Genomic DNA, 576716 nt, shown 5'->3' with positions numbered 1-576716 from the left:
CAAGTAAGGGGCTATTCATAAATTACGTCATTTCAAATTAGGGGGGGGGTATGGACATCGGATGACGGTAGCACGACGTAGGAGGAAACGGGGTATTTGGAAGCATGATTTTTGGATGATTTTAGGGGGGGGGGGAGCAAAATTGTCAAAAATCGATGACGTAATTTATGGACAGCCCCTAAGTAAGTAAGTAATCCTATCATCCAGAGAACACGGCATCATTGCATAAATGGTATTCTCAGTTATGAAATACAGGTATACATACACCGTGTTTTTTTTTTGATTTCCGTTAATTTCAAGTGTGCATTCCTGAGCTTTAATCAAGTAACTTTCTCAAAGACACCGATGTTCTAATTAAGTCCATTTCGGAGATAATCCATAATTTATTTTTTTCCTATAAGCGTGTACACTTGCCTTAGGGCCGGCTTACATATTGATTAGTGTTTAGAATGAGTTCATACATTTGCTACTAAACTTAAGTACAATTTCGGTCGATTGATGTACGAAATGACACTGATATGTCACAGATTTCAATTGTTTGGTTGAGTTATGTAATGCCCGTGTTACAACAACGCTATATGCTACATTTAATTACTTTTTAAACAAAAAAAAAAAAACAAAAAAGAAAACAAAAAAAAAAAATTGTTTTAAAAATTAACTATGCCATTTAGTTCTTATAAACGTACTAAACTATACCCCGAAGTTAACGGAATTCAATAAAAACACGGTGTATAAAGCTAGTATGAGGTACATTAACTATGTAATTGCATTTGATGTACGAGTATCACGTCCAACTTAATTAATTGATACAAACTACAGTTTAAAGCTTAATAACAAAATTACAGGATGGTATTTACTTGGTATGACCATCAATATCGTTATATGGGACAGAGATTTTATTTTATTATATGTATAATAAAATAATAAGTACAAATCCAAATAATATTTCAAGACGTGCGTATTTGGACCAGGACAAAGAGAAAATCAACGTAGTGACGTATGAGGAGCTTGTCAAACAGGAGGCAAGAGGTATAGGTACTAAAAAAATATTTTCTTTTAAATGTATCAGTGTAATGTATACCTAACTCAATTTTACAGACTCCAAGCTCTTTGCATTGCAGTCAGCAGCAGAAGTTGCTAAGCGGGCGAGGTGTTCAAAGTTACCTTGACACGCTCTTATTCTCTAAACAATAAAGTCGCGTGAAGATCATTTAGAACACCTGGCCCGCTTAGCAACTTTTGCTGCTGACTGTACATAGTTGTATTAGGTTTATAGAAATAAAATGTATAAACACTACTTTACTTACCCAGCCATCGGCAATTTGCTCGTACACATTAGAGAGGGCAAACCCGAGGCAGTTGTTTTCCTGCAATAATGGAAGAAAATCAAATCTTTTTTAATTCGTAGGTAATCGGCGTTTACCCGAATACATCCAGGTCTACCCAACACTGGGAAGATAGTGTCAGAAGTGAGGATGCAGCACCTAACATTATCCAGCCAGTGTTGGGTAGACCTAGATGTTTACGCGGGTAAACGCCGAATACACATTAATATTTAACAATTTTCGGACTTTACCCAAAAGGCTCGGGTAATACTAATTATACCAGGGTAAACTTGAGTTCAATTAACCTTATAACATTACCCGTAACATATATGCTATAATTTCCACCTGCTTGGTGACTCTGATCTTGTTACACACTCAAACTCGACAGTTCAACAATAAAATGCCCGACATTCCGACTCATATTCTCAAATTTATTTTACTTGAACTAAAGTGCAATCAATTTATAAATAAACACTAGAACGTAGTGATTATATGCTCTTTGAATAAACCATTAAACACATTTGACATGACATCCCGTGTTTTTGACGTAGGTAGATGAAATATCACATTTTTTTATAGGTTGATAAGGTTATTTCAAAAAGAGGTTATTGTGGTTCGAGTGCCTTTCAACTGCTGCTTTAAAGTTAGATTTATAAAAATACTATTTTGATTTTGCTAAATATTATGCCTTAATAAAGTAAATAACCAAAGTCCAAAAAGTATTTTCATAAATACATTTAAAGCGTCAGGCCGCAAATCTTGTCAAATAATTCAAATCCCTATCACCGCCGTTCGATTTTCAACTGGAATGCCACTCGATTGTTTTAGGTCAGTCTAGTTGGTGGCAATAAGGAAAGTTAGGTCGGCTTCAAGAGAAGCTAATAAATAATAAATAAGTGTTCAAATTAGTTAAATAATAATGAGGGAAATCGTACACATACAGGCAGGGCAGTGCGGAAACCAGATTGGCGCGAAGGTAAGGATATTTTTGGTGTATTTTAAAGAATTTTATGTACCTAATTTCGTTGGACGGCAGGTTCAAATGGCAAGACAAGTTTAATTGCCTGTTAAATATTGATTTAAGTCTCTTCTGTTCTTCCTAACGTTTGTCCCGGCTTTTATTGAATAACTTAAGTCATTTATTATTAATAATATTCAATGCTATCCAAACCTTTGCTTAAAGTCTGTTTATTAGTTCCGAGCTCTTTAAGGAATCTTAGGATTAAATTACCTTCGATTTTAATAAATGTCAAGAATTTTAAGCTTCGCAATATCGAGGAGGAATTTAGCGAGCCTAGCGAGGAATATGTCTGTTAATACAAGGTTAATACTGTCAAGACATATCTTAATAAAATACTATTTTAAGTGACATGCGGTCAAACGACCCCTTTGGGTTGACCTCTATAAAAGAGGAAAAGTAGGAGGGAAAACTAGGAATGAAGCCAGTTAAAACACATGCTATAAAAGCAACTTTCTTTTCAGTTCTGGGAAGTGATATCAGACGAGCATGGCATCGATCCGACGGGCACGTACCACGGCGACTCGGACCTCCAGCTCGAGCGCATCAATGTGTACTACAACGAGGCCACCGGCGGCAAGTACGTGCCGCGCGCCATCCTGGTGGACCTCGAGCCCGGCACCATGGACTCCGTGCGCTCCGGACCCTTCGGACAGATCTTCCGGCCGGACAACTTCGTCTTCGGACAGTCGGGCGCTGGCAACAACTGGGCGAAAGGACACTACACCGAAGGTGCCGAGCTAGTAGACTCAGTCTTAGACGTCGTCAGGAAAGAGGCCGAAGGCTGCGACTGTCTACAGGGATTCCAATTGACGCATTCACTCGGCGGCGGTACCGGAGCCGGCTTAGGAACGCTTTTGATTTCCAAGATCAGAGAGGAGTACCCCGATCGCATCATGAACACTTTCAGTGTCGTGCCCTCGCCTAAAGTATCTGACACTGTAGTTGAACCTTACAATGCTACCTTATCCGTCCATCAGCTGGTTGAAAACACTGATGAATCGTACTGCATCGACAATGAGGCTTTATACGACATTTGCTTCCGAACTCTGAAGCTCACCACGCCGACCTACGGAGATCTGAACCATCTGGTATCTGCGACGATGTCTGGAGTGACTACCTGCCTGAGATTCCCTGGCCAACTGAACGCTGACTTGAGGAAATTGGCAGTGAACATGGTGCCGTTCCCTCGTCTGCATTTCTTCATTCCCGGCTTTGCGCCGTTGACATCGAGAGGCAGTCAGCAATACAGAGCTCTGACGGTGCCCGAGCTGACTCAGCAGATGTTTGACGCTAAGAACATGATGGCGGCGTGTGATCCTCGTCACGGGAGATACTTGACCGTGGCGGCCGTGTTCAGAGGCCGCATGTCGATGAAAGAAGTGGACGAGCAGATGATGAATATTCAAAACAAGAACTCGTCCTACTTTGTGGAATGGATTCCGAATAACGTGAAGACAGCCGTGTGCGACATCCCGCCGCGTGGTCTCAAGATGTCTGCTACTTTCATTGGCAACTCCACGGCCATCCAGGAGTTGTTCAAGCGTATATCTGAGCAGTTTACAGCTATGTTTAGACGTAAGGCGTTCTTGCACTGGTACACTGGAGAGGGTATGGACGAGATGGAATTCACCGAGGCCGAGAGCAACATGAACGACCTGGTGTCGGAGTACCAGCAGTACCAGGACGCCACGGCCGAGGAGGAGGGAGAGTTTGACGAGGAGGAAGAGGGCGGAGACGAAGGAGACTAGGCTTTTATAAGTTCGCATTTGTGTTTTATTTTACGTTTATTTTATGGTTTACTTCGGATTATATTGTTTGAAATATTACTAAGTTTGATTCACTACTTAAGTAAGACTTGGAGTGGGCCTTAATATTTGACAGTTGCATGTCAAATCGACGCTTAAGAATCAATACTGGCTAAGTAACATGTAAACCGTATGAAGTTAGACAGTATTGATTCTTAAAGCGTCGAAATGTCAATGTGTCGTTAATTACTAACTAGACTAGGACTTATCTTTAACGCGTTCACTGCCACTCCCTTTTCCTGGACATTCGCCCCAAACGCACATGCGCGTTAACCAACTATTACTCGGGCGGACGAAAGTAATGAAAACGCAAATATGCGTTCCCGGCAGTGAATGCGTATAACGCCAAGAACACTGTCGTCACGAGTAGTGGTGCCAATAACGATAGATAACCCTTTGCACGCCAAGAACCCTTTTAAAGACGTCGCGTTGTAAAGCGCGTCATGCCCGTGGCGCCAAGAACGCTTATAAGTGCTATTACTATGACGTACGTTGTGAAAGTAACCTTCAACTTTTCCAGTATGGTTTATATTGGCTGCTATTTAACTGATCACCAGATTTAGTAAAATTTAATACCAAAAAAATCTATTTTACCACCCTAAAATCATGAATGATCACCAAAATTATAACACCATTTTAATGTGAAATGATTACCAATTTTATTACATTTTACTATCCTTTTAAAGGAAATGACACCAAACTAATCATTATTAACCCAAAAATAGTCAATGATTACCAAATTTCAAACCCCATTTTAATGTGAAATGATAACCAAATTTTTACATCTTGCTATCCTATTAAAGAAAATGACAACAAAATAATCATTGTAAACCCAAAAATAGTAACTGACTACCAAAATTAGAACTCCATTTTAATGTAAAATGATAACCAAATTTTTAAATCTTGCTATCCTACTAAAGCAAATGACTCCAAAATAATCATTGTAAACGCAAAAATAGTAAATGATCACAAAAATTGTAACCACATTTTAATTAAAAATGTGCAAATATTTAATATATCGTTATCCTATTAAATTAATTAATCGTTATCCTATTAAAGTAATTAATCCACTTCGTCACCTTTTTCTAGTAGCATTTTATTTCTGTAACAGTCGCAGTTCTAACCTAACCTAACCCACTTTTCTAGTAGCATTTTGTTTCTGTAAGGGTCGCAGTTCAAACCTAACCTAACCCACTTTTCTAGTAGCATTTCTTTTCTGCAAGGGTCGCAGTTCAAACCTAACCTAACCCACTTTTCTAGTAGCATTTCGTTTCTGTATGGGTCGCAGTTCAAACCTAACCTAACCCACTTTTCTAGTAGCATTTCTTTTCTGTAAGGGTCGCAGTTCAAACCGAACCTAACCCACTTTTCTAGTAGCGTTTCGTATCTGTATGGGTAGCAGTTGAAACTTAACCTAACCTACTTTTCTAGTACCATTTCGTTTCTGTACGGGTCGCAGTGCTAACCTAACCTAACCCACTTAACTGATAGCATTTCGTTATGCTACTAGAAAAGTAGATTAGGTTAGGTAGATATACGGTGCGGGCATACGGGGGGTTGAGCGGGAGGGGCTAGTAATTTTGGCATCAGTTTACTTTATTTGGTAATATGTATACATTTTTTGGTAATCATAGTGGTTTATTTAGGTGAAAATATCGCATTAATTTGGTCTTCAAGATTTGGTGATCATTAATGATTTTTGGTGATCATTCAATATATTTGGTATTTGAATACAATTTGAAGTGCAGTCGTAATAAAAATGGTGGTACTTTTGTATTTTTAGGCCTTATTTTTTTGGTGTTCAGTAATTTTTTTTGGTAAGCATGATTTTTTTATTTAGGGTACCAAAGTATTTTTTGGTGGTCATTATATTTGTAGCCGTTTATATTGACTCGAGATATTGGTGTATGTGTCGCAGTCGGATCGTATAATCCGCCGTATTACATTACGGCTAGCCGTTTTCAAAAACAGGGGCGTTTTGAAATGCGGCGGTTTAACGATTAGCCGGATTGAATGCGGCTGAATGAGAATCCGCCGGAATGTATTCGGCGCCATACGTTCTTCAACACGGCTAGCCGTAATGTAATACAGCGAGTCATTAGCCGCCGCTTTGACAGTTTTTAGTTCCCATTTTTAACACCCGTGGCGCTGCCTGACAAACGCTGGGGTGTCCATCAAATCTGGAGTTCGTCGGACTGTTTCTTTTCAAAAAACATTTCTTTCGGAACTTAACTAGACGGAGCCCCGCTTCGCGGGGCTCCTATTTCTGAGCGGTTTGCCCTTCGGGCATCTGAAGCTACCTAACGAACCTAACCTACCTACCTATTGATTTAGTGAGACGTCCGTGAAAACATTACACTTTAGGGAAAAAAGCGTAGGTAGGTAAGTAGGTTAGGTTCGTTAGGTAGCTTCAGATGCCCGAAGGGCAAACCGCCCAGAAATAGGAGCCCCGCTTGCGGGGCTCCGTCTATTTAAGTTGCGAAGGAAATGTTTTGGAAAATAAACACATGTAGTGCGGTGGGACCATGGTAAAAATAAATTAAATTGCAAACATTGTCAAACTCCGGTTACGTAGAGGTTGGCGTTCAAAAGGTTAACTTCACATAACTTGCACTGAAATAAGTTGTCAGACATTTGTCAATAAGGTTTACAATCAAATAACGTTGCTTTGTTAGTTCAGGACGAAGCCTGTTGCAGTGCAAATAGTTCCCTAGTGAAAAAAAAACAACGGGTTGCACTCCGGGAGTGCCGGCAGAAGTGAAAACTCAATGACTAGTGCAAAATGTCTGCAGCACTATGTATAATTGAGGTTAACGCCATCTAGCGTTATTTCGTCGCATTACTTGAAGCCCTAAACACATCACTGTTAGTACTCGAGTTATATTAGTACCAGTTAGAAGGAAACTCACTAGATGGCATTTAAATCATTAAAGAAAAACTCAATGACATTGTAACAGTTTTTCGATCAGATCACGTGTCCGTCTTACGTCTTACGAATCTTACCTGTCGCGAGTTTAACATTTTTTCCCCATCACAAAAAGTGCACAGCGCCGCTAAAGAAGGTTTCACTTCAAAAAACAGCATTTAATATTTAGCGGTCACTGCGCGCGATGGCTGCCGCGTTCCGTTTAATTACTTCGACTAAATGGAGAATGGAATATTCATTTATAACTTTTATAAGAAAAATGGAGGAATGAGAAACGCTTCGGACACGGATTTATTGACAATGGCACTTAAATTACTAAGTTAACCCAGTATTTAATATTTTCGACGCCGTGTCAAACACAAAAGCTGTCACTCGGACGCCACGTCATCGAAGTGTCAAAACTGAAATTGAACTTTATGCATATGCACATAGGTCTATGTTGCTCTGTGGTCTGTGACCGATTAATCGGTCTTTGCCGTTGGACCTGCGGTGCGAATATATTGTCGTCCAAAGGGTTAACTGTCAAGCGCCATCGCCACTTGCATCATCCCACTAACCCACTGATGTGTTGGTGCGAGAAAGAGAGAATCTGATTGAGTTCACGCAGTCGCTAACGTAAATGTCAAATGCCAACTCGTGGTAGCCGTGTAGATCTGTGGTTCCCATGATTTTTATATAGCGCTATAAATATGACAACTCTTTCATTGAATAATTTAACATTCAAAAGGTTAATTAAAACTGCCTATTAGTCATTTCACAAAAGTAATCAAAGCAGTCCGTCGCAGTGACCACTAAATATCAACGTTGTTTATTTTACACTCGGTACAATTTGCGTTTCACTTTGTCAACTGGCCCCGTCGACGTTGGGAAAGCTAGTGGTACTCAAACTCTGATAATAAAGTAAATATTATTGCTTTACATTAGAGATTACTTTTTGGCCTCACCATTTGGACTGTGAGAACTCAGGGTGTTGTGATTAGTCCTGTCGAATTGCCCATAACGCCAAAACGCTTATTGACACTTTATATATTTTCTAGTTTACCTATCAATGATGTTGGTGGGTGCGTTGGGGTAGTGATGTTTTTGATACGACGAATTATGGCCATAATGTTCGTTTAACCTACAGGACTTTTACGGCTGTTGACTGGCAGATGATTTTAATCCAATTGATTTATAACCATAGCACAATCGACATAAAGTCTATATTTAAAGAGCAATATAACGTTTTGGACGCCAATGACCGATATATCCGCACCGCAGGTTCAATGCCAAAGACTTATTAATCGGTCATAAACCACAGAGCAACATAGACCTTAGTGCATATGCATAAAGTTCAATTTCAGTTTTGACACTTCGGTGACGTGGCGTCCGCGTGACAGCTTTTGTGTTTGACACGGCGTCGAAAAGGATAATTATAGTGCAGTGCAGTGCGTGCAGTAGAGATAGCAACATGCGGGGTCAGTGCACGAAATTCCTTGTGATAATCGTCCTTTCTGTATTAACTTTATGGTTAATGGAAGCTGTCAAAGTCGGTGCATTGTTACAGACGTAGAGCATTATTATTTTCCATCATATTTTCACGGAAACGTACGAACGTGTCTTCCTATTCAGTCAGTCTCGGTACAAAAAGTACTGAGGTTGACTGAAGAAGCATGACAAATACGAACGTTTTCGGAAAATACGATAGAAAACAATTATGCACTATATCTGTAGCCATAGGCACTATATTCTATTAGCAACTTCACTTTATTCGCTGACTCACGACCACATTCAAAGTGCAGATGGAATTCCTTTTTGAAACCGTTCAAAAACCGGCCAATCATCGCAAAAGAGGCAAATCGGCAGTTATTTCGGCCAATATCGAATCGGAAGTCGCCAGACTCGTGCATCCGCTGCCCGTACTCCGGCTGAATATTTCAGGGCTCACATTGCCAATGCTTACCGACTTAACGTGAAGCCTGGAGACCATAGAACTCGATTTCCACCAGCTTGTAAGGCCAGCAGTATACTCTGTATCTTTAGGTATTTAAATAAAAGTAAACAAAAAATTTGTAAACTTTCAGGTAGTTGTAACATTTATTGGTTAACCAACCAAATACAAAAGCACCTGGATCTGTCACTGAACGGCCTGACTTTAACCTACATTATTTGATCATGTAATGTTTTCATCAACTGGCTTAAGGAGCCATTTGAGAGTAGATTTTGTTTACTTTTATCAAAGACATACTTTTTTTTTTTTTTTTAATTTATTTAGGTAAACAAACAGTCACTACAAGAAAGGCTTAAATCTAAAGTATTTTTAACACTATATACAGTATGTGTGACCAACACCATTCACCACTTATTACAATTACATATGTAACTCCGTATAAGATGAATAAAGTCTAAGAAAAAAACGTGCCTCGGAAATCAAGAAAAAGTCATTCTCGGATAGATGGCGCACACACTTTTGGTCTATGGTCGGCTAGATGGCGTTGACGACACCGTTTTATATTTAACAATTTTAACACATAGGTATTCATTTATCCATATATATATATACATTTTTTCGATAGTTTTATACGTTTTCATTTTGAGTTTTAGTCGTGTGTCGATAGATGGCAGTAAATTTACTGTGACTACAAAATTTACTATGACAGGACCCCTCTATACTATCTATTCTCTTTGCTTTTATTTAAATACCTAAAGATACAGACTAACATTGGCCTCTAAGATACATTTTTGACAAATTATAGATCACTGATTTAAACTTTCACGATTATTAAACATTATTAAACTGCACAACGGGACTTAATCGCGTATTTAAGTTTTAAGATTTACCTCCGACGTTTCGAGGACGGCGTTGTCCCCGTGGTCTCACCACCACCAAGACCAAGTGCGGGTAGTTCGAAAAACTCGCGCGGCTAGAAGATGTTGATGTCAACTTGAGCCAGTCTTCTCCGAGACCACGGGGACAACGCCGTCCTCGAAACGTCGGAGGTAAATCTTAAAACTTAAATACGCGATTAAGTCCCGTTGTGCAGTTTAACAATGTCAAATTATAGATATTTCACAATCTCACTCTCATATGCCATTTTCTCTCGGTTTGACTCTTGATGAAAGATCGACACCACACAACTCTACCAACTCAACAATCATGATATATGTGACAGTTAATAACCCTAAACTACTGTTTAAAACTGTGTACTGTTGTACTGCCCTCAATACTTTGAGGGCAGAGAATTTACATTGATTTTTTTACAAGCCAAGGGGTGTCGCGAAATTTTGTTTCATGCTAAGGGGACATCATAGAAAAGTTTGAAAAACACTGACCTAACGTATCCATCTATTTTTTTTTGAAGTAAAAGCTTCTTTAGCGGGGTGGGGAATTTTTTTGAGGGAGAAAAAATGTTAAACTCGCGACTTGTCACGTGGACACGTAAGACGTAAGATTTCGTGATGGGGAAAAAATGTTAAACTCGCGACAGCGTAAGGCGTAAGACGCTTCGTAAGACGGACACGTGACCTGGTCGAAAAAACTGATACAATGTCAATGAGTTTTCACTTCTGCCGGCACTCCCGGAGTGCAACCCGTTGTTTTTTTATTATTTTATTGGCACAAATATATTCTAAAAGAAATAACCCTGTTACTCCGTGGTTTACAACCAGCGTCTATTTCCATATTTCCCTATCTTTGGCCTTATAATTTCTGAATATACGACCAACTGATAAAAGTACCAAGGTTATGAAAAACAAATGAGACCCGCTAGTAATATAATATCAAATCTACTGCATCTCTTCTTAATGCGGACGTTGCAAAATCAACCTTGACTGGCACGAATAAAGCTCAAATTTAAAGATTTCGAAGACGCAGCGAAGGTTATTCGAAATGGTAACTTCAGCAAAGTTATATTTGCTTTAAAAATGGCAATGCGAAAAGACCTGTAAGCGTATAAACATAAAGTTGATATTCCAAGGAAACGTGCAGGCGTCGTAAGGTTTTCTGAAGTACATGTAACAAAGAATTTGAGATGCACCGATAGAAATGGGAATGTTGAGGTGCATCTCTAGAATTGTACGCGGATCGATAGTGGCGGGGGTTGGGGGTATTTTCAGCAAGGGTTATTCTGAGCCATTAGATACCTATTTGTGTTTTCGTCTCCAGTTAAGTACAAGTCTAATAGTACCTATACGAATAGTACGAGTACTTATAATATATAGGAGACATCCAGGGTCGTAGGTATATCGACAATCGCCAAACGAAAAGAAAAAAAATGTATCGGGATGAGCTACAAATGTCACGTGCCTATTTTCATACTTAAGTTTCGATTGGCGTTTTCTATCCACTTCGGCCGCCTTTCCACTGAGATAAGAGGAGACTTACGGGAATCATCCAATAGCACTGGGGCCGATTTTTGAATTTCGATCGCTCGATTTCGTGACTCGAAAATTGATGGAAAACGGCGAAATGCTAATTTTTGAAATACGGTCGATCGAAATTTTAAATCTAGTGGTATTGACCACTCGATTTCAATTCTATTAGTAGAATTTAAATGCCTGGTAGTGGAGATATTATTGAACGAAATACACGAAATCGAGCGGTCGAAATTCAAAAATCGGCCCCCAGGTTGTAATCGACAATTCTTCTCCGCTCCGCTGGATTAAGTGCAGATAAAGGTACAGTGAGTTTAGGTCCTTCTCTGAGCGCATAGTCTAATAAAACATGGTCTTCCATTCCCAGAGTGGCACGGGCCTACGTCACAACAACATGGCCGCTATATATAGCGCTATCGCATATTATCATATAGCGCTGTCGCATGATGACGTAGGCCCGTGTCAGTTAGGTGACCTAGAAAAGACGGGAATGGAGTACCAGGCGGAGTATATTATTATACCATGTCTGAGCGCAGCATTGGTTGTAATCCGTCGGAGCGGAGAAGAGATGTGGATTGCAATACTATATGGGTTGATTCCTACGCGTCGCCTCTTGTCTCCGATCATATCCGCCTCAGTGGAACAGCAGCCTTACTCTGCTAACTGGTACAATGGCAAGCTATTTTAAAATGATTACGAGTTCAGTAACATTATGAAAACCGTTATTATTGCTTAAATCTTCTCATTTAATTACCTATTTGTTACAGCTTTGCCGCAATAAAACATATTAAAGTATACCCACAGCTCCATTCATTACTTCAAATACTAACGACTTGGTACACAGTTTATTTATTGTGCCATAAAAAAACGTTATTTATTATGTTTCGTGACCCCGTCACAAGTCAAGGCTGGTCAATGGAATTAAAGTTTTACGAATGTGTAAAAACAATGTCCTCATTTGAGCACGAGAACACACATAGTAACGAATATACAGGATAATATTTTAAGGATAACTCACGTTAGACCGGGCCGTGTCCGGGCCGGAGCTTCCTTCCATCCTTCCATCCTTTATTTTATCTTTTTTTGAATTCGGTTTTCTGTCAAGTATTATTAGAACTGTTTTTTTTTTGGCGTTTAAAGCCGATCATCATTATTCTGGGCATTTGAAAATCTTCCGAAATTCACGTTTGTACATGTACAAGACGACGGTAGACGATTTCATAGAATGCTCCAGCAATTAATGTGGCTGATGTTGCTTATTGTTACCGAAAAATATATTTACTAGATACAGACGGTTTAAGTACTGCCTTAGACAGTAACGTACTACAAACCGGCCGACGACCGGTCTGGCCTAGTGGGTAGTGACCCTGCCTATGAAGCCGATGTTCGAATCCTGGTAAGGGCATTTATTTGTATGATGATACAGATATTTGTTCCTGAGTCATGGTTGTTTTCTATATATTTAAGTATTTATATATTATATATATCGTTGTCTGAGTACCCACAACACAAGCTTTCTTGAGCTTACCGTGGGGCTTAGTCAATTTGTGTAAAAAAAATGTCCGTGTTATTTATTTATTTATTTATTCATTTTCGAAGCCTTAAAATTAGCGCAGAGCCTGCCAGACGTGAATACTCTTGTACCCTACTATTGTATTCAGCCAAGGACGACATTGTCGAGCGATTTGAAATAGCCACCTAGACGTGCGTTCACATTGCTTGTGCGAGCTCGGGCACATAAAGGTATCGGGTGCCAGTGTAAGGCTACCTTTCCACCGAAGCAGAGATGAGAGGCGACGTGTGGGAATCAACCTGGTTGTAATCGATATTTCTTCTCCGCTGTGCTGTATTAAGTAATGTTTAAAGCAGATTATGGAGTTCAGAGATTTTCTTGTTTCGCGGTAGACCCCCAGATTGTGATGGAAAGTGGCGGTGGCGCCCTCTACCTTTCTTTCTTCTTCTTATTCTTAAAAATATCATAACGTTACGTTAATATTGGACTAACAAGGTTACACTTACATAACCATAGCCTTTATTTATCGGCCTACGTACAGTAAACGTTTGTTTATGGCTTATGTCAGTTTAAGTTTCACACATCACTTATTTATATACTCGTACATGACATCATTTATTTACAAACAAGATATATACAGTGGTATTATTAAACGAAATTAAAAACTAGCTTTGATCTAAAATAGGCCCTTGAGGCATTATACCAATGATGCTGGCGGCATTTCCTCGCTGTATCGCAATGCTGATATGTTGTGCGAGGTAGCCGCCAGCTCTTCGGTCCCCAGTTACGTCAACCAGACGCTTCGCGATTTCTGCGAACAACTTGTGCGCGCTGGGACTCCATGGACCTAAAGCCTAAAGTTTCAACTCCAAATGGTATAAAATGGTAATTGTAGATTATTATAATCTTATGAGCATAAATAGATTTAGAAACAGCAATAACAGCACACAAATGTTCTTGTAAAATACATACAAGATTCTGATTTAAACTTTCACGATTATTAAACATTATCAAACTGCACAACGGGACTTAATCGCGTATTTAAGTTTTAAGATTTACCTCCGACGTTTCGAGGACGGCGTTGTCCCCGTGGTCTCGGAGCAGACTGGCTCAAGTTGACATCAACATCCAGTCATTAGTAAATGTAAGCGGAAACGAATATCGACAGTCGATAAATCAAATATCGTTAGTGTTGTGTGTCGACAGAGTGACATCCCTAGTGCGCAAAACGTTCAAACTGATAAACAAGACCAAGTGCGGGTAGTTCGAAAAACTCGCGCGGCTAGAAGATGTTGATGTCAACTTGAGCCAGTCTGCTCCGAGACCACGGGGACAACGCCGTCCTCGAAACGTCGGAGGTAAATCTTAAAACTTAAATACATACAAGATTTCTCCCTATTCTATTTGCAGTACACTCAAAAGACATTTGAAGATGTCATAAAGAAAATATACTGCTATTTTTGAACACAACAACAGCTAAATCTCATAAAGATTGGAATACAGACCCCACAACCGGTACGTATGATGGAAGATATTCAAGCGTTTCGAAAAGTAGGGCAAAGCGATACTCTCTAAAATCTGGAGCAGTCCAACTGAGGCAGTTTCTTCTTAGCAATAACAGGTCAAATAACATGTAAGTAACAGATGTAGTACATAATTATTTTCCATCGTTTAAAATTAAGTATAGTTTGTTGGTTTGTGCCCTATTTTTCCAATGGAAGAGCGGTGTCTCCCGACGCAAGTATCTTTATACTTAATGGGAGATTCCAGCCTTTTATGTTTTGTGTATTATGTGTTAAAACCAAATAAACTATTTTGTATTTTTGAAATAAAACTATTGAAACGGATTACATCGCGTACTTATATTGAATTCATCCCGACGTGTCGACGATGAGTAACTATCGCGGTAACCGAAGACAATATTATTTTGTATTTTCTAACGTATTTTCACGAAAACATACGACTGTGTCTTGCTATTTCAGTTAATATAGTAATACAGTAATACCATATTATATAGCGCCAATATAGCCTAATATAGTAATACCATATTATAATAAACCAAGAAAAGTATTGAGGTTGACTGAAGTAGCATGACAAATACGAACGTTTCCGAGAAAATACGATAGAAAATAATTATGCACTACATTACACTTCGAGCAACACGGAAGGGAGGCGGCATTCGCACTATTTCCCCTCTGCCGAGGTACAAGATTAGCGCGTCAATCTAATCTAGCGCGGGTAATAAAACTAGTTGCACTTGGATTTTTCACTAGACCGAGTCCAGACGCGCGCGTGAACACTGCTGCACAAAAATGCCTGTTTGCTCGGTTTTTTGTTATAAAAAGAGGTCGGGGACATCAAATTTACAAAAAGAAAGTGTTACATTTCACATGTAATATTTTTTTTACATATCATACGTTTAATTACATTCAAACACAATTATTATATTTTAGTCTCATGTAATTGTTGGATTTATCGATTTTGCTCGCTCAGTACAAATTGCGGATCGGTCTAGCGACAAATCCGACTTCTCATCTCTCAGAATACAATAACATACTTCAACGAAAATGTGTTAGTGTGCGTGTTGTGACACTTGTCACTCGTCCGTACACAAAAAGAGATCGAGGTTTGCAAGATTTGTCTTTGACGTGTGTCATTTTCTATGTATTTGTGTCGTCATTACAGATTTAATTTTGTATGTGTGTGAGAAGTGCGACTGTGTGCACCTTTCCCCCCGCGAAAAATGGCAGAATGATTTGTACGGTGAGATATCGCTTGGGCCCCTCCCTTCCGATGTGTCGGAAGCCGGTGTTGCTCGAAGACACTACATCTGTACTGTCGAATTTCCCATGGCGAAGCCATTTTTAAATGGCGAAGTGATCTCGACAAAATTATTTGTTGTTTGTTCATTAATGTTGTTTAGTGTAATTTTGATAGCTTATTATGCATTATGCAGTAAAGTAACGTGGAAGTGTGCAACAAATGAAGAATTAGTCCTGAAACGCGTTTGACTAAAGTATTTTTCCTCACACTTGCGCAGTAAGCGCGCTTATTTCAAGCAAGTGCAGCGGAAGCTAAAGTCCATTTTACTCCCACGGGGGTTACCTATGGCTTTTTTTAGCTGGATAACGAAAATAATAATATAAAGAAAAAGAAAACCTTTATGTATCTTATTGTAGGTATATAAAGTTTCCAATTTCATATTTCAGAGTTTGGTCTGAACAAAAGCAAAACATTTTAAAAAGCCTATAAATAATTTATACTAAAAACAAAGTAATATACTCTCACACCTCCGCAAAAGTTCAAAGGCATTTGAAATAGGTATTTTTGTAACAAGGCTGAATGTTGTTTTAGGATGTTGAAAGGCCTAAGGGTTTAAAATTCGAAGTGATACAGTACATAGGTCTAATTCTAATGAATGTTTTGTTGAACTATAAAGGACTTCTGATGGGTATCTTTTTATATTGAGAGATATGTTAGAGAATAATAGAAATCCATACTTAATCCATACTTAATATTATAAATGCGAAAGTGTGTCTGTCTTTGTCTGTCTGTCTGTCTGTCTGTCTGTCTGCCTGTCTGTCTGTCTGTCTGTCTGTCTGTCTGTTATCTCTTCACGCTTAAACCGCTGAGCCGATTTAGTTGAAATTTGGAATGGAGATAGTTTGAGTCCCGAGGAAGGACATAGGGTAGTTTTTATCACAGAAATCACCCTTTAAGGGGGTGAAAAGGGGGTGGAAGTTTGTATGGGGAATCGATAAAAAGCAGATTGGATAAAAAATAAGCTACCCAAATTACTAACTCCACGCAGACGAAGTCGCGGGCAAAAGCTAGTAGATTATAAATATACCGATAGAAATTATACCTATTAAGGATTGAACCGCGCGTTTCAACCGCTACACTTTTACATCTGAACACGACTGAACATCTATACATATAATAAAGCTGAAGAGGGTCGAAAGTCTGTACATGGAAGATATTCGAAAAAAAGTTAGCTAGGGATACTTAGAATCGATAACAGAACACGTTCCAATAGTTTTTAGAATTTTTGTCTGTTTTTCTGTTTATCTGTTTATCTGTTTGTCTGTTTATTTGAACGCGCATCACGTGAAAACGGCTGAACGGATTTTGATGCAAACTTTACTAATCTGTCGAGAACATCCCCGGCCAGGTTATGGGTTATAAAAATTCAACCCCTGAAAGGGGGGGTAGCCATAACATTCGATTGACTTAAGTTTGCCCCTGAATCTTATGGCGCTACTTAGGAAGGAGGGGCAAACTTTTTTCAAATATGTGCTACCACTATAGAGTACCCTGGTAAACTAACAGATGTCGCTGAATTTAATACCTGTTGACATGAATAAACCACCGAGGAAGGATTTTGCCAAATTAACTCTAAGTTTCGAAGAGGGGGTACGGATATCAACAAATTTAATAGAATAATTATGTTGATTTAATAATACAACAACATTAAACGACAATAAATTAATTGCCCCTCATTGCACAGTGCCATCTTTTGGGGAACTGAGTAAATATTAAGTAATCAAGAAAACTAAAAAGTAAGTTTACACAGTTACGTAGTGGTAAAATAAACACACATATCAACACGCGTATAATTGCATAATTATTTAAAATTATTAATTTTCTCCGTCATGAATTATACCTAATCGTAATTATATCGCATCCATATCAAATCCATATTCATACGTATCGCCTCCTTAAATCACTTAATAATGGCCACGAAAGTGGGTACTTTGAAAAAATAAACATTGACCTCTGTCATTTGCAGTGCCGGACCCTTTTAAGCAAAATAAGCACTTGCTTAGGGTACCACGTCTAGGGGGCACCAAAACCGTAGGCAAAAAAACGCGCAGGTTGCATCAGCATTGCAGTCGTCGTGGAGTAGGTACCTACATGAAACTTTTATACGTGTACAAGTACCTACCCATCTAATAACGAAGGGTCGTAGGGATCAAGTAAGAGAGTGAGGGTACGTAAGAACATCTCCAACGTAGGCTTTCGATTTGACCTTACGCGGAGGCCCTTAAAGTCATGGAAAAAATCTTGCTTTCGGGCTTGCGGCCAGCCGATTTTTTCGACATAGGTTACCGATTTTATAGCCAATTTTGCTCTCTTGCGCGCCAGATTTGTCGGCCAAGCCGAGTTGCTCCTTAGCCGCGATCCTGAGACCTAATTGTCAAAATGTTATAAGGGGCCCCGTGAAAGCCGAAAACTAAAAGCATCCTATCAAGTAGCGCTTTCGAGTGAAGCCAAAGAGCGAGCAGTAGAAGAGTCGTGATTGCATGCATAGATTCGATTTCAAGCCACTCTTTTGCAGTTCGGCGTTAGGTCTTATGCGAGGCCTTCTGCCTTACGGCAAAGTTGACCTTCTGCCTTAATTACACTTGGGCGTGGATCCAAATCCAAGCTTTCCTCTTTCGCAGCTGGGCCTTCTACCTTGCTCACACTTCGCCAATTCAATTCACTTGGTAAATTCCAAGCTCTGCTTTCTTGCATCTTTTATGTATAAAAACAATCTCGCTGAGACCCTTAAATATCGAGCCCTATGCGAAGCTAGGTTGATAAAAACTGTCCCATCCCTTCTCTGTATGAAATCCTGGATTTACGCCTGGTGGGACTAAAAGAAAAAATATACAACTGTCTATCAAATTGTGTTTTTATATCGAAACATTTTCGCGCTCTCTTCGCTCGCATTTTCAATAACTTTCTAACATATGATAAAGGTGACATTCGGATGGCAACTGCAGCAGCATTACTCTGTTGCTACGTTACTGCTGCAGCACTGTCAATTTTCGTGATAAAATTATGTGACTGATTTCCATACTAAAAGTAAAAATGTACAACTGTCTATCAAGTTGCGTTTTTTATATCGAAAAATTTTCGCGCTCGCTTCGCTCGCGTTTTCAATAACTTTCTAACATATCATACAGAGCCTCTACCATCAGTTTTAACATTGACATAACGCTCACGTCTACGTAATTTACTTTCTGTACATCTCGCTTGCACTATTGCTCGCATATGCGAGTACGAGCGAGATGCATAGAAAGTAAGTTACGTAAACGTGAGCGTTATGTCAATGTCAAAACTGGTGGTAGCCGTACTGGTGACATTCGGGTGGCGACTGCAGCAGCATTTTTATAAATATTTAAGGCATTTAATTCCTCAACAAAAAAAAACATATTTCATTATTAAATTAAATAGTAATACATTATTAAATTAAATTAAATATTATCAAACTAATGTCGTGCAAATTTAAATTGAATTCTAATCAATAATTTAGTTTTTATTATTACTGACCTCTTGACGAGTAAAGGCCTCCTCCATTTTACTCCACATTTCCCTGTCTTGGGCTATTGTTACCCAGTCGTCGCTGGCAAACTTCTTTAGGTCTTCTGTCCATCTTCCCAGCTCGCTTAGCTCGCGTTTTCAATAACTTTCTAACATATGATAAAGGTGACATTCGGATGGCAACTGCAACAGCATTACTCTGTTGCTACGTTATTGCTGCAGCACTGTCAATTTTCGTGATAAAATTATGTGACTGATTTCCATACTAAAAGTAAAAATTTACAACTGTCTATCAAATTGCGTTTCTATATCGAAAAATTTTCGCGCTCGCTTCGCTCGCGTTTTCAATTACATTCTAAGATGTGATAAAGGTGACATTCGGATGGCAACTGCAGCAGCATTAGATACTCTATTACAACGTTACTGCTGCGGCACCGTCAATTTTCGTGATAAAATGATGTGACTGATTTCCATTCTCAGCTGTAATGCGGCAATGAACGTCACTCAATTTACCAAAAAAATTCAATGTAATCTTGATGACACTAGGGAGACGGGGCACCATGGTCTAGAAATGCTTAGGGCATCAAAATATCTTAATCCGGCACTGGTCGTTAGCGGAGTCAAACGATTTGGGACTCGCATTTTATACGCATTTCCATACCTTCCCGAAAAAATCGAATCATTCGCGAAAGTCTCGCAACGCATTGAGGTTACAAGGGGCACGTGGTCTTCCTCAGGAGTCTGAAGAAGACCACGGTGAGTGGCGCTCTAGCCAGGCAGGCCGCTTCGCTTTCGCCCGCGCGCGTATACCTTACTGTATCTTCCGATATACCTACTACTCTGTCGTTTAAATCCCGTGTAAAATTTTAATAAGGGCGAAAAAAACTATTGATTTTGGAGTGTAGTTTTATTTAGTGGTACCTAACTAACTGTAAAATATTTTATCTGGACTACTAAAGTCCTCTAGCATATATATCCATCTGTCAACTTTACTTCAAGTTCCGCCTCCAGGGGAGAGGGAGAGAAATTAGGATTAGAAATTAGCCGCTTACTGACACAGACACAGACCGAATTCCACGCGGGCGGAGCCGCGGGCACAGCTAGTGAAAAATAAAATATCAATGAAAATCGGAAATTATGCTTTCCATCTCTATTAAGCCCAAAAATTCAGTGACAGTTAATTCGTCATTAATTTGTTACGTAAAAGGAAAACTGTGGTCGAAGAACACAGCGCCTTTATGTGGTCAATCCTAAGTCGGCTCACTTTATTAGTCAAATGCGACCAAGACCAACTAAAACTCTTAATGTTGTTTTCTTAATTTATACCCGAAGTACCTTTGTTTTAGTTTTGTTTCTCCTCCGTAAAATAAATCCCAGCGAAGCTTCATCAACTTACATCAACTGATCAAACCCCGATCTGGATCTTTACTGAACCTGTCTAAACTAAACCTTGCTTAACATCTTCTATCTCTCTTTCCAGTACCCGGAGTGAAGGCGATGGCGATCCTCAACTGCCTCCTGGCCCGCCAGCTGTGCTTTGAGGACGCCTCTTGCTCCGCCATCCTTGAGATCATCCCGCGCGTCTGTGGCTCCGAACTTGGTGAGTTTCTAGATGTTTCTAGAAGGATCCTCAACTGCCTGCTGGCGCGCCAGCTGTGCTTCGAGGACGCCTCATGCTCCGCCATCCTTGAGATCATCCCGCGCGTCTGTGGCTCCGAACTTGGTGAGTTTCTAGATGTTTCTAGAAGGACCCTCAACTGCCTGCTGGCGCGCCAGCTGTGCTTCGAGGACGCCTCATGCTCCGCCATCCTTGAGATCATCCCGCGCGTCTGTGGCTCCGAACTTGGTGAGTTTCTAGATGTTTCTAGAAGGATCCTCAACTGCCTGCTAGCGCGCCAGCTGTGCTTCGAGGACGCCTCATGCTCCGCCATCCTTGAGATCATCCCGCGCGTCTGTGGCTCCGAAATTGGTGAGTTTCTAGATGTTTCTAGAAGGATCCTCAACTGCCTGCTGGCGCGCCAGCTGTGCTTCGAGGACGCCTCATGCTCCGCCATCCTTGAGATCATCCCGCGCGTCTGTGGCTCCGAACTTGGTGAGTTTCTAGATGTTTCTAGAAGGATCCTCAACTCCCTGCTGGCTCGCCAGCTGTGCTTCGAGGACGCCTCGTGCTCCGCCATCCTTGAGATCATCCCGCGCGTTTGTGGCTCCGAACTTGGTGAGTTTCTAGAAATTGTCCCAAGAAGTTGGTCCTAGTTTTGAGGATACTTTGTGCTCCGTCGGCTGTACACACTCGTCAAAAGTCTCTCGCCGATAGCCTTGGCAAAACACCGACTCAGTCAAAGAAGGGCGAGACGAGACCAGTAGGAGCGAAACGAGAAGAAACCTAAGAACTTATGTAAAAAGTAATGAAATAAACGCATTTGTATTTGTATTAAACTCGGACGATCTCGGGGTCTCTCAACGACTTTGAATAGCTCCGAACTTGGTAACATAGTTGCTTCTCGATGTTGTTCTTCCAGCGGTGCACCGCGGTGCAGCATTGCGTTGTTGTAAAGGCCGTTATAATTTAAGATAGGTAAGTAACGTGCGGTTCGGCAAACCTGGCTTTGATTAGGAAAGCCGCGGGTTACTGTCGCAGAGCTCTGGTCAAAGGCTATAACCGTGTTAGGGAACAAAATATGTCCCTGAATGAATTTAATAGCCAGTGAACATAACCTATATGTGTATTGGTCATAATCTCATAATGCTAGTTATTAATCTGCCAAGTTTTATCTTGTAATTAAGTATTGACAGTTATATATAACACAGGGAGCAATAACACAATTACACAACATATTTGTATAACACAATTCATTTCATTAAAATCGCGTACATATCAGATTTGGTCAGCGCAACGACAATATTTTTATCGTGAGCATAGACTGGGCAGTATAATTCGTACAAAATTCTGCTACATTGTCGAGTCAGCCGTCTGTGCCGTCGTCTGATATTTTATTCCCGCCTCCCTCAGGACGAGAGAAGGTCACAACACTCGGCGGGACCTCTTTTACACCGTAACCACAGAGCCACTGAAGAGGGACTTTATGCGCTTGTCTGGTTAAAATAAAAATGTATCATAGTGTGTTTAAAATTCACAGAGAGGTAGTTATTCATTAGGCATAACATGATGTTTTCTCAGACTAACTTATCTGTTTGTCTCTACTCTTGCCAAAATCATTCCCGCACCGAAATCCCCGATGTGAGTATGCATATAAAACATCCATAATTCAGGAACAAAATATGTGAGAAAAAACACACAAATAAATGCCCTTACCAGGATTATACTCCGGGACCTCCTGCTTCGTAGTCAAGGTACAGTCACCTGCAATAATATGTTACACAACGAAGGCAGCAAAAATATCTGACCCGATCTTATTTGTAGAGCCATAAGAGCGTGTCACATATTTTTGCGGCCTTCGAAGAGTAACATATTATTGCAGTTGACTGTACCGACTATACTTGCCGCAAAACGAAGTGGCAAGTCAGGTCATAACGCCATCTCTTTCACTCTTGGTCTGTCTTAACAAGGGTAAAGGAGATAGCGTTATGATATCAGTCACCATTTGGTATTGCGAAGTAAAGACTAGCAGGCCGTTAACAGAATGAAAACAGAGGGCCTACCGCGAATCACGTTCGATGTGTTGCCTCCTTGTCACACTTACGTACGAATTCACAAGTGCGACAGAGAGGCAGCACGTCGAACGTAGCTCGCGGTAGGCACTCTGTTCGTATCAGTGTAATAGCCGGCTGAGTGCACTTACCGGCCTCTTAAGTGCAGCCTTCAGCACATAATCTGACAATGGATTGGCGCAAAACAACGTTACTATTAAGCAACCCTTATGAGATCAAGCATACAGTTCACTGAAAACATATTGTTATTATTAAGAGTGTTTTAAAATGTAGTTTAGGCTGCTAGACAGATTTTCTGTTCGTAGACGCTTTTTGGTACGGTTTTCCCCATGCTACGCTCGTGGCACGTAGCTCCCGCTGGCACTGAATATCGGCCCGATTCAAACTTTAAAATACGTCAGTTAATAGACGTATCTTAAAGTTCGAATCCGGCAGTATGTTAAGTTAACGCATTCATTGCCAGCGTTTTCGTAGCACTACGCTTGTATCTGATCCCACCGTTTACCCGCCTTAATGAAATTTTTGACAAGCAACCTAAAATTATCCTAATGATATATTTGTGGTTAGGCATCGGTGTGACCGTCGGCCAAGTATGTCGCGGTTAGATCCTCACACTCATGCATAATGTGCGGCAACAAAAGAAACTATGGCCGCCACGCTCGTTAGCCGCGAACTTCGCATATTCCGAACAATGAGCCGCGCGAACTTCGCCAGTTTGTTAATATCTTATTGGTGGGCTGAATTAAGCTGGGAAGTTTTAATGCGTGGGGATTTAAATGTTGGGGCGGATACTGAATATAGGTAATGTAAATTAGAAGCACTTTAGAGATCGTTTAGCGCAGCGCCCCCCTCCCCCCTCCTGGACCTCAAATTTTACATACAATGTATGCCCATCTGCGGCCTCTATATGTACTGTAAAACGTTGTACGATACAAGTGCGAATAAGTAATTCGCAACCCGTGTAGATTTAAAACTAGGGAATGCAAATCGGTTATTTTTTGTATGGAAATAACCGCGGTTTCGGTTAATAACCGATAATTTACATACAAAAATAACCGAAAATAACCGATTTGCATTCCCTATTTAAAACACTCCCTTTCCACTTTTAAAATTCGTCCTTCGTTGCGAATTTCCTATTTTACAATAAAAAAAAATATTGTATGTAGTAGGCAGGTAAGGTAGAACTGCCCGCTGCCACTATCATATCCGCTTCCGCTACCGCTTGACACTTGTCCACCATATTGAACTTAACATGATAACACTTTTAATGCGTTCGCACGTTCGGAGCATATTCATTTAATAACTTTGACTTTTTTTCGTCTCGGCTATTATACTTGTTCGGAATCTTCGCAACTTTGTGAAATATTGCTTTCGATGATTTGAAAATATTTCACGTCGATAATAGATGAGTCTGAGAGAACTCGAAGTTTTGAAAGATATCAAAAATATTAGATTTATTTTATGTAGTTTCTGAGGATTATTAGATTTCAATTCAGAAGTTACATATTAGTGACTATTATCCATTTAACGTCTTATTTTTCTCTAGTAGGACGCTAACTTCCATTTGGCTGCTAAGTTACTAAACTAAAATTATAATCATTTAAACATAAACAGTCGAAAAAGTAATGAATATGCGAAAGTTACTTACCTATTACAGTGAAACCTGGTTAAGTGGGACCTGGATAAGTGAGAAATCTCTATAGCTGGGACTCATGGTGCGGTCCCGACACTTTAGCACTGAATTACCTCTGTTAGTGAGATAAAACGTACCTCTATAACTGGGATTAGTTGTTGTGATTTTACAGTCACATTTACCTCTATAATTGAGACAGAGAGTGTATTTTACCTCTTTTACTGAGGCTAAATATATTTTATAAGATTACATTTTCCTAATTGTTTTTTTAGAATTTTATACGAATTACCTCTGTATCTGAGATAACGTCAATCTATGACCTCTCTAACTTGGACTATATTGATCTATTTCCGTATTCTTACTAACTCTTAGTCTATCCACAAATTCCGTATTTGCTTAATTGTGTCTAAACGACTTCAAGTTTCATTTAGTTACTTTATGTAGTTAAAACTATCAAAACGAAAGCTGAAATCTTGATAAGTAACAAGAATAAACAAATTTTCATTTAATTAATTTCTAAGACGCAATGAAGTCTGTATCAAATTTAATTGAAAAAATCTATCCTTTGGAAAATCATTCAAAATAAATTCAAAGAAATATTTAAACAGACTTACAAAATATGTAGGGACAAGGATTATTTTACCTAAACATTTAAAGATAATTACATAATACCTTATTAACCACCTCTATAACTGAGATATATCCTCTATTCTCACCTCTATTAATAGGACCCTCTATTAATGGGACCCTCTGTAAATGAGACAGAAATTTATTTGTACCTGGCTAACTGAGAGCCTGGGTAAGTGGAATACCTCTTTAAGTGAGACAAATCTGCTCGACCCTTGAAGTCTCACTTATCCAGGTTTCACTGTATAAAGCGAAAATTAAAACTTAGTACTTAAATTATCATAGGTCAATTTTACCTCTAATCGACCTAGCCCCACAGTAAGCCCAATAAGGCTTGTGTTATGTGTTCTAGACGACGGTATAATATAATACCCATGAGGTGCAGGGTACAATTTCGACTGCGGGATAATTTCAACTAATCGAAATATCTTCATGTTTTTACATTATTAACTAGACCATATATGTCCAGATAGCGAAAAAGATGTGTTGTACTTGACTCTAGTTAATAATGTAAAATATGGAAGATATTTCGATTCAGTAGTTGAAATTATCCCGCAGTCGAAATTGTCCCACTGCACCTTATAGTTAGTTACATATAAATACTTATAAACTATATATACCTACTTTTTGAATGAAAGGTTTCAACTACTTATAGTCGTGTAATGCAAATACATACTTTTAAAAAGCAAAAATAACTATACGAATTGCTCTTAAAGATCTACTCTAACACTTTAAAAAAAAAATCCTTTCATTCGTTTAATACTTTGTTCTTGTAGTTACTTCTGCTAATTTAACACAAAAATACATATTTCAACAAAACTTACCCCTAAACACTAATCGATTCACCCGCTAAATATTGTATTTCATACACCACACTCCATGAAGACAATAGGTCTTCTGTAGGTCGCCTTACTCTATACAAACCCTTCCAAAAAGTCATATATTACTTGGGAATCCATATCGGCTACGCCCTTTAGTAGCCAAAGAGTATAACTTCATCATAATTTTCTAAAGGACGTATATAATTTGACAACCGTCATAACTTACGATCTTTTGAAGTTAAAGCGTACCTACATTCCCAGTATCTCCGCCCAAAATGACGTATGTGAGTAGAGAATATGTGGCTGTTAGGATGTTTTGGAGTTGAGAGTGTACGTGTAAGGCGAGCCTAACAAACCTAACAATGGATTGAGGTCAGTGGATGTGGAGCAAGTGGTTAGGGAATCGATTTTGATAGTGAGTTCGAGGTCGCGGGTTCGCATCCTGGTTTGAGCGGGTTGTTTAGTTCTAATTATATTTATAAGGCCGATACACACCTAACGGGTAAACGGGTTAACATTATTTTCGTTGCCTTGTTTCTGACCACTCTGTCACGCTGTCTTTCTAGCTGTCGATTAAAATTCTCTTGAGAAAAAATAAAAACTAAATTTCTACCATACAAAAAGCTCCACTCCGTCACATTTTTTGGGGACAAAAAACAACGAAAAGAATTTTGGTCCAAACACCACGGCTCACGTACAGTCAGCAGCACAAGTTGCTAAGCGGGCGAGGTGTTCAAAATGATCATGGCACGACTTTATTGGTAAGAGAATAAGAGCGTGTCAAGGTGATTTTGAACACCTGGCCCGCTTAGCAACTTCTGCTGCTGACTGTACTCATTCTTGTTGTAATGTGTGAACTTACATGTCAGCTGTCGCATTGCTCGAAATTATCAATACAACGTTAATGGTATGGTTAATAAGACAGGTTTCCTTAGGTAGAATGACAGATTATGCGTGTTATGGGCCACCCTTCCATAAACCACAAATCTTCCATAAATCTCTCTGCTTTGCCTAAGGTTGACTGGTAGAGAATGCCTCATGGCATTAAGTCCGCCTTTTGCACTGTAAGGTTATAAATAAATAAACCACCAACGGAGCGGCAGCTGACGTTTACCAATTGTCATGATACATCTACTTCAACCTCTTTACATGCTATTGCGCGAGAAGAATTAGTACATAATTATATAACTCTGATGTTTGCATTCAAAAGTAGGTATCAGTGACACATTAAGCCTTAGTTTAGCAGCAATACGTTTAGTTTCATTTTTTTATCATAAAAGCTATATTTATGAGAAAGCGCTGGTGGCCTAGCGGTAAGAGCGTGCGACTTTCAATTCGGAGGTCGGGGGTTCAAACACCGGCTCGTACCAATGAGTTTTTCGGAACTTATATACGAAATATCATTTGATATTTACCAGTAGCTTTTCGGTGAAGGAAAACATCGTGAAGAAACCCTACTGATCCTAATAAGGCCTAGTTTCCCCTCTGGGTTGGAAGGTCAGATGGCAGTCACTTTCGCAAAAACTACTGCCTACGTCAATTGTTGCAATTAGTTGTCAAGCGGAGCCCCGAGGAAGATGATGAAAAGCTATATTTACGTAGGTACTGCAGTTCATGATAGGATTACTTTCATGAACAAGGGAACATAATTAAAATAATGATACTTACAATATTTTGTTGTCGAATTTCACCGTGTCATGACCTTAAGCATGATCGTCTATAATTTGTCGGCTTGTTACAACCTAATGGTTACAAATGGTATAAAGTGTATTCATTAATTATTATATAACGAACAATTTGCTATTTTTATTAGACCTATTAGACGTGGAGGGTTAAGTAAAGGTTATAACTAGTATGTCCTTGGTTATTGAACTGTTTACCTCGAGATCGTTTGTGATGTCAGCTATAGACTAAGTACTTCTAGCTTCTGTATCCTTACCACGACACCACCACCACATTACGTTCTGTGCATAGCTCATAACGTTCTGTGCATTCCCAGTTGCGCGTTACCGCGCGCAATCCGCGTCGGTTCCACTAAGTACCGCGTCAATGTGACGGAGCCTTAAATGGGGCTTTACATCTCCGAAGATTTATCGAACACGGCGCTAAAAGCCGAGTTTTTAAGGCATTAGTGTTGACAAAATGGTCTCGTGTCGGGGGTCAGTCCCCTGTCACTGGCTCATTGTGCGAGATTGCCAAAGTAATTGTTTTATAAATAGGTGACAGCCGCCTTTAGATGTCGGGGTTTTGGAAGCTCTTTTTTGGGGTTTTCCACGTTTGTGATTTAGGTAAAAGTTACAGGAGGAAAATGGATTTTAATTGAGTCTGTGCGGAAAGAGAAGAGCCATACAATGTATTAGTTCCGTTATATTGCACGACTCTTCTCTTTCCGCACATACATTACATAGTCCTGCCACTTGCCCTCAGCACACGGAGCGTAATAAGCGTAAGAGACGCGCAAGCGTATCGTAAAAACGTTACGAGTACGAGACGCGTAGAGTTCTGGCACCAAGCGTCGTGTAAGCGTAATCGTTCTGTTTGCATACAAGTTCTTTACGCTTACGCTACGCTTACGATTGTCATAATGACGACAGAAATAGTTATTTGTTTTACAAGGGGGCAAAGTTGTTGTTTAACCGCTCGTGCTAATATTGATACCCGAGCAAGCGAAAGATTCCAAAATTAAACCACGACCGTAGCGAGTGGTTCGAAAAATGGAATCTTGAGCGTTGCGAGGGTTTCAAAGCACGAGGGTTAAACAAAATTTGCCCCCGAGTGAAACACAAAATTTTTCACTACAACAACCCGAAGCAAATATTAAATGTAAAATATCAAACAAAATCAAATCCAAATGAATGTTATTAAATGTTTATCATCCAAAATCATCATTTAAAAGTCAATTCTACCAGCAAACATAAGAAAACAACTCAAAATTTGTATTTGATTACTTTGCCTCACATGTGAATAAAATGCAACTTTGCTATCAGTTTTTGAAGTGCAAAGTAAGCCTTTCCGAGCTGGTGTGGTGAAAACTTACATACTAACCGGGCAAGTTAAATAAAAGCCTGTAAAAATAGCTTATTTAATGTTAGTATGATTCACTAAAGTTTAAATTAGAAAATCCAACTTCGTTCTTCGTAAAAAGACGTTTTTAGGGTTCCGTACCCAAAGGGTAAAAACGAGAGACTAAGACTACGCTGTCCGTCTGTCAGTCTGTCTGTCATGAACCGTGATAGCTAGGCAGTTGAAATTTTCACAGATGATGTACTTCTGTTGCCGCTAATATAACAACAAATACTAAAAACAGAATATAATAAATATTTAAGTGGGGCTCCCATACATCAAACGTGACTTTTTGCCATTTTTTGCTTAAGTGGTACGGAACCCTTCGTGCGCGAGTCCGACTCGCACTTGGCCGGTTTTAGCAGTTCTTTCATCTAGAAAACAATACGGTTTGACTGGTAGATTCATCTCAATTAGCGCTGAGGCCGTGCGACTGATCAATGCCAGTGAATGGGCAAAAACCGAAATTGGTTCATTTGTGGCGGCCTTAAAATAGAGAGAAACTTTTAATAATTAATATATACTTTATCTTTGTACTTTGAAGGTGTTTTGTTTCGTGTATTTTATTAATTTAGAAGTTAAATAGTAAGTAGATCTATCTACAATCTATATCTATTTGGATTTATTATCATTTGTGCTAATGTCTCAATTATTTGAACTTTAAAATATTTTTCTCAAACATGCAATGAAATATTGATGTTATGTTCCTTATAATAGGCTGCGAAGTATGACGTTTCAGGTGCGGCTAGGACAAAAGGTCGTTAATGGAATTTCATACACGTCTTGCAGGCCTAGGCCGGCAAAGTCCTCTTTTTTAATTTTCATTTCACAGATATTTGTGACACAGCATCGTGGCATTCATCCATAAAAAAAAACTAGAGGCAGTATTTGCTTTATGGTTCGTAATGACACTCTGCCACTACGCCTATAAAAAAAACAAAAAACAATGTTTGCTATAATTTGCAGTTTTATTTGTATAAAATCAACATGAACTTAATAAATAATACATTCTATAATTTTAAATTATAAATTTAACTACACAAATAAAAATATTTAAAATATTTCATCTAAACGTTAGCGGTAAAAAGGTCTACTCAAACACGCGTAGTTATATTTTTTAAATTGTTACGGAGGTAAAGTTGAAAAATATTCATTCTGTTTTATTGGATTTATGGTGCGTTGTTGATTTTTTGACTTTAATATGAGTTACGACGAAATAATGAAATTAATATTAATTGTAATCGTAGGTGTTGGAATTGGCAGCGTAAGCAGAATTGATTTTAATAACTTGCTGCCTCTGCCGCCAAGTCAAAGACGAAGTATGTATATGGTTGCTTATGGCAATTTTATTATTTGAGAAACTAAGAAAAATGGCTTACAGTTTATTAGAAACAGTTTTGTGGCATATTTTAAATGAATGTAACTACAAATTCGTCAACACTGTGGAAATTATACTTATTTACTCCATGCATAAAGCAACGATGTATGTGAAACATGATATCGACATGAAAGACTATGTAAACTTATGTGACGAAAACGACAGTCAGACGGATACAAGGCGAAAAAATCAAAGATACATGAAAATATACGGTTAGTAAAAATACACGACTCGTGTAAAACATACGCGTGATAATGATATAGGTACGTGTTGGTTATATTTTGGGTGTAGTTTACTTTTAGTTTTTTCTATAAATAAAACTTGGGTTTCGTGGATTTTTTATTTTATTTATTTCATTGCATGTTTGAGAAAAGCACTATACATACCTCGGCGGGAAATGGGGTTGCCCGCGCTCAGACCTATCCAGCCTCGCTTCGCTCGGCCGTCTATATGTCTTCGGCCGGCAACGCCTTTCGTCCCGGCCTCTGTAGTAATGTACTATTAAAGTTATTGTTATAAATTGTCGCTATATTGCAAAATGCAAATTATTTTCTAATGATGGTATTAAAGAAAGGGCTGCGGCAAAGAAAGCGCTTGTGTCACCGCTGAGTTGTTTTAGAACCACCCCACACTAGCGTCTTTTGAGCGTCGGCGTCTAGTCAGCGCTATGGAAAATGGTGTTGCTGCGCAGTTGCGCCAAAGTTGCGTCGAGCAGCAGCCATAGGGTTACCACCAGCTAGTGTGGGATGGCCCTTAGCGTCTTCACACTTAGGGTTACCCCATAAGTACTATTAGTATCTCTCGAACGTCGGAGTCTAGTCAATTCTATGGCTGCTGCTCGACGCAACGTTGGTGCAACTGCGCAGTGACGCCATTTTCCATAGCGCTGACTAGACGCCGGCGCTCGAAAGACCTAGCGTCTGTGGGGTGGCTCTTAGGTCAAAATATTCCCGTTGATGTACTTTCCCGAAAACTTACAGATGTATTAGGAATATAATTGATACTTTAATTCATACTTTACTCTCATTTATCTCTGCTATGTACAGTCAACTGTAAAAATATGGGTGCACAGATCATCTCTAAAGTATGTCCCATAGCTCTTATGTCAGCGAATTAAGAACTATGGGACATATTTTTGAATAAGTTGGCTACACCCATATTTTTACAGTTGACTGTACGGTCGAGTTCAAAAACATCTTTACAAGCCATCGTCCTAAAAATATATTTACAAGACCTTATTGTCAGTGTCTTAGAGTCGTTTTGCGGGCGGCGCGTGAGCGGGGCGCGCCGCTTTTACATATAAAACGCTCACGCCCCGCCCGGAAAACGAGCCTGTGTGACGGAACCTTAAGTATATTATGTACAGTCGCCATCAGATATATCGGAGCGGCCGGGGTGCTCAAAAATATCTGAACACGCACTCTAACGCCTTGACAATAGAGTTGAATAGAGGCGTGTTCAGATATTTGTGAGCGCCATAGCCGCCCCGATATATCTGATGGCGACTGTACCTAAGTATAAATGATAATAATGTGAGCATCTTTGAATCATGCCTATTCAAGTTTCCATTAGTCGCCATCAGATATATCGGAGCGGCCGGGGTGCTCAAAAATATCTGAACACGCACTCTAACGCCTTGACAATAGAGTTGAATAGAGGCGTGTTCAGATATTTGTGAGCGCCATAGCCGCCCCGATATATCTGATGGCGACTGTACCTAAGTATAAATGATAATAATGTGAGCATCTTTGAATCATGCCTATTCAAGTTTCCATTAGCAAATAAAAGAAAATTGCTTATTTTTCTGGAATTTCCTCTTCGTGAATGAAGGTTGAAAAGGCTAGGGTGTTTGGTAAAACGATGCCAAGTTCTTATCATATGCCTCTATGCTATGCTATGCTATCACATGCCTGTTTTGTGTCTCGCCTGTCCATCATATAAAATATTTTATATTTAGGATTCTGTTTTGTTTCCGATTTCACCAAATCCGATAGAGTTAGACCAAGAGAAGTTTGCAACGATTTTGATAACACACGCAATGCAAAGCGCAATAGTGTCATTTATACGTTATACGTCATAATTTCATAGAAGTTTGACGTTTAAAATAATACTTGCACTGCGTTTGCTATCAAAATCGTTGCAGTCTTCTCTTTGTTCAACTCTACGTATAATGTTCTAATTTATGAGTCGGAATCGGAAAGGAATTAGAAATTCGCCCGATTCTAGAGTGATACTAATCTATCACTCATCACTATCGGCTAGCAATTATTCATTTTTAAGATCGGTCTAGTTCACTTTGATAAATTCACTGTGAAAAATAATTTACTAAAAAATAAATTTTCAATTCCAAAGCTAACTCCACCAACAACCGCAAACGCAAACTTTCATTTTCTGCATTGCAAATCGTATCTTTCTACTAAAAACCCACTCACCGCAAGACTGTAAAATGTAACCAGCATTCCAGTTCTTTTGTGAAGTGTCCAAACGAATAAATTACCCCATGATCCGCCGGCACAATGGACAACAATAGAGGGTATTATGCGGCTTAACTTGTTTGAGTTTTTACGGACTTGGCGCTGTTTTAGTTTCACGTTTATGGTTTTATATGCGTTTTTTTAACTCGTGTGGAAAGTTAATTTTTGTGAGGTGAAGTCGATTTTCTTTCCTTTTGGAGATTTAGTGTTTTCCTGATTTTATTTGTTATTATCATCGGATTTATAAAGTACAGTCATCTGCAATAATTTAATATCTTAAACTAAAGTCGTGACAGACATTGATGTGTGCTTCAGTGCCATCGCCCACACTGTTAATTGTACATTGGTGGACCTAATGCCTTTTATAATAAGGTTTGTTGTTTGTTGTTTTGTAATTGTTTGAGGTTTGTAATTGAAGGTTTAAGTAAAAAATAAAAAAATAATCTCAACACAACATTAACACGGTCCTAATACATTTCAAAAACCGGACATGTGCGTGTTAGATAAATGAATATTTTTTTTAATATTAATATTAAAAACTCAAAAATAATAGTAAATAATTATTTTTAAGGTAAAACTTGTCAGGATGTTATTTATTTACCTTGATTCATAATTATGTAAAACTGCTAAATCAATAACTGGATACTATTTAAGTTTTAAGCAAGATAAATAAAATAATAAACAGATGTAATTGAAAATAAAACTGTTTTATTAAATTGAATAATACAATTTATTCACCTTATCATCAACAACTAATATATACAACCACTATTAGTTTATAATTCAGTAAGAGATTATTTAATTAATTATTAATTAATTAATCAAGTAAGTACATAATTATTACAATAATTACCAACATAGTATTTACTTAACTTTCAATATTCCTTTGGCGATGATTAACTCAGTGCTGCAGGGCAAAGCAGAATGCTCAAAGCAGAATGATTGCAGAATGCAGAAATGAGGAATAATGGATCGGTCGGTCCCTTTTATACCCATTTCTACCTGGCAACTGGTTGATCATGCCACTTGTTATTCGATAAGTGACGTCACAGAAGTAGTTTCTCATGTACCTCGTCCATTTATCGAATTATGCAGAATAAAACTATTAGAATATATTTTCAATAAACTCCGTTATACATAATTATTAATCAGTAATATTAATTCAAAATATAATTATTTCAAAGTAGTTTACAAATTTAAGTAGTAACTTAACAGACTTACTGTTTCTCTTGTCAACGGTGGTTTCGTATCGTACCTACCCACATAAATAGCAAATTCTGCAAAATTCACGTAATGTTGTGTTAAGTGTTTAAATAGTGTAATATATTATCAACATTGAACGTCAAAGAGAAACAGGTCAGTTTAATACGTAATACAATTTGTACATAGAATAACAATATTCTAACATGCGAGTCTGACTCGCCCACCGAGGGTTCCGTACTTTTTAGTATTTGTTGTTATACACAGCAACAGAAATACATTGTCTGTGAAAATTTCAACTGTCTAGCTATCACGGTTCATGAGATACAGCCTGGTGAAAGACAGGCGGACAGTGGAGTCTTAGTAATACGGTCCCTAGGAAGCCTAAAAATGATCCTTTTATATCAAATTACCATACTTATTTCATCACCATAAAACAAACTCTCATATTATTTATTAAATATGATCACATTTAATCCAAGCCGTGTGTCCACGCCTAACGATGCCCACAAACCTTCTCAAGTACAGTCCACAGCCGTTCGAGGGCCCTTCAACTCGTCAAGTACACTCGGAACATTATTTAGGCAAGTAAGGAATCCGAGATATGGTCGTGTTAGGGAGTTGTGTTATTTTTCGGTGCTTGGAATTTTTATTTTATTTTATTTAAAATAAAAAATAATATAATATATAAAAACGTTAAATATTTTGGGGTTTTATCGTTATTATGGTGCATTTGAAATTCTTTTATCTGTAAAAAGTGTCTTGATAGACGAACGAACAGATAGACGTACAGACGGATGGACAAAAACATGATTTTATAAGGGCACATATTTTTCGAGTCTATACCCTATATTAGACGCACGTCTACATTTATATAAATGACATCTTTTTACTCATACCAATGACATCTTTTCTTAGAGCATTTAGTAACTGGAGATGCCTCTGTCATTTTCTGTACATAACTGCCGATTTTTGCGGGGGAGGGGCACGTCAAATGTATGGCTATTTCTGCATGATTTGTACGTAATGTACAAATAGCCATGTCAGATAAACGTCAGTCCATACAAAAGTTTGCACAATTGTGCAAGGTTTTCGGCAGAGGGGTAGGCTCTTAAAGGCGACTCCGGTTATTAAATGCTCTAAGCATCTTTTAGATATCATTTTGTTGTTATAATCTTATAATGTAAGTTAGAATTGGCCTCCTTTGTGGCTACCACCACTTACTTTCTATGCATCTCGCTCGTACTCGCATATAAGTGCGAGTGAGATATATAGAAAGTAAATTACGTACACGTTAGCGTAATATATGTCACTTTTGACACTGTCAGTGACTCACTGTACAAGACTACAAGTAAAGATCTTGATAAGCGTTAGGAATAACAGACCTGTGGATACCATCACCCACTGTTAACTGTACATCGGTGGACCATATGCTTTTTGTAATAAGGTCCTTCGATGTACAGTTAGGAGTGTTGCTGTCTGTACAACGGACCATAAAATGGCTTGATACGAAACACGTGTCGTAACGAATGGAAACAATTCTACGGAATGGGAGCATAATTTGTTCGAGGTACTTACCTACTAAATATCTGAGGGCCTATCGCGAAACACGTTCGACGTATTGCCTCTCTATCGCACTCGTAAATTCGTACGTAAGTGTGACAGAGAGGCAACACGTCGAACGTAGTTAGCGGTAGGCCCTCTGTGAGGTAAGGTACCTATAGATGGTCAAGGAAATCTTGTCAGTAGAAAAAGGCGGCAAATTTGAAAAATGTAGGCGCGAAGGGATATCTTCCCATAGAAAATTTGAATTTCGCGCCTTTTTCTACTGACAAGATCTGCTTGACCAAGTATACACTGGCGTAACTTCGAACGCGGAATACTTTTTAAAATCGCTAGTATCACTAGTATCTGACAGGTTATTCGTATAAAAAATCCTATCCCAGAGAAGAAGAAAGAAGAAGAAATTAGAATTTTGAGAGAAGAGGAAATCCTGAAGAAAGGCCAGGTCAAGAGCACCCTAAACCGGCGAGCGTGTATGAGGAATGTTATGAAAGTGAAGGAAGGATAGAGGAATGTCAGGATCGTAGCAAGTGGAAATCCGTGGTCTCTGCCTACCCCTCCGGGAAATAGGCGTGATTATATGTATGTATGTATTCGTATAAAGATACAAGCAAATTCAGTCTTTATGGTAAGCGACAAAGTTACCTTTTGATTGAGAACGTCACAATATATAATATTTGTAATACTATATTAATATTACCTAGTACTTATTTCAGATAATTGGTATTATTGGTATACCTACATGGTTCTATTTATGAGATAATTTGGTAGCTAACTATACTTTAAATATAGTGTTTATCTGGCACAAATATATTACACTAAATAATGGTACAAGCGCTCGACATGCTAATGCCCAATAGATGACACCCTGCTGTCACCTCTATTGACAATGACTTAAGTTTCAAGATGACATGTACTGAGACCGCGTCGAGCACCAGTACCACCACCTTATCACGAATTCAACAATTTAACCAAACCCAACGTCCCATTACTCCAATTATCCATAATTACGCTCCAAAGCAAAATCAATACGAAATTTAGTTAATAATTGATTAAGCTATACAGGTAGCCCCATTTAGATCGGTCAGTATGGGAAAATCTGAAACTATAAGACATACGACGATCTCTTCTTAGGAACCATGTCATCGATTTTAGTAACAAGAAAAACTGCATTCATACATTTAAAAAAATGTGTACTCAGCTCGGGAATCGAATCCGGACGTTTTGAAAAATAAAACTACCTAACACTATTTCTATTTAGATATCGATTGTGTTGGTCTCAAGCAGTAAATGTTACTATTAAACATGATGTCTGAAATGAATAAAATGCATTGTTTCCATATCCTTTAATTTATTTTATTATAGTAAGTTTTCGAAATGACCACCATTTTTTTCAATACATTTTACATATTTTTTTTATGTATATGAATGCAGTTTTTCTTGTTACTAAAATCGATGACATGGTTCCTAAGAAGAGATCGTCGTATGTCTTATAGTTTCAGATTTTCCCATACTGACCGATTTAAATGGGCCACCCTGTATACACGGATAACGAATCTCCCCTCTATTGTTCTTTCGTCTAACTAATTGCTTCCTAAAACCTCGATTTTGTCTTTTATTTTGGATCAAAGAGGACAATGGTGACGTCAGGGGACAATGTGCCGGGCATTCTTTGGTGTGTCGCTGGCTTTACAATGGGACGAGATTGTGAGGACTAGTACCGTAAATTTTACCAGGAGAGCTAGTAATGTAATAATACTTAAAGAGTTTGGAAACTTTTGAGAGTCTTGAGATGTTTTAGATGCATTTAGAAAAACGCGGATTCGAATCCTGGTAAGGGCATTTGTTTGTGTGTTTATCACAAATATTTGTTCCTGAGTTATGGATGTTTTCTAATAGTGTAGGCCACTCCTCTAATACAGCCATACTCTAAGTGTGTTCCGCGGAACCCTAGGGTTCCGCGACACCCCTGCAGGGGTTCCGCAAGAATTTAGAACACTTATGCTTTAGTCGCTTCGAAAAATTTTACTATGCAAAAAACACACTTCTAAAACTATTGTTTTATTGTAGGGTTCCATCAAGTATTTCGCTTTCCAAAAGGGTTCCGTCAAAAAAAAGATTGAGAACCGCTGCTCTAATACAATAATATTTTCGATAAAAATAAAAGTGACGTACGGGATGCCCAAACTGACAAGCAGAATTACGAAGCGTACCCTGTCACATTAGTGAGGGAAAATCACGAGAAATGAGATCGGAGATTTAGAAGGTTCATATGATTCCATAAAAAGCTATATTTTATTTAAGAATATTGTCTTTACCTTCAAACATACGAAATTGGCCACTACAAACTCCACCAAGTATAATTAAGTTTTATGAGATGTCCGAATACTAGGAATAATACAAAAGAACTATTGTCCAGTTCAATGTATAAGAAAATCTCTTAAGTAACATACAGGGTAAGTAAGTAAAATTTTAAGTATTGTACCTATAACAGACGTTGTAGAATTGTAGATATCCCAAAGGATTGCATTTATAAAATAGTTAAACATAACTTACTGAGATATACCACAAACTGAACTGGGCTTAGTTGCAAAAATGCATATTTTTTATAAAAAAAAAGAACTAAACACTTTTTCGTGACAATCACAAACATGTACAGTCGCCATCAGATGTAACGGAGCGGCCAACGTGTTCACAAATAACTGAACACGCACCGCCTTGATAATAGAGGCGTGTTCACATATTTGTGCGCACGTTGGCCGCTCCGTTACATCTGATGGCGATTGTACAGACAACAAAAGCAGAACAGAGCATTAGGTGCGCATCACCCACAATTTTTTTTTGACTGTATAATATAACAACATTTATTTATATAATTAATATACCGGGTGTGGCCTGTAACATGAGCAAAAAAATAAACGGTAGCCTGTACTCCTCATACTGACCAACATTTGTTCAGCGACTTTTAAAAATAACTATAACATATACACTTTAAAGTTTATTCTAAGGCGCAATGTATTGCGAATTTTGTTATGTTTAAGGCGTGACAAGCAACGTCAATCACAATGATATGGCGTGGCGATGGCGTCCATTGAAGATAATATTTATTTTGTATGAAAAATAGGGAGTCTAAATACTTCATAATATTTAAAAGTTGTTGAACAAAAGTGTCACGGTTTGAGGAGTACAATGTATGTTTTAATTATTTGCTCGTGTTACAGGCCACACCCGGTATAGATTGGTACTACTAAACTAAATTAATAACTAGCTTAAATCTAAAATAGGCCCTTGAGCATTGTACCAAGGATGCTGGCGGCATTTCCTCGTTCAAACCGATTCAATGCCTCAAATGCTTCCAATGCTTGAATATTTTCATTTTCAATGCCTCCAGATAAAATCCCAACACATTTTCACATATTATTATGACATTTTCCCTCATACTCAGTTTCGCACTATCAAATCAACCTTGTATCTAAAATCCACAGACGGCTTATCTAACCAAATTGCTAATGTATGATATAATTACATTAATTAACTAATGGAACTTTGAACCTAGGCACAAAGTTCTAGGCGTTTGACTAGTTATATCTATAAAATAGAGGTCGGTAGTTATAACATGTAAGTGATATTATCTAGTGTTTACAGTGGCATTGATAATTACATATGTACATTAAACTGATATTTGATAATATTACTGGTAGAAATCTAATAACTGAGGTCCTTAGCTTATACGGCTTTTATAATATTGTTTGACATGACATGACACATTGTGTAAAAATCGTGAAAGTTTCAATCAGTGTTTAATAAAAATAAATAAATTGGACTGTGGAAATAGGTAACGCAATTTTAACCCTAAAATATCAATAATTATGATTTTTGGACGTACAGAAACTAAAAATTAAATAAACATGCCCTTGAAAATGAAAACTTGGATATTGCATGCAAATTACTGCACCTTATAAAACAAAGTCCTTCGCCGCGTCTGTCTGTTTGTGTGTATGTATGCTAGCGATAAACTCAAAAACTACTAAACGGATTTTCTTGCAGTTTTCACCTATCAATAAAGTGATTCTTGAGGAATGACGAAGGTGTAGGTGTGTAATTTGTTAAGATTTTATGTAACCCATGCGAAGCCGGGGCGAGTCGCTAGTACTTCATAAACATAACTTCTCTTACTAAAGTTACCAAAAAACATGACCGATCGCCATATATTTCCTAAGGCTAAGGCGTGTTTGTATAACAATCATCATAACTTTGACGCACAAAACGCCTTAAAGCCGTATACACACTATCCTGACGAGGGTCGGCGTTAATGCTCAAATGCTCGAACACCCTAATTTCCCTATCTGCGTTCCCATTGGGTAAACGAGCGCGGGCGAATTGATGTCTAGGATCAACCAATTTAGCGTGACCTTTTGATTTTTAAGGAAGAATAAGAATAAGAAATAATTTATTTGTAAGCCCAAACACAAGGGAAAAAATTATACAAAACAGAAAAACATAAAAACGATAGAGTGCCACGAAATGGTCTCATCTCAACATGCGTTCCGTACTTGCAAAAAATGCAAAAATGCTTTTTCACTTCTCATGCTCAAAAATTGCACCTTTATATCGTGCGTAGACGACATAAAATCGCATTTTATGCTCTAGAGCATAAAAGTAAAATTTTCTTCTAAGACTAAGGTAATCGGTCTTAACAGCCAAACAGTTAAAACATATTGCACAATTTTCCTGAGCAATAAAATTGTGTAGATGACAAAACTTGTTATATTATTTTATTTTTGCTACAATTTATTAGAAATCCGTATTTTCTGTCATTAAATTTAGTAAATCACATATAGATGGTCAAGCAGATCTTGTCAGTAGAAAAAGGCGGCAAATTTGAAAAATGTAGGCGCGAAGGGATATCGTCTCATAGAAAATTTGAATTTCGCGCCTTTTTCTACTGACAAGATTTGCTTGACCATCTATAAAATAGGAGTCGATTATCGTTCAAAAATGCTCCGAAATGTTTGACTTGGCAGAAAACCAAGCGTCTGAAACTCTGGTCACATATTGAAAATTAAAAAAAAAAAATTAAAAAGTTAGTTGGCGGGAATTGGTTATGTATTATGTTCTTTCGCTTTACGACAATTTCGTGGTGTAAATTGCCGTGAAAATGTGTTTTATTTTCCTCGCAATCGAAGTGAAAAGCAGAGTGTACAACAAGGGCATAAATGTCCATTTTTACCCTCGTCTACTATTTTGGTCTTCGCTTCGCTCAGACCAAAAAATTGCCTCGGGTATAAATGGGTCACTTTATGCCCTTGTTGTACAATCTACTATTGGATGTCCGTCCGGCTGCTCACCTCTAAAATGGCTGAGCCATACATTAATTCAGTTAGTTAGACAAATACAGACATTTATTTTGGGCCCTTTTATCTTAGGTACAAAGATATCTGAGAGAAATTTGTAGATATAATTATAACACTTAATTTTAAAGTAAGGATTTTCATACCAGCCGAAGCTGTGTGTCGATATAATTATAACCCTTAATTTTAAAGTTCCGAAAGCAGTGCTGCCCTTTACACATTTCTCGCACACCTCCAATACTGGTTTACCTGAGTATATGACTCTTTAACCGAATGGAATTACGTTTCTGCTCAAGCAGTGATATATTGGCGAACATTTTTTATCCCGAATCTTTTGTGCATTCTACTTCAATTTGGCCTGACGCTGATTTATGGCCAGTGTGGAGGTGACTTTATTTTAATTTGATGATGAAAGATTTTTAAGAGATTTTGTAGAGTCAGCTTCAGATGGCTTTGAAAGGAAAAGGTTTTCTTATATTTTCTATTGTGAGCTTTTTACCTTTATGAACAGATAGATTCACAAAATTTCTCCATTTTAGCCACTCCTACAATAGGATGCTTAAAGCATTTAGTAACTGTAGACGTCATGGCTGTCATTTTCTGTAAGAAACAGTCTGCCGATTTTTGCAGGGGCGGGGACGTCAAATGTATTGCTTTCTGGGTCAAACAGAAAACTGTGTTACGTCTTTCCTGTAGACATACACAAGAGTTAAGGGCTATAAAGGTTAATTTTCTTATTTAACCCTTATCCACGTGAAAAGGTCCTCCTTTTATTTAGAGAACTATGATAAAATCATTACTTACATGCCCACAAGCTGTTAACTATTGCCCACAGGAGAGAAAAATGTACAGTTCGCGCGAACACACTACTTTTCTCTCCTGTGGGCAATAGTTAACGGCTTGTGGGCATGTAAGTAATGATTTTATCATAGTTCTCTAAATAAAAGGAGGGCCTTTTCACGTGGATAAGGGTTAAATAAGAAAATTAACCTTAATAGCCCTTAACTCTTGTGTATGTCTACAGGAAAGACGTAACACAGTTTTCTGTTTGACCCTCCTACATGATTTGTACGTAACGTACAAATAGCCATGTCCATACAAAGTTTTTCGGCAGAGGGGTAAGCTCTTAAAGGCGACTCCAGTTATTAAATGCTCTAAGATAGGATGTGCCACCAATAATGAGACGTAAACCTGTAAAATAAGTATGTAGGTACCTAAGTTTCATCAGTTTTTAAACACTGGAACATTTTACCTTAAACAAAAGTCATAGAGTTAAGTTTAACGTTTCATTAATTTCTATCCGTTTTAAAAGCAATGGCGTCACAGATATGTATCTGTGTATCTGTGCTTCAAATATTGTAACTTTTGAATCACTTCCCGGTGTCCGATTGAGCTGAAATTTAGCATAGCAAACAATCCAATATGCTAACATGGAGCTGATCTGATGATACAGTCGGAAGATAGCCAATTCGATGTAAACACATTGAGTTTAAGCTCATAAGGAGGATCTCGAGAAGTACTTGATAGACATGCAAAGGACAGAAATTACAGTAAGTATAAAAGTGTGTATCAAAAAGTATTAAAGACTGTAACTTGTTCCATGGTTAATGTGACATGAACATGACGTCAATCACACGCAAAAATCTAAGGCACGAACAATAAAAGGTAATCCCTTTCGGCGAGTAATTTCGATCACAATGGTCGAATCTCGGCCGCTCCTAATGACTTAGAGACAAAAAGTTGGCCAAGAGCATATCGGGCATCGTAGCAAGAAGGTTCTGTAGCTCTTATTACTCGTACAGGGGTCTCCAGTTATGAAGGGTTCTGTGACAGGTGTCATCATAGTGTCATTGACATATTTCTAAAGTCATAATCATATGACTTTAGAAATATGAGTCTATGAACTAAAAGCTTATGAGCTTATGACATTGAGTGGGAAAAATAAATCTTATACCTTTAAACGACCAATTCTTGTAAGTACATATACTTGTTTATTTAGTAGGCTTACCTACGTCTAATTTAGTTTATCTTCTAACTTTGCCATCAAAGACCAGCTAGAATCTGCCATGTCTCTAATACTCGTGTAATAATAATGGATACGGGGTTCTTCATTGGGTTGCGGTACCCCAAAATCGGCCGATTCTTCGAGATAATCACATGTATGTTTTTGCCACGTGAACGGTTTTTGCGAGACCTTGTTAAGGCGGTACAGGGCAGGCCCTGGGACCTTTCGGGCCGTTTTTTCAGCGATCCCAAATCGGGGATGGATTCATGAGGTTTTTCAGTAGGATCGACTTTAGTAGTAGAGCGAATATCAGATGACTTTACGGCTTGAGCTGGTAGACTAAAAAAATCTAGGCTACCTACAGTACCTATAAGGTGAGTTGGAGTGCGTAATGTAATGTTATAATTCTAGTCGGTAAAGTTAACCTTTACAAAGTTAATTAAAGCAATAAAAGAAGTCGAGAACAAATTAACGATGTCATAAATACTGATTGTAGCTGGTAATCTAGACTAGGTTCTAGGTTTTCCAAGAAATATTGAGCCTATTCTGAGGTTCTAAATACTTATACTTAAGTTGCAATAGTTATAAAAAATATAACTGAATTGTATGGAATTAAAAGCTACGAACATTAACCTAATTAATCACTGAAAAGTTGCTGAAAAGGCTATCCGAAGAACATGATCATTATTTAGACCTATTAACAAGTATTTAATTAGATTGAAGCGCGAAAAACATTGGGGTTTTTGATCTATCTACTTATAGTCAGCATTAAAAGTTATTTAACTAACCAGACCAGGCGATCAAAAGAATCTTAGCACTATTTATAAGGTTTATTAACTTTAAAAGAGTCGTTTCTACTGGTTTCTACTTTAAACAAGAGTATTTTCTAAATCCAGTGACATTTTTGACCAGTGCAAAAATGCAAACGTGTCAAAAATCTCGTCGGCATGTACAAGCAAAGAACCAGATCCAAGATGGCTCTAACGTTACAGTTATAGTTGTTTACATAATGTACTTATTTTTTCTCACTCTTACACGCCGTATAAAACATGAAACCCCATTGTTGCAGTGGCATGCTCGACGGTGACGGTGACCAAGTGCCAGGCCGCGCTGCGCACGCTGCAGGCGTTCCCATTCTTCAAGCCGACCTGCCTCTGCCGCGAGCCGAACGTGGACCCCGAGTGCAACTCCTTCCGCGACTTCCTGTTTGATCATCCTTGCGTCTTCGTCATGAAGAAGGGTGAGTTTGTGACCAGGTGCCAGGCGCTGCGGACTCTGCAGGCGTTCCCTTTCTTCAAGCCGACCTGCCTCTGCCGCGAGCCCAACGTGGACCCAGAGTGCAACTCCTTCCGCGACTTCCTGTTTGATCATCCTTGCGTCTTCGTCATGAAGAAGGGTGAGTAATTTGTTATTTTTCTTTTCTTTTTAATGTTCTCTTTGTTCTTTACTTTCTTTGTTTTCTTTCTTTAACTCCTATTATTGATATTCTTTCTTTTCTTTCCTGCCTTCCTTTCCTTTTTCTATCCTTTTGCTTTCCTGACTTTTTCTTATCTTTTCTTCATTTCTCGCTGTTAACTTTTTCCTTCACTGTTCTAATTTTGCTCCGATAACAATCCTAATATACTTTTAATGGCTGAACAGACTTCTTAAATGATTACAATTAAAAGAAAGCTGTTCCACTACTTGAGAGCATTATGATTAACGAAATATAATTTACATCGATCACTCGAACAACTTGTATGCCGAATCGGTCAACTATACCTACAAAATACTGACGACGATATGTCTCTTTCAGAGAAAGACCCCTACCCCGTGGAAACCCTGCCGACCTGCACCTACGCCCTGAGTGTCTGCCACAACGAGAAAGCCTGCTCCGTACTGTTTGACCGCTTCAAGAACGCTTGCAAGGCCCGCGATGGGGAGTGTCGTATGGAAGACCGGTAAATATGTCTGCCTTTTGATCATCGTTGACCTAAAACCTCTACCCCGTGGAAACCCTGCCGACCTGCAGCTACGCCCTGAGTGTCTGCCAAAACGAGAAAGCCTGCTCCGTACTGTTTGACCGCTTCAAGAACGCTTGCAAGGCCCGCGATGGGGAGTGTCGTATGGAAGACCGGTAAATATGACTGTCTTTTGACCATTGTTGACCAATAACAGTCTACCTAAGACCCCTACCCCGTGGAAACCCTGCCGACCTGCACATATGCCCTGAGTGTCTGCCACAACGAGAAAGCCTGTTCCGTACTGTTTGACCGCTTCAAGAACGCTTGCAAAGCCCGCGATGGAGAGTGTCGTATGGAAGCCCGGTAAAATATTTCTCTCCTTTGACCGCCACTAGGATGCCACAACGAGAAAGCCTGCTCCGTACTCTTAGGCCTCTTTTAAATGTTTGCAAGGCTTGTAATGGAGACTGTCGTATGGAAGACCGTTAAATACAGAAAGTAAATTCATTCTTACTTGTCTTATCATGTAAACAAACGTGACGTCAAAGTGACATTCCAACAATACGATTCATAGACAATCTAGAGATTGTAATGTCAGAAGTGATCCGTTCGTTACTGCGATTATTGATGAAAAATTTATAAGAAATGAATATTTCAGTGGTTATTTGCTTGATTTCAATACCTTGTACGTTTCTTTAAGTATACAACAACATCTTAAATGATGATTATTGTATTGTGTAATTCCAGAGAAAAGTGTGATAATGTCTTCGAAAAGTGTTTGTTTACATCATAGGACAAGTAATGAATATACTTTATGTCTGTCATTTGCTAGGCATTTTTCGCCAGTCGACATCCATTGTACCTAATATCTAAGTATATGACTTACAAATTTAAATAAAACAGATGTTGCATTATGTTTGTATCAAGTCTCACATGGAAATGACACATTCCTGGGCCGAGCTATGACCGCACCCTAACAGAAATATAAATATCATATCCAATAAGTAATAACATAACTATGTACTTTGTCTAATTAACATGGTCGCCCTAAATCTACTTGGCGCCGTTCTGTGGAGCAAGAGCTGGGTGTATTGGGGATGGGGTGGGAGGAGGCTACCCAAGATGACTCGAGGGCAGGGTTTTCCTAACTTTTTAACCTTAGAGCCACCCACAGCGACGTGAGACTTATTACTAACCACATTCGCAGCGAGGCCTGCCGCGAGGCCTGGGCCGGCCTCCGCCTGTCCCCCCTCTTCGGCTGCATCTGCCCCAACACGCACATGAAGAAGCGCTGCGACCGCATCTTCGCCGTCGTCAACCACAACCCCTGCGTCGGTGAGTACGCATCCTTATAGATTCGTTGTGTGCCGCGAGTTTTGAGTGAGAAACGATGGGTGGGGTTTCGAAAAGAGTACGATGGGTTGTTGCGAGTTTTAAATGGGGTGAAATTGCAAATTATTGTTAATTTATTTCCATCATACCAATACGTCGGCATAAAATAGTGCAAAATATTGAAACCACAAAATTGACAAGTAGATGGCACAGTTCGTCGATGGCAATTTGTCTAACACAGCTCACAACTACTACAATATTTTATTGTTCGAGTGTAGGCGTCTCAATATCTCTAGATACGTATATGGATGGAGCGTGATGAGACACATTCTATCCTGATTGGCGAAAAAGTACAAACGATAGAGTAGAGTGGAGGAAACGAGGAGAGACCTTTATCCAGCAGTGTCCAATCAGAATAATAAAATAATAAAAAAGCTAATTGAGGTTTAAAAAATGTTTAGTTATAAATAAGAAAGTGGTTCAAGTTGTAAGTAAATCAGTTGTCTAGGAAATTTAAAGGGGTTACATGGGTTAGTGAGTTCTAAAAACCCTGTAATAGAGTATTCCGACCAACACCAACTTGCTAACTAAAGAAACACTATTTTTAACCGACTTCCAAATCCCAAAGGAGGAGGTTATCAATTCAATTGTATGTTTTTTTTTATACCGATTTTGAAAATTATTTTTTTGATTGTATGTATATGCATACAGATTGGTCTCGTTTTTGTCAAAACCCAGTTCTGATGATGGGATCCATGAGGAATCGAAGGAACTCCTCAAATCTTAAAGGCATACATATAGTGATTGTTGTGTTTTTATCAACAAATCAAGCATAAACATTTAAAAAAGTGACATTTGAGGAAGTGGAACTGCTGACGATGACCAGAACGAAACTCTTTAACGACGCATAGCTCGCGTTTGGCGATTTTTCCTCTTCGTTATGTTTGTTAAGCAAGTTAGGTTTTTAAGCCATATTTATGTCAAGCTCAAGTTTTGAACATGGGATCCATGAGGAATCGAGGGAACTCCTCAAATCTTAAAGGCATACGTATAGAATTTTTTGTATTTTCATCATAAAATCAAGCATTTGATGAAGTGGAACTGCTGATGATGATCAGAACAGAACTCTTCAACGACGCATTGTACACCTATGGTGATTTCGAATTTCGATTTTGACTTGGACTGGGACCCGGACTCGGACCCAGACCCGGACTCGTACCCGGATCCGGTTCGGACACGGACCTGGACTCGGACCCGGACTCGGACTCAGACCCGGACCTTGACCCGGAAAACCACTATGATACCTAAACTAAATAAACCACTATGATTATCTATCAATTCTATCATAAAATGTAGGTATAAAGTATGATGATGCCAAACCCCTCCCGCTCAAATCCCCGTACACCGCACCGCATGCGCCGTTAAGTGGGTTAGGTTAGGTTTGAACTGCGATCCTCACAGAACCGAACAAAAGTGGGTTAGGTTAGGTTAGAACTGCGAGCCTTACAGAAACGAAATGCTACTAGAAAAGTGGGTTTGATTAGATTCGAACTGCGATCCTCACAGAACCGAACTGCTATCAGAGAAGTGGGTTAGGTTAGGCTAGAACTACGACCCTTACAGAAACGAAATGCTACTAGAAAAGTGGGTTTGATTAGGTTCGAACTGCGATCCTCACAGAACCGAACTGCTATCAGAGAAGTGGGTTAGGTTAGGCTAGAACTACGACCCTTACAGAAACGAAATGCTACTAGAAAAGTGGGTGGTTTTACCTCGTTTTCTACATAGTGCACCATCTACCATAATCGTTCACCGGGCCCTATAGAAGTCGTTTTTTTTTCTTAAAAAATATTATTAGATCGAGCTATGTAGCTATACCTAGCCTAGGTTATAAAAACATGCAAGTCAATTACGACAGGCGCGAGGAGAAATTGAATTAAAATAATCCTATTTTAATTCAAGCCCAAAATTCCGCAAACCTACCCGGTCAATTTTAAAAATAAAATATCAGCCTCTAAATATCGTTACGGAAGGTTCAGTGACATTCTCGATATTTTCGGTTAAGCGAAAAGCCAAATCCGGTCACGTTCGTCGTTCAATGCACCATTACTTATGTGACTGTCCTTATGTAAGCCGTATTGCAAAGGCATAGGGTTCATCGATGATTAGTTAACAGGGGGCTAACGCAAAATTGTTATTTTCATATTGATTTTTTTTACACATTTCAATTAAAGGCAAATGCCATTAAAAAATCACACTTAAACTAGAATACCTTTATTTGCAAGAGCAGACTTTAACCAGAACCTTAAAAGGTTAAAGTTGGCTCATGTCTAATTTTCATTTATTTTCAGTTGCACCTATATCTTCTCTCTCTCTAGTTTCTCTGCATACCATATCAGTATAATTTTAGTTTATAATAGCTAATGATAGTAATGATTTAGCTGAGGAACCTGACGAGCAAAATTTTAAACACAAGTAGGTTTTCAGAGTGATTTAGATAAGTAAAAGGTAAAAACCCGCATGACCACCATATTCACAGTTTCGCAGTTTGGCAGTCCTATTCGAATGTAACACCTATATACGTGTCTAATGAAAATAAATGAAATAATAAATACATATCTTCCGTCGCAAATTTCGCGCGATGCGCCATATCGTTTGTCCCCTTCCAATTTCCTAGCTTTACGACCCAAGAGTGTGATCCTCGACTCAGTTTACTGTCCCATTGTGAACTTTATTGTAAAGGCATAAGGCCTACCAATGATCATATAGGTAAGTTGCTATCTGTACCATTCCCAAAATAAACCAGTCGGCGCTACATCGTTAAGTATTCCAGTTTTAATCTGCATAATTCAGGGTAGCTATTTTTGCGCGGTCAATTCGATCAATGCTTCTAAAAGCATTTCTCAAAAAGTTTCGGTCACATCTTAGATTTCTATAAAAATTGGTATGCTGGTAAAGTACATAAAGCTGAACAACTTCCACCACATTTCCCAAAATGTCCCAGAAAGTTTCTAAGAAACATTCCTTTTTTGTTACCAAATATGTAAGGAAATCTGGTAACAAAAAAGGAATGTTTCTTAGAAACTTTCTGGGACACTTTGGGAAATATGGTGGAAGTTGTTCAGCTTCATGTACTTTGTTTTATAGAAATATTGACATCCTGGACTTTTCGCTTTGGAACGGACGCCTGCTCGCGCTTGCGCCTGTCTCTGTCGTAATAGACGTTTTGTTAGAGAGTAAACCTTCTCTACCTAGTACTATTATTTTATTCTGTGCCCTAACGCGAAATCCAAAACGGGAGGCTAAAGTATCCTTCCGAATAAACCCGTCGGCGCCGGGGTAACTAAGAGCCGATTCTGTTTTAACAATTTAATATACGATTTCATTTCATGCCCTGAAAGAATCATTGTTGTTCGAAAAGGTATGCAGAAAGCGACATGTTTCTGCACTAGAGCACTTTACTTTCCAAGTACGATTTTTTTTCTTCTTTTTACGATGAGCAATTCAATTTTGGTTTTAATGGATTTGTTATAATTAATTAATTTCTATTCTGATATTTTACTCCCATTCCATAAATAACGATACTTTTACCTAACTGGTTAATTGCAAGTACCCTCAAGAAATGCTATAAAAAATTAAACTAAGTCATATAAAAAAAAACACATGGTATTTTACTTTCCACGTATTCGAAATGATAAGTACGAGTAGAGTGTTTAACTCGGATGAAAGGCATCATCTCATCCCTTGGTTAATAATCTACTATTTCATCTTATTTATTAATGCTGGGTCAGATAGCGGGACTTTAAGGACTCCTGTAAGCGTGACATGGACAGTTTTGGCATTCGGACCGAGGGTTGGGAGAAACGCACTGAAATGAGACCGGAGTGGCGTCATGACATTAAAGTCGGAACATCAAAGCATGACGATGACTACCTGGAGAAACTTAAGCGGAAAAGTCTTCGTCGTGCTCTACCACCTCCTGCAGACTCGCGTTTTGTGTGCGATCGATGTGGCAAGAAATGCCGCGCTGCTATAGAACTTTATAGCCATCAACGGCGATGCGGGACCCCATAAACACACAAGCGCCGCAACAAGCATCTATACAACAGATGATGTGGCCAATGATGATGATTTCATCTTATACAACTGTGAAGGTTTCTACAGACGGTGCAACAAATGGCATGGGAGCAACGAATTCAATCGATCGATCAAATGGCGCAATGTATTGCAAATCGCGTGCAATTAATTGGTGAAGTTTGTAAAGGATGGCCTTACATCATGTCATTATGTTTCCTTCTTAGGGTAAAGAGGAATAGGGACAGGGGGGTGTCACTACGCAGTTTAGGTACATTTGGCCGGCGCGCCGCTCGGGCCGGCAGGTGTATGGCAGTGGGCTGCCGCTCGACCGCACGATAGTCGAGTCACGTGGCGCTCGCGCAAAGAAGATTCACCTTTTCGTGCGCGGTTATAAGTTTCAATTTTGTTGCAGGCGGCGAGGTATAATTTTATACCTAAATCCGACTTTTGTGAAGGAGTAAATTTTCTGTACGGTAGTACTATTAGTTATTCTGTGATAGGGACTCTGATATCTATGTTTCCTTTTTGTGGCAGGACAGTGAGCACCAAACGTTAATGGTCGACGCTGATTGGTGCTGACCTAAGCAATATTTTGCTCGCACTTATCGGTGCGCGTGAGATGACTCAAGGTCATATAATAAGACTAGCTTTTGCCCGCGACTTCATCTGCGTGGAATTAGTGACAGCAGCTAAAGTAGGTATAGCGCCTGGATAATGCTAATAGCAATCATTCAATTCGCGCATTCCTTACTTCAATTATTAGGCAATTCATTAACTCTTTCAATTCAATTCAATTCCACCCCCCTTTGCACTCTCTTCAGGGATGATTTCCGACATAAAAACTATCCTATGTCCTTCCCCGGGACTCAAACTATCTCTATACCAAATTTCAACTAAATCAGTTCAGCGGCTTAAGCGTGAAGAGGCAACAGACAGACAGACAGACACACTTTAGCCTTTATAATATTAGTATGGATTAAAACCTTATCAAATTATTAAATCCGAAATCGGCCTCCAGGTCTCATTTTAGTGCAAGTTTAGTTTATCGATTCTGCTCGGATGCTCGCGCAGCAGTTGAATGCAATTTGCACACGAATTTTGGAGAGTAATTCTTATGGATAGAGATGTGAATGGTTTGTTTGATAGATTCGATATTTAAGTATGCAATATGTGCGTGGTGATTAATCGTGGGTTCAAACCTCGGTTGTGCAGAAAAATCGTTCTTGACAAAAATGCAAAAAGATGAATAATTCACAGGTTGAAACATTCGTTCTGCTGGATCTACCAACAATCATAAAATACTTAGAATAAAACCGGGCAAGTGCGAGTCGGACTCGCGCACGAAGGGTTCCGTACCATAATGCAAAAAAAAAAAACAAAAAAAAGCAAAAAAAAAAAACGGTCACCCATCCAAATACTGACCACTCCCGACGTTGCTTAACTTTGGTCAAAAATCACGTTTGTTGTATGGGAGCCCCATTTAAATCTTTATTTTATTCTGTTTTTAGTATTTGTTGTTATAGCGGCAACAGAAATACATAATCTGTGAAAATTTCAACTGTCTAGCTATCACGGTTCGTGAGATACAGCCTGGTGACAGACGGACGGACGGACGGACGGACGGACGGACGGACGGACGGACGGACAGCGAAGTCTTAGTAATAGGGTCCCGTTTTACCCTTTGGGTACGGAACCCTAAAAAGTGACCAAGGCCTCCAGTGCCCCAGGCTGGAATTGAACCAGCGTCCTCTGCTATCGCGGCAGGTGCCTGTGCCATTCGGCCACCGGGCCACAACGACATAGGTCGAATTTTTCCAAGTACAGTGAAACCTGGATAAGTGAGAATGAGAGAGACTTCAAGGGACGAGCAGATTTGTCTCACTTAAAGAGGTATTCCACTTACCCAGGCTTTCAGTTAGCCAGGTACAAATAAATTTCTGTCCCATTTACAGAGGGTCCCATTAATAGAGGTGAGAATAGAGGATATTTCAGTTATAGAGGTGGTTAATAAGGTATTTTGTAATTATCTTTCAAAATAAATAAGGTAAAATAATCCATGTCGCTAAATATTTTCATTTAATAATTAAATAGTACCTAATTTTGTTTTCGGCTACCGCGATAGTTACTCATGAAATAAACTAGAGGATATTTCAGTTATAGAGGTGATTAATAAGGTATTTTGTAATTATCTTTAAAAATAAATAAGGTAAAATAATCCTTGTCCCTAAATATTTTTTAAGTCTGTTAATTATTTCTTTAAATTTATTTCCAAATGATAGATTTTTTCAATTAAATTTGATACGGATTTCATTGCCTCTTAGAAAATTATTAAATGAAAATGTGTTTATTCGTGTTACTTATCAAGATTTCAGCTTTCGTTTCTATAGTTTTAACTACATAAAGTAACTAAATGAAACTTGAAGTCGTTTAAACACAATTAATCAAATGCGGAATTTGTGGATAGACTAAGAGTTAGTAAGAATACGGAAATTGATCAATAAAGTCCAAGTTAGAGAGGTCATAGACTGACTTTATCTCAGATACAGAGGTCAATTCCTATAAAATTCTAAAAAAACAATTAGGAAAATGTAATCTTATAAATATAGTCTCAGTAAAAGAGGTAAAATACACCCTCTGTCTCAATTATAGAGGTAAATCTGACTATAAAATCATAACAACTAATCCCAGTTATAGAGGTTCGTTTTATCTCAGTAACAGAGGTAATTCAGTGCTAAAGTGTCGGGACCGCACCATGAGTCCCATCTATAGAGGTTTCTCACTTATCCAGGTCCCACTTAACCAGGTTTCACTGTATATGCACATTTTACAGGGCTTATGGCGCCCCTGGCCATCCCTAAGGTAGAACAGTATGGTTCAGTCCTTCTAACTGGATCATTTCAGGTGATACCGAGTTAGCGAGAGAGATGGCGCTGCCAATCAATTCCCAATCAATCTGCCGCGATAGCAGAGGACGCTGGTTCGATTCCAGCCTGGGGCACTGGAGGCCTTGATCATCATCATCATCATCATTCTAGCCTTCAGTCGCCCACTGCTGAGCATAGGCCTCTCTTCGTGTACGCCACTTATCCCGGTCCTGGGCTAGTCTTATCCAAAAGTGCCCCGCGATTTTCCGAATGTCATCCACCCAACGAGCTAGCGGACGCCAGGCGCTTCTTTCATCCGGAAGCGGCCACCAATCCGTCAACATTTTGGTCCACCTGCCATCACACTGCCTAGCAACATGTCCCGCCCAACTCCATTTAAGCTTGGAGATGACGTCTTGGCTTGGCCTTGATCACTTTGTCTTAAGCTGACCACTGTCAGACTGTCTGTCAAACTTTTGTTCTGACACGCCGATATCGTCCGGCGGACTGTTAGTCAGTGGTCGGCTTTAGTATATGACATTTATTTCAGTTTATAATTTATATACTAGTGTTTCTACTAGAAATAAAAACAAATTAAAATATTTTCTGAAAAAGATTTAATTTGTTCTAATACTTACTTCAAATAGTAATCATAAAATGATACAGCCTTCAGTTGATATCACTGCTCTTATGTAACACCTTTGCTTATACCGTTATATTATAACTATAACATTAAAACGTTTCCAACTTGATATACCTACCACCAGCAGCACAGTCTAATTCAGGGATGTTACTGAGCTCCGGTTCCGTTTCCGTTAAGGCGGAACTTCCGTTTGGTATTACACATCCGTTTCTGTTCCGGTTCGGTTTATGTTTGAAACGGAAGTTATAACGGATGTCAATGCTTCGCGCGGCGGCGGCGTACATCAAAAACAAACAGGTTCATACCAGTCATTCGCTCATCGCCCCGCTTGCTACGTGCTACGCTAATTTGTTGTTTGTTTGTATAAGTACTTTGTTTTATTCGTGTTTTATTAAAATTAAAATTGTATGTGTTCTGTTGTGTACTGATTACTGACTGTGTGTAGTGTGTGTGGTGAATGTTAGTGTGTAAAAAAACGCACAATGAAGCCGAAATCAAGTTCGATTTGGAACTAGGTATTTTGATGAAGTTAGTGGGGACACGGCTAATTAATTGTAAACTTTGTCTGAAGGTTTACTCTAGAAAGGGGAAAACGACTACATCGTTAAAAAGCCAGGCTCCGATTCTGGTTCCGGTTCCGTTTCCGTTTTCGGTTCCGTTAAACTAAATTGAAAACATCTGTTTCCGTTTTCGTTTCCGATAAAACCACATCCGTTACATCCCTGGCTAATTTAAGTGCAAGTTATCGATTCAGCTAGGATACCCGCGCAATCTGATGCAATTTGTACACGAATTTGGGAGAATACTCGTAAATTGCAAATAATATAGGTATTTGGCTTTAAGGAGAAAAGGGACGGCCGCTTCTCCGTACAAACGTAGTCCCCATTTTCCTCTCTGGATATTGGCATTATGGAAAATATTTTTCACCACACCAGCTCAGAAAGGCTTACTTTGCACTTCAAAAACTTCTATTTTATTCACATGTGAGGCAACGCAATCAAATGCAAATTTTGAGTTGTTTTCTTATGTTTGCTGGTAGAATTGACTTTTAAATGATGATTTTGGATGATAAATATTTAATAATATTCATTTGTGTTTGATTTTGTTTGATATTTTACATTTAATATTTGCTTCGGGTTGGTGTGGTGAAAAATTTTGTGTTTCACTCGGGGGCAAATTTTGTTTAACCCTCGTGCTTTGAAAACCTCGTAACGCTCAAGATTCCATTTTTCGAACCACCCGCTACGCTTCGCTACTTCAATTTTGTAAACTTTCGCTTGCTCGGGTATCAATATTAGCACGAGCGGTTAAACACCAACTTTGCCCCCTTGTAAAACACATAACTATTATCTTTTGATGCATGCTAATCGTTTGATTTTTTCAACTTTTTGATTATTATAAGAATTAACCACCAAGGTGCGAGACGTGGGTGACGTCATCACCAAGCTTAAGTGGAGTTGGGCGGGAAATGTTGCTAGGCAGATTGATGGCAGGTGGACCAAAATGTTGACGGATTGGTTTTCGTTCTTCCATCCGAAAGCGGCCGCTTTCGCATGAAAGAAGTGGGCGAATGACATTCAGAAAATCGCAGGGCACTTTTGGACCGGGATAAGTGACGTACACGAAGAGAGGCCTATGCTGCAGCAGTGGGTGACTGAAGGCGTAAAATATGTAAAATAATTTCCATTGAATTTTTTTAATACGTCAACTCTTATAATGCGTATTTGTAAACACCGCGGTGTTAGACGTCGATTTTGATACCCGCGTTAATAGCCGCCGTTACCTTACATACAGTTAGTCATACTTACAAACTAAACACACACAAGTTACTAACTAAACATTGCTGCCGCTCCTAGACGCTTCCGGTGCAAAAGTGCCCATAATACTCGCGGCATTGCCGCGCTGAACTCTTATAATAATTTATTAATAAGTAGGTAAATAAAAATATGTAAATCAAATGAAGGGGCATAGAGCAGAGGTGCCAGAGACGAAAATGAGGACTACGTTTACCTATAGGAAAAGGCGCTTTCGTGGCGGTCGTCCACTTTCGTCTTAACCTCCTAAGTCCCTGCGTACAATTTTTTGTACATATTCCAAAATCTATTTTGAACTTTTATTGTGTAACTAAGGGTTCCAATTTCAAAAACAAAACAATTGCTTCTGGGTCTCAGGAGGCTAATAACTTTATACCTACGTAGATGAGATTAAACCGGCAATTCAATATTTTTTAAAACCCAAAGTAACAACAGTCAATCCGACTACCAAAACAAGTGAAAATCGAATTACTAGAGAGCCAAACAAGGCAAGCAAAGTTTAACAATAGCTTTCAAAAAATAAAACTCACCCCAAAGCCTGATGAAAAATATTTTCACAAACTTTTCTTGTAAAAACCTCACCAACCTCAAGCCTTTCAAGTGCTCACCTCAAAAAGGACCAACCCTTTCAATAACTATTTTCATTAAGGGAACCAATGCGATCTATTCGGTGTAGTATCATTCAATATAGAGTACCGTCCTAATATAATGGACTCTCTAGATAATGACGTAATATGAGTGGTAGTGCTGCAGCCAAGTTGGTCAGGCTCGGAACCGGTTTTTTCTTCATACAAAAAATACCGGTATTATTACATTCTTTTTCGTTCTTTGGTTTATTATTTCATTTTTGATGGGTCAATCTAATAATACGAAGTCGTTACGTAAATACATGATTCAGTCCTACGAAAAGAGCATAAAATAATTAAAAATATTGGGCTATTAAGGGATTTAAAAAAAAACCGGTTCCGAGCCCTGTGTGGTATACAGCGTTTTGACGCAAGACGTCACGTCAGTAACGTTATTAAGCTATTACCTAAGTACTTATACATATATGAGACCACCATATATTATAATATATAAAAATCTATACCTACCAAGATACGGATTTTTAGGAATAAATAAACAGTTTGATTTAAAATTTACATACGTAACTTACTTATCTATATAGCCCCTGACCGGCTAGCATGAGTTGCGTTCTCGCGCTCGAGTCCATATACTTGAAGTCGCGCAACTCATGCTAGCAGGTCTGTTCTATGTAGTAGTGAAGTGTGTGAAGGATAAAATATATTTTATATATTCCATACTACTTGTAATTCTACGTAAAGTTTGTAGACTTTGCTGTAAAATGTTGACCCTAGTTTGTTGCTGACTAGGTAAATAAGTAATAAGTATAAATTTAAATGATAATATTTTTCGCTCAATAAAAGCCGTAAGCTCGTCTGAGTAACCTAGACACAGGCAACTTAGGCTCAAGCTGAATCATTTATTATTAGTGAATAAACAAGTCCTTACATCATTTATAATGTTATGTGTACATTTTAATACGTCGACGTGGCTGGTAGAAATAATAAATAATGTGTTGGAAATATGTTAAAGTAAAATCTTATACATATTTAATGATACAGACCGTTGAAGTGTTCAAAAAGTCTGGAATGGTAGAGACTCATTCCACAGAATATAAAAACTGGAGCTGAACTGAATAGGTAAATAGTCAGAGGTCTTGGCTTGGAGACGTCATGGCTGTCATTTTCTATACGAAACAGTCTGCCGATTTTTACGGGGGAGGGGACGTCAAATGTACCTATTACTATTTTTACATGATTTGTACGTAACGTACCTGCAAATAGCCATGTCAGTCCATAAAAAAGGTTGCACAATTGTGCAAGTTATTCGGCAGAGGGGTAAGCTCTTAAAGGCGACTCCAGTAATTACATGCTCTAAGCTGGAGGTATAAACGTGGGTTTGATTTCATGGTACCAGTTGTATCATGTCAGTACTGTTATGAAACTAGCTTATTCAGCTTTTAGACTCAATATAAAACCATGATAAAATTAACCATTACGAAATTAAATATAATCCATTTGTAATTCCACGAAAGCACATCTAAACCAGTAAAGCTAACTTGACCGAACTCTTCCCATCCCCTTTCAAATTCAATATACGTGGAGGAGTCTGATTCATTTCTTATAATCCCAAGAGTTTCCGGGCTCCAGGGTGCTATTCCAATTCACCAAGATCCAAACCAACATAACTGTATTCTCTTATTACATATAACTACTACGGGTATAAAGATCAAGTTATGCTAGTTACGTCGACTCAGTTCGCTAAGTACAAAAACCATTATAACCAAGATCTCCGGCTTCACAATATTGCTAAGGGTCTACAGGTCAACATATACTGGTTTTCGTCTACTCATGCGCATTATCTCTCGCAATCCGGGTAATCCCGGCGTCAAGTTCCAATCTGCGCTGAGCCCTTTAATTCTATGAATTGATCGTGACTTTTGTTCTGTTTTAATGCATTACTGTTATTGAATAACGGAGATTTCTTGGGCTTAGGAAGTGTTCTTGATCTTATCCTTTTACGTTTATATTGAAATTCTAATTTTGTTATGATTATCTTGATATTTAAATCCTATTAATATTGTTATCTGCTACCCGCCGCGAAGGTGTAAGACGTGGATGATGTACTAAACCAGATGATTCCATGCTTAATGGAATTGAGCGTGGCATGTTACCAGGCAAAATGGTGGCAGGTGGACCAATATGTTAACGGATTGGTGGCCGCTTTCGGATGAAATGGTGACCGATAGCTCGTTGGGAGGACGACATTCGAAACTGGCGCGAAGTGGCGCAGAATAAGGCAGAGTGGCGCTCTCTTGTGTCAGAGGCCAAGATCCTCTTTGGGTCACTGAGCCAGTGATGTTTGTTTTGTTTTTGTTTGTTTAAAGACATATATCGACGTAGAATATTTATAAAATCACATATTGCAGTTAGGAAAATTACTATTGTTTAGTAAAATAACCAAATTTTCTCCTTATCGGATATGTATTTTCTTCATATGGACTCCTTGTGAAGTTTGAATACCTAGACATCGTCTCGATAAACAAACCTAAAGAATTATATTAGTCTATTCACAGCATTCACCTGAAATGGTAATTTCTAAATCGAAACAGTGAAAATGTACGAATAAGTTTAATGTAATCGCATCACTCTCTGAAATCCGAGGACTATTCATTGAAAAACTCAATGTTTGAATTTCACTGGGGTCTTAATGGTTTGCGTTAAGTCATAAGATGTAGCGGGTTGAGATAAAACAATTTAAAATTGTATGTACTAAATGGAGAAAATCACAATTGTTTACTTTATCTACCTTTATTTTCGATTACTTATTAAAATCTTTAATGTCCAGCAGAACACTAGGTGTGTTCTATCAATAACTATACTCTCTTGGCTATACTCTTTATCTTTAGGTATTTAAATAAAAGTAGACAAAATCTACCCTCAAATGGTTCCTTAAGCTTGAGGGTAGATGAAGACATTACACGATCAAATAATGTAGGTAGGTTAAAGTCGGGTCGTTCAGTGACAGATCCAGACGGTTTTGTATTTGGTTGGTATAATGGAATGGAATAACCCTCATCCCCTGGCAGGGGGGACGGCCGCTCATCCGGGATGCCACATGTGTAGACACCCTAGCGCCGTCCCATCTAGTCGCCACGTCCCAGAGAGCTGGCGAGGCGGCGGCAGCGGCTGAAGCCCTAAAACGCCGCAAATATGCTGGTCTTACAAACAACCACATATTTGCGGCGTTCGCGGTAGATACCCTGGAGCCGTGGTGTCGTGACACTCACAATCTTTTTAAGGGCCTAAAAAAAAAACTTTTTGAAACCACGGGTGACCCTAGGGCTGGCTCATTCCTAGGCCAAAGAATAGGCATAGCTATTCAGCGTGGGAATGTAGCCAGCCTTATGGGCACCCTTCCGCAGGGGACAGATCTGCACCTCTAGCACAACTGCACCTCTAGCACATCTTGCATCCGCGACTTAGACCGCGACTCGAGTCGACATTCCCGCGGCTGTCAAATCTGTCGATTTCCGTAGCACAACTTGTACCCGCGACTGCAACAGCCGCGTAGAGAACTCAAAGTCGCGGCGCGACTCATCAGTGTTCCCCGATGGAATCAAAGTCTAAACATAAATGCTATTTACATGTGACAACACTGAATCGGAAACAGGGTTGCGCTATTTAATTCGTTCTTTGGTGGTAAAAAATCTAGTTTATTGTCGATGGTTAAGTTTTTCCTGTCAAAGTCAAGGAACTTTCAAATTTTGTCAACATTTAATTACGAGAAAAAATATGAAAAAAATGTAAGTAATAGAGCCTTATATACTAAATTTTGATAATATTCCTTAAAATATATAATATATAGTTTATTAATTTCTGTTTAATAAACCTTTTAAATAAAATATTTTTGTAAATAACTATAATTAATGGAATTGCTATTATTGGTTTGGTTCTCATATTCCTGTTGTAAATTGTGTTTTTTTTTCAGAATAAGTCCAGCATTATCCTAGACACGATTGATATCCCAGCACCCAAAGGAAAATATTGTTAACAGGAATGTGCCAACGGGACCCGAAGTGGAGAGTCAGGAAAAGAAACACACTAGGCAAGCTTGTAGGTTTCAAACGCGGAGCTGTCCGTTTCTAAAGTCACTAAAATGTGAGAAGCGCTTTAGCTTTAAGAACACCACCGAGGAAGTGAACTATATAATAACCATAATGGGGTGTACTGCCATCTCGCCGAAATAATTTTCGCCTAATTTCACTTCCCAACCAACTTATTGCAGTACTTTTAGTTGGCAAACCAATGCTTAGCATATTATTATTTAGCATAATTTTTATTTGAACACAATTTTATTTAGCAGATGTTCATTTTACCACGATTTATTTAGAAAAATAGTTACTAAGCAAATGTTTTATTATACCTAACTATTTATTGTTAAATAACGTTTGCCCAAATTGAAATTTCGCATACTTTTTATTGGATCACAACTATATTTAGCATTTTTTTATGACCCGTAAAACGAAACTGCTCCCAGAGGTAGGTAGGTTATGGTTATTTTTTTTATGACCCTAAAAACGAAATTGCTCCCAGAGATTGGTAGGTTATGGTTATTTTTTAGGGTTCCGTACCCAAAGGGTAAAACGGGACCCTATTACTAAGACTTCGCTCTCCGTCCGTCTGTCACCAGGCTGTATCTCACGAACCGTGATAGCTAGACAGTTGAAATTTTCACAGATGATGTATTTCTGTTGCCGCTATAACAACAAATACTAAAAACAGAATAAAATAAAGATTTAAATGGGGCTCCCATACAACAAACGTGATTTTTGACCAAAGTTAAGCAACGTCGGGAGTGGTCAGTACTTGGATGGGTGACCGTTTTTTTTTTGCTTTTTTTTCGTTTTTTTTTTTGCATTATGGTACGGAACCCTTCGTGCGCGAGTCCGACTCGCACTTGCCCGGTTTTTTTTTATGACCCGTTAAACGAAACTGCTCCCAGAGATAGGTAGGTTAGGGTTATTTTTTTTTTATGACCCTAAATACGAAACTGCTCCCAGAGATTGGTCGGTTAGGGTTATTTTTTTTTGGTGACCCTAAAAACGAATCTGCTCCCAGAGATAGGTAGGTTAGGGTTATTTTTTTTTGATGACCCTAAAAACGAATCTGCTCCCAGAGATAGGTAGGTTAGGGTTATTTTTTTTTTGGTGACCCTAAAAACGAATCTGCTCCCAGAGATAGGTAGGTTAGGGTTATTTTTTTTATGACCCTAAAAACGAAACTGCTCCCAGGGATAGGTAGGTTATTCACAATATTAGGCGAAAAATAATTTATGCCTATCAATACATTCGACATAACAATAAAAGACATTTTGAAACATGACCAACTAAATATTTTGCCATACAATAATATTGTAAATAATCATTTGCGACATGTTATATATGCGAAACATTGGTCTGCCATCTGATAGTTTTGCCAAATGATACTATGGGAAAAATAGTTTGGGTAGTGATAATTTGCCATACAATTTTCGGCCACATATTAGTAAACCCCATAATGGTTATGGCGTACCTATCTATAGTTCATTTTTTTAGCATTAGAAATAAGGTAAACAATCTTGATGTGTCTTTTAATTGAAAAACACATTTTAAAAATAAGTTACAGCAAATATGTAACAATTATGAATCTAATACGATCATTTATATTTTTCTGCTTTCATAAGCAAATATTGTGCCAATAATGGATGGCATGTGTGTGTACTGTGTAACTGTTTATGATTTGACAAATTGATATGAAAAGCTTATTTCATAGTCCTCGATGAAGTCACGACCATATTTAATTTTTTTGTTTACAATCCAATTTTCTTTCCAGGGTGATATTTAATTGTCCTACGCCGCATGTCGAATAAAAAGGAAGAGAGAAAATACTTTTCAAGGGTAATAAAGAAGATTCTTACAATTTCTCTATTGTGGTTCTAGATGTTAATAATATATTAGGTTTAATAATAAGAAGTCGAATATTGCAAGAATATATAAGGCAAAGCAATATACTATTAATTTAAATATTGTTTTTTTTTTTCACTCCTGTATTTTTTACCTGAAATTAAACAAAAATAAAGTAGGTAGGTACCTACAACTCCTAGAAGCCATGATTAGCTCCCCAAGGCCCACTTCATACCTAATGCTGACAGCAACGTATCATAGCATGATCGTATCAGGCCCTGTCAAACATGAAGTGAAACATCTAGAACGCGGGTATGATCTAGAGGAGTTTCAATATGGTAGACCATATGATAACCGTACCTATGCTACGCAGACTATGACATGAGCGTAACGACTCCTTCAAAATATTGTTGGTCGGGTCGGTCCAGTCACGTCACGGTATGGTGTTGGCAGGGGACGGAATGGTTTAGTGGGTGATGACTGATAATATTTCATACAAAGCATGATTTTGAGTCGGACATGATCCTGTTACAGCCACGTATTACATCATTCTGTTACAGTACGATGCAGCGGGCACAGGCCACATGTAGGTATGTTTTGTTGAAGTCGAGGAAGGTTCCAAACGGTACCTAAATAGTAAGAGATTGTTGAAATTAGACATCTAACCGTGATCCGAAATACTACTACTAAGACTATGGCTTACTTAATAAGTTGGATAGTTTGTTTTGAACATTTGTACCTACCCACCTCATCGGCTTCGTTTATGTACAAGCAAGCGGGCTCCGTTGTTAGGTTGATGAAAGTTTTGTGTAAGGAAGTCTTAGGATTACTTTTACAAACTTACGAACCTGAATTGAAATTTAAAAAATCCTACATATGTACCTATTTACTTAATTGAGTACCTACAAGCTAGCTGTTTGAAATTAAAGTTGTAAACATGATGGGTGTGTTGTGGTACTTGTAGGTATCACCGTGCATAATCGATATAAGAGTGCGTAAAGCGCATTTAGTGATTGTTCCATACTTCCTTATCCCTTAGGACAATACGTAATTATACAAATTATATTATTACATAATATATGAAACATGTTTTTAAGTTATAATTATCATGACTTCAGTTAAAAAAGTACAAGCAAACCACCCGCGAGAGCGAGTCGCGTTATAAAGTCGCGTAGACTTCAACTCGCGGATTGACATAAAGCCGAGAGAATATTTTGTCTCATAATAGGCAGTTGTGCTACGGATTTTAGTTCAAAGTCGCGATCGTTGTCATTTTCTGACAGTGACACCTGATCGCGAGATTGTCGCGGCTCTCGCGCGTGAGTTGTGCTGCCAACACGCGACAAGCCGCCAAGTCGCGCCGATCTGTCTCTTCTCGCGCCTGTCGCGGCCAGTTGTGCTAGAGGTGCTGGCCGCGACAGGCGCGAGAAGAGACAGATCGGCGCGACTTGGCGGCTTGTCGCGTGTTGGCAGCACAACTCACGCGCGAGAGCCGCGACAAACTCGCGATCAGGTGTCACTGTCAGAAAATGACAACGATCGCGACTTTGAACTAAAATCCGTAGCACAACTGCCTATTTTGAGACAAAATATTCTCTCGTCTTTATGTCAATCCGCGAGTCGAAGTCTACGCGACTTTATAACGCGACTCGCTCTCGCGGGTGGTTTGCTTGTACTTTTTTAACTAAACTCATGATAATTATAACTTAAAAACAAGTTTCATATATTATGTAATAATATAATTTGTATAATTACTTATTGCCCTAAGGGATAAGGAAGTATGGAACAATCACTAAATGCGCTTTACGCACTCTTATATCGATTATGCACGGTGATACCTACAAGTACCACAACACACCCATCATGTTTACAACTTTAATTTCAAACAGCTAGCTTGTAGGTACTCAATTAAGTAAAAAGGTACATATGCAGGAATTTGTAAAAGTAATCCTAAGATTTCCTTACACAATACTTTCATCAACCTAACAATGGAGCCCGCTTGCTTGTACATAAAGGAAGCCGATGAGGTGGGTAGGTACAAATGTTCAAAACAAACTATCCAACTTATTAAGTAAGCCGTAGTCTTAGTAGTAGTATTTAGGATCACGGATAATTTCAACAATCTCTTACTATTTAGGTACGGTTTGGAACCTTCCTCGACTTCAACAAAATATACCTACATGTGGCCTGTGCCCACTGCATCTTACTGTAACAGAATGGTGTAATACGTGGCTGTAACAGGATCATGTCCGGCTCAAAATCATGCTTTGTATGAAATATTATCAGTCATCACCCACTAAACCATTCCGTCCCCTGCCAACACCATACCGTGACGTGACTGGACCGAGCCGACCAACAATATTTTGAAGGAGTCGTTACGCACATGTCATAGTCTGCGTAGCATAGGTACGGTTATCATATGGTCTACCATATTGAAAACTCCTCTAGATCATACCCGTGTTCTAGATGTTTCCCTTCATGTTTGACAGGGCCTGATACGGTCATGTTATGATATGTTGCTGTCAGCATTAGGTATGAAGTGGGCCTTGGGGAGCTAATCATAACTTCTAGGAGTTCTAGGTACCTACCTACTTTATTTTTGTTTCTTTTCAGGTAAAAAATACAGTAGTGAAAAAACAACAATATTTAAATTAATAGTATATTGCTTTGCCTAATATATTCTTGCAATATTCGACTTCTTATTATTAAACCTAATATATTTTAACATATAGAACCACAGCAGAGAAATTGTAAGAATCTTCTTTATTACCCTTGAAAAGTATTTTCTCTGTTCCTTTTTCTTCGACATGCGGCGTAGGACAATTAAATATAACCCTGGAAAGAAAATTGGTTTGTAAACAAAACAATAAAATATGGTCGTGACTTCATCGAGGACTATGAAATAAGCTTTTTATATCAATTTGTGAAATCATAAACAGTTACACAGTACACACACATGCCATTCATTATTGGCACAAGAAAAACTACTTATATGAAACTTATTTGAGAGTTACTGCGGCAGCTTAGATAGGTACGCCATAACCATTAGGGTTATTATAATAGTTCACTTCCTCGGTGGTGTTTTAAAAGCTAAAGCGCTTCTCACATCCTAGTTAATTTAGAAACGGGGACAGCTCCGCGTTTGAAACCTACAAGCTTGCCTAGAGTGTTTCTTTTCCTGACTCTCCACTTCGGGTCCCGTTGGCACGTTCCTGTTAGCTATATTTTCCTTTGGGTGCTGGGATATCAATCTTGTCTAGGATAATGCTGGACTTATTCTGAAAAAAAAAAACACAATTTACAACAGGAATATGAGAACCAAACCAATAATAGCAATTCCATTAATTATAGTTACATACAAAAATATTTTATTTAAAAGGTTTATTAAACAGAAATTAATAAAGAATATATATTTTAAGGAATATTATCAAAATTTTGTATATAAGGCTCTATTACTCACATTTTTTTCATATTTTTTCTCGCAATTAAATGTTGACAAAATTTGAAGGTTCCTTGACTTTGACAGGAAAAACTTAACCATCGACAAAAAACTAGATTTTTTACCACCAAAGAACGAATGAAATAGCGCAACCCTGTTTCCGATTCAGTGTTGTCACATGTAAATAGCATTTATATTTAGACTTTGATTCCATCGGGGAACACTGATGAGTCGCGCCGCGACTTTGAGTTCTCTACGCGGCTGTTGCAGTCGCGGGTACAAGTTGTGCTACGGAAATCGACAGATTTGACAGCCGCGGGAATGACGACTCGAGTCGCGGTCTAAGTCGCGGATGCAAGATGTGCTAGAGGTGCTAGTGCAGTTAGTTTTAATTTATTTTATACTTAATTTTAATAATAGTTTATAAGTTTTAAAACATGTTTATTAGTAGATTCTATAACTTACAGATAATTTGGCAGTCAAGCTATCACAAGCCAATACCTACTAAGCATAATAACATAAGTATGTGATTACAAACATAAATTGCTAGGTAAGTACGTATATAGTGGTTAGAGTTTAGTTTTAGCTTTAGTTTTAATTTTAATGTTTAGTTTAATTATTTTGTTAATACTTTGGTTGGTTAACCAATAAATGTTCTAACTACCCAAAAATGTACAAATTTGCTTGTTTACTTTTATTTAAATACCTAAAGATACAGACATAGGCCCCCTGACACTCTAGGCTCTCAAGGCTTGGGCCAAGACTTAAGAAGTTTGTCGAAACGCGAAGCGACGGCTCAGGGATTAGACAGAAAGATTTAACAAACAAACTAATATAAATAAAAACCGTCATCCGAAGCCGTTAACTTTTTAGTCGGATTCCGAATTACGGGGATTTTTAATGCTAGTTCCAATTCCAAGTAGGTAATTTATGAGTTTGGATTATTGTAAGACTTCTGACTCTTCTGAGTGTAGTTTAGAATTTGTAATAAGTATTTTTTATTTGTTTAAGTGTCTATCCCTTGTTTGTTGTCCGTCTTCTTTAAATCAGATGTAGTTAAATTAGGCCGTGTTATCGTTTTCCGATTATTCTGAAATATAGCATAATTATGCATGTTGAATTGAACCGACCCGCTCAGCCTGATGATGGTGACTAAAGGTGGTAGTGGCAATTTGACATTGAAAGCAACCACATTATGATTAAGCTTGAGCTCGATAAAATCACCTTGATCACAACTAGTGGCTCATAATTTATAAAAAATATCTCTTAATACAACTAAAAACTACAAAACACATTATGGCTGCAATGCATTAGGTATAGGTACGCAACGCCGCAGTGTCAGTAAGCCGGCTGCGGAACCGCAGAAACTTGACACCCTAGGCTCACCCTAGGTAACAAAAGAAAAGTAGTCGGCAATTAAAGCTTGGGTGTAAGAACCTATTTTAATGGACTCATATTTTTACACAATAATACTCATAATTTTTCCAAGCGTAGCCATTCAACGCCCTTAACGACCCAGAAACATACTACCATAATTTATAATCAGGCGTGATAAATCAATACTGCCACATCTACTTATTCCAAATAGGCGTTAGTACTTCAGACAACTAAACCTCCCACGCCCTTTTAGTTCCATACAATAGCCAAAAACCAATAGCGCTTGTAAAATATTAATTCTTAGGTCAAGCCGCTATACAAAGGTGTTATTCCAGCAGCTTGCCAAACGAATTGCCTCAGAACCATCCACACTGCTACCTTACAATTGTAAACCTTGTTGAAAACATATCAGGTCCACCGATGGTTAGTTAAGAAAGTTGTCGATAATAAGGCTAATCTTGCGAACGTTTTAAGAACTTTTGTAACCTAACCGGTTAATATACCTAATTAACCGGTTTATTCGACAACGGGAGCGACCGGCAGGTGGCTAAATAAGAGCATTCCAGCTTGTCTAGATTGCCATTTCTAGTTCTAAACCGGTTAATCCGATTTTTATTTAATCGTTTGTCCAAGCAATAGATTCGAGTTGCTTAAAATACTAGTAAATAGTAATACAGAATTAAAGAGCAGTATCCAGGAGAGCAGTATCCGGGTATCTTTGCCCGGTTAATCTGGTAAAGATATTACATACCTATAATATATTCAACCCAAATAGCCCTATTATTTTATTACGCCACTCGCCTCAGTCCTGATCACATCCAGTGTATAATTGTCGTTTGGCAATATCACTGACCATAGTCGATAGTCTCCACCCAGACCGTGTTGCCCACCTTAACCACCAGTCTTGTCCATTTCCCGCGATGCCCTCACTATGCAATCCCGCGGTGTCAGAGAGCCGCCAGAACGAACCCGCAATAAGCAAAACCGGTATGAAAAAGTTTTACCTCAAAAAGATAACGGTTTGAACATTAAACCGGTATCCGAACCCTGCTGAGGCGATACCTTGGTAATCTAGTGGAACAATCCTGTAGCAACGGAAAGGAACCATTGACCCCCCCTTTGTCGAGGGCACTTTCGACTTCCCGAATCTTTTTGAAGATTTCTTTCCCTTTGAACATTTCCTTGTTAAGTCGGGGGTGCAGCGTTGCAAATATGAGCCTTGGAAATGTAAGTAGTAGGGGGATGGATTTATCATGTAACATTTAGGTATGAGCACAGACCACCTCAACTACTAGACAGAGCACATAAGTCAATCGAGGTCACCACACATATGCTCTCCCGTACAAAGGACCATGGGCAGAAATGTCCCCACCCACCAACAGAAATGAAACATGTCTCATTTAATAGATCTTAGCAACCTGATGATTTTTTACTATGACGAGGATCGCCATATGTATGGGGTTTTCTTGGAAAACCGTGTTTTGTTTTTACATATTTTTTGCTCATTTCATTGAAAGTTTTTGTTTTTTTATTATACTAGTTGATTGATAAACAAGCATGCGGGGCTGCGTGATGGTAAATAGTCACCGCAGCCTATAGACGGATGTAACAACTCATGGTTATCACGTAATACGCGTTACCGACCATGTGACGTAAAGATCTTATGCCACAATACCCAGTAATTGCACTGCCATGTCTCACCCTTCAAACCGGAACACCGCCATGAAAACATAACTGCTTAGGGACAGAAAAAAACCCCATACATAGGGCGATTCTCGTCATAGTAAAAAATCATCAGTTTGCCAAGATCTATTAAATGAGACATGTTTCATTTCTGTTGGTGGGTGGGGACAGTGCCCATACAAATTTGCCCATGGTCCTTTAGAATGGCAGAGCGACAGCTTATTTCAGTTGCGCCCACAATTAGGACCACTACTCGAGTATTTTAAAAATATTTATAATTATTAAGCTTTAGATGTGTTCGTGGGTTATTATAGTATAAAATAGCGTAGAATACAGTTCTATTGTGCTGCTGGATTCGTAGCATTTTACAAGTAAAATTGTACATGTGTGGTGACCTCGTGTTCTTTGTAAACGCTTCATAATGCGGTGTTTGTGTAGTCTGTGGGTATGAGGTAGATTGAGATGAGAAGTATGGATTTTCAGAACGAGAAAACAAAAGTGTCTATATTTTGTTTTCACGTAGAAAACGCCAATCGAAGCTTAAATAATGTATGGAAATAGACACGTGTCTTTTTGTAGCAACATTCATCAGGATATCGGCACTACTATGAAAAAAAGACTCGTATCTTGTTCTGCCAATCAAAAGAAAAATGTGGTATCTTTGTATAGAATGCCCTATGCATTTACTGCCAATATACCGATTTACTGCCTTTCAACTTTGAGTAGTAGTAGTCTGTTCGAGAAACGGAAAACGGTGAAAAATAGAGATAATACTCCTAAAAATACGTGTGATACTCATTAGATTCGTAATGATGTCTAGAAAAATGTATTCGAAACGTGTATTAGCACACAAAAAATATCAAAACTTATAAACAAAAAAAGGGGGAAAATAGTAGATATTTTTTATTTCCCTAATATCTCAAAAAGTTTTAATATTTAAGAAACCAAAATTAATATTATAAAAGAGGAGGATATTTCCAATCAAACATTCTATAATTGTAGAACTGTATCTCCATTATTTATACTTTTTATTCAACGCTGAACACAGCCCTCCGCGCCTCATTTTCGAGAAACGCGCGCGGCACGAAAAAACGATTACGTAACATTAAATATAATTTTAAAGATTTTAAATATTGATTGAAAAATGTAACAAAATTATGGTGTATTTAAAACATGTTAACAAATGTACTACTTGTATAAATTTATCTTAAAGTTATTTTTTCAATAAGTTATGCAATTGTTAATCAACAAAATTTTCTCGAACATTCTTCTTTATTGAAAACGAAAAAAATTTTATAAACAACTATTGTAATATTTTGTCGCTTTCTAGAGCCCTTCTCATATACATGCTTAATAAGATCACATTATAAAAGTTTTAATAAAGTTAATAGTTTGCTTAAAATAAGTTTTAGAATAACATAGAAAATTGTCGAAAAACGAAAAATCAAGGTAAAATTGTAAAATATAAAACAATATTATAACCAAACTATTAATTTTTTCAGAACTTTTATAACGTGATCTTATTAAGCAAGAATATGAGAAGGGCTCTAGAAAGCGACGAAATTTTACAATAGTTATTTAAACATTTTTTTTTCGTTTTCAATAAAGAAGGAATTTCGAGAAAATTTTGTTCATTAACAATGGCTACAAATATAATGACCACCAAAAAATACTTTGGTACCCTAAATAAAAAAATCATGCTTACCAAAAAAAATTACTGAACACCAAAAAAATAAGGCCTAAAAATACAAAAACACCACCGTTTTAATTACGACTGCACTACAATTTGTATTCAAATACCAAATATATTGAATGATCACCAAAAATCATTAATGATCACCAAATCTTGAAGACCAAATTATTGCGATATTTTCACCTAAATAAACCACTATGATTACCAAAAAATGTATACATATTACCAAATAAAGTAAACTGATGCCAAAATTACTAGCCCCTCCCGCTCAAACCCCCGTACCCCGCACCGCATACCTACCTAACCTAACCTACTTTTCTAATAGCATTTCGTTATGCTACTAGAAAAGTAGGTTAAACTGCTATCAGTTAAGTGGGTTAGGTTAGGTTTGAACTGCGACCTTTACACAAACGAAATGCTACTATAAAAGTGGGTTAGGTTAGGTTAGAACTGCGATCGTCACAGAACCGAAATGCTACTAGAAAAGTGGGTTAGGTTAGCTTTCAACTGCGACCCATACAGAAACGAAATGCTACTAGAAAAGTCATGGGTTAGGTTCGATTTGAACTGCGACCCATACAGAAACGAAATGATACTAGAAAAGTGGGTTAGGTTTGAACTGTGACCATTACAGAAACAAAATGCTGCTAAAAAAGTGGGTTAGGTTAGGTTTGAACTGCGACCCTTACAGAAACGAAATGCTACTAGAAAAGTGGGTTAGGTTAGGTTTGAACTACGACCCTTACAGAAACGAAATGCTACTATTAAAGTGAGTTAGGTTAGGTTAGAACTGCGACCCTTACTTAAACGAAATGCTGCTAAAAAAGTAGGTTAGGTTAGGTTTGAACTGCGACCCTTTCAGAAACGAAATGCTACTAGAAAAGTGGGTTAGGTTACGTTGGAACTGCGTCCTTCACAGAAACGAAATGCTACTAGAAAAGTAGAGTAGGTTAGGTTTGAACTGCGACCCTTACAGACACGAAATGCTACTAGAAAAGTGGGTTAGGTTAGGTTTGAACTGCGACCCTTACAGAAACGAAATGCTACTAGAAAAGTGGGTTAGGTTAGGTTTGAACTGCGACCCTTACAGAAACGAAATGCTACTAGAAAAGTGGGTTAGGTTAGGTTAGAACTGCGACTGTTACAGAAAAGAAATGCTACTAGAAAAGTGGGTTAGGTTAGGTTTGAACTGCGACCCTTACAGAAAAGAAATACTACTAGAAAAGTGGGTTAGGTTAGGTTTGAACTGCGACCCATACAGAAAAGAAATGCTACTAGAAAAGTGGGTTAGGTTAGGTTTGAACTGCGACCCTTACAGAAAAGAAATGCTACTAGAAAAGTGGGTTAGGTTAGGTTTGAACTGCGAGCCTTACAGAAAAGAAATGCTACTAGAAAAGTGGGTTACGATAGGTTTGAACTGCGACCCTTACAGAAAAGAAATGCTACTAGAAAAGTGGGTTATGTTAGGTTTGAACTGCGACCCTTACAGAAAAGAAATGCTACTAGAAAAGTGGGTTAGGTTAGGTTTGAACCGCGACCCATACAGAAACGAAATGCTACTAGAATAGTGGGTTAGGTTAGGTTAGAACTGCGACTGTTACAGAAATAACATGCTACTAGAAAAAGGTGACGAAGTGGATTAATTAATAGGATAACGATAGGTATATTCAATATTTGCACATTTTTAATTAAAATGTGGTTACAATTTTGGTGGTCATTTACTATTTTTGGGTTTACAATGATTATTTTGGAGTAATTTGCTTTAACAGGATAGCAAGATTTAAAAATTTGGTTATAATTTTACATTAAAATGGAGTTCTAATTTTGGTGGTCATTTACTATTTTTGGGTTAACAATGATTATTTTGGTATCATTTTCTTTAATAGGATAGCAAGATGTAAAAATTTGGTTATTATTTCACATTAAAATGGGGTTTGAAATTTGGTAATCAGTTACTATTTTTGGGTTAGTAATGATTAGTTTGGTGTCATTTCCTTTAATAGGATAGTAAAATGTAATAAAATAGGTAATCATTTCACATTAAAATGGTGTTATAATTTTGGTGATCATTTATTATTTTAGGGTGGTAAAATAGATTTTTTTGGTATTAAATTTTACTAAATCTGGTGATCAGTTAAATAGCAGCCATTAACAATTGCCTAACTTGTTGAAAAAATAAGTTTAAGATAAATTTCTACAAGCATTACATTTGTTGACATGTTTTAAATACACCATTTTTTTTTTCAATGAATATTTAATACCTTTAAAATTATATTTAATGTTACGTAATCGCTTTTTCACGCCGCGCGCGTTTCCCGAAAATGAGGCGCAGAGGGCTGTGTTCAGCGTTAAATAAAAAGTAGGTATAAATAATGGAGATACAGTTCTGGAAGTATGGAATGTTTGATTGGAAATATCCTCCTCTTTTATAATATTAATTTTGGTTTCTTAAATATTAATACTTTTTGAGATATTTGGGAAATAAGAAAAATCTACTTTTTTCTCCCTTTTTTTGTTAATAACTTTTGTAATTGTTTGTGTGCTAATACACGCTTCGAATACATTTTTCTAGACATCATTACGAATCTAATGAGGTATCACACGTATTTTTAGGAGTATTATCTCTATTTTTCACCGTTTTCCGTTTCTCGAACAGACTATAGTGTGAGATACGAAACTTTTTCAAAGTATATCACCTCATCTGACACATATAGTGCCGATATGAGTCAGAAATCCGTTAAATCCGTTACCTCTTTTAAGTACAACCTAAAACAGTATTTACTCGCAACCCAACAAAGTTTATAACTAAGCGGACATATTCCAAAACAAAAAAACATATTTGTGAACTATGACTACTATGAGAAATAAATGAGGTCTCTCTCTCTCTCTCTCTCTCTCCCCTTCTTTTTTACTCGTGTTCTGTCTTGTTCTGTTTCTATATTAGTTTTAAGTTTAAGTTTTAGTTTTAATTTTGGGTGCCCTGAAAACCAGCGCCGTGTCTTACAGACACTGCTTATGCTGAGCGGCATCCTATTTGGTGTACGTTTTTTTTGTACTTATATAATTTGCTGTACCTAATGTATGTTTTTAGGCCAAATAAATATTTTCTATTCTATTCTATTCTATTCTATTCTATTCTATTCTATTCTATTCTATTCTATTCTATTCTATTCTATTCTATTCTATTCTATTCTATTCTATTCTATTCTATTCTATTCTATTCTATTCTATTCTATTCTATTCTATTCTATTCTATTCTATTCTATTCCATTCTAGATGAATGTCAGTTATATAGTCCGTGTTTCGAAGCCAAAAATGTACTGAGAGCTTCGTCTATATTATCTTGCGTCGCCGATTCAATCGCATAATAAGCAGCCCGCAATACGAATTCAGGGATCGATCTCAAACGGGCCCCCTCTGACGTCAAAACCAAAGACGGATGCAACATTAATGAGCCCCCAAAACAAAATGGCGGCTTCCGGTACCGATCCGGGTTAATTATTCATGAGGGTAATTCGAAAATTAACGTTTGACGTATTCGTATTCGGTTTGCTTCCCAATAAATAACCTGCTAGACTTTTATTATTATTTAACTGTTTTTTAACCTCGTTTAATGGAATAGCATTTAGTATTTCATTCATACCCAGCTAAAGCTGCAAAAGGATATCCTTTCGTGCTTCGGCTTTCAACTATTCCTTCCTCCAAAATTTATAGAATAGGTAATGAGTTTCTCTAACTCCCTGTAAAGTCGGACTGTAAAATCCAAGAATAAAGGAGATCTAGATTTTGAATAAGTACCTAATGCGAAATCTGGAAATGGATTCTGAAATCTTGATAAAATAATAGACGACCGACCATTAAAAAAATTGTCGGGAACAATGGTAAGTAATTTCTATGTTCTAAAAATTTGTGTGCGAAGGTCGGTTTCGGCAGGTATCTGCATAAAAATCATGTAAAAACCGAAGGTTCGGTTTCGATTTTGACAAAAAATCCGGTTTCGGTTCGACACTTCTAAAATTGTATTTACCTACACGAGCAATAAAATAAAAAGAATGTCGATAAAAAACAACCCGTTTTCATTGCTTCTAATTGTGACGATTCCAAAGTCAAAAGCACAAAAATACCCCAGGGTCTCACTTGGATATTAGTGACACCCCAACATTATGTCAGTCCAAAGCCAAGCCAGCACAGATGAACTCTATATTTGTATCGCAAAAGCCACCATTTTGTTTCCCCCCACTAATTTCGCGCCCCGTAATTTTTCACTCCACATTCCTTCTGTTTGTTTGCCAAATATTTGTGGCCCTGTAATTGGAGTGGGCCGAGACAAAAGGAAATCGCTCAGAAACTGGAATTTGCCAACATTTGTGTGCAAATATTGACACGGCGGATTGGGGCAAGTAAACAGGTGATTGAGATCTCTGGAACAGTTTTCCGGAACTGTGTGCATGGAAGAATTGGACGTAGTTAATGCAAATGGGAACCAGTCTCAAAAAAATTGTGAAAATCTAACCTTAGTGTTACTTGAGCAGGTCATATAATTTTAAAAACTGTAGTACATAGATATGTACATAACATTTTCTTTTAGAATTCCTTTTCTGACAATGCGTACTTACTAATTTTCTTTGCGATATGCGATAATCCTGAAAAGTCCACAGCCCATTGTACCTCAGGCACTTTATGTTTGAAAATTTGATTCTTGTGTGGCGGTTGTGGAGTATCTATGTATTTAGATTCTTGTTTTTTTTTTACTTGACTCTTTTGGATCTTCTTCTATCGAGTACTTCTCAAAAGTCTCGAGGCATCTCTAAATAAACCTAGACTCGATGTGTTTGTTTTGTCATCGAGTAGTTCCGTTTGCTACCTTCCGACTGCTTCATCAGATCAGCTCCATGCTAAGGAAGTTTTCCAAATTTTAGCTGAATCGGTTACCAGGAAATGGTCCATATTTAAGTTATAAGATTTGAAACAAACATATTATTATTTACAAACAAATATACGCGGTGAATCTATATGAAAGTAATATGTAAAAATTATAAAAACACTAGTCGTGGGATAAGCAACGTAGATTTAGGTCAATCCAACAAAATTTAATTGTCTTTCAAATTGAAAAATCTGAATACTCGTCGCCATTGAATCAATTAATATTTAATACAATCCGTTTCCTTTTAATTGGATTGACTTCAGTTCTTTGTTTTAAGTCTTACTTCATTTTCTACCTTGTGCCATCGCGTACAAAGATATTTTATTGAATTAATTTAATTTTGTTATTCAAAATAATAGACATACAATACTTTCATATATGTAGCATACCTTCTATTTATGTTATGAACCTATCTTCTATGCAAGAGGGGTAATAAACGTTTTGCTGTTTCATATTAAATATAAGTATTAAAAACGGGTCACTCACGTATTTTAAGTCGAAAAACGCTCGACATGTTTCACTCCACTCAAGTTTTGCTGTTTCGTCTAATATCCACCACTCTTTTCAGGCCAGAATCAGAAATAGGTATGTAATATTTAGAATGACGAATGACCAATTGATCATCTTTTTTTACTATATAACAACGACATAACAAAAAAGAACTTTACAATAAATAAAAGCAAATATATTTGAAATTCAAGCAAGAATATTTAAACGAAACACAAGAATGACAGTACTTGTATTATTCATATTATTCCTACAGATAGTCTCTTTTTTAAACAACACTAATATAAAACAAAATCACAATAAGTCTTGTTTTGGTCGTTATTAAAATGTTAATGTTCTTTATAATCGATTTTGTAAACATATTTCAATTATTTATTATTCACAACGACGGGACTTAATATAATAAAATTAAGTTTTAAATTCCTTCTCCGAGACCACGGGGACAACGCCGTCCTCGAAACGTCAGAGGTAAATTTAAAACTTAATTTTACGCGATTAAAAACTCCCGTCGTTGTAAATAGTAGAGTATGAGTAAAAATCGTGAAAGTTTAATTGGAAAGTTTAGATCAATCAATTCTTTTTGACTTAGCTACAAGGTGACATTAACTAGGATTTTATAACAGTTTTAAAATGCATAAAACGCAAAAATAGGATAATAGGTTTAAAAACTCTTTTATTTAGGAATCTAAAGGATTCATAGTTTCGAAGAATACCTAGTACTTCTTAGAATAAATAGGAACGTTAAACTTGTATAGTTTATAACTTTATAGATACATTAACTTACCGCGGCTTTTAGTACTTCGAATACAAAGAATATTAGAAATTCTCGTGAATTTCTGTAGGAAAAGGTTTATTATTTTATATGGAACAATGGCGTCTGTGTGAAATTAAACCTCGTCAGTTAACCGGCACATTAGTTTGGGCTGGGCTATAGAAAACATGCGGAGAGTACACAGTCTTAAACAGTAACAACGCCCTTGAGCAAATTCACAGTGTTAATAAGTTTTTGGCAAAAAAATCATTTTTGGTACAAGCTTTTATCGATGACGGTACTTTTCTTTCCACGGGCAACTAATACTTATTATGACAATTCTAAAAACCTCAAATACAATTAGGTTGCGTTGTTTTATCGCAGAGTTCCTATGGCCACCTCCTGTCTCCATGATCAGATCAGCTCGATGGTATCATAATATTGCATTGTCGCCCGACTTAGGCCTACTGTCCACGGAAGCGTAGCTGCATAGACGCGTATTCGTCATTGTACGCTTGGTGTACGCTTGCTTGCAGCTTACATACAAAACCGCACAACTCTGTCCACGGAGCAGCAATGTCGCGTCAGCGACGCTGCATGCAAGCTTCATGCCGCCGGGCGTACCGCGTGTTATACGCCGGGCTGCATCGCACGGAACAGCACGTTGAGTATTTGTGAGAAAAAATGGCGGGAACGGCTGCAAAGTTTGTGCAAATAGTGGAAAAATATCCGTGTCTGTACAATAATGTCCAGTAAATTCTGAAAGGTCCTTTTACTAATTCTATAAAATGAATAAAGTACGTTGTCATCTGCTGATAGTTTTCTTGCAGCTACGAACAGTCTACAATGTATGTTTCTTTATATATATGGATGTATCCAATATAAACGGCGTCGTCGCCGACTTCGAAGATAATAATAGGCCAAAATAACGTCTTCATCACTGGACGACATGATAACGAATGAAAGAAAATGCAGGCTACGATACGCTTACGCTACGCTTACGCTACGCTTCGTGGACAACGTCAGTACGCCGGGCTGCATGAATGCTGCACGGCGATGCATGCAGCGTCTATGCAGCTACGCCTCGTGGACAGTAGGCCTTACGTATGATATGTGTGCAAATTTTCAGCTTCATCGGAAACCGGGAAGTGGGTCAAATTTAACTGGCAAAGTTGACCCGTACAAACATACATAGTTAGTTACATATTATTAGATACATTGCAAGTTAATAAAAAGCTTTTAAAAATGGACAATGTTTGGTTGATTACTTCTAAATTATGACGAAAGAAAATACACATACATCGAAGAAAGAACTGTTGTTGTGATTATCATAATAGAAAACTATGCTGTTCTTCAAAAGGCAGGACGTAAGAACGGTTTACTAACGAATGGGCCAAAAACGTTTCCCAAAGTATCACATCCCAAACTATGTTTCCCAAATTATCATTTCCCAAAAAAATGTTTGGCAAAACAACTTATCGCAATTTTTCAGTTAGCAATAGTCTTTTTTGGCAAGTTATTGTTTAGCAAATAATTACTTGGACAAGTTTCATTTTACCAAGTATTATTTAGTCAAATGTATCATTATATCATTAAGCATAACTTACTTGCATAAAGGGAGCTGGGACTTTATTATAAAGAAGTCGGTACCGGCGCTTCGCCGGCCGCTGCCGCGGCACGCTCGCTTCGCTCGCTCGGCTCGCGCACTGTAAGGTCGCAGTTCTACCTAACACTCCTCCTCGCTTCGCTCGTCGTCGTACCTTCGTACCTACACCGACTTGCCTTTAAAGAGTGTTATGTTAAACGGTCTATCTCCGCCATTTTCAATTTTAGAAAAAAGTTTCCCAAGTAAAAGTATCCTATTTTGACGAGTTCTATACGTTACAATCATTTAAAATATATGTCATAATGACACCACTCTCGATGAAAATTTTCCAAGTCCCAGCTCCCTTTAAAACATCAATCTTTGGAGGCGTCTAACTCTGCCATTTTTTATTTTTGAGAAAATATTTTTCAATAAAAGATGCTTATTTTGACGTGATCTACACATTACTATCATTTAAAAATAGTGTCATAGTGACACCACTTTGTCAAAAAAAATCTAAGTCCCAGCCACCCCTTTGCTCCAGTCCAACCAAAACGTTTGCTAAATAAGTTTTTGTCCTAATAACATTTGACAAAGTAAAATCTTGCCAAATGATAATTTAACCAAATAAATTATATGCGAAGTGTAACTTTGCTAAAGGTTCCTTTGGGAAATGAAACTATTGCGATAAGTTTCTTGGGAAGTGAAATTTGGCGAAAGGTATTTGGCCCAAACGAAAGTACACCCGTAAGAACACTAAGAACAATCGCGAATTCTCGGGATATGCGGGAATTGTTAGCCCTAATATGAACTGTCTCGTGGCCAGAGAATTATTAGCCGAACTTCGAACTGTCATAGTCTGAGAATCATTAGACTCACAGAAGAAAGATTAGCCTTATTATTTATTCAAGTGGTCCACAACGTGTCCCGTACTATGCTGTCCCGCACGTCGCTGGCTCCACAGAAAACCAGCTTAACCAGCGCCGTTTACTACGCTAATTGCCAGCTGCATTGCTGAGTGGAGACCATTTCGGCTTCACATCTCTATTTCTACTGTTTTGTTTATCTTTGCCTTGTATTTGTAATGTGTTATTAATATTGGTGTGTTGTCTGAATAAATGATTTCTATTCTATTCCTTACGTACCGTGACTGTGGCTGTGCACTGCGGCATTGGTCAGACAATGGTCCCTCTTTCACGGGCCGCTTTCAGCCGTGGGAGCGCGCACCTGCCCAAATTACAACTTCCAAGCGGCAAAATATTCGGCTGGTGGAAAATAAACCGGCTATCTGAAGACTCTGTAGAGCCGATACGACCAAATATTTTGACAGAAAGAAGCTTTAGAACTTTTTTTTCTTCGTTTTTGCTCGTTTGTTTGTCTTGTCTTTCAAAATGGCATAGAGTCCTTGTAAGTTATGTAACTGTACACCGACTTTAAAGTAATAACTATTAAATTAAAAATTTAATAAACCCCCTACGCATTATGCCAAAAAGTCAATTTTGTGCCCAAAATGCCTTATATAATTTTGGAAAAGACCTGATACTCTTCAAACTGCTAGATCGATTTTTATCAAACATAGCCATGAACCGCCGCAAGGAAACTCGCTGCACTTAAAAAACCGCATCCAAATCGGTCCATTCGTTGGAGAGCTACGAAGCCAGAGACAGACGTTGGCAGATATTGGCGTCAAACATAATATGTTTATAAGAAGTTAAAATAAAAATACAGAATACAAGCGTATATGCATCAGATCGAAAAAGCATTGACCATTAGGTACTTTTTATTATAAGTAGGCCGTCAAAATTCCTATTTTATAGACATTGGATCTTTGTTAGTATTATTATTACCGATCTTACTAGTAAACCCTCCAACACTAAAAGCGTAAAATTATTCCGGCGGCCATTTTGAAAAATGCGCCAATCTTCTAGCAGGAGATCTAAGGTCCCGTTTTCTAAGGGGACCTTGCATTTTGGAGACAAAGCAAACCGCTTGGAACAGGTGTTCTTGGGGGTGACCTGAGCTGATTAAGCCCGGTTGCCAAGAGGTTCCCCCCAGTAGGTGGGCAGGGGAGGGGGGGGTAAAAGTGCCTCCGGCTCGCCTCACTCTAAGCTTTATATCTGCATACATCTCGCAACTATATCAAGTTTGGTGTCATTTTCGTATAACTCGAGGATGAAGAATTCATTTCTGTGACTAAATTTTCACTCACCCATACAAAAAATTGGAAAAATTCAAAATTAAAAAAAAACCTTTAGGTTTTTTTTTCGAAAATCCTCTATAAAATGTATACTATGAGGATTTGCTCTAGAAAAAAAATACCTGTGAATAGCCCAGTTCTCCTACTATACAGAATAGTAAACTTTTCAAACATTTTTTTTTTCATAACTCTGTTAAAAAAAATGTTTTGTGTCGCGCGGCGTACCTGCATTGTAAGAGTGGTATGCAACGTTTAGGATTTTTAAGTATGTTTAGATGATTTCTGATAAGTTGTTATACTTCTGGTGGTAGATTACATTAAAAAATTACTTCTGGACGTGATATATATACAAATATAAATTAAATATATAAATAAAGATGTTGGGAAAACTTTCGCTAATAGAGTTAAGTATTATAAATGTGATAAAATTAACATAGGAGATGTTTGACAAAAAATGCGGGTTAAAATAAAATATATATTGTTCGTAATTGCCATTACATGCCCATGGGACTGTGCATTTTAGGTTTTTTTTTAACGCAGTTGCACCTCCCTGCGCATTTTGTTTTGCAGCGGCAACGAATAAGCTCTAAACAAGCAGCAGCCGCCGCAGGTAGGCTTGTCCATATGGGCTCCCAATAACCATGTTGTTTGGACCAGCCCCAGTTAGCAGGGTATAGTGGCTGTTGCTGAGGGGCTATAATCTGTCCCCAAACATAGACCAAATCCTACACCGGAACATGCGACACAACTGAAAACCGCCGTGTCGCCGAAATAATTTTCAACCAGGTTGATAAGGTGCAGAAAACCCTAGAGGAAAAGCAAACCGCTCTATGTGCGTTCCTTGATGTTGAAGGTGCTTTCGACAATACGCCCACAGAGACCATACTCAATAGTATGAAATCAAAGGAAGTAGACGAAACCACCAGATGGGTACATAGCATGCTCTCGAACAGAGTAGCTACTCTGACCATCAATACTATATATAGAGCATGAGTTTTATACCACTAAAGGGTGCCTACAAGGAGGCGTTTTATCCCCAATATTATGGAACCTAGCAGTGGACCAACTTCTTGCAATCATGTCAGGCCAAGACTTTGATACACAAGGATATGCCGACGACCTTGTAGTCATCGTCAAAGGCCCTTGCCTCAACACAATATCCAACCTAATGCAAGGAGCTCTAAACATAATATTCAAATGGTGTAGAGAAAATGACTTGTCCATTGATCCGAGCAAGACTGTAATAGCCATTTAACCATTCACAAGGAAACGGAAGCTCGATAAACTCACAAAACCAAGACTTAATGGACAAATAATACCGTTCTCGGCAGAGGTCAAGTATCTAGGGGTCACCTTTGACCAAAAGTTAACTTGGAACCCTCACCTGAGAAACATTATACAAAAAGCGAAAATGGCCATGTGGTCATGCTGTCGAATGGCAGGAGCAAGATGGGGCTTAAGATCCAAATTGCTATGTGGTTATACACAGCGGTAGTGAGGCCAATTGTCACCTACGCCTCCACAGTCTGGTGTAACAAAACCAGCCAAAAGACAGCAATAGACACTCTAAACAGCCTGCAACGCACGGCTTGTTTAACAGTAACAGGCGCCTACTCCTCGACACCGGGAGCGGCCCTAGATGCACTGCTGGACATCATACCACTCCACTTGCAGGTGCAAAAGGAGGCCAAGCAGTGCGTCTACAGAATATGCACGCTAAACAGGCCAAAATGGCGCTCTCAGGCATTAAAGCCTAAAGGCCTGGGTTTTTGCGAATAGAGCCCTTAGGATGCCCACTGATGACACGCACACCGAATGTCATCTCACCAAACTGTACACAGTAGAAATACCTCCTAGAGACAAATAGATCAACAACCAAATGTACGTCGAAGAGGGAAGCCACATCTGGTATACAGATGCTTCTAAGAAAGGCAATGATGTAGGATGTGGGATCTATGGTGAGAGATCTAAGCTCAGAGCTAGCGTCAGCATGGGCACTCTGGCCTCAATCTTCCAGGCAGAAGTCTTCGCCGTCAACAAATGTGTGGAGATCAACCTGGATAGAAACCTAAGATACCAGCTTATCTACATCAACTCAGACAGCCAGGCTGCTCCGCTGGCACTAGAATCCCTTGAGTCAAACTCAAAACTAATCCAGAACTGTAAAACAAACCTAAATGCACTGGCTTACTCCAACAAAGTTACACTTAGATGGGTACCAGGGCACTCCGACATTAACGGAAACGAAGAAGCGGACGAACTTGCTAGAAAGTGCGCAGACACACCCCTGGTCGGCCCAGAACCCTTCTGTGGAAGCACCAAACGAGATGCATATTCTCTGCTCAGCAACTGAGAAAAAGCGAGAGCAATCGATTGGTGGAAGTTCGTTAAAGGACAAGAACACTCGAAAGCTCTGATCAAAGGGTTCAACAGCAAAACTGCTAAGGAGCTTTTAAGACTCAAAGGGCACAAAACCTGCGCGGTGACCAGAATACTGACTGGACACTGCAAGTTGAACAAACATATGTTTCAAATTGGCAAGAAACAAGCTGCGGGATGCAGGTTCTGTCAGGAGTCAGAGGAGACTGCAATGCACATTCTCTGTTCTTGTGGACTACTAATGTCAAAAAGAAGTACCTACCTAGGGCGACACGTAGTGCAACACTATGAGGTACAAAACATTACGACCCAAAGAATCTGGAACTTTCTGGATGCAACGGGCATTAGTAATGAACTTAAAGGGCCGTCACAATAGATCAATGCTGGTCAATGCGACCGGATTACCGGGATCTGGCTACCGCAGATTCACCTCTCGACAACCTCACAGCCACTCCAAAGTGTTGCCCTGTTGTCGCACTGTGCGTGCGACCATTGCGGGGCCCACTCAATGAGTTGGCGAGTCACCACCTGTCATTTACAATTTTGAGACTGATTGTCACGGCAGGTGTCCGCTAGTCTCTCCCATGGCCCATTATCCAGTCCATCCAACTTTCAAATCTATAGCCCATGACCTTAGTTCCCATCGCAGCACAAAAGTGCTGCACTGCAATAGTCTTTGCACCTGGCGGGGACCATCTCCGGATGTATCACATTGTGCGTTCGGGGATAGTATCCACCACATGTATCCCTTGCTTTTAGATTAACGTGCCTTAAAGGGCCTCTGCGCTGTTGGCTTTGTCCCCACGTACGCCTCCCAAAGGTACGGGACCCCATGGTCCCGAGATATGGAAAAGACATACAAATAATAATGTTAATTTTATCACATTTATAATACTTAACTCTGTTGGCGAAAGTTTTCCCAACATCTTTATTTATATATTTATTTAATACTTGTATATATATCACGTCCAGAAGTAATTTATTAATGTAATCTACAACCAGAAGAATAACAACTTTACAGAAATCATCTAAACATACTTAAAAATCCTAAACGCTGCATACCGCTCTTACAATGCAGGTACGCCGCGCGACACAAAACATTTTTTTTTAACAGAGTTATGAAAAAAAATGTTTGACAAGTTTACTATTCTGTATAGTAGGATAACTGGGCTATTCACAGGTATTTTTTTTCTAGAGCAAATCCTCATAGTTTAAATTTTTTAGAGGATTTACGAAAAAAAAATTAAAAGATTTTTTTTGAATTTTGAATTTCTCGAATTTTTTGTATGGGTGAGTGAAAATTTAGTCACAGAAATGAATTCTTCATCCTCGAATTACACGAAAAAGACACCAAACTTGATATACTTGCGAGATGTATGCAGATATAAAGATTAGAGTGAGGCGCGCCGGAGGCACTTTTACCCCCCCTCCCCTGCCCACCTGCTGGGGGGAACCTCTTGGCAACCGGGCTTAATCAGCTCAAATCACCCCCAGGAACACCTGTTCCAAGCGGTTTGCTTTGTCTCCAAAATGCAAGGTGGTGGACCTTAGATCTCCTACTATTCAGAGCGGTATACAAATGGCGCGGACGTGGTGGTTTATAAGCGCGATAATACTTATGTCGAGTGCGCTCGCTTTGAATGCAGATGTTTTTGCTGAGCTTTGTCATAATGAATAGTTGGGTAAATAGTTTAAATTGTAAGCTGTATTTTTTTCTGATTCGGGGATTGTAATAGTAGCAATGCGAACAGCCAACCAACCAATATTTACAGCCAACAAGTATTGTAAATTGGGCAAAAATATTTCATTGTGCCAGTTCAAAGGGAAAATGTGTTGATGACCCGTAAATTTAATTTTTAAATGGTAAACTACAAAAGTGTTCATTTTCACGATCCAACAACTTTAATTCTACAATAATATTTGTTAGGTCGGGGGGCACGGCAGTGCCCCTGCCAAGTCGAGCGCGAAGCAAACACTGCCGTACCATCCTTTACTGGAACCATTTCGCCGCATTTTCAGGCCCCTATTTGAGAACCTCTGGATAAGACCAGAACGCAGAAATTTCGTCATCCAGTAAGCTGTAATCACATACTTAAAATCCAAAATTTCAAGTCTGTAGGTCATTTAGTTCCGAAGTTAAGCGAAAGCAAAGTTTCGCATTTATAACACTCACTCACTCATGATCATCAGAATAGAACTAGTACTTCCCATAAACTCGAGCTGAAATTTGGTACAGAGTTAGGGTTTAATGGCCACATAAAGGGAAAACTATAAAAACTAGGATAATCGAAGATCTGGAGTACCTGGTCACCCTGATTAGAAAACACAAGAGCCCAACCAAACTATTAGAGATCGACATACCGCCTTTACAAAAAATATTCAACTTGGTGGGCCGCTTCATTTGATGTCAAAAATCGAAGGTCTGAAGTATCTGATGAAGAACCCTCAGCTGGTCTCAGCTGTATTAGAGATATGGTAATGCCCCGTTTTCCTATTGGTACATAAAAAAATCAATCAATATGCCCACGTTTCTACAAAAAGAAGTGAAATCCCACCAAAAACATTCTGTAAAAAACTAGCCAAGTCTCGATGGAGCTGCTTGTTTATCTCTAAAAAGTAATGAAATCTAGACAAAGTCGTGCCAAGTCTAAGGTTCCTTACTGCGATGTCTTTATTATTATAGTTAATGTTGTGTGACTTGGCCGTTGAAGGGTACACAAGGGTACAAAACCAGGTGCTCCATGACACCATTGCACCAATCTGCCATTGCACCAAAAAGAAGTGTTTGTTTTAGGCTCGCCTATACATAAGTATTATTGAAATACGCAGCTTTATCAAGCCTACAATTGACTGGTTATTGAATCAACGTTTTCCAAGTGGCAATTTTCCATCGTCAATGGGTAGCGGTTCTGGCGACAGATTGGTGCAATGGTGTCATGGAGCACCTGGTTTTGTACCTTTGTGTACCCTTCAACGGCCAAGTCACACAAGATTAACTATAATAATAAAGAAATCGCAGTAAGGAACCTTAGACTTGGCACGACTTTGTCTAGATTTCATTACTTTTTAGAGATAAACAAGCAGCTCCATCGAGACTTGGCTAGTTTTTTACAGAATGTTTTTGGTGGGATACTATTTACTAGATAAGCTTAAGCAGTCATTCATTAGCATTAGGTCTAAATAGAAAACTTGTATTGCATGCAAATTAGGTACAGACAGACACCGGTAATATTAATATTTATGAATAGTTTATTTCCTTATTTTATAAGGTTAGCTGGAAGAGATCCTTCAACTTAATTAAATAGGTTCACTTTTGTACTTGTTTAATGTATATCTTCTATCCACTGACATACCTATTTGTATGTCGTTTTATGCAATAAAATATTTATTTATTACGTACTTACTGAATAACATCGTATATATTCCCCGTTTAGACAATAATACTTTATCGCATAACCTTAAAAGTACAAATACAACACGTTCAAAACAAAGCCACCCCAGTGCTTAATGCCGGACACGTCCGTACCTAGATTATCGCTCGCCTGAGAATAGCGTCCTATGACTTGTTCAGCGAGACTACTGCAGATCAGAATAGGGTAAAAGGCTTTTGAAAGGATAATATGAATTTCCTTATTCAGTCATAGTCTATGACTAAGCAAATAATAAAGAAACATATTTTATGATTAGATTATTGTATACTTTATGTCTTTACGTACACTGTTTTGTTAGACAATAAAAGCACCTGATCCTAAAACCTTTTAAGTTACTACAAATAAAGACGTGCGCGCCAGCCGAAAAAAATCGCGCGGCGGCGCGCCACGAAAAAATCCACGGCGGCGGCGTAACGTAATTTTTCAACTTTTCAATATTAAGACGTATACGTAATGAAAAGCTACGCTTGACCCTTAAATCGACAAGGTAAAGAAATCTCAAAAAAACCGGGCAAGTGCGAGTCGGACTCGCGCACGAAGGGTTCCGTACCATAATGCAAAAAAAAAGAAAAAAAAACAAACAAAAAACGGTCACCCATCCAAGTACTGACCACTCCCGACGTTGCTTAACTTTGGTCAAAAATCACGTTTGTTGTATGGGAGCCCCATTTAAATCTTTATTTTATTCTGTTTTTAGTATTTGTTGTTATAGCGGCAACAGAAATACATCATCTGTGAAAATTTCAACTGTCTAGCTATCACGGTTCGTGAGATACAGCCTGGTGACAGACGGACGGACGGACGGACGGACGGACGGACGGACAGTGAAGTCTTAGTAATAGGGTCCCGTTTTACCCTTTGGGTACGGAACCCTAAAAACTGTGTAAGTATCATTTTTTTGGTGTTATCTTATTATGTGGTTGTATATTGTAGAAAACTCATGATTAAAATATATTTATAATAGTTTCGAAAAAAACAGGTATGTCAAATATGTTGGATGTTGCCAGGTTCGGTGTAAATAAAAAGATACGCCGCATAATGAAAAGACGTCCAGTATTTTTGACGTTGCCGAGTATATATACAGTACTTTATGTGCATAAGGTTTTTTTATTGTCAAATCCATGGTTTTAGGGTTCCGTACCCAAAGGGTAAACGGGACCCTATTACTAAGACTCCGCTGTCCGTCCGTCCGTCCGTCCGTCTGTCTATCACCAGGCTGTATCTCGTGATCTGTGATAGCTAGACAGCTGAAATTTTCACAGATGATGTATTTCTGTTGCCGCTATAACAACAAATACTAAAAACAGCATAAAATAAAGATTTAAGTGGGGCTCCCATACAACAAACGTGATTTTTGACCGAAGTTAAGCAACGTCGGGCGGGGTCAGTACTTGGATGGGTGACCGTTTTTTATAGATAATGGTACGGAACCCTTCGTGTGCGAGTCCGACTCGCACTTGCCCGGTTTTTTTAATAAATATAGAATAATTGAATTTTTAAGTTACAAATACACTTACTGATAATGTCAACTTATGTTATAAATTTTAGTAAAACCTATTATTTTTATATTTTTCCAAAAACTTTATAGCTCGTAGATGGTAAAATTTTACCAGTCATTGACGTCATTTATTAAACATTAAATCAAACTTAGGGTATCGTAGGCTGCAGCAATATCTGAGCAATGGTTTTTACAATAATGCATGCAATTTTATCAATATTTTCGTAAGAAATTTCTTAAATAAAATCGGGTATGTCTCTTGATGTCTTGGTGAACGCACAGGAAAAAAAAACCGTAAAAATATTTTTTTATCTATTTGGTTCATTTATTACGTTGTAATACGACAAGTGATGACTTTTTAAAACGTTTTGAAACACCTAACATCCCTCTGTTTTAATTTATTTACCATAAAAACTACCAGAAAATTTGATAATTTTACTCTTTGCATACTTGGCAATGTCTAACATACTGGACTTGGAGCAAAAGTGTCGTGAAATCGACAACGGTTAAAACACTGGACATTATACTTTGTAAATGTGTTTTACATATTTATTTATTTATTTTTATGTAAATCATACTGCCACATAAGAAATAGTTAGTATGGTATTGGTGCGACATAAAATAGTAGGTAGATATTTATTAAATTATATAACCAAAAAATTTCCGTACTAAATTATTGCCATGTTTAAGTAAGTATTTTACGTCAAAAATGTGAGAGTTACGTAGGAAGTGGCGCCCGCAATAATTTTCAACTATTTATTATTGGACTATAACCTATTATACTCCAAAACGTAATTCAAGACCAAAAAAAGTAAGAAAATGTTGCCACTTTTTACTAGCGCGTCTTGTATTGAAGTAAAATTAAGTAAATAAAAGTAATTTTTAAATAGTAGGAGTAAAATTACTAATAAATAAATTATCTCAGCGTGATTATTTATCAAAAGGAATTTACTATTCTACGAACAAATTATTGCAGTGGCAACATTTTCTTACTTTTTTTGGTCTTGAATTACGTTTTGGAGATTACATATTTTAACGCTGCATAATACTGTCTTATAAAGAAATATTCGGCGCGAATTTTACACTACCGGCGGCGGCGGCGGCGCGCTGACTCCTTATGGCGGCGGCGCGCACGTCTACAGTACAAATACAAATTGCTCGAAACAAAGCCCCCCCCAGTGCTTTTAATGCCGGACACGTCCGTGCCTAGATTATCGCTCGCCTGAGAATAGCATCCTATGACTTGTTCAGCGAGACTACTGCAAATCAGAATAGGGTAAAAGACTAATCAAATAATAAAGAAACGTATTTTTATGATTAGATTATTGTATACCTACTTTAGGTCTTTACGTACACTCTTTTGTTAGACAATATAAGCACCTATCCTAAAACCGTTTAAATTACTACAAATACACATCGCTCGAAACAAAGCTCCTCCAGTGCTTAATGCTGGACACGTCCGTGCCTAGATTATCGCTCGCCTGAGAATAGCGTCCTATGACTTGTTCAGCGAGACTACTGCACATCAGAAAGGAGTGTAGGGATTTGTAATGTTAGGTTCTATAAGTTTTTATGTAGTCAACATCGTCTGTGATTAATCAAAGCAGCAAACCCTGCATTAGGATCAGTTATGGTTAAGAGAAATTGAATATTTTAGGTACTCATACATATGCAGAATGCTGAAACCTGTTAAACTAGTGGCTCTGTGAGCTGTAGACCTCGCGAGCAGAGCTTTAAATAACATGGTGCTAAGAGCTTTAAATATAGTAAATAAAAAAAAAACAATACGAAATTTATGTGTAAAAAAATACAAAAAGTTATAATATCCCAGCATACAATTACTGGCGATCGAACCCAGACCCTCTGTGCAAACAGAAAAAGCGAACGTTTACAAACTGAGCCAAATAGTTCTTAGATGGGTTGACGAAATTTAGCTACTCCTTCTCAAATTAAAATTAGTTAAAATTAAATATCTCAATACCTTCGAAACCAGCGAAATAAATTTTCTGAATTTTTGGCCATTTAATCTATAAACATATCTCAAAAAGAAAACACTCGTATGGTACCGATACCACTATTTGTTTAGGCGCGAGCTATCACGACTCCGCCATTTTAAAAAAATTAAAAAAACCGGACGGGCAAAAAAAAAATTTTTAGACATAGAATCCAGTCACAAAATTTCACGAGATTCGATTAAGAATTGCGACCTGTAGAGGAGAACATCCGGACATACAAAAGCAAAATGCTCCAGTCGAAACGTAGACCTTCGCTACGCTCCGGTCAATTAATGTGTTCTTTTAAGGGTTCCATACCACAAAGGTACAAAAGGTTGTACTTTAATAAATCGTGCTGCCGGTGTGTTTTGTTGCATCGATATTATAATATCAGCATATCTGACTTAGCGTCAAAAAGGCTGAAAAACGTAAATTCAATGTTGCGCTTGCAATTAGTTAAATGCTCCGTGATTAGTAAGATTTAGAAAAAAAATCTAAAATTACGTGGTTTAATTTTAGGGTCGTGTTTATCGCCGCATTTACAAGCGAAGCAACTGTGTTGCTGGTACACCAGTATCACAGAATAAATAATAGTACTACGTACCAGTATTTTTTTTTGCATCAAATCGCACCCATTTAGGTCAATGCATTTGTGAGGTGTTGGTCTAAAACAACCGACCGGAAAGTTGAATTGTGTTTGCGTAACAAGTATAGAGCTAATTGGAATTTCGTCTCTCTAACTTGGAATTCGTACTCTGCATATCGACTGGTTTTTGGTACGTGCCTGTGTTAATTTGCTTCAAAATTGAACTCTAACTATATTGGAGGAAATGCAATAAGCGGAGCAAGATAGTTGCTTCCGGGAGCCATTGCTCAATACTGTACAGGAAGTTGAACCGGCCAGCAACTTTGATTGCAGCTGTTAACAACCCCAACATTGGCTTGTGTTTTCTACTTACAGATATTGGAACGTTTCTCACTCAAAACTCGCTATACTAACATAGTATATATAGCTTTAAGTGTTTATATAATGGCAACGCATAGGTACACGCGAAATATTATGTAAATGTAACACCTATGACTGTGCAAGAAGGTTGTACCTAACACCGCGCCTTGCGGGACTCCACAACGTATTCTACTTTATATGCATACAAAACAATCGTTTTAGTGCCTTATGTTTTTAATTAACCAAAAACAAACTAACAAAATCAAACAAATCATAATACTAACAACGAAATAGATATTAAACTAGCAAACAATAACACTACACTGTCTAACGCTTCAAGGAGTACTAGACTCACTTCAATAGCCGTCAACGTGTTTAATTAGTTCTGTTTCGTATTTATTTTGTGTTATATTCCTTTCATATACGTGCCTATTTTCTTTTCACACCATTTAGATGCCTAGGCCATAGGATTGGATTTAGATCACTACTTTACCACACAAGGCTGTTGACTTTTATGTTTCACGGACACTGAGCTTCTTTTTAGTGTACTCCTGACCTCACACACCGTACAAATGCCCGCAGTTACCTCAACTCTTAGCTTCCGACACCTTCGGCCTATGGTGATGGTATCTGGACTGCCGTTAATAGATGATTGTCGATGTGGCGGCGAACACTACCTTAGTTCTGGCGTCTACCTTGTCTTCTACTGGAGCACCCTTAAGGAATCTTAGATGTCCTTACAGAGCTTTGGTCTCGGCGTGCCTTTTGTCTATTCCTTAAGGGTGCTACTGAAGTGCGGCTAGCGAGGGTGGTTGGCACTGGGCCTGGCTGGTAGTACCTTTCTTGGTAACGTGGTTGTGGGGCAGCGGTGGCGTGGGGCGCTTGCCCGCCGGCGGTGCGCGCTCTGTTCGAGGCCCCGCGCCGGCCGACGGCGCGTGCGCCTCCCCTCACGCGCTACGCTGCGCCGGATGGTACCATCCTGCTTCTCACCGAGAATGGGACTCGCCTGATGACGCGCGCGGCCGCCGCCAGCCTCCTGCGCGCCGCTCTTCTATCCCCGCGACCCCCGCGGCCCCGCCCCGGTGAGCCGCCGCCCACCCTTTCTCTCTCTCATTCTCTCTCTCTCTCTCTCTATGTGTCTCTGTCGGATTTCGTCGCCTCTCGCACTGCACGCTTTGCACTTCGCTTCGTAAGGTAGGAGCGTGGAGTACCGGTGAACGATGCCTTACGTTTTCCGGTTTCCAGTTAGGTTTTTTTACACTACATAATCACGAAGAGCACAGAAAAGGTTATTTTCTCAACCGAGCACCTTTAACCAACAAAAAGTTTTTAATCATCATTAATTCAATAAAAGTTGTAATGAAAATCAGCACTTCTTAACTTGTTTAAAGGAAAGGTAATCCAATTTGAGAATTTCTGATTGGAGTTTAATTTTAGCTATGTTAGCGGTTTGTATACAAGTCGAGCTTACTAATTAATACAATTTCATAATAACTTACATAGTAATTAACTCAACTTTTCGCTCCTACTTTATGTCTGCATGCTTTTAGAATTGTTGAACTGCCGTTTTCCCTTTTCCCTAGTTTCCACCTTGGACTTGGATGGGGTAATTCTGACGCACCTACATCTCAAGTCCAAAGCGGAAGGTCTTGAGATGAGCATGACTGCATGTTTTCTTTCTGCATCTCCTATACGATCTCTATGGTTACTGCGCGGCATAGACTTGGCTTTGACGAATAGTTCTCATGGGACTGCCGTCCGAAGGCTTTGCTATTCAAAATCTTTAATCGGGTATACCAATCTAAATTCAAAATTGTTTTTAAAAATTTTGCCCGATAAGTGTTTGTCGATATCGTTGTATGTTTGATCGTTTTTTATCTTTACCGTCAGTAGGGTGAGATTTTTTATCGATGTTTCGCTACCGATGCTAGTGCGCGATAGTCTCTGAGGTACTCGGAGTCCCGTCGCGCCACAGCTCGGTCCCGAGCTAGCCCAGCTAAGCGATTCCATGGATGCCATTCCAGTAAAACTGATGTCGGACGGCCGGAACCCGAACCGGACGGGGGCCGGCGTGACCTCGTGGATCGGGGGTATGTCCATAACACAGGATGGGAACCTGATCGCCCCCGACAAAATAATGAGCCACGTCCACCGATACGCGAGCCCCCACTACAACCCCCACGGACACCATTACCACCGCTGGAACCACGAGCCGGGGGGGAGTGAAGATCCGCTATACGCCACAAAGACCGTCTACGGACCAGGATATATTGATGAGAACCGTACGTATGGTTTATTCTTGTACGTAAGCCAATCTCTAGACTTCATTATTAAAAACTCAACTTCCTAAGGGAGAGATTAGTTGACGTCCAAATGAACTAGTTGGTATAACGAGTTAACTTACACTTTGTGAACTGACAACAACTAACCATAGATATCGTAAGTTACACTCACTTATCCAGCTTACAAGATGTACAGTTAGCCGGATCATTTACAAGACCATACACGACACGGGTGAATTCATATATTACGGCACCATCAACATGTATGTAACCCTCAGTGGTAATGTCATCCAACCCTTCTTTATTTACCCCTGTATTAACAGCACTTTCTAGATGTTTAGAATTACCACAGTTTTTAGTATTCTGTAGGTTTCGAACCAGAAAGTGCTTTTAAGATTTTCGAGAGATAACACAGAGTAAAGCTTTACGTAGATAAGTATTCATGATTTAGAGTGGGACTCTCCTAGTTGCTTTAAAGCCCTTTAAATCCGCCTCTCCTTACGGTCCACTCTAATATTTGTAGATATCTAGTTTTAAAGGAGTGAGTAGTGACAACGGTTAGTTGAATCTCAGTAAAGCTGCTGGGACACCAATATACCAATTAGATTAACCATTTATAATGTTTTCACAAAAACCAATTGTATAGGTAAATTAATTAAAAATTTGCTTAAATCCGCATGCATGATCCCCTTTAACCCCGATCACAGTAATTAAGCTGAGTTTTAATCATCGTACTATAAACATCAGTATCAGTTGATTATGAGCCATCCCTTTTAGCATGATCAAGTTGTTACAAAATTTTAGCTTGGGGTAAATCGAAATCATTGGCAATTTATCATGGTTTACAAAACACCGTTTTTTCAGGTTCCTCACGTTGTGACAGTTTTAATACAATTTGTACAATATATTTGTCTTGGCATGCATAATATATTTATATCACATATCCAAAGTTTATTATACTTATTTTATGTACCTATTTGTTTTTATAAACACTTTCGAATTTGTTTTTATTTTTATTTTCTGTTACTGTTTAAAATAAGTTTGTGTATTTCTACCTTGTGGTATTTCTTTATTTTAAAACTATAGGTGTTTTCTACTGCCTGAACTGTTGTCCTTCAAAACAACTTTATTATAATTTCCGAAAAAACGTTGTCATGTTGTTACTGGCTCTTACTGTTGTTATTTTTAATAATTGGATCTTATTAGCTGAAACTTTACGGTTAACTTTCATTTTCAGGCTTAGGTGTTTTCATACCATATCGGAAAATATCATTTTAGGAATAAAGTCATAAAACCATAATAGTAGGCTAGGTTCAAATACTGATTAGTGATATTAAATATTTTTTTCTTATTGTTGTCTTCTAGATATTCTAAGACATGTAATCATACTTTCTAATACACAATCATTGTCTTTAGATGTTTCAAATTTGTTGTTTTAATGTTAAACATTGTTGTTAATTTCACAGCCGAATGTACTTATCCAAGCAATTAAATTAAAGCACCAAATTTATCAGCAAGCATCAGCATAACAAAAGCGGTCGAAGTTTTCATCAACCATTTTTAAATTTCATATGTAACCTCAACCGCTTCTGCTGCCTATAACCAAACCTTGAACCACTCCACTCACACACCAACACGAAACTAACACTTGACACCAACCAACAGAGAGGATTGGCAAAGAGAACGGTAAAGCAGGTGACGACAAGGTGGCGCTCCAGTCGACCTGCCACGTGGCCCTGGAGACGTGCATCAAGGACAACGAGTGCTCCACGACCCTGGATCCTGTGCTGCAGAACTGCCACGCGACCAACTGCGACCGGGAGGGCTGTATGGAGGCGCTGAGGGGGTTCTATAGGAAGCCGGGGGTGCATTGGAACACGGAGATCGCCTTTTGCCTGTGCAAGTAAGTATACAATTCTGGTTAATATTTTGAATTTCAGAATGATATGAATTTTGTTCAGGACAATCAAAATTTTATTCTGTCTTATTAGTCATGACTATGTGACAACAGTAGGACTGTATATTAGAAGAAATGTTTTAGGTATAAAATTAACTTTATCTTAAGCAGAAACACACACCTATTTTATTCTCGGAAATATAAATAATTTGTTTTGTTTTTACTCTTTCACTTTATAATATATTCTCCTTTATTTGCCAGGTTAGTATTGTCAACAAACAATTTACATTAAAGCCGAGGATATTAATACCTTTATTGTCCCATGACTTCATCTCTCGTAACTTTTTAAAGATTATGGTTTAAACTTTTTAACTCATCAAATGCTTTGCTCCTCAAACGGTTATGTGAATTTTCAGAGAATTTACGGCGTGTTTTCGTCATTATCATCATCGTTAACCTTTTATATAAACGAAATATGGCACCGATGCAGAGCATCTGCTCAAAGTTGTTGCGCATTGTCCTTCCATTATAGTAATAATCATCACGGTAAAAATAATAACTCGCAGTTAAAACGCTCGAAAATTGAGTCGCTTTACCCCCCCCCCCCCCCAAACTCTTGTAAAAAAGCGTTGGTGGCCCAGTAAGAGCGTGCGACATTCAATCCGGAGGTCGCAGGTTCAAACCCCGGCACGTACCAATGAGTTTTTCGGAACTTCTGTAAGAAATATCATTTGATATTTACCAGTCGCTTTTCGGTGTAGAAAAACGTCATGAGGAAACCGGACTAATCCTAATAAGGCCTAGTTTCGCCTATGGGTTGGAAGGTCAGATGGCAGTCGCTTTCGTAACTAGTGCCTACGTCAATTCTTAGGATTAGTTGTCAAGCGGACACCAGGCTCCCATGAGCCATGGCAAAAATGCCGGGATAACGCGAGGAAGATTATGACTTCAAAACTTTCAGCAAATATCTACCCTATTACTTTTTCTTAATACCAATCGCATAATCTCACAGATGGATTTACCCGAGTTTGAAGTTAAGCGACTCAATTCTGGATTTAACTGGATCAGACTATACAATTTTCTGTATTCTTCAGGAAAACTGACAACAAGGAGGACTCATGCATGCGTGCCCAAGAGCAACTCCATCCATCTTGCGCCCAGCGCCCACCCTCGGGACAACCGCTACCGGCCTGCCATATTCTCGCTCATGCCTGCCGCGAGGAACCCGAGTGCAGGTAACATCAGGGTACCTGATAAGGACGGCTCGTCAAATAACACTCCCAATCCCTCTCTCTAAGGATGCTTCGACCAGTCCTCGAATAATTTGAGTGCAGGTAACATCAGAGAACCTCTGACAAGTTGCCAGATTGTCTGGATTCATCTGGATTTTCCCGTCATTTTCCTAATATTTATGATATTACATATAGAATCTCCGAATTATTTGAGGTTTTCAAAAATAATTCTTTATACATCAGGGATGGTTCTGAAAGATTATGACTATACACACTTTAATTAATCTTACTGTTAACTCTTAATGTGAAATAACGATATAATATTTTTGGGGGTTTCCAAATTTAGAGTCTAGTGTTTTAAGCGTCGTGAAATCTTTAGAGCCTTTAAGAAATGCAGTGAAGACTAAGTACCTACCTACAAAATTCCAATCAAGTTAGAAACCCCCGGATTCGACCGGATTAGGAACCTGGAAAGTTTAAACAAGCTATTTGAAGCTTCTGTTCTGAACAAACAAATATAACTTAGATACTAAATTTAGAAATCTAAAATGCTTACAAAATCCTTTATTGAGGTATTAAAGTCTTAGGTACTTACCGTATTTCTCAGATACTTTACCCAGCATAAATAATTTAGGTCTTCATCCTTGTCCGAAATTAAAATTTGCTATTTAGGCACTGAATAATATAAAACAATTTTCCCAGTTGTTTTCCATTTTACCATCCATACATTTTTAATTATATTGTAGGTAGGTACCTACTATTGTCAAGTAATTAATAATTAATTCAATGGATTTATCTGCCTAACTACTTTTCGAGTCAAAATAGGAAATATTACGTCTTTCAAAAATGCATGCGTGGGTCACTGTAAAATATAGATGAAGATGCAGACAGAATATTCAGCATCATACTTTATTTTTGAATAAAAGCGTAGGTACCTACACAACGCACTAATAAATTATACGACTATTACAATAGTTTTAAAAACACAAAAGGCATATGAAAATCAGCGGGTAGACATAATTATTTTAAAACAGTAGGCATTTATTATCATCACATCGACATCGTTCTGAGGGTGAATCTAATCTTATTCTTTCGTGACAATATCTATAAGAAAGAATAGAACCACGAAAATGAACGTAACTTTAATTCATACATAATTAAATTAGGGCAATATTATAACTTGATATTTTAATGAAAACACGTCCGCTAACGTTAACTCTTCTTCTTCTTCGTTACACTCTTGACAGAGTGGTCGTGGCCATTGTGTAGACTTTTGAGCGACTCGTTTAACGACACGTAGAGCTGCTTTCCGTGAGCATTCGCTTACTGTGGAGTCCATCTCATTGGCGATCTTCCTCTAGCCCTGTCACCTCCCACTCTTCCTTTAACGTTAAATCACTCCTTCTGAATATCAGTGTAACTGAGAAATACTTTCCCAACACATTTGCAATCCTACAAAAACAAAACACAAAGCCAATATTATCACATCTTTCACTCCACTAATCATAATATTGCAAACAGATCCACTACATCCTCCAATCCAAACCGGACCCCGCCACAAAGATCTAAAGTCTATTTCCAATTGGCAAAGTAGTTGTTAGCTTAATGAAGGCATGAGTGTGGAATTAGTACAGTCCGGCTCGCATTTGCGGTGGACTGTAAACTGATTGGAATGCTCGGTAGGGTTGCCGGCTGGTGATCCTGAGTCTGGCCTGATTATGCCGTCTCTACGACGTCTCTAGACTGGATCTAAATTGGGTACGGTGCTAGGTAATGGATCAATATCAAACCACTGTGAATGTAGTACTTTGCCTGGTTTTTATATAAGTATATAAATTGTTGGAGCACTATTACCTAGTGGGGACTGGGGAGCGAAGTAGGCACATTGCACTGTATGTACCTATATTCTTTGGACACATTTTGACGAAGGATCTAAAATTTTTAATTAATTCTCTTCCAAAGGTTCTCGAATTCGACGAAAATACCGATCTCAGTTAACGCGACTCAATATCGGCCGTAATTTTTAGATGATACCTAGATAGGTATTATAGGTAGATAGGTGATAGATAGATGTCTTAAACGGTTCCTATTACGCAGTTACGCTTTTTACTTGTTTTACCGTCCAAACCTCAAGGTTACTCAGGGTGATGTGCTCACTGTTATTAGACTATCTCAATGTTGAATTAAACATCGAAAATGTACAACAGAAAAAATACTTAAGTATTATTTACCTTATAGATAAAAAATATAAAAATGGCTCTCAAAAAGTATAATATTCGCTTAGAAATATTCACGAGATAAGAGCACTGCGCGAATAATGAACTAAAAAGCTTTCTATGAAAAATGGAAACTCAGTGACACCCCTAAATCCGTTATTCGCCCGTATTCGAATCATTCGAAGGCAAACTTTCTAGTTCCATCCTATTTTCCCGACCTCGTCAGTGAAGGAGGCAAAACGTTCGGTTCACTTGTTATCATTAGAATCCCACCATTCCATAACATCTTAAGAGCCAGGGGCTCTCCATTCAAAAGGCGATCTTATGCTAAAAGGATCTGGGTTGAGTTTTAGATGGTGAGTTGGGAATGAGAGACCAAGATTGCGGGGCTCTTCGACATCAAATAGTAGAAATATATGGTCAGGAATTTTGCCTTTGGTGCATTTGGTTATTATGAAGGGTGCACAGAGAATATATTATGTTATACTAGCCTACACCCGTGACTTTGTCCGGGCAGAAGTAATTAAAAAGATTCAACCCCATTCTTACCCCCTTAGACGTTAAGTTCCCCAAAATTATATTATAACGCGACTGTTTTATTTATCCCCTCAGCTGTGAACGAGCCAGGAGGCCCGAGAAAGATTGAATTTTATAGAGTTAGAGTCTAAGGACCGATAGCACACGCAGTGCAAGTGTTATTTTAAACGTCCAACTTCTGTGAAATTGACGTGTGAATAAAAAAAGTCCGTCGGGCCGCAAGATGAGTATTGTTGCCCTAGACTAGAGCAAGCGAGCAAAGGCTATCAATACATTTCCGATGTCATTTCGATTCGTCAAATCTATTGGAGCACAATCCAACCGCGGTTGGTTGAGCGGAAAACGCAGCTTTAAATAAAGCCAAGCTTAACGCATTTGATGCACCCAATAGCATTTGCATTATCTGCAATGAGCGCTTTGAACGGGTTATTTCATATTCTATCTAACAGAAGTCTATTCAAAGCCCGCGGAATTCGGCCTGTGTCACTTCTCCCCGTGGAATAGTAATCATTCAGTTGCTTTACCCGAAAAAAGGGGTCAACCCTCAGACTAAGAGATATAAAGCTGGAAACTCGTATGGTACACCTTCATTATAGCATTTATATAAGCTGTTTCAAAAGTCATAGAAAATCTCGTGTGTAGGCTGCAAGTTATCACTTGATCACAAAAATCGACTTTTCGCGAATATCAAGGTTTCCATAATCGTAACTCCAATTATGTTTACATCTGAATAAAAAATTGCGGTACACAAACATTTTTCCATACGCTCAACCATATTTATTGATGGAGAAAAGTGTAAATAAATTTATTTAAGTACATATACTGAATTCCTTCTTCACCGAATAAAAATCTTGATTTTTATATCTTGAAGATATTGGGATCTAAAAATCCGACCCGATTTCTACCACCATAGGCCAATATGACTACAATCTAGCCTAAAACAGAATTCGATTTTCATATTTAAATTAGTTACCTAGGTTATTTAAAAACGAAAACAAAGAATGCAATTTAAAACGAAAAACGAACGAGATTGTTAAACCAAGATACATTACATATTCGCTTCACCTTTTACTATTGTAAGCGAAACTAGAAATTCTGAAATCCTAAGCCATACACGCGATTATACTAGCTATTGCTACACGTTTAAATCCTAAAATCGCGTAAAATTTATGGGATCATAGTTCAATTCGGTTCTTAGTCAGGAACTGTGTTTCACAGCTTGAAATAATTTTGCAACGTACCTAATACCCACATTCCCTATGCTATTGCTAGAAGCTTAAATACTAGAATCGCTCAAAGATTGACCGTTACTTATGTCTCTCTGGGTCTGAGGTACAGAAATTCGGAGCTAAAGTATGAAATTAATGAGAAAATGTGTTTTAATTGAGGTGAGTCCTAGCGAGGTCTGTAGCGGGCAAACAGCGCGATGGATTTGCAGATATTTCGCCTCTGCCTTCACGTATACCGCGGCAGGGACGAATAGAACAGCTATTGCAATTCAAAGATGTTATTTATGTGAAATTACAAAACATTTTGTGAAATTACAAAACAGAGGGCCAACATTGAAAAATTGAAAAACATTATCTGCCTCTCTATCGCTCTTGGGTCTGTATATTCCATGGAGGTAGGGCCTCAGGTGTATGCAATGATTTGATCAACACTTCCACAGTGGGCAAAGTATTACCTACTATTAGTACTAAGACTATATGTCACTTTCAAAGTTTTAAACTATAATGAGATTTTTTTTTATTTGATCGCCTATTAGGGGATCTAAGCCTTAGCAGGTGAACATTTATGAGGAATACCTTAATATGCACTACCTAACCAAAATCGACCGAAGACACCAGAAAACTATAAAACTTCCCATACAATCAAGTTTTAAGGATAACAGACGATTTGATGCATGCAACCCATAAAGGCTGACTCACGCTAGAACGCTCCGGGTCCGGGCCGAGGCATGCGACAAGTCGTTTTCTATATCATCGTGATCACCGAGGCTCGGAACAAAGACTATAGAAAACAAAGTGTCGGATGCCTCGGCCCAGATCGGGACCGTTTTTGCGTAAATCATCCTTAACCCTCCTAAGAGATTGAATAGATTCTTCTTCTTCTTCAACCTAGCGTTTTCCCGGCCTAGCGCCAGGGTCCGCTTTCCTGCTGAATCTTCTCCACTTTACCCGTCTTCGGCATCCTCAGGTGTAAGATTGTTCTCTTCCATGTCCGCTGTCACGACGTCCAGCCAGCGCTTCTTAAGCCTACCACTACATTCACCATGGATTTTTTTCATAATAAAACATCGCAAAACAAGTCAACCCATAATACGCGTCAGCCTTGTCAGACAGTGATTTCACCGTTCTCCAGTCTGTCGTTCCGGCATCCGAAAATGGATGTTGAATTATTCCTCGTTGAGATTTCGCATATTCTCGCTCGGCATTAGATATTTATTTACCTTTTGAAGGGAATGCGAATTCCAGGGCTGTTTTTTTATTTAGGTTGGAATCATAAATGATTAGTGCACCGTTTTTCAGGTGAATTTTTGATTGCTTTTGGACATTTCTTTGAGTAATCTTTACGGTTTGAGTCGTCATCGCTGGATTTTTCTTCATGTTTTGCTCAAGAAGTATACGAGCGGCAGAATACTTCGTTTCGTGCCTACAATACGACAACTTGGGCACCAAAATTTTTAAATGAAACTTAACTTTATTATTATTAATTAAGATTGAGTCTCCAATAATCTATTCTTAATATATTATCTTCAATAATATATTTTGAGATGTGACCGTATTGCAGGCAGGCGGCGACTTGATATCTTTTCGAATTATAATGAACAATTTAGATTCGAGGCCATTCAAAGGATTTTTCATTTCTCATGCTCCAAAAGTGGGTCATTGTTGTACTATGAAGTGTGCAGAAAGTGAAACGTTTCTACACTAGGGAATTTTACTTTCCAAGTACGTTTGCTGATTTTTTTTACGATACGATAGCAATTAAAATTTAGTTTTCCCATCGTAAAAAAAGTGAAACAAACGTACTTGGAAAGTAAAATTCCCTAGTACAGCAATGTATCACTTTCTGCACACTTCATAGAACAAGAATGACCTATTTTCAGAGCATGAATAATTAAATCAAAATTTAATATTTTCGATCCGGAAATTTTGACAAAAATTATTCGTAGTGGTTGTGCGAACACCCTTCGATGAAAGGGCTAGTGAATTAAACATGTACTATCGTACCTATTAGAATATGCATTATGCAAATCTGTTTTTAGTGTTTCGTACCCTTCGGTCGGTATGGGTTAGTAGGTCACTAATTGACGGCTTGGTAAGGATTAAGGATCATTCCCAGCTATATTTACATATATCTCTTCATGTATACCTCTCTATTCCTTCCTGTAAAGCATTTTAGAAATAAGTTTTCTTTGTATTATCGAGACCACGAATCGAAGGTGTAGCTCAGGGATCGGCAATGTTTTCAAGAGCCAAGAGAAAACCAGTACAGTACACAATAAAGTCTTCTGGAGTCTTCTCAACTTTTTAAGAGTCTTCTACTTCTTAAAACGTTTTATTTATCATTTTAAGTCAAAATCAAAAGCAGTCATTAGATCTAGGTACCTACAAAACTAAATCATACCTAATTTGATCACTATAGAGATTTAAAATATTAAGTTCACCCTGCGCTCCAGAACAACAAGTCATCGATGTAACTCGGAAAGCGGCTAAGCTGAAGTGGGACTGGGCTGGCCATGTCTGTCGTATGCCGAGTGAGCTGTGGGCCAAGATTACCACAGAGTGGCAGCCCAGCTCAAAACGGGGATTTGGCAGACCACGTCGGCGATGGCGAGACGAGCTAGACTCCTTTTTAAAAGAATGGCCGAAGACTGCTCAAAACCGGGAAGAATGGAAAAAACGGGGCGGAGGCCTTTGCCCAGCAGTGGGACACAACAGGTTCTCAATAATAATAATAAAGTTCACCCTATTTATCTTTTCAGACTCCGTCTAGAGAACTATGAGCAATGGTGCGCCGTGGACGCCGTGACGCAAGGATGCGCCGGCGCACCCGCGGCCTGCCGCGCCGCCGTGCTAGCCGTGCTGGGGACCCAACTGCGGGCCGCTTGCGCGTGCAGGGGGACGGACTTCGCGCAGCTGTACGATTGTCTCGGCTGGCAGAGGCTGCTGTGGCTGAATCCTTGCGTCGGTGAGCGATGATAAAGGGATAACTACGAGTATTTATAGTTGGTCAAACCAATTTGTCAGTCAATAACAAGCAGGAAAACTATAGTCAGCCTTTTCTTTTGGGTGCTAGTACTAGTGCAAGACAAAGATAAAATGATTCTCTCTGTTTATGATTGAAATGAGACAGTCCTTTGACAAACTTTAAATGCGGGCCGCTTGCACGTGCAGGGGACGGACTTCGCACAGCTGTACAATTGTCTCGGCTGGCAGAGTAATCCTTGTGTATGTAGTTTTAGTTTTAGGTTTAATTAGTTTTAGGTGTGTGTATGTTTTTCTTATTATGTTTTTGACATGTACGATTACACCGTATTAATATAAACGAGCTGATTCTGAATCTATGTCGGTGAGACTTATACGTGATCTATCTGTGTGTGTGAAGCACAAATTAAATATGAATGATGTGACTCGGCCATGACACGAAGCGTGGCAAGGGGCAGCAGCGAGCAACAAGAGAGAACGCGTGTGCTCTTGCTTATATTCATGGTGACTTCCGATCCCGCTTCGCCGCTATTACCACTTTCATGTTTGAATTGTTGAAATTATACTTTAACCCCATACTGTAGTCCCTGGAGAAAACCTCGGCATGGAGCTCATTCCACAGCCAAAGCGTCCGCAGGAAGAAATATAACCATAAATTCCAACCTTCTTTTATTCCAGTGGAATCCCAGAGCGACTACCACGTGAAGACCTACGGCAACATGGTCACCACCTCACTCTACGACGACGGTATCATCACCGTGGCGCCCGCGCCGGCGATACACCACACCACCAACCACCACCGCCACACCACCCACGTGGCGCAGGTCATTCCTCCCCAACCCCAGGTAAGCTTTCTCAGTACCACGTACCTACTATAACATACTACTGTACTGTGTGGCAACATGATCACCACCTCGCTGTACGACGATGGTATCATCACCGTGGCGCCAGCGCCGGCGATACACCACACCACCAACCACCACCGCCACACCACCCACGTGGCGCAGGTCATTCCTCCCCAATCCCAGGTGAGCTTCTCTTGTTGCTCAAGAGATACAAAAAAAACACAAGATGTTCACAAAGAAATTTTGTGACCAGATTCTATGATTAAAAAGTTTTTTTTGTCGATCCCCTTTTTTTAATGCAGAAGCCGGTATAAAGGACTTAAACGCCAATAGCGTTTAAGACCATTCTGAGTTCACTGTGATAACGACTCCACGAACTAAGTATTTTTCACTTTTACATTTGGGGCTTAGTCAATTTGTGTAAAAATGTCCTATAATGTTTTCCTATTTATTTATTTATTGTAACTTTATCTTCCAGGACAACCGCCTCAGCCCGATCACCACCCGCTCCGACCAGACCATCCGCCCTGAAATCCCCGAAGAAATCTCGGAGCCCGTCGCCCCGGTCATCATCGAGACCACCGAGGCCCCCACCACCACAACCACTACCACTACCACTACGACTACGACTACTACGACTACAACTACGCCGCGACCGACGACGACGCTGGAGCCGACGAAGTATTGTATAGTGAAGAAGCCTGAGAGCGATGATGAGGCGCAGTACATTAAGATGGGAGAGACGAGGAGGGTTAGTACAGTTTGTAGCTGTATAATATTCGAGTATGCATAAGCATTTGGCTGCCTTTATGTCAAGTAGTGTCCTACTTATAACTTAAAAAAAATAACGCTACTTTTAAATCCTCAGCGGTAACATTCTCTGATCCCAATGTCTGCGCGTATATATTTATCTTATGGCTTGATGATGTTTACACAGCCAACGCCAAATCTGCAGACCATTTTCTTCAAAGATCAAAATAATTCTCAATTCTGGGCTGCTCTGACTTAGGGACTAATATCTATCTATTAGTCCCTAAGTCTGAGCAGCCCAGAATTGAGAATGTATTAATTTTTAGTATCCAAATAATTAGACAAATCTAAAAGTACTCCTAGATTTAGCGAATGCGTTGCTACTTATAGATCCTTCATCCCTAATGGCTCGTGTACTCTCAACGTGTGTTCCGCAAATAGGGACGACTTGATGTCTCCCGCTAGGTTTGCCCAAACATCCTCCAATCCAGAACTCTTCTAAAAACGAATTTAGATCAATGAACATCTTTATCACATTCCAGCTATACCGCTCCGCCGAGCTCGCCGAATGCACAGACCTGTGCGTGTGCGAGCACAGTCTGCAAGTATCCTGCAAGGTGGCATGCGTGCCTCGAGCGCCGTGCTCGTCCCGTCTCGCACATTACTCGCACGCCGCGCCAGCCTACCAGGCTTACAGAGGACGGTGCTATTGCTACTCGGGCTCGTTCATCTGCATGAGGCCTAATCCTGGTAAGATACATGGTGGATTACTCCCTTACCAGGCCTACAATACAGAGTTCCTAAAACCCGATTCCCAACCGGCTTACCTATTGCGAAACAACAGACACCTAACGCAAAAAACCGGCCAAGTGCGAGTCGGACTCGCGCACGAAGGGTACGGACCATTACGCAAAAAACGGCAAATAAATCACGTTTGTTGTATGGGAGCCCCACTAAAATATTTATTTTATTTTGTTTTTAGTATTTGTTGTTACATCGGCAACAGAAATACATTATCTGTGAAAATTTCAACTGTCTAGGTAAGGTAGGTCGGACAGAGGAGTCTTAGTAATAAGGTCCCGTTTTTACCCTTTGGTATGGAACCCTAGAAACAAACCAAATGAGCACGTGCTCAACCAGCTAATGTGTCCGGTACGACGCCGCTAGTAGTTTCATTGTATATTTAAAAAAGTAGATATCCACGTCCGAAACCAGCCGAGCGGAGCCGACTTACTTATAGTCCGACAAGAAATTGTAAAAAATTATTGAGGGCGCCACTTCCTACGTAACTGTCACATTTTTGACGTAAAATGCTTAAACATTGCAACAATTTAGTATGGAAATTTGTTAAGTAGTTCCATTTTATTTTATTTCTACTATTTTATGTCGCACTATAGTGTGTAAATTTAGTTTTCTGGTTTAAGATCATAATTTCAAGTAAGTATCTCACTAGAACCTTTACATTTTCCAGGAGAATACAAGCTCCCCGAAGGCGTGTACTTGCTGCTCGGGTTCAGCTCGGTGGACGAAGCCCTCCTGCGACCGCACACCGGACTTGGGGCCGAGGATGCTGTTAGGTTGCTGCAGAGCTACTTGCACACGGTGCAGCGAGAGGTAAGGGTTCTAACTTGTACATGACAATTTGGGAAGTAATTCCCTTTGGCGTTTAATAGCTGTTGACATGTGGATATACTAAGAACAAGATAAAACAATTTTATCTTCCTCTGCTCCGGTCACCAAACCAAGATAATTTGTGATTGGACGACTTAAATACTTACCGCTTGTTCAAATTCAACTACTCCAATATCGCGTCATATCACATTTATCGCATTAAAGATTAGATACATATGGCTTCGTCGTATGTTTATACTAGCGGCTCGCCCCGGCTTCGCACAGGTTAACAAATTATACACCTAAACCTTTCTCAAGAATCACTCTATTGACAGGTGAAAACCGCATAAAAATCAGTTCAGTAGTTTTTGAGTTTATTGCGAACATAGAAACACACAAACAGACGCGGCGGGTGACTTTGTTTTATAAGGTGTAGTGATCAATAACATAATTTCAACACAATTTACTAATACCTTTTCCATCCGCCTCCTCCTCACGTCGTATTCCTCAATACTGAGGGTCGTGACCTCCGTTTTGTATCACTTTCTCTCTTATGATCTTTTCCATCTTCTTCTTATGGTGCCGTCTCCTGCCGGAGGTTGGCTATCATTAGGGCTATTTTCACTTTTGACGCTGCAACTTGAAACAGCGATTTGGTGTTCCATAATCTTCTCCTTCTTCCTCGCGTTATCCCGCCATTTTGCCACGGCTCATGGGAGCCTAGGGTCCGCTTGACAACTAATCCCATGATTTGACGTAGGCACTAGTTTTTACGAAAGCGACTGCCATCAGACCTTCCAACCCAGCGGGGAAACTAGGCCTTATTGGGATTAGTCCGCTTTCCTCACGATGTTTAACCTCATCACCGAAAAGCAACTGGTAAATATCAAATGATATTTCGTACATGAGTTCCGAAAAACTCATTGGTACGAGCCGGGGTTTGAACCCGCGACCTCCGGATTGAAAGTCGCACGCTCTTACCGCTAGCGCTAACGCCGCCAGCGCTTTTTAACTCACCTTTTCCATAATATCCTGATTAAAGATAAAGATAACAGATAAAAAATTGTATATTCAAGTAGGCATATTAGTCATATTACAATGCGCTTATGAACGTCAAATAAAGCTACACCGGCTCCAACCCTACACCTCTGCCTCGAGAAGATTTTAATCCCCCCTCAATTGGAGGAGGGTATCCCAATATGGGACCGGCAACAAACTCGGTATTAATAATTGTACCCTTGACATTTCAGACGAACTGCACCCTGACGTTGTTCAACATCAGCAACGAGAACGTCATCATCTCTGCCAGCATCCCCGCCAAGGAGCAGGACGCGCTCAAGGAGGCCGGGGAACCCTTGCTTGACAAGGAAAAGGTAATTTCCCTAATTTTCCAATACGGTTGTTGACACATATGTTGAATTGTATAACTAAATCTAGTTAAATAGATAGAAAATGAGCAATTTATCACAATAAATTGGAAACTTAAAAAATATATGGGAATAATAAACAAATACAAGACCTCAAAGTTTCAAAAAAAAATTTTTTTAACTTCCAAATAAGAAAAAAATATGGTACCATTCGATTCCTTACATTTTATTTAAAAATTTGTATACCAACAATATACATAAACGCAATATTTGACCGACAAAATCGCAATTTCCTTGTTTTTCTATATATCGAAACGGCCTCTAACGTTACATCGTGACGTCACGATGTATTGCCATTTTGTTAGAAGCGTTTCGTCAGTAAAGTGCGGGTGCCAGACTTTGACCATCATTTGTGTCAACTTTTGTATTGCTTTAAGACAATGGGTCCCATACAGACATTTGATCCTCAAAACAAACCTCATCGATTGATACATACCATTCTTAAAAAAATTACAAATAATAATAAATATACTAATAATTATATGTAATTACTCACTATTATAATTTAAATTTTCACGAATAATTAAGAAGAAACTCCTCCATCTGCTTATCCTCTAGGAGTTAAAGGAATTAATTGACTTGGAGCTGATGCAAATATCATATCAAGAGTGTACTGATGCATACATATACATGAGTGATCAGAGCACATACCTACCAACCTACCACCAACCACCGTTTCTGTGAAACAGAGTTATAATACGAGAGTGTATAATGAGACTAATGATAGCAGTGCAGGTATACTTCTTTTAAGTATAAACTCCCCTTGACGTAAGGACATGTCACATCCAGAAGGCTCACGGAAAAACAGCTGAGGTCCTTGTATATTGCGTCAAATGATTGCAACTATTACAACATTCCTGTCACGGAAAAAGGAAACTACGTAATCTGTCTTTCGGATTCAAGTTTTGAAATATTGCAATACAATATCTAGGATACTTCTGAGTAAATCTATTTTTAAAATTAAAACAAATTTTTAATATTTTCAGGAGGAGTGCATCGACGTCCTAAAGATCGTCAAAGCGCGTATCAACTCCCAACACGAGGACATCTCCTCCCACCTGCTCCTCTCCATCTTCAAGATCGCCGAGGTCGACGTGGTCTACCCCACTCCACCCTCCTCCGCCATTGCCGCCACCAGGCCCATCAAGAACCTCTACATCTTCATCACCCTTGCCACTATCCTCCTCAACCTCAACGGTATCCTCAACATTATCATCATTAAGATCGTCAATTCTTTATCGAATTTATTCGAGATTGCTACATCGGACGTTCCAGACAAATATTTTTCGGTATTTATATCTACTTTAAAGGGTGTTAGCACTGTAGCTGTTGTAAAATACATTGGTACTCCGCACCGCGCACTCGCTTTAGGTATCGCACCGAAACACGATGAAAAAGTAGAGATAAGTTATATAGATGTACATAATTATAAGGAAATAAAACATATCATAAAAGCTGTGAGTATTACAATATTTACTAATTTTAATGTACTTGTTGCTGATGTAATTATACCTAAATATTTTTCTAGAGATGTGTATTACGAAATTGTATGTACTATTGATTCGGAGATGCTTTTTGGTGATTTTAGTTTTGGAAAAATCGCGTCCTCTTCTTATGGGATTGTAAAATCCGTTAGCTTAGGACTGAATCTAGTAGTAGTATGAAGACTGAGCAGTACTAACGTATAGTTAAATGTATTTGGTTTCGTTTCGACTTAGAACTGGTGCTTGTAGGTCGATCTTTAAGGCTGGGTTTTGTAAATAGGAGTTATTGCGCCTTTTACACTGTTAGACGTTCGTTCCACGCTGACGCATGGCGGTGGAGCTACAGACAATGGAGTATATACCTATACGGATTGTTAAACATACCTATTTTAATTTAATCATAGCATTCTAAGACCCAAAGTCAATTTTGCAGTTTTTAATTTGGAACTTTCTTTTAGACCGCTATAGTTCCATATACGATTTTAATTTGTTCTTTTAAATGGAACTTAGGATTTGGGTGTATATAAAAGAAACACAGCTTAATGCTTTTCGTAAATAAACTAAAAATAAAACTGAAGAGAAAATTAAGGCACGCTACGAAGAAGAATTTATAATAATTAATAATAATTCTCTCTTTTTACTACAAACTGAATTGATAGATGAATAAATAATCAACAAGCCGGTTATACTTGGAAAAAGATCTAAAAATCCACTTTTAGAAATCGTGCTAATGCACTGTTACCAACTTTACTACATATTCTCGCCTATAACCTTTCACAGTTTTACTTAGATTAAAATGGTTAAAAGGTTAAAATGAAAATACAGTCAGTTTATTATTCAGTAAATACTGTTGTTATTTTTATGGAATCATGTTGGTCGTACCTACATTTACATAATTGCAAGATATGAATATGAATAAAAGCTTGAATTTCTAAAAGTAAAATACATATATAAAAAAAAACATTAATTCATTTTTTTTTATAACCCTTGTCTGTGGCTCCAAACCCGCAATTTCTTTCAACAGTATAGTAGTACCATTTGTAGCGGTTGATATGCCTTTCTGTCATTGACTGTGTAGCATTCATGTCTATATGTACGCACTTAGCACGGGGTGTGCAATTTTTGACATAATATACCATTGTGTGATATTTGTGAAATTTTAACCTGAAACTCATATAATCAAATATGAGGGTATTAAATCAGCATAATATATTCGAAACAACAGAGGTACAGAAATATGTAGTATTTGCAGATACTAGTTTTCATGCCCTAAGGTTCTACACAGTATACACAGTATACGCTCTACACATTCAACGTACCTACTACGACGTACGCGATTAAAATGTTCGTATGGAAAATCATGAAATTATGCGAAATATACCTGCACTATAGTATAAAAAAAAAGTTATGTCAAATGATGCATCCCTCTTAGCATCATGCGACGGACAAGCCGAGCAACGCCGCGGCACGCGCGACGTGAGTTTCGTGCATTTTATAAAACAAAGCAATAATAGGAAAATGTAGGGTGATGTCGATTAATATTGAAACAGAAGTTTAAAAATAGTTGTTTTTTTATTAGTTCACATTAGGCGTTTTTGATTTGTTCATTCAAAATCGTCAAATGATTTGTTGATCTTTTTCTGCTCTGATTATTCTTTCTAATTATTCATATCTACTTTTAACCTTTTGCACTGCATTTCGCGTTGATTGATTTATACGTAAATAAAATACGAGAGCGTTATGCATTATGCAACTACCTAATGAAAGTTGACATTTAAACATATTAAAGGTTAAAATACAAAGAGTTAAAGATTTTGATAGCCCATGCAGTACAACTGTTATTTGTACGTCATAATTCCATAGAAGTTTGACATTTATAATTTGACATAAAATACATATTTAATACAATTTAATTTGAAGCAAAAAGGCAAAAGAGGAACTAACAGTAAATGGTGGACCTTCTTTATATTAAGGTTAATGACTTGTCACTTAACACCGCTGACGACAGAACATTAATTATTTTAATGATTTTGAATGAACAATTTAGAAAATGACTTTTCAGAACTTGGTGCCGGTTGCCGTGGTTTGTCCGCGGTTGTACTCATAGTTCTACGTTAATTAGGCGACCATGCTGGTGAGGGCTTGTGTGAACCGACTACTATATATTAGGCGAAACTTTATCATTTAGATTATAAATATTTATAAATATTTATATCCACAGATCAAAGTACAGGTGAGCGAAACCTATGAAAAGAAAGAATAAGGTTAAAAGGTTAAACTCTTTTCTTTCCATTTTATTAGCACAATAATATTGAAAAACATCACTTGATTGGTGTAAAAATATTGATTAATAATCGTACACTGTTAGCGTAAAAATGATTAATAATAGGTGGGTACCACATCCTGTAATACAGTAATGAATGATTAAAACTGTTCCAACATACGTTCAGTATGTGCGCGATACATTTTCTAGTCGAGCCAAATATTCTGGTAACATTGAATCACTATTTTTTATTTGGGTACCTACGTCCCAAAACGTATTACAATTTTACAAATGTGTGATCGGTTTACACGAGCCTGTGTATCAGGCACAGCACGTACGAATCGTGTTAAATTGGTAAAGAATGAAGCTTTAATTTGGAGTAGACTAGAGTCTTGTGTTCTAAAAGAGTTTTAACGAATATTAGACAAGTGATTAGACTAAATGTGTTTAACTGTTTAGATACTTGTTGTACAAAAACTCTAATATTTTTTGTTAGTTGTTTAAATGTGTTTCTGTTTCTGTGACTTGTAGATTTTCACTTGGCATTGTTTACGGCATTAGAAAGATAATGGTTAAAATTGTTAATGTGTTAATTTTATTAAATTAAATAATCAATAGAGCAGTTTAGTTAATATTTAAAGCGAATGAGTGAGAATTTTCGATTACTTATCAATGTTCAAAATTGTTAGTTCAGAAACTTTTGAAATTTTGCGCTAAATTTATTAGAAGATGTCAGTTTTGTATGTAAGGTGGACCTTAAATATAGGGTAAAAACAGTGACTCTACTGTCAATTATTTGAATGAACGGTAATCGTAGATTGTAACCTGTTTCCTCTTGGCAGGTTTATAAGTATCTAAATATATCGCCGATTTTTCTGTAAACGCAAAAAACGTGATACAAAACAAGCAATCAAATATATTAAAAATAAAAATCATAACACGTACAAAATAATAAGATTTCTTTTACTAATATTTTTCTTATCTCCGAATCGCGATTATTTAAATATTTACCGCATAAAGCGATGCGCACAAACACGCTTGTTGTTAAACATTTGTGAACCTTTGGACCGCAATCGTATTTTATTTGTATTCTGAGGTTAAAAATGGTTAAATAGCAAGAATTTTTAATACTAAATTTACATTGTTTGTAGTTGTAGTCCTGAACTATTAACATAATGGTTATTACGTCTTATAACATAATATAAGTTAAGTTTATCTACTTTATTTTATATTACAAATCATAATAAGGGAATTATGGTACGTTAATTATGTGTCGCTTGTATATGTTTTATGACATAATGTAATCTAAAAAAGAGCGCATAACCTTTTATTTTCTTTTGAACACCTTAGTATTTAATAAGATATTTAATCTTGAGCCCTGGCATAAATTGCCAAAGCAAACATACATATCATTAAAAGTACACAAAAATTTTGCGAAATTGATTCTAACGATACATATCAATAAAGCTCAATTTTATACCTATTGTATTTCTAGGGTTAGATGTTGCAAAGCAAAACATGGTGTACGTCTTTATGTAGCTTAGATTTTAGAAAAAAAGGTATATTGATAATTTAAAGTGAAATATAGAAGATATTTCTAAATTAAATGTTATTGTTCTGTTGTAGAGTAATGAAAAATATTGTCGTGTTTTTGTATTGGCTAAAGTTTTGTAATATAAAAATACTTATTCTGTTCTCCACGTGTTGAAATCAAAATCCGGAACCAGGAAAATATAATTTTTGTAAGGAAAAATTTACTTTTTTAATTGTTTTTTTAGTTATTTAGATAAGTGATAATATTTTCCTGGGTATACTGAGGTAGGTAAAGAACTGTTCAGAGAAAAAAACGTCCTTTTTTTTCGAAATATACGAATGTTTATGCACACGCCTCATGCCTTCCATGTAAATATTAAAAATATAGAAAATAGTTAATATTTTACGAACACTCGACGAAATCTAAAGTTATTTTATAAAACGCTATTATTTATGTATAGAATGCACATTTGCTAAATAGATAACTTTATAGATTTACAACCAACACCTCATTTTATCCTATTAATTACATTTGGCATTAGTAAAGGAAAAAGTATCAAAATTGTTCCACGTTTTACATGGCTTTAAAACGAATCACAAAATATCAATAATTTCAGATTTAAATATCCGTTATCTAATCAATTCATGCCAGACACGTTATATAATCATCCCATCATATTAAAGTCAATCTATAAAGAAAGAAAAGTATAGTAAAAAAATATGACAGGATCAACAATAAAATTTTATGTTTTTTCCTTTAATTGTACCAAAATAAAATATACCCTAGATAAATTTAACATTCTCAAAACATCATCTTACATATATGTAACTATTTTTGAACGTATTTCTGTACAGTTGTAGGCATTTTTTTATAACCTTTCCTTTATAAGTAGCACCAAAATGGAATCTGAGGAATTAAACTAATTAGTTGATTGTATTTTCATTTCCATGTTGCTATGTCGCTTTTAATAAATGTGTATTAGTCAAATTACTGTGCAGCGACAAGTGTAGTTAAATTACAATTAAATGTATAGAAATTACTATTAATTTTGTAGACAAATTTTTATTTCGGTTCAAGAGAACAGCATAAAACTAACATTGCATTGTTTAACCTTTTTGCCTTTTAGTTATTTAATTTACCAAATTATTTTAATTCAATTTATAACAAAAATATGAATAAAAATGTAGAAAAGGGCTAAATTGTATAAAACGTCAGCTATCTGATTAACCGACAAATATCGGTATCATGGGAAATTGCTCCTTAATAACTACAGGCATTTTCCCTAGACTTAGACAATTAAACCTTTCTTGACTTATTTGTCGTATTGGTAATGTCGTTTATTTCCGGTTTTTTCTGAACTAATAAGGCGGTGATTTTTTTTTTATGTTTCCAAAATCAGGTAGGTAATATAACCAGGTAGGTATGTAGCTAATATGTACTTACCATCGCCCACACTGTTAACTGTACATCGGTGGACCTTATGCCTTTTGTAATAAGGTCCACAGATGTACAGTTAGGAGTGTTGCTGTTTGTACATTCGACGTCAAAGATATGTTTACATTTTTTGCCTTATTACTAAGAAGTAAGGAACAAAAGTGTAAACATATCTTTGACGTCGACTATATGTATCAGTGCTATCTTAATACATATAAGACTTTAAACTCTTGCGTTTTGTACACATAATAATTTAATTACACAAACGGATCTACCGCGATATAATTTCATTGTTTTTACCTTAAATTCACACAACAATGAAACAACAACAAACAATGAAACAAACAAACAACAACAACAAACAAACAATGAAATTATGTCGCGGTAGACACGTTTGTGTAATTAAATATCTTAATACATATTTAGATTTCGTTAATTACTCCTCAGTTTTGTATGTCCTGACTTTTCCAGATCTTACTGACAAATCATAAGTTTTCTTGAACCGAAGTTCAAATAATATAAAAAATGTGAATACACAGCACAGTAGTGATATATGCGTAACTGAGCTTCGACAGAGACATTGTTTTATACATACACTATTACATACATATACATATTGTATTGTTTACCCACTGTCCTTTCAGAGGTGGTTCTTATGTCGACATTTTGTTGTAGCTAATAAAGAGATTCATATAAAATTATTTATGTTGTTTTATTTTATTTTTTGATTAGTATTTATATCGCAGAATTGCTCTTCCACTCGAATATCCATACTAATCCATACTTCCATACTTATATATATTATTAATATTATAAATGCGAAAATTTGGCTGTCTGTCTGTCTGCCTGTTACCTCTTCACGCTTAAACCGCTGAACGGATTTAGTAAGGCTATAGTTGGACTTTCATACATTTGCGACCTTTGATTGTAGAGAATGGATTTTTTTGTGGTAAGCACCCCTAATGGCGTCTATTATTTTGCCCAAGTTTCAGCTTCTTATGTTTGACAGTTTGTGACTTATATCACTTATACGATTTTCAGAAAATAATGATTTTCTCATAAACTACCCACACAATTTTTTTGAAATTATTAGTCCATATTCTATTAACTAAGACCCATCTTTACAGAAAATATTAATATCACTTGTTTAAAAAAAGAAGGAAATAAAAGGAATCGAAAAGTTCAAATTTTTTTTTATGTGTTATGAGCTAGCGACACCTACAGTTTTTGTTCATAGAGTGGTTGATATTCTTGTCTACTACTTACGTAAGTTTCAATTTTTGCCTTTGGTACTTCATACCTAAAAACTACAATGTCTGTGTATATATAGGCATACTGTACATTCTAACAAGACATTTAATGACGTACACAAACTTCCAATTTCTAAATTAGTTTTCTTATCAATCATTCACGTTAGTTGTATATAGATAAAATTACTGCTGGCCTTTTTTCTTTTTAAATATCTTGTTAGAATGTACAGTATGTCTTGCTTCACTTTTTAGAGCACCGTACAAAACTTTGTTCACGGTGCTCTTATGGGATCACTTCGGTCTTGCAAATCGGTTAAATGCGTTTTTCTCAAAGACCGTTTGATGTAGGTACCTGAAATTTGGAATAGTTATGGCAAGTACCATCACTAACACTGTGAATAAGTCGAAACTGCTTATTTCTGATTTTAGGGGGAAATTTAGGGGGTTAGAGGGTTAGGCTGAATTTTATTTCCAATTGTAAGAATCGTGTGAGGTACCATTAGAAAGCTTGCAAAAAATTGAGTCGATGGACTGATTTTGACTTCATTTTAGAATGCAATAGTTTCGATAAAAAATGCATTTAAAGTTGCAAGTTTTCATACAAAATTTTTGACCTCTGTCCTGTCGATTTTCGCTAAAACTATAGCTAACAGGCAGCTGACCAGTCAATATCCAACTAAAACAAGTATGGAGACGGCGGGAAAATTATCAGGTTAACTCTATCTTTATTAGTTTTTAAACTGCAGCCTGATCTTTGGTTGCTTAGGGCTAGCTAACTGATGCTTACACTGGTCATTTCATATTAGGAAGTAGTTTTAGCGAGAAAGATCCTTACTTAAAACTTTGGCATTGAAATTTATGACTTATGTCTTTGATACAAAGTTTAATTCTACTTACTTACTTTTGTGAGATATTTCATTTTTTTTCTGAATAGCCTACTATAAGTATGAGAGAGTAAAAGATCTGCAAAATGCAACCTTGTAATAAAGCAAATAAGTTTAAATTTCGAACGGGCTTTCCAACCAATGGACTATCGCAGTGTGCTCAGTAAGAATCATATTTATTATTGGAGTTTATCAGTACAAATTTAAATTAAGAATTCCGTTCTTCACTGTCGTTGTGTTTTTTTTTTCACATTAGCGCACATAGAGTTAGTAAAGCGTATAGAGATAATAAAGTCATTTAATATTTATTAACAGCCGTCATCTACCTATAGATTTTACTGAGAGTATCTGATTCGTCGAAACAGTATTCCTTCTCATTAAGTACCATTACATTTATGTATGAATTGTATGCAGTATGTATATTTTTGAACAGATCGGTGAGAGCAGCGTCTAGATACTGTTCTGTTACGAAAAATAATTTTGGAAGACCGGGCGCAGCACGGTTCCATTTTTATCGACTATCACTATGCGCGTCCCTTTTGCACTAACATACTTGTTAGAACGTGACAGGCATGGTGACAAGCGATAAAAACGCGACCGTGCTACGCCGCCTGTATTGTATGACAGTTAAAATTCACAGGTTTTGGAAACAAAGGTAAAGTTGACGAAATATAAAGTAAGCCGATCTTGATCAAACTTGTTTGAGTGACAAAGATGTCAATAAGTATCCAAACTTAAAACCACCTAGGGATGTGTCGTACGGTGCTCTGAACACCGTAGTCTTGACTTCGTGCTTGGCCAATTATTAATAGGTTTTGGGTAAATTGCAAAAAAATTGTACATAGTTAAGAACCTGTAAGTAATTAATCTAAAGTTCTGAAGTTAATTAATTCCATTGTGTTACAATTAAGCAGTTTCTATTTAAGTTATATTATGCATGAAAGTATTAGTATACGGTGTAGACTTATAAGTGAATTAAGTACAATAAATACAAATTAAATAGGTATTTAATTCGTAACACGATGGAATCAATGGGGTTGGCAACTGTCAAAGGCATGGTCTAATAAAACATGGTCTTCCATTCCCAGAGTGACACGCGATTACGTCACAATAACATTGCCACTTTATTTCAACATAACATGTTACATGGGTACATTATACCTATGGTTAATAAGTTAAAATATTTCTTTATAATTTTATAATTTTCATTTATATGTATTTTAGCTTAAATTTTACAATAACACGTCATTTTTAATTACTCGTTAGCAATATCTTCCGATTCACGAAAGAAATTTCAGACTTTCGGGTAATTCTGTTTATACTACTGGCAACACAGGATAGCGCTGTGGACATTTGACAATTCGGATCTAGATAACTTCATGCCCTGACCGTCATCCTTGTCGAACGTGTGTTAATTGTTATTTCCTTCTCGCTCAGTGTCAGCAGTCGCAGTGTTTTCCAAACTTTTCACGTCGTAAGCTTGGTAATTAATGTGTAACTGTGAATTAGTTTTTTAAACGTTTGTCTTGTATAGATAAATAAAGTTTAATTTAATACATTAGATTTGTTTTATTTTACTATGTTTCTACATGAATAACTTAAAATTAATGCCGTTAAAATAATTTTCACCGTTGGTTAAAATTCTCCCACATTTCAAAGTTTGAGAACCTGTAAACAGCATGATGACGTAGGCGCGTGTCAGTTAGGTCATACGCGAATCTCGGAATGGAGTACCAGGCGGAGTATTATTATTATACCATGGTCAAAGGTTTGCATAGATGGCGCCATCATAGCTCGCCCCTTTTTCATGAGATTTGGCTTAAAGGGATGGCACCCAGGGCATGAAATTCCATTAAAAAAACAAAAATTTTATTCACATATATTATATCTAGGGATTGACAGGGCATGAGGGCAAGCTATGCTTTAACTTAAGACATGGAACTGCCCATTTCCCTACAACCCTACAATAAGGGTTCAGGATTTGTTTAGTTTTAGGAGAAAGCGTGAATCTTTTATGTATATGGCAAAAAGAGTCACGCGTCCTCCTTAAAAAACGTAACGATCTGAATTAGGTAAGAAAACAATCGAAAAAGCTTAAAAATAGATTTTATTAAAACTTAAAACTGAGTAATACAAAATTAAATCAGTCTCAACATGGCACTGCCAAAACTTTGGAATATTAAAACATTGAATGCAATTATATAGTTAAGATAAACCGAGATCGATCACTTCTCCTCCTTTTCGTGTGTGCCCTCGCTCTGGTCCTTAATTTCCTTCCGGACCGGTCCGGTCTGGGTCACAGGAACGCTTCTTTCGCCCTTAATGGCATCTGGAACTTTCCTCGGTGCGACGATGCTCAGTACGCCATCGGAAGACAATTTAGATTCAACGGCCTCTGGGACAGTACCTTCGGGCAGGGCGTATCTCCTAGTGAACTGGCGAGAGATATAACCATGGTCGTCTTTCTTCTCTTCATGCTTGCCTTCAACCACAATGTAGCCGTCGACGGTCTTAACGGAGATCTCTTCTGGGGCGAAATGCTGGACATCTAGGTTGATTTGGAACTTATCTTTGTCCGCTTTAATGCTTGAGCCGATGTCCTTGGCCGCAGCAGCAAGATGGCGCCAGGGTCTGTAGTATTCCGGCGTCACGATCGGCCCGGCGACGGCGGCGAGCAGGTCGTCTGGATTCAGGGCGAGGCCGAAGTGCTGGTCCAGGAGCCGGCTGGGATAGTGGTGGTGACGGTAGCGGGGACGCACGTTCCAGTCGTCGAATATATATGGTAGCAGAGACATTCTTGTAGCTTCAATAAACTTGACTTGAGTAAGAACTTGAAGGTAAGTATCTTCAAATTGCGTAGTTCGCTGTGATCGCTTGGATCGTTTAGACTCACTTCACTTGCTTGCTTGAATTCAACTGACGCTCTGGCAGACGAACGCGGTATTTATACGCGCCACCGCGCCCTCTAGTATTGAGTAGAAACATCTCGATAACTAAATTGTTTATGCGTGTGGGCAGGGCCGCTCAATCTTGTGGGCCGCTCGACGAAATTGCTGGAAAATGATTATAGGACGGATGCACTATTAAATTTAAAATATATTTAGTGAAATAGTTAATATCATTACCCCAAATATATATGTAATATTTTATAGATAACTTATCTTTTTTTTTAATGTACAGAAAAGTTAAACTTTTGATTTATGGAACATGGATAGGTAGACATGGAGAAAAGTTAATACCAGCGTTTTACCTACCAATAAAACGCTTATTAAACAACTTACTCATTCGAAGCCTAATAAATGAGAGTGGCAACCCTGTTTTTCGTGACTATGTTGGTTGAAGTGCCGTTTTTCAGTACTGGTCACCCTACATTCCCGCCATTTGTTTCCGTTTAAAACCCCACCATGGCAGCCATGACGGATTCTCGAATTGAAATCGAGCTTCATTGCGTCTTATTTACACCAGGCAGCGATAGAAATAGGCTTCGAATGAGTAAGTTGTTTAATAACCGTTTTATTGGTAGGTAAAACGCTGGTATTAATCAACTGTACGTCATTCGAAGCCTAATAAATGAGACGTGTTTGTTATCGTCTGGTGGGGTTTATTTATGATTTCTAGCCAATGTGATGAAATGATTCTGAAGGTACTTAATATCCCAAGTGATTCCTTGGGCCTATTGGTAAGTATCATGTATGAAAAGCAAAATTATATGAAAAGGTATGCAGTCTTCAGAATCATTATGTTTCACTAGAAAAATAACTGGTAGTAAGTATTACTTGGTATTATTGACTGATATTGAACTGACAGACAAGTGTATAATTATGTATGTTCACTTACTACCTATTATGATTTATACAAAAGAAACCAAGCTAAGGAAAATCATATGCTCTGAAGCTTAGTAAAAGACACTTAGCTCAGTTTCTAATCAGGGAAAGCCGGGATAAGCACAACTTGTGAGAAATTAAATGCAGACATCCAGTACAATAAACGGTATTTATTGTCATACTCACAAAAAACCATATAATGCTAAGTTATTCAAAAACATCAGGATTTAGTTAGCACATAATACCTAAATGTTTTATTTTGAGAAAGAAACACTTGTGAGATACATCAATCACTGTTAATATTAGACATATTTTAAACCAATCTCCTTATATTTATAACAGTAATCATTAGCTATCTGTAAGGATAATCACATTATCCCTTCATCCGGCAAACTCCTGCAGACGGCCCAGCGGGAATATGACACTTTAATTAATTGACAGAAACTATAAATTGATAAACTACTACTACTAACTAGCGGCTCAAAATTGTGTATGCCAGCTGAGGGATTATATAATACAATGACAATGTATTTATACATAAATCTAATTAATATTTACATGTGTTAGCTTCTTTAGCTCATTAGAATTGATTAATTATCACATTCTAGTTTCCTACAATTATTCATAATTACTACTTCTGAGGGGTTAAATTCTTTGTGATTTAATAACTTTGCTACAATAACAATACAGCAATCTAGAGATCATCTCAAGCTAAAACACATTTTAGACTTGGACCATTTCTGTTTACACAAACCAAATGTACAGAAAAATAAACCAACATCATTTTAAAAAATCGCAAAACACCAAAATGGTGTTTGTAAACAAATAAATCAACACGTTATTGTTTATTCTTGAGAAAAACTTAATGATATTTTCATTATATATATATGTAAATGAGGTTATATTTATAATCAGTCATTTTAGTATAAATTATACTATTATATAGGCACAAACGAGGATACCCCAGGTGTTTGGGGCAAATTTATTGGTTGGATTTCACGGCGGTAAAAGCGAGTGAATGTGTCCTGGCTACGCCAGTTACCTTGCGCTAAGATGTCGTCTAGAGGTAGTTGTAGCACCCAGTTTTTGGATGCCACCGCCGGCCGAAGACTCCCTGGGCTAGCTTTAATGCCTGCCTCATTTAACGTCCGTTTCACCCACCCAGCAATCACTGTACGTGATGCGGGTTTTGGTGGTCCACAGCAAGTAAGAAACAGATTGTCGTTATTACACACACTTCGCCGGTCTGCAGACAATGTAATGACCCGCTTCACCCAGTGAACTGGGTCAATAGTAATGTTGTTTTTATTGCGCAATAGGCGCCAGCCAGATTGCCTTTGCCTCTCATTGTCTGTTTTGGAACCAAACATTGGAAAAAAGGACACTGAATCTTCTTCTATTACACATCGGTTTTGATTTATTGACAACAATGTGAGGTCATGAACCCTACGTCCTGAACATAGCAACAAAAGTGTTGCCGTCCTTTTGGAGCACTGAAATAAGTTATTTTCATCGCAATTATTATTTATGAGATAATTAGTCAAAATATCTGTATCCCAAATTGGTGGTTTATATGTTTCGCGTGGTTTTTGAATAGCTATTGATTTTAGAATTTTCTTTACCAAAATATTTGAGCTTAGCCTGTCTGACACATCGGGATTACATAAAGTAGCAATTGCCGATTTATAAACTAAAATAGTGCGATATGATAACTTATCTTTTTGGTACAAATCAGAGAGAAATCTAGCTAATTGTGACCCACTAGGATCATAAGGAGACGATATATTATTATCTGAGCACCATTTTAACCATTTACTCCATGCATTTTTATAGGTCTTTAGAGATGATTCGCGCCAACCTGATTGTAAAAGTAATTTTTGTTCTGGAGTCCAGTCTGTTAATTTACAAGTCCACCCCCACATCTCCAGACTTGAAGAGTCATTTCGTGGACTTTCTTGGGGGGCAGACCCGTTAGCGTATCTACTAGGACCCGGTGAAGGCGGTGTATTGTGAAAGGAGGGCTCAGGGATCTGTTCCGTATATCAGGCTTCCAAAATACTTTCTCCCACTTGGGAGCTACAATCAGATAGGTCCCTTTGGCAGAATTCAGGTGAGAAAGTACTTTCGGAATTAGGAACGGCGGAGGGAAGACCCATGCTAGAGGAAAGTCCCAATTTCGGCTGAAAGCATCGTGAAACAGTGCCTTTTGATCCAATATGTCCAGACTGACATACTGTGGTACTACATGAGCTGTTTCTGATGCCATCAGATCGACACGGGGCACTCCCCATTTTTGAAATATGACTCGTGTTACCTCGGGAAGAAGATGCCATTCTGGATCGGTCCTGAGACGAGATATGTGGTCCGCTTCTCCATTGAATCTCCCTGGTATGTGGTGAGCCGTCAGGTAAATGTTGTACCGGTCCAATAGTTTGAACACTTTCCTGGTTATGCTCATCAGGCTGGTAGACTTCGTCCCGCCTTCCTTCCTCAAGTACGCTATTGTCGTCTTGTTGTCGCATTGTAACATCACAGACGAATCCTTTAGGTAAGGACCTCGTTCTCGCAAAACGTGGAACACAGCGAGCATTTCCTTTTGATTGGAGTGTAGGAGAGTCTCCTGCGGTGACCATCTGCCCGATAGTTGCAATTTGTCTAGCCGCGCTCCCCACGCCAAGCCTGATGCATCGGTCGCCAGAAAGTGATCGATTGGTGGCTTGTGTAGGGCAGACGGGTAGTTGTGATGTCTCAGCCACCACTTTAATTCTTTTAGACCCTGCTTGGGGACCTGATAGCGGCGAGAGAAATTGTTGGCCGGTAAGCTTAAGGAAAATTGGATTAGCTCTCGATGGTTCAAGCGACCTCGTGGCACTACAAAACTTGCGAAGTTTATAAGACCTATGAGGCTTTGAATTTCTTTTAGTCGAACCGATTGTCGAGACAAAACATGAAGTATTTTCTCTTTCAACGCCGTGCATTTTGCATTTGGGAGGCTTTTTATCCCGTGCCACGGGTCCCATGTGATCCCTAAATATTCTAGACGTCTTTGTGGGGTCAGTATGGACTTCGCATAATTGATCTGCCATCCTAAGGTTTCTAGGAGGTGTACAGCCTCGATTGCTTGTACAGATAAAGTCTGCTTGTCTTGGTGGGCTAACAAAAAATCGTCTAGGTATACTATAACCCTGAGACCCCTTTCTCTTAATTTTTGGGTGACCCAATTCGACAAGCTGGCGAATACCTTCGGTGCCGTGGCCAATCCGAACGGCAATGACGTCATCTGATATATTTTGCCTTTGAACATTATTCGTAAGTATCTTCGATGTGACTCCGCAACGGGGAGATGAAAGTACGCGTTGGATAGGTCGATTTTTACTAACCAATCGTGTGGTTGAATAAAATCTGGTATTCGTTGAATATTTATCAGTCGAAACTTGGACACAATTAGGTAATTGTTCAAATTGCGCAGATTGAAAATCGGACGCATTGTCCCGTCTGATTTGGGGGCCAAAAACATTGGGGATATGTAACTTGGGGATGGCAACACCGGTTCCAGTGCCCCGATTTTTATTAATGATTTTACAGCTAACTTCATTTCGCATGAGAATTTTGTTTGATGCTTGTGATTTATCTTTGGCCAACAAAGAGGCACTTTTTGTTTCAGAGGTAATCGATACCCTCGAATCATTTTTATTAAGGAGTCTGGCGCCTTCATTTGTTCCCAAATATGAATGAATTCTAGAAGGCGACCCGCTATGAAAGTCTGCGCGACCGAGTCAGAATTTTCGCTTGCCTCGAAACCTTTTGTTGTCTCGACGGCCTCTAAAGCTAGAATTTGGCATTTGTTCGTCATTTTTCGGGGTACTACGATTTTTATTATATTTCCTATTTTGTTTGCCATCTCGATTTTGCGAAAATCGTTGTGGCATATAATAAGGCGCCTGCTGAGAAGGCGGATTCATGAAATATCCTTGCGGAGGATATTGGTAGTATGGGAAACCATGCGCTGGTGGAGTAGGCAAAGGTTTGCCAAAATAGCCCGTATTAGGACAATTATTTGAGCCCTGCGCGGGCTGTCTAGCACGGGACGGTCCAGCTTGCGCAGCCGGCCAGTTAGACTTTGATGAAGTTTGACTTGGTAACGGCCAAAGGGTTTTCGCAATCCCGCCGTTCTTCTCCAGCTCAGCAGATAGCAATTGTTTATCAAACAACGCTTCGCACGTTGGCGGAATCTTGCGAAGGCCCGCGCGAATGAATTTATCCTTCACATACCTTAAAATACCGTCGCGCCTTTGTTGAATTAAATCTGCTCTATGTCCACATGCCATTTGGAGAAGATCCACAGAAATTTTATTAAAAGACCCACTGATAAAAATTTCATTAAGTTTCTCTCTTAAAACAGCTACAGTAACATCTTCAGTAGATGTGGAAATCCACGAGAGTAAAGACTCTAACCCAGATTGCAACGATTCCTTTTGTTTAATTAATGCCTGAGTAATGGCGGCAAAGCCCTTCTCAGTAACACTAAGCGAGATATTTCGGTCGTACGGTTTAAATTCATCGTTACACTCGGTTTCGATGAAACCTGGGGTCGAGCTATACGTCTTCTGGACTTCCGCGTATCGCACGTCAGCCCAATCGGGTGCGCCAAAATGCTGGACAGTATTTAAAAAATCAACATGAGCTTGGCATGATTTAGGAACTGTCGGTTCTTTTACAGTAGTACTAAACGGTAAATTAATGCTTAAATCTGCCGATTCAGATGTACCCGCGCCACGTGGTTCATTGTCGGGACAAAGTTCACCGCTGACATTCAAACTGATATTATCGTCCCCATCTTCCGAGCTAAGATTCAACGAGGGCACGGGCATGGGCGGCGGAGCATGTGGGTATACCATTGAGGATAAAAAGCGTTTTACCTCACTCACCTCTTTGGCGAGGTTATGAACCATACCGTCTTCTCGACGTTTCCTTTTTGAAGATTTGTGTGGCGCTCTCCGTTTCCTCTTTGAAGGCCCTGGTATTGACGGATCCACCGATTCCATGCTCGCTTCCGAGCTATCTGACGATGAGGAATTACTCTCGTCGTCGCCCATTGTACGTACTGAAAAACAAAACTAATTAAAATCTATCATACGAACGGTTACACCGTTAAAATGTTTTCAATATATACATAAATAGATATGAATAATGAAAAATAGGCACTTATTTTTACCAGATCGCAGAAATATCGAGCGTGCTTTCTGGCAACAACCTTCTAGTCGGAAAACAAAATTGCCAATGAAGCTCGATTTCAATTCGAGAATCCGTCATGGCTGCCATGGTGGGGTTTTAAACGGAAACAAATGGCGGGAATGTAGGGTGACCAGTACTGAAAAACGGCACTTCAACCAACATAGTCACGAAAAACAGGGTTGCCACTCTCATTTATTAGGCTTCGAATGACGTACAGTTGATTAATAATGGATAGGTATCTAATTTATATACAATAAAAGAAAAAATGAATAAAATAATTAAAACAAATGAAGAAATTACTTAACTGATTGTAATTATAAAATACATGTTGTTAAATATGTAGAGAAAAGGAGGCAATAACTTATTATAATCGATTATTCTGTTAAAATAAGTTAGTTATTTTTTCATTGACCTATCTAAATGAAAGTCTATACAATTAGGTACTTTAGCCATATTTGAAATAAGTCACCCGTATCTACTCGTAACGTGGGCATTTCGGAATTTTTACTCAAATTAGTCATGTTCATAATAATGCTCTTAGTTTAATCACAATTAATATAATATTCAGGTACAATCGATATGCTTGTAGGCAGAACCATTTACAAGGGAATTATTGAATTACGAATAATTATAAATCAAATACTTATCGAAAATAATTAATTTTTCTGCACCACAAAACCAATATATTGGCTGGTAATTGTAATAATTAATTTTATTTATAAACTATATTAAATTTAGAGGTAGGGACCAAAACTCTTAAATAAATAATGAAAAGTGAAACCAGCCCGCGAGTTGGGCGGCCCTGGAGATGAGTAGCGCGGTCAACGAGTCTGCGCGATCGCGAAACGTCTAGTACTTTCGGCGCCTAATTTCGCGGTGGGTCACGACCAAGGTCATGCGTATGTTTTGAATGGAACGTAAAATGTAAATAAACAAATGGATCTATTAACTTTTATGACTTCGTCGCAGACTTTGGGTAATTTAATAATCCGTCTATACTTAAGTCTGTAGGTAGATTAGTAGTTAGGTGTTACATTATTTTAATTTATTATTTTATAGCAGGGATCACCAAATGGCGGACGCGGTCCGTATCCGGACCGCCGACCTATATTATTTTAATACTTATTTAATAAACTGAAGTAGAAACGGACCGCGATGGTCATATTATTTTGAAAAATTGGACCGCTGAAGAAGCTAATTGGTGACCCCTGTTTTATAGGTTCATTATTTCCCGAATAGGTACAGTCACCTGCAATAATATGTTACACAACGAAGGCCGCATGAATATCTGACACGATCTTATTTGTAGACGTAGAGCCATAAGAGCGTGTCACATATTTTTGCGGCCTTCGAAGAGTAACATATATCATTGCAGGTGACCGTACCTACCCACATTTTGGGACCAGGTAAAATATACATTTAGAAAAAACCCTAAGATTTAGTTACCTTAAAAAAATTACACGTGAGGTTATGTGGGGGAGGGGGGATCAAAAATTAGACGAAAACACCTCGCGTGATTTGTGTACAACCCCTAAGAGGGCGCTATTATTCTCATCTATAGGGTGACAGTCTGACAGTTCAGTAGGTATACACTTATACAATACACTATGTACTTAACTGAACGAAAAGCAATTACTCAAACCCGTTAATGTTTAGGTCATACTAAGATTACTAAGCAACTTTTACTATGGGACCAACCCCGAAATCGCGAAAAAAAAATTGACTCTCCCATAGGAAATTTCAAAATGTATGAAACATACAAATTTTTTTCCACGTTTTCGGGGTTGGTCCCATAGTAAAAGTCGCTCAGTATGACCTAAACATTAACAAATAAATAAACCAGGTAAGTACCAGCCGGCCTAGCCAAGGTTACAATCGCTATCGCTTCGAAAACGAAAAGCACTACGTCTCTCTATCACTCTTCCATATTAGTGCGACAGTGACAGTTGCGTTTCGATCGCTACGGAGCGTAAGCGATCGGCATCTTGGCTACGCGGCCAGAGCCTCTACCATCAGTTTTAACATTGACATAACGCTCACGTCTACGTAATTTACTTTCTGTACATCTCGCTTGCACTATTGCTCGCATATGCGAGTACGAGCGAGATGCATAGAAAGTAAGTTACGTAAACGTGAGCGTTATGTCAATGTCAAAACTGGTGGTAGCCGTACAGGTAGGTAGTGAATCATTAGATTATTTTGTGTAGGTAAGAATGGTTATAGTTACGGTTACGCGAAGATATGAAACACTAGGTATTAGGTAAAATTTGTGGAATAGGGTTTGCCTAATTTATCCACAGATCTAAAATGACGCTTACGCTGGTATACATGTCGGTATGTAATGTAAATGTAGTTTTCATCCAGCTCTAGTTTCCGGCCACTTGACGAAATTTGAATATCAATCTACCTTGCCGCAAAAATTTGGAGTTATTGCAATATATCTAAGTATCTACATAAAAAATATAGGTACCTACATAGTTAACAAGTAAGGTTTACTCGGCTAATTCCGAATGTCGAAAACTGTCGGATAATTCCGAAATTCAGATGAAAATCACCCTTAATTCCATCATAATAAAAGTCTCTTTTCGGAATTATCCGACAGTTTTCGACATTCGGAATTAGCCGAGTAAACCTTAGCAAATTAAAAATGAAAAAAAAATGAAATTAAAAATGAATTATTCGCTATTCCGTCAAGTGGACGAAAACTAGAGCATGGACGGAAACTAACGTAATGACCCTATGTAGGTACCTAATAAAAATGCAGGATGATTGAGTTGAGTAGTAAATTGAGGAATGGAATAGTCATTTCAGTTGGTAGGTTGGTACCTATCTGGAATATAAAAATGAAGATTACATACCATTCTAATAAAAGTGCAAATAAACTGTATGTAAGTACCTTAATACCTACTTTATTATCTCATAAAGTTGTTTACACCAGACAAGCCGCCTCGCCTGGCAACCAGCACATTCGCGAAATTTCTTTTTTTTTTTAGATACGTATTGACAAATATATTTTTGCTGATGGCAAAATCTTGGAACCCTCTTAAATGTATGCTGTGACATAGACGGTAGCGACACTACAAACGGTAAAGATAAAATGTTCGTTTTTTTTATTAGTTTTACTACTCGACGACAGATGGCGCTTACATCAAAGGTTATTTTTTCATTAATTTTACACGGGAAAGACAGACACACGAAAATAGTTTTTGACACTGACGTTTTCAAAATAAACATGTAGCAGATAAACATATTTAAAATAAAACTATAAAGTGTATTTTATTCATTAAGACTTCAAAATTTAGCTCAAAATGATTTTAAGACCATTATGCGCCAGCATTCTATCAGCCGTGTCCTTCCAGCAAATCAGAAATTTTCGCCCAACCGTCAAAATAGGCAAAGATAAGTTCCAAATAACTCTAAACGTACACCAATTCACCAAAGAAGAGATCAGAGTCAAAGCGAGACCAGAATACGTCTGCATCGAAGGCAAACAAGAACGAGAAACGAAGAGAGGTTATGTCTTAAGGCAGTTTACGAGAAAATTCAAGCTTCCGAAAGGATGTAACCCTCAGCAAATAAAGTCGGAATTGTCTCCTGATGGTACCTTAACTATTACGGCACCTAGAGAGTTCTGTGAAATAAATTTGCCTTGTGAGATGTCTGTGCCAATTTCTCTTACTAATAATGTGCCAGAACAATCGTTAGTTGAGGCGAAGAAAGCTGAGAAAGTGTCCACTGCTGATTATTGTAAGAAAGTTATTGAAGAGTGTAAAAAGATGAAGAAATGATGTAAAATGTAAAATGTCCTAGTAAAGTTTTTATTTTGATAATGTTTCCTGCTTTTTTGTTACTAGTTGTAGTGTTTTATCAGCTTCATAAGGTCATACTTAGGGCCAGGTCTCATATATCAGAATCCAGAAACTTTCAGTATGGCCCACGTACAAATCGGCTAGTAATCTACGTTGATGTGTCAGTTTTATGGAACTACGAGTACCTACTTATTGCCAGTTTGGCACTTTCGTTAGGACTATAGTATTTTGAATATAGTATGACAAGTATATTTCGAAGAATACAATTTTCAAGGTTCTGATTTCATAATGCAGCGGTTCTCAAACTTTTTTGGTGACGGAACCCTTTGGAAAGAGTAATATTTGACGGACGGATTTATTTTTTATTTTTATTTTCGTTCGTCACTGTGAACCAGATATGCCTATAGAAGAGCTGTTTTTTTCTTATTATTATTACAAGTATTCTCGCAGAGACCCCATAGAGGCTTTGCGGAGCCCTAGGGGTCCGCGGAGCACACTTTGAGAATGGTTGTCATAATGGATTGCATAGGTACCTACTAAAAAGATGGCAACTCTCTGAAGCAAAACAATAAAACTATATCTTATCTCAAGGAACTTTCGTCATTTCACTGATGCTCGTGCCCAGACTTTTCTAGAAAAATGTACCTATTATATTCCACTAATTGCCTAGGCAATTAAGAAAGTAATTTAAGGTCACTGTGGGTAAGTCCGTCTACAAGGCAAGTCCGTCAACACATTATAACTTTTGAATTTGAAGGCGTTTGCGACTTTGGAGTTCAGTCGATTAACCAGTTTTTCGCGCTAGTTCCGTCTCTGTAAAACAGATGGCGCTGTGACAACCAACTTCAGAGCAATCCGCCTCAATAAGTCATTTCGTGTTTTGAACTCGAAGTCATAGTGCGACAGCCGTTCGAAAAAAATTTGTTAAAAATAGTTTTTGAAAAGATTGTGCATCAGAAAGTAACTACGTAGGTAGCATAAGAACCAGCTGGCTTTATTCTATTTTTAAAATATCAGAAATTAGCTTATTTTTGTAATTATACGTTCCACAATTTATCATATTAAAATTTGACTAAGTTGGAAAGTCCGTCTATTATGTTCAAGGCAAGTCCGTCATATGCCGGAATTTCGTTAAATCAGAGATTACCAACTGTTTTTGCGATTTTAAGATTATAACGATTTGATAAGGTATCAAAAAATCCTCCAGACTTTGCGCATGATGTTACTTTATTAAATTTTGATCTCAGTATATTAAAAGAAACGATTAAAATTCATTTTAAAATTACTATTGATCTTTTATTTCGGAAATCAAAAAAAAAATTATGTTTCATTATTTGCAAAAAAGGTTTACCACCCCATTTTGGTAGTATATGCCGGACTTGCCTTTGTTTTAGAAAAATGGTGTTTATTTCGAATCTAAACCGTATATTAACAAGTTTAAAATACACTTTTCATTGTTCATTGTCTTGATCCGTTCTTTTTAGGAATTTGACTACGAACATATACGCACCCATATATTGGCTGATATCATAACTAGACGGACTTCCCTTAAACTGCACGGGAAGTCCGTCTACTCGCCGAATTTTAAAAAATGCCATTGTTTTTGCTTAATTTGTGCTTGAAATGATCTGTCACTAAGGCTAAACTATTAATTATTAAATTCTTCATCGTATGCGATTACAAGCAGTAACATATGTGAATAATTAACGGAACTAGATCACTCCAAAGTCAAAAAAAAAAAAAGTATGCCGGACTTCGCCACATTGACCTTAAATTTTTTATTTGTTTGCTTTAATGGCGTCCATAATTCGATTTCTTATTTCAAGGTTACTTGCAGTACGGCTACCATCAGTTTGTCACTGACATAAACGCCTTCGAGAACGTAATTTACTTTCTATACATCCCGTTTGCACTAATATGCGAGTGCGAGCGAGATGTATAGAAAGTAAATTACGTTCTCGACGGCGTTTATGTCAGTGACAAACTGATGGTAACCGTACAGGTCACTTCTGGATGAGATTAGCTCAGGACCGGGACAAGTGGCGTACTACTAGAAGAGAGGCTTAAGAGAGGGTGATAAAGGGCTGATATATGATACTTATGCCCATATTACTACTCGCTCGAAAGTATGCTTTTTTCTACGTGCAAAGAAATTTTCTAATTTGCTTAAGAAAAGTGATTTTGAAATTTCACAAACGAAGATAATAAATTTAGGATGATACTTAAATAATGTTTTCTAGGTGAAACAGATAGTAATGGCTAAAGGGGCCAAATACAACACATTCTTAACTTAAATGATAACAATTGTAACAAACGTGTTTTACGTGTTAAAGTTGTAAACCTAGTAAACCCTGTAAGTACCTACTGAAAAATCAAACGTACACAAATCATAAGACCGAAATAACTCGAAGTGACACTTATATGACACGTAAGACAGGTAAATAATTCACACTTATTTACAAAATTCTGGACGGTCGCCCATGCCATGAGCCGTGACTCAACATAAACATACTTGAATAATCTTTAACATCGTCGTATCAAAACTACTAATGCCACGAGAAATACGACCTTATGACAAAGTTATTAGAATTGAAGCTCGAGTAAATACAGACGCGAATTAAGAATGTGCTAAAATTATATTTGTGATGCATATTTTTCAGTATCGTTGCTATAAAGTTCTGGAGTGTTCACGTATTTAAACAAAAATACGTGATACGTGTTGTGTAGTTTATTACGTCTATCTTCTGTCTGCCCACGTAAAACGTAAATGCTTATATACAGGATGTAATCGTTAAGTGTGGCCAGGCGATAATTCCGTCGGAGGGCGCGGTGGTGGAATGTCATCGATCCCAGTGCGCCCTCACGAACGGCAGAGAGGGTGAAACGCCGGAGTGGGTTTAGTGGGTAGGGCCAAATTCTCCCCCTCTCTTGTCAGGAGAGGGGAAAGGAGTGGCGAGCCCCACACACCGTGCGTAAACGCATTCCCACTCCGTCCCATATAACAGATATCAGAAAACTTCAAATTGATATCGAAAGTGCGTTACCCAATGAGTAAAATTACATTAATAACTTTTTTTTAAATAAACGTAGAAATATCCCAAACATTAACTTCAAACCCTCCCATACATTTAGTACGACGACTCACCCCTAGAGATAAAACTACTTGAGATTCATTATTTGTGATAATAAACTGTAATAAAATAAATTTTACTCATTGGGTAACGCTTTCGATATCAATTTGAAGTTTTCTGATATCTGTTATATTTACGGAATTATCGCCTGGCCAAACTTAACGATTACACCCTGTATAGTATATACGACTAGCGACCCGACCCGGCTTCGCACGGGTTAACAAATTACACACTTAAACCTTCCTCATGAATCACTCTACCGATAGGTGAAAACTGCATGAAAATTCATTTAGCAGTTTGTGAGTTTATCGCGAACATTCATACACACAGACAGACGCAGCGGGGGACTTTGTTTTGTAAGGTGTTATACTGGTGTTAGTGATCATATAACGGCGATGTATGCGATCTAGAAAAAAACCGGCCAAGTGCGAGTCGGACTCGCACACCGAGGGTTCCGTACCATTATCTATAAAAACTGTAACAAGTACTGACCCCGCCCGACGTTGCTTAACTTCGGTCAATAATCACGTTTGTTGTATGGGAGTCCCACTTAAATCTTTATTTTATTCTGTTTTTAGTATTTGTTGTTATAGCGGCATAAGAAATACATCATCCGTGAAAATTTCAACTGTCTAGCTATCACGGTTCGTGAGATACAGACTGGTGACAGACGGACGGGCGGACGGACGGACGGACAGCGGAGTCAGTAATAGGGTCCCGTTTTACCCTTTGGGTACGGAACCCTATAAATGGTTCCTATACGGTTACCATCAGTTTGTCACTGACGTAAACGCCGTCGAGAACGTAATTTACTTTCTATACATCCCGTTTGCACTAATATGCGAGTGCGAGCGAGATGTATAGAAAGTAAATTACGTTCTCGACGGCGTTTATGTCAGTGACAAACTGATGGTAACCGTACTATATGTAGTATGTAAAAGTTATAATTATAATTTATAGCTAGGTATAATACATTAATATTTTTCACATTTCCTTCAGGCGGTATGGTATCATCGCCCACACTGTTAACTATACATCGGTGGATCTTATGCCTTTTTTAAAAAGGTTCACCGATGATGTACAGTTAGGAGTGTTGCTATTTGTACACTCCCTATGAACGATTTCCTGAGTGTAATTGTATTTTTTCGTCGCTGTGTGGGCAATAACCGTGTGTGCCGATCTAGATGTTTCTCACCTTTTCTCGATATTAGATTAAATCTGAAATATAGATAAGGACATTTGTTTAAATGATGAATATTTACCAACTGCAAAACTCTACGTTAAATTGGTTGATTGATGATGTCAATTGGAAGTTGGACTCATCATTATCCATCTATCATGTGCTGAGTTTACTTATATTGACCTAATTTTAATAACGCTCATTATTGAAACACTTCTCAACCAGTTCATAAGATATTATGAAAATGGGTTAAAATGGTTACATCGGTACTAAAGACATATAAATGTAACTCCGTATCTTTCTCTTTGATCGGTATAATAGGAAAAACCTACTTAATAACCTAGTCAAAGGGGGCAAATGGGTCCAACTGGCATTACTGGCACCAAAAAGGTTAAGACTAATCATAATATCAGTTGTATTATACAAAATTACAAATACCGCCAGCATATATCACACACCTGAAATATAAAGTAAGTAAACAGTATAATTACTACTCGTGTTTAAAAGGTCTACTAATGATACATCTAATAAAGAAGCTTCTCGGATCTAAACGAACATGCATCGAGTGTCTCTAAATAATACGCCAACGTTTGCCAACCCACCTATATATATCCCAGCGCTCGCGCATTCCTTCAGTCTGAAAACAACCGCGAATCAGAAACAAACCAAACACAAGCAAACATGTCTCTCAGCCCGTATTTCTTCGACTACTCGATGCCGCAATGGCCTCGCCGGCTTCTCGACCAGAACTTCGGTCTCGCTTTGACACCTGAAGACCTATTAGGCGCTGCGACCAGCCCGATCGTTTCCCGCCTCAAACCCTGGTGGCCACAGGACGGTTCCACCATCAAAGTCGACAAGGACAAATGGCAGGTCAACGTGGACGTCCAGCACTTTTCTCCAGACGAAATCACAGTGAAAACCTCCAACGGATACATAGTTGTTGAAGGGAAACATGAAGAAAAGAAGGATGAGCATGGTTTTATATCCAGACAGTTCTCGAGAAGGTTCAAGCTGCCGGAAGGCTCTAATCCTGATGCTGTACAGTCCAGGTTGTCGTCGGATGGTGTGTTGACAGTGGTTGCTCCTTTGAAGGCTGAAGAGGCGAAAGGAGAACGATCTGTTCCGATCACACACACGGGGCCTGTTAGGAGTGTGAGTGTCACTCAGGAGGCGCCTAAGGAAGCTTAGTGTTTATAGTTTGTTAAGTGAGACTGATTTTATACATTTATTAAATTCTCTTTTTTCTTTTAGTAGTTCTTTTATTTTTTAAGTGACAGTGTACCCAGTGCCCTAATAGCATTTTCTTGTAGGGATTTTGTTGGGCCATTGTTTACGTATTAGTTGGGCAACCGTTATATTTGGCCGTACGATTTGCTGGAGGGCCCTCGACAAAGGCCCTCCCGAAGATTCCCAACAGAGGGCCATAAGAGTAATTTTTTCGTTGGGCCTATTTAAATAAATCATACAATTATTCAACGGTGGTGGTTTTGGTTGGGCCGTGGTTGGGCCTATACACATTTGTTTGATGGTTGGTTAATTGTTACATTTGGCCGTACGATTTGCTGGAGGGCCCTCGACAAAGGCCCTCCCGAAGATTCCCAACAGAGGGCCATTAGAGTAATTTTTTCGTTGGGCCTATTTAAATAAATCATACAATTATTCAATGGTGGTGGTTTTGGTTAGGCCGTGGTTGGGCCTATACACATTTGTTTGATGGTTGGTTAATTGTTACATTTGGCCGTATGGCTTGCTGTAGGGCCAACTGCAAAAAAATAAAAAAGGGCAATTTTTTCGTTGTGCTTCTGTTTGCAAATTCAACAATTATCCAACGGCAAGTCAGGTAGGTCGGTAGGTAGTCGTGCACCAGGTTGAAGGCCCAACACAGCTTGTCCCACAAAGGGCCAACAACTTTAACGTTGGGCCTTGTGTAGGATTCTTACAATACTACCGTAGGTAAATAGTTGTGTAATTTATAGTGTGCCTACAGTCTAATTATGTAATGGGCTTTTGTTTACGAATCCTACAGTTACCCTACGTTAAGTAAGTGGTTGTGTAATACGACGTTGGGCCTTTGCTGATAAATATTACAGTTACACTACGGTAGGCATTGGTTGTATCCACATGAAGGCCCTAGGCTAGGCAGCAGTTGTTGTTAATCTTCTCTGTATCGTTCCAATTTTAGTATATGTACTGCCGAAGCAAGTACACTTACTATACACTCTAATTTGTATATATACTAACCGCACTTCGAAACTTCGTAAGCGAGATTTATGTTTTTTGAGATTTAAATTGAGAAAAAGTTGGTAATATACAATTTTTTAAATTTATGTATAAATTTTATAGTTATAGCTATTAGATTTATAAGTTACTTTAAAAAAATATTATGATTATATCCGGAATAATGGAGAAAATAACTATAACTTCGATGTTTGGAGACAGTAACGCCATCTAGTGACGCCACAAGCAAACTCAACTGGTATTGTTGGGCATCAGTACCACAGCCAATGTTGGTAAATGCGATATTTGTGCTCACTGGGCCAACTAATGTTATCGTTGTTTAGCCATCGGTACCAAAATACACAAAGGCCCATTGTTAGGCGTCAGGCCACAGCCAATGTTGGTAAATACGATATTTGTCATCATTGGGCCATCGGATGATATCTTTGACTAGCCAACGTTACCAAAATACACAAAGGCCCATTGTTGGGCATCCGTGCCACAGCCAATGTTGGTAAATGCGGTATTCGTCACCATTGGGCAAACGAATGTTATCGTTGTTTAGCGAACGGTAGCAAAATACACAAAGGCCCATTGTTAGGCCTCAATGCTACAGCCAATGTTGGTAAATGCGATATTTATCGTCATTGGGCCATCGTATGCTATCGTTGATTAGCCAACGTTACCAAAATAAACAAAGGCCCATTGTTGGGCATCAGTGCCACAGTCTGTGTTGGTAAATGCGATATTTGTCATCATTGGGCCATCGGATGATATCGTTGATTAGCCAACGTTACCAAAATACACAAAGGCCCATTGTTGGGCATCAATGCTACAGTCAATGTTGGTAAATGCGATATTTGTCGTCATTGGGCCATCGGATGATATCGTTGACTAGCCAACGTTACCAAAATAAACAAAGGCCCGTTGTTGGGCATCAATGCTACAGCCAATGTTGGTAAATGTGATATTTGTCGTCATTGGGCCATCGGATGATATCGTTGATTAGCCAACGTTACCAAAATAAACAAAGGCCCATTGTTGGGCATCAGTGCCACAGCCAATGTTGGTAAATGCGGTATTCGTCACCATTGGGCCAACGAATGTTATCGTTGTTTAGCGAACGGTAGCAAAATACACAAAGGCCCATTGTTAGGCCTCAATGCTACAGCCAATGTTGGTAAATGCGATATTTGTCGTCATTGGGCCATCGGATGATATCGTCGATTAGCCAACGTTACCAAAATTAACAAAGGCCCATTGTTGGGTATCAGTGCCACAGCCAATGTTGGTAAATGCGATATTTGTCATCATTGGGCCATCGGATGATTTCCTTGACTAGCCAACGTTACCAAAATACACAAAGGCCCATTGTTGGGCATCCGTGCCACAGCCAATGTTGGTAAATGCGGTATTCGTCACCATTGGGCCAACGAATGTTATCGTTGTTTAGCGAACGGTAGCAAAATACACAAAGGCCCATTGTTGGGCATCACTGCCACTGCCAATGTTGGTAAATGCGATATATGTCATCATTGAGCCAACGAATATTATCGTTGTTTTACCAACGGTACCAAAATACACAAAGGCCCATTGTTGGGCATCTGTGCCACAGCGAATGTTGGTAAATGCGATGGTGGGCCAATACAAAATTAATGTTGGCTACGGAACGAACCTCATCCCAACGTTTTCCCTACCGTTGGCACCGTGGGCCCCAACGAAAATGCTACTAGGGTGTTGGCCGAACGTTAATTGCAATTGACTATTAACCAGTACAAATTGAACCGTAAACGGTAACGGACGGTTACAGTTGACGGTTCAATTTGTACTGGTTAGTGGTCAAGAATATTCAATTGCATTAACGTTTCGGCCAACACTGTGTACCCCGACGTCTACCTGTGATTTAATGATTAACTAAAAAACGTAAATAATGTATGTAGAAGGTATAAGTGGTACAATACATTCGCCATTATTGAAACACTATCATTCTCTATCGTATAGGCTGGTATAGGTGTAGGCCGTCCACCGTCCAATATGCTAAACTAAACTAAGGTAAAATTTAAATACATTTGTAATTAGGATACTTTATTTGACTTAATTATACTCGTAGATACATCATTATATAGTAACTCAAGTTCTTTCTGACACCGGTATTTACAAAGGAGTAACTATGATATCCTTATCTTTCTTATTATAACTGTCTTCTATATCCTGCAGCCTCCTTCCGTTCGTCTCAGGCAATATAAACGTTAAAACAACCGCACTCACACCCGTCACACAAGCAAAAGTGCCGTACATCACTGGTTGTCCTGACGTTAGCAACCCTGGGGTAAATTTAACACATATAGACAGTAAACCAAAACATATAACACCACTTAAACCAGACCCTATACCTCTCACCTTAGTTGGATACAGTTCTGCAATAAAAGTCCATCCTAAACTGGCCATGACGCTAGCTAAAGAAGTATATAGCACCAGAAGGGTTAAAGGCATTATAAATAAGTTTTTATAAGCGCCGCAAACCACCAAACCTAATAGAACCACAGTTGTCCCGTGAGCAACGGCTACAAACGTAAATTTCCGACGCATTTTCTTACCGAACAAGCAAATAACTATACTTGCCGCCACTCTTATCAAATCTACTGCCATTATAAGAAATAATGTGGCGATATGGCTTTCGCTAAACATAGTGCTTAATAAATCGTAAGCGTAAAATGGGAATGCGTTGATACCGCACATTTGGACTGTTAAGAAGATGAAGACAACGGTTATAGTTGGTCTTATAAATGCGCTACTACGTAATGTATCAAACAGTTCTTTTACACTGAATTTAGACGTTTTCCCTTTTTGTTTTTCAACCACATTTTGCAGTTCGCTTTCTGCTGTTGCCCCATTTCCTCTAAACCACCTAAAACATTCGACACCCTCCTCCACCCTTCCTTGAGTTATCAGCCAATAAGGGCTCTCTTTTATAAAGAAGAGCATCGGAAACAACATTGCACTGGGCGCGATACATATCAAAAGCGACGTCCTCCAGTAAATGAAAGAACCTATGACATGACTTAGGAGTACTCCTAGATTTAAAGCTAGAGATGGACATAGGAGTATGATGCCTCTGTATTTTGGGTCGCTTATTTCTCCCAGATAGATGATGGTGGTGGGGCGGACGGCGCCGTAGCTCAAACCAGTGAGAAACCTGAAATTAAATAAAGAATCTTATAAAAAATCATGTTGTCCGATAATGCTATCGTGATAGGTCCATACCTATAATTTGTTTACATTTGTTTAGGAGTTGTAAACATTGCAGTTTTTTGTTATACAACGCTACACGTCGACTTCGCACATTGTCGTAATTATTCACGAGCTTAAATAATAGTTTGCGAACCTCACTCAGTATAGACATTATGAATATTATTTAAAATAAACCCCTTATAAACCGCAAACAATTTGAAAATCAATTTGACAATATGTACCATTACATATACCATATTCTAAACATTATCTTAAACTTCTTAAAGGCTCAATTACAGGTGGATAAAAATGGCCCTCTTAATGAAACAGTATGGTTTGCCCTAAACATCGACTCATAGATATTTAGGTATTATGTTAGGAATACCTAGGCATTTTTTTGCGGACAGAAAACCTCCCTATATGGGTTAACCACTTCAGCCTTGAGTTTGTTAAATATGTATGTCAAGCATCTACGACAAGATATTTACATAAGTGGGTGCAAGATAATGTGATGCTATAAATATGTAAAATTCACTTTATCCAATACCGCACAACAACAACTTTAAGAGTAAAACTCTATTCAGAAAAAGGTTACCCCTTTTGATCATCGCTTAAGTAACTGGATTGGGTAATCGTTAATAATTAACCGTTATGCCTCACCACGCGAAATAGGCGCAATCTTATGGCGTCGTGTTGCGGAAACCAAGCTATAGTCGTTATGTACAGTCGACGTCAAAGATATGTTTACACTTTTGCACCTTACGCCTTTGGTAATAAGGCGAAAATTGTAAACATATCTTTGACGTCGACGGTACCTCCGAACAAAAACGTTTCCCTGATGATACACACAGACACAAATCCTTTCTCGTCTCCTCTTTTGACCCAGCTTATAGTGTTAGGAGATGAAAGATAAAAATGATGATGAGAAGATATGTGAGGGGAGATGAAAGTCTTAAAAAGCTGATCATTGTTGGTAACACGAAGGGCAAACGCGGCCGGGGTCGGTCTCCAACTAGATGGAACGATCAAGTCAAAGAGACCCCATCCTCAACCAACTTTTGCTCAAGAGACGCGATGAACAGGCACCGATGGAGGCAGATCATAAAAACCAGGTGTGGAGCATCTACATCAACCGATGATCACGATACTCAGTCATGCAGGAGCGACCACAGAGAGATAGTGTTAAGAAAAGCTCAAAGGATAGACTCAAAGGCACTAACCTTCCAACCATCATTGTAGGGAAGTCCTCAGCAAATGCCATGGCCAGCCAGCCTGCCATAAAGGGGAAGGCCAGGATAATATGGACAGTCCTCCTTCCGAAGCCGTCCAGTAACGTACCGACGCACACGCAGCCCAGGATCGATGAAATTGGAGCTATGGCCGCTGAAAATATCATTCATTGAATGAAAGGTAGTACAGACAGCAACACTCTTAAGCTTGCACCTTATGCTTTTTGTAATAAGGTCTACGAACTATCAGTTAAGAGTGTGGGCTAAGATGTGTATTTACCCTCGATAATTTAAAATAAAAATATCTTTAACTATAGTTTACTCTTTTGGCGGTAGTCATAAATGTCTGTCAAGTCTATCTTTATTAGAAAGGGTTTGCTAAGTTTTATGAATAAGGGGGTTTATTTTGTAGAGTTTTGTGGAACCACAGAAAATATTGGCCAGTCGTCTGCCGGATCATCAATCGCTCACTTCAAGTAGAATTTACAGTATCCCTAAACCTCGTGTTCTCACTTCTTTTGTGCAGCGCTTCTCGGCATTTCTCTTCCCGCACATTTACAATAAAGTAGTTAAAATTTGTGACATAAGGCACTGTAACGTATATGAGGCAAACATTCGTATACTAAACCTGCTAAAGTCTTGGAACTACGAGGAATCAGAAGAAATTCTGAATCCTTCCTAAGTGACCCCTAACTCCACGTACTCATAGGATTACTTCTTCATTCCTCGTGTTCAGTTTCAGTTTTTCATAACGCTCGAACACACTTAAATCTAATAAACTTTTACATTCATTACATTCTTAGATTTCATTCACACACTTTTCACTCCCTTCTCACAACAAGCTTACACACACACAAGTTCACACTCCTCTTTCTTTCCTAATTCCTTTTCTTATGTTTAATATAATTATAATTTTTTATCACTGGTAACTCGTGATGATCATGACCCCCGCGATACAGGCCATGCCTAGTGCGGGGTTCACTGTAACGTACCTGTTAAACTTTTATTGTCAATAAAATATTCTTATTCTTATTCTTATTATTCTAAGTAGGTTAGGTATTGTTTTCGTGTCTTACCATGGCGATCATAAAAAGGATGACGCAGTCAAAGTCAGGATTGCAGAAAATCATTAGATGAGGTTTCACGACCAGTCACTGTGAAGATCTATGGGAAGGTCTGAGACCAGCCACTTTTCAGCTAATATGATGTTAAATAGTAGTAAACCCTGGAGCCTTCGGAATCTGAAATACCTTTTGTGGAACATGCCGCGAACATTGAACAATTTTACGGTTTAGACTCAGTTGTTTTTATTAGAGATGCAACGGATAGTTGTTTGGCCGGATATCGGACCATCGGCCGAATATCCGGTATCCGGCCGCCGAATATTCGGCCAGCGGAACTATACATACATTTCGGTTTTTCAGGTGCGTATTCTGCAGGTTTGACCTGTTTCCTAGTGAACGTTCGCGCGGACACATTTCTAGGTTCGAAATGAGTGCGCGTGCAAGTCAGTGGAATGTATAAATTGCTTTAAAATAATAAACAAGTACGATTATGACCGTGTCTGTTTCTTAAATCCATTTTGTTTACTCCAAAATCAAGCAATGTTACTATCCGGTATCCGGCCGGATACTAGGTCAATATCCGGTATCCGGCCGGATAGTAAAAAACCGGCCGGATAGGCCGGATACCTGATAGTAACCGAATATCCGGTGCATCTCTAGTTTTTATTCACTCGCGCGACATGTTTCGGAGAGCTTAGGTCTCCTTTCTCAAGCACTAACAGTGTGAGCAGCGAACCATGAAAACTAACCTATCCAAGATCCAAAACCGGAGCCCCATGAGAGAGAAGAATCAAGCATCAGCTTCGGCAGCAGAACGGCACTGATGCCATTGGTCAGGCCCGCAGACAGGCAGAGAAGGCTTGACGCGAGGGTTGCCAGCACCTAAAATTTTATATTTTTGCTTGTTACCAACTTGTTACGGACTAAGTGTGGTAATATCTTTGTTCAGGTGTGATTTTTTCGATGGTGAATAATGTATGACAATTGTATGGTCTGTGCGGAAAGAGAAATCGTTGAATGTATGGGGCCCAATACATTCCACTACACGACTCTTCTCTTTCCGAACAGGCCGAGGTGGTAAATTCAACGTCACCTTTTTAAGCCTGGCAACTTCGGGTTTTTTGAACGTCAGTTGCATCCGGTATATAAATACCGGACAATACAGATTATAAAATCTGTCAAGCAATTTCCGTCAGTTCCGTCAGTAGAAAAGAGCGGCAAATTTAAAAAATGTAGCCGCGAAGGGTTATCCCATAGAAAATTTGAACTTCGCGCCTTTCTCTACTGACAAACTTGTTTGACCGGCTATAAATCAAAACATTTATAGAATAACCATAATAACCATGAAAAAGGACGTCACCTTTACAATTATCAGATTATCACTATAATTTCCATGATAACTTAAACGCGATAGTAATTAATTCGCGTAATATCTTGCATTTCAAGAAGAAAATACAAACACTTGAATGATGTCGACGGCAATTATCATTACTTGCCTATTATTAAGTTATTAACAAACTTCATTAGAGTTAGATCAATAAAAGTCTGCAGCGATTTTGATAGCCCACGCAGTGCAAGTGTAATTTTAAACGTCAAACCTCTATGAAATGTATAAAAGTATAAATAACACCAGCACTGTTTGGGCTATCAACATCGCTGCAGACTTCTTGGTTTAACTCTATCAATGTTGCAATTCATTGAAATTAAAGGGTTGGCAAAACTCTGTAACGTTGGTTGTTTCATTTAACCTGTATTTAACAATCATACATGAGTAGAAATTGCAGACATTACGTTCATCTATGTCACTTGGTTTTTTTGGGCCATTCAATATTCGTTCGTGACCCACCACCGGGTCGCGACCCATAGTTTGGGAATGCTGGTATATGCGGTTATCACCAGTGATCGGACAACTCATCGCAAAAATAAATATTAGTATGGAACATGATACAATTTTTTTAACAATTTTGAACTGTAGTTTTTGAGTATAATCTGAAAATTTTATAAAAATACTGTGTAAGGTTTACTCGGGTAATTCCGAAAATTACTAATACATATCTACTAAACGCGGCTACATCCAACATCCCGAGCCAACGGACGCGGGGAGGGAGATACTTGAACGTCATAGGGAGTGTTGCCAGAGCAAATAATGTAGCCGCGGTTTAGTAGATATTAGTAATTTTCGGAATATCCCGAATTTCGGAATTACCCGAGTAAACCTTACATAATATGAGTTTAATAAATCTTATATTTTGAAATATAAATGATTTTTGATGGTTTTGCGATGAGTTGTCTGATCACTGGTTATCACACTAATGCGCTGGTCTGCATCTACACACCGCTCCGCCGTGTGAACGAGAAATAAGTAACTATCTATGCACGAAATTCGTGTACACGAATATATTTAATAGCAATATCTTGCTCGCACGAAAGAGCGGCGTGCTCGTTAACATCCAATGTGAAAACCGCTTAAATAGGCATAAGCCACTTATAGGATGTCATCTCAGATAAAAAAACCTTTCAATTCGTCTGGGTTAACCTTGTTCATAACCGTAAAATAGGGTGAGTAGGGACAAAACTGACATTCAAACCTCGATCACATTTTATTTTTACATTTTATGCAAACTTAATTTTATTAATAAATGTTCCGGCCGTTTGTATTTTAGTTTTTTTATGATTTTAGGTACTTAGTTCCATTTCATAACTTTAACGATAAACACAAAATCCCTCCTCACCCCGTAGTCCCTCTTAGTTGGGGTGAGATGGGGTTTCATACAAAAGGTGATTTTGAAACGTTGTTGAACCGTTTTTTTTTATTATGAATATTACTATAGCTCCATTTGTAATAGGAATACATTATTTAGGTAGCAGTAGACTTTAAAAACCATCTCACCCCCCCCTGTCATCCCTTCTCTCCCCATTCATAACCCGACTCTCCTCGCAATCCCTACTCACCCCATTTTACGGAACTACCTATTCTAAATTTCAAATCGATAGCGTAAGTATTAGTTCTCGAGATATTTATCGATGTAACAGACAGGCAGACAGACAGAGTCGCACATACTTTTTACCTTTTTGGTACAGAACCCTAAAAATTACGGACCCACTTTCGTAATAGGTAATAGGTAAGAGATGAAAAAATGTATAGCCTAAAACTCACCTGTTTATATAAATGTTGAGAACCCCTGATTTCATTATTTATAATTCCCTCCAAAATATTTGTTTTCAATATCTTCATTAATAATACAATTATTTTTATTACGTTCATTAATAAATACAAACGGGTACAATAATGTGAGTATGTGACAGCTGTTTTTATAAGAATGAATAACTATGAAAATTGTTTTTTTTTTTAATTACTTTTAGCAAAACACGGCCACGCTTGACCGTACCTTGTTGCAAACTAAATTATCGGTTAATTAGTTGCCTTCTTATTACGATTCAGTTTAAACGATACTGGAAAATTGACATTTTCATAAGTGACCAACTGTGACTAACAACTGTATAAATCGAGTCTTTGGTGATTTTTGTTTCTATGGGGGCCGATTTTTGAATTTCGATCGCTCGATTTCGTGTTCTCCCTACTTATCTTCACTCCACTACTAACTAGCACAGAATAAATAATAGTACTAGGTACAGAAGACCTACTCTCTAACAAAACGCGTCTGTTACGATCAGGACAGATATGGCCGCTAGGTGGCGACAGCGCCACGCGCGGCTTATGGCTAGCCACCAAAATTGGTGTGGAAGTGGAACGGATGTACTTTTTAGCTACCTGTACGGCTACCACCAGTTTTGACATTGACATAACGCTCACGTTTACGTAACTTACTTTCTATGCATCTCGCTCGTACTGGCATATTAGTGCAAGAGAGATGTACAGAAAGTAAATTACGTAGACGTGAGCGTTAATGTCAACGTCAAAACTGGTGGTAGCCGTACTGTAGCAAAGCGACGAAATCGCGGAGTGAGCAAAGAATATAATACTCACTAGGGAGTGAGCCACGCCTGCTACTAGTACTAGGTACTTACTTGGCATTTAAATTCTACTAATAGAATTGACAACGGGTGGTCAATGCCAATAATAGATTCCCAATTTCTATCGCTCGTATTTCAAAAATAGCATTTCGCCGTTTTCGACATAATTATTTTCGAGTGAAACAATCGAGCGCTCGACGAAATTTTGTGGATTTCGTTTTTTTTGGATAATATTTGCCTGAATACAAGAGCTCCTCGTTCTAAATTCTAATTTGGAATAAATGTGCGTACCTACGGAATTTTTCAAATACATCATTTTCTATCTTTTCTATGGACCGTAACAAAACTGACAGCCAAGATTTGTATGAAAAACTGAGGACATTTTTTTTTTCAATAGTCCTCGTGACTTTCTGTGTCGAAATAACACAAAAGTTATGAAAACCCCCAGATATGTGGTATATACCTACCTCATCAACCAATCTAAAGAGGTGAAATCCGTGGAATGAAATGACCTGGTGCAGTGGTTCCCAAGGTTAACTAGGCTCCGAAGCACTACCACCAGTTTTGACATTGACAGATACGCTCGCGTCTAAGTAACCTACTTTCTATGCATCTCGCTCGTACTCGCATATTAGTGCAAGCGAGATGTATAGAAAGTAATTTACGTAGACGCGAGCGTATCTGTCAATGTCAAAACTGGTGGTAGCCGTACCGACCCACCTAATAAAAAAGAAAAAAGATAATAGACAAACTTTCACAGTTATTTTTATACACCACGTACTCAACTACTCCTTACAATTTCTCTCTTGCAAATCTAACCCTCGAATGCCCCCCAGCGGCAGGGGCCCAGCTTGCTCAACCGGCAAATTTCCCCACCGGTTGGTCAGCCGTGCTTGCACCAGATTGCCCGGTTTTTAGGGTTCCGTACCCAAAGGGTAAAACGGGACCCTATTACTAAGACTTCGCTGTCCGTCCGTCCGTCCGTCTGTCACCAGGCTGTATCTCACGAACCGTGATAGCTAGACAGTTGAAATTTTCACAGATGATGTATTTCTGTTGCCGCTATAACAACAAATACTAAAAACAGAATAAAATAAAGATTTAAATGGGGCTCCCATACAACAAACGTGAGTTTTGACCAAAGTTAAGCAACGTCGGGAGTGGTCAGTACTTGGATGGGTGACCGTTTTTTTTTTTTTGCTTTTTTTTTTTGTTTTTTTTATATGGTACGGAACCCTTCGTGCGCGAGTCCGACTCGCACTTGCCCGATTTTTAAACTGACCAATCACGGCAGTCGCTGTGGTGCCATCATCAAATAATTTACACTGATATTTAAAAGTACCTATAAGAACAGCCTTACATGATGCTATTATACCACATGCTACATTATAAACCATAGACAACGATTTATTTCACAGTAAATAAAACTGGTCTACACCAAACTACAAAAGTGACAGCTAGCTTTAAGTTTCTCAATATGGAGTGTAGAAGTAAGTGTACCTCTACCTTCCATATTTCTCAAAATACCCAAGTAAACAAATTAAATCTACTCATAATTAAGAGCCCATCAACGTGCACACTGCTTGAACTTTTTCTACTTTTGTGTGAAAATCTTAATGCGGTTCACATAATACATCTATAGTTCGTTTTTTTTAGCATTAGAAAGAACTTCGCAAAAGTAAGCTTGTGGTTCCAAATGCGGCACTTTTAGCGGTAATGATTTGAAGTAAATTATATGTATTGACCATGCTACATTAGATAATTCAATAATTATTAACAATTAAAGAGCCTGATAAAAACTGCTCGCTTGCTTCTGTGGAGTTCTTTCTAATGCTAAAAAAAATTGAGAGAGGCTGTATCAGGGACACAGCCGCTATGGCTGACGTGAAACGTGGTGTGGACCGCTAATGCGAAGGCCGAAGGCCGAGCTCCGCGTAGGGCCGAAGGCCCGAAGCGTCCAAGATGTCAGTGCTTAAACACATAACAATAGTACAAGTGTCTAAATGCGAAGGCCGAAGGCCGAGCTCCGCGTAGGGCCGAAGGCCCGAAGCGTCCAGGATTTAAGTGCTTTAAAATAGAACAATAGTACAAGTGTCTAAATGCGATGGCCGAAGGCCCGAAGCGTCCAGGATGTTAGTGCTCTAACATGGAACAATAGTACAAGTGTCTAAATGCGAAGGCCGAAGGCCAAGCTCCGCGTAGGGCTGAAGGCCCGAAGCGTCCAGGATGTTAGTTCATTAACACAGATTAATAGTACAAGTGTCTAAATGCGAAGGCCGAAGGCCGAGCTCCGCGTAGGGCCGAAGGCCCGAAGCGTCCAGGATGTTAGTGCTTTAGCACAGAGCAATAGTACAAGTGTCTAAATGCGAAGGCCGAAGGCCGAGCTCCGCGTAGGGCCGAAGGCCCGAAGCGTCCAAGACATCAGTGCTTTAGCACAGAACAATAGTACAAGTGTCTAAATGCGAAGGCCGAAGGCCGAGCTCCGCGTAGGGCCGAAGGCCCAAAGCATCCAGGACATCAGTGCTTTAGCACAGAACAATAATACAAGTGTCTAAATGCGAAGGCCGAAGGCCGAGCTCCGCGTAGGGCCGAAGGCCCGAAGCGTCCAGGATGTTAGTACTTTAACACAGAACAATAGTATAAGTGTCTAAATGCGAAGGCCGAAGGCCGAGCTCCGCGTAGGGCCGAAGGCCCGAAGCGTCCAGGATGATAGTGCTTTAGCACAGAGCAATAGCACGAGTGCCTAAACGCGAAGGCCGAAGGCCGAGCTCCGCGTAGGGCCGAAGGCCCGAAGCGTCCAGGACATCAGTGCTTTAGCACAGAACAATAGTACAAGTGTTTAAATGCGAAGGCCGAAGGCCGAGCTCCGCGTAGGGCCGAAGGCCCGAATCGTCCAGGATGTTAGTGCTTTAGCATAGAGCAACAGTACAAGTGTCTAAATGCGAAGGCCGAAGGCCGAGCTCCGCGTAGGGCCGCAGGCCCGAAGCGTCCAGGATGTTAGTGCTTTAAGACGGAACAATAGTACAAGAGTCCAAATGCGAAGGCCGAAGGCCGAGCTCCGCGTAGGGCCGAAGGCCCGAAGCGTCCAGGATGTTAGTTCTTTAGCACAGAGCAACAGTACAAGTGTCTAAGTGCGAAGGCCGAAGGCCGAGCTCCGCGTAGGGCCGAAGGCCCTTTAACACAGAACAATAGTCATCATCATCATCATATCAGCCTGAGGACGTCCACTGCTGGACATAGGCCTACATAGGCCAGAACAATAGTACAAGTGTCTAAATGCGAAGGCCGAAGGCCGAGCTCCGCGGAGGGCCGAAGGCCCGAAGCGTCCAGGACATAAGTGCTTTAGCAGGGAACAATAGTACAAGTGTCTAAACGCGAAGGCCAAGCTCCGCGTAGGTCCGAAGGCCCGATGCGTCCAGGATGTTAGTGCTTTAATACAGAACAATAGTATAAATGTCTAAGTGCAAAGGCCGAAGGCCAAGCACTGCATAGGACCGAAGGCTCGAAATGTCCAGGATGACAATGCTTTATCACAGAACAATAGTACAAGTGTCAATGCGAAGGCCGAAGGCCGAGCTCCGCGTAGGGTCGAAGGCCCGAAGCGTCCAGGATGTCAGTGGTTAAACACAGAACTGACAGACTGGACGCTTCGGGCCTTCGGACCTACGCGGAGCTCGGTCTTCGGCCTTCGCATTTAGTTAGACTCTTGTACTATTGCTTTGTGTTTGAATACCGAAGTCGCGCATCTCGCGAATGCGTGATGTATTATAATAATTTTGAGTAATATCTTAAATTTTATCTGTAAAGATTATTTGGGGTCATAATGATTCACTGTATCTAAATGAACTTGAATACATCATTTGATGGGTAATTTTAAAATAATTAATTTTGGAGTAATTAATGTAACGTTTAGGTACAATTTTTTTGTAAATAACACACCAAAATTATGAGAATAGATACGGGTAATACACGTTTTATAGCAAACCCGTTCGTGTCTTTCCTGTAGCCATCGCAAATTTAAGGGAATCTAAAAGCAATTTTTTACGCAGCACCTTTACAGGCGGAATATTTTATTCAGTAAGTACTTGAGACTCAAATGAGAAAAACGGGATATATATGTACCACAGTCGTTACCCCAGGTACATCAGAAAGTACCCAACTAAGATAGATAGTACCTAATTAGCAATAAGAACTCGAGATTGTCAAGCATCCGTTATGTGTTCTATCAAAGTAACTCGCGCCGCCGCGCCGCACAGTGGTTCGGGTTGTATGGGCGCGCGGAATTAATTGTTTTTAAGAATAGGTGGGATTATAAAACACGTGTAATGTGGTTTTATCGATAGAAATAGGTAAAATATATAATATAAATATAAATATATTTTTAAATATTAGAAATTTATATTAAAATCATCAAAAATATACTATAAAATACAAAATAATGAAAACATTTACATTAACATACTTGTATAATAATTCAAAAATGGCTTACAGAATAAAATTGCAATAAATTGAGTATATAATAAAAATAAGTACTAGTATAAATAAATAAAAAAGGCTTTAAATTAATTATTTTCTACAATAAATTGTTGTATTACGTCGTGCTCTCGTCCTGTTTTTTTATAAATATTTTTTGCTCTTAAGCTATAAATAAAAGGGTCAGAAGATGTCAACAGCATGTTTATGATATCTTCGTTCGCAGATTCCCTTGAGCATTTCCTCAATAATGGTACAACCGGCGATAATCCTTATCATTCCAATAAGTAGAGCAGCAGCGCATATTATTTTACTTCCATGGGTCAGTATTATGTGTACTGTATTTGGCATATATTACCATCTGTACAAGCCAACGAATATGTCAGCTGTTTTATTGCAGTACCTAATCTCCAAAATATTCAGCATCTATTGTGGCACCAGAGTTAATTGCCTGTAATATTACTGAAAACCGGTGAATCAGTTCTTCATCTACCCCCGTAATTTTCGCAACTAAACTTGGGTTACTGAAAAATCTCCTGGAGGTATTACCATCACTAGATGACCCCATACCTCGCTTGACGATGTCAACTTTCAAACCCAATCTTTCGTACAACTTTTTTGGAATTCTCTTCTTTTCTGCTTCTTTTTGTGGCCGTGTGTCTGCATTTGTACTCCATTTACAAAATGACTTATTGTAGGCTATGTGTTGGATATTTAATTCTCAGGCTTTCAATACACTTATGCACATCCCGGTCACTTGAGACAGCAATTTCAACTAACTCTGCATTTAAAATGCTGAAACTTGCCATAACTACTAAGTAGGTACAATAACGCAAAAAAACAGTGTTATTTTGTCGAATCGATAATTGTAAATAAAGAAGAAGATAATAATGTATGCATTTTATACCCAAAATCAAGATATTTATTTATTAATCACCCTCAATAAGGTGTTAACCTCATTAAGATGTTTCCTTACATTAAGTACGCTCATTAGTTATATGGTCATTATTCAAATGTTTGCAGGCCCCGGCAGTTGGAATCAATTAAGTAATTATCTCAAATACTTAAGGTATCATTTGTGCTATTTTTCGATGGAGCGGTCGCTGGCGGAAGGAAGTAATACTCTTTTGAATAATGAAAATTGGCAAAATAATGACTATGTTGTTTTCGCCCAAGCCATACTCAAATGAAGCCACAAAGTCACTAACATTATATAACGTATAAATAGCTTAATATATGCTCCTGTAACTAAAATAAATATTTTGTATACTTTAGCGCTGGTTTCAGAAATATATGACCTGCAATAAACAAGTTTTTTGACGGAACATTGGCATGTGTACAGCATCGTGTACTTTGGACTATTAATTTATTACTAAATAATACACCAAAATGAAAATCCTTTGACTATAGAGCTACACAAGTATTCTACTTTTAGATTTAAGACATACGAATGGCTAAAGCTGACCTGTAAAATTCGGACTTTATTCCGCTCTTGAACCAATGTGCGCCGCCATAGATTCTAATGCATTATTTGAGGATATTAGCATGTATTACTAGGATAAAAGTGGTATTCAAAGAACTGTTTTTGCTTTATCTTACTACTTCAGGTATTTTGCGTCAGTTTTGTGCCTTAATTTTCGCACACTGTGGCCTCAAACAAGAGCAGTGATAAAAATTCTGTAAAAACTGTCACATTTTTATGTTTTAGCAGCTTATTATAATTCCACGTTCTTTATTTTACTCATTATTCATTAAAATAAAATAAGATCTATCAAATGGCACCAATTTTACCGAAATCGGTTAATGGGCTGATGAGTCATTACTAAATGAACACTGAAAATAGGGGTAATTTTAGCTCCGAATACGTCGTGTCTAGCGCAGAATCAGCGCCATCTATGTCAGCGGCACGTACTGTTCCGAGTAATGGCTACTTTCTTCTATATATCTATACCAAAACTATGTTTGTAGGTATTATAGTTTCTGAGATATAAGCCGCCGCGCCATAACACTTTTCGTTACACTTGGTTTTTGGTCCGGGTCCGGCACCTCTACTACGGGTTTTTAAAGGCGTTTCACGTCAAAAAAAACGAACTATACTTACCAAGTTTCAACAGTATAGTTCTTATAGTTTCGGAAAAAAGTGGCTGTGACATACACGGACAGACAGACAGACGGACAGACATGACGAATCCATAAGGGTTCCGTTTTTTTCCATTTGGCTACGGAACCCTAAAAACTAGTTTGATGTATTCAAAAGGTACTTAAATACAAAATACAGTACGTTGCGGCCCCCTTTTTTAAATATCTTTCGTTAAATCAAAATAATCACGATTATTTAGCAGTGGCGCTAGTGTGCACGTTGATGGCTCTTAAAAAACATCACACAAGTATGTCAGTAGAAAAAGGCGCGAAATTCAAATTTTCTATGGGAAGATAGCTCTTCGCGTCTACATTTTTTCAATTTGGCCGAGTATAAAAAACCAATCCACTGAAAAGCATAAAATATTTTTTTTATATTTCCCACCCCTATCCTTGTCCAGTCCCTATAGTCCCGTCAAAGCTTTCTGCCAAAAAGTATACCTAATAATCGCGGATAAACATACATACGTACAATCGGGTCAAACTGAGAACCCCCTTTTTTTTAAGGCGGTTAAATACCGCCAAATTCGAGACACACCTCTTAGCCGTCTTAAAAAGGGCATTAAATATAATTAACACATTACACATTAAATATAGGTAACACTCAGATTCCCTAGTAGTTTCAGCGCCCACTCAATATTCGCTCGCTACCCACTACCCACCAATGGGTCGCGAATAGTTTGGGGAATGCTGCCCTGCCGGATTTTTTCCCTTTGCCCTCAAATACCATTTAACCGTGGCATGACTTAGAAGCAGTAAAATATACATAAAATGTACCTTGCGTAGATTAGGCCAGCCTTTTAAATGTAGCTAGTTAATGTACCTATTACATCGTATGTTAGTACGTGTAGGTACACATATATGGGAGTATAATATATACTGACGAAGGGTTTCTGCCGCGATCCTTCGCAATTTCCGAAAATAAATTAGCCTACGTAGGCTACGTCCATAAAATGATTAAATTTTCTAATTACTTACCAGATTTCATCAGAATCGTGTTGCCCGATGTGATTTTTAAAGGACATATTCCATTTTTAGCAAGCTATCAATAAAAAGCAATAAAAAGCCTGGATATAGGTTGAGGTTACAACTTATACTGAAAATTCCTTTTTTTTTTACTCAAAACGTGAACCAAAGGAAAATCAACTCTATTTTCCAAACAACTTGGTTTAAATTCCAATGGCTTTAAACCGAGTAGGTAGGTATGTAAGTGTTGCTGTTTGTACTAAAGATACTGGGATTCTTTGAAAATAAAAAATACGTTGCGCGCTCGTCTCTCGCAAATCGCTAGTGTGATAGGGCCCTAAAGCAAGTACGGTAGAACGGGGTGACTTTCAAATGCAGGGGCGACTTTAAAATTCTAGTTTTTAAGCCATAATAATATTTATGCGAGATTTTTTACAGTAGGTGAATATGAATATACTTATAAATACTCGTAGTAATCTAACTAGTTACAGGAACATTTTCAGTAAATAATGAATAATGGTAATTCTCTATGGCCGTTTTAAATCTATCAAAGTAACCCCAAATTTTCCAGTCACCCCGGTCTACGGAAGTTACAATCACGTGTGAAAATATCGATCCGGACAAAGTGCCAAAAATATGTATACAAATTATACAATACACTACGAGTAGTACCAGTTCCCCAGGTACTTTACATATTTTTTGGCACTTCGTATCCATATCGATATTTTCAGACGTGACTGTACATGAGACAATACAATTATATTTGTACTTAGTCCGTGGTAAACTATTGTAGTTGTCCTCAGTTCTGCCATAGAACGTCGCGAATTTAATAGCTAGAAAGAAAAAGAAAAAACCCCGCCGCTGGCAACATTATATATCAGTTTTTAGTTTCGCGCCAACGCGGAACGTCACGCGAAACCGGTTTCGGTGTGATAAATTGTTTTTTTCCAACGTTTTTCAGTGAAATTTCAGGAATACAGACCAATTATTATGTCTAAAATGATAAGTGGAGGTTTGAATTACTATAAAAAGAAGAGTAGTTATGAAGATCTACGAAATTTGGAGAAATTTACTTATGACGCTACGACGTTTCCGTCATCCAAACAATGTTTTTGTTACATACAAATACTATTACTGGCATAGTATGTTATATTATGCCCTGTTTTCCGGTGGAAAACAAATTTTTTGTGACCATATACGAATGATATAGCAGGAGATCTAAGGTCCCGTTTTCTAAGGGGACCTTGCATTTTGGAGACAAAGCAAACCGGTTGGAACAGGTGTTCCTGGGGGTGACCTGAGCTGATTAAGCCCGGTTGCCAAGAGGTTCCCCCCAGCAGGTGGGCAGGGGAGGGTGGGGAAAAGTGCCTCCGGCGCGCCTCACTCTAAGCTTTATATCTGCATACATCTCGCAACTATATCAAGTTTGGTGTCATTTTCGTATAGTTCGAGGATGAAAAATTCATTTCTGTGACTAAATTTTCACTCACCCATAAAAAAAATTCAATAAATTCAAAATTCAGAAAAAATCTTTTAGTTTTTTTTTCGAAAATTCTCTACAAAATTATACTATGAGTATTTTCTCTAGAAAAAAAATACCTGTTAATAGCCCAGTTATCCTACTATACAGAATAGTAAACTTGTCAAACATTTTTTTTCATAACTCTGTTAAAAAAAATGTTTTGTGTCGCGCGGCGTACCTGCATTGTAAGAGCGGTATGCAACGTTTAGCATTTTTAAGTATGTTTAGATGATTTCTGATTACATTAATAAATTACTTCTGGACGTAATATATATACAAATATAAATTAAATATATAAATAAAGATGTTGCGAAAACTTTCGCTAATAGAGTTAAGTATTATAAATGTGAAAAATTTTACATAGGAGATGTTTGACAAAAAATGCGGGTTAAAATAAGATATATATTGTTCCTAATTGCCATTACATGCCCATGGGACTGTGCATTTTAGGTTTTTTTTAACGCAGTTGCACCTCCCTGCGCATTTTGTTTTGCAGCGGCAATGAATAAGCTCTAAACAAGCAGCAGCCGCCGCAGGTAGGCTTGTCCATATGGGCTCCCAATAACCATGTTGTTTGGACCAGCCTCAGTCAGCAGGGCATGGTGGCTGTTGCTGAAGGGCTATAATCTGTCCCCCAACATAGACCAAATCCTACACCGGAACATGCGACACAACTGAAAACCGCCGTGTCGCCGAAATAATTTCTGCACCTTGTCAACCTGGTTGACAAGGTGCAGAAAACCCTAGAGGAAAAGCAAACCGCTCTATGTGCGTTCCTTGATGTTGAAGGTGCTTTCGACAATACGCCCACAGAGACCATACTCAATGGTATGAAATCAAAGGGAGTAGACGAAACCACCAGATGGGTACATAGCATGCTCTCGAACAGAGTAGCCACTCTGACCATCAATACTATATATAGAGCATGAATTTTGTACCACTAAAGGGTGCCTACAAGGAGGCGTTTTATCCCCACTATTGTGGACCCTAGCAGTGGACCAACTTCTTGCAATCATGTCAGGCCAAGACTTTGATACACAAGGATATGCCGACGACCTTGTAGTCATCGTCAAAGGCCCTTGCCTCAACACAATATCCAACCTAATGCAAGGAGCTCTAAACACAATATTCAAATGGTGTAGAGAAAATGACTTGTCCATTAATCCGAGCAAGACTGTAATAGCCATTTAACCATTCACAAGGAAACGGAAGCTTGATAAACTCACAAAACCAAGACTTAATGGACAAATAATACCGTTCTCGGCAGAGGTCACCTTCGACCAAAAGTTAACATGGAACCCTCACCTGAGAAACATTATACAAAAAGCGAAAATGGCCATGTGGTCATGCTGTCGAATGGCAGGAGCAAGATGGGGCTTAAGACCCAAATTGCTATGTTATACACAGCGGTAGTGAGGCCAATTGTCACCTACGCCTTCGCAGTCTGGTGTAACAAAACCAGCCAAAAGACAGCAATAGACACTCTAAACAGCCTGCAACGCACGGCTTGTTTAACAGTAACAGGCGCCTACTCCTCGACACCGGGAGCGGCCCTAGATGCACTGCTGGACATCATACCACTCCACTTGCAGGTGCAAAAGGAGGCCAAGCAGTGCGTCTACAGAATATGCACGCTAAACATGTCAAAATGGCGCTCTCAGGCATTAACCAATCTAAAGGCCTGGGTTTTTGCGAATAGAACCCTTAGCATGCCCACTGATGACACGCACACCGAATGTCATCTCACCAAACTGTACACAGTAGAAATACCTCCTAGAGACAAATGGATCAACAACCAAATGTACGTCGAAGAGGGAAGCCACATCTGATATACAGATGGTTCCAAGAAAGGCAATGATGTAGGATGTGGGATCTATGGTGAGAGATCTAAGCTCAGAGCTAGCGTCAGCATGGGCACACTGACCTCAATTTTCCAGGCAGAAGTCTTCGCCATCAACAAATGTGCGGAGATCAACCTGGATAGAAACCTAAGAAAGACACCAGCATATCTACATCAACTCAGACAGCCAGGCTGCTCCGCTGGCACTAGAATCCCTTGAATCAAACTCAAAACTAGTCCAGAACTGTAAAACAAACCTAAATGCACTGGCTTACTCTAACAAAGTTACACTTAGATGGGTACCAGGGCACTCCGACATTAACGGAAACGAAGAAGCGGACCAACTTGCTAGAAAGGGCGCATATGCAACATATGTTTCAAATTGGCAAGAAACAAGATGCGACATGCAGGTTCTGTCAAGAGTCAGAGGAGACTGCGATGCACATTCTCTGTTCTTGTGGACCACTAATGTCAAAAAGAAGTACCTACCTAGGGCGTCATGTAGTGAGGTACAAAACATTACGGCCCAAAGAATCTGGAACTTTCTGGATGCAACGGGCATTAGTAATGAACTTAAAGGGCCGTGACAATAGATCAATGCTGATCAATGCGACACTCAAGGGCCCACAACACCACAATAATAATAATAATGTCCCGCGGGGGCAGCTTGTGGCGAGCTGACGGTGAGTGGCGACACCGCGGATCCCTATTCCAGAGGGCCCTGTCATGTGGCCCTCGCCCCTGTGCTTGCCTTGATTGGGCGGCCAGAATGGAGTCGCAAGAGCGGGACCTATGCTCCAGGTTGGAAGTGTAAAATGTCATAACGCCGGCGGCCTGCTGAACGGATTACCGGGATCTGGCTACCGCACACTCACCTCTCGACAACCTCACAGCCACTCCAAAGTGTTGCCCTGTTGTCGCACTGTGCGTGCGGCCATTGCGAATCACCACCTGTCATTTACAATTTTGAAACTGATTGTCACGGCAGGTGTCCGCTAGTCGCTCCCATAGCCTATTATCCAGCCCAACCAACTTTCAAATCTATAGCTCATGACCTTAGTTCCCATCGCAGCACAAAAGTGCTGCACTGCAATAGTCTTTGCACCTGGCGGGGACCATCTCCGGATGTATCACATTGTGCGTTCGGGGATATTATCCACCATATAAGGGATACATGATCCCTTGCTTTTAGATTAAAGTGCCTTAAAGGGCCTCTGCGCTGTTGGCTTTGGCCCCACGTACGCCTCCCAAAGGTCCGGGACCCCATGGTCCATACAAATAATAATGATAATTTTATCACATTTATAATACTTAACTCTGTTGGCGAAAGTTTTCCCAACATCTTTATTTATATATTTAATTTATATTTGTATATATATCACGTCCAGAAGTAATTTATTAATGTAATCTACAACCAGAAGAATAACAACTTATCAGAAATCATCTAAACATACTTAAAAATCCTAAACGCTGCATACCGCTCTTACAATGCAGGTACGCCGCGCGACACAAAACATTTTTTTTAACAGAGTTATGAAAAAAAATGTTTGACAAGTTTACTATTCTGTATAGAAGGATAACTGGGCTATACACAGGTTTTTTTTTCTAGAGCAAATCCTCATAGTTTAAATTTTATAGAGGATTTACGAAAAAAAAAATAAAAGATTTTTTTTGAATTTTAAATTTCTCGAATTTTTTGTATGGGTGAGTGAAAATTTAGTCACAGAAATGAATTCTTCATCCTCGAATTACACGAAAAAGACACCAAACTTGATATAGTTGCGAGATGTATGCAGATATAAGGCTTAGAGTGAGGCGCGCCGGAGGCACTTTTCCCCCCCTCCCCTGCCCACCTGCTGGGGCGAACCTCTTGGCAACCGGGCTTAATCAGCTCAGATCACACCCAGGAACACCTGTTCCAAGCGGTTTGCTTTGTCTCCAAAATGCAAGGTGGTGGACCTTAGATCCCCTACTAATAATAACAATGATTATAGAAGTTATCATAACCTAATCATAACCTGTCAGCAATACTGCGTTGCAGTAACTTCAGTCTCAAAGATTGTTTATTCACGATCACGATTTTACTCTGATCGCCTTTTCACTCTTTTCCGTTGGAAAAGGGTGCTTTTCCGTTGGAAAAGTATGCACATTTTGAAACTTACAAGGCATCATCTTTAATTCCGGTGGAAGACAAGATACAGAAATAAAATATACTCAGTCACTCGTTGAGTGAACATATACAGTATAAATCTGTACATATACTATTACAACATAATATGTTATATTATGTTTTCCTCCCGGTGGGAGAGAAGTGCATAATGTTTGCAAGGTATGTAAATAAAGGACCATTGATACCCTACCTTTAATTTTTTCCAGCAACTGAATATTCATTCATTCTGACCCGTTGGGCTAATGTGACTTAAGTACATTTCAACAGATGTTTTAGTCCAAGAAGAACCAATTTGTACTAATTCCCATTTCCACTTTTTGTTGGAACTCTAAACGGTTGGGTTACCGATACCGATACATTTCGATGAGCCTGGTATACAAGATTTACTATATCTGTCCTTGCCCTAATTTAGGGTGCCAGTAAATGTTAGTTCTGGTCATACAATTATCTGAAATGAACTTCAGACTCAAAATTTGTTTTCATTATTAAAGAGTATATTAGAAGTTGTTTTTTACAAAACTGGAAATTGGTCCAAAATAACACACAGAAGAGGAATAACAAATAAGAAACAAAAAAGATGAAGTCCCCAACTTAAATTCCATTAATTGAGGATATTTTAAAACTTGTTGGATATACCTACAATCCAAGTTTGATGTTATGCTGGAAATACCAAGTACAAACAATATAACATAGACTGGACACGGACATAAAGGGAACCCTTTTGAATAAAACTATTAAATATATCAGGGATTGGAAGAAAATTTACAACAACTGAAGAACAGTCCTTAGTAATGGTAGACATTACCGTCCCTGCTGTCACTGTCTGATAATGAGTTCAATTTTTTATATGCTCAGATACAAATAATATCTATAATAAACATATCTGTTATATGCATCCACATTACATACAGGTGTTCGACAGAGGTGGAGTGTCTGTGTAAAATACAAAGTATTGAGTGCTAATGGTAATTGATTCATGCACTAAAGGATCAGTCTATTTTGGTAAGTAGTAAATAAATACCCGGTATTAAGATACCATCAGGTGGATGTCAGCAAAATTCTCAAATTATTGAGTGCTTTAATGAACAGATACTGATACTAGTATCATGGTTCTTATAAGTTTCCTATACAAAGTCATACAAGTCAGAGTATTATGACTCAAGCTGTCATAGTAAGTACAATACAACACAGTACTTAATATCTTACAACATCCAAATTATTTCCTCTCTTTCATGACATGTGACAAATGTCAAGTGGATTTGATTACTAATGATGATTCATGCTATAATACTATATAGGCATATTGCCGGCAGAAGGCGTCATTAATAAGACATTTTATTAAAATATCTATTTATTTCAGTGACTTTGATCACACAAATCGAAAACCCAAGATGGATAATTGGGGAATATAAGGTTTTTTCAACTTTATGGTATAATTTATGTGTATAATTTTAATATTACACAATTACTATTACATGAGTAGAAACACCAAGATAAATTTTAAGCGGGATAATTAAAAATAGATAATCATAATAATATATATTCTCGGGCCTAACTAGAGTTTATTACAAGATATATACAAATGTATACTCATATGATGGACCTTGCACCTAAGAAACAACCACCAAGAAGGGTTTGCCTAGGCCTTAATATAGTTTTCCTTATGAACTGTATTAAGTATAACAGTCTTTTTTGAGACTATACATAGATCTTCTTATTCTATTTTGATTCTTCAATAAGATAAGTGTCTAAAATCTATAGGTATTGCAGAATACACAGTGCAATGCAGGTTTGCATCTACCTATATGTATAGCAGACTATGTTACAGCAGTGGATTATATACTGTTTTTTGAATTGTGTGCCATGCCATGAAGATGGAGATTTCAATGCCAATGTTAGTAAAAAGATCCAATTTTTCCTTGGAGATATTGACATAATCCATTAAATAGCAATAAAATATAATAAATATCCAACTAACTTCACATATTTTAATGTGAGTCCTATATAATAAATATAACTATGTATATACCATTCATAAAACATTTACTTATTACAATTGCTCAGAGAAAGAATAATATAAATTTCAATCACATGAAGATGTACCAATACATCACAAATAAGAATGACACCCTTAAAGATGACAATGATAAATCTTTATTTTGGTCTTTTTAGTCTATTTACCTGACTTCACTAGGTGTTCAATAAGATGGTTCTAAGAGATACACTTAAAATACTTAATTTAATTATTAGTGTGTTTATTTAATACCAACATTACCAACAATAATATTTAGGATGTAGATACTTACATATATATAATTTATGTCTATTAAAATATTAGAAAAATCAGGTTCTGAAAATGGTTAATGTCTAGTAAGACATTAACCATAAGAGATAGTAATCTCTTTTCTTATGATAACAGCTTTTTTATAACATCTCTAACTATTCAAGGATAACCAGTCATTTGAGATACAAATATCACAAAGTAATTACAATCTGAGCCCTATGTATATATAGATTGAATGGTCCTGAAAATAAAAAGCAGGAAACACTTCATAATACTTAGACATGTCCCATCTGTACCTTAAGCAAGGTGATTCACTCTTCATCATGCTATAAAAGAAGCTGGAAAACCACGATGTTACCACCACAGGATTGGGAGTTATAGATATATATAGTCATTTTAGATTTAGATTGATAACAATTTTGAGATATTGATCTCCACTTTCGTAACTATTAAGAGACTTAAAATATAGGTACTGAATGACTTGCTGATAGGTGGATTATATGGAATTATCATTATACAAGGAAAAGACTTAGGTGTATTATACTTTTCTCTATATCCAAGAATCTTACCTTTATGAGAAGATGAAATATTTATTTATATATCTAACTAAGGCGTTAGATTTTAATAAGGCTGAGTGAATATATTTCCCAATTTACCACGTCGTTTTTAAACCTTATGTCAAAGTGATAAGGTGCAATTTTCAATAATATATGCCCGTTAAAGGGTTAATTATAACAAATTTAATATATTTTATTTCATCTTTGTTAACATGCATGCCTGTAACTACTTCATAGTCGACCATAGACTTGGTCTATTCCTTATTCTGTCGCCGCACACGCACGCTACTAGACGTAGTTACTTCGTTTTAGCTCTCAGTTATTAAATCCGTATGGATTAATGCTACGACTAACGATTTATCGCGTAATATCGCAATGAAAAAGTGTTAGTGATTCCATGATTCTCTCCAACGTATCCACAATTAGCCGCATTCACAACATTTGTGACGAATGGATCAACGTATAAGTACTATTTAGATAATTATTTACTTTAATTGTAGATACGCACCAAATTAAATTAGGATCGATTTGAAAGTTCAAGGAGAGTTTGACTTAACATATGTATACTTACATATAATATAATGCTGTTAATTTACCATTTCATAAGTCTTGTCAACAGTTACAGTGACAATTATAAATAGTGCTAACTTATTGAATAAAATGAAATTTTTATAACGAAGATATAATTAATGATAATTATAATAGAGCGTGTGTGAGAGAGACAGAGGATAAAGAAGATTAGTGTGATTGACTTCAACAACAAGAGTGCAGTTTTCATCTGATAAATATTAATTATTGTTTTTCAAGGCGCGCCTTGGCCCAAATGACAAAAACAAATCATAGTTTATTTAAATACATAACTTGCGATGTACAGTCACCTGCAATAATATGTTACTCTTCGAGGGCTGCAAAAATATCTGACACGGCCTTATCTGTAGAGCCATAAGAGCGTGTCACATATTTTTGCGGCCTTCGAAGAGTAACATATTATTGCAGGTGACTGTACCTACCTATAATAACTATACAACTATATATTATTATTAAATACTTATTGTGTGGGTAATTTGATTATTCCAGAACAAGAATAAATTACAAACTAATTTGGTTCTAGTATGAGCACGCAAATTATTTAGGCAACTCATGATACTCATGATAATTAGTAATGTCGTGTAATTACTCACGTTTTGTCTGGTCTTACAGACATTAAGTCTGTAATCTGTAATAGCGAGGTACCTTTCTAGAGCTTAAAGAGAACAGCGAATCTCAGCTAGGTAATTGAAAGTTACTCGTATTATTATATCAAAGTTTTCTCTTACATATTATGCCTAAATCATAACCATTTTTATAATAATTAGTGACTAATAGGTAGTTACAGATATTTCAAAGCAGGCTCTCATGAGCCATGCTTGATGATGAGGAGATATTTCCAAAGATCAAGAGTTCTCGAAAACTATCCTTAGGTCTGTTACTAATTCCATAACGCAGTTCCATAATTTTGGTAATAATAAGGTTCCACTTGTTTCTTAACTGTGTATTTTCAATAATTATATATTATGAATATGGGACACAAGTATGTTCCTGAGAGGCTAAACGTTATATCATTACGAGTTATTTATTGATGTTAAATTCTCTAAACATCTACAATAGTTTACCACGGACTAAGTACAAATATAATTACAGGATTAAACGAACTTACCTGAAGTGAAGTTCTATCCTGATTATATGAAGTACTTAGTCCGTGGTAGGAGCTTCCCTCCCTCCCAAGTTAACATTCATTTTGTTAACTTCTTCCCTTGTTAGCCTCTCGATTTTGCTCTAAACTTACTGATATATAATGTTGCCAGCGGCGGGGTTTTTTCTTTTTCTTTCTAGCTATTAAATTCGCGACGTTCTATGGCAGAACTGAGGACAACTACAATAGTTTACCACGTTTACTTCATATAATCAGGATAGAACTTCACTTCAGGTAAGTTCGTTTAATCCTGTAATTATAGGAAAGTGATAGGGGGCTGTCCATAAATTACGTCATCGATTTTTGACGATTTTTGACCCCCCCCCCCCTATAATCATCCAAAAATCATGCTTCAAATGACCCCATTTCCTCCTACTTCATGCTACCGTCATCCGATGTCCAGACCCCCCCCCCCCTAATTTGAAATGACGTAATTTATGAATAGCCCCTAGGTTACAGTGACGGATAGGGTACCTAGGTAATATAGGGTATAGGGACCGTTCAGGTGTGAAGCGAGTAAAACAATATAAGTATTAACAAATCTTATTTATTAGAACTTAAACAATCAGTCTTCCTATAGGAATGAGATACGATACGAGTATCACCAAATCAAATTAAAAGAACTAAATTACTTGTTAGTATTATCTCCATTGGCGTTTTCCTTCAGTTCCTTGCGAACGGGGCCGGTTTGCGCGATCGGTACCTTGCGTTCACCCTGGATCTCGGGAGGCACGACTCTCGGAGCAGTCACGGATAGCACACCATCGGACGAAAGACGAGATTCAACGGTCTCGGGCGTACAGCCTTCAGGCAACGCGTAGCGACGCTTAAACTGACGCGAAATGTAACCATGCTGATCTTTCTTCTCTTCGTGCTTCCCTTCAACCACTATGTAACCGTCAGTAGTCTTCACAGAAATCTCCTCCGGCGAGAAATGTTGCACGTCCAAGTTGATCTGGAACTTGTCTTTGTCGGCCTTGATGCTCGAGCCGAGATCGCGAGCAGCGGTAGCTAGCTGACGCCACGGGCGGTAGTACTCCCGGCTCATCAAGGGTCCAACGGTAGCGCTTAGAATGTCGTCCGGAGTCAACGCCAAGCCGAAATGCTGGTCCATCAACCGGCAGGGACGCTCGAGCTCGTAATCAAACAGGAACGGAAGCAGAGACATTTTTCTTGGTTCAAATAAACGCTTCTTGAAATAAATCGTGTGCTTTCAACAGCAATTGATGCAGAAGAACGAAATGAAGGCGTAATTTGCACTTGTTTCGAATCGTTTCGAACTCAACCGTTGTTTGAATTTGAATGACGTTCGACTGGCCCGCGCTGCGCGCTTTTATGTGCAGTGGCGCCCTCTCGAAACGAGTAGAATTTTCGCGATGGCAGGGGCGCTCAGGTTTGGGGTCGCTCGCTTCAATTATTTTATTTACAAGAAAAATATAGCTATTTTTGTGAAGAATATTAGTTGAATGTTTGCAATTAATGTGATACAAATATCTATAAGGACGTAACTAAATATTGTAAAATGGATAATTCTAAATTTTTTTACTCATATATTGACGCATATATTTCTTTCACTTTCCATAATTAAGTAGTCCTGTTATATAACACAAATAACAGGTAATTTCCGCTTTGTAACGCTTTATTGAGTCGCTAACTTTGCATAATGTGCTCATTTTATGAAACTAAATTGACGCGTTGAACCTGCAATCTAAAAGGCCTAACTGAATTTTCAGGTTCTTCCGCTAGCTAAAACATTCATAAAAATCATCATGTTCATCCAACTGACTGAACTGATCTATGATTGATGATGTAACTGGCTTTAATGGTTAAGCTCGCGTAGCAACACTTTTTGAAACTAGTTTGATCGCCCAGACGCCCACTTCACCTTCAATAGATAACAAATATCTATTTAAATATGTAGTAGGTAGTTCTAGAATTAAAAATTTGCAAATAAGTGAGTCAAAAGACTATAAAATAAATTTATTGAAACATACTAAGTTACGACCTATTTGTCCAAACTGAAATACTTGTATCCCCGAAAAAGGCGTACCTATGTCGAAATGTTATAATTTTTTTAAATTAAAACAGCATTCGTTAAAAGCGACCCAATGTTTAAGAGTCCCTGATAGAATGATGGAGAAGATTCTACGTTCAAATGACAAGCCCTGATCATTCTGGATTGTTCTTTACTAGTTATACGCCATCTAGTGCCGAGTAGCGGAATGATTTGGTTTTACAGCTAGGTGACGAATTCAGTATTTTTTCTTCAACACTAGATGGCGCTGTAGTACAGATAAAGGCATTGTTGCCATATTAAGAAGGAAAGAATTGTATAAAAATCTTCTCGAGGAAGATTTTTATAAAATTACATATTTAATTCTTATATAAGTATCTATTCACTATAATTATATGTATAAAGCAAAACTAAATAATTGAATAAAATTCATTGAAATAAACTTGAATTACGGCAACACTTTAGGGGTGCGCTGCGCTGCGGCAGGCTGGTCGAGCAAGTTTTGCCGTTCGTTTTCGCAGTGAATGTTTGTGATTACGCTGCCTGTGGCGTGCGTATTTGATTTGCAAAAACACTTTATATCAGAAAAGTTTTAGTGCTGTGATTATTATTGTATATCTTTTATATTTTTATACGTATTTAGTGTGTAAGTGAAAGAAGTGCGAGTTTATTCTTTACGCACCTCGGAACAATTTCGCAGGATTGTGGTAGATGTTGTGATCTTAGTTTTTGTGGATTATTCATTAGTGACGATGGCAGACAATACCAAATTAACTGATGAGGAAAGGGCTGAAATCCGCGAGCAGTTTGCGCAGGTAAATATTTATTTATAATACCTATTTTTTAAGTTACAATCCGGCGGGACCGGGCTAAGTTACGATCTATAGATTCTATTTGTATAGGAAAATAGTGGTAATATTTGCAGTTTACGCAGCATTCTTGAATTCTTTGCCTTATAAGGACAGCAATTGCATCGTTTTTGCGTCGTTAAACCGTGTGTGGTCCGGACTGCCTTGAAGAAAATAACCTAGGTTGGGGGGGCGTGCTTAACAACTTTAAAAAGCTAGGTTTTTTATTTACCAAGGTGTCAGTAATTATGCCAAGGTAGTTGATTAAAGTTCCATGTAAAGTTGTAGTTGGCTGTATGGCTATTTATTATCTTATCAACTTGATTTATATCCAATCCAACTGATATCAGATACACTTGACCCACAGTCATTCAACCACTCTACATACAATATGTAATGCTAAGTAAGAATATATTACTAGTTGAGTAAATAATGTATACTGTAAACCATTAACTTTCAAGGAAATTGGACCTTTAAAGTACTGAGAGTGATCAAAAATAAATTTAATCTAATAATAACTAAATTTCATTATTTTATTAAGTTGAGTTGCCTCAGATTGTCAAGATGTCATGAATTCAATTTATTTTAATAACTACAGTTACTGGTAGGTAATTATAATTTATTATAATTAAATATTTTTATTTATTCATTATACCTACTTAAAATGGTACAAAAACAAACGAGTATGACATTTAAAACATACCTGCCAATAACAATGCTTAAATATGGACTATAATTAATTATACATTATTAAGTTAACCCTATTTGAACATTAAACAATAAATGAGTCGCTTAACTTCAAATTCGGGTAAATCCATCTGTCAGATTATGCGATTTTGGTATTAAGAAAAGGCAATAGGGTAGATATTTGCTGAGAGGGTCGAATGGATTTACCCGAGTTTGAAGTTAAGGGACACAAATATTTTAAAGACATTAAAACAGTATTATAATGAAATATAGTAAAGTAAAAATGCTGTTCTAAATGTATCATGTTTCATTAAAACTTCCACACAAAAACAACATCTTCAAGGCCACATACTTTAATTAATTCAACACAATCAGCAGAACAAGCACTTATTGATTTAGTTGACATCATCGGTATATATATGCATCAATCCAATATACCAGGGGTCACCAAATGGCGGACCGCGGTCCGGATGCGGACCGCCAACCTACACAATTTTAATACATATTTAATAAACTCAAGTAGAAACGGACCGCGATGGTCACATTATTTTAAAAAATCGGACCCCTGAAGAAACTAATTGGTGACCCTTGCAATATACTGTATCAATCAATATGATTAAATTATAAGATACAAGGTTCCTGCAACTTTGTCTAGGAGGAATGATGATAATGGTTAGTACAAACTACCCTATGTGCTTCCCCGGGCCACAAAGTTTCTCCATACCAAATATCATCTAAAAAAGTTCAGCGGTTTAAGCGTGTAGAGTTAACAGCAGATTTACTTTTGCATTAGTAGGGACTAATGTGTTTTGCCTGTAATTGCATATTTTTACAACTTGTTGAATATCATGCTCTTCACCTTATTTACAAGACTCAAGTCAAACAAACTAGTGGCTCTGTGACCTGTAGACCTCGCGAGCCCCCATGACTCCGCCATTTTGAAAAATATTGAAAAACTGGATCTGCAAAAAGTCCTTTACCTATCCAACCTGCTCACCAAATTCCATGAGAATTGGTTAAAAAACCGGGCAAGTGCGAGTCGTACTCGCGCACGATGGGTTCCGTACCATAATGCAAAAAAAAAGCAAAAAAAAAAACGGTCACCCATCCAAGTACTGACCACTCCCGACGTTGCTTAACTTTGGTCAAAAATCACGTTTGTTGTATGGGAGCCCCATTTAAATCTTTATTTTATTCTGTTTTTAGTATTTGTTGTTATAGCGGCAACAGAAATACATCATCTGTGAAAATTTCAACTGTCTAGCTATCACGGTTCGTGAGATACAGCCTGGTGACAGACAGACGGACGGACGGACGGACGGACTGACGGACGGACGGACGGACGGACAGCGAAGTCTTAGTAATAGGGTCCCGACGAATGATTGAATTTTAGCTAAAGCTGAAATGGAGACCATCGCTTTCACTCGGTCAAATAGGTCACTTAATACAGAATTTCTGTTCAGATTAGGTCCTTTTAATTGTTCTTTAGTGTATTACATTTAAGTAACCACAAGTAGTTCACTAAGTATATACTTCATTTAACCACAGAATAACTAATAGTACTACCGTACAGAAAATTCACTCCTTCACAAAAGTCAAGTTTAGGTATAAAATTATACCTATACTCGCCGCCTGCAACAAAATTGAAACTTATTACCGCGCACGAACCGTGAATCTCCTTTGCGCGAGCGCCACGTGACGCGACGATCGTGCGGTCGAGCGGCAGCCCACTGCCATACGCCTGCCCTGCCCGGGAGGCCAGCCGGCCAAATGTACCTAAACTGCGTAGTGACATCCCCCTGATTTAACCTAGTTTCCTAGTTCAAGAGACTTAGACAAAAGCTTCATAAAATATTTACACCCAGTATTGACCAGTCCTTGTCTTGTTACACAGAGTTCCATTGTATTAGTGTATACCTACTGATCAGAATAGTTATTGGTTTTTTTATGAAATGTATTAGTCCGGCTAACCTAACATTGCACCAACAAACTTTGCAACAACTTTGAACCGAACTAACTTTGCAACAACTTTGGACCATATAAAGTAACGGAGTGTCATTGTCATACCCCGAGACTTTGGGTGTGGTGTGGGAACGATCTCGTGTAGGTATAATTGTAAAATAGTCAACAAACTATGAATTAAAAATATGTATTTTACTCCAAGTGTGCTTAGTTGTTAATGTTAAAATACTTTTTGTTTCTACAGTTTTTATCTAATTTACAGTTTTTGCAGAGTTAGTTTGGTCAGACTGTATTCAAGAACATTTCACTTCTATGCATGAACATTTTTTTTACCATTATTATCTAGCATGAACATTTATTTTACTATCTGAGGAAGTTCGACGCAAAAGGGTTTGGGAACCCATGGTCAGGCGTGGCTTACTCCGCGATTTCGTCGCTTTGCAACAGGTAGCTAAAAGTACATCCGTTCCACAACAATTTTGGTGGTTAGCCATAAGCCGCGCGTGGCGCTGTCGCCACCTAGCGGCCATATCTGTCCTGATCGTAACAGACGCGTTTTGTTAGAGAGTGAGTCTTCTGTACCTAGTACTATTATTTATTCTGTGCCATGGTATATGTATCTCTGTTCTCTATATCCCGTAACATAAAAATACGACCTTACTCATCCATTTACATACATGTAATGTAAGTATTACATATAGTACATGTATGCATGCGTCACTTACATTACCCAAGAGGTATTTGTTCTGAGCCACATGTTTTAGTATTCAAAAAGCGTGTGTAATTGTCTCCTTGACATGTTTTAGCCATGAACAAGTGTAGCTATCAGTCTTACATATTTTAGTACATAATGGGAAACCAGGCTGAGTTTATTTTGCTTTTCGTTTGTAAGTTTGAGTAATTGTTTCTGTTTAAAATATAATTTAGTATCATCATCTTCCTCGCGTTGTCCCGGCATTTTGCCACGGCTCGTGGGAGCCTGGGGTCCGCTGGGCAACTAATTTAGTATATTGAAGATATATTTTAGTCATCATCATAATTTAAGAGCATGGCTCTTGTCAGTAGAGTATGCGCCAGTTTCCGCGGTCCTCGGCCAGGTTCTTTAGGTCCCTGTAAGACACGACATTTGCTTTTGCTTTTAGTTGTTGTGTATAGCTTGCTCGTGGGTTTTCTCGTCCTCTCCTAGCTTCGATCTTGCTTGCTTGCTTGCTTGAATATAGTTTTAAAGAAAGTCAATATATTTTAGTATTTAATTGATAAGGTAGAAATTACCACCCACCTACCTATACTGGCGCCATCTGTAAAATGTTTCGACCGGCCAACCCCATTGACTACCGATATTACTGAGAAACTGACTCCATCATACATAGTATATTTTTTATCATCTTAATACTATTACGATATTATACATGTATAGATAAAGTAAGTACATGGTTATTAAAAGTGATGATAAAAACAGATGACTAATAAACATTACTACAACGACGTCAACATCATAATAGTGAATGGCTATGTCGCACATATATATAGGTACTTATGTATTTACAAGTTTGATTTTTTCACTGCTCCAAGCGGTAGAAGACCTGAGTATTTGATATTAAAATGATCTCTATTCATCCACGCGTCCCTGAGAAAAAGTGTTCCTTTTTTGTCGACGGAGCTACGAACCCCTAAAAACAGAGCTTGAGGGTTCACCCCTTCAAACAAACTGTTTATTTCTCTTGAATCTCAAGTGGAAACGCAGTAGAATAAACAGGGTATCACGGGAAGTAGTACTTCAGTTAATTTTAGCGTTAGCTGCACGTGTTGTTTGACGAAATGCAGACAGGTAGGCATCTGCCGTCGTTACAAACGTTCACCCAACACCCAACGCTAGCGAGCTAAAACCCAATACACACTGGCAGTACCGTCTTTATCATAAGGGCACACGGGGCCCGTGCCCAGGGCCCTCATCTTCAGGGGGGCCCGAAGGACAGACAGTAACAGTATATTTGATTACCCATAATAAATAGAAGATCATAGTAGAAAAATGTTAGTTTAATTCGCTTTTTCTACTTTCCAAAAGGGCCCCAAATTCGTATGGGGCCCCAGCATAGTTTAAGACGACCCTGCACACTGGACGCAGTTGTTTTGAACTATATCTCGGTATACCTCTCGCGTGAAATGATCGTCCCTAAATGACAGTTCCATCAAGCTTTTGGGTGGGATTAATGTAAAAAACAAATTGATTGATTATATTTGTAAAAAAAGGGAATGTGCTAAACTTCCAAAAAATCATTCATGCGAGAAGTATTACGCTGTTGTAGTTTTCTATCTCGCAAGTTTTGTCTTTTTTTTTGTTAGTCCCACCCTTTAGCAACCATCGATACACGCCTGACTGAACAATGTTAAGCTTTTTAAAATATTTTAATTGTGTGAACGTGAAATATGTACCTACCTAACTGTAAACGATCCAATTAAGAATCTTAGCATGCATGTCTTGTCAAAGAGATAACTTATCGGTTGTTTTAATTAACCAATGCATGGGACAAAAACATTTCTCTTTTTGTTGCGCATATTGAGTCACAGCATTCCAGTAGGTAATTAATAAATTATAATATTGTTTTCCATTACATTCTAATGTCTTTTGCCTCTTTTGGACTTCAAATAACTTAATTTGTACCAATTTTAGTTAATAGATTTTTCCTTTTTTATTTATTGTTGGACGTGCCACATTATTACAATCTATAAATTGATCGGCACCATCGGGACCGGCAATCCAAGGATGTGGGTTCGAGTCCCACGTTGGCCAGAGTTGATCATCGTTGATTTTTTAATTGTGATTGACATCTGTATTTTACTAATTTCTACTGTATCAAGGCATTTTGTCAATGTTCTTTTCGCTTAGCAGCGAAGTAAAAATAGATATCATTAACACAAACCGGGCAATTTGAGTTAATTGTCAGTTTTTTCCATTGCTGACTTTAAAATGCAAACGTGGACTTCACTAAGCTTGGCTACACAGACCAAATAACACTGATCCTCCATTCCTCATAATTCTTACGAGTCTAGGGTTCAAATTGTACTAGAAACTAGATCATAATCGAGTTTTGTGAATAGATTAGTCCTAATAGCCGTAATGAAGGTAATTAATGTACTGGCAACGATGCCTAGCGTTCGATGCATCGGCCTTGGCGAAGAATGTGGTCGAATGACGTAAGAGCATGTGACCCGTGTGACCTGTTGTAATATAATACCTATTAAAGGCTTCTGTATGTAGGATGGTCAATGTTTGACCCTTTAAAGTATACTTTACATTTTCATTGAATCCTATTTGTTATAGGTGGCCAACTGGCCACCATGCACTAATCAATGAAAATCTGAGGCATCACCGAAAGGGTCCTACGGCAGACTGGTTCCATTGCGTGATGTACCATCACGCTCCGCGATTGTTGCGCCATTAGGGTCCTAGCTAAATTAGTTGTTCAATACTTACGCTATAGAATTTCCAATTTAGCAAGAACCCTAATGGCATAACAATCCCGTGTGGTGACTGTACATATCAGCTTTTGTCTTTGCTTGTCGTAATTTTTGCGACAGTCACGAATCTTTCTTGAGTCAAGTCGTTTTTTCGAGTCTTTCGTCTTTTATTTTTTTTTATCTTTTATCAATAATTAGCGGAGAGAGATCGACCTATCTGCTAACCGAACTGACGACCGTGTTTATATATTTCTATCTGTTTCACTCTTGCTGCGATTACGCAAGTGTGAATGAGAAATTTTCAGTGTACCCCGGTAATCAGTTCGTGTAAGAGGGCCCCGGATCGCCCTTACCTGCACTTACTTGTTCAGAGGTTATGAATCTTTCTGTCGGTCGACGATCGGTTCATAACTTCATACATCAAGTGCTAAAATCATTGTCCGGCCCAATATTCGGCGGTTATCGACCCCACCCATATACGGCGAAGAGATTAGCCTTAACACAACAACAGGAAACACCCATGATTCCAATCTAAAATTGTATGAACCTTAATAGCTTTCTGTTTTGTAGTTCATTGGCATTGGCGCTATGTTATGATATCGAATGTCTGGGGGCCTAGCCAAGGTGACAATCCTCTGCAGAAAGCGAAACGCTGAGATAAACATAAATAATGTAAGGAAATTATAGCGTTCCGTCTCGTTTTCTGAAAACGATTGTTATTACCTAGGCCCCCAGTTCAGAAAGCCTTTAGTCATCGCATTTTATCGATATAGACAAAGCATCTATCCGTTTCTAATAAGTGCGAGGGAGACGAGATCATTACATGCAGTTGTAAAATATAACATACTTAGGGCCAGTTGCACCAACCACAATTGACTGACTGATCAACATCACTCAGCAGCGAACGAACGCTTTAACGGTAACAGTGGGGCTACCGCGAATACCGAAAATCGTCAATTGCGGGGATCTTACTCTTTTACTCCAATGAAGGCGTAATTAGAGTGACAGAGAAAAATGCCCGCAATTGACGATTTTCGGTATTGGCGGTAGCCCTACAGACGGTTTGGTGCAACCGACCCTTAATGTATTCAAATGAATTCTTTGTCAACCAATGACAGCGTCGTGATATCCCTAAGACGAAAGAGCAAAAAAAAAACGCTGCAAAAAGTATCCTCATTTCTTACCAGTATTACTAGACCTCTCTACTTCTTTAGTAAGTAAGGTCTTAAGATGAATTGGTTGACCTTCTACAGGCCTTACTCTATCGGATGGTCTTTAATGGCAATGACCGATGTCTGGGTAAAAGGTGTTCCAAACACTTTGCAAGTCGAACTTCGATCTTAGAATGGATGGATTTCAAACTCACACTGGTTCTTTTAACCCTTTAAACGCCACGCATATCGTGCGCGGCGAGTCATTTTAAAGGGGCCCACTGATTAACAGTCCGCCGGACGGCATCGGCCTGTCAGTTAGAACAAAATGTTGACAGTTCCGAACAACTGACAGGCCGATATCGTCCGGCGGACTGTTAATCAGTGGGCCCCTTAAGGGCTGATTTAGACGGCGCGCGAACTCGCATGCGAGTTACATTGCGGACTGTTGGTTCCGTCCAATTCAACCGACCGTTCAAAAACCGCAATGTAATGAAACTCGCATGCGAGTTCTCGCATCGTCTAAATGAGCCGCCGCGTATTGGTCTAAGATACCACATATATGGTCGACCTTCACCAATTTGTCTGACGGCTGAAATTATGAAAATATGAAAGAAAATATGTTCCAGGACATAAATAAATAGAGTTGCCTAAAGAAATATGGTCAAGGCTATTTTTAATAAATTTTTGAAAAAAAAATTTTTCGGCAAATTTCACCGATTTGTCTGACGATCGAAATAAGTTTCAATGGAAAGTATACAACTTGTACAACATAAATCATCTAGGTATCGAATCTGTCAAAAAAATATGAAAAACATCATGAAAATAGTGCTTAAAAATCTCAATCAAATAAAATTAAAACAAACTTGATCAGTTCAGCCGTTTATGAGTTATTGCTAAAAGTCTTCCCTTCTTATTTTCATTAAAAGCCTGGCAACCCTCATTTGTGACCGGATTTTCGCAGGCAGCCCTATACCATTGTATTTGCAATAAAATTACCATCATTTTGATGTATAATTCAAGCGTCAGACAGATGAGTGCAATTATCGATATAAAATCACCTCTTTAAACACGGCAACCACATAATAGTGACCGGAAAAAGATAGGCAATCTAGATGATTTATGTTGTACAAGTTGTATACTTTCCATTGAAACTCATTTCGATCGTCAGACAAATCGGTGAAATTTGCCGAAAATATTTTTTTTTTTCAAAAATTTATTAAAAATAGCCTTGACCATATTTCTTTAGGCAACCCTATTTATTTATGTTCTGGAACATATTTTCTTTCATATTTTCATAGTTTCATCCGTCAGATAGATTGGTGAAGGTCGGCTATATGGGGGATCTCCTACTATATTTAATGGTCAAATACTTAAACATTAACTTTGCTAGAAGACTTCGGCAAGTTATAAGAATAGAATACATTGCAAGCGCGGGTCAAGCCCGACCTGCCGTCTTTAAGCAGGCCACTGACGAGCCTTCCAAATGGATGCCGTTACAATGGATTCATCCAAATGGACGGCATCCTTATATTAAACATTGTACGTTTTTGACATTCACGGACCGATTTTGGATTGCAGCCACGCTATTTGGACTGTTGGGAGGCTCGTCAGTGGCCACTTTTAGAAGGGCCCCGTGAATAATTGTAACGTTACTAACAAAAGAACTCGGAATAAAACTATTATTTCTGTAATAGACCTTTTTAAGCAGTTATAACGGTATAAAATCGAAGGTTTCTCAAAGTGTGAATCGAATCGCTGTGGGAGCAACAGCAAAAACTGCTAATTAGAATATACTTTTGTTAGTGATTGTGTGTGTAATAGGTATTGAGTCTTCCTACTAGTCATACCAACGGGTTAATAGCAACCATTGAACACCTATTAAGATAAAAGGCGGAAAGTGGAAAAACCGACGACAAAGTGGAGTCATTATGAGTACGATTGTCATTAGAAGTGGCCATCTGATTATACTATTGTTCTAAAAGCGCAACAACACAATTCCTTATCTAAGACAAACTACACCCAATGATTGACTTTTTAAAGTACAATCATTAATTAACTAATTTAGAAATGTCACCACCGTTCTGATATCTTATAAAGGCCAATCTTTGAAGAAGTGCTGTCAATGCTTTTTGAAAAGGCTTCTTTTATACAGTACTTCGAAAATTGTATTTACAATTTCTTTATTTTTTCAATAAAATTTAGTAAACATTTTAAAATTTTCTATCATTGCATTCTTCCTTATTATCCTTCCAAGGATTGATTGCAGTTATCAAACAAATTACACTCTCAAATTAGTTTCATAAAGCAAGAAGACCGAACCCCACATTTTGCAATTGAAATTCCTATACACAATGAATTTAAACCAGCAACGTGGCCCGAATCGGTGTCTCATTTCATTACATAAAACTTAGGTATTTACGAAACGCCAGGAATTCCAACTTGAGCACTGACTTATTCGCTTGTACCAACTGTTTTGCATGTTGCAATGGAAAAGTGAGTAAAAAAGGATAATGCTAACTATATTCAAATTGGTAGTTACTTTGTATTGGTATAATTAGTTTGATGAGAAGCTATCAGAGAAATACATAGAACAATAGGTAACAAATGTAACAATATTGGCGTTTGTAAGTTATTTGCTTTCATGATTTAGTTTCGTGATCGTTAAAATAATGGAAACTATAATTTGGGCTGTCAAGAGGACATTCGGACCCCGCTGATGGCCGTCCGGTGGGTCGGGCCAGGTATCGCTGGGAAGACAGTGTGACGGCGGATCTGCTTCAGCTTCGCGTCAGTAACCGGCGGGAAGTTGCGCAGGATCGGGACAGGTGGCACGCTCTCGTTTCGAAGGCCAAGATTCTCTTTGGATCGCTGAGCCGTAACAGTTTAGGGGCCCACTGATTAACAGTCCGCCGGACGGTACCGGCCTGTCAGTTGTTCGGAACTGTCAAAATTCTGTTCTAACTGACAGGCCGATACCGTCCGGCGGACTGTTAATCAGTGGGCCCCTTTAGTTAGTTTAAATTACACACACTCGCACACACACACACACACACACACACACACACACACACACGTGTGTGTGTGTGTGTGTGTGTGTGCGACAAAAAAAAATTTTACACACACACGTACACACACACACACACACACACACACGTACACACGCACCTTTTTTCATTCCTTTTTTCTTTCTTTTCATAATTTCCTTAATTATTAGATTAGTTTTTTCTTACGAATTGAGAACCCGGCTGCCACGTCACAGGCATAGCCTAGTGTGGGGCCACTGGAAATATATATTTATTGTCAACAAGTTTATTTCAAATAAATATTATTCTTATTCTTAAAATAATTTGTAAGATAACTCCGCACCAAGTATGCGTGATGTTTTAAATACATTATCCGGATGTTTTAAAATAAATAATGCACTAAGTAGTTGAAATCATTTCATTATTATTCCGCATAAAATCCCCGATAAGAATCCTTATGTTTACTTCTATCAAATTATTTCTAAAAAACAAGTTCAGTAAAAACGTAACAATGTTACACGATTGATACACAGTAGGAATGTATGTGTTGATTTATATTCCAACTTTCCTTTAGGGCCTGAAGTCAAAATACCATTTGCCCGTGACAGGCCGTCTGTCATCGTACTTTCTCCGTCCGTTGCGGTTAACTGATTCACGTTTAGTCTGGCTAAATGTCCACAATCGAATTACTTGTGGTTTCCATCGGCGAGCCTTTGTGAGTTTAAACACCAGAATAAGCTAAGTAGGTAGAACGAACAGATTATCTCTTAAAATTTGTTTGTTTATCTTGCATAATATAATTCTTAGCTTAGAGAATGTTTTCCTCTCTCTTCTTTCCCCTGCCCTTATCCCACGTTATGTGGGGTCGGCACAACATGTTTTTCTCTTCCATTCTCCTCTGTCTTTCGTCTCCTCAGCACTCACTCCTTTCTTTCTCATATCCTCTTTCACACAATCCATCCATCGTTTTTTGGGTCTACCATACGCTCTCCGTCCATCAACATTCATCCCTAACATTCTTTTGCCTATATGGCATTCATCCCTCCTCATTACATGCCCATACCACGCTAACCTAGTACTCCTCATTTTCTCCGTTACTGGAGCTACTTTCAAACTTCCTCTTATATACTCATTCTTAATACGATCCTTTCTCGTCACTCCACACATCCATCTCAGCATTCTCATTTCCGCTGCGTGCACTCTTCTTTCATCCGCTACTTTCGACAATGCTCAATGAATTTCGGCTTTAGAGAATGTTTTCCTATTGGTAGGTAACTAGGTAATTAAGAGCCAACAGGAGTGGTCATTCCTCCATACAATCGTAGTCCTCGTTTTCCTCCGTGGTTTTTGAAGCTAGAGCAATGATTTTTTCAACACAGATTAATATTGTCAATATCTGTGTCGGACCGTTTTGCTTTTTTTGATATTTTTGTTTTTTAAGGCGCTAGAGCCCTTCAAAAACGGCCAAAATGGCCTAATAGACTATGCCGCAATGAGAGGCGTGGTATTCAAAACTGATATCAATTAGCCAAAAAAGCAAAACGGTCCGACACAGATAATTTCATAATCATTTAGATTTCCAAATTTGGTTACGATTGGTTAAGTTTTGGGGGAGGAAAAAGAGGACTACGAAACCTCGATTTTTGTCATTTTTACGCAGGATTTTTCGCCTCAGCTGCAGTTGTCCCTATCGCACTAATTTTAGGGGCGGAGTCAAGTTTCTAAATACGTACACAGCCAGAAAAGTGATGGGCAATAGTCGACATTTAATGTCGATAATCTAGTGATGTAAGAAGTTATCGATAAACCGTCTTGTGTGAAAATATCTAGATCCCTAGATACAAGGGGTTTTGGGTTGAGAGTAGGGAACACATTTTTGTAGTTATGATATACAATCTATTATGAACTTTTTGATTCTAATATTTCAAATTAGAAATCAAAATCAAAAATATTTTATTGCATGGTTAAAATGGGTTAACACAATTTTTAGGTACCTACAGGTACGCTTCGTAATTGTCGAGCAATTTAGGGTCCTAGCTGAATTGGTTGTTCCATACTTACTCGTGCTCTATGGAATGTCCAATTTAGCTAGAACCCTAAATGGCTCAACAATCACGGAGCGTGACAGTACAAATGATTCATGTTCTGTATATCCTGCCCTACAATGGCGTTAATATTTGGTTGTCATGTCTATACTTCGTTTTTAAGCATTATTGAAAAAAAAAAGTAAATACTAATATTAACCACTAAGTACATAACTATTACAAAAAAAGCTAAATAATTATACGATTGCATGCTTAAAAAAGACACGTCACCTTCACTCTAATGCTAAACAAACGAAGAATAAGAACTAACAGCGATAAGACCGCCTGTTGCTACCTTTATCTACATTGTAAATCGGTTTTAGGGTTCCGTACCCAAAGGGTAAAACACGGGACCCTATTACTAAGATTCCGCTGTCCGTCCGTCCGTCTGTCACCAGGCTGTATCTCACGAACCGTGATAGCTAGACAGTTGAAATTTTCACAGATGATTTATTTCTGTTGCCGCTATAACAACAAATACTAAAAACAGGATAAAATAAAAATTTTAGTGGGGCCTCCCATACAACAAACGTGATTTTTGACCGAAGTTAAGCAACGTCGGGCGGGGTCAGTACTTGGATGGGTGACCGTTTTTATAAATAATGGTACGGAACCCTTCGTGTGCGAGTCCGACTTGCACTTCGCCGGTTTTTTTTAAATATGTTTTATGTTTGTGGTGTAATAAAGAATATTTTAGAGTCAGACCAAGAAAAGTCTACAGCAATTTTGATAGCACACGCAGTGCAAGTGTTATTTATATGTCATAATTTCATAGAAGCGACGTTTGAAATAATACTTGCACTGCGTGTTCTATCAAAATCGCTATAGATTTTTTTGGCCTAACTCTACTTTAAATTACAAAGTAAGGCCTAAATTATAAAATAAGGCCCATCAATGTTTTTTTTTGTGTTTATTAAACTTGATATTTTGTCTATAGTATTAGCGGACATGGCCTCAAAATTTAAACCCGCTTAAGAATCGGGCCTTATTTCGTGCATTATATACAATACTACCCATTTTTGTGTAGTCATTATTTATACTATAGAAGCATTGTTTGAGTAGCCAATTATTTAAACAGTATTTTTTTAAAGGGCAACGGTGGCAATATTTTAAGGTCTGGATAATAAGATACAGATCTTAATAAGGATATCAATGTAAGTGAATGTTACCATGACTACCAAACAAACAAATGTGATAGAATTTGCCAGCTGGCATTGTAACATTCAGACAGTTACCTATGTACCTAATCTGAAATATGAATAAATTAGTAATATTTTAAACAGGAAAGTAAACCGAATTTTGGCCTTTTGCTGGACACAATCACAATAGTAATTTGTTTTACAAGAGGGCAAAGTTTATCGCCACCGGTTGATGCATTTGCAGCACCAATGGTAGAAAATGCAAGCTCATCATCAACTGCATAATCGACGTTTGATATGACTATTGAATTCGTTTTTTTGCATTAAGGTAACAGATTTTGACATGTCTTATTAAAAATTACCATTGAAAAATAAGTCATAGCAAATATGTTAGAATTATAAATCATATTAATCATATTAATGAGCAAGAGCACCCTAAACCGGCGAGCGTGTATGAGGAATTTTATGAATGTGAAGGAAGCGAAAGTGGTATGTCAGGATCGTAGCAAGTGGAAATCCGTGGTCTCTGCCTACCCCTCCGGGAAATAGGCGTGATTGTATGTATGTATGTATGTATGTATTAATCATATACTTTTTTATATTCTTTTGCTTTCATAAGTAATATAAACTAATTTTTGAAAGCGTTTTTCAATAATTATTAATAAAAATACACGTCATGATTGTTTACCTTCTTTCTAATGCTAAAAAATAACGAACTATAATAACCGGGCCTTATTTGGTACAGAACCTTGATTTGATAGGTACATCGGATATTCTGGGCCCCTGAGTTTGTTACGTAAAGGACAAAATGGTGACATGTGGTTAGAGCTGATACTGTTAAACTAGTGGTTCTGTGCGCTAAGTATAAAAAATAAGCTTCAGCGAACTCATTAAGCCTAGAAAAAACCCTACACCCTACTGCCACTTAAGTCAGTCTTGAGTCTTTGAATCAATTTCCGTAGTAGTACTACTACTACTAAGGTACTAGGAGGTAATAAGGCCTATAGTAGGTATAATAAGGCCTACCTGAAAAATAATGTTCTTACAACAGTGTAACCGTGTTAGTTATTTGAGTAACATATATGTAAAGTGATACAATTAAAAGCTAACAGCAAACCAGTACATAAATTATATCTTATGTACTTCTTATGAATTACACTCTTATAAAGGTTTCGGCTAATTACGCATATGTGCATCACGCAATAAAATATATAAGTAGGTACCTTCTAAAGTAATGAATACTCGTATTCTTAAAATAATGTTTCGTATAATAATAATACCCTCAGGTACCTTTATAGTATAATACTTAGAGGTTAAGTTCGTTGAAATTTAGATACTTAAATAAATAACTTTCAATCGGAATAGAGATGTTTTAGTGCCTTAAATTTTCAAATAAAATAAAACTAATATGATACTGGCAAATATTGGTCATATTTCTTGAGTACCTGGGCCTTATGAGAATACAGTAGGTATATGGTGCTTATAAGAATTATGTGCTTCATAAATCGAAGTAGGTTTATATAAACGTACATAGGCATTTTACATTAAATTTTTTTTAATGAAATCTGTTTTTAATTCACAAAAAATAATACTATTACACGTTCTTAACCTAGTTATAATCTTTAATATTTAAGATTTTAGTAACTAGGATGAGGGGGACATATTAAATTTATTCCCTAATCTTAAGTTCTAATATATTTATTACTTATCATTATAAATACATAATGTATATTTATGTGTAGGTATATGTATTATATTTATGTGCTTACTTAACTAATAATTATTCTTGTACTATGGTATTCAGTTCTTTTTTTATTATATACTTAATCTTATTAGGCTTATTACTTATTTCTAGTAAAACTCTATTAGGAAAGTTGTTTAGAATAGTAGGTAAGTATGAATTCCAAACTCTATTGCCATATTCATTAAATATTATGTGTGTAACTAATAAACACGATTTACCTATATGTATGTAGGTACCTACCTATACTTCGGCAAGTCATCTTTGACATTAGAATAATGCAGCAAACTTAAAAAAAATGTAATCGACAATGATCGACCTCCCATTATAAATTAAATTTAGTGCCTTTTTCTAATGTTAAAGTTGGCTGTTGAGTGTAAGAGTATATATAAGTAAGTACACGATTTATTTTCCCTACCCTTTTGACTCATTATTTGACGTTATCATGAATTCTTTATAAGTAAGTATCATAAGTACCCTACGTACAACACAAATGTCATAATTATTGTAATATTATAACCAGAAGTTTTGTAAACAACACGTAGGTATAACAAAAGGTATAGGTATACTTGAATAAAGGTAGATGAATTGCGTGCGGTCCAATAGGTAACCACAACTCACGGAGTCCAAAACAATAAGCTGATCAGCAAAGTCAAGTAAACAAAGCCAAGTCACAGTAGTAGAAAGATTATCGAGTTCCGTAAACGTAAGCCGGGTCAAAAAATTCAATCGCAACACAGAAGTGAACGCCTCGTGGCAGTAACGCACGAAAAATGACATTGCAAATTGTCGGCAATGAGGCGCGCGCGGGTGCAAGCGTACGCATCTGTGTGCGTGCATTACACACACAAATACAGTCTCTCACGCCCCGTCAGAGCGACGGGTATATTCAGCTTGAAATCTCAAAATTGACTTTTAGCTCAGCTCCCGTTTCGTCTTAAAATTCCGATCGCCGCGAGACAGAAGCATGCCAAGTACCTACTCAAACTTGAAGCCGGTTTACGATTTTGTCCCTCTCGCTGTTGAGTCGGCTGGTCCTTGGTGTTCCGAGGCGAAGGTTTTTGTGAGGGACCTGGGAAAACGCTTGCGGGATAGGGGTTGCGATCCTAGGTCTGGTTCGTACCTGGTCCAGCGTATATCGTTGGCTATTCAGCGCGGGAACGCCGCTGGTATTTTGGGGACGTTTGTGCCGGGTACTTACCGGATTAGGATATAGGTTTATGGCTTGCTTGTGTTTTGTAATGACCAATTTCCTTTTAAATTTGACGATGCGTGTTGCGGATGACATATGTGAAAGTATACATTTTATTTTGACGAAACCTGAGGTGGATGAGCCATCTGTATGATGACGAAGCCTGCGCTGTGGATCTGAAGGTACCTATGCTGTTATTATTATGTTTTTTCTGGTCAATAATAAATTTAATTTATATTAAAATTCTCAAGTTTTCCTGCACACGACGTAGTAGAGAGGATATAGCCTTTGGGGTCAAAATAATTCCCACAAAGACGGGGTTTGATGTTTTTAGTTCTTTGTGTGTATCTTTATGACATACTAAAAATATATCAAAATATATTCATGCAAAACGCATTTATTGACATTTGAAATTTGAAAAATCAAAAATAATATTAAAAATCGTGTGTGGTATCAAATAACAGGAAATTACACGCTAAAAAAGATTGTGAGATTGATTTTACAAAATAAAAATAAAAAACAAAAGTAGTGGCTTAAAAACTGAATTTTTTTCAATGTTGAAAGTTATTTTCTACACTGAAAACAAAACTAAACTATTATAGTTTTACACATCAAAATACATTGTGTAAAAGAAAAGAATATTTAATTCGTGAATACTTATTTTTAATTATATTATTATAATATGAAAAATATAGGCTCACAGGCTCTATATTTATTTAAAAGTTTTATCAATAAACTGAACGCACTTCAAAGGAGGTGATTGGCAGAATATAAAAAACAAAAAACGATTGTAGACTAGTCATCCGAATTTGCTCGATCGAATTCTTGGCCGGAAGTGAGATATTTGATATTAAAGGACTCTTTTTTTAGTATGTTGTAAATAATTCTTTAGTATGTTCTAAAACGGTGGCGCATAGCAAAAATGTTCTTATACATAAGTAATCTGCATAAAATTACCCACAAGAAAGATTCAGTACAATTTTTCGCTAGGATCAATATTCAAAGAGATATTAACGCGGGAAAGTTAATTATAATCACTTCTAAGGTCCCTTTTTTTTAGTTTTTCGTAAATAACTCGTAAACGGTGGCCAATATAAAAAAATGTTGTTAAATGTTAATAATCTACACAAAATCCTCTATAAAAAAGATTCAGTACACTTTTCGCAGGGATAATTACTTAAAAAGATAATAAAGAGGGAAAGTTAATTATAATAAATTCTAAGGTTCCTTGTTTATACTTTTTCGTTAATAATTTGAAAAGTATGACTCATAGCAAAAAATACTTATACATAAATAATAAACATAAAATTTCCTACAAGAAACATATGGAACACTTTTCGATAGGATCAATATTTAAAAAAATAAAGCAGCGAGTAAGTTAATTATAATAAATTTAAAAGTCCCTTTTTAGTTTTTCGTAAATAACTTGTAAACTGTGGCCCATAGCAAAATAGGTCATACTTTACAAATTATTTACGAAAAACTAAAATAAAGTGACCTGTGAATTAATTGTTATGAACTTTCTTCCTTTAATATCGTTTCTAATATTGATCCTAGCGAAAAGTGTTCTACATGTTTCTTGTAGGAAATTTTATGTTTATTATTTATGTACAAGATTTTTTTTGCTACGAGTCATACTTTTCAAATTATTAACGAAAAAATAAAAACAAGGAACCTTAGAATTTATTATAATTAACTTTCCCTCTTTATTATCTTTTTAAATATTAATCCCGGCGAAAAGTGTACTGAATCTTATTTGTAGAGAATTTTGTGTAGATTATTAACATTTAACAACATTTTTTTATATTGGCCACCGTTTACGAGTTATTTACGAAAAACTAAAAAAAAGGGACCTTAGAAGTGATTATAATTAACTTTCCCGCGTTAATATCTCTTTGAATATTGATCCTAGCGAAAAATTGTACTGAATCTTTCTTGTGGGTAATTTTATGCAGATTACTTATGTATAAGAACATTTTTGCTATGCGCCACCGTTTTAGAACATACTAAAGAATTATTTACAACATACTAAAAAAAGAGTCCTTTAATATCAAATATCTCACTTCCGGCCAAGAATTCGATCGAGCAAATTCGGATGACTAGTCTACAATCGTTTTTTGTTTTTTATATTCTGCCAATCACCTCCTTTGAAGTGCGTTCAGTTTATTGATAAAACTTTTAAATAAATATAGAGCCTGTGAGCCTATATTTTTCATATTATAATAATATAATTAAAAATAAGTATTCATGAATTAAATATTCTTTTCTTTTACACAATGTATTTTGATGTGTAAAACTATAATAGTTTAGTTTTGTTTTCAGTGTAGAAAATAACTTTCAACATTGAAAAAAATTCAGTTTTTAAGCCACTACTTTTGTTTTTTATTTTTATTTTGTAAAATCAATCTCACAATCTTTTTTAGCGTGTAATTTCCTGTTATTTGATACACACGATTTTTAATATTATTTTTGATTTTTCAAATTTCAAATGTCAATAAATGCGTTTTGCATGAATATATTTTGATATATTTTTAGTATGTCATAAAGATACACACAAAGAACTAAAAACATCAAACCCCGTCTTTGTGGGAATTATTTTGACCCTCACCTACAAGTTTTCATACAACTCCTCTACTAACGATGAATCTCGAGAACGACGCAAGTATATAATTTGGTATGGTTGTTTAAACTGTTAGCTTAGCACCCGTGCATACATATTTATTTGCTGACTGTACATCGAGATTTAAACTTGGTCGTATCTAGCACGAACTTAGAGAAAGATGTAGACAGAAGTCGGTATTATCTGCATCGAGACCTAGCATATAAGGAGATATTGCTGTAAAGAAAGTTCAAAAGGCGGAAGCTTTCTCAAAAATATCAAATAATATTCATCCTATATCAAATATCACACCTGTTACCGACGCTATATCAAATTTCACGACTCAAATGATCCAAATTAAATACTTTCACGCTTGTAATTATGATACGTATACGATATAAACGTTTTATCTACCGATTCGTTATTTCCATTACCTACTTCGCAAACATTCGCATACACTAACCAGTATGAATATCTTCAATCCGCAATGTAATTTTAGGTAATAAAAGATCATATTAAATTGGTTGAAGCAAGTAGGTAATTAGTAAGTGATTGGAATCTGAGAACAACTCGATAGTGAGAGTTAATCGAAAACAATCCGCGCGTATCGATATAAAACTCGATTCATTAAAATCGGGCGTTTACACTCGATAAATTATAGAACACGAACGGGTTAAAATAGAATGTAATTTTATTGGAATATAATACGATGTAATTGAGATATATGAGTAAACGTTAATTAATAGCTACTGGAATGATTGAAATATGAACAGAGCTGTATAATTATAATCATAACTCATAAAGTTACAGTATTTCATGTAAATGCGATAGTATACATTAATTGGGAAACGTTTAGTTACCAACAGTTGACATTTTAAAATTATAATGGTAGCGATAAATGTATAAATTATTGATTATTTATCGTGAGATAAGCGAAAGATTACTGCCATTAGATATTTCTAATGACTAATAGTTATATTATGGGCTGTTAGAAAGTTTAAATAAAGATAACTGTCCTATCCACGTATGTTTTAGGGCGACAAACGGTTCATTAAGACCTTTTAGGCAAATTTAAAGCCCATTTTTGCAAGTTTAGCAATCTGTAGATAAAGTAACACGTGTTCACGCAATTTGGGGTCCTAATGCGTGGCAAGGAATAGTAAAGGGGTAGAATAATCAATATTCCAACTGTGTCTAGTCAAAAACTGCAGTGAAATGGGACAAATTTAAAGTTTTGTAACGATTTTAACTGAATTTTAATTTGCGTAAACATAGTTAAAGAAACTTCTAAGCGCGGCTTTACTAAGTATGTTTGTTTGTTTTGTATATTCCTAAGACGTATGTAATTAGTAATTACGCAAGGAACATTGTAAAAAAGAACACATACTGGCTTATACCTTTTTGTATCATTAATTTGTCCTCAAATAAAGTCAGACTATTCTAATGAAAAAACTTGCGTTATTTTATTAAAGAGTTCCTATGCAATCCTTCATGCCTTTCATAAGTTACATAGCATACATAACAATGTCTTGTTTACAGATACATACTTCTATCCGCTATTAACACTAATTCAAAATTGATTTAAAAGATTTGATCGAAACTTACACGAACAAATTCAAATAAAAGCTTATAAAAATATAAGTATCATTAGAGTGTCCATCAAACACATACCAAATACCGTTCCACCTCCTATTATGGCCAGGACACAAAATGGTCAGCCAGCCTTAAGCCGACCAAATCCTTTAATACGGCTTTAGAACGATCCAAGTACTAGGCTCGCATAGCTTCGAAGATACGCACACAGCCTCTCTGACGCACACAAAGAATTTAGTTTACTTATTTGTTAAATACTTTGTTTGAGCTTTTTGGCTAGTATAACTTGACCCAGACTATTAAAAACTATACATAAAACCAGATGTCACGCTTACACTGGTTATTCTCGGATGGTATGAGGAGTGTTGTGAATGTGCTGAGTTTTGTTCGCTTTGCTTAGGTCAACAGTCTGGTGAGTCACTGCGCATTAAGGTGAGAGGGCCAATGTCGTTCTGAACCAAAAAAGTATAATGCCATAGAGTTTTGTATAGCCATACGCTCTTTTGGATGTAACAAGCAACATTGTGAAGTGACGAGGCACCGCTGTCTAGTACAAAAACGTAGTAAGCGTCTTTGAACTTTCTTCGTTCTTAGAACGTTTGTGATTAAAGACCGAATGTTAGTAATATACGAAGCGTTTGTTATGATAACGTGGTTGATCGAATATACAGAGGTTCACCAAATGCTTTTCGTCGAGTGTTAGAGTACTTGGAGTGAATCATACAGCACCTCATCAGTATTCTGGTACATTTGAACGAGTAAATAATCGTTCCGGTATTCGATACGAATAATCGAATGATGAGGCTTGGATATAGAATTAAGACTTTGATAAATGGAATGCCTTAGAAACCCAAGGTAAAAATCAGGACTTAACCTCATGTATCTCAACCTCAACGTATTTTATTTTATTTATATATTTATTAAAAAAAAGAATCGTTACCTATACATTATAGTATTACATTTATCCATTTGCTTGGAGTCGGCGCAGCATGTCCAATCTTCCATACTGTTTTTTCGTCCCATATTTCTTATAGAGTCATATTAATTCATATCATGAATCTAGGATATAACTGGATCTGGCATGAGTGGTGGGGGTAACTGACAGAACGGGATAGTCTTATGTATCTTTCAGTAGGAGTAGCAGCGAAAGAGCTATTATTGTTTGTCCTTGTCACAGTCTCACATTTTATTTGTTCTCCACCTTTTTTTTAGTATGGATAATGGTGGGCAACAAATGAATTCGACCAATCACAGTGTCGCATTTGCGTATGTTTTGTCCCTCACGGAGGCACGCGTATACCACTTCTATACGATCCTACCTTCTATGATTCATATTGTTTCTCGTCCAACAGTCTGCTCATATTTTTATTACTAGCGACCCGCCCCGGCTTCGCACGGGTTAACAAATTATAACACCTAAACCTTCCTCAAGAATCACTCTATTGATAGGTGAAAACAGCATGAAAATCCGTTCAGTAGTTTTTGAGTTTATCGCGAACAAACACACAAACAGACGCGGCGGGGGACTTTGTTTTATAAGGTTGTAGTGTAGTGATTAACCTCACTCTTCCTCTCCCTTAGAGCCAACATATATTTTTGGCACATGAAACTATGATTTGACCGCATTATTTTTTTACTAACGCAGAAAACATATCTATAGGTAAGTGGTATAATATTTCAAAAAACCAGATTATATTAACCTAACATCTATTCGGAATTTCGGATTGGATTATCATCAATCACTACACCTTATAAAACAAAGTCCCCCGCCGCGGCGTCTGTTTGTGTGTATATGTATGTATATATATATATGTATGTATGTTCGCGATAAACTCGAAAACTACTGAATGGATTTTGATATGGTTTTCACCCAGCAATAGAGTAATTCTTGAGGAATGTTTAGGTGTATAATTTTTTAAGGTTTTCTGTAACCCGTGCGAAGCCGGGGCGGGTCGCTAGTTCTATGAAATGGAAAAATAAAACCGTTGAAACGCGACGGCCGCAACGTTTTAGCGTCAACCACAAAAATCGTGTGAAAGTACTTGATTACTCCGTCTTTGTCTTAACCATTAAAGTCTAGACGCCAGTTCTTAAAGGTCTTAGATACAGTTATTTTTATACTCAGGTTTTAAGTCTCACCTCACTGACCTCGATTTTTTCTGCTCATTTTAAGATTTAACTTTTTTCTGTACGAGTAAAAAAATGTCTAACTACTTAGCACTTCCTAGTCTAACTACTAAGCACCAATAACGCCAAGTAAAGATGTAGATGTCGTTTGAAAGGCATTTAAGATTTACTTAACTATTTGAGACCACGCCCTTAGCAAAGTTTACTTAAACTATTCCACAACTAATGTTCTGTCCTAGAAATAAATCGGCTTAAGTAGTCATAAATACTTCATTTAAGGCTTTACTTTATATTTCTCAGTAAATTGCTTGTGATCGTGACTAGTTTATATGAATTTGCCTACAGTAAGAATAAAAATTATTTATTTAAAAGAAAAAACCTTATTAACATTTGTCATTATCCTGCAGCCCCACTAGGCTATGCTTGTCACGTGGCAGCCAGATTCGTTTAAAAAAAAGTTAAAGTAGGTAAGCTTTTATTGGTATATTTGCCAAGAAGTTACTCCTATCTAAAGGCGAAAATTTTTTATAATAACACACAGCGGAAAGGACAAACATATTTCATCAATTGAGCATTACCAATAATAACTCGGTGTATCCAAATTATTCCAGAAGACGAGGCTTCTTTGCTGTCTTAAGACTCTTAAGTCTTTTTGTCAAAAAACAGCAAACATCAGCTACAGCCGCCATAATCTTTTACCTATTAATCCTTATCAGGACTCCTTATCCAGGTCGGTTCCGGTCTTTTCCCAAACCCGACCTGCATACCTTTCCTCAAACGCAATATCCTTCCAACCATACACCAGCTAACTTTAAAAAAGCGTTAGTACAATGTTAGCCGAATTATGACAGAGTCTTTAGAAATGCTTGTCGCTTACGCCATTATTAACAACGCTCCGATACAAAATAATACAAATACCACATTTCGCGACGTAAGCGCCAATAGCCCTAAAGATCCTTTTTTTACATTGTAGTTACTAAAGTCCTATGAGACGAGTCAGTGTGCGTTGTTTGTGAGTCGCACACGCACGATTTCCGCGACGCTGGAGTGCCTTGACACGTGCTTGAAATTCGATAGCACATTGGAATGTATAATAGTACCACACAGTGTATGACCTAAGAAAATAGTCGCTGACTATTTATAAACTTGTAGAATGTTCCCGCCTTTGTAGCCATTCTTCGCTCAACTCAGTAAAAAAATACAGGAAGAGGTACTTTTGAGTTTTGAGTGAACTAACAACTTCTTAACCTACCTATAAATCGGTTTATTCAATTTTGACGATTCTTCTAGAACTTATGTAGAGTCAGACCAATAAGAAAAGTCTGCAGCGGATTATTTTAACCTTTTCTACGCCGTGTCAAACACAAAAGCTGTCACTCTGACACCATGTCACCGAAATGTCATAACTGAAATTGAACTTTATGCATATGCACGTAGGTCTATGTTGCTATGGTCAGTGACCGATTAATCGGTCTTTGGCGTTGAACGTGCGGTGTGGATATATCGGTCATTGGCGTCCAAAAGGTTAAACGTCAAACTTCTATGAAATTATGACGTATAAATAACACATGCACTGCGTGGGCTGTCAAACAGAGTTGGGCAAAAATTAACTTGAATAAGAATAAGAATAAAAACAGAAATTTTATTCTTATTCAAATCAATTTGAATTAGAATAATTCTTGCACTAGTTATTTTAGAATAAAATTAAGGTGAATAAATCATGTGACTTTTATTTTAAATGCGGAATAAAAAACAGAATAATTATTCTAGAAGTGAGGCTATTCTAACTAAGGTTTTATTCAATTAAAATGTTATTTAGAATCAAGTTAATTTTTGTAGTACAATTGGTTAAATTTTGTAAGTTGATTTTCACCCTTCTATTTAAAAGTCTGATTGATTTGATATTTGTTACTTTAGTTTAGGTATAGGTACACATTGAAGAGTTCCGCTATACGCTATCTAGTTCTATCATCCGATCAGGGTGCTTAGCCAACTTGCCAAACGTTGACGCTCCGTAGAGTTGCGCATAGTCACTCTCTATCACTCTTACATATTAGTGCGATACAGAGACAGATAGCGTTTCGTTGTCGTAGCACTCGTAGCGCAAACGATTGGGTGCCTAGCTAAGATACCAATTTTTGTTTTTAATTTAATAACCAAATCATAAGGTACAATTTAGCTGTTTTTAGCGCTTTCTGTCTCTATCACTCTTACATATTAGTGCAATAGAGAGACAGAGATAGCGTTTCGTTGTCGTAGCGCAAACGATTGGCATGTTGGCTACGCACCCAAGGTGCTAAGCAAAGATGATAATTTTTGTTTTTAATTTCATAACCAAATCATTAAGTAAATTTAGTTTTTCTGGGGGCCTAGCCAAGATGCCAATCGCTTGTGCTCCGACAACGAAGCACTTTCTGTCTCTATCACTCTTACATATTAGTGCGATAGAGGGACAGAGATACGCACCCAAGGTGCCTAGCCAAGATGTCAATTTTTGTTTTTAATTTAATAACCAAATCTTTGGGTACAATTTAGCTGTTCAGGGGGCCTAGCCAATATGCCAATCGCTTGCGCTCCGCCAACGAAGCGCTTTCTGTCTCTATCACTCTTACATATTAGTGCGATAGAGAGACATAAAGCGTTTTGTTGTCGTGGCGCAAACGTTTGGCATGTTGGCTACGCTTCCATGTGCCTTGCCAAGATGCCAATTTTTGTTTTTAATTTAATAACCAAATTAGGTAAATTTAGCTGTTCTGGGGGCCTAGCCGACATGCCAATCGCTTGCGCTCCAACAACGAAGCGCTTTCTGTCTCTATCACTCTTATATATAAGTGCGATAGAGAGACAGAGAGAGCGCTTCGTTGTCGGAGTGCAAACTATTGGCATAATGGCTAGGCCCCCAGAACAGCTAAATTGTATCCAAAGATTTGGTTATTCAATTAAAAACAAAAATTGTCATCTTGGCTAGGCACTTTGGGTTCGTAGCCAGTATGCCAATCGTTTGCGCTACGACAACTAAACGCTATCTCTGTCTCTCTATCGCACTAATATGTAGGAGTGATAGACAGAAAGGGCTTCGTTGTTGGAGCGCAAGCGATTGGCATGTTGACTAGGCCCCCAGAACGGTTAAATTTACCTGATGATTTGATTATTAAATTAAAAACAAAAATTGACATCTTGGCTAGGCATCTTGGGTGCATAGCCAACATGCCAATCGTTTGCGCTACGACAACGAAACGCTATCTCTGTCTCTCTATCGCACTAATATGTAAGAGTGATAGAGACAGAAAGCGCTTCGTTGTTGGAGCGCAAGCGATTGGCATGTTGGCTAGGTCTCCAGAACAGCTAAATTTACGTAATGATTTGGTTATTAAATTAAAAACAAAAATTGTCATCTTGGCTAGGTTCCTTGGGTTCGTAGCCAATATGCCAATCGTTTGCGCTACGACAACAAAACTCTATCTCTGTCTCTCTATCGCACTAATATGTAAGAGTGATAGAAACAGAAAGCGCTTTGTTGTTGGAGCGCAAGCGATTGGCATGTTGACTAGGCCCCCAGAACGGTTAAATTTACCTGATGATTTGATTATTAAAGTAAAAACAAAAAATGGCATCTTGGCTAGGCACCTTGAGTGCGTAGCCAACATCCCAATGGGTTGCGCTACTTCAACGAAACGCTACCTCCGTCTCTCTATCGCACTAATATGTAAGAGTGATAGAGACAAAGCGCTTCGTTGTCGGAGCGCAAACGATTGGCATCTTGGCTAGGCCCCTAGACCAGTTAAATTGAACCTAATGATTTGATTAGTAAATTAAAAATAATACGGTTACTGAAACTATGCGTTATGCGACAGTCAATTTGTAAGATTTTATTCCATAAAATAGGTATAAATTAGACAAGAGACTAACTACTATTACATCTACCTAACTATACGTAATTAGTACCTATACGGTACCCGAACTACATTTTTATTCGTGGAATATTATTTCAATTAAAAATCATGATTATATTTATTTGATTAAGAATAAGTTATTCTCATTCAATTTTTTCTCATACGAATTATTCCCGACCAAAATTATTTGAATATTTTTGACGGGAATAAAATCGAGATGATTTTATTCCTACGAATTCTTATTCAAATAATGATTTTATTCTTGAATGCCCAACACTGCTTGATTTTCGCCACTTAATTAATGATTATTCTCAAGATAAAGAGCGCATGAGAACACTCTCCCCTCGCGCATATAATTTGACAGCAATGCAAAATGCCTGTCATAAATAACTTTCTTATCTGTCCGTCCGTCCGTGGCGCGGGCGCACGGCTCATTAATCGGGCGACTTGTATGGATCTCATTAATTAAGATAAACATAGGTTGGGATGAGGGATTCAAAGTGGCCGCGATTCTTCGGGGAAGTAGATGGTTAGCTAATTATACCGATTGGGTCTATTAGATTGCAATTTACTGTATCAAAGTTTCTTCTTCTTTCTTTGTCCTCGGTCCTCGCCTTATCCCGTTACGCGGGGTCGGCTTTCTTGATTTTGAGGCGCCATAATTATATTCCGCTGTTTAGCATCGTTGACAGACAGTCCACATTCTTTCATGTCCTTCTGGACGCCGTACGCCTGCCGCCCGCACCTTCCCCGCCGCCCTTAGTCGTCCTACCCCGTCGCCCCCGTACCGCGCAGGCGAGGACTCATTTAAGCGGTCGGTCTTTTCTATAGTCTTCCACGTAGTCTGTGGCCTGCCCCTCCCTCTCTTTTGTGTAGCATGGAAAGGCACTTTTTAACAATATGGTCATCGTGTCTATGCAGCACATGCCCACTGTATCAAAGTTTAAAAAAAAATGATTTAATTATTAAGACCTCATGGTTGACCGAGTAAAGAGGTCTTCGTTTCAGCACGGGCAAAAATGCTTTTGTATGTCCGCCGGATGTTCTCTACAGTACAGGTTGCATTTCTCAATCGATTCTCGTGAAATTTTGTGAGCAGATTCAATATAGTGTACTTAGATTTTTGTCGTCGACCCAGTTTTTGGAAATTTTCCTAAATGGCGGACCCATGCTCTACAGCTCACAGAACCGCTAGTTTTGATTATATTCCAGAATCAAATTAAATTATACTAATCGATTCTTTTACTTCGATTCAAAATTGTGAAATACATTATATGTACATATACTGTTGACGTGACGTCACGATGCATAAGTAATTAAATAAGGTAAAATCATCCTATTCATTATATTATCAGCATCTACGTAATGGATACCCCATGATGAAAATTGTCCTCAAGCTAGTTGTTTACTCTTAAACAAACCATGCAAACCTATTAGTCATTCAATCGTGAGACCTTGGGGACCTCATGTCTCCATGTCACGATCGTATAAAGTCCACTCCAATCCCAAGTGTCTCTGATGACTCACAGCAGTTTCCTAACAATACTTGCTCATTGTCAAGCAACTAAGCTATATAGAGAACCTAAACCACTATTGCATCAAAGTTAACGATATATTGAACTAGCCTAAATCTTCTGAACGTTGCCAGGTTGCCACCCATTGCCTCGAGTCAAATTCTTAACGTACCAATCTAAAGTGACCTGAGGATCTCAGAGGGCCTGCCGCGAAAAATGAAAATTTAGCTTTCTTTATCGCTAAGCTAAGCGAGCGACAGAGAGCCTCATAGATAAAGGGCCTACGGGCAGGTATTTCGATGTTCGCGGTGTGACACTTTTGATTAATGTTGAGCACTCGTATACCTACACTGGTTAATCGATGAATTTTCTTACGCTAGGTAAGGCATTCTCGTGGTTTCAAGTTCTGTTTTACCACCTACAGACAATATTATTCCAAAAGATTGGTAGAGATTTCATACCGTTTAACTTTTGACATACATTCATAGCGGCCCATAAGTCCCATATTGTGTACATCCGTTTCTCGTCCACTAAACGAGTTATCGTATTTCCATACAATGATTGAGCGTATGCGCAGTACTACGATGCTATTCATAATTTCAATGTTATCGTAGCATCCCGTTCCGTTCGGCGCGTAACGGTTAACGACATGCATTGATAAGGGCCCTTTTCTATATTGAAAGATCTTTAACTCTCTTCTAACAATAATCGATGAATCCTCCCACAAACTGAGGATATATCTTCTGTGCACCTTTTTAGTAGTTTTACATCGGCAGATTAATGCGGAGCTTCAAAGAAACCTCGTTTTAGAAGTTCAATACAAAATACATAGTTTAATTGGGTTTGGGTCGTTATTTTTTGTAGCTTGTAGGGGAAGTACCAAGTAGGGGGGATCATTGGGCAGTCGGGAGGCTCGGGCACCCCCTTGTAAATAAGGGCGATTGGCCAATGTTTCCCTACCTCCCCTGTGTGGCTGGTAAGCTGGTTAGTGGTTGTGGACATGCGGGCGGGAAGCGCGCCGCTCTCATCGCGCCCCGCTCACGCGCCGCTCTCATCGCGCCCCGCTCACGCGCCGCTCTCATCGCGCCCCGCTCACGCGCCGCCCGCAAAACGCGCTTGTGTGACGGAGCATTAACTCTGTCTTATCAGCCTGAAGACACCCATTACTGGATAACCAGCAACCCAAGGGTCTCAAACTCTCGACATATGTTCCGTACGGTGCCCACTTCAAACAGTTGTCTGAGTTGTCTTGACCATCGTTAGTAGTCGACCTTTCTGCCTCAAATTAGGAAACTTCTACGCTGGTATTCACAGATCTTTATTTCAGAGTACCAGGCGGCGTAGCACGGTAGCGTTTTTATCCCTTGTCACCATGCCTGTCACGTTCTAACAAGTATGTCAGTGCGAAAGGGACGCGCATAGTGATAGACGATAAAAATGGAACCGTGCTGCGCCCGCAGGACCCCATAGAGGTGGTAGTTACACCAACCAAACTTAACACATTCACTGCCCCCGACGCACATGTGCGTTCACCGTCATACAAGTTTGTTCCTAAGCCACGCCCCCTGGCAGTGAATGCGTTAAATGAATCAGTTCACAGCCAAATCTACAATACAATATCTTTATTTAAGAGTACCAGGACTCCATACTCCATAGAGGTGTTAGTTAGTGAACCAACTGTAACAAATCTAAGTAAACGCAGCCAATGCAGTCTTAAGTATTAAAGAACGTAGATCCGGGTGCTTAGGCCAACTTCTTGCGGATGTTTTTTGCTAACATTACTAAGCTGATCGACGAGATCGGCAGTCGATATGAATTGATACTCTTTCGTTGTAATTTCTTTCGTATTTCACCGTCACGACTTTTTTGCTAGCTATTGCCCTTGGATAAATGTACGGGCGTATTTAAGATTCTTATTTTTGCGTCTTCATTTTCATAATTGATTTTAAATTACGATACTTTGACGATGTATCTATTAATCTATAATCTATAGGGGATGTCTCGGATGTTATGGGAGTTGAAATAAGAAAGCAAGTTATGAGCATGTAAATATCACTACACCTTACAAAACAAAGTCCTCCGCCGCGTCTGTCTGTTTATGTGTTTATTTGTATGTTCGCGATAAACTCAAAAACTACTAAACGGATTTTCATGCGGTTTTCACCTAAGTATCAATAGAGTGATTCTTTAGAAAGGTTTAGGTGTATAATTTATTAACCCGTGCGAAGCCGGGGTGGGTCGCTAGTTATATATATGACAACTAAGGAGCGAGCCATGCGTTGGACCTTCTGTTAGGCGCGCGAAATGCTGTCAATGACAAACCCAACCTCGAAAAGGGTATTAAAAAATATATAAATCTTTTGTTTTAATCCAGGTTATAACTGGTTCTGTGTACATTTTTATCTAGTTCCATTCATTTTTCCTCTGTTCGTCAGAGAGTAACGAAGATCAGACTCTCAAATATTTGCGTATATGTAATATATTCCTGGTGGTATGGAGGAATGTTATTACTGTATTCGTATGATGGTTTCACATAAATCGCGTGAGCACAGCACAGGTGGTCACTTAACTGTAATAGGAATCATTTAAGCCTAGGTTCTTCGAATTAATTGTTGAATCATTCCCTCACTTCCGCTATTAATGCATTTCTAATGTGTTTTATTAGCAATTATCGCATTAAAATTAAATTCACAAAAATTAATACGCTGTTTTACTATAAATGTAATATCCGATAAGTACCAGCACACAAACAAGATATATTAATACGATGTGAAGAAAGAGAAGTAATAATTCAAGAATGAATTGGGCAATGCAAAGATTCACTCGTCTACTTCATTCATCTACGCATGTTGCGAGGAAAAAAGGAGGATTCTCCTAATCGCTGTCCATCCCTAGTTTTAATCAAAGTCACAAACTCACCCATTAAAATCCCCCGTAAACCAAACGTCCCGCCAGCAATCAAAGTTACAGACGGCACTAAACCGATTACCATTCGTGATCCGTCCGCCAGAGAAGCCGTATTAACACTTATTGACCATAGGTAGACCTTACGGCTTTGCAATAGGGATTATGTATTGTCGGTTAACAGTAACGACGATGGCACGAACTACGAACCAGGCTGAAATCACGTGGTACCGTGGTCGTGATACGATGACATAGCTTCATAAAATATTACCTACACCTCTATTGCGAAATGGCACCTACAATCATTGTTTTATTGATTGGTTGCACTGCTGTTTACGTCCGTGTTGTATTTGCATATGGTTGTAAACATACCTTTCTTACGATGTTTGTTTCTTTATCATGTGTGTGTGTAGTGTAGAGACACCGTACCTATAGCTAGAACGAGGAAGCTAACATGTTATCTGGAGTTCATAAGTTTTATAGGAACGTTTCGCATGGATAGAAGATTGAATAAAATGAATAAATAAATACATACCTGTGTGAAAGACAATACACCACTGCGGAATATATCTTGTCAAGTGATGGACATTAGAACAGCGCCTGTTAAAATAGCCAAATGAAACATTGAGTTGAAATTTCAGTTTTAAATGAATGTATGTGTAATATGTGAATCATATGATAAAAGTGTCCATTAGTGGGCCAATTCTCATCAGTTATTTATGTTTAATTGAAATCATTAATTTTAAATTTTCACTATTCTTGACAAATTGTCAACTGGGTTATGAAATCGTTCGCGCAATTGTAACATATTTTACGGATCCTTTTTGTGCCTAAAGTTGTACAATGGAACACTTGTGTTGGCTTTATTTGTTCAGTTTGAATACAACCACATTGGCCGTAGACCTTTATCACGTCATTATTTTAACACTTTTTAACTCTTAGATATACAAGATATTAGTTTAAAATAAGTATCCATATGTCGTCTTTGCTCGAAACAATTGGCCTGATGACAGTAACAAAGAATCATGGAAATAATGGTTTCAAAGAAACGTATATGTTAATATGATTCTAAAATATGGCCCAATCTCAGTATAAACTGAAGGATTATTCATACGAGTATATTCAATAAAATAAAAGTGCGAAATTCTCCACTCGGCCATTTTGACTGAAACACCAATCAGAGGCGACGTAAGAGTTGACGTCATCAATGCATGACATATTTCTTAGGGCCAGTTGCACCAACCACATTTGACAGACTGATCAACGTCAGCCCCAGCGCTTTACTATGAACTTTCCATACATAAAAATTTAGCGAACTCTTTAACGATAGGTACGAACAGTTTGGTGCAACCGACCCTTAGAGCAACATAGACAACCTCATTGACTGTAATCCATTACGTACTCGCCAAAGAGTTTGGAGGTTCAAAAAAATATTGTTTCGCCACTAAACATTTATTACGTCCAAAAAATATTATTACACGATATAAAGTAAATATTTATTTGTTATTATATAAATCAAATGCTAAATAATACGATATTTCACCAAAAAGCTTTTTAGGGTTCCGTACCCAAAGGGTAAAACGGGACCCTATTACTAAGACTTCGCTGTCCGTCCGTCCGTCCGTCCGTTCGTCCGTCTGTCACCAGGCTGTATCTCACGAACCGTGATAGCTAGACAGTTGAAATTTTCACAGATGATGTATTTCTGTTGCCGCTATAACAACAAATACTAAAAACAGAACAAAATAAAGATTTAAATGGGGCTCCCATACAACAAACGTGATTTTTGACCAAAGTTAAGCAACGTCGGGAGTGGTCAGTATTTGGATGGGTGACCGTTTTTTTTTGCTTTTTTTTGTTTTTTTTTTTGCATTATGGTACGGAACCCTTCGTGCGCGAGTCCGACTCGCACTTGCCCGGTTTTTAATTATTTGGCTGAATGGAACTATCATTGCCATGTTGGCTGTCGTAACTAGAAAAAATTTAAAATTAAAAAGTATAACCGGGCTCGGTGATTTTCACTCAAAATTTACATGTATCTAAATAATTCATCTTAAATTGCAACCGTGTGAGAGTCTTTGTGTAAAATGACTTATTGTGAACAATTTTTGTAATGTATTTATCATCCCTAATCGTAATATATGGTGCTGAATTAACAATATCATTCGGATTCAAGGGAAATTCGTAACTGTAAGTATGTATTAAACAATGTCTACCACCATAATTTATGACGTCACAAATGGCGTGCGAGGCGTTTTCGCGCGAGGTTTAAACTAGCTATAATAAAATGCAATTATTTATGTTAAATCTTATGAGTATAGCTGAAATATTGTGTTTTTCGGAACCAATACAAGTGTACCGACAATATTAAAAGGGATTTCAAAATTTGTCATCAGGCCAATTACATAAAATAATTATGGTACATATGGCCCTTTAATCTTTCGACATACGTACGGAAATTGCTCTTTCCCGGACTAGTGTGGGAAAGCAGCACCATATGTACTGTAAGTAATATTACTTATTAATAATAGAATCTTTAACAGGCGATGGCGTGAGCTGTATCGCGACAGTGCCGTAGCAAAAAACAAAAACACCTCCATTAGCCTTCTAGATACAAAAACTGATAGATGCGATTTTAGACCACACATAATACAATGCATGTGCAACGACTCACTTAGTCGCATAAGCACATACGACAGCACTCTCATCCACTAAAACATGCAACTCTCGCTCGCGTTAAACGTGTAAAAAACGGAATGTGCAATCGGGTTGCGTAAACTTTTGCAATCGAATCGAATTCGATCGAAATTCTACACGCACCCGTTTGGAATCGACTGTTCAGATTCGTGATACAGAGAAAGGAGGTTGCACTTAATAGGCTATTCAACGGAGCACCTGAACCAAAAATGTATTTGGAGGCAATTATACTTACTCAGGTCTACCTAAATAATTCTAAACCAAAATAAACCAGATCTAATATGCGACTGCTGCTGCAATTTTCTACCTTCCCTGTGTTCCTTCAGGCTTATCCGTGTTGGACCTCATCTCTTACAGGTAGGTGAACATCCTTAAGATTGTTTCTACTTTCTCACTTGGACAAAATTGTTCCGGCCCGGATATGAACCCTCATCTTTAAGTGAGCTTCAGATAATAGTCGTCTTTGCCCGGACTAAAACGCATTTCACAAGCCTAAATGCGTTTTAATCTAGATGCACGGAAATAGAAACCTTGATGCAGTTGCAACATTGCATTGTTTTGCCACTGGACAAAGTACGAGTGTTTCACCCAGTTATGAATAGGAATTCAAACCATCGACAGTAACTTACTTGCGAAATAAGTAAAGTTATCGCCGTCGGCGGGTCTTTGATGTTCGTTTATCTATTTAGTATAGATTAACCGCAGTCTATTTACGACTTTCTACAATTGCGAATGATCCAAATGTTCCTATTAGTCGTTTCCTAGCATTTGGAGACTTTAAGAGAACCTCTTACCTAACAAAATTGTTCTCTTGAATAAGTTTGATAATTGACCGCTACCTATAAACTTCATGGGTTATTGTAAGTATATAAATCAAATGGTGGAGGCAAAAATTTTGTTGCAAAAACGTAGAAACCCAAAGATGGACAGCGCTGCCTACACGCTTCATTAGACACTTTTGTACTCGCACTAGAACAAACATACTTGACTGATACTTGCGACAACATTGTCAAAATAATAGAAATCTGTAGCCTGCGTATTTTGTAACAATGAGATCGTTCTATTGCACATGTTTGAATTAAGCTAAGTATAAGTACCAAGCATTGTAGCAACAATATTGTGCTTTTTTTATCGCCAATATATACGTGATGCCCCCAATATATGTATGTATAAGTACCTCCTAGATTATTTAGTAGGTATACTTGCAAGGTGCCTTGACTTTTATGTACCGCTGACATTATCTTTTGCAACTCCTTCACTAACCTAATGTCTTAGTTCAACATCATCCCAACAAACTTACGTCATTCTAAAACCTTCAATGCAACGGTCTCCTCAATTATCAAAGGATCTAACTCTATAAATATTAAACAGACTTCTGACATTTCTAATATAGCAATGCAACTGGCCCCTTGTTATGCAGAATGCGTTTTAATATCGTAATAGTGTACGACACAGCTCCTACATTATTCAAGAGGGCTATTTTAATTTACACTTACTAGAGAATGCGAAATGTTCCGTTGCTCGTTTGTATTAATTAATATATAGCCTAAAAAACCTGTTTACGAAGGAATTTTTCGACCAACATGCGTAAAATTGACCAATTAGTAAGCACAGTAAATAACTGCTTATCAATATTATGGATGCAAAACATGTTCCTTTGTCAATATTTTATGCAACAAAGAAGGTATATGGCTTGTAGCCTGATATGACTTTTAGTATAGATATAGAATACCACAGATTTTAGTATTTTAATGTAGTTCTTAAAAAGAGAAAACTTTTCCATGATATTTAACTTCAAAAGTGTTAAACTTACTGAATTCTGGAATCCCCTTTTCATATTACAACTTTCTTCAAATTACATAGGTTTAAATTTTTCAGGAAGGAAAATGCCTTATGGGATTAACCATGTTTTCTCGCGTTTTCCTTTAGATATCTACTAATTAACCCAGTAATACCAGGATTCGAACCCACAATTGTGTTTGAAAGCCGCACTTTAAATGGCGAGAACCGGGAAGGATTTAGTAAATTTGTATAGGAAACTAGTAACGGGAGCGTACCCTAATCCTTCTAAAATATATTTTCAAACTATCAATTGGGCCGGTCAAGTCTGCCGCATGCATCCAGACAGATGGGCTAGTGTAGCTACCAAGTGGATGCCAGAAGAAGGGCGCGTACGCGGCAGGCCCAGACGGAGATGGCGGGACGACCTAGACACCTTTAGCAGTAACTGGCGCTATGTCGGGAGCTATGTCTAAGGCGCTATGTCGGGAGTCGTGGAAGACAAGGGAAGAGGCCTTTGCCCTGCAGTGCAACAAAAAAAAAACAATTGACTCTCTAATTCTGTACACCAGTTTATCACAGTACCTATATTCTTGAACTTGCATACCGGTATTACCATAACCCGGCATTGACCACGCGTGCGAACTTCCCATGCTCCGCTACCGCTTACCGCTACGTTCCCATGATCCGCTTCCCAAATGCCTATTGTGCGATAGTCATCGCGACCTGACCTCGGCGACAGGTGCAGCTTCTCGTTACTTCACTACAAAGTTGCTGGAAGGCAAAGTGTGATTCAAGAGATTTTTATACTACTTCCTCTTCTCTTTAAAAGATTAAATATGATATTTGAGTGCATATTAGGGTGTCCCTTATTTTACGATTTTCAGAAATAAATAACGCATACTCCCTAGATCAGTTTCTTTTATCCCAAAACACTGTGTAAAAAAATTTACACGGCAGGTCAGTGCCGGCTTTCATGAGATTTTCCCATACAATGTATGAAAATGACATTTTTTCTTTCTTTTTTTTGTCATATTTATAAACTTTATTGAACAAAAAAATCTCGATGCAAACGCAAAACCAATGAAAAATTATCAAATTAGTGTCTGGTCAAATTTCTCCAGTCATTTGTATGGGAATTTCAGTTGTAAGTCGGCACGGGTTTTTGTTACTGGAATATCCTGAAAAAAAAATTCAGGGTGTTTTGGAGTAGTATCGTTGTTAATTTAAAAAATCGCAAAATAAGGGACACCCTAGTGCATATGCGATAATCAAATCATTGCGACCAGATATGACGTGTACACGAACTGTCTTCTCCTTACTTGACTCCAGACTACTACAGAGTAAAGATAATATAAAAGAAATACTTATAAAGGAAAGTGTGATTCTAGAGATCTTGTCTTGATCTTACTAACGAAACGAAAAATCGTTTTCTTTTAGTTAGTACCTTCCTATGTGTTTTTATATTTTCTCTTGAATCATTCCATTTCTTCGTCGTCTTAGCTTTTTTCTTAACCCAGGGTCTGCTCGGTTAATATGACTATAACGCGATGAATAATATGAAAAAACATGAGCAATACAAAATAATGCATAAGTTGCCGTTTATTTTATGTCACTATGCAAGGAAATGTATTAATGATTCAAATGGGGCACTCCCCAGTAGTTCCAAGGAACTGATTTTTTTTCTGAATATTTATGGTATGATCCTGTTTCTTTACGATTTTCCATGGAATGAGAAGTACTCTCATAGCTGCGGTTTTGTAAGGAAATGCACTGACACTGAACACTTCATTTCCAATAAATGATGATTAGTAAACGCATATAATTACTATAATTAGTATCAACTTGTAAATGATATGGGTGATTCCCATAAGTTCAAGGTATTTTTGTTCCGTGGAACAAAATATATTGGCACCGAGAATCCACATTTCTTTCGTTATTATTTTCTTTATGTCAAATGGTCACGAGAATTACCTAATTATACCGCATGTTGCCCTGTATTTTTTATTGAGATATATTTTGAGCAATAAAGAGTATTCTATTGTTCGTTCGTCTTACAGCATTTTAATTTATTACCTATAGCACAGAATAGGTACAGAAGACTCACTCTCTAACAAAACGCGTCTGTTACGATCAGCACAGATATGGCCGCTAGGTGGCGACAGCGCCACGCGCGGCTTATGGCAAACCCCAAAATTGGGGCCGAACGGATGTACTTTTAGCTAATCGCGGATTGAGCCACGCCTGCCTATAGTTGGTCAAGCAAATCTTGTCAGTCGAAAAGGGCACGAAATTCAAATTTTCTATGGGACGATGACCCTTCGCACTAGAGATGGGTAACTACCCGGGTAAATACCCGAGAGCGGGTATTTACCCGGTAAATACCCGATATTTACCTACCCGCGGGTAACTACGCGGGTATTTTCGTTTTTCTTCTAAATTTGAATTGTTAAATGGTATGTGAGTATAAATAAGATTAATTTAAGAACTTTTTTATAATGTTACATAAAATGTATGTTCAAACTAAGTATGAAAAGGTTGCTATGAGATGAAGTTCGATTTTAACATATCAGTACAATTATGAAAATCGTGTAAAATCATTCCCTGGCTTCCGGAAATGTTTTAAAACGCTTTTAATATACATTAAAAAGATGAAAATAAAGACTACTTATAAATGATAATAAAAAAAAATTGTGCCGTATCACAACTTGGGAAGCTCATAAGTCAAATACAGTTAGTTTTAGGACAAAAATGTATATAACCTTTTTTGTAGAAAATTATGTCTACTTTAGTTTGTACATACAACACTTTTCGATATTAATGACAGATTCCAAGAAATATGAAAAAGTTCACTTCTACCCCCCCTCCCCCCAACCACACCCCCCGCCGACCGCAGTTGGAATGTGTATTATCAACGTATAAGTACGATAATTTACTCGAATCTAAAAAAATACTCTTATGACGGCCTTTTTTTAATATTTATCAAAATTGTACTAAAAATTCCTTAGTTACAACTGCAAGTTTCACTAAACCATTTCATTTTAAATAACACACAATAATTACAACCATTAACTCGGTTTATATCTCCACTTTAACACAAATCGACATGTGCAACAAGAAATGAATCTACCCGTCCATTTGGGTAGATACGGGTAAATACCGGGTAGATGGGTATTTACCGGGTATTTACCTGGGTGGGTAAATTGGGTAAATACCCGCGACCCATCTCTACTTCGCACCTACATTTTTTAAATTTGCCGCCTTTTTCTACTAACAGGATTTGCTTGACCAACTATAAATTGATGCATTTGCATATCCTGCCCTCTATTGCAACAAGTAGGAAGTTGAAACTACCGTCTAAGGTCGAAAGTATCATATTGTTCCATCAGGAACATGCCACTTATCTCTTATTCTTCATCCAGTCTATACTAGATCAACTGAAAAGGTGTTACAGCCACAATACAAGAATGTTTTGTTAAGTTTAACATAACATACTATAGTTGGTCAAACCAAATTTGTCAGTAAATAAGAACAAAAAAACTATACTCATCCTTTTCTTTTGGGTGCTAGTACTAGTGTAAGATAAAGATAGTATGATTCTCTCTGTCTATGTTAGAAAAGAGACAGTCCTTTGAATTTTTTTTAATCTGTGCTGTTTATACATATATTGTTGACAAAATCCAAAAAAAAGTTAATTCTATTTCAGCGCTTGAACATAAACGACACATCCAACGAGTTTAAAATGTATGAAAATAATCAATGTGTATGATTAATTAAGTATTAATTACTTCATTTACATATTCATGTTTTTAATTAGTTTCGATAAAAACCTCTGGTTATAGCGAAGCAAAAGATTTATAGGACTCATTCTTCAACAAGTTTTTTTTTTAATTTTACTTTATAAATGTATTTCCTTTTAAAAGGTTTCAAGCCATGAGACTTACTACTCAAAAGGGACTCAGTCAATCAATTTGACACGAAAGCGGTGCAACTAAACCCTGCTACAGTAAGGTTTCTTTATTGTTTCCTTAAGGATATTGTCTTAAGGATATTATGACGCCTCGACTTATAGTTATAAATATCGACCTGATTCTTCGTATTTAAATCCCTATTATTAGGAACACAATAAAGGTGTTAATAAATAAATCTGAAAATAAGAATTGAATTCTATTTACCTCTGAATAAATAAACTCTATTCAATTCATTAAGGCAAAACCGATCATGAAGTCTTAAGGCTTAATATAAATAAATAATAAATGTAAACGTTATTGTCACACCTAGGACGATTTGGATTTCCTGGTCTTAAAAAAACAATTGGACGGTACTTTTAATAAAAAGGATAAATCTTCAAAAATTGTCATTAGATTTTTCTGTTGGACAAAGTTTTTAGTGAAATGTGTATAGAATTAAAATATTTGTTTCAACTATTGCGATATCATCAAAATATTCAGAGTATTCAGACCTAAAGAAATTACATAATTATCATGGTCCTTATAATTCCAAACTTCCTAATGGCCGCCCGAAACGGTATCCTATTTTAGAACATAGAACTACCGATCTGATGTAACTTGAACGCGGCCAATAAGCATTCCTTTGTATACGCGTATCATAAAACGGATCTGATTGAGATTTAGGTATTCAGTGGTTCGGTCAATGGTCCCCTAATCGCATAAGCATCGGCGGTCCTTGACCCTGTAGGCCTAACATACCAGTACTTATATGTCGGTACTGTACCACACTGTTAACTGACAGTTTTTAAGCCGTATTGCAAAGGTATAAGGTTTACAGATGTTCAGCTAAGAGCGTTGCTGTAAGTGTACCAAGTTTGGCCGACGTACAGTTAGAATGTTAAACTCAATGTTTGCGAGAATTCGTATGTTAGTGATGAGCACTAATGTTATACAGTTAGGATACAGAAATAATCAATGGATATTATGTATCTTCATGACATCTACGTGTTTGCAACAAATTCTTGTCGGAGATTAAAACCAACTTCATGATTTAGCGTGATACAAATCCATTAAATATAACTTAATATCGAATGCTCATATATGTATTGATGTCCTATTTTCCTGCAAATTAGAATTATTTAACCTTACACTAATAAAAGTAATAAATGTACTTAAAAATATAAAAAAAAATTGCTTAATTAATTGTAGTTTCCTTAAGCATGTACAACATGATTTATTTCATTAAATCATTTAGCAGATTTAGTAGGTAACAGAAAATAAAGGCATCAATTAAAAATGTAGGTATATATTAGTTACATCTAACACTTACAAATAAAATTAATACTATAAATTTAAATAATAATAAATAAATTTTCGGTCTATTTAAATTTCAACATAGCCGATAATTCGGTACTTAATTATCGATAAACAGTCAATAAACTCGTTGACGCAAATACTCGTACATGGCCAACCACACATCCTGCCTAATATTTATCACTAATACCTTGATTAGATTACTAAAACACGGCTAATATGCCACTGTCTTACATACTGCCCCTTTTGTGATAAGTATGCAATGTACCTAGTTTTACGAACGAAAAACTATTTTATTTAAAGATTGCATTTGAGCTAGGTAGGTACGATTCGTTACGGGTCTCACATGTAGGGCTTCCAATACCGGGATCCCGGGATCCCGAAATACCGGGATCCCGTCTTTTTAAACGTATTTTTCAATACCGGTATTTTTAAATGCAATACCGGGATCCCGGTATTTTTAAAAACAAGGAAAATTTGCAGTATAAACCGTTTATATCCATTAGAATGGTCATATTCGGCTATATTAAGAAGCTTTTACTACACGTCAGACGCATCTAACTTGCATCTAGCCCTTATTTTATTATTGAAATAAGATCGTTGTCTGAACGTCAGATAAATATTTGATGATTGGTGGTGGATGAATCCTGACACTGACAGTGAGATTAATATAGTTAGTACTTAAAATTTAAATTTTTAATTAAAAGGAACAAGGAACTGTAGTATGGCAAACTAATTTAGGCGGAAATTAGGCTGGTGGGTTGTTGGACTAAAATTGTGACTGGTGAAGTCAACCAGTTGAATAAAATTATTGCCAACCTGGAGTGTGAAATAAAATTAATGCAGATGGCGACATTGATTGTTTATTGTTCTAAAAGCTTTTAGGACATATCTGGTGTTACAGTAACCCTTTTTAATTCCCCTTTTTAATAAAACTATATTTTTTTAAAGCAATTTATATTCAATACCGGGATCCCGGGATCCCGGTATTGATGAAGACAATTTCGGTATTAATACCGGTATTGTGAGAAGTCCGGTATTTGGAAGCCCTACTCACATGTAACTTAAATTATTGGTTAACAATTAAATTGGTCTGACATATAAAATGGGTTATTTTTAGGTTTTGTTACTTTTGTATGTAAATACTTAAATGAAAATTTATTTCCAAAAAAGCAAAAACAGCATTTAAAAGAACGGCTCTGATAGATGTGGAAATTTCTTATATCTTAGATTAAAAAGGAGGTTCAATTTATGTAAAATTAATTATGCGTAAAAATATTGACGACCGGTCTGATGGCCTAGTGGGTAGTGACCCTGCCTATGAAGCCGATGGTCCCGGGTTCGAATCCTGGTAAGGGCATTTATTTGTATGATGATATTGATGATACAGATATTTGTTCCTGAGTCATGGTTGTTTTCTATGTATTGAAGTATTTATATATTATATATATCGTTGTCTGAGTACCCACAACACAAGCCTTCTTGAGCTTACCGTGGGGCTTAGTCAATTTGTGTAAAACATGTCCTATAATATTTATTTATTATTATTTATTCAACACCGAACAATGTTCAACCAAACTTCCCGAATAACAAGTTATTCCATTAAATATCATACGTCGAAAACCATAAAGGAAAGCCCTTGACACACATCAGATAAGTTTAAAGTTGGTCGGAAGTGAGGAAACGCACCAAAAATGGTAAGACAGGCCCCGCAGTGACGCTCGCTTTAAAAATGCAGCCTTCACTGAACATTGCACTCGCCTGCGGCTCGGCCGCTAGTATTGAATGAACCCGGGACGCATAGAAACTATTCGAAATCACAGGTCCAACTTAAGCGGTCTGTAGACGTCGCGACCGCCAAGCGTTGGACATTTTGACAGCCCAGGCCTTTGTAGCCTCAGAGAAAAAATGCCGTATGCGTTTGTATATTAAAACGACATAAGACACTATTATAATGGTGTCTTTGTTATAAAAGCAAAAGAAATCGTTTGTTTAATGCATCGTCTGGCATTTTGACAGCCCGTGCCTTACCTTGCATTGTGTCTTACTGGGAGAAACAACACAAAGAAACCGCATACCACAATTTCGGTATTTTTAATTAAATTATAAATTATGTCCTTACACAATCAAAGTTGTGGCAACCACAAATTACGCAGAGGATTTTATAATTTAGATATTTAACTGATAGTTGGTACATCAGTTATGATTATGAATGAAATTCATTCATAAATGCACTTGGCCACTGGCCGTGCATGTATAAAACGCGGCTGGATGTATAAAACTTCAGTTTCTATTTGCATCAAATCGCAGTTAAATATTTTTTTTGCTGAATATTCAACATTAACTATATCTACAAGTGCCTCTATGTACTTATAACGATTAAATTCACCCTCGTTTTCCATTAGTCGAATTTATAGATTTAAACATTCTATTCGATGGTAATAAAATAAAACTGTAAAGCGAGACTTTGTTACAACGGTATAAGATCCCATTTCGCCTAACTATTTTCACTATGAAGCACTGTAGGTGTCTAGATTTATTCGGCTCCGTACCAGTAGCAAATCACCCCTGAATGGGTACTCGGGTCGCGTGAGTCACCGGTGACTCACGTCTGTTTACATAACACTTACGCGGCCGAGATTGTAAACATTTCAACGTGCCGAGAATTCGCCTAAATTCATGCTTATTTACTGATTTTGGTTAGGTTGAATTGCTTAGTCATATCGATTTTAAGTTTTAACAATGAAATGTCATCCAATTTCATTAGAAATGCCTTTTTGACCAAGTGTCATTTTCAGAATGATAAGTTGTTACATATACTATGAGTCCCATCACTGGAATTATTCTTAAACACATACAAGAAAATAATATAAAACTTTAACGGCTTTACTTGCTCTACTCTTTCTATAATACTTGTCATCTTATATCTATTGTCCATCTCTTATTTTTCTCCTTATGTTGGCATGCTGCCTAACTGTCAAAACTATCGCCTTTCCCGCTCTTTTTCTAATAAACTGTACATATGTCATGTGTTGTCTGTGATGTCCATAACAATAAATGTTTTTGTTTTAGGTTCCCAGCACAATTCCTATCACCAAATCAAAATTATTCACCGAACATTCTTATCGTGCGTAGTACGTCTTAAAACGTCGTCATTGGCAAAATCCCTCCTGCCAATACACACAAGAGGGGAAAGCCATAAAAAAAAAAATATATATATATATATACAGGGTGGAAAGGCACGACGATCCTTCCCGGAAGTATTAGGTCGTTTAAGTGATACAGAGACGATTGGTAATGGTAAGAATCGTTAATTGAGTAAAAAATAAAAATAGCAAATTTACTTATTTTTAACTGTGGTGACAACCCTATAGCATGTGCACATCACGGCTATAGATTAAGGATCTCCGTCGGGAAAGCTCGGGACTTTACACTTTTTTCCGATCGTTGACAGAATCGCAATGATGTATGAATGTCGCATAAATGTCAAATAAATCAAATGAATGCAAAAATATTATAAACAATTTTATTACTTTCTTAGATAATTATTTTTTGCCAATATTTAACACTATCTTCTCTTCACATACGGTGTTCAAATGTACCTCCGTGTCTTACAAGGCCGCCGCAGCCCGTGCCCGAGTATGTCGATGCACATGCGATAGTGTATGCTCTTCGTCATTTTTCCTCCGCAGATTGTCCTCCGCAGAAAGCACCAATTAGCCTTTGTCTCATTTCGTCCGCAGTTTCACATTCCGTTTGGTACACCATATCTTTTACACAGCCCCACAAATTTAAATAGCCACGAGCATCTAACAACGGCATTTTTATTTGAAAAATATGACATTAAATAAGTAAAGTTCAATAAAAATTATATTCAAACTGATGTTTGTTTGACGTCTGATGACGTCTTGTCTATTTCCTACCACGCAAGAAGGTTTGTTAGTTTGGTATTGAAGAGTATTTATTCTTGATTTATTCTAATGTTCTGTTTTGCATGTACCTACATTTGGTGCATCAAACACAACCTACTTATAATAAAAAAAAATTTTTTTATTATTTTAGATAGTTTCTATTTATTCGAAAATAATTTTGTGAAACGTGTTAAGAAACTAATACCTTTTTATCAGTCAAGGAAACCAGAGATATTTATAAGACGATTGCGTACTTTTGAGTGGTTGTCAATGTCACCATTTGAACTGTCGTTGTAAACAATGTTGTGGTTAGTATTATTAATATTAAGGAATAACATAACTACTTCATTCAAGTATTGAACAAGTGGAACCACTAAAAAATCGAAAATCCTGCAACGATTCTTACCGTGTTGTAAGCAGACCTAAAAATGGTTAGATGGCAACAAATTAGCATAATTTCCTGTCGTATACTGATTGTTTACAAGTAAGTTCATTGACCCTGTCACCTGTTAGGGTTAGAACAAAGTAGTTTTTTGCATGGATGTTTAAAAGGCCATAATTTATAAACGGTTGCCCATATTAACATAGTTTCTATGGAGAAAATATAGAGCTTAGGCTAAACTATCTCCCATTTCCGGAAAGGATCGTCGTGCCTTTCCACCCTGTATACTATGAGTAATTAATTTATATAACAATATCATTATATCTTATCATTAGACATTTAAATATTATCTTACCTGTCCTATAACTGTCACGGGAAGGAAAAGATTAAATAATGAATACATTGTTTTCCACTAAATAAGGAATATGTCATCAATAATATATCATACAGTCAAATCGAAGTTATAATCATAGTTGATAAGGTACATTATCACTATTATCGGGTATATTTGTTACCTATATATGTACTTATTTGATCAATATTTAAATATTTAACAATTACCTATAACTATTAAAAGTATTAAACTAGTAAAAGCATTAAAAATTGATTAATGCAACTCAAATAAATAGCACAACATTAGTCTGTCTGAGAGTATTGATAAATTATTACAAGTTCAAAGATACTATACATTTGTTAACTATACGAATATGTACTCAAGTGCCTTATCTATCTCACTAATAGATGGTAATAAATTACTAAACGACCACTAGAAGACATTATAACGTCAATATTTGTCAAGTTACTGGGCTACGACCTCATTGTAAAGTTATTTTTGTAGCAAAATATTAATATTATACAGTTTAATGTGTATGTTTACTAGTATGTAATCTTAATAGTGGCGCCTGTAGTTGTAGCAGTCTTAAGTAGCAGAAAATCTCAATTAGGTACTTATCTTAGCTTGCATACCTTGGTTATGTTCTATCTATGCGTCAATATGGCCTAGTCATGTGGGGTTTCATCTATTGCTGGCACAGAATTGTATCTGCATCCAAACGTCATAATATATTAATTTGCAAACAACGCAAATAACAAAGTAATATTGCACATCAGGGTAATATATAACATTTATTTATGTGAGTCATAAGGTCGACTAACAATTACATTAACAGGACGAGGTTATCACATTAGCTGTCGGCTGCGTCAGTACCCCCGGGAGTATATTATTATTTTATTCTACTACCATATGCCCTATATATTATTGAAATAGGTACACTTTACCACAGGGCGGACACGCCATAGTATGGTAATAAAGTACCTATGTGCTGTGCACGACATATCTGTACAGTGTACAAGGATCAATGCATGTGTAAGTTCCTAGGGGCAGTCAGATCCCTAACAGTATTTTTGCGTAACATGATAAAGTAGTACAAGAAAAAGCCGTGTTGCTAATCTGAATTTCTTTCAATTTGTAGACAATCAAAGGCATGTCAAATATGGGAGTCAGTATTTTAATTTAATAGCTTTATGAACTTTACACCAAACATATTTTTTTCTCACGGTCTAAGCCACGACTATATGCCGTTGCATTTCAACACGACGGAGGCATCCATTTAACTGATAATTACAGGCAAATGTTAATGAGGATATGCTCTGCTTGGCGCCCGAAAGTGGAGGCAAGGTCAGCCGATGACTTATACCAAGGCTTACTAGTTATGTGTGTGTGAGGGGCCTTGAGAGAAATGATAATCATATATTATGTAAATGATAACTTGTTTAAATTGATGTCAGAAAGGTTATGATGACTTATTAGAGAAAATACTTTGAATTGAATTCCACAACTTTCTTATAATGTCACAAGGTGAACCACTATAGTTCGTTTTTTTAGCATTAGAAACATACTACGCGATCTTTACGTGTCTTTTAATTGAAAACGCTTTTTAAAAATCGGTAACTATTACTTATGAAAGCAAAATAATGTAAATAATCGTATATGATTCATAATTGTTAATTGTTACATATTTGCCGTGACTTATTTTTCAAAAACGTTTTTAAATAAAAGGACACGTCAAGATTGTTTACCTTTTTTCTAATGCTAAAAAAAACGAACTATATACATATATTATGTGTTTCGCGCTTCTTATAAGTATGTACCTGAATTATTTGGAGTGTCTTCGCACATCTCATGCCATACACGTTGTAGTTATTTATGACAGCGTTATCTCCTTAAAGTATCTAGTCGCGATGCAATTCTCATTCTCATCAATACACACTATCAGCACTATCTAATCTAATCTGTCGAGAAATTCATAGGAATACGTCATAACGCTCTTCGTCATGGCTATCTGAACTATCAAAAGATAAAAGAAAAAAAATGTGCAGATTTTTATCTCTTTGGTAACATCTGCGATCTTATTAAGTCAAATAATATTAAACAAACTACCCATAGATTATTTATTTAGTAGATGTGTTTCATATTCAATGAAATGCGTAATATGGTTATAAAATTATTATTATATCTCTTACAAATTGTACCGTTGACGAAACTAAAACGCATTTAGTTGTGGTTGATCAGTTGGACGTGGTTTGTGAATAGGAAAATAAGGTATTACTCATCCAATAAATAAATTATACAATTTTAATTATGATTATTTTAATTATATGTGGTGACTAATCGGTAGCTGACGAATCATTTTACGTTACACCACTGACATGACCAAATGACCATTAATTGCATCTGTATATATTAGCAAAATAAATAAATTGAACTCCTGAAGAAGAATCGTCCACGCATTCAAAACATGTCGTCTTAACAGTGACTTGAATAACTACGTATTTTTATTTTATTATCTATACTACCTACTATCATGATTTCATTTATTTGTAAAATAATATTACTTCATAACTCATATTATACTCACGACCGATTGATCGTACGATAAACACGATTGTTTGACCGCCCTTTGTCACATCAAGTTATCGCGATTCAATATCCACACTTTTCCACGTATCATTGTTTTCTATAACACGATGCATTTCATTTACAATAACTTTGATTAAGTTTATATTTATCGTTGCCGCAAAATGGATAAGTCACAACACCAGTAACACTACAGTACGGATATGATGGTCGTTTTTTCTACGTGACAGCGTGATAAAACGGTGTCCGTCACTTTCTATCCCGCGGAGTTAAAAAGGGACAGTTATTTTATCTCGTGGACAAATGTGGATAAAGCGATCCATAATACGCCTGCAGGCTGCGTAAACACCCGCCGCCGTTAGGCCAATACCTACTATATCTGTATCTTTAGGTATTTAAATAAAAGTAAACAAACAAATTGTATATTTTCGGGTAGTTATAACTTTATTGGTTAACCAACCAAATACAAAACCGCCTGGATCTGTCACTGAACGACCTGACTTTAACCTACATTAATTGATCATGTAATGTTTTCATCTACCCTCAACTGGCTTAAGGAGCTATTTGAGGGTAGATTTTGTTTACTTTTATTTAAATACCTAAAGATACAGAGTATAGCAGGTACCATCAGCCGCAAAAGTGCATGGCGACAATGGGGCTATTCATAAATTACGTCATTTCAAATTAGGGGGGGGGGGTCTGGACATCGGATGATGGTAGCATGAAGTAGGAGGAAACGGGGTCATTTGAAGCATGATTTTTGGATGATGTTAGGGGGGGGGGGGGGGGGGTCGAGAATCGTCAAAAATCGATGACGTAATTTATGGACAGCCCCAATGGTATAATAATATACTCCGCCTGGTACTCTCTTCCCGTCTTTTCGTGGTCACGTGACTGACACAAGCCTACGTCATCATGCGACAGCGCTATATGATATTATGCGATAGCGCTATATAAAGTGGTAATGTTATTGTGACGTAGGCTTGTGTCACTCTGGGAAGAGAAGACCATGTTTTACTAGACTATGATGGCATCAATGAATTCATTCAAAATTTCTCCATGCAATATCGCAGCTCATTGTACGTGTACACCGAATGTGTATTCGGCAGTTTCGGCACGCAACCAAAGCGATGTAACAGCTGACATATAATGCTATACATTACAACCGGTGTGGACCTAGGACTGTACCGCATTCTGCATTGCAGATGGCGTGCATGGTGCGATTCATTCTTAGGTGGTTGGCTCGATAAACGCACGGTCGACGCAATACGTTTGACGTACACCATATTGTTTCATATTTCATATCAACCTGGAGTTTTATTTTTTAGTCGAAGGGAGCAGAAAGGGATTATTCGTATTTTTTAAAAGGGAACTCCGATTTTCAATCCAATTGGTCACATAAGTCACAGCACACGTCATTTAAAGTATTTAAACATAAGAGTAGTTAATACCGCCTTAGTGCCCTATGACGTGTGACTTAAGTGTGAAAATACACGAAGACTCATAGAAAATTACACGGAAACGGTTCAATCTCTCGACCTACTGACATGCGGATATACCTACTTTGCATAGTGACTCACTCACGTTAACTATCTTGTTATGAAACCTTGCGTGTTTAAGGGCACCGACAACGTCATAAAGGAGGCGAGTAATTATAAAGAATATGCGTTGTTAATTAAAAATAGCGTTCCTATCTCAAATTAAAATAATTAATCATCAAAGTATTAATCGTAATTGTATCATCAAAGTATACCACATATTTTTGCACCGCCTACAACTTATCTGCTTTGCCTAAAGGTTGACTGGTAGAGAATGCCTTATGGCATTAAGTTCGCCTTTTGTACAGTGTGTTTTCTTATGTGCAATAAAGATTAAATAAATAAATAAAAGAGTTTATGTACGAAAATAAGTCGTTTTAATTAATTACTTACAAGTAATATACTCCGCCTGGTACTCTATTCCCGTCTTTTCTAGGTCACCTAACTGACACAAGCCTACGTCATCATGCGACAGCGCTATATGATAATATGCGATAGCGCTATATATAGCGGCCATGTTATTGTGACGTAGGCCTGTGTCACTCTGGGAATAGAAGACCATGTTACAAGTTACATGTCTGTGGGTAGAGGAATTTAAATGATTAAGATTAAGTAGTCGTAAAGTTGGAATGTGATGAGCATGAATCATGAATGACGTTTATTGTATACGTAATGATGGTATTTCTTCGGTTTATGTTTATGAATTAAATATTTAATATGAAGTAAATTTTAGAAATTATAATCGGTGAAATTGTGTCACTAACTTTCGCGTTAATCGCGTACTTTTTTATTTGATGACGATCAAAAGTTTTTAAAGATGGACAAAGTAAAACGAAGGATATGGTGAATTCACCATAAGTCTGGGTAGTGACTTATGGCGTTATTCATAAACGCGTTACTGGGCTATAACCGCGAAAATCGAAGTTCGCAAATTGCGGGCATTTTTCTCTGTCAGTCTAATTACGCATCCATTGGAGTAAAAGAGAAAGATCCCCGCAATTTGCGAATTTCGGTTTTCGCGGTAGCCCCTCTGGCCTGAATTAGCTATAAATCGTTTGTCATTTTGACTTATGTATTTGTAAGAAAGGGGTAAAACATAATTTAACTAAATCAGGCCCGTAAAGTTTTATGAATAAGGGGATAAAGGTTTAGAGTCGGACCAAGGTAACTGCATGGCATTTGGAATGACAAAGTGTGGCGATGTCATCGTTAATGTCAAATTTCTCTGACGTTTATAAAGACACTCCCTCACTTTGATCTATTCAATCGGTTCTAAGGTTAGACGAACTCTAGTAAGGTTTCGAGTCTCTTTCGCTTAGTATTTCTTTTATTTAAAAAAATGTGAGTATCGACAAAATGATTACCACATATTCTTTGTCCCAGCTAACAAGCGTTGCCCCCAGTTAAATGCAAAAGGTGACAGTTCCGAACAACTGACAGGCTGATATCGTCCGGCGAACTGGTAATTTGTGGGCCCCTACGAATACATTGTCCTCAGGACATCGAATCTTTGTCATCGTATATTTTTATCCATTACCATAAATCTGCTTATAGTACGCAAAAGGAGAGCCAAGGCTGTTTATTCTTTACTTGTCATCATTTATTGTACTGCCCACATTGGCATTAACACATGATATCGCCCTTATTTCGTAGGTGATACGGTAAAAAATCGCATAATTTATACTGCCGTGGTTGTCCGCGCAACAAAAACGAATTAAGAATTTATTTAACACGTCACGCTGTCTAGTGTTAAAATCAAAAGTTTAACTTTACTCTCGTTTAATTAAAATGTATATGTATAAAATTATACCCCGTTATCATTACGTAATATTTACGGTAGAACTTTTTTAATCTTCCGACATTGTAACACATAGGTAATGTCACAATGTCAAACGGTCACAATGTCACAAAAGGACACAATGTCAAACGGTCAATCGCGATTGGCAATCAAAATATGGACAACCCTGAGTGAAGCCGGTCTTCGCCACGTTGATCTTAAGCGATTTTCATAACTACAGTGCGTTATATTATAAGTTTACTTTTAGAAGTATCAGAACGTTGACGCTGGTTCGATTCCAGCCTGGGGCATTGGAGACCTTGGTCACTTTTTCTTAGTATATGACATTTATTTCAGTTTATATATAAGTTTGTTTTTCTTGTTACAGCTGGACACGAGCGGCAACGGTTACATCGACCTGAAGGAGCTTAAAGACGCGCTGGACAGCGTCGGTTACAAAATACCACAATGGAAGGTAACTTGTCTCATTTATTTCCAATTCTCTTTCCTTCGTCTTCAGTTGACGCTTTACGCTGGAGCCTCACGTTCAGCAATTTTGTTGTTTTCCCATACAATATAACTACACTAGTACACTACACGCAACGCAATATGAACGCAGGGTACAGCGCCAACCGGAGACCCAGCCTTTTCCAGTTTTAATGTTTTTCACTGCTAAAAGGGTGGTATTCCATTTGTCCAATATCTAGGTCCAATGTCATCGCGTCTCACTCTCTCATTAAGCAAAGTGTGAGACAAAATACACATTGGACAGGTGGAATACCACCCTTAAGAACAGACGACGACGCGCTTTGCGAAGCATCAAATGACTGGTACATTTTCAATTAAATTTGTAAGATTTCCGTTTTTATTGTATTTGACTGACAAGGCTAGCCAGTGCTTCGGTTGCTGAGCGAACTCTGAAGGCCTACCGCCAACATCGAAAAATCGAAAACCGTTATCTACCTCTCTCTGTTGCTCGATTAAGCAATAGCGATAGACATGCAGATAACGATTTTAATTTCTTTGATATTGGCGTCAGGCCCTATGGCCTCCAGAAGGGTGTAAGCAAGTAAGCGTCAAGAAGATGAATAGGACTAAAGCTTTGATTTGGTGCAGAAGTAACCAAGATAAGTATTGGCAATATTAAGAAATATTGTAGAAGGTATCTAAAAGATAAAATGCTGCCTTCTAAAGGGTCTAGCAGGCTAAGGAAGGAGAAGTGGCCCCTGTGACGAATATCGGATTTTTATAATGTCATTTGTTGGCTATCTTATAATATAGAAACACCTTAACTTTCAGCCCCCTATCTTAAACCGTCACCGAGATAATGTCAAAAACGTCATTTTATGGACACATTTTTCAAAGTCGTTTTTCTCCTGAACTATATATCAGGTAGAGCAATCAAACCAAATCATAGCTACAAAGAATGAGTAGGAGTATAACTCAGATTTTTTTAAATATTTAATTCCCTGAAAAAAAAATCATTAAAATGTCAGAGAATTTTTTGACAGCTCTTTTCAACAACTAATTGTAAAAAAAAATCCATAGGTGTACATGGAAAAAATCACATAAACTGCAAATAGTATTAGCTACTACCATGCGCACAAAATTGATTCAATATAATTGGTGCAACATACTTAAAAAAAACTAAATGTTATCTTAGTTGCAGCAGTTGAGTAACCTTTTTTGACAGCCATGCGTCAAGTTCAAAATAAACACTCTCTGTTGCTAGGCAACGAAATTAAACCTAATTTAAACAGAAAATCTCCTTCAGAATTAAAGACGCCTTTGATAGCTAAACACTTTCGTTGACATTTTTTTTTAAGTATGTTGCACCAATTATATTGAATTGATTTTTCGCATGGTCGTAGCTAATACTATTTGCAGTTTATGTTAATTTTTCCATAGGTGTACCTTGACAATGACTTGTTGAAATGAGCTGTCAAAAAATTCTCTGACATTTTAATCATTATTTTTTCAGGGAATAAAATATTTAAAAAAATCTGAGTTATACTCCTACTCATTATTTGTAACTATGATTTGGTTTGATTGCTCTACCTTATATAGTTCAGGAGAAAAACGACTTTGAAAAATGTGTCCATAAAATGACGTTTTTGACATTATCTCGGTGACGGTTCAAGATAGGGGGCTGAAAGTTAAGGTGTTTCTATATTATAAGATAGCCAACAAATGACGTTATAAAAATCCGATATTCGTCACAGGGGCCACTTCTCCTTCCTTAGCCTGCTAGACCCTTTGCTGCATTACTTGTCTATTTATGGTATCGCTTAGCGTAAACGACCAGGAATCGACTGTATATTTCTAATAAATGTGGTCCTACATATGTATGACAAATTCCTCGGTTCACAACTCGTCACTAAGGCACTTATTTTCCTTAAACTATGTCCATAAAATGATATATTTAATAAAGCCGACGTCTTTATGACGTAATCTTATTAGATACAAACAACGAACAAAGCAATGCACTGTTAGGTTTTATGAAGCTTTATATAGTATGTTCAAAGAATTTGATTAAGGTCGAAACCGATATGAAGGAAAGATAACTAAATTTGGAAGTGGCAATGGCAAGTGACTAAATAACTAGTATTTAACGTAAAACCATTTCTCTCAAAATAAGGCTTCGTGACCTTGATGCACAATAATTATGAAATGAATTAGAATCCATTTGTAAAACATATTTTATTTCTTTCTATCTTTGGTAAAATCTTGTCACCGTGTGAGACAGCTTGAATTTGGTGGTAATACATATCTACATTACATTCTCACTCTAACATCCGCTTCAAGACTTGCAGGATTGTATGCAGGACCGTGAGCTGTGATTTAACAGGAACACGTAAAATGCCACTGCAGGGAAAATAACTTCATTAAGAAAATTAAGTGCTAAAGTGACCGGCGGTGACTGCGAAGCCAACCGTACCATTCATATTAATATCCGAATCTGTCTTTTTGTTGTCACCAACTCACCGCTATACTAGGTACTTTTTAATCAAAATTGAGTCGTAAAATGCTGGGAATGTATAGGTGGTGAGGGTTGGGACTTGTACATTTACCCGTTCGATGCTGGGAGTGGAATGATACAGTCCTCTTATTTATAAAAAAAAATGACTTTTAAAAAGCAGGGAATAAACAGACCGGTGAGGGTTGAGACTTGGACATATGACCCGTTAGTTGCTGGGAGTGGAAGTCCTATTTCCACGTGGTTGGAGCAGCAAGCGTACCGTAAAACCTCCCAACTATATCCAATACTGCAACTATGGTCCACGAGTTCAAAAGGAAATTAAGTATCAATACCTATGTTCCTTTTGATTTACTCTGAACCTAGCCTTAGAACTACAAAAAATACAGTAAAAGACACACCTCAACGAAAAAATTTACAGTTATTTTTGAACCATATTTGGGAGTTTTGGACTATAGTTAGGAGGTTTTACGGTAGCATAGCATTTAACAAATCTCCTCTGTTTCCAGGTCCGGTGTATGATAGAGGAGTACTACGACAACGGGCCGAAGCACGGGCGCGGCGTCAACGGCAGTATGAACGGCGACGCGCGCAAAAACGGCATGTCTCTCTCGGAGTTCGAGGAGCTCTGCGCCAATCTCAAGGCCCAGCAGGTTAGTTTCAGAACATGCTGAGGATTAATAGTAGCCTTCCTGGCTTCGACCAGCTACTACCGAGGCACGGACGCGACGTCAACGGCAGTATGAACGGCGACGCGCGCAAAAACGGCATGTCTCTCTCGGAGTTTGAGGAGCTCTGCGCCAATCTCAAGGCCCAGCAGGTTAGTACACCACGTACTTCGTCTCATAAAAGCGCTTTGATCTAATCGCTCATATTCCTGACTTTGACGCCTTAAAATCGATGATGTAAACGCTCAGAAACGCTACTAATTCGTTCTCCTTTTTTCCGTTGCGTTGGAGCTCGGCCAATTTCCATGGTCCTCCATGACTCCCATGACCTGGGCTCTCTTACAAGCTCGTTGGGGTGCTTCATCTGATGTCACTGGAACAAACATTGTATAATGGTATAATTACTCCTACTAATCCTGTGCTAGGGCTACTGCGAGCGTATGCTGGCAGTAGGCCTAGCTCAGGTGCGGCGCGACAGTATCTCGACCGTAATATAGATAGATATCGTCTTCGTACAGATCGAGATCATCATCTTTCAGATCGAGATATGTCAGCAATAAATGTACTCGTAGCTCAAATGTTTTCGATATGATTAAAAAAAACCTATATCCTTTACCCATTCAGCACCACTTGTTACACCAAGATGTTATTTGGGAACGTGTTCAAAGTGTTACGATTTAAGTATGCTGATGAACGCGCTAAGCGTAACTCATAATCAGTTTTATACTCGAGACTATCAATTGGAACTTTCATGAAACGCTTAACATTGCATCAAGTAGGTTGTGTCAATCTATTTGAACCCAATAAACCGAATCTTCTTAGCGATTTAACGCTCAAATGGCCATTAAACTTGTTATCAACCAATCAAATCGTTATTACTCATTTAAATGTGTGTCAATAGAGAGAGAAGTAATTGTGTTTTATTTATGTCAAATACGGATAAGTCAGTAGGTACAGGCCAGACAAAACCTTAGAGCATGAACTGGAGACGTCATGGCTGTTATTTTCTGTACGAAACAGTCTGCCGATTTTTGCGGGGGAGGGGTTCGTCAAATGTATTGTTATTTCTTCATGATTTGTACGTAACGTACAAATAGCCATGTCAGTCCATACAAAAGTTTGCACACTTGTGCAAGTTTTTCGGCAGAGGGGTAAGCTCTTAAAGGCGACTCCAGTTATTAAATGCTCTAAGGGCAAAACAGAAGCAACACAACTTTTTGATAAGTTCGGCCTAAGACACCAGCAGAGATAACGTCTATCTCTATATAGGTACATAACCTATCTAAGTTCGTAATAACCCATAATCAACACTAAATCAATTAGGACAACTTAGTAAATGTACCATTGTCGACTTCATAAGTACTAAATATAACTTTTTAATGATTTCTATCAGAACATGTACTCCTTTCACCTTCAGTACTTCAGTAGGTACCAGTGGCGGCGCGTCAAACATATCCATAGGCAAGCCGCCTAATTTGGCTTACATATTTCCTTTACAATTCTGCTCAAACGTCCAAAAACAGGCAAGCCGGTGGGAATCGGCTTTAATGGACGCGCCGCCACTGGTAGGTACTCAGATCAATTAAAGTCTTAATTAAACTCTTTAAGCAGATACATTGAAAAAACTAAATGGAACTGTTAGCGTTCATTGCCTTGCATATCAGCCAAATAAATTAACTTTCTCTGTTACGCAGCATTTACAAATACTGCAAGTGAAAAGGACAAAAAAATGAGAGTTGATTTCATTTTTCAGAGCATACGCCTCTAGTTCATTGAACCATCAAATTAATCTACATACTGTTAAAGACACATTTTTGAAAGAGACATTTTTGAGACGGAACGCCGCAGTGAGCTCGACAAAAAACGTGATGAGCTTAAGGCTCGGCCGCCAACCTCAATTTCCTACAACTATGTAGGTGGTGTGCTGACGTGCCCAAAATGCGCTCGAGTATTTAGCAAGAAGATAGGGTACGTGAGCCACCTAAGAGCGCATCAGAGAGTGGATCAGCTACACTCTAATAACACGAGCTAAAAATTGCCTAGTCCAGAGCACACAGTCGCTGGGGCCGAAATCGGTCAGGAGAGCATCATCATCATCATCATCATCACTGTTAAAGAACTAGAAAAAACGGCAACAATGATTAAGAACTGTGCAAACTGCCCGTGAAATTAATTGGTACTGTTAAACACACATACCAGTTTAACGCGCATTTAATTCTGTACACCAATTAAATTTGTTCAGCGTTTGTAATAAAATTGAGATTTTTGACGCCTTTGTGAACAGGCCTTTTGCGTTTTATGTTTATGGAAATTAATGTAGCGCAACGTGATTCTTATTTATCTTTATTATAATATAAACCATTGTAAACATAAAGTGAAATTTGCATACATTATTTTTGTTCTATCAGCCATAACCACAGAGTTAACCATAGAGGGGTAAATTAAATATTTATGGTAATACAACTATAGCGATAGCAAACAAATCAATATATAAGTTTTTATTTTATTTATATCCATTATAGGGAAATAAACTATATTTATTCAACAGCTATCGCAATACTATTGTTACTAGAGCGTGCAAAATCAAGTTAGTTAAAACCTTTTTCTGAATTTACAGGTGTCCAGCACATTCAAACAGGCTGTCAGTAAAAAGGAAAACCTGGAACATCTGGGTGGCATGAGCGAAGCGTCCAGTGATGGTAAGATTTTTTCAATATTTCATCATCATCTTCCTCGCGTTATCCCGGCATTCTGCCACGGCTCATGGGAGCCTGGGGTCCGCTTGGCAATTAATCCCGAGAATCGACGTAGGCAGTAGGCACTAGTTTTTACGAAAGCGACTGCCATCTGATCTTTCAACCCAGAATGTAAACTAGACCTTATTGGGATTAGTCCGGTTTGCTCACGATGTTTTCCTTCACAGAAAAGCGACCGGTAAATATCAAATGATAGAATAGAATAAATGATAATGATGATATGAATGATAGATGTTTTCAATATTTATCGACACAAGTCATACTGGATTGTGATGTTCGTGATCCATACAAACTGCTGCTGAACGATTTATACACGCCAGTTGCTGATTCAGATATATTCCAGTATAGTATAGGTGTTTTCGTGAGGCGTGTTAATCGGTTTTAAGCTGTATCTTGAATTCTTGACAACTGCGGGTGATTAATTGAAATTTGACCTGAGTAAAAATCAATTTTGTTAGAAATAAGGTTTACGTTAATGTTTGACATGTATATTGTATGACTTAATTATAATAATGTAATTTATTGTAATATGTGTTTTGCATGAAAGACTAGTGTTTAAAGTATCTCTCTTCTTCTTCCGTCCCTCATTGCTGAGGATCGCGACCATGTGTGCTCCGTCTCCATAGTGTGCGATCATAAGTCACGCACTGCGTGTTACCGCCAACCACCCTCTTCACAGCATAAGACCATCTCGTGGGTGGGTTAAAAGTACCTACCAGGCGCCTATTAGAGGAAGTGCCTTTTTAGTTATCGTTTGCCCTGTCACTTATTTACCTAATTGTTATTTCTCACTAACCATAATTGTAAATTCCAGGCACAACACACTCTGTTCGCCTCGAGGAGCAGATGGCCTTCTCGGGCTGGATCAACAGTAACCTGGAGAGCGACCCCGACTTGAAGCACCTGCTGCCGATCGACGCCGAGGGCAAGCAGCTGTATGAGAAGCTGAAGGACGGTCTCATTCTGTGGTAGGTATAACTTTTAGGACTTTGGAACAATTAATCATCATCGGCTAATAACGAATCGATAGAGATATCGTGCATCAAAATCGATTCTGTGGTATCTATCAATTTAGAACATATACAATTAGGATTCCAAAACCCTAATTTATAGTTATTCTAATGACTTTAATATAAAAATACAGCAAAAATATGTTTCCCAATGTCATATCTATCTTCTTTTAATGTTTAAAAAATCCCCATATAATAATGCCGTAGCGCACATCGAATGCTTCACAGCCGTAATATAACCATCATAGCAATCCAAAGGCCTTCACCGACGACGTATATCTTTCTACACAAAACCGCGGTCGCACATATTCTGTGTCCACTCAATGCTTCTAGCGTCCTTAACCCCAGATATTGGGTTCATCTTATAAGGGCAGTAGCTGCGTGCATATCCCATTTGAACTGCTACTGCAAAAACAATAGGCTACATTCCTACTAGTCAAATCAGCTTCTTTTTTAGAACTGTCAAAACGATTGGCTAATATGGAATTTATATGAAAACGAATGTTGTGACGTCACGGTAAACTCACCCACTTTTTATACTTCAATCCGATTTATTAAATACAAATTGTGTTTAAAAATAGCTGCTATCTATGTTTTTCTAATAATTATCTGGTGCTTTATTTCGTGCACGGTTTGAAATAATTTATTTAAAGTACAGGAAACATCCCTATTGTCTCAATTATACAGAAAAGAGTGAACTAACGCTAACTCATCATTCTCTTGCCCTTGTCTCATTCACTTGGGTTCGGCGCAGCATGTCTTCTTCTTCAATAACTCTCTCTCGCCCGTCATCTCATCATTCACTTGCGTTCGTTTCATATCATCTCTCACACAGTCCATCCCGCTAACTAATAAAAAAGGCGAGCTGTTTCACCCCGATAATATAGCGGTACTCTTATAATATAGCGGTTAAAATCCCCCGTTCACTGATTGATTCGACATGACAAGGTCGTTTCGGAAGTTTATCAAGTTCAAGTTCAAACTCGTTAATTATCTTCCAAATTAAGGTTATCGATGGTTCGTTGGCATATTAAATAATAACCTATAACAATATCTTAATTAAAGTACTATTTTCACCCGTTAGATCGTAATTTTATTATGATGCAATAGGTAAAAATAGTAGAGCTAGACCAAGAATAGTCTTCAACGATTTTGATAGCATACGCAGTGCAAGTGTTATTTGTACGTCATCATTTCAATGAAATTTGAGTTGGGGTAACTGCACAAAAGATCCCTAAAGTGTATCCGCAAGGGCCCCCGAAAACAAAAAGATAAGATAACTAGTAGTATTCCAATTGGTCAGAAGTCTAATCAGAATGTACATAATTTAAGGATTAGGTAAGTTATAATATATGTATTTATGTTATATGGACGTTTAATCAAAACATCATCACATTGTTAAGAAAATGCCTTCGCGGTCTTAAACATTATAATCCTCATCGCAAAATCACTGTTTTATCTAGCCGCAAAAAACAATGCCGCAAGAAACGGCAAAAAAATATTACCAAGTTGTTTCCTATAAAACTTTACATTTTTTTTCCAGTAAAGTGATAAACCACTCATGCCCCGACACGATAGACGAGCGCGCCATCAACAAGAAGAACCTCACTCTCTACACGAAGCACGAGAACCTGACGCTGGCTCTAGTTTCCTCACAGGCCATCGGCTGCAACATCGTCAACATCGATGCCCATGATTTGGCCAAAGGTACTTATGATTACTTATGATATACCCATATTAACAGAGCCCGAAATTCTCGTAGCATTTTTGAGCTGTCATTGGGACTTCCGATTATACATATGTATATCGATAAATACAGAATACAATATGTAAAATATTATTACGAGTAGAAGTAGAAGTAAATAGAAATTAAAATAATAATATTTTATTGTTTGTTATAAATAATTTGTGGACTGCTTATGCCTTTTATATTATTATTTTAATTTCTATTTATAATTAACTAAAAGTTGGTATCCAAAGGTTATCTCGAAGAGATCGTTCATTCGCGATAAGACTGCATGTTGTTTACTTCTACTCGTAATAATATTTTACATATTGTATTCTGTATTTATCGATATAAATATGTATAATCGGAAGTCGATTAACGAGAAGTCCCTATGACAGCTCAAAAATGCTACGAGAATTCCGGGCTCTGCATATTAACAATCGAATCTGATTTATTTCGTTAGTCATACATTCAGCTCTCGGTGTCTTTGTACAGTGTCTATTGTAACCTCTAGCTGCCCTCAAATCAAAACTTGCCAAATTAAAATCAAACTGTCCAAATATAGATTCACAAAATACAATGGAATAAAAGACCTTTCTACAGGCTTCTGCGCGGCAGATTTCTGAATTTGTTCCTTCCATGACCATAATATGATAATGAAGTTACTAAGCTATAGTGTAACAACACAGTCATTTACTTGTTCACAGGCAAACCCCACTTGGTGCTGGGTCTGTTGTGGCAGATCATCCGTATCGGTCTGTTCAACCAGATCACCTTGGAGCACTGTCCTGGCCTCACCGAACTGCTTAACGATGAGGTAAGCTTACCTAAAGAAACTCTCAGCATCTTTTTTTTAAACAATACTTTATCCTCATAAGTCCCGCTTACTTATACAAGTACAAATTCAATTCGAATTGTCCTGGGTCTTACGAGGTTACCTAGTAATTTGGAAAATTACAGAACGCATTTTTCGTGTAAAAGCAGACGAGGCAGGAGGGAAGGTACAAGACATGCCCGTGATAATTTTTGATTAAAGTTATTGATCCATGTTGCTAGTGAAAGATGGATAATTCACAGATTGAGCTATCACCCCCAAGATTAGGTTAAGAACTGCTTCATGTGATCAAATTAGATCTATTTTAAATTTCGGTCTGTATAAACTTACTTATTTGCAGAAACTGCCTTGGATTTTCTCTAGGCACCTTTCTCTTGTGATGTGGTATCGATTTTTCTAATTTGATGTATTTCTTTTCCAGGAGTGCATCGAGGACCTAATGGCCCTGTCTCCGGAGGCCATCCTGCTGCGCTGGGTGAACCACCAGCTGCAGTCGGCCGGCATCACGCGCCGCTGCACCAACTTCCAGCAGGACGTCGCCGACTCCGAGATCTACTCCTACCTGCTCAAGCAGATCGCTCCTCAAGACGCCAACGTCACTCTGGACGCTCTCAGGGTAAGTTCTGGAGCCACCTGGTGTCTAGTCCACTACTAGCTACACCAACTTCCAGCAGGACGTCGCCGACTCCGAGATCTACTGCTACCTGCTCAAGCAGATCGCGCCGCAGGACGCCAACGTCACCCTGGACGCCCTCAGGGTGAGTTCTGGAGCCACCTGGTGTCTAGTCCACCACCAGCTGCACCAACTTCCAGCAGGACGTCGCCGACTCCGAGATCTACTCCTACCTGCTCAAGCAGATCGCTCCTCAAGACGCCAACGTCACCCTGGACGCTCTCAGGGTAAGTTCTGGAACCACCTGGTGTCTAGTCCACCACCAAGCTGCACCAACTTCCAGCAGGCCGTCGCTGACTCCGAGATTTACTAAATAAAATAAAAATCTTACCGTACTCCAGGAACAAGACCTGCTCCGTCGTGCCGAGCTGATGCTGCAGCAGGCCGCCAAGCTGCGCTGCCGCGCCTTCGTGTCGCCCGCCGACGTGGTGGGCGGCGTCTACAAGCTCAACCTCGCCTTCGTGGCCAACCTGTTCAACCAGCACCCCTGCCTGCAGCGCCAGAGCGAGGACGATGGCCAGCTGCACCAGCTGGACGAGACCCGCGAGGAGAAGAGTTAGTATACTTATCGTATTGTTTTCGGGGGCCCTTGGGGGGATACACTTCGACCCATAGGGATCTTTTTAGGGTTCCGTACCCAAAGGGTAAAACGGGACCCTATCACTAAGACTCCGCTGTCCGTCCGTCCGTCCGTCCGTCTGTCACCAGGCTGTATCTCACGAACCGTGATAGCTAGACAGTTGAAATTTTCACAGATGATGTATTTCTGTTGCCGCTATAATAACAAATACTAAAAACTACGGAACCCTCGGTAGGCGAGTCCGACTCGCACTTGTCCTTTTCAAAAGATCCGTCAACTACTCAAGAGCTTTTCGCACCATATCCATGTGTCGGATGATGGAGCTCATGAGTAGTGTTTTATATACAATTTATTTATTTATTACCAACTCAGTATACTTCGTCACCACAATGATAGAAAATGGGGTTGGCCGGTCGAAGTATTTAGCAGATGTCAATCCCTAGAATTGTGTCAAATTTTTGTTTTTTTAATGCCCAGGATGCCAGCCCTTTAAGCCAGATCTCATAGAAAAGGGGGCAAGCTATGATGGCGCCATCTATGCAAACCGTTGACAGTTGCCAACCCCATTGGTAGACTGACCGTCTCATTTTTGACACAATAAACCAGTTTCATTGTCCGCAGCGGCATGATACAATTGCTGAATGACTTTGGTTGAGTTTCATGTTTGTCTGCAGCAATACTTTACTGTGTGCTACGCGCCACATATTAGTTCTATTTAGTACGCATTCAGGAGTGTATTTATCCTAGAGTCAAAAGAGGTCATGGCCTCTGAGACTAAGGACGCCGAAGTGCGCCGCAAGTGGACCTCGCAGTCATTTTGCCGTCTATGGCGCAACTAACTATTATGAGCCCAAGATGCCAAATAGATGTTAAAATACGCAGTGTAGTGTAAGTGTTGATTGCACAGAAATTTCAGAAATGAGCGTTTCTATATATTGTGACCTTTTTGCCACTTTTGTTATTTCTAGTCAGGATCGCGAGCCCTTTTCATCCTTATAGGAGAAAAAAAGTGTCCTAAAATTTCCATACATTTTTCAAACTTTCCTTTTTGTTACCGCCATACAAAGTATATGGGGAAATGGGAACATAATAGGAAAAAAACTCTGTGCCATTTTTTTTATCCCATTAGGATCGAAAGAAATCGTGATTCTGAGTAGAAATAACACAAAAGTGCCAAAAAGGTCACAATAAATAAAATTGGCAAAAAATAAAAAAAAACGCTCAAATCACTATTTGATTGCACAGAAATTTAAAATCAAATATTTGTATGTTCCAGCGTACCGCAACTGGATGAACTCGATGGGTGTCGCGCCGCACGTGAACTGGCTGTACGCCGACCTGACGGACGGACTCGTCATCTTCCAATTGTACGACATCATCCGCCCCGGCATCGTCAACTGGAAGAAGGTAACTGTCTTGTCCGTCTACTCACCTACTGGACACGTGAGCAACCTGACAGGATTACGACCGCCAACCTAACAGGAGGATACGATGTAGCATCTTCTGTCATTAGGACATTTTCATTTAAACTTGTACTTTAAAGCGCGACTTAAGTCGTGTTTCAGTAACGCCTAACCGTCACATTACTGACAAAATGTATTAATAAAACTGTATGTCGTGATTTACGACTACGATTTACGAGCACTTTCTTTGCTATATGCTATATGCTATATACTATACATCTAAGATGGTCAAAACGCCGATGTGATTGATTTAGGGCCACCCCACACACACGTCTTTTGAGCGTCGGTGTCTAGTCAGCGCTATGGAAAATGGCGGCGCTGCGCAGTTGCGCCAACGTTGCGTCGAGCAGCGGCCATAGAGTTAACTAGACGCCGACAATCGGTAGACGCTAGTGTGAGGTGGCCCTTAGTACCTAATGTAATAAATGTGACTTGTTGTCCAGGTGCACCGTCAGTTCTCAAAGCTGCGCAAGTTCATGGAGCGTCTGGAGAACTGCAACTACGCGGTGGAGCTCGGCCGCCAGCTCGGTTTCTCCCTCGTCGGCATCGCCGGCGCCGACATCAACGAGGGCAACGCCACCCTCACGCTAGGTAATAACACGCTATAGTTCATGGAGCGTCTGGAGAACTGCAACTACGCGATGGAGCTCGGCCGCCAGCTTGGCTTCTCCCTCGTCGGCATCGCCGGTGCCGACATCAACGAGGGCAACGCCACGCTCACGCTCGGTAACAACACGCTATAGTTCATGGAGCGGCTGGAGAACTGCAACTACGCGGTGGAGCTCGGCCGCCAGCTCGGCTTCTCGCTCGTCGGCATCGCCGGCGCCGACATCAACGAGGGCAACGCCACGCTCACGCTAGGTAACTTCTTCTCTCGTGTCGAGGTTCCTCTAAAACTCTAAACAGTGGATGCCCAGAAAGCAGCGGTGCTGACAGCCCTGACCGTCGTGTCTCTCAGGTCAGATTCCGAGCAGGAGTACGGGCACGCGGGGCATGCCAACAGGTGCACCATGGTTTGCGGTGCTGTATTGCAGGCGCAATGAGTAGAATGGCCGCGAAGCAGTCCTCGGTGACAACACTTACTTAGTCCGTTGGCTCAGCGACCCAAAATGAGACTTGGCCTCCGACACAAGACAGCGCCACTTTCCCCGGTCCTATGCGACCTCTCGCCAATTGTTGACTCGAAGTTCGCGCAGATCTGCCTCCACCATGACGCACCAGCGATACCTGGGGCGTCTTCCTGCTGGGCGGCCCAGGTATGCTCTTTTCACGTTTGATCTTCATCCATTCTCTCAAGGTAACACATTACACTTATATTGCTCAACTATGTTGTTCCACCCTGTATTTCAGTTCATAAGAAATACATTGTTTTTCATGCGTCAATCTGGTCAATCACACATTTTAGTTGCCAGATTGCCACGCTTCAGGATCACAAATAATATTGTATGAAAACATCACAATTAAATCACTATCTCCATCGCCATACAGCGGGGTAACGCTGCCAGTGTGATGGGGACATTTGGACCCGGTATGGCTCAGAATGGGTTTTAGTTTCTTACATCTGCTATATATTTCTTAAGAGTTATTTTTATTGAATAAATGTTTTAAGTAATTAAATCACTAAAATTAGAAATAAGAGTATATTGCGTTACACTATTAGTATCTATTAGGGTTCAGTTTCAACAGCGACTAGGGTGGTATCCAAACAATCACGGGCTTGAAGTTTTCTTTTCCCCTTGATTTTATGAATTGACAACATTTCATAAATCCAAGAGATCTTAATTCGTGTCTTAACCGATAATGTAATATTTCAGCGCTGATCTGGCAACTAATGCGCGCCTACACCCTGTCGGTGCTGACGCGGCTGGCTAATACAGGCAACCCTATCATCGAGAAGGAGATCGTGCAGTGGGTCAACAACAAGCTCGCCTCCGCCGGCAAGAACTCCTCCATCAAGAGCTTCCAGGTAACACTACCATACACAACCCTTGTTCTGTTGTATGCTGACAACTAGCGCCTACACCCTGTCGGTGCTGACGCGATTGGCTAATACGGGCAACCCTATCATCGAGAAGGAGATCGTGCAGTGGGTCAACAACAAACTGGCCTCCGCTGGCAAGAACTCCTCCATCAAGAGCTTCCAGGTAAATTTGAGTTGACCATATTTAAACCACAAGGTGGCAAACCCTTCAACGCTCAAATAAGGTACCAAGAAACTTAACGGACGGAACGGGGGTTCAATAGCGTGAAATAGATTTAGATTTAGATTTAGATATTTATTCTCATAATATTAAATTACATTATAAATTATGCTAGACTAATCTACACGAATTTATATTATGATCGTCATTCATATTTACATAATATTATTTAATACAAAAAAATGTCTTGCAATAATTAATCTTATGTCAACAATTTATCCATTCATGTCAAAACAAAATACGGTAATAACTTAGTACGAGTATCTCTTAATGATCGTCATGTTCTAAATAAAATACTAGCAATCAATGTCACCTTTCTATGGGATATATTTAAAATCAAATTTAAAAGTTTATCGAAACACATCTGTTTTTGTCATCTTAAAAGACAACTATTTAAAAAAATATTTGATGAAACCAAAAATCCGTCCGTTTCCAGAATAAGAATATTTTTCAAAATTTACTGCGTTTTTGATATTGTTCATGTTTTACAGTCACAATCGTCTTAGGGTGGTATTCCCCCTGTCCAATTTATTTGTCCAATGTGTATTTGCATCTTACATTTTGTTTACTGGGAGAGTGAGACGCAGTGCACATACCAACCTTAGATTAGAAGCTTTCAGATCAAAATCAAAAGTTTCAAACACTTGTAATTTCAGGATGAGGTGCTCGCGGACGGCAAGGTGGTGATCGACCTGATCGACGCCATCAAGCCGGGCTCCATCAACTACGACCTGGTGCTGCCGGGCGGCAACGAAGAGGTATTGATTGTCATATATTTGTTTGTTGGCTAATTTAGAATTGTCGTAATTGACTGTTTATGAGAAAATCATGTAACTTAAATTTGAACCACTTCCCGGTGTCTGGTTGAGCTGATATTTGGCATACTTCCCTATTTCCGATGAGTGATGACAATGCAATAATGTGCTAACATGAAGTTGGTATGATGATGCAGTCGGAAGATAGTCGGAACTCTTTGATGTAAAAACATCAATACATTGAGTATAGCCTCATAAAATAGGTTTCGTAAAATATTTGATAGACATGCAAAGGAGAGAAAGTATAGTTGGCAATAGAAGCGTGCATCATAACATATTTTTGTTGCTTACGACCAATGCTATGTATTCGCAGGAGAACCTGGCGAACGCCAAGTACGCAGTCTCCATGGCGCGGCGTTGCGGCGCCCGCGTGTACGCGCTGCCCGAGGACATCACGGAGCGCAAGCCCAAGATGATCATGACCGTGTTCGCCTGCCTCATGGCGCTCGACTACATACCCGCCATGGACGCGCCCGTACACGCGTAAGTCACCGAGAAAACGGACGGGAACTACTTTTGTTGCCACTTGGACTCTTATACCCCGGGTACACTCGACGAGTGGTATGAGAAGTAGTGAGGGAAGTATGCAGGGCAGTATGGTGGCCGATGACGCGTAGCGCGGCCACACTGCAGTGAAATTATTCTAACATCACATATTTACAGTTACAAATTGACCCTTATATATATGACTTTAAGGCTATCAGTTAAACGGTAGATCTTAGCATCATATCTATAAGGGTGAATTCATAACTGTCAAATATGTGATGTTAGAATAATTTCACTGTAGTCTGCCTACTCTCCTCGCTACTTCCCATGCCACTCGCCGAGGTATTCGAGCCGACGCGGACGCGATATTGCTTTGGCAGTAAAGCTGCCGCTAAGAGAGACCCCACACTAGCGGCTCCCGAGCGTCAGCGTCTACTCAACCCTATGGCGGCTGCTCGACGCAACGCTGGCGCAACTGCGCAGCGACACCGACACTCAAAAGACGCTGGTGTGAGGTCTCTCTTAATCTTACGGATGCGATATCACACGCGTAGAGGTTTTTGACATTCAATGGCTGAAACTTGATTAACTTTCGAGCACAGAAGAAATAAAAAGCTTAGTTTATGTAATTTTGATTACTATTTAGGACACAATATCGCGTCCGCGAGACTCCAGTCTAGGGGTTAAAATAAGCTTGTTACAACGCGAAATGAATGACACTTAAATTGCTAAAAAAAACCAACAGTAAGTAAGTTTACCAGTGGCCGTAAGGGATTTCTCTAGAAATTAAACGCTTCAACTCTTAGTTCCATTGAGATTGTAAGAAATTAAAGCAAATTGGTTGAAAAAACTACATCAGGCACCCAACTGTACGCCTGAATCTTTGACTTGTTTTACCATCATTCTGCTTACTTCACGAATCTCACTGGTACCAAGATTTGGACTGGAAATCAGTCAATACACCAATTTATATGTAATTGTACTATTTTCAAATGCTGGATTGGGATTTGGTGACCCGGATCTGTGATTACATCGGAGTGTATTTAGACAATGGCAAATCAAATTTAATCAAGCGTAACGGAATATTTTCACTATTCTGCTTTTATTTTAAGAAGCACAGATGTAGTGCATAATTTCATAATTTTCCATCGTATTTTCACGGAAACGTGCGAACGTGTCTTGCTATTTCAGTCGGTCTCGGTACAAAAAGTACTGAGGTTGTCTGAACTAGCATGACAAATACGAACGTTTCCGAAAAAATACGATGGAAAACAATTAAGCACTACTTCTGTATAAGAATTATCTAAATGCACTCATGACATGGTCTGTTGACAGGTTGTTTTGTATGGTATTGTATTATCTGTGACAATTGCTCGCAACTTTTTAGAGACTGTTTTGAGACCACTATAATGTTTGTGACATTTTTGTATGGAAGTCTCTAATGAGTTTTGGTTAAGGTTTTGTGAAACGTTTTGTATGTCTTTGATATATGTATCACGATTAATCATTCAATCCATTTTATTTTAAGCAATAATCATGTTTAAAAATGATTTTCATGTTTATATGTGCTAAAGTTTTATTCGTTTACTCGTATTCATTGATATAAATAAATGATTCTGATTAAAGTTAATAATGATAATAAAATATACACTTTTAGACTAAGCAATAGGCTTGGAATTTACTTGAAATCAAGTATTTGTGTCGTTTTTAATCAAAAGGTACCGGATTGTCGCTTGCCATAAGGACGCACTGACAGGTTATTAGTATAAAGATACAAGCAAATTTCATCCTTATGGTATGCGATAATGTACCCTTTGCTTGAAAACGTCACATTTTATTACAAAACTGGCCTACAATAGACGTTCTTATAAAAGATAACCCACCTAAAGGTACAAGCAATATTATAGATTTTCCGCCACCGCTCATAAATATGAAAATTGATTTATACCGATCATTTTATACAGTTAATATGTAAGTATGTGCTGTACGGGTCAACTCATAAGTGTTACAAATGTAGTGCATAGTAATTTTCCATCGTATATGCACGGAAACGTACGAACGTGTCTTGCTATTTCAGTCAGTCTAGGAACAAAAAGTACTACTGTAATAGCATGACATATACGAACGTTTCCGAGAAAATACGATGGAAAACAGTAATGTCACTTGCACTTAGTATAAGACTATACAATGTCTTAGTAAAGGGAAAAATAGTGTCAACACATTTGTTAGTTAACCGCACAGCATGGGTAAGGTACTTTGTGATGTCCCGTGAAACTTATTTAAATTGATTTAATATGATAAAATATATTCCCATTCCATGTAACAAGGATAACAATTAAATCAATTTAAATGAAGAAATTGCTCGCGAGGTGGGAATTATATTAAGTATATATAAATAATATGTGTATGTAACAATGTATGTTAAGGGTAACTTATTTAATATTAGGCCTTTCAAGATATAGCGCTAACTTTACTGTTGAACCCTAAATTGTCTTACCTAATTTGGTAAATATTATTTCAAATACTTCAGAAAACTTAGTTTTATGCGTAACTTTAGTTTTATGACGTATAAAAAAGCTTAATTCTTGAAAATGATGGGAACAATTTTTTTTGTACTATTTCTACCCTGAAATTAGACGAAATAGTATAAGTTTTTAGATTAGACTGATAGCTAAAATATACATGAGGGTTGCAGTGAGTTGCCAACGCCGCTGTAGTCAAGCTAACGGCTTACACTAGTACTTATCGATTAGTATTACGACGTGTCAATGTTTTATACACTTATACAACGAACTTGCTTTCAAGCAATCGCGGTTAGTTCGGTTAAGATTCTCGTTTATTTTGTAGGCTGATACAATTTTACGCTAATTTTGATATTTTTGGCTTCCAAACAAAGTTATCATTCTTATAAAGGGTGTTATGTTATTGTTTAAGACATATACTGTGTTTATATTAGAGGTTTAATTTTATCGTGAATTAGAACATTTAGCTCAAGCACGTAACGGTGTCCTAGATAAAACACATTAACTTATCTACAGATAACATTAATTTAAGCAATATATTTTGTGCTAATTTACACTTAATATACCATCAAAACGGTATAACGGTAATTACTTGTAAAATAACGTTCTTATTTAAACATTTTCATGTTAAAGTAAATATAATATCAAAAGATTAAACTCTCTAATTTTGATAAGTATCTGCTCTAAAACAGCTTGTGTGGGAATTGGCAATAACGTGAATGTGGAATTGTGTATGTGTAAGATAGTAAACCCTTTTATTTTTATGACGACCGATATAAATCCTACATTCCTAACACAATAGGCATTCCCTTTTGGCATTTCTACCATTATTTAATAAATTCCCTAATCAATATATATTTAAAATTTTGAATGTATATTTGCTAAGTTATTTTAAGTCTTGTGAAATATTTTTGTAGAGCATTTTATTGAGGACGTTCCCTCGGGAAACAACGATTTAATTTTACTATATTTTTAAATGTAAATTTTTATTTTGTTAAGATTTTTATTATGAAAAATATTACTTTATTACCGATATTTTAGATTTATTTAATCAAATGGATCAATTCGCTTGATATTCCATTTTATTTGACCGCTTTATGACAGAGGGGTCCTACATTATGTATCGACGTAGATTATGCGCTAGGGTCACTAATGTATGGACAATTGTAAGCTGATTAATGAATAATAAAACGGAATTGGTAAAGCTAAGTATGTATTTTATTTGAATACTCTTTTCTTCATTCTAAATATCTCCCTATAGGGTAATTCGCCAGTAACTGGCCGCCCTAAACTAAAAATTAATTCTATTCACCTATAAATAGAATTCATTTTAGTATAAGGTGGCCAGTTATTGAAACCTTATACTAAAATTAATTCAATTTATAGGTGAATACAATTCATTTTTAGTTTAGGGCGGCCAGTTACTAAAAGCAGCTAAAAGTGACCAGTTGCTGGCGAATTACCCTAGTCATATTTTTCACAAGTTTTAATCTATTATGGCTTGGGTGCTTTCTTATTGTGTGTGTCTTCTTCGTGAATGTTGGTACTTATTTTTCAGTTATTCATTTTCTATGTCTGTAAAAGGCAGATTGGTGAGCAAAGCCTACCTACTTACTTTTGGGTGTATTTACTTATTGAGTTGATTTCCTTCTACATCGATATTAGGGAATGCAAATCGGTTATTTTCGGTTATTTTTTGTATGGAAATTATCGGTTATTAACCGAAACCGCGGTTATTTCCATACAAAAAATAACCGATTTGCATTCCCTAATCGATATCAACAAGCAAACAGAAGACCCGTAATTACTATAGTTCGTTTTTTTTAGCATTAGAAAGAACTTGAAAGAAGGTAAGCGATCTTGACATGTCTCTTTATTGAAAAACGCTTTTTAAAAATCAGTAACTATTACTTATGAAAGCAGAAGAATATAAATGATCGTATTAGATTCATAATTGTTACATATTTGCCGTGACTTATTTTTAAAACGTGTTTTTCAATTAAAAGGCACATCAAGATTGTTTACCTTTTTTCTAATGCTAAAAAAACGAACTATAGTTACGATCGGTTTCGTTTATGGGTGTCATAAGCGGAGTTAGTTGCGAAAGCGAACCCCAGGCTCACATGAGACGTGGCAAAAAAGCCGTATAACGCTAGGACGATGACGTTGATGTAGCAACCAGTGTTACGCTCGACCGACCATCTAACCATAAAAGCTTGATTTCTTCCTACGCACACATTAGTCGCTCTCTATCAAATCTAACAATACACTTCTATTTCCATTCCTAAATTCCTCACAGGTTGCAACCAGCGGCGTTCCTCGACGACTCCCTAGAGGTCGAGATTATCGACCAGCCCGACGAGAGTTTCGACGAAGCACCCGAGTCCTACATCGACCAGAACCTTGTGGACGAGGCCGCGCCCGAGTCCTACATTGACCAGAACCTGGTGGAGGTAGACGAGTTTGAGGACTCCGGCCTGGGCTCGCCTATGGACAAACCTCCGCTGCCGCCCAAGCCTTCGTTGGGTAGATCCGCGTCTGTCAATTCTACTACGTATAATTTTGCATAAAGACAGCCATAATTATGAATAAATTCCATTATTAATATGAACTAAACTAACACAAATTCCTACTAGTAGGTAAGATTACTAAGAATTTCCATTCCTTTTTAATGCCATGGACGATGCATTTTTACTAAAATAGGTATTTCTAACGGCTGGTTAAAGTTAGGTACTTTCTATTAATTGTATCTAATAGGTAATGTTGTTGGGAACAACGACTGTCGACTACTACTAAGGATCAGGGAAACCTCACTAATTCTACTGTTGAAAATTCGTGGAAAAGCCTGACCAGAAATATATGATCACGCGCCATGTTGCGGAATTTCACTGGAACTATTTTTTTCATACTATACTGAACTGTCACCCTATTACAATGAGCTTAGAATAACAGCGCCCTCTATTGACAATGATCTTAAATTACCGTTCAGGCTTTAGAAAAAGTGGGATACGCTCATAATAAGCTATTCAATTTGCAGATACATGTATGAGATGTTTAATCGTTTATGTTATTTATTTCATTTGCTGGCACGATTGAAGTCTCCTTACTGTTTAATTGTATTATAAAAAATATTTAAATGTCTCCTTACTCGTAAAGAGTAATACTGGAATGTCTTACCAAGGTCGTACCTAATGAAAATCATATTTAAACTAGTATGTAATTGTATGTTTTTTTTTATATTTTATGCAGAAATTTTATTCTTAGTTAATAAGCAAAGTTTTAATATATAATTTTTCACTTTTATTTATTTTTTCCTTCACGAATGTAAAACATAATAGTATCGGTAGGAGCAACGTGTCTTGCTATTTCAGTCATGTCAAATACGAACGTTTCCGAGAAAATACGATGGAAAACAATAATGCACTATCTGTATACCAAGAGGGACCCAATTATCGGGTGCTCTATAATTATCCTCCTCTGTAATCCTTCAACGGCCGGTTTTTTGCACTTCCGGATAAGTGAGTTCCTACTGTAAGTATATAATAGGCGTAGCGTTTACAGGGTTAATTCTTCCATTTACAAATTCGGGAAGATAAAATAGACCTGTATACAACTCTTGGAAGTTTGTACAAGAGATAACGTATAGGTGAAAATATGGCGAATAATATTAAATAAAACTCAGTTTAATAGTTTGTGATGATTTAATTCATTAATTCAATCCATAGCCGGCAACAAAATGTACAACACCTCACTCTCATTCCATACAAATGTACAACTTCACTTCGATGGGCGAGCACGAGATACAAAACAATAAAACCAACGTGATACAACGTAATTAAAGAACTAAGGGCCTACCGCGAAAATAGACGTTATCTGCCTCTCTATAGCTCGAATATGCAAGAGTGTGAGGCAGATAATGAAATTTCGGTTTTTGCGGTAGGCCCGCTGACTTACCAGAGATTAGAAGGTTATATTAGAGTGCTAAAGTCACCGACACTTCGAATGAGATTCAAAAATGTCTTTGTATTTACAATTTTGCATTTTTCAGCGTAACATATGATTTTGTTTTCTTTGACTTCATTTAGTCCTCTATAACTGTCTATTCTCCGCTTTTACTGTTTTCACAACTAAAATAAATAATTATCATTAATAAATAATTTCATTATTCAATGTGATTAAAAATGTATTTAATTTTTTTAATTAATTGAAAATCTGCGTTAACCAAACTATAGGAACTCTATTCTCGTTCTTGAAACAGGCATAATATAGGATGTATATATAGGATGTGAAATTACTAATTGTCATAGATTTTTTCATAATCTCGTATGGGGCACAATGTCAGGTGTAATTCTGTTTTTCTATGAGAGTGAACCAAGAAAAAGTTATCAGGGATATCATTAAAATCTATTTTATTCATAAAAAAAATATGATTAGGTAGTAGGTATCCGTATTAAAGCTTAAACAAGTTTGTTAAATATAATATTGAAGTAAAAATTGTCATATTAATAGCACTAAAGGTGTGTCTAGAAATATTGAACCTCTCTTGGTTCACTAAGTTTAAAAAAATGTAAATAAATAATACAATATTTGTGAATTGTTAATTGATTGAAACATTGAATCGCATTCACATTGCAATAATAGGTACCTTAATGTCCATTCTCACATAATACAATAATGAAGAGTCCAACAATTGGCTGTACATTATAATAATTTATTTGCCATTTCGTTCGTATGCACAACATTTACATTCGTCAACAACATGCGAGGAGCCAATAAACGTCACAAAAATAAACTTATTCAGAACAAAACGTAAATAATATGTACATAATTACATCGACAACTTAACGATCAACGGCTTCAAAACCTCAATAGTTTGTACATCGCAACAACGCTGCTCAACTCGGTTTAGACTAAAAATCTAGTTATAAAGTATTGGCTATGTTCATACTAGCTATTCCGTTAGAAATTTTGGAATGTATTCGCTTTAAAAATATCAATATCGTATTGTTTAGTTTATTAATAAAAAGATTTTCCTAGATAGTTCACCGAGCCTAACGCAGAGTGCGGACGCTCGCAGGACTATTCTAAAATACTGGACATTTTCTACAAGTCCTTCCTTGATGTACATTACGAACACAAGTGATCTCTTCAGATATCTTACTGTTTTAGATATCATTGAACAGATCTTTGATGTGCCGCTAACCGTGCCAAGTGACTTTACAGTTTACCCTAATATATTATTGCTAACCATTGAATAAGACACTTGAATGATCATATTAATGAGAGAAATAACCGCATTCACTAAAATACTATCACGGGCGAGCGGTCGCACTCCGCGCTAGAGGATATTTCGCTAAATATACATATGTTATTTTATTCTGCATTTTAATATTAAAAATTGACTACAACATCCACAGTTGCTAAAAAAATACAAAGATTACAGTACTACGATTTAAAGTATGCGCTCAGTTCAGTCGAAGTGTTTCTCAAATGTTTTTGACATCTGCCTTTAACATGGAGATAGCAATGATTGCTGAGGCGTATATTACAAATCGTAGTACAGTACATGAGCAGTAACGCGCCGTCTACCGGCTAAAGCATTCCGTAAAAAAAATATTCAAAATATTTTAAAAGCTAATGTGATGGCAAACTTACCTTTCCCGTAAAAAAAGTATTTACAATGTGCTACATCCGTTTGCCCGGAAACCCGACGTGGCGGATAAATAATTTGATAGAAAATACTACAGCCAAGCTTCCGGAAAAACGAATGGTAAATAAAATGTCCGTCACCTACGATAATGAAGAGAGGATTGTGATAAGTATGTCGCATGAATTCGAGAATTTGTCTAAAATTCTAGCCTTGATTAGGGTGGTATTCCACCTATCCAATTTCTTTCTCCAATGTGTATTTGCGTGTTAGATTTTGCTTAGTAAAAGAGTGAGACGCAATGCACATTGGACCAAGAGCACAGTGGAATACCACACTTAGACACGCTGGTAGCGAGCAAACCACTGACCTACGTCGGGCCCAGCCCGTATACAAAACATTGTTTAATACTAAATCGCAACTAAAGTAAAATACAGCTATGAATATCACTGTTATATACCAGTCAAGTGACGCAGCTCACTTGACTGCCTTAGTCTACTATATGACGAAAAATGTCTAGACGCCTGTTTTTCAGTTAAAAGTGAAATTACAACCTATTGTGAGTTGGCACAAGGTCGCTTTTGATATAACACGGCGTTTGACATATTCTCGCGTTGACAAAACGTTCCAAAACTTTAGGTAAGTAATTTTAGTATCATGCGTTAATGCCTCTGTATATTTTGACTAAACATTATGTATATTTGAGCATTCATGACACTAAAACATCTTTAGTAGCGTGGGATCAACATTTAAACAATAAAATTAGGACAATGATAAGCTAGCTACTTTACTACTACATTGCAAAAATGAACGAATATAAAATTTGCTTAATAATAGAAAAACTTCTTTGCTGTATTCTATGTCGTATAAATACAATAGCAACTTTGTTCTGTGCGAAATAAAGTTTATATTTATTTGCTTAACACCACGCCACTACAAAAATTATACACGTTTGACTATATAATAAAATACAAGTTGGTATCAGTAAAAAATAATACAAAAAACATACATTCTAATTAACCGCTTGTATTCTATTTTACAATAAGTACAACAGTCTGAGAAATCTGTCGAAGTATTGTCAAAAATATTTTTATCATTGATACAAATATCAAATGTTTAATTTCACATGTCATTTATTTCATATACAAACAGTTGTCGCTAATGAATAGTCAAATTGAGTTAATCAGTACGGATAATATGATGGTCGTTCTTGTCTACGTGACAGCGTGATAAAACGGTGTCCATCACTTTCTATCCCGCGATGTTAAAAAGTGACAGTTATTTTATCACGTGGATAAAACCATCCATAATACGCCTGCTGATGATTCAATGTCAGAAATAATCGTCACATTTCACTTTTCACTAACAACAACCGGAATATATTTAACTTATCATAAGTATGTCAACACAATTTCGTCCATGTTACATATATTTTGCCGACACAATGACAAAAGAAACAGGACTGAATTGCAATATTTTACCTAATTCACCAATAAGGGGTCATCCATTAATTACGTCACACGAATTTCTAGGTTTTTTGACCCCTCCCCCCCCCTTGTCACATTTGGTCACATTTGGCAAACCCCTCCCCCCTAGTGTGACGTCACATTTTTTCTACGAAATCGCCAAATCGAATTAAGTAAGTACCTAAGTATTATTAATATTTTATCAAAATATTTTTGACGATATAAATACAGTGAAACCTGGTTAATTGGCACCTGGATAAATGGAAAACCTCAATAATTGCAACCAAAAGTCCGGTCCCGGTCCCTTGAGACCAAAAGGCCTCTATAATTGAAATTTTAGAACCTCTATAATTGCAATTTAGATTTTAGTGCTTTTCGTAATTTTGCCTCTGTAATTGACCACATCGCAACTAAGACCTCTATAATTGACACTGTGCTAAAAAAATCCGTTATTTTTGCTCTTCTTTTTACCTCTATTATTGAAACGAGTCTTACTTATTACCTCTGTAATTGAAATATGTATTTGTAGACAGCAGAAACAATATTTTAATAGCAATGATCATTTTATTTATATCTTCATCCAGAATTCAATTTATTTATTGGGTATCTATCACAGCCTGTAGTAGGTGAAATAGTTTTGATTAAATCAAAAACAAAGTATGCTTTTTACATTCTAATAAAACTTTCTTCTACAATTCAAGGGAATTTATTAAACCCAAATGATTAATAGGAAAATAAACTTTGAGCAGTAATAATTAATGTAGTGTAAAAGTACAAGTCAGAAGCAAAGCAAACAAAGCAAATCAAACAGAAGAAGAAGACCGAACGGAAGCGTGTAAATCTACTTTCAATGGTTATTTGCACCTCCATAAAAGAAATTTGTCAGAACATCTGTTAATGAGAACCTCTATAATTGACACAACGATTTTTTGAACCTCGTTAATTGACACGACCTGCTTAAATGAAAAACCTGGATAATTGACAAAAAATGGCCGGTCCCTTGAGATTGCAATTATCCAGGTTCCACTGTATTAGTAATTTTATAACCCAAAACTGCTTAAGAAAGAAAATTAAAAGAATAAAAACGATTATCGTTTTAAAAACTTGTTATTTAAATGTACAGCGAATAAAATAATGTAAAAAAAAAAATCGGTTACTGATGAAGTTAAAGTGACGTCACAAAGTTTGTGTCTCCCCCCTCCCCCATGTCACAATATGTCACATTTTCTTGACCCCCTCCCTCCCCCTAAACGTGTGACGTAATTAATGGATGACCCCTAACGCCGAATTGTGTTTAGTTAACCACATAACGCATTGCATTCATACCTGTAGTGAAAAAAAAAAGAAAATTAAACAAAACGAAAATAAAATAACATAAATTTGAAATGATTATTGCAATTACGTCCAACGAATATTTTACATGGATTTACTATACATATATGCCTATATTGAATTTATAAATACTATACTTTGTTGATATGATTTATGTCTGCTACAGCCTACAACTATTATACATACATATACATTATTGTACATACAAAGCGTCTTGGATGTGAAAAGTATATAAAATAATTATGATCATATCAGACAAACTATAAAAATAATAGTATATAAAGCTGACACGTAAAAAAACTAATAATATTTATAACACTATCATCTCTATATCTTTATAGAACCCAGTACGAAACGAAGCTTTAAACTTCTTTCTGTTTCTTCCTAGTTTAATTCAAAACTTTCGCAACTGAAGGTAAATAAAACACTCTTAGAAGTATGGTTCATAAAGAAATTGTTTCAAGATATCTTTTAGCAATGACCCATTGATTTTGTAAGATGCGTAAAATCTTATTAAGTGGTGTAGATGGCGCTGTACGGCTACATACATTATGCGGTAACTCTGGTTATCCAAAGTTGCCGTTTGACCAAAGACCACAAGACATATGGCGCAGTAAAGCGCCATCTGGCTCGAATATCAAACTTCTTTTCTTAAACGTTACCTCTCTAATACAATCAACAACTCTTTATTATCTTGTTGCTACAGCTCCTGAAGATGTTAAAACAGTCCAGAAGTTTCAAGTCCCGTTACCCCATACCACAACCCCGTACGGCGATCTCGGTTGGAAGTACCCATTACCTGTCATGGTGCTTGTCGAGTAGGTACTCTTTGAGCCGCCGGACCAGGTGCTCGGAGAGTTGCGTCACCTCCGGCCATTGTTTTAGGACCATCACACCCACCATTACGGCTAAGCTTGTTGTTAGAACTCGTACTCTGGAATTATAATACAAAGTTGTCACATGGTTGAATGTATGTTAAAATGATTATAGAGTTCGACCAAGCTACCTCTGCAGCGGATTTGATAGCACAGAGCGTGAAAGTGTTATCATAAATGTCAAATGTCTATGAAATTATGATGTTTAAAATAACAATTTCACGCTGTGCTATCAAATTCGCTGCAGAGTTAGATTGATTAACTCTATGTCGATATTACACAATATTGCGCGGGCAAGAATAAATAGATAACGTATATTAATTTTATGAGTAATTAATTAATTAATTATGAATGAACTTGTAGTTTGTATATAGCTATTTTTCTACATCCGTAATCATTACGTCAGGATCTGACGCTGAAATCCAGGAGAAATCGAGGGAGCTTTATAAATATTATACGCATACAAAGTTAACTCTTTACCAGGCTGACAGTTCAAAAATGACAATCGAATGTAAGTCTTTACTCATCAAAAATAAAATACATGTTTGAAGTGCCGTATGTGGGAAATATATATCCCTTAGCCTGGTAAAGGGTTAATTACGATTTTTTATAGCAACTCATGCATTTGTTCTGAATTAAACATTTGGTGAAGTTATGAACCGCTGATAAAATCCATATGACGTCATTTTAGTCTATTTTATGAAGTCTGTTATTTTTTGTTAGATTATTACACATACCTGGTGCGCAGGAAGGGCATGGCCACGCCGGCGATGGTGGCCATGAGCAGCAGGGCCAGCTGCAGCAGCGTGAGCGCCACGTTGAGCAGCTTGACGAGCAGCAGGCGCGGCGGCAGCGCGGCCACGCCCGCCATCCATTGCTCTAGTTACACATACCTGGTGCGCAGGAAGGGCATGGCCACGCCGGCGATGGTGGCCATGAGCAGCAGGGCCAGCTGCAGCAGCGTGAGCGCCACGTTGAGCAGCTTGACGAGCAGCAGGCGCGGCGGCAGCGCGGCCACGCCCGCCATCCATTGCTCTAGTTACACATACCTGGTGCGCAGGAAGGGCATGGCCACGCCGGCGATGGTGGCCATGAGCAGCAGGGCCAGCTGCAGCAGCGTGAGCGCCACGTTGAGCAGCTTGACGAGCAGCAGGCGCGGCGGCAGCGCGGCCACGCCCGCCATCCATTGCTCTAGTTACACATACCTGGTGCGCAGGAAGGGCATGGCCACGCCGGCGATGGTGGCCATGAGCAGCAGGGCCAGCTGCAGCAGCGTGAGCGCCACGTTGAGCAGCTTGACGAGCAGCAGGCGCGGCGGCAGCGCGGCCACGCCCGCCATCCATTGCTCTAGTTACACATACCTGGTGCGCAGGAAGGGCATGGCCACGCCGGCGATGGTGGCCATGAGCAGCAGGGCCAGCTGCAGCAGCGTGAGCGCCACGTTGAGCAGCTTGACGAGCAGCAGGCGCGGCGGCAGCGCGGCCACGCCCGCCATCCATTGCTCTAGTTACACATACCTGGTGCGCAGGAAGGGCATGGCCACGCCGGCGATGGTGGCCATGAGCAGCAGGGCCAGCTGCAGCAGCGTGAGCGCCACGTTGAGCAGCTTGACGAGCAGCAGGCGCGGCGGCAGCGCGGCCACGCCCGCCATCCATTGCTCTAGTTACACATACCTGGTGCGCAGGAAGGGCATGGCCACGCCGGCGATGGTGGCCATGAGCAGCAGGGCCAGCTGCAGCAGCGTGAGCGCCACGTTGAGCAGCTTGACGAGCAGCAGGCGCGGCGGCAGCGCGGCCACGCCCGCCATCCATTGCTCTAGTTACACATACCTGGTGCGCAGGAAGGGCATGGCCACGCCGGCGATGGTGGCCATGAGCAGCAGGGCCAGCTGCAGCAGCGTGAGCGCCACGTTGAGCAGCTTGACGAGCAGCAGGCGCGGCGGCAGCGCGGCCACGCCCGCCATCCATTGCTCTAGTTACACATACCTGGTGCGCAGGAAGGGCATGGCCACGCCGGCGATGGTGGCCATGAGCAGCAGGGCCAGCTGCAGCAGCGTGAGCGCCACGTTGAGCAGCTTGACGAGCAGCAGGCGCGGCGGCAGCGCGGCCACGCCCGCCATCCATTGCTCTAGTTACACATACCTGGTGCGCAGGAAGGGCATGGCCACGCCGGCGATGGTGGCCATGAGCAGCAGGGCCAGCTGCAGCAGCGTGAGCGCCACGTTGAGCAGCTTGACGAGCAGCAGGCGCGGCGGCAGCGCGGCCACGCCCGCCATCCATTGCTCTAGTTACACATACCTGGTGCGCAGGAAGGGCATGGCCACGCCGGCGATGGTGGCCATGAGCAGCAGGGCCAGCTGCAGCAGCGTGAGCGCCACGTTGAGCAGCTTGACGAGCAGCAGGCGCGGCGGCAGCGCGGCCACGCCCGCCTCGCCGCCCGCGCCGCCGCCGCCCGCCACGCCGCCAGCCATCCATTGCTCTAGTTTAATAATCTAAAAAAAAATGCAACGGTTTATAGTTCGTTTTTGTTAGCATTAGAAAGAAGGTAAGCGATCTTGACATGTCTTATAATTGAAAAACGCTTTTTAAAAATCAGCAACTATAACTTATGAAAGCAGAAGAATATAAATGATCGTATTAGATTCATAATTGTTACATATTTGCCGTGACTTATTTTTAAAACGTGTTTTTCAATTAAAAGACACATCAAGATTGTTTACCTTTTTTCTAATGCTAAAAAACACGAACTATAGAATCACTGATAATCTGAGATACTTTTTGAGATAATGTAGCTTTCCATAGAGAAGGATCCTCCTAACTCATTATGCTTTATGTGCAATACGGACCATTCTATCAAAATTTCTGTTGGAATTCCAGATAAAAAGGTCTTTTCTCAAAAATGGACGGCAAAGTCGACTTTGCCGTCTAAAAAATAGGTCGCGAAGCGCGTAGTTTATGGTCAGTCAAAAATTAAAAAGTTAAAAACATTGCAGTTTCGATTTTGGGACTGCAATGTTGCATACAAATTCCATTATTTGTCGAGTTCCAAACTTTTTAAAAGTTGAAATGGCCATATCAAATGAAGGCACATGCCCATTCAACAGCCAAACAGATGATTAGTACCGCGACTATTTAGCTGTCTCAAATAGGTTGGCGTATTTTCGGCAGTAAAATACACTTCTATTGTTTTATTAAAAAAATAAAAAGGCGGAAAAGCTAATTTTTTTAATTGTTTCTACTTTTTTCTGTGAAAATATATACGTAAGAACGTTGTTTCTGTAAAATATTTCTATGATATTTATATTTATCGCACCATTTTTGAGAAAAGCACTATATATGACTCGGCTGGAAGGCTACTTGCTGGCTTCGGATTCAACTAAACGGACTCCCAAGGTCGTCCGTTTAAAACGAATCCTCAGCCTGCAAGTAGCTACTTCCGAGCCTCAACAATAATGTACTATTATTGCACTTGAAACATGAGGATCCTTCTATGATGGAAAGCCAGAACACAATATAATAACTAGGCCCGTTTGAATATTTAACTAAAAAGCGAGCTGGAATACCCTACCTCGTAAGACCCAGGACATTTTTTTGCGTTTTGAATTTGTTTTGGAACTTTCTTTTATTTATAATTTTCTAAAAGAATTCAAAACTCCATTTGAATTTTTACATCATACAAGTAAGCAGAGATTGACATGGTGCCAACTTGCTGAATACCTTACCTATACACTTAAAAGAATGTTCTTATTGGTAGAAGTATAAGATTTACCTAAGTTTTCTTGGATAAAACATGTTAATACCATGCAATAGAGCTTACCTTAGTTTGACAGAGATCGAGCGCTTCATGAATGTCCCGTATCCTCTCTTCGCTTTGATATTGCACCTTCTCCTCTACGTCCGTTAAAGCTTGCTTTAGATTTTCAACCTAAAAAAAGTAATAATATAAGTACCTACCCACGACACTTTTTGTATCATTACAATATTATATGTACCTAGTATGTGATAAAGTTTCAAAATAACAATAAATGTGCAATTCTGCGTAGGGGACGCCACTAGCGAAAATAGTAAACAAACCGCCTTGATGCACCAGTGTTATCTTTACAAGTAACAAATAATCTGTGAAAACTTTAAAAAAGTGTTTACGGCATAGTATATAATTATAAGTTACTCTATGGTTTACGGTTTGTGCTAGTGCTGCACTCTGGCGGCAGAACATTGCAGAAATACTTCTTAATGTGCTTAGTTAGAGCGCGGCGCGCTCATTCATTCTTCCGTGTTAGTTTGTCTTAGATTGGGCCACTTTTTCACTATAAAACATTTTACAACAACGTTGCGTTGCAGAACATTAATTTCATCAAAGTCAAAAAAATAAGTTATTCAGGTTAGAAATTTGTTATAAGTTAAAAAATAGTAATTTACCTCATTCTGATGTAGTTCAGTGAGATCGTTGATTTGTTCTTCTAACCGCTCAGTCTTGAACCGTTCTTCCTGTAACCGCTCCGTCAAGTCTGACACCTCTTGTGATAGGTTCTGTATCACAACACATAAGTTTACTTAGTTATCGTAGAAATATTATTATTAATTATTTGCCCTACAGAGAGGTTCACCGAAATTGACGTAAATGAAATAAAGTAACGAATTACAGTTACGGGTCATGCACGTGACGCCACACCAGGGGGGGAGGGGTTTGCCAAACGTGACCAAGTGTGGCAATGAGGGGGGGAGGGGTCAAAAAACCTAGAAATTCGTGTGATGTAATTAATGGATGGCTTATAAAGTGCGTAAATGATGCTGCGTAAATTCGAAGTCAATGTTTGATTTTTTTTCCAGGTTTAATGTTTTCGGTCCGTTTTCCATGAAGTAAGCATGGTCTTACAACCAATATGTTAACAAACTAATAGGGTATTTGACTGTATTTAAAATAAATTATTTTACACCATGCATGAAATAAAGCACCAGAAGATTAATAGCGAAACGTAGACTGCAGTTATATTTAAACACAATTTGTATTTTAAAATTCGTATAAAACTATAAAGTAGGTAATTTGATTGTGACGTCACATGCTAGTATTTCATATAAATTCCATAGTAGGAAAATCGTTTTGACAGTTCGAAAAAAGAAACAGATTTGACTAGTAGTCAAATACCCTATTTTTTATAGGTTAAGTTAGTTTGTAAATGAGGTTGGTTGCAAACCTTAAGCGCGTCGAGTTTCTCTGCAAGCCTCTCGTAGTCCTCACGACGCGCGGCTAGTTCACTGAGGATCGGCTTGAGGCTCAGCGCCGCTTCTGACAAGTTGTTGGAGCCCGGCTGCGTCGGATATCTGCAACGAAAACATTACATGAACTTTTTCGACGCCGTGTCAAACACAAAAGCTGTCACTCGGACGCCACGTCACCGAAGTGTCAAAACTGAAATTGAACTTTATGCATATGCACGTAGGTCTATGTTGCTCTGTGGTCTTTGACGTTGGACCTGCGGTGCGGATATATCGGTCATTGGCGTCCAAAAGGTTAAAAAAACCAGACAAGTGCGAGTCGAACTCGCCCACCGAGGGTACAAAAAATACAAAATTCTTTATTTCATAAAAAACAGTACATATAATTTGAGGGACGGTGTCTCCCGGTAAGCAATATATGCCTGTGTTGGGAGGCACCGCTCTTCCGTTATTATTGTAATCTAACTAATACTAAATACTAATACCGTGGGTTCCGTACTTTTTAGTATTTGTTGTTTTAGCGGCAACAGAAATACATCGTCTGTGATAACTTCAAGTGTAGCTATCACGGTTCATGAGATACAGCCTGGTGACAGACAAACTTATATCATTTGATTTGAAAGCTCTTCATTGAAAATATTGCGAGGAAACCGGAATAATTCCAATAAGGCAACTTCTTTTGGGTTGGAAGGTCAGATTAGGTGGCAAATCAATATTTACAATTCTACATAAAGTATCTACACCAATTATTGGGATTAGGGTGCCAAAAAATGGATTCTTTGTTAATTTATGTTGCAACTAAAAGTAAACTAAACGTAAGTATCGTTCCTATTCGGAATAGGAAGACACATCGGCAGCGCGTTTCGGTAGTCAGAACAGCGCCATCTACTACCAGAAATGATACTTACACGGCTCCTTCACTGGTGACACTGCTGATAGGAGACTCTTCAGGGGAGTACTGGGTACGGTGAAGCCTCATAAATGATACTTACACGGCGCCTTCACTGGTGACACTGGTACTGGGAGACGCTTCGGGAGAGAACTAGGCAAGGTGGAGCTGGATCCCCTTAATATAAATAATACTAACACGGCTCCTTCACTGGTGACACTGCTGCTGGGAGACGCTTCAGGGGAGAACTTGGGCGCGGGCGAGGTGGCGGCACGGGGCAAGGTGGACCCTCTCGGCGCGGCTTCCCCTGCCTCGGACGCTCGCGAGCCTTCGGAGGACGCGTTCGCTGGATGTTGTAGAAACACTCAATACTGGGTTATGATTGGTTGTGCCTTATAAGGCAAATAGGCGGTAACAAGAGATCAAAACGGTATAATTTACTGTAGGTACATATTTCAATGTTTGTATGTGGTTACGTGTACTCTAGAAAACATAGTGTACTTTAAAATACGCTCCTATAACCGTGTACTTAATATAAATTGTGTTATTCAGAATTTGTATTTATAAATACATTAGGTTTAGTAATGTTAGTAACAGTACGTGCCTAAGAAACCGTGTTTTATAAATACGTGCATTATAAATTTTATAAATGTTATAATTTTGTTTGCAGCAAGCAAATAAATTCCATTGCTCAAAGTAATTGTGTATTACAGCGTGAAAATTAGCAAAGCGAATATCTGAATAATTAGTATGACAATTCTAAGACGTCTTACATAAAAACCTCACTTTGTAGACCGCTGGTAATTGTGAAAGAAAATGTATTTGTTTAATTGTACAGTTTATGAAACTGAATCAATAATTTAGTTTTTTAACTCTCAAAACTACGGGCAAAGTCACGTTCCTCGGAAATAAAAACAATTCGACAGAAAACGATGCCTACGTCCACAGGGCCATAAAACCGAATTAATGACTCCTCATTCGAAATGGACTTGTAATCTTGGCGCTACGGTAGAACACAAGAAAGAAACACAACACAAGCATCTATAAAATGTAAACAAACCGCCATATTGAAATTGTCAAAGAATGATGAATTTACTAGTGACTTTTGTTTACATAGTTAGCACGTTCCATAGAATACTTTACAGACTACTACAAAAACATTACCCTCTTCTGCGACGCGCAGTCGGGTAAAAAATCATAGTACATACTTCCCTTTAGTATTGGCGGGTTCAGAATAAAGAGCTGAGACCTCGCTAATATTACACCATCTAGATAAACTTTTTTAATTACGAGGAACGCATCTTTTTTATTGAAATTAGCTGTCCCTATTATTTTTTAATCTCTGGTACAGTCAGCAGCAAATACATTGTGACAGCTAAACTTTTTATTTTGATGCCTACTGTAATGCACTGGAAGGTATGCCTAAATATAAGCAAATATATCATTATATTGGCGAAACAGTTGCGTAGCGGGTATTTACCTCTCAGTTCCGCGTGTGGTGGGGCTGGCGTGCAAGAAAGAGACAACACGGTAAAGCAACGAAACTCACAAGACGCTGTGATTGCTTTGTACAATAGCTCATGAAATATAGACAAATGACCACTGCAATTTTAAATTGGATAGCTATGAAGAGAATGACCTGGTTTATCATACAGATTTCGACCTCTGAGTTCTCGAGCCAAATACAGATCTAATAGGGACTATATATTTTATTAATCTGTTTTTTTTTTAATATTTTACCATAGATTCCATGAAAGGAACTGGCAAAGGTATTGTCTAATCACTTAATCGGTAATCAATAGATACAAATAATAAATACTATGCTGGTTTGAATTGCAATGTTGCATGTTTTTAAGTTGTTTTTATGTTCAGCAAAAGTTGAAATCTGTTTGAAATTGAAATACTTCGAAGATAATAGTTGCATATTATGTCAGAATAATACCGTAGGGTCTGTTTCACACATCATTGTAAAAAATAATGTTACTTTACTAATGTGATAAGAAACAAGACCGCCAAGATTGGTAACAAGTGTTCTAGCGTATGCTAGATTGTACCAATCACGTTGGCGTGTGCGTCACATTTCTGGTTTGAAAAATGGCGTTCAAAAGGTTAAACAAGAAGCGCATGACGACATCAAATCTGTCACATAAATAAAAGCCTTAACAGCCATTGGAAAAGCCAGTTTAAATTTGGAACTTATTGCGTGTGAATACGGTAAGAAATTGAATGAGTTCTAATGGCTGTTACGACTGTTATGTACGGTGGGAGAGAAATGATATATGTACTAACAATTAATGTACAAGTAAAGTGCAAAATAATGAAGAGTAATATGAGTATTCAATAGAATTGTACTTATAAGTTGTTTTGTGGTAATAAAAGCTAAAATGAAATGTTAATGAAGATTAGTGAGAAATAAGGAATATTATATAGTTGTTTTAATAGTAACTCTTAATGCAGTATGCGTAATACATGCATAACATAAATTATAAATAAACACGATAGGCACGTAATGTAATAAAAAAAAAAGTAATTAGTGAAACATTATAAATATATCGTAAACATGACCCATTTTCTCTTGAATGTAATTTAGGTAAACTTGAAATGTATTAATTTAAATTGGTATTCATTGATTAATGATTAGTATTCTAAACATGCAAATTAAACACAAAAGGACCTACCTTGACCTATCCTAAACACAAATACATCAACCGTTTGTTATATAACACAATAGTAGCACATAAGTTAACAAACTCATAAAACAATAATAAAACACCTTACACTTTTTCCTACATTTCTTGCATTTGTTAAACAACATGGTAGTTATGACAATCCCTCACAACACTGTCGCATTGTGTTTGCACACTGCAATCACATAATACTAAAACCTACTTCACTATCATGACGTCCCAAAGGCTATTAATCTCCAAAGGTATTGCAACTCTATTAATACTAGCTTAGAACTCAAATTTCAAAATGTTACATATTCGTTAGTCCTAGCACTCCACATCATTAATGCCATTAGTGCTCAAACGTATTGCAACTCTATTAACACTAGTATAAAACTCAAATTTGAATAGCTTTAAATATGACACATTCGTTTCACCTGTTTTAGTAGTATGAGTCAACACAGGTTAGCCAACGTAGTGACGAGAGCCGTGACATTGAGCAGATAATATCTAGTGTTTATCTCTAAGTGTTAGGAGTTACCTATCTGATTTGGTTGTATGAATAATTGAATACTATGAATGTTCCTATCTGTATGAAGTACATTTTGTCAAGTGATTTCCATATTATGAGATTAAAGCGATCGTTTTGGTAAAACGTGGTATTATAGTTTTTTAATTCTTATATACGTTTTTGTTATTTGGTGTTGTCAGCCCCAACGCTTCAAATTTGGAAAATAAAAAGCACACTAAACTTTTATTTTAACCTCTAGGGTCTCAAAGTCCTCATACAGGTTCAAATTGCCTCCAATGAAATTTAAATTGATTTATTTCGTGCGATTTTAGAATAAAACTAATTCAATTATATTTTCTAATACCATTGATTTAATTTTGACTGCCAATTTTTCTCGTGTGATAGGCCGCTAGAGGTTAGATTTAAAACTAAATTGTCGCAAAAAAAAAAAATACATGTATAAAGTTAATACATAGCTCCATAGCATAAAACAGCTAAACAATAAATAACTTGGAACAAAAGATTTCGTAAGATGTTCTCATAACTTCCGTGAGTCTTGACCTACAGTTGTGTTGATTTGCTAATTTATTTTTTATAAAAACAATAGACGGTTTTAGTGGAATCAGTGGAATGATATTTTAACGCAATAAGAACCTACAATACAATAGTGTAAAGGGTACATAGATGGAATTCATCATACTAATGAATCGTAAATGAATGTTACTACTATTGTAAAAAGGGTTGTGATATTTTACAAGTTGCAAAGTTATAATTGTTATAAAATATACATATGTTTCTAAAAGGTTCTATTTACGTGGATGGTGTTAAGCAGAATGTAGTAATTTGGTTTAGACACAAGGTTTAGGACTTTTTTCAGACATCAAATGTGTAGTAATTAATAAACCAAGACAAAGAAGATTAATTCCGATCAATAAATTCATTTTAGCTCAAGAGTTATCTATCGCGGGAGGAGCGGCTAAGGCGCTCACAAATATCTGAACACGCCTCTATTGTCAAGGCGTTAGAGTGCGTGTTCAGATATTGTGAACACCTTGGCCGCTCCGATATATCTGACGGCCACTGTACAACGGCTCTAGCTAAGTCTAAATAAATTCATGGTTCTTTCTCTGATAACACCATCCAATAAAATGTGTATGATGATTAGGGAAGCATGATAGTTTCTCCACACGAGATACTTACAAGGACCTGTGTTTTCTGCGACAAAAATACATACAATACGTTATAAAATAGTACATACTATATGACTCGTATATATGTTGCAAATGTATGTTTTGTAGAGTAAAATAGACATGTAAAGCAAATACACTGAATGGTTGTATTGTTTTTAGGGTCGCGTTACCGACATAGTGTAACGACAGATAGTTCGTCGTGGCCTGTACATTTAAATGGTGGTATACACATATAGAACGGTAATCGTCCTGTAGTATATTTTACTGACAACTATTTGTCGTTACGACAATATAGGAACGCGGCCTTAGTACAGTCAAGTGTATAAATATGGGTGCATACAAGTTACTCAAAAATATGTCCCATAGTTCTTAATTCGCTGTCATAAGAGTAAGAGCAAAGTGACATATTTTTGAGTATGATGAGTGCACCCATATTTTTACACTTGACTGTACTTTGCTACCGTATAACAAAGTGACAAAGTACCACAATGACAAGCCTTTGATGTTTTAACGCTAACTATAAAAACATCAAGCCTGTATGCTATAAAGGCTTTGGTTTAGCGAAAGCAACTTTATATTGAATATAGATATACCAAATATTATAATAATAATAATAAAGTTATTTATTCAGATAACCATGATCCACATTATATTGTTAGTTACATAATTTATGTTGTACTTATAACTAAGGTTAGTAGGACTATAATATAAAATGTAAATTAAATCAAATTAAATGAAATCAAATTAAATTATATCAAAAATAAAATTTAAAGAAACAATTTAGATTAAGTAAATTACAAATTACAACGTCCATTCATGGATCACCGCTGAACGCTTCCACTTGAGACTGTACAGCAGCGATTCATGTACGGACAGTCCAGTCTGCTCGAGATCATTTTCAGGATACTGTTGGTGCTGGCTCTCACCCTGCGCACCAGGGAGGCACAGCCATTATAAGCGGAATACGAAATTTAGAAGAAAATCTAATATAATTCGTTAACTATTGGTACTGCTGATTAGACGACATTATGCAATATTGCACGACGACGGATTTAATACCAGCCAACCTTTTTGCCGCCATAGATTGGCGACATAAATATGCACTCATAAGCGACGAAAAATCAGCTAAAAATGCACGATTCTCCATTCAATTTCTTTTTGAATTTTTATGCAATCCTAAAAAAATCTAATCAAATGAAAGCGGCAATTATAATGTTATCACAAAATATATTAATTTTACGTGTTTTCGGCAAAACAATATTTTTTTAAGACTAAAAAATTAGGCGCCGTAATTTTATATTATTTTGTATCAGTTTTCATGTGATTATACTTATTATAGGATTTAAAATCCAAAAATATGACATGGAGAAGACAATCGCGCATCCTGTCACAATTCATTCTTGTCATCTATAACTTCTGACAAGTTCATCATCGCAACTTATTACAGTTGCAGCGCATAATTATTTTCCATCGTATTTTCACGGAAACGTACGAACGTGTTTTGCTATTTCAGTCAGTCTCAGTACAAAAAGTACTGAGTATGACTAAAAAGCATGACTAATACGAACGTTTCCGAGAAAATAAGATGGAAAACAATTATGCACTACATCTTTAGACATGCGTGACGGCAATAAAGTTAGCGCTCAAAGAGTATAAACCACAGAACGGTAAGAAGATACAGACCGGCGAGCTGCGAGATGTTGTCAGCGGAGCCGAAGCGGTTAGAGCGAGAGAAGAGATGCGCGAACTCTCTCGGCGCGGCCATCACGCTGCCGCCGAGCCCCGTGATGCCGTCGCGAATATTGCCTCCTACACTCCTGCGAAATATATAATATAATCTATATAAATCACTTACATTACATTAGATTTACATTATTTTATGTCGGTTGTACACACTCGTCGAGAGCCGAGTCTCGGCACCGCTCCGATCCAATCGGAGAAGCGCGAGACGAGAAGGCAGCAGCATGTACACACTCGTTCTCGGCCTGTCTCAGGGTCTCTCGAGGAGTGTGTACAGCCCGCATTAGACAATAATAATATCATCAAATAGACTGATAGTGATGAACAAAGTGACCAAATATGGACCAAATATATTGAAACACGTAGGAATAAGTATGTGTTCTATTGCCACTTCCACGTATTTGATGCCGATTGCAAAAATGCATATAGTTATAGAGACATGTAGTTTTGTCAGTATGGCCGAGACGGAGATTATTAATTCTGAGCAGCACAAAGACATCGTGTGTATACAATGTATTGGGTCCCATACATTCCACGACTCTTCTCTTTCCGCACAGACTCTATAATTTTTCATTGTAAGTGTTATCGGTTTTCCACGTTTAAATTGTTTCTAAGCTTAATAGAAATTCGATCTTAGCTATAAAACTTAGCTATAAAAGATTGCACTTACTTCAACCCTTGTCCCATGTAGCTGAGCACCTCCCTCGGCTGCCGGTGCGCCTGCCCGCTCGAGCCGTGCTGCTGCGAAATCACCATCTTCTCAGATCATAAGGAATTACCTTACCATGTATAGTCCTACCGTAGCCATGAAGAATAGAGAGTAAGCGGGTTAACTTGAAAGCGTTTATATGCCGCTGTTAGTTTTTTTTATTTGGGTTCCGTATTCAAATATCTCCCGCAGTTTGTAACATCTAATATGTACAAGTAAAATCGAAATATCAAAAAAAAAACAAATACACTTTTTATAACTTTAATTTTGGTTTTATTGCCACTGTGAGTTGAAACTTGTTCTTTGTTCGCGAGAATATTCTAAAAATTATCATATCTCATGGAAAACTAAAATGATAATACTAAAAGTCAACCCTTTTCAACCCCATTATATTTATCAAAAAGTATGGCTTTACCATTTGCGCATTCGCTCATATTTATGGTGCCATGATGCTATCTCTCCATGACACTAAATAATTTTACTCTTTTGTCTTGATCTCTTGGGAGTTGAGATCATTAGAAAGCACAATGCAATCTCCACGTGCAAGGGGCACTGTGAAATCCATATACCAAAATTCGCCTACCTCTATCTCTATCGCGCTCGCTCAAGTGAAAGAGATAGACGAATAAAAAAATACATATTTCACGGTGTCCCAGGAGACAGCGCCAAATCTACAATATTCTTCACGGCTTACTAAAGAATTAATACTCACCTCCCAATTCTTGATTCTCTTGTTGTATCCTTCTAGTTTCTTCTGTAACTGCGCGATGCAGAGCGCGGATTTTTGGTTTTTCTTCTCGAAAACCGCTTTGACGCGTGGCAGTTGCTGCTTGTCGGCGTTGGCTGCTACTTTTAGGTACTCGTTCACGTTGTCTGAGGAAAAAAAGCAGTTTTATGGTAAACAATGTTTTACACTGATTTAAACTTTCACGATTATTAAACATTATCAAACTGCACAACGGGACTTAATCGCGTATTTAAGTTTTAAGATTTACCTCCGACGTTTCGAGGACGGCGTTGTCCCCGTGGTCTCGGAGAAGACTGGCTCAAGTTGACATCAACATCTTGTCAACTTGAGCCAGTCTTCTCCGAGACCACGGGGACAACGCCGTCCTCGAAACGTCGGAGGTAAATCTTAAAACTTAAATACGCGATTAAGTCCCGTTGTGCAGTTTGATAAACAATGTTTTAACCCTTGGCTGCACCAATCTACAAGATTTTCCCGAAAAATCCAAATACATGTATTCCAATGAATTCAGCTTTGATGATTCATTTGAAGACAAGTCAAATTTCCCGAAGTGCAATCTAATTTGAATCTTAAATCGGAATGCTAAAGTTGAAATTCTAGTGGCGCGTTTGTGGTCGATAAATCGTTCTATGCCTGGAAAAGGGTTAACATTATGCCTAGGGAAAACAGAGGCGAGTTAAAACAGAGGTAGATTGAAACACAGAAATTTGAACCTACAATGTAGGAAATAGAGTTGATTTTGCGTTGTTCAAAAACTGAACGAAACAAAGCAAAAGCAACTCTGTTCTGAATAAGTACTATAGATACCTTGGGCCTTATGTTATTTTGAGTAGTACCATCGCCCACACTGTTAACTGTACATCGGTGGACCTTACGCCTTTTGTAATAAGGTCCACCGATGTACAGTAAGGAGTGTTGCTGTTTGTACAGTCATTTGCAATAATATGTTACACAGCGAAGGCCGCAAAAATATCTGACAAGATCTTATTTGTAGAGCCACAAGAGCGTGTCACATATTTTTGCGGCCTTCGAAGAGTAACATATTATTGCAGGTGACTGTACGTGAACTCTGTGTCAAGGATTAATCATATTCGCAAACGCGTAGCCGTGTGTAAAACAAGGAACGGAAAATACAAATTCAAATTGTTTATTTGACAAAAATATGTCTACCATTGTTTTTGTAGAAAATACATTTATAATCATCAACAGAAGTCGGTTGGCGGTCGCAGGGTGCTGATATTTTGCACACATTTGTTTTATATAGGCTTGGACAAATAATACTGACTATTTTTGACTGAAAAAGGCGCTAGATAGTCAGATTCATGAGCTTCTTTCCTTAGTGCGATTGTAGATATAGTTGGTCAAGCAGATCTTGTCAGTAGAAAAAGGCGGCAAATTTGTAAAATGTAGGCGCGAAGGGATATCGTCTCATAGAAAATTTGAATTTCGCGCCTTTTTCTACTGACAAGATTTGCTTGACCATCTATACCTAATATGCTAAAAAACCTTTACCGTAGTTAGGTGGTAGGGGAAATATAAGCGATGCCAACGCACGAGGTGGTGAAAATATGAACTTTCGTGAGACGACATCTTCATACTATTTAGCAGCTGCCAACTGTCAACATACACTTACATATTATTATTTAGTTGGCAGCTGCTAAATGGTATGAAGATATACATATTATGTCCACAACCCCTAGGGCGGCGCCACCGTCATGCACGGAATAGGTAGTTTGGTCTTACCGTCCCGTATGGTCTGCTCCAACCGTATCAGCTCCTTAGTCCGCTCGACCTTGCTCTGTAGATGCATGATGGCGGCTTGCGCTTTCGACGAAGTTGTGTTCGCGCCATCGTTGTCGTCTGAGAAAATATATTTAGGGCTGATTTAGACGGCGCGCAAACTCGTATGCGATTTTAGTTACATTGCAGACTGTTGGTTACGTCCAATTCAACCGACCGATCAAAACCCGCAATGTAATGAAACTCGCATGCGAGTTCTCGCATCGTCTAAATTGGTCTTTAGTTTAGTAATAGTCAGCTATTACCGCCGAGATAGCTATGAAGCTTAGGTATTATTTCATCTATATTTAAAACAAGGAGGTTTTAATAACAAAACTTCCGTGAGACAGATATATTAAATATATTAAGAACCGTCACCGTCACCGTCAACGCAAGCTCCTGATGAGACTCGGTACGGAGTGAAACATGTCGAGCGTTTTTAGTTTTTCGAAGCGTTTTAAAATACGTGAGTGACCCGTTCTTAATATATTTAAGGAGTTTTTGCTTCTAGAAGATTTGATTGTAAAGTCTATGAAAAAATCGTACCTATGTGGTAACTGAATTGTCAAACACCATATTTGGACAAACACAGTTTCCTCACAAACTTCTACTTTAGCTGTGAATGTGGAAGCATACTTTTTTAGGGTTCCGTACCCAAAAGGTAAAAACGGGACCCTATTACTAAGACTCCGCTGTCCGTCTGTCTGTCACCAGGCTGTAACTCATGAACCGTTATAGCTAGACAGTTGAAATTGTTACAGATGAAGTATTTCTGTTGCCACTATAACAACAAATACTAAAAACAGAAGTGGGGATCCCATACAACAAACGTGATTTTTTTTGCCGTTTCTTGCGTAATGGTACGAAACCCTAAAATGAACTCTGTTTATAGGTGAATAGAATTAATTTGGTGGCCAATTACTAAAACCGGCCAGTTACTGGCGAATTCCTAATATGTTTTTCTTGCAGACAAAAAGTAAAAGGGACAGGATACTAATGGGAGAATGCTACTAAATGCTAAATTTATTGATCGTTTATGCAAAAGTTTCCATTCATCGCGAAAATATTGTTTCATACTTACTCTTGAATAAATTAGCCAAACTCTGACGTAGTTCCGGCAAAATCATAATTAATCACTTGTTTTGAAAAATAATTAAAACTTTTACGTACACTTTCACTAACAAAACGTTAAAATTTAAACCTTCCGCGCGCGTAATAAGGTGCGATTTAGAGTGTTAATAAATTTGCACTTTTCTCAAGGATTTTTTAGATAAATCAGTATTCACTATATTTTATCTCCACTTTGGGTTAAAGTACAAAGCGCGTTTAAATACGTCTTTACAAGGTCACAGCGCTGATCGAACTAGCAAAACAACGCGTTTCTGGTTTTCACACTAAAACATGAAACAGGCAATTTTATAGGTATGTATTTTTGTACTTGATTATGCTTATCAGTATTTCATTGTATCAAATTAATTTTCCTTCCCTGTGGCAAAGATAATAGATAGTATATAGGGGTCCTGTCATAGTAAATTTTGTAGTCACAGTAAATATACTGCCATCTATCGACACACGACTAAAACTCAAAATGAAAACGTATAAAATTATCAAAAAAATGTATATACATGGATAAATGATTTTATTATTTTTATATCATTTTGACCCATGTTCATTCACTGATATCTAGTGTTAAAATTGTTAAATATGAAACGGTGTCGTCACGCCATCTAGCCGAGCATAGGCTAAAGGTGTGTGCTGTGTGCGCCATCTATCCGAGAATAACTTTTTCTTGATTTCCGAGGCACGTTTTTTCCTTAGATTTCATTCATCTTATACGAAGTTACATATGTCTTTGCCTGTGGTAACCTAGATTATTTTAGTCATTTATATATACTTCACATTATTTATTCTTAGATGGAGGGTAGAAAAATCTGGCGTACTTATTTTATTTTTTATTTGAGTAGTTTTAATTGGAAATATATTTAATAAACTATAATATTTATAATTACCATGGTTCGTGTAGTCACCATCTGCTGCTGAAATTAATAGAAAAAAAAATATGTAACTCATAAATATTACTCGTGTTACTCATTTTAGATTACAACATTCATAAGTACCTAATACATACATACCCCAGGGTCCGGGGGATGATGCCCCAGGCAACTTAAGGTTTTTAATGTTTGTAAATTTACTATTTAAGATTTTTAAATAATTAGCAAGATAAATACATACAATATGCTTTAAAAAATCATCAGTCAGACAGAATGTTCTTTTTTTTATTTTTATGACGGACCTACATAGGTCATAGGTTTAGGAAATTGTCAAACTTTTTTTTTATTACCCGTTATAGTGTCCCACTGCTGGGCAAAGGCCTTTTCCCTTGATTTCCAAAACTCCCGTTGTAGTGCTTTGCGCCAACTTATGTCAAACTTATTTTAATAAATTTACTAAAACCCTGGTTTGATGAATGGTATCGACCGAGTGTTAAATTAGAAGATTATCGAACTATTCTCAATAAAATTAAATAATCACCACTAAATTAGAAGTAAGTATAATAGTTATGACTGAAGACAGGGCGCTTTGGCGCTCTTTAGGGGAGGGCTATGTCCAGCAATGGACTAATATAGCCTGATGATGATAATAGTTATACTATATAATAGGTACCTATACCTGTTCTTCGATATTAAATAATATTTTTACAGCAAAAGACCGACCAGACGTTGTGCAAGTTTCTCTATCGATTATCATTATCCATTAATTATGGATTCTTTATTACAGTATTTGTACTGATCCATATTCATATATTCACTAAGTGGACTATACAAGTTCATTCAGTTCACGCAACGCGCTCGTTGCCAAGTGACGTCGACGTGTTGCCTCCCTGTCACACTTACGTACGAATTTGCTAGTGCGACAGAGAGGCAACACGTCGAACGTGGTTCGCGTTAGGCCCTCAGGAATGCACTGACGTTACACGATAAATAAAACAACAGCACGTGTTTTATTCTAAACTCTCTGATCTGATCACAATTAAAATTTCGTTTTCGCCTCTCTATCGTTCTTGCATATTTGAGCGATAGAGAGGCAGGCCCCGTAGACAACATGCTGATCGCTATCGATCCGTAGCGAACAAAAAGCAACTGTCACTGTCACACTAATATGGAAGAGCGATAGAGACACAGAGCGATTCGATGGCGAACCGCAAGCGATTCTCACCTTGGCTAGGCCGCCTGATAACGATGTTTCGATGTTATAGACGGTCAAGCAAATCTTGTCAGTAGGAAAAGGCGCGAAATTAAAATTTTCTATGAGACCATATCCCTTCGCGCCTACATTTTTCAAATTTGCCGCCTTTTTCTACTGACAAGATCAGCTTGACCAAGTATAAATGTTCGCGGTGGATCCTCAGGCGTATGTTAGACTGTATCGTTCTTTGTACTGCTACAAGTACATGTGCTAACTAAGGGCATCTACACATCTCATCGATAATTACATGCAGTTTGTGTTGCATTGCAGTCTTAGAGCATTTAGTAACTGGAGACGCCTTGTTTTTTATGTACAAAAAAGTTTTTGCGGGGGAGGGGCACGTTAAAAGTATGGCTATTTATACGTAACGTACAAATAGCCAATTCAGATAAACGTCAGTCCATACAAAAGTATGCACAATTGTGCAAGGTTTTCGGCAGAGGGGTAAAAGATAAAGATAAAAAATAGTTTATTCAAGTAGGCATATTACAATGCGCTTATATGAACGTCAAATAAAGCTACACCGGCTCTTAAAGGCGACTCCAGTTATTAAATGCTCTAAGATTGCAGTATTTCTTCGGTCGATTTAATTCATTGTATCTACTTACCCCCTTATTCATAAACGTTTACTAAAGTTGACAAGCCGATAAGAATCGTTTGTCCCTTTCCATCATACCAATACGTCGGAAAGGGACAAACGATTATTATCGGCTTGTCAACTTTAGTAAACGTTTATGAATACCTAAGGGGGATAGCCGGCAATTGTCTAAAATTGCATTGCGATTTGTTGCAAAGTCTGTAGAGGCCTTACTGTTCGTCTAACTTGTCAGTTCACGCAGCGCGCTCGTTGCCAAGTGACGTCACGAGTGCACTGACGTTCGACAATAAACTATTAGCACGTGTGTGTGAGAGATTGTTATTATCTTATACTATCGCCTGAGATAAACCAGTTTATGTGTAACTTTAGGGGCCCACTGATTAATAGTCCGCCGGACGGTATCGGCCTGTCAGTTGTTCGGAGCTGTCAAATTTTTGTTCTAACTGACAGGCCGATATCGTCCGGCGGCCTGTTAGTCAGTGGTCGGTCAGTACCAATATCTGGTGATTGGAGGTTACAAATAATGGTCTGTCTCAGGCTAACACTTCCCAGAGATGGAAGTCCTAAATTGCTATACCGCATTGCATCAGTAGGGCATTTCCTTATAAAAGTCATACGGACAATAATTAAAACAAAAGTTGTTGCTAAGGGCGACCAATTCTATACCATTATTTGTAAGATACATAAGAGTACAGATGTAGTGCATAATTGTTTTCCATCGTATTTTCTCGGAAACGTTCGTATTTGTCATGCTACTTCAGTCAACCTCAGTACTTCCAAGACTGACTGCAATAGCAATAGCAAGACACGTTCGTACGTTTCCGTGAAAATACGATGGAAAATAATAATGCACTACCTCTGTAGAGTGATATTCGATTGTGCAGAAGTGTAGATTTGTCAGGGACCTAGACCACCTAGGGGTACATTTACACAGCCAGAGTATTGGACAGTCTGAGATGCAACGTTCGCTGCCCGCTTGGAATAGTTTAGTATGAAAAACTAAACACCTGTCTGGTAGCCGGGTTATTAGAATTATTCTGTGAATTGCCAAATAATTTCTACCTTATTATACAATCAATAAAGTTCAAGCTATTCGGTGTCGGAGCAATAAATGAAATGAATTACTTATAGTCGCGTCTGTAGTTTGTAGGAAAATGCAATTGGCACGGCGCTGGCAATATCGGAGCGGTTATTGGGAAAAGCCTCGTGTCCTAACTAAATTTAAAAGTGGAAGTATCAGATTGAGTTGAATTGGATTACATTACCCTTGATATAACGAAAAGAGAGTTTTCTATTGTAAATGAAACTGTAAAGTAAGGACTGACGTTCTGATTTTCTTTTTGACTTTCTTTTATATTTATTGACATTTAATTATATAATTTAGAGAATCATAATAGTAATTAAGTTTTGCTCTCACTAGACTAGACTGTACTTACACTAGCTAGACAAATACCTAGTATAATTTATTTTTACCTCACAAAGGATACATTTAACAATATGTACAAAACTTAATTTTCTTATTCTCAAATAAAATTTATAGCTAAACTAGGTAATTTTTTCGATGGACAGAAAACGAGTACTATGAATTTTATTGACCAAATCTTCTTGCTTCAAGCGTCATTATTTAACAATGCTGTGTTTACTAAGGCGTGTACTTTGTAACTTTCTCGCCCAAATCAAATGTAAGCGTAGCGCCGTCAGCGTCACGCCGTTACCGAAATAGCGGGTTATTGGCGATTCATTACCATTTTAACGTAGCACCTACGTAACGGCCGGACGTCATGAGTGGAGCGTGTGATTTACATATGATTTTCACTTGCCAGATTAATTAGGATTTATTAAGTACCTAAATTTAAAGCGGTTCTATTATTATTAAGTATTCATTTCATAAGACAAGGATAATAAGTTTTAGATTTTAGTTGTACAGCCAAACTGCAACATCTATTTCGGTCTTAATCCTTATAGCACATGAGACTATTATACTATTGCAAACCAGCTTTTTCAGTAGAAAATAGCGGCAAATTTGAAAAATGTAGGCGCGAAGGATCGGCCTCTCAATCCTCTGATACAAATTTCTCTTCTTCTTAATCGCTCCCCCATTGCTGAGGATCGTGACTCCACTTGCGCTTTATGAATTGCCTCCAACTGTTGCGGTCTGTGGCTTGATGGAGGGCGGTGGTAACAGGTAGCTCCAGCTGTTCGGAGATCTGGTCTGACCATCTCTTTGGACTTCGTCCTCTAGATCTTTTACCCTCGACCTTTCCCGTCACCACTAGTTTTTGTAAATTGTTGGCCCCTCTTCGTGCGATATGGCCAAAGTAGGTAACAACACGGTGTAGACATATAGAGGACAGACGTTGGGTGTTCTCCATTCGGAGTTCTTTAAGGACCGAGGCGTTTGTGCGGTGGGCCGTCCATGGAATCCTTAACATACGGCGCCAGCTGATACAAATTTAGTACCGAAATAGGTATCGCACATTTTTCTACTGACAACGTTGGTTTACCAGAGTATACTCGTAACTATGCTTGCACCTATTGCTATTGCTGACTTTCCTAACAAGTGAATTGTCAGTATTATAATAATTATAATAGGACTTCGTTACCTCTATACGCCGGCGAGCCGTACTCGTCAGCAGAAGAGAGGTAAGACGCGTTGTTAGGGCTGTGATACACCGCGGCTGCGTACTCGCCCGGCGCTATGATGCCTGCTATGATCTTCTTCTGAGGAGAATCTTCTAGACTGAAAAGGAGTTAGAACAATTTTATTTATTACGTTATGTTATTTATGTTTATATTCAGGTGTTGAACTTAGATACCTATGAACTTAGATATTGTAGGCTATGGGACCGACATGTTTTGCTATGAATTAATTAAAAATATAGTATCAATATACGTTGATTCATAAAGTTGCCTTCTCCATTGCATTACGTAGAGCACGACCTACCTACACCTTCACAATCTACACATGACATGCTAAAATTACAATCACAAATGAAGGGTGGGATGGATGTGGTGGGGGTAGGATTAATGGATGAATGGGAGGGTAGGATGGTTGGGACAGTGGCGAGTCGATGTACTTGTCGCAGTACTCTCTAGACGCGCTGCCGGCGGTAGCGGGACTGCTACCTAGGTCCCGAGATAGTGGGCTGCCTAAGTCCCTTAAGTGCGACTTGACGCGGTCGTCATGAGGAGATGATGGCAGCATACTTGTAGTACTCACTCTCTAGACAGGCTCCCGGTGGTAGCGGGACCGCTACCTAGGCCCTGAGATAGTGGGCTGCTGCCTAAGTCCCGTGAGTGCGACTTGACGTGGTGCGTGACGCGGCCGCCTTGTAGAGTCGACGAGCGCGATGATGGCTGCATACTTGTAGTACTCACTCTCTAGACACGATGGTGGTAGCGGGACTGCTGCCCAGGTCCCGGGACAGCGGGCTGCTGCCTAAGTCCCGTGAGTGCGACTTGACGTGATGCGTGACGCGGTCGCCACGACGAGACGCCGTACTCGATGATGGCTGCATACTTGTTGTACTCACTCTCTAGACACGCTGGCGGTGGTAGCGGGACTACTGCCCAGATCCCTGGACAGTGGAATGTTGCCTGTCCCGCGAGTGCGACTTGACGTGGTGCGTGACGAGGTCGCCATGACGAGACGACGGGCGCGATGATGGCTGCATACTTGTTATACTCACTCTCTAGACACGCTGCCGGTGGTAGCGGGACTGCTGCCCAGGTCCCGGGACAGCGGACTGTTGCCTAAGTCCCGCGAGTGCGACTTGACGTGGTGCGTGACGCGGTCGCCATGACGAGATGATGAGCTCGACGATGGCTCCTGGAGGATAAAGAATAGAGTTAATTAAACAACTACATAATTTACCATCACTATAAAACATTTGTAAATGAAAGTTTTAACCCTTGGAGTGTCAGGGACGCAGGGTGTGACGGGAAACGGTTGATGAAGTAAGTCAGTGAAATTTTAATTAAGACAAAACGATTTGATTATTACAACTCATAAAGGGCATATGTTACCCAAAACGGTTATTATAACGCAATAAAACACAATGATTTAAAACATAAAATGTTGCATTATGATAATTGCTATACAGTATGAAGTCAGACAGAATTACTAAAATATAAGTAGGTAGATATCCACTCGCTTCAAGACACGAAGACGCTAGTAGACATAGACATAACTTTTTATCGTGAATATAAATGGCTTATGGAATAAATTGTATCCTAATTGTTCGTTACGAATACAGATAGACAGTTTCTACTGTACAAAAAGAAAGGGAATAGATATCACTGATTAAATTAAATAATGCTAATAATTTCTAATTATACTCGCTTAACCCAAGTACATAGGTACGTAGGTAGGTAAGTATGTTGTTTACTATACATACATCGTAGCGTTATACGTTATACGACGTAAACAATTGGACACGGAGGAGACAGTAAAAGTTATAAAAAATATAATATATGTATACATCTTAAGGGATCTACGGTGTAGGCAGTCGGGCCGCCGATGACGAAAAATACGCGTAAAAGTTTGTATGTACAGTTTATTTTTACACAGTATTTACACAGCACATAAAGTTACACAGAATATATACAAACTAGAAGCAATTTACACATTTAAATACAATTAATGTTGAAAACCAAAATATTCGTTGCTTACTTTCGCAAAGAAAACTCAGAGAAGAAAAAATATTATACAAAAACAAAAGACGCGCGCTGGCCGCGGCATCCTTACCGGCCAGCACGCGCGCAGCACGGAGGTTGGTATAGGTCCGTCGCCTACATTCCCCACCCCAGTGCTGGCTCAGCACTCATTTACTATTGGAATTCGTGCAACGCGTGTTGCCGATCGCCTCAACGTTCCCGACTTAGTCTTCAGCTCAACCATGCGCACTCGACCATCTGCTCCCGGGAATACTTGACTTACCACACCTTTTAACCACACGTTTCGGCGAGCCCCAGGGTCCACTATCAGCACCAGGTCACCTACCTGCAGAGGCCTCTGTTCCTGGTTCCATTTTTGTCGTGGTATCAAAACCGGCAAGTACTCTCTGACCCAGCGCTGCCAAAACATATCTGCTAGAAGCTGTGACTTGCGCCATTGCTTCCGGAGATGTAAGTCGTTATCATTAAAACAACCTAATACAGGTAAGCTGGACGACGTACCGAGGAGGAAATGATTTGGCGTCAAAGCCTCATCACTGCCAGGTTCAACAGATACGTGAGTTAAGGGTCTACAGTTCACTATATTTTCTACCTCGGCTATAAGAGTGCTCAAAGATTCATCTTTGGGCGCTCTTTCTTTTAAAATTACCTTTAGAGAAGTCTTTATGCTGCGCACCAGTCGTTCCCATGCCCCACCCCAATGGGGACTAGCGGGTGGAATAAACGACCACTGGATTCCTTCGTTCGCAGCTTCTCTTTTCAAGACTTCATCATCTAGTTCCTGAACGGCTTTCTTCAATTCCGAATCAGCGCCCCGCAGGTTAGTACCGTTATCGGAATACAAATATCGCGGCCAACCTCTTCGTGCCGCCATCCGCCGAAGTGCCATTATCATAGAATCCGTTGTCAGAGAATGAACTATTTCTATATGGACGGCTCTTACCGTCAGACAAGTAAAAAGTACACCATACCTGTTTTCGCGGTGTCTTCCCACTGTCACCTCCATTGGGCCAAACAGATCACATCCGCTGTATGTAAACGGCCTCTGATGGTGAGCCATACGCGCAGCTGGTAAGTCTCCCATCCTGGGAACTTCAGGTTTGGCTTTCCTCAGTCTACATGTCATGCAGCGTGAAGCTACAAACTTAACAGTAGACCTCAGCTTCACTATCCAGTATCTCTGCTTGAGATTATTTACTACAGTCTCCTGTTGATCGTGAGCAGCCTTTTCATGGTAATGTTTGGCCAATAGTCGCGCTACTTGATGCTTACCGTCAAGGATGACTGGTCTTTTTACATCATGTGCAACATCTAGTGCGGCGTCAATTCGGCCACCACATCGTAGCACGTCGTACTCGTCTAAAAATGGTGATAAGGTACGTATTCTGCTACTGCGTTCTATACACTTACCTGCTTTTATTGCCGCAATCTCTTGGCCGAAAGACTCTCGCTGGGCTTGTTTCAATATAAGACGCTCCGCTCGTTCCATTGTCTCGCAGTCCTCTTCACTTGTAAGTTTTTTACACTTGTTTACAAACTTAAGAACCGCTGCAGTAGCTCTCTTAAGCCGCAACCAAGAGGAAAAACGATGAGGATCCGGAAGAGATGAGTTTATAGCAGTTTCTTGGACCAATGTTACGCGTTCTAGATTTGAAACATTTACATCTCGTTCCACTAAGTCTTGCGGCCATGTAGATTCTACACCGTACAAAAATGTAGGACCGTTGAACCATTCGTTTTGAAAAATGGTTTCATCGTAGACCTCACGTGTAGCTGTGTCGGCAATATTTAACTTAGTAGGTACGTACCTCCACTCTGATGCACTCGTAAGCTCGTCGATTTCACCCAATCTATTCGCAACAAAAGTCTTATAATTGCGTGTGTCATTTTTTATCCAGTGCAACACGGTAGTGGCATCACTCCAAAAGTATCTTCGCGTTGCTTTGAGTTTGTGCTCTTTTAACAGTGTATCTGCTAATCTGGCAGCTAAAAGAGCACTTTGTAACTCATATCTGGGCACTGTCAATGCTTTGACTGGACAAACTCGACATTTGCTAGCCACTAACGTTACACAGATATTTCCAAACTTGTCATTCCATCGCCAGTATGACACGGCAGCCATTGCTTTTGTTGACGCATCACAAAACGTATGCAACTGCAGATTATTATACTTACAACTTGTTGCAGCAGCACTTGCGCTGACGCCCGTCAGTGGAGATGGTGCAGCGTTTGTAGCGACCGGCTCTCGTAGCATTGCTACGCTTCCTGTTGTCGCAGCCTGGTGATAACATCTGGGTACTCGAATTTTATTTATTACCTGCAGCAGCTCCAGCCACTTTCGCCACTTATCAAATGTAGCGTCAGGAATGGTGTCATCCCAGCCGACATGCGATTTCCACGTGTCTTGAAGCATTATCTTACCTTGTATGGTAAAAGGAGCCAAAAAGCCAAACACGTCGAATATTGACATAATAACTTTCAACATTAGCCTTTTAGTTGGTCTTTGCTCACCTTTTAATATATCAAGTGGCACACGTTTCAACGACACGTCGAAACCTAGTTCGTCCGTCCCTGGGTACCAAATGAGCCCGAGCGTTCGTTCGCCTTCGTACTGCTGACCTATTTTGAATTTTACAGCAGCATCACCTAGAGCCTCGGTAGGCACACTTTTCAACACATCCAAATTATTGCTCGTGAAATTCCGAATTTCGAACCCACCCTCTTTGTGAATATTTATGATATCCCTTACCATTTCAATCGCGGTAGATTCGTCCGGTAGACTTTGTATGTAGTCATCCATATAGTGCTGCTCACAAATAGCAGCGACGGCTGAAGGATGTGTTGATTCAAACCGTAGCGCATTTTTATTTTTTATGAATTGCGCAATGAAAGGTGCGCAATTGGCGCCAAAAATGAGTGAAGTCATAGAATATGTTTTTACGGGCTCATTAGGCGTACCTCTCCATAGAAAACGCAAAGCATCTTGGTCTTCAGGTCTAATCTTTACCCTTAAAAACATATCCTTTATGTCTCCAGTCACTCCCACTCTGTTCTCACGAAATCGAACCATTATTCCGAACAGAGATGAAAGTAAATCTGGCCCTGTAAGTAGGTGATCATTAAGTGACATACCTTCACATTTAGCGGCCGCGTCAAACACGAGCCTGAGCTTCTTTTTGTTTGGGTTATCCACCCCAAAATGAGGAAGATACCAGGTCTTTGGCGTCGGCTGCGGCTTCTCCACTTCCCTAGCAAAGTCATTATCAAGTAAGTGGCTAACGCGCTCGCGATACCTTTGAGCGAATTCTTCATTTGCAGCCATTTTTCGTTCTACACCTTGTAGCCTTTTGAAAGCCATAGGAAAGCTTTCGGGTAATTTGCAGTTGTCGTCCTTCCAAGGTAATCCTACTTGCCACCTACCGTTAATGAGAATCGCAGTTTCCTCAAGCTTTGTTTGGGCGGACACGTCGTCACTGTTCTGCCTTGGCTTACCTGTTACACCCATGGCCTCTATAGTAAAAGAGCGCCTCACCACCTCGTGCAACTCGCGGAGGCCGAGTTCAGATTCGACCACAGGTGTGCCGGACAAGAGCAGCGTCGTGTGTGCTTGCGTGGCTGAGCTTTCTACGTGCGGAACCCGCACTGGGCCATGCACGGACCAACCCAGGGGTGTTCGAGTAGCTAACGGCTCATAACGTTTACCTACACATACCTCTAAAGGAATAAACAAATGACAATTATCTTGCCCTATTAAAACTTCGGGCTTCATATCAACATTTTGAGACAACTTATTTTTTAGTGCTCTAAGGTGAGAATACTTTTCTAGGTTAATATGGGATACATTTTGTTCTGGCAAATCCAAATCTATTACACCACGAGCCTTAATACTAAACACTTCATCATTTTCACTTGATATATCAACATTATACACTGTAGTGTCATGCACTGAGTCGTCACCTTTCCACGCACCACGTACGAGTATAGATTGAGGGCGCCCGCGCAACCCAGCGCGGGCGGCGAGCTCGCGGCTAACCATCGTTACCGAAGATCCGTCGTCAATAAATGCGTTTACACTGAAAACGCCATTAGGACCGTGAACTTTAATGGGCACTACCTTCAAAAACACTTTAGTGTCCGTCGCTTTCACGTGGTTTACGGTCTCTACGATAGGTGTAGTAATAGCCGGCGTCGACGTCGTAGTTTCGGTCGAGTCCGTGCTCGGTGGATCAGCACTGTTGCGGCCAACAAAATGAAGCAACCGATGATGTTCACCGCCGCAGTTATCTGTATCACATACGGGAGCGGAGCAGGATTCGGCCTCGTGACGAGCTTTCAAACACTTAAAGCAAACATTAGAGCGTTTAACATATCGCCAGCGATCTTTACGTAACGCCTTCTTAAACTTCTTACACTCGGTCAGTTCATGTGCAGACATTTTACAATACTGACAGTTTACGTGAGCAATACTGCGGTTCATCTGGCTGTCCGCTTGCACTAGTACAGCTTGCGCCCGAGTGACATTTTTGTTATTGTGTTGCGTATTCATAGTGCACATTAAACTTGCGTTCGCTGTGGCCGATATCTTTTCCGCCTCTAGGCTAAGAAATTCAGATAATATCTCCAATCGCGGTTTTATGCCTGCCTTTATCTGTACAAAACTATAATCGGACCACTTAGAAATCAGCACTGGTGGAAGTTTGGACAGTACGATTGATGAAACAGTCACATCATGCATATATACTTCGCGGCCAACTGCGCGTATCGCTTCAGTAAAGTTTTGTATTTTCACAGAAAATGCAACGATATCACTATGATACTCGGGCGATACTGGGCGAAGTTTCTTTATATCGTTCATCAATTTGAATAAAATAGTGTCAGCATTACCAAATTGTAGTTCCAATGTCGCGATGACCTTGTCGGGCGAGGAAGCACTTATTAAAAGAGCTGACACAGCATCTTTTGCAGCATCACGTAGACACTTCCTTAGCCTCCACATGTTCTCAGCCGGGCTGAAACCGCACACCTCTGTTGACTGCATGTACGCCTGTTTAAACTGTAGCCACTCCATCGGGTCTCCGGAGAACACAGGTAGGTCTCGCGAAGTGCTAATTCTGCTAAGTAGGCTAGCATTCGGTTTATTATTGGCAGAGGCAACGGCTAAGTCTTTGATAGCGCTCGCTAGTATCGCGACACTGTCAGCAGTGACTACCGCCGACTGGCGGTCATTCTGTTTCTCTATGTTACTTATAGAGGCGGCGGCGACGTTGTCATGTGCATGTGTGCTCGCGGACGACTTATTACCGGCAGGAGTATGGGCGACAAACGCCGGTTGGCGCAGCTCGACCGAGTTATTACCATTAGTGTGGTCTTGCTGCTCCTCATGTAGTTCCTGCTGCGGTGGTTCGTGTGTGTCGAGCCAGTCCTTGACATCGCTAATAGAGCCCGCATATGACTGTTGCCTACTATTGTTCTCTTCATCTAGCTCGGCTAAGTCCGCCTGTAATTGTTTCTCGATGAGCTGCAACTGAATAGCGGCTTTTTGTTTCTCTGCCTCTAGTTCAAGCCGCTTGCGTCTGGTCTCAATAGAGGATGACATAGAAAGAGACTTACTTTTGCTACGCAGCGACGGTTGTTTGTTACCTTCCATGTTAAATGTACTGTGTAATAATGGTACTTGCAGCTCTTTTCGCGCAGCACTACGCGTTTTCATCACTGCGGCTGGTGGTGTCTTAAACATTTAGATCCGGTTCGAAGTTGACCACTTTTGTAGGCAGTCGGGCCGCCGATGACGAAAAATACGCGTAAAAGTTTGTATGTACAGTTTATTTTTACACAGTATTTACACAGCACATAAAGTTACACAGAATATATACAAACTAGAAGCAATTTACACATTTAAATACAATTAATGTTGAAAACCAAAATATTCGTTGCTTACTTTCGCAAAGAAAACTCAGAGAAGAAAAAATATTATACAAAAACAAAAGACGCGCGCTGGCCGCGGCATCCTTACCGGCCAGCACGCGCGCAGCACGGAGGTTGGTATAGGTCCGTCGCCTACATACGGTATAATGATTAATCACTGATTAAATGTCTAAAAATTCAAGAGCCGGACTTGTCATAGCAAAAATTCTAATGTCAAAGGGATAATCACGACAACAATATGAATGGCATTTTATGACGTGAACAACTGAAATTATATTTCCTGATAGTAAAAGTAGTTACCATTAGTTACGTAAACTGTATCCGTATCAGTTACGTAATGTATACCTACAGTAGGCACAAAAACAGGGGATGCTGCCAAGTGGGCCAGTAGCTAGGCGGCAAAAAACTCATTCACGAGTATATCGAGTATGACACATTTATTCGACATGTAGCAACATTTCGTGCAAATTGAATGATATATGTATGTTCGATTATTATTTCTTTATTTAAACTTCATTGGAGAAATTTAAACAAAAATTGTACAAATGGCGGACTTAACGCCTTGAAGCATGCCTCTCTCTACCGCCACTATTTATTCAACATCACTAGCCGCAAAATATGTATATAAAGATACTTTTACGGCGGTTCAAGTTTTTTTATTCTATTTTATAGTATTTTTCACATAGCTTGGGTACGGTGACAGCTGTCACCTCAGTACAATTTATAACCTGAAAACGCAAAAATGTATTGAGATAACAGCTGTCACCGTACCAATGCTACGTGAACACTCAAATTTATAGGTAGTGTCTCACTGCTGGGCAAAAGCCTCCCCGCTTTCTCTCCATTTGGCCTTGAATAGTTACTTTGAAAAAAAGCCAGCAAAAAAGGACTGTATCCTGTAGTTTCTTCGATTAGTTTAATACTTACGCGTACTAAACTATCGGGTGCCGGCCAGATGTTTGTAGTTTTTTCGATTAAACTACAAACATAAATTTTTTCGCCGGTCCATTGTGAGAAAAAAGGCACTTTTCAGTGACAGCGACGCCAAACTCGCAGTGCACCTATTTCAACGCGAACTGACATGTACACAAAAACACTACTTAACCCTTTGAGACACTAACACGTCGTATGTTTATCGTGACATTTACTGGAATTGGCTTTGTACAGGATGAAAGGGAATAGATAGAGATATCTAGACTCTAGATATTTCTATTTATTTCCAATCTCTAGATTCTAATTATATGTTGATAATAATGATAATGAATAAGTTGACGATGAAATGTATGTAATTAATTAAAATAATGAGAGCATGGATTATTATGTAAGATCTAATTTTAATAATTTAATGTAAATATTTAATTAGGTTAAGTTATTTATAATAGAATTTCAAACACAATGTTTATTGTTATATGAATAAATAAATCTAAAAATCTAAATCTAGAGATTCCTAGTAATGAGCAAAAAACAAGTTATTGTTGCTTGCCTCATCGAGATCACCCGTGTATGTACCTAACATGGAAGCATTCTGGGCGGAATTATTACATAATCCGCGCCTCGTAAGACTCAGTGTGGTACCGCCGAACCGGCTAATTCTGGCTTGCGGATTGCTACACCGAGTAAGGCGCTGTACGTATCGCGCCTGCATTACACCGCCACGGCTGCTGAAGTGGTGGAGTATGTACACCAGAAGACCGGCTACACGCTGAGGGTATTCCAGCTTCGATCGCGCCACTACGTGCACTTCAACTCTTTTGTGGTGCGCGTGCCGCGACCGCTGCAGGGAACAATCGAGTACGTCGACTTCTGGCCGAAAGGTGTCGTGTTTCGGAGGTTCCGGGGCAAACTGCCGAATCCGACACAAGAGCAGCCGATGCAACGGAGCCACGCCGTTTTGTCGACTAAATAGTGTGTAGTTTTAAGTTTATAAAATACATATGTATGTTAGTCTGTAAGGTATTTGTAATATGGGCCTTGTTGCCTGAATTAAATTTCTAAATAAATAAAATAATCACAACTGGTCCCGAAAAAAAAAGGTTTATAATTTTTCCGTTGAAATACATACCACATGTTGTAGTCATTTAGAAATTGCGCTTATTTATATTGTACAGAATAAGGATGTTTATCTATTATCTATCCACCAAATTTTATCGCAATTAGACAAAAAACCGGCTAAGTGCGAGTCGGACTCGCGCACGAAGGGTTCCGTACCATTACGCAAAAAACGGCAATAAAATCACGTTTGTTTTATGGGAGCCCCACTTAAATACATATTTATTTTATTCAGTTTTTAGTATTTGTTGTTCTAGCGGCAACAGAAAATGCATCATCAGTGAAAATTTCAACTGTCTATTACGGTTCATGAGATACAGCCTTGTGACAGACAGACGGACAGAGGAGAGTTAGTAATAGGGTCCCGTTTTTACCCTTTGGGTACGGAACCCTAAAAATAGAAATCATCCCATTTACACGATTGCCTACCGCGTTCCCACACAAGAAACTTTACACCCTTATCCCCTAATGTCTCTATTGTAGTCATTGTTCAATCCCGCATCTTTATGTTTGTATAATTTTTATATAAAACGACATATCTTAATAGAATATGTACGGTATTTAAGACCTTTTGTGTGGAGCGTTTTTGTGCGATATTATACGGGATGGGGACACCCTTAATGGTTTTTACTTTGAGGTGTTCTTTTTGAGATTTTTTCGGTTTCAATCGATTGATTTGCTTATAAGGGGAAATCTGATAGCTTTATTGGTATAGTACCTAGTAAAATTTTTAGATTTTTAGTGTTTCGTACAGTCAGCTGCAGAGAAAAGGTACCACCACTACATAGAAGTTGGTATGGAGGGGTGGTACCTTTTCTCTGCAGCTGACTGTACAAGACTTTGTTCACGGAACACTTATGGGATCACTTCGGTCTTGCAAATCGGTTTTGTTGTTACAATTTCCACTAGCATATATCTAAAATCACTTTTATTTTATTTTAATTATTTTATAGAAGTAAACAAATCTTAGGAAATGAAGAGAGGCCTGTGATATTAATTTAGACATTGCAAAACAAAAATAATGTGTAACTTCGCGAACATTACGGAACGCTACAACTTTTTAAAGAACACTTACAAATTTCGAATATCTCATTGTGAATGATTTCATTATTTGGCAAGCACTTTCACCAGATTTAGAACTGTTATCCAATATAATTAACAACACAATGCGCCTGTACTCAAACTGTAGTTAATGCTACTATCTGCAACAGGAAACCTAAACGACTAATACCTCTAAAAATAAACATTTACCTTATTTCCCTATGTCCGAGGAAGCATCATTCGTAACATACACAAGAACAGATTACCCACCACGAACAAGACTATTTTCACTAAAAACTCTACACATCTATCATGCCAATCGTCGAATCGAAGAAGCAGAGCACTCTCTGATTCGCACGTCATGTTTTTACGGCACTTTTAGTGGCATTAAAAATTGTTTATCACTCTTTTTTTGCACTAAATTTGATAGGCAGTTTGCTTGTGTACTTTTTAAACACTTTTTCACGGCTCTTTTAAGTATTAGCAGACGTTGTGAACGTAAATATGGAAAGACCAAACTGAGGATTATTGAATCAAAACAACTTTAAATGGAGATAGATAAAGATCTAACTAGCATCTTGATTGATTATGTTATTGTTATTATAACATAATATAGATAATGGCTATGAGCAGATAGAACTCTATCTGCTCATTAACTAATGACGCACCTAAATCACTTTGTTTTGACCACCTGCAGGTTAAGGAGGGCCTTAATTAAATAAATAAATAATTATTTTAGTAATTATTTATTTCCGGATTAGCAAAGTAATACTTTTGTTTTGATTAATATGGATTTACGCAAAGTAACGCGTGATTCTATTAATTATTAAATATATACATATATAATTTGAAGGTAATTAAGAGCAAGTGTTAAAGACGAAGGACTAAACTAGAGATATAATATCATATGGTGATCCGGAAGACCGCCGAGCCTCATACCTTTCTAATAACATTCAATTGTTAGTTAAGTTTAAGAGCCAACAGGAGTGGTCATTCCTCCATACAAACGTAGTCCTCGTTTTCCTCCGTGGTTTTTGAAGCTAGAGCAATGATTTTTTCAACACAGATTAATATTGTCAATATCTGTGTCGGACCGTTTTGCTTTTTTTGATATTTTTGTTTTTTAAGGCGCTAGAGCCCTTCAAAAACGGCCAAAATGGCCTAATAGACTATGCCGCAATGAGAGGCGTGGTATTCAAAACTGATATCAATTAGCCAAAAAAGCAAAACGGTCCGACACAGATAATTTCATAATCATTTAGATTTCCAAATTTGGTTACGATTGGTTAAGTTTTGGGGGAGGAAAAAGAGGACTACGAAACCTCGATTTTTGTCATTTTTACGCAGGATTTTTCGCCTCAGCTGCAGTTGTCCCTATCGCACTAATTTTAGGGGCGGAGTCAAGTTTCTAAATACGTACACAGCCAGAAAAGTGATGGGCAATAGTCGACATTTAATGTCGATAATCTAGTGATGTAAGAAGTTATCGATAAACCGTCTTGTGTGAAAATATCTAGATCCTAAGATACAAGGGGTTTTGGGTTGAGAGTAGGGAACACATTTTTGTAGTTATGATATACAATCTATTATGAACTTTTTGATTCTAATATTTCAAATTAGAAATCAAAATCAAAAATATTTTATTGCATGGTTAAAATGGGTTAACAAAATTTTTAGGTACCTACAGGCACGCTTCGTAATTGTCGAGCAATTTAGGGTCCTAGCTGAATTGGTTGTTCCATACTTACTCGTGCTCTATGGAATGTCCAATTTAGCTAGAACCCTAAATGGCTCAACAATCACGGAGCGTGACAGTACTAATGATTCATGTTCTGTATATCCTGCCCTACAATGGCGTTAATATTTGGTTGTCATGTTAATATTTGGTTGTCATGTCTATACTTCGTTTTTAAGCATTATTGAAAAAAAAATAGTAAATACTAATATTAACCACTAAGTACATAACTATTACAAAAAAAGCTAAATAATTATACGATTGCATGCTTAAAAAAGACACGTCACCTTCACTCTAATGCTAAACAAACGAAGAATAAGAACTAACAGCGATAAGACCGCCTGTTGCTACCTTTATCTACATTGTAAATCGGTTTTAGGGTTCCGTACCCAAAGGGTAAAACACGGGACCCTATTACTAAGATTCCGCTGTCCGTCCGTCCGTCTGTCACCAGGCTGTATCTCACGAACCGTGATAGCTAGACAGTTGAAATTTTCACAGATGATTTATTTCTGTTGCCGCTATAACAACAAATACTAAAAACAGGATAAAATAAAAATTTTAGTGGGGCCTCCCATACAACAAACGTGATTTTTGACCGAAGTTAAGCAACGTCGGCCGGGGTCAGTACTTGGATGGGTGACCGTTTTTATAAAACCCTTGGAACCCTTCGTGTGCGAGTCCGACTTGCACTTCGCCGGTTTTTTTTTAATTTGTTTTTATGTTTGTGGTGTAATAAAGAATATTTTAGAGTCAGACCAAGAAAAGTCTACAGCAATTTTGATAGCACACGCAGTGCAAGTGTTATTTATATGTCATAATTTCATAGAAGCGACGTTTGAAATAATACTTGCACTGCGTGTTCTATCAAAATCGCTATAGATTTTTCTTGGCCTAACTCTACTTTAAATTACAAAGTAAGGCCTAAATTATAAAATAAGGCCCATCAATGTTTTTTTTTTGTGTTTGTTAAACTTGATATTTTGTCTATAGTATTAGCAGACATGGCCTCAAAATTTAAACCCGCTTAAGAATCGGGCCTTATTTCGTGCATTATATACAATACTACCCATTTTTGTGTAGTCATTATTTATACTATAGAAGCATTGTTTGAGTAGCCAATTATTTAAACAGTATTTTTTTAAAGGGCAACGGTGGCAATATTTTAAGGTCTGGATAATAAGATACAGATCTTAATAAGGATATCAATGTAAGTGAATGTTACCATGACTACCAAACAAACAAATGTGATAGAATTTGCCAGCTGGCATTGTAACATTCAGACAGTTACCTATGTACCTAATCTGAAATATGAATAAATTAGTAATATTTTAAACAGGAAAGTAAACCGAATTTTGGCCTTTTGCTGGACACAATCACAATAGTAATTTGTTTTACAAGAGGGCAAAGTTTATCGCCACCGGTTGATGCATTTGCAGCACCAATGGTAGAAAATGCAAGCTCATCATCAACTGCATAATCGACGTTTGATATGACTATTGAATCTGAGCTTTTTGATCATGAATCATGATAAAACAAAATTTTAGAAGGTCGCAGAATAGTGGATTTAAAATATTTATTTTCTGTGATCTCAAATATCAGGCACGATCATACAAATTGTACATTTGCTGATCTTGCCTTTGTCATTGAAAGACGTAAGGGTTTACACAGAGAATATATATTTAAGTGTAATATGTGCAAAAAAAAGGAAACGATACACTCTGAAGACCCAAAAAGAAAATGTTAGTAAATACTGCTCCTCCCCATGGTTACTTGGTTCCTTATTCAACCTACCTGAAATTAAACGAGTAGGTTAGTAAATTATATCATTTTACATTATAAAGTTAAATGTTTAGGTATCTCAATCACTTACTCACTGGTGTACATGGACGCAAAATTTTTGCCCATCTACTTATACTATCTTATAAAAAATGAAATTTTGAAAGTTAGCACGCTTAAAGTTCGTTTTTTTTGCATTAAGGTAACAGATTTTGACATGTCTTATTAAAAATTACCATTGAAAAATAAGTCATAGCAAATATGTTAGAATTATAAATCATATTAATCATATTAATGAGCAAGAGCACCCTAAACCGGCGAGCGTGTATGAGGAATGTTATGAATGTGAAGGAAGCGAAAGTGGTATGTCAGGATCGTAGCAAGTGGAAATCCGTGGTCTCTGCCTACCCCTCCGGGAAATAGGCGTGATTGTATGTATGTATGTATGTATGTATGTATGTATTAATCATATACTTTTTTATATTCTTTTGCTTTCATAAGTAATATAAACTAATTTTTGAAAGCGTTTTTCAATAATTATTAATAAAAAGACACGTCATGATTGTTTACCTTCTTTCTAATGCTAAAAAATAACGAACTATAATAACCGGGCCTTATTTGGTACAGAACCTTGATTTGATAGGTACATCGGATATTCTGGGCCCCTGAGTTTGTTACGTAAAGGACAAAATGGTGACATGTGGTTAGAGCTGATACTGTTAAACTAGTGGTTCTGTGCGCTAAGTATAAAAAATAAGCTTCAGCGAACTCATTAAGCCTAGAAAAAACCCTACACCCTACTGCCACTTAAGTCAGTCTTGAGTCTTTGAATCAATTTCCGTAGTAGTACTACTACTACTAAGGTACTAGGAGGTAATAAGGCCTATAGTAGGTATAATAAGGCCTACCTGAAAAATAATGTTCTTACAACAGTGTAACCGTGTTAGTTATTTGAGTAACATATATGTAAAGTGATACAATTAAAAGCTAACAGCAAACCAGTACATAAATTATATCTTATGTACTTCTTATGAATTACACTCTTATAAAGGTTTCGGCTAATTACGCTTAATTACTTGAATAAAGGTAGATGAATTGCGTGCGGTCCAATAGGTAACCACAACTCACGGAGTCCAAAACAATAAGCTGATCAGCAAAGTCAAGTAAACAAAGCCAAGTCACAGTAGTAGAAAGATTATCGAGTTCCGTAAACGTAAGCCGGGTCAAAAAATTCAATCGCAACACAGTAAGTAATAAGTGAACGCCTCGTGGCAGTAACGCACGAAAAATAACATTGCAAATTGTCGGCAATGAGGCGCGCGCGGGTGCAAGCGTACGCATCTGTGTGCGTGCATTACACACACAAATACAGTCTCTCACGCCCCGTCAGAGCGACGGGTATATTCAGCTTGAAATCTCAAAATTGACTTTTAGCTCAGCTCCCGTTTCGTCTTAAGGTCATAATATCTCAATGGTCTGAACTCATCATACCTTCCCGTGATGCGCTTTGTACACCAGCGGGCGTAATATGATCGTTTTTATCGCGTTTGATATAGCATGATATAGCAAGCGTCTCTTACTAGCGTGTCATGACAAAAAGGGACGTTTACTGTTATCATGCTCGATAAACGCTGAGTTTATTGGCTATGCGACTTAGGGCAAATTGCACTACCACTATAAACAGACTGATCAGCGGCAATCAGCAGTGAACTATGAAGATTTTCCCATACAATAAAATTTGTTGAACTTTTTGTGCACCTGACCTTTCATATTTTATACCATTGCAACATTTTGAACTATTACTTAGAAATAATATTGTAAAGCATTTGAGCCATACTGAAATATAATTCGCGTTCAAAACCATAGTAATAAATATAGTATCAAACGAAGCGAATAATCATGAGATTGAGCTAGTATTAGGTGAAGGCGATTTCACGGTAAAGCAAGGATTTGTCGGAAATTTGAACAAAGATCAAACGAACGCGGTAACGGATGTTATGCTGATATTTCTCATGTTTTCTTGGATTAATCAGGTTTATTGAGCAATTCGTAATTGGTGCGAACACGAATATACTCCCAGTTTAAATTACCGTGCCTCGCCATGTGAAAAATATATTTCTAATATTTAAATGAAAATTTTAATATTAACATAAATTACGGATATGATGGTCGTAGGGTTTTCACGTGACATTAGTACCTCCACGTGGTAGTCTAATGGCAATTAAAATAAACAGAAACTGTCATTATTACGACGGGCTACCGGCCCGATTCGGACTTTAAGATACGTCAGTCAATAGACCTAGAAACGATATGGATTAGATGTACCAGTGTCAAAAGTTAAGTTTTTGTTTGAAATAACGTGACATTTGACACTGACATATCTAGTCATTAGAGTTCGAATCGGGCAGTCCATCTTACGCCCAATAAAAAAATCTTGAAAATGTTAAAATAACTAAATCCTAAAATTTAAGACATTCAGTTATGACCCCTTACTAAAAACTAAAGGAGCAATGTAAATATTCACCACCTCGACCGAGATTCGAACACGCTACCTTTTTTTGACACGGGTTTCCTTTAATGCAAAACTTGTAATCGCCATAGTTGATAAAATAACTTAAAGCAGTTATAGCGTTTTTCTTTGACGTCTTAATATAAATTTGATATGTGTACGCTAAAGCTCTCCAGGCTTATTTCAGCAGCAAACATGGCGAAAAGCTTTTCTGGCGAATTCAATATGCAATATCGGATGTTCGTGAGATGTCGGCGCCACGAGGATTTTGGACGTCCCTGCTCGCTTTACAAACAAGCTTCAATTACCATATAGTTAAGTAATGAAAATAATATTTAAGCTGACGGATTTTTATGTACTTATCCTAGTGTAAATATGCTAAACAAGTACGTAGCTTTGGTTTTAGGTTTTGGAAGTTATTTGACTAAAGTACGCGACACTCTTGAATCTTATACTTATAACTCATCCGCTTTCGGCTCGGCCACGACATTATATATACCATACCATACCATAGGTGGGAACGAAAGGTCCGATCGCTGTCTCGCTCCAACCTATGGTTATCGCTGCCGCCGTCGCAAGTCGCTCAATGTCGTGGCCGAGCCTTTAGAGCGTCCGTTAGCTGGCGCGGGTGCACGGAGCGGGCGCACGCACTCGGGTCCCATTGAAGGTAGGTAGCTAAAATCCGTCGCACGCGTCCGCGCCAGAGGGCGTACCGCGAACCACGTTGGACGTGTTGGCTCCCTGTCACACTTACGTACGAATTTACAAGTGCAACAGAGAGGCAACGCGTCGATCGTGGTTCGCGGTAGGCCCTCTGTTAGCGTGGCTCATACTCTTTGTGACGTCACTTTAACTTCTACAGTAACAAAAAAAAATTAAAAACAAGTTTTTGGAACGATAATCGTTTTTATTCGTTTAATTTATTGTCCAAATTAAATTTGGCTTATAAAATTACTAATATTTCTTTTGATAAAATATTAAATAAACATTTGCCGATTTCGTTGAAAAAATGTGACGTCACACCAGGGGGAGGGGTTTGCCAAATGTGACTAAGTGTGACAAGGTGGGGGGGAGGGGTAAAAAAACTTAGAAATTCTTAGAAAAAAAGTATATCAACCTTTTCAAATAACATCCCAGAGCTAATAACAACCTCAATAAATAAATCACCATGTATCGTCTCGCTCTATTAATGCGAAATGTATCACATACTCATCAGCAGGCAAAAAAAAACTGGTTTAAGTGAAACAGGCGGCCTTGCGGATAATGACCGGATTTATGTGTGTGATGGACAGATAGCCTTATCTACGGGATTGTGTACTCGTGATTTACTTTAATTTTGTAATAAAATGGTCTATATATAGTTCATTTGATTATCGGACTCTACAAAGTATGAAACAGATATAGAGAAAAATACTTAATTTCACATTTGGTATACATTTTGAAGTTACCGGGAATGTTAGTTCTTCAAAATGTTCACTTATAGTGTTTCTTATACCTCAACATTCATCAAGGAATTCAAAAATAAGTATGATTCGATTTGATTAGATTTCTTTATTTCAAGATTTTATTACACTATAAATTTGCTACATTCGTCAAAATTATGTTTATCTTCTCATCATGATCGTCAAAAATTACATTATAAATTAAAAATTCAAAATAATAAGATGAATTGTGTCTCCCAATAAGGATCGTCGTGTACAAAGAAAAACATGTCAAACAATTGAATATAAGTAAACCAAATTAACATTAAAGCCAACTGCAACTGCTGCCAATGGCAATTAACTATCTATACTTGTCTATATACCTTGTCATTTTTAAAAAGTACAAATATTAAAGGAGCAATGTTTTTCACTTCACTAAGCGCCACTTGCACCATCCTACTAAACCGAAGTTAACCGGTTAAACCGTTAACCCAGTGTCAAATCGTACTGGTAACCATGGTAACTCCAGGTTTAACCGGTGAACCCGGGGTTAGTGGGATGGTGCAAGTGGCCCTAAGGAGTTAAAAATCTATAATTTATAAGGACTTGAGAAAGGTTGAGTAGGTATCCCGGGTAATTTAGTACCTACAGTTGCCTCCAGAAACTCGCGAACTAAATTGACAGCTAGGTCAATGTGCACAAATGATACCACAGTTTGGCCAGTGCTGTTCATATCGATATTTTCAAAAAAGTTTGAATTAGAGAATATCGCAAGATTTCACCGCTAAGGGCGCTACTGTTGCGCGGTCAGTTCAATTGTAACTTTAAGTAATTTTGTTCAGTTATTTTACAAATTTTATTTGGTATTTCGAAAATTGTGCAATTTTATAGTAATTGAGACAAGGATATTGGATATTATATAACTCACAATATACATATACACAATATATCTTACAATCGAATCAACCACTTTTCTCGTCACATTCATATAAATTGAAATCGTTTGTGACTCCTAAACAATTGTCACAAGGGTATAGTACCTAAGTGCAATATCTTACTTATCGAAATTATCGATATCATTTTATCGACACATACTCGTGACTATTTTGCTATTCCTGGTATCATTTTATCTGTCCATCTCATGTCAAATTTAGTTCGCGAGATTCTGGAGGCGACCTTAGTAGTAGTTCTTTACATCCACATTTGACTGCCTGCATGGTCTGTGGATTGAACGCCTCGTGGAAGGGCCATGAGGTCTTCGGCTAGTAAGATACTGACTGCTGGAGCCTGTACTCCACGTGTGTGGAGTCTGTACTCACGCTGCGGAGCGCGGTCGAGGGCGACTGCACGGTGCACGCAGGACCTGATGGCGTCGGTGGCAAGCTGCGCCAGCTCCGTACAAGATGGCGACTGGCTGGTGGAGCCTGTGCTCAACGTGTGTGGAGTCTGTACTCACGCTGTGGAGCGCGGCGGTGGGCTACTGCAAGCGGGACCTGATGGAGTCGGTGGCAAGCTGCGCCAGCTTCGTAAAAGATGGCGATTGGCTGCTGGAGCCTGTGCTCAACATGTGTGGAGTCTGTACTCACGCTGTGGAGCGCGGTGGAGGGCGACTACACGCGGGACCTGATGGCGTCGGTGGCAAGCTGCGCCAGCTCCGTACAAGATGGCGACTGGCTGCTGGAGCCTGTACTCCACGTGTGTGGAGAGTCTGTACTCACGCTGTGGAGCGCCGCGGAGAGCGACTGCACGCAGGACCTGATGGCGTGGGTGGCAAGCTGCGCCAGCTCCGTAAAAGATGGCGATTGGCTGCTGGAGCCTGTGCTCAACATGTGTGGAGTCTGTACTCACGCTGGGGAGCGCGGTGGAGGGCTACTGCAAGCGGGACCTGATGGAGTCGGTGGCAAGCTGCGCCAGCTTCGTAAAAGATGGCGATTGGCTGCTGGAGCACAGGCTCCACATGTGTGGAGTCTGTACTCACGCTGTGGAGCGCGGTGGAGGGCGACTACACGCGGGACCTGATGGCGTCGGTGGCAAGCTGCGCCAGCTCCGTAAAAGATGGCGACTGGCTGCTGGAGCCTGTGCTCAACATGTGTGCAGTCTGTACTCACGCTGTGGAGCGCGGTGGAGGGCGACTGCACGCGGGACCTGATGGAGTCGGTGGCAGGCTGCGCCAGCTCCGTACAAGATGGCGACTGGCTCCTGCTGGAGCCGAGGCTGTGCCCGTGGCCCACGTGCAGGGTGTCCATTGTGATGTGTTGACCTTTGAAAGGTGAATAATAAAATTATTAAGTAATAGCGTGGGTCAGTTGATCTATTCTTGTTATTTTGTCCCGTCAGCCAGGCGACAATAGTACCTAGCATAGTTTGTTAGAATACAATGTTATACTGTGTTCTACTAATAGGAATGCTAAGTAAAAATGAATGTTTGCTTATTTTAAATCCCATGAAACCAGGCTTTTAAGAGTGACCCCGGAGACCGGAGACTAGTCTTGGTAAGGAGTAAGGAAAACATTTTGATTCACCCAATAAATGATTTCTCCCGGCTCGAGTCGTTCTATATAGCTACAGGTAGCCTAGTGAGGACTAAGGAGGTTGCATTGTCTATCTATAAGTAGCTATCAGAAGCATGCCTTTTGCGGCAATTTACATGTAAAGAAAATATATGGCGTTATATTATATTATACCGGAGTCGATAGGCTTCCTGTATATAAAAGGCGTATCGGACATAAAAACCATGAAAGCATCAAAGAACGCCTATCTCTATTTTAAACATTCATATTCATATCTGTCAATCATCAAGTTGAGTTGGAAACAAGGAAAAGACTGACCTAGTATCATTTTATTGAAATTAACATTCGCCTCACGTCCGTCATTAGAAACATATTAGAATAAAATGGTAATACAATGGCAAGTTTTAATGACAGAGACGAGTCCTAACCTAAAACGAAAAACCCTTTGGACTTGATTGTTTCAAGGAGTTGTTGTTGTTGAGGAGTTGAAAACCTCTGGGATCTTTTTGACTCTATCGACCCATATGTGTCCCTGTCCTCCTAGGACACAGATTGTACTTTAAATTACTATTAAAAAGTTATTGATTCAACATAAAATTTACGACGGGAATACGAAAGCTTAAGTAATGCTCAGTAAAGTAAGGTACTCACAAACTAAACCTTAAGAGGAGACATAACAGCGAGGGTTCGCTGTTTCAATTCATAATAATCTTGATAGTAAGATGTCGGCGTCTGTCGGTGACGGCTCCATTCCTGGAAATATCTGAAAAGATGAGAAATAAATTATTTCTTAAGAGTCTTAACTTAAGACGTACCTAAGTTATAAAGTAAGAAGTTTCAGACAACGGATGCTAGGGATTAAAAGGTTGGGTGTTTGGTATTTATTTGTATAAAAAAATACCTTGTAGATTTCAAGATTTGTGGATTTCAGATATTCATGTAGTTGTAGGTTTATGTCTTATTCTTTTGCTTATTTATTTATTATTTTCATACTGATGTGATAGGGTACTGAGACAGCTGTCACTTAAAGTTTTGACACTTCAAAACCATAGTTTTTTTTTTAATGCATCTTAGTTTAATTTTAATCAATAAAATAACTTTTATGAAATACATAGTAGATGTAAGAAACTAAAACCCGTTCTGAGCCATGCCGGGTCCAAAACATAGATTCAAACTCAGAGTGATTCAAACCATTTATTAGTATCGAATAATACCTAAATCGATTGTACTTTTTGAAAGAGGTTTGCAATTAATATTTGAAACACTATTACTTGAGAGCAAAGAGCATATAATCACTACGTTTTTGAGAGTTTGTCATTATCCATGCACATTGCCATGTGACACCATTATGTGACATTAACATTTCTATTTAGTTTGTAAATAAAATTAAACTTTCTTATACTTGATAATATTACTTGTGGAAATGTTATCTACCTAGCACTATTTCGGCTATTTCTCTTTATTATAAAGGGACTCAAAACGAGAGAGTTTTCTGAGAAAGTCCGGCACAAGTGAAAACATCTAAAACGGGTGAGTGAGATTCGTTATACATTTGTTTAATTGAAGCTTAAGTCCTATAGAACTTAATAAAATGAATTACATATAACTAATATAACCATAAACAAACAGGTATCTACGGTGTATGTTTTCCTGGAAAAACAGTTAATTAATTTCCTATTTTATTTACAAATAATTTGATGGCTTCTACAGGATAGGGATTCGTTTCAAGCTGTCAATTTCCTGTTTTGCGATGTTAAAATTATATCTTCATGCATAGGGTTTGCAATCCGGATCTGAAATGTATGAAATTATCCGGATCTGGAACCGGATCCGCGGATATTCCCATACATTTCGGATCCGTCGTGCAAACCCTATTCATGCACCTAACTTTAATATTACCGCAAAGCAGGATACTGGTATTGGATATTTTGCATCAGATGATGCCAACCTGTTGGGCAATAATGAATAATTAAACATGACAGGGTAGCAGATTGAATTTACGGTAAACAACAACATATTCAGCCAATCGTAGAGCTCGTCACCGACAACTTAAATACATACATATACCTAAGCAGTGTTGGCCGAAAGTTAATGCGAATTGAAAATGTTGGCCATTAACCATTATAAATTGAACCTTAAACCGTAACGGACGATTACAGTTTACGATTCAATTTATAATGGTTAATGGCCAACATTTTCAATTTGCATTAACTTTCGGCCAACACTGTACCTAAGTATGGTAATAACTCTAAAGAACGTTTTGCCCAATTAATGTATGTTAGTACATATATATCTATTTATTTGGCACGCTCTACAATCAAATTGCGTAGCGGATTTAAACGTATAGGATACGTAAATTGATATATAAAATATCTGAATTGCATCAAAAGTATTTTCTATATGTTACAATTGTGACGAATCTAACGACGCTATAGTATAGACAATCAATTATTATTATTATAGAGTTAATCAATTTACGTATTAAAGCACTTGTATTTATTGTTTTTGTACATTTGCTTAGATAAATATTATATGCAAATGATTCATTCTATATTTGGCCCTTGATCCAGCCATCTATCGAGATACCTATTTACATCTAAATATAAAAACAGCATAAACATATCGAATACAGGTCATCTTACATCATAAACATAACTGACGTAACCGATAGTGTTTACATTGAAATTTGGCCGCATTCGTAATACCTGGTTATTGTTATGCTAATATGTAGTTATTGGAAACAATGCATTGAAAATAATATTAAGCGTGCACGCATTATACGGGCGCTGTTGTTTTACATTTCAAAATAAAAATGAACATTGTTAAATATGTACCTAGATTAAGAAAAGAAATATTAATGATACTTGTGTGTAGGTATTTATGTATAAAATTAAGACGCTCTGCTCTACTCTGCAGCCTAAACTAGATAGGTTGTCGCACGAGTGTCAATGTCCCAATTGTGTAATATAGTTCTAGCCACGATAATTTAGACCTTAAACTTTTGCTGAACATTTGAAACTGTGTCACATACACGTTGAAATTATTCCATTAAAACTTTAAAACCTAGTTAGTATCCTGGCTATTACCTAACTGCCTACTCCAACTAAAAGTGCTATTACGGCTAGAATACTCGAGCGCCTAAACTTCTCGTACAAAACGGGAGATATTCGTAATTAGAACTACAATCCTAAAAGCCAAAGGTGCCCCAAAAACGATGCCGTAGCCACATTTCGTAGCGACGTAACAGTAATAAACCTTTGAAGCTTTTTCAAGGAGAACTTGACGGCAAAGCATACGTCTTGAAACGTCCACTAATGATTACCTATTGTAGTTAGGTTTTTAAGGCTTTTTAAACGTGTGGTACGTCATTGTGTTTATGATAATGTGTTTATTGAAAGTTGAATAAGTTTCCTGGTTTTGTCTTTTACGTCCGTAAAAAATATCCCAATGATTATGTACCAACCAATCTATTTCAATTCTATTGTTTAAATTAAAATATTTACTATCACCTACACTACCTACAGTTGAATTGTCTTTCGTCCTTGGAAATCAGATAAACAGGAGCATAATGATGTAGTCGCCAGGGGTCGGAAACCGGTATTTGGTCCATACAAAAATACCGGTATTATTACGTTCTTTTCCGTTCTTTGGTTTATTATTTCATTTTTAATAGGACAATCTAATAATACAAAGTTTTTACCTAAATACATGATTCAGTCCTACCTAAAAGTGCATGAAATAATGCAAAATATTGGGCTATTTCGGGGTTTTAGTAAAATACCGGTTCCGAGCCCTGGTAGTCGCCATCAAATATACCGGAGCTGCCGAGGTGGTCAAAATATCTGAACAAGGATTCTAGCGCCTTGAAAATAGAGGCGTGTTCCGATATTTGTGAGCACCTTGGCCGCTCCGATATATGCGAAGGCGACTGTACGTATGAGCATAGAGAAATATGTAAGCTTAGAGTGTTCACTCCATACAAATACAAATAACTTTATTTTGCATGAAATATGGTATAGAAGATGGTCAGAGAATATTATACATAGGTAATAGGGCTTGCAATCCGGATATCCGGATACCCGTTTTATCCGGATATCCGTCCAATTTACTATCCGGATTTAGATTAGGTTTATATCCGGATAAAACGAATAATTCGAATATCATTTATGACAAAAATATCATTAAATTTTTTTAAGAAAACTATTTCAAAGACGTTAAAATCATAACGTAAACGATGTCGGTCGATTTATTTATTTATTTAGATACATTTTTGCGGTATGAAAACTGATTATTTAAGTATTCCTCCTTGATTGTCGTCTACTCCCTTATTTTTTTAAATATTTGGGAACAATCTTATGCAGATCGACCTAGCTCCGTAAAACGTACAAAGTAACTTTGAATGTACTTGTACAGTGCAAAAGCGCTGCGCTGCATTATTGTTAGCGTCTGGATACATTATTAATTACGTGCGAAAAGAACTAAAATAAAATGGGTCCAATGGAGGAGAACTTCGGTTGATATTGAACTGATGAACGAGATGGAGTAGCTGTTTAGCAGATATAAGAAAGATTTAGCATTCTGCATTTGACTAAATCTGTAATGAAAGCCTTGATTGACCTTTAATGCTATGTAATATCTCAGCAGTTAGAAGATGTAATCGATTCTCTAAATATCATCAAAACCACGGCCAGTACCATATGTCAATAAGACGCCAATTTCTTAACTGAAGAAGAGTTTAACCATAATTATATAATTCATGGTTGTAAAATTTTAATGAATTAAACGTCAAATATCTTTTGATCATCTGAAGTCACTTAAGAAATTAATTTCGCAGCGCAGGGTGCCAATATTAAGCGGAGGGTTGAAGTATCTCCATAAACTATATATTGTTAAAAAATAAAAATTGCCGAAGGTTGATTGTTATGTCACAGTAAAGCTTCAGAGAAAAAATTTACCAAGTGATATTCGGACAATAAAATTTCAACGTAAATGTAGAACTCCTAAAAATACCTTAGCATTTGCTGTTACGCAACCTTTTATACGTAAAATTTGATTCTATTACATTTTTTATAAAGTTCGTGTGAGTTTTCGTAAATAAAAAGCAAATATTCGAATTATCCGTTTTATCCGGATATCCGGATAGTAAAATTAGAAATATTCGAAATATCCGGATACAAAAAATGGACGGATAATGCAAGCCCTAATAGGTAACACATATTTCACCAGCATCTGGCATGCAAAAACCTAAAATTACAACTAAAACTAAGTTTAAACAATCAAAATAGTCAAGGCCTATATTATATTATGTCACCCACCTCAGTCAAAAGATGCCATGTATTCCTCGATGGAATAGAAGGTCTTTTGTACATACATACATAGATAAAACCCATTTATAATAAGTTTTAAGCGAGCTTAACAGCGAAAACTTATTTATGAAGAGGCTCAAGCTTAAAATAAGTAGTTGGTCAAAGCAATTTGTCATCAGTCAGTAAGAACCAGGAAAACTATATGTACTCATCCTTTTCTTTTGGGTGCTAGTAGTGTAAGACAAAGATAGTACGATTCTCTCTCTCTATGATTGAAATGAGACAGTTCTTTGACAAACTATAAGTAAAATGCAAGAAAACCTCGGCATGTCTAAGTTAACGGACGTCCAAACGTGGTTATCTATGAATACATGAAGCTTCTAAATTTATAATGTGTGACCTCACGGGTCTATTACGGGGTATGCATTATAAACAGGTACCCCCTGTGACCCCCACAACTAATCCTCCTTCAGGTAACACTGCCTAACTTATTAGCCTGCTGAGGCGCCGTAAATCCTACTTAGATAAGTTTTATAGGCCAGTGTGTTGGGATAGTTTATTCTAGGGGACTTTGAACTTTTTGATCCGAGGCCAGGTTTCGCATCCCTTGTCGCGAACTAGATAATTTCGTAAGATGTATATAAATAGTTTCTTTGTTAATGAATGTATATTGTAAAAAATCCTGTCCTTTTGACCTCAGTATGGTTATTAGTGGTCTAGATGTGACCTGTAAAACTACGGCTAACATTTTGACCTTTATAAGATAGTTTTAGAATAAACTGATTTGGATGAAGTTCTAAAATATAATGAATGGATAATAAATCCGCTATTAACCCATTTGCGACATTATATTGCCAATCAAATGGAGACAATTAATCTTTATGATCACTTACATCGTAAAAAATATCTATGGTAGGATGATTCATAAAATATTCACCGTTTTGCTTTACCGTAACCGTATCTAGGTTGCAGATTTAACTTCGTTCCAACAGGGTATTATACTGTATTTAAAATAAATTATTTTACACCATGCATGAAATAAAGCACCAGATAATTATTAGAAAAACACAGATAGGAGTTATTTTTAAACACAAGTTCTATTTAATAAATCGGATAGAAATATAAAAAGTAGGCGAGTTGACCGTGACGTCACGATGTAATGTTTCATATAAATTCCATATTAGCAAATCGTATTGACAGTTCTAAAAAAGTAACTGATTTGACTGGTAAGGAAAATACCCTATTATACGTAATTTTACTACCTGCGCTAGAATCATTTGGCTCGCACTTGTGGTGTCCCCCTAATTATGCTATCTATTTCGTTTATATATTTTTGACTCGGTTATACACAGTTATGCACTACGGAATATTAAAACTAACAATCTAACTATGTATAAAAAATCAGGCAAAATAAGGTGAGGCCTCGTATATCAAAGGGTCGAAAACGCGCGTCCTGTGATATTTTGGCTTACTCTCATGTAGACCGGACGATTGTTAGCTATCATCGTATAAAACATGGACATCAATTGCAATGAACAGATAGTCGAGTGAAATCATACTTACAGCAAAGACATTGCATATTAATACAAAGAGTCATACTTTGTGTTTGTGTCGTACAAGAATATTGCGTCATATTTCAACCCAATGGTGCTTGACTTCTGCCCGTATATTCCCATTGGATACGCGAACGTAGGTCACAGGCGCTAGTGCAGCGGTATTCAACCTTTTTTATGAGGGCTACAAATACGGTTTTGCCTTGTAGTCCCGGGTCGCAAGATGAATTTGCTTTAAGGTGACGTTCGGATGGCAAGGAATTTGGAATTTCCTGACAAAATACCTGGTTTGCGAATATTTTTCCTGACGCTCATATCGGCGACATTTTCGTATTCCGACCGCATTTCTGACAAACGGCCGAAATTCCTGACATCTGGTAACCCTATACCAGAATCACCTGGCGGGCCATATAAAAAAGCCCGGCAGGCCGCATGCTGGCCTTCCAGTCACTTCTACTCGGTAGTCGATTGGAATGATCCTGCGTTTTATCATGTCACTGACATACTTAACAGGAAAGAGCTCCGAGGATGACTCAATGTCGGGCAACTGTACTTCATAAGATCAAGCGCACGAAGGGTTCCGTACCGTACCGTACCGTACAAAGGAAAAATAATCTCCAAATAAAGAGCCCAGATGAAACAGCAGCAATAAATGAACCGACACAGATAGCTAACACCTTCAATAACTACTTCTCGACCATCGGAAACATTCAATCAACAGCTAAAAACAGAGCGCCGTTAACGAATGCAATAAATAAATCATTCTTTCTCAGCCCGACAGAACCTAAAGAAATACAGTCAATAATAAAAAATCTAAAAAATAAGACCTCATTTGGCATAGATGAACTTCCCTCCTCCTTGATTAAATCGTGCGCGGATATTTTAACTCACCCACTGACATGGCTTATAAATCAATCATTTTCGGAAGGAATTTTTCCTGATGTTCTTAAAACCTCAGTAGTAAAACCTATTCATAAAAAAGGTGACAAACAAGACATAAATAACTATAGGCCCATTGCGCTTCTCTCGACAGTAGCAAAAATATTTGAAACAGCAATGATAAAACGACTCTACTCTTATTATGAAAAATTTAAAATACTGCATGATAACCAAGATGGATTTAGAGAAAACCGTTCTACTACTTTGGCTATTTACAAATATGTTCAGGGTATTATAAATGAAATAAACAATAAAAAATACGCTGTGGGACTCCTGCTCGACATGAGCAAAGCTTACGATAGAGTTAGATACGACATTTTATTAGATAAATTGTACAGCACCGGAATCAGAGGAGTGGCTCATAAATGGTTCAAGTCCTACCTTAGCAACCGCGTTCAATTAGTCCAAATAGAACATACAGACTTCGAAACTGGCCGCATACAAAATTACAGATCCGATAGAGTCACCCAGACGGGCTCGATCCCCCAAGGTAGTGTCTTGGGATGTATTTTATTCTTAATCTATATAAACGACTTACCAAATGCAATAGAAGACCAATGCGCTCTCTTCGCAGATGACGTTTCGGTGTTATTCTCGTGTTCTGATAAAAATGAAGCTGAAAATAAACTGACTATAACAATGGAAAAAATTGAAAGCTGGTTGGATATACATAATCTTCAACTAAATCTAGAAAAAACCAAAATAATCCAATTTAAACCCCACCAAAAATCAGCATTACCAATCACTTTTAATTACAATAATACAACATTAGAATCTGTTAATTCAGCTACCGTACTGGGTATCGATCTAGACACTAACATGAACTGGAAATCACACATCCAGAGACTGTCAAAAAAGCTGTCCTCCTTTTTATACGCACTACAACACATCAAACGGGCGACAGACTTCCAAACTGCCCTCTCTGTATACTATGCATACGCGTATTCAAGAATGACTTACGGTCTCGTTTTATGGGGGAATAGCACTGACATGGATAAGATCTTCATTCTCCAAAAGAGATGTGTTAGAATATTAACAAATACTGATCAAATGGAGTCGTGCAGACCTCTCTTTAAGAAACTCCAAATACTTACTCTACCGTCAATGTACATCCTCGAGTCAAGTAAATTTGTTAGGAAACATACAGAGTTGTTTACTCCGACAGCACCAAAAATCAAAAGGAACAATCGAAACTTAAATATACTTCAATTACCCCTCTCAACACTAAAAATAGTCGCATCCAGCCCTCACTATATGCTAATTAAAATATACAACCACCTACCGAACTCCCTAAAAAATATTCAAAAACAGCCGATATTTAATAAACACTTAAAAACATTCTTAGCCGACAAATGTTACTACAATGTGAATGATTTTTTTAACGATAAACACGATTAATAATGTTAATCTATATGCATGTTAGTCTTAAGTATTGCTGTGCCCTTGCAGGGTGTCACATGTAAACTCACCTACTTATAAGCTCCACCTAATAATGTGTAATGTGATTTGCAATAAACATTTTGAATTTTGAATTTTGAATTTACCATAACGCAAAAACCGGCAAAAAAAATCACGTTTGTTGTATGGGAGCCCCACTTAAATATTTATTTTATTCTGTTTTTAGTATTTGTTCGTAGCGGCAACAGAAATACCTACATCATCTGTGAAAATTTCGACTGTTTAACTATCACGGTTCGTGAAATACAGCCCGGTGACAGACAGACGGACGGACAGAAGAGTCTTAGTAATAGGGTCACATTTTTACCCTTTGGGTACGGAACCCTAAAAAGCTCCGAGGATGAGTCAATGTCGGCCAACTGTACTTCATAAGACCAAAAAAAATGTAAGAGCTTTTAGTCTACTTATTAGCATACAATGCTTCAATGGATATTATAAACGGTATTTAAAACGTAAATAGGTAATAAGCTTTAGACATGACACTTTTTATAGCATTGGATTAAATACAAATGTAATAAAAACATTAAGTAGCTTCTGCTCGCGATTTCGTCCGCTTTTTTGCAAATACCTTAGCTCCGTCCCTATAAAGATTTCCTCTTTTTTTTATTGGTGTTTGTCGGGGATAAATACTCACTGGGGAATAAATATTACTCCCGCCGCGCCTTTTATTTAGTCAAAAGTTCAGTGCTTTAAGCGTGATATGCTAAAAACAGGCAATTACTACACTCATGGAAAAATTTATACGCAAAAAAAAAGGAATTACTTTAGGTGCTGTAGGTAATCCAGTAATTAACCCTTTTTTCGTTCCTCTACATTTGTTCATGAGTATATTTCACTTAGAATTATCAATACGGATCTGTGAATATCGAGTTGTATGCAGACTTGAATATTTTAGTTATCACGCGCGACGCGTTATCAAAATAACTCATACACCTAAATATAAACATACCAGTAAATAACGAATGACGAATACGATATCGGTGTATTATCGATTTCAACCCCACTGCAAATTACCAGTCGCATGGTTCAGTAGACTCTGGAATACCATTCTAGACTGTTCGATTCGAGTCGTGAGCATAGAGAAATATAGTAAGAATAGAGTGCTCACTCCATACATCAGTTTTGGTACCAAAACGACTATTATTTTCGCAGTCGACATCTAGCATCGAGTAGCGGAATTATCAGTACCGCTACTCGATGCTAGAATTCTCTAGTGTCTCGACTCACGAAAATTGTATTGAACAACAATTTACAACTAATATTAAAAGCAGAAGTAGTTGAAAATAGAGTTCCGGTTAATCCGGTTATAATATTAGCTGAAAATTACTGAGCATTATTTTTCGGTCGGTGCTACATCTATTGTCAAGTAGCAGTACTGATAATTCCGCTACTCGATGCTAGATGTCGACTACGAAAATAATAGTCTTTTTGGTACTAAAACTGAAGTATGGAGTGAGCACTCGTATTTTTTTCTCTATGTCGTGAGTCACTAATGGAAATATAGTTGAAAGTGCATGGTTATATTTTAGCTTAACGGCTATACGGGGCGACGGAGAAATCCGTAAATTTCAATCGGTGTATTTTTCAGTTAGCAGAAAGAAATCTAAGAAATATATTGTACTTAGTCTAGTTTTTTTAATGTTGTACGAATATCATTAAATATCAATAAGAGTTAGGATACAGTAAAAAAATAGACGAAGAAAAACTGTTTTTTCTCAGATGCAAATAGTACATTTCGATGCTAGTGCGGAAAGTATGTCATTACTTCAAGAGTACCGAGATATGAGATACGAGATGGCAAGAGTCAGGACTAGTGAAAAATGACATTTCCGCACGTGTATCGAACGACGTTTTTTAATACACTTGCGAAAAATTAAGAAAAACAACAAGTAAGGAATTCTAAACTTACTTATTTTTAGATTTTTCAGGCAAAGCACTCTCATTTGCAATTGCAGCCTTCTCACAAATGTCTGGCGGTGTTAAATCAATTTCAAACTCTGATTCACTCATTTTATAAGCAACTTTTTGACTAAGATTGGAAAACAAAGTCGTTGTAAGTTCGATCTTTCGCAGTGAAAATTTTTGACATTATGAAGAGGTGTGTTTTTAGCTTTTATTCGACTATTGAACCCACTTTAATGAAAGTTTTTTTTTTCAAATGCATGTTCTATACGACATAAACAATTGTAAATATAAAACATTGTACTATTATTACCTAAGTATCGTTATTTACGATTATTTGTGTATCGTATATTTATATAAACAATATCGAATGTTGCCTCTGGAAACTTGCAGTAAGAAAAACGCCTCTTCTTTGACAGGCGTTTAGGCAGCTATTCCGTTCCATTCTGACAACTTATTAAGAACGGAATATTCAATATTCAATATTAAAAAATAAACGTGTTATAATGATGAAGAGGTAAGTAATAATATATGTATATTTTTCGTATTCTTACATTAACAGTAGGTTTTTATGTTGATTACGACGTTAAAAGGAAACTAATATTAACACTCATCACTAAGTAGTCGTGAATTGGAACAAGTATAAATTAAAAAAAAAATGGAAACGTGAAAAGCACTAGTTCGCGAAAACCAACAGCTACGTAGTACGTAAAGAGCACTTTTTGAGCAACTGTATTAAAAAATACTGAATAGAACAGATTTGGACAAAACTCAGAAATAATTTGCGGCTTTATAACCTAAGTACATTAACAGCGTAAATTTGTATATCATCATCATCATTATTTTTAAGAGCCCAGCTCTTGTCGCTGGAGTAATCGCCATTCCGTTCTTCTCTCTGCCACTGTATATACTGAAGTAAAATGGAGACTGAAAGTATGTACCAAGCTCAACGTCATGGGCAAAAAGCTAGCAACACATTCAATAGAGCTGGGTCGTTTCGAGTTTTCCGTGAAACGAAACGTAACAGTTTTTTTAAATCAAGTAACTGTTTTCAAAAACAGTTTCTAAAATAACTGGATTGCCTGTGTGTGTCGAACGAAACGAAACGAAATCGCATTGAAGTAATAAAACGTACAATACGCAATACACATTTCAAAAAAACCTAATTTGCATCGTCTCACAAATGTCTATTATAACTTGACCCCTAACTTCAGTACTTTATAAAGATAAATCGATAGGTCACACATAAAATGGCCCCTCAATTCGTAATGCTAGCGAGTGTTCGTTAAGCGTCGTGAATCATTTTTAATGTTGTTCAACTGACGCTACTTTCGCTACTTGCTTTAATTTTACGCATTAAAAGATTCCTTAATTTAAACCCTAATGCTTAGAAAAAAGAGCACTTATTTGTCTAACGAACATTGAAGTTTTTGAATATAATGGCCTGGTAAAAAGCGCGCCTAGCGTCTACCTGAACAAAAATCCGTTTCGTTTCGTTTTTATCTCTATCTCGCTCTTTCTTTAGCCGATGATCTATATCTGTCCCTGCTCATCGAAAAACAGTTTTTAGAGCTGCGTTTTGCTTTGCGATAGTTGCGTCCGTTATGCGCGACTATGTTATCGTACGTCGCCACCTCTTTGTCATCGTTTTTATAAAAACAGTTAGTCGTTCCTACCACAAACTGTTATTTCGTTACAGCACAACAAACTGTTTTTAAAAACACTTACGGAAAAAAACGCTCGGCTCTAACATTCAACCTAACGTTAACTTTTTGTCTAGACACAAGATACCGTAGCCAACAGCTCACATTCGACCTAAGCTCAGCCAACGGTTCTTGAGGTCACCCGATGTGGGTCAGAGGTGCGATCGGTGGGAGTCATTGTCAATACCATTGTCTGAGTTCAACAGCCTTATGGTGATGATCCCAATTAAGATAATAAATGATATTTGGTTGTAAGCATTTATAATAACGACCTAGTTATGGTATTTTCTAGCTGAAATGCATAGATAACTGTCTTGTTTCTGCGATTTGGTACGCACGGTTTTTGCGCTTCGCTGATTTTTTGTGTTTATTGCGTTTTGAACAACGGTAATGTTCGCTTAAGAAAAAAAAAACATATAAAATCAAGTAACTAGCTAAGAGAAAATAGAATAGAGAATAGAGAGCGTTTATGCGTGACAAGTTACAAACTATATAATTTTAATATTTTTATCCTTTTAGAGTTCTATTGAAGGTGTAATGTAATTAATTACACACGGTTGCTGCGTCGCCCAGTTTCTTTTTCTTTGAACTTGTTTTAATTTAGTAAGTCTAATTTCTCCCTACCTATTTTATAATGTATTTATGTATTAAAATGAGAAGTGTCAGGATCGAAAGTACTCTTTTATCAGAAGCTACAGTTAATTATGAATTCTGGCTCAAGGCTAAGTGCAAATGTCAGAATACAGGGCAGCCTATTGATCAATGTATTACTTGTTCGTTTATTTATCGCGGTTAGCACCTGCAAGTCTTGCGGTCGAATGCCGCTATCGTGTTCACTTCCTGAGCCTTGAAAGACGATGATTTTTATTATTTCTACACTTTAAGTGTCCATGAACTTAAGTAAAAATTTGTGAGTAAGGTCAGCTAGGGAAATGGCAAACTATGGGGCCTTAGAGCATTTAATAACTGGAGTCGTCTTTAAGAGCTTACCCCTCTGCCGAAAAACTTGCACAATTGTGCAAACTTTTGTATGGACTGACAAGGCTATTTGTACGTTACGTACAAATCATGTAGAAATAGCAATACATTTGACGTCCATTCCCCCGCAGACCAATAGTGGGACCGGATTTTTGCACTAAAAGTTTTGATAATTCTAAAGATGAAAAAGTGATACTTATCTGACATGGGACATATTTTTAAGCATATTTGTAAAATATGACGAAAAGTTAGAACGAGCGTTAGATATAAATTAGGTATTTATATATTTTTAGTAATGATTTTTTAATATTGAATTAAAGTGCAATGTTTAAGTTCCATCGTTTATAATATGTATGACGCTTTATAATGTAAAATTATTAGAAATTTTTTTAACGTGCTTCTTAGTCAAACTACAAATTAGCTTATTATTTTGTCGATATTGAATTAAAGTTTAATAAATCCACAACAACATATCTAAATTCTTAAGTTAATAGGCAAGCTAAAAATTTAGAAGAATAAGATATATGCTTTAGAATTAATATGCGTTTTTTGTCCTATAATATCTAATATTGAATTAGAGTCTGTAAAAATAAGTCTATTACTATAAAATAATATACGCAGCCATATTATGGAAAATAAGAAATTTCGGTGTGTAGCTTGCATTGTAATAGTAAAATATATTTAAAAAGGCGCGAAATTCATACATACGCCGCGCTGGTCCGTCAGTGTCGCCGGCGCGGCGCCCGAGACCCTATCATAGCCTACCTATACCTCGCCCCTCGCCTCGCCCCACCTGCCGCTCACAGCACTGTCTGTCTTTTCTTATCATTCATTTGTTTGTTTACTGTGGACATATATAAATTAGATGCGGACATTACGTGAAATTAAAGGGGTCCCTTTGTTTCCCATAAAGTTTTAAGTCATAATGTATTGTTTGTCATATAAGAACCTTCGGGCTCTCGAATTAAGGTTTATTTTTGAATGGCCTTAGTAGCAGTTTGATAGCGTTGACTCGGCTCGGAGAGTTGGCGAATTGGCGATTCATTCGCCGAGTTAGCGGATCGGATACAAGTTATCAGTTAGTTTAGTGGCCGAGTTGATTAGGAAGAACATTTGAATTTCGAAATTGTAATAAAAATGTACATGATATTCACAACTATTTTTTACCATAGTTTGTCAAAGGACTGTCTCATTTCAAACATAGAGAGAATCATCATACTATCTTTGACTTACACTAGTACTAGCACCCAAAAGAAAAGGATGAATATAGTTTTTTGTTTTTATTTACTGACAAATTGGTTTGACCGACTATACCTATTTCTGGTTCCTATTGTCATGTCCTGTCCTATTCAACGTCAATATCATATTATGTATATTATAAACCAACTGCTCAATATTACACGTATACATATTGAATATACAATAAGGTAAGTGACCTCACCTTATTGTATATTCCGTGTCGGCCGTATATGCCTATATACGGCCCACCTTAATTTAAAATGTTTTTTTTTTAATAAACAGGATATTAAGTATGAAAAACTCACTCAAATAGGTATCTTATTTATTGAAGTTTCCTCATTATACCAAAATAGTTATAAAAATATTACGATACTCTTGGAAAATATACCTTTCATAAAAGTCCTATTGTGGGCCTTATTGAACACTAGCAGGGTATTACTTAATCCCGCAAAAAAAAAAAATTTGACAGTAGACAATAACAGATTTTATTGTTTTTAACTTAAGAGTTATACATATACAAATAACAATATTTGGTACTTCACAACAAGAGGATATTTATAATAAGGGTTACATATCAGAATACCGAAAACTGATTTACCTAATGTTGAATCACCTATGCTTGATTCACCTATTTTTAAATTACCTATCGATTATTTTACCTAAGCATTGACTGACCTAAGTTTATAATACCTAAGCTCAAATAACCTAATGGACGAAACACCTAATGCACGATATACCTAATGCACGTTTTACCTACTGCATGTTTCACCTAAAGCTATTATACCTAATGCACGAGTCACCTATAGCTGATATACCTAATGGACGATACACCTAAAGCTGATATACCTAATGAACGATGTACTTCATTCATTCATTCATTCATTTCAGCCTATATACGTCCCACTGCTGGGCACAGGCCTCCTCTCATGCGCGAGAGGGCTTGGGCTATAGTCCCCACGCTAGCCCAATGCGGATTGGGGACTTCACATACACCTTTGAATTTCTTCGCAGATGTATGCAGGTTTCCTCACGATGTTTTCCTTCACCGAAAGCTAGTGGTAAATATCAAATGAAATTTCGTACATAAGTTCCGAAAAACTCATTGGTACGAGCCAGGATTTGAACCCGCGACCTCCGGATTGAAAGTCGGACGTCATATCCACTCGGCTACCACCGCTTCGATGTACTTAAACTTGACTTACCTAATGGACGAAATACCTAAAACTGTTAAACCTATCGCACGAAATACCTAAAGTTGATATACTTCCTGAACGAATTACCTAATGTCGATATGCCTAATACACGGAATACCTAAAGTTTATATACCTAGTACAAATATCATATCATTTTGCCGAATGATCAATTGGCAACTCCACCCAATAAATCGTATGATTTCCCAACCATACAGTAGAAACTGATTGTTTGGATAACAACTTAATATTACACTTATTGAAACGCTACTATTTAGGTAGTAGAATGATTTCGTAAGTCTAATACAAAATTAGTTATCTTATCTTATCTTACCAAAAACTTAATATTTGTAAGTTAACATCATGACGATGAAATAAAAGTCGGTCTTGGCACTGTTTGGTCGCAGTGAACCTAACACGCTCCTCCTCGCTTTGCTCGTCGTCGCACCTATCTCGACTCTGGCAAATGACTAGACCTTATATTATAATAAAAAATTGTAAGCCAATTGAACGATTTGGCTAAAAAATTTATACCAAATGTATGTCCTAATAATATTCTACTAAACAATAATTATATTTTTAATTTTAGGTACATATTTCGTTCATTAAGTGCATCGACTTCAGGTATTTCGTGCATTAGGTGTACTTATCGAATTTAGGTATTTCGTTCATTAGGTATGTTAACTTTAGGTAATTCGATCATTAGGTATATCGACTTTAGGTAATTCGTGCAGTAGGTATGTTAACTTTAGGCAATTCGATCATTAGGTATACCGATTTTAGGTATTTCGTGCATTAGGTATATCAACATTAGGTGTTTCGTGTATTAGGTATATTAGCTTTAGGTATTTCGAGTATTAGGTGTTTCAACTTTAGGAAAATCGAGCATAGGTATTCTGAGCTTAGGTAAACCAATTGTAGGTGAAACGTGCAATAGGTAATTCGTTCATTAGGTGTTATGAGCTTAGGTTAATTGATCATTACGCATTTAAAAAAATAGGTGAATCGAGCATAGGTGATTCAACATTAGGTAAATCGATTTTCGGTATTCTGATATGTAACCATAATAAGTTAAAAATAATTCTTTTGGGCCTTATTAACTAAAGATATAAAAATTGTCTAGTTTATGCGAAAATAGTAGGTAACTAAAGTCACTAAACATAAAGCTTTATTATTATTATGTTTTAACATCTGGGGGCACGGCAGTGCCCCCGCCAAGACGAGCAAAGCGCAAGGGCACTATCTACCTTTTCTCGAAGCGCTTCGTCGTTTTTTGGAACCCTCATAACTTGGGGTTGGATTATACTAGATAAACAAAGTTCTCGGACTTATTAAGCATAACAATTGCATAGCTCTTATACTTTAGATTTTATTCATATCTAAAAACTTCGATTTCGTCACTGACTCACTCACTTGATGATTATCAATACCTTTAGGGTACTTCCTGAAGTCCTCTAAGAAGCTGAAATTTGATATGTAAGATAGTTTTAGTACACAAACAACAAATAAATTCAAAAACTTGAATTTTTTAATCCTTAAGGGGATGATGAGGGGGTTTAATCTTGTATGGGGAATCAATAATCGCTGAACCGATTTAGTTGAAATTTGGTATGTAGATAGGTATTGTTATGGGGAAGGATATAGAATAGATTTCAATCTCAAAGTTTACCCTTACGGGCTGAAGGCAGATTTCAACCCCAAAGTTTACCCTTACGGGGTGAAGGGTTTATATGGGGAATCAGTAAGAAGTACATTGTGTAACAGATGCCCCCAGATACTTATTTCAGGATTTTTAATAGTAAATCACCCCCAACCCTTTAAATTAGGGGATGGAAGATTGTCATAAGCAACTTACAAAAAGAAGTGAAATCCCACCAAAAACATTTTGATGTAAAATGTTGCCCAGACGAAACCATAAGGCTCGCACTGTCAAAAAGTTATCAGATCTCTTGCCAAGCTTCTAACTCTACAAGCCCTAACTTCACTAGCTCTACACCTTAGTCAAAGTATGTAGCTCGGCCGTTTCGTTTCTACAAGAACTATTGTATGTATAATAAAAAAACCGCCCAAGTGCAAGTCGGACTCGCGTTCCAAGGGTTCCGTACATTACACAATTTTTAACAATATGTTTTTTTAGTGAAAAGTGAGTAAAATGTCTTTTAAAAACCCGTAGGGATCGGATCAAAAACTAAGTACTTAAGTCCGACTCACGCCACAGATTATACAATAGTTCTTACGAACTGATACTTATCTCTCAAACAAAACGCAAGTACCTACCGTTTTGATACCTACACAAAAAATAAAAATACAATGGAGTGACCTTCAACGCGCCGCTCCCCGCACCGCGCGCACCGGCACAACGCTAGGGTTGCTGACGCTTAGAAATGATAAATAAATACCCACTTAAACAGAGGAGTGAAATAAAAGGAAAGCTAAATCTTAAATTATACCTAATATTCCGATTATGCTTTAGTGTTTGCGAAATAGTCATTTTAAAAGGTCATATGTCCCTGCAGTAACCGCAGTGTTTACGCCGTTTTATAAACCACGCAATAATCCCAGCAAGAATTAGTTTTAAAACTTCGTGTAATTTAAAACCAGATAGAGATTAATGTTACATAGTAAAGAAAAATAATAGAAACCCCATGAATAAAGGTAATTAATTATAAGTTAACCAGAGCAAAAATGAGTAGGCACTTTCCGGTGTAAACTTACTGTCGTTAAAATAAACATTTACCAAAATAAATTAAAAATTTACTACCTATTTCAAATAGATAGATATCTAAATCTATACATTTGTCACACATATTAAACATTACATGTTTAATTAAAGAAATTCAATAGTAGGTAGGTACCTACTACCCGCGCGATTCGAACTTTAAGATATCGCGCCGTTAGACTTCACTAGATATGAAATAGTAAAGATATGTGACGTTCCACGGCAAAAGGTACCTTATGGCGGCTGGCGCTTACGCTTATTATGATCGCCACTCCAATATTCAGTCGGGGCAATGGTACCTTTTGCCGTGGAACGTCACATATCTTTACTATTTCTTATCTAGTGCATCTCTAATTCATTTCCCCAATCCCGCCGTCCGTGTAACTATCGTAAAAATTGACAGTGCGGCGCGCGGTGACGTGCATACGTGAGCGCGTGTGGCAACCAACTGGCTTGCTTTTCTACCGTGAACGGGAGCAGATTCGTAGGTATTAATCCGAGCTCGCGCAGAGAGTTCCATAGGCCTGCTCACGCTTAGCTCCACATTTCTAATAGGTTTTCCTGTCATCTATAGGTAAAGAGCTAATATGTGTATTTTTTTCATAATAAAAAGACCCAGTAGTTTCGGAGATAAGGGTAATGTTAATTTTTTGCCTGTTTTCTTAAATAACTTCTAAACTATTTATTTTAAAATTATGAAAAAAATATATTTGAGATTCTAATTCTAAAATGAGCCCCTTCATTTGATATATAACAAACATATAGTTTTTTTTCTTCTATTTATCATTCATCTCAAAAGTGACCCCTTTATTTAAATGTATATTACTTACATATTTACTTTACATGTATGTCTTTGGGTTATAGACAAGTTTCAACTTATTAGTCCAGTAGTTTCGGAGCAAATAGGCTGTGACAGACGGACAGCCAGACACACGAGTGATCCTATAAGGGTTCAGTTTTATTCCTTTTGAGGTACGGAACCCTAAAAATAATGATTATAATAAGTTTTTCACCTTATGCCCATGTGGCGGTAGCAAAACAGCCAAGCCACATATTTTGACTAAGGTGTAGAGTTAGTGAAGGGGCTTGTAGAGTTTGAAGCTTGGCTCGACAAGAGATCTGATAACTTTTTAACAGTGCGAGTCTTAGGCTTATGGTTTCGTCTTAGCAACATTTTACATGAAAATGTTTTTGGTGGGATAATTTTTTACAGTATAAGTAAATATTTCTTCGTAACAGTTAGTATTATCTTTTAACATGATTTTTACTGTACATCTGGGCCCTATTTCACCAACGTGACAGGTGCGACATTTGTCGACATCACTGTTACTGACGTCACAGGCCTTTATAGGCTACGGTAACCGTCAGACGAGCGGTGTGGTTGTTTGCCACCAACCAGTGTTGGGCGTAATTAATTACTCGTGTAATTTAATTACATGTAATTAATTACTCGTGTAATTTAATTACATGTAATTAATTACTCGTGTAATTTAATTACATGTAATTAATTACTCGTGTAATTTAATTACATGTAATTAATTACTCGTGTAATTTAATTACATGTAATTAAAATGTTTGTAATTTAATTACATAAAATTTAATTACATGTAAATAATTTTTCTGTGTAATTTGCAATTGTGATTTCATTAATTAGTAATTAAATTACTCAATTACTTTTCATTTACCTTTTTAATAATATGCAAATATGAACAAATTTACTTGTAGTAATTTTAAAGAAAAATTTTTATGAATTCCATTATACGCTGGATAACGTTATAACATATTTTTTATCCCTGGAATCATACCTTTACAGGGTACTATGTGACAAACCACGTTGAATATGGCGGTCGGCGCTTACGTCGCGTAGCACCGCATTAGTTTGCACGATGCACATCCCTGGTGCGCCGGGTGCGGGCCAGCCCCAACCCTATCCTGTGTGTGATAGCGGACAGACTTCACTGCCCGTATATGAGACACTGCTGCGAAATGCATGTTTCCAGCAGTGTATATATATTGTAATAGTTAATTAGGTACTAACATAAGGAACGTAAGTCTACTAACAAATCTGTATGAGTCCATAGTTGCTCGAAATAAATATTTTTCATTTTATTTTCATTTCATTAGTTAATAGGGCGCCGGTAATAATGACGTAAGCGCCGACCTAAGGTGCCTTTCGGGTTGGACTGTAGCAAAGGGGGGGCTGGGACTTGGACAATTGTCACAAGAAATACGACAGTTGTCACGAAATTCCGACACAGAACTCATTTACTGTCATGAATTACCGAAAGTTCTTTGAAATCTTGTGTCAATTGTCATCATTATCATCATAAACAAGAAAGATACCTGTTTTTTGCCGATATAATAAAGTTTTTTTTTAATAATACAGTGACAAATAGTGACAAACAGGAATAAGGCCCGTCCGATGGTAAGCTATAACCGTAGCCCAAGGATGCCTGTGACGTCAGCAACAATGTCACGTTGGTGAAATAGGGCTATGGTGCTACATTACGACAGCGGTGCTATAATAAGCACATTAAAACACTCCCTTTTGCCGTGTTTTAAAATTCGTCATTCGTTGCAAAATTTCAATTTTTCGCACTTCTATCGTAAATAACTACCTATGTATTAATAAAAAAAGTTACCTATATAAGTACGTAGTTACTGCCTTTAAAAAGTATAAGTGTCTAAATGTTATTAGACTTTTTGATTCTTTAAAACGTCTTTAGGTCAATAAAGCAAGTGAAAAATTATTAGAGTTAGACCAAGAAAAGTCTGCAGCGATTTGGACAGCCCACGCAGTGAAGGTGTTATTTATAAGTCATAATTTCATGGAAGTTTCTTCAAATCGGCCTTATTAATGAGAGATTAAAAATATTCAAAATTATCTAAAAATATTTTAATCTATTATTTCATCTCATACGTTCAATAAGGCCCGGGACTGGACCTTTTTACCTGCACTGACAGTGGATCTTCTTAGCAACAAGTACAAATTCAGAATAATAGGGAGCAACTGCTATTTTTGAATGCTGGGCCTTGTTACCCGCCGGGCCTCATATGCCTGCACCTCACCTACCTTATTTATTTGTTTTACAAGGGGAAAATTTGTTGATTAATCATGCTAATATTGATACCCAAACAAGCGAAACATTCTAAAATTGAACCACAAGCGTAGCGAGTGGTTCGTAAAGTTGAACCTCGAGCGTAGCGAAGGTTTCAAGGGACGAGGGTTAAATAAAATTTTCACTACATCAGCTCGTAAAGGCCCTCTTGATTGTTCGAAACGGATAAGAAGAGTGGCATTTAATTTGATGCAAATTTTGAGTTGTTTCCGTAGGTATACTCGTAAAGCTCAGTTGGTTGGTAAAATTGACTTTAAAATGATAAATATTGAATAACGTTAGTTTGAAATTTATTTAAATGATAAAGTAAATATTATCGGAGATATATTATATATCGGATATCGCTCTTAAACAAAAAATATATGTCGCTAGTCATTTATAACCTAAAAGCGCCAAATTACGCAAAATTATATTGAAATGACATCTGTCTATTGCATTTGAAGAATACTTTAACAAGGGTGGTTATCTGTATGACAATGCACCTAAAATAATTTTCAAATGTATCTATTATTTCTATACTTAACACGATAACGAATTCTACGTAAACCAAACCGCGGGCAATCCCTAGTACATATAGAAATAAATAAGTGTAGGTAAGTTTCCATTAGTGTACCTACTATTAACAATATAACTATTTACCATTGATAATAATTTTATAAACGTTTTGCGTATTTTTTACGGGCACCGCGCTAATCGCTAGCCCGCCACCGTCGATCGCTGCCTCCTGCCACGGCGCACAGCGCGGCGCGCGAAAACGCCGCGTGTTTGAAATGTAACTCAATATAAGCGCGGAATGCATACTTACGTATCAGTATTTAGTGTCGCCGTGATTTTATATTTCTAATATTTTGTGTGGGAACTAAGATCTTTATTATGACTGTGTAATATTAACTCTACAAACTTTAATTCAATATTGGCTATACTGCTTAACCAGAAATCAATATCTAGACAAGCACATTGTCTACATTTCTAATTTTTTACAAGTATACTAAGTTGATAGATAATATCGTAATTTTACAATATCAGCTACTTTAATTCTTTATTGACAAAGTAATTCGTGTTTTTACGTTCACCAGAAAGCAGCTGTTCCAGATTTCTAAAAACCGAATATTGTGAATAAATTAAAGTGTTATTGAACATGTTACAGTTTTTTGTAACTTTAATTTTATATTTACATAGTTATTTAGCAAAATTGAAATATTTAAATATGGCCGAACGGCACCTATAATTATCTAATATTTTACATAAATGTTATTTAACATGCATGCAATAACATATCAAAAAAGAAAAAACTTTAATGTTATCAAAACCCATTTTTGTTCCACCGCTGGTCTACCGCAAAAATCGGCAGACTGTTTCGTACAGAAAATGACAGCCATGACAGTTACTAAATGCTCTAAGTATAGGGCAAATGCAATTACTCTAAAAATACAAAGTGAGTCTAAACTAAAGCTAGAGCCACTTATATTCATGGCACACGTTTGCCAGTTATAAAAGAGAGTTCATCCGTGGTATAAGTGGCTCTCTGGCTCTAGACTTACTTCTTTTATTTTTAGAGAAGTTGCATTTGTCCCATAGTTGCATTTGCCCTGGCTGACCTTACTGATTTTTAAAAAACCGGACAAGTGCGAGTCGGGCTCGTCCACCGAGGGTTCCGTACTTTTTAGTATTTGTTGTTATAGCGGCATCAGAAATACATTGTCTGTGAAAATGTCACTGTCTAGCTATCACGGTTCGTGAGATACAGGCTGGTGACAGATAGACGGACGGACGGACGGACGGACGGACAGCGGAGTCTTAGTAATAGGGTCCCGTTTTACCCTTTGGGTACGGAACCCTAAAAATGAAAGTAAGATATGAATCAACTTGTTTTCCTCGCCTTTACTACACTAAACTTTGAAACCGGAGTTTACCTATGATAATGAAATATAGGAAAAGTTCTGGAGTTCTTATAAGAGAACTAAGTTAGTTGCAGAAGGCCGTATTTTCTTTGCTTTCTAACCCTAAATCCGCTCTTTTGTAAGTGAAATTGGCAACATAAACAAGCCAATAAAAGAATCAGAGACAGGGCCTGTCTAAGTTTCTGCAAAAACAAAATGAATTAGGGGATCGTTTCTACGTTTTGTTAAGTGTATGTATTTACGTTATTTTTAGGATGTTTGCTACAAATAAGTTTAAAGTACTTACCTATTGAAATACGTGAGTGCACACGAGACCGTTCAGTAAATTAGAGACAGGCAAACCCGAATTTCTGCTAAAGTATGCAATGTATAGTTTTTTTTTATGATATAGGAGGCAAACGAGCAGACGGGTCACCTGATGGTAAGCGATTACCGCCGCCCCTGGACACCAGAAGGGTTGTTAGTGCGTTGCCGATGCCGATTACGATGGGAGTACGCTCTTTTCTTGAAGGTTCGAAGGTCGTATCGGTCCGGAAATATGTAATTGTAGTAGTATGTAAATTTATACTAATTGGTAGGAATCCTTTTCAATTCATATTATCCACGCATCTTAAATGCTATTTCTCACTAGATTCAATCATTCGATGCACTATATCACATTTCATAAACATGGGAAACTAAGCATTTCACAGTTTACCAATCGTCAGTTTAAAATAGAAGTCAATGCTAAAGGTACCGCAGTGGGGCGTGGAGGGAAATGAATCATATTTGTTTACTCCACGATACCGATAACGGAAACAATTGTATTAAATGTTCTGGGGATTCAAATAATTGTATTTATAAACATAAGTAACATAACCAACCATGTCAGGGACATGTAGTAAGTATGTATATGTATATTTTAATAGAAGTCAATGCTAAAGGTACCGCAGTGGGGCGTGGAGGGAAATGAATCATATTTGTTTACTCCACAATATCGGTATTGTGGAGTAAACAAATACTCCACGATACCGATAACGGAAACAATTGTATTAAATGTTCAAGAGATTCAAATAATTGTATTTATAAACATAACCAACCATGTCAGGGACATGTAAGGTGTGGTACTAGTGCTCAACATGCTAATGCCCAATAGATGACACTGCTGTCACCTCTATTGACAATGACTTAAGTTTCAAGATGACATGTACTGGGCCCGCGTCGAGCAGCAGTACCACCAGCTTAGTAAGTACATGTATATTTTAAACTAGCTTTTGTCCGCGATTTCTGCGTGGAATGATGATGATTGATAATAACTATCCTGTCATTCCGCGGGTTTTAAACCATCTCCATACCAAATTTCACCGAAATCAGTTAATAGACAGACCGACAGACAGATTTACTTTCGCATTTATAATATTAGTAGGGATTAAGATTATTAGGTACACTAGTCCGACTATGGATATTTTTTGCATTAAATTAGAAATTAGAGATTGTCTGCCGAGTATAATTACATATATTAGACGGCCCAGCTCACGCGAATCGTTTTGTAGGTACTCAGAGACAAGAAATCGTTTCGAATAAGGAGTGTTCTTCAAAAAAATGCAAATACATATAAAATAAAAATAAAATCGAACTCAAATTAAATCGTCTGAAATCGTATAAGAATCATCATTCTCTTGCCCTTGTCCCATTCACTTGGGGTCGGCGCAGCATGTCTTTCTCTTCCACACCTCTCTGTTGCCCGTCATTTCATCATTCACTTGCGTTCGTTTCATATTATCTCTCACACAGTCCATCCACCTATTCCTCGGTTTGCCTATCCTCGTATAAGAATAGTAAAATCATTCATTTATTGGCCTGCCAATCAACAGACATACCGGATAGATAAAATAACAATTATTAGGGTCCAATGCCTTCTGATCTTTGAACTCGCTTCCCGTCGCGACATATTTACGTCCAAAGATTAATTTGTTCTAATTGACCCAATTGTTGACGATTGGTACCGATAATGGCTATCGATATTCATATGTGACGCAATGTAGTAAGTGGTAATAGATAGTGACATAAATTCAGTTCGTTAAGATAAGTCTACTCTGAAACCAGTTCAAACGGAATCTCAAACCGGGAATTATGTTTATTTAAAGATGCAACTACATAGAAATTTTCAACTTAGTACATCGGTATCTGTTAGACTAATAGTATGTGTAAATAAATAAATATTAAATATTTTATAAGGATATTCTTACACAAATTGACTAAGTCCCATGGTAAGCTCTAGAAGGCTTGTGTTGTTTGTGGGTACTCAGAGAACGATAAACATAATATACAAATACTTAAATACATAGAAAACATCCATGACTCAGGAACAAATATCTGTGCTCATTACACAAATCAATGCCCTTACCGGGATTCAAACCCAGGACCATCGGCTTCACAGGCAGGGTCACTATTACCCACTAGGCCAGACCGATCGTCAAACCACAATTAATACTATGAAGTATTTGAACAAATTAAATTATTTTTCAGAAAATATTTTAATTTGTTTTTATCAAGTAGAAACACTACTATATAAATTATAAACTGAAATAAATGTCATATACTAAGAAAAAGTGACCAAGGCCTCCAGTGCCCCAGGCTGGAAACGAACCAGCGTCCTCTGCTATCGCGGCAGGTGCCTGAACCACTCGGCCACCGGGCCACAGCGACATTAGTCAAATTTTTTTTCTGGAGGCCTTGGTCACTTTTTCTTAGTTTATAATTTATATACACACATTTATTTCAGTTTATAATTTATATAGTAGTGTTTCTACTTGATAAAAACAAATTAAAATATTTTCTGAAAAATAATTTAATTTGTTCAAATACTTCATAGTATTGATTGGCAGCGCCATCTCTCTCGCTAGCTCGGTATCATCATGAGAATGATCCAGATAGAAGGTTCGAACCATACTGTTCTACCTTAGAGATGGCTAGGGGGCGCCACAAGCCTTCAGTAGGAAGTGCATATACTTGGAAAATTTGACTAATGTCGCTGTGGCCCGGTGGCCGAGTGGTTCAGGCACCTGCCGCGATAGCAGAGGACGCTGGTTCGGTTCCAGCCTGGGGCACTGGAGGCCTTGGTCACTTTTTCTTAGTATATGACATTTATTTCAGTTTAAACCACAATTAAGTCCACAAATTTTCATCACAAAGGGTTTTTTTTACATCCTATAAGTATATTAGTACGTTACGAAACTGCTTTCTTTTAAGATTGCCTTATATAAATAAGTACCTACCCGCTTAAATCTGTTTAATAACAACGTACCGAAAAAATGTTAGAACTTGTTTCTCTTTCCCTAAAAAAACGTCACTGCTCCACATGCCTAACAAAAGGGACGAAACTTTGTTATAAATCGTTTAACATTCTTTCTGTCCCTTTTATTTTATCCTTACAAAGCCCACATTGAATATTTCCTTACAACTATGCCTTTAAGATTCAGAAAGCCTTTGTCATGTTCTTAAAATTTTCTTTTGTTCCCGACCGCGAAAGAAAGTCACGATCGCCGAATTTTTATTCATACACGACCTTATTACGCGTAATTATAGAGGCATGTCGCGTTCCATCGTCCAAAGAATTCAGTGATTATTCATGGACCCTATTACAGAGACATAAAGTCTATCAATGGTTAAGAGTGGTGTTAGTATTAGTAGGTACGTTCGCCGTTTAGCTAAATGACATCCGGAACGGATCCGACAGGAGTTGTGACAAATCAAGGGCGATGCCGAATAATCTGATAGCGGTCAAGTTAGGAAGTCGGGTTCTTGCTGATACGGAGTCAATTGATGTGTACAAACAGCAACACTAACTGTACATCGTGGACCTTATTACAAAAGGCATAAGGTCCAAAGATGGACGGTTAATAGTGTGAGCGATGGTATGTGGTTCGGTGAGAACGATTTAGTAGTAGGTATCGGGAATTGGGAAGTGTCGGAACACAGACTGCTAGTACAGATTTGAATGTATTGAACATGTATAACGTAGTAAATGCACACTGAACAAGAACCGGCCAAATGCGAGTCGGACTCGCGCACGAAGGGTTCCGTACCATTACGCAAAACACGACAAAAGAATCACGTTTGTTGTATGGTAGTGTAGTAAATGAAGCAAGTTGTTGTATGGAGACCCATGCATTAATTTCTCAGTCGATGAAATTTTGCTTGGTTATTGTATAGTATGAGCCGAAACTAACATATAAATATCAAAAAAAAAAACACTCCTAAGTTAGGTATTTATACGTAAAAATTTTATGTATATTAGAAATAATTATGTATTTTAGAACTATTAAAAACTGAGAGTGGAAAATTTCTCAGCCTGATTTCTTTTTAAATATGTACTAAGTAGTCACGTATACACTTAAATCCAAAAGAAATATCATCCCTTGTACACCCCGCTCCCCTACACACTGCTCCCGATATGTTTAGTTTTTAATACGCTCGTTATTTTTTGGATGTTTTTATAGTTGAATAGAAAGACAACTGTGAACTTAATTCAATAAATAAAATGGATGGAGAAATTTTCCACAGCGAGTAAAAAGGCAATTTCTGAAAATAGTATAGTAACATGGTAATTTTTTTAGATTTTCATTTTGTAGGTATAAAACTGCAATAAAATGGCATTCCAGTTAAAAAATTAGACAGAGCAATTTTCCGGTCCAAGACACGCCAAAAAATTTTATTTTATTAATATTGGTATATCTGCTGGGATTTTTTTTTTGATATTTCATATATTGTTGCAATACGTTACATGAATATGTCCGGTGAAGAAAGTTTGAACGGAGCATTTTTCCGTAAAAAGATATTAACGATTTAAGACTTTAGGTATTTACTTTAATTCTATTATTATTATTCTTTGGAAATTTATACAATACTTTTTATTTATTGATACTTTATCATACTGTAAAGTTTTTTCTGGCTGAGGAATTACTGCGGGGTCCACTACCTTTATTTACTACACTATGGGAGCCCCACTTAAATATTTATTTTATTTTGTTTTTAGAAAGTTTTGTTGGAGTAACTTCGGAAGCCGGATAATTTTGAAAATGATAAATATCTGTAAAACCAGAAGTACTTCATACAGGAACACTTACGCTACAGTAGAAAATGCTTTTAGTTTAAAGATATTAACCATTTTCAAAATTATCCCTAAAGTAACAATTCATTTTTATAACTTTTACCTCAGTACACACACAGTTGTACAGTCCCTATATCTTTGCGGGTAAAAATGAAAAAATACGAGTTAGGTATTGTGCTTAATCCTAACGTTTAGCAGATTGGATTTCCGGCAAACCCATAAAAAAGGCAATGAATACACAGACAGCAGCAACTGCAATTTTACTGCCAGTATTTATATTATAATACGATCCATAAAAGAGCTCTAAGCGTGTTTATGTCACAGTCAGCTATTAGAGCGGTAGATAACGACATTAGGGCTATTAACTTTAAAGTCCTTTTTGCAATCGCATGCATTAAGTAATTATTAACCAGTAATTACCATACGCAGTCTATTTCGAGTCTCCTTATCCAAACATATGTTTACTGTGCTCGTCTCTAGTATAGTATAACTTGGTACCAACATCCATAAATAATTAAATACCAAGAGAGAACTGAGATCCCACTTGTAATATTTCCCTGTTTGTGGCATTATGACTTACTCGAACAGGTGAGGATATTCTAATCGTTTTAGCCCAGTTGTTTTAAAGACCAGTTTATCCTAGCCTAGCCACTCGTATGACCCCAAACCTGGGGGCCTAGTCAAGATGCCAATCGTTTGCGCCGTAGCGAACGAAACACTAATGTCACTCTGTCGCACTTACATTGAAGCGTGATAGAGAGACATTACCGTTTCGTTTGCTACGGCGCAAAGGATTGGCATCTTGGCCAGGCCCTCTGATGATGAAGTACACGCATCAGTAAGTTCATTTTTTTGTGTGATATGCACACACATTTGTCCTAAGAGCTAAGAGCTCCTTCCCACTGACGTCCAGTTTTTTGCGGGTACGGCTTTCTGCAGGATCCAGTTTTCTGTAGTATGCGTGCAGTATCCCGCAAATAGACTCGTGTGAACCTTACTAATAGTAGCACGTATACTACTAAAACGGGATCCTGCAGAAAACCGTACCCGCAATAAACTGGACGTCAGTGGGAAAGAGCTCTAAGTCATGGATGTTTTTCAATGTTGATCTCGGTCGTCATAATGGTTTGCGGATAGTCCAGCATTTCCCCAACTGTGGGTCGCGACCCATTGGTGGGTCGCGAGCGAAATTTGAGTGGGCCCTGCAACATAAGACGACATGCCGACCGATTGGGCTATTTTAAGCTCCCTATTTAACACGGCCAAGAGGTGGGTCCCGAACTTGTCAGTTTTTGTTAAATGGGTCGGAGCCGGGAACCACTGGTATAGTCTACTGTCAGCAATGGGAACACGACCTGTGCACTATACTTTTGCGAACGGCCGGCATATGCTCTTAGCATAATGAGCACGTAAAATGGATGGCTCCACTGCCAGTAATTGACCTAGTTAGAGAAATATGCTATTATTAGGTACGTATGTGAGGGTTTTTACATTTTGATTGTGAGCTTCCATTAGTGTAAACGTAATGATAGGTAATACTGTCTGTAGTGTGTCACGAGAGGTCACGAGTGTCAAATCTGCGTGCTTTATATTGCAAAGAAATTCAAAGATGTTTTTAAGGAAATTGTGGCTTAATTCCTCAATACGTTCTGCTAAATAGTTTTATTTTATATTTCAAGAGAATCAAGTCAAGACAATCTCTAAAATATGAATTTTAATCGTCAAAAATATCGGGACATCTGGTAACCTGACTTTGAATATCAGACATACAGAATAGGTGTCCAAACAACAATATAATCCATACTAATCACATATCAACAATGGTACATAACGGATTGCATTACAATCACACCTGATATATTCCCGAAGTGCAAGCTAATCGGGTTCTCAAACCAACCAGCCTAACGTGACCTCATGACCCATACGAATTAACTGCCTATTAAAAAACACTGATACTGGATAACCTGAAACTTCGACTCGTTCCTATTCTGAGAGCGCTTAGAACAAATCCCTGGATATCAAGCGATCGTGTTGCTCGCTCATAAATGCAGCTGCACGGTTATGCACTGCGCACTGATTGTATCTTGATTCATTTCATTTGAGCGTACTTGGTTTAAACAATGAAGGTTTGAGGAGCTGTAAAAATTGTGTACAATGAACAATTTCGCATTGATGTAACGGTTAGATTTGCTGCTGTAGTTTTAGAATTTAATAAACAGTTTCGCAAAGGGGTTGTGCACAAATCACGCGAGGTGTTTTCAGCTACTTTTTGACCCCCCTCCCCCTTGGTGATATTTGGTGAGGTTTTTGGCTACCCCCCTCCCCCCACACAACCTCACGTGTATTTTTTTTAAATTTTTTCATTCGACCTAATTTTAAGATAAATAGTATTTTATATAGAAAATCTTGTTTATTTTTTTATTTTCGTTAAATAGACTCCCTATTTTGAAGTGTAGAGTGAAGATTTATGTTTAACGAAACCGAGAAAAGGTATCTACTCATGTGGTAGGTTTTTTTTTCTTAGTTTCGTTCACTGTAGAAAAATACACGTGAGGTTTCCTTATACCCCCCTCCCTCAACGTGATCTATCGTGATTTTTTAGTGACCCCCCGCCCCTATCGAACCTCGCGTAATTTGTGCACAAGCCCAAACAGTTCTACAGTCAGCGTCAAAAGTAACGTATCAGACCATGTGTCATAACAAAACACGGTGGCTAAAAAAATAACTGCATTCCCGTTGCCAGGGAGGTTTTGGGATGATACTGAGCAACTTTTACTATGGGATCAACCCCGAAATCGCGAAAAATTTACCCTCCCATAGAAAATGGGCCAGCCAATTTTTTTTCGCGATTTCGGGGCTGATCCCATAGTAAAAGTTGCTCAGTATAATCCCAAAACCTCTATACTGTAAGTATATGTAGATCAATTACACAGTGGCTGATACTTTTGAACGCAAACTGTAGAGATACATCACTATTTGGAAAAGTATTCGAGGGTGGCAGATACTTTCAGACTTTTTTTATAAGACAAAAAGACTACCGGATTTGACGATAATGTAAAACTTTTACTTCTATCTCTAACTGAACCACACGTTCAACAAAAGCAATTTAGACTCATAGTATCCACATCTTTACTTTCTCTGCCAGTACGTGATCAAAGTACCCATTTCAAAAATGACATTAGATTACCATACCACTATATTTCACAAGCCGGATTTTGCTAAATTCTTACAGTAATTCAACCAGGGATGTTGCGAATATTCGCATCCGCATCCGCAACTTGCGGAACATCCGCATTATTTTCAAAATCCGCACCCGCATCCGCATGAAATTGATGCGGAGCTTAATGCGGATCCGGATGTCAAGTCGGTACAGAAACGTCTTAGCAGCGGCGTAAGTGCTAGGTAATTTCGTCATTACCTATAACGAAATCGTCTAAATCCAGAAAAGTCGGCCAAGTTGCTGTTTATTGAGTATAACGCACCTATATTCTTGCTCAAATACTTAACGTTTCATTTTTTTTTTTAAACAAAAATTACTAAAATGCAATATTTGTCGTTCGCGGATGTGAGCCTATAAATATCTGCTTCGCATCCGCGGATGTCAAAAAATCTGCATCCGCAACATCCCTGAATTCAACCTGAACGTTAGTATATCCGCATTTAACTATTAGATTTGAGCTTTTACGATCCAATTCTAAATAAATTGGTTATAAAATAAACGTAAGTTTACTTGAAAATTTGGACTTATTTAAATCTGGGCCAAGAATGGCGCATTTTCGTTCAAGGGTATTAAGACTATTAAGTTCCTATTTAAGTGTTTATTGAAGTGTTTCCTTTGGAGTTGGAATCGATATATAGTCACTAAAAATACTAGAATAGGTACAGCGTGTGTTTTACATAAAGCGGCCTTCGTTCGCACATAAATATTCGGCCTGATTCGAACTTTAGGATACGTCAATTAATAGATCTAGAAACGATATGGATTAGATATATTTAATTCCACAAACGGGACTACCGTTTCATTATTATTCATTATTATTACCTTAAATTCCGACGTTTCAGCTGAGTTGCACCACCACCCTCCCCGTACCCCCGTAGACCCGTTTGTGTAATTAAATATGTGTACAAAACGCGAGAGTTTAAAGTGTTGGATTAGATATGTCAGTGTCAAATGTGACGTTTCTTTTCTTCAAACAAAAACGTCACTTTCGACACTGACACATCTAATCCATATCGTTTCTATATCTAATTGACTTATCTTAAATTTCGAATCGGGCAGTATATGTCAACTCTTGAGGTTAACATAGATGAGTTATGTTCATGCAAATAATACTCGTAGTTTTATGATAGACTGAAAGTCAATAAAAATACGATAAATGTAAAAAAAATCGAAAAGCAGACACAAAAGAAGAGTGTTTCATTAAATCTCAGCTCTTATATTAAGTTTCAGTATATCAGTTTTAAGTATTTACTATCAGAATATTGAATCAACATTGTATAACTTTGAGTTAAAATTAATTTAGTTCTTGAGTTTAGGTATATCTTATGATTAATTAAAATTTAGTCTCATAACCTCAGAAAGCTTTACTTAAGAGCGCTATTACATTTCGGCGTTGAGCGAGTTTAGGTATTTTACGCGCTGCGGCAGGCCGTGCGAGCTCAGTATGCCGATCCCTTCTACCACACTCGCACTACAATGATGGATTAAACATTCTTGATCCTTCGCGAAGCATATTGAAATCAACCATAACAACACTAACTGTACTTAACTTTTAAAGTTCTAAAACTGTTATTTGGTAAGTACGAAAATACTAAATGCAGTGCAAATGTACATAGGGGCTGTTCATAAATTACGTCATCTATTTTTGACGATTTTTGACCCCCCCCGCCCCTCAAATCATCCAAAAATCAAGCTTCGGATGAATCTGTTTCCTCCTACGTCATGTTACCATCATCCGATGTCCAGACCCCCCCCCCCCCCCCCCATTCCTCCCATTTGAAACGACGTAATTTATGAATAGCCCCATACTCGTACTTATGAAGGTATATTACTCGAAAGAAATTATAGGTACCTACTCGCTTATTTACATGTTTCGTCATTGCATTTGGTACCTATAGGTTGTAAAGTTTGTATCAACGAGGGTTTAAAAACGAACTGGTACTGAGGATCTGATGATGATTAAGGTGGTCACGGATACCAATCAACCATGTAGTAACATGATTAGGCTCGTTTGATTCGTCTCAACAAGATCTTTGACACTGAAGATACACAGGGTCTGATGATGGAGCTGGAAGGTGGCCACGGGTACCAGTCTATCATGTAACTAAACAACTTCGTGTTTGGGCTCGTTTGATTCGTCTCAACAAGATCTTTGACACAAGACAGTACTCAGGGTCTGATGATGGAGCTGGAAGGTACCATTACCAATCAACCATGCAACTAAACCACATCGTGTTTAGGATCGTTTGATTCGTCTCAACAAGATCTTTGACACTAGGTGATACTCAGAGTCTGATGATGGAGCTGGAAGGTGGTCACCGGTACCAATCAACCATGCAACTAAACCACTTCGTGTTTAGGCTCGTTTTATTCGTTTCAACAAGATCTTTGACACAAGATAGTACTCAGGGTCTGATGTTGGAGCCGGAAGGTGGTCACCGGTACCAATCAACCATGCAACTAAACCACTTCGTGTTTAGGCACGTTTTATTCATCTCAACAAGATCTGACACAAGGTAGTACTCAGGGTCTGATGATGGAGCGCGAAGGTGGCGACAGGTACCTGTCTATCAGCTCCATCCTCAGACCCTGAGTAGTATCTTGTGTCAAACATCTTATTGCGACGAATCAAACGAGCCCAAACACGAAGTGGTTCAGTTACATGGTAGACTGGTACCCGTGGCCACAGTCCAGCTCCATCATCAGACCCTGAGTAATAACTTGTGTCAAAGATCTTGTTGCGACGAATCGAACGAAGCCAAACACGAATTGGTGTAGTTGCATGGTTGATTGGTACCGGTGACCACCTTCCGGATCCATCATCATACCCTCAGTACTACCTTGTGTCAAAGATCTTGTTGCGACAAATCAAACGAGCCCAAACACGAAGTGGTTCAGTTACATGGTAGACTGGTACCCGTGGCCACAGTCCAGCTCCATCATCAGACCCTGAGTACTAAATTGTGTCAAAGATCTTGTTGCGACGAATCGAACGAAGCCAAACACGTAGTGGTTTAGTTGCATGGTTGATTGGTACCGGTCACCACCTTCCGGATCCATCATCAGACCCTCAGTACTACCTTGTGTCAAAGATCTTGTTGCGACAAATCAAACGAGCCCAAACACGAAGTGGTTCAGTTACATGGTAGACTGGTACCCGTGGCCACCTTCCAGCTCCATCATCAGATCCTGAGTACTATCTTGTGTCCAAGGTCTTGTTGAGACGAATCAAACGAGCCTAAACACGAAGTGGTTTAGTTGCATGGATGATTGGTACCGGTGACCACCTTCCGGCTCCAACATCAGACCCTGAGTACTATCTTGTGTCAAAGATCTTATAGAAACGAATAAAACGAGCCTAAACACGAAGTGGTTTAGAGGCATGGTTGATTGGTACCGGTGACCACCTGCCGGCTCCATCATCAGACCCTGAGTACTATCTTGTGTCAAAGATCTTGTTGAGACGAATCAAACGAGCCTAAACACGAAGTGGTTTAGTTGCATGGTTGATTGGTACCGGTGACCACCTTCCGGCTCCATCATCAGACCCTGAGTATTATCTTGTGCCAAAGATCTTGTTGAAACGAATCAAACGAGCCCAAACACGAAGTGGTTTAGTTGCATGGTTGATTGGTACCGGTGACCACCTTCCGGCTCCATCATCAGACCCTGAGTACTATCTTAAGTCAAAGATCTTGTTGAGCCGAATCAAACGAGCCCAAACACGAAGTGGTTTAGTTGCATGGTTGATTGGTACCGGTGACCACCTTCCGGCTCCATCATCAGACCCTGAGTACTATCTTGTGTCAAATATCTTGTTGAGGTGAATAAAACGAGCCTAAACACGAAGTGGTTTAGTTGCATGGTTGATTGGTACCGGTGACCACCTTCCGGCTCCATCATCAGACCCTGAGTACTATCTTGAGTCAAATAAATACATATAGAATGTCAGGTCGTTTCAAATATTTTTAATCCTGTCCGGTAGTTTATTAAACTGTACCATTATAAATTATAATACTATAAAAACAGTGCTAGGATCAAAGTCTCTCGTTGCGGTTTACACGCACACAGTATAGCGTTTTACACGGCGCCCGCCGCACACAATGATAAAAAACCTCGTCGTCGCCGTTGAAAATGTGCGGAGCCGACCGACACACGTCCTGCCTCTACAAACTCTGCCGCGGCACTGAGCTGGCGCAGCGCGCGTCATCGGTAATATAGAGTAGTTTTCAAAAAATTGCCAAAAAATTATAGTAGAATTTCATAAACACTAATGTATACCAACAGTATAAGCAAACGTTGCAGATTGCTTGAGTATGAAAATGACTTCGATATTAAGTAGATTTTCGTAGGAATTGACACTTGTTTCGGAGAGAAAATCGAGTTCGTTTTACTTTGATTTTCTCTTTCTCAAAGGTATGTAGGAAAAATATAGTTTGATATGCCTAAAGTACAGGGTATTAGTAATACAAAATAGTCAGGTTTAGCAGAGTAAAATTCTCAACATTTCCAAATAAGAGCTCGCCATTCAGTGCTTCACGGGGTTTTTCGGAAACGACCATCAGAAAAAAAAACATTACTAATTTAATAAGTCCTTTTTCTAATATTTACAACGATATTTATAAAGATAAGAAGACGCTTTTACTGGAACAAGTACTCATTGTTTCTAATAATGAGCGCAAAGTCCTGAATTTCGTCGACTAGTATCATCAATTTTGCATTATTTCGACTTTTCTTGTAAGAGCGCTCTTAACTGAACTGGCCGGTCCTAAACCAACAAGTATATTAAATAAGCAATGGCGTTACTTGCAGTATCCAGTCAAGGGTCTGGATGACTTAGGCAGACCTAATTCTGGCTATCTAGCTTTAAAATAACACCCCTACTAAGATTATTATACATTGTAATTCTGTCTTCTGCATACAACAATAGGTATGCATAGGTCAGGCATCCTATGATAGTTTAATAGTACTTTTTACTTACACATCTCAGATACATATATTATATTTAAAAGTCGAGCTACATAAATTATAGTCTCTTAAAAAAAGGGCAAGACCTTGGCATGTTACAATACAGGTTTACTTTTCCTTCAAGGTCTTGACTTACCATTCGCAAAATGTCTTAAAATCTCGATAAATCGGGTACCAAGAAAGTGCTACTGTAGACAAAAATGTTCGTTACATTAAATACCAACTTTCGCCGAAACCCTAACTAAAGAAATTTCTACTATGGGTGTCTGGCGACCTACGAGCTGGCGCATTTTTGCGCAAAAACTCAGCCTCACTGTGCAGAGGGGGAAAGCGGCCAGTGTCCTAGGAACAATGCCTCAGGCTAATTTAGGTTTAGAGAGAAAGGGGAAGAAGGAGACCTGGCTTTTGACAACATAAAAAAATGGACGAACATGGATTACGCAGCCACGCTGGCAAGAATGGCTAAGAGCAGGAGAGAGATGGCAAAGATGGTCGCCGACGTCCGTTAGGGCATGGCAAATAAAGAAGAAGAAGAATTTAGGTAATATGATGATGATTTCACTTATGATCATTTGTTTAATCTATGTTTTAATAAAACCCTAACGAACTGAACATTGGTACATTAGCTCTAATTGTGGTATCCGGGCAAAGTTCCGGATCAAGATAATCTCGCAGCTGCAGCTGATTCAATTTAGAACCAGTATTAACCAATTAGTCGGACAATATGCCTGTCATATTTGAATAATTAAGTACGATACACCTGGTTTGATACGTCGCGTTTGCAGATTGAGATCTTAATACGTTTTTTATATATTGCGGAGATTACAACAGCGGGTTTTCCGATGGCAACACGTCGCCGTAGATACCTCTTCGTAGGGGGCCCATGTTTTAGTATGAATTTGATGTGGATAATAGACGACCCCTAGGGTGTGCTCACGGGGCAGATTTTCTATACTAAATCAGTCCCGGAACTAGGAAATCTTCATTCTTCAAATCTGGAGTATTTCCTAATCTAAAATTTTGAATTTTGAATAAGTGATGTTTCTTTAGCTATTTTAAATTTGTGTAGAGTCGTTCCTATGAAGTTGGAATCGATATCTAGTCGCTAAAATACTAGAATAGATATAGCATGGGTTTTAAATAAAGTAGCCGCCTTGTACATAAGTTTAATGTTAGTTGTTCTAATCGCCAATATCATCATTTTGTATCTACTTATCAGTAGGGATAATTTAAAAATGCCTTAAATTTACATATTATGTACATTTAACATAAAAAAATCTTAGTTTTTTAAGTACATATCTAATTACTTCAAAAGATAAAGAGATTTTCCAATTTTTTTATAAAGTACCTACCTCATTATATATGTACCAGGAAATTGTTCGTAATTCGTTTGTTAATCCCATAATATTTATTACACATTATTCCTCTGATATCTACATTGACTATAACCGTTCATGGTATTTTAATCTAAGCATCAAAAGCCATGTTGAACGGAATTAGAGTCGAACTAACACAATAGTCACAATGTTATCGCATATCGACGCCGCCTAAATACTTGGTAATGATTGTTGACTTATCGATTATTGGGATTATATCTTATCGATCTACAATGTCAGTTTAACCCGAGCTTGTAGATTGCAATTTAACTGTAGATCGTCATGAATTCTTCCTTTTTAGGTATTTATAATAAGCAATAAATGTAGTTGAGTTATCATAATTTTAGACTGACATTTGGGATCCATTTGACAATAATCCCAAGAATTGGCTTAGGCACGAAAGCGACTGCCATCTGACCCAGAGGTGAAACTAGGCCTTAGTGGTAATAGTCCAGTTTCCTCACAATGTTTTCCTTCACCGAAAAGCGACTGGTAAATATCAGATGATATATCGTACATAAGTTCCGAAAAATTCATCGAAACCTCCGGATTTATCGCTAAGCTATACCAGCGCCCTTTATGGAATACCACTATATAGGTAATATTCTCATAGAAATTTGACTTAGGTATGTATAAGGTGTCAATTTCTTCACAGTAAAGTCTGTGCACAACAGTGCAATATTAAGAGCCTGGTCCGATTCTATATACCAATTCATTTACTTGCGGGAGTCGGGTTATCAAACTAAATGGGACTTGGCTGAATGTCTGTAGACATACACATGGAACGTGATCGTAGCACTAAGCTAATTACGAACTGGCTCTAAAGGCATTAGCCCAAACTAAAACATATTATATCCACCAAAGTGTGAATGTTACGTTACGTGTGAATTGTCGAGGACGTGACTCCTCATAATATGTCTTCTGAGAATATATAATAGATAGGTAATAGAATATTCCACATACACAAAAACATCTTTTTTGTCAAGCTTCATAAAAATCTTGAAAATTCAAATTCTAACACACAATACAAACACTTTAGTTTTTGTCATCAGACTAAAGTTCTGAGGCATCGAAAATAACGCGTCTACATAGAAAAGTTTGCCAATTTAGCTATCCAGATATCACTTTCCTTTCCTCATAAAAGAAACTTTGTGCTTCCGCGTAAAGTTCAATGGCCAGACAGCATAAGTGTCATCTAGTTCACCGAAACTGATGAAAGTGATGAATGGGGAACGATTAGTCTCTAGGCAACCTAGTCACGCAATGTTCAAATTGTTGAACGCTAATACCACAGAATAAAAATTAATACTAAATTGTGAGTTATGCTTGCCTAAACTGCTAATATTATGGCCATGTAGCGTTTTTTGGCGAAAAAAAGGCCAACCGTGTTCTGATCTCAGAATTTATTCCGAGAAGGATTATTTCAAAACAAAAACAAGGGGTCTGAAATGCCAAGCTGTCAACATGCTATACCCTAAACTGGTTATACCTACTTAAGGCGACAGTAGCGGTGGGTAAAATTTCAGATTCTGTCAATTTACCCCATTTCACACACAAGCGCACTGCACGCACACTACCTCACTTTACTGGGACAGGTCAGTGACCCATCATGTTTTTTTTAAGATTGGACTTTTAGTTTAGTATTGACCAGCCTCCTTTGAGGGTAAAAGCGTTCCATTGAAAGATGAAAGAGAAACAATGCATTTAATCTTGCTTTCCTTGTCTGTTCATGTCACACGTGACGTACTTACCTATTTAATTAATTTGATTGTTGACTGTTTTACTACCTAATATTGCTTTGTCGAGATACGCGTTTTGTACAATTAAAGCGAATAAAACAAGATGTCATTAAGTCAGATGTAAAATGTTATTTACTACTCTATACGGTTTTTCATAAGGTGCAAAATCCATTCAATAGGAATTTAAATAAATAAAGTTTCAGCAGGGTGGCAATTCCATTTTGGCGGATAAAGCGAAACAGAATAGTTCTATCGAACCTGCTTACAAATTTTCACGAGAATCAGTTGAGAAATGTGATCTGCAAAGGAGAACATAAAAAAGCATTTTTGCCCAAGCTGAAACGGAGACCTTTGCTAACGCTCGGCCAATGATGGTTTAGGTACACCTATAAAAAATGGTTGTCCCTGCTGTAATTTTAATATCTTTATATTTCAACGGTATAGTTTTGCCTTCAAAAATAATCAGTATAGCTAAACAATAGCGGTACCATACTACTTATACGATCACGAAATCGGTATCTGCATAACTTGATTGTTAGTAAACTAACCTGAAAAATAATCTCAAAATCACCGAAACATTTATGTACAGTCACCTGCAATAATATGTTACGTCATTAGCGCCAACTTTGCCTCCAAGGAAACTTTGCCCAAAACGACAATTTTAAACAAATTCGTTAATGTAGAAAAAATTATAATAGTTATGGCCACCCTGCTATTTTTAGTAGAAAATAGGTTATATTTCTGACAAAACTATATACCAAACTTGTGCATAACTTGACTTGGGAATTTAGAGTTTGAGCGAGTTGTCTAATATAGGGTATATTTCGGCGGGCAAAAAATTGATAAATAATGAATGCAAGTAGAAAAAATTGAGAACCCTTTGACAAATATTTCCGGGTTTGAGTTATAACACATGAAGCATAGATTATGTCTATTGAGATTTAAACTAAAAAGGCCTAAATACACAAAAGTTTTAGCGGTGGGCAAAGTAATCCGGTAATTTGGCATCTATACCAACATTGGCCACCACCAAAAACGGATTAGGGTTGTCACTTTCATCTAATTTACCCAACTTCGCAAGTAAAAGAAGGTTATGTTTGTACACTAAAATAAGTTTATAAATATATACTGTATTTAATTTGTCTTATTATCCTTTATTTAGATGTTTTATCCCGTTAACGAATGAAAAACACAACAAAAATCATATTTTTGGCCATTAAACTATTGTAACAGATTTTCTCAAAAGTGACAACCCTAGCCTTTGTAAAATGCTTAGGCGAGCCTTATTTGGAAATGGGCAAAAACGGGTAGGCAACATTGCCCAGCAAATTTATTTTTAAGTTTTTACACTTATCGCTAAGTTATTAACAGGGAATGGTAGGATTGCCCAAAACCTTTAAGTGATCCTTAGACATCATCATCATACGAGCTGTATTTGAATACCAAATTGACGTGGGCAATGTTGGCGAAAACCCCGGATATCTTTGCCCGCCCTCTAAAACGCAAAAAAATGAGTAAAAACACGATAAAAAATATTTTTTTTTCAAATAAACTGATGCGTTTGATCACAATGGACTTGCTGAGCAAAAAAAGTCATATGATGTGATGTTTTTTGAGAAATTCGTTTTAAACAATAAGCGGGCAAAGTTGGTGATAATGACGGTACCTACTCTTCGAAGGCCGCAAAAATATGTGACATGGTCTTATGGTTCTACAAATAAGATCGTGTCAGATATTTTTGCGGCCTTCGTTGTGTAACATAAATTGCAGGCGACTGTACATTTGGAATAATTATTTTATTTAGTTTCAACGAAAGTTTCAAGTTTAGTACGAAAATACTTCAGATATGCAATATGTACAAAATGTAGACCTAATCGAAATAAAACATTGCTTTTTATAGGTAATTTATAAAACATTCGATACATAGGTATACATAACAATAACTAGAGCGCTATTGGCCTGTAAGCTTCATCTCGGTCTCCAAAGCCGCAAAAACTCGCTAGTACTTAGTGCTGGTCTAGCCGTTATTTTTTCTTGAAGATTTTCAGAGAACAGCACGTACACGCATTATACATATAGACGGAACGAACCGCATAATCATTATCATTTATTCGTCGCAATCCATGGTATTACAGATCTAGGTACAAGACTTTCAGGTATTACTTATACGAATTACATAACTCTTCCTGTTAATAGGCATTATTTTAAGATAAAAGTTCTATAATATAATACAAGATTACAATTGTCATCAAAATTCATTGACGTACAGAAGTCAAATACGTTTTTAAACTGACGCAAAATGATACCAGCATAATAAAAATTGATCCCAATCAGTAAAGATGAGTCTTTAAACTTTTTTCATTTTAAGCGAGTTTTGAAGGAACATAATACTTAAATTCGACTGTAATCGTATTGTTTTAAGATAGTTTACTGCGGTTTTCAACCATTATAACAGCAAATCAAATTTAAATGAGACGCGAGCTGATATTTATGTACCCTATTTTTTGAAATACAATTTATCTACTGGTATACTTTCTCGTGTGCGTATATGATTTAATGTCAATATAATTGTCAAAAGCAAGAAAATCAAGCTGTCATTTTCATTTGAAGAAGTACACGTGTGCTCCGGTGTAGCCCCAACGGGCATCTGACTTGAAGAAGAATTTTGAGTGATGTCGTCAATGTATGGAAATTGTTCGAAAGTTTACATTTGAGATTGAATTTCTGTGTTGTCTTTGTGAGTAAAAATATAAATCGCTAATAAATTGGTAGCTGAATTATCTAGCTTTCAGAATCATACAATAATTCAATTACTGTCAAAGACAAAATTGTTTTGCTTCTGTCTCAAACGGAACTCCATATTTTGATTTTTTGATACTTTTAGTGTCGATTTGTAGAGAATAACAGCAAATTAAAAATACAATGGCATGAAGAGTCGGTACACGGTTTCTTCGTGAACAAATTTACGTGTAATTTAATGCAATTATTAAACATTTATTGAACAAATTATGGTTACAAAGTGAGGTCTAAATCGAAAACGTCATATACCGGCCCCTTAAATCCTGTTAGGTGAAAACCGCATGAAAATCCATTCGGTAATTTTTGAGTTTATCGCGAACATACAGACACACAGAGAGACAGACCGGCGGGGGACTTTGTTTTATAAGGTGTAGTTGGTGTAACTGATGTATTCTTTCCTTCCAATTGACTTCGCTACCCACTCCACGCTGTAAAATTATAATCTTCAGAAGCAGATTGCTATTGTACAAGCCTGCAATACTGAACCAAGTAACTGTTAAGCTGCCAACTCAAGTGCCAGGAAATAACCCTTATCCTGTCCAGACCGGTTATATGATGCCTACCTCATTAATTAGGTCTAACTTGAAACATGCAAAATGTGTCGTAAGCGAAAGTCATAAGGTTGCTTTTGAAAAAAATGTTGCGGGTGAAATATTAAGTTCAGAATTTGCAGGTGAGACTAATGGATATTAATAGTGGCGCGTTTAGTTTTATGTCAAGAGAGAATAATAAATTAGCTATTGTGACAGGGCCCTTATTAGGTTCAAGGGTTTATAATTTTTCAGCTGACTGTAATGTTTGAAAGGAAATGGTAAGGAAAAATAGACTTACTAGGTTTTTCTTATGCATTCTTTTATAACTCAACAACTCACAAATTTTGAAGTGAACTCATTACAATAATCCTGCCTGCCTACCTTATTCTAAAATTCACTTTAAATTCAAGAAATCGTTTTGTAAAACAATCCATCACTGCCACAGTTTCAGTTTGACTTCAATTTATTGTTTTTAATTACCAAAGTATTCATAGCCTATAAATTACTCTAAATACTCATTTTAGATCTGTTCTAAGCCTTTGGCGTGGGATCGAGGAGCAATTAAAAAGTTACGTAACAGAGCCACTTTGTTTTATAAAATTTTCAGTAGTGAATGGAAGAAATATTCTCCTTTTGAAGAAGCGGTGGTGGCCGAGTGGATCTGACACCCAATTTCAACCCGCAAGGGTTCAAATCCTGGCTCGTACCAAATATACCTTTTCATTCCGTACTAAGATTCTTTAATAAATACCTAAATGTGATTTTAATTTATGAATGAAAACGTCTGGGTGCGATGCACGATAATTAGGTACTGATAGCTTTAATTATATGATTGTAGTGATTATAGGTACTTATCATTAAAGATTTAATTAGGAAATCTCTACTAGTTACCTCCTCACACTTAAACCTGGACCTATTTTAGATGAGATAATATGCCTATATTTCGTAGGTATGCGTCTAGTTTGTATGCCGGGGAAGGACATAGGATAGTTTCATCAAGGAAATCATCACGCTACGCAGACAAAGTCGCGGGCAGAAGTTAGTGGAAAATAATTATGTAGCAGTCGCTAGTGAAAAATAATGTAGGTACAGTCCCCATCAGATATATCGGAGCGGCCGAGGCGCTCACAAATATCTGAACACGCCTCTATTGTCAAGACGTTAGAGTGCGTGTTCAGATATTTTTGAGCACCTTGGCCGCTCCCATATATCTGATGGCGACTGTACGTCACATAACCCAGTTATGCAGTTCATTTGATATCGCGAATCAAATGGACAATGACAGTTGGAATCGATACCGGTATCGATTTGCAGATTAGGTATTCAGGTCTTTCGTGATATATCACATTAGTGGCGTGTCAATCCGTTTGATTCGTTCAGGCGGCCTGGATAATAGGGTTAAGTGTAAATTAATCGCTAATTATGTATCAATTGATTCGATTATTCGTCGGTAATTAACACTCGGAATAGAAGGATGAAATTCTCAGTCTTTAAGTATTAACAGCGAAACTCTGGTTTGTAAATAGGTGGATCTTATGTCTTTATAAAGTTTACGAATGGCTGGTTAACAGAGTACCCTGTACTTAGTGAGGACCTAAGCAAAATTCTCTGTTTGTTTAAATGAATTTATGTATTATTCTTTTTTGTGCTAATAAATATTTCTTATTCTTAATCTTACACTTTTGTAATTCCCGTGAATCATCTCATTCTCATGCCACGCTTCATATACAGAAATAGGTAAGGTGCATTAGGGTAACTTCGAAAGCGGGATCATTTTGAAAATTTTACTTATCTATAATACCAGAAGCGCTTAATACTTTAGGATGGTATTCCAACTGTCCAATGTGTATTGCGAGCAGGGATCGTACATTTTCCAGCGTTTTTGGTGCACGAAGTGTTGTTAACGGAATTGGTATAAATAATTTCAACCCTAATGATTCATTAGCGTTAATTACGTTAATATTAACCTTAATTTACCATTTCAGTTGAAATTATCGATACCAATTGCGTTAACACCACTCTGCTGCACCAAAAATGCTGGAAAATGTACGATCACTGATTGCGACTCACTTTTGCTTAGTGATATAGTGAGACGCAATGACAATTATTTACCCGTAGTAATAAGTACTTACACTAATGCAACGCTTACCAAGGTATCTTGCTACTATTGCTATTTACGAAATTACCCCGCATTCCCATTGCACTATAATATAACGGGAATAGCTACTATTAAATAGTAATGTTCTTTTTCAAAGAGGATTGTTAATTTAATTGGTTAAGCTAACGTAAGACAGAATAACTCAAATTTTAGTTTTTAATGTGTCTGTCGGATGTTTGAAAGAATAACTACTTAGATCGGATTATGTAGGTATTCCGTTTTGGATGGATTTATGTCGAGATTGGAATATCGAAATTGAAAATTCGTTAGACCGGCTCACAGCTATCCGCTCAAACTAAGCTGCCTGCAGTACTGAATGAATAAATTATTACCCCCAAACAGCCCGAAACTTGTTTGGAGAGCAGGGATTCAGTCTATATTCCAGCGATAGTCTGACTAAATCTAGGACCACCCACGATGAATTTATAAATAGATCCTACATAGTAATTTGGAGCTGGTATCATGCCGTAATGATGGGTGGTTGGCGTATAAAGAGTATAATTTAGTTTGACGGACAGATAATGTAGGAGTGATTAGCTTGTAGGCCTGGTAGTTTTAAATTTGCAAGCTAATGTGTTATCTTTTTATGGCCAAATCACGTCGCTAACTACCTTACCTATAAAAAAATTGGACGTTTATGAGAAAATATCAACAAATAGGCGTTATAAAACCAAATAACGATTTACTGTCATTAGGTACAAATGGAAAATCGTCCACTTGAAATGACCAGTCTGAAGTGGGATCAAAAGTAATAGTGTCCAATGTGAATCTTGTCAAAATGTAATTGTGCTAAAAAACATTTTTAACCAAATTTGTAATCGTCGTAAATTAATTAAGCCAGAATAGAATTTTGTCCATTATAAATTAAGAGCAAAATGAAATATATTCAGTACCTACCTATGACATATTAATGTCTTGACATAAATGACACTAATATTTATTTTTATACTAAAATAAAACTTTATTTTTGAAAATAGTCATTTCTTTTTAATAGTTCCACTTTTGACTTTTGACTATGGCATTATAAACCTCTATAATCGTAAATGTACAAATTTTCAATTGGTTATGTTTTTCAGTGTACCCAAATACAAATGGACACATATTTTTCGACCTGTATCATATTTGACATTTTGACTATTGGACATAATTCTTTTACAACATTATGCTGGATGGACAATTTTCCTAGGCGATGTATTTTAAATTGTCATTTTTCTACTTTGACGTATAATTTCGATTGGACAATTTTCCATTTGTACCTAATGATAGTAAATTAATCCAAATAACAAGTACAACTCCCGGAAAACTAAAACCGGTTAACAGATTGTTTCATATTTATAAATTCTTCCTTTTTGCAAATCGTTTAAAAAAGTCGCCTTTGTCGTGCAGGCCAGGTCCATCACATTCATCAAAACGGGTTCAGTGGCTTCAGCCGCACACACACCTTCCTTATGGTTTAGGTTTTGACGTAGATAGGTAAAAAATCCCCGACCCCCTTGTGCTTGAGAGGAGGCCTGTGACCAGCAGTGGGACGTATATAGGCAATTTTTTTTTCAAGGTATAAAAAGATTACTTGCCACTGGCGATTTTTATTGATCAACCTTTGCACTTGCTTCGTACAGTCAATTTTTAATATTGATAAGCAATAGATAATAAACAAATGTGTTGATGCATATCAAAATACCTTCAGTTCGCAGAAAATGATAACGGAACGGCTTATATATGCTTTAGTGAGAACTCTCTAATATAGCTTAAGATTGGTAAGCTGGTAAGTGAAACAGCTCTACAGTAAGCTAGCAGAAATAAATTGTTTATAACACTTACCAAAACACACTTTCTAAAACTGCGAACATTTTAGTGCCAAACTTATTGTCATAATTAAAAACTCATTTCACAAAATAATGAAGAACATTAATTATTCAGAGCTGTTAAAATAATGTTTTGTATTTCAGATGAAGAAAGTGGAGTCATAAAATGATAATGCAGATTACAACAGCTTGTTATATTGCTTAAAATTAAAATGGCCATCAATTATTTCTAGACTGTCTAGTATATCTTTAGAATATTTAGATGAATATAAGACAGACAAGAATGCATAATAAAGTTTCTGGAAAAAAAAACTTTTTTGGTACAAGCTTTTATCACTAACTTTTTTGAAATTTCTTTTTTGGTACAAGCTTTTACTGACTGTTTTCATTCCACAGGCAACTACTCATTGAGACGATCCTAAGTAAAAAGTAAAAACCCGAAAAACACAATTAGCTTTCATTGTTTTAAGAGTTCTTATGGCCAGTGGCCACCTCCTGTCTCCATTGTCAGAAAAACTCGATGGTACCATCATATTTCATTGTCACCTGACTTACATATGTATGCAAATTTTCAGCTTCATCAAAAAACAGGAAGAGGGTCAAATTTAACTAGCAAGATTTGATTACACACGCACAGACAGACAACGGGACAGGTGAAAAATTGTAATGGCTTTGTACAAGCCAGGATTTGAACCCACAACACCCGGCCACCACTGCTTGCAAATAGGGTAAGCTCTAAACCAGGAGTCGCCAATTAGTTTCTTGAGGGTTTCGGTTCTTAAAATAAAATGACCATTGCGGTCCATTTAGACTTGAGTTTATTAAAAAAGCAAATATAATAGGTTGGCGGTCCAGATCCAGACCGTGGTCTGCCATTTGGTGATGCCTGCTCTATTTACACTAATATATTGCATGCATAGCACTACTAATTTTATAACAATATAAATCAAGATGCATACAAACAATGTTGCATTGTATGCTATCAAGAATCCTTTCAGGAAGTTATGATAACATTATTATACACATAATGCTTGTGTACTGTTTACTTATTATATCTATGTCTAATTTAATAGCATGTCTGCTATTATACAGAGGTACCTAATTATATTCTAGCAACCACGGTAACTATGGTTGCCATCAACTTAAAAAATATTGTTTCACTACATGGGCTGTATTATTAACTGAGTAATTGTTCAACAAAACTAGTATTTTCCATTAGTTAATCACCCGAAGCACTTTTAAATTCATATATTCTTAATTTACTATGACACCTATAATGAGTGTTACTAATGCTTTGTTAGTAAACATTCTTCTAAGTCCATTAACTGGGTATAACACTCGAGAGTAGGTAGACCAGTTGTATGAGTCAGACCATTTATGCCGAGATTTCATTACCTCCTGACCGTATGACTCAGCTCACTAAACTAATAAACAAAGGATAAAATGTCAATTTATCTCATTTCTCGTACTACTTGATAAGCGCATTATGCAGTCATTGTTGTTGTATTGGCGTACAGCCAATGGCACGTAAATCATGCACTAGCATTGTGTTGTGTTCAACAAGGAAGTAGCGATGCACTGATACATGCAATTAGCCCTTATTACCTTGATATGTTCACGAACGATGCATGACGTAGGTATTTAGCGTGGTACGAGTTATCACGTACTAAATAACTTCGACTTAACTAAAACAATGGAACGTTCTCAAAGTTCTACTTATACGAATATCGAACTTGACCACTGACTGTCATTGTCAGTCATTGATAAAACATCCGGCCGGAAAGAAAAACACTTGGCAAATGCGAATTGCCCAGCTTTGGCTTTATAATCAATGCAATACAACACAAGATAAAAAAAGAAATCGCATTAAATGAACGTTCAAATATAGAAACACCTTCACTTACGTTTTTTAACACCGCGAACTCTTGTGCACTTTATTACACTGTCCAGTTTTAACACATGTTTTGATACAGTTTGACGAAAATCACTGCTGGGTGAAATTACGATTGTATTTTGCGACAGAAAACAATGGAATAGAAAAGAAAAGACGTGTGTAGGCTGGTAGTGGTTGGATGAAATTCTTCCGCTGTCTGCTGTCGGTGTCGGTCGGTCGACTGTCAGTTTTCTGTCGATCGGTAGATGGCGTTCAATGACAATTCACCATAGACAAATACAGTATTAATCGAGACCCGATTTAATTCTCCCATTCACTATGCAAATGAATCAGCTGTCAAAAAGATAAAATGGGTAAATTCGATTTATTATGTTCGTTTCAAAAGAAGTTTTGGTATATTAAATTGAAATCATTCTTAACTTAAATTATGAGAAACTTGTATTACTGTCTAAACTTTAAAATTTCAGCTTGATTTTATCTCTTTCACTTTATGATTAAGGGCAAGTATGAAAACATACTTGAATATTATTTTTAAATTTTAGTGTGTAATATAATTTGTTACTACTGACAATTCACCAAAGTAGAAATCACCGTGGCAGAATACAATATTCCATAGTTCACTGAAAAAAAAATACATTGGGTCTTGAATAATACTATAAACTCCGCTGATTGTGTTCGCAGCGCCATCTAGCACCACATTGAGTAAGCGCAAAGCTTTCCGTCTCACTCGCTCTCATGAGCTCCGCGCGGCCGAACGGTTCAATGACTCTACCGACCAGTTTCTATTTTCTCTCTGGTTCTGTCGTCGGGTCGGCCTGCAAGCCGCAAGGGGTCTTTGTTTGCGTTTCACGTTCGCGTCGCACGGTATAGTCAGCGGCCGCGGCTCCATCGTATCGTATCCGAGACGGAATGTGCCCTCATAAGTGGAAGTGCGGGTCTCGCTCCTCTCGGTGTATGTGAGATGTGGTACAGAGTGCCGGAGTGGCGCCGTCGTCGAGTGCAAGCTGTGGCGGTGCAAGTGCAGTGAAGTGCAGTGTGCGTGGTGCGTGCGCGTGCAGCGAGCGGCTCGGCCCGGCCACGGCGAGCGAGCGCGGAGGCGGAGGCGGTGGTGGCGGGACTCGCGCGGCCATGACCGGTGACATGCCTCTGGGGAGCGCGCACGCGTTCGGGCGGGCGCTGCTGCGAGACGGGGCGCTGCCGCCGCTGGAGCCCGGGCCGCCGGCGCCGCCCGCTGCTGCCGCGCAACCGCCCGACAAGCGGCCGCCGGCGGCAGCGGCCAGCCCCGAACAGGTCATGAAACTCTACATGAACAAACTGACCCCTTACGAACACCGCGAGATATTCGATTACCCCCAAGTGTACTTCATAGGCGCCAACGCGAAGAAGCGCCCGGGACTGGTAGGCTTCCCGAACAATTGTGAATACGACAACGAACAGGGCTCTTACATACACATCCCGCACGATCACATCGCGTACCGGTACGAGGTGTTGAAGGTGATCGGGAAGGGCAGCTTCGGCCAGGTGATGAAGGCCTATGATCACAAGAAGAGAGAGAACTGCGCGCTGAAGATGGTGCGCAACGAGAAACGCTTCCACAGACAAGCTCAGGAGGAGATTCGCATACTGGAGCACCTCAGAGAGCAAGATAAAGACAACACAATGAACGTTATCCATATGTTCGACTCCTTCACCTTCCGTAACCACACTTGCATCACATTCGAGCTGCTCTCGATAAACTTATACGAGTTAATACGAAAAAACAAGTTCCAAGGTTTTTCCTTGCAGCTTGTCCGCAAGTTTTCGCACAGTCTCCTGCAGTGTCTTCATGCTCTAAACAAGAACAGGATCATACACTGCGACATGAAGCCCGAGAACGTTCTGCTGAAGCAACAGGGACGCTCCGGAATCAAGGTTAGTAAACATCAAAACAATAGACAAAATTGTTTTTTTTTTACAACGTTTTTTAAGTCGAGGGTCCGCCTACGTCCCTACGGCCTAAATCAATACGCTTTATTTTATGAACACCTGCATTTAGGGTGCGTGCGATCGCGATCAGCTGGCCGCACGCCACACCCGACCGCCCGACATCACATAACATAACCTATAACCGTTACGAACGGCGAGATGAAACAGAGACTTTCGTATTACTTCGTAACTCAGATTACATTCAATAACAGCGTATACTTTAGTAACATTCGGAGAAACGTGTCCGCATTGTGATAAGGTTTTATTACGTATCTTATTGCCGCGTTGGGCCGATAAACGTTATCTGAACGGTCGAGTCGCCCGAACTCACGTTCTATTTTCAAACGGCCCGATACATTCGGTAACTCGGTCTCTCCCCATGTGATGTGATGCTATTTACGTCAGTACACATCCGCGTAGACGTTAAAAACAAAGTTTAACAAATGAAACGCCACCCAATGTCATTGTTGCTGCAATCAACGAAATGAACGCAAAAACTTGAGCCTTGACGTTCACCAGGTAATTTTGTGAACAAAAAATCTTGACCTCAGCTAACTATGATGAGACCTGAAACTATTCATTTATTTTTCGTAATTGCCCGTTTGAGGTGGCAAAATCCATGAAAAATTAACACGGAGTAGGTTCAGTGACGTCAAATTATTATTTATTTTAATTTGCAATTTCACAGCAATTTTGTTCACCGCGATGACATAGTTACATGACGTTATTTGCTTGCAAAACGAAACATATGACGTATAAAATTAATATAGGTATTTACCAATTTGTCAATATAAACGCACGTATTTATTATAAAAACTGGTTTGCGTAGCTGTTAGATTTATAATACGTGGATATCATGTTTATTCAGGTGAGACCTAGATCGCAGTGCGATTCTATGCAACAGGTATCTTCAGTCGATAAGATAAAATGCATCATTGGGTACTGTTCGTTGCTATGCGCATGCGACTAACGGGACTAGACAGTAGACACGCCACTTACTATACTTGGATTTTCTCTCCCATTGTCTCTAGGTTAACACTTGTCTACTGACTGAGATGAAACTGCTAATAATAGCAGTTTACAAACATAAGTTTATCTGTGATTATTAAAAAAAAGTTATCTCGAATACCTTAATAGTCTCTGGTTTCATAATGTGCTTGATTTACGAGTGCCTTTGTCAAATTTAGTACCTATCTTAATTAAGAATAATATTACCATTACCACTGTGATGTGACTAACCGCGCTACTTAGCTCTTTCGCGATAACGGTACATTTAAAAAATACCAGTTTTGAATTGCCTATTTGGACATACAACAACATAAAGTCAGGATAATATGTAATAAAATATGCGAACCGTGTTAGGTGCAATGCACCCTACATTTGAAGCTTTGGCCGTGAGATAAATGCCTGAGCATTTTTATTTTTTAAACGACACATCAGGTTTTATCGAATGCGCGGCTGGCCTATACATTTTAAAAAAGTCCGTTGCGAATGTTGCGATTCGAAAAGGTTATAGACAAAGTTACGTGTTTTTTTTTTAGTGCATGGGTATGCATTACAGGTCTGCCGCGTACAATATCGTGTCAGCTCGAAAGCAGTCAACGTTAGCTATTTCTGCCATGCCATGTCGGCATTTTGCCTTTACCTCCGCGATCCGCCTGTCACGCAAGGCTTTAAACATTCAAACTAATCCCTGAGGCCGACTGAAATGTAACGCTAGAGGTTTTCATGTCGCGAAATTTAATCCAACACGGTAAACTGTTTTCAGAATGGTACCGATCATTAAGTAGTTTGTTTGACAGACTGGAGTTAACAATTTATTGCAGACTGATAACTATTGCGTGTCTGTTGATTAGAAGCCATCATAACTGTCTAGAATGGACGGTTTAGCTTGATAAATATTTTATATACAAGCCTAAGACAGGATATTAATTCCACTCGTAACTGACTTACAAACTACAAGTTCAATTAAAGCCAGTTTTCGATTCCTCGTCTTCCAGCGGTCGCACTTACTTTAAGCATGAAACTTTTGCAAGTTTTATTACATCAAAATAGTAAAAACTACCGTTAGCAAAAAGATAAACAGCTAAAAGCCTATCCACACAACCCGTATGAAAATAATCACCGAAACCAACACAGAAACAAGGTGTTTCACAAACAGTCGCCGCAGGATATGAACCGGCCTCGAGCGACCACCTGTACTAACTTACCAACCCGTCCCGTTTCATTCCCATTGCATGCACTTGCACCAGTTGCACCAGTCTAAAGTAATCCCGGGATCCATGACAACTATGTGTAATAATGTTTGTATTTTATACTGGTCCACCTGAGCTTTTAACTCGCTCACGCTCGGTAGGCTATTGTAATGACACCCCAGGTAGTTTATAAGTAAAACCGGGTGCAAACAGGGTCCCGGCAAAAACTGGCACACCCATAGACAATTCGCGAACTTTTTAAACGGCTTAAACGACAAGCAATTAATGATCAAATCATAGATTAAGGTCGGAGTAAGCGGAACAATTGTGTAGGCAAAAAATAGAGTAATTGTTAATTAATAAAGTAGGCTTTTGTTTGCCGGCAATTTCACTGCAAGCTAAGACGGCGGACGTTTTCGTTGATTTATTTGATTCCAATTCCAAGCCTTGTAGGTATTATTTGTTTTTTTTTTTATCTCAGGCATTTAGTCGGAGTCGCGATGTTTTTGACCAGTCTCCAAAAAAGGGAAGGTTCTAAATGTGTTTACGGCCTTTTTTATTTTGATAATATTGACTTGGACATCCGTTAGCTAAAATCATATTTCAAACATATAATAATCTTTTTAATAAACCCCCGACACCAGCCAAATAATTTTTAAATACCTATTCATTAACTTCTTCTAACAAAATTCTAAGTGTACACACGGGAGAGTTGTGTTAATTTGAGAAGGTTCAGATTACAAGGTTGTATCTTCTTATTTTCTTTGTTAATTGACACACTTTGAAGGCGCTCGCTCTAGCCGTTTATTTGGCTCGAAAGACCGCTTTGTTTTGGGTAAAGAAATTGGGCGAAGAAAGAATTTCACGACGGCTCTACGCTGCCTTTCTGATTAGTTTTTTTGCAAACGTCATGATACGATTTCTCCGTTCTCATTTATAATTTATTCAGTTTCAAAAAACAATTGTAATATAACCTTACCTACCTACCTATTTAACATTAAGGTAAATCCACGCCGCAGTTACCTTTTATGGACCAACACTGCACAACACGGTAACATTATAATAACTTATCTAGTTACTTAGAGCCACTTGCACCATCCACTAACCCGAGGTTAACCGTTTAAACCTGTATTTACCATTGTTAACAGTACAATTTGACATTGTGTTAACGGCTTAACCGGTTAACCCCGGGTTTGTAGAATGGTGATTGGCGCTTTACTGTTGCATATTGTTGCTCCACAAAAGTTAATTGCGGCGAGGATGCACCTTTAGATCGAAATTCTTAGCAATTAATTTGTTTTAGGAAAAACTGTTTTTGAAGGTTCCGTCACACAGGCGCGTTCTCGAAGTGTGACGGAGCCTTATTTCACCTCTAAATACGTCAACACCTCATTAACCACTCACTGGTGGATGACAGTTTACTGGTTTTCGCATCGACCATTCACGGGTTGACCGCCACTTGAAGGGAGTGTTACTCGCATTTCCTCTACAGATATCTACTCTATAGATACAGATAAATCTTCCTTGTAAAGAAAACAGATTTGCTAACATCCACATAAGACAAACTCATAAATTTAAAGTACCCATCTCACATCTTGAATAAACATTTAAGAGCGCTCTTACAAGAAAAGTCGAAATAATGCAAAATTGATGATACTAGTCGACGAAATTCAGGACTTTGCGCTCATTATTAGAAACAATGAGTACTTGTTCCAGTAAAAGCGTCTTCTTATCTTTATAAATATCGTTGTAAATATTAGAAAAAGGACTTATTAAATTAGTAATGATTTTTTTTCTAATGGTCGTTTTCGAAAAACCCCGTGAAGCACTGAATGGCGAGCTCTTATTTGGAAATGTTGAGAATTTTACTCTGCTAAACCTGGCTATTTTGTATTACTAATACCCTGTACTTTAGGCATATCAAACTATATTTTTCCTACATACCTTTGAGAAAGAGAAAATCAAAGTAAAACGAACTCGATTTTCTCTCCGAAACAAGTGTCAATTCCTACGAAAATCTACTTAATATCGAAGTCATTTTCATACTCAAGCAATCTGCAACGTTTGCTTATACTGTTGGTATACATTAGTGTTTATGAAATTCTACTATAATTTTTTGGCAATTTTTTGAAAACTACTCTATATTACCGATGACGCGCGCTGCGCCAGCTCAGTGCCGCGGCAGAGCTTGTAGAGGCAGGACGTGTGTCGGTCGGCTCCGCACATTTTCAACGGCGACGACGAGGTTTTTTATCATTGTGTGCGGCGGGCGCCGTGTAAAACGCTATACTGTGTGCGTGTAAACCGCAACGAGAGACTTTGATCCTAGCACTGTTTTTATAGTATTATAATTTATAATTGTACAGTTTAATAAACTACCGGACAGGATTAAAAATATTTGAAACGACCTGACATTCTATATGTATTTATTTGACTCGAGATAGTACTCAGGGTCTGATGATGGAGCCGGAAGGTGGTCACCGGTACCAATCAACCATGCAACTAAACCACTTCGTGTTTAGGCTCGTTTTATTCATCTCAACAAGATCTTTGACACAAGATAGTACTCAGGGTCTGATGATGGAGCCGGAAGGTGGTCACCGGTACCAATCAACCATGCAACTAAACCACTTCGTGTTTGGGCTCGTTTGATTCGGCTCAACAAGATCTTTGACTTAAGATAGTACTCAGGGTCTGATGATGGAGCCGGAAGGTGGTCACCAGTACCAATCAACAATGCAACTAAACCACTTCGTGTTTAGGCTCGTTTTATTCGTCTCAACAAGATCTTTGACTTAAGATAGTACTCAGGGTCTGATGATGGAGCCGGAAGGTGGTCACCGGTACCAATCAACCATGCAACTAAACCACTTCGTGTTTGGGCTCGTTTGATTCGTCTCAACAAGATCTTTGGCACAAGATAATACTCAGGGTCTGATGATGGAGCCGGAAGGTGGTCACCGGTACCAATCAACCATGCAACTAAACCACTTCGTGTTTAGGCTCGTTTGATTCGTCTCAACAAGATCTTTGACACAAGATAGTACTCAGGGTCTGATGATGGAGCCGGCAGGTGGTCACCGGTACCAATCAACCATGCCACTAAACCACTTCGTGTTTAGGCTCGTTTTATTCGTTTCTATAAGATCTTTGACACAAGATAGTACTCAGGGTCTGATGTTGGAGCCGGAAGGTGGTCACCGGTACCAATCAACCATGCAACTAAACCACTTCGTGTTTAGGCTCGTTTGATTTGTCGCAACAAGATCTTTGACACAAGGTAGTACTGAGGGTCTGATGATGGATCCGGAAGGTGGTGACCGGTACCAATCAACCATGCAACTAAACCACTTCGTGTTTGGCTTCGTTCGATTCGTCGCAACAAGATCTTTGACACAAGTTAGTACTCAGGGTCTGATGATGGAGCTGGACTGTGGCCACGGGTACCAGTCTACCATGTAACTGAACCACTTCGTGTTTGGGCTCGTTTGATTCGTCACAATAAGATGTTTGACACAAGATACTACTCAGGGTCTGATGATGGAGCTGATGATGATAGACAGGTACCCGTCGCCACCTTCGCGCTCCATCATCAGACCCTGAGTACTACCTTGTGTCAAAGATCTTGTTGAGATTAATAAAACGTGCCTAAACACGAAGTGGTTTAGTTACATGGTTGATTGGTACCGGTGACCACCTTCCGGCTCCAACATCAGACCCTGAGTACTATCTTGTGTCAAAGATCTTGTTGAAACGAATAAAACGAGCCTAAACACGAAGTGGTTTAGTTGCATGGTTGATTGTTACCGGTGACCACCTTCCAGCTCCATCATCAGACTCTGAGTATCACCTAGTGTCAAAGATCTTGTTGAGACGAATCAAACGATCCTAAACACGATGTGGTTTAGTTGCATGGTTGATTGGTAATGGTACCTTCCAGCTCCATCATCAGACCCTGAGTACTGTCTTGTGTCAAAGATCTTGTTGAGACGAATCAAACGAGCCCAAACACGAAGTTGTTTAGTTACATGATAGACTGGTACCCGTGGCCACCTTCCAGCTCCATCATCAGACCCTGTGTATCTTCAGTGTCAAAGATCTTGTTGAGACGAATCAAACGAGCCTAATCATGTTACTACATGGTTGATTGGTATCCGTGACCACCTTAATCATCATCAGATCCTCAGTACCAGTTCGTTTTTAAACCCTCGTTGATACAAACTTTACAACCTATAGGTACCAAATGCAATGACGAAACATGTAAATAAGCGAGTAGGTACCTATAATTTCTTTCGAGTAATATACCTTCATAAGTACGAGTATGGGGCTATTCATAAATTACGTCGTTTCAAATGGGAGGAGTGGGGGGGGGGGGGGGGGTCTGGACATCGGATGATGGTAACATGACGTAGGAGGAAACAGATTCATCCGAAGCTTGATTTTTGGATGATTTGAGGGGTGGGGGGAAGGGGGGTCAAAAATCGTCAAAAATAGATGACGTAATTTATGAACAGCCCCTATGTACATTTGCACTGCATTTAGTATTTTCGTACTTACCAAATAACAGTTTTAGAACTTTAAAAGTTAAGTACAGTTAGTGTTGTTATGGTTGATTTCAATATGCTTCGCGAAGGATCAAGAATGTTTAATCCATCATTGTAGTGCGAGTGTGGTAGAAGGGATCGCCATACTGAGCTCGCACGGCCTGCCGCAGCGCGTAAAATACCTAAACTCGCTCAACGCCGAAATGTAATAGCGCTCTTAAAGAAAATAATCCAGGTTTATAACGCGAGTGTAACAGTAATAAAAACGAATAAAGTTAATGTGTATCTGTACAGACGCCATCATATATATCAAAGTGGCCAAGGTGTTTACAAATATCTGAACAAAGCCTCTAGTATCAAAAGCTACATCAAATATTTTTGAGCACATTGGCTGCTCTGAATATCAGATGGCGATAGTCCATTTTATTATACGAGATATAAGACATCCGTATGTGGAGCGTAGGACTAAGGTAAACGTACTGGTGCTCGACGCGGTCCCAGTACATGTCATCTTGAAACTTAAGTCATTGTCAATAGAGGTGACAGCAAGGTGTCATCTTATTAGCATTTCGAGCACTAGTACGTTTATATGTTTTATTTACAATTACTCTAAACGGTCCCATTACTTAACGGTTACGCTAAAGATAATGTCTGTTGTGAAGTAAATAATCTCCGTGGCAATGCAATTTTGTAACAATGCTTCTTAATATGAGGTTAAACAAATTGTTCATATACGAGTATATGCAATATGCACTACACTTAGTTTAGGGTTTTATTTCGAATAAAATGAGATAGAAAACTGATATTTATTTTTATTAAATGATGGCCTGCGCTTTTAGCTTTCGCTTTCGCTACGTTAAGTGCATTTTGCGTAACTACGGGTATCATTTACTTCCAAGAGAAAATGATATATATATAGCAATATATAGAATTATAGATATACATCTACCTAAGTCCCCATTTCGCTAAACATGAAAACATTTTTCATTAAAGGCTCCGTCACATAGGCGAGTTTTGAAGGCGGCGCGTGAGCGGGGCGCGCCGCTTTTACATATAAAACGCTCACGCCCCGCCCGGAAAACGCGCCTGCGCCACCTTTAAACCATCTATAAACTATACAAATTAAAACTAAACTAACATAAAAATAAAACTACTTAAAATTAAACTAATACATAGAAAATATAATATATGTATACATGTATACCAACCTATGAAAGGTCCCCCGGGTTTATTTATTATTATTTTTCATTTATTAAGTATTCCAATACACAATTTAATATTTTCGCCTGACTAGGGAAATAACCACATATCTTTGTTAGCCGCAGCGGGCGGTAAATGCTACTTACAGGTAGGGTGACGTAAAATAGGTCTTTTTATACACATGCTAATTGCCAATGTAACCTTTTTTCAATTCCGTAGGGATCTTGAAACACATTTTTTCCATTAACATGCCAACCAAAAATATCAGTTTCAATAAACCAATGGTAAGCAAGCAACCATAATAGGCATGCCACAGTAAATTGATTATAACGTTATGTACTAATGCTAATAATCGTATTCGTAAGCTAGCAATAAAATACGTAATATCACGTGTGAAACGCATGTTAAAAGCTGAATCACTAAACCTGTAAAAAAATTATTACATACCTATATCGATCCTATTGTCCTATTCTGACAAGATGATTTCAATAGGGTATTATCCTGTATTTAAAATAAATTATTTTACACCGTGCATGAAATAAAGCACCAGATAATTATTAGAAAAACACAGATAGGAGTTATTTTTAAACACAAGTTCTATTTAATAAATCGGATAGAAATATAAAAAGTATAAAAAGTAAATTCCATATTAGCAAATCGTTTTGAAAGTTTTAAAAAAGTAACTAAAACTAAAACTAGTAAAGTAAGATTTGACTAGTAGGAAAATACCCTATTGTAATGTTAGTTAATTGTGTTTTTAAAGATAATTTATCGTCATTGGCGCTTAAGACATAAAGTCTCTGAAGATACTTATACTAGTGGCTCTGTGAGCTGTAGACCTCGCGAGCAGAGCTTTAAATAACATGGTGCTAAGAGCTTTAAATATAGTAAATTAAAAAAAAAAAACAACACTAAATTTATGTGAAAAAAAATACAAAAAGTTTCAAATATCCCAGCATACAATTACTGGGGATCGAACCCAGACCCTCTGTGCAAACAGAAAAAGCGAACGTTTACAAACTGAGCCAAATAGTTCTTAGATGGGTTGACGAAATTTAGCTACTCCTTCTCAAATTAAAATTAGTTAAAATTAAATACCTCAATACCTCCGAAACCAGCGAAATAAATTTTATGAATTTTTGGCCATTTAATCTATAAACATATCTCAAAAAGAAAACACTCGTATGGTACCGATACCACTATTTGTTTAGGCGCGAGCTATCACGACTCCGCCATTTTAAAAAAATTCAAAAAACCGGACGGACAAAAAAAAATTATTTAGACATAGAATCCAGTTACAAACTTTCACGAGATTCGGTTAAGAATTGCGACCTGTAGAGGAGAACATCCGGACATACAAAAGCAAAATGCTCCAGTCGAAACGTAGACCTTCGCTACGCTCCGGTCAATTAAAAATCGGTAAAAATGGCGTTTTAAATGTTACTCATACTCATACTCATATATTTTATTGCGTTTCATGTGTACAGAGGATCTTATAATATATATGTCGTAGTCAGATCGTATAATCCGCCGTATTACATTACGGCTAGCCGTTATCAAAAACAGGGGCGTTTTGAAATGCGGCGGTTCGACGATTAGCCGGATTGTCATTGCGATACGTTCTTCAATAAGGCGGCCAACGTTTAGCCGCATCGTACTACTATTTTAGATTGTAGAGTGACCAGTTCTTTCGGTCGCCTACGTAACCGGAGTTTGACAATGTTTGCAATTTAATTTATTTTTACCATGGTCCCACCGCACTACATGTGTTTATTTTCCAAAACATTTCCTTCGCAACTTAAATAGACGGAGCCCCGCAAGCGGGGCTCCTATTTCTGGGCGGTTTGCCCTTCGGGCATCTGAAGCTACCTAACGAACCTAACCTACTTACCTACCTACGCTTTTTTCCCCAAAGTGTAATGTTTTCACGGACGTCTCACTAAATCAATAGGTAGGTAGGTTAGGTTCGTTAGGTAGCTTCAGATGCCCGAAGGGCAAACCGCTCAGAAATAGGAGCCCCGCGAAGCGGGGCTCCGTCTAGTTAAGTTGCGAAAGAAATGTTTTTTGAAAAGAAACAGTCCGACGAACTCCAGATTTGATGGACACCCCAGCGTTTGTCAGGCAGCGCCACGGGTGTTAAAAATGGGAACTAAAAACTATCAAAGCGGCGGCTAATGACTCGCTGTATTACATTACGGCTAGCCGTGTTGAAGAACGTATGGCGCCGAATACATTCCGGCGGATTCTCATTCAGCCGCATTCAATCCGGCTAATCGTTAAACCGCCGCATTTCAAAACGCCCCTGTTTTTGAAAACGGCTAGCCGTAATGTAATACGGCGGATTATACGATCCGACTGCGACATATATACAGTCTCAACATGAACCCTGCAAGGGTATAGCAACATAAACTACTAAAACAATTAAATATTGATAACAGTAGGTATTTCTAAATAACTAAAACATCTAATTCTCACTTAAAAAATCCTGTATACAATAATATGCTTTACCCTAATCTTCCTAAGGCCCAAGGTCCTACCTAAAGTACTTATTCAGTTCGATGAAATTTAAATCATATTCAATTGGAACAGAGTCGCATTTGTTTTGTTTCGTTCAATTTTAACAAATCCAAAATCAACTCTATTCCCTGCACTAAAGGTTCAAATTTCAGAGGCAAATTCTGGATTTTTCATTTGTATGGCTGGGCCTTAGGAGGCTATCGTATGTCTTCCGGATCGACACATTGTTATCCCAGATAACCCTAAAACCAAAAAATCTTACCCCAGGATTTCATATGATTTTTCGATATCAATTAGCAACTACAAAAAACCCAAAAATATATATATAAAGCGGTGTTAAAATAACACCTGGTCGGGCTAAATGGGTTAAGATGATTACATAATGACATAATATATTGAACAACATAACTACCTACTAAAAGATATGTGCAAATGCAGCGTGCATTATGTGAATCGTGCAGCGATTTCAATGTACTTCATACAAAATGTATGGGAGAATTGCTATAATACCCACGATGTCCATTTAAATATGACGTGGTCACATAGCGCAGTGACTGACATAGACTTCACTGACTCCCAAAGAGGAAGAGAAAAATAACAAATTGCTATTCATAATATCCGTTTCTCCATTCAAAATAGTTTTTACCCGCCTATTGTCTATGCGTCGTGACGTCACAATTCCATAGTTCGTTTTAATTAGAGGCCGCAGGGCTATTCTTTTTTTTCCCTTGGACTTGATTGACCGTGGCCTCACCTGTTATCTATCCAATGCCACTCCATTGTTATTAAGGCGTTAATTTGTTTCCAGAGGGCAGGAGTTTTCATGTTTCCCAAATAGTGGGCACATTTCCCGTGCCCACTAGTTGGAAAACATGGAAACCCCTAGGGGGAGATGTTTCTAGGGGACGTAGCAAGACGGTAAAAGGAGGGCACTGATTTTGATTTTTAGTTTTAGTAGTAGGAAACTAGAGAGAGGGAAGGAAAAAAATTGGCACCAAGAGGGATCGACGCAAAAAAGGTTGTGAAGCACTGCTACGGCTGGTAGGTACAGTAGAATAGAATATAAATATGTTTATTCTTAAACACAGACGAGACAATTATACTTAAATATAAGATAAAATATTGTAAGAAGAAAGTGCCACGTAAATCACGTAGACACACTGACAACCTGGAAAAGTGATGATCTTAGTGATAGCATACAGGAAAACAAAGCTCAATATTTTAAACAATAATCCCTTTTCCAGGCCTCACTAATCTACGAGGTTTTCCCAAAAAATCCAAATACCTACATATACATATTCCAATTGATCCAGCTTTGATGATTCATTTGAAGACAAATCACATTTCCCAAAATTCCAATCAATTTTGAACTTTAAATCGGAATGCTAAAGTTGAAATTCTATCGGCGCGTATGTGGTCGATAAATCGTACTAAGCCTGGAAAAGGGTAATACTATAAGGACCTTCGAGCAACACGGAAGGGAGGCGGCATTCGCACTATTTTCCCCTCTGCCGAGGTACAAGATTAGCGCGTCAATCTAATCTAGCGCGGGTAATAAAACTAGTTGCACTTGGATTTTTCACTAGACCGAGTCCAGACGCGCGCGTGAACATTGCTGCACAAAAATGCCTGTTTGCTCGGTTTTTTGTTATAAAAAGAGGTCGGGGACATCAAATTTACAAAAAGAAAGTGTTACATTTTACATGTAATATTTTTTTTACATATCATACGTTTAATTACATTCAAACACAATTATTATATTTTAGTCTCATGTAATTGTTGGATTTATCGATTTCGCTCGCTCAGTACAAATTGCGGATCGGTCGAGCGACAAATCCGACTTCTCATCTCTCAGAATACAATACATACTTCAACGAAAATGTGTTAGTGTGCGTGTTGTGACACTTGTCACTCGTCCGTACACAAAAAGAGATCGAGGTTTGCAAGATTTGTCTTTGACGTGTGTCATTTTCTATGTATTTGTGTCGTCATTACAGATTGGATTTTGTATGTAAGTATGTGAGAAGTGCGACTGTGTGCACCTTTCCCCCCGCGAAAAATGGCAGAAAGATTTGTACGGTGAGATATCGCTTGGGCCCCTCCCTTCCGATGTGTCGGAAGCCGGTGTTGCTCGAAGATAAGGACCAATCTTCAACCGCCCGACGATTTAAGGAACGTCAACATGCTTATTTGTAGTTACTGCATGATTGCTAACTACACATACACAGTCAATATAAAAGCCGCATAACGATATGATCACAGGCCTTGTCACACCAGGTGTTTCACCTCGCTATAAGTACCCCTGCAGGATTCCTAGCATTACGTATGTGCAATGACTCGTTACTCTATAGACTTCCTATGGCTGATTAGCAGGAAACGATCATTACTAGAGCATTTAAAACATTCAGATACCATGACACATGAAAAGGAAATATGATTTGTCTTTCAAAGGGACTTATTTCTCTATGAAATCCATACAAAAATGAGCCCTTTTGAAAAGACAGTCCTCGTTTGTGAAGCTGGTTAGAAAAAAAGGATCTTACATCTGGTGATTACGTTCGCCGATCTATAGGGATAGATTGAGTATAAACATATGGGAAATTCGTAAAATAACAGTGAAAACTGCTGCATTTAAGATCCTATCCCTTAACACAATTGGAAAAAACTCGTCGTTATGGCTATAGAAGTTTGTACGGAAGTTAGAACCAGCCCTGACAGTTATGACCGGTACACACCGTGTAATTATCAAGCTTGATTGATTACTTATAGGATGTATACATGTGTAATTTGCTTTACAATTAGTTGAATCGTTTACAGCATTAAGCGTGGCGAAAGAGTTTTAAGGTACTGGTACTACTGGTTTGTGTATGTGGATGCTTATATGGCTTATCAAATCTAATATTATATAGTTACTCGTACTTACGCAGCATGTCTCCGGTTTTAACAAATGAAACAGGGAATATTATAACGAATTATTTTTTAATTAGTTATCTTAAGAATCTAGGATTTAAAGTCAGTCAGTCAGTCAATGTGGGCCTCCCCACATATATTTCTTTTACTTACCCCGGACTGGTATATATTTCTTTTAGTTGCGAAGACAGTCATGTCATAGGTGGAGTTGTTCCTTACTCGTGAACGTTTTCTGTTTTGTATAGGAAATGTTCTCGCTCGAAAATATTTCCCATAGGAAACGGAGAACGATCTCGAGAACGGCACAACTCTAGTCATAGGGCTAGAACTCTCGTATTTGTATCTCGCTTCGACACAGAAAGGAACTTTATGCTCTTCCGACCTTCGGTATGTGGAGTATGTATACAAACGCAAAAGTTAGAAGCGACGAAAGAGCTTGAATAGGCTTTCCGGCAGTGACCTTATGTCAACAATCAGGATTTTTACTTTTAACTACATTAATTGATACCTCATCAGTCATCACACTTCACCTTCAGAACATCAATCATCACATCATCTTAAAAAATACTAAACAAATACATCAACATCACTTTCACATTTTCCACTAGATTTCATCACCAGTTCCAAAACGAATTTATTACAATTAATTTGTATTTGTTGCTATTACCCACGGGCCTGAGGCGGTTCTCGACTGAATTGAATTTTCAAAGAGCTTCGCTTAACCTATTAAGAAACTTAGACAACTGGGTTCATAAAGTCTACTGAGCGCGATGTTAGTGGCATGCTAAGGTGTCTATATAACTCTGAACTCCAATTAGGCATGGTTGTAAGGAATATAAGGATCAAATTATTCTAGAACCGGGAAGCAGACGAGTAGGTACAAGAGCTGTGTCGTGAATAGATAATGGTTAAGTGATGGATCATATATTACATCATTAGAAATGTAAATGGAACAGGAATTTAGGTTGAGTTACGATATTATAATATAATACTGCTAGATATGGTTAGAGTAGGATTCTCCGGAATCAAAAGCCAGCTTTGTGCTTCTAAATTTATGTTATTTTATTTATTTGTATGTACTACGAATTTCGTATCGATCGTAATTTTGATCTCAAACTTTGTACCTTAAATTTGTCCGTTACATCCGCCTTTGTACATTAAATCCGCCTTACCTGCATGTATGAGAAGTTGCGTTAGAAACTAAAAAAAGGATGCGATATATGTAGGAACTGAATACAATACATCTAACACTATCTTACATCCAAAGGTGATGTCCGAAAAGCACGTGTTATAATGACGAAGTAAAGAAACTCTCTAGGTTATGATATTCTGTAACTAGGCCCCAAAGGATGCTTTGGAGACTGAATCCTAAAAAGAAACTACCCTATCCTATGTCTTGTTAACATCTGACGTATGTAAATTACATGTAGTATGGAGAAATAGATGGAAAACTACATTTAGTTAAAAATGGTGAATTGTAATGAAATAATCAAAACCGGACAAGTGCGAGTCGGACTCGCCCACCGAGGGTTCCGTACTTTTTAGTATTTGTTGTTATAGCGGCAACAGAAATACATCATTTGTATCACTGTTCATGATATACAGCCTGGCGACAGACAGACGGACAGTGGAGTCTTCGTAATAGGGTCCCGTTTTTATTTTTTGGATACGGAACCCTAAAAAAGGAAAAATATGTCACAACTATTTTGTTTTGTCTAATTATAGAAATAAATTGATGTCAATATATCAGACAATGTGATTATGCGTTCATTGTCTCTTTACATTTCGAGATAAGATTTTAAGTAACAGAATACTTGTAACTTGTAATGTTTCAAAGCAATAAGTAAACTTCACCATCTTCCTAAAGCGCATTTTCACAGAACAAACCGTCCAAACGTCAAAGAGAACGGTAATTCTAAATCCTTCGATAAAACACTTCTCGGAATCAATTTGAGGAGATCTCAGTTCTTAGGAAAACCAGTATTTCAGGACCTAGATTCTTATAAACTATGAGTAAATTGTGAGTGCTCTTATACTGGTTTTATATTAGCTTTCACGATTGGAATACACCAGGAACATGGCGAGACAAGCCCTTGGGTTGTCGGATAATAATAAGATAAAATTGGGTCATACGCCCGACGACGGCTATCGATTTAGACATCTTACACCACTCGTCTGATTGCAGCCTAACCTTTCTTTGCTTTTGTAACGACAGTTTTGTAAAAGGTAAAACTAAATGGAAGGAAGATGAATCGATTTTTTTGCGATTTCAAGAAAAGTCTACAAAAGGATTTGAGACACTAGATCAGGAGTATTCCAGCCAAGAGAATATACTCAAACGAAGTTGTAGCCCTGACAAATATAAGAAGAAAGTAATCATAAGTAAATTGAAGAGGTTGAAGTCGAAACATTAATGCCAGGGTGTGTTCGTCAATCAGTCAGTTTTGAATAGGTAGTTTTCTTTACGTACACGGGTGGATTTCAAAATCCTGCGAAAACTTATGGTTCGGTCTTTATAAAAAAAACTAGTAGGTTGTGCGAGTTGCAACTTTTTTATAAATTTTTAAGAACTATTATCTTCATGTTCCTTCAATTACCATCTCCAATAACTTAATAGTTTTTTTTATATAAAATGTTTTATGTGTCTAAAATCATCACCGTCTACCGGAAAAATCTGAACCTTATTGTTTGCAGTGAAAATTATAGCATACCTATCGTACGATTGCGATTTTTCTTTTACTTATATCTTTTCCATGTTGTTGTTTAACACATGGGAAAATATGCAATAATTCCTTCACCGAGAAAGTACATTTAAAAATATTTAAAATTTTGTCACGAATATTCGTCAACACCGTCATGGTAATGTCAATGATGTAATGTCCGTGTATGAACAACGAAATACCGCTAAAGGTCCTTGCCCTATTTTTCACTTTAATATAGAATGCCAAAAATGATTTCACTATAAAGTCACATCATTGAATCGTGAGAAATATTACGAACAAATTTGTAAAACGTAGTTTGTCACAACAGAGCATCATCACCGTTATGCTTTGGTTTAAAAAAGTTACAAATGATATATTAGAAATAATTATTGAAATGAATGGCAAACTACATGAAGTTTATTGTGTAGCATAGACATTAACTACTATTATTCGTATTCTAGAAATAAAAACAAGAAACTCTCAAATCGTCAACACCATACCCATCATCACCGGGAAAAAATGACGACCGGTGATGATTTCATGTGTATGGTGATGACGGTTCTCAGAAACTTTTCTAGTTATTTTGTTATAATTCATTATGAAATTAAGCTGTATGTTTGAAAAACGTTCTCTATGTCTTCTAACACTATACAATGTCTACCTTATAAATGTAGAATAAATGTAGAAGAAGATATGACTATTTTTTTCACACTAGAGGATGGTTAGTTTTAAATAACATTTTGACTGAAGTAGGCCAAATTTAGGTCACTTAGAACTTAGAACATACAAATGTTTATTTTTTATTATCTAATAATGTAAATCGTGCAACTTAGAGTCAGTAATTGCATGTTATTCGTGTTAAAACAAAGTAATAGTATTTAAACAAGCAACATATATTAAGTTTTAAGCGACCATAGGCTACGGTACTGGCTCACTATCGTAATGGCCTTATGTTTTTTGATAATATTATATTAATTGATGTATATAATTACAGCAATTAATAATTATACCATTGGGTAGTCACCGGACCCAATACCTAACATTTTGTAACTTATGACATGCATTACAAGTAGGGGTCTTGCAACTTATAAAACACTGATTATATATTAATGTTTAGCTATTAAACAATATATATATGGATTTAAATCATTATAGCTATTTTTAAAGTTAATTTATAAAACAACAAAAATACAAACTTATGCAATGAATCAAATTATCAAAAAAAAGTAATATATCATAAAAATTAAGCTCACTGGTAAGCCAGCAATTTTATAATATGATATAAATACCAAATTATGCAGTAGATAAAAGAAGATGCGGGTTTAAACTGATAATAAGAGTACAATATTGTTAATATGATTTAACATTGAAAAAACCCAAAAAAATAAATGAATACATAAATTGCCTATTTCGGAATATAAATTATTTAAAATTATACAATAAAAATACTTGTTATATATTTATTTATATGAATAAAATGTATTTTTTATAATTTTCTAAAAATAATTTATGTAGCTAGTCTTATGTTCAAAAACATGTTATTTGTAATGTTTATTAAAGTTCTAAAGCCTTACAATTAAAAAAAGTTTTTGTTTTTTTAATACGTTTTTAATACATATATAAATTAGTTCCCAAATCGTCATTACCGTACATGCAGTGTCATTACCGTCTATAAAAGAGTCATTACCATATCATGATTGTCATCACCATCTTGCGTTTTTATTTTCCGAAAGCGATAACTTCAAATATAAGCCACAAATGATTGTATAAATACCATAAATATCCTCAATATACAGCCCCCTATTACTTTACCCAGCTAGAATCGTGTTAAATTAAACATTAAAAAAAAAAATTGTATGGTGAAATTTTTGGTGATGAAATCCACCCACACAAGTCAACGTGATAGGTAAATAAAAACGATGCACTCGTATGTAAACTAAGTTTAAAAAACCGGGCAAGTGCGAGTCGGACTCGCGCACGAAGGGTTCCGTATCATAATGCAAAAAAAAAACGGAAAAAAAAAGCAAAACAAAAACGGTCACCCATCCAAGTACTGACCACTCCCGACGTTGCTTAACTTTGGTCAAAAATCACGTTTGTTGTATGGGAGCCCCATTTAAATCTTTATTTTATTCTGTTTTTAGTATTTGTTGTTATAGCGGCAACAGAAATACATCATCTGTGAAAATTTCAACTGTCTAGCTATCACGGTTCGTGAGATACAGCCTGGTGACAGACGGACGGACGGACGGACGGACGGACGGACGGACGGACGGACGGACAGCGAAGTCTTAGTAATAGGGTCCCGTTTTACCCTTTGGGTACGGAACCCTAAAAATGTTTATAAACATGAGTTATTTTTAACTTAAGCAGGGTCAAAAAGAGCTACAACATGAATAAAACAGTAGTTTTCTATAGAGTGCCTACCACAGTACGGTTGAGGTTTTTTGTATAAGTGACACTTGTAAAATGATTATTAAACTATGCTAATGATTAACGTAAATAATCGTGCCCCAAAGTACCTCCAGTAGTCCTTATATGTATATAAGGACGTGTTTGTTACGTAATACATACATACTAGTTTAGTTCTAGTTGTATTTCTTGTAAGCCTGTCTGGATCTGTCTCTGTTGGGTTGCACGATGAATCTCTCTCTACCACTCAGTATCAACTCCTATAATGTTTCTACAATAACGTTTGTAAACTTCGGCACTGTTTGTCTTCTCTGTAGTCCATCCGATGTATCTTTTGATGTAGTGACTGTTTGTTGCCATAATAAAAAAAAATGTTTTAACTTGAAATTCAGGTTCATATTTTATCTAATTGCCTAAGTTTTGAAGTAAAAATAATGTATTTATACGAAAGGTTAATGGTATATAAAAAAACATACAAAAATAACTTAAATAAATGTATCTAGATATTAAAATATTTTAATCTAAAAGACCTCCGCGAATTGTACCGGGTGCAAAGGTGCCCATCACACTTGACGCGTTACCACGTTGGATAGCGATGGCCAGCCTGTCTCGTCCCGTCCCACCTCCCTTATAAAAGCTATGGCATCAGAGTAATTGCCTAAAGTATTTTAGACCATGAATAAACTAATCAGTCTCGATCGTAGTCTTTCAAAAGCTGATTTAGGTACGCTAGAACTTAATAAGATTTCTTTTCTCGCAATAAGAGTAGGTAGGTATATAAATAAACAAGTTATTCTGACAGAATCAATAGGTCTAGACTTATAATTGGTTTTTATAGAAATGTTGTTATTTTCGCAATATAATAACACAATCATTTCTATTTGAATTGCGTGGTTTCGCTTGGATGTGTTGGCGGCCGATTGTAATATCCGCCCGATCGTAAAGCTCCTGTGTAATGTTTTGACGGTAGTTACATTAAACCAATAGGTAGGATAGTTTCTAGGTCGCATCACATGCCCGAAGGGCAAATTGTCCAGAAATAGGAGACTCCATCGACTGGTACGAGACAATGATTTTTCATGTTTTACGATATGCCTAGGAAGGAGTAAGTACCTAGAGCACAGAATAAATAATAGTACTAGGTACAGAAGACTCACTCTCTAACAAAACGCGCCTGTTACGATCAGGACAGATATGGCCGCTAGGTGGCGAAAGCGCCACGCGCGGCTTATGGCTAGCCACCAAAATTGGTCTGGAACGGATGTACTTTTAGCTACCTGTAGCAAAGCGACGAAATCGCGGATTGAGCCACGCCTGCCTAAGGCTGGCGTCCACTAGACTCGCCGAGGCGAATCGAATCGAATCGCAATAATTCGCCTCCTATATTTTCTATGCAACTGCGTCGATTGACGAAGAGCCGCGGCGCGCCGATTCTTGTGTAAAAATATAGGAGGCGAATTATTGCGATTCGATTCGATTCGCCTCGGCGAGTCTAGTGGACGCCAGCCTCTAGAGTGAGAAAGAGAACACTCTTGCGACTAATGCGTTAGAGAGGGATGGTGATTCGCTGCTAATAAACATCGGTTTTGTTAGTCAGTGAGAATCCTCTACGAAGTACTTAATATCTATTCTATAGTATAGTATGTACCTACTGCGTTTACTCATCTTTGTTTATATACACGGAGCCCTTTAAACTCCGCATAATCGGGCGGCGCAAGCTGCCCTGTGACCTAATTACGGCAATTCTCTCGCTGCCTGCACGTGACGCGTTCAAATTAGAATTTAACTAGCTCTCGACCGTCCGATGCATGCGTTTTAATTTGCAGGCGTATCTTGATGGAGCGACTCCACAATCAATAGATGAGGTTCTGTAAATAGGCTATAAAAATACTAGAAGGCATTGAAAACATAAAGGCGGCAACGTCGCATTGTGGCTGTTTGTTTAGAAGTTGGTCTGACAGCCTTGTGCGTAGCATTGAGACAGCACGAGTTCCTTGGGCATACACATACATACATACATATAATCACGCTTATTTCCCGGAGGGGTAGGCAGAGACGTGGCAGAGACCACGGATTTCCACTTGCTACGATCCTGACATACCTCATTCGCTTCCTCCATTCACCTCATTGGTTTAGGGTGCTCTTGACCTGGCCTTTCTTCAGGATCAGGTTTCAGTGGGCATATATTTAATATATTTTGGCTAAGCTTATAGATACACAGGGATGACACCAAGCTCCTGGGGTCTCAGGCCTGCTTGTTTAAATTGGCTATGTACAAAACGCGTTTTTACCTCACAGAGAAACTGAAACTTCATAAATTTCATACCAATAAAAACCGGTTTACATTCCCTACCTACCACGCACTTCTCAATCTGCATCCTGAATCCTTACGGAAAATAGTATCCCTTTAATTCCGAAACGTAGCCTCTAATTAACCTTTATTTATGCCTGAAGATCCTATCATTAGTCCATCAATCCAGACGCTCTTGTGATGCTTACATACTAGTAGTTAAAGCACGAAACTTTTAAAGCTCCTTTTTAGGCGAGCATAATCCCAAGTTTCAGTATTAGTTGCGTCTAGTTTCCACGGGAACTTCTAAAGGCTTCAAGTGCCTTCCACTCAGAGATGCAGCCTTATTCCACAGCGTAACTGTCGCAAAACTTGAAGAACTATTAACATTAAGCGAGTTTCAACAACGCTACTTAACGCAATCTTCATGAAAGTTTAATTATTACATAGAATAGTTTTGTTAACGATAGATCTTAGAATAGCGTGTAAAATACCATTTAAGATTGCTATATACAGAACTGTTGTACAACTCAAGGGCAAAAATTTCTCCACACTTGTAATTGGTTTCTGGTGCAATCCATGTTTGTTCAGTTCACTGTTCGTTTATTATCAGTATTTAGTATACCTCTACTTTACTACTATCATTTGATATTTACCAGTTGCTTTTCGGTGAAGGAAAACATCGTGAGGAAACCGGACTAATCCCAATAAGGCATAGTTTCCCCTCTGGGTTGAAAGGTCAAATGGCAGTCGCTTTCGTAAAAACTAGGGCCTACGTCATTTCTTGGTATCTTGGGATTAGTTGTCAAGCGGACCCCAGGTTACCATGAGCCGGGATAACACGAGGAAGAAGAGTAAGTAACTACTTGTCCTCATTTATTAAAATACCTTCAAACGCTAGCATGGCTCTAAAACTTTAACTTTTAATTAGCATTGCAGGTGCCATCAGCCCGTCTTAACTTGATTATAACTGCTAAGTTCCGTTAAAAGTCTCGGAATGAGGCTCCTAGCAACTCGACCCTCTATTGCGTGCTTGGCAGTCGCTTGTTCAGTCATCTTTAAGCCTTTTGCATATAAAACTACGGAGTAAAGTCAGGAATATTTACTGGAAGTTTCAATTTCCTGATCGCTACGTTGAACTTTGTTCATATCGATATTTCTACGACGGAGTTGAGCAAATATTTCGACACAGTTGAACTCGCAATATGCAAAGAAAGCTTGTTTCAAATTCTGTAATAAAATTATGTCTTGTAACAAAACTTCCGTGAGACACAGACATATTAAATATATTGAGAACGGGTCACTCACGTATTGTAAGCTCCTGATGACATTCCTCGGTACGGGGTGAAACATGTCGAGCGTTTTTCGACATAAAATGCGTGAGTGACCCGTTCTCAATATATTTAATATATTCTGTCTTGTCTTACAAGAGGCAAACTAGCTCACGACTTCGCCACCTTCTGATCTCTTATGGCGTTATTCTTAAACATCTGTCAAACCTACCAAGCCGTTGATAATCGTTTGACCCTATATCTAACAATTGCATTTGTTAGAAAGATACAGAACAGATGTTTACCAAATTTCACGAATAAGGAAGTTAAGCTTTAGATGAAGGAACTAACTCAAATCCTGTCAGATATCTGTTCGAACGCATAGCAGATGTAATGCATAATTGTTTTCCATCGTATTTTCTCGGAAATGTTCGTATTTGTCATGCTACTTCAGTCAACTTCAGTACTTTTTGTACCGAAACTGAGTGAAATAGCAAGACACGTTCGTGCGTTTCCGTGAAAATACGATGGAAAATAATCATGCACTACATCTGTATTATATAATACTCCTTTCCTCATCCTACTTCAACGTTTAACTCGCCTAAGTGATTTATCGGGCTCGTCGCGAAAGCGCACAATCTTATTAGGTCACTGTACACACAAATATCTACACGTCAAGTGGATGTCTCTAAGTGCGTACATTGTCGGGAGCGGCACAGATAGGAGTTTCTGAACAGTGGCCCTGTATTACGAAATTCATCAATCATCATCGTCGGGTAATGTAATGTCAGGTGAAATCGGCAATTAGGCAAAATAGATAGATTTTATTTGATAATTGTAGATCAGTGGATATGGATGTCATCATTAATGAGAAATTTCATGTTATGAAACTATAGGCTCTCTAAAAAACTGATAAGGATCTAAAGAAAATATACCGTAGCAAAGATATTTTGTAAACAAAATAACTTTACGTTTCACAGGTCTCTGATGAATAATTAGTTCGCACTGACAATATCTAGCACATTTTATAGCTTGAAGATAATAAAAAATAATTAGTTTTGGTATTGTTTATAACAGTATTCTCTACTACATTTTTCCGAGGCAAGCTTTATTTTACCGTCGACCGACGTTACAAAACCACAACCCGATATCACATGCCGATATCTGCCCTCAGCGGAACTGCAATAAAAAGGTCTAAACATTTCAACTGTGCCGTGCGTAAGTAGGTCAGCGACAGTGTGACGGGAGCAGGCGGGATCGATACTACGCAGGAGATATTGAGAGTAAACTAAGGTTGTTGCACTCCGTAGTCTCTTTACATTTTACGCCCTTGTCGCACTAACTAAACGTCAGTTTTTTACACACCCTCAGGTGCCAGTCTGTCGCGTTTTTATTGTTTGTTTTGAGGGATCGAAAGGGGAGCAATGGATAGTTTTTAGTGAAAACGGAGCCGGTGGCTGGTTTTATTTGATAATTAAAATGTCTGTCTCATTGGAATGAAAAATTTCGTAGAATCTCCATAAGAACTAAAGTCGCTGTAATGACTCCAAATTATTGAGATGTTAATCGCACTCGTTTTTATGCAGATTTCTCTGAAGAGAAGTCAGACCTTGGAGGACAAAATGCACAAATATAGAAACTGAACCCGCTTGTCAAGTTTCCAGTTCGCAATGACAGATATTTACAATAATTTTCTCTGTTGAAAGTGGCAATGGAAGGTACAATTTACCATCGCTTTTATCTGTAAATGCGGGCTATTAGATATAAATAGAGATGTAGTTATTGCTAAACCGGATCATCCTATGATGTCAGCATTGAACAAGACTAACGGCTTCCGAGTTACTAAGGCACATTTCTGAGGGGGATCTCTTTTATTTATTAAACTAGTACTACTAGTTTACTACTAGTTAGTTCATCTCTAGGACTTAAACTTAAAAAAAAAATGTCCAACTTTGTTCAGTAATTAATTAATCTATGAAAATGTAAAATGCACAATATTAGTATACAGATGGTACGAATAACAATTTGAGCCACTTATTTGTTACATCAATGATCGCTACACAAGTTACTGCAATAATCGCTTTCTTGGGAAATTCCATCTCCAAGTTAGATTAGCCGGAGCAAAATTGCAGGCCCAGCAATCGGGGTAAGTGGTCAAGTATCAACTATCCAGAGACCGGGATTTAGGCACAAGTGTTCTCTTCCCAGCCTGCCTGCTAAAGCTGCCGTGTTGTGGCTTAAAGCAAAAGAGGACAGACTACACGTTTACCTTTGAAGAAAAGACACCAGCGGGGAGTATCGGGGCTTCTTTTCTTGTCGGTTTTTCTAGAGCGCAAATGTAAGAAGGACGCGAGGGACTCCCTGGGGTATATTAGAGAAATAAATGTTTGATTTTAATGTTTTACGAGTCTCCGAACCTCGATCCATGAAATACCATACCATACCATAAAAAGAGGAATAGGAAGACCGCTTAACTCATGGACGAAAACTATTGAGAAGGATATGAAAAGCCTTAACTTACGTAAGGAAGACGCTCAGAATAGAACTGCCTGGGGACTCAAAATAAGGAAAGCCGATCCCGTATAACGGGAAAAGGTGAGGAGGAAGAAGAAGACGAGTCTCCGAACCATCCGAAGGCATGTCACACTGCTTTGGTTTTCCTTTACTGGGAAAACAAAAGCAATAGAAGTAAAATTATACAGTCTAATAAGCACAGTGTTTACGGCCTGTTGGAGGTAGCTCACTGTCTGTGGCACTTACTTTAAACCGTCAGCTGGAATTAAGAGGCCTTTTGTAAATGTTAACGAGTTGGAAGCACAGGCTTGTTTAACAAAAAGTAAAAATTACCTTATAGGCGTGTTTGCCTTACTGTTCACAGTGTTTTCTATGAGCCCAACAAATTAACATACAGCTTTTAAAGTCTCGTAATATTTGCTTATGGGAAAGTTCTTTATTCTCTCCGAAAAATAGCAAAAGTAAACAAAGTATGTCACCGAAATACAGACAAAAATGCAATTAAAATGAGCAATTACCGTTTCTTGGCGACGGTTGAATTCGAGGAATCGTCAAAAAATTTAATTGCATTCGCTTGTTCTCTTGCATCGGACCCTGAAGGCAGTTGGAATGCTGCCAACTCAAGCTCTCAAGCTGCATGGAGACTCGTATGAAAGAATTATTGTTTCCAATCCAACAATGGAACAGCTTTTGTTCAAATAAATTGTTGGTGCCGCGACGGAAAATTTGCAACCGATGCGGTTTAATGATGTACACAATATAGATATTATATATAGCGCACAGCTTAAATAAACAGTGAAAACTATTTATCGTTAATGAAATGTATGTCGATACAGTAGCTAACGAAATTCCAAGGAAAAATCCAGTATAGAATGTTGTAGAAAATATTTCAAATAACACAAAACAGGTTTTACTATCACAGCAAAAATTCATTATGCAGTCACACACGAGCTTTCAAAATCTTGTTTGTTAATTGATTTCCATAAACCCGTTGGCACTTTCTTAATAGCAGGTACAAAAATAATTTGAATACATGTGCCATTGTCAAATGGTTTCCAAATCGATGCCTAGCCTAGACTTTCAATGCCGCACTTAGCGTTTATTCTTGACTGCGTTGCGTTAACGGCGAATGCGCAATGCAAACAAACCGTTGGCGGTTTTTTTCTTCTTAATTTTAGAACGGCCTCCCACGGGCTTCGGAAAGTGGGTTAATGCCAAGCCCACGCGACCTGTGCCCCGCAGTTGATTGACATGCGTCTCTTTTCAATACAATATTGTAAGGATTTGACCCAATCTTCAGATTAATGTCCAGAAAAAAGCAGTGAAAGTAAAGATGCAAACAAGTTTTACGCGACTGTCACAGAAAAATTTAGAAAAACCTTTTATAAATCACTGATTTAAACTTTCACGATTATTAAACATTATCAAACTACACAACGGGACTTAATCGCGTATTTAAGTTTTAAGATTTACCTCCGACGTTTCGAGGACGGCGTTGTCCCCGTGGTCTCGGTGGGGGTGGGGGTGGTCTTCTCCGAGACCACGGGGTAGTGATCCAAAGGACTCGAGCCTTTTAGCTCTTTTTTTAGGGCTCGCCTCATTTCTTGACGCCTAAAAGGCTAAAAGCCTATTTAGCTCTTTAGCCCCCGAGCCTAGTTCTATTTAAGATCCTAGACTCTTGGGGCTAATAACCTTATTAAGGCTTGGGGCTAAAGAGCTAAATAGGCTTTTTTTAGGGGCTTAATAAGGTTATTAGCCCCAAGAGTCTAGGCTCTTAAATAGAACTAGGCTCGGGGGCTAAAGAGCTAAATAGGCTTTTAGCCTTTTAGGCGTCAAGAAATGAGGCGAGCCCTAAAAATTTGGCTCCAAAGGCTCGAGTCTTTTGGATCACTACCACGAGGACAACGCCGTCCTCGAAACGTCGGAGGTAAATCTTAAAACTTAAATACGCGATTAAGACACTTTTATAAATCGTTACGTTATTGACTAATTTTTCAACGCTTCATCCCTAATTTTCATTTAATTTTTCATCTGACGCCATTTCTGGGCGGGGTCCCAGAGCAACGTAACACCGGAAGTCTATCCATTGATCGTTGAGAGCTTCCCGTTCTTGTCACCCGAATATATTTATTCATCGTCTATTGTATTAGCAAGTATATAACATGATGTAACCGGAAGATCAAGTGGCCAATGTCAAGCTTTTAAACAAGGGGCCAGCATTCACTGGCTTTGACACACTTCCTCGACACGCCAAGGCCATTAGATTCTCCTTATATGGCTGATAAAGCAACCCCTTTTGCTCTTCCATTAGTGACGACCTATAACGTATATGGCATTTCATGCAACGCCGTGCTCGGAGCTAAGTATCGAGTGTCGTTTAAGGAAATTAAATTGTGATCCAACTGGGTAGCGTCCCAGTTTATCCTCTTGGGAATATTGGAAACTAAAACAAGACTATTACTTCAGCAGAGCACTTGTAATTTTCCTGTATCATACATTCGAGTGTAAACTATTTAGGTTATCAAAGCAATTCATCAACACAGTATGCACTTTTCACGTCTCGCAAATCAAGTCGTCTACTCCTAGTAACAACGCCGTCTGCAAATCTTAACCTTAGTCGCGCTCCATTTACATTTTAGGCCAATTATGTGTTCGCATTCTTGTATTAATGCTGTACCGACAATTTAATGCATCGTTACTTTCCCCTACGTTATTAATTCAAAATCTTTTCAGTCTAGAAAATAGAAATCTGCTTTCTCCGAGATTGCACTAGTCGATTTTTATCAAGAAGTAAAACAAAGTCATAAACTGGCCTATATAAAAAACAAAACATGAAATTATCAGTGAAGACGATAATTTTAAAACACCATTAAGATACCTTCTAACATATCGCTTCATCTTATTATATTCAATAGTGGTGAAATCTCGCAATCCGTTATCCCAGATTTAACCTGCGTGTGGGCAGATCTCGCCTCTTTTGAATTTAATTTAATGATTTTACACACTCGGCTGTAATTATACCTGGAGACAAACAAAACCTTTAAAAGAAAGCAGTTAATTGGCCTGGTCCCATTCTTCAATTTATTTGAGTCATTAGGTGGCTTTCTTAGTTTGAACATGGGTCAATGGGTTTATATTGCGGTCCTGACCAAAGTTTAAGCATCATTAAAAATTACTTCACCGTCCTCTAAAATCCATTTCCAATTAATGACCTTTCCATCAAGCGCTGTATACAAGTTTGGAGTCGTATAATAAAAACTAATAGTTTTATTAGCTTTCATTTCAACATAATTGATGTTTATCAATTATGTATTAATTTTAACTATGTTCTAGTACATAGTGGCGAATTCTTCGGAGGAGCCATAGCGTATTCGTTATTTCGAACGTAAAGTACAGAAAGAATCTTAGAATTTTGGGAAGAAACTAAAATTAATATCATTTACTCACAAACTTTAGCCCGTTGGAATAGGGTTCAATAAACGCTTCGCTATTGCTATATATTGCGATTTATGTTACTTGGATTTATCGACGAAACGTCTTTAGGTATTATTAAATACGTCAGTTGTATTCATTAGGATGAATAGGAGCCTTTATAATTGCTGATCTGACCATGGCATGTGTAATCCCTAGTCATCTATTCCATCCGCACTACACAGAGTCAATATTACTCATTTATTAATGCTCCATCCGTTCAGTCACGAACATCTAGGCAACCTCAAGGTCTTCACTTAGCCAGAAATGTAATTAGGAGTAGTTGCAGCAGCAAAAACTAGTGATTCCGAATGTAATTTCATGGTGTATCATAATAATATACCTTCGATAATTCCAAATGGGTAGCGACGGTAGCGTGAACCAGACATGCAAAAAAAAAACAACGAATTCAATTTGTATTCTTCTTTCACAACGCCTTTGTGAAGTAGGAAGTTGTTTTTATACACGTTCGATAGTATCTGCTCTGATATAACAAGATGGACTCAACATTATAACGACGCCTCAATTTAGACTGGGAAACGACTTCTAGTTTATATTTAGCCTCCAAATTTCCATATCCTCGTCTTCACAAATAGCCTATGTAATATATCAAATGGTCAAACTCGCCTTCATTCAACCACAATAGTTTCATTCACATCTCAATTGACTGTACTTGCTAGCTGTCAATTCAAATCATGGAATATTTGGACAATTTATTAATGCCTTCTTCTTAAACTATTTTGAGTCTTAATGCTATATCGTTAAGAGTGGAGTACTAGCGGCTATAGATTTCAGGTCTTGTCCTCGTTATGAAATGTTTGACCGGAATATAAGGAGTCACGACCCGTGCTGGAGTCATTTCGATTCAATCCTCAATCGATTACGAAAAGTGGTCTTAATCGGCTTTGAAAGTGCCAATCAAGCATTTGAAATTCTATTTATTATATTCGTATGGTTCAGCAAAGTTCAAGTCGTATAGTTTACACTATTTCGAAATATCCGCATCTTTGTTAGTGAGTTCTAAGAATGTTGCTGAGAATCTATTCCTTTTTTGTTAGTGGTATGACTGGTCTGTTCGCGCTGCATTTTGTTCTGACGCGTTTGTAACTCGTGAACAATCGTCTTGCCGAAACTGCCAATTAAAACCCAAGCACCGTGACAGATTTATGGCCAAAGCTTTAAATGCTAATCACTATTGAAGACGTTGACTTTAACGGAAGTGCGTTAACCTATTGAGCGATACTTTAAACTCAAGTTAACCCTAGCAAAAAGTAGTGACAATTCGTTCTTCCGGTAATTGTCTTCGGTGTCTTCGTCGAAATTAACCATAGTTCTCACAAGTGTTCAGAATTTGTTACGAGCAACAAGTAGCATACCTCGGAGTACTCTAACATTAATTTTGGTTTACTTAGCAAGACTCTTAAACATTTTTTGGTTACATGTTTCGATCGATTTCATATGTATTAACTTAACCGGAATACATGAACTTTCATCTATTGCTACACCAGAATTTTATCCGAAAATGTTTGCGCATTGCCGCCAACTGTCCAACTATGTGAATATAAATCTTTAAGAGCATAAGTAACTGCTCTCCAGACGGTACCAGGCTATTTCCTGTTTAACATAACAAAAGCACAATGTGCATAGCGCAGACCTTAACTGTCACTGACATTTGCATAGAAATTGACATACTTACTCGCGAAAAAGGCATCAAATGAGCGTTAGCGCAAATTGTACGTTTTACGGCGTTGTTTTCCTCGGTCTCGTTCCTCATCTCTATCTAGAAAAGGGAATACAAATAAAACTTAGCCTTGGTGTTTAATTATCAATCTTGTCCCATGTTTAGACATATCGATGATACAATTTGATTTCAAGCTTTTCCTTGTATGGTCAGCTTTATTTCCAAGGTAGTAAGATTGAAAAACGCAATTTCGGAACAGTGCAACACATGTGGCCGATGTGACCGGAAATGGCCATCGTTCTTTTCCAAACACGTTCCGACATTGCTCGATCGTGTATCGCACGAGCCTGCTTTTTTTTATGCTGGTCTAAAACATTGCGCGGCAAAGGTTTGACAACGGATAGGTTTTAGAAGTTTCTGTATACATAATTATTACCACACTTGAATATAATTTTATGAAATGGCTCTTAAATATCGACTTCATCATCATCATCATCATCAACTCAGCCTGCTATCACCCACTGGCACTGCTGAGCACAGACCACTTCCCGGTCCTGAGGCTCTACCGCGAAAAACAAAAATTGAGATTTCTTTATTCTGCTTCTCTATCGCTCGAATATGCAAGAGCGATATAGAGGCAGAGAACAAAATTGAGGTTTGTCGTGGTAGGTCCTCTCAGCTAGTCTCATCCATATCGACTCATGTACCTATCAGAAAATTTAGAACCATAAGCGGAAAGAGTAGTTCTCAATGTCATTTCCGTGATTATCAACAAGACATGACGTGCACTGTCTCTACTTGTGCCTAAACTTAGTCATGCCAGATAAACATAAATTAGTTGTCCAACATAGCCTAATCACCCTCAATATGATTCCTCATCACGATCTGTCCAAATATAGATGCTAGTCGTACAAATAAGTACGGACTAGGAAGTAAACGCGATAGGCAAACACTAAACATACCATTTAATTATCTTGTTTTATTTGTTATCTCCAATGTAATGTAAATATGCGTAATTGCGATTGTCTACGTCGTTTATGTCTACGGCAATGTTTATGAGTTTCTTCCGTTTATTGGTTACATTATTTATTTTTATTGAATGATCGTGAACTAATCTGGGGCAGTTCATAAGACAATATCATAAGTTCATAAGTCAACATTCCTTTCATTCAACAAAAATAGGTATTGATTATAATAAAAAAATGAAATTCTTCATATCCAATTATAATCAAAAAGAAGAAAAAGACCATCTTTTATTATCATAATTTTGAATCGGACTTGGAACTGCATTTTTTTCACATTCCAATGCATCTCAACGACAAAATCTCCGATATTTTCCTTATCTGAATATTTATAGAGCAAAAGGTTATCATCTACCGCCCAAGCGTAAGCGCATTGCTCACGCCGCATTATTATGTGTGCAACCACGTGACCGAGCTATTGTGCTGTCGAGACCAATGTCCGAAACTACATGATTACGAAATGCTTTGGCCCGATAGTGCTTCCCTGAGCGACTCCACACAAAACGAGCAATTTACCATAGACTCATTTGACCTCGATTATCAATGCCAGCGTCTTGGTGAAAAGCGAAAGTGAAAATGCGAAGTGACAAGATGCGCCGTTAAATATATTCGTATTCAAGCAAATATAGCGCGTATTTTCTGTTAGCGTACCGTTTAGATGTTCTAATTTACTTAGATTGGCAAACCAGTCGGATTCTGAGCTACTGCCCACCTCGCCTTCATTACGTAATCGTAATTGATATTGGAATATTCATTTCCAATCAGAATAGCGTGTAATGGATAGACTGCATAACACATGTTGCAACAAAATATTTCTCTTCCTCTAGCACTTGACCTATATCATCGGAGATTGCATATTTCAGCTAAACAATTTTACACACATTTCGGCCTAATGTTTCGAGACGCTTGGCTTGCTAACCGGGCTAGCTATTTTAGGCTAGGGCTATTCTGCAATCGATAGTCGTGTTACGGTATGAGGATGATCATACATTATGTATATTTCATCAGCATTTGACGCTCGCTACGCATGTTTAGGCAGAAAATTGAACATATCCTTGCACCTATATTAGCCGTTAAGTGGACAAAGGCTATGTATTTGCCGTTAATCAGCAAGCCTCTTGATGACGTCGCTTGATAAATGAAACCTCAAAAAGGCAGATTTTTGAAATCGTATTTCAAATTTATCAGCATTTTTTTACTGTCTGCCATTTTATCAGACTAGTCGAATTTCCGGAACACTCTGAGAAGTATTTGGACATTCGCTCGGTGTAATTCCCTTGGTGTTTTCGTACGAACTAGCGCCGCCCCTGCCATGTCCAATGTTACACAAACTTGCTCAAAGGAAAGTTCATTGGGTGCTCCGTAGTAATTACACGCGCAGTTGCTTGCTTTGGCTGGCGCGAATAAATTACAATGTTAAGCGATGCTGATATCTCGTCGATTAACAAATTCAACAATTTGACATGCATTATATGCTAAACTTGGTCTGAGAGGTTCGGTTGTTGTTTTTCTCACGAGGTATTTCCAATTCAGCTAAACATTTGATATTTACATTTACTTAAAACCTATTATAAGTAATAGTGTTGAGTAAAGCTGTCTTTACATTTGCGGTATGTGTATTATATTAGTTGTATGCCTTTATAAGGGTATAAGAAATAATAATGTAAACCCCAGGTATCTCAGTTGCACATAAATGTCAACGGCAATATTTTATGTTAGCGTGCATCATTATTTTAATACGACTCAACAACTCGAAACATTTGTACATATCCTAGCATCTCTGCACGATTACATATTGCTTATTCCACGATAATTACAGCGTATCGTTTTAATAGCTTTACAAATAGTTCACTTTCGTAATTGCATTATGACTTTGTAATAAATACCTTCAGAACTAGTTTCAAAGAATTTACTTTCAATGTTTTATTGATAATTTCAAATCGGAATGTCATCTACAACGGAATGTTTTCTTTAACAGTAACGAATCATTACTTTTATTATATTTATGTTATTAATTTCAAATAAGTGCATGTTGTGTGGATATTTATAGCCTTTTTTATTACTTGTCTCTTTCTATTTATTAACCTTCACTTATCATTCTCTCGCTCGTTCTGTCCTGAGACCCTTTTCTTTCAATCAAATTATTTATTTCCAGTCAACATAGGTCCATATATGTAGTTTGTTAGTAATTAACAGTTAGATTACTTATGTTATTTTTCTTTGATCTATTTATTCTATCTGTTCGCTTACAGTTAAAACCCTCAATGAATTTAAACATCCTTACGTCTCGTTGTTCTCCCGTCAATCATTTTATGATTAGTCCAGTAATGGAGCTTAAATCTATTACACAAAGTTCACCGACTAACCCACAATTCGCTCGCGAAGCGAAAGTGCGGTCGTTTCCGGCACCGAACGAAATTGTTTTAAATGACCAGTAAAGTTCAACGTTTACTAACCTGACTGGTCAGAGATTAATTATAGATTATAATTTAATTGGACATTAAAATAATATATGGGTTAATTGACTTTAATAATATATTTTATCCGTGATCTTCTGTCTTATACTTTATGTAAGAATGCTAAAAATTTGTTATTAAACTAGCTATCTTAAAGTATCACTATTGTCTTTAGCTATTAGGGTTATAATAACAATATGAACAACTTTATTAACTCATACATTATTTTTATTGCTATTATAGACAGATAGACACTTAAATTGTCATCAAAGTAACCGATTCTGATAAATAGCAGATTAACGAGATCATTTCGTGAACGCGATTGACCTGGTTGGAATGAATTATTAGTTGAACCGTTTTGTAATAAAGAGAACTTAATTAAGCTTAACCTTAATAACTTCGTTAACATAGATTATATTACACGGACCGCATGAGAAAATCACTAAACTTTACATGAATAGCGCTGTCTAGACATGTCGCGACCTTAAATCGGTCAAAGGCTAAAGGGGCCCACTGATTAACAGTCCACCGGACGGAATCGGCCTGTCAGTTAGAACAAAAAGTTGACAGTTCCGAACAACTGACAGGCAGATACCATCCGGCGGACTGTTAATCAGTGGGCCTCTTTAAGCGAACTTTCAATGTTTATTGATGTGCTAATCGAGACATCAATTGTTTTATTTTCCATTAACATTTTTACTTTATTAGATATATACTTACCCCCTTATTCATTCATTCATTACTTATTAATAATAAAGCCCCGTTTATATCGCAATATAGCAGCAATGCAAATGTGTTAATAAGAAGTCTCAAATTCGAGATAGAAAGAAATTGTAGAAATGGACAGGATTTTAGACTTCTGTAATTTCTCATACAAAGATTTTCGTAAAAGTCATACCCAGCAGGGAATCAAAGCTTCCGTCTATAAAAACGAAAAAGAGCTTCCTGTGGGATCCCGAAGAACTAATGTTCAATCATCATCATCATCATCAAAATTTTAAGAGCCTGGATCTTGTCGGCGGAGTAATCGCCATTCTGTTCTTCTCTCTGCCACTGTTTTGAGCTCCTGATCCTGATTTTCATCGAGTAATATTTTGTACATAATCATTTTCAAGACTCATTTGCATTGTTTATCTTTCCGCCCATTACTCAGACAATCGTTATCCGCGATACTCTCCAAGCCATAACAAGGGCCTAAATTCGGGGCTGTAATGTCTGTCATTGGCGACATTGCTATCTCACTGGGTCAACGCTATTGTGCGCGTTACGGGGACATGTCCGCGCTGATGACATGATGACATCTTACGATACTGGTCGGATAAATGATAATGGACAGTTTGTGGAAAGATGTAAATAGCTAATGTTTATTTCTTTTGTTTCAGGTATGTTCCTGTGATTAATATTAAAAGGATATTATCGAGATCGGCTGTATTTAATAGCTGTCGCTGGCGTATCTACATCTACCTTACGAGCCACCTACGTAAGTGTCACACATTTATGGACGCGATTTAAATCATCATCACTGATGAAAGGGGCCCATGAGGATGTATTTAGTAAACGTTAGGTAAGTTACTAGCAAACGTGATCGGTTTTTTGTTTACTTCTCAGTAGTTATCATTAATATTGTCAGATGTTTTACACAATTAAGAATATGATATAATAGTAGTAGTAATTACTTTATTGTACACAGCACAGGTTTACATAATATTTACAGAAATAAAGGTACAAAGGCGAGCTTATCCCTGTAAGGGATCTCTTCCAGCATAATACAGGAATAATCTTACAGGATAATAGTTGTATAAAACAAATATAATGCCGTCCTAGGTATATCTCTACCTAATTTTATTGAAAAATAACTGTAGGATTGTAGTTCTTTTTCTGGATTCAATAATAAGAGAATTTATCCCATGTGTATTTTTTGAGACAACATTGTCTGACTTTGCGTTGAAAGTCAAAGTACTGGTAAATTTATAAGTACATTACAGACGTTTCACAACTTATTTAACAAAACATAAACCTGAAAATGTATTTCACAAAACCAGCTTAATACTAGCTTTAACATTTCACACTTCGCAGACACTTCGACAATATCAACAGACTGAATGAAGTTATTCAATTCCAAAGGCTTAGCTTCAACTTTTCCACGCTGTCGCGGTCTAGGCTGCATAGGAGCTGTATAAATAAGTTATACAGATAACCAATGATGTTATCGGTGAGTGGGTGAAGTGGCAAGAATGTAGCTTTGGAATTTCCTATGTAGAAAATCTTGTATTATCTCTGTTTTATCTTTTATTGAGGACTATAAAACCGACATTGGCAGTCTACTTAGTTCTATGTACATATTTGTGTACAATAGAGGATTCACCCAGAGATCATGGAAGCAAATGTTGCCATCATCTTGACAAGACCTTTAAAGTGTTACATGATTTTTCGTGAACCCAGAGCTAGAGTCTGTGCGGAAAGAGAAGAGTCGTACAATGTATCGGTACCTCATATTCTACGATTCTGGCTTGCCGCTTAGACTCCAATATCAGGTGAATATTTCGGTGTGGGCTGGTGGAGTGAAAAATGTTTACATTATATTAGCTCGATTGTATGTAGGTATAGTTATTGCTTTTTTATTTTGATATTACGAATATTTGTTGTAACTTGTACGGCCACATGAGTTCCGGCTTTAGATGAGGATAAGGGTCTATATTTCATGCCAGTTTTGGCAAGGGTAAAGGGCGTAGCGTATACAATAGCTCCCCCTTGCCAATCCGTTCCATTGACTAGTGCCAGTGTCATAAATCTTAATTTTATAGCCTTTTATTACGTAGGTCTGGTTTGATCAAAGAGATTGCTATTCAAACAGTTGCGACGTTGTCTGACGGGATGTTAGAAATCAATGGAGACATTGATTCTCGAAGTTATTTATTAGTGACTAAAATCTTCCATACCTTATTATTTTCTGAATTGTTTATATATTGCTACTAGCTTCTTCTCGCGACTACTTCTGCATGGAAAGATGAGGTAACAGACAGACCAGAGTTACTTTCGCATAGATTTAAGACGTTAGTAGGAATTTAATTCAAAATGTATAATTATTAAATTCTACATTAATAATCTATAATACATATACAATTTAAGAGCAATGAAACGGGTATATAAGATATCTAATTATAAAATTCGAAAGATGTTTACAGTCTGTACGTTCAGTGCAAAGAGGTTAGTAAAGAATAGAAGAATAATTCCGAATAGTATGGAACGTATTGCAAACATGCCAGTGCACTATTTGTGTCCATCAAAATGTCGAGCAGCTGGTGCAAGAGTGCGTGAGATGTTGTTGGACGATGTTTTCTAAGGAATTCAACAGTACAGTTTGAATTTGTGCCGAAACCTGCCGAAGCCGAAACTGAAGCTTCAGTCGGACACTTAGTACAAACACCAACACTCTTAACTGTCCATCGGTGGACCTTATGCCTTTTGTAATAACATTTTTAAAGGTTTACGAACTGTCAGTTAACAGTGTGGGCGATGGTACTATAAGCACTGATAGTTTTATTATAGTACTATTATTTTTTATTTTTCATTGTGTGTTTGTTCTGTTTTCCCCGATCATACATAATATCACAATATTCCATTGTTGGAGCTCGGAGCTCCGCGTAAGTGTAAATCCTTGTCGGCCCACAAATCCTCCTTAAGCCAGACATAATAGCTCATTTCAAAAACCTCTTCACTCGATATTAATGCCATAGGACCTTAAGTTACTGACGTGACTGATTACATTGTAGATATCTAAAAGTTTACTTCTAAATAGTCGTATGGTAGTATGAGTCTTATAATAACATAAGTCGTTTTAGAAATTACGATTGTTTTAGCATTGTCCCAATCCCAATCCGCATTGCTAACGAAGCGTATCTGATCCTGTTGTTGTTACGAACGACCATCGTGCATTTGCTTCAAGCCAACCAGTGTAATTTCGAATAAAATGTACGTACACGTACGCGTTGTACTGCATGAATCATAATAAGAGACGTCATATCGTGCGTCGCGTAGCGAATGCGCGCGGTGTGATAATGATACCTAACGTCTCTTCTCTTGTAGATTCATTCATTACAACGCGCAAAATCGCACAATTGACGTCTACACATAAGGAATAACATAGGAATGTGTAGCGATCTTTATTATCAAGGTTCTGCCCCTTCTCATTTATATTTTGACAACGTGCTTTTGTTTTGTTTGAATATCATTATTTTCTTCTCTCGACTGGTAAAGGTAGGTAACTTCTGGAGTCGAAAATGCCAACCGAAGTCACTTGTATACTAGTTTTCTGAGGCGATGAGTGCAAGCGATAGGAACTCAAGGCTTGCATTATTTATAGGCCCTCCACACGCGCTGACATTTGAAGACGCTCCCGACCTCTACTCAAAATGCCGTCTAAGCATTACCCAAGAAGCGTAATGAGACAGATCAATGAGACTCTAGTACTGGAATTTACTATATTTGTATTGATGATTTTCATTGTACTGTCAATTTGCGCTTGTGATGTTCATATGTATGAAATTATGAATGATTATAGGCCATTGTATTATTATCCTTACACCAAATATAATAAGGTGCATCCCCGGTAACTTCTAAAGTGGGATGATTATGAAAATGCCAAATGTCTGTATGAAATTACTTTCAATGTTCCTCTCCTAAATTGTTACTAAGGGTCGGTTGCACCAAACTTTTCGTATCGTTAAAGAGTTCGCTAAATTTTTATGTATGGAAAGTTTCATAGTAAAGTGCCGGGGCGCGCCGGCTGACGTTGATCAGTCTGTCAAATGTGGTCGGTGCAACTGGCCCTAAGTCTCTGTCTGCTTTGTTTTCTCAGTCATCAATAGAGAAAACCAAAGACTTTCCAGTTGTCACGGCCGCAAACCGCAAGTTTTCTAACAATACCATCATCTAGTAGCCAGTTTAATTCTATATTACTATTGTTTAAAAGTATTGTCAATCACCGACTACCTTTTAAGACAAGAAATACTTTAAAAAAAGTCCTCGACTTTGTTCAAAAGATGCTACTTGTAGATAAGGTCAAGTACGGCAAACTAAACAGTTCAGTTGAATCGTATAAAAAAGGTAATGAAGAACTATTCTTGTTTAACCAACCACCCATATCTGCATACGTTATAAATCATGGTAACTATGATTTATTAGGTTAGCCTTTGCCTTAAATGTATTGTATAAATAGATGCGGAATCGTATTGGAAATATACACTAAAAGGTAGATAACTCTTAACACCTTTCATACTATAGTTAAAAATTTAATACAATAATTTTCAAAATTAAACCTTGTATTTTCAGTATCAAATAGACAAGACAAAAAATGCAAAGTAGATAAAAAATGTGTCTGTTTAAGTATCTTTACAACGTAGAACTAACTTCTATTGAATTGATAACTTCCACCAAATGTAAAAAAAAGCATCTTTTCAGCTTTTGTGTTAACGTTACGCTCTCCCTATCCATGGAAATCAGTACAGCATCTCATGATTTGTAATTTAAAAAGGTAAGATGAAAGCGCAATGGCCTGAGCATAGACAGTACTTCATTATGCATCAGACAGAGTTCGGTTAACGTGCCAAACACAACACGTTTACTACGCTGTAAAGATACTTAAAATAATTCTGACGCACCGCCGTCTCACTTCTGGAACTTCCGACCTCTATTCGATGACAGTCGTAACATTGTCCTCGGTTAATTTGTAAAATACCTTTATCGCTTGATTAATTGTATGTATAAGAAAGCTTATTTTCAAGCTCAAGCATGAGCTATGTAAACTACTATTTGGAAAGAAGCTACGTATTGCATTTTTTTGCATATCGCTGGATTTTAATTTAAAGAACTATTTCTGTTCTCCGTGCGGACAACGTCAAATTTCGGCCTACTGCGAAACGAAGTTGCCGCTTTCCGACACCGTCGCGTCGAACAGTGTATGTAGTATACCTAACACACCTCGGCCAGTAAATAAGAAATCCTCAGATCACATGTTTGACGCACTCGGCTTATATATTTATTACCTTTTGCTTTCGCATTAAAGTTGCCAAATTAAGTTGACGATGAAACACATGAGAACGAAAGACTACAAATTTTCCGCCATATTGACCCATAGCCGAAAATTCGTAGTACCACATCAAAGTAGCTACACAAAAGTAAAAGATAACCTATAAACCAAGAGCAGTAAAAGAGCGGGTCCGCATCTATAATTTATGGTATCTTCGAGGCCGATACCATCGGTAACATTTCTTACAACCGTGACCTTAGTAAGGTCAATAGCACGACTGATCGATGGCAGGACTAACCAGCAGGGTTCCGTGTATGGAACAAGATGGAACATGTCAAGATGAGTAAAATTACGAATGGTTTCGCAACTAGTAGTAATGGTAATGGTTTCTTCAGGGCGTCCGCTAGCTGACGAGGTTACACGAAGCGGGTGAGCGGGTTAAGGTTAACGAAAAATAGTACGGCGTGGACGCGTGCGACGGATTTTACCTAGCGTCATTACACCCGCGCCAACTATCGGACGCCCTCAAAGTATTTGACACTCGTGTCGACATAGCGCAGTAGGTACAAGAGTGTTCAATGATTTTGATTTTGGCCCTATTTTTTCATTATTATACTTAAAAGTTTAGGTATAGTTTGGGCTTCAATCTTTAATCCGAAACTCAATGTTTCTATAAGTGTTCGATGATTGCATTCAAAATAAACTTAAGTCTATCTAATATATACGAGTATACCTATACCTACATACTTATACCTAGTAGATAGAATATGAGGTGAACTTTTTGGCTCGAGTTAACCTGATATTTCAATTTATCTCTATTCTTTACTAATTAAATCAGGGCTTCATGAAATAGAATATGTTTGAAGTCTATATTTGTCGACATGTTTTGACTAAAAGGGTGAGGGTATTTGGAATATCGCTCGCAGACGTATCTGCTTGTTTAAAAATTGGTAAAAGGGTAATGTATTACTTAAGGGACGAGAAACGATGGTTCTTAGTATCATTAGTCTTTATAAATCTTATTGAAAACGAAATCAACATCCGAAGGCGACAATACTACATCAACAATACCGCGTTATAAGTAAATGTGTTTCCGATTACAGAACCAGCTTTCAAAACGTGCTTAAGCGAAAGTGGTGACACTGGTGACATTGACAGAGTGGAGGTGAAATTCGCCTTTATGACCCTTAGGGTTACTTGGTATGCGGTCGACGCTTTCCGCTAAAGCGTTTTTAAAATGCTGTTTCCGGTGACGGTTTGTAATAAAATATGTAGCTAATGTTTTTGGGTATCTTGAATCTTGAATAACTTTAGGATATAAGTGTGACTTACATGGAAATGTAGACACTCATATCTACACATCGGTAACTCGTGGCATTTAGGTAGCACTTAAAAGATTAGTTTAATTAATTCCTTTTTAGTGGTTTCTTTTTCTCGACTCGTATAGGAAGAACATTGTCACATCACTAGTCTGTTAGAAACTGTCAAGTGCCACGAGTTACCGATGTGTGCTCATCACTAATCTTTTAAGTGCTACCTAAATGCCACGAGTTACCGATGTGTAGATATGAGTATACAAAATCTACCCACAAATGGCTTCTTAAACCAGTTGAGGGTAGATGAAAACATTACATGATCAAATAATGTAGGTCATGGTCTAATAAAACATGGTCTTCCATTCCCAGAGTGACACGGGCCTACGTCACAATAACATTGCCACTTTATTTCAACATAACATGTTACATGGGTACATTATACCTATGGTTAATAAGTTAAAATATTTCTTTATAATTTTATAATTTTCATTTATATGTATTTTAGCTTAAATTTTACAATAACACGTCATTTTTAATTACTCGTTAGCAATATCTTCCGATTCATGAAAGAAATTTCAGACTTTCGGGTAATTCTGTTTATACTACTGGCAACACAGGATAGCGCTGTGCACATTTGACAATTCGGATCTAGATAACTTCATGCCCTGACCGTCATCCTTGTCGAACGCGTGTTAATTGTTATTTCCTTCTCGCTCAGTGTCAGCAGTCGCAGTGTTTTCCAAACTTTTCACGCCGTAAGCTTGGTAATTAATGTGTAACTGACAGTTACACATTAATTACCAAGCTTACGGCTTAATGTATTAAATTAAACTTTATTTATCTATACAAAACAAACGTTTGAAAAACTAATTCACAAATAAAGTTTAATTTAATACATTAGATTTGTTTTATTTTACTATGTTTCTACATGAATAACTTAAAATTAATGCCGTTAAAATAATTTTCACCGTTGGTTAAAATTCTCCCACATTTCAAAGTTTGAGAACCTGTAAACAGCATGATGACGTAGGCGCGTGTCAGTTAGGTCATACGCGAATCTCGGAATGGAGTACCAGGCGGAGTATATTTTATAATACCATGATGTAGGTAAAAGTCAGGTCGTTCAGTGACTGATCCAGGCGGTTTTGTATATGGTTGGTTAACCAATAAATGTACACAACTACCCGAAAATGTACAAATTGTTTGTTTACTTTTGTTTAAATACCTTAAGATGCAGACTATGGAGCCGGACTACGCTAACTCTGCACGGCATTTGCAAAAACAAGCTTAGACGGACTCTTGTCCGTCTAGCCTTATCACGAGCTTGACACTGACCTGAGACTGACATATTCGCTAGCGTGTGCGTAACTTACTTTCTAGGCATCTCGCTCGTACCTATTAGCTTATTAGTGCAAGCGAGATCTATAGGTACCTATAGAAAGTTACGCAGACGTTAGCGAATATGTTAGTATCAAACTCGTGGTAGCACAGAAGTGTAAAGTAAGACTTATAATTTCTCAACTCACAGAACCCATACAAGTTACCAAACAATTAATCTAAACGTCGAAATACACTTTCCCAAACGTAATTTATGAAGATGTAAACGCGAATTTATAATTTATACGGCGGCTAAACTAGTTTCCCCTGTGCGAATACATTATAATTTGATGCCAGTTCAATTTGGCGAACAATTAATTACCTTTTCGACGCCGGTAAAGACACAGACGAGGGAAACAGCCTTACAAACGATTAGTAAACTTTCTTATACGGCCAGGAATTTGATTTCTGTGCCATTCTGTAATTTGTCACATGGCAATATGATATTTCTAGCTGCTTTGAAATTGACTGTGACGAGTTAAGAAGAGGCACAGAAATCAAACTCCTGGACTGTAGGTTCTTCGATCAGAGTCAATATAACAGTTTGAGGAGGTCTGTCAAACTCAAACTGTTATATTGACTCTGATTAGATAGAAATATACCATTAGTCACATTCTGCCAAGTATGTTCTTGCTAGGTTCTTGCTAAATTGGAAATTCTATAGCGTAAGTATTGAACAACCAATTTAACTAGGACCCTAAATGGCGCAACAATCGCGGTATAATGGTACCTACCAATAAGTTTTTCAGAACTTATGTACGATAAGCTATATTACATCTTATCTTATTATAAGATAAGATGTATTTGCATTTCGGTGAAGGAAAACGTCGTGAGGAAACAAGATTAATCCCAGTAAGGCCTATGGGTTGGAAAATCGGATAGCAATTGCTTTCGTAAAAACTAGTGACTACGACTATTCTTGGCATTAGTTGTCTAGTTGTCAAGCGGACTCCAGGCTCCCATGAGCCGTGGCAAAAAACCGGGAAAACGCTAGGAATATAATGATGATAATGCCATCGGAAAGGCAGTTATCGGAAGTTATCACATGTAGCCATAATTTAATCAGTTTACTTTAGTATCAAATACCGTGACTGAAAGAGATAGAGTAGTTTCTTCTGGTGAAAAGGCCGTTTTTACACGATTTTATTTTCCGCCAGCTTCATTAGAGATAATTTGATATTGCTTGATACGGGTGATTGTTAATTAGTCTTGTGTAAAGCTAAATCAGTCGATCTGCGTAACAAAGATTTAATTAGTTGAGTTTTACGAGTATAGTATGTGATTATTGTATAGAAAATGTAATGTTGATCTGTTGTTGATGTACATAAGTACCTACCTAGTCGAAATCGAAACACGAGTATTTAAACAAGTTTTGCTGTATCAATGGACACTTTTTGCATTGCTTTTTTTTTTAATTATAAGTATTTTGTTTCTAAAACATATTACCTTATACTCCTTATAGTATCTTTGATTACTTACACCAAAATTGAACGCAGTGAACGCTAATTCCATTTCTTATATGCTTATGTTATATGTATTTGATTTATTAAAAATCATGGCCTAACATAGGTAATATAGGTATGCATAAAATATTACCTATACCTACTACGAGTATACCTAGTATTATTAATGGTTTTGGAATAGGCAATCACTAAAGTATTTTGCAGCACTCAAGGATTTTGTAATCATTTGCAAATAATACACTTCAGTGTCATTTTATTTTGTCGTGTTTCCTTATTTACATTTACTTGTAGGAAATTTGAAAATGACATTCTAGCGGAAGTCACTTCCTTGGGTTTTTGATAAGTTTGTTCATGACATATTACTTACCATTTATACTTGTCATTTAACGAGGAAAATTAACATATTACTTAAAATATTCATATGTATTATTCATATACCTATGTATTATGTAAGTAACAATATTCAAAACAAAATGGTTCATATTTCAAACGGATACAGTCCAATGTCCAGAACAACGTTTTCTACAGTCATGTTCCATATAGTCCATACTTATCTAGTGGGTCTCTATTGTTTCCCATAAAGTTATGTCATAATGTATTGTCTGTCCGCATTTTCGTTAGTCATAATTTGGTTTTTCTCAGAAACGCATAACTTTTCAGGATTGCCATAAAACAAACCTAACATAACCTAACCTATCTATAGGACAACCTTACGAAAATCCTGAAAGTTAACGGCTTCAGAATTATGACTAACGATAATCTGACAATCATTACATTATGACTTTCAATAATTATGTCAAACAAAGGGATCCGTTATCTAGAACGTCTCGTATAAATTCTAGTGCTATTGCTATTACCAACATCGTTTTGTCAAATACAGTACCTTATGTACTTAGATGCGGGTGTCCTTTACTTAGGAACAGGAAAATCTAATTAAACCTAATTCTGCGTATCTAATTAATCTCCGATCAAATTATAACACACTGTTTTTCTCACCCAAGCAATTAATGACATTGTCAGGTATAATGACTTGGCGTGACTAAGAGACAAAGCCACCTAAAGCGATTAACTAAACAATGACTTAGACGGCTACTTAAACATTCATGTTGATTCGACACTTGATTCCTGTAATGTGTTTTTAACTGGCAACTGTCATAAAGACTTACCCCTTATTCATAAAGGTAGGTTAATATAGGCTCAATTAGCTAATAATCATTTGTCTTAATCAGTCATATTGTCCTGTGTATTTGTAAGAAAAGATAAAATATAAATTTGTAGGGCGTTTATGAATGAGGGGGTAATAGTTTCCTAATATAATTAAAGAGAAAAGAGAACAAGATTCGATATAGAAACAAACGTCTTATAAATTTCACTTGCACTTATAGCCGGTGATTTTAACCGATTTCTGTGAGCTGCAAGTGCCGCTCTGCTTATTGGGGAAATTGCTGATGATGCATTCGCAGGTATAAAGTGTTTAAATATCCTAACTTGTAAAGCACTGGTTTTGTATATTAAATACCGAATCACGTACCTACGTAGCTTTCATATGCGTTTGTTGAGACTTCAGCATATTACTCGAATAATTCAATTACACCTCGTAATAAAATTGTACATATATCTAAATGCGAATGGTAATGTACATGTTTGTTAGCCTTGCGCAAAAACTAAACGGATGACTGCCTGGATTAAGGTCTATATAGCCAGGATACTTTTTGTATCGGTAAAATGGGAGGAGGAAGATTTTGGTGTACGCAGTGGTATAAATACATCCATCACATCCACAAATCTTATTCATGTTGATCATTATACGCTAGCCTATCTATACAATAGGGAATGCAATCCCGATCCCGCGGGATCCCGATCTCGCGAGATCCCGTGTAATTTTTCGGGATCAATCCCGACGCATAATATGACGGGATCCCGTTCGGGATTGACGGGATTGGGCGGCAGTCGTCAGCGACGCTACACACGTCCACTCGGGGCGCTGGGTACATTGCAACGGATGTAAGATGCCGTTTAGCAGATAACACTCTTAATACCCTTTGTTTTTTAAGAAGTCACTTTCAAAATCACCTGTAATACTCTCTAATTCCTTATTGTTTTGATTCTTATTACAGTTATACTTATTGTTTTGATTACCTTAGTTAATTTCCAAGGAAAACTGATGATGATTTAGTTGATAATATTAAAGAATAAAGGTTTTTGTTTTCTCTCTATTAATATGTTATTTTAATTAACGTCACCATCACAAACATTTACTTTTTTTTTTAATCTAGTCGGGATCCCGAAAATTCCCGAGTCGGGATTGCATTCACTACTATTATACAACACGTTATCGCACAATACACAGGATACATCGTGTGGCATGCTAAGCAATCGCCACAGGCTTATTTGCTTAGCGCGCACAAACACTCAGATCCCCGCATTGATCACATAAACGGGGCCTATCGGTACACACCTGTCCTGTATTCGCGGTAATCGAGAAGGTCGCAAGTGTGACTAACGTGTACGTGCCCTTTGAAAAGAGTACTGCACAAAGAAAGGGACACTTTGCTATCTAGTTTGTGTGCTACTAAGCTGCAGAGAAAAATATAGCCCCATCCAGAACAGAGCTTGAAACAATGTTCTCAAATGGCCTCCACTCCTAAACTCTGTGCCCAGAATTGACTGGATCGCAAAAATAACTACTGTTTCATACTTTCTTCTTCGGGATGAGATCATATTTGAATAAGAAGTTGCATGACATGTTTTGACAATGTAAAAACGGTAACATTTAACCGATTGCGTTTACAAAAATTGAATCATAAGAACATTATGTGATCAAAATATACACATACATTAATATACATTATGTGATATATGTGAGAGAAATTGTAAGGTACTTGCGACTTTTTAAAGCGTGCCGTAGTTGATGCGTACACGCAGCTGCGCACAAGTTCGCGTGCGATTGTTTCCATCGATCGTGTTTTGTTTTCAAGCACCATTAGCTCCGGAAATGGAAATCACAAGTTCTATGTACGAACCCTATTTAATTAGGGTTGCTACATTATTACATGTCGAAGGGCTAAAGAACTGGTCGCAGCAATTATGTTTGAATGAAATGGGTACTTATCTACTACATAGTATTCCATTTAATAAGGCAACTTAACTTTTTACAGATGCTAGTTCTTTCATAACTAAAGTGCATCATTATCGAGACGCGTCAATCGTTCAAACACACTTTTCTGTTCTAAATGTCTGCCATTACCTTGCTGCTTCGCTCGCTCGACCTGTTAAATGCTGTTGAGTGAAAAGGACACACTATTTTCGAAGCACAGCACTTAGCACTGTCACAGGAAGTCCTAATTGTAGCGTTGAAGTACACGTTATATTGAACCAGTTCACAATTGCAAAATGAGTCCAAAGACCTTTGTTCTTGTGAGAAATCCGAGGATTAAGTTCTCAGGACTATATCCTTATCTTTAATCTTATATTTAATTAAATCTGTTGTTAAAAGGACGTCACACCTTTTTCATAACCGGAAAGTATTTTGTAACAGTTGTTTTATTTTTACAAGCTTTTATTTTACTTGCAATGTTTGTATATTTTCGGGTTTAAATCTTGCAAACTAAATTAGACCCATTTCCCGTTATTCCAATTGAGCTGAAACTTCACATGTCATACATATGTGAGTGGGGTGCAATGCAATGCATTATAGTACGGAATTGGTACCATCGCGATGGACATAAGAGGTGGCCTCAGGAACTCTACAAGGAACGCGAGCTAATTGTGTTTTGGTTTATATAATTTTTTCGATTAGTATTAGTTGCCTTATTGAAAGAAAAGTACGGTCAGCGATAAAACCTTGTATCAAAAATGTTTTTTTTTTTTAGAATAAACTTGTTACATCGAATTTTAACATGAACATTCCTGTTTTATACAGAACGGGGGCTATAATGTAGTACCGGAAGGTAATGGAGTTTTTTGGTGTTAATTTGAATTTTAACCGAGGTGACCATGAGGTTGTGGTTTGAATAGAAATTAATGGTTTTACTTGAAATAATGTATTTTTTACATTAGGCAAAATCCCAAGTCATTAACTGAATGAACGGCGGGTTAAAAACTGGGGTTTAAAATGTTGCTTGTCAGATTCCTAGGCTATATCACTAGCTATTTTTACAACTGAAAATAAATGAAAATTAGACATGTTATCATGCATGTTTTTTTTTCTATCGAGAAAACCTTAACATTTTCAGGTTTTAAATTTAATTGGAGTCTGCCATTGCAAATATAGTCTAGTTTCCGTGTGATTTTTCATGGGATTTGCTTTTAATTAAACTGTGTAAGAATTCAATATAAAAGCAAAATTTTTGCGTTAGCCCCCCCTCTCAAGGTATCTCAATAAATAGCAATACATTCGTGTTAAAATTACGTTTGTTTTTCTACCTATTTAAAGGTTCACGCTTCTCCAATAAATGACAAATTAACGAACTCGCGTAGATAGAATCGCGCTGGTGTGCAAATGCCTTTATGAACTTTTACATTTTTTTCTCCCATACTGAATGGTACAAAAATGTCCCGAGACTGACAGTCCGAATTTAATCGCATTCCAAATCCTCCCGTGAATGCCGAATACGTGCTCGGATCAGTACGTGAAATGCCATTTGTACGTGAACTGCGTTCTTTCGGGATTAACTCTCTGGATCGACGCCAAATCGACGCTTTGTCAGGTTACCTTCAGGATCAGTTTGTATCATAAAGCTGTCATGACGTCAGTAGTCGGGTTTAATGTGTTTATGAGCTAAAACTTTTGAACTTATATGACCTGACTGTCCTAAAGTCAAATCACAGTCAAAAAAATCATACGTAACCTAGTGAGCAATGCAAAAAGTTCCAGTGCTCCTGAAAGCGCCCCTACCATCGATATGCAATGGTGTTTAATATGCTGTTTGGGCTGTAGTCGTCAGTGTCGTATAGTCAATGATGGCAAAGCCGGAGCGGAGGTCGACATGGAAAACATCTCTCACCGTAAGCACCATGGGTAATTCTAAAACCCGAAAAACTGATAACTTATCGACCATTCTGGTATAAACCCAAACCAGTAGACAACTACATTAAGCGAAAAAGTAATATCGAATAATCTGCAGCAACAAAATAAGCATTCTTATAGTTATAAGCTCAAAAATCCACATTACATTACCAAAGGTCTACCGTTCTTGACACTTGTGAAATGATCCGATTTGGCGAAACCGGATTGACTTTATCTGACAGGCGTGGCCGGCCAAAAACTGAATAAAGGCAAATGATCCCATTAAAGGTTTCTCCGGGTACTTGCGTCATTTATTACAGTGTTTGCTTAATCTTGATGCTTCTGAATATAATCGGACACAAAGCTCCATGGTTTTACAAACACATACTTTTCGCTGGCACTTATCCTAAAGGCCGTTATAGACAGACTCCAGACCTGACTGGAATTTGTATGGGAACTGCACGCCGACGTTGCAGTTGGCGTGCAGTTCCCATACAAATTCCAGCCGGGTTGCAGTCCATCTGTACCGGCCCTAAGCAATCTGATGTTAGCTACATATATAAGTAGCCATATCAGTACTTATCATGATGATTTTTAACCTAACAAAGGAATGTTAATGTTACATAAAGAACTTGCTTAAAATACCGTTTGCTTAGCAAAAATTGACAAATTGAAAAATTGAGTGACAAAATCTAATCACATATAAGACATACACTCCACCGCCTTTGCGTATACGCAGCATGAAACTGCGGTGTGATCGCCCCTTAACATTGCAATCTTGATGTAAAATAACAGACCATTATTTTCGCAGCCACGACCGCTACATAAATTGAAAGTCTGCACACAAGTGCTTTGTTAAAAGTGAAATTTCTACATCGTACAGAAAACGATAATTTGCGGGAATTATGACCTCACGTCGAAATAAGCTTTTATTGCTTTGAATTGTTGCAATACACAGCATACATACACAACACAAGACTCACTGACTTTTACGTTTTCAACCCTTTAATTGCGTCAGACGAGTAGGTATATATTTACCTACGCCAGCAAAATTTTCTGCGAAAAATTATTACTCTTTTTGACGTTTATACTCGTAAGATACTAATAGTAGAAGAGTAGAGCACACTAGACTAGCGGATAGCAAGGAATAAAAAGTGAAAATAAATATGCCAACTAAAATATTAATATCGTACAGTCACCTGCAATAATATGTTACTCTTCGAAGGCCGTAAAAATATGTGACACGCTCTTGTGGCTACAAATAAGATCGTGTCAGATATTTTTGCGGCCTTTGTTGTGTAACATATTATTGCAGGTGATTGTACTCGTAACCTGATTGTATGTTCTTTGCAAATTACAATATAATTGCCTTGCTAATCAACAGCTCTATTAACAATAGTAAAAAAATGCGTACTGGGCAGACATTGATACATATATCGTCAACTTAAACGAGCATATATTCACCGTAAATGTAAAGAGACCATATCATTCTCGTTTCACCGTACCACTCTGTCACATTATCACAAAAAAGCGTGAAAAGAGTCAATCACGAGACATACAAAGTGCTATTCCAATAGCTAAGCGAGACAAACAAGTTCTACCAATCATTATTTCCATTTTTTCTACAAAAAACTTTTTGTCTAGCAATTGCAACACTTAACGTAGCTGTAAAATCAAAATCCTTGACAACTATATTTAAAAGTCCCGCGCATTTATAATGGTCCATCGCAGACTTCGCATTCGCAAGTGATGGTAATGTCACCCAATGTATCCGGCTTGCGCAAGAGATGATCTGCGCGCGCATTGTACCGCGCGGGTAGAAAGTAGGCGTACCTTTCATTTTTTCCGCGCACGCGTCACTTTTTTTGCATGGATGTGACGCTTACCGAATGTAGGGCTCCTGATCCGTTGTAATTGTGATATGTAAATGCTATCCTTTTGTGTTTTTTTATGGATTGTCATATGTAACGGTCCTCGTCTAAATTATGCTAATGCAGTGCTCGATTTTATGTGTGCTACAAACATTTAATATCTAATCTTTCCTTTCAGAGGTGGTATCTGAAAGGAAAGGTGGTATCTGAAAGGTGTAGGTAATTGGGTTTGAAATAAGAGAAGCCAATATGAATCTTGTTAATTCTATGGACCTCACCACGCTTACATTCCTATATTCGTAAAGGTACATTTAGACGGTATGGTATGACAAATCACTACATCGTATATTGTAGCATACTCGCACCGTCTGTCTGAGCCTCAAGTCGTGTCGTTAAAATATGCTAATCATTAGAATGTAATGCTACATTTCCACAGCATCGATATACCTTCGCTACCTGCTCACAACTCAACATCACAAATTTTATTTTCTAAAAAACCCCGCATCCGAAACAGCCCCGGGTTAGCACTGCATTAAACCTTACTAAGTTACTGAGCGTGAATTTCAAAGTACCACATATGTACTTTAGATCCGTTCTGATAAAATACCTCGCTACACAGCCACACATGGATTTTTCAACTCCGCATTCACACCACTCTAAACTCGACTTCACTCCTAAGTCTTAAAGTATATTTTCGGTTGGTCGCGACACTTGTCTGGTGTCGATTGCTTTTCACACTACAGAATATGATTTCAAGCGGGGAAAGCAGTGCTGTATTGCTTTCTCACATATTTTTTGTCGCCCTAACGAGATCCGTGTGCGGGGTGGAGATACAAGCCACTTTTTACTATTTCTGTTTAACTGACTCGGCCGCTGCCCCCTAGATGAGCAATTGGAGGGTAATTTCAAACTGTTCGTTAAATAATGGTTTTCATAAAGACGAGAGTTCCAGTAAAGTTTTTACGAGTAACAATGTCTCATTGCATCCTATAGTTTGCCAGTTGCCTCCAATTTCCATCCAGATGATCCAGATGTACGTAAACCGTCCTGTTGGTTTGTGATTCCACCTGCAATTGCATTACTGTGGAAATCTGACAACAGTTAAAAGTGTTACAGTTATTGCTGAGAGCTTACTCGTAGTGCATGTATGTTCATTTTTAAATTTAAAATACCAAAGTGTCATTTCGCGTATGTGTCAATCTGCGGAGATATGTCATTATGCGTGTAATCCGATATTTTGCCGATGGGATAGATTCAATGTTGATACAATTTTATAATTGTCATGTATGTTTATGTAATTTTTCCTTCCTAGATTCTAAATATTCACCGTATAGGCACAGTATAATAAATAGTACTAACGTACAGTAGGGACACTCCCTGCCTCCCGTTAAAAGTGCCGCCCACCCGCTCTCGGTTACCTCTCAGTTACCGGCTGGCAAGGACGCGACGACGCGGTGCGCAGAGCGGAGGCCACGTAAAATATTAAACAAATATTTACAAATCCTTTTGTAATGGGCGTGTGTTGTGCTGTGTACGGTTGTTTAAGCTCTATAAACGACAAAACTAAAAGAAAGTTCCACAGATTTCCATTGTATGAATCAAGGCAAGTACATACCCAGTTATTTTTAAAGTGTTTTATGTTTTAGTAGAATACCAACTTACAATGGGTACTTATGTTTAGTATTTCTTTTACCCTATCTGTTTTAGACCTAAACCTATCAGATCACACTGAAAACAACACAATATCTATATGAACAAAAAATCATGTTTTCAACTTACGTAATATTTTGGTGGCCTGAATTTCCTTACAAAAATTTTGTTACTTCGTTTATACTGATTCAAAATAGGAAACTATTGTATAAATCGAGCTTAGATACCCATATGATTCTTATTTCTTCCTAATTCGCGCAATGAGTTTTGGGTCATTGAGATCATCGAACTTGTCAACAAAATGGCGGGAACCCTAGCACGTCTTATCTCACTCACACAAGCATGGTACGCGTTCACCTACACGAGCTTAGACTGTGTGCGTAGGAACGCGTTTGTTTCATACGTTTGATCGCCAGTGTCCGGGGTGTGGTATAGGAATAGACGTAGCGTCGATCGAATCCAGTTAGCTCGGAAAAATGTTTCGTTGTGTTGTGTTACTTGTGTTCGATTAGTGTTCAATCTAGTGGAATTGTGACAGTAGGCATCAGGTTTTTATAAATGAATGTTGTATTGTACGTTTTTCTCTATGATTGTATAACGTTGCAAATCGATAGTTTGGTCGAATTTTCGATGCGATAATTAGATGCTTTTCGAAATAACTGGTGGTGTAGTTCTACTAAATCGTAGCAGTTTTATTTGACCATTCGGCGCCATACCTAATATACAACGTTGTATTAAACTTGAACTAAGTTCAACTGCCTACGAAATTGTTAAAAAGCAACAAAAGTTGTAAAAGTATCCTGAATAAAAGGTTTGGAAATTGTTAAAAATGTGAGAGTCATGTGACATGTTTCAACTTTCGTTCGCCAGTGATCTATATATACTCGTATGCATTATATGAAGCAAATTGGAATACATATGTTCTCGCACCCCTTTTTCACCGCAGTCGCACATGAAGGGTTCAACGCACATTACCTATCCTATACTCTGTATCTTTAGGTATTTAAATAAAAGTAAACAAATAATTTGTACATTTTCGGGTAGTTCTAATATTTATTGGTTAACGAACCAAATACAAAACCACCTGGATCTGTCACTGACCTGACTTTAACCTACATTATTTGATCATGTAATGTTTTCATCTACCTTAAGGAGCCATTTGAGGGTAGATTTTGTTTACTTTTATTTAAATACCTGAAGATACAGACTATAGTACGGATATCATGCTCGCTTTTGTCTACGTGACAGCGTGATAAAGACAGCTCGTCACTTTCAATCGCGCGGTGTTAAAAAGGGACGGTTATTATATCACGTCAATGAAGCCATCCATCATACTCATCATATCTATCTTCACCACTTAGATAGTTGGCAGTCCTTAATTGGCTACTTTCCTACTAGTCAAATCAGCTTCTTTTTTATAACTGTCAAAACGATTTGCTAATATGGAAATATATGAAAACGTGTGTAGTGACGTCACAGTCAACTCACCTACTGTTTATACTTCCATCCGATTCATTAAATAGAAATTGTGTTTAAAAATAACTGCTATCTATGTTTTTCTAATGATATGGTGCTTTATTTCGTGCACGGTGTGAAATAATTTATTTTAAGTAGAGGAAAGTACCCAATTGTGTGTTTGAAACTGTGAAATGAACGGTCGCCTGCGGTATTTACCGGCCGATACGACCTTCAAACCTTCATACACCCATCTCAAAGGCCGGCAACACACTTATAACCTTTATGATGTTGCGGGTGTACAAGGGCGGCGGTGATCGCTTATCATCAGGCGATTCGTCTGCTCGTTTGTCTCCTATATACAGAGTGGCTAAAAATAACTGCATTCCCGTTGCCAGGGAGGTTTTGGGATTTTATACTGAGCAACTTTTACTATGGGACCAACCCCGAAATCGCAGAAAAAAAACGGGAATGCAGTTATTTTTAGCCACAGTGTATATCATTAAAAAACCGGACAAGTGCGAGTCGGACTCGCCCACGACTCGCCCACCGAGGGTTCCGTACTTTTTTAGTATTTGTTGTTATAGCGGCAACAGAAATACATCTTCTCTGAAAATTTCAACGGTTTAACTATCACGGTTCATGAGATACAGCCTGGTGACAGACAGACGGACAGTGGAGTCTTAGTAATGAGGTCCCGTTTTTACCCTTTAGGTACGGAACCCTAAAAAATACGGCCGCAACAGAACCCAGCGCACAAAGTAAGGCTTCCCGCGCTAGGCCGGCAATCGTGCGTGGCCGATCGTCCGGCCGGTTGCCCAATTCGCTGCACACGATCCCACAAAGGCCGTAATTTCCTGGAGACCCCGCTTTTAATTACAGCCTCGGCTAACAGGACTCGTTATTGTACTAACACAGATCGCCCTTTAGAGAGACACCACACATAACACGTAGAAGACCAATGAGAAAACAAAATCAACTAACAGGGGCCTTACCATGATGTCTTTATTGCGATTCTGTTTAGGACCTAAACTGAATTGCTAAGCGACGGAGTTATGCTCCGTCCTTTAGCAGTTCAGTTTAGGTCCTAAACAGAATCGGAATAAGGACATCATGGTGAGGCCCCAGGACTCGTTATTGCTCTAACACAGATCGCCCTTTAGAGAGACACCACACATAAACACGCAGTAGAGACAGACCAATGAGAAAACAAAATACGTATTTGTAGTTTCCATTCGGTCGTTACTATGAACGTTGGTCACTCGATGAAATATTATTGCTGCTATATTATTCATGGTTTCTAGTATTGTTTTATGGTGTTAGCAATTTCTAAAGTAAACAGTGTGAATAAGTTATTTTCTAGTAGTAATTTAACTGACTGGCAAATTGCCGGTTTGTTGACTTATTTGCCAAACTTTTGAGTGTGTATTTTGTATTCATTGTTATATCGATCATTGTAACAAAAAAATCCAGTGTATCCTGTGTGTGTGTGTTGGTATATGTGTGTCTATGATGTGTGTATGTGTGATTCATACCTCTCATAATGAGAACGATGATACATCTATAGCGGTAAACGGGATCAAGCCCTGTGGGCTTAAGTATAAAAAACAAAAGTGTTCGGTACATCTTAGCCTGTCGTTTAACCTAGTATTCTACAAACCTTAATATCACCTTCAATGAATATTAGAGTACATCACGCGTTTGCACGCACATATGACACGTGGATAATCTAAATACTAATTGATTCTCATAAAAACCGGCCAAGCGTGAGTCGGACTCGCCGAGGGTTCCGTACTTTTTAGTATTTGTTGTTATAGCAGCAACAGAAATACATCATCTGTGAAAATTTTAACTGTCTAGCTATCACGGTTCATGAGATACAGTCTGGTGACAGACAGACAGACAGACAGTGGAGTCTTAGTAATAGGGTCCCGATTTTACCCTTTGGGTACGGAACTCTAAAAACGTAGACGTGTAGGCGTCCTTGGTCGTAATCTGTTTAAGAAACGTGTGTGTTCTGTACAGCTACCACGAGCATGTCTCTGACCTGACTCTGACATATTCGCTAACATCTGCGTTAATTACTTTCTATACATCTCGCTCGCACTAATATTCCAGTACGACTAGATGCATAAAAAGTAAGCGAATATGTCAGTGCCATGTCAGTGACAAGCTCGTGGTAAGGCTACTGTTCGATTGATCCCACGGACGCGATATCGAGTTGGAAATTCAAAATTCGAATCTAACTTCAATACTTAGAAGTCATTTTGACTTATGTATTTGTAAGAAAGGGACAAAACATAATTTAACTAATTAAATCAGGTCCGTAAAGTTTTATGTGTGAATAAGGGGGTTAGTTTTTATGAAGTTTGCTATAAATGTATGTAGTTACGTGTGGGTGTGATATTAACAATAACATAAGTGATAGTTAGTTAGCGTTATCATAATCTTATCTCTTATCAGCTAGACGCGCTGACCTCGATTACCTGACGTTTAATATTATGATAGCTCTAATGTTTTGTCATTTTGTGCACTGCGTTGTTGTTAAATCTTAATAAATTGTCTGTGAGGTTAGAATTTCGATTTCAATGCCTACAGTCTTTGCGCGTAAAGTAGGTATATGAGAAAAAAACCGGACAAGTGCGAGTCGGACTCGCCCACCGAGGGTTCCGTACTTTTTTAGTATTTGTTGTTATAGCGGCAACAGAAATACATCATCTTCGTTCGGTTCGTGAGATACAGCCTGGTGACAGACGGACGGACAGCGGAGTCTTAGTAATAGGGTCCCGTTTTACCCTTTGGGCACGGAACCCTAAAAAGGGGTTCCGAAACAGCAGCTAAGGATGCAACCGGGATACAGGGAAGCGGGAATTGCACATCAAATAATACGAAAGTATATTTTTGACTTGCACTCCCCACTGCGAAATTCGCAGATAAGCAAAACAACAATAAGATAAGCATAATACCCCTGGAACTGATAACCTAACTAATGCGTCAATGAGATAGATCGTGTTTTAATCTGTCCATACATAGGAAGTGCATGTTTTTCTCCATGATTCATGTTCAACAGGAAGTAATTCCTTTCATATGACATGACATGCACTATGATTAAGTATCAACGTGTTTGTGATGGTCTTAAGGGGCCCACTAATTAACATTCCGCCGGACGGTATCGGCCTGTCAGTTAGAACAAAATTTTGACAGTTCCGAACAACTGACAGGCCGATACCGTCCGGCGGACTGTTAATCAGTGGGCCCCTTTAAAGGAATTTCTGACAATGTCATATATGCTTATTCATTTCGTCTGGGACTGATTTTGACCAAGTAAGATAGAATGGAATGATATAAATAATAAAGGTCTTAATGCTTATTAGATCGCTCTTTTATTCGCTAATTTACGTAACAGTATATTTAAATATTTATTATATCTAATCTAATACCTTTAAACGAGCAATTCTTGTTAATTTATATGTTTCGGGGAACTCTGAAAAGGCTCTAACGATTTCGCATGAAATTTGCTATATGGGGGGTTTCGGGGGCGATAAATCGATCTAGCTAAGTCTTATCTCTGGGAAAACGCGCATTTAAGAGTTTTTATATGTTTTCCGAGCAAAGCTCTCCCAGATATTTACTTTAAAACGAGATACCCACGTTAATATTTCCGCTTGAATGATGCCTAGCCTGAACAATAATCGTAAATAGTAATTCGATTTGTTAGTGTTAGTAATTATAGATAATTAGAAACTGGCTATAAGAACAGCACCGCTTCAAGCTATTAAACATCTAGATGGAGTGTGAAAACTTGATGGCACGTCTGAGATTAAGAAAAAACCGGACAAGTGCGAGTCGGACTCGCGCACGAAGGGTTCCGTACCATAATGCAAAAATAGGCAAAAAAAAAAACGGTCACCCATCCAAGAACTGACCCCGCCCGACGTTGCTTAACTTCGGTCAAAAATCACGTTTGTTGTATGGGGGCCCCACTTAAATCTTTATTTTATTCTGTTTTTAGTATTTGTTGTTATAGCGGCAACAGAAATACATCATCTGTGAAAATTTCAACTGTCTAGCTATCACGGTTCGTGAGATACAGCCTGGTGACAGACGGACAGCGGAGTCTTAGTAATAGGGTCCCGTTTTACCCTTTGGGTACGGAACCCTAAAAAAAGTGGCTGCGATAGAAGCTAGAGACAGTTCTGTGTCGTTTGTTTTATCACGTTTATTAGTCTTATCTTGGAACAGAATATCGAAGCGAACTGATTGGCACGCACTCGGACATTAAGTTTTTCTTTTATCCATTAAATCCATGTCCATAAAATGTTTAATAATGTCATAGTTCTTAATTCTTCTTCCATAGAAATAATTGCTCCGAAAGAAAAAAAATAAGTGTTCAAAAGTTAGAGCTGTGGCTCTAAATATGAAAAAAAGCTACTTCCAAAAAACTATAGCGAACTGAGCGAAGCCCAGCGTCGTTTTTAAGTTATTGCAAAAAATAAAAAAAAGACGTAGAAAGCGCTGCAAAGGTACTCCCTTATGCTTGTAGTGTACATGATACTTACTAATAGCCCCCGTTTAGCCATACTGACAGAACTGTAACTACGAAATCCTACATTGAGCATGGCCCGACATGCTCTTGGCCAATTAATTTAAATGACACATCGATTAATAAAGGCTCATTATCCCTGGTGTTAGTAATTTTATAAACCATTGATCGTCACAGTCAACTACGGTTTAATAACACTTAGGCGAGAACTATAACACGAGTTACATGAGTATCGAGTATTGATAAACAAAAGTTGCGATATAAAACATTTGCAAGTAATTAAAATAAATAACAAATGCACAATCGATGACTGTATTAGGGAATCGGACATAAAGTAGTTCATACTTGTAATTATTGTTTATCATCATAAACAAAACAAAAAATCGGTAGTCGGACTGATAGTCGGCTACTGTATACAATACATAACAATAAAGTATAAACCACATGGCAATATGGAGCATTCCACAAAATTGAATATCGTTGTCCCGTACAAACACGAAATGCTCAGTAAAAATAATCATCGTCTTGAAACCTTGAAAAAAATTAGGTAACATATGGGACAGCTCATGGAATGTCCCATATACGGATACAGATTAGACATCTGAACATGATAAAGGCACGGATGCGGTTCATAAAGAATGAAGACCCTAAAACACGTTTTGAAATCCTGAGGCATAATTCGACATTTACCAAAAGGCCCAAAACGATGAGTGTTGCGTCTTCGGAGCGCGAATGCTATTTGTATCATTTGTATGTTTTTGTACAACTTGAACAACAACAAAGCACCCACTCAGATTTTTAAATATTTAAAATGTAGGTACGGAGTGTTGGGAATTTATCCGCGCCTGACTTGAGCGTTTCTTAGAGACTTTCTAGCCATTATTTTACCTTAATTTGAACCACTTTAAGTTTTATTCTACATATTGATAGGGAAGCTATTTAAAAATAACCAAGCCTACCCGTCGGAAGCAAAATAAGCATATCACGTACATCGCATGTCATGACTCAATAATTGTAAGCACTAAACTCATGAGGCATACTAATTAGGAACAGGTAAAGTGAATGAGTTTCCTAAACGTCGATTTCTTTGTGAGACAATATGATCGTCGTTAGTCACGCTTGGGTTTTTACTTTTTTAGCATCTTAAGTAGGTTGAGTAAAAGTATACCTTTACCTTATTAGTTATTGACTTTTGATAAATAATGTTTGTCAAGAATCTTTCCAGGAAAAGGCCACCGATTTAGGGTCGGATTTTATTAAAAGTGTGGGAAGATTGTAACGTTAATCAGTTCGTTAAGTTTGTTTAACGTTAAGTTCTTAGTATATTGATGTGGAATATTTTCGTGTAAAAGTATCGCGATTTTAAGATTACACCTTTGCGATAAACCCTAGCAATAACTGATAAGGTATCTGTGACACCAATTTTAAAACGTATCAATAACCTTTCCAACCAATAAGCGAGGATTACCAGAAACGCAATCGTCTGTTAACCTTTTAAATAGCCCATTTTAAATGCATGAGCTGTAATCTTTTGTTAGATCTAACTTGGTCACGTCTGCGAGAATCAGGACAGCAACGGTCCTTTTCATCCTCATTTCGGCTGTCCTCTGAATCATTAACCCGCACACCCACATTTGTTATAAATTGCTGTCCCCATTTCGAGAACGTTGGCCCAATCAATTCGTCATTATAATCGCAATAGCGTGCGAATAAAAAGTGACACCCACGCTCTGCCAAATATGGCGGGAAAAACAATGGAAGGCATAACGGCGAGTGCATTGTCGAATCTGAGGCTGAATATGTGTCAGTACAGAGGGTCTACCGCGTACCACGTTTGACGTGTTGCCTCTCTGTTGCACTTGTAAATTCGTACGTAAGTGTGGCAGGGAGGCAACACGTCGAACGTGGTTCGCGGTAGGTCCTCAGTTGTCGGACACGCGAGCATTGTGTCAAACGGTGTTAACTGGCTCATCCGAGTTGACTGAACCTGGGACATGTATCGTCGCTGATGGAAATGGGCCTGAATAATTTACTAAGCGAGGTCGCGAGAGCCCGAGGCTGCTTTTTTGCTCTTTACCAGTATATTTAATAATGGAGCAGGAGTAGGGTTGCCAACCACTAATTTTCAGTAAAAAGAAAGTTCTCGAAAAATCCTAGTATAATTTCTGGCACCCCATATCTCTTATCCCAATCCCATTATCATCATAGTTAAACTTAACTCCTTTGCTTCATTACCTGAAAAAGATATCATACACTAAAGAACAAGTGACCAAGCCCACCGCTTGTCTTTTGCTTCAATTTCAAATCTTATAAACCACATTCAGTAGAATATTTGCACAAAAATTACTTCTAAAAAGTCTCAAATCACTTACGACTTCCGGATCAAGTTCTGAGAGGTGACCAAATTACTGACATGTCAAGAAAAATTGTAACGTCTGGTAACCCTAGACAGGTGAGATCAGTTTCACGTTCGCCCGCACTCGCAATCTTCACGTACACTCATATTTTATAAAAAGCTTTTAGCCTTGCGGAGATCTCTGATAAATGCTCCCATACATTTCGGAATCATGTCCTTCTTTTTGGTCATAAACTCATCAGACTTATTAATCCGTACATTTCCAAATTGAAATCTTAATTAACGTATCTTATTAATTTAAAAAGCCTTAAATCGACATGAAAGTGCTCGGTACTTAATCTGGAACGAGTTTTTTGACGGGAAACCGTTCGGTTATATTTAATTGCGTTTTTACTCCGTTACAAATGTAAACAGGATTTTTTCTGGCAATGACAGGCTTAAGGATAGAAAGCGGGTAATAAATTGTATAGTTGTTTATTATTCTGTTTACGACGAGACGGATAAACATATTAACAAATTGGAGCTGATAATCATTGCAGAATTATTTTCGAAATTTTTCGTTTATACGCGCTTTAGATTGGTTTCACTCGTTACATTTGTTAGATTCTGACCTAGTAAGTACAACATTGAACTGTCTTTACCTGAAATTTAGTCGGTTACAATGCAAGGATTGGAAATGGTGTATTGAGACATTTCCATGTTCCAAATGATCCTATGGCCACCTTTCGAGTAAACCAATTAATAGGCTTTGAATAATATTTGTCTTTGGATTATTCTAGCTTTTAAACCACGTCTGTCGTTGTTTTGGCATGCACTAAATAAAACTGAAATGCTCCCATGTCCTTAATAAAGAAAGAGTATAGAGAAAATAAATTAGCAGTTATATTGAAACAAGTAAGCAACAATGTATAGGTTTCTCGATTCCCTTTGCAATACAGTAGCACAGCCGTGATCGGGTAACACGGTTTCCATAAGGGCTTTGACGGCGGCTTATCGTTTGTCATTCCAACGAGTCCAGATCTCAGGACCACTATAAAGTGACCTCGAGACCCATTACAACTATATTTAATCCGAGAGCCCTATTAAACTGGTTCTTTCAAACTTGCTCGCGCTCTTCGCCGTTTCGAGTTTCGAGGTCACCCTGCGGCCTTGCTTTTCTCTCAATCTTATGGTGATTTCCAATTACACCTAATAGTAGTTAAGTAGTATCATCTGTAGGAAGTGTCTGATGAGGCCTATTGACCTGTGTGCAAGACATAAGATTTAGCTCTTAATACTGTGCAATAGCGTCAGCTATTGAGTGATTAGTTTCGTTTTTTTAGGTGCTAGGTTTGAGGTCAATTTTTTGCACTTTCTTTGGTTTGGTTTTTAAAACCTGTAACAAGAAAAAACAACTTTCCTTTCGTATTCAATTTACTGTCTTGTTTTATTACCTCCTACTTCGTTTCACCATTTATAAACTTGACGGGTCACCCATTGTAAATCACTCTTTCAGCGCATAAAACCTCTAAATTTGGACGCAAAATTTATTTACGACTCGTTCCAATACGTTACTTAATCGTAAACAACCATAATGAAGCATTTCAGTCTCATTTGCAAAAACAACTTAAATATTAACTCGCAAAGCATTCCAGGGCAACTTTAGCACGACTCACAACGACCATTTGGAGGTTGACCAATCAGAAACGAGACCGGCGTTTTTAAAAAATAACGAGTTGTTTTATTTTGCCTCAGGCTCATATTATAACGGTATAAAGGTGCATCTGACGCCTTGCAATTGGTCGATGCAGTCTCGTCTGGTTATTAAATTGAAGGACCAATTGTTTGGCATCAGACGGCGTTGTAGGTAGATTGGCATTTACTTCATGAACTTTTGTTACAACTTGAAACTATCTCTTTATTGTTTGATTAATTGATGAACATAATATTTATCTACTTGACTTTCTGCCTTTTCATATAGGTATGTATTTTGAATTAGAACTTCGTCTAACTGTAATGTAAACGTAACGGAAAATTTCGCCATTAACATTGGTATTTGTGACTTGGCAGACTAGTAGTAGGTATTTATTAGAATTTAACAGTTTAACCCGCAGAACAATAAACTTCGAATGGCTGCCATTCGATCCAAACGTGCTCTGATTTCAGATATGTAACTGAACTTAAGCTGAAAGCATTTGAGCTACATTGTATACTATATGTTGTAGAAATCCTATAATTATTCTGCTTATCGGTTATATTATATTATTCCTTTGAAAGCAGAGTGTCGTCTTCGGTCGTTTCCTAACAATCCTAACATATTTGGTTAAGTGGTCATGCATGACTGAGGACCATGTGTTTCATTGCATCGCATTTGGGGTCCGCTTTTCTGCATCCACTGTCATTATCGTCATTCTATCCTGTATATTGTCATTCTATCCTGGATATCGTCATTCTATCCTGTATATTGTCATTCTATCCTGGATATCGTCATTCAATCCAAAGATGTTCTGCTGGTGATGACATTAAGCCGTCACTGGATACATTTAATATTTATTTTTCTCCATCAACTCTGTACATCGCGTCTCTTTTAACTGAGTTAAAATTAGGGGAAGCTCCAAAAAATTACCTAAATTAGCTAATAGATAAGATAGAGTGTTTGTTTGTGTTTTTATAACATATCTAATAGTGATTGTTTCTTGTTTCAGGTACTTAATGCATCTGCCATGTCATCTCACCTCTACAAGGATTTCCTCCCTCAATTTTATTAAGGTGCAGGGGACAATTTCGACTGCGGGATAATTTCAACTAATCGTAATATCTTCCATGTTAACTAGAGTCACACACAACACATCTTTTTCGCTATTTGGACATATATGGCACTCTAAGTTAATAATGTAAAACAGGAAGATATTTAGATTAGTTGAAATTACCCCGCAGTCGAAATTGGCCTCCTACATATTATAGAGCGCCGCGGTAAAAAGTTCAAAACTACACTACGTTGTATGCATAGACTAGGAATCCTCTAGACCGAGTTTAGAGCAATTATTTCATGCAACCGATGATGCCAAAAATGCGTGGGTGCGCGGGACGAGGTGAGCGAAATCCCGTGCCGTGATTGGTCCGTTCAAAGACACGGACGTCACACAAAGACACATTCGACTCGAACATGGAGTAAAATTACCGTATGCGTGGCAGAGAGGGTAGCGCGACTATGCTAAGTCTGGGGGATGTTTTGTCTGTGGTTGTATGTAGGGACAAGATCAGGCAGTTATTTATAATCTAATACCTGCTGTGGTGGACTTAATTTGGAAATGGAACACTTCATTCACACATGTAGTTCAATTCTGCTGCGTCTAAATACGATATACAAATTGCTCTAAATCGTAACTTAACCCGACACTATAGCACTGCCAATTGGCTGGGCGAGCAGTAGGTTATTCATATTGCCTTCCGAGCGTGTCACAGGCAAGCCAGTATAAGTGGTTTCGGGTTCAATTTATAAATATATAGGAGCTCACTCTTCACATTCGATACATAATATTTTGATGATAAATTGGCAACATTAGTAGGCGATTCGATCCAGTCTGAGCGCTCCGGTTATGCATTATGTTACGGATTTATGGACCTCGCAGTCACTATTACCTGCAAATTTTTATATTACTTTAAGGGAAAATGGAAACATTCACCGCTTTGGGTAAGACTCGAACTTGCGACTTTTAGGAACACCGGTCCGATCGCTTTTAACCAACTGAGCTACTTAAGCTTACCAGAAGCTCGCGAATCTTTCCTTTCGTTCTAAGCGGTGAATTTTTCGCAGTATCTGCTTGATAAAAAAAAAATATTTAGTTCAATATTGTCGTGTCAGTTACGGCCCCTGGCGGTTTATCGTTCGCCTACTCGTAATCGTAAGTGAGCGTTTCTTTTATTTATTATATATAAATTGCGTTTTTTTATATATTTGTTATATAATAACTCAAAGTTGCAATAAAGATAATTTTATTTATTATTTTTATTTATTTTATAGTTACTTGTTTCTGAAAAATCATCGAAATTTGTGAAAGTGGACCAGGGGGTCCAGTAGTGTGTCTCACCCCTAACAGTCCCACTTACAGAATTCGTGATTTTATGTCGTAAGTCTCGTAAAGAAACCGAAGAGCACCGGAGCGCTAGTTGTTTATGAGTTTTATGACGGACGATACCCGTCACGAGCAGGACGGGGGCTGATTTGTTAAAGTCCGGTGCAGAATGAAATGCAATCTATCGTTGTTATGCTATAGTTATGTAACGCAGTATAATGACTTAAAAAAAAAACATTGATCAACAGTGAAAAGTTTCAGGCTCTGATGAATAACCGCGTTGTATCAATTATTACTATTCGGCTGTGGAAATACAATACAAATACTCTTTATTGCACACTCAAATACAGAATACAGCAACTCAAGTAGAGGTAAACAGCTGGCGTTCTTATCGATAAAAAACGATTTCTTCCAAACAACCTTCAGGTTGCGGAAAATAATAAATTTATACCAACCAACAGCCATTAATTTAACAAGTTTGTAAGTGTAAGTAAGAAGTAAGTAAGTTTCGTGTCATGTAGAAAGCGATAAACAATAAAGATGCGCCCATTTATCAACTTAAAGGTATTTTTGTGGGACATAGAAACAATAAAGAATAGTGGGATAGTAAATAAAGGGAAAATGAGTTGAATTTACGAAAATACGGTTACATATCAGAATACCGAAAACTGATTTACCTAATGTTGAATCACCTATGCTTGATTCACCTATTTTTAAATTACCTATCGATCATTTTACCTAAACATTGACTGACCTAAGTTTATAATACCTAAGCTCAAATAACCTAATGGACGAAACACCTAATGCACGATATACCTAATGCACGTTTTACCTACTGCACGTTTCACCTAAAGCTATTATACCTAATGCACGAATCACCTATAGCTGATTATATTTTTGATATACCTAATGGACGATACACCTAAAGCTGATATACCTAATGAACGATGTACCTAAACTTGATTTACCTAATGGACGAAATACCTAAAACTGTTAAACCTATCGCACGAAATACCTAAAGTTGATATACTTCCTGAACGAATTACCTAATTTCGATATGCCTAATGCACGGTATACCTAAAGTCTATATACCTAGTACAAAATTCATATCATTTTGCCGAATGATCAAGTGGCAACTCCACCCAATAAATCGTATGATTTCCCAACCTTACAGTAGAAACTGTTTGTTTGGATAACAATTTAAAAATACACTTTTTGAAACGCTACTTTTTAGGTAGTAGAATGATTTCGTTAGTCTAATACAAAATTAGTTATGTTATCTTATCTTATCAAAAACTAAAGTTAACATCATGACGATGAATAAAAGTCGGTTTTGGCACTGTTTGGTCGTAGTTAACCTAACACGCTCTTCCTCGCTTTGCTCGTCATCGCACCTATCTCGACTTCTTGTATGTCCTAATAATATTCTACTAAACAATAATTATATTTTTGATTTTAGGTACATATTTCGTTCATTAAGTGCATCGACTTCAGGTATTTCGTGCATTAGGTGTATCAAATTTAGGTATTTCGTTCATTAGGTATGTTAACTTTAGGTAATGCGATCATTAGGTATACCGACTTTAGGTAATTCGTGCAGTAGGTATGTTAACTTTAGGCAATTCGATCATTAGGTATACCGAGTTTAGGTATTTCGTGCATTAGGTATACCAACATTAGGTGTTTCGTGTATTAGGTATATTAGCTTTAGGTATTTCGAGTATTAGGTGTTTCAACTTTAGGTAAATCGAGCATAGGTATTCTGAGCTTAGGTAAACCAATTGTAGGTGAAACGTGCAATAGGTAATTCATTCATTAGGTGTTATGAGCTTAGGTTAACTGATCAATAGGTATTTAAAAAAATAGGTGAAACGAGCATAGGTGATTCAACATTAGGTAAATAGATTTTCGGTATTCTGATATGTAACCGAAAATACTTACATGTCTCTTGCTCGTGTTCATTGACATGTCCCAAAGTATTAAGGTGTAAGAATGCATATATGTATTAAAATTGAATGCTAGCTTAGAACCCATGAGGGGTCCATATGAATGTATACTAAATCTTTTACACGTTAGATGGTATGTGACAAAATTCACTGTTTCCACGTACCACCTTTGCGTTTCTTACGAAGTCAACGTACTGACACTATTTATTACGTGAACATGTTTCACTATACTAGTAAATATTAAACAGTTGCCATACTTGGGCGGGACACGTAGTGAATCAATTAAACAGCTTTGTTTATGTGTTACCGGTAATTATTTCTACTTGTTTAACACGCTAGATGAACGGAATTTAACTGTTGTAGCGGAAAACTGTTATTGAAACAACAAAATCATTTTAAATGCATATTGCGGTTTTGAGACAAAGGAAAATTAATAATGCGTGTTATTATGCCATTTAACAGTCCACGTATAACAATAAAAGATTTGTTTACAACGTTAACATGATTTGTAAGGCCTGTGCACACCGGCTGTAATATACAGATCTTTATAAGAGACGGCACACCGCACGCGTGACGTGTGCGTATTACACAGCTCTAAAATGTTAGCGCCCGTACGGCAAGTCATTACTTTTAACAATACGAAATCACTTTTATTTTCAGAAATGTGGGACACGCTTAAGATTACCTTACTTCACTTTTCAAGACCTCACTAAGCCCCACTTATTTGTTTTTTAGGTTAATTGCGAATGTCCGTCCACATGCGTTTTCCCTTTCACGTGTTCTTTGTTAATCTCGTACTTAATTCGTAATTGTCGATTTGCCGTATGTTGACCTTCCGCCAATTTCGTCTGTTCTTGTATCACAATCTTAGTCGAAAAACGTCTTAAGTACGCATAGGCATCAGTTGACATATATGACATTTTACTTTTACCGGTAGCTTTTGTCTGCTTCTCAAATATGAACTTTATTACTAACGCAGTATGACCATAGGTTATTTCATAAAACAAAAGACTGTACTTTTTACCACTTCATATGTCGCGTGGAAATATAAATTCTATTTTAGCAGGATAAGGTTGATTTTACAATAGCATGGTTGTTAAGATAAGCCGAAATGCTTTGATATCTTAATCGATTTGTGCTTTTAAGGAAATTGATTGTTAACTTAATAGCGGACAGGTTTAGTATCACTAGAAGATTTTCTCTTTTATTTTATGTTATTATTCTTACCGACGATATACACACAGACAGACATGCGTATTGAAATATAAAGTCAAGAAATCCTAGAAAACAATATTTTCTTTGGATACGAAATCATATAATAGGTTATAAATATTCTTTTAAAAACTACATGTAAAATATCAAGTGATTATATCTTTGAGACAATGTTGTTTTAGCTTCATTATTTTTTTTATTCGGCTGCCAACAAACTAAACAGGTTACATTTATCAAAAAAATTACGAAAAGTAGTTATGAAAACGTTGAATATCAGTCACTACGCTTTATTAACAACACACGTATTTATTTTAAATGATTAATTTAATATTTCACAATGGAGAATGATATTTCAAAATTCATGGATTAAGGGTAGGGGTTCATGGGTAGGGGGGGTCTGGACATCGGATGACGGTAGCATGAAGTAGGAGGAAATGGGGTCATTTGAAGCATGATTTTTGGATGATTATAGGGGGGGGGGGGGTCAAAAATCGTCAAAAATCGATGACGTAATTTATGGACAGCCCCTACGCAGGTGAAGGCTTTACGCGTAACCTGTCACAATGTGTTAATAAAATAGATGTATGGGGAACTGAAATATGTAGTTTCGGCTTAGGTGGGATACCTATACCATCATAATACATTTCTGCATAAAATTTTACCTGTTTATTAGGTATTAGATTAGCATTTGTTACCGACTGTACACTTTGCAATTCGATTGTGATATAGCATTATCATTTGTCATATTGTGATACCTGTACCAGATACATTGCAATTTTAGCATCTATCTTGTCATCAGTCATCAGTCGCTGTCGCACTTACATTACAGTATTGTTAAAAGCTGACGACCACAATGACAGACGACAAAAGTGTACATAATATGTATGTACTTACTAACTAATTTGGCGCGGTGACCCAAAATGAGTCTTGGCCTCCAACACAAGAGCACGCCATTTTACTCTGTACATAAAATGTAGAAATTTAAATTTAATATACAGACTAACTTATAGGTATTTGTTTACACATACGAACATGTTAAGGTATTAACTAAATAAAAAATTAAACGAGCGAAAACGGTAATATCTAAATATATCATTTAGTACGCAAGTTAGAAGTATAATTACCGGCTAAAACCAGTTACGTTAGAGTAATTGTACCACTTACTTCCTACTAAGTAGAAGCAGGAAGCAACTTATCTCCTGATAGCTGATAACAGTAACCATTCCGACTATGGAAAAATAAATTTAATCGATTCTTATATGGAGAAAATTTCATTATGAGATAAAATTGTACTTAGTAATTTTGTCCTGCTGAAATTGAAGATTTTTGTGATAAAAAATTGAATTTTTCCATAATATTTACTTGAAATATTGGATAATCAAAAACGGTATTTTTTTCACAAGGTTGTAAAGGATATAAACAATTAAGGCCTGGCCAAACAGCCGGCGCGACGCAGCGCCGCGTCCGCGCCGCGTGATGCCGACGCGATGCCTGTTCAAACAGGGCGCGCGCGGATCGCGCCGGCCTCACGCTCTCAACACGCCCTCATCGCGCGCGCGAACGCGGCGCGGCCGCGCGGGAACGCGGCGCACCGCTCGCTGCCTAAGGGTCTCCCCTGATATATCGACGCGCATTCGGCAAAAGCCGATAGGAAAAACTTTATGTCCACGCAATAAGAGCGAAAAAGCCGTCGACGCGTCGGCAGGCGCCGGCCGATGCGAGCCGAGCCGAACGACGACTTTTTCGCTCTTATTGCGTGGACATAAAGCTTTTTCCTATCGGCTTTTGCCGAATGCGCGTCGATATATCAGGGGAGACCCTAACGTCCGATCCGACTGATGTGACCTTGCGCACGCGCCGCGTGGACGCAAGGGGCCGCGCGGCGCGGGGCGCGACAGAAGCGGGGCGTGATACCGGCGGGACGCAGTCTGTTTGACGTCGTTAACCTGTTAGCATGTGCCGCGGTCGCGCGGCGCGGACGCGGCGCTGTGTCGCGCCGGCTGTTTGGCCAGGCCATTAACAAAAAGTAATCATTTAGTTTTTGGAAGGAGTGAATTCTCTAACGAGTTTTCTCGGGTGTTGAATAGAATAGTTACAGTATGAATATATTAACCTCTTAAAATAGGAATGTAAATGAATTTTAAAGTTTTGGTAACGCACACGAATTATGCTACAGGTGTTGCAGCGTCCATTAGCTACGATAACTGCTTGTTTGGAGTCGTACTCCCACTGTATACAAACAAAATTCAAATATAACTTGAAACTAAAGATCTCGCTAAAGATGTAACCACTTGCGAAATAAAATCCTCTTGAACCTCTCAACCTGCCATTTCCATGTTTATCTAAAGTACCCCGTGTGTTAGGACACAGCTAGGGATCCTAGAATAAAGCTGACACAAACAACTCGTGACATGACTGTCTCTTTACATTTTATTTCGCTATTGCCAGTTGAGGAGTGTCTTTTCAAAAGAGCTTATTTGTGTATGGTGTCCATGAAGAAATAAGCCCTTTTCAAAAGACTTCTCATTTGAAGCTTGCATGTTCGCGCTCGATTGGCAAACAGCAAAACACTTGATACTTCGCGAAGGTATTCGAACGACCCCTGTTGGCGAACTTCCCCTTCGAATATGATATAGTCACGGCAGCCGATTGTTAAGGAGGGATTATTTAAAGAATATGATAGTAATATGAAGTATATTCGAATTGGAACTCTCGTGAGTCATATTAACACTAACTGCCCCTCGCTTTCGCTACTGACTTGGATCGATACGTCCGTGCATCACAGGTAATGCACAAATGTATATAGAGCCATCCATTTCTGACGTGACAGTTTGACGGTGCATAATGCGCGGTGCGTAATGTAATGCACTGACAGTTAAAGTTTTTATACTGTAATACTTATAATAAATAATGTTACGCTTTTACTTACCTTCATATTTTTGTGTCTACAAGCGACATTTGGAAAGTTAGTCTCATTCGTCATCAAGTACTGAGAATGCAGAGAGCCGTGAAAAAATACATGTTTAAAACCGTCAAATTACGAAGAATATTAACACAAATTTTCGCGTCAAAACTACAGCTAATCGTTGTATAAAGTGTGCTATCTACGATCGCTTCAAAGTATACAAGGTTGCATCAATCATAAGTTGCGTAAGACAAAATCACCTGTACTTATCTTACCACCTATGGCACCTATTAACACTGATGAATTTTAGAAGTAGGTAAAGGGTTTTAGCCTTATAGACAGACTATCATTATCAACAAAATTGGTCCCCGTTGCCTGAAAATTATGCAAACTTGTCGTATTTTTAGGGTTCCGTACCCAAAGGGTAAAAACGGGACCCTATTACTCTGTCCGTCTGTCTGTCACCAGGCTGTATCTCATGAACCGTGATAGCTAGGTAGTTGAAATTTTCACAGCTGATGTATTTCTGTTGCCGCTATAACAATAAATACTAAAAACAGAATAAAATAAATATTTAAGTGGGGCTCCCATACAACAAACGTGATTTTTTGCCGTTTTATGCGGAATGGTACGGAACCCTTCGTGCGCGAGTCCGACTCGCACTTGGCCGGTTTTTTGTATAAGGTAACATTATTTCGAATAATTATGTTGGTAATTAATTAACGTGAAATTTAAATGTGAAAACCTTAACTCCATTGCTAAACTTTGTTGTCATATTTTTCATACTTACCGTCCTGTTACCTGTTTGCCGCACTCCAAACATTTCCAAACAATTCGTGAGTTCCACGCACGGAATTGAAGCTTCAAATGATAACGTCCCATCGCTGACAAGCTCATTTAACTTTTGTGAAACAAGCGCGATAGACCGTGAAATCTTGTTAATTTATGTATCTACAATGTGTCTCTATACCTGCGCTCTATCCTTTGTATTGCGGTCCGTTAATTCAAATCATTCCTTGCCAATTTTACCAAATGGATTTATTATGATCAACGATTTTGCTTTGCATTTGCATCACATTGAATAAGTTATTAAAAATATGACTTTTCGGTATCAAAATTGCAGTTGAAAGCAGGTTTAAATATACCTAGTTTAAAAACTTCAATTGAAAAGCAGAAAATGGGAAAACCAACCACTAAAATACATTTAGTCTCGCTTTATTTAGTAAGTAAACTTGTGTCCTCATTCCTCAGTCATGTTTGAATAAAACGGCTAGGTTTCACATGTGCATAATATCTATAAAAAACGCTATCACCAACTTGCCTAAATTATTTAAAACAATATATCGCTCTTGGTTACGGATATACTTAATCACTATTCATTATCATAACCGTGTTTACGGTAGAAAGAAAACGGTGACATCCGTGAAAGGACGTTTCTTATCTTATTTTAGTGCGTGAGAAAATCCAGTTTCACCTCTATCACGCATCTAATTTTGATTCCAAATTAATTAACATCCAAGCTCATTAAAATTCAAATCTCTAATATTATGCAGAAATCTTATGTGATTAAAGATAACACCGATCCATATCGTTTTATCGGGCTCCAAAACTGTCGGAGACTCGGATCAATTCGAGTATTAGTTGTGCAATCTGATTCCGATAGGACATGTCAGTGTCAAAAGTGACATTTCTTCAACCAAAAACTTCACTTTTGACACTGACAGATCAGCATCGTATCGGATCCGATAACCAAAACTCGAATTGGCCCGATAGTCGTTTATTTTTATACAACTGCCCCGCAGAAGAAAGTGCGTCTGTCATCGGTCGTCAATCATCTCGCTTCCGGCTGTCTTGGCTCTTGGCTACGAATAACTGTAGGAAATAGGTGGTTTGTGCAATTTGGTGGGTGCAGTTGCGTCCGGGAAGCGACGGTGCCGCCAAAGACACAGCCCGTCTTCACATTGGATGTGGATTCGTATGCCGCTCCGGTTTGCGAGCAGGTTATTAACCGCAACAGAAAACTGCGTCACGAAAATGATTTTATAGTATTTAAGATTTTTATTATTGTATATATATGTTAGTTTGTAAGGTATGTATCTATGGGCCTCAGTAGCCTGTAAATGCTTTGATTTGATTTTGATCAAAATATAAATATAAAAAATAAATATTGGGGACATCTTACTCAGATCAACCTAGCCCCAAAATAAGCAAAGCTTGTACTATGGGTGCTAGGCGACGATATACATACTTATATAGATAAATACATACTTATATACATACACAACACCCATGACTCAGGAAGAAATATTAGTGTTCATCTCACAAATAAATGCCCTTACTGGGATTCGAACCCAGGACCATCTTCGCAGGCAGGGTCACTACCCACCGGTCGTCAAGTTCGACTGGTCGTATTGCTATACGTAGCGCTGTTACGTATACACTGGAGTAAAGTTGCTATATAAATAAATGAAATATTCTGACAAAAGTCCGGACACCAGTCCATAAATCCTGACATCTCCTGGACGGTTATTTCTTCAAACCTTAAATCAACGATAAACTGATGTTTTTTTTTCTTTCTTTTCTTGTTTTCACACTACACATTGTTAACTTTATACAGCTAAATAGCGAAACGTACTCTTTAGTACACTTTTGGGCTTGGCCCAATTTAAGAAAGAAATACACGTCATATTTACACCTCCCTCCCCCCATGATGATCATTCGTGATTTTTCAGACCCCCCTCTTACTTCGTATGACGTGATTAAAGGATGCCCCCCTAAAGTATATCGTCTACTTTTACACATTCATAAGATGCTGTACCGTTTAGTAGTGTCGTAGTCACTCGTAAAACACCAGGAGCCTATTTGACTCGACAGAATGACGGGCCGTGACGTGGTTTGTGGCCACTTTAGTGTAAAATACGTCACAGTTGTCACTCTGAGTTGTATTGCGGTTAATTCGCAAGTTAAATATAAATTGCGATGTAAATTATCAGACTTCTGTGACACTGACTGACTACTTTTACTGGGTTTAAGTAGTTAATCTAATATATGAAATAACTTTCCTCTTAATCATATATAGGTACAGTCAGCAGCAGAAGTTGCTAAGCGGGCCAGGTGCTCAAAATGATCTTGACGCGACTTTATTGTTAAGAAAATAAGAGCGTGTCAAGTTAATTTTGAACACCTCGCCCGCTTAGCAACTTTTCCTGCTGACTGCACTATGTAAACGCAAATTCCAAATTATTTATTTGTTAAACATAGGTAGGTACAACAGCAGGTCTTAAATATACATAATTGTAATAAGTACCTATGTATCTATGCTAAATCACTATGCTTCGCCATATCGCTGGCCCAATATTACAGGGTTCTATTTTTCACTTTTATCGAACTGAAATTTGAACATTGTCATATGACATTACGTCGAATTTCAACTATCTTGAAAATGTAACATAGAACCCTGTAATAGTGGGCCAGCGATATGGCATACAAATAGTTACGCATACTATGTATCATATTTGACATGTTTATACATATTGTCTATTTGATGTCTTTCAACATTTTACTACAATTTTACTTACTATACCGTAGGCATCTTAGGAATTGATCATTGTAAACCAAAGATTTACCTTCTATCAGCATATTTTACAACATTTTAAGCCCGTTTTAAGCAGGCATAATGAAATATTATGATTAGATGACCAACAACAAACAAATTCTACGTCCAACGTCCACAAAACAATCTCGTAAACTGACACCCGTAAATTTCCCTTCGAATCTTTCCCAAGTCTCATAAAACTAACTACAAATATGTAGTTTTAGAGTAAAGATTTACATACATTTCTAACACCACGGACAAAACCAATCTCGTAAAACCTAATTGCTCTGACCCATGTTTGTCTACCATCACAATGTCATGCAGCGGTGACGTCACTTCCGCATCGGTCAATCACCCCGTGCATCGTCTATGCACCGATGTCATTATGATCGCTTACCGAGTTGATTTGAAGACTCACTGAACCAGTAAGAGAGATCTCTGATGTGACTTAGTTGTTACGGGTCTTGAGGCCTGACGCTTATGTGCTTCAGAATCGCCAGCGCTCGGAATCGATTGTAATAGTTACATGGCCAGTTTGATTCGTTCGAATTTCGAACTGAACGTACTATACGTCCATACTGTTAACTGATATTTCTTAAACCTTATTGCTATAGACATAAAGTCCAACACAGGTGGTCAGGTATTAGTACTCCATTTTATTTACGAAAACTTGATACGTTGAGGTAAATGTTTTGAATACAGATGAAAGATTAACTTTGAAGCTTTGAAGTGATTTGTAGCATGGATTGGGTTTTTGATGCATTTAAAAGTGACTTTGATACGAAATGGGTTTTCAAAAATACATTTAAAGAGGGGTATTGATTGATAGTTGCGTTTTGCAATATTAAAATTCAAGATACATCGAATACAGTGTAGTATATGCGAGATCTTAAGTATTGAGAAGTACGTTTTACTTATTAGGGTACAATTTGGGTCTAGGGTTGCCAGATGGTCGGGATTTGGCGGGATTCTCCTGATTTTTAGCATGTGTTCCCGATTCCCGACAAAGTGAAAATGTCCCGAAAAACAGCTTTACGTTATAAAACAATACTTAATGACATGTTCCGAACTGTCGTCGAGCGAGCGAGCGACCCGCGTTGATTATTAGGTTTTTTTGTTTGTTCAAGATCTCAAAGAATTTATACTATTTTTATATAAAAACGTCTATGGGCAGAGCAGCAGATGTAGTGCCAATAATGTAAAATATCGTTGTTTTTAATGCAATTACTTTAATTTTAATGTTTTTTTATTCCCGACCTAAGTCCCAAAATCCCGAAAAATTTATATTTTTTCCCGATAATAGCGCCTTTCGATCTGGCAACCCTATTTGGGTCTCTATTGTTTCCCAAATAGTTTTAAGTCATAATATATTGTTTGTCCGAATAGGGTATTATACTGTATTTAAAATAAATTATTTTACACCATGCATGAAATAAAGCACCAGATAATTATTAGAAAAACACAGATAGGAGTTATTTTTAAACACAAGTTCTATTTAATAAATCGGATAGAAATATAAAAAGTAGGTGAGTTTACCGTGACGTCACGATGTAATGTTTCATATAAATTCCATAGTAGCAAATCGTTTTGACAGTTGTTAAAAAGTAACTGATTTGACTAGTAGGAAAATACCCTATTTTCGTTAGTCATAATAGGTTTTTCTCAGAAACGCGTAACTTTTCAGGATTGCCATAAAACAAACCTAACCTAACCTATCTACAGAATAACCTTACGAAAATCCTCAAAAATTAACGGTTTCAATTTTATGAGTAACGATAATATGTCAAACAATACATTATGAGGATAACAATACATGAAGAGGTTTACATGTATGCGGACGACGTTGCTGCTATCGTAACCGCTCCAACCATTGACCAACTGGAGTTGAAGTTAAACACGGTTGCCGGGCAATTATCGAACTGGTTTAAACATAACGGTCTCATTTTAAACTTAACCAAAACCCAATTCATCCAGTTCGATTTGTCCGGACGCAGGCGTCGCCCGCTGCATGTGGAACTCGCCAGTGGTGTTATTGGTCAGGTCAGTACTACTTCTTTCTTGGGTTTTCATATTGACCAAACCCTAACGTGGGAGAACCACATTGAATCCATCTGCGGAAAAATGGGAAGAGCTTGTTTTGCCTTGGGTAGGCTGACTACTGTTCTTCCGCGGCAGGCAGTCCGCAGCTGCTACTATGCCAGCATACAGTCCATAGTACAATATGGGCTTGAGCTATGGGGACGCGCGGCCGACTGGCAGCGTGTTTTTCGGCTTCAAAAACGAGCCGTAAGATCTATGGCTCGAGTACCATGGCATGAGTCGGCTAAGCCACACTTCACCGCCTTGGGTATCGTCACAATGCCGGGTCTCCTAATACTCCAGACAGCCGTATACACACGGGAGAACCTGGATAAATATCCCAGACGGGGTGAAAAAAGCGACCGTGTAACTCGCTATGGACACAAATTAGCGGCAGTGCCACGTAGTCTAGCCAAAACGGCTAAATCTATACATGTTATGGGCCCCGCTGTATACAATAACCTACCAGTATCCATAACTGATGCGCCTAGTCTGATGAGTTTCAAGGCTAGACTCAAAAATTGGCTGATTGAGCGGCCGTTTTATAGTGTCGAGGAATATTTGACCTCAAAATATTTATAATGAATACCAAATAATGTTAATAATAAAATAACAATAGGAGTTAAATAATGTCACAATAATTGACTTGTTAGTTTACTTAATTCTCCTTTTTCTTTCTCAAATGTATGAATCTTGTATACTTATTTATAAATCTACCTTTAATGTAGTTTAGTCATGTAAGCCTGACCTGTAATCTATATTATCAATAAAATATGAGTATGAGTATGAGTATGACTTAAAACTTTATGAGAAGCAAAGGGACCCCATACAATTTGCAAGAATACTCTTTGAAATAATATTTTGCCACCAACTCTTAATAGAATGAAGGTTTTCAATTTTCTTTTTCTGAGTATAATTATCATGCGAAAGAATAACATAAATTCTAAACATTTTAAGCATCCATCGATCATCACTAGGTTTGTTTATAATAAAGCAAAAACTCTTTTTTAAATAAGATACTCAAGTGCCTACTTGCTTCAAGGATCTAGCGGTACATTTTACAGTAAAAACACCGAAACGGTACCGGTGACGTGCTGTGCCTAGTACAAACATTAAAGCTAACAATTAAAATTAGTTAGACACAGTTCTAGCTATAACGGGCTTTGTTCAGAATTAGAACCGTGTCAACTGAACGAATTAATTAGCTGTCGACACTAATTGACTTCGGTGCGTAGACCTGGTGATAACAAAGTGCAAAGGTATTAAATGTCTAATATTTATTGGATTTATGTATATGTATTTATAAATTTATATACTATTGAGCAGGGATGTTGCGCGGAACTTCCACAATATTTTCTAAATCCGCATCCGCATAAAATCGATGCGGATCTTAATGCGGATGCGGATGTCTAAAAAGTCGGTACACTGAGAGAAAAATCATCACCAGGAATTAATAAACAGTTCTGTACTGGGGGAAAAAATGAAGTTTTAGTAGTAATCATGGAAGTTTCACTATTTCTGTAAAATTTATTTATTTCTACAAACAGCTCAGTAATACTAAATCTAATTTCAGCAAACAGACTTTAGTAAATGGAGCATTAAACAAAGTTCAGTATTTGTTACAATCCATTTTTATTACTACTAAAATTCTCCGATTTTTACTAGTAAAGTTTGTGATTTTTGGAAAAAAGCATCTGTGATTTCAAGTTATGATTTTAGTAAATGTCTCACTTACATAGTTTTGTAATATCTAAAAAACGAGTTCGCGGGAATAACATTACCCCATTTAAAATAACAATTCAGTTGTTACTATAGCGACATTACAAAGTTTACTGGTATTTAGTAGATAGACTTGTTGTGTTTATGTTCATTGTTGTACCAATCACTAAACGAGTTTTGTAATACCAACACAGCGAAACGAATGTTAGTGATTTTAGTAAAATTTACTACTTGCTACGTTCATTTGGTTAGAGTTAGTATTGTGTCGGATGTCGGGCGGGCGTGTCTCGTGTCTTCTTTGTTTAAAACATACTTAAGTTAAATAATAAATTTAGGATATATTGTGGACCATGGACATATTAACCCGCGACCTACTGTGTAGTTGGGGTCTACAGGAATATATTGTTCTGCAACTTCGAGCTAGCTGTTGTTATTCTAGTGATAATGACATCATAGGTAAATCTAAACTGTTTGCAATTCCAACCTCCCTAGCACAGGTGCGCCGCGAGAGCATGTTGCGCGCGTAATAACTACTAGTCTCTTTCTGACTGTATGAATAAGAAAGGAATGGGTAGAACGTCGGAATTAAAGGTAAAAACAATGAAATTATATCGCGGTAGACCCGTTTGTGTAATTAAATATGAATGGGTAGAATATCTCGACAGGCTTTTATAGTGCCTCTTTAGTACAGAGATATACTACCAAATGCTTTTTTATTCATACAGACAGAAATAGAGACGGGTAGCTACCACGCGCGCGACATGCTCTCGCGGCGCCCGTTTGCTAGGGGCGGAGGAATTGCAAACAGTTTAGTTTTTGCCTGTGACGTCATTATCTCTAGAATAACAACAGCTAGCTTGGAATCGCAGTACAGTTTAGTAAAACCTATGACGTCATCGTCTCCGATATTGCTAAAGCACGCTTAGAATTACAAAACGGTTAGTTTTCACCCATGACGTCATCACCTCCGATATTGCTAAAGCACCTCTCGGAATAACAAAACCAAATTTCTGAAATTACTCTAGCATACTTCAAATTACAAATATAGAAGTTGTATTTCCTTTCCTACTAAATGGAAATTGCAAAAGTCAATTTGTTCCTATTAGTTGACTCTCCTTGTCCCCGGATTAAGTTTTATTTTTGTAATTCTAAGTGTGTTTTTGTTAGTTTTTTGTCTCAGTGTACAGGAACGTCTTAGCGGCGGCGTATGTGCTACTGCTAGGTAATTTCGTCATTACCTACGAAATCGTCTAGATCCAGAAAAGTCGTCCATGTTACTGTTTATTACGTACAAATCGCAATTATTCTTGCTCAAATATTAAACGGGTGACCCTTATCATATGTTTCAACTATGTTGTTGAATACTTTTCTGACTTTTCTCTACATAAGTTGTTCGAAAGAAGTTTTATATTTTGTACAAACATGCATGAGATAGGTAATGAATGGATGTGCGTGCGTAAAGTCGAAATATAAAAATAAAAGCTCATAAAAATCCAGATCAATAAAGATTTCGACAGAAAACGGTCGAACACAAGGTCGTTAGTTACATAGAGCATCGCAAAATAGCTCGAATAATTCTCGAATCAAACGTACAGTTGGCATTGACCATGGAGATCGTCCAAGTTTTTAGTGCATGTGTTCAATCTTAAGCTTTATGTGGTTAGAAGAAGGTTGCATTTGCGAATGAACAATTGAAGCAACTTACGAGGTTAATATATTATTTGTGCACAAGCCCTAAGTCGGCATTAGGGCTTGTGCACAAATCACGCGAGGTTCGATAGGGGGTGGGGGGTCACAAAAAATCACGATAGACCACGTTGGGGGAGGGGGGTTATAAGGAAACCTCACGTGTATTTTTCTACAGTGAACGAAACTAAGTAAAAAAAACCTACCACATGAGTAGATACTTTTTCTCGGTTTCGTTAAACATAAATCTTCACTCTGCACTTCAATATAGCGAGTCTATTTAACGAAAATAGAGATATTAAACTAGATATTCTATAAATATTACTATTTATCTTAAAATTAGGTCGGATGAAAAAAATTCACAAAATACTGTAAACTTATTACTTAGATCTATAAAATTCGAGACTATAGTTACTTTCGTAAGACCAGTTAATCCTTTTACTTACTTGTGTGTTTGATGCTACAACTACAATATAACATTGTATTTACATTAACGTCGGTGGATCTGCATCTTTCCATAAAGCTACCGGCACAATATCCTACTCATTAATGACAAAGACATGAATCCTTATTCTTTAGTATCAATTAATGAGAGTACTTAGTTAGAAGCTTAGAGGATATGTTATAAGCGTCTAAATCAAAGCTAACATATGCTTGCCTTCATAATGTATTAAAAACCGGGCAAGTGCGAGTCGGACTCGCGCACGAAGGGTTCCGTACCATAATGCAAAAAAAAAAAAACAAAAAAAAAAAAGCAAAAAGAAAACGGTCACCCATCCAAGTACTGACCACTCCCGACGTTGCTTAACTTTGGTCAAAAATCACGTTTGTTGTATGGGAGCCCCATTTAAATCTTTATTTTATTCTGTTTTTAGTATTTGTTGTTATAGCGGCAACAGAAATACATCATCTGTGAAAATTTCAACTGTCTAGCTATCACGGTTCGTGAGATACAGCCTGGTGACAGACGGACGGACGGACGGACGGACGGACGGACGGACGTTTTACCCTTTAGGTACGGAACCCTAAAAACAAGTAGTGTCATAAGCAAAACTTATAAACTTTCCATAAGTCTTCATGTCTAGACTAGACATAACATTGACTTAATCGCTTGTCATCAAAAACAAAATCGCCCGACTTACCCATATATGGAACTATTCTGGCATGCGCCATCCATTGTCCAGTAAACAATAAGATTTCCATACATTGTGTTCATAACGGCGTCTGGCCTATATTCGAAAAACCTGAAGAGCTTATGTGGCATGTGTCACTTGTATACTTATTGCCTTTTCGCTGTATTGCTGTATAGTGACGTCATACCGTGACCCACATGCCACGCGGTCGTTGTACTTACGATTCGCATCATTTCAGCTCATTCCGCTGGCCCAATATTACAGGGTTCTATGTTACATTTTCAAGATAGTTGAAATTCGACTTAATGTCACTATGACAATGTTCAAATTTCAGTTCGATAAAAGTGAAACATAGAACCCTGTAATATTGGGCCAGCGAATTTCGGTGTTTGACATGTATACTACACTAGACTATTATCAACTCTATCGCGTCCTAATAAAGCTTGTATTAGAGTGGTAGGGGTCGTTGAACGTAGCAATTAAGACTAGGATGAACTTTTGTCGGATAGAGGATGTTAATTTGCGGATGTTTAGTTATTTTTGGACGCGAAAGTGGGAAACGTGAGATCGTTCGATTCGGCTTTTTATCTTGGATTTTTGAGATGAAAGGGAAGAGGGGTGTTAGATTTCTTTTGGTTATGTTGTGATTTATGTTAGATGCAGAAGATACTTTTTATTACCAGATTTCTTAGGGTTCCGTACCCAAAGGGTAAAAATGGGACCCTATTATAAAACTTCACTGTCCGTCTGTCTGTCACCAGGCTGTTTCTCATGAACCGTGAAATTTTTACAGATGATGTATGTCTGTTGCCGCTATAACATCAAATACCAAAAAATACGAAACCTTCGGTGGACGAGTCCGACTCGCACTTGTCCGCTTTATTTTTCTTTGAATTGGTTTGACAATTTTTAATTGGAAAAGTTGGTATTTATATATCAGATAATTAAGTACCCTTCATATGTATTTGGGTGTCATAATTAACTGTATTTTATTCCCTAATACTATTTCATTTTATTGTTTATTCATTTTAAATTCAAACCAAACCAAATGTCAACAAATCGAATAATATAACCATAAAGCATAACCTAAGTAATCGATTGACCTGTAATCGATTTCCCACGGACTACCGGAATCCAATAGTTCGAATTTTCCCAGCACTGTGAACTTCACAGCACCCATCGTGTAAATGAACCTTACACAGTCACCATCAAACCTGCATCAGTACGGCTACCATCAGTTTGTCAGTGACATAAACGCCGTCGAGAACGTAATTTACTTTCTATACATCTCGCTCGCACTCGCATATTAGTGCAAACGGGACGTATAGAAAGTAAATTACGTTCTCGACGGCGTTTATGTCACTGACAAACTGATGGTAACCGTACAGGGGTGCTAAACTCCTCCCTTCGGGGAAACTCGGCTCCGTTCGGCTCAGCATTGCTCCGAGCAATTAGGGTTGACACAACTTGACGTCCCTTTGCGTGCACGAACACAGATAATGGCTTGAATATTGACAACCCTAAATAGCCGAAAGGTATTGTGCCATACATTAGAAAGGGACAGCATGATTCGACCCTGAACCGCTGTCAAACTTCGGTTTTGTAGGAAGTTTCCTTTCTGTACGGTGGTACTATTATTTATTCTGTGCCTGCACGTGCCCTACTACCCAATTTGTGGTTCCTGTTTTATTTGAGTCCTGTAGTATCTCTTGCACTGTATGCATTGACAAAGTAGGTATGCAATGGCACGGAATAAAGGCAGGGAATAAGGATTCTTTGTAATCGCAATAATGGTTAAAAAGATGGGTTTAGTCCAGTGGTGGGCAAACTTTCTTCATGGGGCCTGAAAGTTTAGGAAATTTAAGTGGAGGGCCAGAATTGTAGACAAAATTTATTTTGATTTGTGATATTCGTGGGCCAATGCCATACTAATTATTTCATAGGACCGGCGGCGGGCCGGATAAAATCCATTCGCGGGCCGGAGCTGGCCCGCGGGCCGTACTTTGCCTACCACTGGTTTAGTCAATAGTTCCATAGTATTGACTGCATTATCATCATATCATGGTTATGTATATTCAACGTTTAGATACGGCGCTATTTCCTGGGGTTTAAGCAGCTACCTCTAGTCACTCACTAGAGGTATACCTACACTAGAGTCTAGTGATCACTCTAGTCCTAGTGTATAGAGCGGAAAAAGCCATTCAACAATATCAACACTGTTTATTAGGTGTATGTAAAGTTGTAAACAAGTCATTCACCGCCACATTGTAACTGTTTTATTTGTGTAATTGCATTTTTTTTTCATCTGAGAGGCAAATCAAACTTGGGATAAATAAAGTAATGATTTCGAGTTTTTTATGTATTTTTGGTAAGGTTTTTGTCTCACGGCGCCGACGGTGGCCCGCGCGAAGTTTCCCGGAGACCCCTGCATGGATATAACCAAACCGAGTAGCCATTAACAGGCGTTCCCCTCTGTCGAAAATAGGCGGCCAATGGTCATACACATTATATGGACTGACGTTTATCTGACATGGCTATTTTTACGTTACGTATACATTTGACGTGCCCCTTCCCCGCAAAAATCGCCAGACTATTTTGTACCGAAAATTACAGACGTGGCGTCTCCGTTTGGTTAGATATCCTCTTAGACCGCAGTAGACGAAACATCTCACCTGCCAAAATGACACATGTTTTACATGTTACATGTTTACATGACTCATGTGAAGTTCGTCTGGTGTGAACGGACCTTGAGCGGTCAATGTGCTATACTGACCTACCTGCAGGCGTCTACATTTACGATGTTTGTTTTAGAGAGGAATGGCCTGATTTGTCGAAATTGACGTGTGATTGTTAGTAAGGCCCGTTTTTACCCACGACAGAATGAAAAGGCAATTTGTTGTTTTATATGATTTTGCTCACATATTAGTAACACGTATATATTAGGAGTTTTGCTAACATAGTTTTTAAGACTAATTTTACATACCTATAGGCACGGGTCTAATAGGTACCTGAAGTAAATGATTCAATTTCAAATTTCAATTAGTTCACAATTAAATTAAGGTGACCAAATGAGTTGAGGTGTTTGAAATAAAAGCGGGTAAAACTTTTTGTTTCCTTCTACACATATCATACCAAGTAATTGTAGTTGCAATTGGGTTTTTCTTATTTCACTGTATTTATTGATAACGTTAGTCATATGAAAACCTCAACATAAATGTGCATACCTTAACAAGTTTAGCAACCCACCTGATCTTTAAATCTGAACGTTCTTTGAATTCACGTATGGGTTCCCCTGGTTATACCTTTTAATTTGATTTATCGTTCATCAAGCCATTGTCCTTTGTTCCATGGGATTAACACTGAGTCAGATCACAAGAAACATTATGTTTCCCATAATTTTCCTCAATAAAACCAGTAAAAAATCAACCCAGAAATCGCAAAAAATTGGTTGTGTCATACATTTAGTCTGGTCCATTTTCTATGGGAGGGTATTTTTTTTTTTAACATGGTTATCTGAGTCGTAAATTTTATTTTCGCTGTATATTCCTTCAGGTGTGAATATTATTTTAATGTTGCAGTTCTACGGCTAATCATTTTCACAAAAGAAAGAAATAACTAAACACCAAAAAGAAAATTGGTATTTACTATTTATCTTAGACACGCGGCCGCGTGTCAAGCCAAGTTTAAAAGAAGAGATGTTTTTGAATCACGTGTTAAAAACGTGTGGTTGTACTCGACTATAGTTGGGTTTTACGGCATCGTACTGATTGTTCTTAGGGTATTTGGCAGCTGAGTGGAAGAAATCGCAAGTGTGGGCGAGTTGCACAATGTTTGCTAATGTGGGTAAATGACCTATGAGTGCGACATTGGCTGATGAACGGTAGTTTAAAGGCCGTGGAGTTTTGGGAAAACAACGGTGTCGTGTGATCGTGATCGGATCGGATATTGATTACCTACAGACCATTGTTTTTCACTGTCATTTAGTTACAGACTTATGGTGTAATTCATAAACGTCTTTCAAGTCGAATAAGCTGTTGATAATCGTTTGTACCTATCCCTCGTTTCATCATTTGTGTTTGGTTGGAAAGTGACAAAATTTAACAGAGGTTAGCATAGTTTCATGAATAAGGTAAGAGTTAGGACAAGGTATCATTTTGAGAGTATCATATCTATCTCATACTTTAGTTTTCTATGATATTAGATCCTAGACTCGGCCGTCGTAGCTGCTATTTACGCAATATCATTTTATATTTACCAGTCGCTTTTCGGTGAAGGAAAACATCGTGAGGAAACCGGACTAATCCCAACAATAAAGCCTAGTTTACCCTCTATTAGGTTGGAAGGTCAGATGGCAGTCGCTTTCGTAAAAAATGGCACTAGGCCTATGACAATTCTTGGGATTAGTTGCCAAGCGACCCCCAGGCTCCCATGAGCCGTGGCAAAATGCCGGGACAACGCGAGGAAGATGATGAGTACATTGTGCAACAAAAGGGTTAGTGAAGTACTGGAAACGAGGATGTCAACTCACGACAGCCGCTGAATGGGGTGAATTAAAGACCCGTTTTGTAACACAATGTTTGTTTTAAAAAATCGCAACTCGCACTTTTAGATCTCCCGTCTATTTCGGCGGGCACCGGGCAGGCGTGTCGAGCGATGACCTAGATGCGGGGTAAACGACCCCATACCTACACGCATAGTCTTGACGGGTTGACGACGGCATGGGGTTGACGATGGTTGCCGTGCCCTGATTGGATTTTAATTGGGAGTAAAAATATAACTAAGGAAACAATTTTTTGTTAAAATATTTTGATTTGAGTTTTGGCTTTTGCCGCGAATTCGATCCCAGTCTTGATCACTTATTTTTTCGTATATGATATATATTTCAGTTTAGTAAAAATATATATTATATTGATTTAAACTAACAGGATCTTCAGTCGAGTCATTATGTAAATGAACAAGAACGTACCTAATGTCTCCTTCGTAACGTTAGGAACAATATAAAAGTTAGTTTAAAAATGTGTTGTTTAAATTGCTCTTGAGTAGCATTAAATAGACCAAGAATAAATAAATATAGAAAAAAGAGTGTAGTAAACTATTCTGCAATTAATGGTGTTGTGGACAATTCCACAGGAACATTCCACAAAGCAGTAATAATAAATGAGTTCAATAAAGTCACTGCTTCTTTTATTTGAAAAAATATCATCTATTTAATGATAGTTCTTCACGCGATCCGATTGAACCATTATTACCCGCTATTAAAACCTCGTATCGAATCCCAACATTTCCTTGGAATGCAATCCGTTTTCACATGAAAATAAAGTCTATATTACAACTACGTTCTTGTGTAGCATAGAAGCTTCAGACGTGAATAAATGTTGTTTGCTTTCCTACAGTAACAATGAGTAATTAACCCACTTGAGTCTGTCTGTGGACATTCTTGTAATTTCAGCGTTATTGAGTCCAATTGGCAATTAGAGATTTCGACGGATTCGATTTCTTTTGAAATGTCCGATGCAGTGGGCCCAATTTGTGTTTGTGTGAGGTCTGTCGGCTACGGTGATCGTTGCTTAATTAATGTACTTAACTAAAAACATGCACCTGCAATCTGCATCTTATAAATACCAAGATAACGTTTTGGGGATAAGTAAACTGAAGAAATAAAAATACGTGCTCATTATACTTATACTTACCAGTAGCCTTACCACGAGCTTGTCACTGACATGACACTGACATATTCGCTAGCGTTTGCGTAACTTACTGTTTATGCATCTCGCTCGTACTTGCATATTAGTTCCGGGCAACTTTACCGAGTAAAATAAGTGGTAGACCTGGTGCGGAACGGTTTATAGATCAATGAAAGATATTTATTCAGGCAACACATCATTCCATTACAATATGCATAACAAAAAATAACATAAAATGTGAAACAAGAAGTATACAAAACACAAAGAGACATACCTATTAAAGATAAAGATGTGAGGCTGAAATGGTCTCCACTCAGTAATGCAGGTGGCACGGCTAAGCGTTGCCAACGGCGCTGATTTTCTGTGGAGCCAGCGAGGTGTGCGGTGCGGGACAGCATACTGCGCGACTTGTGTGTCAGTAGTTTGTTTGCCAGATTAAGTAATGTATGAAAGAAGTATTTGTGTGTTGATGTTTCAAGGAACACATTCATGGCACGCCGTTATTAATTAAGATATCTCGGACATTCTAGCTACCTTACTATATGTAGACGTATAATGCGCTTTTGAATTTCATAGGCGACAGCAGACTTTGTAAAAGCGCCCTAAAACCGCGTTAAAGTCAACGATCTTCACTACCCGTGAAATCTAACCCGAATATGTATTAATAATTGACACAATTACATATTGGCGGCTATTGGCATCGGGTCAACGCTCCGGGTCGCGGTGGTCAATACCATCCCATGGGGTTATTGATAGAACGTGCTCGTTAAACTGCTGGTGTTACTAGGCGTTGGAAATATATCCGTAATCTGTTCAAATACCCTTCTTCTTCTTAGTCGGCGTCTTCATTGCTGAAGGTCGTATCTAGTTTGAAGTGTTTCCTGCGCGATGTACCATGCTTTTCCAAGTGTCCCTGTCCGCGGCGGTCTTAATAGCTTCAGGTATTGGCACAAGCCGGTGATGGTTTTTATCAAGTCTGACCACGGGGTAGGCGATCGACCGCGTCCTCTTTCTCCTTTGACCTTACCAACTACCTTCAGCTTTTCTAAGCTATTCGGGTCTCCACGAGCGACGAGTCCGAAATACATAAAGATTCTCTGATAGCAGATAGTGGACAGCCTTATGCCGGGCTCCTTGAGTATGGACACGTTGGTCTGGCGTGCGGTCCAGGGAAATACCTATACCTATGTAAATCGATCTGAACTTGTTTGACTTTGTCTCACGTCTCACAGGTCTTCTTTGGATCAAGAGGGTAGGTTAACCGGTGTTGAGAGTGCTGCGACGTAGAGCGACTTGGAGTCAGACCAAGTGTTATTTTAAACGTCAAACTTCTATGAAATTATGACACTTGCACCATCTGTGCTGTCAAAATCGCTTGGTCTGACTCTATGAAAATTTATACTTTTCTGTGTAAGATGTCCCCTAATATTTATTTTACTGTGTACAGTCAGCAGCAATAGTTGCTAAGCGGGCGAGGTGCTCAAAATGATCTTGACGCGACTTTATTGTTAAGAGAATAAGAACGCGTCTAGGTAATTTTGAACACCTCGCCCGCTTAGAAACTATTGCTGCTGACTGTATAATAGATATTCAGCCAAGTGAATAAAAATATTTCTAAGGAAGTTGTTCCCGCCTATTTAATGTCACGACGTGCGAAGATCTAATTATCGAGATAACATTAAATGGACCAACCAATTTAATCCATGCAATTATATAAATATAATAAAAACTGGTCTTAACGCTGGCATATTTTTTCTATATTTAAAGATGAATGTAAATAGTTACTTCCTGGTGGCATTGACATTGCCTGCATTATATAGGTTTAAAATTTGAAGAATCAATATTTTCTCAATAAGTATTAATGACTTAATTTTATAGTGCACATTTAATAAACAGGGAAAATACTTTGTGTAATAGGTAATACCTAACAATAATAATGGTCAGGAGAACAACAGGATAATTGCAATAGAAACTATAACAAAGAAAAAAAACAACGGGTTGCACTCCGGGAGTGCCGGCAGAAGTGAAAACTCAATGACATTGTAACAGTTTTTCGGTCAGGTCACGTGTCCGTCTTACGTCTTACGAATCTTACGGTCACGTGACCTGTCGCGAGTTTAACATTTTTTCCCCATCACAAAAAGTGCACAGCGCCGTTAAAGAAGTTTTCACTTCAAAAATATCTACCTATGAGGCTATGAGATGAGTGACGCGCAAGTAAAGGTACATATTTTAATTATAATTTTGCAGCGTTGAAACTCAAAACCTCACCAAGAATTGATTGGCTTCGATAAAATAAATACAATTTTAAGTATTTCTAAATGATGATAATCTTAATTACTGTGACAGTGTGACTTACTCATCTCGATATGACGACGTAACTGTACCTTATTTAAATAAATAATTGTAAATTAAAAAAATCCAACCTCATTTTTGTGTTGTTATATAAATTGGAAATTAAGGACAATGGTATGACAGTTTAAAATCTTTAGAGGGTAACAATTACGCTTCTTCATTTTAAGTATAACACCATGTAATCCTATGCATAAATGTACCTACATAGAGTACATACATGTATGCAATTTAACACTTTAAACTCTCGCGTTTTGTACACATATTTAATTACACAAACGGGTCTACCGCGATATATTTTCATTGTTTTTACCTTTAATTCCGACGTTTCAGCTGAGTTGCACCAGCTGTGGTCACGGAAAGACTGACGTCCCAACAAATGTCAACGGAGATATTAATAAAACACCACTAAACTACCCGAAATTAGTTTATAAAAATGTTCGGGGTAGACAAAGAAATTGCAGCTACCCGTTAAAGTTTATATCGCGGTAGACCCGTTTGTGTAATTAAATATATGTATGCAATTATCAATAAATTATCATTTATATCCAAATGGTTAAATCCTTGTTCCTTGTCAAGTTTATGGAGCAATATCAAACGCCATCGTCTAGACTGGAACATTGGTACCGGTGGACGACCTCGATCTGACTCGTATGCTCGATATACTCGTACTACTTAACTACACAATACACATAACATAATAAACACGATACGAGTAAGTATTAAAAGAAAAAAAATACTGCTTATGAAATGAAAATTTTTATTTCAGGCAACTAGTGGCCCATACATTTCTTTTTTTTTATTTTATTAGCCTGGTTAAGTGTCCCACTGCTGGGCAAAGGGAGGCCCATACATAAATACCTTAAAACTAGCATACATATTATAAAAATACGTTTTAAAACTAAACACTACAAATCACATTATGGCTGCGATGCATTACGCAGAGTGTATAGTATAGCTACCCAAAATTTTTGTTCCCCATTATTTTTTGTTCCATTCGCGTTTTTCCCCACTTTTTTATTTTCCTATGCAGTTGTGTCACTATTAGGCTACTTTCTCGGACGCATGAATTTCTATACGTTTTTGTTGCCACGCTTATTTTATTCCATGCATTTTGTCTCCTAGTCCGTATTATCTCCATACCTATCATGTACCGGTAGAATCAAATCTCACTATAATTTTATCATACACTGTTATTCTGTCACACCAAAAGACTGAAAGTGAAATGGCGTATGAACCAAAAACTTAATGTCAAAAAATTACCAATTCATAGTATCAGCACAGAATAAATAATAGTACTAAGTACAGAAGACTCACTCTCTAACAAAACGCGTCTGTTACGATCAGCACAGATATGGCCGCTAGGTGGCGACAGCGCCACGCGCGGCTTATGGCAAACTCCAAAATTGGGGCCGAACGGATGTACTTTTAGCTACCTGTAGCAAAGCGACGAAATCGCGGAGTGAGACACGCCTGGTATCAGTTATGCACTTACATAGGTCTTCTTTCTTCAGGTACCTAGGTAGGAAGTACAGTCAGCGTCAAAGAATTAGTGGCAACCAAAGTAGCTAAATATATCGGAACAGATCTTTGTTTTTAGTTGTATGACGGTAGTTAAGGATGTTGGCCACTTGGATTGTTATCGAATATATTATGATGCTGACTGTATGTGAGGTTGTATGTATAACCAGGCGTGTTTCACTCCGCGATTTCGTCGCTTTGCTACAGGTAGCTAAAAGTACATCCGTTCGGCCCCAATTTTGGGGTTTGCCATAAGCCGCGCGTGGCGCTGTCGCCACCTAGCGGCCATATCTGTGCTGATCGTAACAGACGCGTTTTGTTAGAGAGTGAGTCTTCTGTACTTAGTACTATTATTTATTCTGTGGTATAACTTTAAAACCAGGGATATTTTTGAGATATTCCAATTAAAATTTACAAAAATCATATCGCTATACGTATGAGTAGTACGGCATAGAGACTATCTGTCATTCTACGTAAAAAAAAAACACCATAAATAAATATGACAAATGTTTGTAATCGGTCATGGGTTATTATAAACTTTAAAATTTTACATTAATATATAAATAACAAAACTAAAAATCTTATTAATACCCGCTTTACTTAAAAGTAAATCTTAACAACTAACCAACACCGATTTTTTTTTTAAATTATGTCCTAAAAGTTTAAACGTAGGTTCTATTTACCAATAATAGTCTGATGTAGTAATAGTCTTTTTATACTTTATTATACTTATATTTTATATTTAAGAATCGATAAAAGTGTTATACATTCCTCTAACGAGGATGTTCCCTGAAGGTACTTATTAGCAATTGACTGAATTTTTTTGTCCATCAGCGTATATTTTTTGTTCCGTTTGCGAAAAATATCGCTTCTTATTTCGTTTTGAAGATTAGTGAAATTTACATCTAATGCTTCTTGCCGTAATTGGTCCAAAAAGTACAATAAGTTACTGTTATTATGTATTCTGTTATTCATTTTTTTATGCCAGCTTTCGGCGACATTGTTTGTTCTATGTCTGTGCCCAAAGCACGACATTATGTAAACCATGTCCAGTTTAATCCACTGTTTAAGCATGTATTCGTTAAACCTTGTTACTTCAGTTATTTGTGGTGACGACGCTAATACAATCATCCACCCTTCGTGGATTTTCAGCGCTGGTAAATGAGCCAATGCAGCACACTTTGCAACATACCTTGCCCCTTCGCGACTACTAGTTGTCCCAAAGATGTCGGCATTTTTGTACAGGGCCTGAGAATAATGGAAATAACACCCACTAATGGTGGCTGACGGGTAAACAATCCGAATAGCATTTATTGCACCAATTTCATAGTCGACTTTAACGCATTCTGGCCGAAATGTTGGAATATTTTGCTCCACTGCCTTGAACAATCTTTCATACGTGCATTGCCGCTTATCAGGCAACAATGCATATATGCACGGCACGACTTTCGTATGCTCTTCATCAGATCCGATGTCCACGTGTATGGTATATAACTGTACATATGGTTCAGGTACCATTTTAAATGTCCCGTCTAAAAAAAAAGTCTTAAAGCCTGAAATCCAATTCTTACATTCGTCAGATATATATATCAAAATGTCATCGTCCTTGACGCAAACGAAATTTTTGGCTATGTTTTCTGGTATAACAATATCTTCAAAACTTTTAAACTGCGAAGTTAGACTGGATTTTTGTCTGGCCTTGTACAACGAATCTCTCACATTATGAAATGTTGGTAGTTTATCCGCATATTCCACCGTTTTTAGTGGGGCCATTTGTTCTCTAAAAATGGTCGGAATCGGCCTGTAATCAGAAGCCACTTTTTGCTTTAAGTCAATTATATTGAGCTCGATGTCTATGCTCTCAAAGTCTGGAACACAACAGTGCTTTTTGTCTTTTAGAATGGACTTTCGTGATGCGTCTAAAACTACTGACCCTTTGCACATTCCTTTCAGATGGCACACCCATATGGACGTGAGAGACTTTTTGTTCGTGCGTTTTAAATAGTGCCGGTACCCCCCTCGCACTAAAATACTGCCCCCATGTGTACTTTTTAAAAATCTAATTTGACATTCTTCAGACGTTCCACCAGGACTTAGGTTATTTTCTTCCATCATTTACGATAGTCTCAAATATAAATCAAAGCAAATAATATACAATTATATTCTTCAGTAATGGTAAACCAATCTTTCAGTTCTTTGTCTCAGTGACATTTCATAAATACTTTCTTCATAACAATAAAAGGTAATCATATTTCAAAGAGGTTTATTTGTTTATTAAGTAGGTATGTATAGTACTGTATTACTGAATCGCAATTAAAAGGGATTGAGATAGCTGTCAATCCATATTGATTTAGACGTAAGTGTATGGAAATCTGTTATTTCTAATCCCTTTCTGATCGCGGCATGATAATATTTTAACGGTTCGGTAGGTAAGATTGGGCAAAATATTAACCATCTAAAATATTAGTGTTTGATTAAATAATGGTAATAAATTCTACAGGTACATGATAGGTATGGAGATAATACGGACTAGGAGACAAAATGCATGGAATAAAATAAGCGTAGCAACAAAAACGTATAGAAATTCATGCGTCCGAGAAAGTAGCCTAATAGTGGCACAACTGCATAGGAAAATAAAAAAGTGGGGAAAAACGCGAATGGAACAAAAAATAATGGGGAACAAAAATTTTGGGTAGCTATACTATACACTCATTACGCAACCCCGCAGTGTCAGGGAGCCGGCCGCGGAACCGCCGAAACTTGACACTCTTCGGCCAAAACTCCTCCTTAAGTTTAACGACAAGTGTTGTATTTTTGGCTGCGGTCTTAAATAAACCCAAAGCTATATATAAAAGTTCTAATAGTTAGCCGAATTTATCAAGCTATTAAGTATATCAGTGTTTGTCGTCTAGACTAGGACGATCGTTGGCACCAGTGGACGACCCCATTCTGGATACTATCATATGCTTGAGATATGATTGACTCCTTGGACGTTTTGACCCTTGGACATATTGACTCCTTGGACGTTTTGACCTTTGGACATAGTGCCCTGGAAGGTTACAAAGTACCTAAACGGAATAATTTTATAACCCAAGAACCATTTCACAGACGAACATACTTAGTGATGGTTGCAGATAGTAATAAAATTGTGTGAAAGTTCTGTGATAAAATTAACGGAAACATTATGATATAAGGCTCCTTATTCCGAGTTTATGAAGCAATACCTCTGGAAGGTTGAGGTGGTGAAAGGTTGTCTGGAAGAGATCGCTCTTAAGCGATAAGACCGCCTGTTGTTACCTCTACTGTCTTTGTTTATGTTATTGTACATTTATTGTAAACTACGTGCATGTATGTGAGGTGTGCAATAAAGAGTATTGTATTGTATTGTACGTCTAGACCGGGACATTGTTGGCATCGGTCGACTCTGGCTTATATACTGCGCTCGACACATCTGGGAAAAAGTATGGATAGAAAGAAACTCCCTAATCTTAATAGTTTTTATATCTAGACTTTGAACAAGACTAGTTGTATATTTTTTGCGATAATTTTGTCTAGACAACATGGTGTGCTTAGGAGAAAACTTCGAGCGAAACACGATGCGATATAAACTTGAGCGACATTAACAGTTATTACATCATTACTACGGAACTATGCGACATTTGAAGAACTTCTGCATTGTGAGCGATTTAGAGCCCCTTTTGGGATGATATGTAATATTACATCCCTGTGTAATTATGTATATTTTCATATTTTAAATCGCACTAGCCTTAACTGTGTTTGTCTTGATAGTGTTTGATTTGACAACGTTCAACGTTTACTCACGTGCTTCGGACCCCGCATATAATTTTTTGTGTTTGTGTACGTCTCAATTTTATTTAATCATATTTTAATATGTAATCAGTTTTAAATGTTTTAATCTCATGTGGAAATATTTACTGGAATAAGTTAATTTCATTCATTCATTCATAACCTGGAGAGAATTATGTACGGGCAAAAATGGAAGGCACGAGACCTCAAGGCCCTCCCTCAGAGAGACAGAGCAGTCCGCTAGATGGTGTACCCATATTACTATACCTATGCCTAATTAAGACTGCACGAGGCCATGCGCTGGGCGAGGAACAGAACATGATCTTCAATAAAAGGAAATCATATCAAGATCCCTCAGCATTGAAAGAACGACTGTAGAAGAAGAAGAAACCGGATTAAGTACTATACAGGGTGTCCTTAGCCATTGAACAAAGCCAAAATGTATATATGCATTAGGGTATTTAGAACCAGTATACAAAGTACATAACAATCGGTGTAGCGGTTACGAAGAAATTAACATATTACGATTTTTTTACTTTGGAGCCACCTGTCTGCGTTAGTAGCCCCTGAGGTAATAAATAGTATGAAACCTTCTTCGACCGTTTTGATTATCTTTTTTATTTATGACATTCATAAGATTCTGACTTTTGACAAATGTCATAATTGCCGCACATTTTCAAACAAATTGTCAAAAGCACTGCCAATGATTAATACAGTATGTTTCTTTTTGTTGTCGATTATTGGAAATAACTTTTGTTTGATAATTTATTTTTTATCTTTTGTTCTAATTAAAAAAATATTACTGTTAGACCATTTCTGAGAAGTAACCCTACGTGGGATTTCAGGGTTTGTCCAATGGCTAAGGTCACCCTGTATAACTTTTATAAGGCAAAAAAGTTGGTTATATAAATAAAGTATCTTCCGATTTTTCTATTGTTCCATTTCAAATCTCAATACCAGCATACAGTTTATCTGTAACTTAACTTGGAATTATCTCCAGGTCTCCACCACAGCAATCGTGCTTATTGAAATATCGACCGTAAATAGCTCGATGTTATTCGCCAGAGTAAAACCGTCTTCACCTGATTATTCACTACCGCAAACACAATCTGTCTTCCCATTGCTTGTATATGCGTGGGTCTTTAGCGCCAGTATATCGTGACCTCGAGATCCTTAACAACTATGCGTCATCTCAGAGCGGCTTATACTAATTAACCTAAATGATCGATTCAACAAGCAATTGGAATGACTTCCTGATTTAGTCCTATCGCTATTTGAGTGCATCGACCTAATCAAAACCAGTATAATTTGACATCGAAATTAGTAACAACCGTAATCGAAGATCACATTTATCCTGATTCACTTGACGCCATCCATTCGGTAAAAAAAAACACCTAGGTGGTTTTCCTACAAGGTTCAGTGCCCGATGAGGTATACCATGTCAAATTGTCTAAAGGACATATGTAACTCCAAATACAGTGGTAAACGAAACCTTTTGGAGCGTCACAACCAGTCATAACTAATGGTGTGTACATAGGAACGCGAGATATGCACTGACAATTAAGATAAGCTAATTTGCTTTGGAATACTATACTGCGACATGGGAGGTAAACTTGGCAGCTACCGTTCTGCAGTTAAGTAAAATAAAAAGAAAGAAATATATTTTAAAATCTGGTTGGAAAGAATTATTGCTTCAAAATGCTTGTAATAGTAACAAAATAATGCATATCGTAGTTGATTCTTAGTTGCTGCACTGTTTGGAGAATAAAATAAAACGTTAAACTTGATAATCCGGTTCCAAGGACCACATATGCATCAAGGACGTTTCATACACCTGTTATAAGTATAAGACTGGGAGTTTTATAGATGCTCAATAAATGGATGAAGTACGTTTTGAGTTAACTTTTTAACGAACGTTTTAATAATTGAATTTGTGACGAGATCGTTATTATAAATAATTTGGTACCTATAACTATTGTCAATGCGAAAACGATGTTGGTTTAAATATTGCTAGACCAGTTTTATTTACTTTATTCGAAATATCAGTGAGAAAACTGAAGTTTTAATACCTATATGTATGTATGTAAGTGCCTAAAATAATGCAGGCATACCTTAAAATGGTATGAACAGAGGATGTTATCACGCATATGAAAACGACGGATTTACCTCAACACAACTAAGCGAAATTGTATATTAAACTCTCGATGATTTCATTCAGGGCAAACCAAGGTAAATAATTATGTAAAACGTAGGTATTATTCCAGAGCCTCTACCATCAGTTTTAACATTGACATAACGCTCACGTCTACGTAATTTACTTTCTGTACATCTCGCTTGCACTATTGCTCGCATATGCGAGTACGAGCGAGATGCATAGAAAGTAAGTTACGTAAACGTGAACGTTATGTCAATGTCAAAACTGGTGGTAGCCGTACAGATATCAATTTGTATGAATGAGGTAAACTCCCTATTCCTATTATTGTTGTATAGTCATTGCTGTGCAGAGGTCTTTGTTCGGTTACACGTCTTAAGCGTTCCAATAACTGGTCTTTGTCTAGTTTTTGTGGTCTGATTAAATAGGTGCCTAGGTGCCTACGTTTTCATGGGTCGATGAACTTCCAAATTGCTAATACAGGTACCATGGTACATGATTTAGTATTATTAATTTATTACCAGGTTAAGAGTTATAAGTTAATTATTTATCGTTATCATTGGGGTTCATCAATAACAAGTGTACATAGTTTAAAAACATCGGCGACACGTATGTGACACCTGTATATTGGCGAACATAGGTACTTTACGCTACGGTAGTTGCATCAAAAAAATAGAATACATCGTGGCGATAACCGTAGCCTATGGATGCCTGTAACGTCAGCAACAATGAGACTTGTCGAATTGTCGCACCTGTCACGTTGGTGAAATAGGGGCCTGATAGTACCCGACAGCTTTTATTCACCCATTTTCTGAAGATATTTCGAGTAAATAATGTTATATCTTATTTAAACGTATTAGCTATAATTTATACTAATCCAAAATGTTTCCACGTAGGGAAACTTAAAAAGTATCTCAAATTCATTCTTGAAATATTTAGTTTTAAAGCCTAGTTTGGTAGCGAGTGTTAAAATTGTAGTATGATATTGATATGTCATAGTTTCTCATTCAAATTTAAATACGCGTGAATCGGAACTAAATAATCTCAGACAATCGACCATCATAACACCCAAGTAAAAGTTTCCAATAAAGTCCGCACTAGAAAGCGATAAGAACTCCAATGTTGATTCGAATCGAATCGCAACAGATCGAATGATGAAACGTGTGATGTGGGACCGATTATGTTCTTGTAAGATTGTTATCTTACAGTATAAAACGTGATATAACATACGGTCACGACTACAATGTAATATGGCTGTTATTCTGCAGTGACAATTATACTTGACGTTTCTTCTGACTGTTACGTGTAGGATAATAATGTGAAGAACTTATGATGTTGCTTTTAAGTGTTCCTGCACAATAAAATCTAATTTATGGTCGCCATATAGGCATCGTTTAATTTGAAAATAGGTAAATGTAGTTAAACAATGTTTGCTTTGATTATTTTATGCTACATTATTAGGTTGTTGGAAACCGATACGCTACACTTTGCATTAGTTCCTAATGATACAAATATAATGAAAACCTAATCGATATTGGAATTGAAACTCTAGTATTTATTACAAATTAACACTTCTTACTCACATCTCCACTTCACTTCCTCAAAAACATCATCAATCCTTCTTAACTAGACCTCATTAAAGTCATTTCAAATCATATATCCGACCGCACTCGATTTATAAGCCACGTTCTAGTTCATAATCAAATATGTCTGACCATGATCTTGTTTTTTGTTGCAGGTAATTGACCTTATTTTTTGCCCGAGTATTGGGAACACGTTGTAAGTACACCCATTACTTATGTACAATCGTCTACGGTGTCCGTGTTAAGGCGCTTAATATTTGACACGATTTTTGCTGTCAATGTCAGGGCCGCGATTCCGGATTTATAATGTCTGTTTTGTACATTTCGAGTATCCTCCTAAGCCTAAGACCAAGAGTCATTCTTGCAGTTTTGAATTTGGAACCTTTTTTATATTTTAAAATTTTTGTTCTTTTTAAAGGAACTCAGGACTTAGGAGGGTATTTAGATTATCTTATTGTTTTATCCTAGTTTCACCGTCACCTTCTGCGTCGGATCTTGGAATTTCGGGATCCGCTACAACATGACATCCTGACAAAATTCCACCACCTCCTCAGTCTGATTTAGTGCACTTTAGATTAGTCATAAATTGTCTCCGCGTCACGAAATAGTTTTCAAATGCAATTGGTAAATGTATACAATACAAGCGAGGATGCAAGTTTAAATATAACAACGCCCCTAGGGTTCGATATATTACAGTGATTAATGAGGGTACAATATCAACAAGAAGGAAAACAGGATTTCACCTCTCGCATTTTATTTCGATCGACTGTACTTTGCTAGGACAAATAGGGACCTCATTGTTGATCGTTAAATTTTATCGGTGAACGGCCCTCTAGAGTTTTTACACGGCACGACCGAAGTTTTTGTACCGAGTCAGATTTTTATTGAGTTAATTGTATGTATTGGAAGGCCGGCAGATTGATAGCTATAAAATGGTATTGCCTTCGAATACTTGTTCGTTACATTGTAACAGCCGTGGTCAAATTTGTAAATGATTGTTTTGGTCATGACACGTCCGTGAAATTCGATGTGTGCCTAATATAGATATAAAATGCAGTCAGGCCATATTCAGATTTCCTCCCAATCAATAGGATTCCGCTGGACGGTTTTAATAAAAAAAAATGAAAAATAAGATCTTCCAATGTCATTGTTATAATTCTACAATTAGTCTTTTGACTCTCTGAAGTCAAACGGAAACCTAGTTTTATTTAATTTTTAAATAATCAAGTAAAAGCTTCATTAAACTCAGCGTGGATTGTAATTCGAGACACAGTGTGAGCAACATCACATCTAAATTTATTAGCCATCCTTTTTGCTTTAGACCTTGGTCTCTCCTTGACGCTGAGCGCTGGACGCTACGCGAGTTTCTGGAACGTACACCCATATTGTACAAAAGATTTAGTTTTTAGAAAACATGTGAGTTGCAACACTGAACAATCGCATCGTACGGCGTCAACGGGAGTCCAAGGCATTAAGTATCTTCGACAGTGCCTTAAGTATTGGTTGTTAAAGTAGACATAGTTCAGGATATTTTCTTCAATAACTTTCCTTGTCTGTATCGCTATGGGGTAACATTCCCGATCATTTCCCACACAAATTGTGAAAACTAGCTTGATGGGTGTAATGTATTGCCGTAATTTATAACGTTTTATATTTGTAAACTCCCGCTTGAATCATCACGCAGATAGTGGAGATAGTGATTATCGCAATGCCCTCGCGGTAAACCCGGGTATTGTTTACATTAGGGATCATTTCGCCGTGGGATGTTGTGATACGAGCATTAATGGATACGATATTTATTAGTTACTACGTCATTAGTTTTTACTCGATCCTTCCGGTATTATTTATTTATTAGCATATGTCTGAGTTAAAACTCGTTTTGAACACATATCAAAACATATTTATAACCGGGCATATTTACCATCGCGAATTTATTTACGACGTTTCGACGCAAGTTTCCCTGGTCGTTGTTGCGGGTAAATGATGTCCCAGCAAAATGCCAAACTAAGATTTTGTAACTACCCGACGAAAAATCTATGAAAAGGTTTGGTATACTTAGACATTACAACTTCAAACGATCCACCACACATACATATGTTACTACACAAAATCGACAGCAACGAAGTTGATTTTCCATGCTCACCATTCTCACCAATCTCGGTACCCAAGTCGTCATCTAGAAATGTAGGAACTAGTATTTGAAAGTACGAACATTTTAAAACGAAGACCTAGTGGCTGAACCTAACATAATGGGGGAGACTAAAGCTCACAAACTTCGTTGGTTGAGGCATCTTGAGAGAATGGTTGACGATCGGAACGTGAAAAGAGCATACCTGGGCCGTCCCGTCCTATCGGACGCCCCAGGTATCGCTGGTGCGACCTGGTGGAGGCGGATCTGCGCGTCAACAATTGGCGAGAGGTCGCACAGGACCGAGAAAAGTGGCGGTGTCTTGTATCGGAGGCCAAGTCTCATTTTGGGTCGCTGTGCCAACGGAGTAAGTAACATTTTAGTTTCCAGTTTCATATTCGAGTATTCGGTTGTCGGCTGATGGTCTTGCGCAACGCATAGAAAGTCGTTCACGGTGTCCGAGCACTATTGTTATGCCGATTTTGCCAGACGGGTCGGACCGGTGACGGGCTGTGGTTAAGCATGCTTAAGAATTAGATTAATGCCTGATTATGTGACGCCAGTCAATTGCCACATCGTTCGTTGTTTAACAAAAGAAAATCCTAAATAATACGAGTAGTTCCCAAAACAATAGCTGGAGCTATAAATAGCCATAAATATCTATGTAATTACTTATAAGTAATTCAACACAGTACACTATTGCTTTAATAATTTTATTTTAAGGGCTCTGTAGCCAAAATAGCATACGGTTTCATCATGTCCTTCTGAACTACCTCTATAAGATAGCCTAGTGTGGGGCCGCAGGATAATGACAAATGTTAATAAGGTTTTTTCTTTTAAATAAACAATTCTTATTCTTATAAGATGTATTTCTCTATGTAAATAGATGTATATATGAAATTTGGGATATTGGTGTTTTTAGACAATAGAGTCGAGTAGAAAATAATAAAATAATGTCAAGAGAAATGTCTCTTGGTTGTTATTTAGTTTTTGACATTATATAGTATACCTAGTCATTCTACCACAAAGAGGTATCATTGAAATACCCAACTAACGATAAAAAGGTGGTTTATACAGGTGAAACGGTGACATAACATTTTGTATTATGAAATAGGTGTTCAGTAAAATGCCGAGGTAAAAGCAATTTAGCTGACAGCAGGAAAAACATTAATTTGCGTTAACAGCATTATGTGAAATAATTGTGCCCTTGTTAAAATTTAAAATGCAGTTTGTCTGAAAACCTACTTATAAGTTCACCCCTTATACTTTTAAAACGTCATAAAAAAACTAAATGTTCTATATAATGTTGGAGCCGCACACGTCACGCAAGCGGTGTGTCGTCTCTCATATATTTCGACGCGCACGTGCACGTCTACGCACACGCACCCGGTGTGCACAAGTCTTTAATCATTCTTCTGAATTAAGCCTACTTAGAGCTATTTCTGATCTAGTGCCAATTGTGTAGATTGGGTCTTTATCTTTATCGTATATCTAAGTACTTAAGCCCTATATCTCTTTCTTTATTACCTACTAGCGTACACAGTGCCCGTATTACATTTCAACGTCTTCCAATCTCGAAGGAACAGTCCCTGCATTACAATTTAATCTGTCCTTGGCCTCGGGAATTGCAAAGAAAACCTTGAAAGTCTCGAAACCTTCACCTAGACACCGATGCCTTTATTGTCCTTCATTTAACGACGACGGAGGTTTCATAAAAGAAAAATAAAATGTTTAGTTCATACTACTCGGCTATCCTGACTGCATTCTAGTTCTCGAGATGATATTCTATTTTTTGATAATACTTGTACAAAGTAGTATTCTAAAATAATCCCTACTAATAATAAATGAAAAAGTATTCTCTGTCTGTATGTTACCTCTTCACGCTTAAACCGCTGAACCGATTTAGATGAAATTTGGTATGGAGATAGTTTGAGACCCGAAGAAGGACATAGGTTAGATTTTATCAATCATCATCACCATCATCCCACGCCGACGAAGTTGCAGGCAGAAGCTAGTTTTTATATTACCTACATTGTTTGTGTAGTATTTTCCAAGTTGTATCAATAAAGGTTTTACTGCTAAACCTATCACATTTTCAAGGTTTCAGTAGCTTGCGTGCGTTATGCTATGCATGCAACGACACATAATCATAAAATACGATTTTACGTTATTTTGAACCATATCGTATAGAAAACAGACGTCAAAGTAGCGTGCGTAGTGATGCGATAAATTTATACCGGCATTGTCGATAAATAATGCGTTATGGTATAACATAACACTTAAGCTGTGTATGCTTTACAGATTGTTTATTGATTTCCTATTATATTTATGGTAATATAAGAATTTGTTCCATAATTTTTAAACATTAAAGTTTTATAGTGTTTATACCTATTAAACTATAATTTAATTTACTATTATTTACCGACCTACTTATTCAAATCGCTTAGTTTTATTATAATTGCAAAGGCTTGGAAAACATGAATCATCACTTAAGCAATTCATCATTTCATGTAAATTGATTTGATTTTGGAACGTCCAGCAGTTACAATAAATTAGCCAACCAAACCAACCACAATCATATGAATTTAAGCTTGTGAATTGAAAATTTATATTTTAGGTTCATGCAGAAGTTTTTCTATTACAACTCAATGATACGAGCCTATTAGTAACATACATGTAATAAAATTTGCAACATATTTATGACTTAAATCTTATGAAGAACTTTAAATACAATTTTAACTTTTCTTGTATTTTTAATTAAGGGAACCTGCAGATTCTATGATAATCAGTGTAATTTAAAATGATGGAACCTACTCGTATAGCGAGATCCATCTCGGCCGCGGCAACGTGCCGACTGAGAATAAAATTAGAATAATGTTGGCAAAAGTCGATAAATTAATATCGATACTACACTAGTAAGCCGCCGCGTACCTACTTGTTCAAATTGAGGTTTAAAATCATATAAAATTTAAAAAAAGTATATCGAATTGAAAAAGTACAATTACCATGTTCCTTCCTTTCAAGGGAGCAGTTATCATAACTAAACATGTCATTCATTATTAATAAACTTAGAAAAGATATTTGTCGACCGGTGTGGCTTAGTCGGTAGTGACCCTGCATATGAAACTGATGATCCTGGGCTGGGTTCGAATCCCGGTAAGGGCTTTTTTTGTGTGATAATTTGTTCTTGGGTCATGGGTGTTTTTTCGTTATCGTTGTCTTAGCCAATTTGTGTTTACTTAAGATTGCAATTAGATTAGATACTTACACGTAATAAATAGCTGTCATTTATTTAGACATTTATCTTAACTTATCAGAAATTGACATAAAACTATTGCTACATTGCGCATCTGACCCACGACGAATGACCGAATGTTGAGGCGAATGAAATTAGTTTTTATTACCTACTTACTTATCCGAGTCCGCACGGTTTCCGCTTATAAATAGTTCACTTACACTTTCCTCCTGCCTAGTGCTCCGAGCGACGCGGACCCACGAGGTGCTCAAGTGACAGACAGACATACACGACAGTATCGATACATCATCGAGCACTGCGCATCACTACAGCCGCCCACGCCGCGTCCGCGCGGTTACCGTTTATAAATAGTTCACGCGTTACACTGGCCTACTGCCTAGTGGTCCGAGCGACGCGGACCCACGAGGTGCTCAAGTGACAGACAGACATATACGACAGTATCGATACATCATCGAGCACTGCGCATCACTACAGCCGCCCACGCCGCGTCCGCGCGGTTACCGTTTATAACTAGTTCACGCGTTACACTGGACAGTAGGCAGTAGCCTAATGCTCCGAGCGACGCGGACCCACGAGGTGCTCAAGTGACAGACAGACATACACGACAGTATCGATACATCATCGAGCACTGCGCATCACTACAGCCGCCCACGCCGCGTCCGCGCGGTTACCGTTTATAAATAGTTCACGCGTTACACTGGCCAGTAGGCAGTAGCCTAGTGCTCCGAGCGACGCGGACCCACGAGGTGCTCAAGTGACAGACAGACAGACATACACGACAGTATCGATACATCATCGAGCACTGCTCATCACTGCAGCCGCCCACGCCGCGTCCGCGCGGTTACCGTTTATAAATAGTTCACGCGTTATACTGGCCTACTGCCTAGTGCTCCGAGCGACGCTCGGGCGCACGCGCGTGACAGACAAATGAATAAATGCTACAGATAACGAAGTTATGGACTTATCTCTAAGTGAACTCGAGTACTAAATCCACGACTTTAAGTTGACTTAGAGTCGGTGGCAACAAACTGTCTGTCACCGTTTTAAGTTTTCGCAAAATCTTATTGAATGGAAAGTTGTATAGTTCTCGGCGTTGATCAGTCCGCTAAATGTGTCTGGTGCAACTGGTCTTTATCACTAAGTCGAAGACCGAGTTTTTTTTCAAGTTCTTGAAATTTTAACTTGTCTTTAGAAACTAGAATCATTTCTTAACAAGATTCTGTCCGAGCTCCAGTCTTTTTAGTATCTAATTTCTGAACTCGCAAAGGACATTGAGACTTGCCTCACGAGTTAGAAGATTCGGAACTCTTAGAACCCAGTTCATAGAATTAAAGCTCATAAAGACTCACGTTGTCACCAACTACTAACATATCTACCTTACCAAAGTTTAATCAAATCCGTAGGTCGTAACGAAACCACGATACGTCACTCTCAATATGACACACGCTGCGTCAAATGTCGCTGTAGCCGATCTCTATTGAGATTTTCAGGCACGTACATCGTTAAGCGTGTTTGCCAAATATTTTTCGTAGGAGCGAGCGTTTCGTGTTTACGAAGGCGGGTGATCATGAAGAGTAAATTAACTAGGAGTATTTATGAATACAAATTGTCTATTTCGCTAGAGAAATTTACATGGTTAATACAGTATTTATTTGCTGCTCTCATAGGTACAGTTTCCTTGAGAAAAAACTATGAACTATCGTTGATGAACTATTAAATAAGAGATGAAGAAACAAAGTGTTTCGGGTTTGAAACTATGTATACTTATGTAAGGTTAACGAAATATCAAGAGTGAGCCGATCTCTCGAACAAGTTTGAACAAGATTTGCTCACTTTATATTTCGTCAACTTTACATACATATTATCGTATAATTAAATGAAATAAATGAAATGAAAATAATCTAAATCGATAAGTCATCGTTTGCTACCGCAACACTCTAGTAGATAAAAAAAAAATCATTAAGATAAAGAAATCTATCATAAATCTAATCTATTCATTAAGATTAAGTATTGAAAAATTATGCATGTAAAGCCATTATGTTTTAACCTCCTGAGACCCAGAAGCAATTGTTTTGTTTTTGAAATTGGAACCCCTAGTTACACAATAAAAGTTCAAAACAGATTTTGGAATATGTACAAAAAATTGTGCGCAGGGACTTAGGAGGTTAAGAGATATAGTGCTTCAAAAGCGAGTAACGGCTATCAAGACGGTAACGTTTCTTTAGTGCTGCATACATTGAGTTATATCCCAGGACGGGCCTTACTGGCACTAAAAATGGTTCTAGTTCAGCGGTGTCACTCACGAATACGAGCCAATCGTGCAGTCTAACGCAATTAATTGCGACCAATCGCGCGCGTGATGCGAACTCATCAACCAATCGCGTTGTAGCGGTGTCACACCGCTGTACTGGCCCCATTCTTGGCCCATTCTTATTGCCCGTAAGGCCAGTCCTGAGATATATGTCAATGGCTGCATATGGTTATGTTACGACCTCTCTTGTTCGTCGGCTTCTTAAACAACCAAACTTAAACTTGGCTCAATATAAATCATCTTATTACAATAAAGGACTTTATAAATCGGCTTAATGTCCAGCAATTACATTATTTACCCGAAAGTCAAGGCAATCGCCTTGACATTTCGTTGAGAGTAATTAACGCTTTCCAATTGTTGGTCGTTTCTGGGTTTCCAGGCCGGTGTCTTTATTATTCCAAACCTTATTAAGATAGCTCATTAATAAAATTTACCAATATTGACTTGTTCAATGAGAATTTAACTGATATAATGACAATTGTCGGCACGAAATCAATTGACAAGAACTTTTCATCAGGCTTTAATTTTAATCATTCGTTCAACTTTGTCTGACTATTATTATCACAAACTACAAAGTTTTCATAGTTAATAAAAGCTGGTTATACTCGTATTTTAACGCTGAAATATTTTCATCGCTATCGGTTTTTATTCCTACTCTAACAAACTGACCTACATAAGTTCGGTTTGAATTGGAAACTATTTCTCCGATAAAAGTTTCATCGATAGGCTTTTGTTTTTTTTTAATTAAATTATTAGCAATGGGATATCAACATACCATGCGATTTTGTTATTGCTCATATTTAGATTAAAAAATCAGCCTATATTCGTCCCACTGGCCCCACTGCTAGGCAAAGGCAAAAATCTCTCATTTTTTTTAAAAGATAACTATAGTTCAAAGTTCAATTACTGCAATAATTATAAAATAGGACCTCTGTAGGAGTACATTACGACACCAAGTAGGTGTGATAGATCGCGCCTTATTATTGCGAAATCATTGTCCCGAACAATATCGTTTGTCGGCGTCTGGTCTAACCACGTGCCTGAGTCTAGACTATCGATAACCGGTCGTTATGGAGTTACCACACTTGTTGTAAACGCAGCGGCAGCAGTGACACGGATAAAACCAACTGCGCGCACTTAGACAAGATTAAAATCGTACATCGATAAACGCCAAACGAATAGAAAAAAAACAACGGGTTGCACTCCGGGAGTGCCGGCAGAAGTGAAAACTCAATGACATTGTAACAAGTTTTTCGATCAGGTCACGTGTCTGTCTTACGTCTTACGAATCTTAGGGTCACGTGACCTGTCGCGAGTTTAACATTTTTTCCCCATCACAAAAAGTGCACAGCGCCGCTAAAGAAGTTTTCACTTGAAAAATATATCGGGGTGACAGATGCTAGGAAAACTCACGTGACTATTTCCATGTATTATTTAAGTATCTATTGGTGTTTTCTACCAACGATTGTCAAGGATTCTCAACTCCACCGTGTTGAGTAAAAAGAGTGCTTGCAGGTAATTTTCAATACTGCGCCTACTCGTGTCGTATTTACTTCTGCTGGTAAGGGTGGTATTCCATCTGTCCAATATCTTGGTCCAGTGCCCATGCGTCTCACTCTCTCATTAAGCAAAATGTGAGACAAAAAATACACATTGGACAAAGATCACCCTAACGCTCGCGCACTGACCGCCCGGTTCTCTTCCAATGCTATATCTATGCGACCTCTTTCATTACTATTTAAAGGTTACAGACAACTGCACCGTTGCTTTTACACTCTAGAATCATCGTCTCGTCTTAGCGAAACACATTCTACTACTATGTACAAGTTTTCGTGGTCTCTCTGATCGGCCCAATGCGATCGCCGATAGGTGTGGTGACTCTCTTAAAATACCAATGCTGACAATATTGTCTACCTCATAATTTATGGTGGTAATTTAGATCGAATAATGGTGCTGTGAACATTTTATATAGGTGCATAAATCAGTGTGAAATTGATCTACTACGTACAGGCTTTAGACATGCCACGACCGGCCTAAAATCTTGATAACAATGTTGAGGCATTGAAAACATATTTAGAAATAAACTGCAAGTATTACAATATCTAGTATTTTGACATTATTCTTATTTTAACCGTGTTTCACAAAGACGGTAGTAAATATTCAATATCTTTTCGGTGATGTCATCATACTAAGTTCAATATTGTGTTATGTTTTTAGGTATCGATATTTATGGGTTAAATATTGAAAACTTGAAAAGCACGCTCAAATGAAAATCGGATGGTCGGAAAACCGTTTATTTTGTGTATTATCGGTATGCTATTTTAACTTTTCCGGATTTACTCGTATACATATTTACTTAGATACTTAGTGATTATGCTCGTACATGAAATGTACGGTTAGTAAGTACACTTGTCTCAATTTGCTTTTTTTTCCTGTCACTCTTTTTCAACCCTATACCTATTTTAATATACATTATAATGTACTCGTACTTCATGCATTTTGCACTGCGTCAGTGGGCATAATGTTAGCAATCGATCACGGGACCCTCGCCCCATTAGGGGCGCGAGGGTGCGAATGTGGACCGGTCCGATTCCAACACGGTTTCCAACTCTGATTGAAAAACCAATTAAAATTTAACCCGATTGGGCTTGATGCACGTTTTAGCTGATACCTTTTTTCCTCCTGTCGCGGTAAAAAGGGTTATTTGTACTGCATTTTTAATGATGGTGGAGAGCTCTTTGGTAATGTCGTAGTGTTTCGGTGGCAGCGTACTCGTAGTTGGTTTACGGAATCGATTAAGCAATTTTCTGATGAAATCAATATGAATCTAAATTGGCCACTTCCCCAGATTGAATTAATTCCTATTCGACTTCAAATCTATATTCTGACTGCCTTCAAGTATTCCTTGAACTCAATTTCAATTAAATGCGATTGTCAATCATTATATTCGTCTGTTAAATTTTAAAATACGTATATACAAATATGACTAAAAATGTCAGAACCATGCAAGTTTGTTGATGGCTCAATATAAAATGAGTGTACTAAATATTTTCGACTGCAAACTTTGTCATCTCATATAACATTCACAACGTGCATAATCGCACGATTCTCTTACACCACACGTAGAACAACACATTCGTCTACTAACATAATCCTTTAGCGGTTAGCCTATCTCCATCGCATAAATAACCACGTAGGCAAATGAGTTATCTGTAACATAAACACCGTTGAATTTACACTCCACTTGAAACGGTGTAAAGGTCGAGTTTGCAATGAAAACGCTCTTTTATAGTTAAGTAAGGATCTCTATTCGAAAGCACTCAACCGAGAGCAACGCACGGCCAACAAGTGGTCCATAAAATTACCAAATCCTCACTGATAATTCCTCCCGGTATAAGAAACGTGCAGCACTTTTTACTGTCCTTTGAGCTTAATCTCTGAGATCGCATTTTTTTGTTTACACGGCAACGACCTCCCGATCCCTCTTCCATCTTTTTCCAACCTTACTTTTTTCATATTGTCCCGTCTCGATGATTTCGTGACGTAACAAGCTACTAATCGATTTGTCTCGCCCGCTCTCGTTGAGATTCCATCAGCGGTGGTATAGCCGTCCCGTTTCTTTTTAAACCTGTCTTGCAGCCGGATTTTGGTCGGATAATGGTTTTTGTTGATATTACAGGGACCTGTGATTCCACCTGCTTAAAGCACAGACGAATTTTTGCCTCGGCGAAACCAGTCTAGCATAAGCTAACAATCATGAGTAATCGGAGATCACATTTAGACTAGTTAAGACGACACAGCTCTGTAGGCGATATGAATATAAGTCCAGCTCTTAATTTTAGCCCGCAACGGAAATGCGAGGTGAAATTTTAATAGCAGCCTGGATGCAGCTCATAATTTAATTGTTTCGCGTGGATATTGTGGTATTTGCATGTTTAATAGCTTTAATGTGAACGAGAGTGGTTCATGCACATTTTACCATTTCACGGCGAAATGTCAGCCTCCTAGATAGGTACTTAGACTTATATGTACGATTGTACGAGTAGGTATTGCTTTTTTCCTCAAAGATTTTTAATAAAAGGAGTACAAAACAGTAGAAATCACAACGAAACATTATCGTTTTAACTTTAACCAAACTGGTTTTGGATTGTGTAAGAGAGGGTGCAACTTTTTAAAATGCCAAACATCTCAGGTTACTTCGAGGGAAGTAAAAACTACTTGACTCATATAACGTAGGTAAGATCACGTTTTCTTAAGCGGGGGCGATGGGGCAAAAGGGAGTCTACAGTGACTCCATTCCATGTTGATCAGTTTTTATCTTGTCGCTTCATTTCATTCTGAGCCTTCCCAATCTTCGTTTTGTCGGCCTCTGTGCTCCGTCGGCTTACAATCCTTATACTTATACAAATGAAAGGGGAAGTTTTAAAGATTTATGTATACGAATGTTGTGAATGTTTGATCCAGCAGGAGACTTGTTTTAAAGTGTGTTTGTGGAAGTGCATATGGATGGATGACGCTGGTCGTTCAAACTGTAGTTAATATCTAGACACGATTTGCAGCTAAATCTTTTGATATCAAAATGTTTACACCACAGCCGGCGGCGGTCACTTTATAATAAAGAAAGAAAAAGAATTCAGAAAATACCTAAGTTAACAGAATGTAGCAAAGGCACGATACCTACGTATCTAAATATAAGCATCATTCTTTTTTTAAATTAAGTTAATCTATCTCATTTATAATGCCCTAAGAGAATGACTGACGTGGGGGAGAAGACCGCCAGACTGAAGTGGGACTGGGCGGGTCACGTCTGCCGCATGCATCCGAATAGGTGGGCTAGTATAGCCACGAAGTGGATGCCGCAAAAGAAGCGCGGACGTGGCAGGCCCAGACGGAGACGGCGGGGCGACTTAGACGCCTTCATCAGCGGCTGGCCGGAGAAGGCACTATAACGGGAGTTGTGGAAATCAGTGGGAGAGGCCATTGCCCAGCAGTGGGACACTACAACAGGCTAATAAAAAAAAATAAAAAAAAGAGAATACGCAATGAAAACCAAAATACCCGATAAACGTCAGTTGGTAAGATTGACGATACAGTTGAATTCATTTATGTCGAAAATCTAATCAGCTGATGTCACTGTCAGTTTGGCAATAATACCCTGGCATATAAATAACTTTAGCACAGTTCGCAAAATCAGACTAAGCCCAGACGCGAATTCATTAATATAAATAATTTTATTACCCCACTAAAATGACATGTCATAACACTAATAACAACTTGAAATATTTATGCCGAATGCTATTTAAATCATATGTTTGAAATACCCAATTCTCAGTAAACCAATAAAACGCTAAACTTAATAGTGTCGTCGGAAACAGCAATAAAACATGGGTGATGGTGAGAAAAAAAGTACATTTTATTTTGTGTCCCAATGTTTCATTATCATAATATTTCGGCACTAGCCGCCGGTAAGGGTAGTTATTTGTGTGATGGGCACAGCAGATTTTGTACCTGAGTCATGGGTGTTTTCTACGTACTAAGGATCTATTTATTAGATATTATTTATAAATATTATTAAATATATCTTTATCTCAGCACCCACAACACATAAGCCTTACAACGACACATAATTTGTGTACCAAATAATATTAAAGTGACAAAATAAAAAAATACCAAGGAAACCACCTGTGCATGACGGTCTCTTAACATAATTCTTATAATAAAATGTAATATGCGATGATATAACATAAGAGCGGTTACCAAAGCGGAAGCGTTTAGGTGTGCACGCGACGCTGCGCTCGAGTTCTCGAAATGACATGTTGGAAATGGACAAACTAGTGACAGCACTGACAGCTACAATTGCTTGCTATTTAGTACTTTGTCACAGTACATCACTGTATGACAGAAATTAAATGTTATTTGGTTGTAAATGGTATTAGGAACATAGCTCATGATTGATGATGTTTTGAAAATGCTAGAAATGCGTGTTTTTGACTGAATGTGAAATATCGACAAACTGACTTACGCACAAAAATGTGTAATTTGGACTTGATAGTGCCCAGAGTGTCAATGGTATATGTATAACGAAAAAAAAGATGTTTTTGAAGTTAGCCTACCAAAAAAAGCTAAGGTTGCACTAAACCGCGTGTAATCGTAAAATACGAAGAGATACGAAGAGTTTTTAATAGGATAAAAGCAGCTCTACGTAAATCACTTCGTAAACATCAATTAGAAGAAGAAGAAGAAATACATTTATTTTAACGCCACAACATAGTACATGAAAAAAAGGAAAGCATGCAGACATAAAAGACATTGAAGAATTGTGGTTGGTGCAACCAGCCTGCTAGCTAACATCACTATAATGATGTAAGTAATACCCTATGACGTATTGTTACACTTAAGTATCATAACATAACGTCACAGTCCGCGGAGCCATTGTTCTACAGACGGAATTATTATACTCACGATCATATATATGTATACAATTTCCTCCTTATGCCTGAGACGTAAGGTATACATTTGTATGCATATTTATGACGGTGATTATACGAGTGTTCGTTCATACGAACGCCGGACGTCAGTGCATCGTACTTACTCATTAGTCTGTAAGTACATCCGTTGTTATATGGAGTTGACCTTTCGGAGGGCTCAATGTTCTCTGAGGGATTATGTCCGAGTATTGTTCTTCTTCTGGAAGATTGGTCTATCTTGGATTGAGGATCGTTTCACTGCTTGCCTTGATTAAGTAAAACGACGGCAATCCGAAAATTGAAAATGATGATGTTTCATTAAGATGTATACGAGTAATGCATGTTGTATGAACTAAAGTTATACGTATTGTGTATTTTAACCTCGTAAGACCCGGGCCAATTTTTACGTTTTTATTTGTAATCTTCTTTTATTTATAATAGAGGATAAATGACAAAATGAATTCACTATTTCCAAATTAACTGATGACGAGAAATCGAACAACTCCAACTTTTGAAGTAAATATTGACTTACAATAAGTAGCGTTGTATTTGACTGTATAGTGTTTATTTTTAATTGAAAAATAATGATTCCTATTTCGTTTGTTAAATTATATGAGCAACTGAGCTCGGTGCAAATGAGGGAAAACGATTTATCGTCTGATTTGATCGTGTTAAGCGATAACATCGTCCGTTGTCTGTTTATCGTCTGCCGACGAGTTTTCGTGTTATTCCCCGTGCAGAATACTCTGAATACTGCTGCGTCGTTACCAAAGTTCCAATTAGTATGTATCAACGAGACTGTTTTGTTGACTATTTGGAATTATCCTTTTATGCTTTCAGCAGTAGATAAGACGACTTTTGTCTTTAAATATCTCTCTAACATACTGCAGAAAGTGGTGAGTCTAATACATACTACTATCTGGTCCATGGTTATAGTCTATACATACTACTATCTGGTTCTTTCTAAATAAATGTTATATGTAGGTATATCGTTTTAACTCTTTAACTGGTCACAAAAAAGGAAAGGCATTGTGTAGTGTGTACTGGTACTGTTTTCCTTGGCGCTCAACATTTAGTCGTAATAATTTTCATAATGTCAATATCGTATTGTCGAATTGAGGAAATAAGTCAAGTAAAATGAGTATTTCTATGCTTTTCAACGAAAACCCGGAGACAAAACTCACCTCAGCTTTTCGTGTCGACAGAAGTGAGGTTGACACCGTTTTCTCGGGGTAATTTCCCTCCTCCGATTTCGTCATTTTAGAATTAAGTTGCACGAGGTATTTCTCAATGGTGCTTTATTGTAACACTTTATTATTTTCTCATTTTAAATAACAGTCAAATAAAAAATGTATATTGGGCATGAGAGATCGTAGAAACATGAAGGCATTTACTTATCTGCACAAGTTATGATTAGATTGTTTATTTAGAGTTTTAGGTTGAAGTGAAGTTGCTTTTCTAAAAAACAAAGAACCCCAAATCTTTATTCTATCTGCTCACATCACACGTTCACATCATCACAAGCTCGATCATTTGTCAGATGATTTTCAAATATAAGGTTATGTTAGGTACACATTGTTTCCTAATAAATTAAACTTTACAGCGTATGAAGCGCAGTTAGGTAATCTTATCTAGAAATCTATAAATGCGCTGTTTACCGGTGAAACGATACTTATTGCCAGTAGTCAATAAGGCACTACTTTGACAAAAAATCCATTAGAAATCGGCTTTACGGACAACAGACTGTGTGCTATCGTTTGCGTGGAAACGTCACAAATTATCGAGTATTCCCACTACCGGAATGCGGCTCTGTCTTATCACTTGACGTATCACGTGATTAATATCCCGTTCCTCCCGCATAGCTATGTTAATCAGTTGCATAATCGTGACCGTGCATTGTCATGACAATTCAGCCTTTCAACTGTACTTTCATTAAATTCCTCGCAACCTAATTGTGATTAGAATATTGACATCTGTAACGTACGTCTGTCACGCGAACGGCCGACGGCTCGTTGTCACGTAACTTCAACAATCGATGTAGAATGACAGGTTGAACTTTAACATACTCATAGTGTGTAACATAATAACAAAAGCTACTTCAAATCAATGTAATGTAATAGACACTATATTTACATTGAAGTGTCTAAAGCTCTTGTACTCTCTATTAGCAGAAATTGCTCACTTTCAAGCAAGCAATTTAGCACGCAAAACTGACCTTTGTTGATTTTCTTAAGCTTGAATAAGGACTGCGGACGTAAATTGAGCCCTTTGTGCTGATGAGGTATTGTTGTCATTTTCCCTGTATGATGAAATGTTGAAATGAGCTCGCTTATTGACAACGGCACGTGTGACGAATAGGAGAGAACCAGCCAAGAAAAAAAAAATATGAGTATAATAATGCTAGTGATTAAAATCAATCAGGGACATCAGGGTAATAGTAATAGCTTACGTTGAAGGAAATGCGATATACGGACGCAATTACGAGCAGACCATGCACCTGACTCGTCAAAGTTCGCCTTGATAAAAACAGCCTTTTACACTTACTTTATCTAGTAATTTTGAAGAAATCGCATTTGTCCCGACTAATAAAACTTAAACAGCTTTAGCTACATACAATGATATCATGTTACACCGAATTCTACTCTCATCTCATCTAAAGGGGCCCACAGATTACCAGTTCGCCGGACGATATCAGCCTGTCAGTTATTCGCCACTGTTACCTTTTGCGAGTAAGTGACATGCTGATATCGTCCGGCGAACTGGGTAATCTGTGGGCCCCTTAACGGACACCCGCAGTCAAGTATTGATTAGGTACTTTATCAAAAGTAAACAAATAAAGCCGCCTATATAACAATTATCAAATTGTACTGTGTGTCAGCTGTTAGGTCAATGACCAGACGTTCACACTTGTCTCAACTAACACATTTAATATGAATGCAAATTGATCGTGATTTGAGGTGACGATTTAGGTAGTGAGGTTGGAATTTCACACAGACATAAAGGAACCGTTGAATTAATTACGTGTATATTTACGTGCTTTACGGCTTTTTTGTTGTTTGAATCAATTTACATTACATACGGTCCTTTTACTATATTTTGCTAGCTCCTATACCACAGGCGAAGTATTTGCAATGTGGTTGGGACGGTGATGAGTACCTAATATCTTTAGATTCGTGCATACTTATTTGTTTTCGTTCATATGTTGTGTTTAGCAATAGCTTCTAATGTTATAAATACGAAACGGTCTCTCAGTCTGTCTGTTGAGGCCCGAGGAAGGACATAGGATAGTTTTTATCAATCAATGTCATCATCATCCCACGCAGACGATATCACGGGCAGAAGCTATTATGTATAATATTTGTGCTATACTCAATCAAAAGGGTACTTATTGTTGGTTGTCAATAAGGCGCTATTTCCATATAGCTTCAATTTGAAATCAACCTTATTTACAACCGACAATGTGCTACCTTTTGGTTGAAAACGTCACATTTATTGGCGCTTTTACCTAAATTGTTACTTTCTGATTTTCTGTTATTTACGGAGATAATTATTTTCGCATGATGTTGTGATGTTTACGTTTGTGTAAGGTTAATGAGGTACGCCCACTTCATACCTGTTTACTTGTAACTACAAATGATTACGGTATTAGAAAAACACTTTCTATGTACTTAATATATTACAATTACGAAATACGTAATACACTTGGTTAAACTTAATCATAACGTCGTCTCAGTAAGTGCCTACGTTTTAGCATGTATGATTATGCCGTTAATTATGTAAATTGCGCTCCTAGCATGCAGGGGGTTAATTTGACTACAATAAAAACTCCAGGCTTTAAAAGGCTACAGACAGCTTGTAAATTAAAAGATGTATGTATATGTAAGAATAAAAATAGAAAGTCTAGATATATGACGTTGTACATTTAGCCAAACATACCTTTTGTATCTACATACATATGTATGTAGATACAAAAGGTATGTTTGGCTGATATATACAAATATATATTTACAATATATATACAGTGGTACTACTAAACGAAATTAATAACTAGCTTAAATCTAAAATAGGCCCTTGAGGCATTGTACCAAGGATGCTGGCTGCATTTCCTCGCTGTATCGCAATGCTGATACGTTGTGCGAGGTAGCCGCCAGCTCTTCGGTCACCAGTTACGTCAACCAGACGCTTCGCGATTTCTGCGAACAACTTATGCGCGCTGGGACCCCTTGGACCTTTTGTTAAATATTGTACCAGTTGAACCTATAAAAACGTTTTTTATTTTGTTTACAGGTAATTTATATGCGAAAAGCTGCAATATTGGCATAGCACCTGTGCATCCGGTCTGGGTAAATATTGAAAAGCTTTCGTCGCTATGGTTGTTTAAACGGTTATTCCAGTTATAAATACGACTAAAAAGGTAGTTTAATTGTTTTTCTAGTAACTTTCTACGTTTCTACAAAATTGGGGCGTCGCGTAAAGGGTTTTCCCGGTATTTTTTTAGGTCAATTTAACTAAAGCGACACTTATTTCGGAAGTTGCTAAGTTTTTTAAATAACGTTATAATAGTTCAATAGCTATTAAAATTTGACACAATACGTGCATAGAACACAAGTCTATAAAATGTAGTGTCCGACCGAAACATGTTTTTTTGCCGAAACCGAAACCGAAACCGAATGTTCGGCTTTGGCTCTAGTTTCGGCCGAAACCGAAACCGAAACCGAACCTTTTGTAGACTGGTTAAAATCGTTGAAAAAATGTCATAAAACCGCTTTTACACACATATTATGGGGCTGTCAACACCTAATGTCCTTGAAATTGATGTTACTTAGCAGTTTTTTAAGAAAATTACTAGAGTTAGACCAAGATAATTCTGCAACGATTTTGATAACACACGCAGTGCAAGTGTTATTTTAAACGTAAAAACTTCTATGAAATTATGACGTATAAATAACGTTTGCACTAGTTGCACTGCGTATGCTATCAAAATAATTGCAGAATTTTCTTGGTCTAACTCTATTCATTCACCAGTCAAGCCAACATGTAGATACAGGGTCAACCAAAAATGCGAGCGCAGCGAGCGCGAGTTTTTTTGTTGACAATATCGCAAGGCCGGGTATCGATCTTCACCTGGGCCTAAACGTCCGAAGTGCCCCAGTGAGGCGAACTTTCATGCGAAGTCAAAGCCGTGCTTCAGGCTTCAGGATAAGTAGTTGAGCACAGACTCCAACCAATGTCCATCCATTGTATTAAAAAGCGAGATATTTCCTTGAGCGCTGGTGGCCTAGCGGTAAGAGCGTGCGACTTTCAATCCGAAGGTCGCAGGTACAAACCCCGGCTCGTACCAATGAGTTTTTCGGAACTTATAGGTATACGAAATATCATTTGATATTTACTATTTGCTTTTCCGTGAAGGAAAAACATCGTGAGGAAGCCGGACTAGTCCCGATAAAGCCTAGATTACTCTCTGCGTTCGAAGGTCAGTCTGATGGCAGTCGCTTTCGTAAAAACTAGTGCCTACGCCAATTCTTGGGATTAGTTGTCAATTGGACCCCAGGCTCCCATGAGCCGTGGCAATAATTCCGGGATTACGCGAGGAAGATGATGAATTTTCTTATTATTCCTTTGCCCAGGCCCAGTAACATGCGACAGTGCTATCTCATTTACTCCGATACAATTAGACAGTGTGCGCGTTATAGGTATTAACAGCCTCTTAAGACTGCGTCGACCGTCTAGTGGCGCCCTCATTAGCGGAATTGTATTTTATAATAAACCAATTAATTTCTGTACCTATACAATACTATACATGAATCAGTATATGTAGGTAGTTAGGTACATATTAATATTTTTGTCCTACTTATTCCCCAACTTTTGGTCTTTGTCACATAATAGTTTAGTTTCATAGTACGAAGTGCCATTTCGTTAAGTTTCGGCCCGGCCGAAAGGTTCGGCCGTTTTTTGGCCGAAACCGAAACTACAGCCGAAACATGATTTTTTGGCCGAAACCGAAACCGAAACCGAACCTTCGGTCGGACACTAATAAAATGGCTACAAAAAAAGACACGATATTTTTTTCCAAAAATAAAACTTTAAAACGCTCTCCTGAACAATTCACAAAATGTCGCTTAAGGGGTTTCTCCTTTCCACCGTCGATAATTTTAAAAACAAGCAAAGAGTCAGAACTGTAACAACAAGAATAGGCAAAATAAAGTAAAAAAAATATTATTTATAGAATTGAGATTAAAGTGTTTTTGCGCCATTTTATCTATATGTTTCCTGTTTAAGGTCGTTGGCTTTAGATTCGCGATGTTTATTCGTTCAATCAAAGATTATTAATATGTCTGCAGATTTGGATGATAAAATAACAGTTAAAATATACTTCGAAATATGAATTTGTCACCTATGACTATTTGAATATTATATTTTCATTTAGTTTGACCGTTTTGGATTAAGATGAAACATGTCTTCACACATATACGCCACTGAAATATGAGAAACTGGCAATTTGCTTAGAAGTTCCATATTTGGAGTCATTTAATATTGAATTTATAAGCCTATGCGCCTTATATAACAAATACAGTGGGAGTGTATTCACACATTTGGCGCCACACCTATTATCGTCTATTAACTTACTTTTCTAAAGTTCATATTGCCTTTTAGTTTCTAACTTAAAAAACATAAACATACTTATATATAATAATTTTATGAAGCCTTAGAAATTAAGGGAAAGTGGAAAATTCACCGTCTCGGGTGAGACTCGAACTCGCGTCACCGGGATACCAGCCCGCCGCCGCTCTACCAGCTGAGCTAGCAATGCTTACCCGTTGACAGCATAGTAAATATTTCCATATCCTTCATATGGTAGACGTTTCTTCTTAATACAAAATTAATTTATCAAGCATCTATAATTATTCTAAATTTCATCAAAATAGGTGTACCCATGTTCCTCATCTGAATCGTCCAAATTAGTCTTATAATATAACACTATTTGTACCCAGTAGATAGTCAGATGTGGTCCAAAATATTACCCAGACTTCGCTCCAGGCAACGATGCAGATGGCTGAAGAACGAGAGGCCTGGAGAGCAGTGATAGGAAGAATACCCCATAGGAGTCACATCCTTCAGACATGAGGTCACAACCAAGAAGAAGAAGAATTTTGTATTTTTTTTTAAACAGCAAACTTTTGACGAAACTTTAATCGTGTTTTGCTATAATTTGTTTCCCAGAGACAATTCCATATCCCAAAGCTCTCACGGTCCAAATGCAATTTACTTCGGAATGAGTGAAAATGAAAACTATTCCGCGACTTTTTTCCTGACAATAAACTAGCCACTTAACAACTGGGGCTGACCAATTATACAATTTCCAAGCCGCAGCAACCCTAGTTATATACTCTCGTAAATATTGCTCAAATTACGACTTTACTGCCTTGATATAAGATCGAAAATATAGGTCACTATGTACTAGCATTCAAGTAGTTCAAGTTAAAACGTTAACTTCTTTGAAATAGGGTTGGAAATTGAATGATTGGCGATAAAAGGCAATTTAGACGATTACGGGTGTCTCGTAGATTCGATGGCAATTAGCCGTGGAAGAAATAAGTTCTTGAAGCTTTACTGTTGGTGAAATCGTCAGAATATACAATATATTGATACTATGTCGATCTAGAGTGGGAAAATAATGTAAGCGATGAAAGGGCGTTCAACAACCCGTACCATGAGTCACAGACAGTATCAAAACTGACATATATGCTAACGTCTACGTAATTTACTTTCTATACGTCTCGCTCGCACTAATATGCGAGAACAAGCGAGATGCATATAAAGTAAGTTGCGTCCTCGATAGCGTTTATGTCAGTTCCAAACTGGTGGTAGCCACATGCACCGTTTCCCAAAAGCTCATCGCTGTCCCGGACGGTGGAAATCGCTTTTCGTATTAAGCATCTTTGTATCCCTTCTTCAGAAGTCTGAGAGAAACAAAGCCAATCTAGACTTTTGTAGAACGTAGATGCAGATCCAATCTTGAAACTTGTCCTGGAGACTATGTAATGTATTACAATTTTCACCATTATAGTTAATAACTAAAGCACAGCAAAAGCAATATAGATAGCAATATTCTTTTGCATGAAAATATTAAAACGTATACGTTTTATTGTACTTATAACGTACGGTAATAACGGTATTTAGGTTGTTTAGGAAAAAATACACTTTCAGATTTTTCTTTGATAAAAGGTCAGTATATAAATTTGTTTTTAAACATTATAATCAAACCAAGTTAACTATTGGTATTGTACACGAAGACATAAACAGACATAGATACCTATATATTTTTTCCTAGCCTATTTGAGTGTCCCACTGCTGGGCAAAGGCCTCTCCCCTTAATTTCCATGACTCCCGATTTGGTGTTTCCTGCGGCCAGTTGTTCAGGAAGCTGTCCCGGTCATCCCGCCATCTCCGTTAAGGCCTGCCGCGTCCACGTCCCTCTATCCACTTGTTTTCTAAGCTAGCCCACCTCTCCGGATGCACCTATATATAGTTATTTAATAATAATAATTTGCCTTAAGTATTCAGCAAACTTTTATCCATAACCTTCCTTATCCGTCGCCGTAGTCAGGTAAACTTGGGTTAGGCAAGAGGCCAGTGCCCCGACACTGCGGTTTGTGGTCCTCGGTGTAGTAATACACCTGACTCCATTTAAACTGGGCTATTTTCGACATCGTCGCTATACTGTTTTATTATCACGACTATAAATGCATGTGCACACCGGCTGCGTGTGCGTGTCGTGCACCGCGTGCGGCGTTGTAGTATACAGATCCTTATGAGAGACGGCACACCGCTTGCGTGACGTGTGCGTGTGCGGCTCCAACATTTTAGCGCACGCGCACGTGCACGTCACGCACACGTAAGGCGGTGTGCACAGGCCTTAAATATACATACTTTCGCATTATTATTTGATGGACAGATCCGGGGGTGGGATTCGGGAATGTTTCTGATTCTGATATCTTGTGCCATCGACGATTTCATGACATTTTAGTGATGTGACGAAAGTCATAAATTATTTATTTGCGTGAATAGGATTAGATGACGACGACGGCCAAGTGCGAGTCGGACTCGCGCACGAAGGGTTCTGTACGATTTACGCAAAAAACGGAAAAAAAATCACGTTTATTGTATGGGAGCCCCACTAAAATATAAATTTTATTCTATTTTTTTGTATGTTTTGTTATAGCGGCAACAGAAATACATCATTTCTGAAAATTTCAACTTTCTATCTATCACTGTTAATGAGATACAATCTTGTGACCGACAGACGGACAGACAGATAGACAGACAGTTAGGGTCCCGTTTTTACCCTTTGGGTACGGAACCCTAAAAATAGGGTCACTTAGGAACACTAAAAGCCGACCAACTACATTTTCGACATGGGTTTTATAAAGATGTCTTCTATAAGGATCGCATGACCAGAGGATGTTTACTTAGTCCTTTCCTTAGTGAGACTAGGAAGAGGCCGGAGGTGAGGGGAGAGGGGGTGAGGCTAGAGGGCTAGATCGTGTCAAAACAGCTCAATCCTATGAGACTAAAGTGAAGTGAGATAACTTTATTCTTCTAGCCCGGAAAGGATGTAGAGTTAGACCAAGATAAGTCTGCAACGATTTTGATAGCACTCGCAGTGCAAGTATTATTTTAATGGTGAAATTATGACGAATAAATAACACTTGCACTGCGTGTGCTATCAAAGCGTTGCAGACTTATTTTGGTTTAACTACAAGTACAATAAAACTTGATAAAAACAGAGATGACAGTTTTCACAATGTTTGATTACGCTTTTCCCAATATAATACCATAGACAACAAACGTTTAATTTAACTTTTAAACTATTCCTAACTAACCTAATCCTACCCTTTGTTCTTCAATATCGTTCGTTTTCTAAAAACTGATTAATGAATCTTTAACGGTTATTTTACTTAGAACCCAAGAATAAAAGAAGTACTCTTACAATACGGCTCTGAGCTCTTATCTTACTTAATTAAACTAACGAAGATTTTTTACTAAACGCTCTACAAAAAATACTTAATTACTTACATTTAACGTAAAGCCAGGCCTCGAAAGTAAAGTGAAAATTTAATTAGAAAAACCGACCGAAAAAAGTGTCGCCACCCAAAATAACTCGATTTTCCGTACCATGGCACGTAGTCATGACGGAATCTCTTTAAAATCTTGGATGTAAGGTCCTATTTGCTGTTAACTGTTTACTTGCATTGGTCAGGAGAGCTATAGGTACATCCTAAATGTCCTTATCAAATAAAAAAATATTCAAAGTAAGGCAATTTTCGAATTCAATCCATTACCGTCGAATCGCTTTAAGTTCAAGTTCGATTGCACACGATACTGACTTCTTACCTTCTGAATTCAAATCTATATCACCTTCCTAATTCCCGATCGAGACAACAAAGAAGCCATTAATAATACCCGGACAAATCACGGGGCTGACCACTGACCCGCACTCATACCATCTCCCAAGACATTTCGCTTCGACTGGGTAACTTCCAGGGATACGTTTCACAGTCCTTATCACAGTCAAACCCGGGGCTGTAATTTCGACTTTAGTGTGTGGAATTAAAGCTGATATTTCTATGATAAAGAATGGAGATATAGTCTGAGATTCACGATTGTCTAACAAAGGGCCGTTTGATAAAAGGGACGTCCTTATTAATATAGCCTTGCCTGTGACAGATAGACTTGTTCGGGATGTAAGGAGTAATGTAAACATGATTTCGTTCGGGTCGTTTCGATTTCGGAAAGATGTATGAGCAATTCAGCAGGGTCTTAGAAATACAAGGTTGGAATATTTTATCATAGACGAAGTATTCAGCCAAGCAAAGAGAGAAATTCCGAGTGTTATGATTATGATACTGTATTTTTAAATTCAGAGCGACAATGAAATATTTAAGACCTATCCGAGTTAGATCAAACGTATTTACGCATATATATCTTTAACCACTTTGATCTACCTCCCCGTTAGGGTGGGTGGGTCACTCGTGTATGGAGAAAAAAAAAGAATTATTTATCCTTCGGGCACAGTTACAAAAAGTTGGGTTATAATGCCAATATTTCAAATTATTCTGTAATCGGAATTCATTTTCTGCCTCCGGATCCATTTCAAAGTTTTCATATAAATATTGTTATATTTTGTATGGTCTGCGGAGTATACTTATGTATCGTCTCTTTATTCAAACTTTAGCTAAAAACTTATACCATTTTTAGCTCGAAATAGCATGGTAAAGGTTCAGAGCCAATAAATAAATAAAAAAGTACTAAAAAGAAACATTTTTTTTTCATAATGTCCATACATTTAACAAAAACTTTGACTAAAATCCGGAGGCAGTAAAATTAAAGCTAAAAATAAAATAAAAATATGTGCAATAATTAATTACCAAATGGCACCTTTTTTTAACTGTGCCCCCTATTAAATAAAAAAAAAGTAAAAATGACCCACCCTACTCCCCGTGTCCTTACGTAAGAGTACCAAAATTGCAAACTCCATGCAAAATATAGTAAGTACCAATTTAAAGTTTATAAAGCCTCAGTCAAGGAAACATTCACAATATGTACTTCCGTTTCTTGTAATGCGATCATAATATTTTATGACAGCTGAGTCCTAGCTTAAATCTGTTTAAGTGCTTGTACCTGGAAGACAATTGCGATTTAATATAGGACTAAGGTTTTCGTCCGTCCCACTATTGGAGTAGAGGTAAAATCAATAGCCACTAGGGGACGGCATTTGTTTAAATTACGCACCCCACAGCACAGGGATTGATAAATGAACACGGGTAGGGTGAGCGGGACAAACCCAAGTTTCCCATCGTCTACCTACAGAGTGTATCACCTCGCGGAAACCAGTCTAAGTGAGGTCTTGATATCTGTAACAATTATGAAAGACAAAAATTGAAAATAACACTCTTGATTATGATGACATCCGATTAAGTACACTGCAATAAGAAAACTAAATCCTTGAGTATATAATTCAGTTCTGCTGACCACCCCCGCAAAATTCCACTCCAACCAAGAATTATTGCTCTTATCAGACCGTCCACTTAGCAGAAGCTGTAGTCCAGTACAGCAGTCTGCAATGCTGCTTGTCGTGCAAATACCTGCAGTACCTAATATGTTACACAACGGAGGCCGCAAAAATATGTGACACGCTCCAAATAAGATCGTGTCAGATACTTTTGCGGCTTTCATTGTGCAAAATATTATTTCAGGCAACTAGGCGCATTCGGCTACACAAGACAATGCTGCAAATCCAGACACAATCTGCTCACAAATCTAATTCCAAACATGAAACAACTAACTCAACATCAACTCGCTGAAATTGCGAAGCGTCTGGTTGACATAACTGGTGACCGAAGAGCTGGCGGCTACCTCGCACAACGTATCAGCATTGCGATGCAGCAAGGAAATGCCGCCAGCATCCTTGGTACAATGCCTCAAGGGCCTATTTTAGATTTAAGCTAGTTATTAATTTCTTTTAGTAATAGGTACCACTGTATATACCTTGTTTGTAAATAAATGATTTTCCCACTCAACACTTGTACTAGTTAGTCTAAGTCGAAGTTCGGCAAGCTTTGCGAATTCCATCTTGGGTATACTAGGTATGATTACACGAATATAGGCTACGACTAGGTTAGTTGATTGGTAACAGTCGGATCCGGCTGGAAATCAATGCCATTACGATGTTACTCGACCGCTGGTCTGGTGAACTATATTCAAGATAACATATTGATCTGGAAGCTCAGAATGGGAATTCAAAACCTAGGTATAGATCCATTGGCAAAAAATGTAATCTTAGGGTATCAAATGAATGGGAAGGCATAATAAAAGTAGATTTTTTTAAATGTTAGTAGCAGAGATCCTCTCCTCTTTACATTTGAAATTGAGACGGTAGACATGAAATATTATAAGATATATAAAATATAGGCGTGTTTGACGGAAACAAAAGTCAAAATAACTTCGTACTCCAATGCCCATTAGTATCCTTTACTTTACCGGGAAGGGATTCAATAAGCGTAGAATATTTAATGAGTTTTGGAACAAAAACACGCTCTCCGATCCTGAAGTCATAATAAACAAACTGTAATATTTATCTTTGGATTGCTAAAGCATAAATTTTACATCCAAATTTGAAAATGGACATCCAAAATTGTTTCTCAATGAAGAACATGACGCGACAAGGAGTTCTACCCAGAGGTGACTGTTTCCATGTTGCCTCAAAATTCGTAATACCTTTTAAATTAAATGTCATTAACGTCTCCAAATTCGACAGTCGCCATTAAATTAAACTGTCTAATAAATTACACTAATACTGATATCTTGATGAGTTATTTGACAGCCGATCGCCATATTCAGCGGCAGAACATCCTTCGTGGAACTGATGATACACCAAAACACTTAGGGCCTGTTAGTCGGAATATATCGGGTTGCCAATCTCTCTTCTGGTGTCAGTTTAAACGTAATTAGATAAAGGATGCAGTATGAAGATCATCAGTCATGTAAACCGACACGTGTTCTGTATGAATCCAAAGATACAAATTGCAAATGGATACTTCGTAATAGGATGATTTGTGCTTTGAATGTACACACCTATTTGTACCCTCGAATGTAATTTAGAACTCCAGAATTAGGGTGGTTTTCAACGCAAACATCGATAAGTAGTATTGCGAAGTGCAATAATTGTGTGTATAATGCTATATTTAAAATAAAAAGGCACCTATGCGTCAAATGCATTGTGGCGCTTACCGTACAAAACAACCACGCAGTTTATTTGCGATTTACTTAACTTAATATGTTTGTACTTTACAATTTGCACTAAGTGACTTTGCCTATAAACCTTATAATGATTGCTGTTTTTTATCGTTCTCTGCCACTCAGTTATCACAATCCGATACTTCCCAGTCAAGTTTAAAGTCAAGTTTTTTTAACAAAATGTACTCGAGTATCATCTTAATTTCAAGAGACGCGCTCGGAGACAAAGAAAGGCCAGTCCAAGAGCTCTCGTGTTTAAGATTTGGCAGGTGAACGAAGTATTCTTAAGGATTTACCTCCTTATTCATAAAACTTTACGGGCCTGATTTAGTTAAATTATGTTTTATACCTTTCTAACAAATACATAAGTCAAAACGACAGATAAAGACAAACGGTTATTAGTTTGTAGCGAGTTTATGAATAAGGGGGTTAAACTTTGCTTGTGGCGTGTTTATTAAAGGAGATGAAAATTTTGGTTCCGCACAAAGAGAATAATTGTGTGTGGCCGAAGCATTCCTAGTTATCCCTCCTCCTCTTTGCGTCGTAATCCTCAATATTGAGGGTCGTGACCTCCCTTTTGAATCACTTTCTCTCTCACGATCTTTCTCCATCTGTTTCTGTCCTTGGCGGTGTGGAGAGCCATGTGAACTGTGGAGTCAAGAGCGGTGCGGATCCCTAGCTATATTAGACCTTAATTACGTGAGTGACCCGTTTTAAGTGAATAGTGGAGGACCGGTTCTCCATACAAACGTATTCCCCTTTTCCTCTCTGGATATTGACATCATGGAAAGAATTTTTACACAATTCGATGTATATTAACCATAGCTATGCCCCTGCGTTTGAGTTTTTTGATTATTATAAGAGTTCATTGTCCTCTTAAGCGTAGTAGTAATTAGTAATCCCTATAGACCCAACAATAATAAGTGCCTATTTACTATTGTTGGACATGTACAGGTCGTTGTTACGAGAAGATATGTATAACCATTAATCAAATGAAGGAAAACATCGTGAGGAAACCGGACTAATCCCAACAAGGCCTAGTTTCCCCTCTGGGTTGGAAGGTCAGATAGCAGTCGCTTTCCTAAAAACTAGTGCCTACGCCAATTCTCGGGATTAGTTGCCAAGCGGACCCCAGGCTCCCATGAGCCGTGGCAACAAGCCGGGATAACGCGAGGAAGATGATTATAACCATTAATCATTATAAATTTAGTGTATTTCTTAATTAGAGTCAGTCAAAATAAAAGTGAATGTTTGCTTTGCTACAATTAGACGATCTAGTTTTAACCAATCCTTTCACTCACGATTTTGTTTTTGTAACTGTCTAGGCTAGTCTAGATTTAGCCTAAAATAGCCTGATTTTAGTGCGTATGCAGATAAAACTTGTTGTGACAGGTAGAAAGGGTTCACCACTTCTAGCGTCATGATGCTTTGGACTGGGACTTTTATCTCGTTCAGGCCGTAGAATCCGTAGATGTTTAACCTGTAACAAAAATACTAATATAAGTAATATATTTATGAAATAGTATATTACATAAGCTATAGGTACTCTATATCTTTAGGTATTTGAATAAAAGTAAACAAAATCTACCCTCAAATGGCTCGGGTAGATGAAAACATTACACGATCAAATAATGTAGGTTAAAGTCAGGCCGGTCAGTGACAGATCCAAGCGGTTTTGTATTTGGTGGGTTAACCAATAAATGTTATAACTACCCGAAAATGTACAAATTGTTTGTTTACTTTTATTTAAATGGGTGTGTAATGTTTTTAATAACAACTATTTTCGAATTTTCATTTTGCATAATTCGAATTGCATAATTTTGAAATGCAGAAATGATTATTTAGTATAAAAACAAAATGAATACGAACAAACTGCATAATTTCAGAAATAATAATAATTCAGTTGCATAGTAATGTATTTGCATAACAGGCAATCAGCATAATGATCACTTTGTATACTATTTAATGCTCATAACGTTCTTTTTCCATAAAAACCACGCACGCCTTCCAAATGTCCGGGACCCCATGGTCCCGAGAATTTGTAAGAGACAGACAAAATAATAATAATAATTCAGCCTATACACGCCCCACTGCTGGGCACAGGCCTCCTCTCATGATCGAGAGGGTAATAAAAAGTGTACTATTATAAAATAAGTCGGTTCTGGCGCTTCGCCGGCCGCTGCCGCGGCACGCTCGCTTCGCTCGCTCGGCTCGCGCGCTGTAGGGTCGCGGTTCTACCTAACACTCCTCCTCGCTTCGCTCGTCGTCGTACCTAACGGCGACCTGCCTTTACCCTTTCACGGGCAAGACTGAAAAAAAAACCTCAATTCAGACCTCATAGCCATTCTACAGGTGGTCCAAACCTCGACGTCCAAAATTATTTTTAGATTCCTCACGTCGTGGGCTATCAAAATATACCCCATGTACTTGGAGGATATAACCATAATTTGACACAGTCGCCGGTCAAAGGAACTAAGGTGGAAAGTTTCCTGTATAGTCCAAAACAATGCTGTACAAAAACCAGGAACCGTCAAAAATATTTTTTGGTACACACTTTTATTGTCGACTTCGACTGTACTTTGCATGTCTGACAATTACGTCTCGAGACCTTTCAAATGAGTCTAAACTCTATGTGTTTATGTCTTCCCATCGAATAGTTCCCTTGGCTACCTTCCGACTGCATCATCAGATCAGCTCCATGTTAGCATATTATTGCATTGTCTTCGGAAATACGCGATGCGAAATTTCAGCTCAATGAGACACATGGAAGTGGTTTAAATTTAAGTTACAAGATTTGAAGCACCATATACATATAGGTAGGTAGGTACAAAGAATATAGGTACGCAGTGAAGCTAAATAAAAATGTATAAAAAAAACACACACAACCGATTTGATAACCTCCTCCTTTTAGATTTGGAAGTCGGTTAAAAATACAAAAAGATGGTGTTACAAGATGGTCTTTTTTGAGACCATTGCCCTATAAAGGGTTTATTAGGTAGAATATGTAAACTGTTTTATAATTTATGTCATATTCATACATCGGATTCTAGGGGGCAAATTGTATGACGGATAGGGATCCCGTCATACAATTTGCCCCCTAGAATCCGATGTATGGACTCATATTATATTATGTCACCCGATCATTCGTTAAAATATAGTTATGTTATAACAAGTAAAATTATTCCTAATTATCGTTATAAACAACGTTTTTATGATTATAGAACATTCTGTAATTTATTTATTATAACGAATAATATTATGGATTTTGTTTCTATACATTATGTTTATTATGGGTTTTGAAAGTAGTTAAATGTAATTATGCAAAATGTTTATATTAAAATTGAACGGCACCCCTGTCTGTGTTATTGTACTTGTTTTGTGCAATAAAGTGTTTATTACTACTACTACTACTACTATAGGTATAAGATATTGAAAACTTGACTGACTAAAAACCAGTCAAAATGTAGTCTGCCACTGTGCACTGCGTCGAAAGAACTTAACAACCTTGCTTGTCATATAAATTTATTGTTTATGTTCATGTTATTATTGTGTAATGTATTTACTTACAATTAATGACCATAAATATATTAATTAGGTATTGTATCGTCACATAATTATGCAACTGCGATGTGTAACTCTGATATTATTATTATAAACCCCGGGGTACACAGGTGCGAGTTGTGAGTACATCTTTTTCTTTTTAGTAAAAATTACGACGTTGACATCGCGTGATCGCTCTGGGTGTGACGAGGCCCTTAACATCTTTGTTCGTAAAACGTTCGTCACGTCACGTGCATTCATGTACTTACTCATACTGGTACAATCTAATTAGACTTGTAATTTATATTCTAGCGTGCCCGTGCCTACTAAACGTCGGCGCAGAATTACCATATGAAAAAATGGAATATATCCCGAACAAAGTCCGCACATCACTCTAAAGATCGAGACATTTCCTGGACGGTCATTCCTCCAAAAATATTTACCGGTTGCCATTACCACGATAAAGTATAAAAGCAAGCAACAAGTGAGTCTAAACCGTACAATTATTCAAAGTATAAAAGCGTTCATTAAATCCCTTATTTAAAAAAAATATTTAACATATCAAACAACGTCGCAGTTGTAGCATTTATTACACCGCGTTTTCATCGCAATCGTGCTAGGTATAACAAAGTCCTTTATAATAACATCCTTTGTTTCCATATGTGTCCGTCACGTGCAGACCGCTGCAAGTTGCACTTAGTGAGTTAGTGCAACTTACCTACCGTCTAAAGATACTTGTTAGTTCCAACTTGTAACTAGACGAGTTTGTTAATAGTTCCCTCTAACATGTAGTATGAAGTTCTGGATTCTATTTAGATACAACTTTTAGAATTTGAAATTAGTAATTAAGAAATTATTTTAGTAAGTTAAGTTTATGGTTTAATTCATGTATTTTTAGTCACTCGCGCCACATGTTTCGAAGAGCTTAGGTCTCCATTTTCAAGCACTAGTAGTGCAATAGCAGCGGTCACTTATGCGATATGTCGCGCGAGTGACTAAGAGTTACACCGTAAAATTAGTTATAATATGAGTCACGACAGTTTAAATTCGATTTTATATTATATTTATCGGAACGACAGAAACACAAATGTCAGACGGTTTTATTTTATTCTACGTCCAACCCAGACCATCCCCTTGAGACTGTCTTGTGTCATGATAAGAGACCTAAGCCTAGCGACGGGATTGAAAATACAGAACGCGACGAAAGTGATTTCTTTTGCCTTCCTTCAAAAATAGACTAGGAATCCTCTAGACGGAGTTTAGAGCAATTATTTCATGAAACCGATGCTGCCAAAAAAACTGGGGTGCGGGGGACGAAGTGAGCGAGTCCCGCGCCGTGATTGGTCCGTTCAAAGACACGGACGTCACACAAAGACACGAAAATGGAGTAAAACTACCGTATATTTGTGGCAGAGGGGGTAGCGCTACTATGCTCAGTCTGGAGGATGTCTTGTCTGTGCCTTCAAATAAAACAATGCACTTGGATTGAAACTGTAGTGACAATTGGAACTAGAGTCAGACCAAGTAGTTGGCAGCGATTTTGGTAGCACAGACTTTGCAAGTGTTAAGTCAAATTTCTATTCAATAATGATGTTTAAAATAACACATTACACATACTGTGCTATCAAAATCGCTGCGAACTTAGATTAGTCTGACTCTAACAGTTTAAATTTAGTTTGTTTAGTTCTTAATATAATTTATTTCCGTTAGTTCTAGTTTGTTTTTAGGTATAATTTTATGTCTTTAAGACTCATTAAAAGTTAAGCAATTTGAGGCATTTTACAACTCCTCATAACGAATTAATACTCAAAACAATTTAATAACATAAGCATCGCCTCCGTTTGTTACTAACCGTAAAATGTTGCATTTGGAAAACAAACTCTTTCTACACAGAGTTATGTTTACAACTTAGTTATTTTAGTGCGGTGTCGTAAAAACCTAACTGAGACACTTTGAATATTTCATATTCGTAAATTACACTAGCGACATGCCCCGTGTTTCGCGAAGGTACATATTTATATACCTTATACCTTCACGAAACACGGGGCAAATAATATACATAATATCAATAATCAGTTTAAGAGGGTCTAAGTCTAACACCAACTGAAAAACCGGACAAGTGCGAGTCGGACTCGCCCACCGAGGGTTTCGTACTTTTTAGTATTTGTTGTTATAGCGGTAACAGAAATACATCATCTGTAAAAAAATCCAACTGTCTAGCTATCACGGTTCATGAGATACAGCCTGGTGACATAAAGACGGACAGTGGAGTCCTAATAGTAACTCTCGTTTTTACCCTTTGGGTACGGAACCCTAAAAACAAATACGACTGTGGACTTTGCCTCATCTTCTTCTTCGACCTAGCGTTTTCCCGGCCTGGCGCCGGGGTCCGCTTTCCTGCTCAGTCTTCTCCACTTTGCCCGGTCTTCGGCATCCTCGGGTGTGAGATTGTTCTCCCCCATGTCCACTAAAACACATGTGGACTTTGCCTCATAAAAGTCATAAAATATTTAGATAGAACTAAGCGGTAAAGAATCTAAAACTAATATTATTCACAAAGATAATTCCTTCACATCTGAGGAGTTACTTCGTTAGTTCCATTTGTTCTAACTATGCTAGTTAAACGAGATAGAACTCCTACCATTTGTAACTCCCGTGGGAACGCGACCACTTACTGGTTATTGCTCATATTTCTAAACTTTTTATCCGACCCCCTTTCAATTTGAGGGAGCGGTCTAATCAAGCTAATCATGTATATTGTTAGACATTAAAGGCGGCTTCATAATATAATAGGAGATAGTGAGTTGACCTATTGTGTTTTGTGTGTTATCTTCAACAATGCGCCATAAAGTATTGTATGTTTTGTTCAGCTTTTCATGCGAATCGCGAATATTACACAAGGAACGCCATAAAATGATATTAAACTATTCTGACTTGTCTGTATTTATCGTTGTCCAATAAATTTATTACCGACTACGACTAACAATAGCATCTAGTCAAAAGCTCTTTATTCTACTTTTGCGTATACCACCAACTAATATTATGTATATTAAATACTCTTAAGCAACTTTGTGTTGTGTTCCAAGAACTTTACTTTCATAAATATCAGGCTTGGTAAACTATTCAAGTTTTAGATATGTATGACAAAACATGATAGGTAATACTTACTAATATCGTGTGTCCCTTAACCTTTTGAGACATGATATTTTATGGATCAAAATTCTTTTGATTGTCTCTGTCACGCTTTCTGCTGTCTTCTGTCAAATAAATAAAAAAATCGAGTGCTGTTGGATGTCTTTCTAGCTTTAGATTATATTTTACATGAGAAAAATTAAATACTAAATTTCATCTTATACAAATAACTTTTTTGGTGACGAAAAACAAGACACCGAAAATATTTTTGACCCTTTTGTTACCTTATATCTGCCCATCTGTGACTCAATAGTTGAATCGCCGTTGTCTTCCGTATAATCGCCGGGCCATAATAGCTCCGTATCAGTAGGCAATAGAACAAGTCCAGCTAACAATTCGCACCATTGTTTTGGCCCAACTTGGCGGCCGGCCAAGCCTCATGGCCCTTTGTGTTAGCTGACGCACAACATTATAGCTTTTTGTTCAAGGGCTGTGTCTTCAAATGAATATGTATGTCAAATATCCAATATCCATTATGCAAATGGCGCAGTGACCTGAAAAAAGGGATTTAATATGTATTTCCGAAATTTAATATACATCTGAAGCTCTAGCCGTGCGTGCGAGCGCGATCGTTTTCCACTCGACTAATGTATTTATCCTTTTTTTGCAATTTCATTTTTTTCAATATCGACACTAAAAAAGTGCCAAAACATAAAAATGACAAATAACAATACGTACCTTCATCGTACACGTTTAATAGTACATTATTGTCGAGGCTCGGAAGTAGCTACTTGCAGGCTGAGGATTCGTTTTAAACGGACGACCTTGGGAGTCCGTTTAATTGAATCCGAAGAAATAGTGCTTTTCTCAAAAATGGTGCAAGAAATATAAATATCATAGAAATATTTTACAAAAGCAACTTTCTTACGTATATATTTTCACAGAAAAAAGTAGAAACAATTGAAAAAATTAGCTTTGCCGCCTTTTTATTTTTTTAATAAAAAAATAGAAGTGTATTTTTCTGCCGAAAATATGCCAACCTATTTGAGACAGCTAAATAGTCGCGGTACTAATTATCTGTTTGGCTGTTTAATGGGCCTGTGCCTTCATTTGATATGGCCATATCAACTTTTAAAAAGTTTGGAACTCGACAAATAATGGAATTTGTATGCAACATTGCAGTCCCAAAATCGAGACTGCAATGTTTTTAACTTTTTAATTTTTGACTGACCATAAACTACGCGCTTCGCAACCTATTTTTTAAACGGCAAAGTCGACTTTGCCGTCCATTTTTGAGAAAAATACTTTGCCTGTACCACGGCTGCTCACCCTATAATCACCGGCTATGAAAAGAGTTTTCTTTTTGTCCAAAAATTCCTTATGTTAATTTTGCGGGTTTAAGTTAGCCACGGATAACATAGAAGCCCTTTATTAGCGTATAAAGAGGGCACTGAAACTTGAAAGGGTCCGCACCAGAATCGGCCCAGCTGGAGCTACATATGTCAGTGTAAAACGAAGTACACTTCCTACTCGTATCCTTTAAGGTAGATATAGCTTGACAGCTTGTTGTCATTTGTGGCATGAAAAAATTGGTCAAGGAATGCACCGTAAAGGTAATATAAAGGCTTTTCATATATTAGATATTTTATCATAATTATCTTGTTGAAAATTATCTATACCGGTTGCCGCCTGTTCACCACTTGGTGATCAAAAAACTCAGCCAGGGAAAACGTGAGGCCTTAAATGTAAATGAATGAATAATATCACCAACTTGCAAGAAAGTTCTAATTGTATGCGCAACGAATATTCACTCTCGCGGCGCATGTTTCCGCCAAAATGTTGACTTTTAGTAAGTAGTCTATTACTTTGGTTGACCTTTGCCGCACTTCTAAACGCATTAACATAATTATCTAACCCTCATCTTTCGATCAAAGGATCAATAATCTTACCCTAATCAATTTATCTCAACTCATTTAATTAATCGGCACTAAACTCAGAGGTACCAACATAACACGAGGCATCTGCGCAACGTCTGTATTCCCAATTACCTTGTCAATCTTTTAAGTCCAGTTTATGTGTGATCTCCGATAACGCATAGATGTCACAAAGGTCACACTTATGCTGTTTCTCCTGAGTCGAAAGCTCGGTAGGTAGTACCGATGGTTATACATGGCCAAGCCGTGTTTCCCCATTTGCTACGCGAGCTCGTTCGAATCAAGTTCTTAGGTGCCAGTGTATCGTGACCTTGAGATCCGTAACAACTATATGTAATCGGAGGATACACTTATGCTGGTCCATCAGTCCCTCGCGATGAGAACATACCAGATCCTTTGTTATGGTAATGGGTAGCAGACATCGGATCAATATGGTTAGCACTTGTTGATTACGGCGCTCATCGTGTTAATGTGCTGGTGTCTGCGGTTTTGCATGAAATATGCATCTTTGGGCACGTAGCTGCAGTTAGAAGGCACGTATCATGAAATTGATAATAGATGGTCGAAGGAAAAGAGACTATAATACCGAATAAAGACCAATGAAAATTGTTAAATATTAAATAGGTATGGCAGCGGCAGGTATCATCTCATGGTTAACTGGAGTGGAAGAAGAAGCCAATTTTAACAAACTTCGAAGACGTTGACACACGGTTTTGTATAACTCAGATTAAGTTATTTGAAATATTATAACTTTATAAGAGTTTTTAAAGTAATACTTTAGAAAATGTATGTACAAATAATGTTCATGACCCTCGACACGTTCGATCGAGTCTAGACGGCAGGATCATTTATCAATCCTTCGGATCCTTGTATGATTCATGATCTTTACGAGAGCAGGTAGCGACATTAGTGCTCATAGTAAAGTTAAGAGTGAGACTTTATTAATAGTGAGGCGTTTCCATTAAGAGGTATTTAGGTACCAAATGACTCATTCGGCTTCAAAGAAAGATGGCCGGTCGTCTGAATCTGGACGGTATTGTTTCTGAAATCTTTCTAGTTTCTAAATGAAGGACCTAAAGGGTCGTCCATTATGTATTTTTGAGGATTTTTGGACTCCGCTCTCTGAGATGTAAGATTTGCCTCGACCTCCTCTTCTCTACGTAATATTTGGTGATATTGGGCTTCACCCCCTCTCCCTCTCTGACCACCTCACGTAATTAATGGACGCCCCCTAAACGAAGTGATATACATACTTTAAGTCCCATATTAGTCATTCTTATTTTTGTGGACGAATCGTTAAAATCTATCTGATTCTTGAATGATATATATGGTTCGTAGACTCAGGCAGCAGCGGTCACGTTAGTTAATAGTGGATCCTTAACGGAGTGGCACCGATTAACTCCCACATTAGTCATTCGGCTCCAGACGGGCGCTCGAGAGTCTAGACGGTAGAATCGTAACTTAAATACTTATTTCCCATTTTTCTATGATTCACATTCCACGAGAGTTGAGTTACAATGTAGCTGCGATCAATTTGAAATTTATGAACGAGATGTGTATTTAACATGGAACTGGAACTCAAAAGTAACAAAGTTTCTATACAAATTTCCATGGTAATACCTACCTATCCGGTAATTATCTACTAGAAAAACTGTTTACTTTCCTGGGAACTAAATCGCAAGTGCATTTACATGTCTCAGGCATTTGAGCCATTTCCGCTACTAACAACCACTCTAACAAATGCCAAGCAATTTTAAATCATAACCCTCGGAAATAAGGTTCGAAATATAGATATAATATGGGCTTGTATTCGAGAAATATGGCGTGTGAACTCCTTATCGAATAAGGGAGTTAACCCGCGGTTAGGGATGCGAAATGTATGTAAAGTAATGCAAAATCATACTACATGCAATGCCACTTGACCAGGAATTCGAGTGAAAACCTGAAAACATGCAAACGTGCACTCGACGCGAACCCGCAGTTTGAGACTACGTTAAAAATAAAAGTAGGCTATGGATATGCATATAACTTGTTACCTACATATTGGTATGCTGGGGCCTATTTCTCGAACGGTATTAGACTAATATTATTAGTCCACGAACTGTCAAGTCGTATGGATTACCATGGCAACACACTAATAATATTAGACTAATACGGTTTGAGAAATGGGCCCCTGACTTGGTTAATAAATAAATAAGTAGTAGTACGTAGCAGTAGTAGTAGTGGTAGTATTAGTACTAGATTAGGCAAAAATGATATGGGTTTATTACTAAAACCATATAATTTTTGCCTAATCTCCATTTGAATTATCGATATAGTTAACATCAAATAGATAGTGACAGCAAAGGAACTGCTACATGTCAGATCATCTTGTCAGCCATTTAATGCTTTACATTTATTTCCATTCTGTCTTTGATAGAATATCGTTCAGTTCATTTTAATAGTCACCATCGTCGATCCGACCTAATCAATTACCTGTACAATTTCATTTGACTTTAATGGTCCATTTAACTTCAGCGGGCGGGCGTCGTAAATAAACCCTGATGGCTACTGTTTTGTTTTACTACGTTAACAATCTTAAGTATAAGTGAGCTTCTATTTTCTTATACAGGGTGATTCAGGAGACGTGAGCAGGACTAATCGTGCGCACTCAGTAACTGATAATTGATCGATCACCGTCGTATTTAGGTGAAACAACCACACTTTTTCCTATTTTTTAACTTTTTGGTGAGGGCAAATTTAATTCTCTACAATCATGGTCACCCTACAATACCTAATTAATAAACATAAAACCTCTAACTGTAATGACAGCATTTTGATTACGAAGAAAATAAACTGTCAAACTTGAGTGAGATACGAGTTTTCAAAAGTAATCAGACCGTGATGACAGTGATGACATTCAATTTGACACAGAATATCGGTAGTTTAGTATTCTAATTTTAGGTCACCCTAATGCATGTCGTAAATAAATTAACAACTTTTTTTTTTCAACACGACTAGAAAATTAACGTTAACCTCACTAATACTGATACCAAACAGTTGCTTATATTTTACGAAATGCGCAGTGTTAGTCCTGCTCACTTCTCCTGAATCACCCTGTATATTAATGTCTAAGGTGACAACAACTTAGGTATGCTGAGACGCAGGCCACGGAGTTCCACACAGCGCAGGGCAGAGCAGATTTTGTAAATGAAATTATGAACTGTCCTTAAAGGTTCCGTCACACAGGCGCGTTTTCCGAGCGGGGCGTGAGCGGCGCGTGAGCGTTTTATATGTAAAAGCGGCGCGCCCCGCTCACGCCCCGCTCGGAAGACGCGCCTGTGTGACGAAGCCTTTAGCTACGCACGCTGCGGCGCAAGGAAGTTCCATACTTAATCTGCTCTACGCTGCGCTGCGTGGGAGTGGGACTGCGTCGCCTGCGTCTCAGCATACGCTTAGCCTTAGTGTATCTCTGGGAAGACTTGCACCGCTTTTCTTTGTTTGATGTCTTATGAGTTCTCGTGACATAAAAAAGAGAGCTGGTATTATTTAGAATCTTTCAGAACAAAGATTCTTTTCTTTGCTGCATTTGTGGGATCTAAAGCCAATGGTTTGACCAAGTACTAGGTACGAGTAGTTCCATGTAAATACCTACTGATGCCAATCGCTGACACGCCAACGTTTTTAGGGTTCCGTACCCAAAAGGTAAAACGGGACCCTATTACTAAGACTTCGCTGTCCGTCCGTCCGTCCGTCCGTCCGTCTGTCACCAGGCTGTATCTCACGAACCGTGATTGAAATTTTCACAGATGATGTATTTCTGTTGCCGCTATAACAACAAATACTAAAAACAGAATAATATAAAGATTTAAATGGGGCTCCCATACAACAAACGTGATTTTTGACCAAAGTTAAGCAACGTCGGGAGTGGTCAGTACTTGGATGGGTGACCGTTTTTTTTTTTGCTTTTTTTTTTTTGCATTATGGTACGGAACCCTTCGTGCGCGAGTCCGACTCGCACTTGCCCGGTTTTTTATTGAACTAATGCCTTCCTGGTCCTTGTTATCATGCTAGGGACTATAATCTTCTAAATCAGCTTTGTTGATGCTTAACCAACACCTTTGTACTAAAACTCGTTAAAATAATGAATCCCATACACGATCATAATGAAACATAAGCTGTAAACCACCTATACGAGTACATAAATATTGGCTGCGTCATAAACCTCGTTGTCTTTATTGTTTTTAAAAAGATATGGCGCTGTAACCTCAATTTATATGGCTTATAGGCATTAAATTAGGATCGGGAAATTTCAGCTGAAAATATACGGTGAATACGACACGTCAGGTCAGCACTCGCCCTTCATAAATTAAAAAACCTTAAGCTGTCTTTAATTAATTGATTTAATGTAGCTGGTAATTTAATGGAAAACGGCATTTATAACACGCTCATACGTCATTATTTGAGACTTTTAAGAGCTGGACTAATCTCCACACTTTTTTATTATCTACGAGGCGACCGCAATCTTCTTCTTGACTGGGATTTCAATTTATTGGTCTTCCCTTCTCTCGATCTTGCTCTGCAAAATGTTAAAAAGGCTTACAGGTTATATCCTAGATAGATGAGTAACCTTACCTAGGTGCCCTGTCATCTTGGCTTTTCTATTTATTTATATTACTTAGTAGAAGTAAATATAAATGAAATCAGTGTTAGCATGTAAGGTTTATCTGTTAATGCTAATATTACATTATAAAATAAATAAATAAATATTATTTTCAATAATCAAATTTTGTCTACCATACTTAAACCCTGATTGGTCTTTCTTTTTGACATATCAAAAACATAGAAAGCAGTAAATAGGGTGAAAGGGATAGTGCATAATAAGATAATTAAAAACAGTCACACGAGCATCTGCATTGAAATACAGATGTACTCTTTGATTAAGCTGCAGGTGCAGTAAGAAAAAACATTAAAAGTTACTATACTGTCACGTTTAATGTTTTTTCTTCAGATATATTTTTTCTAGCATGTTGTATACTTACAGCAACAACGAGCCAAGTAAAGCAATAATATATGTGTATCATTACATTACTATCGTTAAAAGTTTTACGATTTTTTTAATATGCTGTAGTATCTTGCAGGAACAGAATAACACCTGTCATTTTATAAATGACAAGTCACGATTTGCTTATACACAGCTGTTTAAGATGAACAACTTATCCGTCGGTGCGATTTGAATCTGTTAGTCTGGGCAGTAAGATCGATATTTAAACGCAATGCCTTGTTGAACTCGTAACTTGCATTTTATATAATTTCAATCATAACGATGTTATCCATTTAAAGAAATACATATAAGTCGGAAACTGACGCCGTGTCAGAATACAGGGTCATTTGTAAGTACATTAATAAATAATACGAATAAGTAAGATATATGTGAATGCAATCAGGCGATTATTGACAACCGGAAAAAAATGTATTTATTTTAAAGTACGTGGGTGTCGGTGTTAAGCAAATTGATACTGACGTTTCAATGATTTGTTGACCTTAAATTGAATTTAAACCTTTAATTTTATAGCAAAGTGACTAATAACATTAAATTAATTGAGAATTGGCTTTTAATACGATTTGTTTTGTTTGTTTACAGGTAAATATTGGCTGATTGAAATGCGGTAGTGCGGTACTATTTTTAGTAAGTTAAGTAAAAATATCACAGTCGGATGAGATGGAGCATATGAAAAAAAAAGCACATTTTGGATGTATGGTCAACGGACCATACATCCAAAATGTGACCCAAACGGAGATGGCGTGGCGGGAACGACATTGATACATTTTAATTGTAAAGAGTGGCGGGATTGTGCAATGGACAGTGACGGTACCATAAATGGCGGGAAAGAGGGGGAAACCTTTGCCCAGTAGTAAAAAACACAGTTTTTACTGCATTTAGGCCAATAACTAATTATTAAGAGTAAAATTAGTTTGGCCAGCCATATAAATAAATAATATAGGTACTATATAATGAACATAAACATCTCTATGTCTAACCAGCGGTGGCCAGAACAGAAGTGAATCATCAAAGTTCCTTATATAGTTGAACAGATTAGACACTTAAAAAACCGCTACACATTTACAACTTCCAGCTGAATAAAATTTGTGTTTAACTAATAAATACATTTATTGATGCCTTAACTGCCAATACAATTTGCATTATAGGATAAATTTACCTTATTGGTATTTCAATGTCGGGCGCCTTCATAAAATAAATAGTAATAAAAGTGTTAATAGAAATGCTTGAACGTCATTCAAGTTTGAATCTTAATACAATTTCATAGATACTTAAATGCAATAGACTTTATTCTAACAAAATATCATATTAGATAGCATCAACGCACTGATAACTTTCATTCTAAATGCAATCGTATCGCAACGCCTTTGAGACTATAATAGCTGTAGCGCTCTATGTTGAATTATCGAGAAGATGGAATTGCATTTGTAGTGGTTGTATGCTGATAGTACAAGAAAATAGAAAATTCAAATATAGAATGCCTGTAAACAAACAATACTACTACATATGCAATTCCACGCTCTCGATGATTCAACTATACCTATTTGTTGCTATTTTGTTTGAAAGAAAGTTCAGAGTTGTGGTGTTTTATAACTTTTATAAGAATCACATAAAATATTGTGTAGGTTTTGTGTTGCCGAGATACTTACATAGTTATTATGATACATCATTCAAAATGTTTTGTTTATAAATTAGGTAGTGTTATGATAAGGGCCTACTGGATGTAATTGAAAATAATAGGTTACAGTTCAGCTGATAAAAAAGTATATGTTTTTTTTATTTTATTTTTTTTATTTTATTTATTTAACATACACACAACCATCTTTACAGGCTATCCTAATTCGACAGTATGGAATTTTAACACAAAAGAAACTAAACAACATAGGTACATTGTTACAAATTACAGTAACACAATACATATAATGTGGCCTTTGTGAATTCGTTCAAAGAACAAAAAAACAAATCTAACTCGATCGCTACTCGATTAAGGGTCCGAATTGCGCGCGTAAAGGGGGCCTGGCGAAGGAGTTGCGTTCGAGCGCGCGATGTGAACACGATTATAGTTATAATTATTTTATTTAAACTGTGAAGACTCAACATTGAAAGCTAAAATTCCTACGAGTAAGTACTTAATAGAGCTAGAAAGTTTAATGCTATACCTTGCTCTTGAAATAAGTTTCATATCATTTTTTTTCTATAATTACTTATCTTAAAACCTTTTTTGTAGGCATCTCCGCTTATATGCAGCCATATAGTTAAGAGGCAAGTGCGGTGGTCGTTTCCTCATAAAAAACGCGCTCGACTCTTTTCTCCGTGTTTTTAGGGTTCCGTACCTCAAAAGGAAAAAACGGAACCATTAATTATAGGATAATTTTATTGTCCGTCCGTATGTTTGTCAAGACCTTTTTTACACTAGATAGAGCTACGTTTTTTTTTCAACACAGCTTAATATTATCAATATCTTCTTTAGCTGGTTTTATTGTACATATATATGTATTTGTTTTCTTGGCCTTCTCTATTCATGCCGGATTATCTGTAACAGTGCATTTAACGCTAACATCCATTGAGTCGGTACAATGGACTTGGACAAGGGCAAAAATTGAGGTCGATCATAAGAGGTCGTTACATTAATTATAATTACTCTGAATGCATGCTTGATGTTATCTACTTATCTGTTATCTGATGAGACGCATAAGGTCGTATAGTCTAACCCCTTTATTCATAAAACTTTACGGGCCTGATATAGTTAAATTATGTTTTATCCTTTCTTACGAATACATAAGTCAAAATGACAGATAAGGACAAACGATTATTAGCTAATTGAGGTTTGTAGCGCGTTTATGAATAAAGGGGTAAAGGAATAAATATGTGCTCTTTTGTCTTTCAAACACAATTTGTCAGTAAGTGAGAACAAATAAAACTATACTCATCCCTTTATTTTGGGTGCTAGTACAAGCGTAAGACAAAGATGATGATTCTCTCCGTCTATGTTTGAAATGAGACAGTCCTGGGCCAAACTACAATAATAAAAGCCGGTTGAAATCGCAGACTCTGTCGCTCGAATATGCAAAAGTGATAGGGCGGCAGATAACGATTTTCCATTTTTAGGGTTCCGTACCCAAAGGGAAATAAAGCCGGCCAAGTGCAAGTCGGACTCGCGTTTCTAGGGTTCCGTACATAAGTCCGACTCACGCTTGACTGCATGCATTTCTAATAGGTTTTCCTGTCATCTATATGTAAAGAACTTTGTGTAATTTTGTGTATTTTTTTCAAAATTTTAGACCCAGTACAGTAGTTTCGGAGATAAAGGGGGGAATGGTCATTTTTTGGCTATTTTCTTAAATAACTTCGAACCTATGTATTTTAAAATTATAAAAAAAACATGTCCATCTTTGGGTTACTAATTTACGTAACTGGTGACCGAAGAGCTGGCGGCTACCTCGCACAGCGTATCAGCATTGCGATACAGCGAGGAAATGCCGCCAGCATCCTTGGTACAATGCCTCAAGGGCCTATTTTAGATTTAAGCTAGTTATTAATTTCGTTTAGTAGTACCACTGTATATATATTGTATGTAAATAAATGTTTTTTTAATAATATGTATAATGTAAAAAAAAAAAAAAAAAAAAAAATTACATATGTGTACAAAATTTCAACTTAATTGGTCCAGCAGTTTTCGAGAAAATAGGCTGTGACAGACGGACAGACATACAGACGCACGAGTGATCCTATAAGGGTTCCGTTTTTTCCTTTTGAGGTACGGAACCCTAAAAACGTGTCCCTATTACTAAGACTCCGCTGTCCGTCTGTCTGTATGTCACCAGGCTGTATCTCATGAACCGTGATAGCTAGGCAGTAGAAATTTTCACAGATGATGTATTTCTGTTGCCGCTATAACAACAAATACTAAAAACAGAATATAATAAATATTTAAGCGGGGCTCCCATACAATAAACGTGATTTTTTTGCCGTTTTTTCGTAATGGTCGTGCGCGAGTCTGACTCGCACTTGGCCGGTTTTTCGATATTGGCGGTAGGTCCTCAGATTTTTTATTGGGTCACACAAACGACAGAGACATTCGGCTGTTTTAGACTTGAGGCTGATATCTGACATGTTATTGTCTTGTCGAAGCCTTGACATCGAAGAATGCTGTAACGGCTTGTCTGACTACCGTTAACAGTATTGTTGTTGAAATGTAATGCTTGTAATGATTGCTATCATATGATGTTAATCATTTGTATTGTTTTAAAGTAGCCGCCACATTAAAGTGTAACAACCTTTATTGGCGAGCGACTTTAGGAATTAATAAGTAAATTTCTCCTCTGCTCTCCAACTTTTTTTTATACAACATCGGTGACAAACAAGCATACGGCCCGCCTGATAGTTAGTCACCGTAGCCTATAGACGCCTGCAACTCCAGATGTGTTACTTTTTCTTATACATTTAATATATCTGCTGCGGCTAATTGAAGTGATAAATCTGTTTCACTGTCTCTATTTGTGAGAAAAGATATAGATATGAGTAGGTAAAATCATATTTTAATGTTTAATCACAAGTCTTTTAGAAAAATAGATTAACCAAAATGATTCAACTCCACAGCGAACCATAAAAGATAAAGAGAATCGTTGAAACTCGTAAAAAGCCTCGTACAAGTTTACAATGTCCCAAATTTAGGGTCCGGAAACATAAACGAATATCGCCGATAGCCGCTCTGGCCCGCGAATATGGCGTGCCGCCGGAAGTGCCCAGGAGAGGCCATTACTGGGATTTATTCAAATTTTCGCTGTTCCCACGGGCCTGCGCCTGGTACCGCCTGTGACGTAGGCTTTATGCTGGGTATAGACTGGAGTGAGCGAATATTCGCCGATAGTAGCTTTGATTCTACAAACATGACGTGTCGCCGGAAGTGCCCAGGAGAGGACATTACTGGATTTACTGGGGCTCCCACGGACCTGCGTCTCGTAACGCCTGTGACGTAGGTTTTTATGCTGGGTATAGACTAGAGTGAGCGAATGTTCGCCGATAGCCGCTGTGGCCCTATAAACGAATATGGCGTGTCGCTTTATGCTGGGTATAGACTGGAGCTAGCGGTCCCCGTGACCGGGGGTAAAGCGTGTAATATATCTTACTTAATTCAGAATCCTAAATGACCAGGTGTAAACGCGTTTGGCAAGAAAGCATTGCAGTCCGACTACGCTATCTGGAAACATTTTTTTAGGATCCTAGTTATGACGACTGAATTAAGTAAGGTATGTATGTGAACCGCTCAAATGACAATCATTTTTCGCACATATAAACTCAATTTTAGGCATTTATATCACCAGTAAAACTTAATCTGAGTTTGATCTGTTAACATATGGCCAACTCAAATTCATAAACAGATTATTACAACAGTTTAGGTTGTAAAATTTTCGTGTACATTACATTTATAAACACTCATATACAGATTTATAAAAACAGTTCGTAATAATAGTTTCCGTTGTTCAGCACAACAGCGAACGTTTTACGAGAATTCTGATCATTCCAAATTCGCTCGCTGGTCTGTATACAGCTTAACAAATAACACAATTCCCTCGCCAATTGAATATAACTCCTAATGAATTGAAATTTAAGATGAATGTCGTCAAACATTTATTTGACGACGCGATCTGTCATTTTTATTTTATTGAAGGGAATTTAAATGTAGGCGACTTCCCTTGATTATCGATTTCTTTTGTTTACTCGTTGCTGGTTCATTGAATCGGAACTGTTTAGGTTTGATTTGTTTCTTAAATGTTATTAATAAAAAAATATATTATTTGTGGAATAAAAGTGGAGTCGAGCCGTGTTTTGGTCAATCTATGGTTTCACAGACGGAAAATAATACAATTGAGGTGTAGGTACCCAGGTACAATACCGAATAAAACAGTGTGTGTTGATACATGAGATCTGTTAATTGCAAATAATATTTAATATCATCTAAGATCGCTGTTTAGACTGGCTATTAAATAGGTATGTAATGTAATACATGACCACATGAATACCAATATTAGCAATGCACTTAGGCCCAGTTGCACCAACCACATTTATCAGACTGATTAACGTCGAACAGCAGTGAAGTATGAAATTTCCCATACTAATAAATTTAGCGAACGCGCTTTAACGGTGACAGGCGGTTTGGTGCAACCCACCCTTAGTAAGCTATGGTTAAAGTAAGCTCTACCTAGACCTAACCATCAGTTAGATTCCTGTTGGTAGAACCAATGACAATGCATTAAAATACCATCAACAACACATTGTGACAATAACCTATTTACTAATTACCCCTAACCCGTGGGATTAATAAACGCATCAAACAGGGAACCCGCATCACCATGTGTTGCATTGTCCCATATTGAGCGTAGTTAAGAGCGCTATTACATTTCGGCGTTGAGCGAGTTTAGGTATTTTACGCGCTGCGGCAGGCCGTGCGAGCTCAGTATGCCGATCCCTTCTACCACACTCGCACTACAATGATGGATTAAACATTCTTGATCCTTCGCGAAGCATATTGAAATCAACCATAACAACACTAACTGTACTTAACTTTTAAAGTTCTAAAACTGTTATTTGGTAAGTACGAAAATACTAAATGCAGTGCAAATGTACATAGGGGCTGTTCATAAATTACGTCATCTATTTTTGACGATTTTTGACCTTCCCCACCCCTCAAATCATCCAAAAATCAAGCTTCGGATGAATCTGTTTCCTCCTACGTCATGTTACCATCATCCGATGTCCAGACCCCCCCCCCACTCCTCCCATTTGAAACGACGTAATTTATGAATAGCCCCATACTCGTACTTATGAAGGTATATTACTCGAAAGAAATTATAGGTACCTACTCGCTTATTTACATGTTTCGTCATTGCATTTGGTACCTATAGGTTGTAAAGTTTGTATCAACGAGGGTTTAAAAACGAACTGGTACTGAGGATCTGATGATGATTAAGGTGGTCACGGATACCAATCAACCATGTAGTAACATGATTAGGCTCGTTTGATTCGTCTCAACAAGATCTTTGACACTGAAGATACACAGGGTCTGATGATGGAGCTGGAAGGTGGCCACGGGTACCAGTCTATCATGTAACTAAACAACTTCGTGTTTGGGCTCGTTTGATTCGTCTCAACAAGATCTTTGACACTAGGTGATACTCAGAGTCTGATGATGGAGCTGGAAGGTGGTCACCGGTACCAATCAACCATGCAACTAAACCACTTCGTGTTTAGGCTCGTTTTATTCGTTTCAACAAGATCTTTGACACAAGATAGTACTCAGGGTCTGATGTTGGAGCCGGAAGGTGGTCACCGGTACCAATCAACCATGCAACTAAACCACTTCGTGTTTAGGCACGTTTTATTCATCTCAACAAGATCTTTGACACAAGGTAGTACTCAGGGTCTGATGATGGAGCGCGAAGGTGGCGACGGGTACCTGTCTATCATCATCAGCTCCATCATCAGACCCTGAGTAGTATCTTGTGTCAAACATCTTATTGCGACGAATCAAACGAGCCCAAACACGAAGTAGTTCAGTTACATGGTAGACTGGTACCCGTGGCCACAGTCCAGCTCCATCATCAGACTCTGAGTACTAACTTGTGTCAAAGATCTTGTTGCGACGAATCGAACGAAGCCAAACACGAAGTGGTTTAGTTGCATGGTTGATTGGTACCGGTGACCACCTTCCGGATCCATCATCAGACCCTCAGTACTACCTTGTGTCAAACATCTTGTTGCGACAAATCGAACGAAGCCAAACACGAAGTGGTTTAGTTGCATGGTTGATTGGTACCGGTCACCACCTTCCGGATCCATCATCAGACCCTCAGTACTACCTTGTGTCAAAGATCTTGTTGCGACAAATCAAACGAGCCCAAACACGAAGTGGTTCAGTTACATGGTAGACTGGTACCCGTGGCCACCTTCCAGCTCCATCATCAGATCCTGAGTACTATCTTGTGTCCAAGGTCTTGTTGAGACGAATCAAACGAGCCTAAACACGAAGTGGTTTAGTTGCATGGTTGATTGGTACCGGTGACCACCTTCCGGCTCCAACATCAGACCCTGAGTACTATCTTGTGTCAAAGATCTTATAGAAACGAATAAAACGAGCCTAAACACGAAGTGGTTTAGTGGCATGATTGATTGGTACCGGTGACCACCTGCCGGCTCCATCATCAGACCCTGAGTACTATCTTGTGTCAAAGATCTTGTTGAGACGAATCAAACGAGCCTAAACACGAAGTGGTTTAGTTGCATGGTTGATTGGTACCGGTGACCACCTTCCGGCTCCATCATCAGACCCTGAGTATTATCTTGTGCCAAAGATCTTGTTGAGACGAATCAAACGAGCCCAAACACGAAGTGGTTTAGTTGCATGGTTGATTGGTACCGGTGACCACCTTCCGGCTCCATCATCAGACCCTGAGTACTATCTTAAGTCAAAGATCTTGTTGAGACGAATAAAACGAGCCTAAACACGAAGTGGTTTAGTTGCATTGTTGATTGGTACTGGTGACCACCTTCCGGCTCCATCATCAGACCCTGAGTACTATCTTAAGTCAAAGATCTTGTTGAGCCGAATCAAACGAGCCCAAACACGAAGTGGTTTAGTTGCATGGTTGATTGGTACCGGTGACCACCTTCCGGCTCCATCATCAGACCCTGAGTACTATCTTGTGTCAAAGATCTTGTTGAGATGAATAAAACGAGCCTAAACACGAAGTGGTTTAGTTGCATGGTTGATTGGTACCGGTGACCACCTTCCGGCTCCATCATCAGACCCTGAGTACTATCTTGAGTCAAATAAATACATATAGAATGTCAGGTCGTTTCAAATATTTTTAATCCTGTCCGGTAGTTTATTAAACTGTACCATTATAAATTATAATACTATAAAAACAGTGCTAGGATCAAAGTCTCTCGTTGCGGTTTACACGCACACAGTATAGCGTTTTACACGGCGCCCGCCGCACACAATGATAAAAAACCTCGTCGTCGCCGTTGAAAATGTGCGGAGCCGACCGACACACGTCCTGCCTCTACAAGCTCTGCCGCGGCACTGAGCTGGCGCAGCGCGCGTCATCGGTAATATAGAGTAGTTTTCAAAAAATTGCCAAAAAATTATAGTAGAATTTCATAAACACTAATGTATACCAACAGTATAAGCAAACGTTGCAGATTGCTTGAGTATGAAAATGACTTCGATATTAAGTAGATTTTCGTAGGAATTGACACTTGTTTCGGAGAGAAAATCGAGTTCGTTTTACTTTGATTTTCTCTTTCTCAAAGGTATGTAGGAAAAATATAGTTTGATATGCCTAAAGTACAGGGTATTAGTAATACAAAATAGCCAGGTTTAGCAGAGTAAAATTCTCAACATTTCCAAATAAGAGCTCGCCATTCAGTGCTTCACGGGGTTTTTCGGAAACGACCATCAGAAAAAAAATCATTACTAATTTAATAAGTCCTTTTTCTAATATTTACAACGATATTTATAAAGATAAGAAGACGCTTTTACTGGAACAAGTACTCATTGTTTCTAATAATGAGCGCAAAGTCCTGAATTTCGTCGACTAGTATCATCAATTTTGCATTATTTCGACTTTTCTTGTAAGAGCGCTCTTAACACGTATGCGGGCGATAATGTGCTTTATTAATTATCTTGCTGATTTTGTACAATCACCTACACCTCAGGCTCCCTAATATATTGGGGTCCCTTTGTTTGACATAGAGTTTTAAGTCATAATGTATTGTTTGTCCTATTATCATTAGTCCTAAAACTGAAACCGTTAACTTTTCTGGAGTTACGCGTTTCTGAACCAAATAAATTATAACTAACGAAAATGAACACAAACATTTTTTTTGCGCCGTTGGTACAATACGGATGTCTAACGTCTCCAATTCTCCCTCAGTTGCTCAAAGGTTAACTGGAAAAGATCCCTTAAAGGGATAAGTTCGCCTTTGTACTAATGACGAATGTCATTTTTCCTCTTTTGTGTCAAGTGTTTTCCTACTACTACTACAATACATTATGACTTAAAACTTATGGGAAACAATAGAGAATTAGAGACCCATATGAATGACTGATAAAAATAAATTCCAATTTATTTTAACTAGCCGAAATACTTAAAATGCAAATGCAGTCAGTGGCTAAAATGTTTTATAATCGTAAATAACCGTGGTCTGTTAACGCCCATCTGATTGTATGGGCAGTTAGACTGTTACTTTGGATGACAGCTGTAGATGCCGTTTTTTTTTTCGTTTAACTGCTCATTTAATACTATCGACGCTATTGGCCCTACAATTTGGAATTATAAACGTCCAATATTCAGCTGCGAGATAAAAGTAAAATCATTATGTGATGGATCAATTATTAATGAACAAAAATCAGGCATTACTTTGCGGATATCCATAGTAATTAAAACAAAACTATTACTTTGATAATCCGCGAAATACAAACGTATTAAACATAGGTTCACTCAGGGCGAACATAGTGTTTCCTTTCTTTGTCGGTCGAGTAAACATTAATCGCTTGTATTTCACGTATTAGGTACCTCTATCGTAAATTAATCAAATTATGTACAAAAGTTGTATGATTGGCGTTGCCATTCAGCGCGGCAACGCCGCCAGCCTTCTGGGCGCCCTACCGGACGGCACAGACCTGCCAATTTTCTATTTGTAGGTTTTTACTTTTTAAGCAGTTTTAGTTTAGTCTGTTTTTAGGTGTAATTTTAAAGTTGTATTAACTTTTATTCATTGTTATGTATTTAAATAGATTGACTACTCAATCACTTGACTTTATTATAATCATTAGTATTTGTCATAGTTATTATTATACAATGATATAAATCAGACTCGTAAAGATATAAAGTGCCGATTAAAATGTTTGTCACGAAAGTCACGACTATTATGTTAGACGTTTTATTGTGAAATTAATAGCTTATCTATTAAACTCACGTATATATTAAGGTTTTTATTGAAGTCATATTTTCATTTTACTTAACTACTTCTACTTCTACCTAGCATTATCCCGGCCTTTGCCAGGGTCCGCTTTCCTACTTGCTTTCATCCACTTTGCACGATCCTGGGCGTCGTCTCGTGTGAGCCCGTTCACGCTCATATCTGCTTCATTCATTTTACTTAACTAACTTGTAAAATTATTAAATTATGATCATAAGTCTAAACCTAAATTAGCCTCAGGCATTGTTCCCAGGACACTGGCCGCGTTCCCCCTCTGCACAGTGAGGCTGAGTTTATGCGCAAAAAATGTGCCTGCTCGTAGGTCGCCAGACACCCAGACTAGTTTGGTAGTTTCTTCTACTAGTTTTTTGGTGTCTGACGACCAAGAACCGAAAGCACATACATAATTCGTTTTCAAAAATGCATATTTGCGACACTTGGCAATTTACTAATTCAATAAAATACATTTATGATTGTAATAACAAAATTTATTCTCATTTTAATAAACTGTGTGTAACTTTATTTTCATATTGTGAAATATCTCAATAAGTCAATGGCTACAAATTATCATTATTTTTTTTGTAAGTGTAAATATGTATGTTACAATGTTAAACATTTTTAATGGGAAACTGTATACATTATATATTAAACGTTAAGTTATCAAACTGTTTGGCATTTTGTACTTTACCTAATTTGAGAAAAGTTAAATATAGATTGCGCATGCACATATTAATGTTCCATTCCTACAAATTCATTCTAGATTGTATGGGAAATATTCCCTCTCAATGATCTTAAGAACAGTACATTATATGTATATCCATAATCAATTACAGATATTAACTTTCACAACTAAAATCTATGATATGTTATTATTCTACATTCACCTTACTTGGCTATACAATACATACATTTCAATTAAACTTATAAGGAATGAACTAAAATAGAAATTAATATTGTAGCAATTACTGTATATTTCAATTTAAATATATAGCATTACATACATACAAAGTAAGATGTTACTAAAATATAATGTTACGAGACTAGTATACGTTGGTATCAAAAAATGTAACATAAATTACAATTTATGAACCACAATTAAATAATTGTATTTATAATTATCACAACACACGAATATATCACATTATACATCTATTATGGCATTAAATACAATTGGTACGCGTCACTAGAGTTAGACCAAGAAAAGTCTGCAGCGATTTTATTAGCCCACGCAGTGCAAGTGTTATTTTAAACGTCAAACTTCTATGAAATTATTACGTATAAAGTGCAGTGCAAGTTAACACTTGGGCTATCAAAATCGCTGCAGACTTTTCTTGGTCTGACTCTACCTTATTATTTTCTATACTTAATTATTTCTGCGAAATTTCTCTCTTAATTAAGGTAATTACAATTAGTCTGTACTGAAAGAAAATATTACTAAGTTTTCAAAGAATATTAAATAGCTCTTTTGTGTACCTACACCATTTCGCAGAACTAACTTTAATATAAAGCATATTTTAAATACCACTTAATACTATCGTATACTAAATTAAATTTGGATTGAAACTGGCCAGGGGAACGAACACAAAGCATTAAATAATGTAGCAAAGTACTGTCCCCGCCACGGCTCTCAAAAGGGTTCAACTCCGGATTAAAACGGATTACTCCACGACAAAGCCTCTGGACCGCCATTAAAATGTTCCAATAATCATATTATTACAATATAATTACAGTCCTTTGACGCCAATCTTTGACTAGAAATTAAACGATCACAATTCCAACTCCTCTGAGAACTCTTACATTTTAAATGAAAATGCATTGAATTGAGCAACTATTCCAATTAAAACTACAGGAGAAGTTTTAACTCTTCGAAGTGAATATGTTTAAGAACTTCGTTTTGATGTTCAGAAGGGTGGTGAAAGAACGTTTGACTTTCTTCTTTGGTGTCCTGTCGGGGCATAGGAAAGGTTCCGAAAAGGCCCTGTGCATCGCCGAACTGACCGGCATCACTGGTACTTGCTCCTTTGGCAGTTGGTATTTATACTCTTTGACTACTTTCTCTTCATTAGGATCGTATCTATATAGGACCGAATACGTCCTTTTGACTTTCTTTGGGACTCTGGAGACACTGTCCGTCCTAACTGCTGTCCTCTCGCTCTTGCAACGCTTAACCTTGTTCCTTCCGTAGTAATCTTCGAAGTTCTCCGCGTCTACGTAGACAAACCTTTTTCCCAAAGCTTGCTCTCTCTCTTTCTTCAAACTCTTCCAAGAGGCAATGACTGATTCTCGACGGAAGGTGCGGTTGGGGTTGTGACGGCTGATGCAGTAGGTCTGATCCTCCTGGATGTTGGATGTGTCCTTCAACGGAGACCCTCTCGGACTCGGACTGTAGTCGATCTCGTAGTCATCCCTCGACACCTGAAACGATATAAAATGTAAAGTTAGTTTCTGTAATCTTTAATCTACAAAGACATGGTCATTATTCTCTTGGCCTGTCACATAAACTACGAGAGATCTTGAGAATTATTTAAAATACCAATAAAATAAATTTGCTACGTGACTGCGAGCGCGTGTAGGGCTTAGCTGTCCCTTTCTGCGGCCGTCGGTTTTTATTAGCCGTCTCGCTTACGTCATTGTGGCCCTTCGGTGCCCACATGTCTGGTGCCACCTGTCGCCAGCATATGCCTAGAAGCCCTTGCTCGCTTCGTCGACTTTATTTACCCATGAACTGTCTAGGAAGTTTACTTTCAAGCAAGAGTAATTGACGTTTAGTCACGGCTTATATACTAAAGATCCAGTTTTTATTGTCAAGAATCGCACGTAGATGAGTGCTCAAAGCACGACATAACAATCGAAACTCAAGGCTCAAAGGTGATAAATGATAGAGTCATCAATCTCCTGAAATATTTTGTTTACAAATCGTTTGAAGTAAAAGCTCTCGCGCTAACTGCCCGAATAACCGTTGTTGCCCAACGCCTGAGTGCGCTCTCAAATTTTGTTTTTCATGTTGCGGGTATTTCGAGTCTTCATATTGTGCAATGCTTTTTTATGGGATTTATTTGGAATCCAGAATGTTGCAGAGTGGTCAAATATTTTATAGGTCATCAGGCAGAAATAGACGGGTTATTATTAGAGTTCATTAGACTTGTGTTTTAGAGGAGTTATTAATATTGTGGTTTGCGGTTCCAGCTCATTGTTCTTTATGTTTCGTAACCGAATATAATCAGTCCGGTTTGGAGACCTAGTTTCGAGCCGTTTAGTCGTATCTCGGTAACAATTAATTTCGGACCCGTTAGTAAGGTCACCGTTTACCAGTGTTTGGTTTTAGAATTCTGGCCTAATTTTTAAAAACCGTTACACCTTGAAACGATATATTTCGCGTCCGCTTGACACGACGTATCTGCTGTTGTGACAGGCTGTATTGTGTAACATTATTTTTAATGGGTGCCGAAAAAAAGGTGCACTCGCGAATTCGGGTCGAGAAATGGGGTCACTGTAAATAGACGGTCTAATCCCGGTGCTAGTTAACGGTCTAATTAACACGTTAAATTAGGCTACAGACATTATATAATCTAATTTGTATGTTTTTGTTTCAGGTAAATATTTACTGGAATGGAGAAATTTACTACAAGTGTGAGTTTGGCCCATGCGCGCCCCAAATTATAACTCGACTCGTATGTCGTAATATGCGTGCGTATAATATTTCTGTGTTACGAGTGGAACTATTTCTGGACCTTTATTATAGGACTGAAGGTGACAACCTAAAGTTAAATTCGTCAACCGTCTATTCTCGACATTGTTGAAAACGTTCAATGCAACGACTATTTTTAACTAGTTGCAACGTCATACAAAACTAAGTGGAGTAAATATTTATTCTATCCGTGACCTGACACGTTTCGGTGATGGCACCTGTGTTTATTGATTCGTGCTCTCAGCTATTGTAATTTGAGCTCTCGATTTTGGATTTTAAAGTTGATTTTGGTACGGTTGAGCAGCACCTACTTTCCGGTCCCGTTAGCCGTGCATATGTGCGAATGTTGTGCAAAAAAAGCATTACCGGCGCTCGAACGTGTTTTTTTGCGATTTACAGCTACGCTGTTTTGCTGAGTAATCTTTTAGCTAGATTTTATATTACTCGTGCAATTTTTTAAACTATTCCACTGTTATTTTAACGGCAAATGCAGCGTACGTTTTATCCTGTATCCAACTTGCAAATATAGGAAATGACATTCTCAATACTGAAAAGTGAATTAATTATACGGTACGAAATTACCGTTCTAGCATTATATGTGATTTTAATTTAATTTAATCAATCAAGGGCACCTGGACTTTAATTTAGGATTAAAAAGGCCATTTTGAGTTTAACCTCTGTGTAGGTAATATATATTTTTTGTTTTGCACCATTTTTGTGAGTTCTCATTCTCAATGTTCCACGTAAGTTTTAAGAAATGACACAAAGGAGCACACAATCGTTCCGCGATCAGAAGGTCGTTTCGATACGTAATCGATTTTGGTTCTATTTTGGCCATTGCCAAGTATTCTAGTGCGGTAACTAGCAAGGTTAATAACCGATTGATATCGCGACAATTAAAAATAGTTGTGACGAAAGTTCTGACTAATAAGTTAATAACAGTTACCTACTTGCCCACAGATTTTTTACGTACGAAAATTAGGATGAGTAACGTTTTTTTTTACCATATTGCACCAGAGAGGACGTTGTACTAAAAACCCGAAGCGACTTGTATCAAGTCCTGTCGTACTTATAAGAGTATCAACCGTATTCGAACAATGAGATACGTCAAATACTAGATATTGAAACGATATGAATTGGACATGTCAGTGTCAAACAAGTGTCAAAATTGACGTTTCTTCAAACAAAAACGTCACTTTTGACACATATCCAATCCATATAGTTTCAATATCTAGTATTTACGTATCTCTTTGTACGGCTGATAGTTTTCCTTATTTTTACAACTAAACATTGCTTTAGTACGTTCAGTTTTGTAGCAATAAATTTATCGTTCGTTAGGCCTTCACAGAAAGTTAAACAGATTGAGGAAAAAACATGTCTCTATTTCCTATTGACACAAGCTAATTACACCAATAAAATTTAAATTAAATCCGTGTGATGAATTATTTTTCTAATCTCATTTGTCAGATCGTGGTTCCTTGTATCAGATCTAGCTCTCTACTTTCGAAACCATAAACCGGAATAACTAGCAAAATGACAACTATTATTAGGCATCGTTACAACAGCGTCAAAACTTCACCTGTCAAACGTCGTATGTGACTGTATTTTACAGCGACTTACGCCCTTGTTGCCCCACCGTTTTCGCAAGTACGGTGAAAGTACCAAATTCGCCAGGCGAATTCGTAAATGACAGAAAAACCGGTATCGACGTCGGGCCCGATGACAGCATGTTTATTTTAACACTTTCTAATCTAAACAACATGTCAATAAGTAATGATTATTTATCAATACGGTAACAGCTTTTTTTTAATAACTAGTTTTGTATCCCAATTCGCCATCAAGCTTTCTATATGCATAAAACTTCTAATGGTTGTGTTATGTTGTTTGAACGTAACATGTCCCTAGGGGCTAAAACGTTAGTTATTTTCATTCTAAAAGCCCTTAAAACCTAATTTAAAATACATTAATCATTCATAGCAATTCCGAATCGAAATCAATCACTAATCTGACCGTAATTAAACAAAATAATTAATAGCTCAATGATCCGAATTAACAATTTCTAATTTGCGTTAATTGTTTGAGACGATTACAAAACGAAATTAGATTTGTGGAGCATTGGTTCAGTCAAGGTTGCTTAAGTTCGAAAGTTCAACGGGTAACCTTTAAGTTACCGAATAAAATCGACTCCATTTGAGATGGACGTAATCATTATTATTAAAAATTCAATTGGACACGGAAGATCGAGTTTGGACGTTGATTAATTCGTATCAAACCTTCACGAAAGCCGCAATGTCAAGTGCTTGAAAAGTAATTCCACATTCAAGCGCGCTTGGTTCAATGCCTGCCTCGCCGTCTCACAGAAAAGGCCGTTAAGTTTAAGTGGCAACCAGACGCTTACTGCAGTTTGATACTGAGTGGCTAAGCATACACAAGTCAGTTGCCTTTTAAGAACATTAAACTGACCATGCGCTTGCGTAATAGCCGGCTGCAACTGTTCCGTAATACAAATAAGCTTATATCAAGCCCAAAGGGCTTATAAACCTACGAACAAGCTTCTAGCACGCGCCTTTTACCAGTAGTTTATCGTATTGACTTGTTTATTACGTTGAGTCGTTGACACATAATTACAAAACTTGAACTTACCACGCTCTCCCAACTAGCACCCACCACAGACTTGTCCAGCATCTTGGTACACTTAAACTTCACTCCTGATTTGCAGCCAAAAAAAATTGAGTAATACTTTGTTGACACGATCCACTCGGGAAGCTGAGAATTGGCACGATGCTCTCCGCTCGAGCTGTCCTGAACGACTGAAGCGATCCCGATTCTGCATTTTATATATAGTGCGGGAACGGTCAGGAAGTCGCCCCCCAAGTACTAAGTATTTCGGGTGGGGGTTCGGGGAAGCCCGTCTAAATGCGTCTAGTGCGTTGCACCCAACTTAGTCCCGATTCGCATTCATTATCTATGCTAAGACAGTTCGCGGATCCGTATGAGTTCACTGTGTTTCTGGGTACTTAGAATCTTGGCTTAAATTTAAAATCGTTTCAAATTTTAAGGAAACAAGAGCTTAGAAAGAAAGGCTTTTTTGTATAGTTGAAGATATGACAATTGATTGATTGACTCAGTCGTGTAACTACAGTTCAAAATACTTATTTTAATGGTCGAAATTCTCTAGCTAGGCTCTATATTCTCAAATTTAGGTGACATTTAATTTGCTGATTCAAGTTTTTAGATCTTTAATTACTATTAGAAAATAAGCCAAAGCCTTAAATTTTCCAGCTTCTGGAAAGTAGCTGCCAATGGAGTCGTTATAAGAAATCGAATTCTATCTAAGGGGCACGCGTCATACGTTTAAGAATAATGGTCTATGGCAGCCTCACACAGAGGTGTTAAGTATTACAAATTCAGTTACTATAGTCAGAATAGTAAGTAGTATATATAGTTATAATAGTATCTTTGATGAATTTTTACTTAACACCTCTGCTTTTTTCTGCAATATTTCACCATTGTTATCACAGATTGCCAATAAAGTAATTATATTAGAAGGCGTGTCGATCGTCACGTAAGAGAATACGTGATTGTTTACGACGTGCCCTAGTTCTGTTGTCCCTAGACCGAGGTTTCGGGTTCCTACGAGATAAACATGTGATGAACCAGTCATTACTATTGATGAGTCATTGCATTTAGGGTTATGAAACATCGCTGTGCTGTGATTAGTCGTGATTAGATCTTTGCCGTAATTTCGGCTTTTAGTTAGATTATTTATTAATCCAAATATGTAGACATTTTTTATTATTATTATTTAGAAGCAAAGTGGCCTAATTGTCCCTAGGTTTCGGGTTCCTACGAGATAAACATGTGATGAAACACTCTTTACTATTGATGAGTCATTGCATTTAGGGTTATGAAACATCGCTGTGCTGTGATTAGTCGTGATTATTAGACCTTTGCCGTAGATTTGGCTTTGGCTTTTTGGCTTTTAGGTAGATTATTTTGTAATTCAACTAGACATTTTTTAAATTATTAATTAGGAGCAAAGTGGCCTAGTTGTCCCTAGCTTTCGTGTTCCTACGAGATAAACATGTGATGAAATCTACAGTCTTTACTCATCAATGTGCGCGATGCATTTTGGATTGTGAAACATTAGTGTGATTAGTTTAGTCTATCTATAGATAAGTAAACCGCGCTTGGCTTTGCTTCAAAGAAAGATCTTTGCCGTAGTTTTGGCTTTATAATGGCTCCTCTACACGAATGGCCAACGCCGGTCAATCCAAGGGACACAGCCATGCGGTAGACTGAGATAGCAATATCACTTGCTCCCTCTAATGCATAAATGCGTCCCTTGGATTGGCCGGCGTTGGCCATTCGTGTAGAGGAGCCATAATTGTAATTTGACTCTGGACAATTCGTTTTTATTGATTATTTGAGCAAAGTGGCCTAGTTGTCCTTAGGTTTTGGATTCAACATGAGGTGATGAAATCTACACGCTTTTTATAAGTACTCAGTGAATAAAAAATCGTCTGCTTTAGCAGGAAGCCCGATAGTTATAACCAACCCTTAACCCATTTATGCTATGCTTTATATTTAACCCTTCAAGTGACTCGGGAGTTTACGGCGGTTTTACGAGCCGCCATGACGGTGCTCCGGCGCATTGACGTCACGTGCACACGATATAGTTACATGTACTGTGTGGTGCAGTTATTTATGTGTACCTAATGATAATAGTGTAACGAGATTACCGCCATGTCGGATGTTGATTCGACGATCATTGTTCCGATACTCGTCTCAGCGAAAGGTCTCATTAGCGATGTCTCGACCAACACCTAGAGAGGCTCTCGCTAGGTAACATATACAGACAGTCAGACATAGAACGTTACTTTCATATTTATAATATTAGTATAGTACGGATTATCTAGATAATATTTTACACAAATACGAGTACTTAACTTAATATTAGTGATAAACACATAAAATAAACCTAATGTAAATTTCAACGAAAGTTACATTAAAGGCTATATGTAAAAGACGAGATATTGATAACCAAATTGTGCTTGAATCTACTTTTGCTATACTGTACCTACAACGAAAAATATACAGCAGGGGTCACCAAATGGCGGACCGCCGACCTATATTATTTTAATACTTATTTAATAAACTGAAGTAGAAACGGACCGCGATGGTCATATTATTTTGAAAAATTGGACCCCTGAAGAAACTAATTGGTGACCCCTGATATACAGTGTGGAAAAATAAGTCGGGTCCTGGAGGGAAACTACCTTAAATTCCTAAGTTAGCTCATTTTACTTACATGTTAATGATAACATTTATCCAAGAAACATTAGGCCTTACACTCGTCTGTCGTACAAAATATCCATAAAATCTAATATTTAGTACTCAAGATTTTTTTAGACAAGCGAAATTGAAGAAAAAAAGAGAAATCTTTGAATGCAGTTTTGTTTCTTTTTAAAAATAAAGGAATGTCTCCTTTAAGTAAAATGAGCCAACTTAAGGATTTAAGGTAGTTTCCCTCCAGGGCCCGACTTATTTTTCCAGTTTATAGCGAAGTTTTTGCAGCTGTAAAATATTACCTTCGCTAAGTTTTTCCCAGGAGTATCTTGTAAAACTTTGTAAAAACTCTTCTAAATCCTCTAAGCACTTATGTGACTTACGTTAAGAGTTTCTTATAAAAATCTTGTTTAAGTGTTTTCAGCTTCGCAGTAGCTAAAAGTATAGATACGGCTACGGTCAAATTCTCATAACCAAGATGATGCTACGAAAAGTCACTGATTATTTCCGTACATTATGTATTTAAGTTTCGATTAGCGGTTATAATTAACCATTGTCATTCTGACTAGGCCCCCAGACGGCGTTTAATCGTCGTATATACTTTGTAGTAGTCTGTCAGATATTGTCACTCACATATACGAGAGTTAGCTCAAGTGTTGCTATCAACCGAATCGCAAATAAAATTATTGTTTAACTGTTCACATCTGTTAGTGCGCTGGTCTGTGGTGCGAATTGACCGTATCCGAACCGATACATGTTATTGGTTGTTCCAGAACTTTACTGGCAGCCATCAAGCTCTTGGCTCTTACGCATTGACGTCATAGCGACTGCATATAAGACCCCTTTTCTTACGACCAAAATACCAAACGGCGTATATGCCTTTTGCGGCCTTCGTAGATTTGACTTTTCATTCTAATGCGGTAGTGTAGTTTTAACTGCGTTCTGCTTCTTGAAGTGGTTTGCAGAGAGTTGAATTATATTTTGTGCTCGCTTATTTGATTATTATTTGTTTATTTACTTTAATTATTATGAATCGAGTTTTGGTTCGATTTGCGTATCGTATAAACTAAAGTACATATATAAATAATAATATAAAAAGTAAAGCTCTCAAGTTTTAGGTGTGCTTGTTTTTATTAGTATGCGGTGAAGGTATGTTGACAATTTGACTTACACCATGCCCGTGGGAGAAAACAGGCACTGGTCTGGATGAGAAATTGTTTAAGGATAATCTTAATTAGTTAACTAATCACTGATTAGTGTACGGGGACTAAAGCACGTACAAATTGTTTTGAACGCGAAAGAACCTCGCGAGTTTCCTTGACCATGAACGATGCAGTATTATCGAAGAATGTAAACAAAGCTTTTTTTTTAAGAGTGATAAATATAAACAAAACACAGACGATACTCCCGTAGTTTACAAATTACTTCGATACGTCTTGATCTTCCTTTATGTTCATCAAAGGAAAAATATACGATCTGATATTGACAAGGAAGATGACCTTGGTTGAAAGGTGCAATGCACGTTTCGATCAGATCAATTTGTTTCAAGTATGTTTTTATAGCATTATTATTTTGAGTCCTGCACATGCCATATCTATATGTTATTTGTGAAGGTTGCCTCGACCGACGGTCCCATAGAATCTATGGCATAGGTAAACTGTATTTTTTTTTTGCGAACGTAAATACTTATTGTGATCAACGCTGTTTATGCAGACGGCCCTTAATTTTTTTTTCTAAAATAAGAATATGTACGTGTTTTGTAATATAACAGAGGTTAAAATATTTCCATTAAAATAATTTAATTTGTGTCCACATAATATTACTAGTGGCTCTGTGAGCTGTAGACCTCGCGAGCAGAGCTTGAAATAACATGGTGCTAAGAGCTTTAAATACACCGTGTTTTTTTTGATTTCCGTTAATTTCAAGGGTGCATTCCTGAGCTTAAATCAAGTAACTTTCTCAAAGACACCGATGTTCTAATTAAGTCCATTTCGGAGATAATCCATAATTTATTTTTTTACTATAAGGCCTCTACAAGCGTGTACACTTGCCTTAGGGCCGGCTTACATATTGATTAGTGTTTAGAATGAGTTCATACATTTGCTACTAAACTTAAGTACAATCTCGGTCGATTGATGTACGAAATGACATTGATATGTCACAGATTTCAATTGTTTGGTTGAGTTAAATGTAATGCCCGTGTTACAACAACGCTATATGCTACATTTAATTACTTTTTAAACAAAAAAAAAACAAAAAAGAAAACAAAAAAAATTTTTTTTTTTGAAAATTAACTATGCCATTTAGTTCTTATAAACGTACTTAACTATACCCCGAAGTTAACGGAATTCAATAAAAACACGGTGTATAGTAAATTAAAGAAAAACAATACGAAATTTATGTGTAAAAAAATACAAAAAGTTATAATATCCCAGCATACAATTACTGGGGATCGAACCCAGACCCTCTGTGCAAACAGAAAAAGCGAACGTTTACAAACTGAGCCAAATAGTTCTTGGATGGGTTGACGAAATTTAGCTACTCCTTCTCAAATTAAAATTAGTTAAAATTAAATATCTAAATACCGCCTAAACCAGCGATAATTTTTTTCTGCATTTTTGCATCTGCATGTCTCAAAAAGAAAAAAGTCTTATGATATCGATACGACTATTTGTTTAGCCGCAAGGTATCACGACTCCGCCATTTTTAAAAATTTCCAAAAACCGGATTGACAAAAAAATTTTATTTAGTCATAAAATTCGGTCACAAAATTTCACGAGAATCGGTTAAGAATTGCGACCTGTAGAGGAGAACATCCGGACATACGAAAGCAAAATGCCCGAGTCAAAACGTAGACCTTCGCTTCGCTTCGGTCAATTATGAACATCATTTTAAAAGCAACTGGCGTAGTACAACAACCTTTGTTTAGTAGCGCACATTACGGGCATGTAACCTAAACAAAGTAAGCAAAATTTTATGCGCTATTTCGCGTTGAATTTACACATGTTTTAACAATGTCATTGTCCTATCGACTTCATTTACGATCCGGTAACCGGCGTAATAAAATTACAGCATCACCTCTTTGGAGACCGGCCAAGCAACAATGTATGCTAACAATCATGGCAAAACGCGGTCTTTGTCGAATTATACAGGGTCATTTTTGGACCGTTAGCCATATTGTGCGAGGTCATTAGGTAGGCCATACTGAACAACTTTTTCTATGGGACCAACTCCGAAATCCCAAAAATTTTTTTGGACGTTTCATACATTTTGATCGAGTGGATGTCGACGTTTTCTATGGGAAGGCCAAATTTTTTTTAGGGATTTCGGGGTTGGCACCATAGAAAAAGTTGTTCAGTATTACCTACCTAATCACCTCGCACAATATGGCTAACGGTCCAAAAATGACCCTGTATAGAAGAGGAACTGACTACAGTACTCCTCTATGTAAAACACGTCCCACGGCAGTCTAGAAAAAACTGAACAGATTTTCTAGATATTTATTGTCTAATTCTGTTCTGTAAGAAATAAAGGCTCTTTTATTTATTTATTGGTACAGCCAACATCAGAAGTAGTGGATGAAACAACACACTTATATCTCTACAGGTCGCGTTCAAAACTATCTGACACAGTATATATTTTTTTAATTTTTCTACAATCTACATATAGACACATATCTTTTCTTGTTAAACTGTCAGATACGCACGCTTAAAAAGTGCATTCCCGTTGCCAGGGAGGTTTTGGGATTATACTGAGCAAATTTTACTATGGGCAGGCGTGGCTCACTCCGCGATTTCGTCGCTTTGCTACAGGTAGCTATAAAAGTACATCCGTTCCGCCCCAATTTTGGGGAAGGCCATAAGCCGCGCGTGGCGCTGTCGCCACCTAGCGGCCATATCTGTGCTGATCGTAACAGACGCGTTTTGTTAGAGAGTGAGTCTTCTGTACCTAGTACTATTATTTATTCTGTGCTATGGGTCCAACCACGAAACCACGAAAAAAATTTTACTGTTTCATACATTTTGGCTTGTCCATTTTCTATGGGAGGGAAAAATTTTTTTTTCGCCAACCGGGTAAAAGTTGCTCAGTATAATCCCAAAACCTCCCTGGCGACATGAATGCAGTTATTTTTAGCCACCGTGTATGGTAGATTCTTTTGGCGCGTAGGATAAGCTACTTTTGATGCTTACTGTACTATAGTACGGCACTATTTTAAGAAAAAAAGACAATACAAAATGTTTTGCCTCGATACGTGCTTCTCGAGCATGCCTCTACGTGAAGACAGCATTGGTAATCGTCTCGAAAACAACTCATTTCATGGTCCAATAACTCCGTTGATATGGCGTAAGGGAGACTTGGTAAAAAATGTATTACAACTTCGAGCATCATAATTGATTGAATGTACTCGTATTGTCTGGGCCAGCTTAAAGTTACCCAAGAGGTTAAGTAGGCATGTTTTTAATCTAATAAGCTTTTAATCTAACTAATAACAGACTTTGGGCTATCAAAAATATATAAGCTAATATCTAGATCTAGGCCCAGTTGCACCAACCACATTTAACAGACTGATTAACGTCAAACAGCAGGGTAGTATGGAATTTCCCATACAAATAACCGACCCCTTGACTTCCAACTCAAGACATACAAACATACACGACCGCCTAAAGTCCGACATACCTATCCGTGCTAGTTCCCCGGCTAGGCAAAATGCCTAAATGCAATTACTCCACGTTAAAAAAAAAGGTTAGCTTCGAAAGCGGGGCAATTTTGTAAATGCCAAAATTTACTCAACTATATTATAGTATTTTTCAAATTGGAAGGGTATTACGATGATAGACGTCAATTCAATACAATTTTGCGTTATTTCGCATTTATAGGTTATAAATAGCATGGAGATGACATCTATCATCGTACCCTTTGTTTGAAAAATACTATAGAAGAACTTACTACTGTAGCAGCAAGCGTTGGTAAGCGTTGGAGTAGCGTAACAAGTGTTGCTAAAGTATGAAATACTTCTGGTTTTATCGGCAATTTTCAAAATTACCTCGCTTTCGAAATTACCCCTATAGAAGAACTTACCACTGTAGCAGCAAGCGTTGGTAAGCATTGGAGTAGCGTAACAAGTGTTGCTAAAGTATGAAATACTTCTGGTTTTATCGGCAATTTTCAAAATTACCTCGCTTTCGAAATTACCCCAATGCATTTTCTAACAGTAAAGTACATAGGTAGGTACATAAATTGTGGATATTTCCTCCTATAACTGTTTGTATCTCTTATTAATATTTCGATTCCAATTCTGTATTTACGACCGACCGACACACCCTCTCGGTCGATCGCTCGATGATCGTTGATAGATGGACGCGGAAATAGACGGATACATAAATAAAGCCTGTTGATGTGTACGAGTCGTTGTATCATTGAGTGCTGTTTGTGTTTTGGATGATTCATGCGGTTTTGTGATATTAATGAGTGTGGCTTGACTAGATAGACGGCGGTTTAATGTTGGATACTTAATCGTAGCATATGGTACATCATTAAATGACAATTTACTTCTAATTAATTTTACTATAACGACAAACTTTAAAAATTCAGCGAGATAGAACGGTAGCGCATATGCAGTTGGTTCCGAATGAAAGTGGGAGAGGCAATACTGATCTGCGGTCGGGCCGGTCGGGCGACACGTCGCTCGGCGACGCGTCGCTGGCTTCGAATGATATTTCATACAAATACATGGAAACGAGTCGTGTCGCCGCGAAGTGTCGTCTGCAGTCGCGAAGTGTCGTCTGCAGTTGCGACACGTCGCCGGGTTCCAACTTATATCTTTATTGTTAACTATGTCTGTATCTTTAGGTATTTAAAAACGAGTAAACAAAATCTACCCTCAAATGGCTTCTTAAGCCAGTTGAGGGTAGATGAAAAGAAAACATGATCAAATTCAAATAATGTAGGTTAAAGTCAGGTCGTTCAGTGACATTTAGGGTCGCACTGCCGAAGACCGAGGCCATGGTCCTCGGGCGAACGAGGGCGTGGGGGCAGCTGCCGGCGGGCACTGCAGTGAGGGTGGGGGGCGAAGCTGTCCAGGTCAGGGCCCACATCAAGTACTTGGGCCTTATCCTGGACAGAAGATGGACATTCGAGGAGCACTTTGCGAGACAGACTCGGCTCTGGGCCGCCTACTGCCTAATCTGGGGGGGGCCGAATGCCCCATGTAGGCGGCTATATGCGGGGATCGTCCGGAGCATGGCGCTCTACGGAGCGCCAATTTGGGCCGGACGACTGACGGGACGCGCGAGGGCATTGCTCCGTCGACCACAGAGGGTGGTGGCCCAGAGGATGGTGAGGGCCTACCGCACCACCTCTCACGCAGCAGCATGCCTCCTTGCCGGCACCCCGCCTTGGGAGCTGGACGCGGGGGTGCTGGCGGACAGGTACCGGCTGAGGGCGGAAGCCAGGGGCCGTGGGGAGCTCCCAGACGCGGAGGAGGCCGAGAGGGTGATGCGGGGAGCCACGGAGCGCCTACGAGAGAGGTGGCGGGAGGCCTTGGAGGATAGCCACTATGGAACCCGAACCATAGGGGCTATTCTCCCGGTAATGGACGAGTGGGTGGATCGGGGCAGGGGGGCCCTGACCTTTAGGGTGACGCAGGTGGTGTCCGGACACGGCTGTTTCGGACACTACCTGCACAAAATACAGAGGGAGCCGGGGCCTCAGTGCCACGAATGTGGCGCGGCGGATGATACGGCTCAGCACACTCTGGAAGAGTGTAATCGCTGGGCCGTGGAAAGAGCTTCCCTCAGGGCAGCGACGGGGGTGGCGGACCTCTCGCTACACAGCATAATAGCGGTGATGCTGGGTAGCGAGAGGAAATGGGGAGCGGTGGCCTCCTTCTCCGAAGAAGTTATGTCGCAGAAGGAGGAGGCGGAGAGGGAGCGGGAAGCGGCTGCTGACGCGCTTCCTCTCCGACGCAGGCGGCAGGGTCGAAGGCGAGGAGCGTATGCTCGCCTCGAGCCCTAGTGGGGCCAGTGGGTACCGAACCCGCATCGCATCGCATCGGCCCCACACACGTCGTAGGGGTGGGGATCAAGCGTTTCTGATCCCCCCCTGCATTGTGAGGGTGCCCTGGCGATAAGCCGGGGCTGCCGGAGGGCGCCGTGGTGGAATGACCTCGATCCCAGTGCGCCCTCACGAACGGCAAAGAGGGTGAAACGCCGGAGTGGGTTTAGTGGGTAGGGCCAAATTCTCCCCCCCTCTCGCTAAGAGAGGGATAAGGAGCGGCGAGTCCCACACACTGTGCGTAAATGCAATGCATAAAAAAAAAAAAAGTCGTTCAGTGACATATCCAGGTGGTTTTGTATTTGGTTGGTTTATCAATAAAGATAAGATAAGATAAAAAAATAGTTTATTCAAGTAGGCATATTACAATGCGCTTATGAACGTCAAATAAAGCTATACCGGCTCCATCAGCCCTACACACCTCTGCCTCGAGAAGATTTAAATTAAATGTTATAACTACCCGAAAATGTACTAATTTGTTTACTTCTATTTTAGTACCTTAAGATATACTCTGTATACCTCTGGGTGTTGTCAGTAGAGGGTAGAGGACACCTATAATTAGAGAGTCATTAAGTGATAAGACAACCAATCGACAAAATCAATTAGGTAACAAATGTAACAATGAGACATTTATCTTTTATTCAAGTTTACCGTATAACAACAAGATATTTTATATTATGAAAGGCAGGTGTTTAAAGACGTAGTGTTACCAGAAATAACCAGCTGTTCCAGGTTAACGTAATAATTATTAATAGCCCGTTAAAGTGCATGTTAACACCGCGTATTATTGTTTACACGCCTTCCTTACGCTCCGGGCGATTCCTCGACAGCCGGATTCGTTGTTTTAAATTACGTTGAAACGAGGATTTTCAGGGAAAAGCTAAAATTTTAGAGACAATATATTAAAATATTGGCATTAAAATGATACAGGTAACTCTCGTTTCTTAATGAAAAAGACCATCTTAGAGGCAAGCTCCTCAAGTAGATTCCTCCCTGGGTGCCTAGCCAAGATGACAACTGTTGATAGAAAACGCCAATCGAAACTTAAATAATGTATGGAAATAGTCACGTGAATTATCCTAGCTTCTGTCATCCCAATAGGTACATTTTTCCTTTTCGTTTGCGCCCTGTTTGCCCTGCCCTAATGTAACCCATTTTCTGTTCATCTAATCCGTTTTTGTTACTTGCTTAAGAGCTCAGTCTACTGCGCTTGTTTGTCAATGCATGTGCTTACACCTCTCTCTCTATGTGCGCTTCAAGGACGCGTTTAGATTTTATATATCGTCTATGCAAGGCGATAATCAACCTCATATGGCAGCCTTCACATTGTGTCTCGTTTCGAATGAATCGCAGCAGCTTGCGGATCCACATCAGTCTGATAATTAACTGATATCTTCTCTTCTTAGTCGGCGTCTTCATTGCTGAAGGTCGTGTCTAGTTTGAAAAGTTTCCTGCGCGATGTACCATGCTTTTCCAAGGGTTCCTGTCCTCGGCGGTCTTAATAGCTTCAGGTTCAAGCCGGTTATGGTTTTTGTCAAGTCTGACCACGGGGTAGGCGATTGACCGCGTCCTCGTTCCCCTTCGACCTTACCAACTACCATCAGCTTTTCTAAGCTATTAATTAACTGATATATAACTACATATATGAGCCGGTTACGGCTACAGTTGAACGTCCATCACCCGCTGCATCTGACGCGGACGCTATATATATTCGGCCTACTTGTCATAGCGACGACAATGACTGTGTTTACCGTTCCGCTCGCTGATCTATGCTGAACTATGATATTAAAACGTAACCTATTAATAGGGTTTGCTTGCATTTTATAGGCAGGTTATCTAAACTTCCCTTCTCCTTTTTAATAAACACTATGACTAATAACTTGAGGAAAATAATCAGACTCAACCAGAAAAAAGTCTCATCTCAATAGAAAACTGCCCTGTGAAATATGTGATCTAGATATTGGAATAAACTGCACTTGGAGAAAAAGAAGCACTTTTAGAATCACGATAACACCACTAAAAAATAAAATAAAAATAAAAAAGTTTTTTTTTCTGGCAAGCCGAACAAATTTTTCTGAGATGGGCTGAACGAAATTACTACCAGAAGCTTGCTGTATTCTAGAATTGTTGACATTCCAACAAGGACCTTTGTCAACAATTTAGTTTCAATACCATCCGTTCAATAAAGTTAAATTCAGTACTCTAACCGTGAAAACGCGATAAACAGGCAGAACAACATGCGTTTATAATTTTAGTTTGCCCGAATTAGCACGTGTCAGAGCTCGATGCGTTTATGTTTTATCTAGGTTACATATCCACGCAATGCTTTCATCGTTTAATGCAAAGGGGATGGTGTGAATCAGAACAACACAGTTCAGTTGCGCTTTTGTTTGTAGTCTTTGACGTGATGACTGACGAGATGCGGAGTCTAGCCGTCATATCATAGACAATTAAAGGATAAGCAATGATGAAATTGAGGCAGTAGGCTTAGCACAGGAGCGGCACGACAGTATCTCGGACACGAGATAGTCTACCGGTCTTTTTCTAATTGTTTTAATTAGAGAGGGACGAGTAGACTATCTCGCGGGCGAGATATTGTCCCGGCGCTGCTGTGCTAAGATTGCTGAACAGAAACGAAACAGCACGAAACAACGAAACGAGGGATATCTACCGGGTGTCCAGTAGCCAAATAATGGACAACCAACCTGCTAACCTCCGATAGGGCACTTTAGGTTGTTCCAGAAAATTTATTTCTAGGTTTAGTAAAAGTTGCGTGGTTTCCGAGATATCGAGTAAAGTGGAGATATCCCTCGCATAGAAGCTTGCATAATATTTACCCGTTTAGTTACAAAGTCAGGACAACACATTCTTAATGATATTCCCCTACCGTTAGACGATAAAATGTTATGTGCTGCAAAATACCAGAATAGTGTATAAAACATACTTAGGTACACAGGTGTTCACACTAAACCACATAATAAATAATAGTACTGCCGTACAGAAAGGAAACTTCCTACAAAACCGTAGTTTGACAGCGGTTCAGGGTCGAATCATGATATCCCTTTCTAATATATGGCACTATCCCTTTCGGCTATTTAGGGTTGTCAAAATTCAAGCCATTATCTGTGGCCGTGCACGCAAAGGGTATCAAGTTGTGTCAACCCTAGTAATTGCTCGGAGCAATGCTGAGCCGAGCGGAGCCGAGTTTGGCCGAAGTGAAGAGTTTCGCACCCCTGACTAAACAAACACAAGAGTATTATTTGGTAAGTAATCTTGAAATGAGAGTTTCTAAAACATTTTAACTTGTGTTCCTAACTGCCACTGGGAAATGATACGCTGTTTTATTGATGTCTTAAACGTAATAAAAATATATAACCGAGGATGTGGCTTTCCGGCGTAAGGTACCACCTGTGTCAATAATTCGCAAATACATGCACACAAGTGTTTTGACACTTCAGGTTGACCTATTTGATACAATGTAAGCGTAAGATGACAGATTTAATTTAGATAGATTGTTGTGATGGTTTATTACAAAATTCAGGTTCATGGTTTATTTCAAAAACAGGTCGTTTCAGATGTTTGTATTTCTTATTTGTTTGCGTGTGTTCGTATATTATTAAATTGTACAGAGTTGCAGCTTCTCTCTGAAATTTCAAATGCACTAATTTTAATTGAGAGCGAGAGTTAATCCAATTTTCTCTGTGAAGGTTTTGATGCTACTGCGTATACCAGGACTACCAGGGGTTACCTACCCAACCAGTCAGTGCTACCTCTAAAAATCACACGTAGCCATTCTCGGGAATTGAATTTAAGGCAGACATGACATGATGATCATTTATCACTTCTTATCGTCTACCTACGCATAAAAATTGTTGCAAATCTGTGGAAGGTATTCTCTAGGATCTAAATGTCACTACTCTGGTTTTATACCACTCTGCCCCTCTGTTGTGTACAGTCTTTTTACAAAGGAGTAAGGTGCAAAAGTGTTAACATATTTCTGACGTCGACTGTACAGTTGTGATCAATACAAGCGCCGATAAATAGGCATATTGTGCGGTTGTCGCAGGCAAAACATGTTGATGCTATACATTGATACGAGTAGCGCTAATTAGTAGCGCGACCTTGGAACAGTCGTGTAAGATGTAGGTCAGTTATTGTAATATAGGAACTATTTGTTAATAGTTTATTCCTGCGTTTTTTTAATGATCATTGCTGGAGTGCCTTAGAATGGTTTCATTCAAATCGCTTCACCTATCACGGGCATGTTGAGGGTTTAAGTGGACAGAAATAAATACACTTTCTGTTTTGATTATCCATAGTATTAATACACTAATACAATTAGTATTTTATTACTAGCGACTCGCCCCGGCTTCGCACGGGTAAACCTTAACAAATTATACACCTAAACCTTCCTCAAGAATCGTTTTCGAGTTTATCGCGAACGTACATACACACAAATAGACAGACGCGACGAGGGACTTTGTTTTATAAGATGTAGTGATTATAATTATATTTCCACTTTGCCTGAATTTTCAACTTAGGATTTTTAGGAAAATCATCCCGGCCCAGTTGGACACGACACGGCCCCGTTGCGATTCCCGTAGCTTTCGGCTTTTGCGGTTCGTTAATTTGAATCACTTCCTAGAATTCGATTCCACGCACCGTTCGAGTTTTTTTGGCAAGCGCCATTGGCGAAATGGCAACACGATTATTTGACAAATGGTTGAGTCAGTTTCGTAATTCTTCTCTTTGTGAAAATATTGAACGTTGTTTCACACGATTTAACTTGGCATCCAGCGTATTACTTGTAATTATCGAAACTATCACATCGAATTTAATTTGCCTTTTGATATAGGTATCAGATTTTTATAGCGAGGTCATTAGTAATTAAATTTTGGCAGCCATTCATGTAGATACAGCCCGAAAAATTTTAAATAAAGAACTACTTAATGCAGTACCTACTCGTCTCGTGTAGAAGTAAGTAGTTCCATAAGTTTGCTGTCGTTAAAGGGTGTCGCGATCAGATATCGCGCGAAAATCAACACTCAAACGATTGCCACTGGCCAAATGAAACCACGCACATTCGACATTATATTTCCGCTCCAAATATCCGATAGAAATATCGACACGTTGTCATCGCTTATCGTCCCGATCGTTACGCTCTCTCCACACTCCCTGCCAATTAGTCTGCTCGATGTAACGCTGTCTTTAAACGAAAAACAACTTAAAATCTATAGAACCCCTTACAACTTTACGACCATTTTCGTTTGATATATTTTTCTGGTGTACATTGTAAGTATGGGTTTAAGAAAAATACTGGCTCCTATATTCTTTTACGACAGCATGCCTAACTTTCATTTTTACTGAGCAACGAAAGTCTTTGCATACGAATTGTCTAGAGAGCTATGCAAATTTCGGCTTAATTGCTGGACGTTTAATTCTATATGTGCAGTATCAATTTATGGGTTTATGGGATATATTTTACATTTGGCACTTTAATTATACGTTTGTAAACCATAAGAGATCTCGATTGTGTTTGTTCGGTTCATCATATCCATTGTTCGTGATATCATGATCCATTTCTCGTGAGAGAATTGCATGTCCATAGGTACTTTCAATAAAATGGGGGTTTATAACTTTATCTGGGTCATCTTAATTTCAGCCAAGAGTGGCAAGCTTTATCTAAATTCCGTATATATTGTGAGCCAAGAGCCATGTAGAGCCAAGTTAAAAGCTCATAGTCTCAAACTCATAGGACTCATAATCTCATACCTTAGTTCCGACCTAATTAAAATTACTCTTTACATACTACACTTAAGGAAACTAGATACCACTGCCATCATTCCTGAGAAACTAAAATTTTCCCGATCAAGGAAAATGCTCCAAAATGTTCACGCTCCAGGGAATTGTAACACGGTGTAAATTAGATAATCCCATGAACACTGAGAATCGTTGGCTGCGACCCGAGCGTTCCCGGAACCTTGGCGGGCGACCGGCGACTCAGCGCGCGTTGCCAAGCGACGACGGCATTATGCTGGCAGGAAAAAAAGTCTTTGATCTTTTGAAAATTTTAAGGACATTCAGCGTCGCGCCGAGCTTTTTAATGTCCTTTCGTGCTAGTTTTTTTAGTTACATTTCAGGTAATTAAACCCTTGGAACTTGTTGGAACTTGTTGAGACGCGCGTTGCTAAGCGACGGCATTATGCGGGCAGGAAAAACGAAGTCGTTGCTCTTTTGCAAACTTTAGGCACATTCAGCGTCGCGAGGTCGCAACTGGCTTGGCTTGGCTTGTTAATGTCCTTTCGTGCTAGTTTTAACTTTTTTAGATTCATATCACCGTTAACGGTAACGGTGATGCGTCATTCGGATTATTTTATAACGTTGCGAATGAGCGTATATGAGTCCAGGCCTTTTTTGTAATTTACATTACAAGTTACAACCTTACAACTAACTTCTTCTCAAGGCTCTGATGATGGGATCCTAGAGAAATCAACGAAACTCTTCGACTATCATTACCTAATGCGACTTGGGTATTTATCATAGTAACCCGTGCATTTGCATTCGGAATGTAGTTTAATGCACCAATCTGTGCAGCTGCTGATGACAATAAAATTGGGATTTTAAATTAAATTAAATTAACTTTTCGGTTCTTCTTTAGAAGTTTTTTTATTCCATAATGTTGTTGTTTTCGTTAATTTTAATAGTTTCTTTTTTATTTGCAGGTAAATATTTGCAGTTTTTGTAATGAAAAATGAAGATGTCGGTAAGATAGAATAGCGGAAACTTAACTTACACGTGTTAGCTGAGCTAACATTATTCTAAGGTCAAGTATAAGTTAGCATTTATTGTAAGGTCACGCACGCATCTCGTATTATGTACAGTCAACTGCAATAGTATGTTATACAACGAAGGCCGCAGAGACACGATCTTAGTAGAGCCATAAGAGCCTGTCACATATTTTTGCGGCCTTCGAAGAGTAACATATTATTGCAGGTGGCTGTACCTAACCAAGTTATGACGTTAATTTTACTTCTCAATGGAATTACTCTTTGTTCCTGGATTATTTTCATGTTTTGTTGTAGAGCATACCCGACTTGAATTTCAAAAGATTTTATGAGTCGTTATGGAATGGTTAACTTTAGAACGTCTGTTCGTCACATGCAGACAGTAATTTTAAAACCTTTTGTTAACTTTACATAGGTATGTTATAAACTGAAAATGGATGTCACACACTAAAGAAAAAGTGAGCAAAGCCACAACCTAAAGTCCAAAAAAACAAAACTTAAAATAATTGGATTTGTTCCCTAGTTTTATGTTGTTGTTACTTGTTTTGTTTACTTTAATGGTTCCAAGTTATGTTAAAGTAAATGAATGTTTCTTATACATCTCAAAAAAATAAGACTTATCTAATTTCAAAACAACTAAACAAAATATTATTAAACTAAAACACAACATGTGTATCCATAATCCATACACACACAGGCTTCCTCAAATATCTTAAATTTAAAATGTAGGGTTGCCAACAAAAACATTTCGTAATCAGAAGAATATTAAATATCTGATTATGAAATGTTTTTGCTGGCAACCCTAAAACAATTATAGTGCCATTAAATACCCGACGCGTGAAGAACAAGTTTTAATAAAAACAAAAGGAGATAAAGTCGTAAACTACCGTTACATTACGCAATCAATTTAAGAAGTGCATTCTGCTGTACCGTATCAGGTGAACGAGATGCTCATTTTTTTGTCCGCATAATCCCGAGTTTTGTTCCTGGAATTGATCTTTCGATGTCCTTTAACTAAGTACAGTTTTAATGGATGGCTGAAAAGGAGGAGGAGACATGTTTGCTTTTAGGGTTTCGTACCCAAAGGGTAAAACTGGACCCTATTACTAAGACTCCGCTGTCTGTCTGTCTGTCTGTCTCTCCGTCTGTCTGTCTGTCACCAGGCTGTATCTCATGAACCGTGATAGCTAGGCAGTTGACATTTTCACAAATGATGTATTTGTGTTGCCGCTGTAACAGCAAATAGGTATTAAAAACATAATATAATAAATATTTAAGTGGGCTCCCAATCCCATGCAATAAATGTGATTTGTTTGGCGTTTTTCGCGTAAATGCTACGGAACCCTTCGTGCGCGAGTCCGACTCGCACTTGGCCGGTTTTTCCACATTGATTAATAAATTAGTGTATAATTAGTAATGTTTAGGAGTGCTCTAGTATTAATTTCTAACTGTATAAAATACGGTTTTCGAATGTTTTGACATATTATTGACCGAATGAGCGCGAAGCGTCTTTGTTTTAGCTTGGAAAAAAATTTACCCTCCCATAGAAAATGGGAGCAAATTTTTTTTTCGCGATTTCGGTGTTGGTCACATAGTAAAAGTTGCTCATTATAATCCCAAAACCTCCCTGGCAACGGGAATGTACAAATTTTTTGGCCACCCTGTATATAATTTCTCAACCAATTTTCATGAAATTTTGTGACCAGGTTCGACAATCATAATGTATTTTGTCGATTCTGTTTTAGAAAACTTTTAAAAACGGCAGAACCATGGAAATTCTTTCTTCTAAAGCTCATATCATATCCACTATTAGTTATTTGTTTTAGTGGTTTTTCATAGAATCTACTCACTCTTCAATAGTTCAGTACTTTCCTATTTTCCGGTGAAAATGCTATTTCGCAAAACGTAAACTATTCAAACATGTGTTCATAAAACTGATCATAAATTTTCCACAATTTACATGTAGCCGTGTGATGAATCCGTTCTACTAAGTAGTAGCTATTATGTGTATGTTCCCAGGAACAAGACCTACCGCGAACCTCGTTCGACGTGTTGCCTTCCCTGTCGCACTTATTTACGAATTCACAAGTGCGCCAGAGAGGCAACACGTCGAACGTGTTTCGCGGTAGGCCCTTAGCAACAATATATTAACCCGTCAACACGGTCATGTTTTACAGAACACAGACAGTTCGCATCAGTCGTACCAATATAAAATGACCTAAACATTTTTAAGAGGGATAAGCCAGGAAATTAAATGAAACAAAATATACGGCGCGCAGCGCGAAACTTGCGACGGAAGATATGACCGTTGCGCTAGTTTTTCCCATTATGACAATTATCATGAAATAGTTATTTGTACAACAAGAGATCAAAGTTTGATATTTCTTCGAGTGCTTATTTTGAGTCCCGTGCAAGCGAAAGATTCTATAATAGATTCACGAGCGTAGCGAGTGAATCTAATTTAGAATCTTGAGCGTAGTAAGGGATTCAAAAGCGCACGAGATGTAAATAACTTTGATCTCGTGTAGTACACAAAAATTTTCACCCTAAGCAGTGAGAACATACCTAGAGGGACAGAGATAATAGAACCCAAGTATATCGAACTTGTATTAGACCCCGCATGTTGAAATGACATTTGACTATAAAGATCACTTGAATGACATTTTGTCTCACTCAGTGAGCAAAATGCGATTTTGCTCACTGAGTGAGACAAAATGACTTAGTGAGCAAAATCGCATTTTGCTCACTGTTTTTAAGAAGCAAAGTACCCTTGTTCGAGCTGCTGAGGTGAAAAAATACTTGTGTTTAAAATTTTGCTTGTCACTTTATTATACCTACTATTTCACTGGTAGGGTATGCAGGGTAACGATATACATACAACTGAAAATATTAAAATTAGAAACATGTTTCGTGATTTCTTATTATCGAGCCAACTTTAACCTTTTAAGGTTATGGTTGAGTCTGTGCTTCCAAATGTAATCTAGTTTTCGTGTGAATTTTTTCATGGCATTTGGCCTTAGTTAAAACATGTAAAAATTCATTAAAAAAACTACAATTAGGAACAATCCCCGGAGGTCAAACTTATATCGGGTAACTTTGGGAAGCGATGGGAACAGATCCGGGTTTCACGGAAGGATTCCCGTACTAATTAGACGACCCGACCGAACCGGCGGAACCAGAACAATGCGGGGAAAATAGAAAAATGAAACGTCCTAAGCGTATTTGACTAAATTGAAAAGGTCTATACAATTTCGTTCTGTATAAAATTAAAAACAGGCCTCATCAAAATAATTGGCGTTTACACGAAGATTTCTTTAATAACAAATTAGCGACCCGCCACGGCTATGCACGGGTAAACCTTAACAAATTATACACCTAAACCTTCCTCAAGAATCACTCTATTAATAGGTGAAAACTGCATGAAAATCCATTCAGCAGTTTTTGAGTTTATCGCGAACATACAAACAGACAGACTCCGCGGGGGACTTAGTTTTATAAGATGTGTTGATACTAGCGACCCTTTGCGTCAATCAGCTTGAGGTCCCTTTTTAGAATTCCATAGATGTATTATTGTATAATTTTAATGCTATGTCGCTTACGACATTTCACATTAAAGCGTGGGTGAACATGCCATGAGCGCACTAGACCGTGATTCTGTGCTCTGTTAAAACGGATTTAAAAAGTATAAGCGGGGAAACAGTGGAACGCGCATGGACGAATTCGAAATTCAAATTTAAAATCGCCAGAATCATGCAACGGTTTCAGAAAACAGTGCCTCCGTGTGTCGGTGTTTTGATTCTATTACGATCTATTTTGCTAGCAAGTTGTTTCTGTATCATGTATGTACATCCGAGGTTTTCCGTGAAATTATATACGCCTGTGATATTAGGGAATGGTATCTCCATCTCAATTAAAAGCAATTGTTTTGCACGTATGTAATATGATAATATACATGCTTAATACGATGTATATATTTTTCCATATCCATTGAGGTAACATTTCTCGCTCGTACAGACTCGTGTTAAATTCTGTTCAGTTTTTTTTTATTCATTTAAGAATTTTAAGATGTCATTCACAGTTGTACATACATATTTGGTCCTAAATAAATGTGCCTAAAAGATATCTCCTTAGCGCTCATTGCCTCTATTTATCTTCTTTCCTACGTCATTTTCTGAGCTGAGCTCAACTCATCAAAAAATAATTTAACCACTCAAGTGTGGAACATTTAAGATATCCACGAAACGTTCGTCTCGCAGCCCTGGCGGCCGAGCCAAGGTGACAATCGCTTGCGCTTCGCCATCGAATCGCTTTGTCTCTCTATAACTCTTCCATATTAGTGTGACAGTGACAGTTGCGTTTCGTTCGCTACGAAGCGTTAGCGATTGGCATGTTGTCTACGGGGCCTGAGAAGAAATTCGCACGGCATCATCGAGTTCCATGGTCAGCGGAGCGCGGCGCCCTCATTCTATCGTATTACGTCTGCTACGACAAATGGATGAGTGTGCTGACCAATTCACGTAACTGCCAGCTTTTTTACTAGACCACTATTGGGCAGCCTTCGTTTTCCTTTTGATAGGACTGCTCTTAACGTGAACCCAGAAAAAAACTTTAACATAGACTCACTGACTCACATTTCGTCTGCGTTGCAACAGATTTTTGTCGGATTATCAGACGAATGTGACTGACCAATTTATGTAACTGGCAGCTTTTTTACTAGCTGAGTTATCTCACTGGTGGGCAAAGGCTTCCTGTCTCTCTTTTCCTTCGTCTACTGTTAAGTGAGATTGAGATCGCACGCTTTGCCACCCCCGGTTCTTCTGGTTTGCTGTTGTTACATGAGCATCTGGCAGATGGAAAGAAAGCTTTCGAATCATACCTAATCATTTACATACAATTTGCAATACAATCATTTTACCTTTACAACGCTTGAAAATATTGGTAGCCTTCCAATATTGCCGGTATATCAATATCCAAAAATAGACGCAAATAAAAAAAGCTACACCGCTTTAAATTAGGATATAGGCTAGCAAAAATGATACCACTGGCAGGTTGTAATACGTTTTCCGAACGCTTTTTCAACAAAATTTAATCCATGGTCCCGCTTGATAGGACATAAATTCAGCTTGCGGTGACATTCATTTGTTTCGTACATACCAAAGTCCAAATTAAATTATTATCTGTGAAATTACAGATAATCTGTTGTAAAAATGTCTAAAAATATCTTCAGGGCAAGGGTCTTGGAAAGTGTGTCAAGTACGAATCTGTGTTGCATTTTTTTCGTAATTTGGAACGGATTTAATTATGACACAGAATGTTGACATTTCTTTTGACAAAAATGACAGTTCTGTGCCGGTCCGAATTAGTTTGATTTCGCCAGGTTTGAGGAAAAATATAAATAAACGCGGAGTTATGTGTTGTTACAGGGAGTTAAGTAATAAGATGCTGTTTAATGTTTATTCATTGTTGAGAAAATTACGTTGCATTAACACATTTTCTTCCAAGTGCAAGTTGTGAAAGCATTTGAATGTGTTCGAAAACATTGGCAGAGGGACTACGTATACTTTTAAATATGAGGTTTTACTTCTTAGCCTTGCTTTATACTTTGAATGTTATATTCAGTGTCTTAATTTTTTCATACAATGTTCATAAATTATTTTTAATCTATTTATTTTTTCGTAGTCAAAAGGAATAATAGGAACCTTGGGGCTCATTTATACGATGCGTGAACTCCTATGCGAGTTTCATTACATTGCGGGTGTTGATCGGTCGGTTGAATTGGACGTAACTCACGTAACCAACAGTCCGCAATGTAACTAAAATCGTATGCGAGTTCGTACGCCGTCTAAATCAGCCCTTACTCTTTAGCCTAGTATATTTGGATTTGTAAGTGTCTTGTAAACGTTAATTTTTGTTTGCACGGAATAAATCCTACAACAATAAAGATAAACTAACTCCTAAGATGACAATCGAAAATCATAATAAATATGAACATTATTTTAGAGAGTGGTGTATTTTTTTTTATTTCTGTGCAATTGTTGGCGTTATTGCTCAACGCTAATTACCTAATCCCGGGGAAAAAACGCTCGTTGACCCAATTTCTGCTCCGTCCATTGAATTATTTAGGCGGAGCATTAACAAACTGCGTAAATGCCTTTAATATTCAATGTAAGCCGATAAAACCGAGAGTTACTGGTTACTGGAACCATGACACGTGTCACCGCGGAAAAATAAAGGTTTCACCTAGACAGGAACAGCGTAAAAAATTGCCTAAACAGTGAAAACCTTTCTTCTCTAAGCCGCTAAGATAATGCCGTATGGCCAGGTCAGGACAGCAAAAAGTCAGGACTTTTTGTATTGCATCCATAAGATTACTTAATTCTGAAGTAGTTTGCTAACTTGAGCATGAGCTCCGTGTATTTTCGAGATGAGGAAGCGAGACGCGCGTGAGCCTCGCTGTATGCTAAAAACGAGGTAAGTGGACCTCCCCTTAAGGGGCCCACAGACTACCAGTTCGCCAGACGATATCAGCCTGTCGGTTAAACGCAAAAGGTGACAGTTGCGAACAACTGACAGGCTGATATCGTCCGGCGAACTGATAATCTGTGGGTCCCTTAAAATTCTTTGGAACTCGATGTAGTAGGGCCGCCTGCCACGAACCACTTCGTTCGTTCGTCTATTTACCTCCCCATCGTTCGAATATGCAAGAGTAATAGAGAGACAGATAGCGAAAATTTCGCGCTAGACCCTCAGAGTGTAAACGAGACACGCCTTTTGCCGGGCACCGATTACGACCATAATTTTATAATCCCCGTTCGCGGAAAGCCGTTTATTGATTAAATGTAGGTTAAACGCCATGTGCGGCGGCCGTAAGTGTTCGCAGTATTTCCAGACTGTTTATTTAATGAGAAAAACTGTTTATTTGATCGTAAAAGGTTTTGCGTGTGCGACGTATGTTCGAACTGCGTTTTGGAGTTTGCAGATGAGCTGTTGAAATATGTACAAGTTCTTTTTTTTTTACTTTCAGCAGGCATATCGCCTTATTGTTCGAAAAAGCAATATTGGAGAAAAGGGTTAAAACAATTGACTACTTTCTCCTCTCCTCTACAGGTCGCAATTCTTAACCGATTCTCGTGAAACTTTGTGACCAGATTCTATGACTAAATAGATTTTTTTTGTCAATCCAGTTTAATGGAAATTTTTCAAAAAGCAAAATTGGAAAATGACTTAAAACAATCGACTACTCCCATGACTGAAGTTATCTACGAGTTATCACACGGCAAATACGGTAAACTATTACAACTAGGCGTATGTGCACAGTTGCACACATTATCATCCCTTTTTAGGCTCGATAAAAAATTGCAACGACTTCAGCACGTGCTTAGTCGTTTGACACGCGATTAAACAATCGCAAATCAACCTCCACAACCTCATATCTTTCCTAACCGCATACCTGCAAAATAAACCTCACTGTATTCGAAATAGAGTTTAACTTTGAGTAAACACTGAGCGAGGCATGAGTTTAGGTAAACGTACTGTGTCGTAACAGTGCAAAGGTGTTATTGCTTGCACTGTAGGCAATCACCAAACTACCAGTATAAGATTGATCTCTATTGTCGTACAGTTGGTTCGATTCTCGAGTTCAAAGTTAAACTGGTTTATTTAAGTAGGAATACAGTGAGTCAGCTGACAGGTTGCGTAAGATTGCAACGCACGTGCGGGCTTATCATGAAATGTAAACATTTGTAATTGGCGTATTGCGAACCAGGTGGAGACCTTTGTTGATTTTCTAAGGAACTGCCGATGGAAAGTCGTTTAGGATTTTGCACAAGTGTAGTAGAAGCCATCCTGCAAAACTTACTGTACGATTAATTGTGCAAAAATATCTTAGTACAAAACTCGAGAAACATAATATGTTTCTTGTGTTTTACGAAACATATATATTATTATTTTTGTATGAGTGTGTGTGTGTGTGTGTATTCCTACATCTCACTTTTGACTTTAGTCTCTTTGTTTCCTTTATTTTACGTCTAAACGTAAAATAGGCATGCATACCCATACTTTATTGACCTCATTTAGGAGACAGGGAAAATGAAACAGAATGAAACCCACGCAAGCGCAGCCGCGTGCACAGCTAGTTCAGAAACTTCTACACAAATCAGTCGAGGTTTATAATTATGGTAAGCAGGCAAATTGGTGAGAAAAGGCTCATTGGCTCAAAGGCAATGTACAATAGGTACATGTAGGTAGTGTTTATCCATTTGATATAGATATATAGTGAATTAAAGTATAGTTTCACTGCACACTACATTCTTCAAGAGATTCTCTCACATGATATTCCTCAACAAAGAAGATCTCTCCGACCCAAAAACGCAGACTAAATTGTAACGTCAATTGAAAAAAGACAAATCGTGTTTCTTCGAAGATTCTGACTACGCTTTTCGAGTAACACTGTTTTAAACCACGCCCTGCTTTCCGATTCGCGGAAGCATCGCACAAATATTAATTATTCGCGCTTTTTAATACATGTCTAGTGACACGAACTAACTGTCTTAATTACATGGTATCGCTACATCGAGGACGCAGCCTACATATGTCTCCTCCTCAACGCAACTTTTTAGTTCACTAAACAAAATTTACTGGAGATTGCTCCTTATTACTTAAACTATAAGGAGTCCAGGATAGATACGAGTATTCCCTAACCCTGAGACAACATTAACGTTTTATTTCAATAAACAAATTCTGTTGGATAATAGTCCTAATTATATAAAATAAAACCGGACTCGCGCACCGAGGGTTCCGTACAAATTAAACTTTATTTATTTATTTTTATTTTTACACATTATAGTTTTCAGATTTTTCCCTATATTTCTAACTAGTGTAAGACGATATTACTTGCAAATTTTCACAGCTCTAGGTCAACGGGAAGTACCCTATAAATATAGATTTCCTTGAGTGTTGAAATATACCTTTTTTGCGGCATAATCGGCCGTGTCTTTTTTTACGTTAACTTAGAAGCTTGCTTTTTTCAACATATTGTTTTAATTTCAACTCGATACCTCCACGCGTTCCCGAGATTAAGGGTCTTGATAGACAGGCGGGCGGACGGACAACAAAGTGATCCTATAAGGCAGTGATGGTTCCTAACCTGGGGGTAATTACAATTACCCCCGTGGGGGTAAAACTGGTATTTTACGGGGGTAATAAATAATAAGCTAACCTAATATAACAATACAACAAACGTACACGTTTTATTTTTTATTACCATTGGGAGGAGGGGTAAAATCAGGTTCCCTAGTTAGTCATAGGGGTGACCGGACTGAAAAGGTTAGGAACCACTGCTATAAGGGTTCCGTTTTTTCCTTCTGAGGCACGGAACCCTAAAAACGGCGATTATATGAAGTCGTGCTAAGCGAAGGTTATGCGTTTTCGTGTTGCGGTTTTAATTTTCTTGACCTGGTTTTCTTTGTTAAAATAAACTGTTTGCATAAGATTAATTAGATTTCGTTGTATCTAGATCTACTTGCTTTTCCTCACGTTTTCCCGGAAAATGTAGCTTTATTTTTAACTAAATTATACACGTAAACCTTCCTCAAGAATCACTCTATCCATAGGTGAAAACCGTATGAAAATCCGTTCAGTAGTTTTTGAGTTTATCGCGAACATATGTACATACACACAAACAGATAGACGCGGCGGGGGACTTTGTTTTTAAAGTGTAGTGATTTGACTGACGAAGAAGGGAAAATAATGTTTTTCAGTTGTATCAGGTTACTTTTGAATTCGTGTTTGTTTGGATATGTATAATGGTGGTAAGCTCAGTAGGTACTACGGATAATATATGATCGTATTTGTACCCAGATACTACCCAAATAATCATATATAATAATGGAAAATTTAAACATGCCTACACATAGCAAAAATACAGAATTTACTTGAATCGCATACCATTCAACAAGAAGGTTACCTACTTTACGTGCGGTTACGTACTTATCAATGAAACACACCTAAAATTACGTTTCTGTGAAAATATGTTTGGCTGGAAAATCATAACAATACAGTAAGCGAGGTTGCGGCAAAAATAGGCAAGGCAGAACCCGATTTTAAAACGTTTTCTGTGTAACTCTCAATCTGGTATATCATTGATATTAACCATACATCTCTTTCATGTTTTCCGATTCCTATTGACGAACTAATTATCTCAGGTTCTGCAGAACTATGACGCTTGATATAATTTCATTGTTTTTACCTTTAATTCCGACGTTTCAGCTGAGTTGCACCAGCTGTGGTCACGGGGTAGACCCGTTTGTGTAATTAAATATGTGTACAAAACGCGAGAGTTTAAAGTGTTATATGACGCTTGATTTCAACGCATGGCAAGTAAGTAGGTCTACAATATCAGTACATAATGATATGAAGGATACCAGTACCTAGACTTGGCTCACGAGATAACCGCCATGTGGGATGTTGACTCGACGATAATTGTCCTGACAGTCGATTCAGCGAACGGTCTTAACTATTGTTGGACCTTATGTCTTTGTGATAAGACTGATAAGGTACAAACGTCAGTTAACAGTATGAAGTATGAACGATGGTATTGAAGTGATGGATAAAACGAGCGTACGTAAAGTTTATAAATATTATGAAGCGTTACGATCTGTTGGCGAGTACCGGTGATGAGTAAATTTGACAGTAACTACTGTTTTACTGTATGTACATTTTGTTAGGATTCGTGCTGAAATAATAATACATATGAAATGCGTGATCTAAACTTAAGCTGCTAAAGAATTGTCTTCGCCGATAGAGAAAAATATAGTGAAGTTTTTAAATTTCCATGTGAAAATGTATCGTATCAAAGAAGAACAATAGTAGGTCCTCAATAATTTAGAACTCAGAACCTCATAAAAACATTAAATTAATACAAGAAGTTTTTCAATTTTCACTTCTCACATTCTAATCGTGCGTGTATAACTCCTATTAAAGCTACTTAGCCTTGTCATTCATAGCTAACAGTGAAACTGATTATTAAATTTGAATGTCGTGACTCAACGTGGAATTGGAAGTAAAAATCTACGTCGTCGTATATCTACGGTAATCTTCCACCATTTTTTACGAAGTTTATATTCGCTCTCGTACGAGTAACACCTGTTCCGCTTTGATAATGCCGTAGTAATGAATAATGTTCCAGATATAACCATTCTAAGTTTGTAGTGGTTGAATCTGGCTCATTGTTTACATTTTGTATTTGATCAAAACAATAATTCTTGTTATCGCCGTGCCCACGTTTTCATTGAAACGTCGATTTCATGTTTTTCTCGATTTAAGGAAAAAACACACGTTTTAAGAAAAAGTTTCGTAGTCAAACTTTCGCATACGTAATGCTTGCATAGCCCCATCGCATTCGGTATGAAATAATGGATAGAAGAGACAGGATAATCATATTTAGACTTGAAGGAGACCTTCCGGATAATTTTATGGCTCTAATTTCCTCTAAGTTGGATGGCTTAAGTTTGGATATATATAGGACTCTATAGCCAAGGATATATATAGGACCCTATAGCCATCGACGGCGATGCGGGACCCCGGAAACCCACAAGCACCGCAACTAACATCTACAACAGATGCTGTGGCTGATGGCTCAATAAACATCCAGTCCAAAAAAAACAATGATGACACGGTACATTTCACATCACATATTTTTTCCTGAGTTGAGTGTGGTATATTCCAGTTACCCCGCTGAGTCGGTAGGAACAGTTACCAACCCATCAGCGAGCACTAACAAATTGATAAAAATAGGGTTCTATATACTGATCATGTGCTCCATTTCCTGAAATCCACGTTTAATCGCATGTGTAGACCCTTTGACGTCAGACCGGGACATAAAGTCAGGCATTTCAATGTGTGTTGTGACACGTCGTCGACGGTAAAACAAAACACTGTTGATAAACTTACACGGGAAATAGTAATGAGTTCTAGACGGGGCATTGTTTTACGGTCAAGGGAGCATGTGCCGCGTTTCCATCGCAAATTTCTGCGAGAAATTGTTACCAGACAAAATTCCTGATTTGCGAATTTTTTTCCTGACGCTCATATCTGAAGTAAATTTGAATAATGAACCTTTTTAGGTACATAATAAAAAACAGTCTGTTAATTCACTAAAATCCCTGACATTTTCGAGAGAAATATTTGATAGCCTCTTGGAGAAGAAAAAGAGACAAGAAAGAAAAAAGAAAAGAAAGGAAGAAAGAGGGAAGGAAAGAGTAGTATTTAAATAGTGACTTTTATCACTCTGTACACTGATTTTCTCTTCCGCACCAATGGTAAGTTTCTGTTTGGCCCAATGGTTGACTGGTAGAGAATGCCTTATGGCATTAAGTCCGCCATTTGTACTTTCTTGTATTGTGCAATAAAGGTTAAATAAATAAATACAACTTGCATAATGTTAATCTCATATTTCAGTTCATGTAATATTTATGGTATTTGCATGCTACTGTGGAAACTGTCTTATTCATAGCTGTGCATAAAAGTGCTCAAGATCAATTGTATATCATTTGTTGACTGTGTTCCGCTTGCACGCTTAGTGAATTGGTTGGTAGTAGTAGTAGTAGTAGTAAAATACTTTATTGTACAAAAAGAAACATAAAACATGAAAGAACACACATCATTAGTACAAAGGCGAACTTATCCCTTTCAGGGATCTCTTCCAGTTAACCCTTGAGCAATTGAGGGAGAATTGGAGAACGGTAGACATAAAAGCTGTACTAAACGGCATAAAGATAAAATATTTAATATCCTACAAGATAGGTAAACCTATATCCTACTATAATTATGTATATACAAAGTATGGGATATGAAATATAACAAACATGCAAACAGCTATATATATTTAAAATATATAATACATATAATACATTATATATGATATAATACATATATACTAAAACTACCTAACCGCATACATCTTATAGATTGAAGTTCCGTCAGAAAGCCATAACTTTTTTAAATTCGCCTTTAGCGATGCGACCGATTGACACTTTCGAAGAGAAGACGGTAAGGAATTCCATAATTTGACAGAGTACACAGTAAAAGACTTGTCATAGGATCGGTGTTTGTGTGCCGGGATAGCCAGAGAGAGATCTGCACTGGAACGGAGCCGGTGCCCGCTGCCGTCTGCTAAAAATTTAAATCTCTCCGAGAGATAAGGGGGAGAAGAGGGAGAGAAAAGGACGTTGAAGAGAAGGGAAAGTACATGAATGTCTCTACGACGCCGAATGGGCAGCCATTTGAGTTGGGAGCGGAAAGATGAAATATGATCAAATTTGCGTAAGCCAAAAATGTATCTGATGCAAACATTTTGCAAACGCTCAAGCTTGTCAAGTAGTTCCTCCGTGAGATCCAGAACAGCAGTGTCCGCATAATCAAGAAGGGGAAGGTTGGTCTTGGTGCCACGAATAAAAAAGTTTTAGAAATATGACTATGGTCTTTTTTGGGTTCAGGACAGTTTTGGGACAGGATGTCGGTCATGTTTCTTTAGAATTTTTCAGTTTCTTTTTCACTAAGGAACTGAAATAGTAACCCACTGACCCGGTCTTTATAAGTACTGAACCGGCTTCATCGACATACAGACATCTATATTGTTTTACATTTATTTTTATTTACATGCGGTAATACGGTTGTTACGACATTTACATTTAAAAGGTGACATGCACCTTTGAACATTTTGGCAGATATACCTCTTTTAATGCATACCAACATGAAAGAACATTGATAGACCTTATGATATTGAAATACGGTCGATATTGGCGGATTTTTAAAATAAATGATGTCAACTTGACCTGAAGACGTCATGTACCGGGAACGGAGACGGTTCCTCGAATCGTCTTTCGATACGGTGTTTACGGGTAATTAGTGCTGTGACGGGAAGATGACAATTTTTTGGCAAAAACTTGATCCGGTGACAACCTATCAACCTAATTGCTGCAAATATTGGAGAAAATAGTGAAAATACATTACCTACTTCAAAATACTACATATTACGAAAAAGTATTGAAAAAGGGCCCTTTGAAGATGTAGTTAGATAAGAAAACCTTATTACCTTAATTTATGAGTAGTTATTAGTGTCAACAACTAAGTGCCTCCTATAAAATTTATTGATTAGGTATTTCGGAAATGTCCACATTGTCCACTTATATATAATGGCGCTATTCTGAAATATGTATTGTTAAATCTAAAGAAGTCATTGATAATGATGATAGTAACGATTCGCAATTTCAAATTTGTGTTTGTTAGAAAAATACTAAATAGATACTACTACTACTAATAGATACTAAATAAATAATACAGAGGTTTAATGATGAATAAGGGGGTAAGACTGTCAAGTAAACACATTGTTGTATGTACGTTTAAGCAATTAAGTCCTGTTTATTTACAATTAGGTTGTTAAATTTCTGTAAAATTTCATAAAACCATGACATAACACTTAAAATTTTGATATATTTTCTCTGCAACAATAAAATTATGTTGTACATATCATTTTATACTATATATTTTACACATCATCACACTAAAGCCACGGAGTAGTCATTGAGGCGGATTCTGTTTTCGCATTTGATATGGTTTTGATCTCATATTGACGACGACTTTGATGCTGGATCAATCAGCATGCCTGAGTCTATGTGCCCAACTCCCCACGAAGTACGAAGGAGTTGTCTCATGGCATCTCGCTCGCTCACTCGTGCACTTATTCCTCCTCCTCCTTAAGTCGTTCCCTCACTGCTGAGGATCGTGGCTTCGACGGAAACGTTGCAATAGGCTTCTCCATTTATTGCGGTCTTCAGCTTGATGGAGAGCCTGTGACATCGGCATCTGCAGTTCTTTGGAGACCTGGTCTGACCATCGTGTGGGACTGGGTCCTCTTGGTCGCCTACCATCAACCTTGCCGGTTATAATAAGTTTTTCCAGATTATCAGTACTCCGATGTGTTATGTGGCCAAAGTACTGAAGTATCCGGTGAAGACATGTTGTATTAGAGAGGCGCTGTTGTGTGTCTAGCTTATTAGTGCACGTGAAATGCCTGGCGTCACCACTCAAGGTCCTATCAAAATAAGATTGATACCTTATCAAATTGTTAGGCAGAATGGGCCTCTTACGTTGGGTCATTGCCAAAGTCGGCGCTTCTCCGAACCGGAATTCGGGACGATTTTTTACCCATTTACTTTGACAAGTTGTCTCGACAATTATCTTCCGATTTTCTTCATTAACATTGATACGGAGAATTTTATTGAGACTTTTAGTTTTAAATATATTAGGAAATTAGGGACATGTAAACGTGACTTGATTTTTTTTCCGCAAAAATGGATGATCTTTTTGGACTTTAAGTACACTAATAGGTAACTTAAAATAAAGTTTCATTTGACAGCTGACAGGTTACATGAATACTTATTGTAGGTAAAAAAAGATGGAAATAATTCTTTACAGATGTAAAGTATTAATATTGAATGACTGCCCTGGTCGTTTTCCCTATATCAATTATATTCATGACCTTGCATTTTAATCATCCAATTTTCCGGAACACCACCAACCGTCCGGAAAAAAGGAGAATAAATGGTCACATAAACCTGAAAACAAGCCCCTGCTACTTGGCGCAAGTGCCATAAAAATGATCTAGCGTACCGCCTCCGTTTACTTTTACCAATATAATCCTGCACTTCAGTTTACTTCTTATACGTGGTAGTAAAGGTTATAATCGATTGTTTTGTAAATTCCACTTAGCTTGAGATGACAAAAATACTCGTGCAACTCAATTTGCACTTAAAATAGGGGAACATTTAGACTTATTAATTTTAAAATGTCTGTAAACTGTTTTCAAATTGTTTATACAAACTACAAGTTTTCACTAGGAAAAATTTATCAGAGTCCTGTACAAAAATATATTGATTTAAACCAGCGGTCGGCAACCTTTTAGCAGCCAAGGGCCACATAGTAGTTAACGAAGTGGACGCGGGCCGCACTTTGTTAATATTTATGACTTTATCAGACATTTTCATTTGTCAATATTACACACAAAATAGCCAGGGAGGCTCGCGGGCCGCAAGTGAGAGGTTCGCGGGCCGCTGGTTGCCGACCGCTGATTTAAACTAACACGATCTTCAATTTTAGTACTTCACTTTCTTCACAGGCATTTAAGTACTTTCTTTATTTTCCGTGACTGTTTTACGTTTACTCTACGAAAATGGTCTAAATCCGGGATTGGTACAATATTTACCGGTACCAATGCAAAATACGATAGATTTCAATCTTTAAATAAGAAAATTAAAATGAAGTTCTGAATTAAATTAACAAAAAGTCGTCTTTACCTGTACCTGATACTGATTTAAATTACGCTTCTCTTACGTCAATTCCGCGTACGCGCAGCTCAGGTACGTTTTTATATGTTAACAAGTTCAATCTATTTAGATCTTTACTCGGAAGTATGGTTTATATAAAGTGACCTCAATATACTGCGTGTTAGATCGTTAAACCGGTTGTTACATTAAACGTTGTGCTAAAACTATATATTTTCTGCTAAACCTACTTGAGTTTACGTCAAAACTATCATGACAAGTTGGAATGCGAATAATTAATACATTCTTTTGATGTAATGTATGTAATATTTATTTATTAAGGGTAACATTGTGCTAAACTCATGGAAATCTTTTACAAACATCTGTAACAAGTAAATCAAAACATGTATGTTAGGGCTATTAAAATAAATATTTAAGTAGCATCAAACAGAATCGTTTGAAAACAACAATATATCCAGATGGATCGGGTCTCTCGCACATCATTAATTGTCTTAAATATAGGAATGGGAAATATGTAAGCAAACTGTATTGTTTCAAATATTTGTAGATAAACAGTCGGAATGAGAAAAATTTGTAAGGTCAGTTATATTTGTCTAACATTAATAATACGAGTCACTACGCCAAAGGGCGTTGAATATAATTTTACGATTTCCGAGCCTTTTCAGTGCCACCGTTTAGGTCACGATTCACGACATTTTGTTGGACAGTTTATCTTGCGACATTTCCTTTTCTTATTTTTATATTTATAACTTTAGCCTTAGTTCCTTTTTTGTGCTGTGTTAGTACGTTTTCGACGTTTTAGTATTGCTTAACTTGAAATAGTTCTAGTTATGGTTTTAGAAACAAACCATACCAACATTTTCTTACTTCGTTAGCCATTTTTGCATTACTTTAATATAATTTCAAGAGTGTCGTGTTTTCTACCCATCACCATCTTAGTTAGTACAACATTTTATTAAAATTTAACCTCGTTATCAGTACCTGTTTCAAGTAAACCAATATTAAGGTTATTTGTTATGATTATGACATTGTGAATTTTCAGTGGAGTTAAACAACACACCACACTTAGTTTATGAAAGTGAAAAATAATTGTAGAGTTCAATATTCCGTCTGACAATGACAAACTGTATGCACTTGAAATATGTCATAGTTAGGTATATATAAATAACTTTGAACTGGATTAGTTCTGCAGAATTTTTACTCTATTATTAATTGAAATGCGCAAATTGGGACATTTGTCACGAATTTTAAATCATAAGTAAGAAATTAGATTGTAAATATTCTGTACTCATCTTACCTATTCAGAAAAGTTGTGAGTACTTATAAGAAAGATCTCTCCATCCTCTGTTACAACACATTTCTTTGACTGGTATTAGGACGAGTTAGTTCGAAGAGATTGTGTTGCTTTGCCTTCTCCATCATCCACCAATTGTATGGTGCTATTGTCGACAGTTTCTAACTTAATCTTTGTTTTTTCCAGGTCATAGACTTCGGAAGCTCCTGTTACGAGCACCAGCGTGTGTACACGTATATCCAGTCCAGGTTTTACCGGGCGCCCGAGGTGATGATGGGCGCGAGGTACGGCATGCCCATCGACATGTGGTCGCTGGGCTGCATACTGGCGGAGCTGCTTACAGGTGAATATGTGTATTATTTCCTTAGGTTTAAAGCTCAAAATCCTTTATTGTAGCATGATATTTAGTAAAGTTTATTTATTGTGGGCTCTGATCAGTACCAGCTCGAAAGAAGGGCTTGTGGCTCCTTATAATAGGGTATTATACTGTATTTAAAATAAATTATTTTACACCATGCATGAAATAAAGCACCAGATAATTATTTAAAAAACACAGATAGAAGTTATTTTTAAACACAAGTTCTATTTAATCAATCGGGTACAAATATAAAAAGTAGGTGAGTTGGCCGTGACGTCACGATGTAATGTTTCATATAAATTCCATATTAGCAAATGGCTGCTATTTAACTGATCACCAGATTTAGTAAAATTTAATACCAAAAAAATCTATTTTACCACCCTAAAATAATGAATGATCACCAAAATTATAACACCATTTTAATGTGAAATGATTACCAATTTTATTACACTTTACTATCCTTTTAAAGGAAATGACACCAAACTAATCATTATTAACCCAAAAATACTAAATGATTACCAAATTTCAAACCCCATTTTAATGTGAAATGATAACCAAATTTTTACATCTTGCTATCCTATTAAAGAAAATGACACCAAAATAATCATTGTAAACCCAAAAATAGTAAATGACCACCAAAATTAGAACTCCATTTTAATGTAAAATTATAACCAAATGTTTAAATCTTGATATCATATTAAAGCAAATGACTCCAAAATAATCATTGTAAACCCAAAAATTGTAAATGACCACCAAAATTGTAACCACATTTTAATTAAAAATGTGCAAATATTTAATATAATTACCGTTATCCTATTAAATTAATTAATCCACTTCGTCACCTTTTTCTAGTAGCATTTTATTTCTGTAACAGTCGCAGTTCTAACCTAACCTAACCCACTTTTCTAGTAGCATTTCGTTTCTGTAAGGGTCGCAGTTCAAACCTAACCTAACCTAACTCACTTTTCTAGTAGCATTTCTTTTCTGCAAGGGTCGCAGTTCAAACCTAACCTAACCCACTTTTCTAGTAGCATTTCTTTTCTGCAAGGTTCGCAGTTCAAACCTAACCTAACCCACTATTCTAGTAGCATTTCGTTTCTGTATGGGTCGCAGTTCAAACCTAACCTAACCCACTTCTCTAGTAGCATTTTTTTTCTGTAAGGGTCGCAGTTCAAACCTAACCTAACCCACTTTTCTAGTAGCATTTCTTTTTTGTAAGGGTTGCAGTTCAAACCTAACCTAACCCACTTTTCTAGTAGCATTTCTTTTTTGTAAGGGTTGCAGTTCAAACCAAACCTAACCCACTTTTCTAGTAGCATTTCTTTTCTGCAAGGGTCGCAGTTCAAACCTAACCTAACCCACTTTTCTAGTAGCATTTCTTTTCTGTAAGGGTCGCAGTTCAAACCTAACCTATCCCACTTTTCTAGTAGCATTTCTTCTCTGTAAGGGTCGCAGTTCAAACCTAACCTAACCCACTTTTCTTTTCTGTAAGGGTCGCAGTTCAAACCTAACCTAACCCATTTTTCTAGTAGCATTTGGTTTCTGTAAGGGTCGCAGTTCAAACCTAACGTAACCCACTTTTCTAGTAGCATTTCGTATATGTATGGGTAGCAGTTGAAACTTAACCTAGCCCACTTTTTAGTAGCATTTCGGTTCTGTGAGGATCGCAGTTCTAACCTAACCTAACCCACTTTTATAGTAGCATTTCGTTTCTGTAAAGGTCGCAGTTCAAACCTAACCTAACCTACTTTTCTAGTACCATTTCGTTTCTGTAAGGGTCGCAGTGCTAACCTAACCCACTTAACTGATAGCAGTTTGACTTACTTTTCTAGTAGCATAACGAAATGCTACTAGGAAAGTAGATTAGGTAAGGTAGGTATGCGGTGCGGGGTACGGGGGGTTGAGCGGGAGGGGCTAGTAATTTTGGCATCAGTTTACTTTATTTGGTAATATGTATAAATTTTTTGGTAATCATAGTGGTTTATTTAGGTGAAAATATCGCATTAATTTGGTCTTCAAGATTTGGTGATCATTAATGATTTTTGGTGATCATTCAATATATTTGGTATTTGAATACAATTTGAAGTGCAGTCGTAATTAAAATGGTGGTACTTTTGTATTTTTAGGCCTTATTTTTTTGGTGTTCAGTAATTTTTTTTGGTAAGCATGATTTTTTTATTTAGGGTACCAAAGTATTTTTTGGTGGTCATTATATTTGTAGCCTTAGCAAATCGTTTTGACAGTTCTAAAAAAGTAACTGATTTGACTAGTGGGAAAATACCCTATTGGTAACGAATTCGCGATCCATAGTCATCAGGGATTTGAGGGAACGACAAAGCAGAGAAGAGAATCACTTGATCAGATTATCATCTCATATTTCAACATTATTCCAACTCGATTAGTGTCTAATTTTGATTACTGTTTAGTTTTTTTTGTTGGTTTTTAATATAAGGAGAAATTTTAAACACTGCTGTATCTTTCTGATGCCGCTAAATCAAGAACTTGTATTAGGTATTTTGTGAACCTCATTTTCAGGACTGATGGAGTCTACAAATCCATGGAATTCCTCATAAATGATTTGCACTCGAATAGAGATTTCATAATTTTTTCATAAAGCATCATTAAGCGATTGCTATGAATTATTAATTTAGCGGTTATTGGTTTGTGTCCGAAGCGCAATAGACACAGCGTCGCACAGACGGAGTTAAGAGCGCTATTACATTTCGGCGTTGAGCGAGTTTAGGTATTTTACGCGCTGCGGCAGGCCGTGCGAGCTCAGTACGCCGATCCCTTCTACCACACTCGCACTACAATGATGGATTAAACATTCTTGATCCTTCGCGAAGCATATTGAAATCAACCATAACAACACTAACTGTACTTAACTTTTAAAGTTCTAAAACTGTTATTTGGTAAGTACGAAAATACTAAATGCAGTGCAAATGTACATAGGGGCTGTTCATAAATTACGTCATCTATTTTTGACGATTTTTGACCCCCCCCACCCCTCAAATCATCCAAAAATCAAGCTTCGGATGAATCTGTTTCCTCCTACGTCATGTTACCATCATCCGATGTCCAGACCCCCCCCCCCCCCACTCCTCCCATTTGAAACGACGTAATTTATGAATAGCCCCATACTCGTACTTATGAAGGTATATTACTCGAAAGAAATTATAGGTACCTACTCGCTTATTTATGTTTTATGTTTCGTCATTGCATTTGGTACCTATAGGTTGTAAAGTTTGTATCAACGAGGGTTTAAAAACGAACTGGTACTGAGGATCTGATGATGATTAAGGTGGTCACGGATACCAATCAACCATGTAGTAACATGATTAGGGTCTTTTGATTAGTCTCAACAAGATCTTTGACACTGAAGATACACAGAGTCTGATGATGGAGCTGGAAGGTGGTCACCGGTACCAATCAACCATGCAACTAAACCACTTCGTGTTTAGGCTCGTTTTATTCGTTTCAACAAGATCTTTGACACAAGATAGCACTCAGGGTCTGATGTTGGAGCCGGAAGGTGGTCACCGGTACCAATCAACCATGCAACTAAACCATTTCGCGTTTAGGCACGTTTTATTCATCTCAACAAGATCTTTGACACAAGGTAGTACTTAGGGTCTGATGATGGAGCGCGAAGGTGGCGACGGGTACCTGTCAATCATCATCAGCTCCATCATCAGACCCTGAGTAGTATCTTGTCTCAAACATCTTATTGCGAGGAATCAAACGAGCCCAAACACGAAGTGGTTCAGTTACATGGTAGACTGGTACCCGTGGCCACAGTCCAGCTCCATCATCAGACCCTGAGTACTAACTTGTGTCAAAGATTTTGTTGCGACGAATCGAACGAAGCCAAACACGAAGTGGTTTAGTTGCATGGTTGATTGGTACCGGTCACCACCTTCCGGATCCATCATCAGACCCTCAGTACTACCTTGTGTCAAAGATCTTGTTACGACAAATCAAACGAGCCCAAACACGAAGTGGTTCAGTTACATGGTAGACTGGTACCCGTGGCCACCTTCCAGCTCCATCATCAGATCCTGAGTACTATCTTGTGTCTAAGGTCTTGTTGAGACGAATCAAACGAGCCTAAACACGAAGTGGTTTAGTTGCATGGTTGATTGGTACCGGTGACCACCTTCCGGCTCCAACATCAGACCCTGAGTACTATCTTGTGTCAAAGATCTTATAGAAACGAATAAAACGAGCCTAAACACGAAGTGGTTTAGTGGCATGGTTGATTGGTACCGGTGACCACCTGCCGGCTCCATCATCAGACCCTGAGTACTATCTTGTGTCAAAGATCTTGTTGAGACGAATCAAACGAGCCTAAACACGAAGTGGTTTAGTTGCATGGTTGATTGGTACCGGTGACCACCTTCCGGCTCCATCATCAGACCCTGAGTATTATCTTGTGCCAAAGATCTTGTTGAGACGAATCAAACGAGCCCAAACACGAAGTGGTTTAGTTGCATGGTTGATTGGTACCGGTGACCACCTTCCGGCTCCATCATCAGACCCTGAGTACTATCTTAAGTCAAAGATCTTGTTGAGACGAATAAAACGAGCCTAAACACGAAGTGGTTTAGTTGCATTGTTGATTGGTACTGGTGACCACCTTCCGGCTCCATCATCAGACCCTGAGTACTATCTTAAGTCAAAGATCTTGTTGAGCCGAATCAAACGAGCCCAAACACGAAGTGGTTTAGTTGCATGGTTGATTGGTACTGGTGACCACCTTCCGGCTCCATCATCAGACCCTGAGTACTATCTTGTGTCAAAGATCTTATAGAAACGAATAAAACGAGCCTAAACACGAAGTGGTTTAGTGGCATGGTTGATTGGTACCGGTGACCACCTGCCGGCTCCATCATCAGACCCTGAGTACTATCTTGTGTCAAAGATCTTGTTGAGACGAATCAAACGAGCCTAAACACGAAGTGGTTTAGTTGCATGGTTGATTGGTACCGGTGACCACCTTCCGGCTCCATCATCAGACCCTGAGTATTATCTTGTGCCAAAGATCTTGTTGAGACGAATCAAACGAGCCCAAACACGAAGTGGTTTAGTTGCATGGTTGATTGGTACCGGTGACCACCTTCCGGCTCCATCATCAGACCCTGAGTACTATCTTGTGTCAAAGATCTTGTTGAGACGAATAAAACGAGCCTAAACACGAAGTGGTTTAGTTGCATTGTTGATTGGTACTGGTGACCACCTTCCGGCTCCATCATCAGACCCTGAGTACTATCTTAAGTCAAAGATCTTGTTGAGCCGAATCAAACGAGCCCAAACACGAAGTGGTTTAGTTGCATGGTTGATTGGTACCGGTGACCACCTTCCGGCTCCATCATCAGACCCTGAGTACTATCTTGTGTCAAAGATCTTGTTGAGATGAATAAAACGAGCCTAAACACGAAGTGGTTTAGTTGCATGGTTGATTGGTACCGGTGACCACCTTCCGGCTCCATCATCAGACCCTGAGTACTATCTTGAGTCAAATAAATACATATAGAATGTCAGGTCGTTTCAAATATTTTTAATCCTGTCCGGTAGTTTATTAAACTGTACCATTATAATTATAATACTATAAAAACAGTGCTAGGATCAAAGTCTCTCGTTGCGGTTTACACGCACACAGTATAGCGTTTTACACGGCGCCCGCCGCACACAATGATAAAAAACCTCGTCGTCGCCGTTGAAAATGTGCGGAGCCGACCGACACACGTCCTGCCTCTACAAGCTCTGCCGCGGCACTGAGCTGGCGCAGCGCGCGTCATCGGTAATATAGAGTAGTTTTCAAAAAATTGCCAAAAAATTATAGTAGAATTTCATAAACACTAATGTATACCAACAGTATAAGCAAACGTTGCAGATTGCTTGAGTATGAAAATGACTTCGATATTAAGTAGATTTTCGTAGGAATTGACACTTGTTTCGGAGAGAAAATCGAGTTCGTTTTACTTTGATTTTCTCTTTCTCAAAGGTATGTAGGAAAAATATAGTTTGATATGCCTAAAGTACAGGGTATTAGCAATACAAAATAGCCAGGTTTAGCAGAGTAAAATTCTCAACATTTCCAAATAAGAGCTCGCCATTCAGTGCTTCACGGGGTTTTTCGGAAACGACCATCAGAAAAAAAATCATTACTAATTTAATAAGTCCTTTTTCTAATATTTACAACGATATTTATAAAGATAAGAAGACGCTTTTACTGGAACAAGTACTCATTGTTTCTAATAATGAGCGCAAAGTCCTGAATTTCGTCGACTAGTATCATCAATTTTGCATTATTTCGACTTTTCTTGTAAGAGCGCTCTTAATGGGCCGTCATTATACATTTTTATCGAATGACTGCACTGGAATCGATACTATATGCCCCATTTCACTGCTGTAGAATCGATCAGCTGACACAAACATACCGATTAAAATCGGAATTCAGCGCTTTCACAATCGATATCACGAACGTTCATTAACAATTAGTATTCTTCCATTTTATAGTTCGGCAAGAGCTACGTGGGCCATACTGAAAGTTTCTGGATTCTGATAAATGAGATGACTTATTATCCTTATGACATATTTATTGTTTTTCGAAGTATATACCCTCACTATTTACACACTTTTGCATTCGCTGGAAGCGTTGTGAAAAGCAGCAGGTCCAGTCTTACTCAGGGACCTCTTCGATGGCTTCGTGGAAAGCATTCACTGCCACTTCCGGGCTTGTAAATCGTAAACCTCCGAGTTTAGGTATCTTTAATTTTTGGAAATAAAAAGAAAGCACATGGTGCGAGATCGGGGCTATATGGCGGATGAGTCATTAATTCCACATTTGAGACCTTCAAATACGCATTCGTTGCCTTGGCGGAATGTGCCGACGCGTTGTCGTGGTGGAGGACTATTCTGCTACGGGGACGCTTTTCACGAACTTTGTCAAACACTCTGGGCAAGCACGTGTTTACATACCAATCTACAGTTACTGTCTTTTGATTTTCAAGCGGAAGAGTGGTGTAATGCCCTGATTTGCCGAAAAAAGAAGCAACCATTTTCTTACCAGTGCTTCGACTTTTATAACTTTCGTCGGCAAGTCTTCAAAAGGAAAGACCCACTCCGCCGATTGACTTTTCCTTTCTGGTTCAAAACAGTAAACCCAGGTTTAGTCACCTGTCACGATATTATACACAGCCGTTGATTGTCCGCCGTCGAATTTTTTTATCATTTTACGGCACCACTCTACACGCAGTCGTTTCTGGTCTTCCGTCAAATCGTGCGGTATCCATTACGTACAAAGTTTCCGAACCTTAAGTTGCAAATGCAGTATCTTTTGCACCTGACTCATTCCAATGCCTAAGGTAGTACGAATTTGCTGGCAGGTAATTTTTTTGTCAGTTTCAATTAGTTGTCGTACAGTATCAATATTACAATCGGTAACCGCTGTCGCCGGCCGGCCTTCACGTTCATCGTCATGGAGATGGTCACGTCCTCGTCTAAACTCACTAAACCACGAATAATCAGAGCTACGAGATGGGGCTTCGTCGCCAAATGCTAATTGAAGACAACCTTCTTCGAAACAAACCAACAAACCAAACCAAACCACATCGAAAATCGTAAAAAATCATGCTTCGAAAATTTTCACGACTTAAATTCATTGCAACAACGACACACAAATTTCAACCCAACGTCACGATGAAAAAACAAATGACAGTCTCACAAATTAAAAAGTAATATACTGCCAGAGAGTCCCTTTTTCAAACCCTATAATTGTTTTTTAATTTTCGTTTTCTAAGTGGCCAGATCCAGGAATTATCAGTATGCCCTAAGTATATGCTATGCTAGTGTTAAAATTATAATTCCATAAAAAGGGATGAGTAATTTCATGTGGGGTCAGAATTCTCCTGGCACAATTGGTTCTCTAGACTCCATTTTACAAATTTAGTACTTTAAAACATCAAAGTTGATTTAGCAAGCAGTATGCACCGAAATAAGATTGTTTTAGGAGCTATATATAATTCGGGCGCCGAAACTTCACTCAGAATATCAATAGCCGTAATGTTTACGAACGCCAAACTTTATGTATTTGCAAATGCATTATTTTTAGACACTCTTCAGTTATTCTAAATATTTGTGTTCATTTTGCAAAGAGAGATAATAAAGTTGCTAAGTCCACTCAACGTTTGTTTTGAAGTTTGTCTTAAAGCTTCTCTCAAATTGATAAACTTAGTAAACACGTGCCCGAGGTAGTTTAATAGCCGAAACAGATGACGTTGGCGCTGCACCATATGTTTTCTGGTCACTGAATTGTCAAACCTCAAATTTTGACAACCAAAGTTACCGCAAAATGTGCGGAGCCGTAGTAGTAGAATGTATTGGCTTCGAAAATCTTCTAAGAACGAACCTTCACGATTTATTGGTTAATTAAATACTTGAATTTTTCCAGGGTTCCCTCTGCTCCCCGGCGAGGATGAGGCGGACCAGATGGCCTGCATCATCGAGCTGCTGGGCATGCCGCCGCAGAAGCTCATCGAGCAGGGCAAGAGGTCCAAGAACTTCATCAGCAGCAAGGGACTGCCGCGGTATTGCACCGCCAATACAATGTCGGACGGTTCCACGGTGCTCGTCGGAGGTACGTTACTATTACTAGTTATTTTTCATTTTCACATGCAACAGATGAACTTGCAATGTATATATTATTATATGTGTTTATTGCCTAGATATTATGCAATATCTATGAAAACGAATAAAGTTCGATGGAAACAAGTTAGAGTAGATACTATCCAAAAAGACGTGAATGATTGAGATCTTCAGTAATTAAGGAATAATTACGAATATAAGTATGTAAAACTGTCAAACGTTCTCTGCCATTAAAATATTTAGGTATATTAAATCACAGCAAGAGTTTTTCATTGAAGAAAACATTTCCACGTGTGGTGACTGATTAAGTACTTAGGTACAATACAATACAAATACTCTTTATTGCACACCACATTACAGAAAACAATACAAATAATACAGGAAGAAGAGGTTAAACAACAGGCGGTCTTATCGCTAAAAAGCGATCTCTTCCAGACAACCCCTTACAGGGATAAGTTCGCCTTTGTACCTTTATTTCTGTAAATATTATGTAAACCTGTGTTGTGTACAATAAAGTGATTACTACTACTACTACAACCTTTAGGTAGCGGAAATTAATAAATTATTAGGTACATTGATATTTTAATTGTTGTCCAAATGTTTCACGGTTCGCGGAGGTTTCACATATCTTCTTCATTTCTGATTCGTTTATATTTCTATTAATTCTGTTTATATGTCGGAAACTTATGTTGCTGACGAAATGTACCTTCCCATACTATCGTGCATTTTTCGTAATTATATCCTATCACTACAGGAATTGTTTTCGCTTAAGCGATAATTAATTATCGGTAAATGTTTGATTAGATGCTTAGGCAAATAGTTTATGAAGTTTAGATAAATTAATTACCCACGGCTCATAGCTGGCTTAAAGTCCATTAAAGACGGATTGGCTGTGAATTTTGCAGCACCGAGTGTAGATTTTGATGACGGCAATCGCGTCAGTATTGGCGCATACATTCCCAAGCTTTACCTCGCCCACGCAACTTTCCCGTGTTTACAAAACAAGCCATTGATTACAATGATTGCACACACAGGAATTTAAACCCGGCTGCGCGACTTTGCCAAAATTATGACACTATCAAACCCTCGAGTGACTCAGTCCTGTTCTCTCCAAGATTTATGCTACACCACCAGACATCTCTGACGGTGCGTTGACTAACTGAAACATAACATACTTACTAACGTCTCAAAATAAGTGTCTACGTATTCGAAGTTCTCTGTAACCTTTACACGCCTTTTTTCCCAAATGATATGCATGCGTGATTCAGAAATGCCTAACCCACTCGGGATTTGGGACTATTCGTAATAGGTGCATTTTAATGTGGGAAGTCTCATCTTAAAATGTCACGCCTCTTAAAAAAACGTGTGCTTTTTTTACATATAATTGATATGACATAGTAAGAGTTATTTTACCGTTACTTCCAAACAATATTGTTAAGGACTGTTGTTCAACAAATACAAAATAAGAATTATTTATGTGAGCAGTAGCAATTTTTACAATTAGTTTAGAATATAAGTTTCTGCCAAAAAAATAGACTTAATATCCTATCTTTGTCCTTCCCCGGGCTTCCGTCTAATTCCATACCAAATCTCATATAAAACGGATCAGCGGCTTACGCTTGAATAGGTAACAAACAGACAGTCAGACAGACATAGACAGAGTTACATTAGTATCATAATGCGAATACTCGTTGTTCGTCGCGATACACAGTGATTTAAACAATTAATGTTTATTATGACGTCACTATTAGATACTGGTCTTTTGATTAAATGCCAAATTGCACCTATAACTTCTATATATCAGCTTAACTATAGCAATATCATAAATTGTGTTAGTCAACAGTGATTTCAGCAGTCACTGCCCTGAAATATAAAAAAAACGTTACACATCATGACGTTAACCCTGAAGTGACTAACCAGAAACGAGTTAATCAGATAGAATAGACTAACTATATATACGTCTATGACACGTTGACAGTCTGGTGGTTTTGGTAAAAAGCCAAAAGTTGCCCTAACACTTGACGGTTTAATTTAGTGTCCGATTTCGTTTCTGGCCCGTTTTATGTGCCATAAAAACGTTGCATTAAAATGTGTTTTCATTTTAAATATTTTTCTTGGTAAAAAGTTTTTACCTTGACATGGATGGATTGTATAATAAACTGTTATTCTGGCAACTGAATTGCATAATTTCAGTTTGTGACGTCAATAGTTAATTTAAACATTTGTCAAACTTTAACGTTTATCTTTTGACAGTTAAATAGCTGCTCAATATCAACCTAATGTTGTAAAAAATAATATTTTTGGCTCAGATTATCCGATGTAATACTGTTGACGTGATAACGTCTTATAAATCGATGCACACCGGTAGCATGCACGAAAAAGTGTCACGTTGTGGACGGATCTCCATGGCAACGTTGTGGACAGATTTCCATGGTAACGTTACGTAATGTAATGGTAATGTTTTCTTATGACGTTATCACGCAAAATTATCGTCCGTAAACCGACTTTACAGACAACCATATTTTTTTGTGTTTCTGGGTGCATACATTTATGATTTTTTAAATAACCAATTGGCTTGCTGATATGTCAAAACGAGTAAAGTTAGTTCAATATTGTCATGTACCTTATATCTTATCCTACATAATTGTGACGTGTCCCAGGTTGAGAGAACATAACAAGCGTATGTGAAACATAAGACGTGGAACATCAGATTAACAAATAGGCAGCTAAATGTATTTGTACACTACAATTCAATTCAATTCAATTATTTATTTAATTCAAGATAACAGAGATCCCATTGTGTTAGTATTACATATTATAAGGCTTAAAAACTATATTAATACTTAAAACCCTGGTTCTACGCAGTAATGAGGCCGCTTTCTTGCACCAGGCGTGACTCACTCCGCGATTTCGTCGCTTTGCAACAGGTAGCTAAAAGTACATCCGTTCCACACCAATTTTGGTGGCTAGCCATATAAGCCGCGCGTGGCGCTGTCGCCACCTAGCGGCCATATCTGTCCTGATCGTAACAGACGCGTTTTGTTTAGAGAGTGAGTCTTCTGTACCTAGTACTATTATTTATTCTGTGACTACACATAGGTTCAATAAAATGCGTTTCACACGAATTGTGCCATTAATGCTACATATTCTTATACTAACGCAACGTATTTTGTCTGTGTTCCAGGTATGTCCAGAAGAGGCAAGCCCCGAGGCCTACCCGGCTCGAAAACGTTCGTCACAGCCCTCAAGGGATGTCAAGACAAATTCTTTATTGATTTCATTAGGAGGTGAGTAGATAGCTGTAATGTAACTTGCGGTACAGTCGCCATTACATATATCGGAGCGGCCGAGGTGCTCAAAAATATCTGAACACTTACTCTAACGCCTTGACAATAGAGGCGTGTTCAGATATTTGTGAACACCTTGTCCGCTCCGATATATCTGATACTGTACTTTGTTGATTGTTTGAAGTTGTGTGTTCATATTTAGCGAACGGGCCGTAAATGTAAAATAAAACTAGTAAGATTCAGAGCGCGCGAGCATTTTGCAAATGGCGCACTAGTGGTTCATTCGCTAGTTCTGGACGCGAAGCAATGTAAGAAAATGTCCTGACTTAACCTGAGGGTGCTTTTAATACTGAATATTCGTTTGTAATTTTGTTAATCAGCCTTTCTGAATCTGCATTGGAGATGGAAGTAGACAGACTTTACTTTTCGAAGTTCGTGCTGGATATAATTGATTATTGATTGAGTGTATAATTGATGAACTACAGTTTACACTAATTTCTCGAAGAACTTCGTCAAATCCATCCATCAATCAATCAATCCATCGTCTCTTTCTTTGTTTGTAGTGTAAACCCTCACATCGCCTGTAACTAGGGACAATTTGAATTGTTGGATTGGAAATGGATGTCGAGGGGAAACTTAAATTATTTATAGGTAGTTCAATTAATCATTCTCAATTAGCTTGTGGACCTTATTATTACTAGTGGCTCTGTGAGCTGTAGACCTCGCGAGCAGAGCTTTAAATAACATGGTACTATAAGAGCTTTAAATATAGTAAATTAAAAAAAAAAACAATACTAAATGTATGTGTAAAAAAATACAAAAAGTTATAATAATATCCCAGCATACAATTACTGAGGATCGAACCCAGACCCTCTGTGCAAACAGAAAAAGCGAACGTTTACAAACTGAGCCAAATAGTTCTTAGATGGGTTGACGAAATTTAGCTACTTCTTCTCAAATTAAAATTAGTTAAAATTAAATATCTCCATACCTTCGAAACCAGCGAAATAAATTTTCTGAATTTTTGGCCATTTAATCTATAAACATCTCAAAAAGAAAACACTCGTATGGTACCGATACCACTATTTGTTTAGGCGCGAGCTATCACAACTCCGCCATTTAAAAAAAAAACAAAAAACCGGACGGACAAAAATTTTTTATTTAGACATAGAATCCAGTCACAAAATTTCACGAGATTCGGTTAAGAATTACGACCTGTAGAGGAGAACATCCGGACATACGAAAGCAAAATGCTCCAGTCGAAACGTAGACCTTCGCTACGCTCCGGTCAATTATTCAGAGCCCACTGTGTCCCACTGCTGGGCAAAGGCCTCCCTCCTCTTTTTCCACTCGTCTCTATTTTGTGTTATGTCTGGCCGGCCTCTCAAAAAGGAGTCTAAGTTATCCCGCTGTCGCCGGCGTGGTTGGACTCCGGTTGTGGACCTTAGGTAGTTAATTTTATTAATACTTACTTACTTGGTTGGCGTGATGATCCAAAATGAGTGTTGGCCTCCAACACAAGAGCACGCCACTTTGCTAAGTCCAGGGCGGTATCACGCCAGCTTTCACCGACGCCGAGCTCACGGAGATCTGCCTCCACTCTATCTGCTTAACGGTATTTAGGATGACCAACAGGTCGACCCAAGTCGTCTTCTTCACCCATCCTTTCGAGGTGGCCAAGCCACCAAAATCAGAATGCGATATAATAGAAAACGTGTATGTATTCCAGATGCCTAGAATGGGACCCGGACAAGCGGCTGACGCCGGCGGCGGCGCTGCGGCACGCGTGGCTGCGGCGGCGCCTGCCGCGGCCGCCGCACGAGGACGACGCCAACCACGTTAGTATCGCGCACCACCCAGCGCACGCCACAGCCAAACGGCTGGACAAATAGGTTCGTTACTTTTGGTTGCCGTTGCTTGTGGTATTCACTAACGACTACTAACCGGGAATGGGAGACTTAACCCTTTGAACGCCACGCCTGTCGTGTCACGGTCACGTCATCGTGAACCTTGTAATGGTCTAAGAGCTAGCTACGGAAATAGGTTTGCAATTTATAGAGCAACGAAATCCCTCTAGCTAGTTAGTGTGCCATACTATCATTATTAATAAATCCGGGCGCCTGGCAGCTGTTCAGCGGTGGGTGTGACAGTGCTTGGTCAACAAAGGGGTTGTAAAAACAATTGAAGATGTGCAATTTATAGAGGGGACCGAAAACGAAAACTTTGGGTAGCGAAACACGATAATATTAGACCCAGTAAATGAGATGACTTGGCACTTTTTCGCGCATCTTGGACGTCACTGGCACTACTTTTCCCCCAGTTAAAACACCTAGCAATGTTATATTCGAATTAAATACATAATTAGCTATTATATCACACCAAACTCGAGAGCTCTATAAATTGTACACCTTCAATTTATTAAACATCTCTCACTCACACTCACCGCTGAACAGCTGCCAGTCGCCCGAATTAATTAAGAATGATAGTATAGCACACTAACTAGAGAGGCTTCGTTGCTCTATAGATTACAAACCTATTTCCGTAGCTAGTTCTCCGTCTATAATGCACGAAGGTTGATGTTTGGCTGTAGCCGCGCGCGTCAGTTGACGTCAAAGGATATATCCGTACTAAGGTGTAACAAAAATAGTGGGGATCCGTTTAAGGCCTTATACGGAATATGGCCTTAAACGGATTCTCAGAATTTTTGTTACATCCTGAACCTATATAAAAACTAATCCGTTAATCATGACAAAACTCGAAATATACAGGGTGGCCAAAAAATAAGTGCATTCCCGTTGCCAGGGAGGTTTTGGGATTATACTGAGCAACTTTTACTATGGGACCAACGCCAAAATCGCGAAAAAAAAATTTGGCTGTTTGATGCATTTTGGCTGGTCCATTTTCTATGGGAGGGTAAATTTATTTTCGCGATTTCGGAGTTGGTTCCATAGTAAAAGTTGCTCAGTATAATCCCAAAACCTCCCTGGCAACGCGAATACACATATTTTTTGTCCACCGTGTATGTAATAACAAGTATAGCAGGGTTTTAATCGTCTATATCAGCAATTGATTGTGTTCTTAGAACATGCACTAAGTCTGTCATTTATCGGTCAAATACAACCGGACTTTTAGACGGTAATAAACCTTTTTTTGGAAAAAATTAAGATTTGAATTTTGGAATTTAAAAATGGTGCGATAATGTCAATATCACGAAAACATGTAGGTATAAGAAATCTGAAATGTAATAATTCTTAAAAAACATTAGAAACTGGTAAAAACCTACATAGTTGTAATCCAAACTAATTTATATTTAACATAATAATTACCACAAGCAACATTTTATTTAAGTTAATTTTTAGTTTAAATATTCATTTATGTTAATTGTTTTGGGTTTAAATCTGTTTCACCTAGCTGGGTACCTACTTGCGTAAGGCACTCAGGTATGTATTGATGTGTAGATAGCCACTACTAGGTTGTCTCTTTTCAGTTGTTTTTATTAGTTCAAAGTACTCGTCGCTCAGAACTCAGAAATCTAAATTAGTGGTCGAACAATTTCGTTCTAGTTGTAATCTACACATTAGAAATATTTAACCCTTTGAATGCCATGCCATGCCTATCTTGTGCGGGGCGTCAACGTGAACCTCGTCGGAAATGCACTATGATTGATATTGTGCTGAGCCGCCTCAGCCTCAGTCTCATCTTGGCGGCAAAGGGTTAAGAGAAGAAATGAGTAATGAAATAAAAATTGTTCGACGACTGGGTTAGAAATTGATTACTGTTATTTTTATTATGTACTTTTATTTATGAGCTTTTTCTATGAATTAAGCTTTATTAAATAGTATGTGCATGGTTACTTCGGCTACTTTAATGCTATTTAGATTTTTTTAGTACTTATAGTATCATATGTGACGTTCCACGGGAAAAGGTACCTTATGAGGGTTTCTAGTTTCGGAGATATGAAATGTTTTGTAAAGAGGTGAAAAAATGCTCAATTTTTTTTTATTGTGTGATCTGAAACCTTAATGCGTAACGTTTGTTTACCTGTTTTTATTTTTGTTATAAGTTAGTTATAAGCCTAGTAATGTCGTCTCAGAGTTTAGTAGAAAAGGTACCTTATGGAAAAAAGATTGAAAATTCCCAAAAAAACTAGTCAATACGGGAAAAGAAGTTTGGTAGAGAACTGTATTAGCATTCTGCAAAACTAATTTGATAATTTCAGTTCTGGTTGGGGCGCCTCGCAAATATTATAACCGTACATAGACCGACATCACAAATCCAAGTAGCCTGCTATTATACCAAAGTTACTCTCGTCAAGTCTTTCTTAACTAGAATAATCTTCATTTGGTTTGGTCGCATGCAGTAAATCAGCCATTGGTTTGCTGAAAAATGTCAATACCCGACGCATTACCTTATGGAATATCTGAGGTCATTGAACCTCAATGCCGCTTATCTTCAATAGCAACCGAAATATATTATTGATAAGAAATAGACGATTTATACCATCTTAACCCCAAAATATTATTAGTTTATCCTAACTGTTCCATCATCATCATGCCTCATCATGTAACTTAATCACAAGGTACCTTTTCATTACATACAAATTATTGGTCTTTTTTAAGATTATTATGACGAAGAACTAATTAAATTTGGGGCAGTTTAATGTAAATTAATATTTTCTATTCATAAAAGATAAACTGTAATATGATTGATATTTTGTAGTGATGTATTATTAGATTTATTTCCATAAGGTACCTTTTCGTAAATGTATGGAGCAAATACTGTTATTGTTATGTAAGTTTAAAGTGGCATAAGGGGTTAAATATAGTATTTAGTTGGGGTTTTAGGATTTATTTCATTTGAATGACAGAATTTCTTTCATATGTGCTCAGAAAAATTGATTGTGTGTCACATTAAAAGTAAAAATATTCAATTTTGTGATTTTATATGAAAAAGTCAGAAAATACATTTTCACCTCTAAATCGGTATTGTTTTTTGCTTAAACTGTCTGTCAGTGTCGTTTTCTAATAGATAGAATTTAAATCTTGAGAGCTCATTGCAATCAATCGTGAAAATGAAATAAAACTTTATTTTCAAGAGATTGGCTAGTATACACATAAATCAGTCGATATCAAAAGTTTATATTTGCATTACAGAACAAGTCGCAATATTTTTTTAATCTCACATATATAAGGTATTATTATTTGTAGTCAACTATGTAACTTACTTCAGGAACATAGTTTTTTAGGCGGCTAAACTTAAAACTTCTCTATCGTAAAGTTGCTAATTTCACAACATTATTTTCAAAAAATCATATCTCTGTAACTACGCAACCTAGAAGGTTGATCTTTTGTGTTATCGATAGCTTATTTATTGTAGATTACTGGGGTATGCATAACTTCATACCCGCCATAAGGTACCTTTGACCGTGGGACGTCACATATTATTATTTTATGCTATATCATTAAATTATCTTTATATCAAGTTGTATATCTCTGCATATGCACGAAATAAACAAAATTAGCATCTTCATACATTAGATTTTTTTGAACTATTATTGGCAGTCAACATTGCCAGCACTTTATTTTAATACATTTATTAGTTACAATCGTTCCTATCATTTGTGTGTAAGTAATTATCTAAATGTTGTATGTAGTATTAGCTACTTACACACGTTATTCCCGCGCTTTATTACCTCCTTGAATCTCGCGGACCCAAAATATCGTGTGGGCAGAAAAGTTATGTCTAAGTTACGTCCAACGGACGAGATATGGCACGCGATTTCATACAAAATGTATGAAAAGTTTGTACATGTTCGCATTTTGTTTGCAAATCGAAGACGCAAAGTGTCCAATTTTTATCCCAGCGTCGACAACGCAGCGCACGGCACAGACGAGACGCAGTGGACAGAAATTAAATTTGTACGAGTTATTTTATTTTTAGGAAAAAAATTAAATAACTCTACTTATATCGATACTTTAGTGCACACTCGTACTAATTACGAGGAAAATTTTGTTCTAATTAGTACCATAGTGTACCAGCAAAAAGTCGCGATTGCAACGATTTTTTCACGTAATTAGTACGAGTGCTAAAAAGGGTATCGACATACATATTTCATTTTTGTCCGCTGCGGGTGGGCCGCTCTATTTGCTGCCGCGACTGCAGCAACGTTTTACCGGCCTCTTGATGGTGGGTACGCGGTGGGATTCGAGGGGTTAACAGTTTACCCCCTTATTCATAAACGCGTTACAAACCTCAATTAGCTAATAATCGTTTGTCCTTATCTGTCATTTTGACTTCTGTATTTGTAAGAAATGGATAAAACATAATTTATAGTACCTACATATGGTCCTATTTTCCCGCACTAGTGCGTAAAATTGCATTTTTCGTGCGATGTCAAAAGTTTAAAGGGCCATATGCACTGTAAAACGTTGTACGATACACGTGCGAATAGGTAATTCGCAACTCGTGTCGATTTAAAACACTCCCTTCGGTCGTGCTTTAATTTATCGCCACTCGTTTCGAATTTCCTCTTTTCCACACTTGTATAGTAAAGAACTATTAACTAAATCAGTCCCGTAAAGTTTTATGAATAAGGGTGTTAGTCGCCGGCTTCTATTTATTAGAGTGTGTACTCGGGTAGTGCATTAGTTAACAATGTGTATGATTGTTGCAGTCCGTGAGCCTGGCGGGCGCGGGCGGGGCGGGCGGGGCGGGCGGCGCGGGCGCGCGCGGCGGCTCGCTGCGCACGCCGCTCGCGCGCACGCCCGTCACCTTCAACGCCAACCAAGTCGCCAGTGAGTACCACACCTACTATACACTAGTATAGACACACTTAGATTACGAGTGCTTCAGATGGCGCTGTCCACGCGTTAGCAAACTGGCTCCAACCAACTCTGAGGCCCGCGACCAGCGGCGGGGGAAGCGGCAAATCTAAGCCATTCATACATTGCGCTCGACTAAATGTATAACAATCTTGATTTACCGCTCGCCACGCCGCCGGTCGCGTGCGTCCTGTCCGTGGCCTAAGATTCGGCATCAGATTCATCTTTAGGCGGTCTTCACACTGGATGCGTGTATACACGTGCATAACGCTGTTTTGCTCAGATACCGAAGCGGTGTGCTCTTCCACAGCAGTGTAATTAATTACCGCATAAAAGTGGAAGTTCGCGCCGCGACGGAGACAAGCGACCGAGACAGAAGACCGCGACCGGAGACCGCGACCATCACTTGACCATAGGCAACATAATTATAAGCGACAGTTCGCGGCGAGACAGAGACAGGCGACAGAGACGCGAGAGGTCTCTGTCTCGCCGCGAACTGTCGCTTATACGTTGCCTATGGTCAAGTGATGGTCGCGGTCTCCGGTCGCAGTCTTCTGTCTCGGTCGCTTGTCTCTGTCGCGGCGCGAACTTCCACCTTAAGCTACGAAACAAATACATTTCTCAGAGACAGACATGATACGAAATTACCATCAGCGAGTACATTTTTACATACTAAGGTTACATAAATCATATACAGATGGCGCAATTCTTGTTTGTACATACGCTTTCTATTTAAAAAAATTCTGAGAATTTTAAGCTACTAAACAAATACATCTATCAGAAACAACACCTTAAAAAAACTCTTTTTCTTTAATTCTATTTTACAAAAACCTCTTCCACATATATTATGATTTACAACTTCTTAATTCTTACTTACTTCCTTCTTTCAAGGTCTCATGCGTACATCAAGTCTTAGTAAGTTTGTTACACAATTATCTGTGTAATTGTATGTATTTGTAACCCTTCTGCCTGACATCCTCTCACTGAAACACTCATGTCAAAACAAAAACATTTAAATGCAGTATAATATGTAATTGTCTGTATGTACACTCATTTTAGATGCATCTATATCGTGTCAATAAAAAAAAAACAAAGTTGATGTAGTACATATTTATGTATAACTCATATATCTCATATGTACCCAACCCACCATGTTGTCCTTAGCATGATATCTGTCATACGTTATTTATATTAAGAATACATACTGTCGATATATAAATCCCTTAAATTATTGGTGCCATTCAGACAAATTGCTTGCCTCTCCCGAGACAGTGGATTTTTCCACTTTTATTTCTGAGCTTTTTGACAGCGTTTTCTGCTTGATATAAAATTAATTTAAATCTCTGCCCGTTTGTTCTTTGCTACTAAATGTGTCTTTTCAGTCAGTTTTGATAGCACTCTTGAGAGGTAGGTACTTATCTAGTAGGATTAGAGACTGATTTTCTATTAGAGATGTAACACTCGTACCAGCTTAGTACCGTATTGAGGTGTTTTCAATTCATATTGCAAGAAACTCCATACTGTAACACCATAGTGTATCACACATAATAAAATTGTCAGCACGTTTCAAACGGCGCTTAGTACATTCATATATTGGCCTGCCATCGCGTTTGGGTATCGCCGAAGACGTGGGGACGGTACGTAAGACAGCTGGTGATTCTTTCACGGGCGCTGTTGCCCCACGGGCGTCGGAAGCACGCTTTTACCTAGGCTGGAAGCGTGATATCACCATCACCCAGCCGGAGGTCCCTTTACGTGGTCGTGCGTGCGCGTGGTCGACGGCGAGGCGATAGGGTAAGGTCGTCAGAGTCGGGGCCCAGCTACGTGTATCAGTTTTTAATAGAAGGGAAAGCGTATGGAGGGAGATTCCGAAATACGACGCCAGTTCTAACCGTGCACAATTGTCGTTCCAGAAGCGAAACTCCAAGCTGCACTATCGGAAGAGAGTGGGTCGTCGGCGGGCGCCAGCGGGTGTGGAGGCCGCTACTGGGCGGGGGGAGGCAAGCTGCCGCACCTGCCCGCCCCCCCCGCGCCCTCCTAGCCCGCCCCCGCCGCCGCCCGCCGCCTCGCCAAGGTGGGACTGCTGCTGCCTCTAGCGACGCCTACTGGCTTGGCACAAGACCGTTGAGCCGCGACAGTATAAAGCGAGCGGGATATATTACCGGTCCCTCTCTAATTAATACAGTTAGAAAAGGACGGGTAGTCCATCTCGTGCACGACATACTGTCGCGGCGCTCCTGTACTTATTTATAAGATCCTACCGACTGCGCCAAAACATTATTTAGTGTTTTATCACTTATTTTAAACACTATTTTAATTTGAATTTCCAAGTCAGGGGCAAAATTAAATTATATAGATGCACATCTCTCTAGTCAATAAAAAGGTGATATATAACCCGTATGTGTTTGTCAGGTGTCATCCCTGGAGGCACCGCGGCTGGCGGCGGCGACGGCGGGCGGCGCGCGGCTGGAGCTGGAGCGGCGCTCGCTGGACCTGGAGCGCGAGCTGCGCGCGCACGACAGCGACGCCTCGCTCGACGACCGCGACCACCTCGTCTGATGGCCGGCGCCGAGCGTGCCGAGCGTGCCGAGCGTGCCGAGCGTGCCGAGCGTGCCGAGCGTGCCGAGCGTGCCGAGCGTGCTGAGCGTGCCGAGCGTGCCGAGCGTGCCCCGCCCAGGCTGGCGCCGCGGTGCCGCTCCGTGCAAGCGGACTCTCTGGCGCGACGTTGCCGATTTCTTCCAACGCTTTAACCGCCGCTGCCGTGATGAAGTGCACTCTTGACAGTAACTCGAATGTTCTGTTTGAAAGTGATGATGTTTTGAAGAGCGAGCGTTTAATAGGCGGCGGAATCTGAAAACGCCACTGACGTTTGTGATGTCGAAGATTTGAAGCTGTTTGACGACGCTGGACTGTCTTGTTATCATAATGAGCGAAGCAACATCACGATAGCGAGCGGCGGTTAAAATGCAAAGAAAACTCTTCTGAAGTGCGGTGTCGGTGTCCGGTGCTGTTCCGGTTCGACCTGGTGCTAAAGGACTCGAGGGTCGTGCCGGCGCGACCGACCGCTGCCTTACTTATATACGCTCCGACTGATCGATACGTTTATTTTTAGTTGAACTAATTCCGATTTGACGCGCCTCTGTAACCCCCTCCGTGTCCAGAGACGAACGTTCGAACCCGATCGCCCCCATGTTCCTACGTTTAGTTATAACCTATAAATGAGGCAGCGGTCGGCGATTTTTCGCTTGGCGGCGAACGTCCAATCTAGTGCATAGCGGCAAAATTGATCTCAATAAATAAATAAAGACTACGAACGTTTAATAAGGACATCTAGTGGAATTGTGCGAGTACTAACGTGTTTCGTTTTCTATGTATTATACGTACGTGTAAGGACGTTAAGACGTGTCGGTGTTAGTGCCTACTGAGTCTGGTTTAGTGATAGGAACCTCGACCACTGTTTAAGGGAACTATTATCGTTTTACCGAGAGTCGGTGTGAGTCTAGAGCGCTTGTGTAAGCGCTGGCCGAGTCACAGACGCGGGCACACGACGTTGTAGTCTCCCGCGTTTATTGATACCTCCTTTTTTAAACGAACCCTCTCGGAACCGTAGCTTAAGCGAACTATTAATGTGTGTGACTATATTAACGTAACATTTTCTACAGAATCAAACGTTCATTTCTATCGTAATTTTGAATTAAGTTTCCTTTTGTAGTTATTTAATTTCTCAAGTGATATAGTGAAGCTGTATTCGTAACGAAATGGTGACCTTATAATCGGAATTATTAAAGGATATAAGGGTAGATAGTTACATGGCCTTTTAAGCTAGTTAAGGAGCTCAGTGCGCGACGGTAGCGCAGTGGGAGCTCGCTCTTTAGTCAATGCCAAAACGTCTTACCGAGCTGACGTTGAAATAGGTACGCATAAAGTTTGGATGTAAAAAATCATGTAATTTCAATTTTACTTGGATATATTGCTGTGTGTAGATTTGTGAAGCAAAATTAGCAAGTAAAATGAATATTAAAATGGTAATTTTACGTGGATAGTTCGCTAAATACAGGGTGACTTTGTACGTACAAAATGAAGAAACCACCTTGTATACCACGTGACGTTTCAGTAATTTTACAGGCGTTTTGGTAGTGATGTATCCTCGATTTAAACAGCGGCTCACGTATTCATATAGAACAATATATTGTATCCCTGGCCATATACTGTGGAGAGTTACAATTATTTACATAATGTATTTACTGTTTTGTCAACATTTTGTTTATTTAAGTCCCTGTGTTATTTTTAGTCATTGATGATCAAATTGTGATGGTCACAGTGTGATGCACAAAGAAAAGTCACTGTAAAAAGACCTGTTCACTTGTACTTAATTTACCAGAAATTCCGTTTATGAGTTCTAAATATCTTCTTTACATTAATATTTTCATATACTTGATTTTACAACTGGCTTTGCTTCGTGCGTTATGCTACATACTGTAGTCATATTTGGCGATAAAACACCACAAAACTAGATAAACGTGATCTCACTGATTTTTTATACTCTTTGCATCTTTTTTTATCGTCAAACTTTTGACTTCAGTTCACTGATCAATGAATGTTCTAGTAGTAATTAATTAATTATTGGCAATATTTAGATTTATTGGTGCCTCTTTTGATTCCTTAATTTCAATATTGATACCCTGATTTATTGAAATATTATACATATATAAAAAGCATGTTGATGGTATTAAAACCTTGGAAAATACACCTTTAAAAGGGTGTTGTTTTACTCATAATCTTCATAAAAGGCACGAATTTAAATATAGTCAATAAAACCTGTGCAATTTTTTGTTTGCAACGCATTCGAGTAACCAGAATATCTGTGCAATACGTGCGTATTTAACACTAAGATTACGACTCTGACAGATCTGTCAATATTGACAATAAACAATATCGGATTCCATTACGGTATCCGCTATCGAGTATTCAGTTTCAAATATCTTTTTGGAGCCATATTTAAGCTTTTTTACCGCGTTTTGCATTAACTATCACTAATAATGCTTAATTGAAATTGTGACGGTTTAAAAATCTCAATGTGCCACAAATATTTATTGTAAAAAACTTTTTTTTTTAATTCGAAGTCCATTCGAAATACAATTTATCGCGCAAACATGAACTAATTTTAGGACCCGCTAATCAAATCATGTTTAAAAATTGTTTTAGAGTTATCTTTATGCATTCAAATGGTTTATATTATCATTGTCAACATACCATACTTAAGACCAACATACCAGCTTTAAGATTTTGATTTGTTAGGTATGAGAATAAAGTAGGTTTCTAGATGTATTATCTCTGAACTGTCACGAAATAAGCAATTGATCATAGTAAATGCAAAACGTAGTGAAAACAACAAATACGCACTAATATTGAATTGTACTTCAATTATGTTGTCTTCCTTATTTTGTAGCATTACAAAGGCCTATACGAGTATATTTTGTCTAAATATGCCGATTTAGTTCTCATTTATTTTATAGTTTTTTTTTGTATATGTATATATTTTGCATACGAATGTATGTACAAAAACGAATGAAATGCACATTGTAATGATATTAACAAATTGATTGTGGCTTGTATTACTGTAGCGAATGTCTATGGAGTGTTTGTGGAACACTTAGAAAACTTAGTAATAATAAATTACGAAGGAGTGAGAAAATGAGACCTTTGCCATTAAACTATTATTCAAAAATTTAATGATTTAATTAATCAAAGTAAAATTATATTTGATTTAATCAGAGGCTTATTTAAAACTTACAGTTTAGTCTTAAATAGTTATTGAAAGCGTTTTATACGTAATTTATAGTTTAAGTACTTAAGATAATTCGTGAAGTATTGACCAATCAGTATTTAGAAAAATCCTCCATGTCCAAATATGTTCCTAACATTCCATAGACTCCAATTTTATCATTTGACAATGTATCTCACTATACTCAAACAGCATTTTTATAATTTTCTATAATAATATTATTAAGTTGACTGCCTTTCGTTTATTATTATGCTCAATAGTTTAATATTAACGTAGTCTGGTTCTCGTTTAGGTGTTTAAAATGCGATGACATTAGATTTATTATTTTTACCCCGAATAGCGGTTTAAAATATTTAGTCAATTATATAGCTTTTTTTTTTAATTTACGGCATGTGAGGGCTGAGACGTAGTCAATTCTTCAGCCTATAGAATTTAAATTGTGATAACTTATGTTTATGAATGCATAGGTATGTATCTGGGCGAGTTTCTGAGAATTTCAAACACTGCTTTAGTTCTCGGCAAAAGCTACGTCGAGTCATGCCAAATAATGACCCCTATTTCACCGAATGTCATTTGAAAATAATAATTCGTCATACATTTCTGAGTCTACAAGTAGCTAAACGCTGTCGACCGCAATTTGCCAGTATAAGGTGACAACTGCCAAGTTGAAATGGAGGTCAGAATTCCTTTTTCGTCAAACGGCCGTAGACACTAAAACCAGGGCGTTGGAACGCTCGGAAACTCCCTCGCCTCACACTGTTCTCTTCTCGATCGGCATTGACTACACTCGCCAAGTCTTGGCACATCAGTATTACCTGCTCCAGCTGCGGTTACTGCCAAGTTTTATAAGTCTCATTCGCTATACCACAGACAAAAAAACTACTAGACGCTCAGAGAGTAGAGATATATCGTAGCGCCATCTAGTAAAGGTTTCAGCAACAATAAGATATATGCAGGGCCATCTAGTTCAGGTATCAGCAACTATAAGGTATATTCCTGTTATTCGAGCGTCTAGTATATCTATTTTTTAGTCTATGGCAATACTATACGGTTGTATAGTGCTAGTTACTATTATTATAGCTTTCGTTCAGCCGCTGCATTTCTCTTTATACCTAGTTATTTTGTGAAACATTGTGTTCTCATTTTGTATGTAAAGCCGGTGTTGCAACAATGTGAATACTATACAATTTAAATAAATGAATTATATAAAAATTATGTTTGTTTTTCGCCTGATCTCTACCTCCCTTCTTAACCTTCTAACTAAGAAATGGACAAATATATTATAACAACACAAATAGCATAGGGTCATTTCATTGTCCTAATTTCCGTCCATGCTCTAGATTTCGTCCAATTGACGGATTAAATTAGCGAAATATCATTTTTATGTAGATAGATATGTTGTTTAGACATTAAGGATTGCAATAAGTCCAGATTTGTGCAGCAATGTAGGTTTATATTCAAATTTCGTCAAGTGGACGAAAACTAGCGCAATGACCCTACATAATAAAAGACCTACCGTGATTACCGTGAACCACGTGTTCCTTCGTCTATTTGCCTCTATGCCTCGAATATTATCCAAGTGTGGTTATGTGAGTGAGGAGTTGCCAAGCGGAACCCCGGCTCTCATAAGCTGTGGCTATAGTTCGTTTTTTTTAGCATTAGAAAGAACTTCAAAGAAGGTAAGCGATCTTGACATGTCTTTTAATTGAAAAACGCTTTTCAAAAACCAATAACTATTACTTATGAAAGCAGAAGAATATAAATGATCGTATTAGATTCGTAATTGTTACATATTTGCTGTGACTTATTTTTAAAATGTGTTTTTCAATTAAAAGATAGAAGAAGAAAGATTAAAAGATTGTTTACCTTATTTCTAATAAAATAAAACGAACTATAAAACGCGAATAAAGATGTTTTCCAATAGGCAACTACTCGTATATACTTACCATCTCATGACCACAAAATATAAACTATGGCTAAATCCTTGACTGACAGGCAGATTGCGAGTAGGTATAAATAAGGAAATTGAAGAAATTACGTCAATAGTTTTTTTTATTACCTTCTCGAGCTAGTGACATTCCATTCCATAGCAAAAGACATTCCAACAGCTGCCAAAGAATATAATACTCACTAGGACACGGTATTATTACAGTCAAGGTATTAAATATATAATTGCCTAAATATGCGTAGATACACGACTTTATTGCCTCTCAGGTCTTTAGGTGTCGGACGTAGGTATACTGCTGCACGAGTGAGAAATATCGTGGTCGCCGTTTGACAATTAGGGGCTGAAAACGAATTAGACTATTTGCTGATTATCAGTATCAGCTGATAACTACGAGTAGGTATTATGATCTTGTATTTATTTCCGTCTTTTGTTTTTCCGTGTTTCCTTGTGACAAGCTATCTTAAAACACTTGAAAAAAAAGTAAGTCAAGGTTGTTCCGGCTTGCTTACCTAAGGGTATCCACTGCAGTTCTTCGAATGAATGTCTCAAACGCTGTTGCGTACCAGTCGCAATGTAATATAAAATACGTAGACATGGCAATCCATGGGTACCGTCAACAAGGGTGAATAGGGATGGCTAGGGTGAGGCCAGACTGGAGCCAGACAACTTTGAAAAGCGCAATATGGTTGGCATGGTGGATGGAGGACGGGGTAGTGGACATCCACCAACCCGCTGGGTGCACTGTAAAGAAGGCCTGCCAGGGATCTACATAGGCGCCTATTATTAGGAAGGCGGAAAATCGTGCAAAATGGAGAGCCTTCGTGCATAAAATAACGACCTCATGTGGTCGCGACCCTCAGTCATGAGGAATCGAGGAAGAAGAAGGGTGAATAGGGACAAAACATAAATTGTGACTTACCTGACAATTTCTTATTAACTACCCACACAAATTATCATATAAAATCTTCCATTATTTTCAATCGAATGATACAGTTTGTGTATTTTTTTTAAGAAATTTTATTTTAAGTTTTGTCGCTATTCAACCCAGCCATCCCTATTCACCCCGGTTGACGGTACCTATTATAGTTATCAACAATTTCCTGGAGGTACTTGCTCATATTTTCCTTTTTATTATCAGTTGTTAGGATTTTCCTCTAAAGATAAAGTATTCTTGGAGATTGTTATAAACCTACTTAAGGGGGAAAACTCATTTATTGTAAAATAAGTGTTATAAAATGAATACAAAACTAAAATTAAGTACAACTAAAAACTAAAGCTAAAAACTAAAAATATTTATCAAAACTTTGCGCCCTTGGTAAGGTGCCCATCACGCAGGCAGCGTTCCCGCGCTGGATTGCTATGGCCAATCTTTGCGCGAGAAAGCTGCCCGCGCGAGGGTCACCTGTGGCCTGCCTTAGGCGTTTGCTGAGCTCCTTGTGGAGCCCCCGAGCCCCCCTACCCCACGGACCTAGAGTCTCGACGCCGAAGGCTACAAATTCGTAGTGTGCGCCGAGACAACTATATTTATTAACCTTGGAACGTTCTCGGACGTCAGCCGCCGCCCCGGCCTGTTTACTGGTGGCTGAAATGTAGGACGCCGCCAGCGTGTCTGCACAGGTGGCGTCCCACACCAGCGCGCGGCCAAACCGCCAGGGGATCAACGACATCCCGTCGGGGCGCTTGCCGTCATCCCTTGCGATCTGGGGCTCCAGAGCCGCAGGGACGTCGGCGCTGACGAGCGCTCTCCTCAGGATGTCGTTAAGCGCGGCATGACGGGATAGGCGGCCGGCGCCCGAGGAGCAGGCGAGTCCGTGGTGGCCAAGGCGATTAACAGGGGCCCCACAAGAGGCGCAGCTATGGTCTACACATACATCGGCCCCGACCCGGAGTCCGATGGCAATTCTTAGTGTGTTTGGCTCTATGAATGTGCCGGTGTGGGGTGATGGGTAGGCGTGTAGCCATTGTCCAGACTCTGGTCTGGACACAGCTAAGAGCCTTGCGCGGTCCCTTCCCGACGAACTGTCAACTAGGGATTTCATGACGGCGGTGCAGGCCAAGTTGTCCCAGGCCCTTTGCCTCTCGGGTCTAGGTGGCACATCTCGCAGTTTGGCTAGCCAGGCATTCCTGGCCTCATCCAAGCACGCGATCTCGCAGTTTGTTGTTTTAAGGATTTTACCTGCGAGATCAGACGTGCTATGGATTGAGGACAAGAATGCCGGCAGAGCAACACTCGATATTTTGCGTGTTCCTAAACCGCCAAACCTAATGGGCAAAGAAGCCTGGGTCCAAGCTGGTTCGTTAAAACGGACATTCAAAATCGATTCCAGTTGTGACTTTAGGAGACTATCGATAGGTTGGACTAAATTAGCGACTTTCCAGATAGGGCAGCAACGGAGCAAGTACGTAAATTTGGGAACCAACAAACAAAACTTTAAAATAAATAAGGCTGAATGGCTACTAATTTTGATTAAGCGGTCTGAATTAACACGAAATTTAGAAATAGATTTGGCCAAAACAGACGGAATAGCTTCATCGAAAATGGGGGAACCGAGAAGGTGGAGATTATCTTTGGATAAGATTTTAATGTTTGGGGCTAAACTTGAAAAACTTTGAAGTACCTGGGGTGCTAAAGAAGGTTCTAAGTTTTCGGAAATGTACAATTCACATTTGTCGAAGTTAAGTTTCAGGCCGATCTCGCTAAATTTCTGTATAACTAGGGATAAGTCTGCCAGGACCGATTGTGAGTCTCCGCCGATGGTGCCGTCGTCCAGGTACCAAACATTCAGTTTGGACGTGAGACTATGGATAGCTGAATTGATGGCCAGACTGAATATGGCGGGGCCCAGAGGATCGCCCTGCTGGCAACCCACGGCAGAGAGAATTTCGTTACCCTTGTGAACTAATTTGGACGGACTATGATAACATTGGAGTAAAAGGTTATAAATTTCAGGTACATGAATTTTGATTACACTAAGTAGGGTATCTCTGTTGACAGAGTTGAAGGCGTTTTTGACATCTATTTTTAAGAGAACCTCACATGAGTCTGTTTGGACAAATGTGCGTACGGCATGGACTGCGGCCTCACAGCCCCCGCGAGTGCCGAAACCAACCTGCACAGGCTCGAAGAGTTTTTGTAGTTTAGCTCGAGTATGTCGCACGCACACTTTGGCTGCTAACCGCCGGAATGTGGAACCAACAGCAATTGGGCGCACGCCACCGTCCTTTTTTGAAAGGGCTATGAGGTTGGCTCCATAAATAACGGCAGTCACGTCTTGGCAGACATCCCCTAGAAGCATAAGATTTATCAGTCTGGTAATACTATCAGTTAGCAACTCGCCAGATATTCCAGTGCAGTGACTAGTGAGGTCTAGTAGATGTTGGGCGGATATACCATCTAAGCCTGAAGCCGACCCTTTTGTGAAGGATGCAAGAGCCGACATTACATCTTCCGGTGAGGCGTGCAGACAAGCTGAAGGATCTGAGGGAGTGTCGGCAAAGATAGGGGTGGAAGGGCCTACAGGGTGCTTAGCCTGCAATGCAGCCACTGATTCTGGGGTGTCTGGTGCGAGTGTGTCATTTGAGAAAAGGAGCCGCGCCGCTCCTTTTAGGTCGCCGTCATGAACTTTGTCTTCCACTTTTTTGCATAAATCATAATTATTGTTACTTCGATCCCGGGGTGGTCGAGTGGTTGGAGGCAGGTTAGGCGCAAGAATATTATTTTTAATTTTCTGAGTGAGGCTAATTTTGTCGTTATTGTCAGAAACATATAAAATTTTAAACGAAAAGGTTAAAAGGTCACGCCAGGAATCTAAGTTATTGTCTTTCAAACAGTTGTTTATGGTGGCGGTTAGTGCTTCAGCCACTGCGGGCCTAGCACCACGCGGTATGCGCTTTATTAAGGGCGTTGACAGTTTAAGTTTGCCGAGAAGAGTTTGGAGTGGGATTTCTGGCTGAGGTGGTGATGTAGATGAGCAGTGGGTGTTTTGTGGACTCAGAGCGGGTGGGGCGGGGTACACGCGAACATGGTGAATGCGAGACTGATGTATGTGTAGGCCTTTTGTTGTTGAGAAAGTCTTTTTACATACGCAGCATTCCATTGGTTAGTGTTGGGCTGCTGTTAGTTCACAGATGATTAAAAGCTACAAAAAAATACTTAAAATACTTACTCTAAAAACAATAACTAACGTTAACTTTAGATCACTTCTTAAATATAAAATAATAATAAATTAGTAATAGAAATCACTTCAAAAGTCAAAACATGACACAATAGTAGACGTTGTCAGGGGGGCGCAGCCCCGGTGCGCGTTTCAACCTTCTTTCTTGAGATTTCAGCACGGCGGACGCTGCGTTGTTTGCACATTCAACGAAGGTACAATTTAGTAGGTGGAAGGTAGATACCTAAAGTATCTTCTTAGGTATCTATAATGCGTTGCCAAGGATTCGTTTGGATTTTATTCCGATTGCGAAGAAAATATTTATAACTTCAGAGGCTCGAATAGGAGGAGCTTTCTTTATATTATATCGAGGTAGATATGGGGGCTTCAGCACAAATCGTTGCAAAACTGGTGATATTTCCCATGATTTAAATAATAAAATAAAATTTTCCTAAAAAATTGCGACTTGACAGTCCATGTCAGTAGATAAACACGTGCGCTCAGAATGCCTGCAAATATTTATGTGTTTAAGTGTTTCACCTACTTAAGTGTTTTATGAATGTGAGGCACAAATAGGTATATTACCTATATGTTTGGATACATTATAAGAGGTCAGTTGTAAAAGATTAGTCTTAAGGCCTGTCCAGACGAGAACAATTTTTCGCCAATCTGATTAAATTGTCCGATCAAATCAGGTGGTGCGGACGCAAACGCCAATTTGGCCACTTTCACCAATTTTAAATTTATGGTTATATTTGAGCACTCTAAATAAAGAAATGCCCCCAAACGCGAATACTAGCGTCACAAATTGGAATTCTTGCGTCCACACTCCATTTTATCGGTTATATCGGTCATAATCGGCGGTTGAATTCGGCGAGCCAAATTGGCACGGCCTGATTTGATCGGAAAATTTAATCAGATTAGCGTAAATTGTCCCCGTCTGGACACGCCTTCAGTCTTTACCTATCGTAAAAAGTTCCAACTTACAGTAATTTTCTTTTTTCACAAAAATGTTTGATTGTATGAATGAATACCTACTTATAAAGTAATTATTTTACATACTAAATTTGGTAATCAGTCTTAAATTTTCATCGTAAGTAGTTAAAATAATTTCTAAACCTAATCCGATTAGTGATACGCCAGTCGCTAGAGAGGAGGAACAATAAATCTTCCACGTGATTATTATGACTAGTTAACAAGTGTGCAAATACACCATAAAACAATAATTCACTTAAGCCGTTAACTTTAAAATATTTGTTTCTGATTATGTAACGTACCGTACACCTTAACACCAACCTTGGCTTTGAATTGAGTTGTTTTAATGAAAAAAATAATGTAGGAAGGTATAGATGGTCAAGCAAATCCTGTCAGTAGAAAAAGGCGCGAAATTCAAATTTTCTATGGGACGATATCCTTTCGCGCCTACATTTTTCAGATTTGCCGCCTTTTTCTACTGACAAGATCTGCTTGACCCAGTATATGTATTAATATCAATAATACTTTTTAATTTGGCAAAGGATGTGTCACGTTAGTATATTTAAAAAAATTGTAGCTTGTGGGGCATTTTATGTCAGTACTGAGTTTCCATCGGTAAGTTTCCGAAATTTCGAAATTTTCACATGGAAAATTTTCATATACTTCACGTATTTTTGTATCGGGATTGAAATGGTTCATTTCATAAATGAAATATCCGAGAAGTTTTCCAACTTTTTGGAAACTTTCCGTATCTTGCACATCTGTAGTTGCCAGCAAGAAACTTATCGCCTATTCTATTGTATTAATAGGTCTGATAATCTGTTTTTTTTTAATACCTATGTTAGATTCTTTAAAAAATTCCACTTTTCTTTAATGCCAAATTTTTTGTCATTTTACGCTATCTTTACTTAGCCGACGAGCTTTTTCCATCCCAACAGAAATTAGTTCACCCATCGAAGACGAGGAATTATGTAATAAATTTCACCATGACCATGGAACTACGAGGAATTCGAAAATTCCGAGTAAGTAGTCCTAGTGTCATATGACTACCATAAAAAATCAAGGTGCAGGGTGAGATGGCACCGTTACACAATCTAAGCTATCCATCTACTAAATAGTTTTAGCAGTTGTGGGTGGAGTTGGTGATATTTATATACTTAAAATCCTTGCAGATACAAAATGGTCTCGCCGGAAGATCAGCGCTGACTTTCGGGTCAGTATTAAGTATGCTGAGGCGAGCCCATTTTCGTGGTAAACTTTAACGCTTACCAATTTTATTAATATCTGTAGTTTTTATTAGTTATACTTTTGTATGTAAGTTTAAGTTTTGAAAGTAGCTTTAAGTTTACCACGAATAAAATGCTTGATTCTTGATTCTTGCAGGGCTTGCAGGACACTTAACATATTCGCTAAGCTATTTGTGTCACCGGCAAGTACCAAATTATTATTGAGATATTTGTGCAATGTGGTGAAGCAGCCTGTTTGGATAGAAGGTGCATTGCGTTATTATCTCCAACTCACCTCTCGCCAGCCGCATGCTGCGCGCGCCAGTGCCTCGCGGTCCGCCATACTGTCACTCCGTGCGTTATTTTTTTTTATTTTGGCGCGAACGAATTTTCGAAGTGGGTGCGTTCGAAAACATGTATGTGTAGTGGTAAAAGTTTGTTCAAAGTTGATTGTTTTTAAGATAATTTTTTGGTAAGTTATAAAAAGTATTTTTTTTATTAATTTTTAGGCGTGTTAATGATAACGTCTAGCAAAAAATATTTTGGTCTAGGTACACTACACCACTACTGATAAAAAGATAACGTTTTTACATACCGACATACACCTATTTACAAGTTATTTAGGTACTTACATGAATATAATAATTTTAAATGTAAATTTTAAAAACTATTTATGTGTTTTTATTTACAATAATAGCTGTAATTTGTTTACCATAAGCATGAAAAACAATGAAAACATTCACCCCATAAAAGGCCTCTACCTACATCCGCAAAAGCGGTTAAAAAAACATATGCGTGAAAAATCTTAGGTACATAATGATTACATATCTAATATTATCCGTCAATAGATACAAACCAAATTTGGCTAGATTTAAAAATATTGTATTTCGATTTGTCATCTTTGTCACACAGAAATTACCTCACTTGTTAGTACTGCAGTGTACTATTTGTATAATAAATTATCACATCAAGTGCCGCAGTTTACAGCGGTGCTTGTCCTTATTTAAAATTCAAAGGCGCAAATATTATTGTTTGCTGAAAATGTTGGCAGCCATTCGCTGTAAAATTAACATAAGCATATTTATATCGCTTAGGTACTGAATGTTGTTATACCCGTAACCAGTTTAAAAGTAACCCTAAAGGCAATAACTACTGTGGGTGATAGGACTTCCACACATTGACGTACCTATATCGTTCCACAATTATGCTCCGAAATGAGGTGTCATTTGGGAGCATAATTGTGGGACTACTTTGTTGTTTGAAAATGAAACAACATTAAAACTATTGAAATGTAATATGAGGTCACATTCGTTGTTACGACTAGAAATGTTATCCTTGGGTTTTTACAATGATCCTTATCATATCTTCATCTGCCTTAGGTGCGGATGACTTTGTTTTTATCTCTTTGTTCCGCAATATAATTTACTCGTTCGCTGTATAACACATAACTATTTATGTGACGCTAACACTTGACAAGTCTTTTTTTATCGTGGATATTATTTTAGACGTTTATAATTTATGTTATGGCTGAAAACTGCAAGTAGTAAGTAGGTACGAGTACATACCCAAGTAACAATTTGTGGTTCTATAGTAGTCGATAGAACGTTTCCCAAATACCACCTAAGGTCCTATAAAAGACCAAAGAAGATTGTATAAAGCCGAAATGGCGCATCTTATGTGCCATTCAGTGATATAGTAGACCTGTAGCAGTGTCAGTCGTGACGTTTTAGGTCTATAAAAGTGATGTGATGATCACTTTTGTGCTAATTTGTTGTCAGTAACGCCATTATAGTGTTAATTTATACTATAGTGGCATTTGAGATTCCATTATAGTGCTTGTTTTATACTATAGTAGTATTTGAAATTGTATTATAGTGCTTTTTTATACTATTGTAGAATTCATAGTTCCTTTACTACGAAATTTGCTATCAAGTTTTCTATCAACTGTTGTGAGTGGTTTTGTTGTGTGTTTACTTCAGAAAAACGGTACTAAGTAAAATGGTGATAAGTAAAGACTTTATATTAATATGCGCCATTTAGATGTCGAATAATTCGGTCCTTAGTGCAAAAAGTATATGGGACGGAAGTTTTACCGTTAGAATAGTATTAGTTTAATGAGGAATTTTAAATGCCCCCTCGATTTATTTATGTTTTTAATAAAATAATTTAATAAAATATTATGATATTCACCATAGTTACTACTATACAGCCAAGAAGTAAATCCGACGCTTTTATAGGCTAACTATAAAACCTACGACGAAATATTCACCGCCATCATGATTAAAATTAGGGTTCCAAAAGAATTTTGCTGTGACCCAGTTACACCTACAAACTCTTTAGAAAGATATAGGATTTTTTTTAAATTAAGATGTAGTCATTACTGTTGTTTCCTTTTTCAATGTGATTGGTAAAAAAAAGTGCTAATAATGGATGTCGATAAATATCTAAACCGTCACGATTTTATGCTTGTATTAAATCATTGATGATAAATCTCACCTACAGTCACTAATATCACTGGGGTCTTTTTTATCAATTCATTAAAATATAAAAATATTTTGTATGGAACCACATTATGTGGCTTAGGCCTGAACTTATATAAGCAAGATATAAGTAGCCATTACAGATCAAATTTATCATTTACAAGTAGTCGTTTTCTACCTTTATGTATCTAACTCGGTTTATAAAAGACATTCAAACTCAACTATAACGCTGTTGTCTTTTAAAAGAAAAAACAAAACCACTATACAACAGTTTTGTGATATAAAAGAGTCATTGTGACGTTTGCAGCGATGAGATATAATAGGGATTTAAAAACTACTAAAGCGCTTTTTAACGCTATAAATATGTCCCAAAAACGCTACTATAGAGCAAAACAGTTCTATAATAGTGTTCATATGACTACTAAAGTATTATGTACTATAGCAGTGAACCTTAATAGCGCTTAAAGGAACCTTAATAGCGCAAACTACTAAAGTATTATGTACTATAGCAGTGATCTCTAAAGCCACTATATCCTAAAATCGTTGTATAGTTGGGTTTTTGTCACTGTTAAAACACAAAACTATAGCGGCTTGCAGGGAACCTTAATAGCGCAAACTACTAAAGTATTATGTACTATAGCAGTGATCTCTAAAGCCACTATATCCTAAAATCGTTGTATAGTTGGGTTTTTGTCACTGTTAAAACACAAAACTATAGCGGCTTGGCAGGGAACCTTAATAGCGCAATTAATTGCATAAAAGTGATTCCAAATACTATTATACAGTAATATTGCTCTATAGTGGTTATATTTGAACCTGTTATAGTACACGCCTATAACGGCTCTATAAAATGATGAAATAAACCTTTACATCAATTGCTTATAGAATATATTAGCTGTATAAGCCTATAGAGCAAAAAGGTGTTGCCAAGCGCTTTTATACGACAGGTGGTCACCTCTGAAACCTTAATACGACGTCTATACAAGCTTTTAGCGATACAAACTAAAATTATAGGACTAAAATGTTACTTGGGTAGTTGAACCTATCAGCGCTTTCCGCTTGCATTCATAAATAATAAATACCGTAAAGCATACTCATATTATTATTGTCTACCTTAGTAGATACTAACCTACTAATTACCGGGAAAATTTTGTTGTAAGTACCCAATTAGTATCATAGTGCGTATTGGCATAGTTTCTAAATCCAAAAATGTATATTAAGTATATAATATTAGTTGCAACATTTTTTTCCCGATTTCAAGTGTAAACTAGGATACTTATCGATATATTTAATTAAGTTATCAAATCACCAGATGCAACGATAACTAAAGGGAGTATAAAATCTTAGTTTACAAAACTTCACCGGTCGGTTGCCTGTATTGACGAATTCTTTTGATTTGCAAATTCGCGAAACGAAAACAAGACTTCTATATGCTCAAGACGCACAATACTCAAACAACAGACTTGCTCGTAACAGTTTTAAGTAATTATTAAGCGTCATTACCACAGACCAACCCAAAGACGGTTTTCTGTGGTCATTACACAGTGTCCTTTTTAAGGTTCCGCACCCTAAGGGTAAAAACGGGACCCTATTACTAAGACTCCACTATCCGTCTCTCTGTCACCAGGCTATATCTCATGAACCGTGATAGCTAAACAGTTGAAATTTTCACAGATGTTGTATTTCTGTTGCCGCTATAGGTATACGCCAGATACATCTGGTGACAGACAGACAGACAGACGGACAGCGGAGTCTTAGTAATAGGGGCCCGTTTTTACCCTTTGGGTACGGAATCCTAAAAAAGCGTACTCGCATCTTCAAGAGTCTTTGAGGTGTCTATAATAATAGGCGACGGTACCTAATTGCTTAGGCGATTCGTGCTCGTTTGCTTTCCTATCTCATAAAATAAAAACTTAATTGACGCGATTAATACCTAGGGAGATTAGCCTTATATGTGTACCTACCGACAACCTCACGGATTGCCCACTTCCGTGGGTGTGGAAACAATTAATGGGCCCTCTGAAGGGAAAGTACCTTAGAACCTTAAGTTAGCTCATTTTACTTAAAGGATACATTAATTTATTTTTAAAAAGAAACAAATCTGCATTCAAAGTTGTTTTTCTAAATTCGCTTGTATCGTCCGGGAATCGAACCGACTTAAAATTAAAAAAATACGAAATATTCGATTTTATGGATATTTTGTACGATAGGCGAGTGTAAGACCTAATGTTTCTTGGAGAAATTTTAACATTAACATGAACTGTGTCGACTAGTGGAATAAAATTGCAATTTTTTTAAGCGTGACATGACGTACGCATTTGCGTTAAGTGTCATTTTATATGGGATTTTGATTTCCATGATTGTTTCCAAAACGTCCCGCTTGCGCTGTTCAAAATCCCATACAAAAATAGACAACGCAAACGCGGTTCTGACTGAATGCTTCATGCTATATTACTGATATTACTGTTAACTCGAAAACAAAAGCCAGCGTACGTCAGAATGAAGATGTAATTACATTTAGCGGATGGTGCTGGGCCTAAAATACGGCGTTGCGTGAACAAGAGATTTCCTTTGGCAGGATTGGTCCTTAGGACCCCAAGGATGGATTTAAGAAGTGGAGCCACCGAGATTTTTGATGTAAATTTTTAGGGGGGGGGGCTCTCAACTTGATCTTGATATCTATATAATTTAAGCTACTAGGCCAAGTTTGGTATCGTTTTCGTATAAATCGGGGATGCCGAATTCATTTCTGATATCATAATGACACCATTCCGAAGTAAAAACACAAAATTTGGTACAGAGATAGTTTGAGTTCCAGGGAATAACATAGCCTACTTTAAATCTCAAATATCATCCTTTAAGGGTGTGAAAAGGGAGGTAGAAATTTGTATGGGGATTCAATAACCGCTGAACCGATTTAGATAAAATTTTGTATAGAGATATTTTGAGTCCCCGGGAAGAATATAGGATAGTTTTTATTAAAAAAAATCTCTTAAAAGGGGTCATCCATTAATTACGTCACACGTTTAGGGGGAGGGAGGGGGTCAAGAAAATGTGACATATTGTGACATGGGGGAGGGGGGAGACACAAACTTTGTGACGTCACTTTAACTTCATCAGTAACCGAAATTTTTTTTGAAATTATTTTATTCGCTGTACATTTAAATAACAAGTTTTTAAAACGATAATCGTTTTTATTCTTTTAATTTTCTTTCCTAAGCAGTTTTGGGTTATAAAATTACTAATATTTATATCGTCAAAAATATTTTGTTAAAATATTAATAATACTTAGGTACTTACTTAATTCGATTTGGCAATTTCGTAGAAAAAATGTGACGTCACACTAGGGGGGAGGGGTTTGCCAAATGTGACCAACTGTGACAAGGGGGGGGGAGGGGTCAAAAAACCTAGAAATTCGTGTGACGTAATTAATGGATGACCCCAAAGTGAAAAGGAAGGTGTAAGATTGTATGGGGAATCAACAACGGCTGAACCGATTTAGATGAAATCTATGTCTACATCTTTGATTTACATTAAACAATTATTAACATCAGACGTCGCCGACGCTTAAAAACCCCCCCACCCCCCACCTGCATCAAAAATCTGAGTGGCTCCACTTCTTAAATATAAATACATCCTTGGGTCCTAAGGACCAATCCTGCCAAAGGAAATCTCTTGTTCATGCAACGCCGTGGTTGACCTTTTTATGCTCTGAGCACATTCAACTAATTGTAAATACCTTTAACAAATTTACTGATTTTAACAAAAATGAGTGAAGACTGACTCAATGGTTGTGTCTTTATTACCAATAAGTACCTAAACTAGGTACTGGTATTATAATTTAATTCTTTTTAGAAATTTTTGTGATATTGTCGGAGGGAAAGGCAAGGTAAATACAACTTATTTTTCTAAGTAACGACTAAATAGTTTGGAAATAGGTAACTGAGTGGATGCTGAAATTTTAGTTCTGCAAAAAAAACAGCTTGAAGTGCGAAAGAAAACCGGTTGTGTACTTCAGTACCTAAATAACAAGTCGATATGCGTACAAACAGCAACACTTCTAACTGTACATCCGTGGACCTTATTACAAAAAGCATAAGGTCCATCGTTGTACAGTTAACAGTGTGGGCGATGGTATACTGGAAAACTCCAGTGTATGACAGTTCAAATTTTGCATGTTTGATTTCTGCTTATTTTTAACACAGCAATAAGGCTTAGGTAAATTCTGTTCAATTATTAAGGAGGTCAATAACGTCATACGCTCTAAGCGTCAGTAAATAGATAATTGATTGGTTGGGTCTTTAAATTATTATCGATACTGTCTTCGGTGACAATAAATTAGTTATTACAAAACGCGCCCAACACCGGTTTACAAATATTTACGTAACGTCTGTGCGTCTGTTTACATCGGTAAACTTTCACATTAGCGACAGTGACTCATATATGTCATTACAAATTGGGTAGGTAGGTAGTTATATACATTTTTAATGCGATCTAAAAAGGTTGTTGTAGTCTTTTAATCTGTCATAACAGGTACTTACTTATTAAATAAAAAAAAAAAAAAAAAAAAATATTATAGGACATTTTTACACAAATTGACTAAGCCCCACAGTAAGCTCAAGAAGGCTTGTGTTGTGGGTACTCAGACAACGATATATATAACGATATATAAATACTTAAATACATAGAAAACAACCATGACTCAGGAACAAATATCTGTATCATCATACAAATAAATGCCCTTACCAGGATTCGAACCCGGGACCATCGGCTTCATAGGCAGGGTCACTACCCACTAGGCCAGACCGGTCGTCGTTATTGTTTTTTTACATTAGGAATGGTGAGGAATACTCAACTGTAATATCTATAATGTATATAGGCAATTCTCCTGGTACTAAATTTGTATGGTGAGAACCAGGAATTCCTGGTTTTGATAAGAGTTTTGTAGATAAAATCATATAGGTAAACAAACAAAAGTATACAGCTAAGATCTAAGATACGCGAGCAGCCGCGATACCTTCATACTCGTAAGCTACGACAACGAAATGCTTTGTGTCTCTCTATCACTCTTCCATATTAGTGCAAACGGGACATTTGAGTTTCGTAAGCGATTGACATGTTGGCTACGCGGCCTGAGACAATAACATGACGTCACAGGGCCACTGACAATTTATCAGACTACGAAATGATGAATGGAACACCGGGGATTCACCCTCGCAACCGTAGGTAAGCTGTAACTTACGAGATGTCGCAAAGAGGAAAACTGACTCATTTTCTATTTACATTGAAATCAGCATAGTCACTGGTCTTGAACCAGATACAACAGTTTATTGAAGCTTATAGAGGAGGCTTCTTGCCGCTTATTGCCGCATTTTGCAAGGATCTGCGTGTAACTTAGTTAGCTACTGACTTAAGACCGAAGAAGTTACAACCAATTGTATGTGATTTTATATAATTGCTGGCTAAGTAGGAGCAATGAATTTAAACTATCGAACAAATGTAGCAATGTATTGCAAATCACATGCGAAAAGTCTGTGCGAGAAGAAAAGAGTTGTGGAACGTATTTGGGCCCATACATTCCACGACTCTCCCCACAGACTCTATCGGTGACATAAATAATAAGCAAATTTTGAAAGATTATTTTTGCCGTGAATTACACCTTAACACTTTAAACAAGAAATTCTATATTGTTTTTTAAACGATTGTAGCGCCATCTAAGTTTAGTTTTACGTATTTCTCCTCATAAAAGTTATATGAAAAAACGTGAAACGATTATAATAAATGCACCCTGCACGTGCATGTGCCGCTGCGCTAAATGCACAGATTACGAGGACACGCAAATTGCCACCTCCGTTAGCAGATAACTACACGGTAATACGGTGCTTCCAAACGGAATTACTATATGTAGGTACTATGATTGCTATGTCCATAAAATAATGACATTGTAATTATTTATTGTAGTTACTCTGCCCTAACTCTTCTTACATAGGGTCAGTACTTTTTAGGGTTCCGTACCCAAAGGGGTAAAAACGGGACCCTATTATTAAGACTCCGCTGTCCGTCTGTCCGTCCATCCGTCTGTGTGTCTGTCACCATCAGGCTGTATCTTATGAACCGTGATAGCTAGGCAGTTGAAATTTTCACAGACGATGTAGGTATTTCTTTTGTCGCTATAACAACAAATACTAAAAAAAGTATCTAAAAAAAAATTAGTGGGGCTCCCACACAACAAAGGTGTTTTTTTTTGCGGTTTTTGGCGTAATGGTACGGAACCCTTCGTGCGCGAATCCGACTCGCACTTCGCTGGTTTTTTTTTATTGTACCTACAGAAATGCTATGTTAAGCCTAGTTTGTCCTGCTGTTTTCCTCAACAGATCGCATTAATCAACCAAATCTTGTCAAATACTGTGAATTTTTTATCAGTTAAATGAAAACTTTTCAAAATTACCGAGACATGGGGATTGGATTCACGTGACGTGGTCTACAATTTTACATCTGAGCCACTTACATAGTATAAAAAACATGAATATAGTTAGACCAAGAAAAGTCTGCAGCGATTTTGAGAGCCCACGCAGTGTGTTATTTTAAACGTCAAACTTCTATGAAATTATGACATACACAGTTGCACTGCGTGGGCTATCAAAGTCGCTGCAGACTTTTCTTGGACTAACTATAATCATAATCTGCATTCCTAATTCTACATTATTTTCCTATGTGTAAAAAATAAACAACTCGCACCACAGTATGCCGATATCCGTAAATCCGTTTAAAAAAAGAGAAAAATTCTTTTTTTCCTCTTTTTTTAAACGGACTAAACGATTCATCGTTTAGAGTAACCTTAACCCGAACCCATAAATTGCATAGAGACAGGTAGTGACAATATATTCGCCATATATCATCGACCGAAAGCGGAGGGGGGTCCAAGGTCCCCTACTTCCCCCCAGTTCGTCTGTCTGGCGGGAAGAACATATATTCAGATTTTATTTATATTGACTCAAAACAAACATATTTACAGTAATTTTTATTTAAAACCATAAACATAATTGATATCAAACTTACAATAAAAGGTAACCTAAAATTAAAACTAACTACAAAACTAAAACTAATACCTAAAAATAAATAAAACATAGCGTGGGTGACCTAGCCCATTTACATAAGTATACATGTACATTATGTAGATATGAAAACAGTCAAAGTCAAAGCTATATCTCTGTATGCTACCATCACGTGATTTTTGCAATGAAAATGGCATCACGTGGTCATCTCGTGTAAAAAAATTCCAGTTTCATGACGGAGGGTAAAATATAAATATTTCGTCAACTTCTAGATTTACGAGAGCTCTAGAGGTTATAGCAGAAGTTAGGAAGAAGTATTTAAACTGATACAGTATTATACAGTACCTACATTGACTTGTCTTGACAAAGTCGCCTTGTTTATTCAAGAATCATTTAAAATAACAAACAAAAAAGGAAACGGACTAAAAACAACAGCATAATGATGAGCGCTTAAAATAATACTTTTGTAATTTCAGACAATTGGTTATCCTCTAGCGATCGTTTTGTTATTACCAACACATCATATGGGATTTCAAAATTAACAGCAGCTAAAGAAAAATATTTATTTGTTTTACAAGGGGGCAAAGTTGTTGTTTAACCGCTCGTGCTTAATATTGATACCCGAGCAAGCGAAAGATTACAAAATTGAACTACGAGCGTAGCGAGTGGTTCGACAAGTGGAATCTTGAGCGTTGCGAGGGTTTCAAGGCACGAGGGTTAAACAAACTTTGCCTCCGAGTGAAACACAAAATTTTTCACCACACCAACGCGAGGAAAATACTGGACTATGAAATACCAAAAAAATCAAATCCAAAGGAACGTAATAAAACAATTGTCATTTAAAATCATAATTTAAAGTCAATGCAATCAGCAAACATAAGAAAACAGCTCAAAATTTGCATCTGATTACTTTGCCCCACATGTGGGCAAAATGCAACTTTCTCATTAGTTTTTTGTCAATCAAGAGGGCCTTTACCAGTTGGAGTGGTGAAATATTATTTTTTTTACAAGGGGGCAAAGTTGTTGTTTAACCGCTCGTGCTAATATTGATACCCGAGCAAGCGAAAGATTCCAAAATTGAACCACGAGCGTAGTGAGTGGTTCGAAAAATGGAATCTTGAGGGTTGCGAGGGTTTCAAAGCACGAGGGTTAAACAAAATTTGCCCCCGAGTGAAACACAAAATTTTTCACCACGCCAACCCGAAGCAAATATTAAATGTAAAAAAAAAACCGGCCAAGTGCGAGTCGGACTCGCGTTTCTAGGGTTCCGTACATAAGTCCGACTCACGCTTGACTGCACATTCCTAATAGGTTTTCCTGTCATCTATAGGTAAAGAACTATTTTGTGTATTTTTTTCAAAATTTTAGACCCAGTAGTTTCGGAGATAAAGGGAGGGGGAATGGTAATTTTTTGGCTATTTTCTTAAATAACTTCGAACCTATGTATTTTAAAATTATAAAAAAACTTGTCCATCTTTGGGTCACTAATTTATATATGTGTACCAAATTTCAACTTAATTGGTCCAGTAGTTTCCGAGAAAATAGGCTGTGACAGACGGACAGACAGACAGACGCACGAGTGATCCTATAAGGGTTCCGTTTTTTCCTTTTGAGGTACGGAACCCTAATATCAAACAAAACCAAACCAAATCAAATCCAAATGAATGTTATTATATATTTATCTTCCAAAATCATCATTTAAAAGTCAATTCTACCAGCAAACATAAGAAAACAACTCAAAATTTGCATTTGATGACTTTGCCTCACATATGAATAAAATGCAACTTTGCTATCAGTTTTTGAAGTGCAAAGTAAGCCTTTCCGAGCTGGTCTGGTGAAAAACTCTTTACAGAGCCTTCTTTGATTTGAATCTATTCACTAAAACATCCAAGTGATTTAAGACATAATTATATTAATGATTGAATGAGTATGAATGCGCTGATAACAAAGGTACCTCCTGAAATCATTCATAGTGAATAGTAAATGTACTTACATACTTAGTGACCAATAATGTTGTCATTAAAGGTGTTAAACGATAAGTCAACACAGCAATCGTTTAGAAATAATCGTTGTTACGTGACCAACTTTCTGGTTGGTCTCGTTTATTACCTACCTACTTTATTACACTGAAAAACTGAGACCAGAAAACCCCTAATGTGAATTTCGTTCGATAGCGTGACAAGCGGAGCGTTTCGCGTTTGCTTTATGTCTATTTTTGTATGGGATTTAGAAATGATATCATTCTTACTAAGTACGATGAGATAAAACAAATAAAATAAATGAATGTTAGTCGCGATTATATACCCATGGATATACTCGTAATATACCCCGGGTGTGGCATGTAACATGAGCAAAAAATTAAACTGTAGGCTGTACTCCTCATACTGACCAACATTTGTTCAGCGACTTTTAAACATAACTTGTGATTTGATTTTTAATACACTTTAAAGTTTATTCTAAGACGCAATGTATTGCGAATTTTGTTATGTTTAAGGCGTGACAAGCAACGTCAATCACAATGATATGGCGTGGCGATAGCGTCTATTGAAGATAATATTTATTTTGTATGAAAATAGGGAGTCTAAATACTTCAAAATTTTTAAAAGTTGTTGAACAAAAGTGTCACTGTTTGAGGAGTACAATCTATGTTTTAATTCTTTGCTCGTGTTACAGGCCACACCCGGTATATAACCCGTACTTACCTCACTGATTTTACTAAACAAAGGTTGTGTAGAATACATCGCTTCTTAGCCGTAATAACTATTGTCTACCATTCTTTAAGTTTAGTCTATCAATTATATCGCTCTTTCTATTGTAATAAAAGCGGACAAGTGCGAGTCGGACTCGCCCACCGAGATTTCTGTACTTAATTTTTTTTATAAAGTTTTGACATTTTTCCCTGTATACTGGTGATATTACTTGCCGAATTTCATAGTTCTAAGTCAACGGGAAGTACCCTACAAATTTTGATTCCCTTGAGAGTGTCGAAATATACCTTTTTAATACAGTTGCTCAAAAAGTGCTACTTTACGTAGCTGTTTAGCGTGCGGAAAGTTGGTTATCTCGAACTAGTGCTTTTTACTTTTCCAATTTTTTTTAATTTATACTTGTTCCAATTCACGACTACTTATTGATGAGTGTTAATATTAGTTTCCTTTAAACGTCGTAATCAGCATAAAAACCTACTGTTAATGTAAGAATGTGAAAAATATACATATTTCATATTTTAATACTTACCTCTTCATCATTATAACACGTTTATTTTTTAATATTGAATATTGAAAATTCCGTTCTTAATAAGTTGTCTGAATGGAACGGAATAGCTGCCAAACGCCCATAGATATAATATACTTAAAGACGACGTCTAAGCGAGCTGTCACTGTTACCACTTTTGTTTAGTGTACGATTAACAATGTTTTACTTATTTTTTCGCAACTGTATTAAAAAACGTCGTTCGATACACGTGCGGAAATGTC

At 37.9% G+C, this 576716-nt stretch overlaps 11 protein-coding genes and 1 long non-coding RNA gene across 12 annotated transcripts; 6 read left to right on the top strand and 6 right to left on the bottom strand.

The window, feature by feature from the left end:
* The first annotated feature begins 2139 nt into the window (after positions 1–2139).
* On the top strand, positions 2140–4169 carry LOC134801479 (tubulin beta chain). The gene is made up of 2 exons (XM_063774085.1): positions 2140–2301; positions 2808–4169. The coding sequence occupies exons 1-2, from the start codon at positions 2245–2247 to the stop codon at positions 4092–4094; spliced, it is 1344 nt and encodes a 447-aa protein (XP_063630155.1). The 5' UTR covers positions 2140–2244; the 3' UTR covers positions 4095–4169.
* Positions 4170–43123: 38954 nt separating this feature from the next.
* LOC134801637 (uncharacterized) lies at positions 43124–109489 on the top strand. The gene is made up of 15 exons (XM_063774255.1): positions 43124–43190; positions 44106–44432; positions 44832–44976; positions 46187–46314; positions 92646–92903; positions 94569–94806; positions 95895–96035; positions 102774–102979; positions 103675–103854; positions 103897–104024; positions 104320–104592; positions 105134–105341; positions 106063–106205; positions 107453–107575; positions 108616–109489. Exons 1-15 carry the CDS (start codon positions 43124–43126, stop codon positions 109291–109293), a joined length of 3243 nt encoding a protein of 1080 aa, XP_063630325.1. The 3' UTR covers positions 109294–109489.
* LOC134801541 (uncharacterized) lies at positions 64863–65654 on the bottom strand. The gene is made up of 2 exons (XR_010145686.1): positions 65371–65654; positions 64863–65052 (listed from the first exon to the last, which is right to left on the bottom strand). It is a non-coding gene; the product is annotated as an uncharacterized LOC134801541 (long non-coding RNA).
* Positions 109490–118690: 9201 nt separating the features above from the next.
* Positions 118691–119377, bottom strand: LOC134801592 (protein lethal(2)essential for life-like). Its single transcript, XM_063774209.1, has one exon. The coding sequence runs from the start codon at positions 119271–119273 to the stop codon at positions 118704–118706; it is 570 nt and encodes a 189-aa protein (XP_063630279.1). The 5' UTR covers positions 119274–119377; the 3' UTR covers positions 118691–118703.
* A 9468-nt stretch (positions 119378–128845) lies between these two features.
* On the top strand, positions 128846–129325 carry LOC134801656 (protein lethal(2)essential for life-like). Its single transcript, XM_063774275.1, has one exon. It carries the CDS (start codon positions 128846–128848, stop codon positions 129323–129325), a length of 480 nt encoding a protein of 159 aa, XP_063630345.1.
* Positions 129326–134271: 4946 nt separating this feature from the next.
* On the top strand, positions 134272–134904 carry LOC134801587 (protein lethal(2)essential for life-like). Its single transcript, XM_063774204.1, has one exon. The coding sequence runs from the start codon at positions 134339–134341 to the stop codon at positions 134846–134848; it is 510 nt and encodes a 169-aa protein (XP_063630274.1). The 5' UTR covers positions 134272–134338; the 3' UTR covers positions 134849–134904.
* Positions 134905–137957: 3053 nt separating this feature from the next.
* LOC134801588 (facilitated trehalose transporter Tret1-like) lies at positions 137958–144836 on the bottom strand. The gene is made up of 4 exons (XM_063774205.1): positions 144559–144836; positions 142151–142283; positions 140329–140491; positions 137958–139073 (listed from the first exon to the last, which is right to left on the bottom strand). The coding sequence occupies exons 1-4, from the start codon at positions 144634–144636 to the stop codon at positions 138032–138034; spliced, it is 1416 nt and encodes a 471-aa protein (XP_063630275.1). The 5' UTR covers positions 144637–144836; the 3' UTR covers positions 137958–138031.
* Positions 144837–163591: 18755 nt separating this feature from the next.
* On the bottom strand, positions 163592–164373 carry LOC134801606 (protein lethal(2)essential for life-like). Its single transcript, XM_063774222.1, has one exon. It carries the CDS (start codon positions 164225–164227, stop codon positions 163688–163690), a length of 540 nt encoding a protein of 179 aa, XP_063630292.1. The 5' UTR covers positions 164228–164373; the 3' UTR covers positions 163592–163687.
* Positions 164374–165560: 1187 nt separating this feature from the next.
* On the top strand, positions 165561–238554 carry LOC134801521 (plastin-2). The gene is made up of 15 exons (XM_063774133.1): positions 165561–165888; positions 217646–217732; positions 220744–220887; positions 223520–223601; positions 224473–224626; positions 226212–226375; positions 227102–227211; positions 227651–227845; positions 228244–228457; positions 229759–229889; positions 230389–230536; positions 231760–231911; positions 232803–232904; positions 233275–233444; positions 238269–238554. The coding sequence occupies exons 1-15, from the start codon at positions 165826–165828 to the stop codon at positions 238537–238539; spliced, it is 2187 nt and encodes a 728-aa protein (XP_063630203.1). The 5' UTR covers positions 165561–165825; the 3' UTR covers positions 238540–238554.
* A 2105-nt stretch (positions 238555–240659) lies between these two features.
* Positions 240660–338145, bottom strand: LOC134801522 (transmembrane and coiled-coil domains protein 2). Its single transcript, XM_063774134.1, has 20 exons — positions 337829–338145; positions 288879–288990; positions 287826–287977; positions 268271–268410; positions 267185–267321; positions 262747–262773; positions 260702–260818; positions 258923–259083; positions 258172–258242; positions 257445–257578; positions 255772–255786; positions 252875–252898; positions 251593–251740; positions 250484–250610; positions 249708–249818; positions 249106–249213; positions 247587–247780; positions 245214–245348; positions 244364–244408; positions 240660–243112 (listed from the first exon to the last, which is right to left on the bottom strand). Exons 3-19 carry the CDS (start codon positions 287961–287963, stop codon positions 244381–244383), a joined length of 1815 nt encoding a protein of 604 aa, XP_063630204.1. The 5' UTR covers positions 287964–287977; positions 288879–288990; positions 337829–338145; the 3' UTR covers positions 240660–243112; positions 244364–244380.
* A 287-nt stretch (positions 338146–338432) lies between these two features.
* Positions 338433–551663, top strand: LOC134801476 (dual specificity tyrosine-phosphorylation-regulated kinase 2). The gene is made up of 7 exons (XM_063774083.1): positions 338433–339729; positions 530692–530848; positions 539316–539501; positions 542694–542796; positions 544526–544688; positions 549470–549590; positions 551531–551663. Exons 1-5 carry the CDS (start codon positions 338947–338949, stop codon positions 544686–544688), a joined length of 1392 nt encoding a protein of 463 aa, XP_063630153.1. The 5' UTR covers positions 338433–338946; the 3' UTR covers positions 549470–549590; positions 551531–551663.
* Positions 491405–496570, bottom strand: LOC134801506 (uncharacterized). The gene is made up of 2 exons (XM_063774118.1): positions 496388–496570; positions 491405–492471 (listed from the first exon to the last, which is right to left on the bottom strand). The coding sequence occupies exons 1-2, from the start codon at positions 496427–496429 to the stop codon at positions 491914–491916; spliced, it is 600 nt and encodes a 199-aa protein (XP_063630188.1). The 5' UTR covers positions 496430–496570; the 3' UTR covers positions 491405–491913.
* Positions 551664–576716: the final 25053 nt, after the last annotated feature.

Source organism: Cydia splendana, chromosome 22 (genome assembly GCF_910591565.1).
Source record: "Cydia splendana chromosome 22, ilCydSple1.2, whole genome shotgun sequence".
NCBI lineage: Eukaryota > Metazoa > Arthropoda > Insecta > Lepidoptera > Tortricidae > Cydia > Cydia splendana.
Note: the sequence above shows the minus strand (reverse complement) of the source record. Positions and strands in the feature narration are given on the sequence as shown.

Bases quoted from the DNA above. Each gene is read 5' to 3' on its own strand.
- LOC134801476 (XM_063774083.1), top strand. From the start codon at position 338,947: ATGACCGGTGACATGCCTCTGGGGAGCGCGCACGCGTTCGGGCGGGCG. The intron at 339,730-530,691 runs GTTAGTAAACAT...TGTTTTTTCCAG, and splicing joins AGGGACGCTCCGGAATCAAG to GTCATAGACTTCGGAAGCTC. The intron at 539,502-542,693 runs GTACGTTACTAT...TCTGTGTTCCAG, and splicing joins TTCCACGGTGCTCGTCGGAG to GTATGTCCAGAAGAGGCAAG.
- LOC134801588 (XM_063774205.1), bottom strand. From the start codon at position 144,636: ATGAAGATATTGAAAACAAATATTTTGGAGGGAATTATAAATAATGAA. The intron at 142,284-144,558 runs GTGAGTTTTAGG...ATAAAATTTTAG, and splicing joins CTCAACATTTATATAAACAG to GTGCTGGCAACCCTCGCGTC. The intron at 139,074-140,328 runs GTTAGTGCCTTT...ATTTAATTTCAG, and splicing joins CCTACAATGATGGTTGGAAG to GTTTCTCACTGGTTTGAGCT.
- LOC134801522 (XM_063774134.1), bottom strand. From the start codon at position 287,963: ATGGACACCCTGCACGTGGGCCACGGGCACAGCCTCGGCTCCAGCAGG. The intron at 251,741-252,874 runs GTAAATACCCGC...TACAACATCCAG, and splicing joins ACCACACGCGGAACTGAGAG to CGAACGCGTCCTCCGAAGGC. The intron at 250,611-251,592 runs GTTAGTATTATT...TTTTCGTTGCAG, and splicing joins GTCACCAGTGAAGGAGCCGT to ATATCCGACGCAGCCGGGCT.
- LOC134801606 (XM_063774222.1), bottom strand. From the start codon at position 164,227: ATGTCTCTGCTTCCGTTCCTGTTTGATTACGAGCTCGAGCGTCCCTGC.
- LOC134801637 (XM_063774255.1), top strand. From the start codon at position 43,124: ATGGATACGGGGTTCTTCATTGGGTTGCGGTACCCCAAAATCGGCCGA. The intron at 103,855-103,896 runs GTACCACGTACC...TACTGTGTGGCA, and splicing joins ACCCCAGGTAAGCTTTCTCA to ACATGATCACCACCTCGCTG. The intron at 106,206-107,452 runs GTAAGGGTTCTA...TTGACATTTCAG, and splicing joins TGCACACGGTGCAGCGAGAG to ACGAACTGCACCCTGACGTT.
- LOC134801656 (XM_063774275.1), top strand. From the start codon at position 128,846: ATGATTTTAAGACCATTATGCGCCAGCATTCTATCAGCCGTGTCCTTC.
- LOC134801479 (XM_063774085.1), top strand. From the start codon at position 2,245: ATGAGGGAAATCGTACACATACAGGCAGGGCAGTGCGGAAACCAGATT. The intron at 2,302-2,807 runs GTAAGGATATTT...CTTTCTTTTCAG, and splicing joins GAAACCAGATTGGCGCGAAG to TTCTGGGAAGTGATATCAGA.
- LOC134801587 (XM_063774204.1), top strand. From the start codon at position 134,339: ATGTCTCTCAGCCCGTATTTCTTCGACTACTCGATGCCGCAATGGCCT.
- LOC134801521 (XM_063774133.1), top strand. From the start codon at position 165,826: ATGGCAGACAATACCAAATTAACTGATGAGGAAAGGGCTGAAATCCGC. The intron at 217,733-220,743 runs GTAACTTGTCTC...CTCTGTTTCCAG, and splicing joins ACAAAATACCACAATGGAAG to GTCCGGTGTATGATAGAGGA. The intron at 233,445-238,268 runs GTAAGTCACCGA...AATTCCTCACAG, and splicing joins ATGGACGCGCCCGTACACGC to GTTGCAACCAGCGGCGTTCC.
- LOC134801592 (XM_063774209.1), bottom strand. From the start codon at position 119,273: ATGTCTCTGCTACCATATATATTCGACGACTGGAACGTGCGTCCCCGC.
- LOC134801506 (XM_063774118.1), bottom strand. From the start codon at position 496,429: ATGCTGGACAAGTCTGTGGTGGGTGCTAGTTGGGAGAGCGTG. The intron at 492,472-496,387 runs GTAAGTTCAAGT...ATATCGTTTCAG, and splicing joins GTGCTAGTTGGGAGAGCGTG to GTGTCGAGGGATGACTACGA.